The following is a 563,139-nucleotide window of genomic DNA, read 5'->3' on the forward strand; positions in this document are numbered from 1 at the left end:
AAAACTATGACAGGGCAGACAAGTCACCAAGACCTTGGCTTCCACCAAATGCAGCACCGTATCTGCTATGTTTGCTTAAGTAACTTCAAGATTCATCCTCCTCCACTCTAAAACCCTTAGGCTTCCCTGCTGGGCAAGAGGCTCAGGCCAAAAAACTGTCCCACAGTCAGAGAACTGCAGTTGGAAAAGACCTCTAAGATGATGAGAGTCCAGCCATTCTCCAGCTCTGCCAAGGCTGGTGCTAAACAATGACCCTCAGCACGTACCTCTCTCTCTCTGGAACAGAGGTGGGGGATTCAGCCACCTCCCTGGGCAGCCTGTGCTAGTCTCTGGAAACCCTTTCATCAAGGACATTTCTTCTAATATCCAACCCAAACCTGCCTTGGTGCAACTTGAAGCCATTTCCATGTCCTAGTGCTTGTTCCTTGGGAGAAGAGCCCAACTCCCACCTCACTCCAACCTCCTTTTAGGGGGTTGTAGACAGCAATGAGGTCTCCTCCTCAGCCTCCTTTTTCTCCAGACCGAACAACCCCAGTTTCCTCAGTTGCTCCTCACCAGGCCTGTTCTCCAGCCCCTTCACCGGACATTCTCCAGCCCCTCAAGTGAATGGCCCAAAACAAAAGCAGCCATTCCAGGTGTGGCCTCAGAAGTGCTAATTGAAAGGAGAATTTTTATCCACATGGCCATGCCGTGGCTTTGATGAAAACACCACCAAACTCCAGAAAGAAAACTGTCAGCAGAATATACCTAGGGGTGTTTTAACAAGTGACATTTTAATTTGTTTGGAAACAAAAAGAGGGTTTAGGAAAGAGAAAGGAAAGTTATGCAGCAAGCTGCTCAGTCACAGGTGTTAACACATGCAGATTTTAGAGAGCTAAAGAGTTTCAGTGTGGTACCATGAACACAGGAGTCAAGAGCTGAGTAGACACAGTGGTTAACATGCCAAACATCTCTACCAAATGACTGTCACCTAGCTTTGTTTATTGGTAACTCACTTTAGTAACCTGAATTCACAAATAAGCAGTAAATAACAACCAAAAGAAGAGAAAATAATCTACAGAGAAACACAGGTTACACATGCAAATTTCCTGGCCACATAGCACGTGTGCAGGTACATTAAGAGCACAGTTCTAAAGGGTCTTGACAAAAACCAGATCTTAACAAGAAGATAAAAAAAAAAGGGTTTAAAATGCAGGTATGAAAAAAAATTACACTTGAAGAATATAAAGATACTTTGTTTTTGATTTTTTTTGGGTTTTTTTACATGTCAGGACTCAAATGCTGCTTTGGAACGTTACTAGAGATGGACAACAGCTACAAGATTCAAGTAAAAGCAGGAAGAGCTTGAGGAAATAATACTGCTCAGAGGAGAATGGGCATTTACTTGTCACTAAAAATACAGGGAGCAGCTGAATGGGAAAAGTCTACCTAAAGCTTAGGAGACCAAAAAAAAGAATTCATCACAAAGTTGTAAAGCTGACTAAGCACTAAGCTTTCCTATTTGCTATAGAACAGCAATGACATCAAAAGAAACTGCAATTCAACACTTAAAAATTGCAACTTACATTTCAAGACTTCTTCCCAAAGTGAAATGCAGTGACAGCCTTACACTGGAAATTAAATACCTGCTAGGCTCAGACTGAAACCTGGAATGTTCTAGATAAAAATCAAAATACAGAGGGGCTTTTTAGCTTTTATTGAGAATGGAACTGAAAGACACATTTCTGAAGCTTGAAAGCAGTAAATTCCACTTAAATGAAGCTTTCTTTCTCATAGATGAGCTTGCCACAAGGGGTGCAAGGTTCTCTCCTTTAACAACATGAAGTGTCAAAACAAAAACTTGTTGCCATTCTCGCATGAAGAACAAATTTCTGTCATTAACTTAACTGCTTTTATGCTTTTTTTTTTTGCTACAACATTTAAACACGTGAACAGACCTAGGATGCCTACTGTATTTTCACTAAACCCAAAAAAGAGGACAGGATTCCCAATCTACTACTTGAACTGCTTTTAAAAAAGGTTAAACATTAAAAACAAAGCCACCGCTTTCCTTACAGCCTTCTTTAAGCTTCTTTCTTTTGCCTGTAGTCTTCTGCCATTTTATCCAGAATTTTCTGTGGAAAGAAAACAATCAAGGGTTTGGATACATCCCAGGCACTCACCAGCAAGAGAAACAACAATTCAATTGGCAAGTTTCAAATCTGTGACTATTAAATGACAGGACTGGCACTTCTCTGTGCATTCCAGTGGAGCTTCCCTGCAGTGGGCCACTATTGGTTTGGCACCAAGCAGCTCACTACCAGTAAAGGCCAAGAGAGAGCCTCTAGGAGCATTGCCTGCCCCTGCTGGGAGCACCTTCCTGGCAGGCTGGTGAGCTAACAGAATTCCATGCCATTTTCCCATGGACTCGTGACAGCAGCTGTGCCACTTACCTGGGTGGAGCTTGCTACCTATAAAGGCAGGGACAAAATACCTCCCCCTCCCTAAAGGAGGGTTATTTTGGAAGTTGGAGGGACTTGGTATCACTTTGATGATATTTGGTAGCAATTATAGTTGCTAAATAATATATCAGCAACATATATTGCTAAATAATGTATTAGCAATTATAATTGCTTAATAATATATATAGCCTCTGAGAGTGAAGGAGGCTCCCAGCTAGAGAAGTGCTTTGCTACTGAGACACAGAATGTGCATTTCCCTCCCTTCTTTCCTTCCCCAGTCCCCAAACCACACCAATGTTAAAGTCATTCCAGAGCAGCTCACTAGTCCTTTGTGCCATGATAAAAAGCAAATCAAATCACATTTCATTGAAGTGATAAAAGCTGTTCAATTGGGATTGTTTCCCCCCACTTCCCTTTTTACACCAAGTCTTTCAAGTCCCATCATTATCAGGTACCTCAATGGAAAAAAACAAAACAACAACCAAAACCAAAAACAACAAAACAACCAAAACAACAAAAAAAGCTATGGGTGATGGATGAGGTGGGTTTCTCTTACTATGAAGAGGGTAGCTGAGTTTCTATCTGCTCCTTTGCTAATGTTTGCTTTGTGCCACTGATTTCTACCACCTGCCCTTCAGAGGGCCCTGGATTTGTTTAGGGTGCCCTGTTGTGCAAGGGAGGAAGCAAACGTTTTGATGTTAGCTTATAGAAGCCTCCAGAGTTTGATTCCAGCTCAGTAAGGGACTGCTATGAAATCAGTTGGTGTGAACACTGCATGATGATTGGAATTTCCTTGAGGATTTCCCTCTCTGGGAGGTGGCACTGAAAAGCAGCTCACAGTACAGGAAGACACAGCAGCAGCGTTATCATTCATGCCATGCAATCATGTGATACCTAATCCAATCAGGAGTTGTAAAACATGCTCACAAAATCAGAAGTTGCAAATGTGGATTTGTTTCTTTTGGTGTCTAAAAAAAAAATTCATCTTAAGCTGGTTTAAAAGCATTCTGAAAGGGACAACTGGAAGGGATTTGAGTCATCTGTATTTATTCTGCATCACTACTGCTAAACCCTGGCCTTTGCTCCAACTGGAACGGCCTCTAATCCAAATTGACAACCAAATCCCCTCTTCAAAATGTGTATCCTGCACGTTAATTGCACAAGATGAAGTTTTGGAGAGTTAAAAAAAGTTCTAGGAGAAGCCAATTTCCACTGCCTGAAAAAAGATTTGGGTGGGTTGGTTGGTTTTATTTTTTAGCTCCTCAGTCCAGTCTCGTTCAGCTCTATTCCCCAGGAAAGAATCAAGCCATTTAAAATGAACAAGTTTTTGCCTTACCTTCAACTTTTGATAATGAGGAAGGCTGCTGCAATGGGTCTTTTTTGCAACATCTTCATTTGTGTAGAACAGGGAACACAATTTGCAATAAAACCCTGTTTTGGGTACCACATAATTCACACCTAGAGAAGTAAACACCACAAAATAAACTAAGAGATTCTACTCTCCATCAATTGCTTTTAAATGTCATATTGTCATTTCAGCTAAATCTTAAAACCATTCATTCACTTTTACATTAAAAGCTGCTTTCATCTTTAAAGCTCCTTGGTTTAGTTTAGTCAAGCAGGGGCCTAGGAATGACTAAGGTGCAGACTTTGCTTGTTTTCTTCTTGTCAGTTTCAAAGCAACCTTAATGAAGCTGAAATTAAGGGTCTGTTTTATTCCTTCAAAACAAACTAGCAATGGTCTGTGATCAATTTCTGAGTATTTAGTATGAAACTCATTACACTGCTGTGCTTTGTGCTACTCATTGAATTGGTGTTGCTAGAATATAGCTCTTGCCATTGAACCGCTGCCTAAGGAAAGTGTTATGGAGAACTGAAAATAAAGAGGAAAAAACCAAAACCAAACCAACAACAACAAAATAAAAAAGAAGAAAGAAAATACTAGGGTTGGGGGAAGAGTGAAACAGGGAAGGAGAGTGGGAAGCCCTAAGATGAAAGGTTCAGAGGCAATGTGTTGCCAGAAAAGTCAAATGGAATGAGAAGTGCTACTGCAGTGCACAGAGACGGAGTGGGAAAGGAATGGAAACAGCCTTACCAAGAGGAACGTTTGGCTGGTAGGGGCCAATCCGGAACTCATCTGGAATGAGAGCCTTGTCTGCAGCGTTCTTTGCTTCCTGCTCATCCTGAGGGTCTGTGTTTTCATGGGTGTTTTTCTCAGGATCCTGTGCTGCTGCAGCATCAGAGCCTTCCACGGGTTCAACCTTGACGCTCTCTTCGGGCTTGGTGCCGTTCTCTAACGTTTCACTTTCCTGCTCTGGCTCCTCGATCTTGTCTACCTTGATTTCTGCCAAGCTGTCATCATTTTTGGCAGCAGCCTTCAGTGCCAAACCTGCTTTGCGCAGTTTCTGGTGGTCTGAGTCTTCCTCATCACCAACTTCATCCAGAGTGACAAACCCTTCCATGCTCCGTGGAAAGCCGCCCACGTAGCGCTGTTGAGAAAATGGTTTCCTTAGGTCAGACTGTTCTGAAATGCTTCCTGAAAGCTGGCTCAGGTGGCAGAAAAGGACTATCTTCTACACACATTCCTTGGAGAAACACTCCCAATTCCTCCTCCAGGACCTGCCTCACTCACACACAACACTACTCGGGTGGGAAGGGGTGTAACAAGCGCTTTTGGCACGTAACGAGTGGAGTCCCCCAGGGATCCAGTCCTGTTATCTTTACCAGAGACACTGATGAGGGAACAGAGAGAGTCTGCTCAGCAAGTCTGCTGATAGTACCAAACTGGAAGGGCCTAGCTGATACACCTGGAGATTGTGTGACCATTCAACAAGACTTGGACAGACTGAGAGCTGGGCAGAGGAACACAGTGAGGTTCTACAGGGATAAGTGTAGAGTCCTGCACCTGGGAAGGAACAATAAACTGCACCAGTACAGGCTGGGAGGTGATCTGCTGGAGAACAGCCCTGTGGAGAAGTACCTGGGAGTTGCAGCAGTGTGCCCTTGTGGCCAAGAAGGCCAATGGTATCCTGGGGTGCATTAAGAAAAACGTGGCCAACAGATGAAGGGAGGTTCTCCTTCCCTTCTACTCTGCCCTAGCGAGGCCCCATTTAGAATACTGCATCCAGTTCTGGGCTCCCCAGTTCAAGAGACTGGGATCTACTGGAGAGAGCCCAATGGAGGGCTACAAAGATGATGAAGGGACTGGAGCACTGCCTGATGAGGAAAGGCTGAGAGCTCTGGGGCTGGTTAGTCTGGAAAGAAGACTGAAAAGGGATTTAATCAATGTTTATCAGTATCTGAGGGCTGGGGATCAGGAAGAGGTGACAGGGACAGCCTCTGCTCACTTGTGCCCTGGGACAGGACAAGGGGCAATGGGTATAAACTACAGCACAGTAAGTTTCACCTCAATGTGAGGAAGAACTGCAAGGGTCACAGAGCACTGGCACAGGCTGCCTAGAGAGGCTGTGGAGTCTCCTTTTCTGGAGCCTTTCCATCTCTGTCTGGATGTGTTCCTATGTGACCTGTGCTAGATTCTATGGTCCTGCTCAGGAAGGGAGGTTGGACTCTAAGATCTCCACAGGGCCCTTCCAACCCCTGACATCCTGTGATCCACTGACCCAGACTGTTTCAGAACAAGGATTTTCTCTGCATCACCATCTGATCTTCAATTTGTACATTTCAGCCTCTTTTTGCTCTATTCCTACTTTAGAAGAAGTTTCAAAGTGGAAGTCATTTTGGAATCCATAAGTTTTCATTTGAGACAGTCCCACAAAACCCCTCAACTTCATGCCTCCATGAAAGGCAAAACTCCTACCAGAATAATTTTGTGTCTACTAACAGTATGAAAATTAATTAAAAAAAGTAATTAAGAGCTTTTTTTAAAGCAGTGGAAAGTTTGGAGCTTCCACATTCAAAGAAACAAAACACCAAAGAACCAAAGCCAAGCAAACAAACCCCAACAAACAAACAAAACATCTCCAAATAATACCAGCCCCCAAAACTGTGAAGGTCTCCTAAAACCCAACCAATTTGCCTGAATCCTGAGTTTTTGGAAGCATTCCTGCTGATGGAGACATCAGTAATCCATACACTCAACAGCAATCATAAGCAGCACTGAAACAACATCAGCTTTATGCATCTTCAAGGGAGCAAGTTTGGGATTTGAGGCAGAAGCTCCCCAGCTGTGTGTTAGCACTCTCTATCCCAACAGCATTTAATAGGCTTCCTGGCAGAAAGATTCCTCCCCCAAGTAAAAACCATGCACACTACAAAAGGAGCATGCTTCACTTCATGCAAAACAGGATTCCAAGTCAGTATATTACTACAACTCTGCTTGCTACTTTTCACATCAAGCAGTAGTAGTCAAAAAAACAGCTGGTAGGACAAGAAACAGTGAGCATGGGATCATTCCAACCTGGTTGATTCTATGATCTGGTGAGGACAAGGAAACACACATCAAGGAGCCTATAACCAGAGACACCTTGAAACTCCATTTTCTTTACTCCACTTGGCAATGGGCCTTGGCTAACCACAAGTGGATTCAACTACCTTTCCAGCTAAGCATTAAGGTGAAGATGCCCAAGTCTAGGCTAGCCTCAAGTCCCAGATAAGTAATTTCTGGGATGTCATTGCCCTGCAGTGTGCTCTAAGTCAGTCATGGAAAAACAGCTCAGCTCCTGGCTGCTTAGAGTGAGGTAAAAAGTGGTCACAGGCAAAAAAAAACCTCCTGAGTGGAAGGCCTCAAGATAACAATCCCTGCAAGACAGAATCTGACAGTTTCTGTCAAAGCAGTAATTTCTAACCAATTCCCTTTGGGAGTCGTACCCCATAGGATCTTCCATTCCCTCACAGGAGCTTAAGCACCCATTTCTCTTCAGAGGTGTGCCATGCATGTGTTGTAAAGACCCCGGGAAAGCTCTGAAGCAAAGCATGTATGGTGTGCTAAGTCAGGCAGGGTTGGCACATCTAGGACCTGCCAATTACCTTCTTAAGCTTTTTCTTTGCTGCTGGACTGGCCACAACATTCCCCTCGGTTTTGGCGGTCACATCCTCAGCTGTGTCCTTTTTTTCCTCAGTAGTCACATCAGTTAAGTTGGCAACATCTGCATCATCCCCTGCTGAGCTGCCACTCTCTAACAGTGCTGCTGCTTCTTCCTCATCTACAAGCAGCTCATCTTCAGACTCCAGGAGTAAACTGGGCTCATCTTGCTCTGTCTGTTCATTAGGTTTAGTGCTCGATGGCTCAGCAGCATCCTCTGGTTTCTCCTCTTTCACTTTTTCTTCTGCATTGCCACCTTCAGGTTTCTGAGTAGCATCTGTTTTAGGCTTCTTATCACTTGGAGAATCTTTGTTGTCTGGAGAATATGTTCTCTTTCTGTGAAGAACAAAGAACACTTGCATGTGAGCCTGGAGGGAGCACACAAATGATTTAAAAAGGCAGACAAGCCTGACAGAAACTGTGTTTTAGCTCAGAAAATGGGAGGTTGAGGGCAACCTTGAAGGATTCCACTCCTCATATATTGAAAAGGTTGCTGCAAGGAGGAGCTGTCCTTGCAAGGCAGAACAACTGCTCATGAGTTTAAATGGCAGGAAGAGAAGGCTAATTCAAGACTGGAAAAGATTTCCTGAGGAGGATGTGATATCTCCAGCCTCAGAGGAAGAGGGTGGGCAGCACATTAGAGAAAGTTAATCTCAGGGCACAACAAACAATAATTTGATCTCAGAGCTTGCCTGGCTGCTTCATGCACAATGTGTATACTCTGAGTGAGGTATTTCCACACTTCTTTTCAACAAGGTAATGCTTTAGCAATAGGAAGTTACCTGGTTTTGTCCTTCTTCAGCAGTTCAACTCCTTTGTTTGGAATCTAAAATCAAATGGAAAGGATGTCTAAGTCCCAGCAGAGCATTCTTTATCCAAGTGTTGCAGCATTAACTCAGAGCAGGCAGCACCACCTAGCCAAGCACTTTGAATTAACATTCCTCCACAGGATCTCTTTGACCATGCCCACTCACCAAGCAGTAGAGAAACCCTGCCAGTCTAGAAATCCCAGCTCTTTATTCCCAGTAATTACCAGTTACTTAATGCAAGCAGGATATCCTGATCCAGGAAATTCACATGCAGTTCCTTTGGTCATGAGCTGCTACAATGTGGTGCAGTCAATGGCACAGATCACTTTCTCATCTACCTTCTCCTCCATGCCATCAGTAGTGGGGCTACATGGAGAGCTTTAAGCAGACTCAACACTTCACTTACACAGGAGTTACTGAGCAGGAAACTCCACCTGGATGGCAGTAATGTGGAAAACTATTTGAAGCATTGGTGAAGTATATGATTTTGCCCAAAGCACTCAATCTGGGGGCAGGATCATGTGCAATTATAAGACTCCTACATACTCCACCACAGAAAGCTTCTGTTTTTACAGGACAGCTTGACAGTTCAGCTTTCTTCTGCTTTTCAACCCAGGGTCCTAAGCCTGGTGGAACAGGGCTTAAGAGTACTAGCCTGGTGTTATGTCAAAAAAGCAAAGCTATCAGCACCTCCTTCTCTCCTAGGTTACATTCTAAGTGTTGACAAAGCTGCACATAGAATCATAGAATCAAGCAGGTTGGAAGAGAGCTCCATGCTCATCCAGTCCAACCTAGCACCCAGCCCTGCCCAATCAACCAGACCATGGCACTAAGTGCCCCAGCCAGGCTTGGCTTCAACACCTCCAGGCACAGCCACTCCACCACCTCCCTGGGCAGCCCATTCCAATGCCAATCACTCTCTCTGACAACAACTTCCTCCTCACAGCCAGCCTCAACCTGCCCTGGCACAGCTTGAGGCTGTGTCCCCTTGTTCTGTTGTTGGGTGCCTGGCAGCAGAGCCCAACCCCACCTGGCTACAGCCTCCCTTCAGGTAGTTACAGACAGCAATGAGCTCTGCCCTGAGCTTCCTCTTCCGCAAGCTGCACACCCCCAGCTCCCTCAGCCTCTCCTCATAGAGTTTGTGGTCCAGGCCCCTCACCAGCTTCGTCACCCTTCTCTGGACACATTCCAGCATCTCAACATCTCTCTTGAATTGAGGAGCCCAGAACTGGACACAGCACTCAAGGTGTGGCCTGAGCAGTGCGGAGCACAGGGGCAGAATAACCTGCCTTGTCCTGCTGGCCACACTGCTCCTGAGCCAGCCCAGGATGCCACTGGCTCTCCTGCCTACCTGGGCACACTGTTAGCTCACATTCAGCTACTATCTACCAGCACTCCCATGTCTTAAAACTTGGCTCATAAGACAATCTGCCTGTCTAGGTAGTGTGGGTTATGTCCACCAAAGGGATCAAAACACTTTCCGGTGCTGAAAACACACATTTGGGATGACATCCAACACAAGAACATTCTGTTGTGATACCTCATGGTTAAAGGAGTCCCTCATACATGCTGTCATTTTGCTGTAGACAAGAGGACACATACAACAAGTGGACAAACTGAGGAGAAGCTGTGAAAAGCCAAGAACTGATGTACAAGTAGATGGTCCTGCCACCCAGCTCAATCATTTTCAGAGAGGATGAGAAAAGAAGAACCACATTATAGAATATCTTCAATGGAGAAATAGTTCAGTAAAATCTGCACCTGAAGACAAGAGGCTGTCTGGGGGTTTAAGCTGAAAGGAAAATCTCTGTCTTTTGTTCTCGGCCTGACCACTGCACTTCAGTAGCTGAAAGGTACTAAAGCAAATCCTTCCATTCTACAAGCAGCACCAAATCCTCACAGGAAGTGGCACTTGTCTTATGATTCACAGAACTGGAAGGGACCTCAAGGATCATCCAGTTCCAACTACCCTGCCACAGGCAGGGACACCTAACATTACATCAGGTTGCCCAGAGCCACATCCAGCCTTAGAAACTTCTGGGGATGAGGCTTCCATCATCTCCCTGGGTAACCTGTGCCAGTGTCTCATCACTCTCAAGGTGAAGAACTTCTTCCTAACATCCAATCTGATTCTACCCTCCTCTAGAGCTTGCCTCCACCCCCTCAAATCACTACCCAACACCCTAAAAAGTCCCTCTCCAGCTTTCTTGTAGCCCCCTTCAGATACCGTAAGGCCACAATAAGATCTCTTAGGAGCCTTCTCCAAACTGAACAACCTAAACTCTCCCATCCTGTATTCGTAGGAGAGGTGCTCCAGCCCTCTGATTGTCTTTGTGGCCCTTCACACCTTGAAGTACAATTTCAACTACAATTAACCCCCTACAGCCACTACTTACCCTTAAGACCAGTTTCTTGTATTTTTCAGATAAATCCACTTTCACACATCTGCCTTGGAACCAAAGTGCTTTGTTGGTACAATGCTCAACCATAGCTAAAGCATCTTCTCTGGTCTCCATTTCAATGAAAGCCTGAAAAGGTTGAAACAGATGTTAAAAATGCCTAGGAAACAACACAGCACTTCTGCAAGCAAAGCTATTTAAAACACTGTTTCAAGTGCTGACTCAGAATGGTGAGATTCAGCTGTGACTATCCTCTCCCAACTAACTACCTGTGGCTCTAAATACTTTGAGCTTTTCAACTCGCTAATATCTGTCCCACAGCAAGTTCTGGAAGCAAACAGAAGGCATTTAAATAATGTGGGGAAAAGAATTTGCCACGAAGTAAAATGATTGCAATGAAGCTTTATTTGGTGCTTAATTATCTGGGAGTTCCAGGGTAGCTAAGGAACTAGCCCAATATTTTATCTGTATGCTGAAACCAAAAAGCAGCAGCTGCTGGTTGACAAGCCCTGCTTTGGGACGTGTTCCTCCAAGAAACAAGCCTGCTGAACACACTTTTAAAGCACATTTTTAGCCAAAGTATCATTAGCAGAGAGAAGAAAACTGTTTCTGCATCTAAAAGGCAGAGGGAGGTTTTAATTTTCCAGTGAAACAATGTCAGGGAGAACATCCTGGGGGTCACAGGATAGCTTCTAGCAATGTTTCACTGCACAAGTGTGGCATTGGGGGATTCAGACACTCATCTCTCTGAAAAAAGCACTGATTTTCCCATTTAACTCAAGGGAGGAACAAACTGGGACAGCAAAGCTTGAAAAAAATGAAAGCTTAGTATTTCAAGCTCCTGTTTATAGAAGTCCTGCATGTGTACACTCAAAGCATTTTACTACACACAGGCAATGCACTAACTTCAAGCTTTATTTACAGGGCTGCTTTTAAAGAATGGAAAACAAAGGCTAAGGGAAAGAAATGTGGAAGAGTGGAATATAGTTGTTAATGTTCCACAGGTAATGGGTTCTCAGCCTTAAAACAGAGTTCCAAGGCCCTGAGAAACCTGCAGAAGGAAGGTAAAGCCTCAATGCCAAGCACATCTTCCTCACTGCAGCTCACGTTCCAGTAAGCTCGATGCCAAATCCTCTCCAGTCACTCCATACCCATGCCACAGCAGCAAGCCTACAGAGGCACCAACTAAAGGCACACCACTCTTGAGAGGAAAGGCCAGCCTCTGCTCATTTACCTGGCTTTTCATCCTCATGAGAATGTAGTTCTTGATTTTGCCATAGGGTTCAGCCAGTTTGAGCACTGCGTTGTCAGAGTAACCCGAATGAGGCAAGTTGCTCAAGTGAATCACACGACCAAGCTCTGGTTTGGGAGTCTCATTCTTCTGGTCAGGCTTACCCTCAGGCTTCTACAGTTATAAGAGGGAATGAAGCTGTTTAAAGAATGTATTACATAAAATATGCATTGATTTACAGAATGGTTTGGGTTGGAAGGGTCATCTAGTACCAATGGCCTCTGCCATGGGGGCATTCCACCAGCCCAGATTGCTCCAGGGCTCATCTAGCCTGGCCTTGAACACCTCCAGGAAGGGTGCATCCACAGCCTCTCTGGGCAACCTACTGCAGTGTCTCACCACCCACACGGTAAAGAATTTCTTCTTAATCTCCAGTCTAAATCTGCTCTCTTCCAGCTCAAAGCCACTACCCTTCTTCCTGTCAGTACAAGCCCTTGCAGACAGCGCTCTCCTGCAGCCCCCTTCAGGTAGTGGAAGGCTGCTCTAAAGCCTCTCTGGAGTCTCTCTTCTCAAGCCTAAACAGTCTCAACTCTCTCAGCCTGTCCCTGTAGGGTGACAGAGGTGGAAAGTATATAAACGAAGAATAGCTCAAACACAGCCACCTCGTACCACTGACTGCCCCAGATGAAAACAAGGCAAGGGTAAGATCAGCAGTAAAGTTTTACCTTTATTCTCTTGTATTTCTGTGACAAGTGGACTCTGACTGGTTTACCAAACACCAGGGCAGGTGTTGTCGAGTAGTATTCTACTGCAGCCTGGGCATCTTCAGTGGTTGACATCTCAATAAACGCCTGAATTGATATAGAAAAGAATTAAAACACTTCTCCAAGAATCAGGAGGTTTGTTCCATATTGTCCTGTCTGTACTGTTCAAACAGGTTACAACATTAACTGACCTGCAGAACTCGGCATGGATTCTGCATGCTTTATTTAGGTGCCAAATCAGAACTATTTGGTTTGTTTACATTCTACTTAGATTTGGATTCAGAACATTCTATCACTTCCTGTTTCTTTTCTTTGATACTGTTTCTTTTTCCACACTCAAAAAACATGACTCTGTTTAGTACAGATGAAGACCAAAATGTGTTTTCAGAGATTGTAAGAAGATAATTTAGTGTGTTTCAGAGAAAGCTGCACTGAAGGACTTCATCTTACCTCATTGATCTTGTTTAGAATCAGGTGATTTGTAATGATTCCAAAGGGTTCAACAAGTTGAAGCAGCTGGTATCTCAAGTTCTTTCCCCTCTGGAAATCCATGATGTGAACAACTCTGCTTGTCTCCTGTTGAAGGCAAAGAATGCATACACAATATTTAGTGACAACATGCATCAACTAACCTTAAAAACAAAGTCTGTCAAGGCTCTGCTCTACCTGTACCATTATTGCCTTTACTAGTTTAAGCCTTCAGTAGTAACCAAACCAAGATTTGCAAAGGCATAGAACACTTCCACAGCAGACATCTGCCAAAGCTAGCTGAATGTTCATGTCCCACAGCTTCATCACCAGAGGATGTTTTAACAGGGGCTGTACACTCAGTACTTTGTAGAATAGTTAAGTATCACAGAATCATTACATTTGGAACAGATCTTTAAGATCAAGTCCAACCATTAACCCAGAACTGCCAAGTCCACCACTAAACCACAGCCTTCAGCACATCTACGTGGCTCTTCAGTCTCTCCAGGAACAGGGATTCCATCACTGCCCTGGACTGCCTGTTCTAGGACTTGACAACCTTTTCAGTGAAGAAATTATTCCTCACGTTCCTGCTGCAAGGTGAAGAGGCCATTTACTCCTGTCCTAACCCTTGTTGCTTGGAAGAAGAGACCAACTCCCACCTTACTCCAGTGTCTTTCCAGACTAAACAACCCCAGCTCCCTCAGCTGCTCCTCACCAACCCTGTTCTCCAGACTCTTCATCAGCTTGCCTTTCTCTGGACATGCTCCAGCACCTCAATGTCCTTCTTGTAGCGAGGGCCCTAAAACTGATCCCAGTATTGGATATGCAGTCTCAACAGTGCCCAGTACAGTAGGAAGTGGGGGATGATCCCTGCCCTGCTCCTGCTGGCCACACTATTCCTGATCCAGGCCAGGATGCTGCTGGCCCTCTTGGTCAGCTGGGCAAGAAAGCAGCACAATGGAAATTCAGTATTACTTTAAAGCTTCAATATTTACACACACACACAGAGTATACCTTAAGACAATCCAGTCACTCAAAAAGAAATCTTATGAAAGCAAACAAAACTAAATCAAAATCGTGGAGTTGACAAAAGAAACACCAACAAATTTTTGATACTAACCACTCTGCCCTTCTGCATGTGCCTGGGTCCTTGCATATTGCCATTTCCAGCTCCTTTGAGAAATCAAAAGAATGAACAAGCTTAGTTCAGCCTGTAAGATTGGCATTAACATACCTCTTCACAAGTCCTTAAGAGATCCAAGTCGTTTGTATTACTAAACCACAATGACATCAAGTTTTAAACCCTAATTATTTAATTAGGGTCTGAAAAAACTGTTAACTTGTTTGCTTTAGAGCTCTGGTAACTTAAATTCCTCCTGCCTGATCACTGTGTTCAGGTTAAGACTGGAGAAGAAGCTGCATTTAGTGATGTGCAGAAATAGCAGAAAATGAGTAAGATTTGCCACAACAAAAATGTCTCAAAGATATTCTTTTTAACAATTGATGGTTTAGGTGTAGAAAGACTCCATAGTTTTAGTTCTAAACTAACATCAATTCTATCATAATGCCTATTTGACTATGAAACACTCTCCCTCCAAAAAAAGAAACCAAACAGCCTTTCAGGTAGCTTGGCTCAAAGTTCAGTTTTGAGATGTTTGGAAAATGAACAGCATTGTTTTAACAAAATGAAGGCACCTAATGCCTAAAGCATTTGAAATACTTGGGCAAATTAATTAGTTTGGCTCTTTCAGTCACTCAAATGACTTAAAAAAAAAAACATAGGTAAGATTCAGACAAGAACCTAATTCTTAAGTCTGCCTTCCTGTAAAGAATGGGCTTGCATCAACTATCTTCACCTTTCTCAGTTGCTATTTGCCAAATTGATTTGAAATTAAGGAGAAAAAGCACTTAGCAGACTGAATTCTTTCAAGCTTCACAAGAAAATCCCCACCAACACATAGCTAATCAAATAGAGACAAAGAACTTCTAGACAGGAGAAAAATACAAGTCCAAAGCACATGGCTAAGCAAACTGTTTTAATAACCTCAGCTAATAATCATGTGGATGGTAGCCAAGAGATAGTAAAAAGGTTAAAGTGTGGGATCTGAGTCTTTGGACAGGGAGGGAATGGAATATTTCAGTTTCACTGCTCAGAAAAGTGTTTTGGTTTGTTTTATAACAAAATAGACAAAAACCCCCAATCAAATCAAGAACCTAAGTCTTGTATAAGTAAGTACTGATATTACCTCTTGGCCCAACAGGAGGTCCTCCAAGGTGAAATGGAGGTGGTGGTGGTCCCAGAATTCCAGGTGCAGGGTTTGTGGACTGCTGCAACATAAAGGGGTCACCCCTGGAAAGAGAACAAAAATAATCTTATTTATAACACCAAAAAACCTGTAATGCTTTCATTCTCAAAATAAACCCTTAATTACTGCAGAGTATCCAAGGAGAAGTCAGCTTCAGCTCCTTTTACTGCTGCTCTCCAGCTAGCAGCACACAAAAGGAGGCAGCTGTGTGAAGGAAGTCTGCTGTTTCCCATGAAATGTTAACAACATCCTCCACTTCAAATAAACAATTTGAAATACTGAAAAATTCATTACTACTTACATTCCATGTCCTGAATCACTGTCAGGATTCCATTCTGGGTATCTTAAAAGAAACAACAATAAAAGAAAGGTAAGAAGAAGTCTGTTCCAGCTGTGTTACAATTTCCACACAAGCAGCAATGCCCTTCTGTGTTCTACCACAAGCACATGGTAACAGTGCCCACTGCAGGAGACACAAGGAGGATCTGTCAGCCATGGCATTCTTCTTGACATCCTGCCTATAGAAGAGGCTGTCAGTTTACAACAAACACTGTACTTTTGGTTTACAAAAGGTATTTACAAGTTGGTCTAAGAGACTCCCAAAAACTGGCAATAGTCTCAAAAGTGTGGCCAGAAGGTCAAGAGAAGTTCTTGCCTTTTACTCCGCCCTAGTGAGGTCACAGCTGGAGCAACTGTATGAAGTTGTGGACTCCCCAGCTCAGTGAGACAGGAAAATGTTAGAGAAAGTCCAGTGAAGGCTCCAAAGCTGCCGAGGGGCCTCGAGCATCTCTGTGAGGAGCAAAGGCTGAGAGTCCTGGGGCTGAGAGCCTGCAGAAGAGCAGCCCCAGAGGGGGATCTGAGCAATGCTCAGCATGGTCTAAAGGGTGGGGGATATCGCACAGATGAGACTGGGCTCTTTCAGTGGTGTGCAGTGACAGAGCAAGGGACACAAACTGGAACCAGAGGTTGCATCTGAACAGAGAAAAAACTTGTTTGGTGCGAGGCTGCTGGAGGCCTGGAGCAGGCTGACCAGAGAGACTATGGAGTCTCCTTCTGTGCAGGGCTTCCAGCTCCACCCACAGCCATTGTGATCCTGGGCAAGCTGCTGTGGGGTGCCCTGCTTTAGCAGGGGAGTTGGACTGGATGATGTCCAGAGGTTACTTCCAACCCCATCATGCTGGGACTCTGTAATTGTTAAGGCCCACCTCCAAAACGCTACATATGGCTCAGCAGGACTCAGAAGTCATACACTGAGATGCTTTTTGCCCTGAAGATGCTCTTTTGTTTGTACTCCCTACAAAGAGCAGCACGTGCTCTAAACCTGCTTTGTGCACTGTGACTGACTGCTCTTTAGCTGTCCACGCCCTCCTGCCCCAAGAGTGAGTAAAGGTGTTGAAATTCATACATTTCCAGCAGCAGCTGACAGCGTCGGCTGTGAGTCGCTCCATTGATATGGTGGTTCCACTCCTGCAGCAAAGTAAAGAATTCCAAATTAGAAGCCACATTTGGCAAGCCCTTCGGAACACAATCATGTTGTACAGCGCAGTTAGCTTCTCTTCTAGGCTGAAGTATGGAAGATACATGGGTAACAAAATCCTTTGTTGTAGTGCTTTAAAGAAATTGGACCTACCTCTCAACTCCTAACCTGGGTGAAAAGGTGGCTGGTGAAAAATCTGTTGCAATCTAAGGGTGGGATCCTGCCTCCAGAGGTGCAAAGCTCACCAGGGGAGAACTGCTACGGCATAGAGGCATATTGCTGCCATTCCAACTTCTCCAACTGCATGCTGAGGTGAGGGTTTTTTTTTGTCCTCTGTCATTTCAGAATTTCCTCCACTCTCTCTGCTTCTTTCCTCAGGCTTGTAAATATTAGTTTCAACTAAATGCTTGAGTTTTAGAACCATAAAGCAGCCAAGAAATTGCTAGGAATCCAGAAAGGAAAGACTAAAAGAAATCAAAGTGCACAGCTAGGGCAAACTTCAAGTATACAGGTGAAAGATAAAAACATAGCATTTGAGGGGAATGATCAAGGACAAATAGATCTAAATTAGATGGTACAGAGGAGGAATAACAGAATTAAACCACACTAGGCACCTGCTTTTGGTGTAGCACCTACTTCTGGTGAACCCCTTCTGGTTCCTAGGAAGGGATGAGGGCTTCCTACTGCTCCTCTGCAGACTATTTTGATTACAGATTGATTTAAGAAGGAAAGCAGGCACAAGGACTTCTCATGCACCACACTGCCTGCTCTCTATATCCTGACAGCACCAGGCTGTGCTATACGCACCTAAGTGACAAAACCTTGCAAGTTTCACTGTGCTGGTCTGGGAGCCGCTCTGCTGCTGCTCAGTTAGCAAAGGGACCAGCAGAGACACAGGGGCTGAGTTAACCTTGGGATCTCCGAGAGATGAAGGGCACAGTAATGGTGTATTTTGGGGGCAGTTTAACAGCTGAAGATTCTCTCTTAACACCTACATTTCCATGTGAGCATGTATGTTTCATTGCATGTTTATGTCTCTTCCCACACAGGAATTTCTGCTCAGCAACTATAAATTACTTTTTCCTCCCCTGAACACTCACCTTTCCTGATTTTTAGTTTCCACCACACTACAGCCACCCTCTTGGATATAAGATAGTCACTCCTGAGGCTTACTGTAGTGTTTCCATACACTAACTGCCTACCTTACACTGTCTGCAAAGAAAAGAACCCTGGATCTGAAGCCTCCCATAAGGTACTGCTGTTGAGCTGCACTGCAACACTACTCCACAATAGAACATGGAGCAAGATGAAAGTTTCGTTTGTTTTATGAAGATGTAAAGTGACAGCTCCACTTTTTCTTGTTAACTGCATAAGATATAGGCTCTGCAACTATAAATTAATAAATATACTGGCAATTAGGATGAAAAAAACCCAAACTCCCACAAGGAAACCTATCCACAAAACACTCCATGCTTAAACCCAAAGTTTCCTCAGTTTAAAACTTATTTATTCCTGTATTACAGAAAAGTCTTTTAAACACTAAAACCCCTCTAAATTTGGGTGCATAATCTGTAAAGCCCCAGTGGGTTGATTCTGCTGGATGTAACATGCTTTGAAGCTGTTTTAACACATCAATTTCATACTTTCTGAAACTGAAGTAGAAGTTATCTGCAACTACAGGCAAAGCTTGGGAGATCTACCTCTCGTTATACCTCAAACAGTTTTAAACGGGCAAAAAATGGAGATGTGATACAGAACAGAGGAAATTCTTTTCCCCATGGAGGGGTTTCAGAACAATGGCTCATCTACACTGTTTTTTTACTCAATACAATTCTTAATCTGGACCTCCCTTCCTACCTTTATGCAGGCTGAGACATCACTCCTCTGAGGTCTATGGGCACTAGCTATTGACAGAATCATTAGCAGGAATGCTTAAAGTTAAGCTGGAGCAAATCTGAACTGAGCTCTTTAAAACTTAAGATTAGCTTTTGCCTTAACAATGTGAGCAAGAGGACGAGCTGTTCTTGAGAAAATCAGGCCAAACCTAAGCACCTAATTTTAGACAGCTCTCTATCAGGGACAGGGCCACCGTTCTCCTCTGAGATCTATCACCATTTCCAGCGCTTAACCTCCAAATTCATCTGTTCATGTTGCATCAGCCTTTTGCATTGACAGGGAAAACAGCCCCTCCACATCTTAACACTTCAGTGCTTGACAAAGGAATTAGGATTGACAAAATGCATCAAGAAACCAGGGCATAATTTACTCCACAGTTAGAGAGAAAACAAACTGGGTCTTAGAATACAGGCATGAATTAAAGATGAAATTAAAAACACTACTTGAAAAATAAAACCCACAGATGACTGCTCTGTCAGCTTAAGTTATAGGAAGGGTATTTAACCCCTTGCTTGGTCTTAAAAATAGACATTGTTTTATCATAGGTTTTTAAAATAAAATCTTCTATGGTGTTTTTATGTGGTAGGAAAAGGAGATTTTCATATTGCAGCATGAAGTCTGCACTGTCCCAGCTAAGAACAGCCTTTCCCTTTCTGCTTTCCAGAAATCTTGGTTCAGATCAGATTACTTTACAGGTTCTACTCAATTCCATTTTGTGAGAGACACAAAATAAGAACTTCTGGAATTGTTAGGTATGCAAAGCAGAGGAAAAAAGGAGAGAAGAGAGAAAAATTCCGGTGATGATATGATTTCTGTAATTAGAAACAAAGCCCAAACTCGGGTCATAAGAAACAGATGATCCAATCTCAATTATTTTATGGTGTGCCAGCAGTCAAAGTCTATTCCTAAAAACCAGATGGTTTTACATGTTACAGAAGAAGTCAGCTACTTAAGTTATGCAGTCAAAAGAACTTGGTATTTCTCATACCTGGAAAGCTATTTCATGTTGGATATCCTTTTGATAGATCTTCATAGCAGAGCAAACTAAGAACCAACAAGGATTTAAAACAAAGTGCTAAAAAGAACCCTACTTACAGGATTTACTGGTTGCCATCTTCAAGGGCCTCAGAAGTTTATGCTTTCAATCTAACCAAGTGAAGTCCTTCTACAGAACTGAGCATGGCATCTAAACTGTTAACACTTAAAACCTTTTTGTGAACATAAATGGCATAAATATAGGAGAGAAGAAACCCGGATTACTGTGAATTTAGATATAATAAAGTCATTAAAGCAACACAATTTCCAAAGCTGTGGGATCAGCTGGAGTCATACAGAGGCTGCTCTACCAACTGGTCTGATCATTTCCTCGCAGGGAGAGAACAATTCCCGTGTTTCGAAAAGATTAGATGCACGGAAGCAGCACTTTGTGAGAGGCAACTGTAAAGAAATGGTTAGTAAACAGCAATTCCACATTGTATCAATTTCACAGTAATAGCATGTATTATATTTTCAAACTGAAGGCCTTCAAGGTAATTAGCCACTAACTGTGACAAGAGGGGCACTGCATTAGCCAATTAGCCAATTAAATTGCCTAGTGTACTGAAAAATCAGCAAGATGAGCAACACTGGAAAAGCTGAAAGTGAGAAGGCTCTGAAAACACCATCTGAATAAACAGGCCACGTTGAGCAACCTGCTACCTTGGCAGAGAGTTGAGCTACTGGTGAATAAATTAAGAGGGAAGGCTCAGCAAAACCGAATCTCCCCCGAAGATCCACTCTAGTGGCCAGGCAAGTAAAGAACACTACTAGGAACGCAGAGCAGCGGGAGACTGCAACAGCAGACTGATTGCTGGGAGAGTCTACAGGGAGAGATGCAACATGGGACAATAAAACGTGAGTCTGAAGTGTCTAAGAGAGTTGTGAAAAAGGAGAAAAATGACGACAAATTTCAGCCATAGTATGAGATAGAGTGTTAAAGTGAAATTAAAAAGGCAAGAATGAGCTAATCTAAACCGTGGGTGTTTGGCTTTTTTGTTGTTGTTTCTTTGTGTTTTGGTTTCGTTTTGTTTTTTTACTTTTGCAAATAAGTTCCAGGGCTCTACATTAACTCTTTCCCTTTGGACAGGGAAAAAGCAGAACTGTGCAAGAAGGCATCTTAACTACATATAAAATCAGCAATCAAGACAGATGTGGAGGAGAGCTGAAACTAGTTTCCTGAACAGCACAGTAGATACACTACAAAAACCCACCAAACCAACCAAAAACCAAAACACCCCACCCCAAAACTGCTTGAATGCCAGATGTTTGTGGTTAAGAGAACATGTAGATGTAAAATATAAATAAGATATCCCAGCAGATGATAGCTGATTTGAAGTTAAGCATCTGGGCAACCAAAACACATTAATGTAAAGCCCTGGTTTACAGTGTTAACAATTACCTTGTCAATAAACCAAGTGCCTTTTTTCACTCTCCAACCAACTTTCAGATCATTTCAAAAGCAACCAGGCTCTTAGAAATCATTAGAGAAATAGGTAAAAACAGAACAGATACTACAACGTAAAGGAAAATAGAAGTATCTGGTGCGTAACTCACCTTATTAGAATGAACTGGCATATCACATATAGAGCACAGATGGGGATAACCCTTCGGTAAGAATCCATGGAAGTCTTCAATATTGCTATTTGGAGGAGCACCTCTCTTTTTCTCAAAGAGAGATCTCTCGGGACCAGGACCACGACCCATTCTGTCATACTCACTGTCAAATTTATGATAGTTATGCGAAGTCTCACCATAGAAAGATTCGTCCCTACACCTTTCTCCATCTCTTAATCTGTCATCTTCATAATCCATTCTGTCATAATAACCAGATTCTTGAGAACGACTTCCATGGTCATAGTCAACCACTGGGTTGAGACTAGGACCACGATCATCAAAGCTATCTCTTCTAAAATGCCTTTTTTCTTCCCAATCATCCCTAGGTACTCTGTACGGTGGTTCCCGTGTGGATGATCTGCCATCTCTACCATAACCTTCTTCAGCTCTCCTCCTTTTAAGTTGTAGAAGGATCTGAGGCAAGTTTTCAGGAGTGATCTTGTCCTCGGGATAGCGACTCAGTTCATCTAAGTCTCTAGCAGACAGACCAAAGCTGGCCAAAATGTTAGTGGCCTGGTCTGCATCTCCACGGTGCTGAGAAGACAAAGGGAGCGGACCTCTACTTCCAATGTTAAATATAGACTGCAAATTATGGGAAGAGGTACTACCAGAAGACAGTGCACTATGAGATCCTTGTTGGTTCAATGAAGAACTCATCCCAAGATTCATTAAGCTAGCAAGGCGTGCAGTACCCTGGTTCATCCTTCCAAGAGATGGCATATTTAAAGACTGGGTAGCAGCAGCAAGAAGGCCTATTCCTGCAGAGAGGTCACGCCCATGACCTTGTGAATCCCTACTCAGAGATGACTGCTGGAATGACTTGGACATTCTGGAGAACTAGAGCTTGTCTACTTTATGGATCAAAAAAAAATTCCTTTTCCTTTTTTTAAGATGGCTGAAAAGAGAGCTCACACTAGAAAGCTAGGCAAACTTCACTTCAAAGATGGTAACGCCAAGAAAGAGGATCAATAATGACTGCAGATCTTCTTCAAGCTGAGAAACACCAGACAATTCTGTAGAAAAACAAGCAGTTTTAGTCATAAATCCCTTGAAACAGATGCAGTTTTAAACTTATGCATCATGTTGATCTAAAAAAAAAAAAAAAAAACAAAACAAAAAACATTATAAGATCTCAATCTTACAAGGCTTTTTATTACATAACAGATTCAAGAGGTACCCAGAGCCTACAAATATCGTTTCAGCTAAAAAAAATTTTACAGCAGTGTTTCTGGTACATGCTACTCCTCTTCTATAAAAGGCTACTTTCACACTGAAGACAAGTGGATTGCAGAAGTTTGGGATGTCTGAAAGCATCTCAAGTTTACAAGCATATAAGCCTTGACCTCTGGTTAATGGTTTTGTTCATACCCTACATTGCTGTGTCTATGAGAAGACCACCAAAAAAAAACCATCCACAAACTTAAGCCCGCAGAATCTGAGATGACTTTGGCATATAACACATTTGAAAGTGAAACCTATACCACCACAGAATAGGACAAAAGGAAGTTAAAAGTAAACTGAAGTTTGGGCAAAAAGTTTCTAGTGTAAGATCTGGTAAATGAGACCAAATATAACATTCAATCTTTATGCAGTAGAATTCAAATTACCGCTGTGAAGACCGATGTGAACAAGAACAGTAAGTTTTTAACAGGCTGCAGGAAGTAAACAAGACCCCTTGCTTAAATTGCAGTTATTACAGGTAATAGCACTCAGGAAGTGATTCTTTGGCATAGTGCACCTGTGATATCAGCCTCTACTTGCAGAGCTCAAGCTAATCAAAGTTCAGACTCAGTTGTAGGATGGGAGCCTCAAGGAAAACCCTGCTCCTGCAGGAAGAGTTGCCAGGTGAGTCAGGAGATGGCATCACGCTCCAGCTGTCTCTGCAGCAAACTGCTGCTGCCTTGCTTCAGGCCTGACACCGACACAGTGACCACATGTGACAGTTAAAGATTCCAAGATAACGCTTCTAAGAGACAGGCATCTGCCTCATGCCTCAAAAATTACTAACCTTGTATTTAAACCTTTGGTTCAACTGCATTCACTTCAAGATTTAGCTCAATAATGTATCAATATTCACAGTAAAACTACAGTGCAAGTTCTTTTTCTTTGGTGCAGAGGGAAAAATCTGTAATACTACTCTCAAATCCCTTCAGTCTTGGGACAGATACACAAAATTTAAAGCAATGCAACACACATGAAAATGCTGCACCAGAAGTAAGCTGGATTTGGGACCCTGATGCAGTAAAGCCCTTTCAGATCTCTGCAGAGCAGTTCTGCTCCTCCAGCACTGCCCATCAGAGGCACATTGAACACATCAGCACTTGGAAAAGAAACTGGTCCAAACTGCACAGCTCCTGATGAAGTCAGCTTGTAAGAGAGCAGGTATGTTTGGGGAGGAATGGGAAAGACAAAATCAAAGAAGGATTTTTCCTTGAAGAGAGCAGTTCTGCAGAAGGCAATTTCTCTTGCACTGGAAACAAGAAAAAAGGTCATGGTTATGAGCATTCTCTACCCCTGCTGCCTACTCAAGCCAGAGCCCTCTTCCAGTAGCACAAAGTTTATCTAGTTGAAAAGCACTTGGCAACAGAGCGTTATAAAACTAAGCACTAATACAGGAAAAAACAATGGATTCTGAAAGACTAAAAGGGAGACAACCCTCCCTGAACTCCACCTTTGAAAACTGTTTTACAGAGTTTGCTACATGTTCAACTCCTATTTCAGCCATGCCTTTAAGATCCAAATTCATTGAGGTCATGTAAAGTAAGCTCAGTTGTATAATACTTGGTTAAGAACAAGAGACTGGGAAACATGGGGATGGTAAGTTTGAAAGCATCTGAGGCAGAAGACAGAAATGCACTGGAGAAAGCTTGGAGAAAACAGTAAATAAAACAAGAATGCAGGGCAAGTAAAGGAGGCAAATTCTCAGTGAGATACCCAGGACAAACTGCCCACATTAAAAGCACCTGGATAGAAGGCATTTAAAAGCTGTATTATAAAAAGGCTCTTGAGGTCAAACATGAGAGAAACGTTAATATTCACCTGGGTACCACGTTTTATCTCACAGACATTGAGTTATCTTCCAAGTACTTCATGACAATTTTACAAGTCAATCCTTACTCTTCCCATTTTCACAGATCAATCCTGTCCTAGTTCAAACACAAGTTCACAGAATAGATTCATCCTGAACTTACGAGGTTCTTCATAAATCATGTACTCCAGAGGGCTTCACAGACTAGACCCTGACAGTGATTCAGTAGACAACCACAGGGTCAAGCATGGTGCACCCTGCAGTTAATGCAAGGACCTGCATTATTCAAGTTTTTTTTCCAGATCAGGAAAGTTCCCCACTCTTCCAAAGCACCCTTTCTCTTTGAACAGATGCTGGCTAATCCTCTGGTCCCACTTCTCAATTGGCAGCTTATTGTCCACAGCTCCGGAGAGATTAGCAGAGAACAAACCCCATCACATCGCAGGCTGGCAGGGAGCTGGGTGGCAGAGACCCTGATGATGTGCCGTGCTGTCACCTCATGTACATAAGGGAGGTTTTTCATAACCACATCATGCTGCTGCTCATAAAAAGGAGAGGCAATGGGGGGGGGGGAAAGGGGATGAAAGGGGAAAAAAATCCCAAAGCCAAACAACAACAACAAAAAACAAACCCCAACGCAATCTGATGAAAAAGCATGAAGTGGGACAGCAAGACAACTGTATGAGGAGGACAGAATATAACCTTAGCTTTTGGTGCACTAGATGGGGAAGTGCCCTACAACTGAGGTACTCAAGTGGAGGAGTTCTGAAAACTAAGCTTCAGTTATGCTCCAAAAAAAGTAACTATTTACCCATCACTGCCACCTCACAACTGCTGCTGTACTCTACTCTTAGCCACTCCCATTCTTTAAAATCAGATGAAGACAATAACACTAGGTGGAAGAAGAGCCCTAAAATTCTACCAAGGAATGTTTAACTTCCATGTGGTCAGATTTACTGTGCGAGTTCACTCAGGAAGGATTTCATGTCAGTATCTGATAGAGACAGGTTCCCAGGGCCCAATGCCAGCCTGGAAGCGCGTGTGCCATCGGCTGAGTCACAGCAACAAGATGAGTGCGACTGAACAAAGCTGTCTAAAGAACCAGACATGACTTAGGCCAGTTGAAAGTGTTATGCTAATTGTTCTTCACCTCATTTCAGCTATATTGGGCACAGACATGCTTTCAGATCTACACTTTTGGCCATGTTAAAGATTTGAAAATCTGTAATACAAAGTATCCTCAAAACAAGTCGAAAGGCAAAACATTATTGGATTTCCTGACAAGTGCAGACAAACATTTTAGATCTACAAGTTGCAAAAGAATTTTCTGTAAAGGCAGATAATAAAAATAAGTGGTTTGGATCCTAGAGATATGCTGCTATCAAATAAAGGTCAAAATGAGGCTGATTTTCCAGCACTATATATATAAGAAGTGTTTCTTTGCATGTAAAGCTGATTATAAACTCTTGTTTTCAATAGAACTTATAAGTATGCAGTTTAAGTGAATTCTTGGGATACACTGAACATGCTGGATATGGAAACGCTGGAATATCTTCTTTTATGGACACCAGAAGGTTGAAAGTAATTCCCTACAACTCCCTGCTCCTACTACCACTGTTTCGGTATTTTTTAACCTGTGCATACACATTACAGTTTTAATAATTATCTTGTTCTCACAACAACTCATCTTTTTCTCATTACTCTCCCACTACTTGTAGAAAATCCTCAAAAAGGAAGAGAAAAAAAAGTATTTTCTACTCAGTTTCACTTTCACTTCAATCCCAAAATTACTCCAAGCACATGGAATTTAAGCAAATCAATTATGGTGAAAGCATTAAGCAATTAACAATCTGAAAAACAGCTCCAGTTTGTAACAACTCAAGACTTGAAGACTGCGCACCCTTGGGGAAAAAAGTCTGTAAGATGTTTCGCACCCACACTGCAGAAGCATGGATTAAGTATCCAGAGGGTTTTCCATCCCTCTCTTACGTGTGACACTCGTGCAGCCAGCCATCCAGTCCACTGTGGAAGAACCTGTACTCCTCTTGGTGAAACTATCACCAACACACCACGGCAAAAAAGGTTATCGAGGGAAAAGACCTGAAGTGACAAATGTAGACAGACAGTTCCTCTTGTTGCTCTGGGAATTAGCAGTAGTAAAACCAGAAACTTGCAAGGATATCAGAAGCAGATGTTATCTGCTGAATGCAGTGGATTTGGAACCGAGGGGATTATTGGGTAACAGAAAAGGCTCCTGTGTTTCCAAAGGCAAAGAAGGAATTGTCTAGCAGCCTTGGAGAAAACGCGGATTAACGCATATTTCAAGTACCAGCATTTAGAGTAGGCATTTAATACTGCTGGTTTGCATGCAAGAAAACTCATCCTGTCCAACCGAGCCCCAAAGGTCAGTGACCTCAAAAATCTAAGCAGCACCTGGCACACAGGATGCCTGTGCTTTTTTTGTGTGCAGAGCAGTCTGTTTAAGGCCCTGCAGAACAACTGGAAGAGTCTCATTTTCTTAGGATTACGTTCAGCTTCATCTCAGTGACTTGCTTGATCAGGGGAGCACAGAACCTGAGATCTGAAGTTACTGTAACAGATGACTGCTACAGAACAAGATATATTACATAAGAAAAAAGACTTATTTATAAGTGAGAAATTAAAACACCTAGGTTAGCAATTAAGAACATTACAAGAACTTAGTTGAAAGAAGCTGGTTTTCAACCTTTGAATGCAGGGGGAAAATAAAGCACTGTAGAAGATGCTGATTTCCTGTTTCTGTAATGTAATAAATTCAAACATCCTTCTTTTTATAAGACATGCACTGGGGAAAAAAAGTATATTTATTCCTTCAGACAAAGTGAAAAAAAGGTCCAAGGAACAGTACAGAAAGAATGCATTTTTAGAAAGAGAAAACAGAAACAGCTAGGAAAATAGAGAACAATTTTCACCATGTGTACTACCATGGTTTTACCTCGATGGCTTCCATCCACTCCTCCCTACTACTTTTAAGTCCACTCTTTGTTACTATCTTCAGAGCTCCAACTCTACAATAAGATGCATACAGAGGTTCCAGCACATATGAAAAGCTCCATGAAGCCACTAAGATCTGGTTGAACACAAGGCATCTGCCAAAACCAGAGTCACCGAGGAATGCAGGAGGACCCTAGTCTGGAAGCTGTGGTAACAATGAGCGTATGCTGCTGCACTTGGCAGAGCGAGGAGACAATCACTACTCATCCATGTCAGTGGTGATGAATAGCCTCATGGGCAGCAAAGCTCTGACAATCATCACAGCACATACCATAACTGTTTTAGAAAATAAACAGACAAAGAGAGTTAATCAGTGTAAAAGAGAAGCAATTTTACCTTTTCTTTTAAAAACCAAACCAGAACACTTCTGTATTGTGATCCAGTAGATGACTAAAAAAATCTTCTGACTAATAAGCCCGTCTAAATCTGCCTCCAGGCACTCCCAGAACTGGGATAAAATCGGATTCTTTCCCTACTGAAATTTTGTATGAGGCTGTGGAGGTGTAATTCTAGTGGCAGAGAAGAGTCAAAGGACTGTTTGCCAGGTTTCGTGTGCAAAACAAAAACCCAGTTGAATTATGGCTACAAATCCAGGACTGAAACACTTGTAAACTTACTTATCGTGGTGTATTTGGTTTTGTGTTCAAGACTTGTTGACATAGTGCACTGAGGAAGAATGCAAACAGCACAGAAGCTAGCCAAAAACACTCATAACTGAACAAATAAACTGAACGGGAGTCATTTATCTGCTGCTCTGCTTCTAACAGCTTCTCACCCAGATTTGCTGAGCGGCCTTGAGCACTGTTAGGTATTAAATTACAAAGCATCTTTGCATTCAGCAAAGCCCTCAGCAGATGTGAGCAAGTCACAGAGGAGGGCAGGAAGACACAATTTACTTCCTTACAAATCCGTAAGTATCTTATTTAAGCCTAGTCCTGAATAAACCAGGTGCAATCATATTTCTAGTTGCAAGGATCACAGCATCACGAATCCTTAATGTAGTTCAGAAACTCAAAGCCTGACTCTTCTTCCCTCCTCCTCAAGTGGTTTTTAGTTTTTACCTTTAGGAACAAGAGAGAGTCACATTTTAAGGGTGCATTTACAGATTTCTCTTGGTTGTTCTCCACATCATTTAGTGCTGGGATGCTTGCAGGACCTAGATGCGTGCAAAACACTGCAAACTGAAGTTTTCAACGTATAACAAGTTCAGAGAAGTTCTCTAATACACATGAAAAGGCTCACGACATTCAGTCTCAGCAGAATCATTTGGAAGCTATCAAAACCCTTTAGTTCGTTCAGATATAAATCTCTACCCAGTTCACAATGTAAAAATACAGACACTGGATTACCACTGAACACAAACATGGTTTAAGTGCCAGTATCCTCAAATTTAATTATTCCATGGAATCCAATAATGAATCATTTTGTGGGGGGTTTGATTAAATTCAAGCCACAAACTCATTAATGTCATGACGACAGAAGAAAAACGTCAATACATTTTTCACTACATATTGGGGGTGGAGGGGGGAAGATATGAATTTGATATATTAAAAATACAGCAATATATTAAAGTTTCAAAATTCAGGATGATTAAACCACTGCTCAACAGATCCTTTATAAAGAACTACCAGGAAATGGTCTCTTCTGAGGCATGAAAACTACAGAGGCTGCTTTAAGAGATGTACTTTCAACAAGAACTGCTCCCTACTTATCTGCAAATGTAATCAACCGAAAGAATTTCAGATTGAGTAGAAAGAATAAAGACTACTCAGCTGCTTAAAACAGCATCAGATACTTTTTTCCCCAAAGGTGTGCTTTGTGCAAAGGAAGAAAGCTTCGCATGAAAAAAGCATAAACGCTTCATTTATCAGAACAAAGCCGTTCCTCAGGTTCTCATAAAGTTCTTTGTAACTTTCGCTTATTTTCAGCGTTAAGTGAACTTTGTTCCTCATTGCTTTCACCCTGGAAACAAAATACGCACATAAAAAGCACAGAAAGTTACAATCCACCACAGATTTGTAACCACAGCCTAAATTAGATGAAAGTGAAACTGAGCAGAAAGAGGATGCTTCCACTGTATGTCTTAATGCTCGATTCATTACTTCTCTATGCCAGATGAACACCAAACCCAGCAGTTTTGGAGACTAAGCCATCAGAGACGTTAAGAAGGCTCGCATGTTACTGACGTGCCGCTAACCTTCCAAGTGAAGGTTTTGGGGGCCTGAGGAGGAAAGATGCCGACCCTATAGCCTCAACGGGAACCAGAGGCGCCATCAGGGCGCTCCAGTGAAGTCTGAGCCAGCGGGAGAAGCCTGGGGCCGACCCTGAGAACGCATTTTTCGTGCCGAAGCTCCGAGCAGAACGCCTCCTTCCCGCCCTCAGCGAGGGCTGCGCAGAGCCCGCGCGGCGGCCGAGAAGCGCGCACCCGGCCCGACGCACTGCAGGCCGAGCACCGCCGCCGCGGATGGCCCCGGCCCTTTCCGAACGCGGCGCAATGAGGAGAGCCGCGAAGGGCCGGCAGGCCAGGCCGGGCCAGGCCGTGCTTTGTTCGGGCCCGGCGGAGGCCGCACGGCCCGGCCCGGATGCAGTACCAGCAGGCGGCGGGCGGGGGCGCCAGGCTCTGGGACGGTCTGTGGGGCAGTCAACGAGGCCGCGCACCGGCCGGGCCAGGCCTGCCGCTCCCGCATGCGCGCTGACGCCGCACACCGATCCCTCTCCCCCGCCCCCCTGCCCGCGGCCGCTCCTAACGGTCGCTTCCCCCCCACCCCCCTTCTCCTTCGCAGAGCGGCGACCGCCGCCTCCGGTTCCCAACATGGCGGCGGGCCGGGGGCGGCCGCAGCGCTGCTCCTACCTGAGGGCCGAGGGCAGCGGGAAGGGAGAGCGGCGGCGGCGCCTCCCGTTCGCTGATGGGCCCAGCGGCGGGGAGGGACGGACGGAGGGACTGTGGGGAGGAGGGAAGGAGGGAGGGAGGCGGCTGCGGTCGCCCCGCGCACGTCTCGCCGCGCTCGCGAGAGCACGCCCGCCCGCTGCCCGCCCGCTCACGTGCCCGGCGGTGGCCGCCCCGCTCCGCGCCGTGCGCCTCCGCTGCGTTTGGCTCGGCGACGGCCGCCCGCCCCGCTTCGCTCCGCGCCTCTCCGCCCCGCCCTCCGCGTGTGGATGTGGCCGGGAGGTGAGAGGAGGAGGAGGAGGCCGGCCCGCGTCTCGCGAGAGGCAGTGCCGCTTACCGAGCTCTCGCGAGAGGGGCGCCGCAGCGCGCCGCGCCTGCCGCCCGCCGGGACCCCGCTCATTGTCCGCGCACGCCCGCGGGGCACGATGGGAGTGCGCGCGGGGCGGTGCCCGCCGGAGCCCGCCGGTTTCCCGCCCCCCCCCTTCCCTCCCCTCATCCCCCCTCCCCCCGGCGTAGACTGAGGGAAGCAGCGGGAGGGGAGAGGGTCGCGGGTTCGCGGCTGCCGTCAGCCTCCGCCGCGCCTCCTGCCCGCGCAGCTCCGCTAGTCTGGAGCGGTGCGAGAGAACAAGGAGAAAGGCAGTCGTAGGGTCGGTGGCGTCTGATTTTCCCTCCCTCAGGTAAATCCAGCTCCCCGCCCCGGAGGAGGGAAGCCGCCTCAAGTAGAAACAGGGCTCCCCTCAGGTCGTGCGCCAGCTCCTGCCTCTCCGTGGCTGGAGGGGAGGAGGAAGGCATAGCCCCCGCCAAGCGCTGTAACACGCGTTGGCCCCAAGAAATACGCGTCCTGGCTTCCACTTGGCTTTTCTAACCCCCGAAGAGGTATTCGCAATAGGGCAGACAGTCGCAGTCCCCGCAGCTCCCTAGGCGGGGCTGCTGGCAGCTAGCGCGGCCGTGCTCGGTGAGCCTGAGCCTAAGGGCTGGTCTCAGCGCAGCGAAAGGTGTCAGCGCCTCTAAGCCGGTTAAAACAATGGGCGCTCCGTGCCTGCTGGGCTCGGTGGAAGATTCTGGTAAAACGCCTACAGCTTCTGCCTTTTCCTCCGAGCCAACATCGCCACCTTCTGCTGTGCGAGGGAAGTTCGCAGCTGGGTTGAAATCGCTTCGTCTCCTGACCGAGAACGGTCAGCCGGGCAAATAGTAATTGCGCTTTGAAATAAGTTCGTTGTCGGTGTCTGTCTTTCTGGTTTAATTTTGTGGCTAAAGAAGCAGTCTCTCCGTCTTGGAAGCTGCTGTCTTCCAGCAGCCCCGCAAAGGTGCGGGTATCTCCAGGGGGAAAGAAGAATCTGCCTTTGGAATTCATCACAGGCTGCTTCCCACCCCCACCCCGTCTCTGTATGTGGCTGCAGAGAACAATGAAACAATAACGCAGAAGGTATTTGACAAGAAACCAGGGGGTTGGTACAAAATAGGTGTTGAAATAACAGAGAACAATCACAAGAAATTCAAGCTCGGGATAAAGAACAATTAAGTGCTCAAAACCAAACGCGTAAATCTAAGTTAACAATACCTCTGTGCTCCAGTAAAGGCAGAGCAAAGCAAAGCACCTCGGTGAAACATAAAGCAATTGAGCCACTTCTGCCCGGTGTAAGTCATATATAGATTGAAAAATGTATGAATCATAGAGTCACAGAATCAACCAGGTTGAAAGAGACCTCCAAGATCATCCAGTCCAACCTAGCACCCAGCCCTATCCAGTCAACTAGACCATGGCACCAAGTGCCTCATCCAGGCTTTTCTTGAAGACCACCAGGCACAGTGACTCCACCACCTCCCTGGGCAGCCCATTCCAATGCCAATCACTCTCTCTGCCAACAACTTCCTCCTAACATCCAGCCTAGACTTTCTATGGCACAACTTGAGACTGTGTCCCCTTGTTCTGTTGCTGGTTGCCTGGGAGAAGAGGCCACCCCCCACCTGGCTACAATGTCCCTTCAGGTAGTTGTAGGTAGCAATGAGGTCACCCCTGAGCCTCCTCTTCTCTATGGTGCTTATAAACAGCATCATAAATTATGTTGGCACTCCCTGAGTACAGAAGTGGGTCCTGCTCCATTTCCCTTCATTTCAGCAACTGTACTTTGTTTCTCTTGAAACACAAGGGTTCTCCCTCCATTTCTTTTGTTGCCTTTCAGTTAAGGCAGCAAACCAGCAGCACAGTGAACCTTTCTGACCTTTATTGATTGCTACAGGAGCCACAGGGCACTGGCCCTGCTAACGCAGCTGCTGTGCTGCTGTGCCAAGCTCCAGTTCCCTAAGCCTCTGCTTGGGCTGATCACTGAACATTTATGACATTCCTGTGTTTTCCAAAAAAAAAAAGCAGTACCCTTCCAGCTGCCTGAGAGCTGTGAGGCCTCAGAAAAACTCTCATGCACTGAGCAGAGTTCTGCCACTGTTGGCAAGTTCCCTGATGGGATAATAATATCTCCCAGCAGACTGCCTCTGCCCTTCTCCTTTTTTGTTACAGCACAACCAGGCCTACAAGCCTGGGCTTCAACCTTGAGACAAATGGACTAGAACTTTATCACAGAAACAGTTTTTCAAGGAAACAAGCCAGTCAGCTTGTATTTATAGCCCACAGAGCACATGCTTTATGTGGCTGACAGTGTATATTTCTCATTTTCAGAAGTACCTGGTACTGAGGCAGAGAGCTTGCTTATTGGCAGGCAGCAGCCCGCACCAAGGGCAGCAGGCAGTCAGCTGCAGGGCACACACTACTCCCCTCCTGGGTGAGTGCTGGCGAAAAAGGAGATTGCTGGACACAATGTAAATCCATAAGGAACCTGGCCAAGAAGGCCAACAACGTCCTGCCTTGTAGCAGTAATGGTCTGGCCAGCAGGAAAAGGGCAGGGATCATTCCCCATACTCACCACAGACCTTATTTTCTTCCAGGGATCAGGACTGAATCCAGTCTTGTTCAGCATCTTTAACAACCTGGATCAAGGGATAGAGAGGACCCTCAGCCAGTTTGCTGATGATAGGAAACTGGGAAGAGTGGCTGCCATTCAGCTAGACCTGGAGTGGCTGTAGAGCTGTTTGGAGAGAAACCTCATGAAATTCAACAAGTGTAAGTAACCCACACCTAGGGAAGAAGCAACTCTATGCACCAGTACAGGTGAGGGGTTGACCTGGGGAGCAGCTCTGAGGAGTTCACCGTAACGCAGCAATGTGCCCTCATGGTGAAGGCAGCTGATGGTCTGGGGTGCATGAAGAGCATGGCCAGCAGGTTGAGGGACTTTCACCTCCCCGTCTACCCTGTCCTGGCAAAGTCCCATCTGGAGCACTGGGTCCACTTCTGAGCTCCAGTTTGAGAGATGGAACTGCTGGAGAGAATCCAGTGGAAGCTACAAAGCTGCTGAGGGGCCCAAAGCATCTCTGTGAGGAGGAAAGGCTGAGAGCCCTGGGGCTGTTGAGCCTGGAGAAGAGCAGCCCCAGAGGGGAGCTGATCAATGCTCAGCAAGAGATAAATGATGGGGGCAAAAGGACGGGGTCAGACCCTTGTCAGTGGTGCCCAGGGACAGGACAAGGGGCAATGGGCACAAACTGGTACCCAGGAGGGTCCATCTGAACAGGAGAAGGAACTTGTTTGGTGTGAGGGTGCTGGAGGCCTGAAGCAGGCTGCCAAGAGAGGTTGTGGAGGTCTCCTTGTTTGGAGGGCTTCCAGCTTCCCCTGGCCATTGTGATCCTGGGCAAGCTGCTGTGGATGCCCTGCTTTAAACAGAGGAGTTAGACTGGATGACCTCGAGGTTCCTTACAACCTTACCATTATGTGATAATGCAATTTATGCATTAATCACCTCATCTCCTTCCAAGTGCCAGAGGAAAAGAAACCTATCCTGGCAGCAGAGGCCATAGGGGAGGGCATCTACCTGTGGCAAGAATGCACCAGCCACCCAGTGCCACATTCCTGCCTCTCCAATGGCCACTAGACAAGAACACAACCTGCTGTACACCATGACTTTATGATAGAATGAAAACCAAAACGAGACAGTTTCAAATATAACTAAGTTTAATAGAAGTAATAATAGCAGCAAGAGGGGATTAACAATTCTCTGTGTAACTCCTGTTACACCTTCCCCTCAAGCCACCCCAATACCTCCATTTACTACACCCAGATCCTAAACAATTCTCCAGCAGTCTTATTTAAACGGGGGAAGTTTGCATCTTCTCAAGTCTCTTTCAAATGAGGAACTTCAAAGCAGCACCAACAGGTTGTTCTTTTTCTTCTGACAAGTACTGCTGCTCCAGCAAGCCCCCATCTGCAGTGAAACACACAAACCATTTCCTTTTAATTAAAAACCACACAAACCCACTTAACAGGAGCATCTCTAAAGACCTCAAGTTCAACACTGAGCACTTAATTAGCTGACCTTCATTTGTATACACAAGATGCAGCATCAAGCAAAATGCCTGCCACACAATTTCTTCATTGTTTTCTGACTCTGCAGTGTCTGCATCCAGTCTAAGATTAACTCCACCATGCCGGAGTTATTCCACTCTCAGGCGTGCAGAGTGCTGCCAAAACCTGGCACCATCCAGCACTAAGACAGCACTGGTGGTGCCAGGAGCAGCTTGGCAGCACATTTCTCTCCCAGCAGCATAACACTACCACAGGCACTGAGCAGCAATGTGTAGCTGACTACTGCTGGGTGAAACAGAACTTAGTAGGAGGTTGTGAAAGGATGCCTGAAGTACATCTCTTTGGTGGTGTGGGCCTGGCTTCCAACACCTTCTCTCATCAGGGCTTCCTGCAGCAATGGGAAGCACTGCATGCTTCTCTAGAAAAGCCAGGTTATTTCCATTCCACAGCACCAGAAGCTGGCCAAGCAGCCCATTCACAAGCCTGCAGAGGCCATTTAGTTTACTCAGCACGGCAGAAGTTTTTTGCCCATCTCCCCTGGTTGGCTCGAGGTGAGATCTCACTCACATAGCTCAGATGGCTCTCCCTGTGCCTCACATGCAGGCTATTCACTGACATCTCCCCTCCACAGATGAAGGTTTTCTTAACCAAAGGCAACAGAGGGCTGCATCTTCCAGACAGCTTTGCCACCAGGACCTCCAAGTTAGAGCCATCCCTTTGCACTCGCTTGAGCCGTGGTATCAGCTGGGAGCCCTGAAGAGAACACAAAAGAATCATCTCAACCATTCAATTAATTAAATCTGTATTAACAGAGCTCAACTGCTGGGATTGTGGCTTGCAGAAGGGGAAGAAAAAATTAAAACCAAATAGCGGGCTGAGAAATTGCTTCTAAACAGCACAGCCTGAACAAATCACCACTCGGTCCCTCGGCCTCACGGCTTATCAGCCAGCGCGGGCCGCCACGCACGACCGCCCTTCAGCCGCTCATCACAACTAAGGAAGGCGAAACGCTTCACCTTTTCCATCGCCAAAGCCCCAGGACGGGGCGAGGCATCCCAGGCTTCCAGCCCTCGTGGCAGAACGGCCCACGGCAGGAGACAGAGTGCCCCTCACCCCACGGCGGCCGGGCCGAGAGAATGCCGATGCCTCCGCAGCCCCTCACGGCGGCAGGGGACGGGATGAATCCCGGCGCCGAGCCTCCCTTCACCCCATGGCGGCAAGGGCCAACCCGCGTCTCCACCTCCCCTCACGGCGGCAGGGGACGAGGGGAGTCCGGGCCGCTCACCTCACGGCGGCCACAGCGGGAGAAGGTCGGGGCCGCGGCCCCCGCCGGCCGTCCCGGCGGCCATCCCGGCCCCAGGCCAACCGCTCTCGCTGCCGCGAGAGCCGAAAGGAAGAATTGCTCCCTGCGCCGCCCAGGTGGTTCTGCAGGCGCCGCCCGCTCGCCTCGGCCGCTCCCCCGGGGCGGGCCCGGCGCGGCGCGGCGCAGCTCGGGGGGCGGAGGCGGCCCCAGCAAGGCCGGGCGGGTCCTGCGGGTGAGGGTGAGCCGAGGAGTGCCCTATGAAGGAAGGAAAGGCAGCGGGGACGGCCCGGCCCTGCCCGCTTCTCCGTGTGTGGAGAAGTTACTAGACCAGTGATTAGGTTGTACCTCAGCACGCAGTGCAGGCAGGAGCAAAGCCAGGCTGTCACCATGCCCAGTCCCCAGCCGCCGCAGGCAGCTAGGGCTGTAGAGGCGCCCGTCAGCAGCGCCCGGCTAATGCTCGGCAGGCGGCCCGGGAGGCACAGGCGGCAGCGCCGGGCAAGGGCAGCGGGGCTGGCTGGCACAGCGAGTCAGCACAGCTTGTCCTGCAGCCGCTTACCGGCTTTTGTTCCCTGCTTCTGCTCCAGGCTCTCACTCCGTGGCACAGATGCCTCTGAGCCACAGCCGGATAGATGCAGAAGGATCAAGGTATTGGAGCTGCAGAAGAGCAGGAGGCGCAGGGCAGGCAGGGAGTTCTGGAAGAGTGTGGGCAGCAGGACAAGAGAGATTCTTCTGCCCCTGTGCTCAGCACTGCTCAGGCCACCCCTTGAGTGCTGTGCTCAGTTCTGGACTCCTCAATTCAAGAGAGATGTTGAGGTGCTGGAAGGTGTTGAGAGAAGGGCAGCAAGGCTGGGGAGGGGCCTGGAGCACAGCCCTGTGAGGAGAGGCTGAAGGAGCTGGGGGTGTGCAGCCTGCAGCAGAGGAGGCTCAGGGCAGAGCTCATTGCTGCCTGCAGCTGCCTGCAGGAAGGCTGTAGCCAGGTGGGGTTGGGCTCTGGTGCCAGGCAAGCAGCAACAGAACAAGGGGACACAGCCTCAAGCTGTGCCAGGGCAGGTCTAGGCTGGCTGTGAGGAGGAAGCTCCTGGCAGAGAGAGTGATTGGCATTGGAATGGGCTGCCCAGGGAGGTGGTGGAGTCGCCGTGCCTGGAGGTGTTGAAGCCAAGCCTGGCTGGGGCACTTAGTGCCATGGTCTGGTTGATTGGCCAGGGCTGGGTGCTAGGTTGGGCTGGACGAGCTTGGAGGTCTCTTCCAACCTGCTTGATTCTATGATTCTCCATCACCGGGAGCTTTGGAGCTGAGGATAACATCAAAGCATAGCTCTGGCTATTGCAGGGTCTCCAGACGCTGGCCTGTCTGATCCTGGGCTTGTGACACGTAGTTTTGAAGCACTGCAGCCTCATGCTACTGCAGGTCCCATGAGCAGATGAGCCGTGCCGGCAGAGAGTGGTTCACGCCCTGATTTAACCCATCCTGCTCATTTACAAGGGCAAAATCTCTCCACTGTGACCCCTCCTTTATTCTGCAACCCCGCGTTCACACGGCAGGGGTTACACAGACTCCTGGAGCCTGCCGAGCTGCTTTGAACACAAGCTGCAGGACAGCGCTGGGATGCAGGGAGTTCAAGGGACACTGTGTCTACACTAGAGGAGCTCTTCTGAGGGCTGGCTGTGCTTTTGTTGTGTGCTTGCTGATATCTCTGATCTGGCTGGAAGCAAAGCGTCTCAGTCCCTTCAGTCCCCAGCATGGCACTTGCAGGAGAACAGAAGGCTGTGTTTAGCTTCCATCAAGCTAGGAGGAGCAACAGGCCAAGCAGGGATCTCGGTATCAAAGACATTCGCTGACATCAGCTGTGGGCTGGGACAGAGGGAAGGCCAACACAGTTGGTCTTGCTGTGCTCCCCAGCTTCAATCCAAGATCGCAGCTGCACTGCCTGCATGTGGCACTTTGAACCAGAGGTCTTCCCACCACAGCTCCTTACAGCTGGCACTGCATACGTCCATGATGAGAAGGAGAATTAGCCCTCAGCACCCGAGGAGAGACCCAAGGCAGAACTCTCCAGCCTCAAAATAAACTGCTTTTGTAGCCAGATAATTGAACTGAAGAGGGAAATATTAACCAAATTAACGATTTTGGTTAGAGCTGATAATCTGGCATCATTGTGGCTGGACTTGTGTGAGAGTCTGATCCTCTCTCTTGTTAATCAACAAAGATAAAGATTGCATCGTCCCTCCTTAATCAACAAAGATTGATTGCATCATCTCTCCTTAATCTTGTTACTTCTGGGACTCAGACTCAGTGCTTGGCCCAAAAGCTCAGAGATGCAAATCAACAGACAATACCTTTGAAACTCCTAGACCTCACCCTGGCTGGACTGCCCAGGAAGCCTCCATCTTATCTCAGCTACCCCCAAGGGATGTGTATGCAGGGTGTGGACAGGTGTAGCCGAGAGAGGGCGGAGGCCCTCCCCCTGGCAACGCCGGACCCCTGCGAATGTGTGAGAATGCACAGGAAGATGCCCTGGGGGGCTGCAGCTGGAGTCTGAGCAGAAAACTGTATAAAAAGGCAGGAGAAATGCCTGCCAAAGTGTGGCATTCCCAGCGGACCACCATTCCCACTGGACCACGAGTGGCATTCCCATCAGACCACCCGTGGTATTCCCACCGCACCACCACTGCCATTCCCACCAGACCACCAGTGGTATCCCCACCAGACCAAGAGTGGCACCTCCATCGGACCACCAGTGACATCTCCACCGGACCACCGAGGGCAGACCATCACCAGACCACCAGAACTGCACACCACCTGGAGAAACTCGGACAAACTCCACAGATCATCCCTGGGCCACGCACCCATCTCTCTCTCTCCCCTTCATCTGTGACTGAGGGTAATATGATCACAGCCTTTTCCCCTTTCCTGCTCCTTCTTCTCTTCTCCATCGATCTCTTTATCTTTCTCTCTCCCCCTTCTCCCCTCTCTCATTCTGTTCTGATCTTTCTCTCTCCCCCTTCTCCCCTCTCTCATTCTGTTCTGATCTTTCTCTCTCCCCCTTCTCCCCTCTCTCATTCTGTTCTGATCTTTCTCTCTCCCCCTTCTCCCCTCTCTCCTTCCGTTTTGCCCAACCTTATCCTTTAATAGTTTCATGGTGATATATGGTCTCGTTTGCACCTTAATTTCACAACACGGAATCCATAAGAACTGGTCTTGCTCCTCTGGACAGAGATACTGTTAATCCCTGCTCCTCTGGACCTTGACAACTTGACGATCTGAAAGGTCCCTTCCAAGCAAAATGGGTCTCTGATTCTGGGATTCTCACCCTCTCAAAGCAAGGATAGAGGCTTTTCTGTTAAGAGACACTTCTCTTACAGAATGTCAGGGGCTGGAAAGGACCTCCAAAGCTCATCCAGTCCAACCCCCCTGCCAGAGCAGGAGTGATATTTGCCCTCCTCTGATCCCCAGACACCTCTTCTGTCTGCCATGACTTACTGAAGAAAGTAGAGAGTGGTCTGGCAATGCCCTGTGCCAGCTCCCTCAGCACCAGCGGGTGCATGTCATCAGGATCCATGGATTTAGGGATGTGTAGATTACTCAACTGTTCCTTAACCCAGTCCTCATCAACCGGGGAAGTCTCCTTTGTCATGCTTTCCTCTGGTGCCCCAGCTGTCAGGGGCTCCTGAGGACAATCTCCAGCAGCACAGGTGGAGAAAAGGGAGGCAATTATTAACTCTGCCTTCTTTGTGTTCTCTGTCACCAGGGCATCCTCATTCAGCAGAGGACCTACGCTGCCTCTAACATGAGCTTTTCCTGCCATGATAACAGAAGCCTTTTCTGTTATCTTAGCCCCTGACTTGTTAAACTGGGGTATTTCTGGGCTTTCCATCCATCCCACCTGTCTCTACAGAGGGAATCCTGCCATTCCCACTTCCCAGCTAACATCACAAGATGGCATCACAGCCTTAAAAGCTGAGCTGGCTTTGCCGATGCTTGGAGATCTTTCCCAAACCCTGGGGTGCCCAACCCTAGAAGCAGCTGTGGACTTGCCCCCACCTGCTGAGCTTCTCCACCAGCTCCCAGCCCCTGACACTTGCCTTTAATCACAGCTCTTTCATGCCAAGGCTGAGTTTTGACCCAAGCTATCAGGGACCAAATGCTGCAGCCGTCCCTCTCGCAACGTGAGCCATTTAATGGCTCTGATTTAAGGTGGTTATAGTTCTGACAATTGATGGCATGCAGAGCACTTCAATCTTGACCTGCCACACCTCCAGCCCTTCCAGGGCCTCCTCTGCCCTTGAGGAGGACACTGCTAATCAGACCAAGCAATGAAGTAGTTTGAGACAGGGCTAGAGGGAGCCAAGGGCAAGGTGTGAGTGAAGTGCCCACGACTCATTTTGCTGCAGAGTGCTGTCACAGTTGGAACTGTCTTTTGTTTGACTGGGAATGATTTGGGAGAGCAGTGTCCAGCCTTCAGTAATTTATAGCTTTGAAGTAATTGTGGAAGAAGACAAAATTTGCTCTTCTTAGGTATATCTAAGAAAAAAAATAAAGCTTATTTTGAGTTGGTGCAGCGCTGTGTGTTGTGCCTTCTGTTACCTCCTCTCTCATGGGGGTGCAGCTTGCCCTCAGTTTTGTGCCCATCCATGATGTGACACACAGCCAACATCCATGGCTTACCTTGGCCACATTGGTGAGGAAGCTCCATCCCCTCAGGGAAATACATCATCAGTGGCCTCAGCTCACATGGGACTGTGCTTCCCTGGGTGCTGCCATCAAAGCAGGCAATGCTTTGCTCAGGTCAGGCTACCAGAGCTGTGCTTACACGTTGAGTAGCTGAGTTTTGCAGAGGGTTAAATGCAGCTTGGATCAGCCCCAAGGGACCAACAGCTCTTAATGGCCCTGACTAACCTCACCTGACAGCCCTCCGCCAGGAGCCCTATTTAAGCTCAGCTGTGGAGCTTTGCCACTCCTATGAATGATGCTAAAAGGGTGCCTGGGTTCATTCCTGTCTCTGGTGCTGCCCCTGGATGGATTGTTTGGCTCCTGGAAGGACCCTCAGACATATTGTGACTGTTTCTGGCTGTACTTCTAGATGAGCTTTGGACCCATATTGTAGCTCTGCTTCCAGCCTTGTCCTTGGCTCATCTCCTCTGGCTCCTATGTAATCTCTGGACCTGGGTTGCTGGAAGCAGGACATGGAACTGCTGATGGATGCTGTAAACCAGTACCTGGCTGTGCTCAGACCTGGTGGGACTCTTGCCTGCTGGTGAGGATGGTATCTGTGCTGGGAGCAGCTTGGCTCCCCTTTCCTTAGGGAGCAGCTGGCTCTTCCTGCTGTCTGTTGGGCCCATCCTCTTGTTGCTGCAGATTAAATACAAGCCCTGTGAAGCTCTGCACTGATGCTGCTCCTCTGCGGAGCCAGGACAGGTCCCAGTGGGCAGAGGGCACTGTGCTGTTGTGCCTTTCAGTGGCTGTGTCAGGAGATGAAGCTGCAGGGTGAACAAGAGGCTTGCTGTTGCTGCGTGTGCAGGGGGGCTCCAGGCTTTCTCCACCTGTTGCTCCCTGCAAGAAACAGCCACGATCTCCTTCCCCAGCCACGGGCCCTGCAGCCTCCCACCAGGGCTCAGTATTTGACTGTCTTGCGAGATGGGTGGCTGTGCTCAGTCCTGGGGTGACAGCTCTCCTGGGCACAGCTGCTGGAGGGTGGCAGTGGGGCAGGCTGTGCTGCTGAGCTGTGGCTGATGAGTCCCTCTGGGCAGTACAGCAAAATGCTGCTCAGGCTGTCTGCTTCTCTGCGGAGCGAGGCACAGCCTTCCCTGGCCCAGAGCACAGAGCCATCAGAACAGCTTACACAAACCCAGCTCAGCCTACCCGAGGCATTCCATGAGCAGGGCCACTCAGCATCAGCTGGGCAGGAGCAGGAGAGCCTGGACTGCCCTTTTGCCCCTCTCCCCAGGCCTGCCTGGGTTCCATTTCCCCATCAGAGCCTGGGGCTCGCTCTTGTTTCAGACATGCTTGGGCAGCACAGGGAGCCTGCGTGGTTCCCTCTGTTCACATCTGAAATTGCTGCAGAGCAGTTTCCTTTTGACTATGGCAGAACCCTGAAGCTCTGTTCCCTTCTCCTCCCAACCCTTCTGTCCTGCTGAGCCCTTTTCTGTCCCAGTCTCCTTGCTTGGTGTCCCCTCCCCTTCCTGGTTCCCATTTTTCCCCCCTCTTTCCTCTTCAGTGCTCCCATCCAGCCTGACTTTGAACACTTCTAGGCTTGGAGCCTCCACAGCTTCTCTGACCAACCTGTCCCAATGTCTGTTTCCAGCAAAGAAGAAACTCTGTGAGGCAAGTAGCAAATTCTGAGACTGAGTATGTGGGGAAGAACTGGAGGTAGGCCAACATGAGCATGCAAGTGGGCTGCTCTGGATCTGTAATTACTCTGAGGCACAAGAGCAGAATAAACCTTCCTTATTCCAAGGGCCATTTTGCTGGTGCTGGGAGGCTTGGCTGAGACAGCTGTAGGCTGTGCTGCCATCCAGAGAGACCTGGGCAGATAGAGCTGGGCACAGAGGAACCAAATGAAGTTCAACAAGGACAAGTGCAGAGTCCTGCACCTGGGGAGGGAGAATAAACTCCACCAGGACAGGCTGAGAAGTGATCTGCTGGAGAGCAGCCCCAAGGAGAGGGACCTGGGGGTCCTGATGGATAACATCCATGGCACAGCAATGTGCCCTTGTGGCCAAGAAGGCCAATGGGATCCTGGGGTGTATTAGGAGAAGTGAGTCCAGCAGAGCAAGGGAGGTTCTCCTGCCCCTCTGCTCTGCTCTGCTGAGACCTCATCTTGAATACTGCCTTCAGTTTTGGGCTCCCCAGTTGAAGAGGAACAGGGACCTGCTGGAGAGAGTCCAACAGAGGGCTAGGAGGATGATGAGGGGACTGGAGGGCATGGCTGATGAGGAGAGGCTGAGGGACCTGGGGCTGCTTAGTCTGGAGAAAAGAAGACTTGGTGAGGATTTGGTAAATGTTTATAACTATCTGAGGGCTGGGGGTCAGGAGGGGGGACACAGGCTCTGCTCACTGCTCCCTGGGATAGGACAAGCAGCAATGGGTGTAAGCTGCAGCACAGGAGGTTCCAGCTCAGCACAAGGGGGAACTTCTTTACTGTAAGGGTCCCAGAGCCCTGGCACAGGCTGCCCAGAGAGGTTGTGGAGTCTCCTTCTCTGGAGCCTTCCCAGGCCTGTCTGGATGTGTTCCTCTGTGATCTGTGTTAGATAGCATTGTCCTGCTCTGGCAGGGGGGGGTTGGCCTTGATGATCTCCTTGGGTCCCTTCCAACCCCTAACATCCTGTGAGCCTGTGCACTGTGAGGTCTTGTGAAGCCTGACCCAAATCCCAGGGGAGTTTGGGCCAGTGCAGGGTGGTCTTAGCATGGTCCATGTACCCTGGGGTCTGGTGGTAATTGGGGATGAGTGGATGCCCCAAGAAAAGCAAAGCCCAGCATTTCAGAGGAGAGCTAACTAGAAACAGCTTTATCCCATTTGAAGAAAGAAATAAAAGAGAGAAAGAAAAAAAACCCAACCTCCTCCTTAATTAGGACACCAACCCTCAGATAGGCTTTTTTTTTTTTCACTAAGAAAAAGCCTAAAAATACAGGGTTTTTTGCTTTGATTTCAAAGCTATTTTTTGCTCATCAGGCTGAGAGATAAAACACATTGCACTGATGATGCATCCCACAACAAGAAGATATCCCTTTCCACCCTGAAAATGCTGAAATGGTTTGTTGCAAGATTTTCAGCATAGTCCTCCCTCCTGTTTTTTTTAACCACAGATTCTTAATGTAGCTGAAATGTCCTTTTATTTCTCTTTGAAAGGAAACTCTTGATTACATTTTCCCCCCTCCCAATAGCTTTAATTAACAATTAACACAAGCCCTATGAGGAGAGGCTGAGGGAGCTGGGGGTGTGCAGCCTGGAGAAGAGGAGGCTTAGGGGTGACCTCATTGCTGTCTACAACTCGAATCATAGAATCAGGCAGGGTTGGAAGGGACCACAAGGAGCAGCCAGTGCCAACCCCCCTGCCATGCCCAGGGACACCCTACCCTAGAGCAGGCTGCACACAGCCTCAGCCAGCCTGGCCTCAAACACCTCCAGCCATGGGGCCTCAACCACCTCCCTGGGCAACCCATTCCAGCCTCTCACCACTCTCCTGCTCAACAACTTCCTCCTCACCTCCAGCCTCACTCTCCCCACCTCCACCTTTGCTCCATTCCTCCCACTCCTGCCACTCCCTCACAGCCTCAAAAGTCCCTCCCCAGCTTTTTTGGAGTCCCCTTCAGATCCTGGCAGGCCACAAGAAGGTCACCTGGGAGCCTCCTCTGCTCCAGTCTGCACAGCCCCAACTCTTTCAGTCTGTGCTCACAGCAGAGCTGCTGCAGCCCTCTCAGCATCCCAGTGGCTTTTCTCTGGACATGCTCCAGCACATCCACATCCTTCTTGTAATGGGGGCTCCAGAACTGGATACAGTTCTACCTTCTACCAGAAGGGAGGCTGTAGCCAGGTGGGGTTAGGCTCTTCCTTCAGGCAAGCAGCAACAGAAGAAGGGGACACAGTCTCAAGCTGTGGCAGGGGAGGTCTAGGCTGGATGTTAAGAGGAAGCTGTTGGCAGAGAGAGTGATTGGCATTGGAATGGGCTGCCCAGGGAGGTGCTGGAGTGGCTGTGGCTGAAGGTGTTGAAGCCAAACCTGGCTGGGGCACTTAGTGCCATGGTCTGGTTGGTTGATAGGGCTGGGTGCTAGGTTGGGCTGGATGAGCTTGGAGCTCTCTTCCAACCTGGCTGATTCTAGGAGTTGCAGTTGCTTCTTAGCTGGGTGATAAACAGCTGGACTGAATCCTCTCCACAGCCTTCCCTGCTCTGGGACTTGCAAACGAGCTCCAGCCCTAGCAAGAGTTTAGTCCTCTGCAACATTTTAGCCTTGTTTAGTCACTGGAATTTATTTTTCTTTCTTCTCCCACTTTTCTCCTCTGAGGATTAGTTTTTACCAGTGCAGCATCTCTAACAGGGAACTTCACAGTGAGTTGAGCTCACATTGATTTCTCCAGGAAGCAGCAGAATACTGATTTTTCCTCTTTTTCTCCTATGAGGAAAACAGGTAACAGCCTCAGGAAGGCAGTGGGGTTTGTAGATGGAATGGTCACCTGCTGGAGGATGGAAAAGTCTGAGGCCTGTGGGACCATCATGGAGGGGAGAGAAGGAAGCAGTATCAGGAGATGACGCTGGTGTTGCTGGTAAAGCAGAGCACAGCGTATGAAAGCAGAATGGCTTAAGCCTGAGCAAAGCAGTAGGTGAGGATCAGGGGATGGATTTGGCTGTGGTCCAGCTGAGAAAAAGGCCAGGAAGAGCTTCTAGGAGCCCTTCCATCAGGCAGAGCATATCCATTGCCTGTCATGCACAGGCTGATGCTCTTTGGAGACTGCAGCTCAGGGGGCATGGCAGAGGCACGTTCTGGGCAGCTCTGAATCTGCTGGCACAAGCTGCTGTATCTCTGCAGCAAGCCTCACCATCAGCTGGAGGGTTCCCAGGCTCATGACTGCCCTAGAGGGCCCCAGGTCCCAGCACAGAGGTGCTGCAGAGAATCCCAGTGGCCTTCCAGGGCTGGAGGATGTGACAAAGCCTTCTCAGGAGGCATCACAAAGGTGTCCAGGGCCTTCTACCTACAGTGAAGGCTCTGCCAGTGCTTCCCCCTGTCCAGAGCGATTTGTACACACCCCAAATCTTTTGGGCCAGGGGGAGGAATGCTGCAGCAGTGTGAGCAGAAGGGAAGGGCATGGTAGTAGAGGGAAGATATGAGAGTCTGCTCTTACAGCCCCTAGAACCTCTGTTTTGAGGAGCCAGGCAGGTTTGTCCAGCCTTTGCAGGCAGCCTCCAGAGAGGCAGCAGGCAGTGGGACATCCTCCTTTGCTGTAACAATGTCCCTAGTGCTTGCTGTGGCTCTCCTGCTGCTGGGTCTTCATTGCTGCTCATCCCTGTGGTCGTTTGTTGCTGTTAAGGGCTGATCTCTTCTCCCTGGAGACAAGCCCACAGCTTCAGCCTATAGCGCTGCTTGGGGTTGTTGTGGCCAAAGTGCAGAACCCTGCACTTGGCCTTGTTAAATCTCATCTCATTGGCCTCTGCCACTGGGTAGGTTTAGACTGGGTATTAGCAAACATTTTTCTCAGCAAGAGTGGTCAGGCAATGGAATGAGCTGCCCAGGGAGGTGGTGGAGTCACCAACCCTGGGTGTGTTTGGAAGTCGTTTGGCTGCGGTGGTTGGGGCTATGGTTTAGGGTGCACCTTGTGGAGTAGGGATATGGGTTGGACTTGGTGATCCTGAGGGGCTTTCCCAACTAGAATGTTTCTGTGCTTGTGGTCACTCACATCAAGGCTTTGCTGGCCAACATCAGAGCACCCAGAGCAAGGTGTTGGTGATGGAAGGTGATTTAAGGCCCATTTTTTCAGGCTCATCCCCTCTCCTTTAATTGGGCAACACCACCAAGATTTATGGTCTTCTTGCTTCCAGCTTATCATAGAATCAACCAGGTTGGAAAAGGCTTCCAAGATCATCAAGTCCAGCCCTATCCAATCAACCAGACCATGGCACTAAGTGCCTGATCCAGTCTTTGCTTCAACACCTCTAGGGATGGCAACTCCACCACCTCCCTGGGCAGCCCATTCCAATGCCAATCACTCTCTCTGACAACAACTTCCTCCTCACATCCAGCCTAGACCTGCCCTGGCACAGCTTGAGACTGTGTCCCCTTCTGGTGCTGGCTGCCTGGCACCAGAGCCCAACCCCACCTGGCTACAGCCTCCCTGCAGGCAGCTGCAGGCAGCAATGAGCTCTGCCCTGAGCCTCCTCTGCTGCAGGCTGCACCCCCCCAGCTCCCTCAGCCTCTCCTCACAGGGCTGTGCTCCAGGCCTCTCCCCAGCCTTGCTGCCCTTCTCTGGACACCTTCCAGCACCTCAACATCTCTTTTGAATTGAGGAGCCCAGAACTTATGGGAAGGGCTTTATGACCTGGCCTTGTTCTAGCTCCTAAGTCTGTGTCTGTTGCGGTGTGACAAATGCAGTGAAGAGGAGGTGGTGGTGCAGGGTACTGCTCTCAGGAGAGGCAGCAGAGGTGTGTGCTTCCTGGGAACTTCCCAAGGATCCAAAACCTTCAGCAGTCCTGGGAGGGACCATCTGCCTGCAGGGCAAGGGAGCCTGCAGGATGCTCGGAATGGAATGAGTGGGACTGCAAGTCTGTGCCTAGGGCCACTGGATCCTCGGGCAGGAGGCAGGATGGAGCTGCCCCATTGCTGCCTCCACAGTTTCCTTCCAGATCTCCATTCTCATGACCTTTTTCTTACCTAAATCCTTGTTTTGACACCTGGAAAGGCTCCTGCTTAGGTCATTCGAGGTGACTGCTTCTAGGAAGGCTCCCTGAAGACCCTGCTGCCCTCACAATCCTGGGCCAGTCACAGCTGAGCTGGTGGCACTACAAATCTGATGTTCCTTTCAAACCAGTTATGTACCTGCCACATCCCTCTGCTCTTGCTCTGGGCTTTATTCTCCTCTCTGCTTCTAAATCATCTGTGCATGGCTTCTGAGGGAAGCAGCTTGGAATTGATCACCCTTGCCACCTTACCTAATTCAATCCAAAGCTGGTATCAGACAGGAGCAAGCAAGGGAAGCCTGTTGGGAAGCCTGGGCACAGCAAACCACTCGGCTGTGATGAATGGTGTCGTTAATAACCCGTAATGAACTGCTGGAGTCATCTGGTCTTGCCAGGCTCCTGAAACGAGGCAGAGCCTGCCCTCTGCCCAGGCTGGAGCCACCAGGCTCCCACGAGGGCTGAGCTGTCCTGTGGATGCATTTCAGAGGGAGAAGAGTCATCACTGACTGACACCCACCTCAGGATCCTGACCCCAGGCTGTGCCAGCACGGCGCTGGCAGCAGCTCACCCAGAAACCTTCATGCTTTGCCCCTGGCCTGGCTGGCAGAGCCTCCCCAGAAGCAGAGATGGCCTCTCAGCTCATCACATCCCATTTACTGCTCTGGAGCCTCCAAGGGATTGATGGCCAAAGGCTTCAGATGAGTCTCTATCTTTGGATAGTGAATGAAGTGGTGTCAGGGCTGGTGGTGAAGAGAGGCTGCAAGTAGGACCCCTCTGATCCTTACAGCAGTTTGGAAGGGCTGGTGCTGATGTGGGCCTGCAAAAGTGCCTGTGTGCCACCACACCAAGTAGGTAAGGAAAAGCCAGTGGGGTAACCCTGCAGCTGCCATGCCACCCCAGGGTCCCCAATTGTCCCCTCTGGATGTATATGCACAGCAAAACTCATCTGCTCTGAACTCCAGATGGGTTGTGACTCACTTCTTGGGTTGTAAAGATGCCTTTCAGCATCTCAATGTGCAAAGTAACTGTTGCCAGCTCTGTAACAGGGCTGAGGCTGGCCAGGGATGTGATGCAGCCTGGCACTGGAGCTGCAGGGCATAGAATCATAGAAAGGTTTAGGTTGGAAGGGACCTCAAAGCTCAGCCAGTTCCAGACCCCTGCCATAGGCAGGGACACCTCCCACTACAATAAGTTGCTTAAGGCCAGGTTGGATGAGGCCTTGAGCACCTCCAGGGAGGGAGCAGCCACAACCTCCCTGGGCAACCTGTGCCAGTGTCTCACCACCCTCACTGCAAAGAACCCTTTCCTAACATTCAGTTTCAATCTCCTCTCTGCCAGTTTACACCCATTCCTCCTTGTCCTGCCATTACAAGATGTCATCAGTAGTCCTTCCCCAGATACTGGAAGGCCACTCCAGAGTCTCCTTGAAGCCTTCTCTTCTCCAGGCTGCAGAGCCCCAATTCTTGTAGCCTGTCCCCTCATAGCAGAGCTGCTGCAGCCCTCTGAGCATCTTTGTGGTCTCTGGATTTGCTCCAACAGTTTCACGTCCTTCTTGTGTTGAGGGCTCCAGAACTGCACACAGCATGCAGATCCTTAAACAATTACACCTGTTTGAGCCTAGATTTCATCTTCTGGAGCTACACTGTTATGCAAAAGGTTGTTGGGAAGGAAGGGCTGCTGGGTGAAATTCCTGGTAGGACTTTTCCCAGGGACTGGCCACAAATCCATCTGCTTCGTTGCAAGTATGGACTGCAATGCCTGGAAAACCACCTGAAAATTCAACCTAGTGAGTCTCCTGCAGCCTTTGCAGTTTGCACATTATCTAGGAGATTGACCTCTTCCATGCCATACACATGCCTGCTGCCCTCCTCCTAGGGTGAAAAGGGCAATGGAACCCTCCTGGTGACAGCAACTTAGTGAGAGCTCTGTGAACGCAGCAGGGTGAGTGGAGAGTGCTGGAAATGGGTGTGGGTGAGAATTGGAGGTGTCTGAGCACCTCGTGGCTCTCCTCTGGGTCTGCACCCAACCAAAACTACTTGCTGATACTTCAGCATGAAAAAACAACCAAAAACTAGGAGTGACCTGCTGAGGGGCAGCCCTGTGCAGCTTCACAGCAACTCATAGATGCATAGAATGGTTTGAGTTGGAAGGGACCTTAAAGCTCATCCAGTTCCAGCCCCCCTGCCATGGGCAAGGACACCTCCCACTAGCCCAGGGCACTCAAGGCATCTTGATGTTGCTTTTGGACTTAAATTGGGTGTCAGATTATGTCTCTGGGGGTAATCAGCACCAGTCAGTTTTGTTTCTGACCAAGCTCAGAACATGTTGCTATGTCTGAGCTGCCAGGGATGCTGGATGGTTCTGAAGAGGGTACAAGGTGGAGAGGTGGCTCTGGCTGAGCTTCTAGAGAAGCTGGATGGTCCTGAAGAGGGTACAAGGTGGAGAGGTGGCTCTGGCTGAGCTGCCAGGGATGCTGGATGGTCCTGAAGAGGGTACAAGGAGCAGAGGTGGCTCTGGCTGAGCTGCTAGGGATGCTGGATGGTCCTGAAGGGGGTACAAGGAGGAGAGGTGTCTCTGTCTGAGCTGCTAGGGATGCTGGATGGTCCTGAAGGGGGTACAAGGAGGAGAGGTGGCTCTGGCTAAGCTGCTAGAGAAGCTGGATGGTTCTGAAGGGGGTACAAGGAGCAGAGGTGGCTCTGGCTGAGCTGCTAGAGAAGCTGGATGGTCCTGAAGGAGGTACAAGGAGGAGAGGCAGCTCCAGCTGGACATGCTGCAGTCCTGTTCACAAACCCACATGCCATTTCCTGAGGAAACTGAATTTCTGATGGCCCAGGAGCAACAGGAAACCCATCCCTGCAGCAGTGGCACCACCTCACCTCCAGCTCCTGCCTGGGGAAGCAGCACTCCTTGAACTGAAGTAATTTGGGCCAGTTGCAAAGGCAATGAAAGGCTTTATTGACTTTATCATGACAGCAAATCTCACCGTGGTGTCAGGCTATTGATCTGGGCTTGTGCTGAGCAAGGACAAGTCTTGTATCATCCTGCCTGGTGAGAACTGAGCTGCTGCTTTTGCTGCTGCTTGGCTGCAGGACTGGCCCCACGTTTCTGCTACACTTGATAAGCTGTTGACTAAGCCAACAGTCAGTGCTGTTTCTCAGGGAATAACTCATCCTCAGCTTTCCTGATTTTCCTCTTTTGAGCAGCCCAGGGAAGGCTGAGATGCCTGTGGCAGGTGTTTGGGGATGTCAGGGACTCTGGGCTTGCAGGCAGCTCCTGAGAACTCCTGGTGGCTCCTGCCTGAGAGAGGACAGCGTGCAGGATGTGACACATGTCTGGGCAGGATGCTCAGCCCGGGGAGATCATCCCCAAATCTTCTTGTGCTCAACATTGAGCTGCTTTATGCAACCCTTGACTTCAAAGAATCATAGACTGGCTTAGGTTGGAAGGGACCTCAGAGATTATCTACTCCTCTAACCTGGCCTCGAGCATCTCCAGGAAGGAGGCATCCACAACCTCCCTGTGCAACCTATTCCAAAGTCTCATCACTCATACTGGAAGAACTTCTTCCTAAGCTCCAGCCTAGCCCTGTTCTCACTCAGCTTCAAACCATTGCCCCTTGTCCTGGCTCTAGACACCCCCATGAAAAGTCTCTCTGCAGCCTTCCTGCAGGATCCCTGCACATATTGGAAGGCAGCTCTAAGGTACCCTAGCAGTCTTCTCTCCAGGCTGAACAACTCCAGCTCCCTCAGCCTGTCCTCACAGCAGAGGTGTTCCAGCCCTTGGATCATCTTTGTGGGCTCCTCTGCTCTCACTCCAGCAGCTCTGTGTCCTTGTGCTGGGGACACCAGAGCTGGATGCAGTATCCAGGTGGGGTCTCAGCAGAGCAGAGTCAAGGGGCAGAATGCCCTCTCTCGCCCTGCTGCCCTCACTCCTCTTGGTGCAGCCCAGCACACAGCTGCCTTCTGGGCTGCATGAGGGCACTGCCAGCTCATGTGGAGCTTCTCATCAACCAACAGCCCCAAGGCTTTTTTTTCAGGGCTCCTCTCAACCCACTCTGCACTCAGGCTGGGTTTGTGCCTGGGCTTGGCCCATCCCAGGTGCAGGACCTTGCACTTTGACTTGTTGAACCTCATGCAGTTGGCAGTGTCCCACTTTTCAAGCCTGTCAGGAGCCTTCTGGGTGGATCTCTTCCCTCAGGTGCCTCCAGTGCATCACACAGCTTGGTGCCATCAGCAAACTGCTGAGGGTGCCTCGATGCCACTGTCCATGTTGCTGACAAAGGCATTAAAGAGCTCTGGACCCAGGACAGACCCTTGAGGGCCACCACTTGTCCCCGGTCTCCATTTGGACTTGGAGCTGTGGATCACAACCCTTTGAGGGTGACTATCTGGCCAGTTCTTTGTCCTCCCAGTGGTCCATCAGGAAGGTATTAAGCACAAGGAATGAAGTGCAGAGTAAATCCACCTGTGGCTGCTGCTGTCCAGGGCAGAGTGGTGCTGCTGAAGTGCTGTGGGGATCTGCACTCATTAACGCCCTGTGCTGCTAATGATGTCCAGAGAAGGGCCGTGAGGATGATCAGAGGGCTGGACCTCTTCTGCCGTGCAGACAGACTGAGAGCTGGGGCTGTTCAGTCTGGAGAGGAGAAGTCTCCTAGGAGACCTTATTGTGGCCTTGCACTGTCTGAAAGGTGATACAAGAAAGCTGGGGAGGGGCTTTTTAGGCTGTCAAGTAGTGATAGGACTGGGGGGAATGGAGCAAAACTGGAAGTGGGGAGATTCAGATTGGATGTTAGGAGTAAGTTCTTTACCATGAGCGTGGTGAGACATTGGCACAGGTTGCCCGGGGAGGTGGTGGAAGCTTCATCCCTGGAGGCCTTTAAGGCCAGGCTGGATGTGGTTCTGAGCAACCTGATCTCGTGTGAGGTGTCCCTGCCCATGGCAGGGGGGGTGAAACTGGATGATCCTTGGGATCCCTTCCAGCCCTGACAATTCTATGATTCTATGAAGTGGCTGCAAACAGAAAGCTGAAGTCTGAGGGATTAATGCTGCCTCCCCCACCCCCAAAACAGCCTGCAGTCCATCAATTACCTATCTGCTTAGCCCTTTTCTCCATCCTTTTGCAGTCTAAACAGAGCATTTTATAGTTGCTGCTAAGTGATGTGATCAACATCAATTACCTACTAAAAGAGAATCAAGTCTTGATTTAAAATTAAGTGCTGCATTTTGCCATGTTCTTTATATGTAGCCAACAGAATAATTGCAGTGACATAAAAACTAATTACACAACTCCACAATTAGGCCTCCCTCCTAGTGCTGTGATTGTCTTTAAGTACATTGATGAAAGATTACTCCCGGCCCTAAATTACTCTCTCACACCCATCTTCTCCAATACCTTTGAAAAGAAACCTCCAGCCCATCAGATCAAACAGAAGAACTCCAAATGCAGGAGGTAATGCATACAGAGCCTGTTCTCTAATCTCTTTGATGTGTTAGCAGCCTCAGACAGTGGGATTAGGCTGGTACCGCCCGAGGATGCAACACTGTGATGGATACAGCACCTCAGGGTGACTTCCCAAACCATCTGGGGCTGTCGAGGGGCCTTGAGGCTGGTCAGGGAGAGGTTTCTCTTCCTTGTGCCCCAGCCTGATGTTTGGATCCAGAGCTGCCCAACTGCAGTGTGCCCAGGTGGCCAAGGAGGCCAACAGCATCCTGACCTGGATCAGCAGTAGTGTGGCCAGCAGGACCACAGCGAGGACTGTCCCCATGTACACTGGTGAGGCTGCATCTTGAATACCAGGTTCAGTTTTGGGGACCTCAAAGCAAGAAGGACATTGAGATGCTGGAGCAGGTCCAGAGAAGGGTAACCAAGTTGGTGAAGGGTCTAGAGAACAGAGCTGGTGAGGAATAGCTGAGGGACCTGGGGGTGTTTAGTGTGGAGAACAGGAGGCTGAGGGGAGACCTCATTGCTCTCTACATATCCTTGTGAGAAGGTTAGAACCAGGTGGGGTTGGTCTCTTCTCCTGAGCAGCAAGCAATAGGGCAAGAGGAAATGAGCTCAGGTTGCACCAGGGGAGGCTTAAGTTGGACACTAGGAACAATTTCTTCCCCAAAAGGTTTGTCACAGCCTAGAAAAGGCTGCTCAGGGCAGTGGTGAAACCCCTGATGGGGTTTAACAGCTGTGTGGACATGGTTTAGCTGTGGAGTTGGCAGTGCTGTGTTAATGGTTGGACTCAATGATCTCAAAGGTCTATTCCAGCCTAAACAATTCTATGATTCAATGGTTCTGTGGCTGCTGGCTTTGGGTTTGGAGCATGAAGAGGTTTTAGTGTTGTACCTGAAAGAGCAGGCTCACCATGGCTTGAGGGAGATGCCTCCTTGCCCTGTCAGTGCTGTTCCAGATAGGAAGAGCTCAGAAGACCAGCTTTGGGGAAGATCTGGCTCATCTGCCCCACTGGAGAGACCACAGCAGGCTTTGGGCAGAGCTGGTGAGGTAGCAATGCTGCTCTGGAAGCTGAGACAACCAGGCCCCAAAGGGAGGAGGAGGAGGCTGGAGTCTGGCAATGCTTTCACAAGTCCAAAGGCCAGGAGCTAGGTCTTGCCAGGAGTAGAATCATAGAATCAACCAGGTTGGAAGAGAGCTCCAAGCTCATCCAGCCCAACCTAGCAGCCAGCCCTGGCCAATCAACCAGACCATGGCACTAAGTGCCCAGCCAGGCTTGGCTTCAACACCTCCAGGGTCTGCAACTCCACCACCTCCCTGGGCAGCCCATTCCAATGCCAATCACTCTCTCTGACAACAACTTCCTCCTAACATCCAGTCTAGACCTGCCCTGGCACAGCTTCAGGCTGTGTCCCCTTCTTCTGGTGCTGGTTGCCTAGCAGAAGAGCCCAACCCCACCTGGCTACAGCCCCCCTGCAGGGAATCATAGACAGCAATGAGCTCTGCCCTGAGCCTCCTCTGCTGCAGGCTGCACCCCCCCAGCTCCCTCAGCCTCTCCTCACAGGGCTCTGCTCCAGGCTCCCCCCCAGCCTTGCTGCCCTTCTCCAAACATCTTCCAGCACCTCAACATCTCTCTTCAATTCAGGAGCCCAGAACTGGACACAGCACTCAAGGTGTAGCCTGAGCAGTGCTGAGCCCAGGGGCACAAGAACCTCCCTTGTCCTGCTGCCCACACTGCTGCTGAGCCAACCCAGGTATCACCCAGATGCCTGAAAACCCACAAAGCCCATCAAAACTCATGAGCCTCAGTAGTTCTGTGGATCACTCATGGTGAGGTTTGCTTCCAGATTCTGGTTTTTGAGGTGTTGACATCCAACCTGCAAAGACTGAAAACATTTGACCTGCTGGAAGAGAACAGCTGAGATTTGTTTACAATCAACCTCCTGCCCTCGGGATCTTGGTGAGTACCAGCAGCAAAGCAAGGTGCATGGCTGGGTGGAACCATGGGGACATTGGCTCAGGGGGCAGAGTGAGCATGCAGCTTCTTGCTGGCCCCCTGTCATCCTTTTGGCTGTCGCTGGGCATCCTTCCCTAGATAATCAAGCATCTCCAGTTTAATCTGGGGGGCTGGCAGGGTGGGTTTTGGCCACTGCCTGGTTCGTGGTGTAGCCTGTGGGCATCCTTGTGTGCCAGCTGCTCCTCAGCCCAGCCCTGGGCAGGGAGGAGGGTTGCACAGCTTATGGCTATGGCTTTTCTGTCACTTCTGTAATGCCATGGTTCAGTCACCAGCGAGGAGAGGAGTGGGAAAGGCTTTGGCACCCAATTTCAATCAGTGTGATGCTGAGAGCTAACGAGGCAGAAGAGACCCATGGGCTCACGCCTGCAGCAGCCTATCTGCCTTCCAGTCTTTCTCACCTCTTCTTCAGCATGGTCCAGGGGACTTTAGGTGCCAGGGCTGTGAATTAGCACTCTGGTACTCACCTGAAACTTTACTACTTCCCTCAAAAGGTGTGAAAAACGAAGCGGGTGCTGAAGCAGCCAGTGGCAGGGGAGATGTGATGTGTAAGGCCAACAGCATCTCATGAACCTTGCAGTTATCACCTCCTCCTTCCCCACTACTCATCTGCTGCAGGGGACAGAGGCAGCTCAGGGCACCCCACTACAGATGGGTAGAGGCTGGAGCAGGCTGCCCCATGACCGGCTGCCCTGGCAGGGAAGACCCATAGGTCCAAGCACCCTTCCCTGGCTGTACTGCTGATGTCTGGGGGCTCAGGGCTGTCCCTGTGCCCCTCTAGTTTCACCTCCAGTTTCCCCCAGCAAAGCCAACTGCTGCCTATATCCCCGGGCTGGCTGGAGGGTGAGTGTGGCAAGGATGACCCCACACAAGCCCAAGGGATGCTGTGGTGCTCAGGGTCTGCACCCTAAAAGACAGCAGATGTTATTCAGAAAAGCTTTTCACCCTTTTCCTCTAACACTGACAGGGATGTCAGCCAGCCAGCCTTCCCTCAGGGTGACTGGGTTCCATGGAATCCCATGGTTGGAAGGGACCTCAAGCATAGAATCAAGGTTGGAAGGGACCACAAGGATCAGCCAGTTCCAATCTCTCTGCCATGGGCAGGGACACCCTACCCTAGAGCAGGCTGGCCAGAGCCCCATCCAGCCTGGCCTTACCTCTAGGCATGAGGCCTCAACCATCTCCCTGGGGAACCCAGTCCAGGCTCTCACCACTCTCCTGCTCAACAACTTTGCCCCCGTATCCAGTCTGACTCTCCCCACCTCCAGCTTTGCTCCATCCCCCCCACTCCTGCCACTCCCTCACAGCCTCAAAAGTCCCTCCCCAGCTTTTCTGTAGCCCCCTTCAGCTCCTGGAAGGCCACAAGAAGGTCCCCTGGGAGCCTCCTCTGCTCCAGCCTGCACAGCCCCAACCCTTTCAGGCTGTGCTCACAGCAGAGCTGCTGCAGCCTCTCAGCATCCTCCTGGCCCTGCTCTGGACACTCTCCAGCATCTCCACAGCCCTCTTGTCCCAGGGGCTCCAGAACTGGATGCAGTACTCCAGGTGGGGTCTCAGCAGAGGGGAATCATCTGGTCCACACTTCCTTGTCAAAAGGACAGCTTAGACAAGCCAGCTCAGCCCCTGCCCAGCTGCTGGGAGCATTGGTGGACAAGTTCCCTGTAACGCAGCAATGTGCCCTCATGGCGATGGTGATGGTCTGGGGTGCATGAAGAGCATGGCCAGCAGGTTGAGGGACTTTCATCTCCCCCTCTACCCTGCCCTGGCAAAGTCCCATCTGGAGCACTGGGTCCAGTTCTGAGCTCCAGTTTGAGAGATGGAACTGCTGGAGAGAATCCAGTGGAAGCTACAAAGCTGCTGAGGGGCCCAAAGCATCTCTGTGAGGAGGAAAGGCTGAGAGCCCTGGGGCTGTTGAGCCTGGAGAAGAGCAGCCCCAGAGGGGAGCTGATCAATGCTCAGCAAGAGATAAATGATGGGGGCAAAAGGACAGGGTCAGACCCTTGTCAGCGGTGCCCAGGGACAGGACAAGGGGCAATGGGCACAAACTGGTACCCAGGAGGGTCCATCTGAACAGGAGAAGGAACTTGTTTGGTGTGAGGGTGCTGGAGGCCTGCAGCAGGCTGCCCAGAGCGGCTGTGGAGGTCTCCGTCTGTGGAGAGCTTCCAACGCCCCGCCCCGGGCACTGCGATCCTGCGCAAGCTGCTGCGGGCGCCCTGCTGTGGCAGGGGTCAGGGCCGGACGCTCCGCGCACCTGCTGCCGCCGCCGCCGCCATGTCAGGGCTCGGCGGGGCGGTCCCGCGGCGGCTCCTCCTCGTGCCCGGCGGCGGGCGGGGCGGCGCCTGCGCGGTGCGGAGCGGTGAGTGCCGGGGGGGGGGCGCGGGCGGGGGGCGCTGCCGGGACCCTCCCTGGCCGGGGCACCGCTGGCCGGGGCAGGTGCTCTGCGCCTCTGCGGGCGTGCGCAGCTGTTCCCCGTGCCTCCGCGCGTCCTGCCGCTCTCTTTGCTGGAGAGCAGCCGGCAGCGAGGCCTTGCCGGCGCTAGGGGCTGCTCGCCGTGGCGCTTCCCTACCGAGCAGGCTCTTAAACGCAGGGCCCCGGGGAGCTGCTGCTGGCGTCTGGCCCATGCCCGGGGGGCTCGGCAGTAAGTGCAGTTGCTTGGGCTTCCTCCTCTGGAAGTGACCGTAAGTCAGGGCTGTGCGGCAGGTGCCTGCCCGCAGAGCAGGGTACGGTGCTTGGGCAGACGGGGCTCCTTTACCGGAGGGGTTTCAACACAGACAGCGTGGGAGCAGTTTGGACTCTACCCTGAGCAGGAGGGTGGGCTGGGAGGCTTCAGGCCCCCTCTGCTCGTGGGCGGAGGTGGAATCGGAGCGTCCTGGTGCGGCTGGAGTGTAGCCGTGGGACGTTAAGGCGGAGTCCTTGCTCCGCGCGGTCAGAGGGGGCCGTGCGCGTTGCTCGGTTGCAAGCTTGCTTGCGGCTCCCTTGCCCGAGGAGCAGTGAAACTACGTGTGGCACAAAGCCAGGGAGCGCAAACCGAGCAAAAGAGGGGTTTTGAGGAGCTAAACGCTCTCTGGAGTTCTGCCTTCAAACGCTGAACTTGGGCGGTTGGCTGACGCTTGGGAGAGAAGTTAGTTTCTGATGAGGGGAGGTTGTGGCCAGGAGGAGGTTGTGGCCAGGAGGAGGTTGCTCTCTTCTCTCAGGTGGCCAGCGCCAGAGCGAGAGGACACAGCCTCAGGCTGCGCCAGGGGAGATTTAGGCTGGAGGTGAGGAGAAAGTTCTTCCCTGAGAGAGTCATTGGACACTGGAATGGGCTGCCCGGGGAGGTGGTGGAGTCGTCGTCCCTGGAGCTGTTCAAGGCAAGATTGGACGTGGCACTTGGTGCCATGGTCTGGCCTTGAGCTCTGTGGTAAGGGGTTGGACTTGATGATCTGTGAGGTCTCTCCCAACCCTGATGATACTGTTTGATACTGTGAGTAATCAACACCACCTGCCTCAGGACGGCCCAGGCTTACACTGCCCAGCTCCTGTAGACCCGGTTTCTTCGGGGCGAGTTACTTTGTTTTGCAGCCTTTGGCTGATAGGAACTCACCCGGTACAAACCTGGCTGGGCGGCAGAAAGAGCACAGCTCCCCGGGTTCGCTTTGCTTCGCCGGAGGAGCGGGCTCGGCGCAGGCGCTGCTGCCTGCCTGAGCAGCCTGCTCCAGCACGCAGCCCTGGCAGGGAACCCTTATTAAGTGCCGAGAAGTTCGCAGTTGAAAAGCTGCCGACACACCCCAGCGTTTACCGAGCGCTGCCGCAGCGCTTCTGCTCCCTGGGAGCCTCTCGAGTTAATTCTGTGCTCTGGGAGTAGCATCAGTAAGGAGTAAGCTGCTTTCCCCCCCTCCCGTTTTCTTTTCACCATCCCTGGAGGGGTTTAAAAGGAGAGTGGATGTGGTGCTTGAGGCTGCAGTCTAGTCATGAAGGTTGGACTGGATGATCCTGGTGGTCCTTTCCAACCACAGCGATTCACAGTGACTAGATGTTGTGCTGAGGGATTTGGTTTAGTCAAGGACTTGGCAGTGTGAAACTGATGATTGGACTCGATGAGCTTGAAGGGCTTTGCCAGTCTAAGAAGTTCTGTGATTCCTTTCCCCAGCTCTGCCTTAAAAGTGACCACTCTGGCTCTGTTGGGATTTTGCAGGTGCTTAGATAATGGAAGCATCTAAAGTCTTGCCCCAGAAGCTTAGTGTAGAAGTGCAGCTAAGAGAGGTGAGAGCGAGTTCCTGGGGTCTGCTACATAGCCAGGTGGGGTTGGGCTCTGCTGCCAAGCAACCAGCAGCAGAGCAAGGGGACACAGTCTCAAGTTGTGCCAGGGCAGGTTGAGGCTGGATGCTAGGAGGAAGTTGTTGGCAGAGAGAGTGATTGGCATTGGAATGGGCTGCCCAGGGAGGTGGTGGAGTTGCTGTCCTTGGAGGTGTTGAAGCCAAGCCTGGCTGGGGCACTTAGTGCCATGGTCTGGTTGATTGGCCAGGGCTGGGTGCTAGGTTGGGCTGGGTGAGCTTGGAGCTCTCTTCCAGCCTGGTTGATTCTTATAGGTGGCCATGTATTTACTAGACTGAAAGGGATACAAATATCCTTCTGTTACAGAAATAGGGATCAGGGCAGTGGTTGTCCCCCTGTACTCAGCACTGCTCAGGCCGTGCCTCACACACTGGTTTTAGCCTTGGGGCCACTCACTCCAAGAAGGACGTTCAGGGGCTGAAGTGGTTCCATAGAAGGGCAAAGAAGCTAATGAAGGGCCTGGAGAACAGGTTTGATGAGGAGCAGCTGAGCGAATTGAGGGTGTGTAGCCTGGAGAAGAGGAAGCTGAGGGGAGACCTCACTGCTCTCTACAACTCCCTGAAAGAAGGCTATAGCAAGGTAGGGGTTGGTCTCTTTTCCCAAGGAACAAGAAGCAGGACAAGAGGCAATGACCTCAAGCTGCACCAGGAGAAGTTTAGGTTGGACCTGAGGAATGACTTCTTCATGAAAAGGGTTGTCAAGGCCTGGCACAGGCTGCCAGTGGAGTCACTGTCCTGAGAGGAATTTGAAAGCCTTATGTATGTATCACAGTATCACCAAGGTTGGAAGAGACCTCATAGATCATCAAGTCCAACCCTTTACCACAGAGCTCAAGGCCAGACCATGGCACCAAGTGCCACGTCCAGTCCTGCCTTGAACTGCTCCAGGGAGGGCGACTCCACCACCTCCCCGGGCAGCCCATTCCAGTGTCCAGTGACTCTCTCAGTGAAGAAGATGTGGTGCAGAGGGCCATGGTTTAGGTGCTGACCTTGCACTGCTGGGTTAACACTTGGACTCAACCATCTGAAAAGTCCTTTCCAGCCTAAAAATCTGTGATTCTGTGGAAAGTGGCAATTCCTGATGCAGTGTCAGAACAACTCTGGAACCCACAGCGCTGCCCTTGTGCCCTAAAGCACCACAGGTGCTGCCACCACCTGCTCCTGATTCGCAGTTAAGCATTTTAGTCTGAGCAATAAACCACCTGTAAAACCCTCCAGTACCCCCAGACTCTCTCTCTGCTCCTGTGCAGCCAGGAAATAGAAAGCTACTTAAGTAGAGCCGTGGCCAAGCTGGGCAGGTGCGGTTGAAAGGACACCCTGGGAATTGGGAGGGCAGTGGATTAGTGGGATAAATTTAGGAATAATAGTCAGCCTTTCTGTGTGCTAATCCTCTCTGCTGATGACTTCCTTTGTGGCTTTTGTCACCCACCTCAGCTCTCTTACCACTTAGCTTTCCCCCTTGAGAGCTACTGTTTAACTTTCACTCGTGAGGTAGGTGAATCAGCTTTAATTGAGATGGGTTGAGCACTTTGTTGATGAGTTCCCTCTAAAGCTAGTAACTATTTTTTATTAATGCACAGATATTCTTAGCACCTGAAGTGAAGAATGACACAACACTGGGGATCTTCTGGGAAGCAGCCCTGTGAAAGGAGATGCTGCATGCTAACGAAGGCGCTGTCAGATCTCCCCTCTGGCTGTGCTTCGCCAGGCAGCCTGCATCTAAAGCTCTGACTCAGAAACCTCCCAAATCCTCTTGACTCACTGGGAAATCTTAAGTGTTCCTGCAAGTTAAGCCCTGCTTTTCGTACAGTCATAGAATCATTTGGGTTGGAAGCTGCCTTTAAGATCCTTCAGTCCCACTCTTAACCCAGCATCATCAGGACACCACTAAACCATGGCCCTCAGCACCACATCTGCAGAGCTTTTAAATCCCTCTGGGGATGGTGGCATCGCCACTGTCCTGAGCAGCCTAGTCCAGGGCTTGACAACCCATTCAGTGAAGGAGTTGTTCCTAATGTCCAGGCTAAACCTCCCCTGGTGCAACTTGGAGCCGTTGCCTCTTGTTGTATTGCTTGTTTCTTGGAAGGAGAGGATGACCCCACCTTGTTCCAACCTCCTTTCATGAGATTTTGAGTAAGATCTTGTCCCTTTGGTGGATTTCTCTCAGAGGCTGCAGTTAGGGTTTGGCATCACCTGCTCTGCCCTGCTTTGAAACCCCTCATTTCAGTATTTTTATGGAATTCATAGCATGGTTTGGGTTGGAATTGAGCTTAAAGCTCATCCAGTTCCAGCCATGGGCAGGGACACCTCCCACTAGCCCAGGTTGCTCAAGGCCTCATCCCCAACCTAGCTTTGAACACCTCCAGGGAGAGAGCATCCACAGGCTCCCTGAGCAACCTGTGCCAGTGTCTCATCACCCTCGCTGGAAAGAATTTCTTCCTAAAACCCATTCCAGATCTGCTCTCCTCAAGCTTAAAGTCATTGCCCCTTTTTCTGTCACTCTTTTCTGCAATCATCACCTCACATTCCTCAGGCTGGGGCTTGCCTGCTGGTCTGAGTGGTGACCCTTATGGACAGGTGGTGACCCTTATGGACAGATGGTGACCCACACAGGTGGGTGAGGTGCTTTGGACAAAGAGGAGACCTCATTGCTCTCTACAGCTGCCTGAAGGGAGGTTGTAGCCAGGTGGAGCTGGTCTCTTCTCCCAGGCAGCCAGTGACAGAATAAGGGGACACAACCTCAAGCTGTGCCAGGGCAGGTTTAGGCTGGATGTTAGGAGGAAGTTGTTGTCAGAGAGAGTGATTGGCATTGGAATGGGCTGCCCAGGGAAGCTGTGGAACCTCCATCCCTGGAGGTGTTTAAAAGGAGAGTGGGTGAGGCACTTAGTGCCATAGTTTAGTTGATTACAAGGTGCTAGGTGATAGGTTGTACTCTATGATCTTAGAGGTCTCTTCCAACCTGGTTAATTCTGTGAGAGGTGGAAGCTTTATTCTTCCAAACAGGCAGCATCTTCAGCACCGAAGGAGCTTGGTGGCAAATGGAGCTGCTGAGCTTCGTTTATGCAAGGCAGCAAAGATGCAGATCCTTCCAGCTGCTCTGCCGTATGGGTGCCCCTTGGGCAGCGTGAGGAGCTCTCTTGTGTTTGGGCTGCTAATTGAGCTCTGAGATGTCGCTGCTCTAGCCGTGTAGGAGGGGCCAGATGGAGGATGCTGAAGCGAAATGCAGGGCTGGAAAAGCCTCCTCCTCCTCCGTGGCTCTGTCCTGAGGCTGGGTAGGAGATGCTCAGCTCCAGGCTGGGCAGCAGTGGGTGTTAAGTGCAGATGAGGGCAAGTTCCCCTGGGACGTGTTGGAACCCTCGTCTTGGCACCTCATCTGGCTGGTCCTGGCAGCAAATTAAAGAGGACACTTTGCCTCCTGCCTTCATAGAAGGTTTGATTGTCCTCCTAAGTGCTGTTAAAAGCTGATAGTGACCCTGGAGGGGAACAGAGATGGAGAAACCCTCCAACAGCTGCTGTGGGGCTGCTGACTGCTCCTTACCCAGACCCCCGCAAGTTGTCTGTGACATTCTTAGGGGTGATACCCAACACCCAGCGTGGCCTCCCAGTCCAGAACTGGGAATTTGCTGTTCTTAAATCAGAGAATGACTTTTAGCTCTTTGCAGCTGGAGCTGCAGTGTCACAGCACCATCAGAGGCCACATTTTCTGTCCTTGACTTTGCTTGGCACTACCTGTGTCCAGAGAGGCTCCCCCCTTGCTGTGTTTGTGTGCTTGATCTCTGCTTTTGCTGTTGCCAAGAGCAGCTCTTTGCATTGTTTTCCTCCTTTTTCCCCCCTTTTTTTATTGATTCATGGCTGGTTTGGGAACTTTTCTTCAGTTTATCAATTCTGATCATGACCTTTGGAGTGCTTCAAGCTTTTAGCTGCTGGGCATCCTTTCAGCTTTTAGAGAAGTACTTTCTCTTCTATTCTTTAGGCCATTAATGAAAAGGATGAATAGAAGCATTCCTGGACTGAGCTCCAAGGGCTGGTACCTGAGGCTTTCTCTGCCTTTGACAGGGAATCATTGAAAGCTACTCCTAAAGTGTGTGTGTGTGTGAAAGTTGCTTTGGTTTGTCCTTTTCTTAGTAATGAGCACTGTGCCTCGTTAAGGTGAGCTCAGCTACTCTGAGCTCCCTGGTCTGCCTGGGAGTGTGTGAGGGACAGAGAGAAATCCTGCTTTAACAGCACTGTGCTGATTGGAGATGTGGTGGCAGAGCCCTGGTGCCCTATTGCTGAAGACTCAGGTGATTTGCAAGAGCTTTCCTGAGCCTTGCTTGTCTGGGACTTCTCAGCAGCACTCATTGAGACCAGCATCATTCAGAGGCAACCCTCTGGTCCCTCAGCAACACCCCTCAGGCGTCTGCTTTGGTAGCAGAGGAGGGGACCCATGGTTGCAGTGTCCTGCTCCCCTTTGTTTCTCTGCAGGTCTGTCCTCAGTGGGAGTTGGGCTTGTCTGTATCTGACTAAGGTAGTAAAAACACATTTTTCTCCTCAAGCAATTCAAAGTTTCTTTGGTTATTCTGCTCTGGGGGAAGAAAATAAACCAGACTTGCTGTGGAAAAATTAATTGCACTCATTTTTATCTCTCAACAGTGTGTCACTGTGGGAGCAGCTGCAGGACACCTCGTTCCACCAAGGCTCTGCTGCTCCCCACCTCAGCACGAGCTAAGCTTTACTCCAGCTGAAATCCATTGAAGTGGAGAAAACTTCACTGTCCAAAGAGCATCAGCTGCAACTGCCTCCAATTCTGTAAGTACCAAGCTGCTGTCTTCAGCTTTTTGAGTTTTAAGAGCTTGGTTCTTTCCTGAAGTGTGCTTCCAGCCTCTGTACCCATGAGTGTAGCTGTGGGGTGAAGTTTGAGCCCCACTGAATTCAAGAGTTTCCCTGTGGTTTTTGTCTCTTCTGAAGGCTGGCAGCTGGAGGTATCTAACCAACAGAGGGCTGGAGCACCTCTGCTACAAGGACAGGCTGAGGGATCTGGGGGTGTTCAGCCTGGAGAAGAGGAGGCTTGGGGGAGACCTAATAGCAGCCCTCCAGTACCCAAAGGGGGCTACAAGAAGGAAGCAGAGGGACTATTTGCAAAGGCCTGCAGTGACAGGACAAGGGACAATGGCTTCAAACTAGAGCAGAGCAGATTTAGGTTGGATGCTAGGGACAAGTTCTTTACTATGAGGGTAGTGGAACACTGAACAGGTTGCCCAGGGAGGTGGTTGAGGCCCCATCCCTGGAGATACTCAAGGTCAGGCTTGACAGGGCTCTGGGCAACCTGATTTAGTTGAGGATGTCCCTGCTGACTGCAGAGAGGTTGGATTGGCTGACCTTTAGAGGTCCTTTCCATCCCACACCATTCTGTGATTCTCTCTGGGGAGCTGCATGCTGCAGTTAAACACTGTTAGAAAGTTGTGTTCCACCCTGGATTGCAGATGAATCTCAGCTGAATCTTTGCAGTTAAACACTGTTAGATTCAGCTGCAACCCAGAGTGGAACACAACTTTCTGTGTAGTTAAACACTGTTAGAAAGTTGTGTTCCAATCTGGGTTGAATTTGAGTCTGTGTAGTTAAACACTGTTAGAAAGATGTATTCCACTCTGGGTTGCAGCTGAATCTGTGTAGTTAAACACTGTTAGAAAGTTGTGTTCCACTCTGGGTTGCAGCTGAGTCTGTGTAGTTAAACACTGTTAGAAAGTTGTGTTCCACTCTGGGTTGCAGCTGAGTCTGTGTAGTTAAACACTGTTAGAAAGTTGTGTTCCACTCTGGGTTGCATCTGAATCTGTGCAGTTAAACACTGTTAGAAAGTTGTGTTCCACTCTGGGTTGCAGCTGAATCTGTGCAGTTAAACACTGTTAGAAAGTTGTGTTCCACTCTGGGTTGCAGCTGGGTCTGTGCAGTTAAACACTGTTAGAAAGTTGTGTTCCACTCTGGGTTGCAGCTGGGTCTGTGCAGTTAAACACTGTTAGAAAGTTGTGTTCCACTCTGGGTTGCATCTGAGTCTGTGCAGTTAAACACTGTTAGAAAGTTGAGTTCCACTATGGGTTGCAGCTGGGTCTGTGCAGTTAAACACTGTTAGAAAGTTGTGTTCCACTCTGGGTTGCAGCTGAATCTGTGCAGTTAAACACTGTTAGAAAGTTGTGTTCCACTCTGGGTTGCAGCTGAGTCTGTGCAGTTAAACACTGTTAGAAAGTTGTGTTCCACTCTGGGTTGCAGCTGAGTCTGTGTAGTTAAACACTGTTAGAAAGTTGTGTTCCACTCTGGGTTGCAGCTAACTCTGTGTAGTTAAACAGTTTGAAAGTTGTGTTCCACTCTGGGTTGCAGTTGAACCTCAGTGGTGGATCAGTTACACCCTGAGCCTGGTTTGCAAAGCCCTTTGGGCTTCGTGGGATGCCAGAAGCTGTGTTGCATTCTAGGTGTGTGCTTGCTGATAATTCCCTAGGATTTCCACTGGGCAAGTTGTAAGAGTCCTGATTATGCTGCTTTTCTGTGCAGCCACACTCTTTGCCCAAATAATTCAAAAACCTGCTGCAGAGAGAAGAAAAGGAAGGTGGAAAGAGGATTTAGAAACCTCTGGAGCACTGGAATAGGTAGGAAGAGGATACTTGTCTTGATCTGGGCCAAATATATACCTTTAAACATCTAAAATCAGGACTTTTTTTTTAATGCCTGCCTAGATGAAACCCAAATAGTTTCACTAATGAGAGTTTTTAAAGGTTTCACTTCGTTTTAGCAGTTTTATTTCTAAGCCTGCTTCCAGAAAAATGAACTTTTTCTTCTTCCACACACACAAAAAATGCTTTAATGCCTTCCGTGGTGGTGCTCATTTGCCAGAAATCTATGTGCAATTATTTCTTATGTACCAGTTAAATCTATCAGCCAACAGATGTCAAGTGTAGCAAAAATGCTATAATAATATTATGGTCTAATAATAGTTCTAATGATTCTAATTACCTGGCGTGGCTTTGGAGAGAGGCAGAGCTGGGAATGAGTGCAAAGGAGGTGTTTAACCTTCAGCTGCAGATGCAGGGCATGGGTAGAGGTGTCTGGGCTGCAGCCCCCTCTCCATGTCAGACAATCCCATTCACTTTTCCTCCAGCAGCCTGCCAGTCTGGTCCATTTGAGAGGTTCAGACTTCACTCTAGGTGGGTTCTGAGGTGGAGAAGAGTGCTGGTGAGCTGCCAGGGAATTCTTTGGGCTGGAAAAGACCTTTGAGATCAGTGAGTCCCAGCACTTAACCCAGCACTGACAGGTCTCCATGGCTCTCAACACCACATACTTAAATCCCTCTAGGCATGGGGACTTCACCATTGCCCTGACAGTCTGGTTTAGTCTTTGGGAAACTCTTCCATGAAGAAATTGTTCCTGTCTGACCCAAACCTCTCTTGATGCAACCTGTGGCTGTTTCCTCTTGTTCTATCACTTGTTACTTTGGCAATGACATTGAGCCCCATCTGGATCCAACCTTCTATCAGGGAACTGTAGAATCATAGAATCAACCAGGTTGGAAGAGACCTCCAAGCTCATCCAGTCCAACCTAGCACCCAGCCCTATCCAGTCAACCAGCCCATGGCCCCAAGTGCCTCATCCAGGCATTTCTTGAACACCCTCAGGGACGGTGCCTCCACCACCTCCCTGGGCAGCCCATTCCAATGCCAATCACTCTCTCTGTGAAGAACTTCCTCCTAACATCCAGCCTAGACCTACCCTGGCACAACTTGAGACTGTGTCCCCTTGTTCTATTGCTGGTTGCCTGGGAGAAGAGGCCAACCCCCACCTGGCTACAATGTCCCTTCAGGTAGTTGTAGACAGCATGTAGAGAGCCATGATGTCTCCCCTCAACCTCCTTTTATCCAGACTAAACAACCTCCTTTCCCTCAGCTGCTCCTCCCCAGTCCTGTTCTCCAGACCCTTCACCTTGTCCCTCTTTAGACCCACTCCAAACCCTCAATGTCCTACATAAAGTGAGGGCCCCAAAACTGAACCCAGCACTCAAGGTGTGACCTCAGCAGTGCTGAGTACAGGAGGATGATCGCTGCCTCAGGCCACACTGTTCCTGATCCAGGCCAGGATGCTGGTGACCTTCCTGGCCACCTGGGCACACACTGGCTCGTCTTCATCTGGCTGTCAACCAGCACTCATCCGTGGAGGAGGTGTTTTAAAGAAGCAGAGATGTGGTGCTGAGGGATATGGTTTAGTCCCAGCCTTGGTAATGGTTGGACTGAATGATCTGAGAGGTCTTTTCTAGCCTAAACAATTCTACCATGCCCTGTGTGCCAGCTCTGGCACTCCCAGTGCCTCTCCACCACCACAGCAGCTTTTCTTTAGGAGGGATTCTGGGCTGCATTTCCTCTGTTCCAGTAGGTTTTGTCCAACCTTGTCCTTTGCTCTGTGGTGGTTTGGCTTTGTAGAACTGATAAGGTGATGCATAATGGATCACTCACAGCTGTTCCTTCTGATTGTGTGAGGTAAAGGTGGTGACGAGTCCCTGGTGCACAGGGAAGGATCCTTTCCTCAGAGGAAGCTCTCCATAGGCTGAGGGCTGACAGCTTTCAGTGATTAGATGCCAGGCTGACCCTTTTTCCTCTCAGTGATGGATTGAGCATGCTGATGAGAACTCAGGAGGTACCTACAGGAATTGGGCTGTGTGCTGCTTGATCCCTGACATGGGCAGCAGCTGGGAATCTTTTACTGTCTTCCTGTAAAATGGATCCAGAGGTGCCCTTGCCAGCTTTCCTTCTTCACTTCCAGCTGGCTGGTAGGCTCTGCTGCTCACCACAGCCCTGCCTGGCAGCGCCACACTCGGCACTCGCAGCGCACCTTTCCCTGGCCCCACATCAGTGAGATCTCTGCCATCCTCAGCCTCTCCTCGGGGCAAGTTTGCCTTCTTGCTGGAATCTGGCCCTCCATCGGTGTGTCACCATGGAGATGGGGCTGCAGGAGCTGCAGGGATGAAGGATGTGGGAATGGGCTGTGCTGGGTTAAGGAAAATGATTTCTCAGAGTAAATAATTTGTCAAAGAACCCTTGGCAGCCCTTCAGATGCTATTAAGGAAGAGACAGGTCTTGGATCTCTCCAAGCCTGAGCTGTAAGGCTCATGTAATATTCACTTGCCTTTTAACATGCTGCTTTGCTTTGCTCAGTGTTAGGCCTTGCTGCCACGACCGGCGCTGAGTCTCTAACCTGCTTGTGCTTACCCCGAGAAACCAAAGCTCCCTCTGCATTTCTCTCCCCTGTAAATGTTAGCTTTGTATCATAGAAACAGAGAACTGGTTTGGTTGAAACAGACCTCTGAGATCATCCAGTCCAACTCTCAACTCGACTGCACCGTGGCCATTAAACTGTGGCCCCAAGTGCCATGTCCACATGTTTCTTGAACGCCTCCAGGGATGAGGACTCCACCACCTCCCTGGGCAGCCTGTGCCAATCCCCCACCACTCTTGCAGCAAAGAATTGTTCCTAATCTCCAATCTAAACCTCCCCTGGCAAAATTTCAGGCCCTTTCTTCTTGTTCTGTCACCTGATACTAGGGGGAAGAGACCAACCCCTACCTCACTCGCTCCAGCCTCCTTTTAGGTAGCTGTAACGAGCAATGAAGACTCCTCTCAGCCTCCTCTTTTCTCCACACTAAACACTCCCAGCTCCCTCAGCTGCTCCTCCTCAGCTCTGTTCTCCAGACCCTTCATTGCCCTTCTCTGGCCATGCTCAAGCATGCCTGACCCTGCCCCAGCAACACCTTGCTGCATCTCAGTCCCCTGAGCCTCTTGATGTTCACTGCTTCCAGCCAGCTGCAAGAATTTGCTTCCCTATGGCCAATGTGGCTCTGACTGCAACAGAACAAGGGGACACAGCTGCAAGTTGTGCCAGGGGAGGTCTAGGCTGGATGTCAGGAGGAAGTTCTTCCCAGAGAGAGTGATTGGCATTGGAATGGGCTGCCCAGGGAGGTGGTGGAGTCGCTGTGCCTGGAGGTGTTCAAGAAAAGCCTGGATGAGGCACTTGGTGCCATGGTCTGGTTGACTGGATAGGGCTGGGTGATAGGTTGGACTGGATGAGCTTGGAGGTCTCTTCCAACCTGCTTGATTCTATGATTCTATGGTCTAGTTGATTGGCTAGGGCTGGGTGATAGGTTGGGCTGGATGATCTTGGAGGTCTCTTCCAACCTGCTTGATTCTATGATTGGGTTCCCAAAGGATGTGCAGGTGCCTTGGGCTGTCCTCCATGCAGTGGAGCACCCCAGAACCTGCAGCCTCCTCATGTTTGAAGCCACTTCCCTTTCTGCCTGCCTGCCACTAGCACAGCTCTTAATCCAGTTTGTGGTCGGTGGAGAGCTGCCTCCACCCAGCCTGGAACAAGCCCTGCGGCACCTCTCTGCCTCATTGCCTCGACATCTCATTTCAGCTTTCATCTGTAAACATCTCTTTGCCCTTGCTAAACACTGTGTCTTTTAATTTCTCCCTGCAAGAGTGTTATTTCATTTGTGACTGGTTTGGGGGGCCGTGGTTTGAGGGATGGGCTCTGAAGCTGTATTTCACTCACTGTAATGATCCTCTAATGCGGGCGTATTTCAAAGCCAGGCTCTCTGCTACTGTGGGGTTTAATTAAATCTTGTTTTTCAAGCAAGCATCAATAGACAGACACTAACAAATGGTGGACAATGTGCATGCAGAACAAAGGCACTCCATTTTCTTCTGCAAGATTGGGGAAGGGAAAATACATAACCCTTAGAATGTACTTGGCCTGCCCACGAGTGCAGCTTTAGTGCAGTTACTCACTTCAGGGGAAGGATTTTGGTTTTGTTGGGTTTGGTTTTTTTTTCTTCTTAATTAATTTGCTTGATCTCTTTCTGCCCACAAAATAAACTGTTACACTGTGGGAAGCTTCCAGCAGGAGTCTTGGGTGGTCTAAGTTGTGCTGTGTGCTCTGTGTTTAGTTTGTGTTGTTGCTTAATCACAGAATAGGTTTGGGTTGGAAGGGAGCTTAAAGATCATCCAGTTCCAACCTTCTGTCAGGGACAGGGATACCACCTACTAGCCCAGGTTGCTCAAAGCCTCATCCAGCCTGGCCTTGAACACCTCCAGGAGGAGGCATCCACAGACTCCCAGGGCAACCTGTGCCAGAATCTTCCCACCCTCACTGGAAAGAATTTCCTCCTCATCTCCACTCTCCATCTTCCCTCTCCCAGCTCAGAGCCATTGTCCCTCGTCCTGCCACTCCCAGCCCTTGTCAAAAGTTCCGCCCCACCTCTCCTGTAGTCTGCTTCAGGTACTGAAAGGTTGCTCTGAGGTCTCCCTGAAGCCTTCTCTAGGCTGAACAGCTCCAACTCTCTCGGCCTGCCCACACAGGGGAGGCTCTCCACACCTCTAATCACCTTTGTGGCCTCCTCTGGACCTGCTCCAACAGTATTATGTCCCTCTTGTGCTGGAGGCACCAGAACTGGGTGCAGTGCTGCAGGTGAGGTCTCATGAGAGAAAGGTAGATGAGCAGAATCTCCTCCCTCATCCTGCTGATGTTGTGGCTGGTACAGATTTGTCTTCAGCAGGGTCACAGAATCATAGAATGGTTTGAGCTGAAGGAGACCTTAAAGGCCACCAATTCCAACCTACACTTGTTTGCTGGATGTGGAATGTGTCAGCCACTTGGGAGGTGAAAATGATGTTGTTGTGCCCAACTCAGGAATAAGCAAGTGGCTCTTGAGTGCCTTTCATTCCTTTTCTCCCAGCGAGAGTGGAGTAATCAAGTACAAAATGCATGCAGGGGAGCTTGGAACTCTGCTCAACGTCAGCAGGAGGGAGCTGGAAGTCATAATGGCACTTGGACAAGTTTTCGAGGGGTACAGAAAGTCATTTGTGGTGATGTAATGGGCTCCTTTGTTTGCCTCGCCCGAGCAGAGTGAAGATCGTTGGGGTCTGACTGGCTCCTGGTGGCTGACTTGGGGATTGTTGTCTCTTGGTGGTTGGGAAATTGTCCATTGTTTAGGAACAACAGGAATTTACTGAGGGAATCAGTGGGGGTGCCCTGGTCCTGCAGCACTACAGCTCTTTGATTTCTCTCTGAAATCTCTCCAAGTCAGAAGCTGAAAAAGGTCAGGTTTGCAGAGGAGGATCTCAGCATCCTCTGTTCAAAGCCATGTCCTGGTTTGATGCCTGAAGCTGTGCCTACTTAGCCTGCCCACGTGTGGATCCTGGCCAGGGCAGGTGGTGGCAAGAGAGGGCTGTGTCTGCTGGCTGTGCTCACTGCTGGATGACCCAAAGTGGGTCAGAGAACCCCAGAATTCCAGCATGGTAAGGTTGGAAGGGACATCTAGAGGTCATCCAGTCCAACCCCACTGCAAAAGCAGGACCCCCACAGCAGCTTAACCAGGATTGCAATGGCCAGAAGGGGGTTGGAAACTCTCCACAGGAGACTCCACAGCTGCTCCAGGCAGCTGCTCCAGGCCTCCAGCAGCCTCACACCACAAAAGTTTCTCATCATGTTCAGATGTAACCTCCTGGTTTCCAAACCTCAAACCAGCTGAGGTCTGTGCTGGTACTACCAGTACCAAGGAGAATGGCCTGTGCCCTCCTTCCCTTGCTCTTTGCTTTAGGCTGCCAGGTTGTCCCCTTTCTCCCTTCTTTTTGTTGATCTGTGGTGTCACTCCAGGCTCTGCTGCTGCCTTTTGGTGAACACCACCACTTTTTGGTGACTTCAGTGACTTTAGAGCTGCAGAGTTGATGAGAGGCCTGGAGCATCTCTGTGAGGAGGAAAGGCTGAGAGCCCTGGGGGGGTGGTGAGCCTGGAGAAGAGCAGCCCCAGAAGGGATCTGATCAATACTTGGCAAGAGGATGGGGCCAAGTGGACAGGATAAGGAGCAGCAGGCACAAAATGGAAGCCAGGAGGTTCCATCTGAATGGGAGGAAAAACTTCTTTGCTGTGAAGGTGGTGGAGCCCTGGAGCAGGCTGCCCAGAGTGGAGTGGAGTCTCCTTCTCTGAAAAGCTTCCAACCCCTCCTGGCCATTGTGATGCTGGGGAAGCTGCTGTGGGTGCCCTGCTTTAGCCAGAGGCATTGGACTGGATGATCTCCAGAACTCCCTTCCAGCCTCTGCCACTCTGCTGTTGTCTGATTCCGTGACTTGAGGCAATGTCTCCTGCTTCTCCTGTCCTTCCAGTGCATCTCCTGCCTTTCTCCTTTGGTTTTGTGTTAAGACAACCTCTTCTCTGAGCTGGTCAAGTTTTCCAGCCACCAATCTCAAGCCTCTTGCAGACAAACTTTTCTGAGGCCTTTATCCATTTTCTGTGGAATCAGAGGATTTCCTGGCTGTGGTAGGGCTCAGGTGGCTGACCCTAGATGCAGCACCCTGGCATCTGGAACATCTGGTGCAGGTGGCTGAGAAATTTTCCCACTGTACAGAGCAGGAAGTGCTTGAGCCTGGTATTTACAGGAGCAGGTAAGTGCTGTGGACAGAGGCACTGAGTGCAGCCTCAGCAAGTTTGCTGCCCACACCAAGCTGTGTGGTGCAGCAGCCAGGCTGGAGGGCAGGGATCCATCCAGAGGGAGCTGGGCAGGCTGCAGAGGTGGGCACAAGCCAAGCTCAGGAGGTTCAGCAAGAACAAGTGCAAGGTCCTGCAGCTGGGTCAAGGCAATGCCAAGCACCAATCCAGGCTGGGCAGTGAGTGGCTGGAGAGCAGCCCTGAGGAGAGGGACTTGGGGTTGCTGCCGGAGGAGAAGCTCAGCAGGAGCCAGCAGTGTGCACTTGCAGCCCAGAGAGCCAAGCAGAGCTTGGGCTGCAGCAGCAGCAGTGTGGCCAGCAGGGCCAGGGAGGGGATTCTCCCCCTCTGCTGTGCTCTGCTGAGACCCCACCTGGAGTACTGCATCCAGCTCTGGAGCCCCTGGGACAAGAGGGCTGTGGAGATGCTGGAGAGTGTCCAGAGCAGGGCCAGGAGGATGCTGGGAGGCTGCAGCAGCTCTGCTGTGAGCACAGACTGAAAGAGTTGGGGCTGTTGAGTCTGGAGCAGAGGAGGCTCCCAGGTGACCTTCTTGTGGCCTTCCAGGAGCTCCAAAAAAGCTGGGGAGGGACTTTTGAGGCTGTGAGGGAGTGGCAGGAGTTGGGGGAATGGAGCAAAGGTGGAGGTGGGGAGAGTGAGGCTGGAGGTGAGGAGGAAGTTGTTGAGCATGAGAGTGGTGAGAGGCTGGACTGGGTTGCCCAGGGAGGGGGTTGAGGCCCCATGGCTGGAGGTTGCCCAGAGGAGTTGTAGAGGCTCCAAGCCTGGAAGTGTTCAAAGGTAGGTTGGATGGGGCTTTGAGCAAGCTGGTCTAGTAGGAGGTGTCCTTGCTTTTGACAGGGGGTTCAGAACTGGGTGATCTTTAAGGTCCCTTCCAAGCCAGCCCATTCCATGGTCTGTTGCTGGCTGCGTCGTGCACCAGCGCTGCCCGGGAGCAGCTTGCGTCGTGCTGATGTGCTCTGAAACGAGGAGTGTGCTGATCTTCAGGAGCACTTGGGGCTGCCAGGGGCCAGCTAGGCTCCTTGGATTCCTCCTTTGGAGTTTGGCAGCCGTCTGCTGCGGGGAGCACAGTGGGCTCTTAAGAGCTGATTTGATCTGACACATGACAAATTGTTTCTGCTGGCGGGTACTGGAGGCGCAGTCTGTTGGCTGGCAGACAGGGCTGGCGGGCACCAGGGAAGTTAGGGAAGGGAAACCTGCCCTCCTCCTCCTCCTCTTAGAAGGGAGGTTTAGCCCACCTCCCATCTAGCCTCCTTTTTGCCAGTTGTTAAGCTGTGCTGTTTGCTTAGGTGGTTGTGTGCTGGGTGTTGCTGCTGGTTCACAGGTTGTCAGGGCTTGGAAGGGAGCCAAAGAGATCATCGAGTCATAGAATCAGGCAGGGTTGGAAGGGAACACAAGGATCAGCCAGTTCCAACCCCCCTGCCATGGGCAGAGACACCTTACCCTAGATCAGGTTGGCCAGAGCTTCATCCATCCCCACTCCTATTCCAGGCATGGGGCCTCGAACACCTCCCTAGGCAACCCATTCCAGCCTCTCACCACTCTCCTGCTCAACAACTTCCTCCTCACCTCCAGCCTCACTCTCCCCACCTCCACCTTTGCTCCATTCCCCCAACTCCTACCACTCCCTGACAGCCTTAAAAGTCCCTCCCCAGGTTTTTTGGAGTCCCCCTTCAGCTCCTGGAAGGCCACAAGAAGGTCACCTGGGAGCCTCCTCTGCTCCAGCCTGCACAGCCCCAACTCTTTCAGGCTGTGCTCACAGCAGAGCTGCTGCAGCCTCTCAGCATCCTCCTGGCCCTGCTCTGGACACTCTCCAGCATCTCCACATCCCTCTTGTCCCAGGGGCTCCAGAACTGGCTGCAGTGCTCCAGGTGGGGTCTCAGCAGAGCAGAGCAGAGCAGAGGGGGAGAATCCCCTCCCTGGCCCTGCTGGCCACACTTCTGCTGCTGCAGCCCAGGCTCTGCTTGGCTCTCTGTGCTGCAAGTGCACACTGCTGGCTCCTGCTGAGCTTCTCCTCCAGCAGCACCCCCAAGTCCCTCTCCTCAGGGCTGCTCTGCAGCCACTCACTGCCCAGCCTGGATTGGTGCTTGGCATTGCCTCGACACAGGCAACCCTCATTGTGAGGCCAGCCCTCATTGTGTGTCTCGTTGCCCCTTGGTGTGTGGGACAGAAAAGATCCTGTCCTCTGCAACCAAGCCCAGCTGCCATTAAAGACACTTTGTTAATTTGCCTTTTTTTAGGGCACCCTTTTAACTGTGTAATGAGGAGCTGAATATTCCACAGCAGCAGCAGCAATAGATGTCCCCTGTGAGATACTGTAAATACATTTTAGCTGTTCTATTACCTGCAGTTTTGAGAATAGGTCCCCATAGCATTTAAATCTTGTGTTCCAGACTTGTCCCAGGGTGAGGAATCACCCTTATTTGCAGCTTTGGGAATAATTACCATGTTCATTCATTTCTTCTCTTCCCTGCTCTCCATCTATTACTGCTTCTAAGAAAAAGCCCTCTTGATAGGCTGGGTGCAAAGTGGGTTGAGAGCAGCCCTGAAGAAATTTTTGCCTTGGAGGTGTTGATTGATGAGAAGCTCCTCCTGAGCTGGCAGTGCCCCCATGCAGCCCAGAAGGCAGCTGTGTGCTGGGCTGCAGGCAGAGGAGTGTGGGCAGCAGGGCAAGAGAGGGGATTCTGCCCCTCGACTCTGCTCTGCTGAGTCCCTACCTGGAATACTGCATCCACTTCTGGTGTCCCCAGCATAATAAAGACACCAGAGAAAGTCTGGAGGAGGGCCACAAAAATGATCCAAGGGCTGGAGCAGCTCTGCTGTGAGGACAGGCTGGGGGAGCTGGGCTTGGAGAGGTGAAGACACTGGGGAGAACCTTAGAGCTGCTTTCCAGTACCTGCAGGAAGGCTGCAGAGAGACTTTTCATGAGGGTGTCTAGAGGCAGGACAAGGGAGAATGGTTTGAAGCTGAGAAAGGGAGGGTTTAGACTTGATCTTAGGAAAAAATTCTTCAGTCTGAGGGTGGTAATACTCTGGGATGGGTTACTCAAAGGGGGCTGTGGATGCCTCTTCCCTGGAGGTGTTCAAGACCAGGCTGGATGGGGTCTTGAGCATCCAAGTCCAGTTGAGAGGTATCCCTGCCCACAGCAGGAAGGTTGGAGTAGATAATCTCTGAGGTTTCTTCCAGCTTAAGCCATTCTATGACTCTGTAGAGTGACAGAATCAAGGCATTATCATGAGGCATTGGAAAATGTTGCCCAGGGAGTAACCTTATAGTCAGGGATTGGCACAGGCTGCCCAGGGAGGTGCTGTAGTCCCCATCCCTGGAGGTGTTCATTGAAGATGTGCCCGTGGCACTCTGAGACATGGTTTATTGGTGGTGTTGGCCTGATGGTTGGACTGGATGCTCTTAAAGGTCTTTTGCAGCCCAAGCAATCCTCTGATTCTGCATATCTGTGCTGAAAGAGGAGTCACTCCTTGACTGGAAGGAGAGTTGTGTGCTGTGGTGGGTGCCAGCGGTGCTGGGCAGCACTCAGCAGGCAGAGCCCTGCTGGGTGCTTGGGTTGGCTCTCAGTGCTGCCTGTCCCATGGAGGCACCGTGGGCAGCACAGCTGTGGGCAGCACAGCTGTGGGCAGCTGTGGCACACCTGCAGCACTGTGCTGAGGCAGGAGGCTGAAGGTCAGGGCTGTGCAGCCACTCGAGCTGCTGTGCCTCCTGAAGTGCTTTGCCCGCAGTGCCAGGCTGCTGTTACGAAACAGGAATTAGGGAGGACAATGAGGAGCCAGGCACTGGGCCCTCTTTTGCCCAGCAGCTAAAAGCTGGTGCAGGGACTTTTGTGGCAGCCTCGCTTGCTTTGGTCCTTCCTCCCCCCCAGCTCTTTCTTTAAGCACAGACTGAAAGAGCTGCAGACTGGAGGCCACTGCAATTATGCTTCCTTCCTGAGCAGCAGAACAAATATGCCATTGAATGCCTGAATGGCAGGGGGCTTGCTCCCAAAATACACACAGCCTGACCCTGCTGCTGCAAACCCTTCCACCCCTGCCCAGGGCTGGGTGCTCTGAGGCTTCTCGCTCCCTGGGTTGGGGTCAGAGCCAAAACTCGTCTCACTCTGTGACATCTGTGCTTGCTGGAGGCTGTCACTGAAGCAGCCTTGCCTTGCCTGGCAGCTCTCTTCAGATGGCAGCTGATGGAGAAGCTCTGTGGAAGAGTGTCTGTCACATGGTAGGGTCTGCTTGCAGGAGGGGACAGATGAAGTTTGGGTCTTCGTGGGACAAGTCCCCTCCATGCAACTGTGTCTTGGCAGTGCTGTGACAGACTTGACATCTCCCACCAGGGTGTGGAGGAAGGTGCTTGGGATGTTCTGCTCTCTGAGCAGAGAGAATGGTTGGCTCTTGGAGCAGGCAGGGGGGTTTTGAGAAGCTGATGAAGGGTTTGGAGTCCAAGTCTGGCGAGGAGCAGCTGAGGGAACTGGAGCTGTTTAGTCTGGAGAGAAGGAGGCTGAGGGGAGACCTTCTGGCTTTCAGAAGGTCTCCCCTCAAAGGAGCTTGGAGCCAGGTTGCTCTCTTCTCCCTGATGACAGATGATGGGACAAGAGAGAATGGCCTCCGGTTGTGCCAGGGGAGGTTTAGGTTTGGTATTAGCTAAAAGCTCTTCCCTCAAAGGTTTGTCAAGCCCTGGACCAGACCGCTCAGGGCAGTGGTGGAGTCATAACCCCTGGAGGGATTTAAAGGCATGTAGATGTGGTGCTGAGGGATGTGCTTTAGTGGTGACCTGGCAGTGCTGGGACTTGGTGATCTCAAAAGTCATTTCCATCCTAAACAGTTCTATGATGCTGTGATTCTACTGCTCCTGATGGAACCCCCCCACCTCTGAAGTGCAGTGTGCCTGGTTATGGAGCTCAGCAGGGACCTGTGGACTGGGAGCAGTCTTCCTGCTTGGAAGGTTTAATGCTCCCGAGTCTCTCTTTGTGACCCTTCCTTGTGCACACCTCTAAGGCCCAGATTTGCAGTTCAGACTTCTGTAGCAAAGAGGTTGCTTGAGCTACACAACTCTTGTAGCCCTTGAGCACGGTGACCACTGTGAGTGGCATCATAAATGCACAGAACGGCTTAGGCAGGAAGGGACCTCAGAGATCCTCTACTCCACCCTCCCTGCTGTCCACAGGGACACCTCTCAACTAGACTTGGCTGCTCTAGGCAGGTAGAAGACATCCAGAACCTCCCTGAACAGCCTATTCCAGAGTCTCCCCACCCTCATACTGCAGAGCTTCTTCCTCAGCTCCAGTCTGACCCTGCTCTCCCTCAGCTTCAAACCATTCCCCTTGTCCTGACTCTAAACACCCTTGTGAAGTGTCCCTCTGCAGCCCTGCTGTAGGATCCCTTGCTGGCATTCAGGGAATTGCTGTTGCCCAGGCTCTGCTGGGACTCATGAACTGTGCAGAGGCAAATTCCCTGATGTGTCACCGTGTTGTGAGGACTGAAGTTGAGGAGCTCTTTGAATCATAGAATCAACCAGGTTGGAAGAGACCTCCAAGATCATCCAGTCCAACCTAGCACCCAGCCCTAGCCAGACCATGGCACTAAGTGCCCCATCCAGGCTTTTCTTGAACACCTCCAGGGATGGTGCCTCCACCACCTCCCTGGGCAGCCCATTCCAATGCCAATCACTCTCTCTGTGAAGAACTTCTTCCTAAAATCCAGCCTATACCTACCCTGGCACAACTTGAGACTCTGTCCCCTTGTTCTATTGCTGGTTGCCTGGCAGCAGAGCCCAACCCCACCTGGCTACAGCCTCCCTTCAGGTAGTTGTAGACAGTAATAAGATCACCCCTGAGCCTCCTCTGCTGCAGGCTGCACACCCCCAGCTCCCTCAACCTCTCCTCATAGGGTTTGTGCTCCAGGCCCCTCACCAGCTTTGTTGCCCTTCTCTGGACATGTTCCAGCACCTCAACATCCTTCTTGAATTGAGGGGCCCAGAACTGGACACAGTACTCAAGGTGTGGCCTGACCAGTGCTGAGTACAGGGGAAGAATAACCTCCCTTGTCCTGCTGGCCACACTGTTCCTGATGCAGGCCAGGATGCCATTGGCTCTCTTGGCCACCTGGGCACACTGCTGGCTCATCTTCAGCTTACTATCTATCAGTACCCCCAGGTCCTTTTCCTCCTGGCTTCTCTCAGCCACTCAGTCCCCAGCCTGTAGTGCTGCTTGGGGTTGTTGTGGCCAAAGTGCAGAACCCTGCACTTGGCCTTGTTCAATCTCATCCCCTTGGCCTCTGCCCACCCATCCAGCCTGGCCAGGTCCCTCTGCAGGGCTCTCCTACCTTCCAACAGATCCACACCTGCTCCGAGCTTGTGTCATCTGCAAACTTACTGATGCTGGACTCAATCCCCTCATCCAGATCATCAATGAAGCAGCAGTGCAGCCTGTTCTGCCATGAGAAGGTGCTGAGGGAGTGTCATGGTGCCTTTCCTTCCCCCCAGGAGAAGGCTGCTCTGCACTCATCACAGGCAGGGGCTCTGCTGCTGCTCTTTGAAGAGACCAAACGAGCTGCAGATGGACACTCTGCAAATCAAAGTCTGCCCCTCACAAGCTGAGATGCTGAGGAACTCAGCTGTGGAGTCTCCTTCCCTGGAGACTTTCAAGGCCTGTTTGGATGTGTTCCTCTGTGATCTGTGCTGGATTGTGTGGCCCTGCTCTGGCAGGGGGATTGGACTCAATGATCTCCTTGGGTCACTTCCAACCCTTAATATCCTGTGAACCTTTGTGTCTGGACAGCAAAGGGAAAGACAGAACCAGGAGGCAGTTGGGGGATCAAAGCTCTGCTTAGCAAGGACAGGATGACAGCAGAAAGGTCACAGCCTGTGTGGGTGATTTGGGCCATCTAATAATGGCAGGTAGCCCTCCAGAGAGCTCTGGGAAGCCTCCTTCTCTGCTGGAGAACTCAGGCCTGTGTCTGCCCCCAAGAAGATGGATGTGTAGTGTCCTGTGCCTGGCCAGAGCAGTTCTGCAGTGCCTGAGGGACTCTTTAATTAAGGGGATGCTTCATTGTCACAGTTCCCACTATTTTCCCCCCCCGTTGCTACAAGTAACATCTGAAATAGCTCTCCCTACTGACAAGAGCTGAGAAGAAATGTCTTTTTTCAGCTCTGCACTCCTTGCATTTGGTGGTTCTTTGCTTCAAACAGTGCCCAAGGACCAACAAAGCCTGGAGCACCTTGATTCTAGGTGCAGCATGAGCTTGTGTCGGTCTTTAACAAGCAGAAAGGCAAAAACCCATTCCTCAAGGTGGAGGTGGCAGGTGGTGAGGAGCAGGAGAGGGAGGGAATTGTGTTCTCCTTCAGCTTCCCGTGGCTGTGCATTTGCTGCTGTGTTTGCAGCCTGTGGAGCTCTTTGCTGTTGTCCTTTTGCTTAGGAGGGATGCTGCCTGCTGCTGCTTGGTGGTTCTGCTTTGGCTTTGGGCCAGGGAGGTCTCTTATCCGGATGGAGTGGGACTTGCTCTTAATCCTGGTGGGAAGTGCCTGGGTGGAAGAGTGGAAATCATCACAAGAGAAATCATCATTTCTAGTTGATCACATTGGTTGTCTCTCAGTTCTCTCTTTTGTGCTCATTACTGTCCTGGGGCTTTTTTTAATTGCTTATGAAAGGCATCCTCTGAGACCACTTTGCAAGGTCTAATGCAGTGAATGAAATACTCACACTTGGATAGTGCCTTGCATCCCAGCAAGATAGAGCTGAGGATCTTAGTGGAAGGAGCCCCCTGTTTATAACTGTGGTGTTAGTCTTCAGAGTGGAGCCCCTGAGCCCTGGAGTGGGCAATAACTTGTGGGGATTTGGGACAAAGCCACAAGTGATCCCAAGGGAACCTGCTTAGCAGTAGATTATGTTCATCCCCAGGGAGCTCCTGAATGGCAGTATGGTGGGGGTTGGAAGGGACCTCTGGAGATCATCCAGTCCAATGCCCCTGCTAAATTAGGGCACCCACCTAAGCTTGCTCAGCATCACAATGGCCAGGGGGGTGTGAAAGCTCTCCTGAGAAGAAGACTTCACAACCTCTCTGGGCAGCCTGCTCCAGGACTCCAGCACCCTCATGGGGAGCAAATTTCTCCTGTTCAGATGGAAGCTCCTGGCTTGTAGTTTGTGTCCACTGCTCCTTGCTCTGTCCCTGGGCACCACTGACAAGACACTGTCCCCTCTTTGCCCCTCACCATTTATCTCTTGCTGAGCATTGCACAGATCCTCTCTGGGGCTGCTCTTCTGCAGGCTCTCAGCCCCAGGGCTCTCAGCCTTTGCTCCTCACAGAGGTCTCCAGGACCCTCAGCAGCTCTGCAGCCTGTGCTGGACTCTCTCTAGTAGTTTCCTTTCTCTCTTGAGTTGGGGAGCCCAAAACTGGACCTTACTTCTAATTTCTTAGGGCCTTACTCCTTATTTTCCTTCAGAGGAAGGTTTGACATTGGCTCATTAGGGCTTTATTCTGGCTCTTTGTGCCAGTGGCTTGTCTGGCAGATCTGAAGTGGCTTTAGACCACGAGGCAGATCCCAGTGGCCCTTCAGCTGTTCAGATGGCATCGTGTCACAAAACTAGAAGCATAAGAAAGCTCAGCTCACTGGCAAGGGAGATCCTGAGCCAGGCATCCCACCAGGCCCCCTATGCAGTGTGTCCCACGAGCTGCTGTGCCAGTTAGTCCTGGCCAGAGGACATGGTGGGTCAGCATGTGGCACCTGCTGTGACCCTTACCTGTGGGCTGTCCCCTCGAGTGAGAGCTGTCACTGCTGCCCGATGCTCTGTGGGGAGGTGAGGAAATGCCTTCTTCATCCTCTTCCCAGCTCAGTGTTTCTGGCAGACCATTGGGGCTGCTGGAGGAGCCCTTTGCTTGCCCACAGGGCTGCAGCTGCAGGTGGCCTTGGCACGGGGGAGGTGGTGAACCCAGGGGAAGCCTCCTGGCAGTGAGACTGCTGATGGGAACACACATGGGGGACAGGTGGCACAGGGTGGGTGCTCCTGTGGGAGTTTTGTGCCTTGTATATCAAGGGTGGCTTTTGGCATCACAAGCCTCACAATGAGGCTTTTGACTTCAGTGCTGTCTACAACAACCTGAAGGGAGGCTGTAGCCAGCTGGGGTTGGGCTCTTCTCCCAAGCAACCAGCAACAGAACAAGGGGACACAGCCTCAAGTTGTGCTGGGGGAGGTCTAGGCTGGATGCTAGGAGGAAGTTGTTGTCAGAGAGAGTGATTGGCATTGGAATGGGCTGCCCAGGGAGGTGATGGAGTGGCTGTGCCTGGAGATGCTGAAGCCAAGGCTGGCTGGGGCACTTAGTGCCATGGTCTGGTTGATTGGCCAGGGCTGGGTGCTAGGTTGGGCTGGATGAGCTTGGAGCTCTCTGCCAACCTGTTTAATTCTGTGATGCTGTGACAGTGCCATGCCTGCATTTTGCATGTTTTTTAACCTCATAATTGAGTCTCTTCATAGGGAAGCCAGCACCTGGCAGGGGAAAGAGGTTGTTATTCCATGTGAAAGCCACGAGTGAACAGCAGGAACTTGGAGAGAACAAAAAGCTGCTTCCAGAGAGGCTGGAAGTATGCCAGGTCAGGCTCTGGCTCTGTGTGGGCCTGACTGCAGCAGGGTGTCAGGGTGCCCTGGGTAGCACAATGTGTGCTTGGCTTCCTGCAGGATTCTCCAAGCTTGGGAACTCAGAGAGGGTGAAAAAAAGCCTTCAGAGCTCTGGCAGCCTGACTGGTTAGTCCAAGCCAAAGTGCCACCTTGCAAACAGAGGCTGAGAGAAATGCTAGATACATGTGGAGGGGAGAAGATATCACACAATCACCTGTGCTGGGTAAGGAGCAGGAGAAGGGAACAGGTACAGGCAGGAGGAGAGGAGCTTTCAGCTGGGGTTTGAGGATGAGGAGGGGGCAAGCTGCTCAGTGTGCTTGAAGTCAAGTAGTGGCAGCTTTTGGACAGATGTTTGTCTTGAAGGTCCATGCACATCTCTTCTCTCCAGACAAGTCCTAAATTGGTGTAAACCAGTGCCAGTGCACTGGTGCAGACCTGGATGTGCTGTGTAGAGTGAGGGTGGTGTGTGTGTGCTGAGCTCTCTGAGAGCAGCTGCCAGAAAGCCAGGTAGAAGCCTTTTTCATGAATGAGAAACGTTAGACTCAGTCCTCTGGGCTCTGGAGCATGCTCTGCTTCTGCACAGCACATCCTGAGTGGAGCACAAGACTGCCCTGTCCTGGTCCTGACACTCTCTGGTGCAGAGGGGCTGGGGTCTCTGTTGCTGAGCTGCCTTGGAGCGTGGCCCCATCTGCCATCGCCGCTGCTGAGAGGGTGGAGAGGCTGGTGACAGCCTCACTCAGACTTCAAACCACCGAGTACAAAGCTGTGCTGGTGCTCTCTGGAGAGCAGTGTTTGCTGTGAAGGCTGCTTTCTGAAGGAATTCATTCAATCAATCTAATTAATAGACTAAATGGTGTTTAATGCCGAGCTGTGTGAGGCTGCTTGTGCCAGGTCAGAGTTGCTGTAGAGGGAATGATGCCAGCTTTATCCATAAGCCACCCACACCAACTCATTTCTCTACCCTGTGCAGAGCCATGGCTGGTGCCTGGAGCTGCCCTTGCTGTGCCATCTCCTGTCGCTGGAGATGTCTGTGCTGTGCTCTTGCTTGCCTTGGCACCTGGCAGCACGTGTAGGAAAGACCAAAGTTAGTTGGTATCATAGCCCAGCTGCCTTTAGAGGGGTGATGTTAGCTGACAGCTGAGCAAGTAGCCTGCAGGGGTTGTTAATATTTATTGTTATTGTTTGTGAGTGGCAGTGATAAAAGTTGCATGGTGGCAGCCTGGATGCCAGGCTCTGTAAGCAGTGTGTCATAGAAGGGTAGATCCAGAGAGTGCTTTGGGTTGGGAGGGACCTTCTTAGAATCATGGAATCAAGCAGGTTGGAAGAGAGCTCCAAGCTCACCCTGTCCAACCTAGCACCCAGCCCTGGCCAGTCAACCAGACCATGGCACTAAGTGCCTCATCCAGGCTTTTCTTGAACACCTCCAGGGATGGTGACTCCACTACCTCCCTGGGCAGCCCATTCCAATGCCAATCACTCTCTCTGACAACAACTTCCTCCTCACAGCCAGCCTAGACCTGCCCTGGCACAACTTGAGGCTGTGTCCCCTTGTTCTGTTGCTGGCTGCCTGGCAGCAGAGCCCAACCCCACCTGGCTACAGCCTCCCTGCAGGCAGCTGCAGGCAGCAATCAGCTCTGCCCTGAGCCTCCTCTGCTGCAGGCTGCACCCCCCCAGCTCCCTCAGCCTCTCCTCACAGGGCTGTGCTCCAGGCCCCTCCCCAGCTTTGTCGCCCTCCTGTGGACACCTTTCAGTACTGCAACATCTCTCTTGACTGGAGGAGCCCAGAACTGGACACAGCACTCAAGGTGTGGCCTGAGCAGTGCTGACCCCAGGGGCAGAAGAACCTCCCTTGTCCTGCTGCCCACACTGCTCCTGAGCCAGCCCAGGATGCCATTGGCTCTCCTGCCCACCTGGGCACACTGCTGCCTCATCTTCAGCTACTACCTATCAGTACCCCCAGGTCCCTTTCCTCCTGGCTGCTCTCAGCCACTCTGTCCCCAGCCTGTAGTGCTGCTTGGGGTTGTGGCCAAAGTGTGGAACCCTGCACTTGGCCTTGTTCAATCTCATCCCATTGGCCTCTGCCCACCCATGCAGCCTGTCCAGGTCCCTCTGCAGGGCTCTCCTACCTTCCAACAGCTCCACACTGCTCCTAGCTTGGTGTCATCTGCAAACTTACTGCTGCTGGACTCAATTCAGTGCTCATCGAGTCCAATCCCTCTGCAGTCAGCAGGGACATCTACAACTAGAGCAGGTTCACAGCTCCAAACAACCTGACCTGGAATGGTTCCAAGGATGGGGCAGCTCCCACCTCTCTGGGCAACCTTGGAACAGCATCTCACCACCTTCAGTGTCAAACATTTCTTCCTTCTCTCCACTCTGAATCTCCTTCTTTTAGTCCAAACCATCACCTGTCACAACAGGCCCTGCTAAAACTTTGTCCCCAGCTTTCTGATCACCCTCTTTAAGCACTGCAAGGCCACCAGAAGGTCTTCCTGGAGCTTTCTCTTCTCCAGGCTGACCAAGCCCAACACTGAGGACAGACTGAAAGAGTTGGAGCTGTTCAGTTTGGAGCAGAGGAGGCTCCCAGGTGACCTTCTTGTGGCCTGCCAGGATCTGAAGGGTGCTTTCAAAAGTGCTGGGGAGGAACTTTTCAGGCTGTCAGGTGGTGCTAGGACTTGGGGGATGGAGCAAAGCTGGAGGTGGGGAGAGTCAGCCTGGCTGTGAGGAGGAAGTTCTTCACTGTGAGAGTGGTGAGAGGCTGGAATGGGTTGCTCAGGGAGGTGGTTGAGGCTCCATGGCTGGAGGTGTTTAAGGCCAGGCTGGCTGAGGCTGTGTGCAGCCTGCTCTAGGGTAGGGTGTCCCTGGGCATGGCAGGGGGGTTGGAACTGTCTGATCCTTGTGGTCCCTTCCAACCCTGCCTGATTCTATGATTCTCCCAGCCTGGCCTCAGCAGAGCCTTTCCAGCCTACCAGCACTGCTGTGGCCTCTGACCCTGCTCCAACAGGTCCCTGTCTGTGCTGTGCTGAGGATGCCAGAGCTGGCCCCAGCTCTGCAGGGGAGATCTGAGCAGAGCACACAGCAGAGAGGCAGAATCTCTTCCCTGTCCCTGCTGCCCACACTGCTGTGGATCAGCCCAAGACAGGCTGACTCTGGGCTGGCAGCACTTGGTGCCAGCTCATGTCCAGCTTTGCACTCCTAAGTCCTCTTCTCCAGCCCTTCATCCCCAGCCTGGATCAATACTGGAAATTGCTCTGACCCAGGGCCAGGACCTTGCACTTGGCCTTCTTGAAGCTCATGAGGTTCACATGGACTCACTTCTCCAGCTTGTCCAGGTCCCTCTGGATGGATTCCATCTCACAGATGTGCCAGCTGCACCACTCAGCTTGAGCTCAGGTGCAGCCTTGCTGAGGGTGCCTTATTCCCACTGTCTGTGCTATGTTTCTGCCGTGGGTATCTTTCTCCTCCCTCCCCATCCCAGCTGCCCTGTGTCAAAATATCTCCCTGTGCACTGGACCCAGTTGAGGTCAGAGCAGGAGCTGCTGCCTGGGGCAGGTTGTGCTGCTGCCTGGGGCAGGTTGTGCTGCTGCCTGGGGCAGGTTGTGCTGCTGCTGCCTGGGGCAGGTTGTGCTGCTGCCTGGGGCAGGTTGTGCTGCTGCCTGGGGCAGGTTGTGCTGCTGCTTGGGGCAGGTTGTGCTGGTGCCTGGGGCAGGTTGTGCTGCTGCCTGGGGCCGGTTGTGCTGCTGCCTGGGGCCGGTTGTGCTGCTGCCTGGGGCAGGTTGTGCTGCTGCCTGGAGCAGGTTGTGCTGCTGCCTGGAGCAGGTTGTGCTGCTGCCTGGGGCAAGTTGTGCTGCTGCCTGGGGCAGGTTGTGCTGCTGCCTGGGGCAGGCAGAGCTCAAGCCACGATTTCATCCCTGCAAGGCTCAAAATGTGGCCTCCTTGCTGCGTGGGCTCTCTGTAGGCAGCCAAACACGGGGAGGTGTTCCCACAACTTTTCCCTTGCGTGGGAGTGTTTTTAGCACAGCAGAGCCCTGGTAGGAGTAAACGAGGAGGAGCAAGCAAGAAGATTGCAATTTGGGTTGAAGCCACTGCAGAAGTGGTGTCAGTGGGCAGGGCTGGATTGCTGCTGCATCCCCTCACAGAGATCCTGGTGCTGTGTGGCTGTTTGCAAACAAGTGCTGCTCTCTCTCCTGTCTTTCAGAACCCTGTCCAGTTCTGGGCTCCTCAGTTCAAGAGAGATGTTGAGGTGCTGGAAGGTGCCCAGAGAAGGGCAGCAAGGCTGGGGAGGGGCCTGGAGCACAGCCCTGTGAGGAGAGGCTGAGGGAGCTGGGGGTGTGCAGCCTGCAGAAGAGGAGGCTCAGGGCAGAGCTGATTGCTGCCTGCAGCTGCCTGCAGGGAGGCTGTAGCCAGGTGGGGTTGGGCTCTGCTGCCAGGCAACCAGCGACAGAAGAAGGGGACACAGCCTCAAGTTGTGCCAGGGGAGGTCTAGGCTGGATGTTAGGAGAGAGTTGTTGTCAGAGAGAGTGATTGGCATTGGAATGGGCTGCCCAGGGAGGTGGTGGAGTGGCTGTGCCTGGAGATGTTGAAGCCAAGCCTGGATGAGACACTTAGTGCCATGGTCTGGTTGACTGACCAGGGCTGGGTGCTAGGTTGGGCTGGATGAGCTTGGAGGTCTTTTCCAATCTGCTTGATTCTCTGATTTCCCCCTCCTGTGTGAAGCTTCATGCCCAGGTGGGATCCTCCAGCAAGGGTTGGAGGCTCTTGGTGCAGGGAACTCCTGTATGGAGCTGAGCATACTGGCTGGAGGCATGAGTGTGCTTCCCAACAGCAGGACACCAGGAGGAGACAATACCTGGAATACTTTATCCAGTTTTGGTGTCTCCAGTTCAAGACAGACAGGGATCTACTGGAGAGAGTCCAGTGGAGAGCTACCAACATGAATGGGGAACTGGAACATCTCTCCTGTGAATAAAGACAGAGCCCTGGAGCTGTTTAGTCTGGAGAAGAAGAGGCTGAGAGGGGATCTGATGAGTGTCTGTAAATAGCTGAGGGGTGGGTATTAAGATGAAGGTGCCAGGCTGTTTTTGGTGGTGCCCACTGATAGGACAAGGAGCAAAGGGTACAGGTTAGAACACAGAGGGTTGCATCAGAAGATGAGGAGAAACTTGTTTGGTGTGAGGGTGCTGGAGCCCTGGAGCAGACTGCCCAGAGAGGTTATGGAATCTCCTTCTCTGGAGAGCTTTCAAGAGCTATCTGGATGTGTTCCTGTGTGACCTGCCCTGGGTGACCCTGCTTTAGCAGCAGAGTTGAACTGGATGATCTATGGAGGTCCCTTCCAACCCCCCTAACATTCTGTGACTCTAGGAGCAGAGCTGCCAAGAGCATCTTGAGTGTGGCAGAAGCAAGTGAGACCTTGAGTCTCCCTTGCAGGGATTATGAAATCATTTTTGGATGGAAAAGGACCTTTAAGATCACTGAGCCCAACCATTAACCCAGCACTGCAGGTGGTCATCAAACCATGTCCCTCAGTACCTCATCTGCACATCTTAAACACCTCCAGTGGTTGGACATCAAGAGATATTCTCAGGCTCGACAAGGCTCTGAGCAGCCTCATCTGGTGGAGGATGTCCCTGCTGATTGTAGGGCCTCGGGCAAAAACAGAGGTTAGGAACAAGTCCTGCACCATGAGGGTGCTGCAACACTGCAGCAGGTTACCCAGGGAGCTGGTTGAGGCTGGGAGGTATTCAAAGTCAGGCTCAGCAAGACTCTAAGCAACCTGCTCTAGTGGAGGATGTCCCTGCTGCCTGCAGGGGGCTGGGCTGGATGACCTTCAGAGGTCCATTTCAACCCAGACCATTCCAGTATTCTGTGATTCTAAGATGACCTTTGGAGGTCTATTTCAACCCAGACCACTCTCAGATTCTGTGACTCTGAGATGATCTTTGAAGGTGCCTTCTAACCCAGAGCACTCTCTGATTCTGTGATGACCTTTGGAGGTCCCTTCTAACCCAGAGCACTCTCTGATTCTGTGATGGCCTTTGGGGGTCCCTTCCAACCCAGAGCACTCTCTGATTCCGTGACTCTGAGGTGACCTTTGGAGGTCCCTTCCAACCCAGAGCACTCTCTGATTCTATGATGACCTTTGGAGGTCCCTTCTAACCCAGAGCACTCTCTGATTCTGTGATGACCTTTGGAGGTCCCTTCTAACCCAGACCACTCTCTGATTCTGTGATGACCTTTGGAGGTCCCTTCTAACCCAGAGCACTCTCTGATTCTATGATGACCTTTGGAGGTCCCTTCTAACCCAGAGCACTCTCTGATTCTATGATGACCTTTGGAGGTCCCTTCTAACCCAGAGCACTCTCTGATTCTGTGATGACCTTTGGAGGTCCCTTCTAACCCAGACCACTCTCTGATTCCGTGACTCTGAGGTGACCTTTGGAGGTCCCTTCCAACCCAGAGCACTCTCTGATTCTGTGATGACCTTTGGAGGTCCCTTCTAACCCAGACCACTCTCTGATTCTATGATGACCTTTGGAGGTCCCTTCCAACCCAGAGCACTCTCTGATTCTGTGATGGCCTTTGGGGGTCCCTTCCAACCCAGACCACTCTCTGATTCTGTGATGACCTTTGGGGGTCCCTTCCAACCCAGACCACTCTCTCATTCTCTGAATTCCTGTGCTGCTCCCTCAGTCCCTAGATGAACACAAGGATTAACTTGTTGCTTCCAGTTGACTGCAAGAGCAGAGCCTGGCAAGGGTGCTGAGGAGCTCTCTGGGCTGCCTGGGAGCCCTGTGGAGCAGCAGATCAGAATTCAGCTGAGGCTGCAGCTGCCTGTCTCGTTGTACAGGCAGCTTGGGCTCAGAGACAGGACATGAAAGAGCAGCAGAAGGCATTCATGAAACGTGTTCCTCTTGCTGCCTTGCTTTGAACTGTCACCTGCCACTACAGCAGCATGTTCACAGGGCTGTGTGGCTCACACTGATGCACAGCTGGTGACAGCAGTGAAATTGTCCCTGCTGATAGATAGCAGAAGGACACTGCCACTGGTTTGGTGGCCACCAATGCAGACCGAGGGGTTCTGGAGCTGTGGAGCAGAACCTCCTTGCACTGCTGGAGCCAAGAACATTGCCTGCTCTGATGGGAAGAATGCTGCCACAAGTGGAGGTTTCTTGGAGTGTGAAACCTTCTTTTGCTCCCTGCCACCTGAATTTCTTTGGCACAGAAAGGTTATTGGGGAAAAAAGCCAGCACGGGAGGGATTTGTGGTTCCTGCTGTAGCACTTCTGCTGCTGTGTGTGAGTGCTGCTGAATCCAAAATGACCATGGAATGATAGAACGTTTTGGGGTGGAAGGGACCTTCAAAGCTTATCTAGTCCAGCCCCCATGCAGTCTGCTTGCAGATGTCCCTGTTGAGTGGCTTGCTCACAGCCCCAGACAACCTGACCTGGAATGGTTCCAGGGATAGGACATCTCCTACCTCTCTGGGCAACCTGGAACAGGGTCTCACCACCCTCAGGGTGTCAAAGATTTGTCTTTCTTCCCCAGTCTGAATCTGCCCCTTCTAGTTCAAACCATCACCCCTTGTCCTGTCACAGCAGGCCCTGCTCAAAAGTCTGTCCCCAGCTTTCTGACCAGCCCTTGAATAGCTGCAAGGCCACCAGAAGGTCTCCCTGGAGCCTTCTCCAGGCTGAACACCCCCAACTCTCTTGACCTGGCCTCACAGCAGAGCCCTTCCAGCCCTGCCAGCATTGCTGTGACCTCCTTTGGCTCTGCTGCAACAGGTCCCTGTCTGTGCTGAAGACTCCAGAGCTGGCCCCAGCACTGCAGGGGAGTGCTGAACAGAGGGGCAGAATCCCCTCTCTGCCCACACTGCTGGGCATCAGCCCAGGACAGTCTGGCTCTGGGCTGGCAGTGCTTGGTGCCAGCTCACATCCAGCTTTGCACCCCCTAGCATCTCCAAGCCTCTCTCCCCAGGGCTGCTCTCCATCCCTTCATCCCCCAGCCTAGATTGGCATGGAGGATTGCCCCTTAGATCAAATGCCAAGGTTCCCTCCCTTCCTGCTTTGCAAGCTGGTTTTGCCTCTTCTCTGAAGCTTCCCTGGCCCCACACAGCCTTGGCTTTGGAATTCCTCTCACCCCCTCTGCCTGCGTCTGTCTTGTAGCAAGATGCCAGCCTGTGCAGGCTTCTCTCCAGGAGCTTCAAACCCCCATGTTTCACTTGTTAGCTCCTCCTGCCTACCTGGGACCTCAGCAAACTGCTAATTGTTGTGCAGATGTCATCTCAGCAAGGCAGGCATGAGGTTGTAGGCTTTCAAGAGGCTATGCTGTCGTTTGCTCCCAGCCTTCTCAGTACACGTGAGCTCTATTTTTGTGGGAGTGAAGGTTTTCTTCCAGCCCTGCTTTGTTCAGTTTCTTTTTCTTCTCTCCTCTCTTTATTTCCAGGCTTGCAGGTAGAGTTTTAAGGATGCATCTATTTTTCATTATCCTAGTTTTGCTGCTTGTTTTATAACTACAGAGGGGGGAAAAAAAAAAACCACCCACCCACACCAACCCAACCTCCCCCCTCCCCATATCCTGTGTGAAAAGCAGCAGTTTGTTGCTAGGTGAATTAAGGAAAGGGCTGTGTTAGTCTGAGACTGAGGTCCTTACTGTGGCCTTGGCCAGAATGGTGCTTGTCAGGTCCTGTACTTGATTACAACAACTGGAGGAATGTTCCAGGCTTGGGGCAGAGTGGCCAGAAGGTGCCCAGCAGGAAAGCACCTGGGAGCCATGGTCATCAGCCAGTGTGTGCCCAAGTGGCTGGGAAGGCCACCAGCATCCTGGCTTGGATCAGACCTCAGCAGGGGTCTGTGCATATGATAGAATGGTTTAGGCTGGAAGGGACCTCAGAGCTCAGCCAGTTCCAACCTCCTGCCATAGGCAGGGACACCTCACACTAGAACAGGTTGCTCAAGGCATCATCCAAGCTGGCTTTGAACACCTCCAGGGAGGTTGTGGAGCACAGAAGCACCCAATGTGATCAAAGATGCTTCTGTGATCAAAGGTGCTTCTGTGCTCCACAACCTCCCTGGGCAACCTGTGCCAGTGTCTCAGCACCCTCAACCTGTGCCAGTCTCTCACCACCCTCATTGCAAAGAACTCTTTCCTAACATCTACTTTGAATCTCCCCTCTGCCACTTTAAACCCATTGCCCCTTGTCCTGTCATTACAAGACCTTGTCAGTAGTCCCTGCCCAGATACTGGAGCACTCTGAGGTCTCCTCGAAGCCTTCTCCAGGCTGCAGAGCCCCAACTCTTGTAGCCTGTGCTCATAACAGAGCTGCTGCAGCCCTCTGAGCACCTGAGTGCCCTCCTCTGGACTCACAGTTCCATGTCCTTCTTGTGGCACTGGTGAGGTTTAGCTTTGGTCTCCCCACTCCAGGTAGGATGTTGAGCAGCTGGAGCAGGTCCATAGAAGGGCAGCAAAGCTGGGGAAGGATCTGGAGAACAGGGCTGGGGGGGGGCAGCTGAGGGAACTGAGGTCTGGAGAAAAGAAGGCTGAAGGAGACCTTCTGACTCTCTAAACTCATTGAAAGGAGGTTGGAGCTAGGTGGGGTGGTCTCTTCTCCCAGGTAACAAGTGGCAGGATGAGAGGAAATGGCCTCAGGTTGCCCCAGGGGAGATTTAGGTTGGATATAGAATAAACTTGACTGAAAGGGTTTCCAAAGGCTGGCACAGGCTGTGCAGGGAGGTGGTTGAATGGCCACTTATGGAGGTGTTTCAAAGAGGCTGAGATGTGATTTAGCAGCAGCCTGAGCAGAATTAGATGATGGTTGCACTCTGATCTTGAAGGTCTTTTCCAACCTAAACAGCTTTATCACAGAATCAACCAGGGTGGAAAAGAGCTCCAAGCTCATCCAGTCCAACCTAGCACCCAGCCCTAGCCAATCAACCAGACCATGGCACTCAGTGCCCCAGTCAGGCTTGGCTTCAACACCACCAGGGATGGCAACTCCACCACCTCCCTGGGCAGCCCATTCCAATGCAAATCACTCTCTCTGTCAGGAGCTTCCTCCCTAACATCCAGCCTAGACTTCCCCTGGCACAGCTTGAGGCTGTGTCCCCTTGTTCTGTTGCTGCTTGCCTGGCAGCAGAGCCCAACCCCACCTGGCTACAGCCTCCCTGCAGGCAGCTGCAGACAGCAATGAGCTCTGCCCTGAGCCTCCTCTGCTGCAGGCTGCACCCCCCCAGCTCCCTCAGCCTCTCCTCACAGGGCTGTGCTCCAGGCCCCTCACCAGCTTTGTTGCCCTTCTCTGGGCACCTTCCAGCACCTCAACATCTCTCTTGACTTGAGGAGCCCAGAACTGGACATAGTACTCATTCTGTGATCTTCTGGGAGCAGAAGGGCTTTGAGCCCAGAAATTCTGCTGTGGCTTTTCCAGAACCTGAATGTTGGTCACAAACTGGTTGCACTTGCTGGAGCCCCAAGAGAGGGCAGGATTTGGCCACAGGGTTGTCTTTGGCTGTCTTCTGAAAGTGGGCAGTTTTTCTTCTGCTCAGTGGTTTGATTTGGCCATGTGAGTCCTTGAGGTGTGGTTCTTGGACCCTTTGGAACAACAGAGAGGTTGAAGGAGGATATGAATCAGCAGGTCAGAAATGTAAGGTGATGGTTTCATGCTTGATGTGAGTTCAGCATTGCTGAGGGGAGCTGTGGGTGTCAGAAGCCCAGATTTGCTCCAAAAGCAATTAATGGGACAACTAAAAGTCTGTTTGATCTGGTTTTGAGCTCAAAGCTAGAAGCTGCTTTTCAGGGAGACCCTGGGTCAAGAGATTCTGGAAGCTGCAGATGTGTATCAGACTCATAACTATTTTTGCTCCCTGCTTTGCTGCTTGTTCCTAGAATCATAGAATCAACCAGAGCATCCAGTCCAACCTATCCCCCAGCCCCATCTAGTCCAACCTATCCCCCAGCCCTATCCAGTCAACTAGACCATGGCACCGAGTGCCTCAGCCACCTCTGACCAGCCTGATCTGGTGTTTTGCCTTTTTAGTTTTGCTAAAGCAAAAACCAAGCAGGGATGAGAAGAAAGGGCCTGAAATTGTGCTGGGGAGGGGTTTAGATTGAGGATTAGGAATAATCAGTAAGTTTGCAGATGACACCAAGCTAGGAGCAGTGTGGAGCTGTTGGAGGGTAGGAGAGCCCTGCAGAGGGACCTGGCCAGGCTGGATGGATGGGCAGAGGCCAAGGGGATGAGATTGAACAAGGCCAAGTGCAGGGTTCTGCACTTGGGCCACAACAAGCCCAAGCAGCACTGCAGGCTGGGGACAGAGTGGCTAAGAGCAGGCAGGCAGAGAGGGAGATGGAGGTGCTGGTAGAGAGGAGCTGCAGAGGAGGCAGCAGTGTGCCCAGGTGGGCAGCAAAGCCACTGGCATCCTGGGCTGGCTCAGGAGCAGTGTGGGCAGCAGGACAAGGGAGGTTCTTCTGCCCCTGTGCTCAGCACTGCTCAGGCCACCCCTGGAGTGCTGTGTCCAGGTCTGGGCCCCTCAATTCAATAGAGATGTTGAGGTGCTGGAAGGTGTTGAGAGAAGGGCAGCAAGGCTGGGGAGGGGCCTGGAGTGGTCAAGGATTTGAGTAGGCTGCTCAGGAAAGTGGTGGAGTCACCATCCCTGGAAGTGTTTAGGAGATGTGTGTCCAGTGGCACTTGGGGACATGGTTTAGTGGCCATAGTGGGGTTGGATTGATGGTTGGACTGGATGATCTTAGAGGACTTTTCTAACCAAACACATCTGTGGGGACACCAGATAGCAGGAAAGGGGTGAGGGCTCCATTCCTTCTGCGTCCCCAAAATCAATTGAGGGAAGAGGTGGCAGGAGTTGGTGCTGGGTATGCCTGTGAGAATGTTCTCTGCTTTGTGGGACAGAAGATGCTGGCTTCAGGGAAGGGAGAAAAAATAAACCTGTGATGTGATGGACAACAGAGCCAGAAAGGAGGATATTTAGAACTGTGTGTATGGGAGGAGATCCTTTAAAACCTGGAGAGGAGTAGGAGCAGGCTTGATGGAGGGATGAGTAATGAAGGAGTGTTTGAACGGAACTAATCAGTCCCATCTTCTTGCAAAGGACCTCGTTTAGTTTAATTTAGCAGCGTGTAAATTTAGAGCCAATCAAAGGAAACACTTCTCCAGGCTGTGTGCTGGCAGCCTGCTCCATTCCCTACCCCAGCAGAGAGCTGAATGCTGCAAGTGGATTTCAGGGCTGGTGTGGTGAGCTGGCAGGGGCAGGGCTGTGCCTGAGCGTGGTTACACCAGCAGTGGTGGCAGTACCAGCTCCACAGGGGGCAGCTGGCAGCCACAAGAGCAGGACCCTGCTCCTTTCTCCCCTCTCTTGCTCACTGGGGGGGTCTGTGCTGGCTCAGGGTGGCTGTGTGACACAGGACTGCTTCGTGGTCTGCTGCAGGCACAGGCAGAGCTGTCTCCAGCACTCGTGGTGCAGAGGAGATGGTGCTGTGAGGAGCAGGGAAAGCCTTGTGCTGGAGCAACCACCACACAAACCTTGCTCACCTCTGCACAGTTCTGTTCCTAAAAATGACTACCTGTGCATCCAGAGAAATCCTTGCTCCTAGAACCCCAGCGTGGGGGGGGGGTTAGAAGGGACCTCTGGAGAGCTCAGGATGTCAGGGGTTGGAAGGGACCTCTGGAGAGCACAGGATGTCAGGGGTTGGAAGGGACCTCTGGAGAGCACAGGATGTCAGGGGTTGGAAGGGCACTCTGGAGAGCACAGGATGTCAGGGGTTGGAAGGGCACTCTGGAGAGCACAGGATGTCAGGGGTTGGAAGTGACCTCTGGAGAGCACAGGATGTCAGGGGTTGGAAGGGACCTCTGGAGAGCACAGGATGTCAGGGGTTGGAAGGGACCTCTGGAGAGCACAGGATGTCAGGGGTTGGAAGGGCACTCTGGAGAGCACAGGATGTCAGGGGTTGGAAGGGACCTCTGGAGAGCACAGGAGGTCAGGGGTTGGAAGGGCACTCTGGAGAGCACAGGAGGTCAGGGGTTGGAAGGGACCTCTGGAGAGCACAGGAGGTCAGGGGTTGGAAGGGACCTCTGGAGAGCACAGGAGGTCAGGGGTTGGAAGGGACCTCTGGAGAGCACAGGAGGTCAGGGGTTGGAAGGGACCTCTGGAGAGCACAGGAGGTCAGGGGTTGGAAGGGACCTCTGGAGAGCACAGGATGTCAGAGGGACCTCTGGAGAGCACAGGAGGTCAGGGGTTGGAAGGGACCTCTGGAGAGCACAGGATGTCAGGGGTTGGAAGGGACCTCTGGAGAGCACAGGATGTCAGGGGTTGGAAAGGACTTCTGGAGAGCACAGGATGTCAGGGGCTAGAAGGGACCTCTGGAGAGCACAGGATGTCAGGGGTTGGAAAGGACTTCTGGAGAGCACAGGATGTCAGGGGTTGGAAGGGACCTCTGGAGAGCACAGGATGTCAGGGGCTAGAAGGGACCTCTGGAGAGCACAGGATGTCAGGGGTTGGAAGGGACCTCTGGAGGGCACAGGATGTCAGGGGTTGGAAGTGACCTCTGGAGAGCACAGGATGTCAGAAGGGCACTCTGGAGAGCACAGGATGTCAGAAGGGCACTCTGGAGAGCACAGGATGTCAGGGGTTGGAAGGGACCTCTGGAGAGCACAGGATGTCAGGGGTTGGAAGGGACCTCTGGAGAGCACAGGATGTCAGAAGGGCACTCTGGAGAGCACAGGGTGTCAGGGGTTGGAAGGGCACTCTGGAGAGCACAGGATGTCAGGGGTTGGAAGGGACCCAAAGAGATCCTCGAGTCCAATCCCTCTGCCAAAGCAGGGCACCCACAGCAGCTTGCTCAGAATCACAGTGGCCAGGGAGGGTTGGAAGCTCTGCAGAGCCCTCCAGAACCTTTCTGGGCAGCCTGCTCCAGGGCTCCAGCACCCTCATGCCAAAGACTTTTCTCTTCTTGTTCAGATGGAACCTCCTGGCTCACATTTTGTCCTGTTGCTGGGCACCAGGCAAGAGTCTGGCCCCATCCTCCTGCCCCCCAGCCCCTTTATCTCTCGCTGACTGCCAATCAGGTCCCTTCTCGGGCTGCTCTTCTCATTCTTTTCCCTCAGTGGATGTAGTTTGGTTTCATTTGAGTTCTCACATCCACCTCTGTGCTGGAGACGAGGCACAGGCATAAAAAGCCTTCCCAGGATCGCACTGATCTGTGTTTTCCCTCGGTGTTGTCAGCCATGGCACCGACACAGGCATTTTAAACAAGGCTTGCAGATCTCTTCATATTTTCCAGGGGGAGGTATCAGTCCCTGCAGGGTCAATAGAAGCTGCTTGGTCCTTACCTGTCATAAACTCCATTAGCAGCCACATCCTCCCCCTCTGCTGCCTGCCGCTCCCGGCACGACCTGCACACAAACACCTCGAGCAGCTCTGCATCCTGCAGTGTCCCCCCCCTGAGCCCCTGCTGCCTTGCAAAGTAGCACAGAAAGGCTGCTGCAGCCTGGGAAAAACCTGGACTGAAATGGTGTTGGCTTTGTTTTCCTTGGCCTTGCAGGCTGGCAGCGATGTCTCACCGAGCTGGACTCCTCTCTGCTGCTGCTGCTGCTGCTGCCAGAGTCAACCTGCTGCTCTTGCTGCTTGCTGTGCTGTTCTCCTGCTCCAGCCTCAGTGATGGAGTTCCTGTAAGTGTTGGCTCAGAAACAGCCGTGGGGTGACAGCCTTACCTGATCTCCCTGTGGGGCCAAGCAGGGTGTAGCAAGGTGTGATGGTTTGGGTGTTCCCCCTCGCCCCCCTACACTTAGAAATCACCCAGATTAGTCTCAGCTGGCTCTGGGAATGTGAGTGAAGCTATTTATTTACAGCTGGCACAATAGACAAGCAGATATTTACACTATATACAGCTAGAGACAGAAATACACAAGGTAAAAGGTAATAGAGAAGCACAACTCCCCTCCCAGAAACCTGAGTCCCCAGGAAGGGCTCTCAACCACCCCTTCACCTTCCCCCTGCCCCTCTCAACCTTGCCCCAGTCCCAAGGAAGAATGGAGGTTCTGCCAAGAGGTTATGAAGGCCAAGTGGAAGGGTGTGTTAGAGAGATGCAGCTCAGTCAGCAGCCTAAGCAAGAGTGAGAGAAAATAGCCAGAATGTTATTTAATGTTTTCATTTCTTCTTCCCATACTTCTCAGGGAGACAGTGAGGGAAGTAGACATCACCACTGTTTTCCTTTCATAGCCTGTAATCATAGAATCACCCAGGTTGGAAGAGACCTCCAAGATCATCCAGTCCAACCTAGCACCCAGCCCTATCCAGTCAACCAGACCATGGCACTAAATGCCTCATCCAGGCTTTTCTTCAACACCTTCAGGGTCTGCAACTCCACCACCTCCCATTCCAATGCCAGTCACTCTCTCTGTGAAGAACTTGGATCCCTGGAAGTGTTTAAGACCAGGCTGGATGAAACCTTGAGCAACCTGCTCTAGTGGGAGGCGTCCTGCCCATGGCAGAGGGTGTGAAACTGGATGATCTTTAAGGTCACAGTATCACAGTATCACCAAGGTTGGAAGAGACCTCACAGATCACCAAGTCCAACCCTTTACCACAGAGCTCAAGGCCAGACCATGGCACCAAGTGCCACGTCCAGTCCTGCCTTGAACAGCTCCAGGGAGGGCGACTCCACCACCTCCCCGGGCAGCCCATTCCAGTGTCCAATGACTCTCTCAGGGAAGAACTTTCTCCTCACCTCCAGCCTAAATCTCCCCTGGCACAGCCTGAGGCTGTGTCCTCTCGTTCTGGTGCTGGCCACCTGAGAGAAGAGAGCAACCTCCTCCTGGCCACAACCTCCCCTCAGGTAGTTGTAGACAGCAATAAGGTCTCCCCTGAGCCTCCTCTTCTCCAGGCTAACCAATCCCAGCTCCCTCAGCCTCTCCTCGTAGGGCTGTGCTCAAGGCCTCTCCCCAGCCTCGTTGCCCTTCTCTGGACACGCTCAAGCATCTCAATGTCCCTCCTAAACTGGGGGGCCCAGAACTGAACACAGTACTCAAGGTGTGGTCTAAGCAGTGCAGAGTCCAGGGGCAGAATGACCTCCCTGCTCCTGCTGACCACACCATTCCTGATGCAGGCCAGGATGCCACTGGCTCTCTTGGCCACCTGGGCACACTGCTGGCTCATGTTCAGGCAGGTATCAATCAGCACCCCCAGATCCCTCTCTGTCTGGCTGCTCTCAGCCACTCTGACCCCAGCCTGTATCTCTGCATGGGGTTGTTGTGGCCAAAGTGCAGCACCCTGCACTTGGAGCTATTGAAGCCATCCCCTTGGACTCTGCCCATCTGTCCAGGCGGTCAAGGTCCTGCTGCAGAGCCCTTCTGCCCTCCAACTCAGTCCCTTCCAACTCAGGCCATTCCATAATTCCATGATTTCCCTTTTCCTGCACTGCCCTACAGGAACTCTGCAGTGGCCACATCCTTCCTTTATTGCCAGCAGCCCACAGGTTGCCTCAGAGCCTTCCTGCTGAGGCATTCCAGCCTGTTGCAGCTGATTTCAGGCTGCTAAAGCAAGGAGGCTTTCTGCCTGTGAGGAGCTGCCTACTGTTCTGTAGAAAACATCTTGCTTGTGACTATTTTAATTCTGAAAACAAGCCAACCAAAAAAAAAGGGGGAGGAAGAGGATTCTACCTAATTTCTGCCTCAGTGAAGCATCACTTGTGTGTTGTTCCCCATTTTTGCCTGCAATACTGATGAAACTGGGGTCCAGCAAAGCAGCTGTGGGCCAAGCAGAGGCAGAAGCACTGTAATGAAGCAAGTCACATCCTTTTATCCTCCTTGCACATTTTGAGCTGGTAAACATCAGCCATCTCCATTATGTGTTTTAACAGATGCAACACTGGGAGGCCTGTTGGTAAATTTACAATGGCTTGTATCCTTAAGCTTCTGTTGGGATAATAATATAGTAGCATAAATAAGCTAAGTAATAACTGCTCTGACTCATTTATTTCAGTCCTGTGGTGTCTTGGCTCAGAAAACATTCACATTGATTTTCATTAGTGGAACCTGGCTTTTGATGCTTCTGATTATTACTGAGCTTTAACCATTTGTCATCGTTTGAACAATTGGAAGGCTCTGATGGCACAAAGCAGGAGTTGAGCTCTGCTTCCTGGTCTCTTGCCCAAATGTCCATCCCTCCTGACAGATAAAATCAATCCAGGTTTGTCACCCCACTTCAGGTGCTGTCACTGTTGGGGACTAATTCATAGAGTCACAGAATGGTTTGGGTTGGAAGGCACCGCTAAAGGTCGTCCAGCCCAACCCCCTGCAGACAGCAGGGACAGCCTCCACTAAAGCAGGTTGCCCAGAGCCCTCTCTGGCTTCATCTTGAGTATCTCCAGGGCTGGGGCCTCAACCATCTCCCTGGGCAACCTGTTGCAGTGTTCCAGCACCCTCATGGTGCAGAGCTCTAAGCAGGTTGCTTAGAGTCTTGTTGAGCCTGACCTTGAGTACCTCCACGGATGGAGCCTCAACCATCTCCCTGGGCAACCTGTTGCAGTGTTGCAGCACCCTCATGGTGCAGGACTTGTTCCTAACCTCTAATTTTGCCCAAGGCCCCTGCAATCATCAGGGACACCCTCCACTAGGTGAGGCTGCTCAGAGCCTTGTTGAGCCTGACCTTGGCTATCTCCTGATGTCCAACCACTGGAGGTGTTTATGCGACGTGCAGATGCGGTACTGAGGGGACATAGTTTGATGGCCACCTGGCAGTGCTGGGTTAATGGTTGGCCTCAATGATCTTAAAGGTCTTTCCATCCAAAATTGATTTTATAATCCCTGCAATATTGTCTGCAGATTGACCAGTTCAAGCTTAAATCTCTCCCACCACCCCTCACTGACATGGCAGTGCCAACAACAGCACCACCAGCACCTTGTGTGTCTGCAAGCACAAAAACCTCCTGCAGTGTTCCACTACCTTCGTGGTGCAGAGCCTGTTCCTAACATCCAAGCTGCATCTGCTCTGCTCTCATTTCAAACCATTACCCTTTGTCCTATCACTGCAGGCCTTTGCAAACAGTCCCTCTGCAGCCTTCTTGTATCCCCTTTAGGTACTGGAAAGCAGCTCCAAGGTCTCCCTGGAGCCTTCTCTCCTCCAGGCTGAACACCCTCAGCTCCCTCAGCCTGTCCCCACAACAGAGGTGCTCCAGTCCCCTGATCATCTTTGTAGCCCTGCTCTGGACCTGCTCTATCAGGTCCACGTCCTTGCTGTGCACGTTGTGCTCAGGCTGGCATTTCTCTTGCCACAGAAAGCCTTCTTCTAGGCTGAGTAATGCATCTTTATATGCAAAGCACCCAGGTTCTGCCAGAAAATACAGCCAGAGGCTTTGTTTGCCAAGAGGTGGAAAAAGCAAAGGCAGACCATGGTCTCAAACTTCCAGTTAACCTCTTAATCGACCTTTTTTTTTCTTCCCTGTGAAAACTCTTTGCAGGATTAATATCAAAACACTTCCTGAAGTGAGCTGTAACTCTCACTCTAATTGCCAGCACTTAGGAATAATCTTTCCCTGGTTATTGGAAATTATTCATTGGCATCGTCCTTGGCGATATCAGGAGCTGATAATCCTCCCTGCAATGGAAGCTGAGCTGGCTGGGGCAGCTTATCTGTTCCTGTGAAAAGCAGCACAGCACAAACCTGCTTGCAGAGCACTTAATAGCCTGGTGTGAGGTAGTATTGGGTCGTTACTTGCTGTGTGCTCTCCATAATTTTACCCCTTGCAGTTCTGCCTGACTCCCACCAGCTCCCTAGGGAGCCTTTCCAGTCCACTGTGAGGTTTCCCTCGCAGCAAAGAATTTTTTTCCCTGCTTTTCATCCTTCTTTTTACTTTTTTTTTTTCACACATTCACAGCTTGCAGCAGGTTGGAAGCAACCTTCGAAGGTTATCTTGTCCAAGCCCCCTGCAGGCAGCAGGGACGCCTCCAACTAGAGCGGGCTGCTGCACAGGGATGCAGCAAGGCTGATCTTGAACGTCTCCAGGGTTGGGGGCTCAACTGCATCCCTGGGCAGCCTGCTCCAGTGTTTCACCAGCCTCGTTGGGCTTAACTTTCTCTTGATGCCTAACCTAAATCTGCCCTGCTCCAGTTTCAAACCATTGTCCCTCCTCCTGTCCCCACAGGCCCTTCTGAAAGTCCCTCCCCAACCTTCTTGTAGATTTCCTTAGAATCATAGATTCAACCAGGTTGGCAGAGAGCTCCAAGCTCATCCAGCCCAACCTAGCACCCAGCCCTGTGCAACCAACCAGCCCATGGCACTAAGTGCCCCAGCCAGGCTTGGATTCAACACCTCCAGGCACAGCCACTCCACCACCTCCCTGGGCAGCCCATTCCAGTGCCAATCACTTTCTCTGCCAGGAGCTTCCTCCTAACAGCCAGGCTCAACCTGCCCTGGCACAACTTGAGACTGTGTCCCCTTGTTCTGTTGCTGCTTGCCTGGCAGCAGAGCCCAACCCCTCCTGGCCACAGCCTCCCTGCAGGCAGCAATGAGCTCTGCCCTGAGCCTCCTCTGCTGCAGGCTGCACCCCCCCAGCTCCCTCAGCCTCTCCTCACAGGGCTGTGCTCCAGGCCCCTCCCCAGCCTTGCTGCCCTTCTCTCAACACCTTCCAACACCTCAGCATCTCTCTTGACTTGAGGAGCCCAGAGCTGGACACAGCACTCAAGGTGTACTTCAGATATTGATATACAACCCTAAGGTCTCCCCAGAGCTTCTCTTCTGCAGGCTGCAGAGCTCCCATTTTCCCCTCTGTGTAACGTTGTACCTCTCCTGCCAAGCTGCCCTGCCACACCTCTGCCATCTCCCTGCTGCACTTCCCCTGTGGGTGGTGATGAATTAAATTGCTGCCTCATTGTTTTAAAAGCCTGGGAGGACACTGGGAACAGGTGGGGAAAAGGAGGCTCCTGTTTTGAATCCTGTGAGCAAGTCTCTGTGTTTTCCCCCTGTTCTATTTTGGAAAGAGCTGAACTATTTTAGCTGAAATCTTCAACAAGCCTGAAATAAATGCATTTAAGGGGGGAAAAAAATATAAAACCCAACAAAAAAACCAAACCCAACAAAAACCCAAACCCAACACACGACAACAAACCAAACAAACCACCCTAATGCTTGAGGCCTTCCACTCATGTGGAAAAATTCAGCTGAAGAAAAGTTAAAGTTTGACATATTTTTAGGCAAGGGGAAATAAAAAAAGGTCCCTGTCAGTGTTACACAACCCTGAGAGCAACCAAGGCTCCTGGCTCTGCTTCTACCATAGGTGAGCCTCCTGCTTTTTAAACCTGCAGCTGTCACTGGGGTAGGAAAAGAAGCTGCACTGCCTTGTTCAGCACAAATGTCATCCTAGTTATGCATCTTTAACCTTTGATATACTTGAAATCTAAATTTAACCATCTGAAAAGAAGCACCAAGGCAAGAAAAAACAAAACCCCAAACCACCAAACAAGCACCAAAAACCCCACCCCAAAACAATAATAATGAAAGAAAGCAAATCTGCTGGTGAGGGAGAAAATGTTGTATGCTCAGCTGGCACTAAATCACCCAGCTGCAATTGCTAATGAGCCGAATCTCTTCCACCCCAAAAGGAGTTTGCCCTGACCAAAATAGAAGAGGGTGACATCAAAGATGAGAGTGGGAAAGAGCCTCTGCCAGAAGATGATGCTGATCCTGAGGACCTGGAAGTGTTTTACCCCACACATCAGTGGCAAACCATCCGCCCAGGTAACTTGCTGATGGCTAATTATAGCTTCCCTCTGAGGCTCCTTCCACCTGTTGGTGCTGCCAGCAGCTTTGAGTAGCTCTGAGTGCTTGCTTGTTTCCCTGACAGTCAGCTCCTCTGCTGCTGTGCAGACCCAGTGGCTCAGAGGAGGGGCAGGAGGCTATTGCTGAGCCTACTGGCCATGGGAGCAGTGCAGGCTTTCCCCACCCCCTGGTAGTGCTTTGCCTTTTGCTGTTGTAGAATCATCAAATCACAGAATGGTTTGGGTTGGAAGGGACCTCAAAGCTCAGCCAGTTCCAAGCCCCTGCCATAGGCAGGGACACCTCCCACTAGAACAGGTTGCTCAAGGTCTCATCCAAGCTGGCTTTGAACACCTCCAGGGAGGTTGTGGAGCACAGAAGCACCCAATGTGATCTTTGATCACATTGGGTGCTTCTGTGCTCCACAACCTCCCTGGGCAGCCTGTGCCAGGGTCTCAACACCCTCAATCTGTGCCAGGGTCTCAGCACCCTCAACCTGTGCCAGTCTCTCAGCACCCTCAACCTGTGCCAGCCTCTCACAGAATGCAATTGAAGACTCAGACTGGAAGAAGCTTGATTGAGATTAGACATCAGGAAGAAACTCTTTCCCCATGAGGTTGATGAGGCACTGGAACAGGTTGCTGAGAAACATTGTAGAAGCTCCAAGCTTAGAAGTGTCCAAAGATGATGTCTTTGCCCACGACAGGAGTTTTGGAACTGGATGGTCTTTGAGATCCCTTCTAACCCAACCCATCAATGACTCTAAGACAAAAATAAGCAGGCAGGCTTCTCTGCAAAGCTGATGCACTGGGGACAGCTGTGGAGAGGATAAGCCTTTTTAAACACACACCTGCATGCCTATGCAGAGAGATTCCAGCAATTAGGATGATCAGTAAGCCAGCCTCGGGGGGTTTGAGCAAGGTGTTTAATCCACTTGTGCTGTGGTGGTGCTCTCATGTGTGTGCAGGTGTAATGCTGCTCCACCTCAGAGGGGTGAGCTACTCAGTAGTTAATTCCTCTAAAGTGCTTGGAACTTAGGAGAGCTTTATCCTGACTGAATAAATACAGGATCCATTTGTCTCAAAGTTTCTGCCAGGTGCAGCAGAAAGACTTTTCCAGGTGTAAATCTTTGTGTAAGGTAAGTGTCTAGCAGGAGCCCCTGTGTTTCCCACAGCATCACTGTGTGCTGCTGTTTCATTTGGTGTCCTTATCTATGGGAGGCCTGTGCTGGTCCTGCTCAGCATGCAGGCTGGTGGCTCCCCACCAGCTTTGGTGAAGCAGAATGTGTGTAAGCTTGCAGTTGCTGCTTTGGAACCTTCTCTGTGGCTTGGTTGGTTTGTTCTGCTTCAGTTGGCCCAGGTGGCCAAGAGAGCCAGTGGCATCCTGGCCTGCATCAGGAGTGGTGTGGCCAGCAGGAGCAGGGAGGTCATTCTGCCCCTGTACTCTGCACTGCTTAGACCACACCTTGAGTGCTGTGTTCAGTTCTGGGCCCCCCAGTTTAGGAGGGACATTGAGATGCTTGAGCGTGTCCAGAGAAGGGCAACGAGGCTGGGGAGAGGCCTTGAGCACAGCCCTACGAGGAGAGGCTGAGGGAGCTGGGATTGGTTAGCCTGGAGAAGAGGAGGCTCAGGGGAGACCTTATTGCTGTCTGCAACTACCTGAGGGGAGGTTGTGGCCAGGAGGAGGTTGCTCTCTTCTCTCAGGTGGCCAGCACCAGAACGAGAGGACACAGCCTCAGGCTGTGCCAGGGGAGATTTAGGCTGGAGGTGAGGAGAAAGTTCTTCCCTGAGAGAGTCATTGGACACTGGAATGGGCTGCCCGGGGAGGTGGTGGAGTCGCCGTCCCTGGAGCTGTTCAAGGCAGGATTGGACGTGGCACTTGGTGCCATGGTCTGGCCTTGAGCTCTGTGCTAAAGGGTTGGACTTGATGATCTGTGAGGTCTCTTCCAACCTTGGTGATGCTGTGGTTTTGTAGCAGTTTCACGTTGGCCACGTGCAGTAAAGGGCTTGTGGAAGTGAGGAACTTGTCACCATTCAGTTACTCTTGTATAAGCTTCAAATGGTGACCTGGCTCCTTGTGTAGCCCCCACAGATCCTCATTTCAAGTGTGTGTGCAGTTTTACAGTCGTGGAATCAACCAGGCTGGAAGAGACCTCTGAGCACATCCAGTCTAATCCATCACCCAGCCCTGTCCAGTCAGCTGTTTCAGTTGGACAAGCCCTTTAAGGTCATCCAGTCCAACCATTATCTTACTCTGGTGCTAAGCTGTGGCCCTCAGCACCACATCTCTGCAGCTTTTGTACACCACCCAAGGATCAGTGCTGGGCCCAGGCCTGTTCAATGTCTTTATTGATGATCTAGATGAGGGGATTGAGTCCAGCATCAGTGAGTTTGCAGATGACACCAAGCTAGGAGCAGGTGTTGGAAGGTAGGAGAGCCCTGCAGAGGGACCTGGCCAGGCTGGATGGGTGGGCAGAGGTCAAGGAGATGAGATTTAACAAGGCCAAGTGCAGGGTTCTGCACTTTGGCCACTATAACCCTGAGCAGCACTGCAGGCTGGGGGCAGAGTGGCTGAGAGCAGCCAGGAGGAAAGGGACCTGGGGGTACTGGTGGATAGTAGGCTTAAGATGAGGCAGCAGTGTGCCCAGGTGGGCAATAGAGCCAATGGCATCCTGGGCTGGCTCAGGAGCAGTGTGGGCAGCAGGAGCAGGGAGGTTCTTGAGCCCCTGTGCTCAGCACTGCTCAGGCCGCCCCTGGAGTGGTGTGCCCAGTTCTGGGCCCCTCAATTCAAGAGATGTTGAGGTGCTGGAAGGTGTTGAGAGAAGGGTGACAAAGCTGTGAGGGGCCTGGACCACAAAGTCTATGAGGAGAGGCTGAGGGAGCTGGGGGAGCTGGGGGTGTGCAGCCTGGAGAAGAGGAGGCTCAGGGTAGACCTCATTGTTGTGTACAACTACCTGCAGGGAGGCTGTAGCCAGGTGGGGTTGGGCTCTTCTCTCAGGCAAGCAGCAACAGAACAAGGGGACACAGTCTCAGTTGTGCTGGGGCAGGTCTAGGCTGGAAGTTAGGAGGAAGTTGTTGTCACAGAGAGTGATTGGCACTGGAATGGGCTGCCCAGGGAGGTGGAGGAGTGGCTGTGCCTGGAGGTGTTGAAGCCAAGCCTGGCTGGGGCACTTAGTGCCATGGTCTGGTTGATTGGCCAGGGCTGGGTGCTAGGTTGGGCTGGGTGAGCTTGGAGCTTTCTTCCAACCTGGTTGATTCTATGATTCTGTTCCTGCAACAGACAGAGTCTCTGCTGAGGATGCAAATGTCTTGGTTTAAAGTCTGGATCTTGAATTTTGAGCAGTAGCAGGGAGCTCAGAGCTCTGTTTCCTCCTCCATCACCCTCCTGATTGCTCTCATTGCTGCCTGGCCCTGCCACTGCTCACATTAACATCTGTATTTCCAGTTTTGCTTTGCTGTTCCTCATTCCCTGCTGCATCAAACCTTGCTTCCTCCAAACCTGCAGCAGTGTCATCAGCCTGTAACGTGTCAAATCCCTCCACCAATTCCAGTTGTTGTTGTGTAGGTGACACTGCTCTGAGCAGTTGCTCCCTGCAGTGTGAGCTGAGTTTTCTGCAGGTGCTTCCCTGCACACCTCTGGCTGCAAACACAGAGAGACAGTTGCCCTGAGAGCTTTGCTGCCTGTGAACTGCAGGCAAGGAGATCTGTTGTCTCTTCTGCCAGCCAGCTGGGCAGCTGCTGGGCTGTGGAAGGGGGGGTTAAACTTCTCAGAGTCCTTTAGCACTTTGTTAGGCATTGCTGCTTCCTGCCTTGGCTCTGAAGAATGAAGCAGCACAGCTGGGTTAGGCAGGAGAGTAACTCTGCCTTGGAAAGGCTTCCAGCACCCCCAGAGCTCAGCACTGCAGCCACTTCCCTGTTGTGTCTTTATTGTGATCTGGACAAGAGGATTGAGGTCAGTTTGAAGGTGACACCAAGCTGAGGGGGAGTGTTGGTCTGCAAAGGGGGCAGCACAGGCTGGATTGATGGGCTGAGGCCAGTGGCATGAGGTACAACAAGGCCAAGTTCTGGGTCCTGCTCTTGGATCACAGTGAGCCATGAAAATTGCTCAGCAGAGAAAGGTCTGGGAGTGTTGATTGACAGCAGCTGAAGATGAGCCAGGGTGTGCCCAGGTGGCCAAGAAGCTCACCAGCATCCTGGCCTGGATCAGCAATGGTGTGGCCAGCAGGAGCAGGGCAGGAATTGTCCCCCTGTACTGGGCACTGGGTACCTTGAGTACTGGCTTCAGTTTTGGGCTCCTCACACCAAGAGGGCCACTGAGGTGCTGGAGCAGGTCCAGAGAAGGGCAGCAAAGCTGGTGAAGGGTCTGGAGAACAGGGCTGAGGGAGCTGGAGCTGTTCAGCCTAGAGAAGAAGATGCTGAGAGGACACCTCATTGCTCTACAACTGTCTGAAAGGAGGCTGTAGTGAAGTGGGGGGTTGGGCTCTTCTCTCAAGCCTTTTCCAACTTAAACATTTGTATGATTCTATGGCAGCCTTGTGAGTCAGAAGCTCTCTAGTGCAGCACAGCAGAAGTGACTCGCTTCAGGTGCTGCCTACACTAGGCTCTGCTGGATGTGTGGAGCTGAGTCTGCCAGCAGGAACACCCCTCCACTCCTGCAGGGCATCTTGCTTGATGCTTGCAGCAACCACAGGCTGCTCTTTGTAGGTTGCAGAGATGAATGGAAAGGTTGGATGGGGCTGATGATCTTCTCTGTCAATGTGATGTTTCCTTGGAGGTTCTGTATGTAAAAGCTTTTCCTCCCTGTGTCCAGGTGACCTCAAAAGTGCCATGCAACTTCCCAGAGCATGGGAATGATTTCCTGGGAATTACTTTTGTTAGTTGGGCATCATTTTTTTCCCCTCTGTTTTCCTGATCACTGACCAGCAGTTCTGCCACCCAATGTCAGGGTCTGAGATGGCTCCTCTAGGAAAACATTGCTGGGGAGGTAAGAGACAAGGTTTAACTGGGAAGGCAAAATCATCTCCTCAGCAGCCCAGTGGCTCTGCAGAGCATGGAATCATAGAATCAGGCAGGGCTGGAAGGGACCACAAGGAGCAGCCAGTGCCAACCCCCCTGCCATGCCCAGGGACACCCTACCCTAGAGCAGGCTGCACACAGCCTCAGCCAGCCTGGCCTCAAACACCTCCAGCCATGGGGCCTCAACCACTTCCCTGGGCAACCCATTCCAGCCTCTCACCACTCTCCTGCTCAACAACTTCCTCCTCACCTCCAGCCTCACTCTCCCCACCTCCACCTTTGCTCCATTCCCCCCACTCCTGCCACTCCCTCACAGCCTCAAAAGTCCCTCCCCAGCTTTTTTGGAGCCCCCTTCAGATGCTGGAAGGCCACAAGAAGGTCACCTGGGAGCCTCCTCTGCTCCAGCCTGCACAGCCCCAACTCTTTCAGTCTGTGCTCACAGCAGAGCTGCTGCAGCCTCTGAGCATCCTCCTGGCCCTGCTCTGGACACTCTCCAGCATCTCCACAGCCCTCTTGTCCCAGGGGCTCCAGAACTGGATGCAGTACTCCAGGTGGGGTCTCAACAGAGCAGAGCAGAGCAGAGGGGCAGAATCCCCTCCCTGGCCCTGCTGGCCACACTGCTGCTGCTGCAGCCCAGGCTCTGCTTGGCTTTCTGGGCTGCAAGTGCACACTGCTGGCTCCTGCTGAGCTTCTCCTCCAGCAGCACCCCCAAGTCCCTCTCCTCAAGGCTGCTCTCCAGCCTGGCACTGCCCAGCCTGGATTGGTGCTTGGCATTGCCTCCACCCAGCTGCAGGACCTTGCCCTTGGTCTTGTTGAACCTCCTGAGCTTGGCTTGTGCCCACCTCTGCAGCCTGCCCAGTTCCTTCTGGATGGATCCTGCCCTCCAGCCTGGCTGCTGCACCACACAGCTTGGTGTGGGCAGCAAACCTGCTGAGGATGCACTCAGTGCCTCTGCCCATGGCACTAGCAAGGAGGTTGAACAAGACTGGTCCCAGGACTGATCCCTGAGGGACTCTGCTTGTCACTGGCCCCCACTTGTCCATGGAGCCATTGACAGCCACTCTCTGGGTGCAGCCATGAAGCCACTTCTTTATCCATCCAGTGCTGCACCCATCAAACCCATGTGTCACCAGCTTGGGGACCAGGATGTGGTGTGGGACAGTGCCAAAGCCTTGCTCAGGGTCAGGTAAATGCCATCAGTTGCTCACCTCTCATCTATTCATGTTGTGTCCTGTTCCTAGAAGGCCACCAGGTTTGCCAGGCAGGATTTGCCCTTGGTGCAGCCATGCTGATTGCACCCAGTCACCTCTTCACTATTCCCCTGTCTCAGTAGTGCCTCTGAGAGGATCTGCTCCATGATCTTAGCAGGCACAGAGGTGAGACTGCCTGGCTTGGAGTTCCCCAGCTCTTCCTTCCCACCCTTTTTGAAAATGGGAGTTATGTTTCCTCTTTTCCAGGGGACAGATGAGCTCTGCCCACCTCACAGGCAGGTTTCTCAGCTGACAGTTTGAAGCTGGCAATGAATGTGTCCTCTGTCCAAGCCAGACCCTCATCTGCCCAAAATAACCAACCCTCTGCAGCCTGCCCTGCAGGTTTCCCGTTGGAGAGGAGCCAGCAGTGGGGCACAGAGAGGCTGCCTTTGGTCTGGAGCAGCTCCCTGCAGCCCAGAGAAGTGGAGCAAAGCTGATGCTGGAGATGTGGCAGCACTGGCTCTCTCTCAGGTGTGCAGAGCATGTCTGAGGAGGCAGCTCTGCTGGCCTGCACCTTTAGCTCTGTGCCTTGCAGAGCTCCCTGCTGCTGCCTGCAGTCACTCGGTAGCGTTTGCACTGCTCAGAGTCATTTTCCTAAGTGCCTAATTATACTGCAGTGTAAAAAGAAGAGGCCATGACTGCTGCTGTTGATCAAACTGCCAGAGAGAAGTTGATGTGAGCATGCTCTTGGTGCTGCTTCTGCCTTAAAGATGAAACCAGCTCATGTTCAGCAGGAAGCCAACAACACCTTGCTTAGCATTTACATATCCATAACTGCAGCTTCCACTCATCCTGGGGGCTGCTTTCTTTGCTGGTAGCTATCTTTGCTGTTCATACTTGTCTCAGGTCTTCCCCTGTCTCATTTATTCCCCAAACAAGGCTTTCCAGGGATGGAAACACAGATCTTAGAGAAAACATTCACACTGGGGTGGTGATTTCAGAAGCTGCTTTGAAGGTCTTGCTGTGGTTTCGGAGAGAAGAGACTCAGGATGGGGGAATAACTTGGTTAGGTTTTGTGTCCAGTCTTTGTCTTTCAAGTGCTTTCAGTGGCTGAGCTTTCAGCACTGCTCTAAGCCAAGAGGTTTTTAAAGCTGGGAAGAGAAGGTAATGGCAGGAGAGATCCCTTTGGCTCAGTGCCTGTCCCACAGCCCATGTGGGTGACGTGGTGGCTGGCAGTGCTTCCCTTGCACCTTGTCAGTGGCTCTCTTGCCTCCTGCTGTTGACCAGGATGTCCTAAGCTGCACCAGCTCCTGCTAATTGCTTTGCTGAATTAATGAATCTGTGAACTGTGTTCTTGGTAACCTAGACCTGACCCAAACAGGTGTGTGCTGGGCTCTGAAATCTCTCTGTCAGCAGAGTGGAGAGGAGGGCTGTGAAGAAGGCTGTGAACCCACCAGGGTGTGTGAGCTGGGAAGCAGGAACCTCATCAGCTCGGCACAGATACGCACGAAGAGGGAAGGCAAATGGGATTTCAAGCCCCTCGTTTATACCAGAGGAAATGCTGCTTTCCCAGGGTCCTTTAATGAAATCACTTGTTGCTGATGTGCAGAGGGGCAGAATCTCCACTGTGGTGGTGTTACAATCTTCTCTGGCCAGCGGCAGGGTGATTACAGCAGGTAGGAAAGCTCAGGCAGTCTGCTTGGAGGCAGAGTTATGGCCACCAGTGGCTCTGCCTCTTCTTCTTCTCCCTCTGAGCTCTTACACACAAAGCTTGTGGTATCTTAAACACATCTTGTGGCTGTCCTCCTTTTCATTGCCAGCTGCCTCCTCTCTTGCCTTCCCCAGACCCATGAGCTCTTCATGACTTCTCACCTTCACATGGGCTCCATAACACCTCTTTGTGATTCATTCCTCCTTACACTCCAAGTCTTCTCTGGCAAAAGAGCCAGGGCTAAGGTTCCTTGTGCCACCTCTAGCTCTAGTGAGAGGTACTGGAGGGCAGATGTCTCAAACATAGTAAATTCTCCATCCCTTAGTCCTGATCTGTGTGAGGAGGATCTGCCTGTTGTTGGTGAGAGGGCAGGACTGGGACTGCTCGTGGTACCATGATTCTACACCACACAAACAGTGTGGTACAGAATCCTGGAATGCTTTGGGTTGAAAGGAGCCTTTGAATGTCAGCTAGTTCAACCCCTCTGCAGTCAGGAGGGACATCTGCAGCTGGAGCAGGCTGCTCAGAGCCCCAGGTAACCTGACCTGGAATGCTTCCAGGGATGGGACAGCTCCCACCTCTTTGGGCAACATAGGCCAGGGGCTGACCACAGCATAAAAACTTTCTCACATGATGAATGCTACTGGGCTGGGGCCTTAGGCACAGCAATGACCTTTCCCAGGAGAAGACTGAGGGACCTGGAGGTGTGCAGCCTGCAGCAGAGGAGGCTCAGGGCAGAGCTCATTGCTGTCTGCAGCTCCCTGAAGGGAGGCTGTAGCCAGGTGGGGTTGGGCTCTGCTGCCAGGCAAGCAGCAACAGAACAAGGGGACACAACCTCAAGCTGTGCCAGGGGAGGTCTAATCTGGCTGTTAGGAGGAAGTTGTTGTCAGAGAGAGTGATTGGCATTGGAATGGGCTGCCCAGGGAGGTGGTGGAGTTGCCATCCCTGGTGGTGTTGAAGCCAAGGCTGGCTGGGGCACTTGGTGCCTTGGTCTGGTTGATTGGATAGGGCTGGACTGGATGATCTTGGAGATCTCTTCCATCCTGCTTGATTCTGTGAGACCTGAATCCAGTATTTGAGGTGTGACCTCACCAGTGCTGAGTACAAGGGGACAATCCCTGCCCTGGTCCTGATAAAGGAATATGGGATGGGAGCCTGCAGCAAGTAACAGAAATTGATAGGACCATCCCTGAAGATGTGCAGTGGAATTAAAAGGGCTCTTGCTTTATAAACCACTCTGTGGCTCAGGTTGGACACACCTAGCACTGCAGTTTGGATGATCTGCCCTGTAGTGTGTTGTAAATGCAGGAGGTGTCTAGATCTGTATTTAAATATTGATAATGTGAGCTCTCAGAACTGTGCAGCTCCTGGTGCTGAATCACAGAGTGGTAGGGGTTGGAAAGGACCTTCAGAGATCAGCCAGTCCATCCCCTCTGCCAAAGTGGGGTCACCTAGGGCAGGTCACACAAGAATACATCCAGATGGGTCTTGAGAATCTCCAGAGAAGGAGACTCCACAACCTCTCTGGGCAGCCTGCCCCAGGGCTCCATCACTCTTCCAGTAAAGAAGCTTCTCCTCATGATGAGGAGCTTCCAGCTTGTACCTGTTGCTCTTTGTCTTATCTCTGGACAGCACCAGAAAGGGCCTGGCAGCTTCATCTAGGCACTGGAATGGACTGCCCAGGGAGGTAGTGGAGTCAGCACCCCTGGGGGTCTTTCAGAAAAGATTGGCTGTGACACTTGGTGGCATGGTCTGGCTGATGTGGTGTTAGGTCATCAGTTGGGCTTGATGATCTCAGAGGTCTTTTCCAGCTTCAGTGATTCTGTCATCATCATAGAATCAACCAGGATGGAAGAGAGCTCCAAGCTCACCCAGCCCAACCTAGCACCCAGCCCTGGCCAACCAACCAGACCATGGCACTAAGTGCCCCATCCAGTCTGTGGTTGAACACATCCAGGCACAGCGACTCCACCACCTCCCTGGGCAGCCCATTCCAATGCCAATCACTCTCTCTGCCAACAGCTTCCTCTTAACATCCAGCCTCAACCTGCCCTGGCACAGCTTGAGACTGTGTCCTCTTGTTCTGTTGCTGGCTGCCTGGCAGCAGAGCCCAACCCCACCTGGCTACAGCCTCCCTGCAGGCAGCTGCAGGCAGCAATGAGCTCTGCCCTGAGCCTCCTCTGCTGCAGGCTGCACCCCCACAGCTCCCTCAGCCTCTCCTCACAGGGCTGTGCTCCAGGCCTCTCACTAGCTTGTGACCCACCCCTCAGCTCTTCATAGGCATCAATAAGACCCCTCTCAGCCTTTTTTCACCCTGGGATTTGGGCAGGACTGGGCTGGTTTGTGTTTGCTTAACCTGCAGGTTTTAACTGAGCACAACTTGGAAGTGTTCAAAGCCAGGCTGGATGAAGCTTTGAGCAACTTGGTATAGTGGAAGGTGTCTCTGCCCATGGCAAGGGGTTAGAATTAGCTTATCTTCAAGGTCCCTTCCAACCTAAGGCAGCCTTTGATTGCCTGCTCCTGCGATCAGCCACAGCCCTAAGTGGTGGGAACCATCCACCTGATGGTTAAATTTACCTTGTTTGGAGGGCAAGAAGTGCTCTGAAAGAGGAGAAATCATTTCCCAGAGAGGAGATCTCTCATTCCTCTCTTTTATCTTCCTCCTGCCAAAGCAGAGCTGCTGTGAGCTGCTGAGTTGTGTGCTGGGGGGGATGAGGAATCTCTATCCATGGTTTTTAGTGCTGTATTTTCTGCTCTAAAGTTAATAACCTCTGTCTGCCTGTTTAGAAGGATGAAGCTCATTAAAGAAGAGGTATTTAATAATGAGCCTATTTTTATCTTTGTCTTTATCTAACAGCACATTTATTTTAAGCTTGTAACAGTGCTTGGGAAGAGAAATGTTTTCCCTCCTGGAAAACATCTCAGGAGTGCATCCAGCCTTGGTTGTCTGGGATTTCCAGTTGGAGTGTGTTCACTCCTCCTTCCAGAGCCAACCTAGCCACACCAGGACCTTGATTTGGGTCTTTCACAAAGTGTGAGTTGGGTTCCAGTGTCACTTGATGGTCAGACACTTCTGGTCTAGGGCAGTGATCGTGCCCCTGTGCTCAGCACTGGTGAGGCTGTACCTTGAACACTGCATTCAGTTTTGGGCTCCTCAAGAAGGATATTGAGAGGCTGGAGCATGTCCAAAGAAGAGGAGGGAAGCTGGGTCTGGAGTTTTGGGCTCCTCAAGAAGGATATTGAGAGGCTGGAGCAGGTCCAAAGAAGAGGAATGAAGCTGGGTCTGGAGTTTTGGGCTCCTCAAGAAGGACATTGAGAGGCAGGAGCAGGTCCAAAGAAGAGGGAAGCTGGGTCTGGAGTTTTGGGCTCCTCAAGAAGGACATTGAGAGGCTGAAGCATGTCCAAAGAAGAGGAGGGAAGCTGGGTCTGGAGTTTTGGGCTCCTCAAGAAGGACACTGAGAGGCTGAAGCAGGTCCAAAGAAGAGGAAGGAAGCTGGGTCTGGAGTTTTGGGCTCCTCAAGAAGGACATTGAGGGGCTGAAGCAGGTCCAAAGAAGAGGAGGGAAGCTGGGTCTGGAGTTTTGGGCTCCTCAAGAAGGACATTGAGAGGCTGAAGCATGTCCAAAGAAGAGGAGGGAAGCTGGGTCTGGAGTTTTGGGCTCCTCAAGAAGGACATTGAGAGGCTGAAGCATGTCCAAAGAAGAGGAGGGAAGCTGGGTCTGGAGTTTTGGGCTCCTCAAGAAGGACATTGAGAGGCTGAAGCATGTCCAAAGAAGAGGGAAGCTGGGTCTGGAGTTTTGGGCTCCTCAAGAAGGACATTGAGAGGCTGAAGCATGTCCAAAGAAGAGGAGGGAAGCTGGGTCTGGAGTTTTGGGCTCCTCAAGAAGGACATTGAGAGGCTGAAGCATGTCCAAAGAAGAGGAGGGAAGCTGGGTCTGGAGTTTTGGGCTCCTCAAGAAGGACATTGAGAGGCTGGAGCAGGTCCAAAGAAGAGGAGGGAAGCTGGGTCTGGAGTTTTGGGCTCCTCAAGAAGGACATTGAGAGGCTGGAGCAGGTCCAAAGAAGAGGAGGGAAGCTGGGTCTGGAGTTTTGGGCTCCTCAAGAAGGACATTGGGAGGCAGGAGCAGGTCCAAAGAAGAGGAGGAAAGCTGGGTCTGGAGTTTTGGGCTCCTCAAGAAGGACATTGAGGGGCTGGAGCATGTCCAAAGAAGAGGAGGGAAGCTGGGTCTAGAGAACAGTTCTGGTGAGAAGCAGCTGAGGGAACTGTGGGTGTTCAGTCTGGAGAAAAAGAGGCTTGGGGAGAGCTCATTGCTCTCTAGAGCTCCCTGAAAGGAGGCTGAAGTGAGGTGGGGCTCAGTCTCCTCTCCTAAGGAACAAGTGACAGGACAAGAGGAAATGGCCAGGAGGAGGTTTAGGTTGGACAGGAGGAACAATTTCTTCCCCCAAAGGGCTGTCAAACCCTAGAGCAGGCTGCCCAGGGCCATGTGGAGTCCCCATCCCTGGAGGGGTTCCAAAGCCATGGAGATGTGGTGCTGAGGGACATGGTTTAGTGGTGACCTGGCAGTGCTGGGTTCACAGATGGGCATGGTGACCTTGGAGGCTTTTTCCAGCCTGGATGATTCTGTGCAACAGGTGTCTGTGCTGTTCTGAAACAACCTCCTTGAGCATCTCCAGGAAGCTTGTGGGTTACAAAATGAGTGTCTGGCTGCTCTTCCTGCTCTGCTTTAGCAGCATAAGTCTGGGAAAGAAATGGGACCTCTGTAGGGCTCTCCTGATGTCTTGCAGAACTGCTTCCCATTCATTGCCACAACACCTGTCCCAGTTTAACCTTTCAGGATGTGTTTACCTTGTGGAAGGAGTCAGTGTGGTGGTGGAGATTCTAATTAAGCAGAGTATTTCTGATTCAGAAGAGCTTTCTTCAGTCCAGAGATTGTGGTTTGGTTTTATTCCCCTCTCCTGATTTCCTGCCTGCTCCTTAAGACTGCAGGAAGTTTTGCTTAGGTCATGCACAGGATCACAGGATGTTAGGGGTTGGAAGTGACCTCTGGAGATCATCAAATCCAACCTCCCCTGCTGGAGCAGGGCCATAGCACCCAGGGCAGGTCACACAGGTAGCCATGCAGACAGGGCTGGAAAATCTCCAGGTTTTTGTAATGGGAGCCCTCAGAACTGTGCAGCTCCTGGTGCTGAATCACAGAATGGTGGAGATTGGGAGGGACCTCCAGAGATGACCCAGTCCAAGCCCCCTGCCAAAGCAGGGTCACCTAGGTCAGGTCACACAGAAACAACATCAAGTTGGGTCTTGAAAGTCTCCAAAGGAGACTTCACAACCTCTCTGGGCAGCCTGCTCCAGTGCTCTGTCACCCTTACAGTACAGAAGTTCTTCCTCATGTTGAGGTGGAACTTGCTGTGCTGTAAGCTTCCATCCCTTGCCCCTTTTCCTATGCCAGGGCACAAGTGAGCAGAGGCTGTCCCTGTCCCTTCCTTCCTGGCTCCCCAGCCCCCAGATATTGGCAGACATTGATCAGATCCCCTCTGAGCCTTCTCCTCCCCAGACTAGCCAGCCCCAGGGCTCTCAGGCTCTCATCAGGCAGTGCTCCAGTCCCTTCAGCAACCTTGTAGCCCTCCCTAGGACTCTCTCCAGTAGATCCCTGTCCCTCTTGAAGTGGAGAGCCCAGGACTGCCCTTGCAGCAGATGTTATCTGGGTACTGAATGAGTGCATGTAGCCTGTCACTTGGTGCTGCTCCTGCACCTTCCTCTTGTTGCCACTGCTGCCTGCGAGGTGTGCTGCAGATCTCCCAGGGCTGCAAAGACAGGAAGGTGCCTGTGATCCTGCAAAGAGAAAGCAGCAGCAGCAGCAGCAAGCAGTGTGTCTGTCCCAGCACTGCAGGGTGTGAATAGATTCCATCCACAATTTCCATTTGAACCCCAGCCCAGATTTCATTTGTTGGCTTTGCTGTTCAGCCCAAGCAGAACTTTTCTCTTCCTGCCTGGTGGTGTTTCAGAAACCACCTTGAAGTGGTTTTTTCCAGGCTGTGTTTTGAGCTGCATTTACATCTTGGTATCATCTGCTGCTGTTCTTCTTGGAAACAAAGCCCACTTGCTCATCATTAATTACACTATCACTTAACCTGCTAACCAGGTAGCTGCTAATTACAATCATCTCCCTGCTCTGCAACTGATGAGATGCAAAACTGATCAGACTTCTCTGTGTCTTGAGCAGCTGGAGCTGTAATGGGTGGCAAGTTGGGAAGGCTCTGACAGGTCTGGTGAAGGTGTTTGTGGACTGTATGGCACAAAGCTGGGTGGGCTTTGCTGCCCTTCAGAGGGACCTCGACAGCCACAACTCAGTTGTGGGCAGAGGCCAATGGGACAAGATTTAACAGGGCCAAGTTCAGAGTTCTACACTTTGGCTGCAACAACCCCAAGCAGTGCTACAGGCTGGGGACAGAGTGGCTGGAGAGCAGCCTGACATCCTGTGGCCCTTGGTCCTTCTCAGCAGGCTTCTGTGCATGAAGGTCCCTTCCCACAGTGGCATGGAAATCCCTTCCCACAGCAGCTGCTCCTTGTCTGCACCTCTTCCATCAGTACAACAGGGACAAGGACACCCTCCTGCTGCGTGGCAGGGAGCCCTGTGGAGCCAGCACAGCACAGAGAGCAGGAGACAAGTCAGATGTTGGAAGAGGCTGCCCAGGGAGCTGGCACCCCTGGGTGTGTTTGAAGGTGGTTTAGATGTGGTGCTTGGGGATATGGTTTAGGAGTGACCCTCTGTAGAGTAGGGTTAATGGTTGGATTTGATGATCCCAAGAGTCTTTTCCAAGCTGAATGATTCTATGGTTCTTAAGTCTGTACTGGACAGTGCTGGTTTGATCACTGATCCCTGTGCACACCACCAGAGCTTTCTGCTGGGTAGGGAAGGTGTATCTGGGGGGGTGGGGGGGGTTAACCCCAACTGTTAGTTTCTCAGGTGTCAGGCAGCATTTACAACACTGGCAGCTGGAGAAGAAAACTGTCATTAAGTGTAAGGCAGCACCTTGGATACAGCAAGCCTGGGGAGACAATAAACCCAAGGCTTCCCTAACGTCACTGGGTGCTGTCACTCCTCACAGCTGGTTGAGGCTAGGCTGGGCTGGGCTGAATTCTGTTCTCTTATCTCCAGTGCTTGCTTCTGCCTCCTGTCTTTGAAAGAAGAAATGGTTGGAGGCAGGAGGGCACCTCACAGCCTCTCTTTGGCAGATGAGCTTTTGGTGTAAACCCAGCTTGGCTCAGGTTCACTGCTGGCACCCCAGACCATGCTGGTCTGGGTGGGTGGACCCAAAATGTGAGGTGTTGCTTGGTGAGAGCACTGAGAAACAGGCACTGGTGACTTGCTCTGATCCACACAGCCTCCTCTGTGCAGCATGTGGCCAAGGGCAGAGCCATGGAGAGGAGAGAATCATAGATTGATAGAATCATTTGGGTTAGAAGGGACCATAAAGATCATCTAGTTCCATCTTCCACTAGCCCAGGTTGCTCAAGGCCTCCTGCAACCTGGCCTTGAACACCTCCAGGGAGGAGACAACCACAACCTCTCTGGGCAACCTGTGCCAGTGTCTCCCCATTCTTACTGGAAAGAATTTCTTCCTAATCTCAATCTGCCCTGCTCAAGTTCCAATCCATTGTCCATCTCCTCCTGTCACTACCAGCCCTTGGGAAAACTCCCTCCCCAGCTCTCTTGTAGTTCTCCTCAGAATAAGTTCCTGTGTCCTGCCATCCCATCCTGGGGCTGCTCCAGCATGTGGACAGTCATGGACAGTCTGAGGATGTCTGGAATTGAGGAAGGGTTCACAAGAACTTGATAGAGGTGGTTGCTGAAGCCATGGGCTCAAAGAATAAGTCACTGTCACCTTAGAATGGGTTAGGTTGGAAGGGACCTCAAAGCTCAGCCAGTTCCAACCTCCTGCCATAGGCAGGGACATCTCCCACTAGACCCAGTTGCTCAAGGCCCCATCCAAGCTGGCTTTGAACACCTCCAGGGAGGTTGTGGAGCACAGAAGCACCCAATGTGATCTTTGATCACATTGGGTGCTTCTGTGCTCCACAACCTTCCTGGGCAACCTGTGCCAGTGTCTCAGCACCCTCAACCTGTGCCAGTGTCTCACCACCCTCAACCTGTGCCTGTGTCTCACCACCCTCAACCTGTGCCAGTGTCTCAGCACCCTCAACCTGTGCCAGTCTCTCACCACCTTGCTGCAGGTGTTGCCAGTTGTTTGCTGTCACAGAATCATTTCAGTTGGAGAAGCCCTCCAAGATCAAGTCCAACCATCAACCCAACCCCACCACAGCCACAAAACCACATCCCCAAGTGCCATGGCTACATTGTTTTCTTGAACACCTCCAGAGATGGGGACTCCACCACCTCCCTGGGCAGCCTGTGCCAATCCCTGACCGCTCTTGCAGCAAATTCCTGTTCTCCAACCTCCCCTGGCACAATTTCAGGCCATTTCCTCTCCTTCTATCACTTGATACCAAGGATGCTTGTTGCTGCTGAGGACAGCACTGATGCATTTCAAGGATTCCTCAGCCTGCAAATAGAACTGTGCCTGTTTCTCACCTATCCTCTTAGGTACCAATCAGCAGTGACTTGTTCCCTGCCTTCACCCTCGCCCTCAACGTTTAGCAGCTGTCTGAGGTGGAAGAAACTGAGTTCAAGCCCAACTTTTCTGATCATTTATTATGTTCCTTGCACTTAAGGGCAAAATTTAAGTTGCCAGAAGCAGATGTTTGCTTGCTGCTTTTTTTAGCTCTCCAAGTACTTTGAGTGTGCTTGATTGATGGACGTCCCTATTACATTAATAGTTGGGCTTTGCAGAGAGCTGTTATTACCAGGAGAATCTGGTGTGGGTTTCAATTTTTCTCCTTGCATTGAAAATCCATTATTAATGTCTTTTTGAGGAAGAAAAGGCTTCAATTCAAGGCATTTTGCTTTGCTTTCTCGGGCTCCTTTGCAAGTGTCTTCTCTGAGGCACTTTGAAAATCAATATTACAAGTGTTCTTTATATTCTGCTGGGTGGTTGAGGGCTTCTGTGTCTTGCTATTGATTTCTGATTGTGTTGCAGGCCATCTGGGTGCAGGCAGGTTGCCCTGACAGGGATTGCTTCATCTGTGCTTTCCCCAGCATCCCTGGGCTGGCTTTTCACCTCTTCCCTCTTGCAGGATGCTGCTGCTGAGTCTGGAAGCTGCCAGGAGAGCTTGGCTGGCTCATAGCCCATGAGTGGGATGTTGAGATGCTGAATTTGTGGCCATTCCATTTGGGTTTGATTTTGGTTTTGTGTCAGAGGTACTCTCAGGAGGACTTCTCTTCTGTGTTGTCTTCACAGAGCTTTTCTGCCCTTGCTTCTACAGCAGTTTCATCCTCTGGGGACAGAGTGGTTGGAGAGCAGCCAGGAAGGAAGGAACCTAAGGGTGCTGGTAGAGAGGAGCTGCAGAGGAGGCAGCAGTGTGCCCAGGTGGGCAGCAGAGCCACTGGCATCCTGGGCTGGCTCAGGAGCAGTGTGGGCAGCAGGACAAGGGAGGTTCTTGTGCCCCTGTGCTCAGCAATGCTCAGGCCACCCCTTGAGTGCTGTGTCCAGTTCTGGGCTCCTCAATCTCCTCAGGAGATGTTGAGGTGCTGGAAGGTGTTGAGAGAAGGGCAGCAAGGCTGGGGAGGGGCCTGGAGCAGAGCCCTGTGAGGAGAGGCTGAGGGAGCTGGGGATGTGCAGCCTGCAGCAGAGGAGGCTCAGGGCAGAGCTCATTGCTGTCTGCAGCTGCCTGCAGGGAGGCTGTAGCCAGGTGGGGTTGGGCTCTGCTGCCAGGCAGCCAGCAACCAAACAAGGGGACACAGCCTCAAGCTGTGCCAGGGCAGGTCTAGGCTGGCTGTGAGGAGGAAGTTGTTGTTAGAGAGAGTGATTGGCATTGGAATGGGCTGCCCAGGGAGGTGGTGGAGTAGCTGTGGCTGGAGGTGTTGAAGCCAAGCCTGGCTGGGGCACTTAGTGCCATGGGCTGGTTGCTTGGCCAGGGCTGGGTGCTAGGTTGGGCTGGATGATCTTGGAGCTCTCTTCCAAACTGGTTGATTCTATGATTCTAGGGCAGCTTCATCCTCTGCATCATAGATGCATAACAGATTGTCCTGGTTCTGTTTGGGGTTATCTTCAGTTCTTCCATGAGCTCTTGCCAGTATCCCAGCACTGTGGGGCATGGGAAGGATCATCCAGTCTGACCCCTTTCTAAAGCAGTCACCCAGAGCAGCTTGCCCAGGATCACATCCAGGCAGGTCTTGACTATCTCCAGAGAGAGAGACTCCACACCCACCCTGGGCAGGCTGTTCCAGTGTTCTGTCACCCTCACAGGGAAAAAAATCCTCCTTATGTTTCCATGGAGCTTCCTATGCCTCAGCTTCCACCACTGCCCCTTGTCCAGGCATTGGGCATCACCCAGCAGAGCCTGGCTCCAGCCTCCTGGCACTCACCTGCACATCTTTATCAACATTCACAAGGTCACCTCTCAGACTCCTCCAAGCTTTCAGAGTTTCAGAGCTGCCAAGTCCAGGTGCTGGTGATACAGAGTGGAAACTCACACCACAGCTGTAGCTGCTGTGAAGTTGGGTTTGCAGGTACAGGGTGAGCACATGTGTTTGAGAGCTCCTTGGGACCAATGGAGGGTGGTGAGGAGTGACACAACTGCAGCCAAACCAAAATGCATCCATTCCTGCAGGTGGGCTGCAGCAGGGGCAGAGCACATGCTGAGGAGCACAGAGGACCCTCTATCTGAGTGTCTGCCCCTGGCAAGCCCTAAAAGCCCAAAGGAGAAAGGGCAGCAGCAGATGTTCTCTATGCAGGGAGTGTTTGCAGGTGCCTCTTGTGAAGCAGGGTGGTCAGCAGCTACTCTTCAGGGCTCCCTAGCCAGGTATGCATCAAGAGAAGTGTTGCCAGCAGGGCAAGGGAGGGGATTCTGCCCCTTTACTCTGCTCTCATCAGCCCCTACCTGGAGCACTGTGTGCAGTTCTGGAGCCCCCAGCACAAGCAGGACATGGAACTGTTGGAGCCAGTTCAGAGGAGGCCACCAAGATGCTCAGAGGGCTGCAACAGCTCTGCTATGAGGACAGGCTGAGAGAGTTGGGGCTCTGCAGCCTGGAGGAGAGAAGGCTTCAAGAAGACCTTGGAGTGGCCTTGCAGGATCTGCAGGGGGCTACAGGAAGGCTGGAGAGGGACTACTGACAAGGTCTTGCAATGACAGGGCAAGGGGGAATGGGTTTGAAGTGGCAGAGGGGAAATTCAAACCCAGATGTTAGGAAAAGGTTCTTGACAGTGAGGGTGGTGAGACACTGGCACAGGTTGCCCAGGGAGGTTGTGGAGCACAGAATCACTGAATGTGATCAAAGATCACATCAAAGATCACATTCTGTGCTTCTGTGCTCCACAACCTCCCTGGAGGTGTTCAAAGCCAGCTTGGATGAGGCCTTGAGCAACCTGTTCTAGTGGGAGGTGTCCCTGCCTATGGCAGGGGCTTGGAACTGGCTGAGCTTTGAGGTCCCTTCCAATCTAAACCATTCTGTGATTCTATGGATGTGTTTGTTGCTTGCCTTGCCTGTGAGCAGGCTGCTTCCAGGCCCTCTGTGCATTGGCAGAACAGGCTCCACATCTGCTGGGTGCTTGGGCTTCAGCAATGTGAGATATAGAAGTGGTCTGGATGTGCAGCAAGCTGCTGCCACCTGGACTGGGGCTTTTGTTGTCAGGCTTATCTTCAGTGAAGTTCAATTCCCACCCACCTAAACCAGACCAAGGTTAGCTTCTGAGGAATTGGAATCACTGAATGGTTTGGGTTGGAAGGGAGCTTTCAAGGTTGTCCACACCAACTCCCCTGCAGTCAGCAGGGACATCTGCAACTGCAGAACGTTGCTCAAAGCCCCAAACAACCTGACCTGGAATGATTGCAGGCATGGGGCAGCTCCCACCTCTGAGCAACCTGGAACAGCATCTCACCACCTTCAGTCTTCCTTCTCTCCAGCTTCAGTCTCCCTCTTTCAGTTCAAACCATCACCCCTTGTCCTGTCACAACAGGCCCTGCTCAAAACTCTGTCCCCAGCTTTCTCATCAGCCTCTTTAAGCACTGCAAGGCAACAGAAGGTCTCCCTGGAGTCTTTTCTTCTCTGGGCTAAACAAGCCCAACTCTCCCAGCCTGGCCTTACAGCAGAGCCCTTCCAGCCCTGCCAGCATTGCTGTGGCCTCCTCTGGCCCTGCTCCAACAGGTCTGTGCTGAGCATTCCAGAGCTGGTCTCAGCAGATCACAGCAGAGGGACAGACACTCCAGAGCTGATCTCAGCAGATCACAGCAGAGGGGCAGAATCCCCTCCCTGCCCCTGCTCTCCACACTGCTGGGAATCAGCCCAGGACAGGCTGGCTCTGGGCTGGCAGTGCTCAGCTCTGGCTCATGTCCAGCTTTGCACACCCCAACACCCCTAAGTCCTTCTCCACTGCCTGCTCTCAGCCCTTCATCCCCCAGATGTTGTATTTTATCTACCCATCCATGCTGAGGAGCAGAGCAGGCTGGCAGAGGCTTCTGTGCCATGGCTTTGGGGAGCAGCACTCAGTGTGGGTGCTCTCCCAGGGGACACAGGCAGACTGGCACTGTGGTGAGTCCAGCAGTGCCTCTGGAGCTGGGGCATGATGAATGTAACCATGGGCAGGCTTTGACCTTGCTGCTGGAACCTCATTAGCAATTCTGGTGATGTACTGGAAAGGAAAATATATTTCAGGCCACCTTCTCCTCTAAGCTGACCCTGAGAATCAGGGAGGAGAAGAGCTGCTGAATAATTAGGTGCCTTTTTTTGGGTGCTTTTCACTGGAGTTGCTGCCCAGCACTGAACTGTGCTCTGAAGTGTCATTCGTTTCCCTGAACTTACTGGTCCAGGCCCACTTTGCATTAATATAATTAGGTAAATTGCAGGCTCATTAATCAGTGTGCTGCAGCAAAACACTGCCTCATCTTGCTGTGCAGAGGGGAGCCCCTCTGACCCTGGCTAGGGGTGAGGGCTGTGGCTGAGGCATTCCCCCTCTACTCCTGCACTCATTTTTAGCTCGTTCCTCGCATCTGGATACCTCTTGCCCTGTGATCCAGGGACATTTGCCTGGACTGCTTCAAGGAGCAGCCACAGCACCATGGAGGAGGTGCAGCTGAACAAAGGCAGGTCTGTCTTGAGGGAGGTTTGCAGGACCACATCCCTGCTGCTGCCGTTTTGGGTTGGGTCTGAGGAGGTCCCAGCAAGGCAGAGCCCAGGCTCTCGGCTTTGCGGTAGATACTCAGCCCCTGAGCTCTTGCGCTGCTGCAGGGTTGTTTGATGCCGCTGTGGCTCTGTCTCTGTGGCAGAGCTCTCAGTCTTCCTGGCAATGTAAATTCTCCTGGCTGCATGCAATTACACTGAGTTATTGATTTATCTTTGAGAGGATTTCCTTCCCAAGGGATGTCTCTGGCTGTTGCTGTGATTTAGTTCTCCTGCGAGCGCAGAATCCGTGGCAGAGCTGAGCCACCCTCCTGCCCTCCAGCCTGCAGCCCAGGCTCCTGCTTCCACAGGCTTCCTCTGCAAGCTGATTCCTGTTCCAAGGTTGTACTGCTGTGACTTCTGAGTGGCATTCTGTGACTTCTGAAGGGCAGTTTCAGCTCTTCCTGCAGGAAGCCTGTGTGGAAACCCTGGAATTGTTTTGATTGGGAACGACCTTTAAGAGCATTGAGTCCAACCATTAACCCAGCACTGCCAGGTTACCACTAAACCATAGCCCTCAGCACCACATCTACACAGCTTTGAAACCTCTCCAGGAACCTCCACTGCTGTCCTAAGCAGCCTGTTTCAGGCCTTGACAACCCTTTTGGGGAAGAAATCATTCCGCATGGCCAAGCTAAACCTCTTCTGGTGCGAAGCGTGAAGCTGTGGCAGCAGTAACACACCTGGGCTGCTGGGAACATTGCAGCTCTTTAAGGTGAGGTGTGTTGGGAGCAAGATTGTGCAAACATTGGGTTTTCTTCTGGATGTGCAAGGTCCAACCTCTCTTTTCATTGCTTTCTGCTGACTTGCCCATGGAGCATCTCTAAAAATCAGACCAGACAGGTTCGATGTTGAGCTCCTGCATGAACCCCTGAGGACACAATGCCAGTTCTCTACTTCTGTTCCTCTACTTCTGTTCCCACTTCTTCCCCTTAGCCCTGACATCCCAGTTGGCTGTGGTTCACTCAGTAGATACCATCAATAGAAGAAGAGATTCACAGATTGCATCAGGTTGGGAGCGACCCTCAAAAGTCATCTTGTGCAGCCCCCCTGCAGCCAGCAGGGACATCTCCAGCTAGAGCAGGCTGCCCAGGGCCACATCCAGTCTGATCTTGAATGTCTTCAGGGATGGGACCTCAACCACTTCCTTGGGCAACCTGTTCCAGGATTTCACCACTCTGATTCTGAGGAGCTTCCTCCTAATGTCCAGCCTGCTCCAGTTTCAAACCATTGCCCAGGGAGGTGGTGGAGTCACCGTCCCTGCAAGTGTTTAAAGAAGTCTGGATGAGGCACTCAGTGCCATGGTTTAGTCAGTTAGAAGATGTTAGGTGATAGGTTGGACTCAGTGATTTCAAAGGTCTTTTCCAACCTGGTTAACTCTGTGATTCTCTGTGATCCTATCCCCATGGGCCCTTCTAAACTGTCCCTCCCCAGCCTTCCTCTAGGGCCCTTTCAGACAGGGGATACAGGAGTTAGGTTTAGCACCAGGACATGCTTTAGCACCAGCCTTGGTGAAGTCAGATATTGCTTGGACTCGATGCTAAAGGCCTTTTCCAACAGAACTGCCTCCCTGTTTCTCCAGGCTGACAAGCTGAGTGTCCCTGCGTGCCCACCTCCAGCCGTGCCCCTTCTAAAGCACCTCCCCAGGCTTGCTGTATCTGACCCCTCGCTGGGTGCGGATCCCCTCTCAGCTGCAGCCTGCACACTGATGAAACGTGAGGCTGCTGGTGGTGCTGTAAGGCAGCACACCCTGCTCAGGCCCGGGGAGAGCACTGATTTATCTTGCTGTGAGCCCAGCGTGGCTCCACCACTCTTCCTGCAAGATAAAACAAGTCTGTGGCGCCTGTCTTCAGTGCTGCAGTGCTGACAAGTTCTCCCGACAGAAATTAGGCTAATGTCCCTCACGACTGCATTAGCTGTGCAAACGAGGCTTTAAATCCAAGCCTCAGCAAGCTCTGCCCCAGCCTGCTCTCCCAAGCATCTTCTTCCTCCAGCTTTTATTATTCAGGTTCCATCCTCCCTCTGCCTTAGCAGCGTAGCTGGCAGGCAGGCAGGCAGGCTTCTCCTGTACGTTCTGCTGCTCTCTCAGCCAGGCACTTCAGATCAGGCACCTTCCAGCACTGAAGCAAGGAACTGTTGTGCCACTGGTGGTGGACCTGGGCTCTGCTGGCTCTGGGGGATGCTGTAGGCTCAGGGATGTTGCTGTGGCGTGGGAGCGTGCAGTGAGCCGGCTGACGTGCATCGAGGAGATGCCATCTGAGGCACCTCCTGCCAGCACTACAGCGTGGCCTGAAATGCTCCTGGGGCTGGCTGCTGCTGGGACATCATAGAGTCATAGAATGGTAGGGGTTGAGAGCATCCAGTCCAACCTCCCTGCCAAAGCAGAGTCAGACAAGAATACATCCAGGAAGGTTTTGAAAGTCTCCAGAGAAGGAAACTCCACAACCTCTCTGGGCAGCCTGCTCCAGCACCTGCACACCAAACAAGTTTCTCCTCATGTTGAGGTGGAACCTCCTGGGTTCTAGCTTCTACCTGTTGTTCCTTGTCCTGTCAGCAGACACCACTGAAAAAAGCCTGGCACCTTCATCTTGACACCCACCCCTCAGATATTTATAGACATGAGTAAGATGCCCTCTCAGCCTTCTCTTCTCCAGACTGAACACAGCCCCAGGGCTTTCATCCTTTCTTCACAGGAGGAATGTTCAAGTCTCTTCATTGTCTTCATCCATCAGAGAGCTACGAGGTTTGATTTTCCTCTCTTGTAGTTGCCTTTATCTCTTCAATTTCAGCTGTGATTGAGTTAGAAACGCAGGAGCTGAGGATAAGAACAGAGATCACTGAGACTTGGTTGGGACTTGATGATCTTCAGGGTCCCTTCCAAACCAAATCATTCTGTGAATCTATGAAACCCCTTCTTGAGCTTTCTTCTGCTTGGAAATAGTAAGTGTGGCCCTTCTGGAGATGTCAAAGAAGACAAACCAGTAAATACCATCAACAGAAGAACAGATTCACAGATTGCATCAGGTTGGAAGGGACCCTCAAAGGTCCTCTTTTGCAACCCCCCTGCAGCCAGCAGGGACACCTCCAACTAGAGCAGGCTGCTCTAAGAAGAACCAAAGATGGTTCTTTTTTTTGGAGGGGGGGCAACCCAAGCAGTTTTAGCATTCTGTGCCTGTATTAATCCTCCTGCAGAAAGCAGGGATTGGATATTAGGACAAATGTCTCAGTGGAAAGGGTTGTAAAGCATTGGAACTGGCTGCTGAGGGGTTTAAAAGACCTGCAGATGTGGTGCTGAGGGCATGGTGGTGAGCTGGCAGTGCTGGGTTAATGGTTGGGCTTGATGATCCTGAAGGTCTCTGCCAACCAGAAGGGTTCTTTGATTCTGTGGCTGCTGCTGCACAATCTTAGGCTTCAGCTCCTTGTTTGCAGACATGGATTAACCATGGCTGTTCAGACTTCTGGTATTGGTTATCCCTCCCTGTGGCTGTCCCATGCCTCTGCACTGTCACTTTGTTCAGGGATGGTTTTCTCTGCCCTTCATCTGTGGTGGCCATCTCAGCAGGCACTGGAGAGAGGAAGGGAGGGAGGCTCTGTGAGGGTAACAGCTGTAGAAGGTAGCTGTGGTTGCTGATGTTCTGGAGGTGCTGATCTCTGTCATAGTAAAGAAGCCAAATACATCTGGCTTAGAAAGGTATTAGATGGCTAAAATTAGGCAGGATAAATATCATCCTCAGTTCCCTTTGTCTGCTTCTCAATTCTTTTGGTCATCCCCTTCATCCTCCTCTGCCTATGATCTGCATAGATCTTCTCTGAACACAGATAAGCCTTCAGCTTCCCAGAAGGACTCTCAGCTGTGACAAATGTTCCTGTGGGGTGACAGTTATTGAATAGATGGCAGGGACGTTAGGAAGTAGCTTAGGCCTGGGGATAAATAACTTAGCAAGCTGCAGAGGGATTCAGCCTGGCTTTGGTAAGTAGTGTATCTGTTGGATGTTTGCTTGGTGGCCTAGGGAGAGAGGTCTCAGCCCAGCATGTGGTTTGAAAGCTGAAATAAGCAGTGTGGGGCTGAACACTTCTGATCTCCACCTTTCTTCTGCTGCCCAGCCCTTTGTGGGATTAAACCCTTTGAACTGCTGCAATTCACAGGATCGAGCCCAGGGTCAGAAGAGAAAAGGAATTCTTCCTCTCGACTGGCTGAACAGAGGCACTGTGCTGTAGCCAGGGGTGTGTGGTAGCACCTAAGAAGTGCCTGGCTGAAGGCTGGAGGTGAGGGCTCGCTTACCAAGCAGGAACCTGCTTTGGCCAGTCCTGCGCGGGGCCACTGCCTTCCTCTGCCTTCCCTGCTGTTGTTTTCCTCCTGGTGTGTCTTCTGCTGTTGCAGTGCAAGCAGGAGAGAAGCCTTTGCAGAGAGGGAGGTGGAGGGGCAGGAGCACTTGTTGCAGGGAGCCGTGTGCCATGGGAAGCTTTGCTGCGCTGGCAGCAGCGGGAGATGGCTCAGCAGCTGCTTCGGCAGCGGCTCCCGTGCCACAGGCACCATATGTCCTCTTCTCCCCCAGGCACCTTGCCATTGCTTCTGTGCCAGCCTGGCCTTCCTGGCTCTGCTGAGGGCCCTGCACAGGCTGGAGCAGTGGGCCAAGGCCAGTGGGATGAGGTTCAGCCAGGCCAAGTGTTAGGTCCTGCGCTTGGGTCACAAGAACCGCAACTCCCGCAGGCTTGGGGCAGAGTGGCTGGAAAGTGCCTGGCAGAAGAGGACTTGGGGGTGGTGTGTGAAAGCTGGGTGAAACTGAGCCAGTGTGTGCCCAGGGGGCCAGCAAGGCCACCAGCATCCTGGCTTGGGTCAGCATTAGTGTGGCCAGCGGGAACAGGGCAGGGATTGTCTGCAATGCTGAGGCCACACCTGAACCTGGGCTAAATGTTGAGCCCCTCGCTTCAGGAAGGACATTGAGATGCTGGAGTGGATCCAGAGGAGGGCAACCAAGCTGGTGAAGGGTCTGGAGAACAGAGCTGGTGAGGAGTGGCTGAGGGACTTTGGATTGGTCAGCCTGGAGAAAAGGAGGCTGAGGGGAGACCTTCTGGCTCTCTACAACTGCTCTCTACAACAGGTTGGAGCCAGCTGGGGGTTGGTTTCTTCTTCCAAGTGACAAGTGACAGGACAAGAGGAAACAGCCTGAAGTTTTCTCAGAGGAGGTTCAGGTTAGACATGAGGAACGATTTCTTCCCTGAAAGGGTTGTCAAGCCCTGGCACAGGCTGCCCAGGGCAGTGATGGATTCCCCATCTCTGGAGTGGTTTAAAAGCCTTATAGATGTGGAGCTGAGGGACATGGTTTAGTGGTGGACTTGGCAGTGCTGGGTAAAGGTTGGACTTGATGATCTTAAAAGTCTTTTCCAGCCTGAACGATTCTGTGACTCTCTGAGTGTACCTCAGAGCAGGCTGGAAAGCAGCAGACACCTGATGGGAGGTGCATGCTCTGCTCTGCAGCTGGCTCCCTCTCCATGCTGGTCGTGGTGCCACGAGAGGGTGGGGGTTGGATGGACTTCAGCTCAGCTCTGTGCATGCTGCTGCAGCAGTGGTGGGTGTGAGTTAAACAGACCCTCCCTGACAGCATCAGCCAGCGCCCATTGCCCATCACTGCCAGCTTCTCCTGCCTCCCCCTCCCCTTCCTCTCCTGCTGCAGGAGCTGGAGGCAAAGCCAAGCACATGCAGTGGTGAAGAGGTGCTAGGAGCCTGAGCCTGGTGCCCGTGGGGTGCTGCTGGCCTGAGTATCCCAGCTGCCAGCTCCCAGTGCTTGCGGAGCTGTGGGACAGCACTGGGTGGGTTAAATCAGCAGCCAGGAGTGGCTGGCTGAGCCCAGCATCCACATTTGAGTGATGCTTTCGCATGTCTAACCAAGTCTCAGTTGCTGGAAAGCCTCTTCCTTGCCACACTTTGTTCTCTGCAAGCAGCAGGTCGAGGCTCAGAAGCAGGGAGTTGATTCTGGCATCATTTAAGAAGCGTTTTCATTCTGTCTGCTGAGGGAAACAAATTACAGAGAAGACTTCTCAGCTCTAGGACAAAAGAGTGGCTCTGAAAAAAACTCCTCAGAGAAACAAACCTTTGAGCTGTAGGCCTGGTGGGTGCTGTTTAAAGGCTTGGTTATTTCTGTGGCAAGTGAGAGCTTGGCATTAGAAGTCATAGGGTGGAAGGAGGCAAGTGAGGTCTCTAATCCTGCCTCTGCAGAGCCCCTGGCACCCTGACTCCACACAGGGGCATCAGCTATGGGAAAGCAGTAGCCCAGCAAGCACCACTTGTGAAGTGAGACACTGGAATGGATAGGTCCCTTTCTCTGCACCCTGCTTGATCAGGATTCCAGAACAGCACAAAGCAGTGCTGCTGCTTTGAGAGACAGAAGGACCCTGGGCAGGAGCAGAAACAGTGGCACTTTGTGTGGGGATGGGCTTTAACTGGGAATGCTGAACTGGGAACAGATTCACAATATCCAGGAATCCCAGCATGGTGGGGTTGGAAGTGACCTCTGGAGAACATCCAGACCAACCCTCCTGCTCCACCATGAGCACCCACATCACTTGCCCAAGATCACAGTGGCCAGGTGGAGTTGGAATCTCTCCAGAGAAGGAGACTCCAGAACCTTTCTAGCTCCAGGGCTCCTGTACTGTCATGGGGATCAAGTTTCTCCTCCTGTTCACATGGAACCTCCTGGGTTCAAGTTTGTGCCCATTGCTCCTTGTCCTGTCCCTGGGGCAGACTGACAAGAGCCTGGCCCCAGCCTCTTTATCTCTTGCTGAGCACTGCTCAGTTCCCCTCTGGGGCTGCTCTTCTGCAGGCTCTCAGCCCCAGGGCTCTCAGGCTTTGCTCCTCACAGAGCTGCTCCTGGCCCCTCGGCAGCTTTGTAGCCTCTGCTGGACACTTGCAGCAGTTCCCTGTCTCTCTTGAACTGGGGAGCCCAGAACTGGACCCTGTACTCCAGCTGTGACCTCTCTAGGGCAGAGTAGAGGGGGAGGAGAACCTCCCTTGACCTTCTGACCCGATTCACACTCAGCTTGGAAATGTTTCAGATGTCCCTGCTTTGCTGCAAGGTGGAACTAAATCAGTGCTGGAGATGTCTTCTTTCAACACCACCCCTTTGACAGGTCAAATTGCAGGATATTTATTAGCACAGCTTGAAGTATTATATAAAAGATTTGTCAGAGGAATGAGCCAACTAAAGTGTATTATGGGAAGCACACTTCTTTTGTTGAGGTTTCTTAACTGTTTGTTCTCTTCCTCGACAATTCATCACCTCCAGGCACTGCTGGCAGACACTGGTGTGAGTTGGGGTGGTGTGGGTGGGGATCAGGCCCTTCTGTGTATGCTGGCAGCAGGAGAAAAGAGCACTTTGGGTTGTTTGCTCCTGCTGTAAGGACAGAACTCCTGTGTTGTGGTCTTCTCTGTACTGCTAGGGAAGTCCTTCTGCCCCTGTGCTCGGCGCTGGTTAGGCAACACCTGGAGTGCTGTGTCCAGTTCTGGGCTCCTGAATTGAAGAGAGATGTTGAGGTGCTGGAAAGTGTTTGGAGAAGGGCAGCAAGGCTGGGAAGGGGCCTGGAGCACAGCCCTGTGAGGAGAGGCTGAGGGAGCTGGGGGTGTGCAGCCTGCAGAAGAGGAGGCTCAGGGCTGACCTCATTGCTCTCTACAACTACCTGAAAGGAGGCTGTAGCCAGGTGGGGTTGGGCTCTGCTGCCAGGCAAGCAGCAACAGAACAAGGGGACACAGTCTCAAGTTGTGCCAGGGCAGCAGGGCAGGTCTAGGCTGGATGTTAGGAGGAAGTTGTTGGCAGAGAGAGTGATTGGCATTGGAATGGGCTGCCCAGGGAGGTGGTGGAGTTGCAGACCCTGGAGGTGTTGAAGTCAAGCCTGGCTGGGGCACTTAGTGCCATGGTCTGGTTGATTGGGCAGGGCTGGATGCTAGGTTGGACTAGGTGAGCTTGGAGCTCTCTTCCATCCTGGTTGATTCTATGATGATGACAGAATCACTGAAGCTGGAAAAGACCTCTGAGATCATCAAGCCCAACTGATGACCTAACACCACATCAGCCAGTCCCCATCCCTTGAAGTGTTGAAGAGGAGGCTGAATGAGGCACTCAGTGCCATGGGTTAGTTAATTTGAAGGTGTTAGGTGCTAGGTTGGACTCGGTGATCTTAGAGGTTGGTTCTATGATTCTGTGATGTCTCTTTGGCCTGGCTGGCCCCCTGCACAGGAGGGTGTTTGTCCAGGTGGAGGGGCAATGATGAGACAAAACCAGGCTGACACCACAGGAGTTTTCATGTGCAGGCAGAGGCAGTGCGGCTGCCTTCGGCCCTGAGAGGAGTGGTGTGGTGGGAACAGACATGGTGGAGCAAGGCATGAGTTCATCCACCTGCCCATCCCACCAGCCAGCTGTGTGCTCTTGTGGCCAAGAAGGCCAGTGGTCTTGTGGGGTATATGGAGAGAGTGTGGGCTGCAGGCCAAAGTAGGTTCTCCTCCCCCTCTACTCTGCCCAAGTGAGCTCATAGCTGCAGTACTGGGTCCAGTTCTGTGCTCCCCAGTTCAAGAGAGACAGGGAACTGCTGGAGTGAGTCCAGCAAAGGCTACAAAGCTGCTGAGGGGCCTGGAGCAGGTCTGTGAGGAGCAAAGCTCTGTGAGGAGTGCTTTGGAGCTGCTGAGCCTGGAGAAGAGCAGCCCTGGAGGGGATCTGATCAATGCTCAGCAAGAGCTAAGGGGTGGGGGACAAGAGGCTGGGGCCAGGCTCTTGTCAATCTGCAGGACAAGGGGCAATGGGCACAAACTGGAGCCCAGGAGGTTCCATCTGAACAGGAGCAGAAATTTGTCTCCTAGGAGGGTGCTGGAGCCCTGGAGCAGGCTGCTCAGAGAGGTTATGGAGTCAAGCTTGCAAACTCTCCTGGCCACTGTGATCCTGAGCGAGCTGCTGTGGTTGGTCTGCATTTTAGCCGGGGCATTGGACTGGATGATCTCCAGAGGTCCCTTCCAATCCCCACCGTGCTGAGATCCAGGGTTCTGGGATACCCTAGAGATGCTTGGAAGCACCTGCTTAAGGAGCAATTTATGACATGAATGCACTGAGCTTAAAGTAGTTTTCTTTGTCATTAACTGTAGAAGGTAATTAGAGCCTCTGCTGTCAGTGGTGGTGTGGACCTGGAAACAGAAGGAGCACTGAGCAGTGGCAAGATTGGTGCTCCTCCAGGGGTGTGCTGTGCCTCACAGCAACTGTGGTTTCCCAGCAGAAGTGCAGGACTCACAGCAGTAACAGATGCACACCAAGTGGCTGAGTGAAGAGCTGAACCCCTGCTAGAGTTCCTCCTTGACCCGCGGGCAGCAGTGGCTGAACCCCCTCCCTGCTGCGCTGCGGGCGAGGGGCAGTGGCAAATGCTGGGAGGTGCTGGGGTGGCTCTGGGGGTTGCTCCCAGGCCTGGTGCTGTTCACCCTCTCTGCCAGCTCTCAACAGGAGGTGATATGTGGCATATTAATGACCTTTTCCCGTGGCACTTAACTGGGAGGAGCTGTGACTGCCAGCAAACGAACTAACAGAAAAGGCTGCAGATGAGTGAGAAAGGGGCAGGAGGCAGCGAAATGAGATTCAGGTGCTGGGCTTCCTTTTCCCATCAGTGATCTGTTTCTTCTTGACCTGCGTCTTCTACACACCTTCTTTTCCTTTTGTATGTAAAAATGTTCTGTTTTGCAATGAGAAGTGAGCCAAGGAGTGCTGTGACTCACTCTTACAGCAAAAAAAAAAGGCAAACCCAGGAGCCAGGCTTTGCTGCTTCCTCGCTCCACAGCTGAGCACGGAGCCAGAGCTGGGTCCTCTCCTCCTCACAGCATCACAGAACCATAGAATGTCAGGAGCTGGAAGGGACCTCAAAAGATCACAGTCTCACAGTATCATCAGGGCTGGAAGAGACCTCACAGATCACCAAGTCCAACCCTTTACCACAGAGCTCAAGGCCAGACCATGGCACCAAGTGCCACGTCCAGTCCTGCCTTGAAGTGCCCCAGGGACGGCGACTCCACCACCTCCCCGGGCAGCCCATTCCAGTGTCCAATGACTCTCTCAGGGAAGAACTTTCTCCTCACCTCCAGCCTAAATTTCCCCTGGTGCAGCCTGAGGCTGTGTCCTCTCGTTCTGGTGCTGGCCACCTGAGAGAAGAGAGCAACCTCCTCCTGGCCACAACCACCCCTCAGGTAGTTGTAGACAGCAATAAGGTCTGCCCTGAGCCTCCTCTTCTCCAGGCTAACCAATCCCAGCTCCCTCAAGATCATCTGGTCCGGCCCCTCTGCCAGAGCAGGATCACACTGGAATGCATCCAGATGGGTCTTAGACATCTCCAGAGAGGGAGACTCCACAACCTCCCTGGGCAGCCTGTTCCAGTGCTCTGTCACCATCACAGGGGAAAAAGTCTTCCTCAGGTTCACATGGAACCTTCTGTACCTCAGCTTCCACCCACTGGCCCTTGTGCTGTCACCCAGTGACAGCATGCCCTGCATCACAGAGAAGAGCCTGTCACTCCCCTTACATATTTATAACTGTGAATAGGTCACTTCTCAGGCTCCTCCTCTGCTGCACAGCCCCAGCTCCCTCAGGCTCTCCTCATGAGGAGGATGTTCAACTTCCTTCATCATTTCTGTGGCTCTGCTCTGGACTCTCTCAAGCACCTCCCTGTCCTTCTTGAACTGAGGAGTCCAGAACTGGACACAGTACTCCAGATGAGGTCTCACCAGGGCAGAGTAGAGGGGCAGGAGAACTTCTCTCAACCTACTAACCACAGCCCTTCTAATCCACCCCAGAATGGCATTGACTCTCCTGGCCACCAGAGCACATTGCTGGCTCATGGCCATCCTTCCATCCACCAGGACTTCCATGTCCTTCTCCCTGTCACTGCTCTCCAGCAGGTCAGTCCCCAACCTATCCTGCTCCCTGGGGTTGTTCTTTCCCAGGTGCACCACTCCACACTTGCCCCTGTTGAGCTTCATTCCATTTCTCCCTGCCCAACTCTCCAGCCTAAGTCCCTCTGAATGGCAGCACAACTCTCTGGTGTGCCAGCCATCTGTCACAGTATCACCAAGGTTGGAAGAGACCTCACAGATCATCAAGCCCAACCCTTCACCACAGAGCTCAAGGCCAGACCATGGCACCAAGTGCCACGTCCAGCCCTGCCTTGAACAGCTCCAGGGACAGCGACTCCACCACCTCCCCGGGCAGCCCATTCCAGTGTCCAATGACTCTCTTAGTGAAGAGAGTCATTGGACTCTCCATGCATCCAGAGCCTTGTGCTGGTGTCAAACCCCTTCCCAGGCAGAGCTTGTGGCAGGAGCAGGCAGCCCTGGGTGCCAGGGCAGTTATGCCTCCCTGTGGCCCTCAGTGCCACATCCCCTCCCGTTCACCCACCGGGCCCCGGTGGCAGTTGGAGCCAGCAATGTGGCATGGAGAGCTCTGTGTCTTTCTGGGCTTTGTCTGCTCTTGGCTTTTTTTCCCCTCACCATTATTTTATTAAAGGAGTATGGTGCCATCAGATATCTTTTTATGGATGCTCTGTCAGGCATTTGCAGCCTTATTCTATCCCTGCCCTGCTGCCGGCTTGTTGTGTTGGGGACGCTCAGGGATTGATTTGTGCATCCTTTTGTTGCCTCTATTAGAAAGTCCTCTGCCTTTCACTCCCCTGCACCGAGAGCAACAAAGAGTGAAGAGAGGTTAGATGCTATCTGCTGCTGGCTCGGAGGCCGAGGTGGTTGCTGAGAGCTGACTCATGGCTGGGGCTGGTTTGCACACCCTGAAGAGATTGATGGTGTTTGGCGGTGGCACACAAGGATGCTGGCTTGGGCAGGGACCAGCGGGTCTGGCTGGCTGTGGTGCCTGGCCTGTTCTTCTGCTTGCTGCAGCCTTCCCAAGGGGACAAGTCACAGGCTCACAGGATGTTAGAGGTTGGAAGAGACCCAAAGAGATCATCGAGTTTAGTTTAATCCCCCTCCTGACAGAGCAGGACCACCCAATCTAGCTCAGGTCACACAGGAACACATCCAGACAGGTCTGGAAAGGCTCCAGAGAAGGAGACTCCACAGCCTCTCTGGGCAGCCTGTGCCAGGGCTCTGGGACCCTTCCAGTCAAGAAGTTCCTCCTTGTGCTGAGCTGAACCCTCCTGTGCTGCAGCTTCCATCCATTGCTGCTTGTCCTGTCCCAGGGAGCAGTGAGCAGAGCCTATCCCCCTCCTCCTGACCCCCAGCCCTCAGATAAGGCCCTTCCTCAGGGGACATTTGCCTTCCCAGGGAAATGCTTCTCTTCTCTAGGAGATGCCCAGTGACAGGACAAGGGGCAATGGTGGAAGCTGAGGCATAGGAAGTTCCATGGAAACATGAGGAGGAATTTTTTTCCCTGTGAGGGTGACAGAACCCTGGAACAGGCTGCCCAGGGGGGTTGTGGAGTCTTCCTCTCTGGAGATATTCAAGACCTGCCTGGATGTGTCCCTGTGTGATCTGGTGTAGGTGATCCTGCTCTGGCAGGGGGGTTGGACTGGATGAGCTTTGGAGGTTCTCTCCAGCCCCTGACATTGTGTGATTCTGTGACAGTGATGCCAGAAGGTGTTTCTGAAGGGGGAGAGAGGAGAGTCTTGTATCCCTCCTGCATTTCTCTTGCTGAGCAGGTTGATGGGTGGCAGGCTTAGGGCTGCCAAGAGTGGGTCAGGAGTAGGGAGGCCACTTTCAGGAGCACAGGGACTTATTTCATGATCTCAGAATGAGATTTGCACATCTGTGTGTGATGGAAAAGCTGCCCTCTTCTTTTTAAGGCCTGCCTGGTGCTGCAGAGTGAGCTGAGGCTCAGCCTTGTCCCCATGCAGAAATGCAAAGCCACTTGAGGCCAGCACTAAGTGGAATCATGGTCTGGAAAGGGCCTGTGCAGGGTGAGACCTTTCTCCTTTAGTGAAGAAACCACAGTTAATCATTTGGCTGGTTCTGGCTGGAGCTAGAGCAGAGCCATTCTGCTCAGTGCTGTCACTTCCCAGCTCAGGCTCTGCTCACTGAGGCACTTGCTGCAGCTCAGGGCAGGCTGGCACAGCCAGGGGCTGCTGCTAGCAGGGAGAAGCTGAGCAGGAGAGTTCCTGCTGAGGGCTGGGCTGCAGAAAGGCTCTGTCTGAGACTTGCCCCTGTGCAGACCAAGGGCACTGCCACAGCTTGGGCCCCACCTTGGGGTGCAGGAATCAGAGGTGGCATCTGCAGGGAGGAGCAGACAGGACAGGTGACCCTCACTGCCCAACAAGGGACTGCAGCCCATGGATGGCATCTTCAGGAGTCAGCTGAGGGATCACCAGGGTCAAGCCTCTTCCTCCATGGTTGGTGTCCCAGGTGGACTCTGTCTGCTCTGCTTCTGATCCTGATCCTTGTGTTTCTGAATCCACTTCCAGAATCCAGCTCCTGAATCTGATTCCCATCTGCTGCTGAGTCCAGTCTGGGACTTCCCCAGTACCTGCCCCCAGCATCAGTGGTGCCAGTGTTGCCATCAGGGGTTTGGTTCCATGTTGGTTTGTGTCTCTTTGTCTCTGTTTCCTTGGATTATTCTCACTTCCATCCCACCTGGATTAATTTCTTTCCCACCCCATCAATTTCTCTCCCTTTTTCCTTTTCTCTTCTCTTTGGGAAGGCAGAGGGGTTCACATAGAGCCTCTGACACTCCTCTGGTGGCCAGCCCAGCCCTGCCAGCTGTAGAGTGGAAGAGTTTGGCTTACTTGGACGTTACTCCATGGTGCACATGCAGCAGAGCAGCTCCTGTGTGCAATCCACCTGCCTGCTGCTGCTGCTGCTGCTGCAGCCGGGAGCCCGCTGGAGCCTTGCTCTGCTTTCCCTTTGTTTATTTATTTATCACCTTGTTTTCAGCTTCTGCTGAGCCTGATAGAGGTGTAGAGCTTCAGCAAAGGCGTAGCAGATAACTTGTGATTTGGTTACAAGGCAATAATTTAAGCTGACAGCTTTAGCTGATAGCATAAAACACAAGAGAAGCAACCAGCAGTGGGTTTATAAAGTGTCGGCAGAACCCCCTGCGAGAGACTCCTCCACTTCTGCCTCCTCATATATTATGAGGAGGAATAAACAGATGCCTGAAAAAGATCTGGCTGACCAAAATGGAAAGGATAAAGGTTATAAATTAAAGTCTAATCACCTCAGCCTCCCCCCCCCCCCACCAGAATTGCTTGAAAGGCTTTACAGGACAGGTAGAAAACATCCAAAGCAGTTCGGTGGTTGTGGGTGCTTGGATGTGTGGTGGGACATAGGTGTGGGGAAGGTCTGCTGGGGAGCAGTGGGAGTCCAGAGGCATCAGGAGTGGCTTTGCTCACCATAGGTGTGGGGAAGGTCTGCTGGGAGCAGTGAGAGTCCAGAGGCATGAGGAGTGGCTTTGCTCACCATAGGTGTGGGAAGGTCTGCTGGGAGCAGTGGGAGTCCAGAGGCATCAGGAGTGGCTTTGCTCACCATAGGTGTGGGGAAGGTCTGCTGGGGAGCAGTGGGAGTCCAGAGGCATGAGGAGTGGCTTTGCTCACCATAGGTGTGGGGAAGGTCTGCTGGGGAGCAGTGGGAGTCCAGAGGCATCAGGAGTGGCTTTGCTCACCATAGGTGTGGGAAGGTCTGCTGGGGAGCAGTGGGAGTCCAGAGGCATGAGGAGTGGCTTTGCTCACCATAGGTGTGGGGAAGGTCTGCTGGGGAGCAGTGGAAGTCCAGAGGCATGAGGAGTGGCTTTGCTCACCATAGGTGTGGGAAGGTCTGCTGGGAGCAGTGGGAGTCCAGAGGCATCAGGAGTGGCTTTGCTCACCATAGGTGTGGGGAAGGTCTGCTGGGGAGCAGTGGGAGTCCAGAGGCATGAGGAGTGGCTTTGCTCACCATAGGTGTGGGGAAGGTCTGCTGGGGAGCAGTGGGAGTCCAGAGGCATCAGGAGTGGCTTTGCTCACCATAGGTGTGGGGAAGGTCTGCTGGGGAGCAGTGGGAGTCCAGAGGCATCAGGAGTGGCTTTGCTCACCATAGGTGTGGGAAGGTCTGCTGGGGAGCAATACAAGTCCAGAGGCATCAGGAGTGGCTTTGCTCACCATAGGTGTGGGGAAGGTCTGCTGGGGAGCAGTGGGAGTCCAGAGGCATCAGGAGTGGCTTTGCTCACCATAGGTGTGGGGAAGGTCTGCTGGGGAGCAGTGGGAGTCCAGAGGCATCAGGAGTGGCTTTGCTCACCATAGGTGTGGGGAAGGTCTGCTGGGGAGCAATACAAGTCCAGAGGCATGAGGAGTGGCTTTGCTCACCATAGGTGTGGGGAAGGTCTGCTGGGGAGCAGTGGGAGTCCAGAGGCATGAGGAGTGGCTTTGCTCACCATAGGTGTGGGGAAGGTCTGCTGGGGAGCAGTGGGAGTCCAGAGGCATGAGGAGTGGCTTTGCTCTCCCACACACAGGCTGAAGCCTCCACAGCCAGAAAGGGTTGCCAAACACTGGAATGGGCTGGCCCAGGGAGGTGGTTGTGTGACCATCCCTGGAGGTGTTTAAGAGATGCATGGATGTGGTGCTGAGGGATGTGGTTTGGTGGTAGTGGTGTAGCAGTTGTGGTGGGATTGGGAGCTCTAGGTGAGGAGATGGACTTGGTGATCTCAGAGATTCACAGATTGCATCAGGTGGGAAGGGACCCTCAAAGGGCATCTTGTCCAACCCCCCTGCAGGCAGCAGAGATACTTCCAACTAGAACAGGCTGCCCAGGGCCACAGAAAGGCTGATCTTGAATGTCTCCAGGGACGAGGCCTCAACCACATCCCTGGGCAACCTGTTCCTGTGTTCCACCACCCTCATTGTGCAGAACTTTCTCCTGATCTCCAACCTAAACCACCCCTGCTCCAGTTTAAACCATTGCTCCTCATCCTGTCTCCACAGGCCCTTCTGAACAGTCCCTCTCCAGCCTTCCTGTAGGTCCCTTTCAGACATTGAAATTCAGCTTTAAAGTCTCCCTGGAGCATCCTCCTCTCCAGACTGAACAGCCCCAATTCTCTCAGCCTGTCCTCATAGTGGAGGTGTTTCAGCTCTCTGATCATCTTTGTGGCCTCCTCTCAATCTGCTCCAGCAGTTCCATGTCTCTCATGCTGCTGGACACAGTACTGCAATCAGGATCTCACCAGAGAAGAGCAGAGTGGCACAAACTCCTCTCCCCATCTTCTCAAAGGTGTCTTCCACCCTCAGCAGTTCCATGATTGCATGATTGAGGGGCAGGTGCATGGCACAACCTCACTGTGTGGTCTGCTCAGTCGCTGGGGCTTTGTCTCAGCCCCACCAGCCAAGCTGATGCAGGGATGCATATTCAAATGATGGCAGTTGTGGTGTGAAGCATTCCAGGGCTGAGATATTTTTTCCCAGCAAGAATGGTCAGGCATTGGAATGTGCTACCCAGGGAGGTGGTGGAGTCACCAACTCTGGAGGTGTTTAAAAGTCATTTGGATGTGGTGCCTGGGGATGTGGTTTAGGGTGAACCTTGTTGAGTAGGGATATGGGTTGGACTTGGTGATCCTGAGGGGCTTTGCCAACCTGAATGATTCTGTGACTTTGGAAGTGGTGTAAAACATTCCAGGGGTGGAAGATTTTTGCAGTGGTCTAAAACATTCCAGGGATGGAAGATTTTTGTAGTGGTCTAAAACATTCCAGGGATGGAAGATTTTTGTAGTGTAAAACATTCCAGGGATGGAAGATTTTTGTAGTGGTCTGAAACATTCCAGGGATGGAAGATTTTTGCAATGGTCTAAAACATTCCAGGGATGGAAGATTTTTGTAGTGGCCCAAAACAGTCCAGGGATGAAAGACTTTTGTAGTGGTCTAAGACATTCCAGGGATGGGATATTTTTGTAGTGGTCTAAAACATTCCAGGGATGGAAGATTTTTGTAGTGGCCCAAAACAGTCCAGGGATGAAAGACTTTTGTAGTGGTCTAAGACATTCCAGGGATGGGATATTTTTGTAGTGGTCTAAAACATTCCAGGGATGGAAGATTTTTGTAGTATAAAACATTCCAAGGATGGAAGATTGTTGGAGTGGTAAATACAAACCAGTTAACAGAGGAAGAAATTTCCTCCTCCAACAGCTACAGCCTCTTCTGAAGGTTCACAGAGGGGTTCCACAGCTATTTCTAGTAGCTGATTTGGGGGTGGGAAACTAATTAGAAGGGAAACTCTTTCTTTAGAAGGAGTGAGTGAGTAGGACAGGATGAGGTCAGGAGATCCCTGGAAAGCTGAGCCCATTCAGCTCTGCTCAGTAACGCTGTGGGTGACCAAAGCCTTCCTGGTTTGGATAAAGACTTCTCATTTCTCTAAGGAGAAAACCAAAGAAGGTCAGGAAATTGCTTAAGCAGAAACTTGTTTTCCTCTGTTCTAATTGCCTTTCATTTCCCAACTACAACTTAATACAAACACAAAGTACCAAATGAATCCCTCCAGGAACAAAGCCATTAGGAGCCTGGCTGTGTGTGAGGAGCATGTGGGGCTGTGACACACTTGTGGCTGCTTGGTGGATGGTATTAAGTTAGAGGACAGGCACCAGGACAGGTTGGAAAGCAGTCCCGTGGAGAAAGACCTTAGAGTGCTGCTGGGCAGCAAGTTCTGCATGGGCCAGCAATGTGCCCTTGTGGGCAAGAGAGCCAGTGGCATCCTGAGTGGCATCAGGGAAAGTGTGGCCAGCAGGGCCAGGGAGGTTCTTCTCTCCCTCTGCTCTGCCCTGCTGAGACCACACCTGGAACGTTGTGGTCAGTTTAGGGCTCCCAGTTCAAGAGAGACAGAGACCTGCTGGAGAGAGTCCAGCAGAGAGCTGCAAGCATGAGTGGAGGAGTTGAGCATCTCCCCTGTGGAGAGAGGCTGAGAGCCCTGGGGCTGTTTAGCCTGGAGAAGAGAAGGCTGAGAGGAGATCTGAGCAATGTGCACAAGTACCTGAGGGGTGGGGGGCAGTGCCTGGGGCCAAGCTCTTTCCAGCAGGCAGCAGCAATCAGCCAAGGAGCAACAGCTGCAAACTGGAACAGAGAAGGTTTCAGCTCAGCAGGAGGAGAAACTTCTGTCCAGTGAGGGTGAGAGAGCCCTGGGGCAGGCTGCCCAGAGAGGTTGTGGAGTCTCCTTCTCTGGGGACTTTCAAACCCACCTGGATACATTCCTGTGTGAGCTACCCTGGGTGATGCTGCCTTGGCAGGTTGGACTGGATGAGCTCTGGAGATCTCTTCCAGCCTCTGAAATTCTGTGACTCTGTGAGTCAGAGGATCAACTGTTTTCAAGGGAAGTGTCTAGAAGCTCTGGACTGGGACATGGTTAAAATTCAAGGTTTGCAGCCTGCTTGTTGAAATCAGCAATTTTAATCACATCATTCAAGTCAGCTTTAGGGAATAATACTTCAGAATAGCCCAGACTAAACAAGACCCTAACCTCAGCCCAGCTCAGGCATCTGGGATATGTTCCCTGGGACCACGAGGAAAATGTTTTTCCCTGTCAGGGTGACAGAAGACTGGAGCAGGCTGCCTGGGGGGGGTGTGGAGATGTTGGCATCTCCTCTTTGGAGATGTTCAAAACCCACCTGGATGCGTTGCTGTGTGATCTGCTCTGGGTGATCCTGCTCTGGAAGGGGGGTTAGGGTGGATGAGCTTTGGAGGTCCCTTCCAACCCCTGTGATCTCTGAGTGGCTGTGCCACTTTGCAGCTGCCAACAGAAAGGTCTGTCTTGGGTTATTAATGCAGCAGGACCTTGTGCTGCTGGGCAGGGTGCTGAGCAATCCCTGTAGCAATGACATCGAGGCTGAGATTTCTGCCCTGGGGTTTGGATGGGCTTGGTCACATCTGGTTTAGGAAAGGAGGAAGAGGCAGAAAAAGCTGCTCAGAGAGGTTGTGGAATCTCCTTCTCTGGAGATTTTCCCAACCAGCCTGGATGCATTCCTGTGTGAACTACCCTGGGTGATCCTGCCTCAGCAGGGGGGGGTGGACTCGATGATCTCTGCAAGTCCCTTCCAACATCTTCAGTTCTGTGAAGCAAGAAAGATTTGTGTCTTCTCCATGAGTTGGGGCTCTGCAGCCTGGAGAAGAGAAGGCTTTGAGGAGACCTTGGAGTGGCCTTCCAGTATCTGAAGGGGGCCTACAGGAAGGCTGGGGAGGGACTATTGACAGGGTCTTGTAATGACAGGACAAGGAGTAATGGCTTTAAACTGGCAGATGGGAGATTCAAACTGGATGTTAGGAAGAAGTTCTTGACAATGAGGGTGCTGAGAGACTGGCACAGGTTGAGGGTGCTGAGAGACTGGCACAGGTTGAGGGTGCTGAGACCCTGGCACAGGTTGCCCAGGGAGGTTGTGGAGCACAGAAGCACCCAATGTGATCAAAGATCACATTGGGTGCTTCTGTGCTCCACAACCTCCCTGGAGGTGTTCAAGGTCAGTTTGGATGAGTCCTTGAGCAACCTGTTCTAGTGGGAGGTGTCCCTGCCTCTGGCAGGGGCTTGGAACTGGCTGATCCTTGAGGTCCCTTCCAATCTAAACCACTATGAATTGAGTTGTGCTGGCTTTGCGAGCTCCTGCATGCCAGGATTCACTGTTTTGTTTACTGCTGGTTGAAAATGAAAGCTGGGAAGCCTGGTCCCATGAGAGCCTCTAAGCCCTCCTGGAGGCTGCTCCCATTGCTTTCCTGTTTGGTGTTTCTTCTGAGCAAAGCCCATCAGCCTCCTGCTCCTCTCCTGACAACCAAGCACCTCCTGCCCCTCTCCTGGCCAGATGCACTGGGAGCTGGGCAGCAGAGTCTCCTGTGCCCTTCAGGCAGGAACATTTCTTTCTGGCTGTGTTGGACAATTCAAGAGCTGCTTCAGTGGCTGCTCTGCTTGTGACCTGGGCTGGCCCAGTGGCTGTGAGCTGGTGAGGAGAGGCCTCAGCTGGCCCCTGGCTTGCTCCCCTGCGTGGTGTCAATGCCTGTGTGGGAGGAAGATGTCCTCATGCAGTGTGTTCAGCAGTGCCACTTTAGAATCAGCCAGCTTGGAAGAGACCTCCAAGCTCACCCAGCCCAACCTAGCACCCAGCCCTGCCCAACCAACCAGACCATGGCACGAAGTGCCCCAGCCAGCCTTGGCTTCAACACCTCCAGGCACAGCCACTCCACCACCTCCCTGGGCAGCCCATTCCAATGCCAATCACTCTCTCTGCCAGGAGCTTCCTCCTAACATCCAGCCTAGACCTGCCCTGGCACAACCTGAGGCTATGTCCCTTTGTTCTGTTGCTGGTTGCCTGGGAGAAGAGCCCAACCCCACCTGATCAATCCAGTCCTTCCCCAGATTTGTCTTGGAGAGCACCTATTTATTGTGTGAACTAATTGCCCTTGGCTTGGCTTCCCTTTGGTAGGAGCTGCCTCCCTCCTGTCTTATTTTACCCTCAGCTTCTCTTTAGGTAACAGGAAACAGATAAAGGGAAAGCTGAGCAGGGAAACCTCCTGGAGAGAGTGGAGCATGAGCAGCTGTGTGTCTGTCTGTCCCTTCCTCTCTGTTGCAGCTCACATCTCCACAGCTCTGCTCAGCAGAGAAGAACCACCAAGAAGCAACCACATCCTTCCACCCCTCCATCCCAGTGCCACCACTGATCACTGTAATGTGTTTGTGGTGGATTCTAACCAGGAGAAACCAGGCTGATTTTGCTCTCATGTACAGCCAAAGCCTGATGTGATGTATTCCTTGGATTTTGGGTGGTGGATTGTAGTGATCTTCTATTCCTTTTAATACAATATTTCCAAACCAAGCAGGCTCCCCCTGGCACACTTGATGTGCACAACCTACCTGGCTGTGCTCCACACTGTGCTTTGATTTCACCTTGGCAGCAGCTGGATTTTAATGTTCTCTACCCCAATCAACAACCAGTCCCCCTCCCTCCGAGCCTCCAGATGCCTTGGAGCTGGGGAATGTAGGTGCTCTCTTGGCATGGAAGAGGGAGCTGCTGCTCTGCTGTGCTCAGCTCTAGCTAGGGCAGAGTAAAGGGGCAGGAGAACCTCCCTCAAGCTGCTGGGCACACTCTTCCCAGTGCACCCCTGGAGGCTGCTGCCCTTCTTTGCCTTCTTTCAGCCTAGAGAAGGCTCCAGGCAGACCTAGGAGCAGCTTGTTGAGGCCCCAGGGGGGCTACAGAGGAGCTGCAGAGAGGCTGTTTGCAGGGGCCTACAGGGACAGGATGAGAGATAATGGTTTGGGATGAGAGTAGAGGAGATTGAGATTGGATGTGAGGAGCAAGTTCTTTACTATGAGAGTGGTGGAACATTGGAACAGGTTGCCCAGGCCTGGAGGTGTTCAAGGTGAGGCTGGACAAGGCTGTGAGCAACCTGCTCTAGTGGAGGTTGTCTCTGCTGAGTGCAGGGGGGTTGGACTAGATGACCTCTAGAGGTCCTTCCAACCCAGACCATTCCATGGCTCTATGACTCCATGGCTCTATGAGGGCACATTGCTGGCTGGTGGTGAACTTGTCCACCAGCACTCCTGGGTCCTTCTCAGTGGAGATGCTTTGCAGCAGGTCCCTTCTGCCCTCCCTGTGGTCTGCAGTCTGCCTGGCTGTTGGAAGGTAGGAGAGCCCTGCAGAGGGACCTGGCCAGGCTGGATGGGTGGGCAGAGGCCAAGGAGATGAGATTTAACAAGGCCAAGTGCAGGGTTCTGCACTTTGGCCACAACAACCCTAAGCAGCACTACAGGCTGGGGACTGAGTGGCTGAGAGCAGCCATGAAGAAAGGGACCTGGGGGTACTGGTGGATAGTAGGCTGCAGAGGAGGCAGCAGTGTGCCCAGGTGGGCAGCAGAGCATCCTGGGCTGGCTCAGGAGCAGTGTGGGCAGCAGGACAAGGGAGGTTCTTGTGCCCCTGTGCTCAGTACTGCTCAGGCTACACCTTGAGTGCTGTGTCCAGTTCTGGGCTCCTCAAGTCAAGAGAGATGTTGAGGTGCTGGAAGGTGTTTGGAGAAGGGCAGCAAGGCTGGGGAGGGGCCTGGAACACAAACCCTATGAGGAGAGGCTGAGGGAGCTGGGGGGGTGCAGCCTGCAGCAGAGGAGGCTCAGGGCAGAGCTCATTGCTGTCTACAACTACCTGCAGGGAGGCTGTAGCCAGGTGGGGTTGGGCTCTGCTGCCAGGCAGCCAGCAGCAGAACAAGGGGACACAGCCTCAAGTTGTGCTGGGGAAAGTATAGGCTGGATGTTGTTAGGAAGCTCTTCCCAGAGAGAGTGATTGGCATTGGAATGGGCTGCCCAGGGAGGTGGTGGAGTCGCTATCCCTGGAGGTCTTCAAGAGCAGACTGGATGAGGCACTTAGTGCCATGGTCTGGTTGACTGGTTAGGGCTGGGTGCTAGGTTGGACTGGATGAGCTTGGAGCTCTCTTCCAACCTGCTTGATTCTGTGATTCTATGATTCTGTGATCTGGTGGGCCAGGCTGGCATCTCTGTGAGGCCAAAGTGGCACTTGGGCCAAAAGGCCATCGCTGGAGGGGAGAGTGGTTGGTGGTGGGTAACCTGCTCCTGTTCACCATGTGGGGGGATAAGGCTTTTATGTCTCTCTGTCAGGGAGGGCTGAGTGCCTGCAGCAAACCCTTCCTGCAGGAAGCTGGAGTGGTGGCCTAACACCATCTGACCTTTGTTTGCAGGTCAGGCTGTTCCTGCAGGCTCACATGTGCGGCTCAATCTGCAGACGGGAGAGAGAGAAGCCAAACTCCCAGAGAGTGAGGATGGGAGAAGTGAGACGAGAGAGGAGAGAAGGAGAAAAAGGTACCCTGGTGGAGAGCATTGGGGTGGGGGTGCTGTGGGGTGCACAGCTTTCAGCAGAGGTCAGGGGCCCTGCTGCACTCAACTGGCTGGGGCACTTAGTGCCATAGTCTAGTTGATTGGGTGGAGCTGGGTGCTAGGTTGGACTGGGTGAGCTTGGAGCTCTCTTCCTACCTGCTTGATTCTATGATCTGCTGTCTCTTCCTGAGACTTACCTGCTGGTTTAAGGGTTCAGCAGTGGCAACAAGGACAAGGGGCACTGGGCATAACCTGGAAGCCAGAAGGGTCCATCTGAACAGGAGGAGAAACTCGTTTGGTGTGAGGGTGCTGGAGCCCTGGAGCAGGCTGCCCAGAGAGGTTGTGGAGAGCTTCCAGCCCCCTCATGGCACTGTGATCCTGGGCAAGCTGCTGTGGGTGCCCTGCTTTAGCAGGGGGGCTGGACTGGATGATGTCTAGAGGTCTTTTCCAACCCCAACTCACCACACTGGGATTCTGTGTCCTGTCCTTTGACATCCCTTTGGGGTGGCTGTAGATGTGCCCTAAGCATGTCACAGAACCACAGGATGATAAGGGTTGGAGGGGGCCTCTGAAGATCACCCAGTCCAAGCCTGCTGGTAGAGCAGGGCATGTCTGCATGGACACCCTCATGGCTTTTCACAGCTTCTCATGCTGCAACTAAGTTTGCCACCTGGCTTCTTCAAATGACATTTAGTCCTTGGAAACATCCTCAGCGATCTGTCTGAAACTACTTGGAGAGCTTAAACCATCAGAGCAGTTGCGAGGGGCTTTGTTTGTGCTGACCTGAGCCAGGCAGCATTGTCTGTAGCTCTGCAGTCAGCATTCATTTACACATCAGTTGCTGTGATGCTCTCCTGAGATCACACAGCTCTCCCTGCACCCACACTTCTCCATCTGATCTCAAAGTTTCCCTGACTTTCCCCTTGGCACCCTCCAGACAAAGACAGGTTTAGTTACCATGGGCAACTTTCTTTCCTAAAGCAAGGGGGATTTCCCCTTGCTTCCCACCCTCTCCCAGCTGCTCCTATTCAGAGCATGGAGAGCCTTCACCTTCAGGATGTCTCAAAGCTGGCTTTCCTTTTGCTGTGCAACTGTTTGTGGCCCAGATAAACACTCTCTGAACTAGTGAGATAGGCATAAAAAGCAACACAACAGACTTTGAGCAGAGCCTGTTGTGACAAGACAAGGGCTGATGGCTTGAACTAAAAAAAAAGGGAGAGAGATCCAGACTAGAGGAAAAGGAAGAGATTGTTTTTATACTGGGGGTGGTGAGATCCTATCCCAGGCTCCCCTGAGAGGTGGGGGATGCCCCATCCCTGGAACCATTCCAGGTCTGGTTGTTTGGAGCTTAGAACAACCTGCTCTAGTTGCAGATGTCCCTGCTGACTGCAGGGGAGATAGCCTAGATGTGACCTTTAAAGGTCCTTCCCAGCCCAGTCTGCAATTCTCTCTCTTTTAGCACTTCTGTCTAATTTCTCCTTGGGTTTTGCCTTCTCTCTAACTTTGTGTGTGGCCATCAGCAACACTTCACCTGTGAAGCACCCTCCCAGAGCTTGCAAGTCCTTAGCAATGATTTAGTGCCCTTTGAAACCCTTCCCTGCTTTTCTGTACTGCAACCTGGAAGTCAAGAGGCATAAATTAATAGCAGTGTGATTTTGTTGTGGTGGGACTTGAGATTTTTGGGCCAGCATGCAGATTGCAGAGCCTTTTTCTGCTTGTCAGGGTGAGGCATCTGCAGAGCACACACAAGATCCAGCCCTTGGACTCAGCTTTTCATAGCTCTGGGTTTTCTTTGTCTGTTTTAAGTGAGATGCATGGAAATCCAAAGCTTTTAGTTCTTTTCCTCCTGGTGTTATCCACTGCTTGTATATCACACTGAAAATGTGACAGGCAGGCACAGTTCCTCACTCCTAACATGTTTTGATTTGTTTCCTCTGCAAGGCTGGGCAAGGTGGATGTTGATGCAAATTCATTCACATCCCAGGAGCTCAAAAAGGCGTTGGCTAAAATGAAGGAAAGTGAGAAGGCAGAGAGAAAGGTGAGTGGAGAGAGCTGCCTCTTTCCCCAGTAGATCTCAGGGCACAGATGCAACCCCTCCAACCTTACACACCTCACAAGTGTGATGGTTGAAGTAATCCCTTGGGAAAATCCCCTGCAGATTAATCTTCTGGTGAATATGGACCTAAAAGCCTCTCAGTGAGATAGTTCCCTGAGAAACTCTCACCTCTTTTCTTCTGCTAATCCTGGCCCTTCTGTGGGAATGGAAGACTTTTTGTTCAGGGCTGTTTTCTTCAGTCCAAACTTCAAGGCCTTGTGTTGCAAGCTGCTGGCAAGAGCTGCAGTCTGTGTTCCCACTACAGGGTGTTTGCTGGTTATAGGGAGGGGAATGGTGCAGTGCTGGAGTGGGTTGGGATCAGCCACAGATCAGCCAGGAGGTTCCACCTGAACAGCAGGAGGAGCTTCCTTACTGGGAAGGTGATGGTAGTTGTAGAGAGCAATGAGCTCTGCCCTGAGGCTCCTCTGCTGCAGGCTGCACCCCCCCAGCTCCCTCAGCCTCTCCTCACAGGGCTCTGCTCCAGGCCCCTCCCCAGCCTTGCTGCCCTTCTCTCAACACCTTCCAGCACCTCAACATCTCTCTTGAATTGGGGAGCCCAGAACTGGACACAGCACTCCAGGGGTGGCCTGAGCAGTGCTGAGCACAGGGGCACAAGAACCTCCCTTGTCCTGCTGCCCACACTGCTCCTCAGCCAGCCCAGGATGCCATTGGCTCTGCTGCCCACCTGGGCACTGCTGCCTCCTCTGCAGCTCCTCTCTGCCAGCACCCCCAGGTCCCTTTCCTCCTGGCTGCTCTCAGCCACTCAGTCCCCAGCCTGTAGCACTGCTTGGGCTTGTTGTGGCCAAAGTGTAGAACCCTGCCCTTGGCCTTGTTAAATCTCATCCCCTTGGCCTCTGCCCACCCATCCAGCCCGTACATGTCCCTCTGCAGGGCTCTCCTACCTTCCAACAGCTCCTCACTGCTCCTAGCTTGGTGTCATCTGCAAACTTCCTGCTGCTGGACTCAATCCCCTCGTCCAGATCATCAATAAATCAATAAAGATACTGAACTAGCCCTTAGGCCATTGCTCTTCTGCTGCCTTGATGTTGTCTGAGACAGGAGTTGAGGCTCTAAGGTTTAGGGAGTTAAAATCTTTTTTTTCTGCTGTGTGGTTCTGGGGTATTATTCCCTTTCCTGCAGGATTATTTAGGCAGCAGCCACCATTTCAGATAGTAGGGCTTCTTGAAATGAGTGTCATTTAAATGCAAGAATTAGTGATACTCTATTATGTGAAAATAAGGCACATTTCCAACCCCCTGTTAGAGCAGCTATTGTCCCAGCACTGGGGCTAAACCCAGCTACATCTAATGGACCTAAAATACTCCATTTAAAATCACTCCTGCAGGGAGCAAATTCATCCTTGCAGTAACTGTGTCAGAGTAAATGGACTTCCACCAGGCCTGTTCCCATCCACTTTTTAGCAGAAGCACTTCTGTGTGATTGGGGTGGGGATGGTGTTCTCTGGAGGCACCACCTGGCACCTGCATTATCCCCAGGTGTGGGGCTGCTGGCAGGCTGGCAGAGCTCTCACTTCCATCCTTCAGTTTTGTTTTGTTCCAGCAGCTCCAGCCCTTGTCTTCTGTTCATATATGAGGTAGCAGGGCAGGGTTCTGCATGTGCAAACCCCTCTTTGGAGGTCATTCCTTCCCTAAAGCAGGGTCTGGTATTTGTGTTCCTGACAACCCCCCCTCCCAAAGGGCCTTTCTTGCTGTATCCTGCTCTTGGGGCAGCCCATCTGCAATCTGACTTCTCTGCTTCCTCCCTCTCTTGCAGCAGCAGGTTCTGTCCATGTCTGTTCCAGTGCTGCCAGTGCTGATCTCTGCAGGCTCTTGGGCTCTCTCAGCTCTTTGGCCACAACAACCCCAAGCAGTGCTACAGGCTGGGGACTGAGTGGCTGGAAAGCAGCCATGAGGAAAGGGACCTGGGGGTACTGATAGATAGTAGGCTGAAGAGGAGGCAGCAGTGTGCCCAGGTGGGCAATAGAGCCAATGGCATCCTGGGCTGGCTGAGGAGCAGTGTGGGCAGCAGGAGCAGGGAGGTTCTTGTGCCCCTGTGCTCAGCACTGCTCAGGCCAGCCCTGGAGTGCTGTGTCCAGTTCTGGGCTCCTCCATTGCAGAGAGCTGCTGAGGTGCTGGAAGGTGTTGAGAGAAGGGCAGCAAGGCTGGGGAGGGGCCTGGAGCAGAGCCCTGTGAGGAGAGGCTGAGGGAGCTGGGGGTGTGCAGCCTGCAGCAGAGGAGGCTCAGGGCAGAGCTCATTGCTGTCTGCAGCTGCCTGCAGGGAGGCTGTAGCCAGGTGGGGTTGGGCTCTGCTGCCAGACATCCAGCACCAGAATAAGGGGACACAGTCTCAAGCTGTGCCAGGGCAGGTTGAGGCTGGCTGTGAGGAGGAAGCTCCTGGCAGAGAGAGTGATTGGCATTGGAATGGGCTGCCCAGGGAGGTGGTGGAGTTGCCATGCCTGGAGGTGTTGCCAAGCCTGGAGCTCTCTTCCAGCCTGCTTGATTCTATGATTCTGTTACCAAAGTGGGTATCTTACAGACAAGTGAGTTCCTGGGCTCCTCAGAAGGACCCTCCAGTGCTGCCCTTGCCTCTCTGGCTGACATCAGTAACTGCATTTGCAGCCAGCCTGGTGAATTTGGGCGCTGGGATATCTTTTATCACCTGCCTTCTTTAACCCGCTTTCCTCTTCCACCTTTCCAGGCCCGTGAGGAAGAGGTGAGGAAGAAGTTCCGTCCCATTGAGCAGCTGAAGGAGGAGTTTGAGAAGCTGAATGTGAAGATGGAAACAGATTATGAGATTATGGTTCAATTGATCAGCAAATTCAACAGCTCTGCCTCCACCCTGGCCGACAAAGTGGCGGCGCTTTACGACCTGGAGTATTACGTTCACCAGGTACCAGGAAAGCCTTAGCAGCTCCCAGGGACAATCCAGGGGATAATGTGTCAGACACAGGGCTTTATTTTGCTTATCAGTGTCAGGTAATACAAATTGCTTCATTATCATAATCCTGGGATAAGAGCTGGCAGCAGAGAGCTGCTGCAGCCTGGGTTTCTATCCGGGTTGGAATAAATCATCGCTCGTGCCGGCAGCGAGCAGGTTCCTAGGGGTTGGTGTTGCCTCATTTGGTGCCAGCCTGGAGAAGAGGAGGCTGAGGGGAGAGCTCATTGCTGTCTACAACTACCTGAAGGGAGGCTGTAGCCAGGTGGGAGTTGATTTCTTAAGCAATCAGGGACAGAACAAGAAGACACAGCCTTAAGTTGTGCCAGGGCAGGTCTAGGCTGGATGTTAGGAGGAAGTTGTTGTCAGAGAGAGTGATTGGCATTGGAATGGGCTGCCCAGGGAGGTGGTGGAGGCACCATCCCTGGAGGTATCACAGTGTCACAGTATGTTGAAGCCAAGCCTGGCTGAGGCACTTAGTGCCATGGTCTGGTTGATTGGCCAGGGCTGGGTGCTAGGTTGGGCTGGCTGAGCTTGGAGCTCTCTTCCAGCCTGCCTGATTCTATGATTAAGCTGTGCCAAGGCAGATTCAAGCTGGATGTTAGGAAGTTCTTCACAGCAAGAGTGATTGGCATTGGAATGGGCTGCCCAGGGAGGTGGTGGAGTCACCATCCCTGGAGGTGTTGAAGCCAAGCCTGGCTGAGGCACTTAGTGCCATGGTCTGGTTGATTGGCCAGGGCTGGGTGCTAGGTTGGACTGCATGATATTGGAGCTCTCTTCCAACCTGCTTGATTCTGTGATTAAGCTGTGCCAAGGCAGATTCAAGCTGGATGTTAGGAAGTTCTTCACAGCAAGAGTGATTGGCATTGGAATGGGCTGCCCAGGGAGGTGGTGGAGTCACTGTCCTTGGAGGTGTTTAAAAGGAGGCTGGATGAGGCACTTAGTGCCATGGGTTAGTTAATTAGAAGGTGCTAGGTGATAGGTTGGACTTGGTGATCTGGAAGGTCTTTTCCAACCTGGCTGATTCTGTGATTCTGTGTTCTCAGGCTTTTTTTTTGTTATTTCTTCCCCTCTCTTTTTCTTCTTGTGTGTGCTTAGTGTTACACAGAGGTTTAGCTGATGCTTTTGGGTAAGTAGAGCAGTGGTGGTTAAGAAAAGAGTTGATTTTCCTCATTTTTCCCATGGGCAGCCTTGGTGCTTCTGTACATCTGCACTGGTGTAGACAGCTTGCAGTCATTGTCTTTGTCCAGGGTAGGCTGCAGCCACCCAAGCACCTGTGTTGTCACAGAGTCATAGAAACAGAATCATTTCAGCTGGTAAAGACTCTTAAGATCATCAGCTCCAACCATTCTCCAGTTCTACCAAGCATGATGCTCAACCATGGCCCTCAGCACCACATCTCTGCAGCTTGAAACACCTCCAGGGATGGGGATTCCACCACCTCCCTGTCCCAGCCTTTGAGAATCATAGAATTAGTCAGGGTTGGAAGGGCCTACAAGGATCAGCCAGTTCCAACCCCCCTGCCCTGGGTAGGCACACCCTAGCTTAGATCAGGCTGCCCACAGCCTCATCCAGCCTGGCCTTAAACACCTCGAGGGATGGGGCCTCAACCACCTCCCTGGGCAGCCCATTCTAGGGTTTCTTCTAATATCCAACCTAAACCTCCCCTGGTGCAACTTGAGGCCATTTCCTCTTGTCCTGTCTCTTGTTACTTGTGAGAAGAGCCCAACCCCCACCTGGCTCCAGCCTCCTTTCAGGGAGCAGTAGAGAGCAGTGAACCCTCCATTCAGCCTCCCTTTCTCCAGGCTGAACCCCCCCAGTTCCCTCAGCTGCTCCTCATCAGCCTTGCTCACCACACCCCTCACCAGCCTCATTGCCCTTCTCTGGATCCACTCCACCACCTCAGTGTCCTTCTTGGAGTAAGGGGCCCTAAACTGACCCCAGTATTCTGGATATGACCTCACCAGTGCCCAGAACAGGGGGACAGTCCCTACCTTGGTGCCAGCCACACCAGTGCCTGATCCAAGCCAGGATGCTGGCGGCCTCCTTGGCCATGTGGGCACATGCTTGGCTCTTCTTCAGCTGGCTGTCAGCCAGCACCCCCAGTGCTGTGTCTGCTGGGCAGTTTCCAGCCACTCTCCCCCAGCAGTGAGTTTTGCCTCAAGGTCAGAAGTGGTGCGGGGGTGGTGACAGCAACTGAAGGCTCAGGCCAGGCCAGGAGCTGAGCAGTGCCCATGGCCTCTGTGGGAGGTTGAAGGTACTTCCTAGAATCTTGCTTCCTCGGGTTGCTGCTCACACATTTCCCCCTGCCTCTGGTCTCTCAGCTCCCACACCTTTACACCCCTTTGGTTGCAGACTGTGGGCACTCTCCTCCCCTACTGCAGTGGGTGTCTGGGCATCAAGGTTCTGCTCTGCTTCATGGGGCACGACTGGGCTGCTCCCTCCCCAGCAACTGGGAGAGTCTCAAGTAGATTGGGAGAGCTTCCAGTGCCTCTCTCAGTGGCAATATCGTTTCAGGGGGTGGGTGGGACGACTCTCAAGAGATGCCAGTGGAAGACCTTTCACTGGAACAACATGTCTTAAAAGCAAACGTGGTGTTCTGGGGGATGGCTGCTGGAGGAATGTGCTGCTGAGAGAGGGAGTTCAGGCAGCAGCTAATAGAAGTGTTATTCCCAGGGCCTTTTGTCTTCAGTTTCCACACTGAATCTCTGTCACAGGCACGCAGAGGCTTCCTTGCTGTTTATTCTCCATGCTTTTGTTTCCCTGATGGCATCTGTCTGACTCAGAGAAGAAGTGTGAACAATGGGCACCCAGAGAGCCTCATGTTTGTACTCAGGGCTACTTCTCTCTGCTTAAGGGTGCCAGAGCATCAGGCAAACACGCTAAAAAGCAACTCCCAAACACCCTGAGGTGCTTTGGATTCCAGCATAATAGTCTGAACTATTGCAGCATCAAATCCCTCCTGCTTGCAGCCTGGAACGGGGCAAAGCATTGCAGAATGGTGAGACGAGCAGGGAAGTGCTTCCCACTCCCTGTGCAGGGACTGGAGCATCAAAGGGAACCACATCCAGCATCAAAGGGGTCAGCAAGGGGGGAGAGGCAGGGAGGCTGGCAGGGAGCACAGAGGCCTCCTTTGTGCATCCATCACAAGGTTGCTCTGTGCCTGCGCTGTCGGGGCAGATGGCTGGGCAGCACCTTCTCATCAGGCAGGAAGCTGATAAGAAATATGACTTGTCCCTAAGCCAGCATGGCTTTTCCTCCTCTTTCTTCTTCCAGCCAGTCGAATGCACCCAGAGCATTATCTCTGCTTGGGCCTGACTTTAGCAGCGCCAGCTTAATGTAATTACTGAGCGGCAGCCAGAGGCGCTTGTGCCGCATAACCCTGCGAGGGCTGAGCTTGTCAGAGCCTTCTGCAGCGAGCCACTGGCCTGCCGCTGGGGGTCCTTGCAGGGCTGGGTGGTCCAGGGCACCGTGCACCCACGTGTGGGACCGGTGGTGGCTCTGCTGCTCCCTCTTCCTCCATCCGAAGGGAAACACACCTTGGCTTTTGGTAATCCTTCAGCCGTCCTGCCGCTGCCTGCGGGGCTCAGAGTGCCCCATCAAGTGGAAAATGCCATGTCCTGTAGGGGCTGCAAGCCAAGGATGCTCCACGGCGTGGTCATGAGCATCCCGGAGCGCTGGGAGGTGAAGCAGTCACTGCCTCTGAGCTGGCTGTGAGCGACTGGAGGGGGAAGCTGTGGCCGGTGAGGAGCCAGGGGAAAGATTCTCTCCCCTGCTCTTGAAGAGTCAGCCCAAGGGCTCTGCGTTTGCTCAGCTTTTGGTTGCCAGCTCTGCTTTGCTTCTCATCAGGCAGGATTCAACTTGGCATGTTTGGGAGCCCATCCTGGAGGAAGAGCAGGAAGGTTTGGCCTGTTGGGTTATCTCCAGCACATAAAACCCGAATGCAGATGCGAAGAGGCCAGAGCATAACTCGTTTAGAACCAGAATTCATGGTGCTTGCACAGCAGTCTGCGGGGCCAGGGCCCCCTCCACGCGTGGCAGGCTCTTTTCTCTCAGTTATTTACTCTCCTTGTCTGCCTCTCTCCCCTCCTCTGCCCCACGACACTGTTTCTCACCGCTGATTTCACAGCATCACAGTATTGTTAGGGTTGGAAGAGACCTCACAGATCATCAAGTCCAACCCTTTACCACAGAGCTCAAGGCCAGACCATGGCACCAAGTGCCACGTCCAGTCCTGCCTTGAACAGCTCCAGGGATGGCGACTCCACCACCTCCCCGGGCAGCCCATTCCAGTGTCCAATGACTCTCTCAGGGAAGAACTTTCTCCTCACCTCCAGCCTAAATCTCCCCCGGCACAGCCTGAGGCTGTGTCCTCTTGTTCTGGTGCTGGCCACCTGAGAGAAGAGAGCAACCTCCTCCTGGCCACAACCACCCCTCAGGTAGTTGCAGACAGCAATAAGGTCTGCCCTGAGCCTCCTCTTCTCCAGGCTCTTCTCCTCTTCCCCGCCGCGGACGCTGCTCTTCCCTGCTCTCCTTTTCTAACGCTTTCCCCCCCTTGCCTTCCCTCCCTGTTTCCTTTCTCCTCCGATTCAAAGCCTCTCCCCGAGTAGCTGCTGTCACAGTTGTGCTTCTGCCCCCCCTCTCCTCGCTCACCTTTCCTCAAGAGCTCTTTTGATTTGCAGCTTTCTTCTGCGCAGCTTTCAGTGTGGACTGAAGCCAGGCGCAAGCTGCTGCCTCACGGCGTCCTCCCCCCTCCCCAGAGAGGTTAATACCTTCAAGTTGATGAGTTTTTTTTGGGGGGGTTGTTGGTTTTAAAAGGGTGAGTGAGGCAAAGAGCTCTTGCAACAGACTCCAGTTAGCAAAATAAAGAGAGACCTCTTCAAAGTGAGCTTTGCAGCATCGTTGCTGTTCTGCAGCAGAGGGAGCTCCTTGGGGCTGGGGCTGGCCTGAAGGACCATCACAAAGCACCTACAGGATGGCCAAGGGATCAGGCCCAGCCAGCATGGGTTTAGGAAGGGCAGGTCCTGTCTCACCAGCCTGATCTCCTTTTATGATCAGGTTACCTGCCTGGTGAATGTGGGGAAGGCTGTGGATGGAGTCTACCTGGACTGCAGCAAAGCCTTTGATGCTGTCTGCCACAAGAAGCTCCTAGCCAAGCTGGCAGCTCATGGCTTGGACAGATTCACTCTGTGCTGGGTCAAGAACTGGCTGGATGGCAGAGCCCAGAGAGTGGTGGTGAATGGTGCCACATCCAGCTGGCAGCTGGCACCAGTGGTGTGCCCCAGGGGTCAGTGCTGGGCACAGTCCTGTTCAATGTCTTTATTGATGATCTGGATGAGGGGATTGAGTCCAGCATCAGTAAGTTTGCAGATGACACCAAGCTAGGAGCAGTGTGGAGCTGTTGGAGGGGAGCAGAGCCCTGCAGAGGGACCTGGCCAGGCTGGATGGGTGGGCAGAGGCCAATGGGATGAGATTGAACAAGGCCAAGTGCAGGGTTCTGCACTTTGGCCACCACAACCCCAAGGAGCACTACAGGCTGGGGACTGAGTGGCTGAGAGCAGCCAGGAGGAAAGGGCCCTGGGGGTACTGGTAGGTAGTAGGCTGCAGATGAGGCAGCAGTGTGCCCAGGTGGGCAATAGAGCCACTGGCATCCTGGGCTGGCTGAGGAGCAGTGTGGGCAGCAGGACAAGGGAGGTTCTTGTGCCCCTGTGCTCAGCACTGCTCAGGCTACACCTTGAGTGCTGTGTCCAGTTCTGGGCCCCTCAATTCAAGAGAGATGTTGAGGTGCTGGAAGGTGTTGAGAGAAGGGCAGCAAGGCTGGGGAGGGGCCTGGAGCACAGCCCTGTGAGGAGAGGCTGAGGGAGCTGGGGGGGTGCAGCCTGCAGCAGAGGAGGTTCAGAGCAGAGCTCATTGCTGCCTGCAGCTGCCTGCAGGGAGGCTGTAGCCAGGTGGGGTTGGGCTCTTCTGACAGGCAACCAGCAATAGAACAAGGGGACACAGTCTCAAGCTGTGCCAGGGCAGGTCTAGGCTGGCTGTGAGGAGGAAGCTCCTGGCAGAGAGAGTGATTGCCATTGGAATGGGCTGCCCAGGGAGGTGGTGGAGTGGCCGTGCCTGGAGGTGTTGAAGCCAAGCCTGGCTGGGGCACTTAGTGCCATGGTCTGGTTGACTGGCCAGGGCTGGGTGCTAGGTTGGACTGGCTGAGCTTGGAGCTCTCTTCCAACCTGCTTGATTCTATGATTCTATGACTCTACAGCTGAGGAGGTTACAGCAACAGCTGATGCTGGATGCAAACTTCTTTGCATTCCCTCTTCAGCAGAAGTCCAAGTCCAATTCCAGCATTAAAGCAGCTTCAGAGTTTTCACAGAGGCTGAGCAACAAAAGGACCCACTGGCAGCTGAAATTGGGTTGCTGCCTGGATTTCTTTGTAGGCAAAGCCTGGCCTGCAGAAAACTAAAGAGTTCTGGCAGGTCCAGTTTATAGGGACAGCTAAAATAGGCTCTGAAAGGACACAAAAGCTGCTGTAAGTTGTGAATCAGCCCCAGCAGACCTGCAGGGATCAGCTTTCTGTTGCCAGCTTTGCAGAGGGGTGGCAAGGAGTGGGTATTGTCCTGCTGGGGAGATGAGATGTAGCTGCCCAGGTCCTGCTTTGGTGAAGACATCCCCATAGGATATAAAGCTGAGTAGCTTCTTCATTCTCTTGGATGCCTAAAATATCCATCTTATGGAAGTTTTGGTGAAGGGATATGGCTGAGATAAAAATAACACTGAGCATGAAGTCACTGTTGAGTAGAAGAGTGCTCAGGCTGGAGCAAGAGCCTGAGCTTGACGTGCCAAGCGTGCCTTGTGGTGGCTGCTGTCCCAGCCCATCAGTGGGGCCTGCTCACTGGAGCCATGGAGATCTGTTTGCCCAGCTCTCATTTTCAGGTTCTATTTCCATCTACCAGCATATGCTGTGGTCTCCCTGTCTCTCAGGGAGGAGAAGTGTGGAAATCCTGAACCCAGATTCTTCTGTGCACATGATCCTGAGCGTCCCTCAGCTTCCCCATTTCACTGCAGGTCAGTCCCTGGGAGCCAAGGGGCATTGCTTTGGCTTTGGACTGAATTTTGTTCTTAGAGAGTTAGAATATTGTTAAGGTTAGGGAATGATCTCCAACATCACCAAGTCCATCTGTAAACCAACACTGCTGGGTCACCACTAAACTGTGTCCCTCAGCACCACATCTACACAGCTTTGAAATCCCTCCAGGGATGATGACCCCACCACTGTCCTGGGCAGCCTGTGCCAGGGCTTAACAACCCTTTGGGGGAAGAAATTGTTGCCAGTGTCCAATCTAAACCTCCCTGGTGCAACTTCAGGCCATTTCATAGAATCATAGAATCAAAGCAGGTTGGCAGAGAGCTCCAAGCTCCCCCAGCCCAACCTAGCACCCAGCCCTGGCCAACCAACCAGACCATGGCACTAAGTGCCTCATGCTGTCTTTTCTTGAACACCTCCAGGGACGGTGACTCCACCACCTCCCTGGGCAGCCCATTCCAATGCCAATCACTCTCTCTGCCAACAACTTCCTCCTAACATCCAGCCTAGACCTGCCCTGGCACAGCTTGAGGCTGTGTCCCCTTGTTCTGTTGCTGGTTGCCTGGCAGAAGAGCCCAACCCCACCTGGCTACAGCCTTCCTTCAGGGAGCTGTAGACAGCAATAAGGTCCTCTCATCCTGTCTCTAATTATTTGGGAGAAGAGGTTGACCCTCACCTGCCTCCTTTCAGGGAGCTTTGGAGAGCCAGAAGGACTCTCCTCAGCCTCCTTTTCTCCCAGCTGAACAACGTGAGTTCCCTCAGCTGCTCCTCGCCACTCCTGTTCTCCAGATGCCTCACCAGCTTTGTTGCCCTCCTGTGGACCTGCTTCAGCACCAAAACGTCCTTCTTGCAGTGAGGGGCCCAAAACTGAACCCAGCTGGTGAGATGCAGCCTCACCAGAGCACAGTACAGAGGCTCAATCCCTGCCCTGCTCAGTGGCAGTCAGTGCAGTATCCTCTGCTTTGGGAAGATCACTGCTCAGGCTGCCCCGAGGGGCAGCTCCTGCTTGACTCTTCCAAACAGGGACTGGTTTTTCTTTTCACATCCCCAAGAAAGTGTTGATGGAGCTCATGACAACCTCCCAGAACCAGCCCTGCACCTCGCTGCGAGCGGAGACAGCGCTGCCTGTGTACTGCTGCTGCTGACAGGCTGCTGACAGCACTCCTGGTGCTGCAATTAGAGCATCAATTAATTAATTACATTTGCAAAACATACAATTCCCTGTCTTGCCAACAAAGGCCTGCTTGGGTGAGAGAGCAAAGGGCTGTGGAGTGTTTTTTTTTCCCAGCATTAGGTTTACCTGCATCACCAAAATTAGGTGGCAAGAATCGTTTTGAGAGCTAAACAAAGCCTTGGAGTTTTCAGTGATCCCAGAATCCCAACGTGGTGGGAATTGGAAGGGACCTTTGGAGATCATCCAGTCTGACCTCCCTGCTGAAAGAGGAGCACCCACAGCAGCTTGCCCAGGATCACAATGGCCACAGGGGGATTGTTAGAATCGAATAGAATAGAATAGAACAGAATCAAGCAGGTTGGAAGAGAGCTCCAAGCTCATCCAGTCCAACCTATCCCCCAGCCCTAGCCAATCAACCAGACCATGGCACTAAGTGCCTCATCCAGGCTTTTCCTGAACACCTCCAGGGATGGTGGCTCCACCACCTCCCTGGGCAGCCCATTCCAATGCCAATCACTCTCTCTGCCAACAGCTTCCTCCTAACATCCAGCCCATACTTCCCCCAGCACAACATGAGACTGTGTCCCCTTGTTCTGTTGCTGGTTGTCTGGCAGAAGAGCCCAACCTCACCTGGCTACAGCCTCCCTTCAGGTCGTTGTAGACAGCAATGAGGTCACCTCTGAGCCTCCTCTTCTCTAGGCTGCACACCCCCAGCTCCCTCAGCCTCTCCTCATAGGGTTTGTGTTGGAGTCTCTCCAGAGAAAGAGACTCCACAACCTCTCTGGGCAGCCTGCTCCAGAGCTCTGTCACCCTCACACCAAAGAACTTTCTCCTCCTGTTCAGATGCAACCTGCCTGGTCCCAGTTTGTGCCCAGTGCCTGCTGTCCTAAGGGGGTGCTTCCTGGGTGTGATCCCAGCCACGTGTCAGCAGAGTGGGCTGCTGCAGCCCTGAGATGCTCTGCTTGCAGGCAGCATTGTGTGGAGCTCAGGTCCCAGTCATAGCCTTTTCCTATTTAATTGCTTTTCAAACTCAGGGCTGGTTAAACTGGGAGAGAAGAGGCACTTTGCTGTCTGAAACAAGATGTCCTCAAAGACTTTTAAAGTGGAAGCTGGCTGAGGATTTTGTACTGATGGGGACCTGCTTTCTCCTAGGTGGACAATGCCAAGGACTTCCTCTCCATGGGTGGACTCCAGCTTGTGATCGAGGGGCTGAACAGCACTGAGGCCACGCTGAAGGAGCATGCTGCCTTTGTTCTGGGAGCTGCACTGTCCAGGTAGGCTCTGTCCCACCTGGGGTGGAAGGGTGGAGACCTTGGGCGACCAAGAGAGCACTCTGGATCTCTTTATCTCTCTTGATGGACTGCTAATAGCAGGAGATGCCATCTGGCAACACATCACAATATCTTCTCTGGCTAACCCTATGCTTGAGTTACCACTTCCCCTGGTCTCCTGTTAGCTCACACAGTCACAGAATATCAGGGGCTGGAAGGGACCTCCAAAGCTCATCCAGTCCAACCCCTGCCAGAGCAGGATCTCCTATACCAGATCACATAGGAATGTGTCCAGGTGGGTTTTGAATATCTCCGGAGAGGGAGACTCCACAACTCCCTTGGGCAGCCTGTTGCAGTGTTCTGAACCCTCCTCTTGCTCATTAGGCTCAGCCAGAAGTACCTCAGTGTGGAAGCTGTGGTTGTTTCTCGATTTCCCTGAGTTCCTTGCTTGCATAAAGTCCTAGGGGAACAATTCTGCCTCCCCTCCTTTCCCCTTGGCAACACCCTCAAAGGTGATCTGGAGGAGTTAGGAGCACCCCAGGAAGCACCTTTCTGCCTCCTGCTCCTTGCTCCCAGGCTTCTTTAGGGCAGTGATGCATTTTGGAAACAGAGCAAGTCTGGTGCTCCTGGAGGGAGCATTCAGCCCCACAGCCATGTGCCTCCAACAGCAAAGGGGGAGTTGCTTAGACATGGGGTCAGGAATGGGGCCAGCAGACTGAATCAAGAAGAGTCTGGTCTGAGGGATGGATGTGGGTTGTTGGAAGGCAGCTGCTGCACAAAGGAGCCAAAGTGTGTAGTGTTAATGAGTGCTGTGTGGGCTCAGTGGGTTCTGTTGGTGCCCTTTTGGGTCTGTAGGTTTTCATAGAATGGCTTGGGTTGGAAGGGACCTGAAAGATCATCCAGCTCCAGCCCCCACAATAAAATAATAGTGATGAATCTAAGGATGCTGAGAGGGCTGCAGCAGCTCTGCTGTGAACACAGACTGAAAGAGTTGGGGCTGTGCAGGCTGGAGCAGAGGAGGCTCCCAGGTGACCTTCTTGTGGCCTGCCAGGATCTGAAGGGGGCTACAAAAAAGCTGGGGAGGGACTTTTGGGGCTGTCAGAGAGTGGCAGGAGTAGGGGGAATGGAGCAAAGGTGGAGGTGGGGAGAGTGAGGCTGGAGGTGAGGAGGAAGTTGTTGAGCAGGAGAGTGGTGAGAGGCTGGAATGGGTTGCCCAGGGAGGTGGTTGAGGCCCCATGGCTGGAGGTGTTTGAGGCCAGGCTGGCTGAGGCTGTGTGCAGCCTGCTCTAGGGTAGGGTGTCCCTGGGCATGGCAGGGGGGTTGGCACTGGCTGATCCTTGTGGTCCCTTCCAACCCTGACTGATTTTGTGCTTCTATGATTCTGAAGCAGCAGAAGAGTCCTGAATAGCAAAACTAAACATAAGAAGGAGCTTCCATCAGGAATGGCCTCGATGCAGCCCCAAATTCATACACACATAGATTGGTTTGGGTTGGAAGGGACCTTCAAGATCATCCAGTTCCAGCCCCCCTGCCATAAGCAGGGACACTTCCCACTAACCCAGATTGCTCAAGGCCTCACTCAGTCTGGTCTTAAAGACCTGCAGTGAAGAGGCATCCACAACCTCCCTGGGCAACCTGTTCCAGTGTCTTCCCACCCTCACTGTGAAGAATTTCTTCCTAATCACCAGTCTAAACCTGCCCTTCTCAAGCTTTAATCCATTCCCTCTCATCCAAACCATCCTCAGAAGTCCCTCCCCAGCTCTCCTGAAGCCAACTTCAGGTACTGGAAGGCTGCTCTAAGGTCTCCCTGCAGCCTTCTCCAGGCAGAACAGCCCCAACTCTCCCAGCCTGTCCCCATAAGGGATGTTCTGGTACTCTCTGATCATCTTCATTCTGGGGCTTTGGGGAGTGTGTTGCACATTCATGGCTGCAGAGGCTTTAGAAAAGCAGTGAGTGAACCCAGACTTCAAGGTCACTCAAGGCCTCATCCACCCTGGCCTTGAACACCTCCAGGGAGGTTGTGGAGCACAGAATCACTGAATGTGATCAAAGATCACATTCAGTGATTCTGTGCTCCACAACCTCCCTGGACAACCTGTGCCAGTGTCTCACCACCCTCACTGTCAAGAACTTCCTAACATCCAGTTTCAATCTCTCCTCTGCCAGTTCAAACCCATTCCTCCTCCTCCTGTCATTACAAGACCTTATCAATAGTCCCTCCCCAGCCCTCCTGTAGTCCCTTTCAGATACTGGAAGACCACTCCAAGGTCTCCTTGAAGCCTTTTCTTCTCCAGGCTGCAGAGCCTCAACTCCTATAGCCTGTCCTCATAGGAGGTTACTTAGTCACATACCCAACCTGCAAATCTCCCTTGCTTTGCAATCTTGGATGTGATGCAGTTGCTCTTCAGCAGGTGTAAGGTGGTCTGATGCTGAGCAGCAAAATACCCACACTGACCCCAGCAAAGCACCCAGGGTTTGACTTGCTGACCAGCAGAAGATTTGCTCTTCCACATCAGGAGATCAGGAGCACAAACCTGCTCTTTGTAAGGTGGATCTCAGTGCTTGAGGCACTGTTGGAGCTGTTTGCTTAGCTTCTCTAGTAGCAGGTGGAGCCTTAATGATATGTTTCACCAAGAGGAAGTCGTGGAGAGGCTGTGGAAACACCTGCAGGTAACTTGCAAGCTGACAAGGCCTATTAAATCATTTCTTTCCTGATTCAGCTGGTGAGATCAAGACTCAGGAAATTCCTTGTCTCTAGATCTGAGCATGCAGCAGTGGCCACCAGGCTTTGTATAGGACCATAGAATCAGTCAGGGTTGGAAGGGACCACAAGGAGCAGCCAGTTCCAACCCCCCTGCCATGGGCAGGGACACCTCACACTAGAGCAGGCTGTCCAGAGCCTCATCCAGCCTGGCCTTAAACACCTCCAGGGATGAGGCTTTTACCACCTCCCTGGGCAACCCCTTCCAGGCTCTCACCACCCTCATGGTGAAGAGCTTCTTCCTAACATCCAGTCTGAATCTACCCATTTCTGGCTTTGTTCCATTCCCCCCAGTCCTAGCACTACCTGACAGCCTAAAAAGTCCCTTCCCAGTCTTTTTGTAGCCCCCTTAAGATACTGCAAGGCCACAAGAACGTCACCTGGGAGCCTTCTCCTCTCCAGACTGAACAGCCCCAACTCCCTCAGCCTCTTCTCACAGCAGAGCTGCTCCAGCCCCCAGCAGCTCTAGCTCCATCCTCGTGGCCCTTCTCTGGACACCTTCCAGTAGATCCACATCCCTCTTGCAGTAGGGGTTCCAGAACTGAATGCACTACTCCAGGTGGAGAGTCTCAGCAGTGTGGAGTAGAGGGGAAGGATCACTTCCCTCACCCTGCTGTCCATACTTCTCTTACTGCAGCCCAGGCTCTGGTTGCTCTCTGGGCTACAAGAGCACACTGACAGCCCTTACTGAGCTTCTTGTCCACCAGCACCCCCAAGTCCCTCTCCCCAGGGCTGCTCTCCAGCCACTCACTGCCCAGCCTGCATTGGTGCATGGGATTGCCTCAATCCATATTCCTCAATCCATGGCTGATGCCTTTCTAAGGACAGAAGCAGTCCCTTTTCTGATTCAACAGCAGTAAAATACAGCTTTGGATCCTTGCAGACCTTATTTGTTTCTTCAAAGGACATTCTGACAGGTGGTAATTTGGAGTGCTTTGGGTGATGTATTGTCTGAGAGCTCAGTTCCAAAGCGTGAGGGATATTATGCCTGGGTTTTTGGGTTTGCTTTTCTGGTTTTTTGTAGGGTTTTTCTTATTTCCTCCCCCCTGCTGTACTTAAGCTTTCTCCATAGGCACCTGCATGCCAACTCATCTGTTTGCTGCTATCAACTTAATTTGTTTGTTCATACATTTTGTCAGCCTGCTCAGTGCTCTGCTGAAACCGCTGCGAGCATCCTGAGCGCCTCACGCTGAGCCTTTGCTGATGTCTTGTGCTCTTCTGAGGGCTTGCTCTTTGCTTCCTTCACTCCTGCTTGTTCCCCAGGGCCTCACTTAGGTGTCAGGACGTTCCAGTAAAAGCCCAGAGGTCACAGCTCGCTGGGCTGTAGGCCTTTGACACTGTCCCCCACAGCAAACTGCTGGCTAAGCTGTCAGCCCATGGCTTGGATGGCAACACTCTGTGCTGGGTTGGGAACTGGCTGGAGGGCCGGACCCAGAGAGTGGTGGTGAATGGTGCCACATCCAGCTGGCAGCCAGTCACTAGTGGTGTCCCTCAGGGATCAGTGCTGGGCCCCATCCTCTTTAACATCTTCATAGATGATCTGGATGAGGGCATGGAGTCAGTCATCAGCAAGTGTGCAGATGGCACTAAGCTGGGGGCAGATGTGGCTGGGTTGGAGGGCAGAAGGGCTCTGCAGCAGGACCTTGACCGCCTGGACAGATGGGCAGAGTCCAAGGGGATGGGGTTCAATAGCTCCAAGTGCAGGGTGCTGCACTTTGGCCACAACAACCCCATGTAGAGATACAGGCTGGGGTCAGAGTGGCTGAGAGCAGCCAGACAGAGAGGGATCTGGGGGTACTGATTGATACCCACCTGAACATGAGCCAGCAGTGTGCCCAGGTGGCCAAGAGAGCCAGTGGCATCCTGGCCTGCATCAGGAATGGTGTGGTCAGCAGGAGCAGGGAGGTCATTCTGCCCCTGGACTCTGCACTGGTTAGACCACACCTTGAGTGCTGTGTTCAGTTCTGGGCCCCCCAGTTTAGGAGGGACATTGAGATGCTTGAGCGTGTCCAGAGAAGGGCAACGAGGCTGGGGAGAGGCCTTGAGCACAGCCCTACGAGGAGAGGCTGAGGGAGCTGGGATTGGTTAGCCTGGAGAAGAGGAGGCTCAGGGGAGACCTTATTGCTGTCTGCAACTACCTGAGGGGAGGTTGTGGCCAGGAGGAGGTTGCTCTCTTCTCTCAGGTGGCCAGCACCAGAACAAGAGGACACAGCCTCAGGCTGTGCCAGGGGAAATTTCGGCTCGAGGTGAGGAGAAAGTTCTTCACTGAGAGAGTCATTGGGCACTGGAATGGGCTGCCCGGGGAGGTGGTGGAGTCGTCGTCCCTGGGGCAGTTCAAGGCAAGGTTGGATGTGGCACTTGGTGCCATGGTCTGGCCTTGGGCACTGTGGTAAAGGGTTGGACTTGATGATCTGTGAGGTCTCTTCCAACCTTGGTGATACTGTGTGATACTGTGTGATACTGTGTGATACTGTGTGACATGATCTGATCTGTAGTGGTGTGCCTGAGGCTGGTATCAGATCCTGCGCTGGGTGCTCAGCCGTGCCTGGGTGAGAGGTGATGGTTTGCTGCTCATCAGATGTGTCCGTGGCCACCTCTGAGGTCTCTTCAGCCAGCTTGGCTCAGGCCAGCAGTTTCCAGCCAGCAAACCTTCCCAGAGCAAAATCAGGGCATGATTATAGCAGCTCCTCAACCCAGCTTGAGACGTCATTAACTCTTGGCACAGCTGAGTCTGGAAGAGGGAGCTTGGTGGTGTCAGCAGGCAAGGGGTTTCATGCAGGAGAAAGCCACTGGACAGTGAGTGTCTTTGGGGCACATCCAGAAGTTTCCAGCTCTTAACATTGCCTTGTCCTTCTCTCAAATCAGACAGTGAACTAGATAAGGGATGAGCAGCCAGCTGCATCACCCAGTCTGCCTGGAACCTGGCTTGGAGGTCTGGCAGTGCTGAAAACCAATTTGGGATGAAGGGGTTTCAAGTGGATCAGCATCTTGAGCCAAGAGGCCAGGTGGCTGGCCAAGATATTGGATCAGCAAAGGCAGGAGAAGGAGAAGGCATACTGGGGGCAGCTCAGGATATCTCCTCCTGATATCACTTCTATTTCTTTGCCTTAGACTGGGCTTGAAAAGCAGCCCTGAGCTCACCAGTTTGGTCCTCAAGGCAAACCTGAAGGGAGGCTCCTCAATTCAAGAGGTACTGGAATGTGTCCAGAGTAGGGCAACAAATTTGGGGAGGGGCCTGGAGCACAGCCCTGTGAGGAGAGGCTGAGGGAGCTGGGGGGGTGCAGCCTGCAGCAGAGGAGGCTCAGGGGTGACTTTATTGCTGTCTACAACTACCTGAGGGGTGGTTGTGGCCAGGAGGGGGTTGCTCTCTTCTCTCAGGTGGCCAGCACCAGAACGAGAGGACACAGCCTCAGGCTGTGCCAGGGGAGATTTAGGCTGGAGGTGAGGAGAAAGTTCTTCCCTGAGAGAGTCATTGGACACTGGAATGGGCTGCCCGGGGAGGTGGTGGAGTCGCCGTCCCTGGAGCTGTTCAAGGCAGGATTGGACGTGGCACTTGGTGCCATGGTCTGGCCTTGAGCTCTGTGGTAAAGGGTTGGACTTGATGATCTGTGAGGTCTCTTCCAATCCTGATAATACTGTGATGCTGTGAGGCTGTAGCCAGGTGGGGTTGGGCTCTTCTGCCAGGCAGCCAGCAACAGAACAAGGGGACACAGTCTCAGGTTGTGCCAGGGCAGGTCTAGGCTGGCTGTGAGGAGGAAGCTCCTGGCAGAGAGAGTGATTGGCACTGGAATGGGCTGCCCAGGGAGGTGGTGGAGTTGCTGTGCCTGGAGGTGTTGAAGCCAAGCCTGGCTGGGGCACTTAGTGCCATGGTCTGGTTGAGTGGATAGGGCTGGGTGCTAGGTTGGGCTGGCTGAGCTTGGAGCTCTCTTCCAACGTGGCTGATTCTGTGATGCTGTCCTGGCATCCATCTGTCTCTGTTGTGAGCTTCTGCCATGGGAGAGGGTGACCTGATATGGAAGGACTCAAGACTCCTCTCTTGCTTCTCTGACTTGTCCTTCACTTCAGGCCTTTGGGTTTTCAATCACCGAGCGTGTGACCAGATCAAACACGGCTCCATCTGGCCCAGTTCTCCCTGCCCTTTCCCACAGCTCCAAAACCTCCTCCCAGGTTTGAAAAAAACAACCAACCAACCTTCCACAAAGCACTTTCCCATCCAACAGCCTGCAAAAGCAAACTCCACTGCAATGATCCTGGAGCTCTCTGAGTGCAAATAAAAGGGAACTGCGCTAACAGAAATAACTGCCGGGCGTGCAGGGTGGCACCTTTAGGTATCCATAATTCACTAATGCTGTGTGCCAATACACAACATTATCTGGGCTTGCAGTGATTGCATTAGCATAAAAGCATCTCAGTATTTATCCAGCCCTGCTAACATTTAAATATATAGGAAGTATTGAAATATTAAGAGCCAGCATTTTGGAGGTGACTTTAAAGCCGTCGCCTGCAGAACCTTCCTGCCTGCTTCTGAGGGGAGCTCCTTTGGGTGGCATTTGCACCATTTGGGGGCAGGCATTGCAAAAGTGGCAGTGTTTTATGCAAAGAGGAGCTAGGTTAAGCTGGAAGAAGGAGCTGATGAGGGAAGTGACTTCTGATGTCACAGAATCACAGAATTTCTTAGATTGGGAAAGACCTTCAAGATCGTCGAGTCCAATCACAGCTACCTGAAGGGAGGTTGTAGCCAGGTGGGGTTGGGCTCTGCTGCCAGGCAAGCAGCGACAGAACAAGGGGACACAGCCTCAAGTTGTGCCAGGGCAGGTCTAGGCTGGATGTTAATAGGAAGCTTCTGTCAGAGAGAGTGATTGGCATTGGAATGGGCTGCCCAGGGAGGTGGTGGAGTCTCTGTGGCTGGAGGTGTTGGAGCCAAGCCTGGCTGGGGCACTTAGCCCTAGCCAGTCAACCAGACCATGGCACTAGGTGCTAGGTTGGACTGGATGAGCTTGGAGGTCTCTCCCAACCTGGTTGGTTCTATGAGGCAACTTTAAAGCCATCACCTGCAAAACCTTCCTGCCTGCTTCTGAGGGGAGCTCCTTTGGATGGCATTTGCACCACTGGGGCCAGGCATTGCAAAAGTGGCAGAGTTTTATGCAAAGAGGAGCTATATTGAGCTGGAAAAAAGAGCTGTGCTCCAAGCTTAGGCCAACCTAGCACCCAGTCCTGGCCAATCAACCAGACCATGGCACTAACTGCTCCAGCCAGGCTTGGCTTCAACACCTCCAGCCACGGCAACTCCACCACCTCCCTGGGCAGCCCATTCCAATGCCAATCACTCTCTCTGCCAACAACTTCCTCCTAACAGCCAGCCTAGACCTGCCCTGGCACAGCTTGAGACTGTGTCCCCTTGTTCTGTTGCTGCTTGCCTGGCAGCAGAGCCCAACCCCACCTGGCTACAGCCTCCCTGCAGGCAGCAATGAGGTCAGCCCTGAGCCTCCTCTGCTGCAGGCTGCACCCCCCCAGCTCCCTCAGCCTCTCCTCACAGGGCTGTGCTCCAGGCCCCTCCCCAGCCTTGCTGCCCTTCTCTCAGCACCTTCCAGCACCTCAACATCTCTCTTGAATGGAGGAGCCCAGAGCTGGACACAGCACTCAAGGTGTGGCCTGAGCAGTGCTGAGCACAGGGGCAGAAGAACCTCCCTTGTCCTGCTGCCCACACTGCTCCTGAGCCAGCCCAGGCTGCCATTGGCTCTGCTGCCCACCTGGGCACACTGCTGCCTCCTCTGCAGCCTACTATCCACCAGTACCCCCAAGTCTCTTTCTTCCTGGCTGCTCTCAGCCACTCTGCCCCCAGCCTGCAGTGCTGCTTGTTAGCCAGAGAGGATTAGGCTTGTGATTAAAACCTCACTTTATAGAAGCTTCACCTCTAGGAATTTTTTTTCCACACCAATAATTTGAACACTTTTAATATTTTGGAATAAAAGGGATTTTTGGTAATCCCTTTAGAAGCAGAATAGTCACTGCTGTTGAATGCTTTATCCAAAGCTCTTCCCAAAGGCTTAGGGGGCAGTTAGAGGTGAGGACAAAGAGCAGCTTAGCCCTTGGACCCTGAGGGCAAAGAACAGCAGTTAGCACTTCGTGGAGAGAGTACAGAATGTGCTGAAGGTGGGAGGTGGGAGTTGGGCTCTTCTGCCAGGCAACCAGCAACAGAACAAGGCGACACAGTCTTAAGCTGTGCTAGGGCAGGTCTAGGCTGGATGTTAGGAGGAAGTTGTTGTCAGAGAGAGTGATTGGCATTGGAATGGGCTGCCCAGGGAGGTGGTGGAGTGGCCGTGGCTGGAGGTGTTGAAGCCAAGCCTGGCTGGGGCACTTAGTGCCATGGTCTGGTTGGTTGGGCAGGGCTGGGTGCTAGGTTGGGCTGGGTGAGCTTGGAGGTGTCTTCTAGCCTGGTGCCATCCAGGCTTTTCTTGAACACCTCCAGGCATAGCGACTCCACCACCTCCCTGGGCAGCCCATTCCAATGCCAATCACTCTCTCTGACAACAACTTCCTCCTAACATCCAGCCTAGACCTGCCCTGGCACAACTTGAGACTGTGTCCCCTTGTTCTGTTGCTGGGTGCCTGGCAGAAGAGCCCAACCCCACCTGGCTACAGCCTCCCTGCAGGCAGCTGCAGGCAGCAATGAGCTCTGCCCTGAGCCTCCTCTGCTGCAGGCTGCACCCCCTCAGCTCCCTCAGCCTCTCCTCACAGGGCTGTGCTCCAGGCCCCTCACCAGCCTTGCTGCCCTTCTCTCCACACCTTCCAGCACCTCAGCATCTCTCTGCAATGGAGGAGCCCAGAACTGGACACAGCACTCCAGGGCTGGCCTGAGCAGTGCTGAGCACAGGGGCACAAGAACCTCCCTGCTCCTGCTGCCACACAATTCCAGCTCTGCTCCCTGCCCACTTGTACTTTCTGACTTTGCAGATTGTCTCTTCTATTTTTACTTGACCTCCTGACTTGTGTGCAGTTATCAGCCTCACTGCACTTAATTTCAAATTAATTTGCTTGGATCACCTTATTCTCCCTCCCCCTCCTCAGTACCAATAATGAACTCAACCTATTTAGCCTTTCCCCATTATGGATAACCTTAGCCCATGCTGCGGTGCAGTCTGGATGGAGGTTTCCCTTCTGGTGGTTAATTACACAGAACAATAAACCCCTAAACGGTTTTCAGCATCTGAAAATCTAACCAGGAAGTGTAATTGACCAAGAAATAGTAAACTTGCCATCCTTGTGCCTCTCAGGAGGAAGAGAGGCAGGGCAAACCCTGAGAGGAGAATCTAGAAGCCAAGGTTCGCCCCTAGTTTTGAATGCTTAGGTGCTGGGAAGATGTTGGTGTTTGGAAGGTCATGGTTGGGTGCTCAGCCTGTGCCAGGCCTGTTTTCCCCAGATGTCTGCAACTGCTGGAGAGCTGACAGGGTGGGATGTCCAGTTTTGGGCTCCCCAGTTCAAGAAAGACAGGGATCTACTGGAGAGGGTCCAACAAGGAGCAGTGAGGATGATTAAGGGCATTGCACATCTCTCGTGGAGAAAGGCTGAGAGCCCTGGAGCTGTTTGGTCTGGAGAAGAGAAGGGTGAGAGGGGATCTGATCAGTGTCTGTAGATATCTGAGGAGTGGGTGTTAAGAATCATAGAATCAAGCAGGTTGAAAGAGACCTCCCCAAGCTCAGCCAGCCCAACCTAGCACCCAGCCCTGCCCAACCAACCAGACCATGGCACTAAGTGCCCCAGCCAGGATTGGCTTCAACACCTCCAGGCACAGCCACTCCACCACCTCCCTGGGCAGCCCATTCCAATGCCAATCACTCTCTCTGACAACAACTTCCTCCTAACATCCAGCCTAGACCTGCCCTGGCACAACTTCAGACTGTGTCCCCTTGTTCTGTTGCTGCTTGCCTGGCACCAGAGCCCAACCCCACCTGGCTACAGCCTCCCTGCAGGCAGCTGCAGACAGCAATGAGCTCTGCCCTGAGCCTCCTCTGCTGCAGGCTGCACCCCCCCAGCTCCCTCAGCCTCTCCTCACAGGGCTGTGCTCCAGGCCCCTCCCCAGCCTTGCTGCACTTCTCTCAACACCTTCCAGCACCTCAACATCTCTCTTGACTTGAGGAGCCCAGAACTGGACACAGCACTCAAGGGGTGGCCTGAGCAGTGCTGAGTACAGGGGAAGAAGAAGGAGAAGAGCCATTGCTGCCTGGGCACGTGGCAGGAAGCAGGGAGATGGGTGACAACCTCATGGTAGCCAGGTCCTGCATTGTGTAGAGAACATTTGGTTTGTCTCCTCTCACTTAGTGACTGCTCTCTGCTGAGATGTTTGAGTTCTTGTGGTGGTTTCCACATCAAAGGAGGCTTTGGACTGGTTACTTTCTCACTTGCTGCAGAAAAGCCTGCCCCAAACTTGCCATTGCTCAGTACAGACCTGGTCTTGCTGGACACAAAATGTGTTCCTCTGTCTCTTCAGCCGTTATTTATCCCTCACCCATGTTCTCTGTTTATCCTTTGCCCTGTGCACTCAGCTGATGGCTTCAGCAGCTTCTAAGCTTTTCTCCCCTCCTCACCTCTTTCATTTCCCTGATCTGCTGTGGCCTCCCCACGTTGCCTGTTCTCTGCATTCCCCCCAATGGATGCAAAAGGCTCCTCAAAATAGGAGGCATCTGCCTTGTCCTCTTCAGTCAGGACCCACGGGAGGCTGCAGCAGCCTGTTGGTCTGTTGGTGATTCCTTTCACAAGGGAGAGTGGAAAAGTGCCTTGAGTAGAACAAAGGAGATGGAGAATGGGAGGAAGATGAACAATGGGAGCAGGAAATGCAGGATCCAGCCTCAGATACCTACCTTCTCGCAGCAGGGCTTGGGGAGGCTAAAACTGACCCAGTGGTTATGATTTCAGCCATTGCCTGAGCTTTTATGAGAGGGTGCAGACCCCAGACCTCCTCTGCACATCCAGCAGGCTGCACTCTCCTGCCTGGTTGAAGCCTTTGTTGGGTTTAATTGCTGGCAGGCATTACACAGCATGCAGAGGCAAATCCAGCCAGGTCTGTGGTCTGAATGGTGGTGCCAGACTTTCAGAGGGCTCTTGGTGGGGCCACCCTTAGCTCTCATGGGCTGCCACAGGATGTCAGAGGTTGGAAGAGACCCAAAGAGATCGAGTCCAACCCCCCTGCCAGAGCAGGACCATACAGTCTAGCTCAGGGCACACAGGAACACATCCAGACAGGCCTGGGAAGGCTCCACACAAGGAGACTCCACAGCCTCTCTGGGCAGCCTGTGCCAGGGCTCTGGGACCCTTCCAGTAAAGAACTTCCCCCTTGTGTTGAGCTGGACCCTCCTGTGCTGCAGCTTCCATCCATTGCTCCTTGTCCTATCCCAGGGAGCAGTGAGCAGAGCCTGTGCTCCCCTCTTGACCCTCAGCCCTCAGAGTTACAGACATTGATTTAATCCCCTCTCAGCCTTCTCTTTTCCTATCTTCTGTCCTTAGGCATATTTACTCATCCTCCCTCTTCCCCTTGTGCTGAGGAGCAGCAGGCAGAGCTGCTGGACTCAGAGCTTGCATAGAAAGCAAAACAACACAATCCAGCAGCCACAGGCTCTCATGGCATCTAAGACTGGCCCTTTCTTCTCCTGATTGAGAAGGCATCAAGTCCCAGCAAGGGACCTTGTTCCCACATTGGCATCTTCCAGCTCACCTGTTCTCCTGATAGTGTTTTGATAAGTTTTTCCTCATCTGTCTATTCCTCTGCTTTAAGATTCATCCAAAGAGTTGATTATTCATCAGCCACGAAGCCAGCTCCTCAGGTCTGCCATCAGCCTGCTGCCAGCAAGGCTCTGCATGGCTCTGAAGGGAGTGATGTTCTGTGGAGAGAGCAAACAACAGCTTCCTGGGAATTCTTCTGAAGGAACTCATCATTACTGTTGCCTCCTTGCTCTCCCCTCGGGTGCTGTCAGCCTGTGTCTTCCTGTGAGCTGGATTTTGTTCTCTCCCTGATTTAGATGGTCTCATTCCTGCTTAAAAGGAGATGTCCATCAGAGGCCCTCAGAGCTGCCTGCCATGTTTTGGAAGGGGATGTCTCACTCACTTGGCTGCGTGGGAAACTCTGCAGACCTCTGAGCAGCTTCTGCTGAGGACACATCCCTGGGGAGCCAGACCTGGCAGGCAACCCCCTCCCCAGCTTGGAGTCATCGCCCCAGTTGGAGAATCCCTCTCACAGCCGCTTCCCGACGAGGCTTAGCCCCTTGATGCCACAAACCATGAGCCCTGAATAGATTTGAAAGCTAATTTGCTGCTCTGAGCATCAATAGCTGCACGTCACTTGTCCTTTCTGCTGCATTTAATGAGCTTCCAAGGTACTGCAGCCAGTTCCAGAAGGCAACCATGAAAGGCTGGCGCCGCCGCTGCCGTCAGAAGTGCCTGCCTGTCCCTCCTGCAGGCTTCACTTCTCACAGATTCTCTCTGGTTCTGTCTCTTGTGAATCTAAGGTGGAGTGTGGTGCATAATTTCTTGCAGCCATCCTTTCCAGACTGCCTCCCCTCCTCTTTGGTTTCTTCTTGAACTGAATGCCCTGGGAGCAGGGGATGGGAAGGTGAAAGGACTCTCCCCACAGTCAGATGGTGTTAGCTGAGCCCAGGTGATATGTGGGTCATGGCAAGTGTCCTGGCACGATGCTTCTCTCCACTTCCATGACTCTCTGGTGTGCTCTCCTCTTGCCCAGCCCTACCTGCTGCCTTCTGTTTGTCACCCTGGGGCTAGCCTGTGTCAGCATTGTCTGTCACCCAGGTGGGACCGTGCCTTGGCGTGGGTGAGGAGTGAGTGCCTTGGTGTTGCTGGACCAGCAGCCAGGAGGTGATGGGCACAGCCCACAGGGGCTGTTAATCCATAGCTCCATCTGCCAAGATCAGTAATTACAGCATCACAGTATCACAGTATCATTAGGGTTGGAAGAGACCTCACAGATCATCAAGTCCAACCCTTTACCACAGTGCCCAAGGCCAGACCATGGCACCAAGTGCCACGTCCAATCCTGCCTTGAAGTGCCCCAGAGACGGCGACTCCACCACCTCCCCGGGCAGCCCATTCCAGTGCCCAATGACTCTCTCAGGGAAGAACTTTCTCCTCACCTCCAGCCTAAATCTCCCCTGGTGCAGCCTGAGGCTGTGTCCTCTCGTTCTGGCGCAGGCACCTGAGAGAAGAGAGCAACCTCCTCCTGGCCACAACCACCCTTCAGGTAGTTGCAGACAGCAATAAGGTCTCCCCTGAGCCTCCTCTTCTCCAGGCTAACCAATCCCAGCTCCCTCAGCCTCTCCTCGTAGGGCTGTGCTCAAGGCCTCTCCCCAGCCTCGTTGCCCTTCTCTGGACATGCTCAAGCATCTCAATGTCCCTCCTAAACTGGGGGGCCCAGAACTGAACACAGCACTCAAGGTGTGGTCTAACCAGTGCAGAGTACAGGGGCAGAATGACCTCCCTGCTCCTGCTGGCCACACCATTCCTGATGCAGGCCAGGATGCCACTGGCTCTCTTGGCCACCTGGGCACACTGCTGGCTCATGTTCAGGCAGGTATCAATCAGCACCCCCAGATCCCTCTCTGTCTGGCTGCTCTCAGCCACTCCGACCCCAGCCTATATCTCTGCATGGGGTTGCTGTGGCCAAAGTGCAGCACCCTGCACTTGGAGCTATTGAAGCCATCCCCTTGGACTCTGCCCATCTGTGCAGGCGGTCAAGGTCCCGCTGCAGAGCCCTTCTGCCCTCCAACCCAGCCACATCTGCCCCCAGCTTGGTGTCATCTGCAAACTTGCTGATGACTGACTCCATGCCCTCATCCAGATCATCTATGAAGATGTTAAAGAGGATGGGGCCCAGCACAGATCCCTGAGGGACACCACTAGTGACAGCTGCCAGCTGGATGTGGCACCATTCACCACCACTCTCTGGGTCTGGCCCTCCAGCCAGTTCCTAACCCAGCACAGAGTGTTGCTGTGGTTTCCTCTAGACCAGCAGGTCAGTGTAGGAATTGCCTTCTGGTGGCCCCCTGGATCTTGCAGAAGCAGGGACAATAAAACCAGGACAGTAAGGATACAGAATAAGGTTTCCTTAAGTGGCTAAAACCTGCCGTATGTGGTGAACCACAAATTTCTTGGGTTCTTCTGGGGCTGTACTAGAGTGTCCAAAGGGTGCTTTGAGGATGATGAAAGCACTGAAACATCTGTCTGATGGGGAAAGGCTGAGAGCCTTGGGGCTGTTTAGCCTGGAGAAGAGCAGCCTCAGAGGGGGTCTGAGCGATGTGTATAAGTATCTGAAGGTGAGGGGCAAGAAGAAAGGGTCAGGCTCCTTTCCTTGGTGTCCTGTGACACAAACTGGGCCACAGGAAGTTCCACCTCAACAGGAGGAAAAACTTCTTTACAGTGAAGGCGCTGGAGCCCTGGAGCAGGCTCCCCAGAGAGGTTGTGGAGTCTCCTCTGGAGGCCTTCAGGGCCAACCTGGATGTGTTCCTGTATGAAGGGCAACAAAGCTGGTGAGGGGCATGGAGCACAAACCCTGTGAGGAGAGGCTGAGGGAGCTGGGGTTGTTTAGCCTGGAGAAGAGGAGGCTCAGGGCAGAGCTCATTGCTCTCTACAACTACCTGAAGGGAGGCTGTAGCCAGGTGGGGGGTGGCTTCTTCTCCCAGGCACCCAGCAATAGAACAAGGTGACACAGTCTCAAGTTGTGCCAGGGCAGGTCTAGGCTGGGTGTCAGGAGGAAGCTCCTGGCAGAGAGAGTGATTGGCATTGGAATGGGCTGCCCAGGGAGGTGGTGGAGGCACCGTCCCTGGAGGTGTTGAAACCAAGCCTGGCTGGGGCACTTAGTGCCATGGTCTGGTTGACTGGATAGGGCTGGGTGCTAGGTTGGACTGGATGAGCTTGGAGGTCTCTTCCAACCTGGTTAATTCTATGATTCTATGATCTGCTCTGGGTGACCCTGCTTTGGCAGAGAGGGTTGGACTTCATCTCCTGAGGTGCCTTCCAACCCCTAACATTCTATAAGTCTGTGATTCTCTAGTTCTGCCAATGCACCAGAGAGGGCTGAAGGAAGTTTCTGGCTGCTGGAGCAGCAGCATCTGCTGCCAGCACCCTTTTGGTCAGCAGCTGCACTCAGCAGCATTTCACATCTCCCTCTGCACGTTCCTCACCTGCCTTTGGAAGCAGGCTGGGTTACCTTTCCACACATACTCCATCCTAAAAGCCCACAGCTGTGATCTGAGTGTGTTTGTGTGTCTCACAAGGAGTTGTTTTCCAGATTAATACCCCACTGCTTTTACTTAACAAGTCCCTTTTGCCAGGCTGGGAGTGGTAACAACTCTGAAATGTTCCTTTTAAAGAAGGCATTTTCTTCTCAGGCCCTTTCACACTGAAATCTCTCTTAATTTCTCTGCAGCTACTGTGTGAAAACACACGGTGAGGCATGATTAGTCCCTGAAGGAATAAAGACAGATGGAGCCCAAAATGGAATTGACTTTATGATTAATTGGAACCTTCAAGAGCAGAATGGAGTCAGGGCTTGGTCCTACCCTGTCAGTGTCTGGAGATCAATTCAAACCTGTCTGTGAATCTCCATGAGGAGCTGGGCAGGAGAAACACAGATGTCACTTGGTAGAGTTGGCCCTAGGTTGTCCCCTCTGGCTGGGACTTGTTGCTGCAGGAGGGCATGGGGAGGGGAGGTGGAAGTGGGGGTCCTTTGTGCCTGGGGGTGTGCTTTAGTAATGAGCTGCTATTTCTGGCCTCCAGCTTCCCACAGCAGTGTGCAGTAGCTCTTGTGTGGCTGCCACGATGGAGAGCAGAGCTGGAAGGAGGGCAGTGTTTTAAGACATGCTCCAGAATCTTGGGGCACTGAGTTAAGGCTCTGCTCTGGGCTCTTGCTGTTTGTGTGACCTGAGCAGTTTCCCTGGGGGCTGTGGTTTTGTGTTCGTGCCTGTGACACTGGGGGTGGATCTGCCCCTTGAAAGGGGCTGGGGAAGACATACCAGGTGGTGTTACCTGTAGTGGCTTTGGCATTAGTGGATGTTTCTGGAGCCTGTAGCCACAGACCTTCACAGCATTTCTAACACCTGCTGGAAGAGAGAAGGAAAAGGCACTGCAGAATGTTTCTCCACCATGCTTTGGGAGCAAGTCCTCCCCGTGCAAACCAGCTCTGCAGCTCAGACCACAGCCATGCTTGCATGGTTGGCAAGTTCTGAGCAGCTGCAGAGCTGAGGAGAAGCAGCAAGTGAAGGCAGAGCTGCTTTGCAAAGGCAAACAAAGCCAGGTCAGTTGTGGAGCTGTGTCAGTACATCTGTCTGGAGAGGGTATGTGCAGTGCTGCCAGCATTGCCCCACAGCCTGTGCTCACAGCTGACCATCCCTCTGTGCACAGGCTTGTGCTGGCATGGGGCATGCTTGCCAGAGGCAGGACTGGATGCCTCCACCTAGCTGAGCGAGGCAGAGGGGCCTGAAGAAGGATTTGGTGTAGGAGGTTGATGCTGCTTGTAGAGATTGTGGCTTAAGGTGCTGGAAGTGGTCATGGAGCTGTGAGTGTGCTTGGCTGCTCTGCACTCGTGCACCCTTGCCAGGGGTGCATTGGACCCATCTTCCTGGAGGCATAGGAGGTCTTTGAGGCATAGAAAGTTCCATGTGAACCTGAGGAATAGGTTTTTTCCCTCGTGAGGGTGGCAGAGCACTGGAATAGGCTCAGGCAGGTTGTGGAGTCTCCTTCTCTGGAGATACTCAGGAGCTGTCTGGATGCATTCCAGTGTGAGCTGCTCTAGGTGGTGCTGCTCTGGCAGGGGGGCTGGACCAGATGAGCTTTTGAGGTCCCTTCCAGCCCCTGACATTCTATGATTCAAAGATTCCTGGGGCCAAGGCAACATCCATAGGTGAGCATCAGCTGGGAAGAAGGTCCAGAGGGGCATATCTGGATGAGGCACTTAGTGCCATGGTCTGGTTGATTGGTTAGGGCTGGGTGCTAGGTTGGACTGGATGATCTTGGAGGTCTCTTCCAACCTGGTTGATTCTATGACTCTATGATTCTATGATTCTATCTCCAGGATGGTCCTTTCATAAGTGCCAGCACCCTTTCACAGATCCTTAGAGTCACAGAGGGTTAGGTGCTGGAAGGGGCCTTGAAAGGTCATCCATAGCAGGGTCACCTAGAGTAGATCACACAGGAACACATCCAGCTGTGCTTTTGAGTTAGGAACATGACTTGGACCTTGCTAATTGTCCCAAACATAGAATGAATAAGGTTGCAAAAGACCTCCAAGATCATCCAGTCCAACCACTAACCCAACACCACCATGGCCATGAAACAATGTCCCAAAGTGCTGTGCTTGCAATTGACCACCTCCCAGGATGGTGACTCCACCACCTCCTCGGGCAGCCTGTTCCAGTGCCTGACCACTCTTGCAGCAAAGAAATTTCCCCTGAGATCCAAGCAAAACCTCCTCTGGTGTAACTTGAAGCCATCTCCTCTTGTTCTGTTACTTGATACCAGGGAGATCTTCACTACAGCCTCCTGCAGATCAGTGAGGAGCTGGTGAGGCATCACCCCCAGCACCTCACAGGCATCTGCTGCTGACTTATGCTGGCAAATGCAGTCGGATCTTTCAGCCTCCCTGCCCCCAGCACGGCAGCAGGCTTGCCAAGGTGTGTTTTGTGAGGAGGGGAAGGCTCTGTGATGTGAGCTCATTCTGCAGGACCTGGCCCAGGGCACCTTAGAGAAACACTGCAAGGCTGCCTTGGATTTTGTTTGCTTTCCCTGGGGACTCTGGGGATTGCAAATCAGCAGATTGTGGATTAGTGGATCAGGAGTTAGAAATGCATTTCCCATTCTTCTGTTACACACTAATGAACTGGCAAATTTAATTTCTTTAAATCCAGCTATTTCTGCTAAAATGAGGGAAGTCTTCTTCTGCCTGTTTTTGGGCAAAGGCTGGATCATTAAATTGTTTTAGTTAGAGGAGACCTTGAGGAGTCCCAGTGGTTAACCCAGGTCACCACCAAGCCACCTTCCTCAGCACCACGTCTGCACGTTTGAAAAGGACCTACAGGAATGGGGAGTCCATCACTGCCCTGCAGAGCCTGTTCCAGGGCTTGACCACTCTGCCACTGAGGAAATTGTTCCTACTGTCCAACCTAAACTTTCTTGATGCAAGTTGAGACCATTTCTCCTTGTCCTGTCACTTATGATTTGAGGGAAGAGACCAATCCTCACCTAGCTCCAACCTCCTTTCAGTTTGCTGTAGAGGGCCAAAAGGTCTCCCCTCAGCCTCCTTTTCTCTAGGCTAAACACCCCCAGTTCCCTCAGCTGCTCTCCACCAACCCTATTCTTCAGACTCTCCACCAGCTTTCTTGCCCTTTTCTGGACCCACTCCAGCCTCTTTTGGAGTGAGAGCCCCAAAACTGATCCCAATATTTGAGATGCAGCCTCTCCAGTGCCTGGTACAGGAGGACAATCCCTGCCCTGGTCCTGCTGGCCACACTGCTGCTGGTACAGGCTGGGATGCTGGTGGCCTTCTTGGCCTCCTGGGCACACAGTGGTTTGTATCATGACCTTTCTGGGTGTCACACAATCCAAATCCAGGTGTCTTTGTCTCTGTTGTGTGGCTGTTGTGGCAGTGCAGTACAGCAGAGCCTCGTCACCCATTCTGAATGGTGCCCATCAGAGTGCTGTGGAGGAGGCTGTGGCTCTCTGCTGGCCAGTACAGACATGGAGGTGGACTCAACCCCAGGAAGCTGCACCAGGCTGGTGGCTCCATTCCCCTGATTGAAACTCAGGTGTTGCCACCAGCTGCTGATGGGCAGAGGCCCTTTGAAAACACAGTGCTGCAGCTCTGCTGGGTGTCCTGGGGGCACAGAGCTGTGTGTTTGCTCAGCTCCAGGTGTGGGATGTGCTTAACTAACATTCAAGATAGACTTCTGTGCCTGTGGGCAAAATGGGAAGGAAGCTGAGATCTTCCTTCTTCTTTAGACCATGCATGGGGAGAATCCCAATGCCTTGGGGAACCCCCCCTGGGGTGGGATTTGAGGAGTACTGGGGCTGGTGGGGCACAGGCTGCAGCAGGCTCCATGTGTCCCTCCTTGTCTGTAGGCTCTGCAGTTTGGGCAGCTGTGGTGCTGGTGGGCACAGGCTGCAGCAGGCTCCATGTGTCCCTCCTTGTCTCTAGGCTCTGCAGTTTGGGCAGCTCTGGTGCTGGTGGGCACAGGCTGCAGCAGGCTCCATGTGTCCCTCCTTGTCTCTAGGCTCTGCAGTTTGGGCAGCTCTGGTGCTGGTGGGGCACAGGCTGCAGCAGGCTCCATGTGTCTCTCCTTGTCTCTAGGCTCTGCAGTTTGGGCAGCTCTGGTGCTGGTGGGCACAGGCTGCAGCAGGCTCCATGTGTCCCTCCTTGTCTGTAGGCTCTGCAGTTTGGGCAGCTGTGGTGCTGGTGGGGCACAGGCTGCAGCAGGCTCCATGTGTCCCTCCTTGTCTGTAGGCTCTGCAGTTTGGGCAGCTCTGGTGCTGGTGGGGCACAGGCTGCAGCAGGCTCCATGTGTCCCTCCTTGTCTGTAGGCTCTGCAGTTTGGGCAGCACTGGTGCTGGTGGGCACAGGCTGCAGCAGGCTCCATGTGTCCCTCCTTGTCTCTAGGCTCTGCAGTTTGGGCAGCTCTGGTGCTGGTGGGCACAGGCTGCAGCAGGCTCCATGTGTCCCTCCTTGTCTGTAGGCTCTGCAGTTTGGGCAGCTGTGGTGCTGGTGGGGCACAGGCTGCAGCAGGCTCCATGTGTCCCTCCTTGTCTGTAGGCTCTGCAGTTTGGGCAGCTCTGGTGCTGGTGGGCACAGGCTGCAGCAGGCTCCATGTGTCCCTCCTTGTCTCTAGGCTCTGCAGTTTGGGCAGCTCCGGTGCTGGTGGGCACAGGCTGCAGCAGGCTCCACGTGCCTGTCCCTCAGCTGCACAGACCTTCATGCCCTGCTGTGTGCCCCTCCCTGCCCAGCCTCTGTGCCAGGGCGCAGGCAGAGCAGAAGTCTGCGGCTGAAAGCCTAACGGACGGCGCCGTGGGACCCGATCGGCGGGGGGAAGGCAGCTCCCTCATTACCCAGTCCCTCTGCAGAGCCTTCAGTGCCAGCCACACAAACCCGGCCTTGGCTTGCCGGAGCAGGCTTTGTTCCTTCACTTCGTGAAGCCAAAAGCGGCTCTGAAGCCTGGCAGGCTGCGGAGGCAATGCGCTGGCACCCCCGGCGGAGCCGGAGGCAAAGCGCTGGCACCCCCGGCGGAGCCGTGGGCTGCTGCTGGGGCAGGCGCAGCCCCGTGCCTCGCAGGAGCACAGCCCCGGGACCTTGGTTGCTCCCCTTGGCTGGCGAGCTGAGCTTTCGGGCTGTGCCCATGGTGCCTGGGTGAACAAGGAGTGCGATGGAAGCAGCTGGCTGCTGCCCGCGAAGCCGCCGGGTGCGGGTGTGCGTCTGCGGGTGGATCGCTGTGCCTCGTTAGAGCCTATTTACCCTTGATTGAGGAGCAGAGGCTTTGTTTGAACAGAGACCTTTCATCTCCTGGCACGGCCAAGTGTGTTTCCCCTTCAGGAAACGTTCCCTTCTCTTCTGCTTATCTCCAACCTCCCACTTTAAACCTGAGCCTGGCAGGGACTGGAGAAAAAAGCAGGATCAAAGGGAAAATAATTGGGATCCGTGGCTTCTGTGGGCAGCCTGAACCCGTTGTTCCTACTGGCTAAGTAGTGTGTTCCTAAATAACTCTTGCAAGAGACAGTTCAGCAGTTGCAACATCTTCCTGATGAGGAGCTCTCATATGTAATAACCATGGCAACAGTTGCTGAGGACCAGCACAATGAGGGATGGAGGAGATGTGCTCAGGAGAGGACAATGGACCCAACTTTGCTGTCGAAGGACAGGCACAGCACCAAGGAGGTGATGTGTGGTGAGCTCCATGGCTGTTGGCCTGCTGGGCACCAAGCCACCTGTGCTGTGATGGAGGTGCAGGTCACCCCAGGGCAGCCAGTAACAAGTCCAGAGGAGAGCAAGGTGACTGGGGTGGGAGCTGGAGGGAAAGTCTGATGAGGAGAGGCTGAGGGAGCTGGGGGTGTTCAGCTTGGAGAAGAGGAGACTTAGAGGGGACCTTGTCACTCTCTGCAACTACCTAAAAGGAAGATGTACTCAGGTGGGGGTCAGGCTCTGCTCCCAGGCACCTTGTGACATGGTCTGAAGCTGTGCCAGGGGAGGGTTAGGTTGGATGCTAGGAAGCACTTCCTCAGGCAAAGGTGATCAGGCACTGGAATGGGCTGCCCAGGGAGGTGGTGGAGTCAGCACCCCTGGAGGTGTTTAAGAAAAGATTGGCTGTGGCACCTGGTGGCATGGTCTGGCTGATGTGGTGGTGTTAGGTCACAGGTTGGACTTGATGATCTCAGAGGTCTTCTCCAGCCTCCATGATTCTGTGATCCTGTGACATTATGCTTCGTTAGTGGTGAGCATCTTCCTCTCCAGATGAAAAGGGAGAGCCTAACCTGAAAGCTAAGGGGAAACCATGGTGATATTTGACTAGGAGGGAAAGGTCAGAGAGAGAACCTTAGGGAGAAACACCACCTCTGATCCCAAAGTTGCAGATGGCTCCCAAGGGTCTGGCTGCTCTGGGAAAGACTCTGCTGTTCTGCTGCCTGTCCTCACCCAACCTGACTGCTGCCAGAGACACATATCACTAATACCTCTTGACTCAACTAGTTTCAGAGCTGCTGCTTTGTAGGTCATCTTTAAGACCATATCTGACCCTTGCCAGGAGAGCTGCCAGAAGCCACATGGTGTTGTAGGTGAAGGACTTGGCAAGAAACAGGGCCTTTGACTTGAAGAATTGACCTTTGGTGCAGAGCAGGGGAGAGTGCAGGAACCAGCTTTGACTTATCCTGGAGAGTCTGCTGCGAGGGACCTTCATCCCTCACCCTCTTCATCCCTCATTCTCTGCCCTTGCCCCGGGGTCTTCTGATCTAGTGTGAGGTGTCCCTGCCCATGGCAGGGGGGTTGGGACTAGATGATCCTTGAGGACCCTTCCAGCCCTGACAGTTCTAGGATTCTGAGTGCTCATCATCAGGGCAATGCTGGAAACACCTCTCCAAACAGTCTGATCTTAATCTTGACTTGGGAACACCTTAGGTTATGGCATCAAGGCTGTGAGGATGAGGATCACATTGCTTTTATCAGGTGATATTCTGTCTCTGTCACCTTCTTTAGCTGGATATTTTACCACATAGTCACAGAATGCCAGGGGCTGGAAGAGACCTCCAAAGCTCATCCAGTCCAGCCCCCTGCCAGAGCAGGAGCACCTAGAGCAGATCACACAGGAACACATCCATGCAGGTTTTGAATATCTCCAGTGAAGGAGACTCCACAAAAGGAAACTCCACAACCCCACTGGGCAGCCTGTTCCAGTGCTCTGTCACCCTCACAGTGAGAAACAAAAATCTCCTCGTGCTTACATGGAACTTCCTCTGCCTCAGCTTCCACCCATTGCCCTTTATGAGCCTGCAAAGCAGGAGAAGGCAACTCCTTCACCTTCAGCAGAAGCCAAGAGGAGCCTGCTTAAAGGCAGACACCATTGTTGCAGATTTCTGAGTAGGAGGCAGTAAACAGAATCATAGAATCAACCAGGTTGGAAGAGACCTCCAAGATCATCCAGTCCAACCTAGCACCCATCTCTGGCCAACCAGACCATGACACTAAGTGCCCCAGCCAGGCTTGGCTTGAGCACCTCCAGGGATGGCAACTCCATCACCTTCCTGGGCAGCCCATTCCAATGCCAATCACTCTCTCTGCCAACAACTTCCTCCTAGCATCCAGCCTCAACCTGCCCTGGCACAGCTTCAGACTGTGTCCCCTTGTTCTGTTGCTGGTTGCCTGGTAGAAGAGCCCAACCCCACCTGGCTACAACCTCCCTGCAGGCAGCTGCAGACAGCAATGAGCTCTGCCCTGAGCCTTCTCTCCTCCAGGCTAAACAACCCCAGCTCCACCTCTGCTTAATAATAATGGTAATATTAACAGTCAGGCTGGGTCAGTCTGAAAATAATCAGTAAAGTTGGGGCCGTTTGGGGTAGTCTGCAGCCTCAGCAGCTTGCTGCCAGCATCCCCAACCAGCTTGGCAAGAGATTCTGGGCATGCTCCCCCACGGCTGGCAGCAGCTGGAGCTCCTTGGACCGCAGCGAGAAGTCTGAGTGCTTGGCACGGCAGCAAACTGAGCCTCTTCCTTTTCTCCTTCAAATTTGGTCTTGATTCTAAGTGAGATGAATTTTCCTTCCCTCCCCTCCTCCTGATAATTCTGTGCCTCTGAAGTGATTACAGCTCTGCCCGAGAGCTCTCTCAGCAGATTCCAACGCGGCGTTTTCTTTCCTGTCTTAAAAAGGTTCCTTCAAGCCTTCTGATTCCGGAGGGGAGAGGATTGGGGTGGGGAGGAGGAGGGTTAAAAAAACCCAAAACAACGATCCCAAAACAATTCCTGCTGGAAACTTCCTCTGCAGATTAAAGGTTTATTTGGTTTGGTTGGGTTTGGTTTGGTTTTAACCTTCCTCTCCCTCTGCCTCAATTCTCTCCCCTCTGGAATCAGAAGGCTTGAAAGAGCCTTTTCAAACCCCCAAATCCTGGTGGAAACTTCCTCTGCAGGTTAGAGATTGGAACTTTGGTTTGGTTGGGTTTAGTTTGCTTTTAACCCTCCTCCCCCCTACCTCAATCCCCATCCCTTTGGAATCAGTAGGCTTGAAGGAACCTTTTCAACCCCCCAAGTCCTGCTGGAAACTTCCTCTGCAGATTAGAGATTTAAAGTTTTATTTCTTTGGGTTTGGTTGGGATTGGTTTGGTTTTAACCTTCCTCTTCCCCCACCTCAGTCTTCTCCCCTCTGGAATCAGAAGGCTTGAAAGAACCTTTTCAAACCCCCAAATCCTGGTGGAAACTTCCTCTGCAGGTTAGAGATTGGAACTTTGATTTGGTTGCATTTGGTTGGATTTGCTTTTAACCCTCCAGAACCAAAAGGCTTGAAAAGACCCTTCTTTAAACCCCAAATCCTGGTGGAAACTTCCTCTGCAGATTGGAGATTGAAACTTTGGTTGGGTTGGATTTGGTTTGCTTTGCATTTAACCCTCCTCACTCCTACCTCAGTCCTCTCCCTTCTGGAATCAGTAGGCTTGAAGGAACCTTTTCAAACCCCCAAATCCTGGTGGCAACTTCCTCTGCAGATTAGAGATTGAAACTCTGGTTGGGTTGGATTTGGTTTGCTTTGCTTTTAACCCTCCTCCCCCCTACCTCAATCCTCTCCCTTCTCGAATCAGAAGGCTTGAAGGAACCTTTTCAAACCCCCAAATCCAGGTGGAAACTTCCTCTGCAGATTAGAAATTGAAACTTTGGTTGGGTTGGATTTGATTTGCTTTGCCTTTAACCCTCCTCACTCCTACCTCAGTCCTCTCCCTTCTGGAATCAGTAGGCTTGAAGGAACCTTTTCAAACCCCCAAATCCTGCTGGAAACTTCCTCTGCAGGTTAGAGATTGCAACTTTGATTGGGTAGGATTTGGTTTGCTTTGCTTTTAACCCTCCTCCCCCCTACCTCAATCCTGTCCCTTCTGGAATGAAAGGGCTTGAAAAGAACCTTCTTTAAACCCCAAATCCTGGTGGCAACTTCCTCTGCAGATTAGAGATTAAAAGTTGTATTTTTATCGAACATATACGGGGGCTAAAACTGGGTAGGGGGGGGGGAGGTAAGGTGGGAAAAAAAAACCCCAACCCTTCTGTTGAGGCGAGTGGGTTTTGGCTGGTGCCGAAGTGCTGCTGAGTCCTTATCTGGCGCTGGAGAGGCAGAGCCAGCCCCTGCCTATTATGTGGAGTTCTTGGAGAGTGAGCTTTAATGTTTGCTTAACTCCACTAAAAATAGAGGCCACCCTCTTTTCCTAATGGGTGGCATTTGTCACACTTGATTCATTTCCTCTCCCGAGCTGAGTTCCTTCATGAATATTCATCTCTGCTCGCCAGGAATTCTGCCTTGCCTTCAGAAGTTGTACTCGCAGGGTCCCCCTGCAGCATCGCTGCCACTCGGCTTTGCCAAGCCAACACCACCTCTTTTCCGAGCTGAGACCTGGCCCCGGCCAAGGAGCTGTTGTGATATCAACAGCTCTCCTTCGTTCCCACCTCCTCTCTGAGCCCTGATTGCTCCTCAGCCCTCTCCACGAGGCCCTTAATGAGCCTCCCGTTCTTGTTGTCATAGCAGCACCGCATCGCCCGGGATGGTGCAGCCTCTGTCACTGTTAGTTGTGAGATGGGAGCATCATAGAATCAGGCAGGTGGGAAGAGAGCTCCAAGCTCAGCCAACCCAACCTAGCACCCAGCCCTGGCCAAGCAACCAGACCATGGCACTAAGTGCCTCATCCAGTCTCCTCTTGAACACCTCCAGGCACGGCCACCCCAGCACCTCCCTGGGCAGCCCATTCCAATGCCAATCACTCTCTCTGACAACAACTTCCTCCTCACATCCAGCCTCAACCTGCCCTGGCACAACTTGAGACTGTGTCCCCTTGTTCTGTTGCTGCTTGCCTGGCAGCAGAGCCCAACCCCACCTGGCTTTAGCCTCCCTGCAGGTAGTTGTAGACAGCAATGAGCTCTGCCCTGAGCCTCCTCTTCTCTAGGCTGAAGAACCCCAGCTCCCTCAGCCTCTCCTCATAGGCTTTGTGTTCCAGGCCCCTCACCAGCTTTGTCACTTGGTTTGGCAGGGTTTTTTCTAGTGGGGGTTAGGCCAGAAGGTCCCTTCTGAAGGGTGATGAATGCAGGTTCCCTCAGCAGGTACTAAGAGCTGGCAGTTATGGAGGGTTTCTGAGGAAGCTTTGCATAGCGAAGAGGGGGAGAGCAATCCTTACAGAGCTCTTCTCATTCATGCTCAGCTCCTGCTTAAAGCAGGAGAAAAAACACCAGAAATGCTAAAGGAGAGCATCAAGTGGCTGCTTTGTGGTGAAGGAAGCCTGCTGGTATCCCAGACCTTTGAAACCTGGAGGTGCTGTGTCCAGTTCTGGGCCCCTCAATTCAAGAGAGATGTTGAGGTGCTGGAAGGTGTTGAGAGAAGGGCAGCAAGGCTGGGGAGGGGCCTGGAGCACAGCCCTGTGAGGAGAGGCTGAGGGAGCTGGGGTTGTTTAGCCTGCAGCAGAGGAGGCTCAGGGGTGACCTCATTGATGTCTACAACTACCTGCAGGGAGGCTGTAGCCAGGTGGGATTGGGCTTTTCTCCCAGGCACCCAGCAACAGAACAAGGGGACAGAGCCTGAAGCTGTGCCAGGGCAGGTCTAGGCTGGCTGTTAGGAGGAAGTTGTTGTCAGAGAGAGTGATTGGCATTGGAATGGGCTGCCCAGGGAGGTGGTGGAGTGGCTGTGCCTGGAGGTGTTCAAGAAAAGACATCATGAGGCACTTAGTGCCATGGTCTGGTTGACTGACCAGGGCTGGGTGCTAGGTTGGACTGGATGATCTTGGAGCTCTCTTCCAACCTGCTTGATTCTATGATTCTGTGGTTCTATGAAATGTACAAAGCATGTTGAAGGTGCCTGCTACACTGATGTTCCAAGTTGCTGCTGAAATGGGAGAAATGGGGTCAGGCTTTTCTCCCAGGAACCAGCAATAGAACAAGAGGACACAGCCCCAAGTTGTAGCAGGGGAGGTCTAGGCTGGGTGTTAGGAGGAGGTTGTTGTCAGAGAGAGTGATTGGCATTGGAATGGGCTGCCCAGGGAGGTGGTGGAGTGGCTGTGCCTGGAGGTGTTGGGGCCAAGCCTGGCTGGGGCACTTAGTGCCATGGTCTGGTTGGTTGGCCAGGGCTGGGTGCTAGGTTGGGCTGGATGAGCTTGGAGCTCTCTTCCAATCTGCTTAATTCTATGAGTCTCTAAATCTGCTGCCTGGTGAGTGTGGAGGAAGCAAAGGACATTCTGGTGCTGGAGCAACCTGAGGCTGTTTGTCCATGGACCCTGAAGCTCTTGGCTGATGGGTATTGAGTAGGTCATCTGTAGGATCGTGTGGTGGATGAGTGCACTTCTCTCAGCAGGGATGAAGGGGAAGACTTGATGATTGCTGTTGGTGGCACTGGTGTGGCTGGCATGCCACTTTGCTGTGTGAAGAGCTGCTGGCAGTCACCCACACTTGGGTGGTGCCTTCCAGCACATCAGGCTGCAGGAGCACCCTGACGATCGCTCCAGCCTCGCTCTGCTGCCTGCGTTGGCGTCTTTCAGTCTTGCTGATTGTCAAAGCAAGAGAACTGATACTGTCTCAGCAGAGTGTTGTCTGCTGGGCTTCAGAGGACCACCCAGTGGTGGGCTTCTGCTGTCAGTGGGCTCTTTGCTATCAAGGAAGACTGTGATGGTTTTCAGCAGTGTTCTAGAAGAGTTTTATTGGAGTTGCTGTGGTGGAGTGGGTGAGAGATGTGCACAGCCAGAGGAATGATCATAGAATCCCAGACTGGTTTGGGTTGAAGGGACCTTGAAAGGTCATCTGGTCCAACTCCCTGCTTCAGTCAGCAGGGACATCTGCAAGCAGAATAAGGTGCTCACAGCCCCAGACAGCCTGACCTGGAATGGTTCCAGGGATGGGGCAGCTCCCACTTCTCTTGGCAGCCTGGGACAGGGTCTGACCACCCTCAGTGTCAAACATTTCTTCTTTCTCTCCTCTCTGGAGCTCCCTCTTTAAGTTCAAACCATCACCCCTAGTCCTGTCACTACAGACCCCGCTCAAGACTCCATCCCCAGCTTTCTTCTCAGCCTCTTTAAGCACTGCAAGGCCACTAGAAGGTCTCCTTGAGCCTTTTCCATGCTAAACAAGCCCAGTTCTCCCAGCCTGGGCTCCCAGCAGAGCCCTCCCAGCCCTGCCAGCACTGCTGTGGCCTCCTCCGGTCCTGCTCCAACAGGTCCCTGTCTGTGCTGTGCTGAAGATTGCAAAATTGGCCCCAGGAGAGCAGAGCAGAGGGGCAGAATCCCTTTGCTTGACCCTGCTGCAAGTCCTAGAGTGGCCACATTGCCCTGCTGCAGTGAGACACAGCCAGGGTTGGTTGAAGAGGGCCAAGAGGCAGCTTGCTGTCTGTGGCTTGACCTGAAGGGTCAATTATCACTGAGGATGTCATTGTTAACCAGTGGGACCTGTCCAGGACACTGAGTCAGCATCTGTGCTCTTGCACAGGGTAGTCATGGGGCAACCAAGCTGGTGAAGGGTCTGGAGAACAGGTCTTATGAGGAGTGGCTGAGGCAACTGGGTTGTTCAGCATGGAGAAGAGGAGACTGGGGGGAGACCCTATTGCTCTCTATAACTCCCTGAAAGGAGGTTGGGGTCTGGTGGGGTCTGGTCACTTCTCCTTAGTATCAGGTGATAGGAGGAGAATAAATGGCCTGAAATTGTGCCAGATTGGGGACAATTTCTTTGTGGCAGAGTGGTCAGGCGTTGGAACAGGCTGCCCAGGGAGTTGGAGGAGTTGCCATCCCTAAGGGAGTTCAAGAAACATGTGGGCAGGGCAACGTGGGGCATGGTTTAGTGGCCACAGTGATGAGTGCACCTCAGAGGCTCTTCCAGCTGAAACAGTTCTGTAGTTCTATGGTTCTGTGGGTGATGGTCATGTGTCATCTCCAGGGGTGGCAGCTCATCTGCAGGCTGGCACAGCACAGAGGCAGGCAAGAAGGGCTTTCTGTAAACCATTTCCTCTGTCTGCTGCCTGCCAAGGGATGGAGATCAGCTGTGCTTGTCCCAGAGCCCCATCTCTGAACAGGCAGGGCAGGTTCCTCCTCCACACCCTAAGAACCTGTGCCCTGAGCATTGTGAGGAGCGTTGTGACAGCGTGAGACCCCCACCCAGGTTTTTCTCCACCAGGAAGAGCTGCTGGCCAAGCCCTTGGATGAGTTTGTCTGTGGCTGTGTGTAGTGAGGAGCCAGGTTTCTGCAGCCTGGCTTCCAGCTCTGCAGGCATTTCTGGTAGGCAGGAATAACTGCTGGCACCACGCTGCCATGTGCCCTGATGGGCAGCCCAGCTACATCTGTAAGCCCCTGAATTACAACCAAAAGCACAGCCCAAGTGGCTTCCTGGCCTGCCTTTCAAGAACCAGTAATGAGTCCCCACTCAGCTGTAGGTCCCCAGCTTTGTGCTGTGGAACGTGGAGGTTCCATTGCCATAGGAAGATCTGTGGGAGTAGGTCCAGAGGAGAGCATGAAGATGATCAGAGGGATTCCTGCAGAGCCTTCCCTGTGGGGACAGGCTGAGAGAGTTGAGGCTGTTCTGCCTGGAGAAGAGAAGGCTCCAGGGAGAAGTTAGAGCAGCCTTCCAGTACCTGAAGGGGGCTGCAGGAGAGCTGGAGAAGGACTTTTTACAAGGACTTGTAGTGATAGGATGAGAGGGAAGGGTTTGAAGCTTGAGGAGGGCAGATTGAGACTGGAGATCAAGAAGAAATTCTTTCCAGTGATAGTGATGAGACACTGGCAGAGGTTGCCCAGGGAGGTTGTGGATGTCCCCTCCCTGGATGTGTTCAAGGCCAGGCTGGTTGAGGCCTAGAGCAACCTGGGCTGTCCCTGCCCATGGCAGGGGGTTGGAACTGGATGATCTTTAAGATTCTGCCCCTTTACTCTGCTCTTGTCAGACCCCACCTGGAGTCCTCTGTGCAGTTCTGGAGCCCCCAACACAAGCAGGACATGGAACTGTTGGAGCCTGTCCAGAGGAGGCCACCAAGATGCTCAGAGGGCTGCAGCAGCTCTGCTATGAGGACAGGCTGAGAGAGTTGGGGCTCTGCAGCCTGGAGAAGAGAAGGCTTTGAGGAGACCTTGGAGTGGCCTTGCAGGATCTGAAGGGGGCTACAGGAAGGCTGAGGAGGGACTATTGATGAGGTCTTGTAATGACAGGACAAGGGGGAATGGGTTTGAACTGGCAGAGGGGAGACTGAAACTGGATGTTAGGAAAGGGTTTTTGTCCAGTGAGGGTGGTGAGACACTGGCACAGATCTTTGATCTGTGATTCTGTGCTCCACAACCTCCCTGGAGGTGTTCAAAGCCAGGTTGGATGAGGCCTTGAGCGACCTGCTCTAGTTGGGGGTGTCCCTGCCTATGGCAGGGGTTTGGAACTGGCTGATCCTTGAGTTCCCTTCCAACCTAAACCATTCTGTGATTCTATCCCTTTCAGCCCACTCCATGAATCCATGGGCAACTCTGTGGGCCCAGATTGTCCCAGGCAGTATGCCACAGATGCTGCCCCAGCCCAGCGTGAAGGACATAAACATGGATGAGTGTTTGAGGGCCAGGAGCTTGCCCAGCTTCTTGCCATGGCAAGCATGCTAGGAGCTTCCTGCTGCATTTGGGGAATTCACAGAGAGTGCACACAGAGAGCATCTGAATTGTGCTTCTGCAAGACAGATTGAGCAGAGCCTCTCCAAGTCCTGTTTCCCGATGTGATAATTGGTTTGTCTCCAGCTCTTGCTGTCCACTGAGCCCTCCTGGGGGAGAAGAAAGGATGACAACCATTAATGAATTTCTAATTGATCAATTGAGATCAAAGTGAGAGCTTTTTCTTGCTTTTCTCACACCAGGCAGAGGAGGAGTGGCAAGGAGGTAGGTCAGTGTGAAGAGTGCTCCTCCGTGGGGTGATGGTTTCCAGACAGATGCTTGGGTAGGTCATGTCAGCCTTGATAGCTGTTGGCCTGACCACAGAATCACTCAGGTTGGCAAAGCCCCTCAGGATCACCAAATCCAACCCATCTCCCTGCTCTACAAGGTGCAGCCTAAACCATATCCCTAAGCACCACATCCAAATGACTTCTAAACACACCCAGGGTTGGTGTCTCACCTTGCTGTGCTGGTACCTCTCCGTACCATCAGCCGCAGGGTAAGGTGAGGAGCCAGCCCACGGCGTGGGGCAAGGTGGGGCCACAGCAACCCCATGCAGAGATACAGGCTGGGGTCGGAGTGGCTGAGAGCAGCCAGACAGAGAGGGATCTGGGGGTGCTGATTGATACCCACCTGAACATGAGCCAGCAGTGTGCCCAGGTGGCCAAGAGAGCCAGTGGCATCCTGGCCTGCATCAGGAATGGTGTGGTCAGCAGGAGCAGGGAGGTCATTCTGCCCCTGTACTCTGCACTGGTTAGACCACACCTTGAGTACTGTGTTCAGTTCTGGGCCCCCCAGTTTAGGAGGGACATTGAGATGCTTGAGCATGTCCAGAGGCTGGGGAGAGGCCTTGAGCACAGCCCTACGAGGAGAGGCTGAGGGAGCTGGGATTGGTTAGCCTGGAGAAGAGGAGGCTCAGGGGTGACCTTATTGCTGTCTACAGCTACCTGAGGGGAGGTTGTGGCCAGGAGGAGGTTGCTCTCTTCTCTCAGGTGGCCAGCACCAGAACAAGAGGACACAGCCTCAGGCTGTGCCAGGGGAGATTTAGGCTGGAGGTGAGGAGAAAGTTCTTCCCTGAGAGAGTCATTGGACACTGGAATGGGCTGCCCGGGGAGGTGGTGGAGTCGCCGTCCCTGGAGCTGTTCAAGGCAGGATTGGACGTGGCACTTGGTGCCATGGTCTGGCCTTGAGCTCTGTGGTAAAGGGTTGGACTTGATGATCTGTGAGGTCTCTTCCAACCCTGATGATACTGTGATGCTGTGAAAAGCTCTGCTGATCCTTTTGGACTGGTGGCACACTGCTGTCCTTGCTGCTGGGAGGATGTCAGGGAGGACAGAAGGTAGCAGGATGCTTGGGGATGCTGATCTCACTGTCACAAATGGGCAGTGGGCGCTGCCTGTGGGAGGCAATAGCAGCTCGGCTCAGGAAGGAGGCTGCTGTTTGGTGGCCCAGGGGATGGCCCGGGGAGGATGATGCACTCGTGACGTTTGTCATCAGCACAGGGCAGGAGGCTTCTCGTCTCCCAGGGTATGTGTGCTCATCTGGAGACTGTGGCAACCTCCTTCGTGCAAACAGCCCCAGAGCTGCTGTGTGCTGAGCTGATGGACGTTGGCAAGGAGACACTCGATGTGGGGGGCTCCTGTGTGAGTCCACAGGCATCTGTCTGGGCAGGCAGCGCCCAGTTGGGAGCATCACTTTCTGCAGTGATGTCCTTAAGCACCTCCAGCTTCCAAAGGCAGGCAGAGCAGCATCCAGGGCTCTGAGGAGACCTTCGTGTGACCTTCCAGTGTCTGGAGGGGGCCACAAGAAAGCTGATGAGGGACTGTTTAGGATGTCAGGCAGCGATAGGACCAGGGGGAATGGATCCAAGCTAGAGGAGGGGAGGTTTAGATTAGACATCAGGAAGAAGCACTGGCACAGGTTGCCCAGGGAGGTCGTGGGTCCTCCCTCCCTGGAGGTGTTCAAGGCCAGGCTCCATGCGGCTCAGGGCAACCTGATCTAGTGGAAAGTGTCCCTGCCCATGGCAGGTGGGTTGGAACTGGCTGATCCTTGAGGTCCTTTCCAAGCCTGCCAATTCTATGATCCTGATCACCCCCCGGGGCAGGCAGAGCAGCTGGCAGCATTCCCTGTGCCCTCAGCAGAGCCACTGGGCTGCGGCTCCCTCCTGTCCTCGGCCAGGGGCAGGTGGGAAGGCAGCCCCAGATTTGTTTACTAGGCTCCAAGCGCTGGGGTTTTACCTCCCGGCGGCTCCTGGCAAGCCTGCCCTCCTCCTGCGCCTCCGCAGCACATGTGTGAGCTCCTGGTGCTGTCACCTTCCCGTCCTCTCCCCAGTCTAGCAGTGGGAAGTGATCCTCACAGCTACCATTTGCGCAGCGTCTGCCTTTCCTCAGCTCCGGAGCGCCGCAGGAGCCCATCCCCGCTTCCTCCTTCACCCTTCGAGCTGTTCCCGAATCCAGGCAGCTCATCTGCAACCACTCAGAGCTTTCTTCTGCCCTGCTGATTAAGCCCTTCGCAGAAGCTCCCTCTGATGCCTGCATCTCTGTGCTCACCCTGGCAGTGTTCATCTCGAGGTCCTCCTGCCTTTTCCTAACCATTTCATTGCCCTGCTAAGTCTGTTTGTTCCCTCTTCCACGTGGCAAGTGAGGTCCTTTTCTCTCTGCCTTCAGGGTCTTTAAAGCTCGATTGTCTTTCTTTGTCAAGCTGTCCATCCTCTTTGTCAAGCTGTCCATCCTCTGCAGCCATCAGTGATACAGGACAGGCTGCTGAAATTCCCTTCTTCTTCCACAGTTATTTCATCTTCCTGAATGTTTAATTCCAAATGCTCCCTTCTCAGAGTTCTCCTTGCTCCAGCCTCTCCTCAGCATCCAGTCTGGCTGTTGTCCCTGCCATGGCTTTGTTTCTCACCTATGCACAGGAATCCATGGTCTTAGGACCATATTCTGTTAGCTAGCTTGGTCATTTTAGGTCTTTGACAGCTTGGTTAAGCTGAGTAGATGTTAACCTTTACCCTCTCACTGAAGGTGGGATCCACATCACTTAACCTTCAGTCTTGCTACGTGGGTAGGAGCTCCTGTAGGTAGCTATCCAAGCTCTGTCTCCAACCAGGGAAGAGAGACCCCTCCAAAAGTCAAATCATCCTGTTGTAAGACAAGAGCCAGAGACCCGTGGGACAAAGCATCATTTCTGCTCTCTGCTGCTGGCCAGGGATTTCTCCAAACAGATGCAGCCCCCTTTAGAGTAGATCTAAAGCCTTGGACCGTGGATTTGCCTTCCTGGATTAGCCTGGGCAAGTCCTGTGAGGATAGAGAAGCAGAGGGATTAGCCTGGGCTGCCCAGGGAGGTGGTGGAGTTGCCGTCCCTGGAGCTGTTCAAGGCAGGACTGGACGTGGCACTTGGTGCCATGGTCTGGCCTTGAGCTCTGTGGTAAAGGGTTGGACTTGATGACCTCTGAGGTCTCTTCCAACCTTGGTGATACTGTGATGCTGTGATACTGTCTGCAGGGCAGGTAGCAGTGAGTTAGTGAGGGAGCTCAGGTAGCTCTCCTCTGCTAGATGTCTTTATTTTAGGTGTCTGGTGTAAAGTAAGATGCAGCTGACCCCTTGAGAGGTTTGGGCAAACGTTTCCATCTGCTTTTGTATTTAGAAAACATAAAGGTGTGGAGGGGACGTTTAAAACCACCACCACCACCACCAGCAGCAGCAATTATAGGTGGGTGCAGTTTAGCTTAGGGCTGAGGCTGCCAGAAGAATTCCTGCTGTGCTGAGAGTTGGCAGGGACACGGATGCCAGTCCCCACTTGTTCCTGAAACACGCTGTTGGGTTTTTAATGACCATCAGCAGCACACCCTTGATTTTTAAATGTCATCCTAAATGTGGCAGTTTCAGCCTCCTCTGCCGTGGCAGCACGTGGGTGTGTGAGCAGGGATGAATCAGAAAGCAGAAAGAATTGCCGGTGCTTTGCTCTGACTCCCAAGTTTTCCTCAAGGGCTTCCCACCCAGGAACTGGCTGGAATTGTCTGGGGTGGGGGGGGGAGGTGTTTGTGTGGCAGCATGGCAGTCTGGCTGCCCTGCTGGCACTCACAGGCTCACAGGATGGTAGGGGTTGGAAGGGACCCAAGGAGATCATCCAGTCCAACCACCCTGCCGGAGCAGGACAATCCTATCTAACACAGATCACAGAGGGACACATCCAGACAGGCCTGGAAAGGCTCCAGAGGAGACTCCACAACCTCTCTGGAGAGCCTGTTCCAGTGCTCTGGGACCCTAAGAGTATAGAAGTTCCCCCTTGTGTTGAGCTGGAACCTCCTATGCTGCTGCAGCTTCCATCCACTGCTGCTTGTCCTATCCCAGGGAGCAGTGCCTGTGCCCCCTTCCTGGCCAGCCCTCAGATACTTATTTATCAAATCCCCTCTCAATCTTCTCTTCTCCAGACTAAGCAGCCCCAGGGCCCTCAGCCTCTCCTCATCAGCCATGTTCTCCAGTCCCCTCATCATCATCCTCACCCTCCGCTACACACAGCCCCCTGGAGCAGCCTATTCCGGTGCTCTGTGACCCACTCCTGCTGTCACTCTTCCCTCTTTTGATGTGTGATTAAGTTGCTTGCTGCAGAGTGAGCTCCTGAGGTCCCTCCAGGAGCTGGTGTTGCACAGGTGATGCTTTCCTGGCGTGCAAACCAGCTGAACAGTAAAGGTTCCTCAGCTTAGAATCATAGAATCATAGAATCAACCGGGTTGGAAGAGACCTCCAAGATCATCCAGTCCAACCTAGCACTCAGCCCTAACCAATCCCTGCAGAGGGACCTGGCCAGGCTGGATGGGTGGGCAGAGGCCAATGGGATGAGATTTAACAGGGCCAAGTGCAGGGTTCTGCACTTTGGCCACAACAACCCCAAGCAGCACTACAGGCTGGGGACTGAGTGGCTGGAGAGCAGTCAGGAGGAAAGGGACCTGGGGGTACTGATAGATAACAGCTGAAGATGAGTCAGCAGTGTGCCCAGGTGGCCAAGAGAGCCAATGGCATCCTGGCCTGCGTCAGGAGCAGTGTGGCCAGTAGGACAAGGGAGGTTCTTCTGCCCCTGTACTCCTGCAGATGCAGCTTTGCCGTTCTCTCTCTCTCTCTGTGTCTGGAAGCATTCCCCAGGCCTCGCCTTTGGAGCTGAGATCTCTGCCTGGCATTCCAAGCTGGTGATTTGCTTTTGGAAGGGGAGCAGAGTCTGGTTCCCGAGGCATGACTCAGGGAAACAAAGGGGCTCCTCGAGTCCCCAAGCGGTTCCGGTGGCACCGCGAAACCCGGTGGGACCGGGCACAGGCAGAGCTTCCCGCCTGGCATCGCGGCGGGGGTGGCTCTCCCCCTTGTGCCAGCAGCTCGGGGGGAGCGGGGTGGGCTGAGCTGACGGCAGCAAGCGAGGAGCAGCTCGGTGGTTGAGGAGCGGTACCCCGGGTGGTGGTGCCCGGGGGTGCCCCTGGGGCACGTCCGTAAGCGGAGCGGGTGGGAGCTGATGGAAGGCTCCGCTCTGCTCGCCTGGGAGAGGGGAAGGAGGCGGCGAGCTGCGAAGCAGATGGCAGGGTTAAAATAGGACAGAGCCTGGTGGAGATGCTGCTGGAAGGGAGAGAGGAGCCAAGCGAAGCCTGTTCTCACACTTTGCTTTGTGTCTGCGCTCCGCTGGCGTTCCCAGCAGGGATGTGCCAGGAGAAGGCTTCCTGCTCGGGCTTTGGGTTTGCTTTCTGGATCTATATTATTAGCACTTGTCTTAAAGAGAAATCAGCTCAAGTGAGCAAGCAAACAAATCAAGCAGGTAACAATGGAAGGCCTTTTCCCTGGGCTACCTTTTCACAGCATCACAGTATTGTTAGGATTGGAAGAGACCTCACAGATCATCAAGTCCAACCCTTTACCACAGAGCTCAAGGCCAGACCATGGCACCAAGTGCCACGTCCAGTCCTGCCTTGAACAGCTCCAGGGACGGCGACTCCACCACCTCCCCGGGCAGCCCATTCCAGTGTCCAATGACTCTGTCAGGGAAGAACTTTCTCCTCACCTCAAGCCTAAATTTCCCCTGGCACAGCTTGAGGCTGTGTCCTCTTGTTCTGGTGTTGGCCACCTGAGAGAAGAGAGCAACCTCCTCCTGGCCACAACCACCCCTCAGGTAGCTGTAGACAGCAATAAGGTCACCCCTGAGCCTCCTCTTCTCCAGGCTCTCAGGATAATCTGTGGGATGTGTTAGCTGGGAACTTGCTGCTGCTGCTGGAGAAGCTGAGCTGAAGTGTTGGGAGCCTGGCAATCAGCACCAGGACTGCTTCTCTTGGTGCCTTCAGACAGCTTTCTGCAGTGATTTTGTGCTACCTCAGGCTTTTAGGTGGAAGATTTCACAAACCTTTAACTATGAGGGAGCTTGGTTGTTTAGCCTGGAGAAGAGGAGGCTCAGGGGTGACCTCATTGCTGTCTACAACTACCTGAAGGGAGGTTGTAGCCAGGTGGGGGGTGGCCTCTTCTCCCAGGCACCCAGCAATAGAACAAGGGGACACAGTCTCAAGTTGTGCCAGGGCAGGTCTAGGCTGGCTGTTAGGAGAGAGTTGTTGGCAGAGTGAGTGATTGGCATTGGAATGGGCTGCCCAGGGAGGTGGTGGAGGCACCGTCCCTGGAGGTGTTGAAGAAAAGCCTGGACGAGGCACTTGGTGCCATGGGCTGGTTGACTGGATAGGGCTGGGTGCTAGGTTGGACTGGATGAGCTTGGAGGTCTCTTCCAACCTGGGTGATTTTATGATTCTATGCTCAGTGCTTGTCCTCTCCTCAGCTCCAGTGAGGCCACAGCTGCAGTGCTGGGTCCAGTTCTAGGCTCCCCAGTTCAAGAGAAACAGCAAAACATTGGAGAGAGCCCAGAAGAGGCTACAAAGGTGCTGAGGGGACTGAAGCATCTCTGTGAGGAGGAAAGGCTCAGAGCCCTGGGGCTGCTGAAGCTGGAGAGGAGAAGGCTGCTATAGGTGATCCTGCTCTGGCAGGGGGGTTGGGGTAGATGATCTTTCGAGGTCCCTTCCAGCCCCTCACATTCTGTGATTCTGTGATCTAATCAATGCTCAGCAAGAGATAAAAGGGTGGGGGGCAAGAGGATGGGGCCAGACTCTTGTCAGTGGTGCCCAGTAACAGGACAAGGCACAAACTGGAAGCCAGGAGGGTCCATCTGAACAGGAGGACGAACTTGTTTGGTGTGAGGGTGCTGGAGGCCTGAAGCAGCCTGCCCAGAGAGGTTGTGGAGTCTGCTTCTCTGGAGAGATTGCAGCCTCATCCTGGTCACTGTGATCCTGGGCAAGCTGCTGTGGGTGCCCCTGCTGTAGCAGGAGGGTTGGACTGGGTGATGCCCTACCATGCTGAGATCCTGGGTTTCTGTGGCTGGATCTGTCTGGGATGCTTCAGAGCAAAGCTGTCCTACTGCAAGTGACTGTTGCAGAGAGGTCTTGTTCAAGGGTTCTGAAGCAGCAGCCAGGGTGCAGGTAGGACTTTAGGTGCTCCTGCACTTGCCACCATGCCAGGGCAATTGCATTTCGGAGACAGGAAGCTGGAGGCATGCAGAGTGTGAAGAAGGGGAGGAGCAGGCAGGCAGGAGCCCATCACTCTCTTGCACCCTGGTGCTGCTGCTGTCTGGGCCATCTGCAGCTTCCTCATCGATAAATCAGGAGGTGCTTTGAAGTCCTTGTGATGAAAGGCACTGGGTGAGCTCAAGGAGGTGATATGAATCCTGCAGCATTGTTCTTGTTCCTTGCTGGGCTGTGAGTTTTGAAAGGGCAGCAGCACAGTTTTTGTGGGCTAGGGCTAAGGCAGTGTGGCAGTGCATGAGTTCTGCTGGCCTCCTGGCCCCAGAAATAGAGCTCTGAGGCTTGGACAGGGGTGGGATGAAGCCTACAGTGCCAGCCCATAGGGCTGCAGTGATGGCAGAGACTTGGCTGTGCCCAGCAGGTGAGATTCATCACCCTCAGACCTGGGTGAGCAGCAGCCACAAGGCTATGGGAACTCAACACAAGCACCATGCTCAGGTTCAAGCAGCTGAGTAGCTCCAGTTTGCCCTGGGAGGACACACTCTGACTGTGGGCTCACAGAATCACTGAGCCACAGAACTGTAGAGGATGGAAGGGACCTCCAGAGCTCATCCAGTCCAACCTCCCTGCCAAGGCAGCATCACCCAGGGTAGCTCACACAGGAATGTATCCAGGTGGGTTTGAAAGTCCCCAGAGAAGGAGACTCCACAACCTCTCTGGGCAGCCTGCCCCAGGGCTCTGTCACCCTCACTGGACAGAAGTTTCTCCTCCTGCTGAGCTGAAACCTTCTCTGTTCCAGTTTGCAGCTGTTGCTGCTTGGCTGATTGCTGCTGCCTGCTGGAAAGAGCTTGGCCCCAGGCACTGCCCCCCACCCCTCAGGTACTTGTGCACATTGCTCAGATCTCCTCTCAGCCTTCTCTTCTCCAGGCTAAACAGCCCCAGGGCTCTCAGCCTCTCTCCACAGGGGAGATGCTCAACTCCTCCAATCATCCTTGCAGCTCTCTGCTGGACTCTCTCCAGCAGGTCCCTGCCTCTCTCGAACTGAGGAGCCCAAACCTGGCCACAGCATTCTAGATGTGATCTCAGCAGGGCAGAGCAGAGGGGGAGAAGAACCTCCCTAGCCCTGCTGGCCACACTTTTCCTGATGCATCCCAGGCTGCCATTGGCTCTCTTGCCCACAAGGGAGCTTTAGGGGGTACCTTTGCTCCACCTGGGGGAGTCACCTGCAGGCTCCCTCGGTTTCAGCACAGCATCAGCCCCATCCCACAGTCATGTGCCACGCTCCCACTTCTCCCACGCGGTCTCTTTGCTGCTCTTAGCAACAAGCACTCCATAACCTAATTGCTCATTAGAGCTGGTGCTGGCAGCGTCTCTGCCATCCTGGCACGTCGAGGCGTGCTGCTGCTGCTGCCCTGCTCCCGCCGTGGGCGCCCGGCTCGCTGGAAAGTGAGCAGGCAGCGTCGCATTGAAGTGGAGATTTTCATCTTCTCGGGGCTTTTTGTGTGCCTCTCTCCTGCATTCCCTGCTTTTGAACATCTGAGGCTGCTTTCATGCCTCACATCTTCCCTCCGAAATTGTTGTATTGTGTTGCCTATTGAAGCCTCCTTTGCCTTTTGTCAGGTTGTTCTCCCCAGCCCCCAGCGCCCACCCCGGCCCCCACTTTCTTCTTGGCTCTATTTTGATCGGCACAGCTACTCAGGGCTCCATTTTTCTGGGGGGGGTTTTCATCTTAAGTCGCAGCTCTGAAGGCCTTTGTCTGCCAGAAACTCAGGTTTGAGCTGATGCTTGCAGAAGAGGCTTTTCTAGGCCAGTTCTGCTGCCTGCAGACCTCGGTGAGGGCTTTGGGTGCTTCATCCTTCCTCCTCCTCCTCCTCCTCCTCCTCCTAGCTCCAAATAGCTGCAGGCAGCCCTGCTGAGCTCGGGGCTGTTTCATCACATCCCTGTGCACCTGATGCTGTGCATGCAAACACCTGTTCTGATGGCAGGGTCCTCCTGGCCTCTGCAGTCACAGAAATGCTCTGTGCTAAGCCTGTGCTTTTCCAAGAGATTCACCAACCTGCCCTTAAGAATCACCTCCTGACACAACAGAGCTGTGACAGCTTCACCATGAGCCAGCAGTGTGTGCTCATGGCCAAAAGGCCCCCCAGAAGGGGGAAGAAGAGTGTGGCCAGCAGGTCAAGGGAGGTTCTCCTTCCCCCCTGCTCTGCCCTGGTGAGGCCACAACTGGAGCACTGGGTCCAGTTCTGGGCTCCCCAGTTCAAGAGAGGCAGGGAACTGCTGGATGCAGTCCTGGGGAGGCTACAAAGCTACTGAGGAGCAGCTCTGTCAGGAGCAAAGGCTTGGGGCTGTTGAGCCTGGAGAATAACAGCCTCAGAGGGGATCTGAGTGATGCTCAGCAAGAGATAAAGGCTGAGGGATATCATGGAGGATAGGGCTGGGCTTTTGTCAGTGGTGCCCAGTGACAGGACAAGGGGCAATGGGTACCAAGAGGAACCCAGGAGGTTCCATCTGAAGAAGAGGCAAAACTTGTTTGGTGTGAGGGTGCTGGAGCCCTGGAGCATGTTGCCCACAGAGGTTGTGGAGTCTCAAACCCACCTGGATGTTGTGATTATGGGCAAGCTGCTGTGGGTTCCCCTGCAGGGAATGATCTGAATGATCTCCAGAGGTCCCTTCCAGCCCTCACCACACTGGGATTCAATGAACCAGAGCCAGTGCTGCTCATCAGAACCCTCTGAGCTGGCACCACCACCACCAGTGCTTCAGATGCAGAAGGCAGCACCTTCCCCCCACCTGTCACCTCTCACTTGGACTATTTTAGTGCCTCTTGTTTCCTTTCCTTCACCTTGCAGTCTCAGAGGCAGTGGTGCAGGTTCTAACGACTCGTCCTGCCTCTTTGTTCTGCCCTGGCTCAGCCTCACAGCTGCAGCTGGGGCTGGAGCTGCTGAGTTCCAGTCAAACCAGTAGATGTTGACATCATAACGATCAGGTCTGCCTCCCTATCTGTTGTTTGCCAGGTGCTTTAAACACAAACATGTCCTCCAGGTACCCACAGCTCTGCACCTCTGCGGTTGGCCTTTCACCTTGCTTGCATTGCTTTTAGTTTCCTGGACTCCACAAGTCAGAGAATGATCATAGAATGCTTCTTTCCTAATCCTTCTTCTCCTGTGCATCCTCAGGTCGAGAAAGACCAGAAGGAGGTTGTAAATGGAAGCTTCAAGGCAAGGGAGAGGGAATGCTCCTGCCCAGCTGGAGCGGGGTGCTGAGCGCAGCAGTTCTCCTGCCCTGGCTGGAGCGTGTCCCACAGTGGCTGCACAACCACTCTCATGGCCAGCAGCTGCTGAGCTGCACCAACATAGAATCAACCAGGTTGGAAGAGACCTCGAAGGTCATCCAGTCTAACCTATCCCCCAGCTCTAGCCAGTCAACCAGCCCATGGCACTAAGTGCCTCATCCAGGCTTTGCTTGAACACCTCCAGGGACGGTGCCTCCACCACCTCCCTGGGCAGCCCATTCCAATGCCAATCACTCTCTATGTGAAGAACATCCTCCTCGGGGCAGCAGGAGGTCAGTCTGGAGAGTTAATGCTGTGATGAAAGCCTGACATGATGGTGACAAGGCCATGCTGGTAATCACTGAGCTAGGCAGGGCTTAATGGGTCTCTTCTCCCGTCAGAGCCAGCGGCCTGGGATGCCACATGGGAAATCAAAGCCAGGGATCAAAGTCTGCCAGCCTGGGAAACAGCCTCAGAAATTCAGTGCAGGCACTTTGGCTTCTGCTGTTACCTGAGGGTCAGAGACAGGCAGCACAGTAGCCTGCCTTGCCTTGTCCTCCCCCTCCCAGCCGGGAGCGACCAACGTGGTGCTTGCAGCAGCACGAAAGGGCTCAGGGCTGAAAGGTGCCTGTGAGGGCAGCACAGCTCCCAGCACTGTGCCTCTCACACCAGCACATGGTGGAGAAGGGGTCCTCAACACACAAAGGACATGGAGCTGCTGGAGTGGGTCCTGAGGAAGCTCACAGTACTGCTCAGGGGGCTGGAGCACCTCTGCTATGGGACAGGCTGAGAGACTTGGGGCTGGTCAGCCTGGGGGAGAAGGCTGCAGGGAGACCTTGGAGCTGCATTTCAGCATCTGAAGGAGATGAAGCTGGGGAGGGACTGCTTGGAAGGACCTGTGGTGACAGGATGAGGAACAATGGTTTGGAATGGGAGCAGGGTAGATTTAGGTTGGACATCAGGATGAAGTTCTGCACAGTGAGAGTGACGAGAGACTGCAACAGATTGCCCAGAGAAGCAGTGGAGACATTCACAGTCAAACTCGATGAGGCCCTGAGCAACCTGATCTACTTCCACTGTAACATGAGGAGAAAGTTCTGTACTGTGGAGGGTGCTGGAATCCAGGAGCAAGCTGCCAGAGAGGTTACACTTTGGCCACAACAACCCCAAGCAGCACTGCAGGGTGGGGACAGAGGGGCTGAGAGCAGCCAGGCAGAGAGGGCCCTGGGGGTGCTGGCAGAGAGGAGCTGCAGAGGAGGCAGCAGTGTGCCCAGGTGGGCAGCAGAGCCAATGGCATCCTGGGCTGGCTCAGGAGCAGTGTGGGCAGCAGGAGCAGGGAGGTTCTTCTGTCCCTGGGCTCAGCACTGCTCAGGCCACACTTTGAGTGCTGTGTCCAGTTCTGGGCTCCTCAATCTCCTCAAGAGCTGTTGAGGTGCTGGAAGGTGTTGAGAGAAGGGCAGCAAGGCTGGGGAGGGGCCTGGAGCAGAGCCCTGTGAGGAGAGGCTGAGGGAGCTGGGGGTGTGCAGCCTGCAGCAGAGGAGGCTCAGGGCAGAGCTCATTGCTGTGTACAGCTACCTGCAGGGAGGCTGTAGCCAGGTGGGGTTGGGCTCTGCTGCCAGGCACCCGGCAACAGAAGGTGACACAGCCTCAAGTTGTGCCAGGGCAGGTCTAGGCTGGCTGTTAGGAGGAAGTTGTTGGCAGAGAGAGTGATTGGCATTGGAATGGGCTGCCCAGGGAGGTGGTGGAGTGGCTGTGGCTGGAGGTGTTGAAGCCAAGCCTGGCTGGGGCACTGAGTGCCATGGTCTGGTTGATTGGGCAGGGCTGGGTGCTAGGTTGGGATGGATGATCTTGAAGGTCTCTTCCAGCCTGGTTGATTCTATGATTCCTTCTCTGGTGACTTTCAAGACCCATCTGGAGCTGTTCCAACCCAAACCATTCCATGATGCTCTGATTCCAGCCAGTCTCATTGCTGGTACCACACTTCCCCTAGCCATGACCAGAAGAGCACAGGTTAGATCTCCCACACCAGCACTCCACATCTGTCTGTATTTGAAAAGGAAGAGTCTCCTTCCCCTCTGCTCTGCCCTGGTGAGACCACATCTGGAACACTCTGTCCAGTTTTGGGCTCCCCAGTTCAGGACAGATCTGGCAGAAACAATCCGGTAAAGGCTACAGAAAATGATTGAGGGTCTTGAACATGTCTGCTATGAAGAGAGACTGAGAGCCCTGGAGCTGTTTAGTCTGAAGAAGAGAAGGCTGAGAGGGGATCTGAGCAATGTCTGAGGGGTGGGTGTCAGGTGGAGGGGGGCAGTCTCTTTTTGGTTGTGCACAGCAATCAGAGAAGGAACAAACTGAAACAGGGAAGTTTTCAGCTCAGCAGGAGGAGTAACTTTACAGTGAGAGTGACAGAGCCCTGGAGCAGGCTGCCCAGAGAGGTTGTGGAGTCTCCTTCTCTGCAGACTTTCAAACCCACCTGGATGCATTCCTGTGTGAAGTACCCTGGGTGATGCTGCCTTGGCAGGGAGGGTTGGACTGGATGAGCTCTGGAGGTCCCTTCCAACCTCCAACGTTCTGTGATTCTGTGGCTTCTTTGTTCAGGTTTCTGTTCCCTGAGTTTGTGCAGAGCTGTGTTGGATTCTCCAAGCCCTCTACCAAGCACTGCTGTTGGGGTGAAGCTCAGGCTGCTGCTGGTAAAGACACTGACCAGCAGGAGAGGCGAGAAGTGAGCGGCACAGCTGCCACCCAGGAAGGCTTCCTAAGCTCCAGACGTGCTCCTTGGCAAACCCTCCACGGTTCAGAGGTTTTAATTAGCTGCAGGCCTCCAGGTGACCAGGCAGGCAGTGGCAGGCAGGCTGGTTTGTCAGTGCTGTCCCTTGCTGCAGAGGTTTTTATTAGTTATTTTACAGACAGATGTGACAGAAGGACTTGGCTGTCCCAAAGGTCACCTCTGACTGGCACTGAGAGCTGCCCAGGCAAACAGCAATGGAACAAGGGGACACAGCCTCAAGCTGTGCCAGGGCAGGTTGAGGCTGGATGTTAGGAGGAAGTTGTTGGCAGAGAGAGTGATTGGCATTGGAATGGGCTGCCCAGGGAGGTGGTGGAGTGGCTGTGGCTGGAGGTGTTGAAGCCAAGCCTGGCTGGGGCACTTAGTGCCATGGTCTGGTTGGTTGGGCAGGGCTGGGTGCTAGGTTGGGCTGGATGAGCTTGGAGCTCTCTGCCAACCTGCTTGAGTCTGTGATTCTATGATTGTCTCTGGCACAGGAGATTGTCCTCACAGTGCAGGGCCTGCCTGTGAGCTTGGACTGCACTTAGGCTGCTCTCCCTTGCCCAGAGTGACCTGCAGGTGACATTTGGTCAGATGTTTGTTGTATGTTCCAAGTGTCAGAGTTGCCAGATCTTCATTGGGGTCTGGAAATGCAGATGGAGATTCTTCTCTCCTGCTGGGGTTGTTCTGCCTGGAGAAAAGAAGGCTGAGGAGGAACCCTCTGGCTCTCTACAACAACCTCCTGCAAGGAGGTTGGAGCCAGGTGGGGGTTGGTGTCTTCTCCCTAGTAACAAGTGATAGGACGAGAGGAAATGGCTTCAGGTTGCAACAGGTGAGGTTTAGGTTGGATGTGGGAAGCAATTCCTTCCCCAGAAGAGTTGTCAAGCATTGGAACAGGCTGCCCAGGGCAGTGGTAGAGTCCTCATCCCTTTGAGGGGTTTCAAAGATGTGTAGACCTCTCCTGTTGCTGCAGGAGGAGTCTGCTGCAGCTGTTGATGTGGTGGGGATGGAGGTCAACAGATCTTGGTATGATCTCCCCTGGACTCAGGCAGCCTCAGAAGTCTCTTTGCTCCCAGAGATGCTGGGGCTGCCTCAGCCTGCAGCCACCTGCCTGGGCCATGCTGCCAAAATCCCTCCTGCAAGAGGATCTTGAAGCTCCTGGAGTTTTTCTTTCTCCTCCTTGCCTTGTCTGGGCAGGTCACAGACAGCCCAGCAAGGTGCCTGTGCTGTGGCTCTGCCTGGGTGCCTGCCACAGCAAGTGGGTGAGGGAGGAGAAATAAAGGTGGTTTTCAGCAGCCCACCTTTTCCTGCCTTGAGGTCAGCCTGCTCAGGGCAGTCAGGAACCTGCCCACCTCTGAGCTGTGGATGACACCTAAGGGTGCAAGAGGCAAGGCCTGGATGGAGCAGGAAGGGCTGGAGAGCTTGCCCAGCACCTTGGCTGCCCTTAGTGCTTTGCTGTGTTTCTGGGAGCCCTGGGTTTAATTCAAAGCTGCTCCCTGCCCTGTTCCATTTGCTTCCTGTTGTTGTTTTGTGTGACTTTGTCTGCCTCTGTCTGTCTCATTTCTTGGCTGATGCTTGGCACTGCTCTCAGGGAGTGGGGAGAGCCGTGGGTGTTGAGCTGGAGCAGGGCTGTGTGACCTCTGCCTGGCCACGGTGCAATTGCTGCTTCAAAGTCGAGCAAAGGCTGAAGTGCTGGAGCTCCTCCTCAGATCGTGGGAGCCCTGGCATCAGAGGTGCAGGCAGCTGGTTTGCTGTGCTCCTGCTGTGAGAGCCCTGCCAGAGAGGGAGCTTGTAGCTTCTAACCTCCCTGCCACCCTCAGAGGTGTACAAGAAGTGGGTTTGCAAAGTGTCTGCCTGGGCAGCTGGTACCCAGGGGCAAGGCACCCAGAGCAGCTCTTCACATCCAGGCCTGAAGCTGCAGCCTGGTTCTTGTAGGCAGAAGGATGTTTTCAGCCATTTGTAGTCCTTGGAGAACAGCCCTTCAAGCAAGAGGTGTGTGGGTGGTGGGACCAGGTGTACTTTGTGATTCAGAGGCACTGGGGACAAGCAGGACCTTCCCTCAGGTGAGCTGCAGGGATGGAGCTGCTGCAGCACAGGAGGCTTTAAGTAAATCAGTGTCTTCGCAGCCAGCCAGGAGTAGGTGAAGGAGGGGGAAGGGGGAGCTGAAAGGAAAGGCTGTGAGGAATCCACCTGCTGTGGGTGACCCTGCTTTAGCAGGGGGGCTTGGACTAGATGGTCCCCAGAGGTCCCTGCCAAGCTCCACCGTGCTGGGGTCCTGCAGCAGGAGCAGTGCAGAGCGAGAGGATGAGTAGCTGAGAGTGAAACACAAAGGAGGGCTTCGTGCTGGGGGAGAGGGCAGGAGGTGGGCAGGTGGTGGGGAGATGTGGGTGGCCCAGTGTGTGCTCCCCCAGCCCCGTGGGCCTTGCTTCAGGTTGTGCTGCTCGTGTGCTGTGTTGGAGGTGCTCTGCAGGGCTTTGCACCTTCTCCAGAGCCACAAACTCTGCTTGGAGGCAGCCTGTGGGGTTTGCTCCGGCATCAGGTTGGACTGACCCTCGTCACCTGATGCCCACCCGTCCTGCCGTGCAGCCCCAGGCACACCTGATGCCCACCCGTCCTGCCGTGCAGCCCCAGGCACACCTGGTGCCCACCCATCCTGCCGTGCTGCCCCAGGCACACCTGGTGCCCACCCGTCCTGCCGTGCTGCCCCAGGCACACCTGATGCCCACCCATCCTGCCGTGCTGCCCCAGGCACACCTGGTGCCCACCCACCCTGCCGTGCAGCCCCAGGCACACCTGGTGCCCACCCACCCTGCCGTGCTGCCCCAGGCACACCTGGTGCCCACCCATCCTGCCGTGCTGCCCCAGGCACACCTGGTGCCCACCCACCCTGCCGTGCAGCCCCAGGCACACCTGGTGCCCACCCACCCTGCCGTGCTGCCCCAGGCACACCTGGTGCCCACCCACCCTGCCGTGCTGCCCCAGGCACACCTGGTGCCCACCCACCCTGCCGTGCAGCCCCAGGCACACCTGGTGCCCATCCCATCCTGCCGTGCTGCCCCAGGCACACCTGGTGCCCATCCCATCCTGCCGTGCTGCCCCAGGCACACCTGGTGCCCATCCCATCCTGCCGTGCCATGCCGTGCTGCTGACCTGCCTTTTGGGGTCTTCCCTGCAGCAACCCCAAGGTGCAGATCGAAGCCCTGGAGGGGGGAGCGCTGCAGAAGCTGCTGGTGATCCTGGCTACGGAGCAGCCCCTGCCTGTCAAGAAGAAGGTGAGCAAGCGGGCAGAGCCGCGGCTGTGCTCCTCAGGGCATCACCGGCACTCTGGCACTCCGTGCCGGGTGGGCTTTGCTCCCCAGGGCTGCAGGGCAGTGCTCCAGATCAGCCCCAGCTGCCCTGGCTGGCCACAAGCGCCACCCGTGGCACGCAGAGCTGCTGTGCGGGCCACAGAGCTGCTGTGAGGGTGCCCGTGGCAGGCAGTGGGCTCACGGGAGGTGATGCTTGGCAGGAGCTAATTGCCGGGGCCATGCTCTGGAGCCCCCAGCCAAATGTGCAGCGCTGTCCGTCGGGCCGGGGGGGCCTCGCCTGTGCCCGCGCCCCTGCCCGGCCCCTGCCCACCGGCTCCCTGGAGCATGAGATCCGATTACCCTGCCGGAGCATGCCGTGCCACCTCTGCTTAGGGGCCCGCCTGCTGCCGGCCACGCAGCCCCAGCGCGCTGCACCTCCTGCCAGAGGGCTTTCCGCAGGCCAGGGAGCCACCAGCTCTGCCCCTGCTGGCCTGCAGCCAGCCGAGTGCAGCTCCCACAGACACCATCCTCTTCCCCGGGGGAAGAGTCCTCCAGGCAGTGAAAGGTGCATGGGTATGAGGAGATCCAGCCTGGGAATCATCGTGGTCATGTCTTCTGGTCGGGTGGGCACACAAGACAAGATGCATTCCTCCATGCATCATCATCTTGAGGGGATGAAGCTCTGCTGAGCAGTGCTGGACCTCTCCTCCTTCACCCCATCACCTCGAGGGGATCACATTCTGCTGAGCAGTGCTGGACCCCTCCTCCCTCACCCCATCAACTTGAAGAGGCCAGGCTCTGCTGAGCAGTGCTGGACCCCTCCTCCCTCACCCCATCACCTTGAAGAGGCCAGGCTCTGCTGAGCAGTGCTGGACCCCTCCTCCCTCTCCCCATCACCTTGAAGAGGCCAGGCTCTGCTGAGCAGTGCTGGACCCCTTCTCCCTCACCCATCACCTTGAAGAGACCAGGCTCTGCTGAGCAGTGCTGGACCCCTTCTCCCTCACCCATCACCTTGAAGAGACCAGGCTCTGCTGAGCAGTGCTGGACCCCTCCTCCCTCACCCATCACCTTGAAGAGACCAGGCTCTGCTGAGCAGTGCTGGACCCCTCCTCCCTCTCCCCATCACCTTGAAGAGACCAGGCTCTGCTGAGCAGTGCTGGACCCCTCCTCCCTCACCCATCACCTTGAAGAGACCAGGCTCTGCTGAGCAGTGCTGGACCCCTCCTCCCTCTCCCCATCATCATCTTGAGGGTCTCAGGCTCTTCAGAGCAGTGCTGGGCTCTTCCTTCACTCCATCATCGTCTGGAGGGGCTCAGGCTCTGCTGAGCAGTGCTGGACCCTTCTTCACCCTGTCCTTAGTCTGTAGCCAGCCTCTGTGCCAGGGCGAGTGCCGCCGGAGGAGAATTGATGGCATTGGGTTTGCTCAGGGGCTGGCCACAGTTCCCTCTGAGTTGTTGTTCTAGCAACCATGGTGAGAGTCTGGCTTGGAGTTTGGGTGGAAGACACCCAGGTTTGGGCAAGCTTGCCTCAAGAAGAGGCAGTTTGAGTGCAGCTGCTGAGGGGTCTGCAGGGACGAGCTGGAGTGTTTGTCCTGTCGCCAGGGCTGCTAGGAAGAGAGGCTGTGCCCGTGCAGCAGCCATGGCCACCGTGCTAACAGCAGGACCTCTCTCCCCACCAGGCTCTCTTTGCACTGTCCTCCATGCTGAGACACTTCCCCTATGCCCAGCAGCAGTTCCTCAAGCTGGGAGGCCTCCAGGTCCTCAGGAGCCTCTTCAGGCAGAAGGGGATGCAGACTCTCCACGTCCGAGTGGTGACTCTCCTCTACGACCTCATCATGGAGAAGGTGAGGAGCCAGGAGGGAGGGGATGGGACCCAGCCAGGCACTCCCAACCTTCTCCCCTTTGCTGAGCCAAAGGGGCCCTGAAGTTTAAGCTAAAATGATGATTCTTTTTTTTTTTAGAATCATAGAACTGTTTAGGTTGGAAGAGACTTTTGAGGTGAGCAGGTCCAGCCATTAACTGAGCACTGCCAAGGCCACCACTAAACCATGTCCCTCAGCACCACACCCATAATGGATTTTCAATCCCTCCACAGATGGGGACTCCATCACTGCTCTGGGCAGCCTGTTCTAGGCCTTGGCAACCTTTCTGGGAAAGAAACTGTTCCTCCTGTCCAACTTAAACCTCTCCAGATGCAGCTGGAGGCTGTTTCCTCTTGCATCTCATTGTTCCTTCAGAGCATAGAATCACAGGGTGGTGAGGGTTGGAAGATCTGGAGATCATCCACTCCAACCCTGCTGCTAAAGCAGTGCACCCACAGCAGGATCACAATGGCTGGGGGCTGTGTTGGAATCTCTGCAGAGAAGGAGACTCCACAGCCTCTCTGGGCAGGCTGCTCCCAGGCCTCCAGCACCCTCACACCACAGAAATTTTATCTTTAAGTGGAGCCTCCTGGGTTCCACCTTGTTCTTGTTGTCCCTTGTCCTCTTGTCAGGCACCAGTGACAAGAGTCTGGCCCCATCCTCTTGCCCTGCTGTTGAATTTCCTTCCTCTTGGGTGTCCCTCTCAGGGCTGTGATACCCAAATCCCCAGTGGCTGAGTTCTCTGTGTTAGGCAGCCAGCTCCATGCACAGACAATGAGGAACCCAAATCCCCAGTGGCTGAGTTCTCTGTGTTAGGCAGCCAGCTCCATGCACAGACAATGAAGAACCCAAATCCCCAGTGGCTGAGTTCTCTGTGTTAGGCAGCCAGCTCCATGCACAGACAATGAGGAACCCAAATCCCCAGTGGCTGAGTTCTCTGTGTTAGGCAGCCAGCTCCATGCACAGACAATCAAGAACCCAAATCCCCAGTGGCTGAGTGCTCTGTGTTAGGCAGCCAGCTCCATGCACAGACAATGAGGAACTAGGGCACAACCTGCTGTGGGCTCTCTGTTGCAAGTCACCTTCCAAGGCAGCTGTTCAGGGGCACTCATCCTCCTCTTCCCCCGGGGGTCACCTCCTGTTTCTCTCTGACGAAGACGTTGGCTAATTGTCTTCCCAGAGACTCAAAATGTAGCTGACAGAACCAAAGCACTAATAGGATGCCTTCCCCTCTCCCTCCCCCCCCCACTTTTGGCTAGAAAGGAATTAGATGTAGAGAGGGAGAGGGTAAAACACCACACCCAAAGAAAATAGCCTTGCTTCCATTTGGGAGTTAAGAGAGAAAACTTTAACAATAGATTAAAGGGATTTGAGGTAGGAGAGTTACAAAGAGATAGAGGGAAGGAAAACAAGATATAGGCTGGATATAGGTCAGCTCCACTGGGATCTGGGATTTGCAAACACAGAGCAAGCAGCATGGAGGTCTGGGGCTTGGCTGCCCTTGTCTTGCTCCCCAGACTGCTCTGAACCTCAGTGCCAGCTGGCTGCTGGCCGCCAGCCTGAGAGTCTTCTAGCAGTTTTCCTGCTGACCTCTCTTCCAAGGTGGCTTTGGGTGGGGGCAGTGAGGAATGAGTGACCTGGAGCACAGCCCTGTGAGGAGAGACTGAAGGAGCTGGGGGGGTGCAGCCTGCAGAAGAGGAATCATAGTCAGGTTGGAAGAGAGCTCCAAGCTCATCCAGTCCAATCTATCCCCCAGCCCTATCCAGTCAACCAGACCATGGCACTAAGTGCCTCAGCCAGGCTTTTCTTGAACACCTCCAGGGATGGTGCCTCCACCACCTCCCCAGGCAGCTCATTCCAATGGGAAATCACTCTCTGTGAACTACCTGAAGTGAGGCTGTAGCCAGGTGGGGGTGGTCTCTTCTGCCAGGCAATGAGCACCAGAAGAAGGGGACACAGTCTCAAGCTGTGCCAGGGGAGGTCTAGGCTGGCTGTTAGGAGGAAGTTCCTGGCAGAGAGAGTGATTGGCATTGGAATGGGCTGCCCAGGGAGGTGGTGGAGTGGCTGTGGCTGGAGGTGTTGAAGCCAAGCCTGGCTGGGGCACTGAGTGCCATGGTCTGGTTGGTTGGGCAAGGCTGGGTGCTAGGTTGGGCTGGGTGAGCTTGGAGCTCTCTTCCAGCCTGGTTGATTCTAGGATTACATGATACAAAAGACCAACTATATGCAGCCAGACCGATGGCAGTGGATGCAGGTAGAAGCAGGATGTGTCCACCACGTGGAAGCATGGCCGCGTGGTGCCAGCAGGAGCAGCAGGAGCAGGGCTGGTGCCAGCGGGCAGGGAGGCAAGAGAGCAACAGGGAGCTCCTGTTTCTACAGGGGGCTAGGCAGGAAGCGGGAGTGGGCTGAGCACTGCACCTGGGGTCAGGTTCAAGATCCCCCCCCCCCAAGGGAGGAGTCAGGAGGAGCTGGGGTCAGGTTCAGGCCCCTCGCCAGGAGGGTTAACCTTTCACCCTGCTGAATCCCCGTTCCACCCCTTGCGCAGCTGCTGCTGGAGGGCTCGCCGCAGGAGGAGCAGGCGGCGGAGAAGCTCCATCAGTACGAGCAGGTGCGGCTGGTGCCGGCGGTGGTGGAGCAGGACTGGTGCGCGGCCGTGTCCGCGCTGCTGGGCGCGCCCGAGCACGACACGCGTGAGAAGGCGCTGAAGACGGTGTCGGTGCTGATGGCCTTCTGCGGGGAGCGCTACCGGCGGGACCCGGCGCTCGGCACCGCGCTCAGCCTGCTGCGCAGCGAGTACGAGCAGCTGGCGGCCCAGGAGCAGAGCGAAGGGGACACAGACGGCTACTTCAGCGAGCTGCTGGGCTCCGTCAACACCGTCATCCAGCAGCTGAGGTGAAGGGGGCAGCTGCGGGCTCGGCTCGGGCAGCCTGCGGTGTGAAAGCGCTGTGCAATAAACCGCCGGAGCGGGAGAGGTCCCCCCGCGGCGGGGGCGCTGCTGGCAGCTGCCTCGTTCGGAGCCCTCTTCGGGAGGCTGGCTTGGGCTCGCCTCTCAGGCCTGCCCGAGTTCACCCCTTCCCTCCAGCGTGTCCGCAGGACCTGGGCAGGCAGCATCTAGGCAAAGGTAGCTGCAGGAATAGGGATTGCAGCGGAGGGAGTCTGGGGAGCTGCACAGCCCTGTGAGGAGAGGCTGAGGGAGCTGGGGGGGTGCAGCCTGCAGCAGAGGAGGCTCAGGGCAGAGCTCATTGCTGTCTGCAGCTGCCTGCAGAGAGGCTGTAGCCAGGTGGGGTTGGGCTCTGCTGCCAGGCAGCCAGCAACAGAACAGGGGGGAACAGCCTCAAGTTGTGCCAGGGCAGGTCTAGGCTGGCTGTGAGGAGGAAGTTGTTGTCAGAGAGAGTGATTGGCATTGGAATGGGCTGCCCAGGGAGGTGGTGGAGTGGCTGTGCCTGGAGGTGTTGAAGCCAAGGCTGGCTGGGGCACTTAGTGCCATGGTCTGGTTGGTTGGGCAGGGCTGGGTGCTAGGTTGGGCTGGCTGAGCTTGGAGCTCTCTGCCAACCTGCTTGAGTCTGTGATTCTGCTCTTATGATCAGTAGCTTTTGCTGCATAGGCTTTTCCCAGCAGCACAAAGGCAGAGCTGGGGCTTTGCCACCACCAGTGATGTGCCCACAGAAGGAATGCCAGCGTGGCTGTGATTTGATCCCTGGCACCATCCCCTGCCCTCAGGCCATCGATCCAGCTGTATGGAGGCCATTAGCTCTTCTGGAGGCTCAGACATTTCTGGCCACCCCTTCCAGCCTGTCAGTTGCCACTGCTAAGGAGCAGAGCTAATTGTAAGTATTGATTAGTTTTTGGTCCTTTCCTTGCTTTTCAGTCAGGCTGCTCTGCTGCCAGTAAAAGTGTTGGCTTTGGGGGTTTTCTCCTTTTCTGCAACACATTTCCCACTCAGTCCTCCCAGGGCAGGATGCACTCCCTTTTGGAGGGCCTGACACACTGACACACCACACCCCCCCTCACCAAAGTCCCTCCAGTGTCTGCACACCGTGGAGGTGGGCATGGTATGGGTGGGAGCAGCATCCCTGGAGATGACAGGCACCGTGGGTGGCCCCACTCCATGTAGGGGTGGCTGCCCTGGCCCCAGGGGCAGAGCTGCTGCAGGTCTCAGGGATCCCCATGTCCAGGATATTTGGCTCAGTCCCCACGGGCAGCAGTGGGAGTGCTGCCAGGGCAGTTGCAGAAGTTGGCAGGAGCAGCCATGGAGTGTCAGAGGGCACCAAGAGCTGTGCCAAAGGGCAGCCATGGCCTAGATGGGCAGTGGCCCAAAAGAGAGGCAGCCTCACCACCCTGCCCCACGGTGCACTGTCCCCACGTGCCTCTGGAAGGTGTCAGAGAGGCAGGCACTGTGCCCATCTCCCTGTCATAAAAGGCAGCCCGGGCTGGTGTCCCTGCTAATGGCAGCTTTGGGCCAAACTGGTGCTGCTGGTGCACAGCCCGGGGTAATGACAGGGCTGCTGCCCTGCTGCCAGCCTCTCCCGATGACAGGGACAGTGCTGTCCTGCCCCTCCTGCTGTGCACAGGCTGCTGCCGGTGGCACAGGGAGCTGTCACAGGCACATCCTGCTGCCCCGACTCGCATCCCACTGCCCCAAATTCCCACAGCGTGGCACAGCAGCGCCTTGGGACTGCCACCGTGGTCCTGACACTGAGCAAGCAGGGATTTAGTGGGGTCCTGGGGAAGATGGGGACCCCAGGTAAGGTTTAGAAATAGCAGATGCTCCCCCCATGCCTCCCCACCCCCACGGTGTAGAGCATTAAGCAGCCTGTTTGGGCTCCCGAGTTCAAGAGAGACAGGGATCAGATGCAGAGTCCAGCAGAGGCTACAAAGCTGCTGAGGGGCCTGTGAGGAGCAAATGCTGAGAGCCATGGGGGTGAGAGTCTGCAGAAGAGCAGCCCCAGAGGGGATCTGAGCAATGCTCAGCAAGAGATAAAGGAGCTGTGAGGGGCCAAGAGGATGGGGTTAGACTCTTGTCATTGGTGCCCAGGGACAGGGCAAGGTGCAGTGGGCACACACTGGTACCCAGGAGGTTCCACCTGAACAGGAGGAGAAAGTTGCTTGGTGTGAGGGTGCTGGAGGCCTGGAGCAGGCTGTCCAGAGAGGATATGGAGTCTCCTTCTCTGGAGAGCTTCCAACCCCCCCATGCCATTGTGCTGCTGGGCAAGCTGCCGTGGGTGCCCTGCTTTAGCAGGGGCTTGGACTGGATGCTCTCCAGAGGTCCCTTCCAGCCCCAACCAGGCTGGGATTGTGTGAAGGCTTCTAAAAACTAGACTATAATCGAGCCGTTTATTATGTGCACTCAGGAGGCTGAAATGCTTGAAAACATAACCAGTGTGGCAAAATAACCCCAACCCTGAGCTTAATTTAGCTTCATTCTGCTGGGTGGTTTGGCGCCGCCACAGCGACAACCTTGATACAGTCAATTATAACTGATCAAGAGAAACGAAATTGCAGCATCCCACGGCCGAGGCTCTGGACTGGCACAGCACAGGCTGCTTTCCATCTCAATGGGCTGCTTTCCAGAGGCTCTCTGACCCTTGCCAGCGCTTCCCCTCCTCTGCCACACTTGATTGGGGGGTGGGGTGGGGTGTAAAACACCCTGAAACCCCCCAGCTTGCACTAAAAGCTCTGCAATGATACCTTGGAGCTGCGCTTGGCACAAAGGACCCCGGAGGCTAAACGGCTGCCACGGCGAACGCTCTTCTCCGGGGTGGCACCGGGAGCAGGGGGCACCGAAGAGAGAGCTGCGAGTACAGAGCTGCATTTGCATCTGAATGGTGGGGAGGGGGAGCAGGGGGCGGCTCCATTCGCAGCGCCACAAAGCACCAGCTGGTAAAAGCAACTTTTATTAGTGTCCCGCAGCAAAAATACATTAGTCATTTGGAACCAGGCATTAACCCCCCCCGCCCTCCCCTCCGGCGTCACACGGAAAGCGATCGGCCGCCTCCGGGCTTGCCTGCCGAGAGCTGGGTTTGTTCCGGGCTGCTCTCCCCCAAGCTGAGCACAAACCCATCCTCCACCTCCCCAGAGTCACAACCAGCCCAGCCCCAAGGCAGCTGAGGAGAAGCAGCGGCACGGAAGCGACTCAGCGCTCAGGACATCCCCAAGCCCAGCCCAGGGTTTGTCCAGGTGTTTTCCAGCTGTGCTAGCACCCGAGGTGTTTGCCAGCCCAGGGTTTGTCCAGGTGTTTTCCAGCTGTGCTAGCACCCGAGGTGTTTTGCCGAGCCTCCAGAGCTCGTTCCCTCCGCACCCCACGGTGCAGACAAGACTTAACCATTTCGTATCCTTTCCTGTTAAAGATCATCTACTCCCCTCTGGCTCACAACCAACATCTGCTGTCTGTGAGCAGCAGAGAGTCACCTGTTAGCGTTAACCTGTTAGTGTTTGCTGTCAAACCTTCTTTGGTTATTAGAATAGTTGATTTAAAGCAAGATTATAACCCCCCCCCAAAAAAAAACCTCAACCAAAACCCAAACCAAAGCAACTCCCAGCTTCAGCTAAAGCTGCACCCTCGAAATCTAAAAGCACCTAAATTAACTCACACTGCTGCAGGCTGAAGGCTACAGTGAGCAACAGGACTTAGAAAGGATGGAGCTTGCCCCGGGGGGGGTGGGAGTGGGGGGGGATCTAAACAAGGGTATCAAAATTATATTAAGTAAATACATTTGGAGCTGGGGAAAAAAAAATCCATGGACTATTCAAAGTAGAGTTCAGGGAGTAGCAGTGGTGGGGGAGGGACAAAAAGAAGCAGGTCACAGCCCCCCTCCCCTCCCCCCTTTTAGATGCTCTCCATCGCCTTGAACTCGCTGAGAGCCTGCACGGGGTTGACGTGTTTCTTCTGGGATGCTCTCTTGATTTTGGTTTGGGTCTCATCCTGTTTCTCCCTCTTCACCAGGGGTTTCTTCTCTGGTGCCTTCATCTTCCAGGAGACGGCAGGGAGGTTGAGGGAGGCCATGCCCTGGGACTTCTGGTACTTGGTGGAGGCCACGTAGGAAGCCTTCACGGTTTGCACCACCGCGTTCATCAGGTTCTTGGCCGCTTGGATCAGAGACATGGCACTGTCCACCTGCCAGAGGGCAACACAGAGGGCACTGGGTGGGAAGGGACCCTCAAAGGGCATCCAGACAGAGAGGGATCTGAGGGTGCTGATTGATACCCGCCTGAAGATGAGCCAGCAGTGTGCCCAGGTGGCCAAGAGAGCCAGTGGCATCCTGGCCTGCATCAGCAATGGTGTGGCCAGCAGGAGCAGGGAGGTCATTCTGCCCCTGGACTCTGCACTGGTTAGACCACACCTTGAGTGCTGTGTTCAGTTCTGGGCCCCCCAGTTTAGGAGGGACATTGAGATGCTTGAGCGTGTGCAGAGAAGGGCAACGAGGCTGGGGAGAGGCCTTGAGCACAGCCCTACGAGGAGAGGCTGAGGGAGCTGGGATTGGTTAGCCTGGAGAAGAGGAGGCTCAGGGGTGACCTTATTGCTGTCTACAACTACCTGAGGGTGGTTGTGGCCAGGAGGAGGTTGCTCTCTTCTCTCAGGTGGCCAGCACCAGAACGAGAGGACACAGCCTCAAGCTATGCCAGGGGAGATTTAGGCTGGAGGTGATGAGAAAGTTCTTCCCTGAGAGAGTCATTGGACACTGGAATGGGCTGCCCGGGGAGGTGGTGGAGTCGCCGTCCCTGGAGCTGTTCAAGGCAGGACTGGACGTGGCACTTGGTGCCATGGTCTGGCCTTGAGCTCTGTGGTAAAGGGTTGGACTTGATGATCTGTGAGGTCTCTTCCAACCCTGGTGATACTGTGATACTGACCAACTCCCTTGCAAGCAGCAGGGACACCTCCAACTACAGCAGGCTGCCCAGGGACACATCAAGTCTGATCTTAGAATCACAGAATCAGTCAGGGTTGGAAGGGACCACAAGGATCATCTAGTTCCAACCCCGCCCTGCCATGGGCAGGGACACCCTACCCTAAATCAGGCTGGCCAGAGCTTCATCCAGCCTGGCCTTGAACGCCTCCAGGGATGGTACATCTTGAGTGTCTCCAGGCACAGGGCCTGAACACCATCCCCGGGCAGCCTGTTCCAGTCTCTCACCACCCTCATTGTGCAGAACTTCCTCTGTGTCCAGTGGGAAGGACCCAGTGCTGGAGCAGAGGCAGAGGGAGGAGAGCCCTTCCCTGAGGAGGGAGGAGTGTCAGAGTCAAGGTGTGATGTGACCACAACCCATCCACCTGTGCTGCTGGTGAGGAGAGGAAGTCAGGAGTGAAGCTGAGCTGAGCGCTGGAAGGAGGTGTTTTAAGGTGTGGTTTTAGCTCTCATTACAACTCTTAATTGCCAAACAATTAAGTTAATTTTCCCCCAAAATGAGTCTGTTTTGCCCACGACAGCAACTCCTGAGTGATCTCCTCATCCCCATCTCGACCCAGGAGCCTCTCTTTTTATCTTCCCCCCCCCAGTTCAGCTGAGGAGGGGGAGTGACAGAGTGGCTTTGGTGGTCACCTGGCATCCAGCCAGGACCAACCCTCCACTGTGACTAAGCTTCAACAGTAGCTTCTGCTCTAATGAAGTTAATCAAGCTGTAATAACGTCTTAATCACTGCTAATAGATATTTAAATCACCCCAGAATATTGAGTTGCAGTGAAAGGAAGGAACAGGACTGCCTCTGCAGCCCTGCATGAGTTACAGGAGCTTTAAAAGGAGGGGGGTGGAAAAAAAACATGCTGAAGAGGCAAAAATGGGGCAGGGTGGAAGAGAGAGAGACACACACCTCACCTGGGGAAAAAGTGCTGAGGCTTTGGTGCATGGCAGAGGTGAAGAGCCAAAACCAGGGCAGGGTGGAAGACCTCACCTGGGACCCCACCTCTCCAGTGCCCTGCTCGGAGGGGGAACCTTCAGCTTGTGAATGCCAAATGGCCTGGAGTAAGGTTTTTGGTCTTCAGCAGGGTTTTGGTCTTGGGCAGGGTCTCTACACTGAAATTCCTGTGCTGTGAACAACTCTGGGGGGGAGTTGGGGAAAAGCCTGCTGAAGGCATTGTTTGCCTAGCAGCAAACCAAGCTGCTTTGCTGAGAGCTTTCCATCAGGTCTGTGCTTTGAGTACTGCTACAGCAGGTCAGATCTGTGCCCTCCAGTGCACTGCCATCAATCCCCAGAGCAGGAAGCACCACTTTAAATGCAGTGAGGGCATGGAGGCACTTCCCTAACTGAACTGTCAGGCTGCCTGGAGTGTGAGCTCCTCCTTTAAATGCGGTGAGGGCATGGAGGCACTTCCCTAACTGAACTGTCAGGCTGCCTGGGGTGTGAGCTCCTCCTTTAAATGCAGTGAGGGCATGGAGGCACTTCCCTAACTGAACTGTCAGGCTGCCTGGGGTGTGAGCTCCTCCTTCAAATGCAGTGAGGGCATGGAGGCACTTCCCTAACTGAACTGTCAGGCTGCCTGGGGTGTGAGCTCCTCCTTTAAATGCAGTGAGGGCATGGAGGCACTTCCCTAACTGAACTGTCAGGCTGCCTGGGGTGTGAGCTCCTCCTGCCTCTGGTGCAGCTCTGCTGCTGTGGTAAATGGATGGGGCAGGATGGTAACAGTGAGAAAGACTTCACTTTCAGCCTGGTGAAGTCCCTGGACTGGCAGAGGTCTCCACCTGGTAATGTGACAGAAGTTTAGCCCTAGCACTGGCAGCATCCAGCCCCAGTGGGCAGTCATGGAGAGCAGCTCAAGCCAGATGAGGCTGCAGCCAGCAGCCTCTTGATGGAAGTAACTCTGAGCAGAAGGATCTGTAAGTTCTGCAGACACTGAGTAACTGCAGTGAAACCCTGGAGTAGGGAGCACAATGACACATCCACTCCTGTGACAGCAGCCTGCCAGCTAACAGGGCAGCAGGCATGCAGCAGGGGCACAGCTGTCACCACCTCTCCTGGTGAGGCTGCACGGTGCTGGGAACCCCAGCACGTGTGCCTGGCAGCACCCAGAGGTGCAGGGAGAAGCTCAGCTCCCTGGGGAAGGTGCTGAGCTGCTGCAGGTGTGCTCCACCAGCACCACCACTGCAGACCTCCCAGAGCACTCATTCCACAGCTGCTCCTTGTTTGCAGGGGATAAAAGATGTGCTGCTAAGTTTGAGCACTTGAAATGTCTGAGTGGCAGAGGGTGCTGAGTTCTCTTCCCTCTGCTTGTAAGGATTCCAACAGCAGCATTGGACCAGCTGCCAGAAACCAGAGCAGCCACTGACAAACCCTGCTCAGGGCACAGCAGGTTTGAAGTATTAACATCTCTGGAGGACCTCAGCACGTTCCACAGCTGCACAGAGACATGAGGTAGGTTTAGCTGTGCTGACTGAAGGGATTTAACCTCACCAAGAGGGAAAATGGTTTGGAAAGCAGCAGGTTACACCAAGGTGAAGGGAATGTGCCTGCAAACACTGTGGAGTGAGGAGAAGTGAAGCTGGATGTGCCCCTTCCAGTAGTTCCTCCAACAGCAGTGTGGCAGTGCAGGCAGCATTCTACACTTTGCCTGCCTTCAAACTAGGGCTGAATGCTCCAAAGTCTCTTGTCTGTGTTCTAGAATGTTTGGCATACAAACTTGGCTTGGAATGATTAATAGCCCTGAAAGAAAAGCTCTCTATCAGTGATCTGGCTGAGGGAATTGAGTGCACCTGCAGTGAGTTTGCAGGTGACACTAAACCAGTGTTTAGTGTTGATGCTGCTTGAGGGGAAGAAGCTCTGCAAAAGGATCCGGCCAGGCTGGATCCATGGGCAGAGGTCAGTTCTATGACAAAGCCAAGTGCTGAGTGCTGCACCTAGGTCACAGCAACCCCAGGAATGCTGCAGGCTTGGGGCAGAATGGCTGGAAACTGCCCAGCAGAAAAGGATCTGGAGGTGTTGGTTGACAGCAGCTGAAAGTCAGCCTAAGGCCTTCAGCAACCTGGCCTGGATCAGCAATGGTGCAGCCAGCAGGAGCAGGGCAGGGATTGTCCCCCTGTACTGGGCACTGGTGAGGCCAGGGCATCAAAGCTGTGAAGGGTCTGGAGAACAGGGCTGAGGAGGAGCAGCTGAGGGACCTGGGGTTCCCAAAAACCCCAGGCTTAACCTGGGCTTACCCCCAGGTAAGCCTCTCTCCTTACTCTGGAGAAAGAGAGGAGGCTGAGGGGAGACCTCACTGCTCTTTACAAGACAGGAGGTTGGAGTGAGCTGGGGGTTGGTCTCTTTTTCCTAATCTCAGCTGACAGGAGAGGAAATGGCCCGAAATTGTGCCAGGCGAGGGTTAGGTTGGAGATGAGGAAAGATTTCTTTGCTGCAGGAGTGGTGAGGGATTGGCACAGGCTGCCCAGGGAGGTGGAGTCGTCCCCATCCCTGGAGGTGTTCAAGGAAGGTGTGGCCATGGCACTTGGGGCCAGGGCATAGTGGCCACGGAGGGGCTGGGTTGCTGGTTGGACTCAGAGGTCTCTCCTGGGTGGGAGAGCTCTGTGAGCCTGCGGAGCCTGGTGAGCAGGACACGGCAGAGTGCATACGTACCCCAGACACGACCAGCTCCCCTCCCAGGTTCTGCACTTCGGCCTTGACCTTGCTGCAGATGTTGAGCTGGTGGCAGTAGAGGGCGATGCGCTGCAGGTAGGCCAGCAGGTCCTGCTTGCACGCCGAGTCCGGGCACTGCGGAGACACAGACCGAGCTTCACCCTGCAACCCGTGCCACAGCGGGCACCGCGGGGGCAGCAGGAGCTGGGCAGCTGCCTTCTGCCATGGGCACTGTGCTCCTCCTTACACCGGCCTTGGGTTTCCAGGGCACAACTGAGCACCACTGAACGCAGGTAGAAACCCGGGAGCAATGAGCATGGGGAGAGGGAAGGGAGAGAGGAGAAGGGAAAAGGAGGGGGAGAAGGGAAGGGAAAAGGAGGGAGAGAAGGGAAGGGAAAAGGAGGGAGAGAAGGGAAGGGAAAAGGAGGGAGAGAAGGGAAGGGAAAAGGAGGGGGAGAAGGGAAGGGAAAAGGAGGGGGGAGAGGGGACGGGCAAAGGAGGGGCAGAAGGCACGGGACAAGGAGGGGGAGAAGGGAAGGTAAAAGGAGGGAGCGAAGGGAAGGGAACAGGAGGGGGGGACGGGAAGGGAAAAGGAGGGGGAGAAGGGAAGGGAAAAGGAGGGGGAGAAGGGAAGGGAAAAGGAGGGGGAGAAGGGAAGGGAAAAGGAGGGGGAGAAGGGCAGGGAAAAGGAGGGGGAGAAGGGAAGGGAAAAGGAGGGGGAGAAGGGAAGGGAAAAGGAGAGGGAGAGGGAAAAGGAGAGGGAGAGGGAAAAGGAGAGGGAGAGGGAAGAGAGAGAAGGGAAGGGAAAAGGAGGGGGAGAGGAAAAGGAGAGGGTCCCCTAACCTTTCCAGGTGTGTTAACCGTGAGAGGCCCTTGGTGCACACTGCACAGCACACAGCAGCAGTGATCTGCCATCCCAGAGCTGTGGCTGCAAGCAGCAGCTGTTCCCAAATGCAGCCTCGGTTCCCCATCTGAAGCGTTTTAAGGCAGGACACGATAACCTCACAGCCACTCAATTACAGCCAGCAAAGGAGATGTTTTCCATGACTTCTGCTCCCCTTTCTTAGCAGTGTGGAACTCAAATCCTCAGCAGGCATGAAATAACATTTGTCAAGTGCTGGCTGAAGCACTCCTCTGGAGATCAAGCCTGGCTCAGCGTTGCTGCTGAAGGACTGGGCAGGCAGTGGAGAGCGAAGTGCAGCTCGGAGGTGCCTCGGCCAGGACCATGCCTGCAGAGCTGATTAATGAGCCAGGAGGTCACAGCAAGAGGAGCCCTGCTGAGGGGCAGCTGCCATCCAAAACGGCATCAGCACAGCCTAAGACAAGGGCTCTGGGAAGTCCCTGCCTGCCCATGCCGGTCCTGCAGGGCTTTCAAAAGCATCAGTGAGCTTCTCCCAGGAGCAGTGAGCCATGGCAGAGCCACTGGGGAATAAAGCAGCTGGCACTGAACTCCACAAGCCCCCTGCCCACCAGACACTCATGGTACTGAACAAACCCAAGACCATGCCCTGTGCATGCAGCAATCATGAGGCATTGCTGGCTGCCTGCACTCCACATGGGCCACCAAACATCTCATGGCTTGGGGAGGCTCTGACCTTCAGCTGCAGCTGGTGGTGCCACAGGTAGTGCCCAGAACAAGACATTTCTGAACTAGCCTGGATCTATTCATGGCTCTGCCCCTCTGCTGTGCTCTGCTCAGACACCCCTGCAGTGCTGGGGCCAGCTCTGGAGTCCTCAGCACAGACAGGACCCTGCTGGAGCAGGTTCAGAGGAGGCCACAGCAGTGCTGGCAGGGCTGGAAGGGCTCTGCTGCGAGACCTGGCTGGGAGAATTGGGCTTGTTCAGCCTGGAGAAGGCTCCAGGAAGACCTTCTGGTGGCTTTGCAGTGCTTCAAGAGGCTGATCAGAAAGCTGGGACAGACTTGAGCAGGGCCTGTTGTGATGGGCCAAGGGGTGATGGCTTGAACTGAAAGAGGGAGATTTAGACCAGGTAGAAGGGAGAAATTCATTACACTGAGGCTGGTGAGAGCCTGTCCCAGGTTGCCCAGAGAGGTGAGAGATGCCCCATGGCTGGAAGCATTCCAGGTGAGGTTGTCTGGGGCTCTGAACAACCTGCCCTAGCTGCAGATGTCCCTGCTCACTGCAGGGGGGTTGGACTGGATGAGCTTTAAAGGTCCCTTCAACCCCCGGCACTCTGTGGCTCTAGGATGGCAGAAGCTATTGTGATAGGGGTGCAGGGGACATTACAGTCCAGCAGGTCACACTGCTGCCTGTGGGTGAGGACACCATGCTGACAGCACAAACATCTCTGACTAGACAGAAATCTCCTTCTCAAGGAAGGAAATGAAACCCCAGAAGTGTTTCTCAGCCTGCAGCCCTTGCACAGGCATCACAGAATTGTACAACTGTCAGGGCTGGAAGTGACCTCAAGGATCATCTGCTTTGAACCCCCTGCCATGGGCAGGGACACCTCACACTTAGAGCAGGTTGCTAAAAGCCACATCCAGCCTGGCCTTAAAAACCTCCAGGGATGAGGCTTCCACCTCCCTGGGCAACCTGTGCCAGGGTTTCACCACCCTCATGGTGAAGAACCTCTTCCTAACATCCAATCTGAATCTACCCATTTCTGGCTTTGTTCCATTCCCCCTGGTCCTGTCCCTGCTTGACAGCCTAAGAAGTCCCTCCCCAGCTTCCCTGTAGCCCACTTCAGACACTGGAAGGCCACAATAAGGTCTCCTTGGGGCCTTCTCCTCTCCAGACTGAACAGCCCCAACTCTCAGTCTGCATAGCAGACGAGCTCCAGCCCTCTGCTCATCCTTGTGGCCCTTCTCTGGACACCTTCCAGCACCTCCAGGTCTTTCCTGTCACAGAGGCTCCAGAACTGGGCACAGTGCTCCAGGTGAGGTGTAGAGGGGCAGAATCCCCTCCCTCACCCTGCTGCCTACATTCCTCTTGCTGCAGCCCAGGCTCTGGTTGGTATCTGGGCTGCAAGTGCACACTGCTGGCTCCTGTTGAGCTTCTCATCCAGCAGCACCCCCAAGTCCCTCTCCCCAGGGCTGCCCAGGCTGTGTGGGTGCAGTGGAAGCTGTGAACAGCAGAGCAGCAAAGCTCACAGGTTGGGGTTTCTTCCTGCTAATCAATATCAGTCAGCAGTACAAGATGTTTTAGAGAAAGGCCACGAATAGCCTGGGCCAAAGAGCTAATGAAAAGCTGGAATTACCATTTTGGAAAGGGCTTCTCCATCTCCTGAACAGCTCAGCTCACAAAGGCTTGCCTGGGGTGTTGACACATGCACAATAGGCCATGGCAGCGTGGGGCCGTGTGGCTCCTGAGCTATGCAAACCAGCTCAGGGAAGGAAGAGGCTGCCCTGTGTTTACTGAGGCAGGCAGGGAGGGGTTGGTGGGGGAAGCAGTGAGCTAGGGAGGATGATCTGGTTGTAGAGAGCAGTGTAAGCTGGAAAAGCACAGCCTGCAGTGTGTGCAGGCAGGAGGGCCCAAGGACAGGTGATGTTTAAACAGAGGAGGAACACAAGAGGGGAAAGACCATCACCAAAAGGCACTGGGGATGCCTGGGTCAGCCTTTCTTTCCTGTCTAGGAGCACTCCAGTGACTACCAAAAAACCCCAAAGCAACAATTTCCATACAGATGAAGAAAGACACCTGACAGCACAACCCCCCTGCCTGCAGAGCTTGCCTAGGAGGAGTCCCACAGCACAGCCCCAGCAGGGAGCCAGAAACAAATGCATGTGGGGGGAACACTTCCCCCTCCACAAGCCCTCAGAACAAGATGCTGTGACACACTTGACAGAGGCTGTTGGCAAAAGCTATGCTGGCTGCTCCAGGTCAAACCAGGATCCATCCCAGACAGAGCCAACAGGCAGAGACATCCTCTTCCTATGGCCCCAGCTGAGCTCAGGGAGGAGCACAGCCACCTTCTTCTCCCTCCTGCGAGGAAAAGGGGCAGGGAGAGGTGGAAGAGCTCTCCCATGGTGCCTGAAGGTTAGGACAAGCACACAACCCCATCCCCATGTGCCTGATAGGTGTAAGCAAGCAACCATAGAATCATAGAATCAAGCAGGCTGGAAGAGAGCTCCAAGATCACCCAGCCCAACCTAGCACCCAGCCCTGGCCAACCAACCAGACCATGGCACTCAGTGCCCCAGCCAGCCTTGGCTTCAACACCTCCAGGGACTCCACCACCTCCCTGGGCAGCCCATTCCAATGCCAATCACTCTCTCTGCCAGGAGCTTCCTCCTAACAGCCAGCCTCAACCTCCCCTGGCACAGCTTGAGGCTGTGTCCCCTTCTTCTGTTGCTGGCTGCCTGGCAGCAGAGCCCAACCCCACCTGGCTACAGCCTCCCTGCAGGCAGTTGTAGCCAGCAATGAGCTCTGCCCTGAGCCTCCTCTGCTGCAGGCTGCACCCCCCCAGCTCCCTCAGCCTCTCCTCATGGAGGCTTTTCTCCCTACCAGCCTATCTCCACCTTAGGGCACAAGCACTGCTCTAACCATCATTCACAAGAAGATGCCCTCCCAAGCTGGGCTCAGTGCTGGGCTTGGTGCTGTCTGGGCAGAGAAGGTGGAGGCAGGCAGTTAGAGGAAGCAGTCACTCTGGCAGCATGGGCATGTGGCAATGGGTGCCAGCAGCTGCCACCCTGGAGAGCCATCAGCCTGTGTCCAGAGCACATCCTTGTGCCAACCTCCACAGAGTGTGCACCAGCCCTGCCAGCAAGAGGAATGAGAGCAAATGGCCTGAAATTGTGCCAGGGGAGGTTTAGGTTGGGATTCAAGGCCAGGTTGGATGAGGCCTTGAGTGACCTGTTCTAGTGGCAGGTGTCCCTCCCCATGGCAGGGGGGTTGGAACTGGCTGATCCTTGAGGTCCCTTCCAACCTAAACCATTCTATGATTAGGAACAATTTCTTGGCTGCAGGAGTGGTGAAGGGCTGGAAGAGGCTGCCCAGGGTGGTGATGGATTCCCCATCTCTGGAGGTGTTAAGTGTCTAACCCCTACCTGTGGGATGATCAGAGGCTGATGTAAGCACAGCCTCCCCCCTCCACCTAAGGCTGCCCACAGCAGTACAGGATGTTTTAGAGAAAGGCCACGAATAACCTGGGCCAAAGAGCTAACCAGTAGTGTGCCCAGGTGGGCAGCAGAGCCAGTGGCATCCTGGGCTGGCTCAGGAGCAGTGTGGGCAGCAGGAGCAGGGAGGTTCTTGTGCCCCTGTGCTCAACACTGCTCAGGCCACACCTTGAGTGCTGTGTCCAGTTCTGGGCTCCTCCATTCAAGAGAGATGTTGAGGTGCTGGAAGATGTTGAGAGAAGGGCAGCAATGCTGGGGAGGGGCCTGGAACACAAAGCCTATGAGGAGAGGCTGAGGGAGCTGGGGGGGTGCAGCCTGCAGCAGAGGAGGCTCAGGGCAGAGCTCATTGCTGTCTACAACTACCTGAAGGGAGGCTGTAGCCAGGTGGGGGGTGGCTTCTTCTCCCAGGAAACCAGCAATAGAACAAGGACACAGTCTCAGTTGTGCTGGGGAAAGTATAGGCTGGCTGTGAGGAGGAAGCTCCTGGCAGAGAGAGTGATTGGCATTGGAATGGGCTGCCCAGGGAGGTGGTGGAGGCACCATCCCTGGAGATGCTGAAGCCAAGCCTGGCTGGGGCACTTAGTGCCATGGCCTGGTTGGTTGGCCAGGGCTGGGTGTTAGGTTGGACTGGCTGAGCTTGGAGGTCTCTGCCAACCTGCTTGATTCTATGATTCTAAGGGAGGAGCCAGCAGAGCTCTTCTGCTTTGTGAGAAGAACTGAGGAACCCCACAGAGAGAGCCACTGCCTGGCTGCAGATGGTGTTCACCTCTGTCATGCCCCCAGCTGCTCCCCCCTGACGAGGAGCTGCCTGCTGTGCCAAGTGAGGGATGCAGCAGCTCTGGGGCAGCCTTCACCGATGGCCAGGCCCTTCCCAGCAGAGGGGAGCTACCCTGAGCACCATCTCTGATGGTCTGTGAGGCAGTGTGCTGTAAGACTGCCTGCTGGCAGGAGTCAGCAGCTCCTGGCACACTAACACGAGGGGTCATGATCCTCTGGTGCCACGGGGCCAGCAGGACACAAACCCCATCCCTGTGCTGGGAGCTGCCAGGCTGCCCTTGTACATCCTCTGTAACTGTCAGATAGTTCTGCAGGAACAAGCTCCTAAAGAGGCTGTGAGCACAGCTAATGAAATATGCAAGCTGGGAGTATTAGCAGAGTGTGGAGTGGCAAAGAGGAAGGCTCCATCCTTGTCACAGTGACTAACTCTGCAGTCCTGCTCGGATTCATCTTCACCTTTTACATCCTTAAGCACCCTCCTGCTGCTGAAAGGAGCCACTTCCTTCTCTTCTGTGTTTTGCAATGGCTTGGGGCAGAAGAAAACATGCAGCTAGTTTGCATAGAAGGTGTCAGTTACAAATAACCCCCAAAAGCAAGGTAAGTCTTCAGCCCAAGAGCCACCCCCTGAGATCTGCACCACAAACTGCTGCTTGCTTCCCTCACCTACAGCTGCAGCAGCACACCCAGATCCCTCCCAAAACAGGGCAAAAGGACACCCAGTCTTGGGTGCCCACAGGGCAACAGAAAATGGTCAAGGATCTAGAGGAGAAGCCTTATGAGGAGCAGCTGAAGGAGCTGGGGTTGTTCAGCCTGGAGAAGAGGAGGCTGAGGGGAGACCTCATTGCTTTTTCTAACTCCCTGAGAGGAGGCTGGAGCCAGGTGGGGTTGGGCTCTCTTCCTCATGTCAAGTGATAGAACGAGAAGAAAGGGCCTGAAACTGTGCCAGGGGAAGGTTAGGTTGGAGATTAGGAACAATTTCTTTGATGCAAGAGTGGTGAGGGATTGGCACAGGCTGCCCAGGGAGGTGGTGGAGTCCTCATCCCTGGAGGTGTTCAAGAATCATAGAATGAAGCAGGTTGGAAGAGAGCTCCAAGCTCACCCAACCCAACCTAGCACCCAGCCCTGGCCAACCAACCAGACCATGGCACTAAGTGCCCCAGCCAGGCTTGGCTTCAGCACCTCCAGGGACTCCACCACCTCCCTGGGCAGCCCAAAGGTGTGGCCATGGCACTTTGGGATGTGGTTTAATGGCCATGGTGGGGTTGGGTTGCTGGTTGGACTGGATGACCTCAGAGGCCTTTTCCAACCCAAACAATTCAGTGATTCTCTGAAAAGCCACTTCTCAGCTTTACCTCCCCACTGGCTATTTCTCACTGCACCTGTAATAAACCAGGGGCAGACAGCACCCTCTAAACGACTGAAGAGAGATCACAGAATCACAGCACCAGGCAGGGTGGCAAAGCCCCTCAGGATCACCAAGTCCAACCTAGAACCCTGCTCTGCAAGATTCACCTTAAAGCATAGCCCCAAGCACCACATCCAAATCACTCTGAAACACCTCCAGGGGTGGTGACTCCACCACCTCCCTGGGCAGTACCAAGATGTACCTGCACAAGGACAGGGTTCAAGAGAAGGGCAATGAAGCTGGTGAGGGGCCTGGAGCACAGCCCTGTGAGGAGAGGCTGAGGGAGCTGGGGGGGTGCAGCCTGCAGCAGAGGAGGCTCAGGGCAGAGCTCATTGCTGTCTGCAGCTGCCTGCAGGGAGGCTGTAGCCAGGTGGGGTTGGGCTCTGCTGCCAGGCAGCCAGCAACAGAAGAAGGGGACACAGCCTCAAGCTGTGCCAGGGCAGGTCTAGGCTGGATGTTAGGAGGAAGCTCCTGGCAGAGAGAGTGATTGGCATTGGAATGGGCTGCCCAGGGAGGTGGTGGAGTGGCTGTGCCTGGAGGTGTTGAAGCCAAGGCTGGCTGGGGCACTTAGTGCCATGGTCTGGTTGGTTGGGCAGGGCTGGGTGCTAGGTTGGGCTGGATGAGCTTGGAGCTCTCTGCCAACCTGCTTGATTCTATGAGTCTCTTATAAATGTTGCATTATGAACACAGGGTCAGAGAAGGGCAGAAAGGCAGGTGCCAGCTGTACAGAACAAAGCTTAGCTCATGATCTCAGACCTAACCTACCTGCATTTCAGGGTCTCTCTGCAAGACACGATCCTATTACTAATGCTGATGTTTCTCTGCAGTTTGGGTGTGGGCCCAGACCAAAGGCACTTTTGCTTGACCCAACCCAGTTTGTGAAGTGGCTGAGGACAGGCAGATGCATTGCATAAAAGCCCTGAGCTGGCCACACTCACTCATTCCTGCAGGGATTCTGCTCAAATCCTTTTCTGGGTGCAGCACAACACCAGCACAAGGAGTACTCAGGTCACCTATTTGCTTTGCTCCAAGTCTCTGTAGAGCCTGACTGGACACCAGCACCATCGAGTTGTGATCCCCTGTGCATTCAGTCTGAGTGGCACCTGGAAGCTGTCAGTGTTAAACAGCTGCCTCCAAAATAATAGTGGAGGTTGTGCAACACGAGCAGTAATGGTGGTGTTGCTCATGCAGCCTCATCACTGCTTTGCAAAGCACTGGGCACATTCTGGGCATGAGAGAAGCACCAGGAATGCCCTTGCAGTCCTGTTCAGGGACAGAAACAGGCATGGAGACTGAGTGATGTCAGGAGGTGTTGGTTTGTTGCTGCTTTAAATTAGTAGGTGCCTGATGTAAACCAAGCACATTTAGCTGCTGCCAGTGTTAGAGGTGGCAGGACAGGAGCTAGGCTTGGAATTTTCCAGCAGCCACTTAGGAAAATCAGGTTAAAAACCCACCCCAAACCTCAAAACTAAACCTATTTTCTTCTGCTCATCACATCTGCAAGTACCAAAACATTTCCTATGGCTCATTTGTGCTGGAGGCTTATGTAAATGAGTTGTGACTTACATGGTCAGCAATAGTCCGTCCCAGCTTGTCCATCCTTGACCCAGCCTCTGCAATCTTCTTGGCTGCACTAATCACATCTGATGTATTCTTCAGTGGACCTTTACCTCTGCAAAACAGAACAGAGTCTACCTTCTAGCACCAGATGACCAGAAGAGTGAACTACATACTGCTTTTCACAGGCTCACAGGATGTTAGGGGTTGGAAGGGACCCGAGGAGATCATAGAGTCCAACCCCCCTGCTGGAGCAGGACAGTGCTATCGAACACAGATCACAGAGGGACACATCCAGACAGGCCTGGAAAGGCTCCAGAGAAGGAGACTCCACAACCTCTCCATGCAGCCTGTGCCAGGGCTCTGGGACCCTTCCAGTAAAGAAGTTCCCTCTTTTGTTGAGGCAGAACCTCCTGTGCTGCAGCTTCCATCCATCGCTCCTTATCCTATCCCAGGCAGCAGTGAGCACAGCCTGCCCTCCCCCATCCTGGCAGCCCTCAGATACTTAGAAACATTTACCAAATCCCCTCTCAGTCTTCTCTTCTCCAGACTAAACAGCCCCAGGGCCCTCAGCCTCTCCTCATCAGGCAGTGCTCCAGTCCCCTCATCATCCTCATAGTCCTCTGCTGGACCCTCTCCAGCAGATCCCTGTCCCTCTTCAACTGGGGAGCCCAAAACTGAACACAGTATTCAAGATGAGGTCTCAGCAAGGAAGATTCAGAGTGGAGGTGAGGAGGAAGTTGTTGAGCAGGAGAGTGGTGAGAGGCTGGAATGGGTTGCCCAGGGAGGTGGTTGAGGCCCCATGGCTGGAGGTGTTTGAGGCCAGGCTGGCTGAGGCTGTGTGCAGCCTGCTCTAGGGTAGGGTGTCCCTGGGCATGGCAGGGGGGTTGGGACTGACTGCTCCTTGTGGTCCCTTCCAGCCCTGCCTGATTCTGTGATTCTCTGATTTTCAGGACAGTTTCTCCCTCCAGCTTCTCCCCATATTTAGATTAAACATAAGACTTAAGCCCAAACTTCCCTGGTTTAAGCAACCTGATGATGAGAAGAGAGAACATTTTTGGAAGACAGATTTTCAGTTTCCATGCACCCAACATCAAGTTTAAAAAAAAAAAACAAACCAGTGTTGGATACAACTTGGAAAGTGATTATCCAAAGGCATCCATCAGGCCACAGCTTGAGTGCTGTGTCCAGTTCTGGGCTCCTCAAGTCAAGAGAGATGTCGAGGTGCTGGAAGGTGTCCAGAGGAGGGCAGCAAGGCTGGGGAGGGGCCTGGAGCACAGCCCTGTGAGGAGAGGCTGAGGGAGCTGGGGGGGTGCAGCCTGCAGCAGAGGAGGCTCAGGGCAGAGCTCATTGCTGTCTGCAGCTGCCTGCAGGGAGGCTGTAGCCAGGTGGGGTTGGGCTCTGCTGCCAGGCAGCCAGCAACAGAAGAAGGGGACACAGTCTCAAGTTGTGCCAGGGCAGGTCTAGGCTGGCTGTTAGGAGGAAGTTGTTGTCAGAGAGAGTGATTGGCATTGGAATGGGCTGCCCAGGGAGGTGGTGGAGTGGCTGTGCCTGGAGGTGTTGAAGCCAAGCCTGGCTGGGGCACTGAGTGCCATGGTCTGGTTGGTTGGGCAGTGCTGGGTGCTAGGCTGGGCTGGATGAGCTTGGAGCTCTCTGCCAACTTGGTTGATTCTATGATTCTGTTCATTGCAGAAATACATCTCTATATATTCCCTAGGACAAGGATCACCCTTTAGAAAGGAAGACAGACAGACAGACAGACAGACAAGGCACTAAGTGCTGGGTACAGATCAGCTCCAACAGCCACTGCCACCCAGGCGCTGCGGAGTAAACGCACCTGCTGAGTTACACACAGGCTGTCAGAGGGCAGCGTTCAGAGGCAATGACAAGAAGGAAACCCTCTTGCAAAAGAGTTCCCTGCAAGCTGGGCAGCCCAGCCAGTCGCTGAGGGGTGTGAGCAGAGAGAGGAAGCAAGCCTCACCTGGTGAAGTCTGTCATTTCCATCATAATCATACACATCTGCTTCGCCAGGACGATGATGTCGTTCCCGCTGTCATCCCACTTGGATACTTCAGCATCCAGTTTGCTCTTCTCTTCCTGGAAGCTGGCCACTTGCTCAGCAATCTTAGCTTTTTGCTCTTGAGGGAGCTGAGCCATGATAGCCTGCAAGAGAGAGAGAGAGAGAGAGAGAGTTTCCTCGTGTCTCCTTACGCCACCACTTGGAGAGGGCTCCTTGGAAGGTTTCGCTAATAACCAATTTAAGCCACACAGATTGGGGGGGGGAATAAAACTTTAATAGCAAACCTCTACCTGGAGGCTTCCCAGAGCCTTTCCCTTCCATTCTGAATCAAGCCTCATGCTCATGCTTAAGACAATGCCCAGAAAGCCAAGCTGACATTTGAAACATGGCCATTTGCATGGCCAAACCCTTAAGGCTCCAAACAACTTTGCCACATCTTAGCATCCCTCAAAGAAAAACTGAATGGAAGGTGGGGGGGAGAAGAGGGAAGGGGATTTGCCTCTTCTGTAGGATTTAAGGGTTCTAAAAGGCAGTTCCCCATAGCTGCATGAGGCAGGGGGGAGGATTTGCCTCTTCTGTAGGATTTCAGGGTTCTAAAAGGCAGTTCCCCATAGCTGCATGAGGCAGGGGAGAGGATTTGCCTCTTCTGTAGGATTTAAGGGTTCTAAAAGGCAGTTCCCCTCAGCTGCATGAGGCAGGGGAGAGGATTTGCCTCTTCTGTAGGATTTAAGGGTTCTAAAAGGCAGTTCCCCTCAGCTGCATGAGGCAGGGGAGAGGATTTGCCTCTTCTGTAGGATTTAAGGGTTCTAAAAGGCAGTTCCCCTCAGCTGCATGAGGCAGGGGAGAGGATTTGCCTCTTCTGTAGGATTTAAGGGTTCTAAAAGGCAGTTCCCCTCAGCTGCATGAAGCAGGGGAGGGGATTTGCCTCTTCTGTAGGATTTCAGGGTTCTAAAAGGCAGTTCCCCTCAGCTGCATGAAGCAGGGGAGAGGATTTGCCTCTTCTGTAGGATTTAAGGGTTCTAAAAGGCAGTTCCCCATAGCTGCATGAAGCAGGGGAGGGGATTTGCCTCTTCTGTAGGATTTAAGGGTTCTAAAAGGCAGTTCCCCTCAGCTGCATGAGGCAGGGGAGAGGATGTGCCTGTTCTGTAGAATTTAAGTGGGTTAAAAGGCTGTTCCACTTGGATATAGTTCAGCTGCATGAAGAGGGGGGGATGGGATTTGCCTCTCTATAGAATGTAAGAGTTTTAAAAGGCAGTTCCACTTGGGTCTGTTTCATCTGCATGAAGGGGGGGGGTGGATTTGCCTCTTCTGTAGAATTCAAGGGTGTTACAAGGCAGTTCCACTTGGATATGGTTCAGCTGCACGAAGTGGGGGAGATTTGCCTCTTCCATAGAATGTAAGAGTTTTAAAAGGCAGTTCCACATGGATATATTTCAGCTGCATGAAGGGCAGGGGGGGGATTTGCCTCTTCTACAGAATGTAAGGTTTAAAAGAGGCAGTTCCACATGGATATATTTCAGTGTTGCAGAGCACAGAAGAAATATGAAGCTCTTCCCTGCAAAAAGCTAGCTGTACTGTTCTGAAACATGCATACTGAGGGAAGAGTAAGTGAAAATGAAGAGTTTGTGCTTCCTCCTGAATAAAATCCATTAGGCTAGGTTTCCAGCCCGTATGAGACTCAGTGTTCTCACCCTCATAAATACCAGGAGCATTCATGCCTTTGGGAGAAGGTGAAAAGGTAGATTAGAAATGCCTGCATTTCCAGACAAGGGGGAGAGGGGGAAACAGGAATCCCAAGTGCTTGTGCAAGGAAGGAGAGCACAAAGCTCACTCTCAGCCAGTGTCATCCCCAAACCAGCGTGGCAGAAGCTGCATAAAGAAGGCCCCAGCTGCCTCTTGCTTGGTTTCAAGCTAGAAGAGCCTTCAGAAAAACTCCTCCATGGCATTTTCCCAAGAGTGTAAATTGCTATTGATCCAGAAGGGGACATGTCCAATAAAAACAAGAGCTAAGGCCTGCTTTTCCCTCAATGTACTGATCTTAAGCTTTCACCTGTTAATGGTTATATATTGCCTATCATTTTTAACAGGCATAGGAAATGCAGTGAAAGTTTGAATGATTTCATTCCTGAGCTCCTCTCGATGTCATCTTGATGAATGCTCAGTGGCCAAACCTCAGACACTGATGAGAGGACACTTGGTAAAGAATTTCCTGCCCACAAACTTAGTAGCTGCCTGTTGAAAATGTCAGAGCAAGGAGGGGAGAGCAAGGGGATGACTTTGTGCTGTATCTCTCCCCAGGAGCTCACCCAACTAAGTGGCAGGGCCTAGGGTGTCAAAGCATAAAGCAGTCCATGGGTATTGAAGGGACTTGTGATCTTTCAGAGCATCCAAAAGAAAAGGCAGAGGTTCCTCAGCTGCATCAGCCCTACACACCTGGGGTTTCACTTAACCTCCTGCTCAGAAGAAAACTGGAGACAAAGAATGGCACTTCTCTGATCCAGCAAGTTCAGTGCCACCCCCCAAAAGCCTGGCTTTTCAAAGCAAGTTGGGCTGTTTCTTGGAAGCCAGGCCAGAGACTGGTAAGGCTCAGACTTCCTCCTTACCCTGGCACTTTGTCCAGCGATGAGCTGATCGTCCTCGGTCTGGATGCTCGTTCTGCTGCGGACGTCGAAGTCCTCGGTCTCAAAGTCAGAATCATCCAACTCTTCAGGAGTCTGAGGGAAGGAGCAGTTCAGGCAGAGTCAAACAACAGATTTTATGGCTCTCAATGTCCACAAGAAGGTTGTTTTTAGAATCATAGAATCAACTAGGTGGGAAGAGAGCTCCAAGTTCATCCAGGCCAGCCTAGCACCCAGCCCTGTCCAACCAACCAGACCATGGCACTAAGTGCCCCAGCCAGGCTTGGCTTCAACACCTCCAGACACAGCCACTCCACCACCTCCCTGGGCAGCCCATTCCAATGCCAATCACTCTCTCTGACAACAACTTCCTCCCAACATCCAGTCTAGACCTCCCCTGGCACAGCTTGAGGCTGAGTCCCCTTGTTCTGTCCCTGGCTGCCTGACAGCAGAGCCCAACCCCACCTGGCTACAGCCTCCCTGCAGGCAGCTGCAGACAGCAATGAGCTCTGCCCTGAGCCTCCTCTTCTGCAGGCTGCACCCCCCCAGCTCCCTCAGCCTCTCCTCACAGAGCTGTGCCCCAGGCCCCTCCCCAGCCTTGCTGCCCTTTTCGCAACACCTTCCAGCACCTCAACATCTCTCTTGACTTGAGGAGCCCAGAGCTGAACACAGCACTCCAGGAGTGGCCATTTTTGAGCAAAGAGAATGGAAGTCAGCAAAGGTAAAAAAACATCCTTCAGTGTTTCCCAGAAGGAGGTAAAGAGAGGGAGAGCAGAGAGCCTGCGGAACACCTGTGATTAGAAATGCCTGACCACTCCTGTTAGACACCGTGGGGGATCTCCCAAATTACAGGCCACTACCCAACCACCTGAGGCTTGTCAGGACACTAATGCACCGAGGAGCTGAGACACAGCAAACAAGTTTTGCTTGTCCCTTGGCAGAATGAAAGGTGCTTTTGCCACTCGGTTAACTGTAAGAGCTTCGCTCGTTGGGCCGAAGCTAAAATTACACACAGCTTTTCAGGCCTGGTTCCAACCCTCAGCCCCTGTCTTTTAGCACAGTTATGAATCAAAGCCTCAGCTAAATGATCAGCAAATAAAAACACAGCAAAATTTATTCTCATCCCCCAGGAAAAGCTGAACAATTTTTAGCTAGCAAGGGCCAGCTTTAATGCTGGAGGCTAAACGCAGCTGACCCAGTTCCTGCTTGCCTAGGATTTATTTTTGCTGCTGCCAGTCTAAGGCTGGCAAAGTTTGTTGTCAAGCTTATCAAGTTTAAGCAGCATCTTGGTCAAAATAGAATCATGGAATCACAGAATCAACCAGGTTGGCAGAGAGCTCCAAGCTCATCCAGCCCAACCTAGCACCCAGCCCTGCCCAATCAACCAGACCATGGCACTAAGTGCCCCAGCCAGGCTTGGCTTCAACACCTCCAGCCACAGCCACTCCACCATCTCCCTGGGCAGCCCATTCCAGTGCCAATCACTCTCTCTGACAACAACTTCCTCCAAACAGCCAGCCTAGACCTCCCCTGGCACAGCTTGAGGCTGTGTCCCCTTCTTCTGTTGCTGACTGCCTGGCAGCAGAGCCCAACCCCACCTGGCTACAGCCTCCCTGCAGGCAGCTGCAGACAGCAATGAGCTCTGCCCTGAGCCTCCTCTGCTGAAGGCTGCACCCCTCCAGCCCCTTCAGCCTCTCCTCACAGGGCTGTGCTCCAGGCCCCTCCCCAGCCTTGCTGCCCTCCTCTGGACACCTTCCAGCACCTCAATATCTCTCTTGACTTGAGGAGCCCAGAACTGGACACAGCACTCAAGGTGTGGCCTGTCCTTTACCTCCTGAGAGTTCTGCAGAGCTGGATCAACAGAGAACTTCACTGATAAAGGCAGTAAGTTTGGATTAAGAGAGAAGATGCAAATGAAGTTCCTGTTCTGCAGATGCCTTTCCCTGCAGTTGGGGTTCTGTGTGTTTTCTAAGAGGTCTGCACCTTCTGATGCAGTTCAAATAAAGAGGGATACCCAAAACAGCTGCCAAAAATGCAAAGGTGAGGATGCTGACAGTCAATGCCTAGAGTATATTCAGCACTGGTCAGGCTACACTGCATCCAGCTGTGGAGCCTCTATGACAAGAGGGATATGGAGATGCTGGAGAGTGTCCAGAGCAGGGCCAGGAGGATGCTCAGAGGGCTGCAGCAGCTCTGCTGTGAGCACAGACTGAAAGAGTTGGGGCTGTGCAGGCTGGAGCAGAGGAGGCTCCCAGGTGACCTTCTTGTGGCCTGCCAGGATCTGAAGGGGGATACCAAAAAGCTGGGGAGGGACTTTTGAGGCTGTGAGCCTGTGCCAGGAGTGGGAGGAATGGAGCAAAGCTGGAGGTGAGGAGAGTCAGACTGGCTATGAGGGGGAAGTTCTTTAGCATGAGAGTGGTGAGAGGCTGGAATGGGTTGCCCAGGGAGGTGGTTGAGGCCCCATGGCTGGAGGTGTTTGAGGCCAGGCTGGCTGAGGCTGTGGTCAGCCTGCTCTAGGGTAGGGTGTCCCGGGGCATGGCAGGGGGGTTGGCACTGTCTGCTCCTTGTGGTCCCTTCCAACCCTGCCTGGTTCTATGATTCTGTGACTTTTGCTCCTGGATCTTGCAGAGAACCAGAGGCAGCAGACACAGTTCCAAGTCTGCTCCGGTGACCTTGGCAGCGCCCCCCTGCGAGCATGGTTCCTCCCGTGCTGCAGTTCCAGACAGTGCCCTGGAGAAGGGGTAACCTGGTATCTCCACTTGGACAGCTCTCTCCTGCCAAATACATCCCAAACCTTGCAGGCCACTGGATAACAAATACCAACATTTGAAGTTCTTTCTAGGGCAGGGCTGTGTCGGCAGCACGCCGCCGTTAGCGACTGGCAGCTGCAGTGAAGCTGTGGCACCCTGACACCAGAGGGGTGGCATGAGGGGAAACGTCAGGATTGCTGGCAGCCTCAGCTCAGCTAATTCCTGATGATGTGGCATTGGCAGTGGTGCCTCCATGTCCTGAGTAATAAGGACCATGGCAGGGGGTGAATCAGTGCAGCTTGTCTGCCTGGCAGGAACGCATTGATAGCTTCATCCGACATTGGCTGGCTGTAACTGCCTGAAGTCTGAGGAGAGTTACATGGAGAGCACATATGTGGCTGTCAGCTTTTCCATCTGATTCTTTGCTTGAAGCAGCAAACATGGCAGATATTACTGCAATGGTTACCATAATCACACACATTCTGGGGCTGCACGTCCTTAATTTACTCCTCACCCAAGTGCATCTGCTGTGGTTACCGCTCGGAAAGACAAAGCCTCGCTCTGCCAGTCGGAGTACAAGGCAAGGAGGAAAGAAGGAACCAGCCCTTGGCACTTGTTCTTGCTGTGTCTGACTCCTGCCCGGTTTTGCCACACTCAGATTCAAGAAATATGCCCCAGAAGTTTCTTTTCTGCGTCCCCTTTAATGAACTGCCTTCAGTTTGGGGCTCTCCAGAGGCAGAGGGACAGGGATCTGCTGCAGTGGGTCCAGCGGAGGGCTGTGAGGATGCTGAGGGGACTGCAGCACTGCCTGGCGAGGAGAGGCTGAGGGCCTTGGGGCTGCTTAGTCTGGAGAAGAGAAGACTGAGAGGGGATTGAATCAATGTCTGGAACTCTCTGAGGGCTGGAGGTCAGGAGGAGGGGGAACAGGCTCTGCTCACTGCTCCCTGGGACAGGACAAGCAGCAATGGATGGAAGCTGCAGCACAGGAAGTTCCAGCTCAGCACAAGGAGGAACTTCTTGACTGGGAGGGTCCCAGAGCCCTGGCACAGGCTGCCCAGAGAGGTTGTGGAGTCTCCTTCTCTGGAGCCTTTGAAGGCCTTTCTGGATGTGTTCCTGTGTGCCCTGAGCTAGATTGTGTGGTCCTGCTCTGGCAGGGGGATTGGACTGGATGATCTCTTTGGCTCCCTTCCAACCCCTGACATCCTGTGAGCCTGTGAACTGCAGGAGCCTTTCTGTGTCTTGCCTGCATGCCTCCTACCAGCTTAATGCTGCCAGGACTTCCAGGTCACACTCAGTGCACCTGAGAAGACAAAGCCTCTCTGAACTGGTCCCTGCTTTTTGAGGTTAGCCAATTAACAAATTACACGCTCTAGGAACTGCAGCCCAAAACTCATCTAAACCTGTTTTGGCGTTCATTTTCAACATTTACTTCCTAGCCATCAAGTTGTACTTCTGAGCTCTCAACCCATCAAAAAGCATCTTTACTTAAGGAATCCACTTGCTGTGGTTAAAGCAAAGGTCACTGATTTTAGCACATTAACAGGCAAGACATTAACAAGACATTACAGAAGAGGCAGGAAGGGTATTTAGCATCACAGCTCGGGCTCTGATGGGCGCTCAGCTCTGTTTAATGAACGTGAATCACAGCCTGCCGCCGAAGCACTCCGCAGAGCGATTAGCAGTTCTTTAGACTCGGGCATGTTAATAGGAGCTAAACGAAAATCTTCCACGCTGTCTGCTCCCAATAAAACTGATGCCTGTCACTTCGCTGAGGTGGGGGGAAAGTGAGTGGAGGGAAAAAAAGAGAAGGGAAAGAGAGCGAGGTGCTGAGGCAGGCTGTGCTCACCCGGATCATCAGCACGGCTTTCCTGATGTCCCGAATGCCGTCGTACACCAGGCGCGAAGCGTCGATGAATTCGTTCTCGTCCATCGGCTGAGCAGGGTCTGAGCTCAGGGCTTCCACAGCAGCTTCTACCTGCTCAGTAAACCTCGGCATAACTGAGTGGAGAAGACAAAAGAGCAGTCAGGCCCCACCCCAACGCCGTTTTTTGCTCCACGCTCCTGTAAAAGACCTGCCTGTGCCTCCTCCTCCTCAGCTGCGGCTGGAAGCTGCGCGCTGCATCCATGTCAGTTCAAAGCAGTTGTTAGAGCAGGACACTTAAGTCCTACTTAATTTCATTCGCTAGAGAAGGACACTTAAGTCTTACTTCATTTCATTTGCTAGAGAAGGACACTTAAGTCTTCATTTCATTTGCTAGAGAAGGACACTGAAGTCTTACTTCATTTCATTTGCTAGAGAAGGACACTGAAGTCTTACTTCATTTCATTTGCTGTTTGCTGGGTTGTTTTTTTTCTCCCCTTACACAGTAAAAGTTTATCACACCCTTCCAGTGGACAAGGAGAATCACAGAATCAGTCAGGGCTGGAAGGGACCACAAGGATCAGCCAGTCCCAGCCCCACTGCTGTAGGCAGGGACACCCTACCTATCAAGCTGTCCACAGCCCCATCCAGCCTGGCCTTACACATCTCCAGGGATGGAGCCTCAACCACCTCCCTGGGCAACCCATTTCAGCCTCTCACCACTCTCCTGCTCAACAACTTCCTCCTCACCTCCAGCCTCACTCTCCCCACCTCCAGCTCTGCTCCATTCCCCCTAGCCCTAGAGAAGCAGCTAGGTGCTGTGGGATAGCATCCTAAGCATTTGGTTAATGTTCCCTGCAGCTGCTACCTTGGGTTTTGGGGTAAAAGGCAACCAAACCAAACAGCTATTACCACCACCACGTTTAACAAGGCAGTGGAAGAGGACAGGTTGCACTGCTGTACTTCAGTGACTCACTGCACCCCAGGAAGAACATCACAAAACCATTTACAGTCTGCTCGTTTCTTTCAGTGTCACCCTTGGTTCTTCAGCAGAGTAATTAAAGCAAACCCAACCAGAAGCAGTTGGCACAGGGCTCACTGGAGCAGCCAGAAGCATTCCTTACCCTATATGGATGCCACCAGGCAGCTCAGAGGAAACGCCCTGATTTATGGTTTAGGTGTGGGGCACCACAACCTTCAATGTTTTGGTGTTTCTGTAACAGCTGTAAAGGTGTTTGACAAGATGTACCACCCCAAATTTCTTCCACTGGGCTGGAGCACCTCTGCTATGAGGACAGGCTGAGGGAGCTGGGGTTGTTCAGCTTGGAGGAGAGGAGGCTCCAGGCAGACCTCAGAGCTGCCTTCCAAAACCTGCAGGAAGGCTGGAGAGGGACTTCCACAGAATCACAGACTCAGTCAGGGTTGGAAGAGACCACAAGGAGCAGCCAGTTCCAACCCCCCTGCCATGGGCAGGGACACTCTACCCTAGAGCAGACTTTTCATAAGGGTGTCTAACAAAAGGACAAAGGGGAATGGTTTGAAGCTGAGCAAGAGTAGGTTTAGACTGGATCTTAGGAAGAAGTTCTTCAGTACAAGGGTGGTGAGAGTCTAGAATAGGTGGCCCTGGAGGTGTTCAAAGCCAGCTTGGTTGAGGCCTTGAGCAGCCAAGTCTAATTGAGAGGTTTCTCTGGCCAGGGCAGGGGTCTGGAGCAGAGGACCTCTGAGGTCCCTTCCACCCTTAGCCATGCTATGATTCTACACCAGCGTGGCAGAGAGCTTCTGTCTGGATCCTGAACACTCTTGCAGAGCCTGACACAAGAGGTTCAGCACAACTTTCAAGCCTTAGAATCATAGAATCAACCAGGTTGGCAGAGACCTCCAAGCTCATCCAGTCCAACCTAGCACCCAGCCCTATCCAATCAACCAGACCATGGCACTAAGTGCCTCATCCAGTCTTTTCTTGAAGACCCCCAGGGACGGTGTCTCCACCACCTCCCTGGGCAGCCCATTCCAATGCCAATCACTCTCTCTGGGAAGAACTTCTTCCTAACACCCAGCCTATACCTACCCTGGCACAACTTGAGACTGTGTCCCCTTGTTCTATTGCTGGTTGCCTGGGAGAAGAGGCCACCCCCCACCTGGCTACAATGCCCCTTCAGGTAGCTGTAGACAGTAATAAGATCACCCCTGAGCCTCCTCTTCTCCAGGCTGCACACCCCCAGCTCCCTTGACTCACAGTCTGGGACTCATTTCCCCGGCGTTTTAGCTTCCCCCAGCTCAGCTGACGACAGCAAGCGCACTCGGGGAGACCTTACATGCCGTGGAGTTTGGAGGCAGCCAACACAGCCAAATTACATTTCTCATGCTGCAACAGCTCTGCAAATAACCCCTCACTAATTCCCATTACTCTGTGTAAATGGAGCCTGGAATGCATTTCACAGGGACATTCACATCCCTCGCTCGTGCGCCCCTAAGCGAGATGAAGGCGGGCGTCTGGGCAGCCAGCAGCTCCTACCTGTGTCGGAGAGCAGCTTGGTGGCTTCCAGGACCTTCTCTGTGTAGACCCCAGGCTCGTAGTTGTCCATTTCAGAGGTGACCACATGGATGACTCTGGCAGCACGCCCCCGAATGGCGCCGGCGGTGCGGTCCAGGCCGTCCACGTCCTTCTCTTGCAGAGCGATGACACATTTGTTCACGTCTTCTAGGATGTGATTCTCTGGTGGCAAAAGGAGGAGGATTTAGGTGCCAGTATCGTTGTGTCTGGTGCAGCCAGCAGCATGGCAGTGCCTCAGTCTGTGCCCTGCTCAAGGTGCTGTCAAGCGTTCGTGGCTAAGCTTTGAGCTGCCCCTCCAAAGCAGGCAGCAAGCCCCACACTTCCTGCCCCTCTTTGCACTCGATTTCACCAACAGAAAAGCTGAGCTCAGTTGAGGTCTCCCTCAACTTGTTCCTTCCCATATTCCTCCCCTGGACTGCCCAAACCCTTATTCCAAACACATGCAAGCCACTCCCAGCACCACACCCCATCCACTCAATGCTCTCCTAGAGTGAGGCACCTGCTGCACGTTGCCAGCTCCCTGCACAGTGCTTTCCTGCAACCACACAGATGCTGTCAGAGACAATTACAGTGTTAGTGCTTCAGCCACATTTCAACCACACAACACACGTGGTGATGCATGCAGAACCTGCTCCAGCCACACAGGACTCACTGCCTCTTCAGCAAACAGAAAGTAAAGCCAAGATCTCCACAAGTTTAGTTTGAGAACGCAGAGGTTTGGGGTTTTTATGGAGATATTGCCCTCATTTATCAAGTCCAAGAAGCCCCAAATGAGTAAAACCTCCTAAGAGATTTCTGAGGATGCATACAGAGGTTGGGATCCTGAACTCTGCCTTTGTGAGACACCCCCATAGAGTACTGTGGCCACCAACACAAGGAGGGCATTGAATGGGTCCAGAGGAGGCCACCAAGATTATCACAGAATCAAACAGGTTGGAAGAGAGCTCCAAGCTCATCCAGTCCCACCTAGCACCCAGCCCTAGCCAGTCAACCAGCCATGGCACTAAGGGCCCCAGCCAGGCTTGGCTTCAACACCTCCAGACACAGCCACTCCACCACCTCCCTGGGCAGCCCATTCCAGTATCACAGGGCTGGAGAACCTCCTGTGTGGGGACAGGCTGAGAGAGCTGGGGCTGTTCAGCCTGGAGAAAAGAAGGCTCCAGGGAGACCTCAGAGCAGCCTTTCAGTACCTGGAAGGGCTACAGGAGAGTTGGGGAGGAGCTTCTGACAAGGGCTGGGAGCGACAGAATGAGAGGCTTTGAGCTGGGAGAGAGGAGATTGAGACTGGAAGGAATTCTTTCCAGTGAGGGTGGGGAGACTCTGGCACAGGCTGCCCAGGGAGGTTGTGGATGGATGCCCCCTCCCTGGAGGTGTCCAAAGCCAAGCTGGATGAACAACCTGGGCTAGTGGGAGGTGTCCCTGCCCATGGCAGGGGGGTTGGAACTGGATGATCTTTAAGCTCCCTTTCAACCCAAACCATTCTATGATTCTACGACTGGGGAAACCATTAGAAGACCATTTTGGAAGCTCAGACTTTTTTGGTCTTCCAAGCTCTGTTAGTGACCTTACATCAGTGTCAACACTTGGATGCTGCCATTCAGCACCAGCAGCTGGGCTGGTTGGTGAGAAACCAGCTTGGAATCATTTCTGCTGTGTCACTTAACACAGTTCCCAGAGCTACTTACCGCTGACTTAATCAAGGTACAGTGCCAAGCCCTGCAGCCCCTAGAGTGGCTTTTTACTCCCTGTGCAACGTGGCAAAAGAGGCATTTTGCAGGGGTTTGTGGAGAGGAGAAGCACATGGAGGTGACTGATGGAGGCCTCCAGCAGTGGCTGGAGGGAGTGCTGCTGGAAGTGCTACGCTTCATGGGCAGAGAACGAAGAGAGCAGCTGCAATGCTGCTCGGCTGCTGCAAGCAGGCTGGACACAATCCCACCCTTGTGAAACACCTCTGAAGCAACTCAGCCTCAACGAGTTCAGCCCAGGGCAGGGGGTGGCGCTGAGAGGGAGGAGTGCAGGTTCATTAGCGATGTGACAGGCGGCGGCCAGCAGGCAGCCACGGCACAGGAGCTGCGGCAGGCAGCAGGCAGCGTTTGGGGATTTAAAGGGGAGAGGCAGAGAGCCCTGCAAGCTGCCAGAGCAAGGAGCAGCCCTGGCAGCAGGCCAAAACACAGCCTGCTTAGTGCTTCAAGTCCTTACCCAACACATTAAGCCACAGACCATGGAAAAGGCTCTTTGGGCTGTAGGAACTTTCATGAGGAGATGGAGATTTAAATGCCTGCTGCTGATTTAACGTCTTTTGCAGATGCAAGGGGCCAGAGAGACACTTCCGAGGCAGAATCAGCCCCCACGGGTGGTCTGTGAGGGGCCCCGGGGAGGCAGGGGGCTGCCAGGGGCATCCACTCTGGCTAGAGCCTCCCCTGGGCTGGTAGCACACAGGAGCTGGCACTGTGCTGGGCACCTGTGTGCTGCCGCTGCCTGCCCCACAGGCGTAGGGCCCCGAGTGGCTGGCACCAAATGCCAGCTGCAGAGGTCGGGGTGGCAGAGCCCAGGAGATGCTGACACACAGGTGCGGTGCCAGCACCTTGGGGGACATGGCAGTGCCAGCCTGCATCAGAGGCAGCAGCCTTGAGAAAGCCCTCACGGCAACAGAACATCACCTGGAATCCAGCCCTGGCGACCAGGGCAAAGGGACCTCGTCCTGCCCAAGTAACTGCAGGGGGAAGCAGTGTGGTTTGGCAGCAAGGTGAGAGGCTCAGGGGGAAGCCTTTTTTTTGCAAGCAAAAGGAGGCTTAGAGCAAAGAAGGAAATAGATAACACTGAAAATCTAACAGAATTCAGCCCCTGACTGTCAGCTCTTGATCTGCTCCCACTAAACACCTTCCACCTCCACCCACATCCCCATTAAAGGGATTAAGAATTCCTTTTCCAAGCCCCTGAGGAAGCCTGAGAGCTCCAGCAGATCAAAAGCTAGGAGCAGCAGTCAGGAGACAAAGGCTGAGATGCATGACCACAACTGGTTCTCTGCTGGGTCCCTGGTGCAAGGTCTTAGTTCCATGTTAGGGCCCCTCTTGACAAGGCACTCAGGAGGAACCAGGTCAAGCAGCAGTGTTATGGAACAAAGACTTGAGCGTTCCTGCACTTGTAAAGACACTACTCAGCTTGTAATGAAGAAGGACAATCAGCAGGCTGAGGCAATATTCATCTGGGGGCTCTCAAGACAAAGCAGCTCTGCTGTGATGGGCAGTCTCCCACGTGAAGCTCTGTCAGAGGAGGAGGAACAGAAGGCAGCAACCGGAGTGATTTTCTGAGAGGGTTTCAAAGCAGATCCAGGTAGTTTCAGAACATTGAATGTGACAATTGCACGGTGCTACCAGCAGCTGCTCTGAAGGAGAGAGATAGTGGGCACATAAACACACCCAGAGCACCGAGGGAAGGCACTGCCAAGAGGGCTGAGAATTGCAGAAGGTACAGAAGAGCTCTGAAATGAGGGACAATGAAACAGGCAAAGACCCTGCAGTCAAGAGAGGGGGGAGTGACTGAGCATACCACAGAAGCCTGCACATTTACAAACAGCAGGAACAAAGCCAGCAGAAAGAAAAAGCCTTTTCACCAGCTACTACAACCTGGGGCAGCACCTGAAGCAGAGGTGACACTGCAAAACCCAGCTGGTTCTTCACCCAGCTGTGGGTTCTGCCCAGGATGATGAAGGTGCCAGTGGTTTGTGGTGGTTGGAAGGGCAACTAACACAAGCTGAAATGAGAACCATCAGTCAAGGACTGGTCAGTAGATAGCACCTCTGATGGTGGAGCTCCCTGAGCTGCAAATCACTCATGGTCAGGAGAGGATAGGAAAGGTGAGGCCATATCTGGAATACTGTGCCCAGTTCTGGGCTCCCACATTCAAGAATCACAGAATCACAGAGTGTAAGGGGCTGGAAGGGACCTCCAAAGCTCATCCAGTCCAACCCCCCCTGCCAGGGCAGGAGCACCTAGAGCAGATCACACAGGAACACATCCAGGTGAGTCTCAAATATCTCCAGAGAGGGAGACTCTGCAACCCCCCTGGGCAGCCTGTTCCAGTGCTCTGTCACCCTCACAGGGAAAAATTTCCTCCTCACGTTTCCAGGGAGCTTCCTCTGCCTCAGCTTCCACCCTTGCCCCTTGTGCTGGCACTGGGCATCACCCAGCAGAGCCTGGCTCCAGCCTCCTGGCACTCACCTGCACATCTTTATCAACATTGATGAGTCACCTCTCAGGCTCCTCTTCTCCAAGCCCCAGCTCCCTCAGGCTCTCCTCATAACAGAGCTGCTCCATTCCCTTCATCACTTTGTGGCTCTGCACTGGACTCTCTCAAGCAGTTCTGTGTCCTTCTTGAAAAGGGGCCCCCAGAACTGGACACAGTACTCCAGGCCTCACCAGGGCAGAGCAGAAGGGGAGGAGGAGGACAGAGACTTGCTGGAGAGGGTAGAGCAAAGGGCTGCAAAGATGCTGAGGGGACTGGAACAGGTCTGTGGTGAGGAAAGACTGAGACAACTGGAGCTGTTTTAGTCTGGAAAAGAGCACTCTAAGAGGGGATCTCATCAATGCTGATCGGTGCTTGCAGGGTGGGTGTCAGGAGGCTGGGATCAGGCTTCGTTCAGTGGTGCCCAGTGACAAGACAAGGGGTAAGAGGCACAAACTTGAACACAAGAAGTTCCATCTAAACATGAGCAGGAACTTCTTTAATTCAAGGGTGACAGAGCCCTGGAGCAGGCTGCCCAGAGGAGTGGTGGAGTCTCCACCTCTGGAGAGACTCCAAGCCCAAGTGTTCCTGTGTGACCTTCTCTAGGTGAACCTGCCTTGGCAGAGGAGTTGAACTCAGTGACCTAAAGAAGTCCCTTCCAAGCCACACTGTGAAAGATCTTTATGCTACAGGACTCCTCTGCTCCTCACCTCCTATGCTTCTGCCATCACCAGACTGTTGTCCAAACACAACAGGGTCCCTCTTGTGCTGTGCCTTTCATAGGACTTTGCAGCCTGCAGACCCATCTGCAGTGCTGTGCAGTGAGTGTCCTCCTCCCCTGATGTTTTGCTGTTAGCTAAACCAAACATCTCCCTCCTCACCCCTTTACCTGTGGATGATTGCTACCATCCTGTAGCAGAAGCTGAACAATGAAACAAACACTTCACAATGTGCACAGGTCTTAGAATCATAGAATCAGTCAGGGTTGGAAGGGACCACAAGGATCAGCCAGTTCCAACCCCCCTGCCATGCCCAGGGACTCCCTACCCTAGAGCAGCCTGGCCACAGCCTCATCCAACCTGGCCTTAAACACCTCCAGGGAGGAGGTGTCTTGTGAGGAGCAGCTAAGGGAACTGGGGTTGTTGAGAGGGAGGCTGAGGGGAGACCTCACTGCTCTCTATGACTCTCTGAAAGGAGGTTGGAGTGAGGAGGGTTCAGACTCTTAGTAACAAGTGGCAGGAGAAGAGGAAGCAGCCTCAAGTTGCACCAGGGAAGGTGTAGGTTGGACACAAGGAACAATTTCTTCCCTCAAAGGATTGTGCCCAGGGCAGTGGTGGAGTGCCCAGCCCTAGAGGGCTTGCAGACCTGTGTAGGCGTAGTGCTGAGGGCCATGGGTTAGTGGTGGCCTGGCAGTGCTGGGACAATGGTTGGACTCAATCACCTTGAATCCCTAGGGAGCTTGCAGACCTGTGTAGGTGTAGTGCTGAGGGCCATGGGTTAGTGGAGACCTGACAGTGCTGGGACAATGGTTGGACTCAATCACCTTGAATCCCTAGAGGGCTTGCAGACCTGTGTAGGTGTAGTGCTGAGGGCCATGGGTTAGTGGTGGCCTGGCAGTGCTGGGACAATGGTTGGACTCAATCACCTTGAATCCCTAGAGGGCTTGCAGACCTGTGTAGGTGTAGTGCTGAGGGCCATGGGTTAGTGGTGGCCTGGCAGTGCTGGGATAATGGTTGGACTCAATCACCTTGAATCCCTAGGGAGCTTGCAGACCTGTATAGGTGTAGTGCTGAGGGCCATGGGTTAGTGGTGGCCTGGCAGTGCTGGGATAATGGTTGGACTCAATCACCTTGAAGGTCTCTTCCAACCCAAACGATTCCATGCAGTAGGAATCTGGGAGGGGGGAGGGTGTTGTGTACACACACAACAGATACTCAGGAGAACTCTTTTACATTGTGCTTCCTCTGCAGTTAGGAATGGACAGGAACATCCTAATAACCCTGAAGAGAAGCTGCTATAAATCACACCCATCGTGAGTCTATCCAAGGGGACGTTCAGACCTCCAGCAGACTGAGCAGAGCTGTGGCAGGTAGATGGAAAAGATTTATCAGAGTCCACACAAACAATCTGGGAGCCTCTGGTTATTGCTTTCATCTCATTCTAACACCCCTTTGGTAATGCAGCACAGAGAAATAATTGCTGGGTGCACTCGAGCAGCTGAAGCAGTCCCAAGCTGCACCATTTGCAGGGCATCACTGGACAGAATGGTAGGGGTTGGAAGGGACCCCTGGAGATCAGCCAGTCCTACCACCCTGCCAGAGCAGGGTAACATAGGGCAGCTCACACAGGAATTCACCCAGGAAGGTTTGGGAAGTCTCCAGAGAAGGAAACTCCACAACCTCTCTGGGCAGCCTGCTGCAGAGCCCCAGCACCCTCACAGCAAAGAAGCTTCTCCCCGTGTTGAGGTGGAACCTCCTGGGTTCCAGCTTCTACCTGTTGGCACCGTGGAAAAGAGCCTGGCACCTTTGTCTTGACCCCCACCCCTCATATTTATGGACATTAAGGAGATCCCCTCTCAGCCTTCTCTTCTCCAGGCTAAACAGCCCCAGGTCACCAAACCACAGCACCAGGCAGGTTGGCAAAGTCCCTCAGGAGCACCAAGTCCAACCTAGAACCCTGCTCTACAAGATTCACCTTAAACCATAGCCCCAAGCACCACCTCCAAACCACCCTTAACACATCCAGCCTGGGTGACTGCATCACCTCCCTGGGCAGCTCACTCCAGTCCCTGACCACTCTCTCCATGAAAAACTTTTTCCTGATATCCAATCTAAACCTCCCCAGCCTCAGCTTGAGGCCTTTCCCCCTTGTTCTGTCTCCAGTTCCCTGTGAGAAGAGCCCAGCAGCAACATCTCCACAATGTCCCTTCAGGTAGCTGTGGGTAGCTCCCCTCAGCCTCCTCTTCCTCAAACTAACCACCCCCAGCTAACTCAGATGCTCCTCATAAGCTTTATTCTCCATGCCCTCACAGCTTCCTTGCCCTCCCCTGCACTTGCTCCATTACCTCCACATCTCTCTTGTACTGTGGTGCCCAAAACTGAGCACTCCCTTCACAGCAGAGTCATCCTCGTAGCCTCTGCTGGACTCTCTCCAGCAGGTCCCTGTCTCTCTTGAACTGGGGACCCCAAAATTGGACCCAGTATTGCAGGTGTGGTCTCACCAGGGCAGAGAAGAACCTCCCTAGCCCTGCTGGCCACACTTTTCCTAGTGCACCCCAGGCTGCCATTGGCCTTCTTGGCCACAAGTGCACATTGCTGGCCCATGCAGAACTTGCTGTCCAGCAGGACATGCTTGAGGGCAGCTCTTTTCTATGTCAGCTTGCCACCAGTCTGGAAAAGAAGCATTCCCTGCTTGTTACCATGCCTTTGAGAGCCTTCAGAGCAGCTCAGCCGTGAGCCAACACCATCACCTGTCCCATCTCCTTGCATGACCTAGACATGGATGCAGACTACTCGGTTCCAGGGGCTTGATCCATTCTGGGCCACACCTGAAGGTGAAACTCACTAAGGCAGCTTCAGGCAGCCCAGCAGCCTGCTCCCTTGGAGATGTGCTGTTCACTGGTGGAGCCCTGAACTTCAGCAGGCAATTGTCTCTAAATAGATTTCCCCCAAAATAGGCTCCTCACAGCTGTGTGATCTCACTCACCACTGCAGGGCCAGGCAGGCAGAGAGCTGGGACCTGCAGCCACCTTCTGTGTCCATGCTCACTGCAAACACTGTGACTCAGAACCCAGGGCACCACAGTGCAACAGGTGAGGGACAGGGGGGACTTGCCACACGAACCTGGGCTGGGTTTGCTTCTTTTTAATGCAGGACCTTCATTTTTGACCCCTACTCTGCCTTAGTGAGGCCACTTCTGGAGTGCTGGGTCCAGTTCTGGGCTCCCCAGTTCAAGAGGGAACTGCTGGAGACAGTGCAGCAAAGGCTATCAAGCTGCTGAGGGGCCTGGAGCAGCTCTGGGAGGAGCAGAGGCTGAGAGCCCTGGGGCTGAGAGCCTGCAGAAGAGCAGCCCCAGAGGACAGCTGAGCAATGCTCAGCACCAGCTAAAGGAGCTGTGGGGGGCAAGAGGCTGGGGCAGACTCTTGTCAGTAGTGCCCAGGGACAGGGCAAGGGGCTGTGGGCACGAAGTGGAAGCCAGGAGGTTCCATCTGAACAGGAGGAGAAAGTTGTTTGGTGTGAGGGTGCTGGAGGCCTGGAGCAGGCTGCCCAGAGAGGTTGTGGAGTCTCCTGCTCTGGAGAGCTTCCAACACCTCCCTCCCCAGCCACTGTTATCCTGGGCAAGCTGCTGTGGGTGCCTCTGATTCAGCAGTGGGGGCTGGCTGGATGATCTGCAGCTATCCCTTCCAACCCTGCCATGCTGGGACTCTGGGATCTACATTTCCCAGCTGGCACTCCTGACTCCAGCCTGCCTCCTGTCCAGTCTCTCTTTACAGCTGGAATTTGAGATGCCCAAGCTCACCTACACCAGCAAAATCAGCTCCTTAGTTTATGGCAGCAGCCTGAACACCACTGCAGACACAATTCAGGTGGTTCTCTCAATATGGCCTTTGAGCAGAGCACAATTAGAGGGTGTGGACAGAACAGTGCCCCCCTCATTTCTAGGTGACAGCAGCCACCAGTGAGCCTTAGCGGCGCTGCTGCTGGAGCAGACGACCTTGGCAAGCTCTCTGCCAAGTGGAATTATTGCTCCCTCCTAATGATCCTTTCATCATTTTCCCAAAGCTGAGATAGTCAAAAACGTTCACAGCACATTTCTGCACCAACAGCTTTGCTGTAATTAACTTGTGTGACTCTGGTTTGCTCTTCATTTTGTTTACATAAGAGGAGCCCAAAGTGAACTGAGGGCTCATCCTCTGTGCTGCTTCACGACTCCAACACAGACAGACTCCTTCCCCTGACTCACACGTTCACAGGCTCACAGACTGCACTGGGTGGGAAGGGACCCTCGAAGGGCATCCTGTCCAACCTCCCCTGCAGTCAGCAGGGGCAGCTCCAACTAGAGCAGGCTGTCAGGGCCACCTCAGGGCTGATCTTGAACGTCTCAAGGGCTGTGGGCAGCCTGTTCCGGTGTCTCACCACTCTTACTGTGGAGAGCTTCCTCCTGATGTCCAACCTAAATCTCCCTGCTCCAGTCTGAAACCATTGCCTCTCATCCTGTCTCCACAGGCCCCTCTAAAGAGTCCCTCTCCAGCCTGCCTGTAGCCCCCTTCAGGTACTGGAAGGCTGCTCTAAGGTCTCCCCAGAGTCTCCTCTTCTCCAGGCTGAACAGCCCCAACTCTCCCAGCCTGTCCCCACAGGAGAGGTGCTTCTGCTCTCTGATCACCTTGGTGGCCTCCTCTAGATCTGCTACAGCAGGTCCATGTGTCTTCTGTGTTGGAGGCCCCAGAGCTGGATGCAGGTGAGGTCTCCCCAGCACAGAGTGGTAGGATCCCCTCTCTCCATCTCTGGCCACACTGCTTTGGATGCAGCCCAGGCTGCTAGTGGCCTTCTGGGCTGCAGGTGCCCAATGCTGCCTCCTGTGCAGCTTCTCACCCACCAGCACCCCAAGTCCTCTTCTGCAGGGCTGCTCTCAATTTCATCATCCCCCAGCCTGGACCGACGATGAGGATTGCCCAGGTCTAGGTGCAGGACCTTGCACTTTGCCTCACTGAACCTCATGAGGTTCTCCTCAGCCCCCCTCTCCAGCCCATCCAGGTCCCTCTGGACAGCTCACATCCCATCCTTCAGCCTGATCAACATCACTCAGCTTGCTATCATCTGCAGACTTGCTGAGGGTGCCTCAATCTCCCTGTGGGCACCAGAGATGAAGCTACTGAAGAGCACTGGTCCCAGTACAGACCCTGAGGGACACTACTTGTCACCTGTCTCCATTTGGACATCAAACCATTGACCCCTGGGATGTGCTCATCCCTTCTGCACTGCTGCCCTGGTGAGGTCTGTGTGCAGCAGCTAGCTGAGGGGAGCCAAGGCAGCAATCCCAAACCTGCAGGTGTGAAGTGTCTGCCCCTGTGCTGAAGCTGCTCTGGCTGCTGAGCTGCAACTCTTTGTGCACACAGAATCACAGAACAGAATCACAGAATCAGTCAGGGTGGGAAGGGACCACAAGGAGCAGCCAGTTCCAACCCCCCTGCCATGCCCAGGGACACCCTACCCTAGAGCAGGCTGCACACAGCCTCAGCCAGCCTGGCCTTAAACACCTCCAGCCATGGGGCCTCAGCCACCTCCGTGGGCAACCCATTCCAGCCTCTCACCACTCTCATCACCAACAACTTCCTCCTCATGGCCAGGCTGACTCTCCCCACCTCCACCTTTGCTCCATCCCCCCAGTCCTCCATCCCCTCCATCCCCCCTGACAGCCTCAAAAGTCCCTCCCCAGCTTTTTTGTAGCCCTCTTCAGACCCTGGAAGGCCACAAGAAGGTCATCTGGGAGCCTCCTCTGCTCCAGCCTGAGCAGTCCCCAGGGACAGGCTTCCAGGCTACCTGCTGAACTTGGCCCTATGACAATCCCTCTCCTCCCCCTGCTTGCCAGGTGCAGAGTGCCCCCAGCAGACTCCACAGGACATGTGGAAGCCATCCCTTGGCAGGGCTGAGCTGGGTGAGCAGTGGGCATGGCTGGGGTGGAAGCTCTGCTCACCTGACACGGCCAGGAAGTCATCAATGGAGGTGATGTCATCCACAGCATCCGTCAGCACTCGCACTTGCTTCTCCCACTGCTCCTTGAAGAGATCCATGTTCTCTTGGGCCAGCTTGCTTTGGGGCTTAGCAGCCAGAGCCAGGGCAGCGTTGATGACCTGCAAAATACCTCTGGATATTGAAGTGTGCCCTTCAAGAAACAGTGACTGCCCCAGCCTTTGCCCAGCTTTGACTGGAAGACAGCTCCAAGCTCATCCAGTCCAGCCTTCAACCCAGCACCGCAAGCCCAACACTAAAGCATGTCCCTGGGCACCAGGTTCCACATGGCACCGTAGCACCCCCTGGGATGGTGGCTCCACCACTGCCCTGTGCAGACCATTCCAACGTTTGAGAACTCTTTCAGTGAAGAAATATTTCCTAATATTCAGCCTAAACCTCCCCTGGTGCAGCTTGAAACTGTTTCCTTCACTTGTGCCACTTGCTACCAGGGAGAAGAGGCTGTTCCCCTCCTCACTCCAGCCTCCTTTCACACAGGACCACAGGCTCACAGGATGTTAGGGGTTGGAAGGGACCCAAGGAGATCATCCAGTCCTATCCCCCTGCCAGAGCAGGACCACACAATCTAGCTCAGGGCACACAGGAACACATCCAGACAGGTCTGGAAAGGCTCCAGAGAAGGAGACTCCACAACCTCTCTGGGCAGCCTGTGCCAGGGCTCTGGGACCCTTCCAGTCAAGATGTTCCTCCTTGTGCTGAGCTGGAACCTCCTGTGCTGCAGCTTCCATCCATTGCTGCTTGTCCTGTCCCAGGGACCAGTGAGCAGAGCCTGTTCCCCACTCCTGACCCCCAGCCCTCAGAGAGTTCCAGACATTGATTCAATCTCCTCTCAGTCTTCTCTTCTCCAGACTAAGCAGCCTCAGGGCCCCCAGCCTCTCCTCATCAGGCAGTGCTCTCCAGTCCCCTCATCATCCTCACAGCCCTCCCCTAGACCCTCTCCAGCAGATCCCTGTCCCTCTGCAACTGGGGAGCCCAAAACTGAAGGCAGTATTCAAGATGAGGTCTCAGCAGGGCAGAGTAGAGGGGCAGGAGAACCTCCCTTGATCTGCTGGACTCACTCCTCCTAATACACCCCAGGATCCCATTGGCCTCCTTGGCCCCCAGGGCACATTGCTGTGTCATGGATGCTCTCCACCAGCACCCCCAGGTCCCTCTCCACAGGGCTGCTCTCCAGCAGATCACCTCCCAGCCTGGACTGGTGCAGTTTATTCTCCCTCCCCAGGTGCAGGACTCTGCACTTGTCCTTGTTGAACCTCATCTGGTTCCTCTGTGCCCAGGTCTCTCTGGATGGCCTCACAGCCTTCAGCTGTCTCAGCCAAGCCTCCCAGCTTGGTGTCAGCAGCAAACCTGCTGAGCAGACTCTGTGCCCTCATCACTGTCATCTTTCAAAGAACTCAAGAGCAAAGCAAGGGAGTGCAGGAAGTTTTCAGGAGGTTAATGCTGAAACCCAGCAGTGCTCATTCTGTTGCTCTCACACCTGCTTCCACACCTACTAGGGTTAGCCATTACAAGCAAAACACTTGGCAAGTATTCACAGGAGTGAGCTTCAGCCTGCTTTAACAGCTGCTGCTAAGAAGGTGTTGCTTTCTGAGAGCAGATTGTGCTGTTAGGTATTTCAGGCAGGATGACATTTAGTCCATTGGAAGCTCCATCTCCTAAGCTACTTGACAGAACCTGAGGAAAAAAAAGGTCAAAGAAGGCTTTCTCTTGGAGAGTTGAAAGTAGAAACACTATGCAAATACAGAATTAAAGATGGATTTCACCTCTGTCATCCTTACCTTGCAGCTGTACTCTGTACCTTGGCAGAAATTGTTAGACTACCTTCAGATCTCTGTTACAGCTGTTGCAGAGTCAGATTAGGCATGTGGCAGGAGGAGAGGATTCAATTTGATGCTCCTCCCTCAACAGCTCTCTACTCATTTCCTTCAAAGGTTATTTGCACAGATTCATGGAATGGTTGGAAAGGACCTCAAGGATCATTCAGCTCCAACACTCCTGCCACAGGCAGGGACACCTCCCACCAGCCCAGGTTGCTGAAGGCTTCACCCAGAGCCTGGCCTTGGACACCTCCAGGGAGGAAGCATCCACAACCTCCCTGGGCAACCTGTGCCAGTGTCTCCTCACCCTCACTGGAAAGATCTTCCTCATTTCCAATCTAAACCTGCTCTCCTCAAGCTTCAATCCATTCCACCTCATCCTATCACTACAAGCCCTTGTCAAAAGCTCATCCCCAGCACTCCTGGAGCCCCTTCAGGTCCTAGAAGGCTGCTCTAAGGTTTTGCTGGAGCCTTCTCTTCTCCAGGCTGAACATCCCAAGCTCTCTCAGCCTGTCCCCATAGTGGAGGTTCTCCAGCCCTCTGATCACCTTTGAGGTCTCCTCTGGACCCTCTCCAGCAGTTCCATGTCCATGAGGCAGGAGAGGCCCCAGCAGAGCAGAGGGGCAGAGCAGGAGGGCAGAATCCCCTCCCTGTGCTGCTGCCTGCTGGGCTGCCAGAGACCACTGCTGGCTCCTGGGGAGTCTGTCACCAACTGACACCCCCAAGTCCTTCTCCTGGAGGCTGCTCTCGAGCCACTCTTTGCCCAGCCTGGATTTGTGCTTATTTTACTCCTGATCCTTTTTCTTTCCAAAGCAGAACAAAGTCTACACACACTGCTGGGAAGCAAAGTTTGTGCTGTATCACCTCTCTGGGCAGTTAAAGGAGCAAAGAAGTCTCTCTGTGTGCAGGAAGAAAGCAATCTCAGAGCCTGCTGCTGTTCTGGCTACACTATGCTTTAGCAGCATGACCTGGAAACACACCAAGCAGGAGAAACCATCCACAGCCAGAGCAGCACAACAACCCCAACCCTGTTTTCAAGCACCAGGGAGTTAGAACTGATTAACTTAACGAGTTTTCAACATATCATTTTTCTTCTCCTCTTCAGCACCCTGAGTTCCACCAAGCCTCTGAACGAAACAGGCAAGCAGCAGATGTCCCTGAGTCCCCCAAATCCACTTCCTCTACTTGCTTCATTTCCCAGTGTCACAAAGAATCCAAGTGGCTAAGGAGGGAAGTGATGGTGATGGCAAACACATCAGGCTGGCACGGACTGAATTGGGCAGAAGGAGGCTGATTCACCCAACGGATGCTAGGAATCAGCAGCCACCCAGGCAAACCCACAGCAAAGCTCTGCTGCCCTTTCTCTCCACCCTCCCACCCTGCCTCTGGAGATGGAGGCTGTGAGCCTGGGTCACAAATCAACCTGGCCTTAAATACCTCCTGGGACAGGGCTTCAACCACCTCCCTGGGCAACCCATGCCAGCCTCTCACCACTCTCCTGCTCAACAACTTCCTCCTCACCTCCAGCCTCACTCTCCCCACCTCCAGCTTTGCTCCATTCCCCCCACTCCTGCCACTCCCTCACAGCCTCAAAAGTCCCTCCCCAGCTTTTTTGGAGGCCTCTTCAGATCCTGGAAGGCCACAAGAAGGTCACCTGGGAGCCTCCTCTGCTCCAGCCTGCACAGCCCCAACTCTTTCAGTCTGTGCTCACAGCAGAGGTGCTTCATGAAGAAAGTGGAGTCCTCTGCTGCTTCCCCTCCCTCAAACCAGCCACTGAAGCCACACTTGCTGTGGCAGCCAGGAGGGCCCTTCACAGAAGGCCCTGCTGCCAGCCAAGGTCTATGCTGTGCTGCCCTCACTCATACAGAAGATCAGAGTTAGCTCATGGTTCTCAAGGCCTGAAAGTCCCCCCCAAAAAGCCTTGCAACACCCATCAAAGGGATGTTTCAAACCAGAAAGAGCTTTTAGAAAGGTAAATCTGCCCTGCTGCACCATGAGAAAGATGAATCCAAAGAGCCACACTCTGGGCTGCACCATGAGAAAGATGAATCCAAAGAGCCGTACCCTGGGCTGCACCATGAGAAAGATGAATCCAAAGAGCCACACTCTGGGCTGCACCATGAGAAAGATGAATCCAAAGAGCCATACCCTGGGCTGCACCATGAGAAAGATGAATCCAAAGAGCCATACCCTGGGCTGCACCATGAGAAAGATGAATCCAAAGAGCCATACCCTGGGCTGCACCATGAGAAAGATGAATCCAAAGAGCCACACCCTGGGCTGCACCATGAGAAAGATGAATCCAAAGAGCCACACTCTGGGCTGCACCATGAGAAAGATGAATCCAAAGAGCCACACTCTGAGCTGCACCATGAGAAAGATGAATCCAAAGAGCCACACTCTGGGCTGCACCATGAGAAAGATGAATCCAAAGAGCCATACCCTGGGCTGCACCATGAGAAAGATTAATCCAAAGAGCCATAGCCTGAGCTGCACCATGAGAAAGATGAATCCAAAGAGCCACATCCTGGGCTGCACCATGAGAAAGATGAATCCAAAGAACCATACTCTGGGCTGCACCATGAGAAAGATGAATCCAAAGAGCCATACCCTGGGCTGCACCATGAGAAAGATGAATCCAAAGAACCATACTCTGGGCTGCACCATGAGAAAGATGAATCCAAAGAGCCACACTCTGGGCTGCACCATGAGAAAGATGAATCCAAAGAACCATACCCTGGGCTGCACCATGAGAAAGATGAATCCAAAGAACCATAGCCTGGGCTGCACCATGAGAAAGATGAATCCAAAGAGCCATACCCTGGGCTGCACCATGAGAAAGATGAATCCAAAGAACCATACTCTGGGCTGCACCATGAGAAAGATGAATCCAAAGAGCCACATCCTGGGGTGCACCATGAGAATGGTTATCAGCAGGGGCAGGGAGGGGATTCTGCCTCTCTGCTGCTTCTGCTGAGAACCCCCCTGCGGTGCTGGGGCCAGCTCTGGAGTCCTCAGCACAGACCTGTTGGAGCAGGGTCTGAAGGGACCACAGTAATGCTGGCAGGGCTGGAAGGGCTCTGCTGTAAGGCCAGGCTGAGAGAGCTTGGCTTGGTCAGGATGAAGAGAAGGCTCCAGGGAGACCTTCTGGTGACCTTGCAGTGCTTGAAGGGCTGAAGAGAAAGCTGGGGACAGACTTTTGAGCAGGACCTGCTGGGATAGGCAAAGGGGTGATGGTGTGGACTAAAGGAGGGAGATTCAGACTGGAGAGAAGGAAGAAATGGTTGACACTGAAGGTGGTGAAAGCCTAGCCCAGGTTGTCCAGTGAGGCAGGAGATGCCCTATCCCTGAAACCATTCTAAGTCAGGTTGTCTGGGGCTGTGAGCCACCTGCTCTGGTTGCAGATGTCCCTGCTGACTGCAGGGGGGCTGGACCAGATGACCTTTAAAGGTCCCTTCCAACCCAAAGCATTTGATGATTCTAACAAGTGCTCTGGAAACAAAAAGGTAAACCAGACAATGCCCCAGAAATCTGCCTCAGCTTTCATCCTGCTAACTGCAAGTACTGAGACAGAGGATGGAGAGAGCAGGGGTCAGGACATCTCCTCCTGATGCTAACTGCAAGTACTGAGACAGAGAGGATGGAGAGAGCAGGGGTCAGGACATCTCCTCCTGATGCTAACTGCAAGTACTGAGACAGAGAGGATGGAGAGAGCAGGGGTCAGGACATCTCCTCCTGATGCTAACTGCAAGTACTGAGACAGAGGATGGAGAGAGCAGGGGTCAGGACATCTCCTGCTACTAACTGCAAGTACTGAGACAGAGGATGGAGAGAGCAGGGGTCAGGACATCTCCTGCTACTAACTGCAAGTACTGAGACAGAGAGGATGGAGAGAGCAGGGTCAGGACACTTCCTCCTGCTACTAACTGCAAGTACTGAGACAGAGAGAATGGAGAGAGCAGGGGTCAGGACAGTTCCTCCTGCTACTAACTGCAAGTACTGAGACAGAGAGGATGGAGACAGCAGGGTCAGGACATCTCCTCCTGCTCTCTTCTAGCTGCCTTGGCTAATATCAGATAGGAAAGCATCCTTGAAGCACTGAGACAGGTCAGCATGAATGCTGAAGGAACATATGGCTCATGTACCTGCCTGATGTGTGTCTGGACAGCAGCATCAGTCTGAACAATTAATCCTTGTCAACAGCACATGTTCAAGCCCAGATGCCTGCAGTAAGCAACTCTTCACATGTAGTGGAAGAGCTGTCATGGACACAGGGCTCTGCAAGTGCTCCAGACACTCACACAGGGCATCAGCACCAATCTCAGTGCAGGAGGCACAACCTGTGCCATCATCCTCCCAACAGGCAGCTTGCCAGCTGAAGAAAAGAAGGTTTTGTTATACACTACAACAGCAGAATGGCATGGCTAAGGCAAAGGTAACTGAAAAGAAAGGCCAAGCAAGGCCAGTCTGTAAGATCTGTCTTCCAAACAGCTGTCTCCTGGGCTTGGACAGCAGCCAGAAGTGCTGGAGATGTGGGCAACTGGGGAGCAAATGGAAGGCTTTCAAGCGTCACTGTGGAGGTGAAGACCAAATTCCAGCTGAGGAAACCCTTCCAGGCAGGTGTGTGCTGGGAGGGAACTGCAGGCAGCAGGCACAGCTCACCACTCCTGCTATCAGCAGCACAGCTGCAACGTGGTCACAACCTTCTGCTCCAGCAGGGGCGACAAAAGCCTTCCCTCTGCCCAGCCTGGCATTTCTGTGCCATGTGCCACACCTCTGCTTGAGGGAATGTCCCAAGGGTCCCCCAGAAACCCCTGCAGACTACCCACTGAGTGAATATGCTCTTACATGATGCCTGCCACCCAGCACGGAGTGATTGATGCATTTTCCAGCAAAGGCTGAGACATGGGAAAAGGGAAGTTGGCTGTGTGGAGCAGGACTCTGACTTCTTTATCACCTCCAAATGACTGGTGGGGGCAGGGGGGAAGGGACTGACCAAAGCACACTAATTCTTCTCCAAAGCCACAAAGCACTGAGTAACACATCTAAGGGCTGCAGCAGCTCTGCTGTGAGCACAGACTGAAAGAGTTGGGGCTGTGCAGGCTGGAGCAGAGGAGGCTCCCAGGGGACCTTCTTGTGACATCTGAAGGGGGCTCCAAAAAAGCTGGGGAGGGACTTTTGAGGGTGTGAGGGAGTGGCAGGAGTGGGGGGAATGGAGCAAAGCTGGAGGTGGGGAGAGTGAGGCTGGAGGTGAGGAGGAAGTTGTTGAGCAGGAGAGTGGTGAGAGGCTGGAATGGGTTGCCCAGGGAGGTGGTTGAGGCCCCATGGCTGGAGGTGTTTGAGGCCAGGCTGGCTGAGGCTGTGGGCAGCTTGCTCTAGGGTAGGGTGTCCCTGGGCATGGCAGGGGGGTTGGCACTGGCTGCTCCTTGTGGTCCCTTCCAACCCTGCCTGATTCTATGATTCTAAAGCAGGAGTAACTCTCACAGGAAGGAGATCTCCAGGTACCTACAGCTCAAACCAGAGGAAGAACAGGTCCAGCCCACCTGAAACGTAGGCAATGTCGGGGCAATGTTCTAGGCTGCAGAGCTTTTCCCACTGCTGCCATGGAGCAGTGTGCTCAGTGACTCACTGAAGGCTCAGAAAGCAGAGGAGGAAGCAGGCAGGGCCATTCAGAGCCCTGCAGGAGGAAATGAAGCCTGGCAAGCAAACAGCCTATTTTTATCGGCGCTTTGTTTCGGGCAGCGGTTGCAGTGCTCTGCTCCCAGCCCAGCGCTCCCCGGGGGGCTTCCAGCAGGTCACTGCCAGCTGCCTTCCCCCACCTCCTGGCTTCCTGCAGCAGGGAGGCTTCAGCTTCTAAGGGATGCCTCCAGTTGTAGCTCAAATCGTAGATTCACAGATCTACTGAATGCTTTGGGTTGGAAGGAGCCTTCGAGATCATCCAGTTCCAACTCCCCTGCCGTGGGCAGGGACAGCTCCCACCTGCCCTGGCTGCTCAAGGTCTCATCCAGCCTGGCCTTGAACACCTCCAGGGAGGGGGCATTCACAACCTCCCTGTGCAACCTGTTCCATCCACGACCTCCCTGTGCAACCTGTTCCGTCCACAACCTCCCTGTGCAACCTGTTCCATCCACAACCTCCATCCACTACCTCCCTGTGCAACCTGTTCCATCCACTACCTCCCTGTGCAACCTGTTCCATCCACAACCTCCCTGTGCAACTTGTTCCATCCACAACCTCCCTGTGCAACCTGTTCCATCCACAACCTCCCTCAGCTACCTGTTCCATCCACTACCTCCCTGTGCAACCTGTTCCATCCACAACCTCCCTCAGCTACCTGTTCCATCCACTACCTCCCTGTGCAACCTGTTCCATCCACTACCTCCCTGTGCAACCTGTTCCATCCACTACCTCCCTGTGCAACTTGTTCCATCCACAACCTCCCTCAGCAACCTGTTCCATCCACGACCTCCTTGTGCAACCTGTTCCATCCACAATCTCCCTGTGCAACCTGTTCCATCCACAACCTCCCTGTGCAACCTGTTCCATCCACGACCTCCCTGTGCAACCTGTTCCATCCACGACCTCCCTGTGCAACCTGTTCCATCCACTACCTCCCTGTGCAACTTGTTCCATCCACAACCTCCCTCAGCAACCTGTTCCATCCACGACCTCCTTGTGCAACCTGTTCCATCCACAATCTCCCTGTGCAACCTGTTCCATCCACAACCTCCCTGTGCAACCTGTTCCATCCACTACCTCCCTGTGCAACCTGTTCCATCCACTACCTCCCTGTGCAACCTGTTCCATCCACTACCTCCCTGTGCAACTTGTTCCATCCACAACCTCCCTGTGCAACCTGTTCCATCCACAACCTCCATGTGCAACCGTTCCATCCACTACCTCCCTGTGCAACCTCTTCCATCCACAACCTCCCTCAGCTACCTGTTCCATCCACTACCTCCCTGTGCAACCTGTTCCATCCACTACCTCCCTGTGCAACTTGTTCCATCCACAACCTCCCTGTGCAACCTGTTCCATCCACTACCTCCCTGTGCAACTTGTTCCATCCACAACCTCCCTGTGCAACTTGTTCCATCCACAACCTCCCTGTGCAACCTGTTCCATCCACAACCTCCATGTGCAACCGTTCCATCCACTACCTCCCTGTGCAACCTGTTCCATCCACAACCTCCCTCAGCTACCTGTTCCATCCACTACCTCCCTGTGCAACCTGTTCCATCCACAACCTCCCTGTGCAACCTCTTCCATCCACAACCTCCCTCAGCAACCTGTTCCATCCACTACCTCCCTGTGCAACCTGTTCCATCCACAACCTCCCTCAGCAACCTGTTCCATCCACGACCTCCCTGTGCAACCTGTTCCATCCACAACCTCCCTGTGCAACCTGTTCCATCCACAACCTCCCTCAGCAACCTGTTCCATCCACTACCTCCCTGTGCAACTTGTTCCATCCACAACCTCCCTCAGCAACCTGTTCCATCCACAACCTCCCTGTGCAACCTGTTCCATCCACAACCTCCCTCAGCAACCTGTTCCATCCACAACCTCCCTGTGCAACCTGTTCCATCCACAACCTCCCTGTGCAACCTGTTCCATCCACTACCTCCCTGTGCAACCTGTTCCATCCACGACCTCCCTGTGCAACCTGTTCCATCCACGACCTCCCTGTGCAACTTGTTCCATCCACAACCTCCCTCAGCTACCTGTTCCATCCACTACCTCCCTGTGCAACTTGTTCCATCCACAACCTCCCTGTGCAACCTGTTCCATCCACAACCTCCATGTGCAACCTGTTCCATCCACTACCTCCCTGTGCAACCTGTTCCATCCACAACCTCCCTCAGCAACCTGTTCCATCCACTACCTCCCTGTGCAACCTGTTCCATCCACTACCTCCCTGTGCAACCGTTCCATCCACTACCTCCCTGTGCAACTTGTTCCATCCACAACCTCCCTCAGCTACCTGTTCCATCCACTACCTCCCTGTGCAACCTGTTCCATCCACTACCTCCCTGTGCAACTTGTTCCATCCACAACCTCCCTGTGCAACCTGTTCCATCCACAACCTCCATGTGCAACCGTTCCATCCACTACCTCCCTGTGCAACCTGTTCCATCCACAACCTCCCTCAGCTACCTGTTCCATCCACTACCTCCCTGTGCAACCTGTTCCATCCACAACCTCCCTCAGCAACCTGTTCCATCCACAACCTCCCTGTGCAACCTGTTCCATCCACTACCTCCCTGTGCAACCTGTTCCATCCACTACCTCCCTGTGCAACCTGTTCCATCCACTACCTCCCTGTGCAACCTGTTCCATCCACAACCTCCCTGTGCAACCTCTTCCATCCACAACCTCCCTCAGCAACCTGTTCCATCCACTACCTCCCTGTGCAACCTGTTCCATCCACTACCTCCCTGTGCAACCTGTTCCATCCACGACCTCCCTGTGCAACCTGTTCCATCCACGACCTCCCTGTGCAACTTGTTCCATCCACAACCTCCCTCAGCTACCTGTTCCATCCACTACCTCCCTGTGCAACTTGTTCCATCCACAACCTCCCTGTGCAACCTGTTCCATCCACAACCTCCATGTGCAACCTGTTCCATCCACTACCTCCCTGTGCAACCTGTTCCATCCACAACCTCCCTCAGCAACCTGTTCCATCCACTACCTCCCTGTGCAACCTGTTCCATCCACTACCTCCCTGTGCAACCTCTTCCATCCACAACCTCCCTGTGCAACCTCTTCCATCCACAACCTCCCTCAGCAACCTGTTCCATCCACTACCTCCCTGTGCAACCTGTTCCATCCACAACCTCCCTGTACAACCTCTTCCATCCACAACCTCCCTCAGCTACCTGTTCCATCCACTACCTCCCTGTGCAACCTGTTCCATCCACAACCTCCCTCAGCAACCTGTTCCATCCACGACCTCCCTGTGCAACCTGTTCCATCCACAACCTCCCTCAGCTACCTGTTCCATCCACTACCTCCCTGTGCAACCTGTTCCATCCACAACCTCCCTCAGCTACCTGTTCCATCCACAACCTCCCTGTGCAACCTGTTCCATCCACAACCTCCCTCAGCAACCTGTTCCATCCACTACCTCCCTGTGCAACCTGTTCCATCCACAACCTCCCTCAGCAACCTGTTCCATCCACAACCTCCCTGTGCAACCTGTTCCATCCACTACCTCCCTCAGCAACTTGTTCCATCCACAACCTCCCTGTGCAACCTGTTCCATCCACAACCTCCCTGTGCAACCTGTTCCATCCACAATCTCCCTGTGCAACCTGTTCCATCCACTACCTCCCTGTGCAACCTGTTCCATCCACAACCTCCCTGTACAACCTCTTCCATCCACAACCTCCCTCAGCTACCTGTTCCATCCACAACCTCCCTGTGCAACCTGTTCCATCCACAACCTCCCTCAGCAACCTGTTCCATCCACTACCTCCCTGTGCAACCTGTTCCATCCACAACCTCCCTCAGCAACCTGTTCCATCCACAACCTCCCTGTGCAACCTGTTCCATCCACTACCTCCCTCAGCAACTTGTTCCATCCACAACCTCCCTCAGCAACCTGTTCCATCCACTACCTCCCTGTGCAACCTGTTCCATCCACAACCTCCCTCAGCAACCTGTTCCATCCACAACCTCCCTGTGCAACCTGTTCCATCCACTACCTCCCTCAGCAACTTGTTCCATCCACAACCTCCCTGTGCAACCTGTTCCATCCACAACCTCCCTGTGCAACCTGTTCCATCCACAACCTCCATCCACTACCTCCCTGTGCAACCTGTTCCATCCACAACCTCCCTGTACAACCTCTTCCATCCACAACCTCCCTCAGCTACCTGTTCCATCCACTACCTCCCTGTGCAACCTGTTCCATCCACAACCTCCCTGTGCAACCTGTTCCATCCACTACCTCCCTGTGCAACCTCTTCCATCCACAACCTCCCTGTGCAACCTGTTCCATCCACAACCTCCCTGTGCAACCTGTTCCATCCACAACCTCCCTGTGCAACCTGTTCCATCCACTACCTCCCTGGGCAACTTGTTCCATCCACAACCTCCCTGTGCAACCTGTTCCATCCACTACCTCCCTGGGCAACCTGTTGTGGTGTCTCCCCACCCTCACTGGAAAGAATTTCTTCATCTCCACACTTAATCTCCCCTCCTCAAGCTTCAGTCCATTCCCTCTCATCCTATCCCTGCAAGCCCTTGCAAAAAGTCCCTTCTCAGCTTTCTTGTAAGCCCCCTTCAGGAACTGGAAGGCTCTCTAAGGTCTCCATGAAACCTTCTCTTCTCCAGGCTGAACAACCTCAACTCTCTCAGCCTGTCCTCACAGTGGAGGTCCTCCAGCCCTCCGACCATCTTTGTGCCCCACTCTGGACCTGCTCCTGCAGCTCCATGTCCCTCTATACTGGACCAGAAGCTCAACATGAGCCAGCAGTGGGCACTTGCAGCCCAGAGAGCCAAGCAGAGCCTGGGCGGCAGCAGCAGCAGTGTGGCCAGCAGGGCCAGGGAGGGGATTCTCCCCCTCTGCTCTGCTCTGCTGAGACCCCACCTGGAGTCCTGCAGCCAGTTCTGGAGCCCCTGGGACAAGAGGGATGTGGAGATGCTGGAGAATGTCCAGAGCAGGGCCAGGAGGATGCTGAGAGGCTGCAGCAGCTCTGCTGTGAGCACAGACTGAAAGAGTTGGAGCTTTTGAGTCTGGAGAAGAGGAGGCTCTGAGGTGACCTTCTTGTGGCCTGCCAGCATCTCTAGTGGGATACAAAAAAGCTGGGGAGGGATGTTTGAGGCTGTGAGGGAGTGGCAGGAGTGGGGGGAATGGAGCAAAGGTGGAGGTGGGGAGAGTGAGGCTGGAGGTGAGGAGGAAGTTGTTGAGCAGGAGAGTGGTGAGAGGCTGGAATGGGTTGCCCAGGGAGGTGGTTGAGGCCCCATGGCTGGAGGTGTTTGAGGCCAGGCTGGCTGAGGCTGTGTGCAGCCTGCTCTAGGGTAGGGTGTCCCTGGGCATGGCAGGGGGGCTGGCACTGGCTGCTCCTTGTGGTCCCTTCCAACCCTGCCTGATTCTATGATTCTAAAGCAGGAGTAACTCTTACAGGAAGGAGATCTCTCTGGGCCTGCTCCTGCAGCTCCATGTCTCTCTTATGCTGGAGGCACCAGAACTGGATGCAGGACTCCAGGTGGGGGTCTCAGGAGAGCAGAGCAGAGCAGAGGGGCAGCATCCACCCTGCTCATGTCTCCTTCCCTGCTCCTAACTGCACTTTGCTGTGAGTGGGGAAGAAGCTTCAGGACACCTCAGTCGCTTCCTGTTACATCCAAGGCTGGCTCTGCACCCACATGTCTGTGTGTGCTAAGCCTCCACGTGCTTTGAGACAGCAAAAAGCACTCTGCAGGCTCTGCTGAGCTGAAATGCCTGCGAGCAAAACACCCCCAGGGCTTGTTTTGCACTGTCACAAGCTGTAATGGCAGTGACCAGCAAGTGTACAGGCTCTGAGGCACCACGAGAAGGAGGAAAAGTTTGCTTTGATACCCAACACTTTGTTCCAGAGTATAAAAGGGACTTTGAGCACTTCCCTCTCCTGCCAGACAGGCAGAGAGTGACTGGAGGAACCTCTGCAGAGCTCTTCTGTGATTTACTCTCGTTGTTACAGTGCCATAATGACCCACAGATGCTGTTACTGGAACACCACGACCCTTTCCAGTTTGGCACATGCTGCTGTCAAATTATTTACTGGTTGCATATTATGAACAGATAATTATCCTGTCAAGCTCCCCACAGACAGAAAAGGCATCTCCATTTGGAGCCAAAGACTGGGAATATATAGTGCCAGGCAATGCAGAAGCTAAAGGGATCACAGAATGCTTTGGGTTGGGAAGGATCTTAAAGATCATCCAGTTCCAAGCCCCCTGCCATGGGCAGGGACATCTCCTACCAGCCCAGGTTGCCCAAGGTCTCATCCAGCCTGGCCCTGAACACCTCCAGGGAGGGAGCATCCACAACCTCCCTGGGCAACCTGTGCCAGTGTTTCCCCACCCTCACTGCAGAGAAGTTCTTCCTCATCTCCAGTCTCACTCTCCCCTCTCCCAGCTCAAAGCCTTTTTCCCTCATCCTGTCACTATAAGCCCTTGTCACAAGCCCCTCCCCAGCTCTCCTGGAGCCCCCTTTGGGTACTGGCAGGCTGCTCTGAGGTCTCCCTGCAGCCTTCTCTTCTCCAGGCTGAACAGCTCCAACTCTCCCAGCCTGGCCTCACAGGGGAGGTTCTGCAGCCCTCTGATCATCTTGGTAGCCTCCTCTAGATCCTCTCCAGCACTTCCATGTACCACTTATGCTGGGGGCACCAGAAGTGGATAGAGTGCTCCAGGTGGGGTCTGATGAGAGCAAGAACTTCAGTGCTATTGCTTTTGGTGTCCATTTGTGTTCATTTTGTATTTCACTGACTTCAAGTGCTGGAGGCTTTGGGGGTTTGAGGGACTCTCTGGAAGCTGTTCTGCTACTGCACTGCACAGCTCACACTGTGCCTGCAAGGAAAAACAACAGGCTCCTTACCCACTATCTCCTTCTACAGAATCCCATCCCTTCCTCCTGTCTTTGCTGCTGTTTTTATGCATCAGTAACTGCTCAAGCTCCTGATATTGTTTCTTTGATGGCCACTCCTGTCCTCTGCTGCCTCTTCTTCACAGCAAAGCCTGCACAACACAAAACTGCAACCCAAGTGTTAAGTTTTTAATAGAAGTATTCCTACTCCATGCCAATAAAATGCTTCAAGCACCTGTAATTAAACAGTCTGGAGACAGATCTGCTCATTAGTACATTCAAACTATCTGACAGGCTTTCAGAGAGGAGAAAAAAAAGGAGGAGGGACACACACACAATTGTTCTGTGTTGTTAAGTCTCTTAACTGCAAGGAAAATGAAGTTATCTCCTTCTCCAGCAGCCCCCAGGGAAGGGGGGACTCAGGGAGGAGAGGAAGCCTGCCAGTCACACTTGGGGTTGGCTGATCTGAGGGGGTGGATTGGAGGGGAGGGGGTTCTGATTTCTCTGAGATGCTGGAACTTTGAATCATAGAATCAACCAGGTTGGAAGACACCTCCAAGATCCTCCAGCCCAACCTAGCACCCAGGCTGGCCAACCAACCAGACCATGGCACTAAGTGCCTCATCCAGGCTTGGCTTTGACACCTCCAGGCACGGCCACTCCACCACCTCCCTGGGCAGCCCATTCCAATGCCAATCACTCTCTCTGCCAGGAACTTCCTCCTAACATCCAACCTGAACCTGCCCTGGCACAGCTTGAGACTGTGTCCCCTTCTTCTGCTGCTGGCTGCCTGGCAGCAGAGCCCAACCCCACCTGGCTACAGCCTCCCTGCATGTAGCTGCAGACAGCAATGAGGTCTGCCCTGAGCCTCCTCTGCTGCAGGCTGCACCCCCCCAACTCCCTCAGCCTCTCCTCACAGGGCTCTGCTCCAGGCCCCTCCCATCCCTTGCTGCCCTTCTCTCAACACCTTCCAGCACCTCAGCAGCTCTCTGCAATGGAGAAACCCAGAACTGGACACAGCACTCCAGGGGTGGCCTGAGCAGTGCTGAGCACAGGGGCAGAAGAACCTCCCTTGTCCTGCTGCCCACACTGCTCCTGAGCCAGCCCAGGATGCCAGTGCCTCTGCTGCCCACCTGGGCACACTGCTGCCTCACCTTCAGCCTACTATCCACCAGCACCCCCAGCTCCCTCTCTGCCTGGCTGCTCTCAGCCACTCTGGCCCCAGCCTGTAGCGCTGCTTGGGGCTGTTGTGGCCAAAGTGCAGGAACAGAGAAGTGTTTTGTTTTTAATGTGTGTGCTCTCTGGAAGCTGTGCCTGGAGCTCCTCCTGCTCTGGTTATTTTGCCTCTCTGTGTCAGTAGGTGTGCTCAGCACATGCAACCCATCTGCCTCATCAGAAATCTATAAGCAGCAAATTGCTTTGCACGCATTGCAGAATTGGAAGGTTAAGGATGTGGAACAGCAATTATTAAAAGAAGATGTTAATAGGAGAAAAGGGCAATTTATTTTCATTCCCAAAAAGAAATAATAATCAAAAGGCAATGTAATTTAATCCCAGGACTGTCTGGAGCCTGCTTCATGGGCAGCACTCAGCCAAGCGTGCCGGGGCTGCTCAGCCAGGCTGGGCTAGGCAAGGCACAGAGCCCACTCACACAATCACACAACTGGAAGGGACCTCAAGGATCACCCAGTTCCAACCCTCCTGCTATGGGAAGGGACATTTTCCACTTGCCCAGGTTGCTCAAGGCTTCATTCAGCCTCGTGAGGTTCAAGGTATTCAAGCTGGTGACACATGGGTTTGATGGGTGGAGCACTGATGGATACAGAAGTGGCTTGGTGGCTGCACCCAGAGTGGCTGTCAATGGCTCCATGGACAAGTGGAGGCAGTGACAAGCAGAGTCCCTCAGGGATCAGTCCTGGGACCAGTCTTGGTCAGCATCTCTGTGGGTGCCATGGACAGAGGCACTGAGTGCAGCCTCAGCAAGTTTGCTGCCCAGGCTGGAGGGCAGGATCCATCCAGAGGGAGCTGGACAGGCTGCAGAGGTGGGCACAAGCCAAGCTCAGGAGGTGCAACAAGAGCAAGGGCAAGGTCCTGCAGCTGTGTCAAAGCAATGCCAAGCACCGATCTAGTCTGGGCAGTGAGGGGCTGGAGAGCAGCCCTGAGGAGAGGGACTTGGGGGTGCTGCTGGAGGAGAAGCTCAACAGGAGCCAGCAGTGTGCACTTGCAGCCCAGAAAGCCAAGCAGAGCCTGGGCTGCAGCAGCAGAAGTGTGGCCAGCAGGGCCAGGGAGGGGATTCTCTCCCTCTGCTGTGCTCTGCTGAGACCCCACCTGGAGTACTGCATCCAGCTCTGGAGCCCCTGGGACAAGAGGGCTGTGGAGATGCTGAAGAGTGTCCAGAGCAGGGCCAGGAGGATGCTGAGAGGCTGCAGCAGCTCTGCTGTGAGCACAGACTGAAAGAGTTGGGGCTGTTGAGTCTGGAGAAGAGAAGGCTCTGAGGTGACCTTCTTGTGGCCTTCCAGGATCTGAAGTGGGCTACAAGAATGCTGGGGAGGGACTTTTTAGGATGTTGGATAGTGACAGGACTGAGTGGAGTAGTTTTGCTCCATTTTCCCAGTCCTATCACTACCAACATTCTCAAAGTCCCTCAGCCCCCTTCAAATACTGGAAGGTTACAAGAAGCTCTCCTCAGAGCCTTCTCTTGTCCAAACTGAGCAACCCCAGCTCCTTCAACCTGTCCTGCTCCAGCCCTCTGATCATCCTCATGGCCCTTCTCTGGTCATGTTCCAGCACCTCCAGATCTCTCCTGTAACAGGGACTCCAGACCTGGACACATAGCTCCAGGTGGGGTGTAGAGGGGGAGCCTCTCAGGAGGATGGGCTGTCTGGCCAGCAGATGGGAAAGGCCCAGCACTGGGCTGAGAGCCTTCCAGAAGAGAGAACAAGTCTTGCATGTCCACCCCAAGGAAGTGCAGAAACTACCTTGCTCCTGCAGCACACCCCCAGCAGATGATGAGTCCCAAGGGCGAGGCAGAAGCAAACAGCCAACCTGATAGCAATTCTACTCCACAATTACCTTCCAAAACTCTCAGCTCGGGTTAGAAGTTGAGAGATGAACTTCAGAGAGGCTTTAAAGCGTCAGCAAGTCAACATAGAGCTGGTAAGAGCAGCTGCAAGTGACAGCAGACTGTCACATCAAAAGGCTGGAGCAACACTCCTCCCTTTCAAGAGCTGTGCTGGGGCATCTTCACCGTTGCTTGCTAAACACCTCCAGCTTGTATGATCAGAAACACTCCGATGGTTCTGCTCCCTCCTCAGACATCTTTAATGCAAAACCTTGTTACAAAACAGCATTTGCAGGCTCCCAAAGCAAGCACTTCTTGGAAAGAGGACTCAGAAGGCAGAGTCAGGAGTGAGGATCCAGGTTTGGTGGAGCTGAGATAAACTCTTTGCGCTAATTTACCGCTGGCAAGCTCTGCGTGGAGCAAGGGGGCAAAGAAAGCTTCCCCCAGTGCTCTGCTAGGCAAATGGAAGCACAGGCAACAGTTCCAAGCAGTTCCCAGCAGTACTTTTCCACTGCCATCAGGAAAGACAGCTTCAGCATTTTTTTTTCCCTTTACAAACACTTAACTGGAGGACTTTGGTTCCTCCACCTTAACGCCCCCACAGGCTGACCTGCTTCCCTCACCACCTGGGCGAGGCATGAGGCAGCAGGGAACTCCTGCTAGATGCTGGACAAAGTTCTCTGACCTTGATCTGCAGAGTTCTAGCAATGCATGTCCTCAAAACCAAAGGAGAACTCAGGCAGGCTTGTCAGCCATGGCTTCACCATGAAAGCCATCAGTGACCTCCTAACACTGCCTCCTTCCTCCCCTGCACACCCAGACTAACACGAGTCACCCAGCTGGCTACAGCTCCTTCTACGTTGAAAGAGAGCTCTGAGTACCACACTAAGTCTTCAACCTCCTGTGCTCACTGGCTGGGGGCTCACAAACATGAGGGGTGATGCTACTCTTCAGGAAGAGCTGATCCCCAGCAATACTAAAGGAATTTAACTGCTTGCTTCCCCATCGTGGGGCATGGAACTGCTGGAGAAGGTCCAGAGGAGGGCCACAAAGATGAGCTAAGGGCTGGAGGGCCTCTGCTGTGAGGACAGCTGGGGTTGTTCAGCCTGGAGAAGAGAAGACTCCAGGGAGAGCTCAGAGCAGCTTTCCAGTACCTGAAGAGGTCCTACAGGAAGGCTGCAGAGGGACTTTTCCTAAGGGTGTCTAGAGACAGGACAAGAAGGAATGGTTTGAAGGTGAGGGAGCACAGGGTTAGACTGGATCTTAGGGAGAAGCTATTCAGTACAAAGGTGGTGAGACATATAGAATAGAACAGAATAGAATGAACCTGGTTGGAAGAGACCTCCAAGCTCCCCCAGCCCAACCTAGCACCCAGCCCATGCCAATCAACCAGACCATGGCACTAAGTGCCCCAGCCAGGCTTTGCTTCAACACTTCCAGGCACAGAGACTCCATCACCTCCCTGGGCAGCCCATTCCAATGCCAATCACTCTCTCTGCCAGGAGTTTCCTCCTAACATCCAGACTAGACCTGCCCTGGCACAGCTTGAGACTGTGTCCCCTTCTTCTGTTGCTGGGTGCCTGGCAGCAGAGCCCAACCCCACCTGGCTACAGCCTCCCTGCAGGTAGTTAGTTGTAAGCAGCAATGAGGCCAACTCTGAGCCTCCTCTTCTCCAGAAACTGCTGCTCAGAGTCCTCGTGGATGCCTCTTCCCTGGAGGTGTTCAAGCCCAAGCTGGATGAGCCATTGGACAACCAAGTTCAGTTAAGAGGTGTCCCTGCCCATGGAGGGAATGATCTCTGAGGTCCCTTCCAGCCTTAGCCATTCTGTGATTCTGGAGAGACTTTTCAGGTGAAAAACTTTCTGCATCTTCTCCTTCCTGCAACAGACTTCCCCAGCTTTGCCTGAGCACTCTGAAGGGTGGCACATTCCCTGCTGCTGCTGCGGGCTCCCAAAGCCTCCTTTATGGCGAGGGACTGAGTGAGTGCTCTACTGGAGACACAGCTTTTATAATTAACTCTAAGGATTGATTTCTGCAGAAATCATTCTTTACCCCTGGAATTCCCTGCTCTCAGACTGGCCTCTACTCAGCCACGCTGTTTAAGAGGCTACCTGGGACTCGAGTGCATTAAATCTCCGTTTCATCTTTGCAACCACAGCAATACCTTGAATTCACTTTCATACATCACATTTCTGGGTGGTATTGACAGAGGCACTTGAGTTGCAGAGACTTATTGTAATTACTGACTGACTTGACTGTGAGTTCAGCATTTTCCTGGAGAAATCCTCCCTGAGCAAAAAAAAAAGGAGGTAGATCAGCAGATAATGGTGAATTAAATCTGTGTTTTGTCCTTAATTCACACATTCCAAGCAGCTCCTGGCACAGCTGGCAGCTCGTGCCTTGGGCAGATTCACTCTGATATGGGTCAAGAACTGGCTGCAGGGCTGGGCCCAGAGAGTGGTGGTGAATGGTGCCACATCCAGCTGGCAGCTGGCACTGGTGCTGTGCCCCAGGGATCAGTGCTGGGCACAGGCCTGGTCAGTGTCTTTATTGATGCTCTGGAGCAGGGGATTGAGTCCAGCAGCAGGAAGTTTGCAGATGACACCAAGCTGTTGGAGGGTAGGAGAGCCCTGCAGAGGGATCTGGCCAGGCTGGATGGCTGGGCAGAGGCCAAGGGGAGGAGACTGAACAACTGCAAGGTTCTACACTTTGGCCACCACAACCCCAAGCAGCACTGCAGGCTGGGGACAGAGTGGCTGAGAGCTGCCAGGCAGTGAGGGAGCTGGGGGTGCTGGTGGATAGTAGGCTGAAGGTGAGGCAGCAGTGTGCCCAGGTGGGCAGCAGAGCCAATGGCATCCTGGGCTGGCTCAGGAGCAGTGTGGGCAGCAGGACAAGGGAGGTTCTTCTGCCCCTGTGCTCAGCACTGCTCAGGCCACCCCTGGAGTGCTGTGTCCAGTTCTGGGCTGCTCAAGTCAAGAGAGATGTTGAGGTGCTGGAAGGTGTTGAGAGAAGGGCAGCAAGGCTGGGGAGGGGCCTGGAGCAGAGCCCTGTGAGGAGAGGCTAAGGGAGCTGGGGGGGTGCAGCCTGCAGCAGAGGAGGCTCAGGGCAGAGCTCATTGCTGTCTACAGCTACCTGAAGGGAGGTTGCAGCCAGGTGGGGTTGGGCACTGCTGCCAGGCAAGCAGCAACAGAACAAGGGGACACAGTCTCAAGCTGTGCCAGGGCAGGTCTAGGCTGGATGTTAGGAGGAAGTTGTTGGCAGAGAGAGTGATTGGCATTGGAATGGGCTGCCCAGGGAGGTGGTGGAGTGGCTGTGCCTGGAGGTGTTGAAGCCAAGCCTGGATGGGGCACTCAGTGCCATGGTCTGGTTGGTTGGGCAGGGCTGGGTGCTAGGTTGGGCTGGCTGAGCTTGGAGCTCTCTTCCTACCTGTTAATTCTATGATTCCATTTGCTCATCACAGCCACCTGAATAGACTCGAGGAGCACAGCTGTGAATGTTGTCAGGAATAAACTGCCAAATAAACAGGTAACTGCCTGAAAAAGGAAACGTTCCTGACTCTTTATACCTAGAGGTTCTTAGAGAACAAGCAAAGTTTGGGGAGGGTGCAGTGATGCTGCTGAGGAAGATGGAAGTGTGCTGTGTCACTTCAGGCTGGCACAAGGCAGCTTTCTGTGTTGTGAGGAGAAAACACAGATGCCATTTGTAAAACAGTTTAGACAAGTGCCCCTCATTAGCTCTCAGGATCTGCAACATGTTTAAACACTCTCAGAGCATTAAGGACTCAACCAGAGAACATGTAATGGAACTTAAAAGCCCTCTTTCAAGTGCTACAAACATCTATAGTGTCATTTCCTAATCTCTTGGTGACAACCCTGAAATTAAAGCAAGACTGTGGAGAGGAGCATCTAAAAGTGCAGGCTCGGAGGCTGGGATGTGACCTTTGTACAGCCCAAATCCTCTAGTTAGAGGCCTGCTCCATTTGTAGATAATCAAAGCTTCCAGGGCCTGTTAAATACATTATCCATAATCCCTGAAGGCAAAGGTTAACCACTGCACTTCAGCAGCTCTGGGGAGTGCTTTGGGGACAGGAGTTTGCTCGTTACTTCACGTCGACTGGCACAGTGTTTATTTTATGAAGGGGGATTGACTTAAATAGGTAGGTTGTTGGAAAAGCAAAGAGAGAGAGTTTGAAGCACACCCAATTTCAGCATCAAGGAGGGGAAAACACCCCCACAGACTTGGACAGCTACCAGAAACATTGAGATTCTAAGCAAAGCTCTCTTTAAGGTGCTGATTTTCCAAAGCATCAGCGCTTGTTTGGACCAACACACACATTAGACACCAGGAGTTTGGTGATAACTCCAAGCATTCCAGCCAGCCTAGCTGGTTCCTGTAGGAAGCTGCAAGACCTTCTACCAGGTAAGATGTATTTTTAAAAGCTTTTGCTTCCACATGCTTTGCTCCCACTCTAAGAACTGACCTTTGCTTTCCACCAGCCATAGACACCACTTGCCCCAGATGCAGGAGGCACAGAACTGCACAGCCAACACAGCTGAGGCACTAGCCCCAGGGGCTGACACAAGGAGTGTGACCCAGGTGTGCTGGCAGCCCAGCAGGCAGCCCTGTGCTGCCTGCATCCAAAGCAGGGGCAGCAGCAAGACAGGGAGGGGATTCTTCCCCTTCACTCTGCTGGAGCACTGCCTCCAGTTCTGGTGCCCCAGATTCATGAGGAACATGGAAGCGCTGGAGAGGGTTCAGAGAAGGCCACTAAGATGATCAGAGGGCTGGAGAACCTCCCCTGTGGGGAAAGGCTGAGAGAGTTGGGGGTGTTCAGCTTGGAGAAGAGAAGGCTGCAGGGAGACCTGAGAGCAGCTCTCCAGTACCTAAAAGAGGCTCCAGGAGAGCTGGGGAGGGACTTTTGACAAGGGCTTGTAGTGATAGGAGGAGGTGGAATGGATTGAAGCTTGAGGAGAGCAGATTTAGATTGGAAATGAGGAAGGAATTCTTTCCAGTGAGGGTGGTGAGACACTGGCACAGGTTGCCCAGGGAGGCTGTGGATGCCTCCTCCCTGGAGGTGTTCAAGGCCAGGCTGGATAAAGCCTTGAGCAACCTGGGCTGGTGGGAGGTGCCCCTGCCCCCGGCAGAGGGGTTGGAGGTGGATGATCTTTAAGGTCCCTTCCAAGCCAAATCATTCTATGAATCTGTGAAGCACAAATGTCCACCCCAGCAGGACAGAAGACCTCCTAGACAGTACTCAATATTTTATATGCAGATTCCTATTTTAGAATCACCAAGGTTGGAATCTTCACCCTGTCACTTAAGAGTAATAAAAGGGAAAAACAGCTCTGCTCTTCAAGCTTCCTGCACCTACTGCCTCCAAACTCCCCTCCTGCTGAGGCAGGGACAGGTGAACATATTTCTCTTCCTTTAAACCTGGTTTTAAAAAGGCCAATAAATATGGGGAAGCCTGAACAGCTTCCAAATAACCTTGCTGTAATAGACCTTACTTTCACCAAATGTCACTGGACTGATTTTTGGAGCATGTATTTTCCACCAGCTCCTCGTTAACAAGAGCAGCTTGTTTGGCTGGTTTAGATCTGAATTTCCTGCTGCATTCAGAGCTGGGAATTACAAGGGCTGACAGTGCACTGTAGTCTTCAGGGGTTCATCCAAGTATCTGGTTGCTGACATTTGAAACATCAGGGCTGTCAAAATGGAAGAGGATAACCTAACACCCAGAGGAACTTCATTTCCTTGTTTCCTTTAGAAGGTTATTAATTAAAAGGTGGTTTCAGCCAGGTTCAGACCAGGTTCACTTCCTGCCAGCTTCCCTTCATTTTGCTCTGTGAAGATCTATTTGATTTCTTTTGGGGGAGGATGTATTTATATTCTACTCAGGCAAAACATAACTTATCTATAATTCATCTTAAGAGCATGCACAGGAGTAGTGGTAACAACTTCAGAAGACATCTCCCTGTGACACAACTGTGCAGGGTAAACCAGCAAAGCCTCCCCACTTTACTGGCTTGCTGAATGTTCTGGCCAAATGGAATTAGAGCTATTAAGTGAAAAAGGACTTTTTTCCCCCTCACTAATTCCTTTGTCAGGTACTTTACAGTGGGTAGGTCTCCAAGCCTACACTGCATTTCGTTCTCTACAGGTGCTAAGGAAAAAGTGAAGCTCTGCAGCAAGTCCACAGACAGCACTAAGAGGCCAAGATGTGCACTGAACAGGACCAGCTGCCCTGTTTGTTAGGGTCTGTCTTATGCTCTTATGCTCTTCCTCACCTGTGGGCACAGGGCTTCGAGCTGGCTGGCTGACATGCGAACCAATTTCACTCCTTCCTCGTTGTTGGAGATGGAGCAGGCTAAGTTGGCCACCTGTGTGGGAGCAAGCAAAACACAGATGTTAGAACTGGGAGTTAATTTCACTCTTTCCTCGTTGTTGGGAGATGGAACAGGCTCAGTTGGCCACCTGTGTGGGAGCAAGCAAAACACAGATGTTAGAACTGGGGGTTAATTTCACTCTTTCCTCGTTGTTGGAGATGGAGCAGGCTAAGTTGGCCACCTGTGTGGGAGCAAGCAAAACACAGATGTTAGAACTGGGGGTTAATTTCACTCTTTCCTCGTTGTTGGAGATGGAGCAGGCTAAGTTGGCCACCTGTGTGGGAGCAAGCAAAACACAGATGTTAGAACTGGGGGTTAATTTCACTCTTTCCTCGTTGTTGGGAGATGGAACAGGCTCAGTTGGCCACCTGTGTGGGAGCAAGCAAAACACAGATGTTAGAACTGGGGGTTAATTTCACTCCTTCCTCGTTGTTGGAGATGGAACAGGCTAAGTTGGCCACCTGTGTGGGAGCAAGCAAAACACAGATGTTAGAACTGGGAGTTAATTTCACTCTTTCCTCGTTGTTGGGAGATAGAACAGGCTAAGTTGGCCACCTGTGTGGGAGCAAGCAAAACACAGATGTTAGAACTGGGGTTTACTTCCCCTTGTAGGGAAGTTCTTTGCCTGCTCCCAGCAATCACCAGTAACCCATCATGGAGTCTCGATGCCCCTTTGCTGGAGGTGTTCAAGGTCAAAGTTGGATGAGGCCTTGAGCAACCTGGTCTAGCAGGAGGTGTTCCTGGCCATGGCAGGATGGTTGGAACTAGATGATCTGTGGGGTCCCTCCTAACCCAAGCCATTCTGTGACCCTGTGAACTACAGAGCCTGCAGGTTTGCTCACACCCCCTCAATTTTGAATCACTATGGAGATGTGTTCCTTCTCTGGCAAAACATCATAACCCATCAGGCCAGAAACTCATAGTCAAGCAGACAGATTGCTGTTACTGCTGACTGGGTTAAGCTCTCTCCAGCCAAATGTAGCAGGGCATCACTGGCAGTCCTTGCAGTTCCAGCTCCAAAGCCTATTCCCACTCGAGTGAGACAGCAGCAACCACACAACTCAAAAACCCAATCCAGCTCTCATGCAGTCGAGGATTAAGGGTTCTGAGGAATGCTGCCTTTCCCTTGCAACATTCCTCTACCCTTCTGCCTGTCAGCCCAGAAGGACTTGGAGGCTCATCAAGCAATTCAGCCATGCAAGTGGTGCAGTGGGGTTGCAAAGCTCAAGCTGTTCTGCTGATGCTGCACAGGGCACACCTCTGCGACAGGACACGGGTACGGGAAGGAGCTGGCTTCAACTCTGCTGTGAGGACAGGCTGAGGGAGCTGGAGTTGTTCAGTCTGGAGATGAGAAGGCTCCAGGGAGACCTTAGAGCTGCTTTCCAAGACCTGAAGGGAGTCTACAGGAAGACTGGAGAGGGACTTTTCATAAGGGTATCTAGCAACAGGGCAAGGGGGAATGGCTTTAAGCTGAGGGAGAGTAGCGTTAGGCTGGGTTTGAGGAAGAGGTCCTTGAGTATGAGGGTGGTGAGACTCTGGCACAGGTTGCCCTGGAGTTGTTCAAGGCCAAGCTGGATGAGGCACTGAGCAGCTGAGTCTAGTTGAGAGGCATCCCTGCCCACGGTGTGGAGGCTGGAGTAGATGATCTCTAAAGTCCCTTCCAACCCTTCTGTGACGCCTGTATACTGCTAAGCTACTCAGAGAGTGCAGTATCAGGCAGGTGCTCCTCCAGGCATGCTTCAATTCATCAAACAAAACCATCTGCTGGTACAGGTGATCTGGAAGATCCCATCCACGATTCTCCACAACTCCAACAGCATCCTAGGATGTTAAAAACTTCACTCCAAGACCTTGACCTGCTGCACAGCAGCATCCTGAACTAGGTCAACCCCGAAGAGAAGACTTCTTGTAAACACCTGCCTTTTAAGAGCACACAGGGAGAGGACAGCATGGAATTTTTTGGTAAATGAAGATATTCCTCCTCTTGGAGCTACTCTCAGGGGAAGGAAGTCTGAAGCAAGTTGCATTCCTTGGCTGACAGGTGAGTGACAAGCACGTTATTCTGAGCCAGCTGAACACAGAGAGCTGCAAAAATAGCACCAAGTGAAGGCAGATGAACACCGAGTGCTGTCCTTTCAGAGGCACAGCAACCTGCAAACCCCCTCAGCAATGGGCTGTAAAAGCATCACCCTGAGCCAGCAGATGCTCAGCAGCCCCAGAGAACCAAACTCCTCCATCCACTTTTCTCTCTAGGCTGGGGGAATTCCACTCTCCCTTGAGTTAAGCTGCCCTGCACATTCATACACAAGCCATTCTGAAGCTGCTCTGGCCCATGCTTTGCCCCCTCCCCAAACCACACTCTTAGGGCAGCTGCTCCCACTTAGCTCACATCTCTGTCCCACAAACCATGAGGCACTTAGTGCCATGGTCTAGTTGATTGGATAGGGCTGGGGGATAGGTTGGACTGGATGAGCTTGGAGGTCTCTTCCAACCTGGTTGATTCTATGATTCTATGAACAATGTGCCACTAGACTTGAGCAGCATTTGATCATCAATCCCATCATTAATTTGGGGACCAAAAGGCCAAAGTGCAGAGCCTCTTCCTCCCTCCAGTTGCCCAAATGATGTTCCAAAGGGCAGAACACAGTCTGCTGTCAGGGAGAGAGAGACAGGCTTCCACCACTGACCAACCAAGTAAACAGATGCAACAGCATTTCTTTGGAAGAGGAGAAGGAGTCCCTCCTGAGACCTTATCTTCAGTGCTGGGCCCACCTCTGAAGCCCCTAACACTAGAAGGACATCAAACTGTTAGAGCAGGTCCAGAAGATGATCAGGCTGAAGAACCTCTCCTATGAATGCAGGCTGAGAGAGTTGGGGCTGTTCAGCACGGAGGAGGTTAGGAGACCTTAGAGCAGCCTGCCAGGACCTGAAGGGGGCTACAGGTGAGCTGTGAAGGGACATTTCACAAAGGCATGGAGTGACAGGACAAAGGGTGATGGCTTGAAACAGATGAAGCTTGACTGAGGTCAGACATTAGGAAGAAACTGATCCCCCATGAGGGTGATGAGGCACTGGAACAGGTTGCCCAGAGAAGCTGTTGGGGCTCCAAGCCTGGAATGGTTCAAATGCAGATTGGAAGGGGCCTTGAGCAAGGTGGTCTGGTAGGAGGTGGCACTGCCCATGACAGAGAGGTTGGAACTGGATGATCTTTAAAGCTGCTTCCAATTCAAACTGTTCTATGATTCTATGAAAACAAACTCCTGCTGACAGACCACACAGCATCACCACCATGAAACACTGCCAGCTATCACGAGTGTGCCCCACTCCAGATCTTTCTTTTCATGGAATCACAGAATCAAGCAGGTTGGAAGACACCTTCAAGCTCAGCCAGCCCAACCTAGCACCCAGCCCTAGACAATCAACCAGACCATGGCACTAAGTGCCCCAGCCAGGCTTGGCTTCAACACCTCCAGCCACAGCCACTCCACCACCTCCCTGGGCAGCCCATTCCAATGCCAATCACTCTCTCTGCCATGAACTTCCTCCTAACATCCAGCCTAGACCTGCCCTGGCACAACTTGAGACTGTGTCCCCTTGTTCTGTTGCTGGCTGCCTGGCAGCAGAGCCCAACCCCACCTGGCTACAGCCTTCCTGCAGGCAGCTGCAGGCAGCAGTGAGGTCTGCCCTAAGCCTCCTCTTCTGCAGGCTGCACACCCCCAGCTCCCTCAGCCTCTCCTCACAGGGCTGTGCTCCAGGCCCTTCTCTGGACACCTTCCAGCACCTCAACATCTCTCTGCAATGGAGGAGCCCAGAACTGGACACAGTACTCAGGGTTTGGCCTGACCAGTGTTGAGCACAGGGCCAGAAGAACCTCCCTTGTCCTGCTGCCCACACTGCTCCTCAGCCAGCCCAGGATGCCATTGGCTCTGCTGCCCACCTGGGCACACTGCTGCCTCATCTTCAGCTATTATCTATCAGTACCACCAGGGCCCTTTCTTCCTGGCTGCTCTCAGCCACTCTGCCCCCAGCCTGTAGTGCTGCTTGGGGTTGTTGTGGCCAAAGTGCAGAACCCTGCACCTGGCCTTGTTCAGTCTCATCCCATTGGCCTCTGCCCACCCATCCAGCCTGGCCAGGTCCCTCTCCAGGGCTCTGCTACCCTCCAACAGCTCCACACTGCTCCTAGCTTGGTGCCATTTGCAACCTTATTGATGCTGGACTCAATCCCCTGCTCCAGATCATCACCAGTTTCTGCAGACAAGACCCACACCATAAGAGGTGCAATCGGGGAGCAAGGCTTCAGCTCCTTGCAAGGTGGTGCAGTTTGCAGCTGGCTTAGCCAAGGCCCTTTTCTCCCTCCTTTCCAGTGCCACATTTGCTGCAGGCTCTGGCTCAGGTCCTCTCTGCATGGCACTACCACCAAGAGCTGTGATGCCCTATCAGGAAGGGATTTTAGTTTGACCACAGGGGCATGTTTTGCCCTGCAGCTCTGCCCTAGCTTAACCCCCCCCCCCAGCTCCCAGCAAGCCACAGTGAGCTGGGGCTCCAAAAGTGTGATAACACTTTTGTTTAGAGGCTCCAAAGAATCAAAAGCCACTGAGATGCCATGATTTAAAAGTCAAATAAACACTTTGCTGTTGCTCTAAGCACAGGTCATATTTTTGAGAGCCACCAGTTTGCCAATATTTTTTATGGTCCATATTTCCACACCGCTCCTGCCTCTGCAGCAGCAGCCACAGCCTCTAGGAGAGAGAACTCCACAAAGCTCTATTGAGCAGGGGCTGAATGAAAGGGACATTGAAGCACGACAAAATCAGCCTCGCCGCTATCTGGAGATGTTGTGCTCTCTCTCAAGCCAAGTGTGATGAATCAAGCACACAGAGACCCTGCTCTGTCTGAATACAGAGAGGCAAAGAAGTTGCTAATGGAGCATCCCTGCCATGGTAGGATGAAATTTTGTCCTTTCTGGGTGGGTTGTTTTTTTTTTTGCACAGTCATTTTTGAACAGTCATTTTTTCTCCTGAATACCTCACTGATGGCAATTCTTCTGCAGAAAGGGCCTGGCTGGGCCTGCCAAGCTGGATGAAAGAAGTGTGTGTGCTTCCCTGACTGAGGGGCTTTGGCAGTTCAAGACAATCCAACTGTTGGCTGCCACAGCCCATCCTACCGCTGAGCCTCCCAATCTCCACGCATCATCGCAGGGTGCTGGGCCAAAAGAAAGCTAACTCGCCCTGGAGGGTGACTTGCTCTGCCTGAGGAGCAGCCTAACTACCCAGCCAGCTATCTGCTAAACATCAGAGCAAAGCAGGGATGTGGCAGCAGCAAGAGATGACTTTGGAGCACGACGTGTCCCTCAGTTCGCAGCAGCTCAGCATTTACTGCACCCGTGGGAAGGCTCTGTCAGGCTACTGGAAAACACTCACAAAGCTCTTAAAAGCTTGAAATGGAAGAGCTGTGTCAACTAATTAATGGAGTAGTAAAGGACATTGCAGGGAGGTCTTCTCAAGCACCATTATCAGGTGCTCGAAAGCTGCACCTGGAGGGGACCAACAAGAAGGCTGGAGAGGGACTTTCGATGAGGGCTTGTAGTGATAGGATGAGGGGGAACGGCTTTGAGCTGGAAGAGAGGAGATTGAGACTGGAGATCAGGAAGAAATTCTTGACAGTGAGGGTGGGGAGACACTGGCACAGCTTGCCCAAGGAGCTTGTGGATGTCTTCTCTCTGGAGACGTTCAGGGCCAGGCTGGATGAGGCCCTGAGCAATCTGGGCTAGTGGGAAGTGTCCCTGCCTGTGGCAGGGGGGGTGGAACCGGATGACCTTTAAGGTCCCTTCCAACCTAAACCATTCTTTGAATCTATGAATCTTAGAACTGCATGGACCACCTGAGATGGATGCCTGTGTGAGTAAGAAATTGCATCTTCAAAGCACCTGAAAGAAGCCATCAACAACAACAACAACAACAACTCAGTGATAACTTCCAGCTCCCTGTCTGGACAGAGGACAGGGCACTGCTCTCGAGAGGTACGCACAACACCCAGGACTCCGCAGCTGGCATCGAGATCAGGCACCACCAAATCTGACTGAAGTCATACAGAGCACTCACAGATGAGACATTTCTAAAAGCTCCAAATGAAGCAGAGCACCTCAAGCAAACAACACTTCTCCTTAAAGCAAAGGGAAAGGGAATAGCTGCTCCACGTCTGCGATGCCGTCGCTGACTGGCACAGTAAGTGGTCAGCCTTGATTTAGAAAGAACACTTGTGCTGGAGAGCAAAACAGCAATTGAATCCCCGCTGCATTTGTTCATTCTTAACCATTCAACATCATCAAGCCCCTTTACATAAGCATGACTGGCACAGGCATCAAAGGAGACCAAAAAAAATGGCCAATAATGTAATCAGCCATAACGAGCAGTCTCTTGAACTGAGTTAAAAATACCCTGGGAAGGAAGACAGGCTGGAGAAAGCAGACTGATGCCTCTCAGATACCTCTCCAGCACTGACACAGCCATTCACAGCATCTTCTGCTGCAGCATGCAGAGGTGGGCACAAGCCAGCCTCAGAAGGTTCAACGAGACCAAGTGCAGCATCCTGCAGCTGGGTCGGGGCAATGCCAAGCACCAATCCAGGCTGGGCAGTGAGTGATTGGGGAGAAGCCCTGAGGAGAGGGACTTGGGGGTGCTGGTGGAGGAGAAGCTCAGCAGGAGCCAGCAGTGTGCACTTGCAGCCCAGAAAGCCACTGCAGCAGCGGCAGTGTGGCCAGCAGGGCCAGGGAGGGGATTCTCCCCCTCTGCTGCACTCTGCTGAGACCCCACCTGGAGTACTGCAGCCAGTTCTGGAGCCCTTGGGACAAGAGGGATGTGGAGATGCTGGAGAGTGTCCAGAGCAGGGCCAGGAGGATGCTGAGAGGGCTGCAGCAGCTCTGCTGTGAGCACAGACTGAAAGAGTTGGGGCTGTGCAGGCTGGAGCAGAGGAGGCTCCCAGGTGACCTTCTTGTGGCCTGCCAGGATCTGAAAGGGGCTACAAAAAAGCTGGGGAGGGACTTTTGAGGCTGTGAGGGAGTGGCAGGAGTGGGGGGAATGGAGCAAAGCTGGAGGTGGGGAGAGTGAGGCTGGAGGTGAGAAGGAAGTTGTTGAGCAGGAGAGTGGTGAGAGGCTGGAATGGGTTGCCCAGGGAGGTGGTTGAGGCCCCATGGCTGGAGGTGTTTGTGGCCAGGCTGGCTGAGGCTGTGTGCAGCCTGCTCTAGGGTAGGGTGTCCCTGGGCATGGCAGGGGGGTTGGCACTGGCTACTCCTTGTGGTCCCTTTGCCAGACCCCAACAGGCAGGAAGGATGCAGAGGAGCTGCCCGCAGAGAGCTGAAGGAGCTGAAATGCAGCCCCAGGGAGCACAGCACTGAGCAGCAGAGCACAGCCACAGCCACTTCCCCGAGCTGAACGCGGGCAGCAGTGCCAAGCAGAACTCAGAGCTGGATAAACTCATCTAAAAAAGTGGGATTCATGCAGTGAGCAGCTTTGAAACTCCAATCTGATTGGTATGAAGGATGACATCCAAGGACTGCAAGATGGGATGAGGCATTTACTGAGCTGGTTCCTTCCAGAGGTCCCTGCACAAGGTCAGTCAGGAACACAGTTAGCAGAATCACAGAGTGTCAGGGGCTGGAAGGGACCTCCAAAGCTCATCCAGTCCAACCCTCTTGTCAGAGCAGGATCTCCTATACCTGACTACACAGGAAGGCATCCAGGTGGGTTTGGAGCATCTCCAGAGAGGAAGACTCCACAACCCCCCTGGGCAGACTTGGTAGAGCTAGAGAATGGTTGGACTCAATGACCTTAAAGGTCGTTTCCAACCAAACCAGTTCTGTGATTCTGACGTAATGCTGTTGGAAATAACCAAGCAAACCACAACAGCTCTGTACTGCTAAACCTGCCCTGTGCACAGACATCCTGGCTCAGGCAGAGAGGTTACCTCACACACAGACTGCTTCTTTAATGAGAGACAAAAAGCACAAGAGGGAAAAAAAGCACTAGAATCTCTAACCCACAAATCACCTTCCAGGAGGCTTTCAACGGCTGACCCTGAAGGTGGACACCAAAGGCTTTGCTTCGTGCACCTGTGTTGACTTCAGAGATGCAACTCTGAGTTTCTCCTCCTTGTTTACAGGTTTACAGCTTCTCAGATGGGCCCAGCCCTCCTAAATGGGTGCTGGGTGCAATCCCCCAGCAATGGTGTGACCTGGAGGAGGCTCAGCAATGCCTTCATTGCTGCGCCACGTGAAATGGGCAGAGCTGCCTCTGCCACGCAGTGCTGTTACAAGGCAGGATCTCATCAAACACTGAGAGCCTGACAACTCAGCAACTGCAGCTGTAAACACAGCAGTGCAAAAAGAAAGAGTTTTAGAATCACAGAATCATAGAATCAAGCAGGTTGGCAGAGAGCTCCAAGCTCATCCAGCCCAACCTAGCACCCAGCCCTGCCCAATCAACCAGACCATGGCACTAAGTGCCCCAGCCAGCCTTGGCTTCAACACCTCCAGGCACAGCCACTCCACCACCTCCCTGGGCAGCCCATTCCAATGCCAATCACTCTCTCTGCCAGGAACTTCCTCCTAACATCCAGCCTAGACCTGCCCTGCCACAGCTTCAGCCTGTGTCCCCTTGTTCTGTTGCTGGTTGTTTCAGAGAAGAGCCCAACCCCACCTGGCTACAGCCTCCCTGCAGGCAGCAATGAGCTCTGCCCTGAGCCTCCTCTGCTGCAGGCTGCACACCCCCAGCTCCCTCAGCCTCTCCTCACAGGGCTGTGCTCCAGGCCCCTCCCCAGCCTTGCTGCCCTTCTCTCAACACCTTCCAGCATCTCAACAGCTCTCTGCAATGGAGGAGCCCAGAACTGGACACAGCACTCAAGGTGTGGCCTGAGCAGTGCTGAGCACAGGGGCAGAAGAACCTCCCTCGTCCTACCGAGATGCTCTTACCACTGAAAGACTTCAGTCCAGAGCTAACCTGTGGCCTCTCCAAACATCACTTTGGGGGGTGGGGATACACAAACCTTCACTGAGAAGCCCTCATGGAATACTAACAAACCTATTCACACCCTCATTTCTAACCCATTCATACTGGGGGAAGCTCAACATCATGGAAACAAACCTCTTCTAAGGCATTTTAATTCCTGATTAAACTACAAAACTTCTGCTTCTTGCTCTGCTTTTTTTTTTTTAGCTGCTTTTTGTTCTGCAGCATCTCCAGGAATGTGAATTCCCACTTTTAAGCAGCTTTAAATCACTCATTTTAAATGCAGTTAAGAAATAAAGGGGGAGGGGGCAGGCAACCATTCACCACTTTCCTCTGGAGGGCCTGCTAAAGAAGAGCACATCTGACATCCTCATGGAACACCAATAAGGCACAGCTAATTTCTTCTCCCCCCTCCTATTAAGCAAAGGGTCCAGATTCCCTTCATGATGGCCAAAGCCCATGGAATTCATTTATCTGCAGCAACAACTGCTCTGACAAAGCTAAGTGGCAACTAAGGGCTCTGAGGACTCACTGAAGAGCTGTCAATTATGTAACTTCCATCCCTCTTTCCAAAAGGCTTTTATTATTCACCAGGCCCATACATTTATTCATTCCCTCGTACACTACAAGCAATATCCAAGACAAATGTGACCATTTTAACGTCCAGTCCTAAGGGGTACTGCATAAGGCTGTGTTCTAGCTGTGTACTCCTATAAACTCTTTGGTTTTGCTAATTAGGAATCACTCCAAACAGTTTCACTTCTCCAGTGCCTGGAGGGATGGCAGGAGGACTTCAGCTCAAGCCCACTGGGACTCTGGAGTAAGCTACCAGGAGTTAGGCTGTTAGCTACTCTCTGATTTTATGTGACTTGGGAGTGGCTGCAGCTCCACAGAAGGTACAACTTCAATTAGAATAGAATAGAATCAACCAGGTTGGAAGAGACCTCCAAGATCATCCAGTCCAACCTAGCACCCAGCCCTAAAGCTTCCTGCAGGCAACAGAATCCCAATGTATTAACTTAAAAAAGGTCTTTAACTACCAGAAGCTGCACACAGGAAAACTCCAGACCATCCCTGGAGGTGTCCAAGAAAAGCCTGGATGAGGCACTTAGTGCCATGGTCTGGTTGATTGGCCAGGGCTGGGTGCTAGGTTGGACTGGATGATCTTGGAGCTCTCTTCCAACCTGGTTGATGATATGTTATGATTCCATAAAGTAAAGCACCAAGGAGGGAACAAAGGACTGAAATGGAGAGAACTATTTCCAGAGCTCTGCAGCCTCAAATCTGGTTTAGGTGTTCAAGAAAAGACTCGATGAGGCATTTAGTGCCATGGTCTAGATGCTGGGTGCTAGGTTGGACTGGATGAGCTTGGAGGTCTCTTCCAACCTGGTTGATTCTATGATTCTAGGAAGATGTGGAGGGGAAATTTCAGCCAGGTGGAACACAAGTGGCAAGCATAAAGTTTTCATCCTTGATTCAAAACTTCCAGCCAGTGAGAAATGAGGTGTTCAGGGGCTTTGATTTCAACAGGCTGGCAGCTGACTGAAGGAGGAAGGGGGATCAGAGAAGATACTTTCTGCTCCCTACAAGCCAACTGCTTAATGTTTTCATGGGTGGCTGGATGATCCTGGTGGTCCTTTCCAACCACAGTGATTCACAGTGATTAGATGTTGTGCTGAGGGATTTGGTTTAGTCAAGGACTTGTCAGTGTGAAGCTAATGATTGGACTCGATGAGCTTGAAGGGCTTTGCCAATCTGAGAAACTCTGTGATTCTGTGACCACCTCTCTTTTGGAGTTAAACCTCAGAGCTTGCATCTTTCACCTTGTATCTGTGTGTCTGAAAGTCTAAGGAAGGAATGCAGCTTTGCATTTGGCTCCCAACCTAAGCGAGCCGTCTCCAGCTACCTGCTGCCATCCTGGGCACAGCTGTCCTGTGAAATCTGGCAAGCTCCTTCCAGCCCCCCCAGGAAATGTCTCTCTCCAACACGTGCAGCCCCCATGTGATGGCAAAGTTTCACCAAGAAGGGAAGATTTTCAGAGAGCTGGGCAAAGCCAGAGCTTGTGCAAGATGACAAATTGAATGGGCTCTGTCTGCTGAGCAGCAAGTGCAGGAGGGAGAGCACTTCTCTGTCTCTTGCCAAGAGGAAAGGTTTTCAATCAAAGAAAGGGGAAGAGGTGTTTGAAGGGAACTAACAGCTCTAGAGCATAAAACACACCCCCAGTAGCACAGGAACACCTTTCTTTCCAGACTGGTGGGTTACCCTTCCCATAGGGATGCCAGAGAGCAGGGGCTGGTAAAGGAACGGCAGTGTGCTACACGGGCACTGTGCCCCTCGCTGATGCAGCTGTGGTGGCAGATGTAACTATTGGCACAGGAAGGATTCCTTCCTCAGACAAACAAGTTAAAGTGATAAAATGTTGTTATAAGCAACAGACACATTAGTTAGAAGGGTCCCTCTGAGCTGCCATGATAGAAATCACCCAGCTGGTAGGTAATGTAGACCTGATCTTGCAAAGCAAATCTTCATCTCAGACGCTTCTAAGCAAACAAAAGCACTTCTGGCAGTGATGTTTGGACAGCAGCTGAAGAACTATCCTTAGCCCAGGGAGGTGGTGGAGGCACCATCCCTGGAGGTGTTGAAGAAAAGACTGGATGAGGCTCTTAGTGCCATGGTCTGGCTGACTGGACAGGGCTGGGTGCTAGGTTGGACTGGATGAGCTTGGAGCTCTCTTCCAATCTGCTTGATTCTATGATTCTAAGAAATGTGTAGCCTGGAGAAGGCTCAGGAGGAATCTAATCACCACCTTCCAGTAGGTGCAGGGGCCCTGCAAGAAGGCTGCAGAGAGACTGTGTACAAAGGGCTGCAGTGACTGGATGAGGACCAATGGTTTGAAATGAGAGCAGAGCAGATTTAGACTGGTTGATAGGAACAAGTTCTGCGCCATGAGAGTGCTGGAACAGTGCAACAGGTTGCCCAGAGAGATGGCTGAGGACCCATCCCTGGAGATATTCCAGACCCTGGCAGCCTGATCTAGTTGGCTCAACAGGGCTCTGAGCAACTTGATGTAGTTGAGGATGTCTCTGCTTACTGCAGGTGGGATTGGACTAAATGACCTTTAGCTGTCCCTTCCAATCCAGGTGATCCTATGAGTCTATGACAACAAATCCTCTGTGCTTACCAAAGCCTACCTATGCTATGAGGACAGGCTACAAGAGTTGGAGCTCTGCAGCATGGAGAAGAGAAGGCTTTGAGGAGACCTTGGAGTGCCTTACAGGAGGGATGAGGAGGGACTACTGACAAGGTCTTGTAATGACAGGACGAGGAGGAATGGGTTTAAATTGGCAGAGGGGAGATTTAAAGTGGATGTTAGGAAGAAGTTCCTGACAATGAGGGTAGTGAGACACTGGCACAGGTTGCCCAGGGAGGTTGTGGAGCACAGAGAGTGTGGGTGGTGAGACACTGGCACAGGTTGCCCAGGGAGGTTGTGGAGCACAGAGAGTGAGGCTGGTGAGACACTGGCACAGGTTGAGGGTGGTGAGACACTGGCACAGGTTGCCCAGGGAGGCTGTGGAGCACAGAGAGTGAGGGTGGTGAGACACTGGCACAGGTTGAGTGTGGTGAGACACTGGCACAGGTTGCCCAGGGAGGCTGTAGAGCACAGAGAGTGAGGATGGTGAGACACTGGCACAGGTTGCCCAGGGAGCTTGTGGAGCACAGAGAGTGAGGGTGGTGAGACACTGGCACAGGTTAAGGGTGGTGAGACACTGGCACAGGTTGCCCAGGGAGGCTGTGGAGCACAGAGAGTGAGGGTGGTGAGACACAGGTACAGGTTGCCCAGGGAGGTTGTGGAGCACAGAGAATGTGGGTGGTGAGACACTGGCACAGGTTGCCCAGGGAGGTTGTGGAGCACAGAAGCACAGAATGTGATCAGAGATCACATTCTGTGCTTCTGTGCTCCACAACCTCCCTGGAAGTCTTCATGAGGCCTTGAGAAACCTGTTCTAGCAGGAGATGTCCCTGCCTATGGCAGGAGGGGTTGGAACTGGCTGAGCTTTCAGGTCCCTTCCAACCCAAACCATTTTATGATTCTATGATTTAGCTGATCACTCAGAACATGCTGCCTCATGGCCTTCCTAAAGGCTTCCAACTTGGTGCTGCTGAAACTAGTTTCTGGTGATTCAGACAACCCTTCACACTGAGTTTAACAGTAATTACAAGTCCATTATGCTCGTGAAGAAGGCGACAAAACACCAAGAGGAATGAGCTCCACGCAGCCTTCAGACAACTCCTTGATGACACTACATGACTAATAATCCAATATTGCTAATGACTGAGATGATGAAAATCCAGACTGTGCATCAAGGCTTTTAGTTGCATAGCAAGGATTAAAACATTCATGTCACAGCTCTAAAAGCTATGCCCAAAAAGCTACTTAAAAATGCTGTTGGAATTAACACTCTCTCTGGCAAATGGAGCAGGCTGGGACTCAAGTCACTTTTTACCTGCCTCTGAAGACATCAAGGCAAAAGCAGCAACACTCAGAGGGGCTTTATCTTGCCTGACCTCTTTCCCAGATAGCCCTTTTTTTTGCCAAACACTTCTGTTTGCAAAGGAAAAAGGAACAGAGTAAACACATGGCTGATTCTGGTGGGGTCAAAGGACATTAACAACCTGGAGAAGAGAAGGCTCTGGGGTGACCTTAGAGCAGCCACCCAGTACCTGAAGGGTGCCTCCAAGAAAGCCAGGAAGGAACTTTGTCCTATCATTATAGGACAAGAAAGTAAATGGATTGGAGCTTGAGGAGGGCAGATTTAGACTGGAGATCAGGAAGAAATTCTTTCCAGTGAGGGAGGGCAGATGCTCAGGGGGCTGCAGCAGCTCTGCTATGAGGATGGGTTACAAGAGTTGGGGCTCTGCAGCCTGGAGAAGAGAAGGCTTTGAGGAGACCTTAGAGTGGCCTTCCAATATCTGAAGGGGACCTACAGCAAGGCTGGGGAGGGACTACTGACAAGGTCTTGTAATGACAAGGCAAAGGGGAATGGGTTTAAAGAGGAAGAGGGGAGATTTAAAGTGAATTTTAGGAAGAAGTTCTTTCCAGTGAGGGTGGGGAGACACTGGCACAGGTGTCCCAGGGAAGCTGTGGACACTCCCTACCTGGAGGTGTTCAAAGCCAGGTTGGATGAGGCCTTGAGCAACCTGGGCTGGTGGGAGGTGTCCCTGCCCATGGCAGGGGGTTGGAACTGGATGATCTTGAAGGCCCCTTCCAACCTAAACTATTCTATGAATAGTTTCTCAAGCCTTAACCTCATTCACCTCCAACTTCTGCACCCTTTGCACCTCCCTAGGTCTAAGTGCTTCAAGACCAAACCCCACACTCATCCAACCATGATGACTGCCCCTGTGGAAAGAGCATAGCAGAAATGCCTCTGCTCCAAGTAGCAGCAGCTAACCAGGATGTTCTTCAAACAGAAGAATGCCTCCAACCCCCCAGTCACTGTCCAGACATGTGAAGGTTCAAATCCATCTTCAAACACTTCATCAGTTTCACTGTCAGCCTGCTGATGGCCTTGCTTCCCCCTTGTGTACTTACAATGAAACCTGGGTAGAAAGATTACCCTGAGGTCTCCTATTCCTCTTCCAACATGAGCTTTAATCTCTACCAGCATTCTCCAGACCCTTTCAAACCATCCTGTGAATCTGTGAGTCTGAGCATGAGCAAGAGCAGAAGCAGTGACCTCAGGTTGGCCTTTTGGAATGACCTCAGCACAAGGCTGGGTGGAAGAAGTCTCTCATTCCTGCAGTGCCTCTGCACTGCTGCCTCACAGACACTGCTGCATGCTTGCAAGGCAGCAAGAAGCAATCCCACAGCTCCCACATCCCAACTTTCCAAATGCCACCAGAGCTGCCACAGCAGCTGAGTCCAGCCAACACCCAGGTGGGTTTCAGAGCCCCTGGTTTTCAGTTCTAGAGCAATTTTCCCAGCACTTTGTAAGCAGCTGCTCACCATTTAATTCTACAGCTGCCAAAGTTACCTCCAGCATTCACTCTGATCGTGTCTCCTTCCCTGCTCCTAACTGTTCAATATCTTTACTGATGATCTGGATGAGGGGATTGAGTCCAGCATCAGTAAGTTTGCAGATGACACCAAGCTAGGAGCAGGTGTGGAGCTGTTGGAAGGTAGGAGAGCCCTGCAGAGGGACCTGGCCAGGCTGGATGGGTGGGCAGAGGCCAATGGGATGAGACTGAACAAGGCCAAGTGCAGGATTCTACACTTTGGCCACAAGAAGCCCAAGCAGCACTGCAGGCTGGGGCCAGAGTGGCTGAGAGCAGCCAGACAGAGAGGGACCTGGGGGTACTGGCAGAGAGGAGCTGCAGAGGAGGCAGCAGTGTGCCCAGGTGGGCAGCAGAGGCACTGGCATCCTGGGCTGGCTGAGGAGCAGTGTGGGCAGCAGGACAAGGGAGGTTCTTGTGCCCCTGTGCTCAGCACTGCTCAGGCCAGCCCTGGAGTGCTGTGTCCAGTTCTGGGCTGCTCAATTCAAGAGAGATGTTGAGGTGCTGGAAGGTGTTGAGAGAAGAGCAGCAAGGCTGGGGAGGGGCCTGGAGCACAGCCCTGTGAGGAGAGGCTGAGGGAGCTGGGGGGGTGCAGCCTGGAGAAGAGGAGGCTCAGGGCAGAGCTCATTGCTGTCTACCTGAAGGGAGGCTGTAGCCAGGTGGGGGGTGGCCTCTTCTCCCAGGCAACCAGCAACAGAACAAGGGGACACAGTCTCAAGTTGTGCTGGGGGAGGTCTAGGCTGGATGTGAGGAGGAAGTTGTTGGCAGAGAGAGTGATTGCCATTGGAATGGGCTGCCCAGGGAGGGGGTGGAGGCACCGACCCTTGAGGTCTTCAAGAAAAGACTGGATGAGGCACTTGGTGCCATGAGACCATGGCACTGCTGACTGGCTAGGGCTGGGTGCTAGGTTGGACTGGATGATTTTGGAGGTCTCTTCCAACCTGCTTGATTCTATGAAACCATTCTATGAAACTGCATCCTGCTCCGAGCAGGGAAAAAGCTTCCTGAGCAGGACACTTCAGTCGCTTCCAGTTACATCCAAGCCTGGCTCTGCACCCACATGTCCAGACCTTTTCCTACATAATTTAGTGTGGCATTAAGAAGATTTGCCTCCAAAAAACCTGTTACAAGAACAAAAGCTATCCTATTTAAAGGTCACTTGCCTTTACTTATGTATGATGGATTAAATTTGCATCTCCAGTTACGTTGGAAAGTGGAAGGACTGGGTTGGGTTATTGTTTTCCCCTCCTGAGCCTTTCCTCCTTTGCTGCTGAGGACTGTAAGGAAAGCTTGTTCCACCAGCAGAACTTAATTGATTTATAATTAGTTGACTAATAAAATGAAGTTACAAGGGAAGTGCATTGGCTCTTGAGAAGTGTCAGACTTCAGAGGGCAAATTAAAGAGTTCTAGTGGCCATTTACTGAAGCCATTTGTTTCAAATTGCTGCCAAGGTTATCTACAGACAAATTGCAGCAAGCAAGCTCTTCAGGAGAAGCATTTTGCTCTCCATCTTCAAATGGGAAATTAGCCTGGAGTTGGCCTGGCTCTGCCTCTGTTTGCCAGCCCAACTGCAAGGACACTGCTCTTATAATACACAATCACTTCCAAATAAACACAAGTCAAACTTGAGGTTGGAGATTATTTCCCCCCTATAAATTAGCCTACTGAACAGAAACTCTCCTCCCCCTCTACTCTGCCCTGCTGAGACCTCATCTTGAGTACTGCCTTCAGTTTTGGGCTCCCCAGTTGAAGAGGGACAGGGATCTGCTGGAAAGGATCCAGCAGAGGGCTACAAGGATGATGAGGGGACTGGAGCAGTGCCTGGTGAGGAGAGGCTGAAGGCCCTGGGGCTGCTTAGTCTGGAGAAGAGAAGACTGAGAGGGGATTTGATAAATGTTTATAAGTGTCTGAGGGCTGCCAGGAGGTGGGGGACAGGCTCTGCTCACTGCTCCCTGGGATAGGACAAGGAGCAATGAGTGTAAGGTGCACAAAAGAGGAGATCATCAAGTCCAAGCCCCCCACCAGAGCAGGACAATCCTATCTAACACAGATCACAGAGTAACACATCCAGACAGGCCTGGAAAGGCTCCAGAGAAAGAGACTCCACCTCTCTCCCTGGGCAGCCTGTGCCAGTGCTCTGGGACCCTTCCAGTAAAGAACTTCCCCCTTGTGTTGAGCTGGAACCTCCTGTGCTGCAGCTTCCATCCATTGCTGCTTGTCCTGTCCCAGGCAGCAGTGAGCAGAGCCTGTGCCCCCCGTCCTGGCAGCCCTCAGATATTTATAAACATTTATTCAATCCCCTCTCAGTCTTCTCTTCTCCAGACTAAGCAGCCCCAGGTCCCTCAGCCTCTCCTCATAAGCCATGGCCTCCAGTCCCCTCATCATCCTCCTAGCCCTCCGCTGGACCCTCTCCAGCAGATCCCTGTCCCTCTGCAGCTGAGGAGCCCAAAACTGAAGGCAGTATTCAAGATGAGGTCTCAGCAGGGCAGAGTAGAAGGGGAGAAGAACCTCCCTTGATCTGCTGGACACGGTCTTCCTAATACACCCCAGGATGGCACTGGCCTCCTTGGCCCCCAGGGCACATTGCTGTGCCACTAAGCACACACCTTTATCACAAAGCTGTGCCCAGCTAAGTCACTGCTCACAGAGAGAAAGGACAGGCAAGCCTCAGCCTTCCCACACCTCTGCCATGCCTCAAGTGCAAGAGGCAGCGACTATTTTTAAACTCCAGCTTCGTTTTTGCCCTCTTCAGATCCTTTAAAAAGCCTTTCACATGTAAAACCTGCAGCTGTTAAGACTCTCAGAAGAATATCCAGGCTGCAAGTATGGGCAAATCAGGCTAAATTGTCCTAAAAAGGTTGCCAGTGTGCAAGGCTTTGGGCTTTTGGGGAGTGGTATTTTTAGAGTGAGGTCTGAAGCATGACTCTAGGACATGAGGCTAGGCAGTTAGGGCAACAGAAGGGGAATATGTCAGTGTGAGAGGCTACAGATAGCTTATGGAGTCAAGTGCCCAAATGTGATTCTTTCCAAGCAAATAAATTTGCAGTCTGCATCTGTTCAGGGGTTTTCAGGGAGGATGAGAAAATCAGCTCTCCATATGCAAGCTACAGCCCAGTGCATTAAAAACAAAGGCACAGAGCAGTCTTTGCAGATAAATTAAAGCAATTGGGTAGGGGGGGAAGATTATGAAACATCATTGAGAGTTTTTGCCTCTCTGGTACTACCAAAGCTTCTCTGGGAAAGAGGCTTTAAAACAAAATTGGAGCCAAATATTTGAGAGAGGGGCAGTGGCTCACAGAATGGGAGAAGATTGTTTGGTGTTCTGAGGGAATGGTGTTTGGGATGAGACTGAACAAGGCCAAGGGCAGGGTTCTGCACTTTGGCCAAAACGACCCCAAGCAGCACTGCAGGGTGGGGACAGAGTGGCTGAGAGCAGCCAGGCAGAGAGGGACCTGGGGGTGCTGGCAGAGAGGAGCTGCAGAGGAGGCAGCAGTGTGCCCAAGTGGGCAGCAGAGCCACTGGCATCCTGGGCTGGCTCAGGAGCAGTGTGGGCAGCAGGACAAGGGAGGTTCTTGTGCCCCTGTGCTCAGCACTGCTCAGGCCAGCCCTGGAGTGCTGTGTCCAGTTCTGGGCTCCTCAGTTCAAGAGAGATGTTGAGGTGCTGGAAGGTGTTTGGAGAAGGGCAGCAAGGCTGGGGAGGGGCCTGGAGCACAGCCCTGTGAGGAGAGGCTGAGGGAGCTGGGGGTGTGCAGCCTGCAGCAGAGGAGGCTCAGGGCAGAGCTGATTGCTGCCTGCAGCTGCCTGCGGGGAGGCTGTAGTCAGGTGGGGTTGGGCTCTGCTGCCAGGCACCCAGGGACAGAACAAGGGGACACAGTCTCAAGCTGTGCCAGGGCAGGTCTAGGCTGGCTGTGAGGAGGAAGTTCCTGGCAGAGAGAGTGATTGGCATTGGAATGGGCTGCCCAGGGAGGTGGTGGAGTCACCATCCCTGGAGATGCTGAAGCCAAGCCTGGCTGGGGCACTTAGTGCCATGGTCTGGTTGATTGGGCAGGGCTGGGTGCTAGGCTGGGCTGGATGAGCCTGGGGAAGTCTCTTCCAACCTGTTAGATTCTATGATTTACAAACCTTGCCTTTCCCAAACCTTCTTCAGCAAGCAAACAGCTACTGGAAGGTTTTAAACTGGCCTCTGTCCTCATCTACCTTTTCACTACCTCATTTCTCAAGGGCTGGAAAACTTTGCCAGCTAAACCACCCAGCACAAAACCAGTGACCAACTGACAGTCTGCATTCAACAGCACAGCCCAAGTTTCTTCTGGACCTTTGTGGCTTTTTTATTTCCCAGAACTCTGCCTGCAGTGACTACAGGGAGAGGCACAAAGGCAACTTGTGCAGGAGCACACTTCAGAGGCTGGGAGACACAAAGAGGCAGCCTGGTGCTAAATGACATCACTCAACACAGGCACCATGTTGCAGGACAGCCTTGTTTCTTCAGGGGGAGAAATGCCAAAGCTAAGGATGGCAATGCCAAGCTGTGCCTCCAGAGAACAGTTACAGGTTGGAGAGCCAAGGCTGCTTTGCCCAGCATCATGAAAACCACTGTCACACAAAGCAGCACTTCAGGAGCTGTAAGCCAGGGAGGCTTTCAGGAGTTCACAAGTGAATGTAAACTTTGGTTCCCAAAATGCTGTCTCTTTTGTGTGCTGCAGTTTAATTGGCTTCCAGGCTCCTGAATTAAACTCCTCTAACAGAAGCCAGGCAGAGTGCTGGCTAGTTAAGGACTGTTAATGCAGGGCAGTTTTGAAAGCTACCTTTGAAATGTGTTATTCAGCCAAGACAAATCTCTTTTTGCTGTTTAACCATCCCTCAGCTGTCAAAAGGCAGGCTCGGAGGGTTAGGATCTTCCTACATGAGAAACAAATCAGATGGAAGCCCTCTGGGTCATGGCTTTGGTATGGTTTCATTAGAAGGTACAGATCCAGCAGGCAAATCTGATTTTTTTGGTGGTTATTTCACCTTTTGGTCAGATTTGGCTGCCTGGACAGAGAGAGTGATTGGCATTGGAATGGGCTGCCCAGGGAGGTGGTGGAGTCACTGTGCCTGGAGGTGCTGAAGCCAAGCCTGGCTGGGGCACTTAGTGCCATGGTCTGGTTGATTGGCCAGGGCTGGGTGCTAGGTTGGGCTGGATGAGCTTGGAGCTCTCTTCCAACCTGCTTGATTCTATGATTCTGTGACTTTAGGAATCACAAAACAGAGAGTGCTCTGCTGACAGAAAAGCAAAGCTTCAAAATGAAAATACCCAAATCACAGAATGGTTTGGGCTGGAAGGGACCTCCAAAGGTCATGCAGTCCAACTCCCCTGCAGTCAGCAGGGACATCCTCCACTACATCACACTGCCCAGAGCCAAGCTGAGCCTGAACTTAATGGTTTCCAAGTATGGGGGACTCAACGACCTCCCTAAGCAACCTGTTGCAGTGTTCCACTACCCTCATGGTGCAGAACTTGTTCCTAACACCCAATCTAAATCTGCTCTGCTCTCATTTCAAACCAATGTTCCTCATCCTATCAGTGCAGGCCTTTGCAAACAGTCTCTCTGCATCCTTCTTGTGGCACCCTTCAAGTACTTGTATCATGTGCTTGCATCTGCAGCTGCAGGGCCACAGCCAGATTCATGTGTCTAGTTCTGGGCTCCCCAGTTCAAGAGACAGGGAACTGCTGGAGAGAATCACAGAATTAATCAGGTTGGAAAAGACCTCCAGCATCATCGAGTCCAATTTATCACCTAACCCTATCCAATCAACCAGACCATGGCACTAAGTGCCCCAGCCAGCCTCCTTTCAAACACCTCCAGGGATGATGACTCCACCACCTCCCTGGGCAGCCCATTCCAATGCCAATCACTCTCTCTGACAACAACTTCCTCCTAACAGCCAGCCCAGATCTCCTCTGGCACAACTTGAGGCTGTGTCCCCTTGTTCTGTTGCTGCTTGCCTGGCAGAAGAGCCCAACCCCACCTGGCTACAGCCTCCCTGCAGGCAGCTGCAGGCAGCAATCAGCTCTGCCCTCAGCCTCCTCTGCTGCAGGCTGCACCCCCCCAGCTCCCTTAGCCTCTCCTCACAGGGCTGTGCTCCAGGCCCCTCCTCAGCCTTGCTGCCCTTCTCTCAACACCTTCCAGCACCTCAACATCTCTCTTGAATTGGGGAGCCCAGAACTGGACACAGCACTCCAGGTGTGCCCTGAGCAGTGGTGAGTCCAGCAAAGGCTACAAAGCTGCTGAGGAGCCTGGAGCAGCTCTGTGAGGGACAAAGGCTGAGAGCCCTGGGGCTGAGAGTCTGCACAAGAGCAGCACCGAAGGGGAGCTGAGCAATGCTTAGCAAAAAGATCAAGGCTGGGGGGCAAGAGACTGAGGCCAGACTCTTGTCAGTAGTGCCCAGTAACAGGACAGGTGGCAGTGGGCACAAACTGGCACTCAGGAGGTTCCATCTGAACAGAAGAAAAAACTTGTTTGGTGTGAGGGTGCTGGAGGCCTGGAGGAGGCTGCCCACACAGGTTGTGGAGTCTCCTGTGGAGAGCTTCCAACCCCCCCCCCCCCCCCCCATGCCATTGTGATCCTGGGCAAGCTGCTGTGGGTGCCTCTGATTCAGCAGTGGGGGCTGGCTGGATGATCTGCAGCTATCCCTTCCAACCCTGCCATGCTGGGACTCTGGGATCTACATTTCCCAGCTGACACTGCTGACTCCAGCCTGCCTCCTGTCCAGGCTGTGGGTGCTCTGCTTTAGCAGTGGGGTTGGACTGGCTGATCTCCAGAGGCCACTTCCAATCCCACCATGCTGCATTGACAGCTGCTTGGAGGGCTTTGCACTGCAGGAGCAAGAGCTCCCTGTGCTAACCCAGGGCAGAACCAGCACTGCCATTCCCCTATCTAGCCACCACCTGCAGCAGTGTCTGATGTTCAATGTACATATGTAGGTATTTATCACAGTCCCCTCCAGGGCTGGTTTACCAGAAGAGCAGCACAGACCCCTCCAGGTCACAGGACAAAAGGGGAGCAAAAAACCTCTCACTAATTCTGACAAGGACCTTACAAAAAATTCCCTGGTGCAGAGCAGCTCTCTGCCTGTTTCTTCCCATCCCCTCAGCTTAGGAGGGAAGGACACATTCTCTTCTACATCTAAAACACAGGAGGCTGTCAATCACAGCATGATACACAACACAGCTCCATTCTGCACTGCAGCTGTTTTGTCACATTTGATGTCTTGAGTCACTCGGCAGCATTTCTGAGGGTAGTTATGACAAACTCCCCAGCACACTCCTCTTCCTCTGGAAGCAGGGGGAAGCAATCACTTCTCATCTCACCAAGTGGAACATCTTCTCTCCTGCTCTTACACAATCTTTCATTGTTCCTCTGCATACCTGCAGCTGAGTTTTCTGCCCTGGAGCAGAATCAGATGGGAACTTGCAAACAATCCTTCTCCATTCTGGCAGAGGCACAGCGAGACATCCTAAGTGCAGCCCACCCCGACCTGTCTTCCTTCACACTAAATCTGACACCGCAGACGACTCCGCAGTGGCTCTCCATCCCCCGGGAGACAAGGGCTCTGCAGGAGTGCCATTCCCCTGCTGTCGAAGCTGAGTGTGTATATTAATCCATCTACATTCACAGAAGAGGTTTATAAGCCACCTAGATCATGCTCCTCTCTAGCTGTAGTTACATTTCAGACAGCAGAAGCAATAAGAGAGCCTTCAAATCGTTGTTGCTGCAGCATATCATTTTAGCTGAACCTTTTGATGCCAGTCAGAAATATTGTTTAATGCACCCTTCCAAGGGAACAGTCTTTCTTCAGAGGCAGACTCCTGGGCTGAATGGAAGTGCTGTGAAACTCATTCGTAGCTTGGCATTTTGCACATAAGGTAAGGTCAGGAAAAAGCACTCTGAGGTGCCAGCCAGGACAGCCCCCTCCATCCCCCCCGCCGCCTCCAGTTGCTTTTCAGCCAGCACACGTGTTCCAACCACAGAGGGGTTGCAGCAGAGGATCTCTGAGGTGCACTCCAGTCTCAGCCATTCTATGATTCTGAAGGAGCAGGAAGCAAAGGCTCCCCTAGCAAGGGCAGACGGAGCAGTGCAATTATTCAGCTGTAATTAAGCTGCTAAACCCAAATGTGGATACCACACAGCCACTGAAGGGGTGGCAGAAGGATGACAGAACAGGCACTGATAACCTCCTGCCAGTCAACTTCTGTAAGCAAGCCCTAAAAAGAGTTTTGTAGCTAAATGAGGCTTGCAACATGAAGAATCACAGAATCAGGCAGGGTTGGAAGGGACCACAAGGAGCAGTCAGTCCCAGCCCCCCTGCCATGCCCAGGGACACCCTACCCTAGAGCAGCCTGGCCACAGCCTCAGCCAGCCTGGCCTCAAACACCTCCAGCCATGGGGCCTCAACCACCTCCCTGGGCAACCCATTCCAGCCTCTCACCACTCTCCTGCTCAACAACTTCCTCCTCACCTCCAGCCTCACTCTCCCCAACTCCACCTTTTCTCCATTTCCCCCACTCCTGCCACTCCCTCACAGCCTCAAAAGTCCCTCCCCAGCTTTTTTGTAGCCCCCTTCAGATCCTGGCAGGCCACAAGAAGGTCACCTGGGAGCCTCCTCCGCTCCAGCCTGCACAGCCCCAACTCTTTCAGTCTGTGCTCACAGCAGAGCTGCTGCAGCCCTCTCAGCATCCTCCTGGCCCTGCTCTGGACACACTCCAGCATCTCCACATCCTTCTTGTAATGGGGGCTCCAGAACTGGCTGCAGCAGGAAGGGAAGCTTCAGACAAAGCCTCCCAAAGCATTCCCACCACTGCACGTGGCACAGCCGCATCCTGCTGCCGAGGCAGGGCAGGGCACAGCAGCACTGCCTTGTTCTGCCGAACAATGTTAGTTACTTACAATTTAGCCTAAAATAACTTTGAAAGGCTATGAAGGTGGTGTTTACACTGCAACACAGCACACCTGAAGTGGAAAAAGAGATCTTCAAAGAAGCAAAGATGTTGACTGCTCAGACAGCAGCTCCGAGGAGCTGAGCTAGCTTCACGCACCCCACGCTGGCGTTACACCAGCTAAGGGCCAGCTGAGCACCACGCTCAGAGCCCCCAAGGCTTTTAAAAAAGTGAGAAAAAACATATTGAGCAGAAGTCAGAAACGACTTTTTACTTGTGTCTTGAGTAATTTAAATCTGTCAAGTTGTGTGAAAGTATTCCCCACGAGCCCAGGAGACACACAGAGTGTCAAACGCAGCCAGAGCGAGAGAGCAAAACCACATTAACCAGCGTGTGGCTGCTCCTGGGTAGCTGCTGAGGTCAAGCAGAGGAGCCAGCTGGTGCCTCAAAGGGTCCTGAAATGCACAGGAGGAGGTTTTGAAGAGTATTCCTACTGGCATGTCTCCTCAGCAATACCCACAGCTGTTTGCTCCTTGGCATTTAGCAGCAGGCACAAAACTATCACGCACAAACAGCGGCAGGAGGACGAGGTTACGAGGCTGAGCTCAGGGTATGAACTCAGGCTGCTCTTTGTAAAGCTGCTACATCTGACAGCAGACCACTGATCTTTAATGCATTTTAGTCCAGACAGGCCAGTCCCATCTATGCTGACCCTCCCTCTAGTCTGGAGTAGCATCACTTGGAGAGACTTTGGGTTTTCACTAGGAAGAAGTGGCAGGGAGCAGTTGTGTTGTTATTGTGAGTTCTCTCCCTGGCCTTTGTGTGCTCTCTACACACACACAAGCAGGTTTGCATCCAAAACACCTCCCCAGAAGATGTTCTCATGGGTGCTAGGTTGGCCTGGATGATCTTGGAGGTCTCTTCCAACCTGGTTCATTCTATGATTCTATGTATTTGATTTAAACCAACTCAAAGCTTCAGTTTTTCAAAGGACCTTCATGCCACAACCTCCCTTACTACAGATCAAAGTATCAACCTGGACAGGCTGGAGAGATGGATGGACAGGAAACACCCAGGGCTCCACAAGGGTAAGTGCAAGTCCTGCACCTGGGGAGGAAGAAGCTCCTGCACCAGTACAGGTGAAGGGTTGACCTGCTGGAATGTAGTGCTGCAGAGAAGGATTTGGGAGTACTGGTGGACAAGAAGTTCACCCTGGGCTAGCAATGTGCTCTCTTGGCCAAGAAGGTCATTGATCTCCTGCAGTGGATCAAGATGAGTGTAGCTAGAAGGTCAAGAGAGTTTCTCCTGCTTCTCTACTCTGCCCTAGTGAGGCCAAAGATGGAGGACTGTGCCCAGCTGCAGGCTCTCTGGTTCAAGAGACAGGAAACTACTGCAGAGAATCCAGCAGAGGCTACAAAGCTGCTGAGGGGCCTGGAGCAGCTCTGTGAGGAGCAAAGGCTGAGAGCCTTGGGGCTGTTTGGCCTAGAGAAGAGCAGCCCTAGAGGGGATCTGAGCAATGCCTAGCAAGAGACAAAGGCTGGGGGGCAAGAGGATGGGGACAGACTCTTGTCAGTCTGCCCCAGGGGCAGGGCAAGGGGCACAAACTGACACCCAGGAGGTTCCACCTGAACATGAGGAGTAACTTTTTTGCTGTGATGATGCTGGAGCCCTGGAGCAAGCTGCCCAGAGAGCAGGTTGTGGAGTCTCCTTCTCTGTAGTGCTTCCAACCTCCCCTGACCATTGTGATCTTGGGCAAGCTGCTGTGAGTGCCCTGCTTTAGCAGGGAGGGTTGGACTGGATGATCTCCAGAGGTCATTTCCAATCCCCACCATGTTGGGATTATGTGATTTCCAATGAACAACTCTAGTACAGGTAACAGCATCACACACTCACATTGCTTAGCATCTAAATCCAGCTGGGCTATGTTACAGCACCTGCTGCTTTTTGATGAGCTTACATTTTTAGTTAAACATTAAATCAAACTTAAATTCATTACAATCAGCTTTGAGAAGGAAGATTTATTGCAGGGTTTGCTATTTCTTTCAAGGGAAACTGAAAACTGTGTTCTGCCCAATCTTCATAAACTCATAGATTGGTTTGAGTTGGAAGGGACCTTGAAGATCATCTAGTTCCAACTCGTCCCCTGCCACTGGTTTGGGTTGGAAGGGAACTTAAAGATTACCCAGTTCCAGCCCCTCCCCTGCCACTGGTTTGGGTTGGAAGAGACCTTGAAGATCATCCAGTTCCAACTCCTCCCCTGCCACTGGTTTGGGTTGGAAGGGACCTTAAAGGTCATCCAGTTCCAACCCCTCCCCTGCCACTGGTTTGGGTTGGAAGGGACCTTAAAGGTCATCCAGTTCCAACCCCTCCCCTGCCACTGGTTTGGATTGAAAGGGACCTTAAAGATCATCCAGTTCCAGCCCCTCCCCTGCCACTGGTTTGGGTTGGAAGAGACCTTAAAGGTCATCCAGTTCCAACCCCTCCCCTGCCACTGGTTTGGATTGAAAGGGACCTTAAAGATCATCCAGTTCCAGCCCCTCCCCTGCCACTGGTTTGGGTTGGAAGAGACCTTAAAGGTCATCCAGTTCCAACTCCTCCCCTGCCACTGGTTTGGATTGAAAGGGACCTTAAAGACCATCCAGTCCCAACCCCTCCCTTGCCAGATGCAGGGACAGCTTCCAGCAGAGCAGGCTGCCCCAGGCCCTGAGTGGCTCCTTCACTGACCCCGCGAGCGTTTCCTCTGCCCCCGCTTACCTCGATCAGTTTGTTGGCATGCTCGCGGAAAACCTGGGCATATTCCTTCACTTCTTTCTCATTCCCGTTCTTGGCAGCTTCAATCAATACCAAAAGTGGAACATTTGTTTCCAGAAAGGAGTCTGACACATGGTCCATTACAGCTTTGCGGAGCTACAACAGAAAGGAAAGAGAGAAGGGAAGGAAGAGAGAGAGATTTTCAGGTGGTCTTCCACTGCTGTTTCCTTTTTACTGCATAAAGCTTAGGCACTTTCGTGGCTGATCCTTCTTTTTTTGCCCCCCCCCCCCTTTGTGTGGTCAAGGCTTTCCCTGCACTAAGTCTCGTCTATATCTTGTCAATTTAAATCAAATCTCCTTAAAGCAAAAGGAAAAACAGAAAGCTGGGGTTAGTTCTATAAGTGCAAGTCACCAGTTTGGCTACAAATATTGATTTAACAGTTCATATTGGTTTTGCCTGAGTAAATTTGCTGCCTTCCTTCCCTTGGCTGATTAAACAACATGCTGATTTAACTGTGTTATTTTGTTATTGGAAGAAAAAAAAACCCAATTTTTTTCCCCTCCCCTCCCTTTTTTCTTTTCAACAGACTTGATCCATATTCACATTTACTTGAAAGGAGGAATACAGTGCTTTAAAAACCCAAAAGGGACAAAAGATTCGTGTTACATAAATACAGCTCTCAAAGCAAACAGGCTCTCTGAGCTGAATTGCCATCAGAAGCTCTAAACCATACCTGATTTCCTTCACAATCCATAAAAAGGGGAGTTGGGTTTTTTGCTTTGTTAAATCTTTCTCGTGGTGAGGATGATTAAGAATCCCACACCTTTATTAGACAGTTAACAAAAGACTACATTTCCACCCCGTGTTGCCCCTTGGAAGCTTCTAGCTTTTAATTCACTAGAGAGAAGCACTGGACACAAAGCAGCAGAGGAGGGCAGACATGCAGGAATGCTCTCCTTTCATAGTATCATAGTATCATAGTATCATCAGGGTTGGAAGAGACCTCACAGATCATCAAGTCCAACCCTTTACCATAGAGCTCAAGGCTAGACCATGGCACCAAGTGCCACGTCCAACCCTGCCTTGAACAGCTCCAGGGACGGCGACTCCACCACCTCCCCGGGCAGCCCATTCCAGTGTCCAATGACTCTCTCAGGGAAGAACTTTCTCCTCACCTCCAGCCTAAATCTCCCCTGGTGCAGCCTGAGGCTGTGTCCTCTTGTTCTGGTGCTGGCCACCTGAGAGAAGAGAGCAACCTCCTCCTGGCCACAACCTCCCCTCAGGTAGTTGCAGACAGCAATAAGGTCTCCCCTGAGCCTCCTCTTCTCCAGGCTAACCAATCCCAGCTCCCTCAGCCTCTCCTCGTAGGGCTGTGCTCAAGGCCTCTCCCCAGCCTCGTCACCCTTCTCTGGACACGCTCAAGCATCTCAATGTCCCTCCTAAACTGGGGGGCCCAGAACTGAACACAGCACTCAAGGTGTGGTCTAACCAGTGCAGAGTACAGGGGCAGAATGACCTCCCTGCTCCTGCTGGCCACACCATTCCTGATGCAGGCCAGGATGCCACTGGCTCTCTTGGCCACCTGGGCACACTGCTGGCTCATGTTCAGGCAGGTATCAATCAGCACCCCCAGATCCCTCTCTGTCTGGCTGCTCTCCAGCCACTCCAACCCTTTGTCCCAACAAGTGAGCAGTTGCTGCCTTTGTTACCTGTCTGCGCAAGTCTCTGGTCTTTTTGGTCATCTTATCGATGGCAGAGTTCAGGGCATCGCTTCTTTCTTTGCGCCCAGCCTGCGAAACAAGAGGCAGAGAGGTTAAATGGGCACTCAGGGGCTCGGAGTCGAGGCAGTGTTACTCGTGTCAAGGACGTTGTCAGCTTCTTCAGAGTGACTGTGCACACCAGAAGGGAAGCTTCCACCTCCCTGATGGAGCACTGCCTTGCTGGCTGGCTTGGGCAGAGCAGCACCAGCTCTGCTGCTCTTCAGCTGGCCTTCAGAAGAGAAGGATGGTTTCATACAGGACCTTCAGCTCCTGATCAGCTGCAGACCACATCCAACCTCTGAGCTTTAGCTTTCTCTTTTCTGCCAGCCTAGAGCTGGATGCATAAGACTTTTGTGTGTGGAGCTAAGCTTATTCACTAAGGTCCTACAAAGTAAACAGGGCCACTGCAGTGGCAGGCTGGAAGAGGAGAAAAACACCAAACAGAAAATGGCTGTGGGGAACTGGCAATGAATTCTCCCTGCAGGGGCATAACAATTTAAATACACAGAGAAGAAACAGTGGAAAGTCTCTTTCCAACATCATGTCCAAGTGGCCAAGGGAGCCATTGGCATCCTGGCCTGCATCAGGAACAGTGTGGGCAGCAGGACAAGGGAGGTTATTCTTCCCCTGTACTCAGCACTGCTCAGGCCACACCTTGAGTGCTGTGTCCAGTTCTGGGCTCCTCAGTTCAAGAGAGATGTTGAGGTGCTGGAACATGTCCAGAGAAGGGCAACAAAGCTGGTGAGAGGCCTGGAGCACAGCCCTGTGAGGAGAGGCTGAGGGAGCTGGGGGGGTGTGCAGCCTGCAGCAGAGGAGGCTCAGGGCAGAGCTCATTGCTGTCTACAACTACACTGAGAAGTACAACTTCTGCACTGAGCCCAGAACAGCCCCGTGACAACCTGGTTCAGCTGCCTTGGATGTCCAGACCACCTCAGGCCAGTGGCCTTCGTGCTGCCTTCAATCTGAGGGTGCCAGCACCAGCACAGAGTCCACAGGGCTGTGCATCCCACACAAGAGTGCTCCCTTCATACCCCACTACCACACCCAGCACCTTCACACACAAATACCATACTCAGTGCCACCTTCATACCACACTACCATATCCTACACCACCTTCATGCCCCCACCTCCATAGTCAATAAAACCTTCATACTCAAATACTATACCCAACAGAACTTCATACCCCACTACTACACCCAACAGCAACTTCATATCCCACTACTACACCCAACAGCAACTTCATATCCCACTACTACACCCAAAAGCACCTTCATACCTGAACACCAGACCCAATGCCCCCTTCAGACTCCACTACCACACCCAACAGCACCTTCATACCTGAACACCAGACCCAATGCCCCCTTCAAACTCCACTACCACACCCAACAGCACCTTCACACCTGAACACCAGAGCCAATGCCCCCTTCAGACTCCACTACCACACCCAAAAGCACCTTCATCCCCCAGTGTCCAACTCAAAATCCCCAAATGAATTCTCATGAAGGTAAAATGCTCTCAGAACACTTCTGGGGGCTGAACTCCACCATTCCAAGCCTCTGCTGAGAGCTGGATTGCACTGAGGTTCGACACAGCAAGTTCAGCATGAGCCCTGTTGTGAGACAGGGCAAAAGGCCAAGAACTGGTGGCAGCTTCTCTCTTTTCAAGCAGGCTCTGGGCTGAAAATCCTTTAATTTGTATCAGATGGGCAGTGTTAGATCAAGCAATGGTGGTGCTCTGCTTTTGCTGGGAGGTTTTTCTCCATCACACAGCTTATAACAGAGTTTTGAAACACACTTTATGCAACCACAATCCAATTGCTTAAGTTCTAAGCCACGATCAATATAATTATCCTGTTGAGAAGCAAACCCATTTAGCAGCACTACAGTCAGGCTATGCCAGCTATCAATTCTCCAGGTGACAGGCTGGTTTGCAATACCTGGGTGAGCAGCCTTGGATCTAAACCATGGAGTCCATGCTACAGCAGAAATCAAAATGAAACAAAATCAGAGGGGAATGGATCAGGACGTTGTAATGGCATTAGAGTTTAATGAATTATTGAAGATTTGTCACCTCCCCAATCAGGTAATTTGATTCTCCTCACAAAAGGTAACTGCAAAGTGACTGAAATGAAAACCAGGGAGCTCCTCCTGATTACACCACGGCCCGAGCAGACCCAGTGCGAGCCTGTTCTTAACTTCACCATCCAAAATCAAAGCTGAGTGATGCAAGGGCTGGAGCACCTCTGCTATGAGGACAGGCTGAGGGAGCTGGTGTTGCTCAGCCTGCAGAAGAGAAGAGTCTGGGAGACCTCAGAGCTGCCTTCCAAGACCTGAAGGGATCCTACAGGAAGGTTGGAGAGGGACTCTTCATGAGAATGTCTAGAGACAGGACAAGGGAGAATAGTTTTAAGCTGAGGGAGAGCAGGGTTAGACTGCATCTTAGGAAGAAGTTCTTCAGTATGAGGGTGGTGAGACTCTGGAACAGGTTGCCCAGAGAGGTTGTGGATAGTTCTTCCCTGGAGGTGTTCAAGGCCAGGTCGGACAAGGCCTTGAGCAAGCAAGCATAGTTGAGAGGTGTCCCTACCCAAGGCAAGGAGGTTGGAGTAGATGACCTCTGATGTCCCTTCCAACCTGAGCCATTCTGTGATTCTACTTAAGAATCATAGATTTAGTCAGGGTTGGAAGGGACCACAAGGAGCAGCCAGTTTCAACCCCCTTGCCTTGGCAGGGACACCCTATCCTCATCAGGCTGGCCACAGCCTTTATCCAGCCTGGCCTTAAACACCTCCAGCCATGGGGCCTCAAGACCACCTCCCTGGGCAACCCAGTCCAGCCTCTCACCACTCTCCTGCTCAACAACTTCCTCCTCACCTCCACTCTGACTCTCCCCACCTCCAGCTTTGCTCCATTCCCCCCACTCCTGTCACTACTAGGGGGAATACTACTTATTTACTGCTGTTGCCATGCTTGGTGTAGAAGCAAACCAGACCAGAGCCAGGTTAGGGAGTGCCCATTCCGCCTGTGCCGAACACAACGGCTTTGTGCCGAGTGGCAGCTCCGGGTGTGCTGCTGGCAGTGGGTGCTGCCTGCACCCTGCTAAGGATAGCAGACTCTTCACCCCCCCCCAAAATGAATCGTGCCAATGGGCACAGCACAAACTAACTGCCTGCTCCCAGGCACCAGCCTGGGACTGCAGCTGCTTGCTCCCGACGCTTTCACACCAGTTTAGCCACCCACACAACGTGACCATAGTGCCGAACCCATGTGGGGTGGGGTGGGGTGGGGTTTTTTATCCCAGCAATGTCTTTGGATCTCAGCTACAGACTCATCTATTATGCAGAAAGGCAAACATTCAGCTGCTCCAAGCAGTGCCATTTTCCTTCTCCCTGGGTGCCCCTACATTACCATTTTAACGTGAGGCAGGAGCAGGCTGTTGAAACGAGTCCACCCATCGCTTCCACTTTGCTCTCCCTGGCTTCACAGCCCAGAGCAGCCTCGCTGCACGAGGGCCAGATGCCTTTTGGATGAGTTGAAAACCAGGAGATGGCTTCCACTAATGGACATTGGGTTCATGAGACCAGAGCTCAGCCAGTGCTCTGTAAATGCCCTGAAGAGAGTGCAACGCAGACAGCAGAGCCCGGGCAGCACCACCTCGGGATGTTGATCGGTTCCTATTAAGCTACAGCACATATGAGCACAGACAGAGCTGTACAAGCTAAAGCCCTTGGAGTGTAGCAAGGCAGTTCCAGTTCATTTCCACCTTGTTGGCATGCAGACATCTCAGTACAGAAGCTTGTCAGAAGTACTAACAGAAAGTCCTCCTGCAGGTTGCCAACACCAAGCCTCCTGATAACGTAGCCGAGGAAACTGAACCACTTAGCACATACTGCTGTGCACACAGCTCCTTCCTTAGGGCTGGGGCAGAGCAGGACAGGAGTGAGGGACAGATGCACCTCTGAACATCTTAGATTATCACCAGTACAAGGAGTGACCCTCAAGAAAGCTGGGGAGGGACTTCTTACAAGGGCTGGTAGTGACAGGATGAGGGGCAATGGCTTTGAGCTGGAAGAGAGGAGATTGAGACTGGAGATGAGGAAGAAATTCTTTACAGTGAAGGTGGTGAGACACTGGCACAGGTTGCCAAGAGACGTTGTGGATGTCCCCTCTCTGGAGGTGTTCAAGGACCAAGCTGGATGAGACCTTGAGCAACCTGGGCTAGTAGGAGGTGTTCCTGTCCATGGCAGGGGGTAGGAACTTTAGAAAACCTTTAAGGTCCTTTCCAACTCAAACCATTCTCCGAGTCTATGGTCATAATGAACCTAACCAGGGCCTTGGCCTGGGGACAAGAATGTGAAGTCTTGCCCATTTGAATTTTTTTGACCTCTTCTTGCATAAAATGCTCCACAAAAATAGTAACTGTGGGACCAGTTACACTTCATTAGGTACAAGAGGAGGCAGCTACTGGAACAGTGATTGCTGGAGCATATGAAGAGCCACAGAGCTCAGAAGGTTACGCAGTGCCCCAAACAATCTCACCTGGAATGGTTCCAGGGATGGGGCAGCTCCCACCTCTCTGGGCAACCTGGGACAGAGACAACCTCAGTGTCAAATGTTTCTTCCTTCTCTCTAATCTAAATCTCCCTGTTTTAGTCTACACCACCACCCCTTGTCCTAGCACAACAGGCTCTCCTCAAAAGTCTGTCCCCAGCTTTCTGGTCAGCCCTTTAAAGCACTGCAACATCACCAGAAGGTCTCCCTGGAGCCTTCCCCAGGCTGAACAAGCCAAACTCTCCCAGCCTGGCCTCACAGCAGAGCCCTGCCAGCATTGCTGTGGCCTGCTCTGGCCCTGCTCCAACAGGTCCCTGTCTCTGCTGTGCTGAGGACTCCAGAGCTGGCCCCAGCACTGCAGGGGGGTTCTGAGCATCCCGTGTGGATGTGTTGCTTTGTGATCTGTGCTAGATTGTGTGGTCCTGCTCTGGCAGGGGGGTTGGACTGGATGATCTCCTTGGGTTCCTTCCAACCCCTAATACCCTGTGATCCTGTGAGCAGAACACAGCAGAGAGGCACAATCCCCTCCCTGCCCCTGCTCCACATATTTCTTTACACATCCAGTTTCAGGCAGCCTGTCTCTATCTCTCAAGTAATAAATCACATTTTAAAGGCTTTAAGTGACAGTGTCCCACCTCTGAGCATTTCCTCCAGTAACCTGTCACCCTCACAATGAAAAACTGCTCCTTGTTTCTGCTCCAAACGTTCCCCAAGCAGCCAACCAACCAATGACTCAGCAGCACGACTCCTCCCAGCTATCAGCTTCTCTTATCCATGGGATTAGGAGGACTCACAATACCAAAGCCTGAATATTCAGACTACTAATGGGATTTTTAGATCTTCAGCACAAAACTCTCAGCGAGGGACCAGCAGCTCTGCAGTCAGGAAGCAGCTCAGAGATTCAGTAGATTTAAGGGGGGGGTCATGTTGATCACCTCGGTCATTCTGCAGCACGATACCACCGCTCTGTCCAGATAGCAACTTCAGTCAAACAGCTATTTCACTTTAAATCAGCTCTTCATCAAAGAAGCCAGAACTGGTGTGAAAAACTGCTGGTTTCCCCCCCCCAGCCCCTGTAATCTCTGCTCTTCCACCATCACTGCTGCCTTGCCTGGAGAACAACACAAGCAGCCACTGTCGCGTCCTCGCTGTTCCAGCTCGCACAGCTATCCCCAGTGGGGTTTGTTTTAATGGCTGAGAGCAAAGAAAGGGGATTTGTATACACAGGGAAGCAAGTGGAATCACCATCTCTGTCAGGAAGCCTTCCCCTTGTGGGCCTGCCATCTGAATTCAAACAAGCAAACACTGAACCCAGTTTTTCCTGCAACTACTGCTGTTAAAATCTAACTCCAGCTGATTTACACCGAGGCAACAGGGCACGGTGGTGGTGCTGGGGGGATTCGGTCTTAAAGGCAGCAGGACCAGTAGCACATGCACTACAACAAGCTGCTCACAAAAACAGGTTTTCATAGCCAAACACCAAAGCTGATCTCAGTGTTTCAGCAGCACTTCAGATTAAGCCAAGACCACAGAGCCATTGAGAGAAACGGTGCCTCCTGCCTGGCACCAGCCCCCGCAGCCCACCCACCCCTGCAGAGAGGTTTCTGCTTCAGGTAAGCTTGGCTGCTGAGCTACACCTCTAGAGATCATCAGGTCCAACCCCCCTTGCTCCAGTAGGCTCACCCACAGCAGCTTGCCCAGGATCACAGTGGCATGGAGGGGCTGGAAGCTCTTCAGAGAAGGAGACTCCACAACCTCTCTGGGCAGCCTGCTCCAGGGCTTCAGCATCCTCATACCAAAGAAGCTTCTGCTCCTGTTCAGATGGAACCTCCTGGGTTCTAGTTTGTGCCCACTGCACCTTGTGCTGTCACCAAGCACCACCACCAAGAATCTGGTCCCATCCTCTTCTTAGAATCACAGAATCAGTCAGAGGTGGAAGGGACCACAAGGAGCAGTCAGTTCCAGCCCCCCTGCCATGGCCAGGGACACCCTACCCTAGAGCAGGCTGCACACAGCCTCAGCCAGCCTGGCCTCAAACACCTCCAGCCATGGGGCCTCAACCACCTCCCTGGGCAACCCATTCCAGCCTCTCACCACTCTCCTGCTCAACAACTTCCTCCTCACCTCCAGCCTCACTCTCCCCACCTCCACCCTTGCTCCATTCCCCCCACTCCTGCCACTCCCTCACAGCCTCAAAAGTCCCTCTCCAGCTCTTTTGTAGCCCCCTTCAGATCCTGGAAGGCCACAAGAAGGTCACTTGGGAGCCTCCTCCTCTCCAGCCTGCACATCCCCAACTCTTTCAGGCTGTGCTCACAGCAGAGCTGCTGCAGCCCTCTCAGCATCCTCCTGGCCCTGCTCTGGACACTCTCCAGCATCTCCACATCCCTCTTGTCCCAGGGGCTCCAGAACTGGCTGCAGTGCTCCAGGTGGGCTCTCAGCAGAGCAGAGTACAGGGGGAGAATCACCTCCCTTGACCTGCTGACCACACTTCTGGCCACACTTCTTCTCTTTACCCTTTATTTCTTGCAGAGCATTGCCCAGATCCCCTCTCAGGCTCCTCTTGTCCAGGCTCAACAGCCCCAGGGGTCTCAGCCTTTGCCCCTCACATAGATGCTCCAGCCCAGCATCTTTTTCTCCCGTGTCCACTGCTCTACCGGCTCCATGTCAGCACATCCCAGTGGCAGCACAAGCACAGTAACGTTACAGCCACACTCCTGTGCTCACCTCCCAACCTCACTGACACAGCACAACGTTTTATCTCCGAGCAGAAAGGCAGCAGCAGTTCCTAGCAGGAGCCTCGACGTGGTAGCATGCAGCCAAAATTAGCACTCCTCTCTTGAGGCAGCAGGACGAGCTGGCTGCACGGTGCTGCAGCCACGGCTGCACAGCCTGGCTGCCCTGGCCCCCTGTACCACGCTGCCCACATCCACATCAAGCCAAATCAGCTTTTGTCTTCTTCTTAATACACTAGGAAGGCTTCCACAAGATGTCAGCCTAACTAAATGACAACACTGGCCTCAGGGTGCAATTCTACTTCTCCAACGTGTTTAGCTGCAAAACCAATCCTGCCGCTGCTCCAAGAGGGGGCTAAGGGAGAAGCCCACAAAAGAGTGATTTGGTCCTAGCAAGCCCTTCCCTGAGGTGCACTTGCCAGTCCCCCCCCCCTCCTCCAGCCGTGGTGCACAGGGGTTGTTACTTCTGAGCACCCACTCTGGCACAAGTCCCCAGGTGGCACTGGTGTGTGGTTTTCCTTGGCACGCAAGCGAGTTTTCAGCCCCAGCAGAAACACAACGGTGTGAGTTCTGCAGGCAGCTGAGGTTTATTCCCCGCCTGCTTCACCTCTCGACAGCTCAGGCAGCTCCCAGAGAACAGGAATGAATGCAGAGCTCTACTTCAGACCATCAGAGGCAGGCTCTGGGCTGTACCTGCTGCTTCACAACAAGTGCACATGGGTTTAGCTAAGGAAAGCGCCCAGAAGTCCACAGGACCAGTTTCCCAAACAGGAGACTCACTGGCAAGGTGCTAAATAGCCCTTGTTTGGTTACAGGCCAAGGAATGGAGAGCTTCAGAGAGGAAGCAACCTCCCATGTTTGAACATTAACTCTTCACTCCGTGCCAAATTACACAATCTTACTGTGGGAGGCACCCACCAACAGATAGCGATGCAGAGCGGCGAAACGTTTCCAAGAGACACCTCATTTCAGCCTCCCATCGCAGCAAAGAGAGGAGCCACAGGAGAGGAGCAACCCTCGACCTCACAGCCCTCATAGTTTTCTTAATGCCACCCTTTGGAGCGTTGCTTTTAAACGTTCTGATGGCCACAAACGTTATCAAAGCAACGCTTCACGCCAGGGTGTTGCACCAGAGGAGCTGCTGTGGGAAGCTCAAGCGCAGGTACTTGGGTGCAGCAGCTCCCTCAGACAGCTGGCAACTGACAGCTGAGGCTGGGTTTCAGCTGCTGCATGCTTTGTACACTGAACGTTAAACATGAGGAAACTCTTTACATGGCTCTGTGGAATTTCTTTGCATGCATTTGCTGGTTGATAAGAAGCTCAGCGTGAGCCAGCAGCCGGCACTGCCAGCCCAGAGCCAGCCGTCTCCTGGGCTGATCCCCAGCAGTGTGGGCAGCAGGGGCAGGGAGGGGATTGTGCCCCTCTGCTGTGCTCTGCTCACAGGATCACAGGGTATTAGGGGTTGGAAGGGACCCAAGGAGATCATCCAGTCCAACCCCCCTGCCAGAGCAGGACCACACAATCTAGCACAGATCACAAAGGAACACATCCACACGGGATGCTCAGAACCCCCCTGCAGTGCTGGGGGCCAGCTCTGGCGTCCTCAGCACAGCAGAGACAGGGACCTGTTGGAGCAGGGCCAGAGGAGGCCACAGCAATGCTGGCAGGGCTCTGCTGTGAGGCCAGGCTGGGAGAGATTGGCTTGTTCAGCCTGGAGAAGACTCCATGGGCACCTTAGGGCAGCCTTCCAATACTGAAAGGTGGCTACAGGAGAGTTGGAGGAGGCCGTCTTGCAAAGGCATGGAGTGACAGGACAAGGAGTGATGGCTTCAAACTGGAAGACGAGAAATTAGGAAGAAATTCTTCTCCCTGAGGGTGGTAAGGCACTGGAACAGGCTGCCTATAGACTCATAGAATCAAGCAGGTTGGAAGAGAGCTCCAAGCTCATCCAGCCCAACCTAGCACCCAGCCCTGCTCAATCAACCAGGCCATGGCACTAAGTGCCCCAGCCAGGCTTGGCTTCAACACCTCCAGCCACAGCCATTCCACCACCTCCCTGGGCAGCCCATTCCAATGGCAAATCACTCTCTGTGAAGCTGTGGAAGCTCCAAGTCTGGAAGTGTTCTAAGCCAGACCAGATTTCTGGCTTTGCTTTGGTTTATGGTTTGGTTTGAAGTTTTCTTTTTGATTGTTTTTCAAAACTTCACCTTCTCCATTCCTTTAGTTCCTATCACAGTCAGTGCCACAATTAGGCCATGGGACAGGAGGAACAGGCAGAAAACAGTAAGTCCTAGTTTAAATAAGTACCTCCAAGGAGCCAAAGTTTACCAACCAAGCTGAAGAGCCATTGATACTTTGACAGCTCATGAGACAGTTCATCATCTTCCTCCACCTGCATGATAAGTCTGTTCTCAGCTCATTCCCTACCTTGTGGTCATAACTGATAGCTTGACTGCCACAGCACAATCATCTCCGGGTGCCTTCTACTGCCTTATTGCTTTGCATCTCAAGGTGAAAACAATCCAAGCCTCTTGGAGCAGGAACCTAGCACACCCCTGCCTCATCCACAGCGAGCCAGGGCCAGAGCAGCTGCCCCAAGGCTTTCCTGCACAGGCACACAAAATCCTGAAGCCCTGCAAAGACTTCCATTGTGTCTATTCCTTGAAGGGCTCCTTTAGCGTTCACCTTTTGCTACCAGCTGTCCTGGAGGAGAGTTTGCTCCCGATAAAAACGGCACTGAACTTCGAAAGCCAGCAGCCACGGCTGCAGGTTTGCCTGCCGGGCGCTGCGTGGGCAGGCTCCGGGCGCTGCGTGGGCAGGCTCCGGGCTGTAACGGCGCCGAGAGCTTTGCAGGGTCACCCTCCCGCAAATGCAAATTCCTGCGACTCTAAGCCTCCCAGGGTAGCTGCTACGGCCCAACCCCGCAGCCAGATGCTAGGGGCAGCGCTGTCCCCTCTTTCAAGGTGGGGCGTTAACTCCAGGATGTGATCAGCGACCACAAGCAAGCCCCGAAGCTGCTCGGAGCCCCGACGGTTAACGCCAGCCTCGGGACTGCCTCTCCCGCACTCCAGTCCTCGGGAGAAAGCAAGCACAAAAGGCACCATTTGGAGGAGGGGGGGGTGGGTAAAAAATAGCTTTTCTAGTTTCATAACGGCATGCTGTCAAGCTGGCTTCCAATTACATTTTGCCTGTGCCCTAACGCAAGCTTTGCTTCTTCCAGAAATTTCTCAGGGTTTGAGAGGCTCCTTCCTGTCCCCTGCTCGGGGGCTCCGTGCTCCACTTGGGCGCAGCACCTTCAGAGCTACAGCACCGCTCTCTGCCTTCCTGCTTCTGCAGGGACCACGCTTGCTCAGGGCCGTCCAGCGCAGCTTGAAGCCACCAAACCGCCTCTCACCTCCGCCGGGAGCCGGTGGCAGCCAGCACCCCCTGCTCGTACCGTGCCTACTTTGCATCTGAAAGTTCCTTTCCTGCAGCCACCCTGAGCAGAAAGCTGGCAGCTGCTCAGCCACTTCCACCCGCAGCCCTGCGCCGCGCTCCCGCCGGCCGAGCACCGCTGCAGGCGGGGGGGGAGAGGGCTGGGGCGAGCCTTCCCTCTTGCTTCTAGCGCGGGGACCAAGCACTCCTAGCGCTGCTCTTCTTCCTCCCCCCCCCCCCCCCACCCCTCTCTAGCAGTGGTCTGGAACAGGAGGGCAGTATGCAGCACACCGCTTTAAAGCAGCAAAGCTTCTGGAAAACCCAAACAAAAGGAACGTCACCAGGTGACGTCAGCCTATATACAGCCCTGTGTGGTCGCAGCGCATAAGCAAACCCATTCTTGTACCGCTTCCCTGAAAAGCTTTTCAGCGAACGCACTCATGCTACTCCAGGAGCTTCTCTCAGCAATAAGCCACCCATCTGCCATCAACAAGTTAGGACGAAGGGAAGCCACGGCTGCGGAGAAAGGAAACGCGAGCTTCAATTAACCAGCCGAGCAGCCCTTCCGAGGATGAAAACTTGGCTGAAGCACTGATCCCGAAATTGCCGAGCTGTCAGAGAGGATCGAGCCGGCGGTTTCAGGAGGAATATTCCGAGAGGGCATGGTGGATTTGGTTTTGCACTAGTATCAAAGGACGCTGAGCCCGGTCAGTTCTTGAAAGGCTATCTCCCGTTAGAGCCTTTTTTTTTTTTACAGACTCACGGCGTTGAGTCTAAAAACTACGACTGAATGCAAGCTCCAATGTACTCAAAAGAATGGGTAAGTTCTGCCTTTCTCTATACCTTGTGTACCGAGCGACCGGCGGTGCTTGAAAGGAGCAGTCAGGGGCTAAAAGCAGGTTTCTCTGCACTGAGCCTTACCGAGACAAAAAAAAACCAAACCAACCCAGTGTTTTCTGGTTGTGACACTGTAAACCCTCCGTGAAGGAGCTATAGACTCCTCAGTGTAATCCCCAAAGCATTCGGGTGTTGCTGTAGTTAAGTTGTCTCTCGCTTTTAGAGCTAGCGTGTCGGAAATGCATGGCAATGTTATCTGCAGTGAAATCTTCCACCGGTGATGTTCCAAGTGTACTGATGAGGCTGTCCTATCTTGTTGTTTTCCTAAATTATATCCTGCAGGCTTACATTTCAAGTGGCCATTAGGGGCTCGTATGCTGGCAGCACTATATGCAATGAGTATGGTTTTAAAAATGCTGCCTGCCTTGGGCATGGCTTGTCCACCAAAATGTCGCTGTGAGAAGCTGCTCTTTTACTGTGACTCTCAGGGGTTTCACTCAGTGCCAAACACCACTGAAAAGGGCTCGCTAGGTTTGTCACTGAGGCACAATTCTATTTCTGAACTTGAAAGGGATCAATTTGCAAGCTTCAGTCAACTTACTTGGCTTCACTTAGATCATAATCAAATTGCAACAGTCAGAGAAGATTCTTTTCAAGGACTGTATAAACTTAAGGAATTAGTCTTAAGTTCCAACAAAATCTTTCATTTGCCAAACACAACTTTTAGCCAGCTGCTTAACCTGCAGAATTTGGACCTCTCTTTTAATCAGTTATCCTCTCTGCACCCCGAGCTCTTCTACGGCCTTCGCAAGCTACAGACCTTGCACTTGCGATCCAACTCCCTGCGGACCATCCCGGTCCGCCTGTTCTGGGACTGTCGTAGCCTGGAGTTCCTGGATCTGAGCACAAACCGCTTGCGAAGTTTGGCTCGCAACGGATTTGCAGGATTAATCAAGCTGAGGGAGCTGCACCTAGAGCACAACCAGCTGACAAAGATTAATTTTGCTCACTTCCTCCGGCTGAGCAGCCTGCACACGCTCTTCTTGCAGTGGAACAAAATCAGCAACTTGACCTGCGGGATGGAGTGGACCTGGGGCACCTTAGAGAAGCTCGATTTGACTGGGAACGAAATCAAAGCCATCGACCTCACCGTCTTTGAAACTATGCCGAACCTTAAAGTCCTCCTGATGGATAACAACAAGCTCACCACTCTGGATTCCAAGATCCTCGGGTCGCTGACATCCCTCACCACCGTGGGCCTCTCCGGCAATCTGTGGGAATGCAGCCCAAAGATCTGCGCCTTGGCCACATGGTTGAGCGGCTTCCAAGGTCGGTGGGAGCACTCCATCCTCTGCCACAGCCCCGACCACACCCAGGGAGAGGATATTCTGGATGCAGTGTATGGTTTTCAGCTTTGCTGGAATTTATCAACTGTTGTCACGCCGGTGGCTACCACGTCCGCGGCTCCCACTACCGAGTACACGACAAGGATCAGCTCTTCTCATTTCCATACGGGAGACAAAGAGATTCCAACTACGGCAGGCATGGTCGTTACCACCGAAGAACAGTTCCCCGAGTCAAACAATGCCATCTTCACGCAGAGGGTAATTACAGGGACAATGGCTTTATTGTTTTCTTTCTTTTTTATCATTTTTATAGTCTTCATCTCCAGGAAGTGCTGCCCTCCCACACTAAGAAGAATCAGGCAGTGCTCAATGATTCAAAACCACAGGCAGCTCCGCTCCCAGACGCGGCTGCACATGGCAAACATGTCAGACCAAGGACCCTATAACGAGTACGAACCCACCCACGAAGGACCCTTCATCATCATCAACGGCTACGGACAGTGCAAGTGTCAGCACCTGCCGTACAAAGAATGTGAAGTATAATGCCCAGGCGGCCTCCCCAGGTCGAGTCAGATAAGTAACCTATTTTCAACTTGTAGGGGGAACCTACATCAGATTCTAATTTTTACAGAGCCTAATTTTCCAAGCTCCTCACCGGCAAAGGCTGCTCCACGGAGCGGTGCCCTGGTTTTAAGTTGTGTTTTGTCGTCTGCTTTTGGTTTTGGGTTGGTTGTTTGATTTTTGGTTTTCAAGATTAAAAAAAAACCCATTCATGTTTTCAGTGGTAGAGAAGCGATGATTGCATTTCAAACTTGGCACTCCTGGCGTGGAGAAGTCTCGAGAGATGCTCACCTCAAGCGATGTAAAACTGTTCCATGTTCTGTAATTATATGGCTGTGTGTAAACATTTCTACCCCAGGCTCCATACTCTACTTTTGCTACTGAGAAAGGATGCGAGGGAAGGACAGAGGCTGGCTGTGCAGAGCTCCGCGGGGGGACATACGCTCCGTTTGTTCCACTGCAGCTGGAGGATCCCAAACACTCCAGCTGGCTCTGCTCACTCCAAAGGCAGCCCTGGAGGAGGATTTTTTTTTATCCATCCCCCCCCCCTCCCCTTCCCGATAATTTCACTCCAGTAAGAAAGGGGAGGGGAAAGAAAAAGAGCAGCCGAGGTTCAGGTGGGGATTTCAGGGCACGGGGGAACCAGTGAATTCAGCTGAAGTACGGTTTCTCTATCTGACTTGTTGGAAAGGAGCTTGCTGAAGCTGCCAGCAGCCAGAGAAAGGAGCAGTTCAGCTGGGCACAAGTGAGCAGGCTGGGCACAAATGAGCTGGACGGCTCTGACGGCGCTCACGGAGCAGGCAGCGGAGGAAGGCTCAGGGTGAGGGCATCGATTTGAAATATGAAGTGCATTCAATTGCTGTGGGCTCTCTGCTCTGGCTGGCTGATGCTTTCCATCAACTCAGGCTAGGAACAAACAGCATCTCAACACCTGCTCATGTGTAAATATCCTTAATCAACTTTTGCTTAATTAAAAGTAAACATCAACCAGGAGGTTAAGGAGAAGTGGGAAGGAAGGAAGAAGCCTCTCTTTGTTCCCCCGCAGCTCCCTCCCCCCCCCCCCCCCCCCCCCCCCCAAGCTGAGGCTTCCTCTCAGCCTGGAAGCTATTTTCATGCACTAACTCCACTGGTTTCTCTGGAGACAGAATTAGCCCCTGTAAGATAAGCTCTCACTTGTCCTCCTCTTCTAAAATTGAAGGTAAAAAAAAAAAGAGCAAACAACGAGCCACCAAACAACCCCCTCCCCCAAATCCAACCTACCTACTGCTAAGTTAGGATAACACTGATTAGTTCCTAGAATAGTTCACCGAAGAAAATGGTTTTCTTACTGGATATGGGAGAGAATCTAAAGTAGTAAAAAAAGAAAGGAAAGAAAAAAGAGAATCCTATATAAATATATATATACACACACACACATCTCCTGGGTAAGGAGCAATGGGATTCCTTTAGCCAGAGGTCCCATCTTGCTATTTATACTGAAGCGATGAGACGGTATGTAAATAGTTGCAGATCTATGCAGCCACGGTGGTACTCGGATGCCACAGGGGTAAGAGGGGAGGGAAGGGAGAGGGGGTGGGGGATGGTAAAAGGATTCCATTCTTTTTCAAGTCAGCTGCTCCAACATTTGTAAACCACTCTAACCAAAGCTGAAAGGACCGGAGGGATGGTGAATGTCTTTTTAAGCTCTCTATATATACACCTGTATGTATAACTAAACGAAAATGTGTTGTGTCCGATGCTGCAGTGTCAAACAATTCCCAGCACCCCCTCCCCGGCGGAGGGATTCCTTGAGCAAACCAGTTAATGACAGTGTGCTAATTGTCTCGTACTCAACTGCTCAGCAAACTTTGCCAGCAGAACAATCATCGCATCCCAAAGCCGATTGCTTTCTTCGGTCTGTGTTAAGCGCTCAGTGAGGTATTTAGGGTGCAATTAGGCAGCGGTTTGATGTTGCGGTGTGAAATGAATTTATCCAAGGCCAATTACAGCAAGCTAAGTGTGACTTCTGTTCCCATCTGACATAAAAGATTTTTTTTTTTTCTTCTTTTTTTCAGTGGCTGGGTTTGGAGATGTTAATTTGCATCATTTTGCTTTCCCGTCCTGCTGCCCTTGCTACAAAACGAAGGTTGGGGGTTTTTGGTTTACTTCCCGTGGCTCTGTGCTTTAATGGAAGAGGCTCAAAGGAGCCTAACACATCTCCACAGAGGTACCTCTTGAACCCTCCTCGCTCTTTTTAGACTGTGAGGAGCTGATCTACACCTGTTCTAGGAAATCAATTACTGCTCTTAGCCGGGGACAATAAATGCTATGGGGCAGGTGGACAAAGAGCAAATATTCTGTACCATTAAATCCCGCCTGAGCCAGAAGGCCAGAGCTAAGCCAGTAAATACAGAACTGTGGTGGTGCCCAAGGGGCTTCAGCTGCCTGTAGAAAGCTTTCCTTAGAGTGAGGAAGTGCTCACAGCTCTTTCCTTACGTGCAGTTTCAGCTCTGCTCCGGGCAGGAGGGAGGGCAGCGCTGTCTCTGCAGCTGCCAGCTCCTGCCCCAGCACCTCCCGCTAACTGCCAGGACGGTCTGCACTGGAGGGAACTGGAAAGCAGGCACTTGGGGGAATGATGTTCATGTGCAGCTGAGACAAAGTCATAATTGACCTCATTAATTACACTGGCAGGCAAATAATCTGGCTGCACCATCAGATGTCAATAGTGAGCCCGGACAGCCGCAGCTGCATTTGCAGGAAGGAGTTCCACCTTTCTCCTCCACCCCAGCAGAAGCCCTTGCTGTGAGGCAGCTCTGAAGGTACCACGTCAGTCCTCTGCACGGCAGTGAGACGTGGCCACTTGACTGAAGCAGAGGTCCCTCCCAAGGAGGTGCTTTCAGCAAATCATTTTGGTTGGAAAGGATGTTCAGGCTCATCCAGTCCAACCGTTCTCTATCTCTACCAAGTCTGGTGCTAAACCGTGTCCCTCGGCACCACACCTGTGGCTTTTAAACGCCTCCAGGGGCAGAGATTCAACTACCACCCTAGGAAGCCTGTTTCAGTCTTTGAGAATCCTTTCAGTGAAGAATGTTCTTCTAAAGTCCAACCTAAACCTCCCCTGCTGCAACTTGAGGCCATTTTCTCTTGTTCAGTCACTTGTTCCTTGGGAGAAGAGCACAACCCTCATCTGGCTCCAACCAGGAGCTGTAGAGTGGAATGAGGTCTCCCCATAGCCTCCTTTTCTCCAGGTTGAACAACCTCAGTTCCCTCACCTGCTCCTCACCAGCCCTGTTCTCCAGCTTTCCCAACATCCCAGCTCTGTACAGAAACCCACTTTACTCTTTATAAGCTACTGAAGGTGAAGACAGACGCTCCAGCAGCGCTGGCTCTAATCCTCCATACCACTCGCCCCCATTTTCCAAGCATGAAAGCACTGTCGCAGCACCTCTGAAAGCAAACACGCTCAGGCACCCAACATCCCCAGTGTCTGCAGGTCCTGCAGGGAGCAAAGCAGGGGGTCAACAGCCCCAGCCTGGCACAGTCCCATTCCACCACGCTGGGGCTCTCCCTCCAACACTATCACGCAGCCAGGCTCCCAAATGCCGTGCTTTATGTCTGCCATTTCCAAACCCATTTGTTGCCAGGTTCCAGGCGTAAGCCAAGCAATTCTGCAAACATTACATTTAGGGTAACAGGTATCATAAAACTCACAGAATGTCAAACACTAGCAGTGAAGTCAGCTTGAATCCCCTTAGGAGGGACAGCGAGCGGCAGGAGAAGCCATCACTCTACACAAGGACGCGACCAGAGGCTGTTAATTTCTGCTTTATTTATTGGGTTTGTAGGAAAAGAGGAAAACACAACAACAAACCCATTACTGTCTTCCATTCTCAATGGTTTGCGACTCTTGCAGGCAAGGAGGGTACTGTAATAATTGCATTACTCAGCAGCCCTTGATTTATTTTGTTTATGGAACAAGGACCGTGATGGTTTGGTTTAAACGACTCCTGTTTCAGACCCAGCCCTGCCTGACGACAAGAGGTTGTTAACTGCCTCTCTAAGCACCACCTCTGTTGCAGGGGCTCGGTTTTTACAGACGCTAAAAGACATTCTAGGTGCTCCACGACCTCCAGACCCAGCTTCCTACAACTGTTATCAGGGCCCGTTAGAAATCAAACCGTCTCCTGCTGCTCTGCGGATCCTCATCCTGCCCAAAGATCTCCTTCCAGCCTCGCAGCAGTGACATGCAAACCCAGCAGCACAAGTTCCATTTTTGAGGCAGCACAGTGGAACAGGTCTGAATTAATGCTCCCAGTTGGCCCCTCGTTAGTCGCTCGGCATTAGATCATCCTTTAAATGCACACAACTAAGAGTTACTGGCGAAGGAGGAAAATGGGTTAGCGTTTAGTCTCCAGCAGAAGCGCTCCTCTGCAGAGAGCTCCCATTTCCTATCAGATGGAAGCATAATGAGTGCTGCTCTATCAATGTTTGCCTTTGTTTGCTTTCCCCCCCAAGCAGAAATTATCTGATTCTTCACTGATATGCTCAGCTTGAATGCAAACCTAAGCAGCCGAGCTTGTGGCCGGTGGATCCCCCCCGCTCCCTTAGAAGAGAGTGGCTTAGTGCTAACCTGTCACATCACAGCTCACAGGATGTTAGGGGTTGGAAGGGACCCAAGGAGATCATCCAGTCCAACCCACCTGCCAGAGCAGGACAATCCTATCGAACACAGATCACAGAGGTACACATCCAGACAGGCCTGGAAAGGCTCCAGAGAAGGAGACTCCACAACCGCTCTCCCTGGGCAGCCTGTGCCAGTGCTCTGGGACCTTTCCAGTCAAGAAGTTCCCCCTTGCGTTGAGGCAGAACCTCTTTTGCTGCAACTTAAACCCATTGCTGCTTGTCCTATCCCTGGGAGCAGTGATCAGAGCCTGTCCTCCCCATCCTGGCAGCCCTCAGATACTTATAAACATTCATCAAATCCCTTCTAAGTCTTCTCTTTTCCAGACTAAGCAGCCCCAGGTCCCTCAGCCTCTCCTCATAAGCCATGCCCTCCAGTCTAATCGTCCTCATAGCCCTCTGCTGGAGCCTCTCCAGCAGATCCCTGTCTCTCTTCAACTGGAAAGCCCAAAACAACACAGTATTTAAGATGAGGTCTTAGCAGGGCAGAGTAGAAGGGAAGGAGAACCTCCCTTGATCTGCTGGACACATTCTCCCTAATACACCCCAAGATCCCATCGGCCTTCTCGGCCACAAGGGCACATTGCTGTGCCATAGTTAACTTGTCAGAACCACCCAGTGGCTTTAAACCACCACAACTCTGCACTGCACACTTTTTCTCTGTGTCTAAGTTCATCTCTGCACTGCTTCCACGAAAATGAAGTTGATTTAATTTTGTGATCTGCGCAGCTATCAAAATCCATCTGTTCCGACCTATGAAACCTACCCACAAGCTGAATTTCATCTTTCTTAGGAAGTTTCCCATAAAAATTTAAAAGTTCAGAGAGGAATACAGTATTTCTCCTCCCTCCCCTCCCAAAAAAAAAAGGGACTAAGCAAGAAAAACAACCAAAATACCAAAAGCAGTTGCAGAGCAGCAGCTCTTCCCTCCCCATGCACTGCAAGAAGTCTCGCACGCTAGAACGGATGCTGGGGTTTGCATTTTAAGCCATCACACTAGCAGGATGCTTAAAGATCATTTCAGAGTCAGCTGGAAACTCAGCATTTCGCACCCTGCATTAAGATCTTTTGGAGAGGTATCTAGAGAAAAGGTGAGGGAAGCTTTGAGAGTTATCATGAAGCCTCAGACGGGGCAAAACGCCGCACGGCTTGCGTGGTCCTAGGGTTAAGCGCTGGCAAGCGACACCTCCTACCCTTCAAGCACTCCTTTGGAAAGCAACACCTCCTATCCTTCAACCACTCCTCTGGAAATGAAAACAACCCAGAAAGCAAAAGTCACCCCATTTTGGTTTTTACTAGTGAAAACATTAGGAAGTGAACTATTCTCCCAGCTTAGCGACCAGAGACAAGAGAGAGTCCCAGACGCGTTGTGTTTAACTTCTGTTTCCAAGAGCCAACTTGTGGTGGGAGGGGGTGTAAGTAATGGAGTAAAAACAAAGTGCAGTGTACAGAAAAATTTTGTTATTAAAATTGTGTATACTGTAAAAAACTGCATTTGCCTCTTTCTTCCTCCCTTTTCAAGCAGAAGAGCCAAAAGCTCAGGCTCTCGATACGTAAAGACCAGTCCACAGCCACCAGGCAAAGTGGACAAGGCAGGTTTAGGTCAGTGATTTGCCATAATCATATGGAACACTGCACACCTCCTGGTTTACTGGGTGGCTTCTCCCCAGGCAAGATGTCTCCTGACTAGCAAAACCTCTTTGTATGTGAAATATGTGAGAGTGAAACCCAAACTCTTGAGACTGAAGCCCTGTGAACACCTGGAGCAGATAGAGCACAGCTAAGAGCATCCTCTCCGGCGCAACCCAGCAGAGGTTGCCTGCAGGGCTGCAGACTCCAACTTTGGGTGCTCCCCTTGGGCTGCCATGACCACTCCTTGGTCCTGGTACCAGCCAGGAGCATGACATTTCCAACAGGACACTCAAGATGATCTGCTCCATGACATTCCCTGGCCTTGACCAAGGTCAGGCTGACAGCCCTGTCACTTCCTGGGCGCTCTTCTGACCCTCCTTGTAGGCAGACACCGCACATACTAGCCCTCCAACCCACCAGGACCTCACCAGTGTGCCAGGACTGCTGAAAAATGATAGGAGGGTGGCTTGGTGAGCAATTCTGCCAGCTCCTTCAGCACCCTTGGGTGAATCCCATCCGGTCCCATACACTCGCATGCATCTAAACGGTGCAGCAGGTCACAAACCTCCTTGGAGCTTAGGGAAGGGGAAGGCAGGGAGGTCCCAGTCCCCCAGCCCAGTTGAACAACTGCTCTTGCTCCTAAAGACTGAGGCAGAGAAAGCACTGAGCACCTCAGCCTTTGTCACCACTTTTCCTCCCTGCTCCATTCAAGGATGGAGATTCTCCTGAGCTCTCCTCCTGACGCTGAAGTATTTATAGAAACATTTTTTATTACCTTGCCAGGAGTTTAGCAAGGACAAACAATCCCCAGCATTTAGAGATGTCAAGCCAGCAAGACATCTCTTCAGCTCTGACTTCCAGCCATCTAGAAAGTGTCAGAAATGCAGTCCCTGTGCAAGAAGTGTCCTTTTGATGGGCTACAGCACCGAACAGAGCATGCAGAACCACGGTGTTCCAGTAAGAGGGGGAAGTTGGGATTTAGAGCAGGGATAAGCTCACAGGCACAACCCCCAAAGCCTTGCTACCACAGCTTAACAAAAGAACAAGCTTCAGGATGTTCTGAGATGATTACACACACCAAGCTGCCAGCTAAAATCATTTTAGTAACTAAGCCCTAGCTGCATCTTCCTTCCCCCCCCCCACCCCTGCACAAGGTTTGGCTGGAACAAGTTCTCAAGGGTTTTAAATGTCAGCTGGCTAACTGCCTCTCAAATCCTTCTAACACTTCAAAGCAGCACATGATAAATCTATTCTCTTAAACTCTCCAAGAGCCACATTTGGAGATAAAAGGGAAAAAACCTCCCTCTCAAATGCAAAACCAGTTGTTCTCACAAGCAAAGGTAAGACAGATAAGAGGGGAGCAAAAGAAGAGTATTTGACTATGCAAAACCTTTCAATCCAATTAGTAATAAGGAAACATCAACATCACTAGCAGCTTCCTTTTAAATGTAGGCTGTGTTAACTGCAGAAAAGCCTGGAGACTGAAGAACCTGATCTGAGTGGACTGCACAAATGGAGTGAAAATTGCAGCACGTTTGGGAAGGTGCCAGCCCCCTCCCCCAGTGAGCAGAGGGGCTAAGGGGCAGCATCCCTTCCAAGTGCTCATCCAATGGAAAAGCCAGTGCTCATCTCGTCTGGAAGCTGCTCTGCAGGAAAGAGGCTTCATGGAATCAGCCCTACCTACACACAGCTTCAAGATCATGAAGGTACTAGAAAAGATACAGGAGGGCTGGGGAGGGACTGTTCAGAAGGGTCTGTGGTGACACAAGCATAGAATCAACCCGGTTGGAAAAGACTTAAATACTGTGAAGCTTTGTGCCTGTAGAGAGTTTCTCAACTGTGGGTCTACAAGAAGGCCAGGAAGGGACTTTTGACAAGGGCTTGTATTGATAGAGTCATGCAATCAAGCAGGTTGGAAGAGAGCTCCAAGCTCATCCAGTCCAACCTAGCACCCAGCCCTACCCAGTCAACCAGACCATGGCACTAAGTGCCCCAGCCAGGCTCTGTTCCAACACCTCCAGGCACAGTGACTCCACCACCTCCCTGGGCAGCCCATTCCAATGCCAATCACTCTCTCTGCCAGGAGCTTCCTCCTAACATCCAGCCTGAACCTCCCCTGGCACAGCTTGAGACTGTGTCCCCTTGTTCTGTTGCTGCTTGCCTGGCAGCAGAGCCCAACCCCACCTGGCTACAGCCTCCCCTCCAGGTAGTTGTAGGCAATGAGGGGCAGTGGTTTGAAACTGGAACAGGGAAGATTTAGGTTGGATATCGGAAGGAAGTTCTGCACAATGAGGGTAGTGAGATATTGGAACAGGTTGCCCAGGTTGAGGCCATGTCCCTACAGATGTTCAAGATCAGCCTTGATGTGGCCCTGGGCAGCCTGCTCTAGTTGGAGGTGTCCCTGCTGCCTGCAGGGGGTTGCACAAGATGACCTTTGAGGCTCCCTTCCAACTCGATGCATTCTTTGCATCTGTGTGCAAACTACTGGACTACAATGAATCCAAGCTTTAATTGTCAGAACAGACATGAGGAACCAGGAGCTCTGGGAGTCATCTTGCAAGAATTTCTTTACACCAGAAAGGTGGTGAAAGCCTGTCCCAGGTTGCCCAAAAAGGGTGACAGAAGCCCCATAACGGAAACCATTCCAAGTCAGGTTGTTTGGGGCACTGAGCAACATGCTCCAGTTGCAGATGTCCCTGCTGACTGCAAGGGGGTTGGACTGGATGAGCTTTAAAGGTCCTTTCCAACCCAAAGCTCTCTGAGATCCTATGAAATCAAACCAAGAATTACAACTGCCTCAACAACAAAACACAGCAGCTAAACCTCCTCGCGCATCACAGAAGCGAAGCACACACAGCAAACGTTCCTGGGCCAAGAGGTAACCAAACCATGATTTTAGTCCAGTATCTTAAACTGCTTTTCATCAACAAGGTCTGAAAAATTGGACTTTCTTAGTCTGCTAAAAGGACAAGTCCAAAGACTTAAAATACACACAAAAATCATGTGAGACCTTCTGAAGTTGGCGGCGTAAGAAAACAGCAGAGTTAAATGCGAGGTCTTCTCCTGGGTGTGTAACACAAACACTTCCAAAACACACAGAAGCAGAACTGAAGTGCTGCTTTCTCCTACCAGGATTTTAAGAAGCTAATAAATCTTTTTTTTTTAGAAGGGTATTTAAGTGCTGTTCAAGTCATTCACTGCTTGTAACAGCCTCTGCTGCTTGTACTCAAAGCAAAGAGCTAAGTGCTGGGTTTCCTCTTCCACCAGTCCTTAGCCCTGATCGGGAGAGGTGCACTATAGAATCACAGAATCATAGAATCAAGCAGGTTGGAGAAGACCTCCAAGCTCATCCAGCCCAACCTAGCACCCAGCCCTATCCAGTCAACCAGACCATGGCACTAAGTGCCTCATCCAGGCTTTTCTTGAAGACCTCCAGGGACGGTGCCTCCACCACCTCCCTGGGCAGCCCATTCCAATGCCAATCACTCTCTCTGCCAACAACTTCCACCTAACAGCCAGCCTAGACCTCCCCTGGCACAACTTGAGACTGTGTCCCCTTGTTCTATTGCTGTTTGCCTGGGAGAAGAGGCCACCCCCCACCTGGCTACAATGTCCTTTCATGTAGCTGTAGACAGCAATGAGGTCACCCCTGAGCCTCCTCTTCTCCAGGCTGCACACCCCCAGCTCCCTCAGCCTCTCCTCCACTTCAAAAAAGCAGCCTCAATTCCTGAAAGGTCTTGAAGCCAGTGGAAAAGCTTCATCCCTCAAGAAGGCTCTTAAATAATGAATAAGCCATCATTCCTTACAGTCAAAAGCAATTAATTTGCTGTATTATAATCAGGAGAATAAATCTGGAAGCCCCACTCCGACGGCTCCGAATCCGCAGGTAGTGTCACAGCTGAATTTTTAATCTCCAAGTACAGGGGCAATGAGGACTTGTGCTGTTTAAACACAATCTCCTACCAAACAGAACAGCTTCACTGCATATTTAATAGGTAGAAGGGGTTTGGGAGACCACAGGAGATTCAAAGACAGCACTAGCTACAGAGACGGCATTTCAAGCGGAAAGGTCCTTCCGAGATGCTTCTCAATGGCAGAGCTACCAAAATTCTGGAGATAGCCTTCCTGATGTGGACAAAAAAAGCTTCTTGCAAAAAGCAGGTTCACTTGTGTGTTTGCTAAGAGCTCAAAGCCTGCAGAGGAGTGTTAATGCAGAGCCCAGCTTTACCCTACAGCAAGGATTCTTAGCAGCATGCATTTGCTCCCTTCCCTTTAACTAGCCCCTAAATAATCCATCACGTACCCAGAGCCTCTGCCTCAAGAGCTGTGTGCTGTTAGCTGGGACTATCCACTCCTGCCCTCAAAGAGATTGTTTTGACCCTGATGCCACCTGATTTTTTTATGTATATATTTTGGAGAAGAGGGGAAAACAAAAAACCCAACCCAAAAGCCACCTACAGAATTAGTAGAGCTCTTAGGGAAAGCTAATAATGAGAGCAGCTGTTAGCAGGGAGAGCAGGGACAGAGACTACAAGCCAGTTTCCATCTGTACAGGCAGCACCCAGCAGTTAACGAGGTGCAAACACAGCAGCACTCCCCTGCACTGCAGACACTTTCAGAAGCTTGGTTAACAAGCTGAGCTTCAGATCACATTTCTGCTCCCCCAGACTGACTCACCTGACCCAGAACATCTGACTCAGGGAATCACAGAATGGTTTGGGTTGGAAGAGACCTCCACAAGTCATTTAGTCCAACACTCCTGCAGTCAGCAGGGACATCTTCCACTAGATTGGGCTGCCCACAGACTTCTCAAGCTTGACCTTGAATATCTCCAAGGATGAAGCCTCAGCTACCTCCCTGGGCAACCTGTTTCAAGGTTTCACCACTCCCATAGTGCAGAACTTGTTCCTAACATCCAATCTAAATCCGCTCTGCTCTAGTTTGAAGCCATTGTCCTATCACTGCAGGGCTTTGCAAACAGTCCCTCTGCAGCCTTCTTGTCGCCACCCTCAGGCACTGGAAGGCTGCCCTAAGGTCTCCCTGGAGCCTTCTCTTCCCCAGGCTGAACACCCTCAGCCTGTCCTCACAGCAGAGCTGCTGCAGACCCCTGCTTGTTTCTATGAACATCCTCAGCAGGCAGCTATCAAAGGATGCCAGCCAGGAACAAGCTCCTAGGTTGGGAAAAGCAGACAGCAGGCCATTCTGCAAGCCCCCAGGCCCAGCTGCATACCTCTCATTTAAAGAGCAAGAGATATTAAAGCATCATCTCTGTTGTCCTCAGGACAAGACAGCATGCTTCAGTAAAGATGAGGAACCACTTATTGATCACATCTAGCCCTGCAGCATCCTGTCCCCAAACCAACAGCAACATCTGTTCTACAGAAGTCTGCAGAGACTTAGCATTAACTCCACACTTCAAATTCTGCTTGAATAATTTAAAGGTTAAGAAATTCCTCCTCAATCTTTCCAGATAGTCCTAAAAATGGAAATGGCAGAGTTGCTGCTTCCAGGTAGGGCAGATTCCTAGCACAGAGCTGCAAGGCAGACTCACAGCACAAGTAGCCAACTCCAGTAGCTCTAACAGGAGCTGGAAGCTCTGTGGGTATCAAGGGCTTATCTTTAGGGTCCAGGTCTTCAAGAACTGAACAGCCACAGGGCAGGCAGGCAGGGAAAGCCATCTCTAGTTTATATTCTTCTCTATGGACGACTGCTTTAGCTCTGGGACTTCCATTAACACTGTGGCAGCTGTGGAGCTCAGAAACAGGAGAGCTTTGACTGCATGACAGATGCCTTTTGCCTGCAATTAGCATCCAGGCCTGAGACACCAGAAAGTGCAAGAAAGGCTAAGGTTAGACATTAGGTTGAACTAGAGGAAGCAACATAGCAAGTGCTGGCAGGTGCTATATCTCTAACATGACTCCTGAGAGAACAGAAGTACCAGATGCCTTCAATAAGTTACTGCACTCTGTACTGACAGTTCACTTCTTGGGGGACACTGGCACAGGGTGTCCAGGGAAGTTGTGCATGTCCCCTCCCTGGAGGTGTTCAAGGCCAGGTTGGATGAGGCCTTGAGCAACTTGGGTTAGTGGTAGGTGTCCCTACCCATGGCAGGAGGGTTGGAAGTGGATGATCCAGTTTAAGAGGGACAGGGATCTGCTGGACAGGGACTACAAGGATGATTATGAGACTGGAACATGGCCTGGTGAGGAGAGGCTGAGGACAAGGAGCTGCAGCACAGGAGGTTCCAGCTCAACACAAGGGGGAACTTCTTGCCTGGAAGGGTCCCAGAGCCCTGGCACAGGCTGCCCAGAGAGGTTGTGGAGTCTCCTTCTCTGGAGCCTTTCCAGGCCTGTCTGGATGTGTTCCTGTGTGCCCTGAGCTAGATTGTACAGTCCTGTACTGGCAGGGGGGTTGGACTCAAAGATCCTTTTGGGTCCCTTCCAACCCCTGATATCCTGTGATCCTTGAGGTCCCATCCAACCCAACCCATTCCAGGACTGTATGACCTGTGCACCCTTCCTGAAAGCACAGTGGCATGCTCAGGGTGCCACAGGCTTTAGCTGGGTATGGCTCTCTGATGTGAGCGGAGGGCAAGCCTCCAGGCCAGCTAGAGGATGCCAGGCTTTTGGATGAGTGGCATCTGCTGCCCACAGTTAAAACAAGTGAACACTCACAGAGCCCACCACATAGCAGAATGTGACCATGACATGAGGACAAAGGCACATAAGGTATTTACAGACCACACCTGCAACCTCGAGATACCTCCAGGGCTGGCAACTGCCGAAGAAGCTGCAGTGCCTCTCCCACTCCAAGGTTTGGATTTGTCAGCAATGTTTTTCATACTTGTTGACAAATCTGAAACCCAGAGAAAAGAAAATCACCACTTTGTTCCACCTCTGACAAGCATTTGTGGAAGAAATTCAAAGCTCTTGCTCCAATGCTGCAGATGTGTCTTCAAGAGCAGGGACCAAGACAGCAACCACCACCTGACACACAGCAAGGTCCTTGGGCAAAGAGAGCAGCAACATTACATGGGGACCTGGCACATGCAGCATAGAATCAGCCAGGTTGGAAGAGAGCTCCAAGCTCAGCCAGCCCAACCTAGCACCCAGCCCTATTCACTCAACCAGACCATGGCACTAAGTGCCCCAGCCAGGCTTGGCTTCAACACCTCCAGCCACAGCCACTCCACCACCTCCCTGGGCAGCCCATTCCAATGCCAATCACTCTCTCTGACAACAACTTCATCCTAACAGCCAGCCTAGACCTCCCCTGGCACAGCTTGAGACTATTCCTCCTTGTTCTGTTGCTGGCTGCCTGGCAGCAGAGCCCAACCCCACCTGGCTACAGCCTCCCTGCAGGCAGCTGCAGGCAGCAATGAGCTCTGCCCTGAGCCTCCTCTGCTGCAGGCTGCACCCCCCCAGCTCCCTCAGCCTCTCCTCACAGGGCTGTGCTCCAGGCCCCTCACAGCTTTGGCGCCCTCCTGTGGACACTTTCCAGCACCTCAACATCTCTCTTGACTTCAGGAGCCCAGAACTGGACACAGCACTCCAGGGGTGTCCTGAGCAGTGCTGAGCACAGGGGCACAAGAACCTCCCTTGTCCTGCTGCCCACACTGCTCCTCAGCCAGCCCAGGATGCCATTGGCTCTGCTGCCCACCTGGGCACACTGCTGCCTCCTCTGCAGCTCCTCTCTGCCAGCACCCCCAGGTTCCTCTCTGCCTGGCTGCTTTCAGCCACTCTGTCCCCAGCCTGTAGCAATCCCCCTCCTCTAACAGCTCAGGATTGCTCCAGGAGCCCCTGAGGACTAGGAGCTCCCTGACAGCACGCTATAAAACATGGCAAACAAACCAAAGCCCTGCCAGGGTGGAGCAGGCCTCCACTGCACCCTGCAGATAAATTTCAGGGATATTACCTCTGCATATCTGCAACTGTCTGTGGACAACAATTACCTTGACAAAGCACAACAATGAGTGTCCAGAGACACATCCCAATGAGCTGATGCTACCAGACTGAGACTGCTTCCTCTTTCTTAGTGGGCACTCTATCATATGAATACACTACAGTGAAACTGCATCATCAAGAGAGGAACTTTCTGACACCTCCTTTTACTGCCCTTTTATTCAGAAAGAGCAATCTTCACCAGGCACATTAGGAAGTGATCATCAGCTTTACAAACAGCTTCAACTGTTCATGCAAACCTGGCTGCCTGCAGCAAGTTCTGCTCACTGCATCTCCTCTGCCTTCATTCTCTGCTGCATCTGCCAACAACAGAACTGTGCTCACTGACCAGCAGACACTCACTGGGACCCAAATGCAAGGAAGCCACTTGAAAAAGATGAGGTTATCATAGAATGGTTTAGGTTGGAAGAGACCTCAAAGATCATTCAGTAGTTCCAACATCCTGCCATAGGCAGGGACACCTCCCACTAGAACAGGTTGCTCAAGGCCTCATCCAACCTGGCCTTGAATACCTCCAGAGAGGTTGTGGTGCACAGAAGCACAGAATGTGCTCCACAACCTCCTGGGCAACCTGTGCCAGGGTCTCACCAACCTCAACCTGTGCCAGTGTCTCACCACCCTCACTGCAAAGAGCCCTTTCCTAACATCTAGTTTGGATCTCCCCTCTGCCACTTCAAACCCATTCCTCCTCCTCCTGTCATTACAAGACCTTCTCAATAGACCCTCCCCAGCCCTCCTGCAGCCCCTTTCAGATCCTGGAAGGCCACTCCAAGGGCTCGTCAAAGCCTCTTCCTCTCCAGGCTGCACAGCCCCAACTCTCTCAGCCTGTCCTCATAGCAGAGCTGCTGCAGCCCTCTGAGCATCTTGGTGGCTTCCTCTGGACTGGCTCCAACACTTCCATGTCCTTCTTGTGCTGGGGGCTCCAGAACTGCACACAGTACTCCAATAACAACCCAACTACCTCTGAACCATTAACCACAGACACATGGATGATTAAGATGATAACAGAACAGATGTGACACAGTAAATGCAACCAAACAAGATGAAACAGATGCAAGCAGTGCTCTTGGGGCACTATCCCAAAGCTGTGTTTCAAATCAAAAGTTCATCCCCTAAAACACCTCACTAATGGGGAAGTTCATCTGTAGAAGGCAGAAAAGCTTCTAAAAAACCCAAACAGTTTTAAGAAGAGTTTGTTCCTCTGCAGTGGGCACAAACTGGAAGTCAGGAGGTCCTGTCTGAACAGGGAGAGAAATTTCTTTAGTGTGAGAGTGCTGGAGGCCTGGAGCAGGCTGCCCAGAGAGGCTGTGGAGCACTTCCAACCTCCTCTGGCCATTGTGATCCTGGGCAAGCTGCTTTGGGTGCCCTGCTTTAGCAGGGAGGTTGGACTGGATGTTCTCCAGAGGTCCCCTCCAACTCAAACAGACTGGATTCTGTGTCACACTCTGTAGAGATCCATAGAATTGTCAGGGCTGGAAGGGACAGCACAAACATCTCTGACTAAACAAAAATCTCCTTCCCATGGAAGGAAACTAAACCTCTCAAGGGTTTCTCAGCCTGCAGCCCTTGCACAGGCATTGCAGAATCATAGCAGTGTCAGGGTTGGAAGGGACCTCAAGGATCATCTAGTTGCAAACCTCCCTGCTGTGGGCAAGGACACCTCAACACTAGAGCAGTTTGCTCAGAGACCCAATTCCAGGACAGAGATCAACTCATCATCATCTCCATCAATGACATTGATGAGGGCACAGTGTCTGCTCAGCAGGTTTGCTGCTGACACCAAGCTGGGAGGCTTGGCTGAGACAGCTGAAAGCTGTGAGGCCATCCAGAGAGACCTGGGCACAAAGCAGGGCACAGAGGAACCAGATGAAGCTCAACAAGGACAAGTGCAGAGTCCTGCACCTGGGGAGGGAGAATAAACTGCACCAGGACAGGCTGGGAGGTGATCTGCTGGAGAGCAGCCCTGGGGAGAGGGACCTGGGGGATAACATCCATGGGGCAGCAATGTGCCCTGGGGGCCAAGGAGGGATCTTGCAGTGTATTAAGAAGAGTGTGTCCAGCAGATCAAGGGAGGTTCTCCTCCACCTCTACTGAGCCCTGCTGAGACCTCATCTTGAATAGTGAGTTTGATTTTGGGCTCCCCAGCTGCAGAGGGACAGGGATCTGCTGGAGAGGGTCCAGCAGAGGCTACAAGGATGATGAGGGGACTGCAGCACTGCCTGATGAGGAGAAGCTGAGGGACCTGGGGTTGCTTAGTCTGGAGAAGAGAAGACTGAGAAGGGATTGAATCAATGTTTACAAATATCTAAGGGCTGGGGGTTAGGGGGGGGACACAGGCTCTGCTCACTGCTCCCTGGGATTGGACAGCAGCAATGGATGGAAGCTGCAGCACAGGAGGTTCCAGCTCAACACAAGGAGGAACTTCTTGACTGGAAGGGTCCCAGAGACCTGGCACAGGATGCCCAGAGAGGTTGAGGAGTCTCCTTCTCTGGAGCCTTTCCAGGCCTGTCTGGATGTGTTCCTGTGTGCCCTGAGCTAGACTGTGTGGTCCTGCTCTGGCAGGAGGGGGGTTGGACTGGATGATCTCCTTGGGTCCCTTCCAACCCCTAATATCCTGTGATCTCAGTACCAGACACCTTGTTTACTACCTTAACCAACTACTTCAGGTTATCTCTGTCTACACAAGTACCAGATGACCTTATCCTAACCCACACCTCTTAAAATTACATCTGGTACTTCACAGGTAGCTTTTTTTCTGAGCTTCTCACCCATTACCAGCTGCAGAACCTCAGCTCTCTTGGTTTCTAAACCTCCACCTACTCCAAGCATTGCTCAGTTGCCATAAACAGGTAAACTATAAATACAGCAATATTTTTCTCCCAGGTTTGGGTTTTGTTAAAAATACATCAGCACATCCTGTTTCCTACACCTGCTTATGCAAGAGAAACAGTTTAAAGCACTGCCAGGATCAGGACCAAGTGACAAATCCACACAGGTGCCGCAGATTGCTCACCAAGACAAGGTGAAAATCAGGATAAAGAACATGAGAACAGGTTTCAGTCATCTGAGCCAGGGGGGAAAACAACTCTACACAACCATCCTGAACAGGAGGACTCCTTTGTGTCCTTCTACCAAGCTATTACACAGCCTGAGTCCTGTTTTGACAACTGGTTTGGTTATTTCTTTAGGGTTTCTGTAATGCAGTTAATAATCAGGAAAGGCCAAATTTACCAGCATGGTATCAAAAGCATTCCACTGCCTTTGAAACAGGTATTTCAAATTCAGGGAACATATTTCCAGTCACTTCATTAATATATAAAGAAAAAAAAAACCCTCTCCTCCAAAAGTCTTAACTTGCCTCATAGCAGAGCTATCATTTGCAATCAGCCTCTCGCCGAGCCTGTTGCTTAGTGAAAAGGGGGGGAAGAATAAATCAGGAGAGCACACAGCTTAGTTTCCTTCCAAATTTCACACCAGCTTCTAACTCCAGTGGTAGCTGACCAAAATCTTCAGGACTGCTCCAGGCTACAACCCATTCCTAATCCCTGCAATTTAGAATCATAGAATCGAGCAGGTTGGGAGAGACCTCCAAGCTCAGCCAGCCCAACCTAGCACCCAGCCCTGCCCAACCAACCAGACCATGGCACTAAGTGCCCCAGCCAGGCTTGGCTTCAACACCTCCAGCCACAGCCACTCCACCACCTCCCTGGGCAGCCCATTCCAATGCCAATCACTCTCTCTGCCAGGAACTTCCTCCTAACATCCAGCCTAGACCTTCCCTGGCACAGCTTGAAACTGTGTCCCCTCGTTCTGTTGCTGGCTGCCTGGCAGCAGAGCCCAACCCCACCTGGCTACAGCCTCCCTGCAGGCAGCAATGAGCTCTGCCCTGAGCCTCCTCTGCTGCAGGCTGCACCCCCCCAGCTCCCTCAGCCTCTCCTCACAGGGCTGTGCTCCAGGCCCCTCCCCAGCCTTGCTGCCCTTCTCTCAACACCTTCCAGCACCTCAACATCTCTCTGCAATGGAGGAGCCCAAAACTGGACACAGCACTCGAGGTGTGGTCTGACCAGTGTTTAGTACAGGGGCACAAGAACCTCCCTGCTCCTGCTGCCCACACTGCTCCTCAGCCAGCCCAGGATGCCAGTGGCTCTGCTGCCCACCTGGGCACACTGCTGCCTCCTCTGCAGCTCCTCTCTCCCATCACCCCCAGGTCCCTTTCTTCCTGGCTGTTCTCCATCCACTCTGTCCCAAGCCTGTAGCACTGCTTGGAGTTGTTGTAGCCAAAGTGCAGAACCCTGCCCTTGGCCTTGTTCAGTCTCATCCCATTGGCCTCTGCCCACCCATCCAGCCTGTGCAGGTTCCTCTGTAGGGCTCTCCTACCCTCCAACACATCAATACCTGCTCCTAGCTTGGTGTTTTATCTGCAACTTGTTCTAGAACTCCCACTCCAGGGCAACGCAAAAGCACAAAGTAATTTTGGTTTGTTTTTTCACCTGGAATGCAGGGGAGGAGGGGAAGGGATGAAGAGAGATCCCTGTACAGTCTGGAAAAAATACAAACTGTTTCTCAGAATGTTTTGTGCCACTGCCAGGTAGTGAAGCTACTAATGGAGAAGCTACTTCTGGGGGCTGCAGAAGTGAACAGCAGAGATTTTATGGCGTAGCACACAGGAGTTCATAGACTCATAGAATGGTTTGGGTTGGAAGGGACCTTGGAGATCATCCAGTTTCAACTCCCCTGCCATGGGCAAGGACACCTTCCACCCACCCAGGCTGCTCAAGGCTTCATGCAGCACCTCAAGGCAAGGGTCATCCACAGTCTCCCTGAGCAGCCTGTTCCAGTATCTCCTCACCCTCACTGGAAAGAATTTCTTCCATGTCTCCAGTCTCACTTTCCCCTCTTCCAGCTCAAAGCCATTGCCACTCAATCCTGTCATTCCAAGCCTTTGTCACAAATCCCTCTCCAGTACCCCCTTGGGTACTGAAAGGCTGCTCTGAGATCTCCCTGGAGCCTTTTCTTCTCCAGCCTGAACAGCCTCACATTATAATATATATATGTATTTATACACACACATAAACACACCTCTGCATTTCCACCACCAAGACAAAACTGTCTATTCAGACAGGTAAAGAATGGCAAGAAAATGCCAAAAGGAAAAAAAAAAAAACAGAAAACACAACCTCAAAACAAACCAAGGAAAAAAATGACCCTGCAACACCATGCATCTTGTCCTTAAGAGCTAGAAAGCAAGCTGAAAGCAGCAGCAATACATCATGTGCTAAAACTGAGTTTTCATTGAACTGAGGTTCTCCCAGTTTCCATTAAATCATGATGCTAGGGCAAAGGTCAGACTCCACCATCCAGACTTTGGCCCCAGCATGAATAAAGTGAAGGTATCTGAAGTCTTTTGCAAAAGGTTTATGGTTCCTGTTACCTTGAAGCTGTTTTCCAGCTGAGCTCCAAAAGACAGGCTGAAAGGCTCTAAGCTGTTCTGCCAGGTCCCCCCAACCCTTCAGAAGGGATTGGACTAAATCTCCAGAGGTCCCTTCCAATGCCAGCCCCTCCAAAAGACAGGCTGAAAGGCTCTAAGCTGTTCTGCCAGGTCCCCCCAACCCTTCAGAAGGGATTGGACTAAATCTCCAGAGGTCCCTTCCAACGCCAGGTATTCTGTCATGCAGCAGCATGCATCCTCCACAGAGATAACCATGTGCTGGCAGGTCATGCCAGCTCAACAGATGTACTGTCCAGGCTCTATCTGACACAGCTCCAGCCATGAAGGGGTTAATTTGTGGTGGCTGTGAGAAATGTGAATAGAATCATAGAATCATAGAATCAACCAGGTTGGAAGAGACCTCCAAGATCATCCAGTCCAACCTAGCACCCAACCCTAGCCAGTCAACCAGACCATGGCACTAAGTGCCTCATCCAGGCTTTTCTTGAAGACCCCCAGGGACGGTGCCTCCACCACCTCCCTGGGCAGCCCATTCCAATGCCAATCACTCTCTCTGTGAAGAACTTCTTCCTAACATCCAGCCTATACCTACCCTGGCACAACTTGAGACTGTGTCCCCTTGTTCTATTGCTGGTTGCCTGGGAGAAGAGGCCACCCCCCACCTGGCTACAATGTCCCTTCAAGTAGTTGTAGGCAGTAATAAGGTCACCCCTGAGCCTCCTCTTCTCCAGGCTAAACAGGCCCAGCTCCCTCAGCCTCTCCTCATAGGATTTGTGCTCAAGGCCCCTCACCAGCTTTGTTGCCCTTCTCTGGACATGTTCCATCACCTCAACATCCTTCTTGACTTGAGGGGCCCAGAGCTGGACACAGCACTCAAGGTGTGGCCTGAGCAGTGCTGAGTACAGGGGAAGAATAACCTCCCTTGACCTACTGGCCACACTGCTCCTGATGCAGGTCAGGATGCCATTGGCTTTCCTGGCCACCTGGGCACACTGCTGGCTCATCTTCAGCTTAGCTGTGGCACCCTGCTCCTTCAGGAGCTCCCAGGCTGGTGGTATTCCTCTTCTCTTCACTCCCCCCAGCAGCAGGTAGGGTGTGTGCAGGAGCTGGGGCTCAAGGCTTCAGCACCCCAGGTCTAGGCTGCTCTGCTGTGGGGCTTATCATAGAATCATATCATAGAATCAACCAGGTTGGAAGAGACCTCCAAGCTCATCCAGTCCAACCTAGCACCCAGCCCTAGCCAGTCAACCAGACCATGGCACCAAGTGCCTCACAGCACACCCCAGGCAGGCGTCTCCTCTGGGGCCATCCTGGAGCACAGGCTCAAGCTCCATCAGCTGCTAGGGCAAAGCACACAGCAGAAAAGCAGCAGCCCAGCCCCATGCAGGCCCTGGAGCTGTGTCAGAAGCTCTGTGCTGAGCCTCCAGCGTTTGTCCATGCAGCACTCGCTGCTGTGCAGCCAGGTGAGCTCTAAGCCAGGCTGCTCGTCAATGACAAGCCAGGAGCTCGGGGAGGGCAGCCCAATATTTTGTCAATCCTTGGAGCTGTTTCCTCACAAGTGGTTTTGTTGAATGACGACTAGTTAAAGCTTGGCAACAGGTCAATTCATCTCACTTGCTTCCCGGCTGGGAGTCACAGGATGGATGGGGGGAAGGGCTCAGCATACCAAATCAAGAGGGACAAAAACCGCTTCTGCAGGAGCCAGGAGCCAGCTGCCGGGGCTGGTGAGTAATCCACTGCTGCAGAGCTGCCTTTACAGGCTTGATTTCGCTTTCTGATGTTAATTAGTAACCTTATCTAAAGCACATCTCAAGTTTTCTCCTTTGCAAATGACATGAGCTAATAGCTACATCCAGAAATATGAAAAGCAGGCTGAAGTTTACACCCGCAGCAGTTGTAAGAGCCTTGAAGCATTTTAGGGTTTGGTGGTTTGGGTTTTGGGGTTTTTTTTGCCTTTTTACATGCATGTGAAAAGCTTTAGAAATAGAACAACCAAAATAGGAACAACACAGACCCCTGCAAAACTCAACTTGAAAAGAAGAGTGAGCCAAGACAGCATATTGCCCTCTCCAAGAGGAAGAGGATGCAGTCTGTATCTGGGAATAAAGCCACCTCACTCCTGGCAAGACAGCTCAGAGAAGCAGATAATAAACCAGTCCAGCCAATGCAGTCAGAAGACATTCAAGGATGGAATTCCTGATGCCTTTGCTCATGATAAGAAGTACATCCAGCTTTAGTTTGGGATGGGGGGGACTAAGCAGTTCCTTGAGGAAGGGATTGGGCAGCCTCAGCCTGCAATATAGCAAGAGAGAAGTCTTGGTACCAGGGTGCCTTTGGTGGGAAGCCAGAGGCATTAAAACCTGGAAGTTGCATCAAAGGCATCAGTAGCTATCAGGCACCTCTAGTCTCACCAGCACAGGTATCTCTCCTCTCCCTCCCTCATATTCATAGATTGGGTTGGATTGGAAGGAGCCTTAAAGATCATCCAGGTCCAGCCACCCCCTGCCACGAGCAGGGACATCTAACACTAGCCCAGGCTGTTCGAAGTCTCATCCAGCCTGGCCCTGAACATCTCCAAGGAGGGAACATCCACAACCTCCCTGGCAACCTGTTCCAGCATCTCACCACCCTCAGTGTCAAGAATTTCTTCCTCGTCTCCAGTCTAAATCTCCTTCAATCCACTCCCTCTCATCCCATCATTATGAGCCCTGGTAAAAAGTCCCTTCCTAGCTCTCTTGCAGGTCCCCATCAGGTACTGGAGGGCTGCTTTAAGGTCTCCCCAGAGTCTCACGTTGAACAGCCCCAACTCTTTTAGCCTGTCCTCATAGGGGAGCTTTTCCAGCCCTCTGACCATCTTCATGGCCTTCTTTAGACCCCCTCCAGCAGTTCCACATCCATCAATATGCATCGTAGCAACTCTTCTTCCCTCCACAAAAGACAAGAAGCCTCTCTCTGACCAGCAGGTTGACTCCACTGATTTCAGTTAAAGCCAGGCAGCAAACTTGCTCCCAGTTCCCTGGAGCTCTGAAACGGTAGCATGTGCAGCATCATCTTCAGAGAGAGACACCATCAAGCCATTATTTACTAAGCTAACTAATTAGCCAGCCACCCTTGCAGATAATGAGGATGCATTAAAGTATTTAAACTCCACCACAAGCCTGACACAGACAAAGTGGCTGCCCTTCTTCAAAAGCAAACAAGTGTCAACGGGAATAAGGCATTGAGGAGCAGTCAGCACATCTGAGGGGAGGGGGAAGGTGGCATCACCTGTGGGAAGCACTCAGAGCAAGGAGCTAAGGGATGCAGAAGTACTTTGCATTTGTGTTACAGCAGCTTCTACTTGGAAAGCAATCGTTAGATAGATGCCTTAAATTAGCATCAGATAGATGATAAAGCAGCAGCTATTCAGAGCAAACAGAACTCATGTACTGAGCTGCACAATCTGGCACAGAAAAAACACAGGGAAATTGGATGTGCTTAAGCTGACAGTGATCTGAGAAAGCCAACTGGGTAGGTTCAGTTTTACACCAAGGAAGGAGCCTGCAGTGAATCTGCAGCTCGCTGCAGCCTGGGACCGAGAGCAGCTTCACACAGGCACTGCTCCAGCAGTGGGGAATGCAACTGAGCTCACACAGCAAGGCCACCAAATGCACAGAAGTAATTAATGCACCAACTGGAAAGGACACCAGCAGTGCTCCCAGGGGACACAACTTCTCTGGGTACTTGATGCAGCCCTGCTGCTTCAGAAAGATCACCCTTGGCTGCAGCTGAAGGGACCTGTGTGAGAAGGCTGGGGGGGAAATCTGATCAAGAGATTAAGGATGGGGGGCAACAGGATAGGGCCAGACTCTTCTCACAGTATCACAGTATCATCAGTGTTGGAAGAGACCTCACAGATCATCAAGTCCAATCCTCTACCACAGAACTCAAGGCTAGACCATGGCACAAAGTGCCACGTCCAACCTTGTCTTGAAGTGCCCCAGGGATGGAGACTCCACCACCTCCCCTGGCAGCCCATTCCAGTGTCCAAGCAGTGGACACCAACAGGACAAAGGAGCAATGGGCACAACCTGGAAGCCAGGAGGCTGCATCTGAACAGAAGGTGAAACTTCTTCAGTGTGAGAGTGCTGGAGCCCTAGAGGAGGCTGCCCAGAGGTTGTGGAATCTCCCTCTCTGCAGAGCTTCCAACTGCCTCCAGCCACTGTGATCCCAGGCAAGCTGCTGTGGGTGCCCTGCTTTAGCAGAGGGGTTGGACTGGGTGAGCTCTCAAAATCACAGAATTGTCAGGGTTGGAAGGGACCCCAAGGATCAGCCAGCTCCAACCCCCCTGCCATGGGCAGGGACACCTCACACTAGATCAGGTTACTCAGAGGCACATCCAGCTTGGCCTTAAAGACCTCCAGGGATGAGGCTTCCACTACCATCCTGTGCAACCTGTTCCAGTGTCTCACCACCCTCATGGTGAAGAGCTTCTTCCTAACATTCAATCTGAATCTATCCACTTCCAGTCTTGGTCCTATTACTACCCAACATCCTAAGAAGTCCCTCAGCAGCTTTCCTGTAACCCACTTCAGCTACTGGAAGGCCACAATAAGGTCTCATCAGAGACTGAACAACCCTAAATCTCTCAGCCTCGTAGGAGAGGGGTTTGGTGGGGAGGGAGGACATTTCCCCAGCAGTGCAAAACTACCCAAGGACAGAGATCTAAAGGAAGCTTTGGAAACTTGAGCTTCTCTCAGCTAGAAGCCAGCTCCACATACTCTGGATACGCCTTCATGCTGCTGTATGGGGGAGTATCAGGACACAGAGAGGCTGCTTCATCACTGCCTTTCTCTCAGCACACGTATTCCTCAGAGCATCTCCTCATTCATTTCAGTCACAGTTCCCAGAGCAGAGTTCCACAGCACCTGCACACACAGCACCAGCCTCTCAGGGAGAGAAAATGCTGTGGGAGATGAGCAGGACACCTCCCCAGGCAGGTGAGCCTGGGCAGCAACCTTACCTGCAGCTAGAGGAGAGCCAAGCCTGCTGCAAATCAGCTCTCACAGTGCAAGCAGCTAAACTTTGGATTTGTGAACACTCTGCCTCCCTTAGCTGACACCCCCTGGGAGGTTGTTCTTCCCTTGTACTCAGCACTGGTCAGGCCACACAGAAGCATAGAATCAGCCAGGGTTGGAAGGGACCACAAGGATCAGTCAGTTCCAACCCCCCTGCCATGGGCATGGACACCCTACCCTAGATCATCTTGAGTGTTGTGTCCAGCTCTGGGCTCCTCCATTCAAGAGAGAGGTTGAGATGCTGGAAGGTGCCCGGAGAAGGGCAGCAAGGCTGGGGAGGGGCCTGGAAACCTATGATAAACCCTATGAGGAGAGGCTGAGGGAGCTGGGGGTGTGCAGCCTGCAGAAGCGGAGGCTCAGGGCAGAGCTCATTGCTGGCTACAACTAACTGAAGGGAGGCTGTAGCCAGGTGGGGTTGGGCTCTGCTGCCAGGCAAGCAGCAACAGAACAAGGGGACACAGCCTCAAGCTGTGCCAGGGGAGGTCTAGGCTGGACGTTAGGAGGAAGTTGTTGTCAGAGAGAGTGATTGGCATTGGAATGGGCTGCCCAGGGAGGTGGTGGAGTGGCTGTGCCTGGAGGTGTTGAAGCCAAGGCTGGCTGGGGCACTTAGTGCCATGGTCTGGTTGATTGGGCAGGGCTGGGTGCTAGGTTGGGCTGGATGAGCTTGGAGCTCTCTGCCAACCTGTTCAATTCTATGATTCCATGATCTTGTAGGCCATTAGCTCCAGAGAGGTCAAACTGCTGAGGTGCAAGACAAAAGGGCTTTCAACCTTCTGCCTTTTCAAGCATTTCAGTTATTTCTGCATTAACTTCTCATTTTCTTGGCTCTTTTCAAGTCCAGCGACCTCTAGAATTTGGCTTCTTTGACTCCTGGAGAGGTGCCCAAAAACTCATTCTGCCTCTAAGGAAATTCACAATTTGGCATTTAAGGGGAGCAGTATCAAATGATATAGCTGCAGTCTGATTTTGTACTTGACATCAGAGCTCTTGTGTCACCTTCTTTCCCCAGAATGACTCAAAGAAGGAAGTTGTCAAAGGAGAGGTTTAAAGGCACAGCAGGGAGAAGCAAGCAAGCCCCACCAGTTTTTCCCTACACAGGTCAAGAAGCTGACTGGTGAGGTGGGGATGATACACACAGGAACCCCTTGAAACACAGACACTCTGAGCCAGCTGCTCAACCTCTACACACACAGAATTAATGCATGCTTCAAGACAGTATTGGGAAGAAAAAACCCCAACAAATTCTTTGAACTCTTGAGTAGTTTAAAGACAGCAAATTCCCTGCATCCTCCAGACAGCTCCTATGTACAGCCTTACAGAGAAACAGTCAGGGCTGGAAGGGACCACAAGGAGCAGCCAGTCCCAACCCCCCTGCCATGCCTAGGGACACCCTACCCTTGAGCAGCCTGCCCACAGCCTCAGCCAGCCTGGCCTGAAACACCTCCAACCATGGGGCCCCAACCACCTCCCTGGGCAACCCATTCCAGCCTCTCACCACTCTCCTGCTCAACAACTTCCTCCTCACAGCCAGGCTGACTCTCCTCACCTCCAGCTTTGCTCCATTCTCCCCAGTCCTGTCATTGCATGGATAAACCTCAACCTGTCATTACCCAACAAATCAAAAACCTCAAAAAGGTGCTGGCAAGTGGGAACCTTAGCCCAAGAGTCAATGGACTTAAAAGCAAGGCAGTAAGTAGTATGTTTGGTTTGTTTAATCATAGAATCAACCAGGTTGGAAGAGATCTCTTTAAGGAAATGGAGCATCTCTCTTGGAAGGAAAGGCTGAAAGCCCTGGGGCTGGTTAGTCTGGGGAAGAGAAGGCTGAGAGGGGACCTTATCAATGTCTATAAATATCTGACAGGTGGCTGTCAGCAGGATGGGGCCAGGCTCTCTTCAGTGACAGGACATGGAGCAATGGATGTCAACAGGAAATTCCATCTCAACAGGAGAATCATAGAATCAACCAGGTTGGAAGAGACCTCCAAGCTCATCCAGGCCAACCTAGCATCCAGCCCTGTCCAAACAACCAGACCATGGCACTAAGTGCCTCATCCAGGCTTGGCTTGACCACAGTTTGGTGTGAGGGTGCTGGAGCCCTGGAGCAGGCTGCCCAGAGAGGCTGTGGAGTCTCCTCTAGATATCTTCACAGCCCACCTGGACACATGTCCTCTCCTGCTTCACAGAGAGGTTGGACTCAAAGATCTCTGGAGGTCCCTTCCAACCCCTGCCACTCTGCAATCTTTTAAATATGACACCAAAATATGTCCCTAAAACGAAGCTAGGAGGAAAATCTAGAGCACTTGGTGCCATGGTCTAGCCTTGAGCTCTGTGGTAAAGGGTTGGACTTGATGATCTGTGAGGTCTCTTCCAACCCTGATGATACTGGGATCCTGTGAAAGGGTGTAGGATGGCAGAGAACCTTCCAGCAAGGGCACCTGCCTGATGCTGGAATGCTTCAGCCCAGCAGAGCTGGCACCACCAGGCCGACCTCTCACCAGTTACTGCACTGCACACTCCCACATCACCCAGGTTTGCTTTGCTCCCTGGAGACCTTAGCTCTCCAGATGTCACACCCAGAAAGCTGAACACTTTCTAGCCCAAGAGCCTCCTGTTTGCAAAGCCTTTTTATTTGCTCCCCAAGGGCTACCAGGCTTCATTTTCCAGGCTCTTTCCTCAGGTTCCACAAAGTAACTGATAGAGTCAATTCATGTTATCATCTCCAGTAAAGCACAGATGACAGCACCTCAGGCATACAGAAGAGATTCTGAGCTGAGAAGCTATTTTGTCTTCCCCTGGCCACATATGGCAGCAGTGGAGCACCCAATGAATGGCAAACCCTTTCCTACTTGACAGGCAGAGGTTAACAGAGCTGCAGCACGAGTCAATAATCCACAAATGGCTGCACATAGCACAATATTTGCATTCCTCCTGAATGGAGGCAGCAAAGAAAAATGCACTGCAGTGCTGAAAGGCAGAGCTGGTGGTGAAGGCAAGCTCAGAACCAGGCAGCTTTGCCCCTGCTGCCGGTGCTGGCTTTCCTCTCAGGGCCTCATGCCCAGGGTCAATGTTAATTGGTGCTGAGGAAAATGCCTCTTGCAGCACACCTCAGCATGCAGGCTCTTGGCCTGAGAGCCCATAGGTTAGTGGCTGTTACTGTGAAGAAAGCACTCTTTTGGTGCATCAGTTCAGCAAGAGCCTTTTTGGAGCACAAGGGCTCCAAAGGTAGGAAGTGTTGTCAAATAGCTTTCAGCAGAGGAATCAGGGAATGGCTTGGGTTAGAAAGGACCTTAAAGATCATCTAGTTCCAAGATTTTAAGCCTGCTCTGTTTCTCCTCTAGCTCCTGCCCCTCCTGCTGAAGAAACACTTCTATGAGGACAGACTAAAAGAGTTGGGGCTGTGCAGGCTGGAGAGGAGGAGGCTCCCAGGTGACTTTCTGGTGGCCTTCCAGGATCTGAAGGGGGCCTACAGGGAAGCTGGGGAGGGACTTTTTAGGATATCAGGAAGTGGCAGGAGTGGGGGGAATGGAGCAAAGGTGGAGGTGGGGAGAGTGAGGCTGGAGGTGAGGAGGAAGTTGTTGATCATGAGAGTGGTGAGAGGCTGGAATGGGTTGCCCAGGGAGGTGGCTGAGGCCCCATGGCTGGAGGTGTTTGAGGCCAGGCTGGCTGAGGCTGTGTGCAGCCTGCTCTAGGGTAGGGTGTCCCTGGGCATGGCAGGGGGGTTGGCACTGGCTGCTCCTTGTGGTCCCTTCCAACCCTGCCCGATTCTATCATTCTAGGTCCCTGTGCAGAGCAGAAGGAAGCCAAAATGTTCTCCTCCATTTCAACAGCTTTCCAAGGTGCAGCTTTAACCCTCATCCCTTCCTCAGCTATGAGAAGGATTAAGTCACTCTTCTGCCTCCATTTACATTCAAGAGGACTGCCACGACTTGGATAAGCCACAAAAGCTAATTATTCTGTATTGAGTTGACTTTCTGGGACAGAGCAGCTCTAAAGCTCCAGGACACATTATGAGCATTACAGAACATCAGCATTTCTTACCCAGCATAAAGCAGGGGGAAGGGAGCACATTCAGACAGCAAACACATCTAGCACAGAGTTTCTGGGTTCCTCTCAAGAACCTCCACTGCTTGCATTGGGATCTATAAAAAAGGTGAAGGGATTGGGAGGCAAAAATAGAGCACAACAGGTTTTGCACATCAGCAGAGAGCTGATGTCAGGCAGTAACAGGGGCACGTGTACATGGCCAGTGACTGGCCTCATCCTCTCACTTCACTGCCTTCTGAAGCCCATCCTGCAGGAAGACAGGAACTTAACCCAGAGTCTGCATGAGATGAAGGCTGAAGAAAATAACAAAGGGGAAGTCAAGGACCCAAGATGCAAGTATTCAGCTGGAATGCAAGAACTGTAGCTTCCCAACTTTGTCATCATTCCAGCAGCCTTTTCCTCCAACCAGGGAAACTCAAAAGCCCAGTTATGTGTGTAATACTTCTGCACACTGAGAGCATGATCCTGCTGGAGGCTAAAAGCCTGTTTATCCACAGATCAGTAGGCACTGTACAATCTTACATGCTCTGTTCCACCCTTGCTCCTCAGCTGAGGCTTTGAGAGCATACTCAAGTATCACCAAGCAGAGCTTCATTAGGAGGGAGGCTGTATTAAGCCATACGTAGGCAGACAAGAGTTCAAATCTTTTCCTCCAAATCAGTGGGACTGAAGTGAACTGAGTCACAAACCACAGACTTCTCCAGCTCAATCCATGCATCACCTTATGGCATTTTTATGTAAAGTGGTTTACAGCTCAATAAAAGTAAAATGCTGCTAAATGCCTACTGCCATATCCCAAACAAGCGTGCACACTGTGCTGCCTCAGGCCTCCTTTGCACCAGCTCTAAACAGGATTTGATCCAGCTTAGATTCATGGCAGAATCACAGAATGTTGGGGGGTTGGAAAGGACCTCCAAAGCTCATCCAGTTCAACCCCCCCTGCCAGAGCAGGAGCACCTAGGACAGATCATACAGGAACGCATCCAGGCAGGTCATGAGTATCTTCAGAGAGGGAGGCTCCACACCCACCCTGGGCAGCCTGTTCCAGGTTCCTTATGTAGCCATGGAACTTCCTATGCCTCAGCTTCCACCACTGCCCCTTGTCCTGTCACTGGGCATCACCCAGCAGAGCCTGGCTCCAGCCTCCTGGCAAACCCTTTACATATTTAGAAATATGAATGAGGGAAGCCCTCAGGCTCCTCTTCTCCAAGCTAAAGTGTCCCAGTTCCCTCAGGCTCTCCTCATAAGAGATGTTCCACCCTCCTTAATCATTAAGGAATAGGTAGGTTTATAATCTGAGATCAGAGGTGTGTGAGCATTGGAGACAGATGTATGTCTAACAAGAATGGGGAAAAGAAGAGATATTTCATCAGTAGAAACCCAAAGGGGTGAAGGAAGAGAGAGAGGATGAAAGCCCAGAAGCTTTCAGTGCCACAGGCAGGACTCTATTCCCAAGCTGAGGCACCACTGGACTTCACTTCTGCTGCACACATGGAAAGAGCAAGAGCTGGAAGTGAGGGCAGCAACTTCCCTGCTTTTACATGCATTAGCAGCCTACAAAGCATGGAAAACCTGCAAGGCTGGGCACAACACTGCAGACCAAGTCTCATCTACTGTCAAATCTGTTCCATGTTAGAGTTATTATCAGCAATTCTGCACCAAACGAGCAGGAAAGGCTGAAGGCAGTGGAAGGAGAAGAGCAGTGATTTAAAACTTCACTAGAAGGCTAAACTTGTGCTGGAACTAGACTTCAGGTGTGAGTCTTGAGTTTTGTTTGGTTCTCCTAAGCAAGGACTGAGTGGTACTTCAGGATATAGTTTAGTGGTTATGGTAGTTGGTTATGGTTGGACCAAATCTTAAAGGTCTTTTTTGATCTCAATGATTCTATAGTCTTAAGAAGTATATTCTCACAGTGTGGCACAAACAGTGCTTTGGGCCAGAAAAAAAAGCACTGAGAACTCCCAAGTTGTGAATTGGGAGCCTTAGGCTGGCTGCTGGGCATCTGCCACCAGGCACAACAAACTGCTGGAGCCCAGATGTGCCTCCAAGGCTGAGCATCCTCACGGCAGCACTCACCTGGGCCCTCTGAACCAGCAATTCCACATCAGGATGAGCCCAGAGCAGCTGCTGGGATGACAGAGAGCTCAGAAGAGCTTTACAACCCAAAGCTCACAGGGCTCAAAGCTCTGCATGAGTTGTTTCTCTGTGCACTTTTACAGAATCATTGAATGCCAGGGGCTGGAAAGGGCCTCCAGAGACTGAGTCTAACCACAGCAGAATCACCTATGGCAGGTCACACAGTAATGTGCCCAAGGCTGAGTCTAACCACAGCAGGATCACCTATGGCAGGTCACACAGTAATGTGCCCAAGGCTGAGCCTAACCACAGCAGGATCACCTATGGCAGGTCACACAGTAATGTGCCCAAGACTGAGCCTAACCACAGCAGGATCACCTATGGCAGGTCACACAGTAATGTGCCCAAGGCTGAGTCTAACCACAGCAGGATCACCTATGGCAGGTCACACAGTAATGTGCCCAAGGCTGAGCCTAACCACAGCAGGATCACCTATGGCAGGTCACACAGTAATGTGCCCAAGACTGAGCCTAACCACAGCAGGATCACCTATGGCAGGTCACACAGTAATGTGCCCAAGGCTGAGCCTAACCACAGCAGGATCACCTATGGCAGGTCACACAGTAACGTGCCCAAGACTGAGCCTAACCACAGCAGGATCACCTATGTCAGGACACACAGTAATGTGCCCAAGGTGGGTTTTGAAGATCTCTAGAGAAAGAGACTCTACAGCCTCTGGGCAGCCTTCTCCTGCACCCTCACAGAGTTTTGTCTCCTGTTGAGATGCAGTTTCCTGTGACTGAGTTTATGTCTGTTGTCCCTTGTCCTATCCCTTGGTAGCACTGACAAGAACCCCCACCCTCCTGACTGCCACTCTTCAGGTATTTGTAGATACTGATGAGGTCCCCTTCAGCCTTCTCTTCCCCAGACTAACCAGCCCCAGGTCTCCCAGCCTTTCCTTAGAAGAGAAATGTTCCAGTCCCTTCATCATCCTCCTACCTCTTGTGGCACTGCCTAAGAAATAAAAACTCCCAGAATGTCTTCTGCAAACACACTCCACGTTCACTCCCAAGAGGATAATGTTGGGTAAGCAACCTGGAAGCTTGTTTCTGTGGCCTGAAAACACCAAACTGATGCTAGAATAAAACCACAGAATGGAATAGAATCATAGAATCAGGCAGGGTTGGAAGGGACCACGAGGAACAGAAGCACAGAATCAGGCAGGGTTGGAGGAGACCACAAGGAACAGAATCATAGAATCAGGCAGGGTTGGAAGGGACCACAAGGAACAGAATCATAGAATCAGGCAGGGTTGGAAGGGACCACAAGGAACAGAATCATAGAATCAGGCAGGGTTGGAAGGGACCACAAGGAACAGAATCATAGAATCAGGCAGGGTTGGAAGGGACCACAAGGAACAGAATCATAGAATCAGGCAGGGTTGGAGGGGACCACAAGGAACAGAATCATAGAATCAGTCAGGGTTGGAAGGGACCACAAGGAGCAGCCAGTTCCAACCCCCCTACCATGCTCAGGGACACCCTACCCTAGAGCAGGCTGCACACAGCCTCAGCCAGCCTGGCCTTAAACACCTCCAGCCATGGGGCCTCAACCACCTCCCTGGGCAACCCATTCCAGCCTCTCACCACTCTCCTGCTCAACAACTTCCTCCTCACCTCCAGTCTGCTGTGGGAGATTCTCATCATCCTCATCAGGCACCGCTGGGAGGATGCTGAATTATTTACTCCGTGTCAGCCTGTAAGCATTACACTTCCAAAACTCTATCAGTGCAACAATCTTTCGTTTGCAGAGCAGCCTCTTTGTCAAGCTGATAATGCCTATGGAAATTAGTGCCCAGCACCAGAGCAGAGCTCTCTTTACAGAGCAGCCAGGGCCAAGACAGGAAGAGCCATGCAGGCTTTCAAGTCCCGTCCGTCACGTCAGCGTTCAGGCATCTTAAACTGACAGCAACAATATTAAAAGAGAAAGTGCAGATTATCTCAAGGCAGAATTTTTGGCAGCATCTTTATCCTGCACACTGAGCAGGCTGCCATTTGAATTCACAGCTCCTTCCACACCACCACTGCCTTTCACTGAGAGCCCTGCCGCAGCCCTTTCGAATACAGGCAGGCTGTGTCTGGTTCTGGGCTCCCCAGTTCAAGAGAGACAGGGACCTGCTGGAGAGAGTCTAACTGAGGCTATGAGGATGATTGGGGGGGACTGGAACATCTCTGCTGTGAAGATCCACCAGGGGCTGTTTAGTCTAGAGAAGGGGGCCTGATCAAGGTCTATAAATACCTGAGGGGTGGGGGACAAGACAAAGGTGCCAGGCTCTTTTTAGTGGTGTCCTGGGATAGAACAAGGAGCAACAAGCTGGAACCCAGAAAGTTTCATGTCAACATAAGGAGAAGCTTCTCTGCTGTGAGGGTGCTGGAGCCCTGCAGAAGGCTGCTCAGGGAGGTTGTGGAGTCTTTCAAAACTCATCTGGGTGACCTGCCCTGCTTTGGAAGGGGATTGGGAGTGGATGATTTCTGGAGGTCCCTTCTAACCCCTAGCATCCTGTGATTCTATGCTTCTGTAAGTGGCTGTAAATGAGTTTTACAGTCATGTGAGAATTCAGGCATGTTGCTTTCCAAGCTTGGATCCTTGATGGCAATACAAAGCTATGGATTGCCACTATTAAGAGGGAAAACAACTCCATTCTGGAAATCACAAGCATGTCAGGAATAGAAATACCCTTCCCTAGCACTTCTGAAGACAAAATAGCTTCTGCCACAAGATATTTGTGGCCCTTGGAGTCCCTTCCAGCTCAGCATTCTGTGTTTCTGTGACACTAAATAGATAAGCTGTGTGCTTTCTTGCCTGCTCCTTGTCAAGCATCACTGATGCTCAGAGGGACTTAGGGCAGAGAAACAAAACCAGTGCAATGAAGGCTGAGGACACAGCACACCTGCTTGGAGTAGCACACACACACAGCAACAGGGTGCAAACCAGGCAGTTAGCAAGCTGTGAGACCACAATGACTAAAAGCAGAAGCAGTGAGACCTGTTGCAGATACCCTGAAAGCCAAAGCAGGCCAATCAGTTTGCAAGAGTTCCTGCTGGGCAGCATGGGGTTCAGCTACCTCACTTACCTCCCAGAGTTGTGCTGTACAAGTGCAAACCAGATTACAAGCTAAAAGAAACACAACCCACCCCCAAACACACCCAGACCTGGGACTCAACCACATGAAGCCAAGCAAAAGCTGGAAACTGAGTGGGAAATAAAACCATCAGCTGAGATGCATAGAATGGTTTGGGCTGGAAGGGACTTTATAGATCATCCAGTACCAAATCCTCCACCATCAGCAGGGACACCTCCCACTAGCCCAGGTTGCTCAAGGCCTCATCCAACCTGGCCTTGAACACCTCCAGGGAGAGGGCATCCACAGTCTCTCTGGACAACCTGTTGCAGTGTTTCCCCATCCTCACTGGAAGGAATTTCTTCCTCATCTCCAGTTTAAATCTGCTCTACTTGAGCTTGAATCCATCCCCTCTCATCCTACCCCTAATAATCTGTGCTTGGAATGCCTGCTCTGAAACCAGCCCCCAGTGGCTTTCCTCCACTTGCTGCCAAGCACCTCTCATGCAATCCAGACAGTCAAGGACACAATCAGAATGTTAATATGAAAGCATTAAAATTCCCATTGAAATGGGACCTGTCAAGCTACTTTCTGTAACATGATTTATGGTTTCCAACTGTAGGAACAAGGGATTTTATTGTACAAGAGCATGTTGCACAAGAGGGCTCCTGGGTTCACATTCCACACCAGCCAAACTGGAATAGCTGACAGAGTTTCTGCTAGCACATGGCTGAGTTACTGGGGTGTGCATGAAAAGGTGGCCAAATACAGCAAGAACTGAGGAGGTACAGAACAGACTTAAAGTGAGAGCTCTCTGCACACTCCTGTGCATACCAAACAGAGCTGGACCCCTCTGACCACTGCTGGGAAATGGCTCTAAACCAGCACCAATGGAGAGAAGCTGAACTGGCCCTGTCCCTTGGGGCACTTGCATCAAGCAATAAGAATGGACTGTCAAAAGCTTGAGGAAGTTTTTACTTCCAGGCTTACACATCAGCTGGATTAACTGATGTCTTCTGCAAGTTCAGCACAGCCAAACAGAGCCAACTGGAAACTTCTGGCCTGCACTTTTGAACCTGCTAAAGCCCAACTTCAAAAGTCCAGACTCAGAAGCAACCACCCCTGTGTCACAGAGCAGCTGAGATCCAGGCAAGCTGCTCAACTCCAAGCTAATAACACCCATGGAGAGTTACAGCACAGCACACACCATGTCATGACTTGAAAGCTGTGAAGCTTTGTGCTGTAGACAGTTTCTCAACTCTGGGTCTACAAAAAGGCCAAGAAGGAACTTTTGACAAGGGCTTGTAGTGACAAAATCAAGCAGGTTGGAAGAGAGCTCCAAGCTCAGCCAGTCCAACCTAGCACCCAGCCCTGCCCAACCAACCAGACCATGGCACTAAGTGTCCCAGCCAGGCTTGGCTTCAACACCTCCAGGCACAGCCACTCCACCACCTCCCTGGGCAGCCCATTCCAATGCCAATCAACAACTTCCTCCTAACATCCAGCCTGAACCTCCCCTGGCACAACTTGAGACTGTGTCCCCTTGTTCTGTTGCTGCTTGCCTGGCAGCAGAGCCCAACCCCACCTGGCTACAGCCTCCCTGCAGGTAGCTGCAGACAGCAGTGAGCTCTGCCCTGAGCCTCCTCTGGATGAAGGACAATGGCTTTGAGCTGGGAGAGGGGAGACTGAGGCTGGAGATTAGGGAGAAATTCTTCTCAATTAGAATAGTGAGACACTGGCACAGGTTGCCCAGGGAGGTTGTGGATACCCCCTCCCTGGAGGTGCTTGAGGCCAGGTTGGATGAGGCCTTGATCACCCTGGGCTAGTGGGAGGTGTCCCTGCCCATGACAGGGAGCTTAGAACTGGATGATTTTCATGGTCCCTTGTAAGCCAAACCATTCTGTGCACTCTCCATTCTACACACCAGCTTCTGAGAGATGCAGAAGTATTTGATCTCTATCAGCCCATTCCTCTTATTTTATGCATTCACTTCAAGAGATTTGGATAATGCAACTGCACTGAAAGCCACAGCTTTAAATTTGAAGCTCTTGATAAGTCCAGCAGAGAAAAGCAGAGATGCTGAGACTTGTGCCTGCTCTCCACACTGGGAGAGGCATCACAGCAGCTGCCAGTGCAAAGGTAACACTGGATAGATTTGGGGCACTGTCAAAACATTCTGCTTCATAGCTTTATTTGGAGCAAACTGCAAGTGGTCCATGTCTACCCACACAAGACTGACACCAAATCAATCATAGAATGGCTTAGGTTGGAAGGCACCTTAGAGATTATCATCTCCAACTTCCCTGCCATGGGCAGGGAAGCCTCTCACCTGGACTTGGCTGCTCAAGGCCTCATCCAACCTGGCCTTGAACAATTCCAGGGAGGCATCCACAACCTCCCTGGGCAGCCTATTCCAGACTCTCACCACCCTGGGACTGAAGAACTTGGTCTACAGCTCCAGTCTAACCCTGCTGTCCCTCAGCTTCAAACCATTCCCTTTGTCCTGTCAGCCCTTATGAAAAGTCCCTCTCCAGCTTCTGTTATAGTTTATTACACTGCTGGACTCTCTCACAAACTCCTTCACTGATGTGCTAACAATCTTGAAACCATTCAGGTCTTGCTCTGCCCTCTTCCCTGCCTATATCTGGTGCTGATGCCCAGCTGAACTCCAACATGCTTTGAAGTGTCTCCATAAATCAACCCACACACCTGACTGCAGCATCACACAGAGATCTGCACTTTGCTATCCATCAGCTACATCACACACTCTGCTACGACTGATGTGGCCATCAGATGTGGTACATTCCAGGCAGTTGATCCCAGGTTCAAGACCTTGGACTACTTCACTTTCACACCAATAGAGCAATCACAAAATTCTGCAGTCCTTCCCTGCCATTCAGCACCCAGTAAGAATTTACACCAAGCTATAAACAACTCAAGGGCATACAGACACTTGTGTTTGCTGGTTCAATCCAGGAGGGATCTGCAAGGCAAGTAAACTACTTGCTGCTGGAAGGAGAAGGAGAAGATGAGGGGGTGAAGCTACAAGGCTCAGATGCTGCAATTAAGGGTGAACAGGTGGCATTTTAAGGAATCTGCCTTATAAATCACCAGGCTGGGTCAGAAAATGGCAGCTGAAGTTCAAAGGACATAGGTACTAAGTGATGCTGGCAGGAAAGTCAGTGGCATCCTGGCTGGGCTCAGAAATGCTGTGTCCAGCAGGAGCAGGGAGGGGATTGTCCTCTGGTACTCTGTTCTGATGAGGCCACACCTAGTGTTGTGTTCAGTTCTGGGCATCCCAGTACAAGAGGGATGTGGAGGTGCTGGAGCCAGTGAAGAGGGGGGCAAGGAAGCTGTGAAGGGCCTGAAGAATAAATCTGATGAGGAGTGACTGAGGGAGCTGGAGATGGTTAGTGTGAAAAAGAGGAGGCTGAGGGGAGACCTCAGTGCTGCCTACAGCTGCCTGAAAGTTGCTGTAGAGAGGTTGGTGCTGATCTCTTCTCACAGGTCATCAGTGATAGAACAAGAGGGAATGGCCTCAAGCTGCCACTGGGCAGATTTAGATTGGATATTAGGAAATTTTCTCCCAGCAAGAGTGGTCAGGCACTGGAATGAGCTGCCCAAGGGGGTGGTGGAGTCACCAACCCTGGATGGGTTTAAAAGTTGTTTGAATGTGGTGCTTGGGGATATGGCTTAAGGTGTACCTTGTAGAGTAGGGATATGGGTTGGACTTGGTGATCCTGAGGGACTTTTCCAATCTGAATGATTCTGTGATTCTAACTTAACATTTGCAGGAGCAGACTCCTGCCACTGACTCAGAAGCTAAATGCTGCTGGTGGCCATCTCACAAAGACCCCACCTCAGAGCCCAGCACCTATCAATAAAGCAAATCAAGTGTTAGGCACTGTCAGTAGGAGACTGGAGCCCAGCAGCAGAAGAGACCCCAACACTGCCTAAAGATGCATTTCTGGTCCTCAAACCTCAAAGTGAATCTGAAGATCCAGACAAGATGCAGGAGAAGACTACAGAATATGTCTGCATCACCATTTTATGGTTTAGATCAGCATTGGAAAAGGTTAAGCCAAACCATTATCTAACTGTAAGTGGTGATAAACCACGTCCTTAAGCATCCATACATCTTTTAAACACCTCCAGGGGTGGAGATTCAACCATGTGTCCAACCACCTAAGCACTCTGAGTCGTAACCAGTCTAGGAAGCAGCTTTTTTATTGCCAGAGATCTGAAAGAAACCCCAGGAGCTAGAGGAAGTCATAACAGAAAGCACTGCAAACTGAAAGGGAATCTGCCTCAAGACGTTTCTGTGCTTCAGCCTTTCCAGGGTATTCCTCATCCCATCTTCTCCATGCATTTTTGCACTTGGCCAATCAATCCCTCTCATCCCAGCACTTGGGATGTAGAATCATAGAATCAACCAGGTTGGAAGAGACCTCTAAGCTCATCCAGTCCAACCTAGCACCCAGCCCTATCCAGTCAACCAGACCATGGCACTAAGTGCCCCAGCCAGGCTTTTCTTGAACACCTCCAGGGACAGTGACTCCACCACCTCCCTGGGCAGCCCATTCCAGTGCCAATCACTCTCTCTGACAACAACTTCCTCCTAACATCCAGCCTGTACTTCCACCAGCACAACTTGAGACTGTCCCCCCTTGTTCTATTGCTGGTTGCCTGGCAGCAGAGCCCAACCCCACCTGGCTACAGCCTCCCTTCAGGTAGTTGTAGACAGGAATGAGGTCACCCCTGAGCCTCCTCTTCTCCAGGCTGCACACCCCCAGCTCCCTCAGCCTCTCCTCATAGGGTTTGTGTTCCAGGCCCCTCACCAGCTTTGTTGCCCTTCTCTGGACACCTTCCAGCACCTCAACAGCTCTCTTGAATTGAGGGGCCCAGAACTGGACACAGCACTCAAGGTGTGGCCTGAGCAGTGCTGAGCACAGGGGCACAAGAACCTCCCTTGTCCTGCTGCCCACACTGCTCCTGAGCCAGCCCAGGATGCCAGTGCCTCTGCTGCCCATCTGGGCACACTGCTGGCTCATCTGCAGCCTACTATCCACCAGTACCCCCAGGGCCCTTTCCTCCTGGCTGCTCTCAGCCACTCTGCCCCCAGCCTGTAGTGCTGCTTGGGGTTGTTGTGGCCAAAGTGCAGAACTCTGCACTTGGCCTTGTTCAGTCTCATCCCATTGCCTTCTGCCCACTCATCCAGCCTGTCCAGGTCCCTCTGCAGGGCTCTGCTACCCTCCAACAGCTCCACAGCTGCTCCTAGCTTGGTGTCATCTGTCCAGCATGATTGAGTCATGCTGGGCTCAATCCCCTCGTCCAGATCACCAATAAAGACATTGTGCTCCGTGCTGCAAGTGCCGCACAATTAACAGCTGCAATGCCCAATTCACTTCCTCCTCCAAAGGAGCCTGGAGAAGAGGAAAGCAGGAGGTGGCAGGGTGCTGGAGCTGTGGGTTTATCATACATATACATGACATGACAGCTCCTTTGCTGCTACTGGAAGTCAGCACATCCCCACTCTTCCTGGAGATGCATCAACCCTATTTTCCCTGCTGAGATTCCCACTTAACCACTCTTCAGCTTCATCATTGAGGTGGAGATTTTTCCCCCCCCCTTACCCTCAGTATGGATTTAATATTGGTTGAGGTTGGGTTTTTTTTTTACACCCCATCCCACATTTTCACCATCCTTTATCAATTGCTTTTCCCACTCCATCTCACTGCATTTCTAATCTCCTTTCCCCCAACTCCACTGTCTATGATCCTAACATAGCAGTGACTTGACAAAGATTCAGCCTGCTCCACTAATTTCACAATGTGTTATGGGAGATAACAGAGGGGGACACATTCTTCCTAGCACAGCACTGTGGCCTTTAACTTGCATATCACAGACACCAGCACACAGCAGAGGAAGAGGCCAAACACCTCTGGGAAAGGAAACCAAAGCTCTGCAATGCTACCCACGGGTGACTGACCCCCAGGGAGCCGAACGCCACTAGCTCCAAAGTGCCAGACTAAGCACTTCCCTCTGCCACATTTCCAAGGAGCATTTGGTGGATGTTTTCTTCTGAATCATGAAAGCAGCAGCACATTTGTTAGAGGGATTCCTACAGATGCATCACAGGCTAATAGAACACCCTGCTCTGGGAGGGATTGGAAAATGGCACAACTTAGCTGCTTGCTTCCTGGCTGCAGCAGCAATGTGGAGTGGAAGCCACTTTGGCAGGCAACTAAGACAGCAAGCACCTAGCTCAGCCCTCAGGCTCAAGGAGACTTTGCTTGCAGCTTTGCTCAATTACTTTGTCCTTGTCTGTGGTAAACAGAAATTCCTGGTTTACTTCCTCTCCACCATGCACTACATCTGTTCTCCAAAATATCTCACCCCAATCTGCTTCTGGGCCAGTTTTAATCCACACTGAAGGAGTTTTCACCCAAACATTTGAAGGTGAAGGACAGAATCACAGAATGGTAGAGGTTGGAAGGGAGCTCTGGAAATCATCCAGTCCAACCTAGCACCCAGCCCTAGCCAGTCAACCAGACCATGGCACTAAGTGCCTCATCCAGGCTTGGCTTCAACACCTCCAGGCACAGAGACTCCACCACCTCCCTGGGCAGCCCATTCCAATGCCAATCACTCTCTTTGCCAGGAACTTCCTCCTAACATCCAGCCTAGACCTGCCCTGGCACAGCTTCAGCCTGTGTTCCCTTGTTCTGGTGCTGGTTGCCTGGCAGAAGAGCCCAACCCCACCTGGCTACAGTCTCCCTGCAGGCAACAATGAGCTCTGCCCTGAGCCTCCTCTGCTGCAGGCTGCACCCCCCCAGCTCCCTCAGCCTCTCCTCACAGGGCTGTGCTCCAGGCCCCTCCCCAGCCTTGCTGCCCTTCTCTCAACACCTTCCAGCACCTCAACATCCCTCTTGAATTGAGAAGCCCAGAGCTGGACACAGCACTCCAGGGCTGGCCTGAGCAGTGCTGAGCACAAGGGCAGAAGAACCTCCCTTGTCCTGCTGCCCACACTGCTCCTGAGCCAGCCCAGGATGCCAGTGGTTCTGCTGCCCACCTGGGCACTGCTGCCTCCTCTGCAGCTCCTCTCTCCTATCACCCCCAGGTCCCTTTTTTCCTGGCTGTTCTCCATCCACTCTGTCCCCAGCCTGTAGCACTGCTTGAGGTTGTTGTGCCCAAAGTGCAGAACCCTGCACTTGGCCTTGTTCAGTCTCATCCCATTGGCCTCTGCCCACCCATCCAGCCTGTGCAGGTCCCTCTGCAGGGCTCTCCTACCTTCCAACAGCTCCACAGCTGCTCCTAGCTTGGTGTCATCTGCAAACTTACTGATGTTGGACTCAATCTCCTGGTCCAGATCATCAATAAAGACACTGAACAAGACCAGGCCCAGCACTGAACCCTGGGGAACACCACTAGCATCCAGTCAAGGCAGGGTCACCTGAAGGTGGGTCACAGAGGAACAATGCCCAGGTGGCTTTGGAACGTCTCCAGAGATGGAGACTTCACCACCTCCCTGGACAGCCTGCTCCAGGGCTGCAGCACCCATAAAGAAACTCCTTCTCATAGTTAGATGGAGCTTCTTGTGCTCCAGTTTGTGTCTGCTACCCCTTGTCTTGACACCAGGCACCACTGAAAGAAGCATGGTCCCATCCTTCCCATACCCACCCTTGAAGTGTTGATAAGATCTCCCTCAGGCTGCTCTTTTCCAGACTGAAAAGTCCCAGTTCTCTCAGCATTTCCTCATCACAGAGCAGTTCCAGTCCCCTCAGCATCTTTGCAGCTCTCTCCTGCACCTCCCCAGCAGGTCCCTGTCTCTCTTGAACTGGGCAGCCCAAAACTGGACACAGTATTCCAGATGTGGCCTCAGAGGGGCAGAGGGACAGGGGAACCTCCCTCAACCTGCTGCCCACACATGCAGCCCAGGATGCCATTGGCCTTCTTGGCCACAAAGCCACATAGCTGGCTCATGGTCATCCTGTTGTCCACCAGCATTCCAAGATCCCTTTCTCCAGAGCCACTCTCCAAGAGATCCATCCCCACACTGTACTAATCCAGTACAGGACAGAGCACTGCTCCTCAATAAATTCTACTGTCTAACAGAGGCATCTCTGAACTGAATTCCACCTGAAACAGGCTCCAGAGCATAAATAAGACTTCACCTCATGCCAGGGAGGTTTCTTCAGTCAGTTTTACTTGGCCCAGTGCTACAAGCCACACATTTCACTTCAGGCTGGTGCCATCTCTGCAGCTTAAAGTACTGTTCAAGTTGACTGTCAGAAACTCAAGGCTAGACACAATCTGAATCTGGTGATACCCCAACAGCCTCATCTCTCAAAGCAGCAAGAGCTATTCAGAGATAAACCCACTGGGATAAGAACAAAGAGGCAATGAGGGGAAAGTAGTCCAATTTTATCCCATGATGCCCTCAGCCACAGCAGCTCATCCGCATGACATGACACTTACCCCAACTGCAGCAGCACTCTCGGGCTTCAGATGCTCTGTGCACACTAAATGCCTAAACACTGGAAACAAGTGCTCAGAGGCCAATATTTACCCCAACCTCATCTCAGGATTCTTACTGAATATTTCACTGTGCTTATCACCTCTACTCAAACTGACTAGCAATGGTGAGGAGCTTGAATTCTGACAGTCTGAATTCCGAGAAGGGGTCTCAGTTGATGACAAACTCCTTGGGAGCCAGCAATGGTTGCTGGCAGCCCAAAATGCAGCCAAGGGCCAGGCTGCATGCAAAGCAGGGAGAGGCAGCTGCAGACAGTAATGAGCTCTGCCCTCAGCCTCCTCTTCTGTTGCAGGCTGCACCCCCCCAGCTCCCTCACCCTCTCCTCACAGGGCTGTGCTCCAGGCCCCTCCCCAGCCTTGCTGCCCTTCTCTCAACACCTTCCAGCACCTCAACATCTCTCTTGACTTGAGGAGCCCAGAGCTGGACACAGCACTCAGTTGTGGCCTGAGCAGTGCTGAGCACAGGGGCACAAGAACCTCCCTTGTCCTGCTGCCCACACTGCTCCTGATACTGCACCTGACACCACCTCCATGGGCAGCCTGTTCCAGTCTTTGACAACCATTTTCAGCAAATAATTTTCTTCCAATACCCAACCTAAACCTTTCCCGGTGCAACCTGAGGCCATTTCCTCATGGAATCAATCAGGTCGGAAGAGAGCTCCAAGCTCAGCCAGCCCAACCTAGCACCCAGCCCTGCCCAATCAACCAGACCACACTAAGTGCTTCATCCAGGCTTGGCTTCAACACCTCCAGCCACAGCCACTCCACCACCTCTCTGGGCAGCCCATTCCAATGCCAATCACTCTCTCTGCCAACAACTTCCTCTTAACATCCAGCCTGAACCTGCCCTGGCACAACTTGAGGCTGTGTACCTTCATTCTGTTGCTGCTTGCCTGGCAGCAGAGCCCAACCCCACCTGGCTACAGCCTCCCTTCAGGTAGCTGTAGGCAGCAATGAGCTCTGCCCTGAACCTTGTAGGGAGAAGAGACCCACCAAGCTCCAACCTCTTTAGAGAGCACCGCAGCGAGCCAGGAGATCTCTCCTCATCCTCCTTTCCCGAACTAAACCCCCACCCAGTTCCCCTCAACTGCTTCTCATGCAAGCTGTGGGGCAGGAGAGGAAGCAGAGGAGCTACAGAGTGCGGGGAGCCGGAGGCAAAGGCAGAGCAGAGTATCACAGTATCACAGCATCACAGTACTATCAGGATTGGAAGAGACCTCACAGATCATCAAGTCCAACCCTTTACCACAGAGCTCAAGGCCAGACCATGGCACCAAGTGCCACGTCCAGTCCTGCCTTGAACAGCTCCAGGGACGGCGACTCCACCACCTCCCCGGGCAGCCCATTCCAGTGTCCAATGACTCTCTCAGGGAAGAACTTTCTCCTCACCTCCAGCCTAAATCTCCCCTGGCACAGCCTGAGGCTGTGTCCTCTCGTTCTGGTGCTGGCCACCTGAGAGAAGAGAGCAACCTCCTCCTGGCCACAACCACCCCTCAGGTAGTTGTAGACAGCAATAAGGTCTCCCCTGAGCCTCCTCTTCTCCAGGCTAACCAATCCCAGCTCCCTCAGCCTCTCCTCGTAGGGCTGTGCTCAAGGCCTCTCCCCAGCCTCGTCGCCCTTCTCTGGACACGCTCAAGCATCTCAATGTCCCTCCTAAACTGGGGGGCCCAGAACTGAACACAGCACTCAAGGTGTGGTCTAACCAGTGCAGAGTACAGGGGCAGAATGACCTCCCTGCTCCTGCTGACCACACCATTCCTGATGCAGGCCAGGATGCCACTGGCTCTCTTGGCCACCTGGGCACACTGCTGGCTCATCTTCAGGTGGGTATCAATCAGCACCCCCAGATCCCTCTCTGTCTGGCTGCTCTCAGCCACTCCGACCCCAGCCTGTATCTCTGCATGGGGTTGCTGTGGCCAAAGTGCAGCACCCTGCACTTGGAGCTATTGAACCCCATCCCATTGGACTCTGCCCATCTGTCCAGGCGGTCAAGGTCCTGCTGCAGAGCCCTTCTGCCCTCCAACCCAGCCACATCTGCCCCCAGCTTAGTGTCATCTGCACACTTGCTGCTGACTGACTCCATGCCCTCATCCAGAGCATCCATGAAGATGTTAAAGAGACTCACGTTGCCCATGTACTCGGAGAGCAGGTCCTGCAGGGCCTGCCGCACGGCGTTGCACTCGGCCACGATGCGCTCCCGCCGGTCGTCGCGCGTGCAGGACGAGTCGGCCATCAGCGCCGCCCCGCTGATGATGCTCTCCAGCCGCTCCTCCAGGGAAGGCCGAAAGCGCTCCTCGCTGAAGGTGGAGGGGTCCACGATGATTTGCTTCTGCCCAAAGGGAAGGTTTAGAAACACAAAAAAGCAGTCAGGCAAAGGTGAGCTGCTGCTTGGGTCTGCGCAGCTGCCAGCGCCGCGTCCGTGGAGCCGCCCGCTGGGGCTCGGCCGCGCACCGAGGCGCCAAGTGTTGGCAGGCAGCTGTGCTGGGAGGACAGGCTAGGAGAGTTGGGGCTCTTCAGTCAAGGAGACTTTGTAGTGGCCTTCCAGTATCTGAAGGGGGCTTGCAGGAAGGCTGGAGAGGGATGACTGATAAGGTCTTGCAATGACGGGACGAGGGGTAATGGGTTTGAACTGAAGAGGGGGGATTCAGACCAGATGTTAGGAGGAAGTTCTTTACAGTGAGGGTGGTGAGACACTGGAACAGATTGCCCATAGAACCACAGAATCAAGCAGGCTGGAAGAGAGCTCCAAGCTCAGCCAGCCCAACCTAGCACCCAGCCCTATCCACTCAACCAGACCATGGCACTAAGTGCTCCAGCCAGGATTGGCTTCAACACCTCCAGCCACAGCGACTCCACCACCTCCCTGGGCAGCCCATTCCAATGCCAATCACTCTCTCTGACAACAACTTCCTCCTAACATCCAGCCTATACTTCCCCTGGCACAGCTTGAGACTGTGTCCCCTTGTTCTATTACTGGTTGTCTGAGAGAAGAGACCAACCCCACCTGGCTACAGCCTCCCTTCAGGTAGCTGGCTGCTGCCTCCCTGGAGGTGTTTAGGGCCAGGTTGGATGAGGCCTTGAGCAACCTGCTCTAGTAGGAGGTGTCCCTGCCTATGGCAGGGGGTTGGAGCTGGTTGATCCCTAAGGTCCCTTCCAACCTAGACCATTCTATGATTCTATTTTTGTGGGTGGCTGTATAAAAATGAATCATAGAATGAAGCAGGTTAGAAGAGAGCTCCAAGCTCAGCCAGTCCAACCTAGCACCCAGCCTTAGACAATCAACCAGACCATGGCACTAAGTGCCCCAGCCGGGCTTGGCTTCAACACCTCCAGGCACAGCCACTCCACCACCTCCCTGGGCAGCCCATTCCAATGCCAATCACTCTCTCTGACAACAACTTCCTCCTAACATCCAGCCTCAACCTGCCCTGGCACACCTTGAGACTGTGTCCCCTCGTTGTGTTGCTGGCTGCCTGAGAGAAGAGACCTACCCCCACCTGGCTACAGCCTCCCTTGACTCCCAAGGCTCCCCTGCAGATGACACTGTAAGTCATTTCTTGTGCTGCTCTGACAGCTGAACACAGCTTGGCCAGAGGAAAGCCTCATTACATGAATGGCAAAAATCAAATGTGCCAGCACCAATGAGGCTCAAAGTAGAGAACTCTTCTTAACTACATGTCAATCCAGCCAGGGCCTTACTAGTTAACTTGTCAGAGGGAATTAGCCTATCAGGAGCAAAAAGATAACAAGGAAAGCAAAGGGCCAGAATTAGTACACTGTTCTCTTGTATTTACCTGCAGAAGGGTGGAGAGAAGGAAGGCTGAATAAAGTAGGACAAGAATGTTCTCCAAACTGAGCCAAGCACCAACACAGACCTTTCCAACAGCACAAAAATTCATTTCTTTGGGGCAGAAAACTGTCACAGGCTTCTCTTGACAGAGTGTTAGTAACCACAGGTCATACTGAGAGGCTTAAGGCTGCAAGAGCAGTGCTGATGGATCAGCTTTTCAAAAGGCCAATGCCACCACCCACAGAAGGTCACCAGGAAGCAGCAGTGTCAGATTTATCACCTTCTGAGTACTTGCAGGCCATTTATTTAAACAGGTTTGCAGTTTATTAAGGAAAAAGAACCAACACAGATTCATAGAAAGAGTTGGGAGGGACCTTAAAGATCACTCAGTTCCAACCTCCCCCATCATGGCCAGGGACACCTCCCACTTGCTCAAGACTTTATCCATCCTGACCTTGAACACCTCCAGGGAGGGAACATCCACAACCTCCCTGGGCAACCTGTACCAGTGTCTCCCTGCCCTCACTGGAAGGAGTTTCTTCCTCATCTCCAGTTTCAATCTCCCCTCTTTCAGCTCAAAACCATTACCCTACAACCTATCACAACAGGCTCTTTGTAAAATGTCACTCTCCAGCTCTCTTGCAGGCCCCTTTCAGGTACTGGAAGGCTGCTCTGAGGCCTCCCCAGAGCCTTCTTTGAGCTGCAGTGATCACAGAATGACAGCAGGCTACAAGTCTAGAGCTGTGCCATCAACCCCAGAGATAAGGATTACCTTGTTATCTCCTGCTAGCCATTTAATATTTTGCCACAGCAGCAAAAGCAGTGGAGCACTTGGGGGCAGGTGTGTGTGTGCACAGCCTTTATTACAAGGGTGCAATAACACTCAAACATCAGCAGGAAATGAAGTGCAGGGATAACATCTGCCAAGAACCTGAAGACATTTGTTTTGTCAGTCTCCTCTGGCAGGAAGGAGATGACAAAGCTATCACACACGAGGCACTGTGGCTGGCCTGCTCAACAGGCTCTGCTGCTATGAGACAGCCTCACAAAGCACAGCTGAAAACTCAAAAGCTGCATCTGAACTGCAAGGCTCAAAAGAAAAAGGCTCTGCAGTCATATTAGAAACTTCATCTGCAAGCCAAAGCCATCCATCAGAAAGCACAGTAAATGGTTTGAGCTAGATTAGCCACTCTGTGAACCTGAACTAATTGCTGCTTCAGTTCTCAGTAGCCCAGCCAGTCCTTCAGGCTGTGTGCTGGGACAGGACCTGCCCTTCCCTCCCACACACCCCTGTTCAAACCTGCCATCCCTTGGCTGCTAACCCCAGCCACATTCTGAAGGCTTACGTAGCTGAACGTGCAACTGAGGAGATTTAAAGAGCAGGCTTGAAACTGAAATCATAGCACAGAGATCAAGACAACCACAACACCCTCTTGCTATCCAAGAGATCACACTGAAGGGCTTCACACAGGGCACAGCAAGGACTCAAATCTTTATCCTACCAAAAGAAACATGCCAGAGAAAGTAATGTAGAGAAGGAAACAGGAGAAGAGTAACAAAATTATCAGAGGGATAGAACAAGAGCCACAAAAATGACCCAAAGGAAGCCCTCTGCTGTAAGACCAGGCCAAGAGAGCTAAGGTTGTTCAGTCTGGAGAAGAAAAGGCTCTGGGGAGACCTTCTGGGAGCTTTTCAGGGCTTAAAGAGCCTCCTAAGGAGGATGGGGGCAGACATTTGAGCAGAGCTTGATGTGATGGGTTTAAGCTGAGCAAGGCCTGATTTGGATCAGTTAGAAGGAAGAAATTTGTTGTGCTGAGGGTGATGAGACCCTGGCCCAAGTTGCCCAGACAGATGGTAGATGTCCCATTCCTGGAACCACTCCAGGTCAGATTTTTGGGACTATGAATCACAGAATCAACCAGATTGGAAGAGACCTCCAAGATCATCCAACCCAACCTAGCACCCAGCCCTGGCCAGTCAACCAGACCCTGGCACTAAGTGCCCCAGCCAGCCTTGGCTTCAACACCTCCAGGCACAGCCACTCCACCACCTCCCTGGGCAGCCCATTCCAATGCCAATCACTCTCTCTGACAACAACTTCCTCCTAACAGCCAGCTTGAACCTGCCCTGGCACAGCTTGAGGCTGTGTCCCCTTCTTCTGTTGCTGGCTGCCTGGCAGCAGAGCCCAACCCCACCTGGTCACTGCCTCTCCTGCAGGCAGCTGCAGACAGCGATGAAGTCTGCCCTGAGGCTCCTCTGCTGCAGGCTGCACACCCCCAGCTCCCTCAGCCTCTCCTCACAGGGCTGTGCTCCAGGCCCCTCCCCAGCCTTGCTGCCTTTCTCTCTTGGACACATTCCAGCATCTCAACATCTCTCTTGAACTGAGTAGCCCAGAATTGGACACAGCAGTCAAGGTGTGGCACAACCAGTGCTGACTATGAGCAGCCTGTTGTAGCTGAACACATGGCTGCTGACTGTAGGAGGGCTGGACTAGGTGGCCTTGGATGGTCCTTTCCAACCCAAACCATTCCACAAATCCCTGGCAAAGCCAAAAGCATTCAGCATCTTTCTGAGCAGTGGCTTTGCAACACTAAAGTTTCAGAGGTAAGTTAGCAGCAAGGTGTTTAAAATGCAGAGGCTGAATCAGTGGTAGACAGAGGATGCTGGCTTCAAAAGGGAAGTGTTCTCAGTAAAAATGCATGGCTCTCCTCAGCACCCTCCTGAATACCAGATCAGGAGTATGACAGAGCAGTCCAACACCAAAATGACTTCGCTCCCAAAGACCATATTAAGCTCCTCGCTTTGTGTTTCACTCAATAGGTAGTTTGGGCAATTCCAAATACATGATTCACTTTTAAGAAGTCATTTCTGTCACCTACAAGAGCACATTACATCAATATATTACGAAATAATCCATTTCAAATAAACCCAGGCCTTACATCTACTGGAGCAGAAGGGTAGCTGCTGTTTCAGAGCTGGTCTGACAGCCTTCAGTCTTCTAGAATCACCCATGTAACTCTCTGTATTCCATCAATCCTAGCCTGGAAAAAGGCTTGTGAAGAAATAAAAGCCTGTTTTACCTGGGGCTTGCTGTGTGAGACCCCACCTGGAGGACTGCAGCCAGTTCTGGAGCCCCCATTACAAGAAGGATGTGGAGATGCTGGAGCGTGTCCACAGAAGGGCCATGAAGATGCTGAGAGGGCTGCAGCAGCTCTGCTGTGAGCACAGACTGAAAGAGTTGGGGCTGTGCAGGCTGGAGCAGAGGAGGCTCCCAGGTGACCTTCTTGTGGCCTTCCAGCATCTGAAGGGGGCTACAAAAATGCTGGGGAAGGACTTTTGAGGCTGTGAGGAAGTGGCAGGAGTGGGGGGAATGGAGCAAAGGTGCAGGTGGGGAGAGTGAGGCTGGAGGTGAGGAGGAAGTTGTTGAGCAGGAGAGTGGTGAGAGGCTGGAATGGGTTGCCCAAGGAGATGGTTGAGGCCCCATGGCTGGAGGTGTTTGAGGCCAGGCTGGCTGAGGCTGTGTGCAGCCTGCTCTAGGGTAGGGTGTCCCTGGGCATGGTAGGGGGGTTGGCACTGGCTGCTCCCTGTGGTCTCTTCCAACCCTGATTGATTCTATGATTCTATTGCAGCAGGAAATGATCTTTCAGGGCAGTATAAACAAAAGCTGTTGTAAATCAGGTGAACAAACACACAGCAGGAGTTAGCACTGCTTTTTGGTTTCAGAGTTCCAAACTTACATCAAAGTTGTTCAGAGCATAAGCCAGCTCTCCACCTCCACCCTGCTGCTGGGCAGCATCATCGGATGCGGTGGCTTGCGCCGCGTTGGAGATGCCTGTGACTGCCTGCTGGAGCTGTTTGTAGATCAGGTCCCTGTTGGCTTTGTAAGCAGCTACATCAGGGTGCTGCAGACAGGCCTGGGATGCTGTGTAGAGAATGGGGACATTCTTCTGCAGGATTCCTCTGGCTGCTGCCATCTGATCACGGTGACCCACATCTTTCAATTCCTGGGAGGAAAAGTAAAGCAGAAAAACCATTGGAGGACTCCCCCCACACTACCCACACATCCCCCCACACTATCCACACATCCCCCCACACTATCCACACATCACCTCCATCTTCTTTACTCTGCTCTAATCTTCTGATGGAGAATGTCTCCTAGTAAGGGCTCAATTGATTTCATGGATTGGATTGGAAGGGACATTAAAGCTCATCTACTTCCAACCTCGCCAGCCGTGGCCAGGAACACCTTCCACTAGCTCATGTTCCTCAACACCTCACCCATCCTGGCTTTGAACAGCTCTGGGGAGGGGGCAGAGATCTTCCCTGTTCTGGACCCTCTCCACAGGGAGAGTGCCCTCCTCCACAGTGAAGGGCAACAAGGATGCTGAGGGGACTGGAGCACTGCCTGATGAGGAGAGGCTGAGGGCCCTGGGGCTGCTTAGTCTGGAGAAGAGAAGACTGAGAAGGGATTGAATCAATGTTTATAAACATCTGAGGGCTGGAGGTCAGGAGGAGTGGGACAGGCTCTGCTCACTGCTCCCTGGGATAGGACAAGGAGCAGTGGATGGAAGCTGCAGCACAAGAGGTTCCAGTACAACACAAGGGGGAACTTCTTGTCTGGAAGGGTCACAGAGCACTGGAACAGGTTCCCCAGAGAGGTTAGGGAGTCTCTTTCTCTGGAGTCTTTCCAGGCCTATCTGGATGTGTTCCTCTGTGATCTGTGCTAGATTGTGTCGTCCTGCTCTGGCAGGGGGGTTGAACTGAATGATCTCCTTGGGTCCCTTCCAATCCCTAATACCCTGTGACCAACACACAACAGCTCCATAAAGACAAAACCCTCTGAAGAAGTACTGTAGGGTGACTGAATGATCTCTGGAAGTCCCTTCCAACCCCTAGCATTCTGTGTTTCACAATCTGAAGCTGGATTTCAGCTCCTCTCTAACAGTTGGTAGCAACAGTAAAAGATCAGCAGACAACACAAGCTGTAAGCACACATTTTCCTCCCCACTCCCTGCAATTCCTATTTCACTCAAAAAAACCCACCCAAACCAAACAACCCCCAACTAAAACCACACCTAAACCAAGGAAAAAAATACCCCCAAACCAAACAACAAACCAGAAAGAAACCTAAACCCTCAAACCAGAACACCCTGCACTTTCAGCTAGCTTAAGAACAGAGTTAATCCATCAAGTAAGAGGCTTCCTCTGCACTCCTGTCTTGCACTTGCACGTGAGAAGCAAGATCATCTTTCATTTCAACTCCAAGCTTCACAAGCAGAATGTTTGCTTTAATCACACCTAGAAACTCAGATCTCTAGAGGAATGTAAACTGCAGCACTTAATTTTAGAGGAGCAAATACCTCACCTCATTCAGCTTTTGTGTTCATCTCTAACGAGAGGAAATTCATCCAGTGACTAACTACCACTAATTGAAGATGAGAACAAAGTGCACACATCTTTTCCCAAACAGCACCATTTTGGAATAGAAACACTGGGATTAGATAAAGCTTCTGAGCCCAGCATGAGCCACAAGGTTAGAAAAGGAAGAATGAACACAGGTTATTAGCTGGGTCATTGTTTTGAAGTTACCTCTTCAAGAGAGCTGAAAGAATTGGGGCTGTTCAGCCTGGAGAAGAGAAGGCTCCAGGGAGACATTAGAGCTACATTTCATTATCTGAAGGGGGCCACAGGAAGCCTGGGGAGTGACTGTTTAGAAGGGTCTGTAGTGATGGGATAAGGAGCAGTGGTTTGAAGCTGGAGCAAGGCAGGTTTAGGTTGGACATCAGGAGAAAGTGCTGCACAGTAACGGTGGTGAGACACTAGGACAGGTTGCCCAGAGATGTGGTTGAGGCTTTGTCCCTGCAGACAATCAAGATCAGAATTGATGTGGCCCTGTGCAGCCTGATCTAGTTGGAGTTATCCCAGCTGACTGCAGGAGAGTTGGACAAGATGACCTTTGAGGCTCCCTTGCAAGGCGCTGCACTCTGTGAATCTGTGATGAGAAGGAAGCAGAGGCCTGCCTCAACGAGAGGAGGCAGAAAACTACTCTGACAGGCTCTTTAAAATGAATGGGTAATGTGTGACCTCTGTAAGATACATACTAAGCAGGGAGGGCACTGCAAGCAGCCTTACAGATGTACAGATTTAGTACAAGCACTTCCCAAAGCCTGGCACAATCCATCACAAAGCAGTTTAAGAACATTTATTGCACTGCCATCGCAACCCTACTCCCATTTGCTGCAATCAGATTGGAGATATAGAACCAACTGGCAATCCATTTCAGACTGGACTCAGGTTGTTTTCAAAGCTGAGTGTGTGTGTGTGGGGGGGAAAAAAGCAGTGTCAGAGGGGCAGAAGCAGTTTTAGTTGGTACAAACAGCAGAACAAACTGAAATTGCCTTAGAGGAATTATGGTGTTTCTGATAAGTGGGGCTGCCCACACCTCTCCTTTCTTCTGAGCACAGCAATGAGTCACAGCAGTGCTGTTGAACAACACAAATTTCACAGGCAATTTAAGGCTGAGCACAAGCTATGCAAACACAGAACACACACAACAAACAGCAGTGTAAAGCCCTTCCCCAAAGGGCAAGTGCAAGGCTACCCAGCAGCAGCCTTCGCTCCCCGGCAAAGAGCTGTGATTTTGTGCCCAGCCACAACTCCAACATCTTCATTAACATCCTGGAGGAAAGCACAGAGTGGACCCTCAGCTGGTTTGTTGGTGATGCCAAACTGGGAGGAGTGGCTGATACCCCATCAGGTTGTCAGGCCTGAAGAGTTGGGCAGGGGGAACCTCATGAAGTTCAACCAGGGTAAGAGTAGGGTCCTGCACCTGGGAAGGACTAACCCCCTGCAGCAGTACATGTGAAGGGTGACCTTCTGGAAAGGAGCTCCATGGAGAAGCACCTGGGAGTGCCAGTGGACAGCAAGGTTGCCATGGGTCAGCAATGTGCCCTTGTGGACTAGAAAGCCAAAAAGGATTCTGGGATGCATTAAGAAGAATGCAACCAGCAAGAGAGACAGGAAACTACTGGGCAGAATCTAGTGGAGGTTATAAAGACATGGAAGGGCCTGGAGAGTTCTCTGTGAGAGGGGAAGTCTGAGAGCCCTGGGGCTGTTGAGCCTGGAGAAGAGCAACCTGAGAGGAGATCTCATCAATACTTATTAATATCAAAGGACAGAGGACAACAGGATGGGGCCAGACTCCTCTCAGTACTACCCAAAGACAGAACAAAGGGAAGTGGCACAAACTGGAAGCCACCTGAACAGAAGGAAAAAGTTCTTTGTGAGGGTGCTTCAGGCCTGGAGCAGGCTGCCCAGAGAGGCTGTGGAGTCTCCTTCTTTGCAGAGATTCCAACCCCCCCTGAACATTGCTATCCTGGGCAAGCTGCTGTAGGTGCCCTTGTTTTAGTCAGGTGACATTCTTGTGGCCTTCCAGGATCTGAAGTGGGCTACAAAAAAGCTGGGAAAGGACTTCTCAGGCTCTCAGAGAGTGACAGGACTGGGGGGAATGGAGCAAAGCTGGAGGTGGGGAGAGTCAGCCTGGCTGTGAGGGGGAAGTTCCTCATCATGAGAGTGGTGAGAGCCTGGAATGGGTTGCCCAGGGACGTGGTTGAAGCCCCGTCCCTGGAGGTGTTTAAGGCCAGGCTGCTCTAGGGTAGGGTGTCCCTGGGCATGGCAGGGGGGTTGGGACTGGCTGATGCTTGTGGTCTGTTCCAACCCTGACTGATTCTATGACTCTGACTCCCTGTTTAAATGGATGTGCTCAGTGGGGTCTAGTGGTGAGTGTGCAAGGCACCAAGTCACAGCTCTATTTTCCTTCCTTACCAACACTGGCACTGCTTCCAAATGGGAAGCACGAGGCTCAGGAAGCAGCATTTCATTAAGGTACTACAGCATTAACATAAACAAATGCTCCTAGAACAAATTGAGCCAGAAGCAGCACACCACAGCTGAGCTGGATTGCTGCTTCCTAGGCAAGCTCAAATTTCCTCAACACAGCCCCGTGCTAAAGAGCACTCAGGGGTAAAGTCTTAGCAGCAAGGGCTGCTGTCCAAGAGCAGCAAGGTTGCCTTGGTTGCTTATTTTAGGAAAGAAAAGAAGAAAACACAGAAGACAGAGCTGCCATCACTGTACCTGTTGTCTTTTGGCTGCCATGATGTTAAGCTTGTCCACTTCTGGTTTGAGGGCTTTGTACTGGATCCCCAAATCCTGCTCTGTGCCAGCATTCCTCAGTTTCAGGATACCTTCTTCCACCTAAAAGGAACAAATTAGTCACAGGTTTTTCCAAGTAACACAGGCCATGGGTCAGGAAGGCAGCCCAAATGTACTCCATCACAGACAAAAAGCAGTGTTTTGGAGAGACACTTCAATGGTTAACAGTGCTCAAGCTATTCCTTTCCTAATCACCAGCTACTAGAATTAGCCAGGTTGGAAGAGAGCTCCAAGCTCATCCAGTCCAACCTAGCACCCAGCCCTGGCCAAGCAACCAGACCATGGCACTAAGTGCCCCAGCCAGGCTTGGCTTCAACATCTCCAGGCACGGCCACTCCACCACCTCCCTGGGCAGCCCATTCCAATGCCAATCACTCTCTCTGCCAGGAACTTCCTCCAGCCTAGACCTGCCCTGGCACAACTTGAGGCTGTGTCCCCTTCTTCTGTTGCTGGTTGCCTGGCAGAAGAGACCAACCCCACCTGGCTACAACTTCCCTTCAAGTAGTTGTAGACAGCAATCAGGTCCTCTGAGCCTCCTCTAGGCTAGAGACAAGCTAGCTTGATAAGGTAGGAAGGAGTCCAGGGCCCTGGCAGAGCTGTGGCAGTGGCAAAAGAACACAAGCAGAATCACACAGGATGTTAGGGGCTGGAAGTAACCTCTGGAAATCCTCGAGTCCAACCCCACTGCCAGAGCAGGAACATGGAATTTAGCTCAGGTCACACAGGAACGCATCCAGACTGGGCTGGAAAGTCTCCAGAGAAGGAGACTCCACAACCTCTCTGGGGAGCCTGTTCCAGTCCTCAAAGCCCTGCCATGAAAGTGGGCCCAGCATCAAATCTCATTGCATTCCAAATTCTGTACCAACCACCCACACTCCCTCCTAGCCGTGGGAAGAGAACACTTCCTCAAATGTGCCACACTCCTTTTATTTAGTCTACCAGAGCTACTCATCCCTAGGAGCTACAAGGAAGTGCTGCTTATAAGAAAGCCAAAGTATTTCAGATGTAAAAGAAAATAAAGTCTACTTATTACCCAGAGTTGTGAGCATTTAGTTTCAATACTAAAAGCTCCAAATGAAGGGCCACAGCACGCCCAAAGCTGCTGATCAGGAGAGTGAAAGCGGGACAAAGCTCCACTGTGCTCCTGTTCACAGCATGTCAGGGGCTGGAAGGGACCTGCAAAGCTCATCCAGTCCAACCTCACTGCCACAGCAGGCTCTCCTATACCAGATCACACAGGAACACATCCAGGTGGGTTTTGAATATCTCCAGAGAGGGAGACTGCACAACCCTCCCCAGGCAGCCTGTTCCAGGGTTCTGTCAGCCTCACAGGTTAAAAAATTCCTCCTCATGTTTCCATGGAACTTCCTCTGACTCAGCTTCCACCCTTGTCCTGGCACTGGCATCGCCCAGCAGAGCCTGGCTCCAGCCTCCTGGCACTCACCCTGCACATCTTTATCAACATTGATGAGGTCACCTCTCAGGCTCCTCTTCTCCAAGCTGCACAGCCCCAGTTCCCTCAGGCTCTCCTCATAACAGAGATGCAGGCAAGAGAGCCAATGGCATCCTGGCCTGGCCCAGGAGCAGTGTGGCCAGTAGGATGAGGAAGGTTCTTCTGCCCCTGTACTCAACACATGTCAGGCCACACCTTGAGTGCTGTGTCCAGTTCTGGGCTCCTCAATTCAAGAGAGATGTTGAGGTGCTGAAAGGTGTCCAGAGAAGAGCAGCAAGGCTGGGGAGGGGCCTGGAGCACAGCCCTGTGAGGAGAGGCTGAGGGAGCTACGGGGGTGCAGCCTGCAGCAGAGGAGGCTCAGGAGTGACCTCACTGCTGTCTACAACTACCTGCAGGGAGGCTGTAGCCAGGTGGGGTTGGGCTCTGCTGCCAGGCAAGCAGCAACAGAACAAGGGGACACAGCCTCAAGTTGTGCCAGGGGAAGTATAGGCTGGATCTTAGGAAGAAGTTGTTGTCAGAGAGAGTGATTGGCATTGGAATGGGCTGCCCAGGGAGGTGGTGGAGTCACCATGCCTGGAGATGTTCAAGAGCAGACTGGATGAGGCACTTAGTGCCATGGTCTGGTTGATTGTCTAGGGCTGGGTGCTAGGTTGGGCTGGCTGAGCTTGGAGCTCTCTTCCAACCTGCTTGATTCTATGATCATCTTTGTGGCTCTGTGGTGGACTCCCTCAAGCTGGACTTCTATGCCCTTCTTGAACTGAGGTGCCCAGAACTGGACACAACACTCCAGAAGCAGCCTCACCAGGGCAGGGCAGGGCAGAGCAGCAGAGGAGGAAAACCTCTCTCTACCTACTAACCGCAGCCCTTCTCAACCCACCCCAGAACGACATCAGCCTTCCTGGGCGCCAGCTGAGCTCGCTGTTGCTCACAGCACAAGCCCAGAGAGCCTCACTCACCACTTTGAGCTGGACGAGCAGCTTGTAGACGTCTGCCATGTCGGCCAGGATCAGCAGGCGTGTGACGGCCGAGAGCAGGGCGCGGGCGGCGCGCACCATGGTGCCGCGCTTCACCGAGGAGCAGGGGTCGTCGGCAAACTCCCCCGAGGCGCTCTTCATCAGGTCACCTGTGCAGGGCAGAAGTGGGCTGGCATCAACACCACGCAGCATTCCTTCAGGAGCTGCTGGGATCCCTAGGGGAGCTGAGGCAGGGCTGGAGAAGACGATCGGAAGGGTTGAGGCAGCTCTGCTATGAGGATAGGCGGAGAGAGGTGGGGGGCTGCAGCCTGGAGGAGATCTTGGAGTGGCCTTGCAGGGTCTGAAGGGGGCTACAGGAAGGCTGGAGAGGGAATACTGACAAGGTCATGGAATGACAGTGTGAGAAGAAACGGGTTTAAAGTGGCAGAGGGGAGATTGAAACTGGATGTTAGGAAGAAGTTCTTTGCAGTGAGGGTGGTGAGACACTGGCACAGGTTGCCCAGGGAGCTTGTGGAGCACAGAGAGTGAGGGTAGTGAGACACTGGCACAGGTTGAGGGTGGTGAGACACTGGCACAGGTTGCCCAGGGAGGTTGTGGAGCACAGAGAGTGAGGCTGGTGAGACACTGGCACCGGTTGCCCAGGGAGGTTGTGGAGCACAGAGAGTGAGGGTGGTGAGACACTGGCACAGGTTGCCCAGGGAGCTTGTGGAGCACAGAGAGTGAGGCTGGTGAGACACTGGCACAGGTTGCCCAGGGAGGTTATGGAGCACAGAGAGCGAGGGTAGTGAGACACTGGCACAGGTTGCCCAGGGAGGTTGTGGAGCAGAGAGAATGAGGGGGGTGAGACACTGGCACAGGTTGCCCAGGGAGGTTATGGAGCACAGAGAGCGAGGGTAGTGAGACACTGGCACAGGTTGCCCAGGGAGGTTGTGGAGCACAGAGAATGAGGGGGGTGAGACACTGGCACAGGTTGCCCAGGGAGGTTATGGAGCACAGAGAGTGAGGGTAGTGAGACACTGGCACAGGTTGCCCAGGGAGGTTGTGGAGCAGAGAGAATGAGGGTGGTGAGACACTGGCACAGGTTGCCCAGAAAGGTTGTGGAGCAGAGAAAGTGAGGCTGGTGAGACACTGGCACAGGTTGCCCAGGGAAGTTGTGGAGCACAGAGAGTGAGGGTAGTGAGACACTGGCACAGGTTGCCCAGGGAGGTTGTGGAGCACAGAGAGTGAGGGTGGTGAGACACTGGCATAGGTTGCCCAGGAAAGTTGTGGAGCACAGAGAGTGAGGGGGGTGAGACACTGGCACAGGTTGCCCAGGGAGGTTGTGGTGTAATGGCCACAGTGGTGTTAGGTTGATGGTTGGAGTCAATGATTGGAAAAGACCTCTGTGAGGGAGGAAGCATTGAGAAATGCTGCTTTGGGTCCTATTTGAGCTCACACAGAAGCCAACTGTACTCAGCATCCCCAGAAGCACAGGCAGGAGGTGGAGGGAGGGGATTCTGTCCCTCTGCTGCATTATGCTGAGACCCCATCTGCAGTGCCAGGCCAAGTTCTGGAGCCCCTCAACAGAATGAGGACATGGAGCATTTAGGGCAGGCCGAGGAGAGGGTCACAAAGGTGGAGGTTGTGGATGCTTCCTCCCTGGAGGTGTTTAAGACCAGGCTGGATGAGGCCTTGAGCAACCTGCTCTAGTGGGAGGTGTCCCTGCCTATGGCAGGAGGTTGGAGCTGGATGATCCTTGAGGTGCCTTCCAACCTAGACCATTCTGTGACCAAAGAGCTGCAGCACCTCTCCTCTGAAACCAGGCTGAAAGAGGGATCTGCTCAACCTGTGGTAGAGGCTCCAGGAAGACCTTATCTCAGCCTTTCAGTATTTAAAGGATACCTACAGGAGAGCTGGAGAGGCACTTCTGATAAAGGCATGGAGTGACAGAATGAAGAGTAATGGCTTCAGACTGGAAGAAGCTGGATTGAGATTAGATATTAGGGAGACATTCTTCCCCACGAGGGTGGTGGGGCACTGGAACAGACTGCCCAGAGAAGCTGTAGGGGCTCCAAGCCTGGAAGTGTTCAACAAAGGCAGGTTGGATGTGGCCTTGAGAAAGGTGCTCTAGTGGGAGGTGCCCCTGCCATGGCAGGGGGGATTGAACCAAATATTTAAGGTCCCTTCCAAGCCAAAACATTCTATGATTCTACTTCAAATTGCACAGGTGTTTTATTGTGCTGGAACCACAGCACAGTCTCAAGTTGTGCCAGGGAAAGTCTAGGCTGGATGTTAGGAGGAAGTTCTTCCCAGAGAGAGTGATTGGCATTGGAATGGGCTGCCCAGGGAGGTGGAGGCACCATCCTTGGAGGTGTTCAAGAAAGGACTGGATAAGGCACTTGGTGCCTTGGTCTGGTTGACTGGATAGGGCTGGGTGCTAGGTTGGACTGGATGATCTTGGAAGTCTCTTCCATCCTGGTTGATTCTATGATTCTAACCCCCCAAAGAGCTGAATTCAGCCTGCAGGACTGCAGGCATTTCACAAGCCAGAGTGCTTCTGAGGCACAGGCAAAAGCTTTGAGTTGTGTATGTGTAGGAGTTAAGCAGAGAGCAGCACAAAGTCCTGCAAGCATTCGAGCAGAGGCCCCAGCTCCTGGGAGTGCAAACCACCTCAGGGCACTGTCCTGGCTGGATGTGCCCTGGTTTGCATTCAGAGCCAGGCAGCGCTCCCTTAAAACGCTCCAGCGTTTGTTTCATAGCCCCTGGGCCTGCAGCTGCTGCAGGAGGAGAGAATTTGGGCTTCAGACAGTAACAATGCAATTGGTTAACTGTGAAAAGCAAAAGGCCACTTTACACAGCTAGAGAAATCCCTCCAGGAGGCATAAAAGCAAGGTCTGTGGAGAGGCAGAGGAGTCAGTTTTGGATTGTGCTCTCACTTGGTGGAGCAATGTTTTGCTTCCTGTAGCACAGCTCCCACACAGCAGCAAGTTTGGGAATCCACATTATTATTCTTGGACCTCTTTGCAGTTCAGAAACATCTGGTGAGCAGCTAGGATTTAGTGCAGAAAACCTTAAGCACTCAAAGCTAAAGACCTGTGGGCAGCTAGAGACAAGCAGAGTGTGGGTGAGCTGTGTCATAGCTAAGGGCTGTGTCAGGGGCTTCCCAAACCTGCATGGACAAGTGACCACAAGGCCAAATAGCAGACCAAAACCAGCATTTCTCATCTGAGACAAGAACCTCTGACAGTGCTTTACAAGTCCAAGCTGACAAGAGACTCCATGGAGCTTACTACCAAAAGGGGCTGGGTGAGATCCACACTGCAATCTCATCCTTCCAAGGGCTCCCTGCTCCCGTGGTGTACCCTCAGGATGGGAAGGGCTTCACTTGCATTAGAATGACTACTTAAACTACTCCAGACTACCTACAACTGGAGAGCCTGGGGTTAACCATGCACATCCTTACCATTAAGCAATTAATATGTGGCCCTAGAAGAGTTTCCAGCCCCCAAGCACTCTCCACCTTCATAGCTAAATACAGCCCAAACACAGCTGCCAGCCTGTCCAAGCAGCTACAGCAAGAACTCAAGCTTTATTCCACTCCTCCCTCCCATGCAACACCCTTCCATCATCTTAAATAATACAACCAAGAGTGGCACACAACATTTTAAGTTTAAAAAGATATGCTGCTTCAGTGCTGTGAGAGATGGAAAAAGCTTCTGCTATAAATACCAACCCAAAGCTATCCCTGGCCCAGCCTTTGGAGGAGCACAACTCTCCATTTCATCAAGTGTTAAAGAGCCCCCAGGATTTCCAGATGGGTGGAAGATGATGCATCTCCAGTGATGAAAAACTGCAACCAGCCATGAGATTAGAGAGCTCTTTTCTGTGTTCCTTCTGGAACAAGCTAATTGCAGGGTAATTCACATCAGCACCACAGGTACGACATTGATTTAAGCTCAGGATTTAAGGACAGATGCCAGAAACAAAAATCATTGCAATTATTTCCTCTCTTATTTACATCTAGGTAAAATTCTCACTTTCCCAACTAGCCAAGACAAAAGGATGTTGTTTTCATGTATTTCCCCACCTAAAACAACTTAGAGGTGGCCACTCAGAGGAGGCTCAGGGCAGAGCTCATCGCTGTCTGCAACTACCTGAAGGGAGGTTGTAGCCAGGTGGGGTTGGGCTCTGCTGCCAGGCAAGCAGCAACAGAACAAGGGGACACAGTCTCAAGTTGTGCCAGGGCAGGTCTAGGCTGGATGTTAGGAGGAAGTTGCTGGCAGAGAGAGTGATTGGCATTGGAATGGGCTGCCCAGGGAGGTGGTGGAGTGGCTGTGCCTGGAGGTGTTCAAGAGCAGACTGCATGAGGCACTTAGTGCCATGGTCTGATTGGTTGGTCAGGGCTGGGTGCTAGGTTGGGCTGGCTGAGCTTGGAGCTCTCTTCCAACCTGGCTGATTCTAGCAAACTGATAGCAAACTTAAAACCTCAACTTATCCTCAACCCATCCCTTAAACTGCAACCCTGCAAGCCAGTCCTGAAATAAAACAGGATCCATTTTTAACTAGAGACTTCAAAAGCTTTAGAGTTTGAAACAACTTGTCAGGGGTGTCAAAAGATAACCAGCTTCCCAGAATTACAGCAAAATCTGGATCTTAAAGTTGTTGCATGTCTATTTTTCCTGCAAATTAAAGAGACAGCTGGCTTTCAGATTTGTTTCCTGCAGAAAAAGCAACATGGGGTAGTTCTTCTAGCTGGATCCGAAGACTAAGAAAGGACTCATCCTGATTAGAGCTAAAGCAGAACCATTCTGCTCAGTGCTGTCACATCCCAGCTCAGGCTCTGCTCACTGAGGCACTTGCTGCAGCTCAGGGCAGGTTGGCACAGCCAGGGGCTGCTGCTAGCAGGGAGAAGCTGAGCAGCAGAGTTCCTGCCAAGGGCTGGGCTCTGCCTGAGACTTGCCCCTGTGCAGACCAAGGGCACTGCCGCAGGTGGGCCCCACCTTGGGGTGCACAGGAAGTCAGAGGTGGCATCTGCAGGGAGGAGCAGACAGGACAGGTGACCCTCACTGCCCAACAAGGGACTGCAGCCCATGGATGGCATCTTCAGGAAGAAGTTGAAGGATCACCAGGGTCAAGCATCTTCCTCTATGGTCGGTGTCCCAGGTGGGCTCTGTCTGTTCTGCCTTTGATCCTGATCTCTGTATTTACAAACCCACTTCCAGAATCCAGCTCCTGAATCTGATTCCCATCTGCTGCTGAGTCTAGTCTGGGACTTCCCCAGTGCCTGCCACAACATCAGTGGTGTCAGTGTTGCCATCATTGCCATCAGGGGTTTGGTTCCATACTGTTTCGTGCCTCTCCTCCTCTATTTCCTTGGATTGTTCTCACTTTCATCCTATCTGGGTTAGTTTCTTTCCCAAGCAGCCTCTCTCTCCTTCCTTTTCTCTTCCCTTTGGGAAGGCAGAGGAGTTCACAGAGCCTCTGACACTCATCTGGTGGTCAGCCCAGCCCTGACAGCTGTAGAGTGGAGGAGTTGGGCTTGCTTGGACAATGCTCTGTGATGCAAGGGATTGCAGCCCATGGACAGCATCTTGAGGGGAAAGCTGAAGGGTCACACCTCTTCTTCCATGGTTGGTGTCCCAGATGGACTCTGTTCTGCCTTTGATCCTGGTCTGTGTGTTCCTGAATCCAGTTCCTGTTTACCACTGAGCCCAGTCTAGGACTTGCCCAGTGTCTGCCCCCAGCATCAGTGGTGCCAGTGGTGACCCCACTGCCAACAGGCATTGGGTTCCATACTTGTTTGTGTCTCTTTGTCTCTATTTCAGTGGACTGTTCTCATTTCCATCCCAGCTGGTTTGCTTCCTTCACAAGCCTTTGGGAAGGCAGAGGAGTTCACAGAGCACCTCTGGCACTCATCTGGCCAGGCCAGCCCTGCCCATGGACAGAACTCTGCCCTAAGCATGCATTTAATGCATCCCAAGTGAGCACTTGCACTCCAGACTAGACCCAGTACCATCTTCCCATTCTCAGATCTGAACCAAAGGCAACTCAGCAAGTTTGAGAGCAGGATTTCAAGAGTTAAAAGAAACACTGCAAATGTGTCAGACCATGAGGCTGAGATTATAGAGCTGGGACAGATTCTTGTATGAGTAATCTGTTTTTCCAATATACCCTTAGATTTTCACCAGATATTACAAGGCAGAGCTAATAAAACATGGTGGAGAAAAGAGGAGGCCAACAGTAACCATCCTCTGATCTTGTCAATAAAGCACTAAGAATCCAATTAAATCTAATGGAACAAAGCCCATTTCTGAAACAGGAAGATTTTAGCCCATCAGAAGAAAATTACCATTTCCCAGCCTCATTCCCTCCATGCCCACAGGCTCTGATGGCACTTTCAGACAGCACCATCCATCCTCCCCAGCAGCACGGTGCACAATGACCCCGGCAGAGGGGGCTTGCTCCAGCGCTGACTGAACTGGACAGCAGCAGAGGGAACAGGCAAGGCAAAGCAGCTTCAGAGAATCATGCAGGTTGGAAGAGACCTCCAAGATCACAGTATCAACAAGGTTGGAAGAGACCTCATAGATCATCTGGTCCAACCTATCATCCAGCCCTATCCAGCCAACCAGACCACGGCACTAAGTGCCCCAGCCAGGCTGCTCTTGATCTGTGAGGTCTCTTCCAACCCTGATGATACTATGATACTACTATGATATGATACCTCCATGGCTGGCAACTCCACCACCTCCCTGGGCAGCCCATTCCAATGCCAATCACTCTCTCTGCCAACAGCTTCCTCAGAACATCCAGCCTAGACCTGCCCTGGCACAGCTTGAGGCTGAGTCCCCTTTTTCTGGTGCTGGCTGCCTGGCAGCAGAGCCCAACCCCACCTGGCTACAGCCTCCCTGCAGGCAGCTGCAGGCAGCAATCAGCTCTGCCCTGAGCCTCCTCTGCTGCAGGCTGCACACCCCCAGCTCCCTCAGCCTCTTCTCACAGGGCTGTGCTCCAGGCCCCTCCCCAGCCTTGCTGCCCTTCTCTGGACACCTTCCAGCACCTCAACATCTCTCTGCAATGGAGGAGCCCAGAACTGGACACAGTACTCAAGGGGTGGCCTGAGCAGTGCTGAGCACAGGGGCAAAACAACCTCCCTTGTCCTGCTGCCCACACTGCTCCTGAGCCAGCCCAGGATGCCATTGGCTCTGCTGCCCACCTGGGCACACTGCTGGCTCATCTTCAGCCTACTATCCACCAGCACCCCCAGGGCCCTTTCTTCCTGGCTGCTCTCAGCCACCCTGGCCCCAGCCTGTAGTGCTGCTTGGGGTTGTTGTGGCTAAAGTGCAGAACCCTGCACTTGGCCTTGTTCAGTCTCATCCCATTGGCCTCTGCCCACCCATGCAGCCTGTCCAGCTCCCTCTGCAGGGCTCTGCTACCTTCCAACAGCTCCACAGCTGCTCCTAGCTTGGTGTCATCTGCAAACTTACTGGCCCTAGGGCACACATGGACAACGATGCCTCTGTCCCCCCCCACCAGAAATGTGCCTACACATCACCCTGTGCCCTTCAGCACCTTCCAGTTCACAGCCTGTCTCCAGGCTGTCCTGCTGGCAGCACTAGAATGCAGTGCCACCAGGGCATCCCCCTGCCTGCTCACTGCACTGCCACAGCTCTCCCTGGAACCTGCCTCTTCCCTACGCAATCAGAGCTTCAGGACTCTACTGGTCTGGCTACTGAAGTCCTATCTTGTCAGTAATGTCACCACCAGTGCCCAGCATGAGTGCCACAACAGCCTGCCCTTGCTCTCTACTGTGAAAGACAAGGCCCTCTATCTCCTAGTCACAGGCTCCCAGACTGGTTTGGGTGGGAAGGGACCTTTAAGTGCCACCTAGACCAATCCCCCTGCAGTCAGCAGGTTGCTTGTAGCCTCAGACAACCTGACCTGGAATGATCCCAGGGATGGAGACATCTCCTACCTCCAGGCAACCTGGGCCAGTGTTTCATGACTCACTGTAAAACATTTCTTTCCTCTATCTAGTTTAAGTCTCCCTCTTAGTTTCTAACCATCACCCCTTGTCCTGCCCCCTCTCAAAACTCTATTGCCAGCTTTCTGATCAGCCCCTTGAAGCACTGAAAGGCCAGAAGGCCTCCCTGGAGCCTTCTGCTCTCCAGACTGAACAATCCCAGCTCTCTCAGCCTGGCCTCACAGCAGAGTGTTTCCAGCCCTCTGATCACTTCTGTGGCCCTCAGTAACACCATTCCAACAGGGGACTTGATACTTAGGGCATCAAAAGTTTCTCTTAGTTCCTTCATCTTCCATTAAATCCATATCCTGCCTACAACACTCTCCCTACAGTTTGCCAAGAGCTGTCTCAGGGCTCCCCAAGGTTATGGCTTGTCAGAGAACTCAAATCCTTGGCTGCAAGATCACTTCTAATCCAAGTGGCACACTTCAACATTTCTCTTGCAGGAGAAGAGCTGAGAACTCTTTGCCTCCTTCCAAGAAATTAAGCTCACTGGGCACACCAGAGTCCTCAAGTTGCTTTTCCAAGAAGAATCCAGTGCTTCACTTCAAGTTCTTCTGCAGCTGGCCTCCTCCTGCTCCTGGGAAATCCCTGAGCCACACAGTTCGTGTGAAGTGCAGCTGAAGAAATGTTCTGCCCTTTCATAGCTTTGCCTCACTCTTCAGCTTGGAGAAAGCTTCACTCCAGCACAGGTCAGAAAGGGACCAGGCTGCATTAAGAGGCTCACACCCCTGCATTTGCAACCATGAAACACACCCAGAGCCCACAGGATTGCTGAGCCCATTGCTCCATTCTCTTGCCTCAAACCTTATGCACAGGCTGCAGCTTTTGAAGTTCAAGCTTTTGGGTTTGGTCTCAGCTGTATAATTATTACAGGATGTGGCACAGCACTAAGAGCACAGCAGTGCCTTGGACCCTCACACCAGCACATGTGTACAGAAGCAGTGAATTATGTTCATCAACACTCCAGGAGACCAGGAACAGCCTGGTCAGGCTGACACAAGAGAAAAAAGACCTCTAAGATCATCAAGCCCATCTGTTAACCCAGAACTTCCAGGTCACCACTACACCACATCCCTCAGCACCACATCTCCATGGCTTTATAATCCAAACCAAACAGCAGGTTGCCCAGGATCACAATATCCAGGTAGGTTTGTAATTCCCTCTTGACCCTGGAGTCTGTAACCCCTCTCAGTGCCAAACACCTGTTAAGGAACTGGTTCAGTTCCAAAACACCTCTCAACAGCTCCAGAAGAGCTGATATTTCAGTGCATAATTGATCTTCAGGGCTTCCCATGAAGATAAAAGCCTACAAAGGGCTTAGTGTATGGGGACTGAAACTGAGCAAGGTCAGTATTGCCTCTTCTATTACCCAGCAGAACTGCAGCAGCAGAAATCAATGCAGCAAAGGCTGTGAGGAAGCTGAAATCTGAGCTGTTCACACCAGACATTTCCCCAGTCCTAAGTCTCTTCTGCAATCACAGCAGGAGCTGTTCTGAAAGACACTTTGGTTGTCTCCACTACTCTGTTCAAAATTTGGGATGAGATTTAACAAGGCCAAGTGCAGGGTTCTACACTTTGGCCACAACAACCCCAAGCAGCACTACAGGCTGGGGCCAGAGTGGCTGAGAGCAGCCAGCAAGAAAGGGACCTGGGGGTGCTGGTAGAGAGGAGCTGCAAAGGAAGCAGCAGTGTGCCCAGGTGGGCAGCAGAGCCAGTGGCATCCTGGGCTGGCTCAGGAGCAGTGTGGGCAGCAGGACAAGGGAGGTTCTTGTGTCCCTGTGCTCAGCACTGCTCAGGCCACCCCTGAAGTGCTGTACCCAGTTCTGGGCTCCTCAATTCAAGAGAGATGTTGAGGTGCTGGAAGGCGTCCAGAGAAGGGCAGCAAGGCTGGGGAGGGGCCTGGAGCACAGCCCTGTGAGGAGAGGCTGAGGGAGCTGGGGGGGTGCAGCCTGCAGCAGAGGAGGCTCAGGGTAGACCTCATTGTTGTGTACAACTACCTGCAGGGAGGCTGTAGCCAGGTGGGGTTGGGCTCTGCTGCCAGGCAAGCAGCAAAAGAATAAGGGGACACAGTCTGAAGTTGTACCAGGGCAGGTCTAGGCTGGATGTTAGGAGGAAGTTGTTGGCAGAGAGAGTGATTGGCATTGGAATGGGCTGCCCAGGGAGGAGGAGTAACCGTCCCTGGAGGTGTTGAAGCCAAGCCTGGCTGGGGCACTTAGTGCCATGGTCTGGCTGATTGGCCAGGGCTGGGTGCTAGGTTGGGCTGGATGATCTTGGAGGTATCTTCCAACCTGGTTGATTCTATGATCCCACCTGATGAATCACAGAATGGCAAATGTTGGACTGGATAATTTCTATGGGTCCCTTCCAAACTCCCTGCCCAAGCAGGGTCACTTAGGGCTGGTCACACAGGAACCACAGCCAGGTGGGTTTAGGAAGTCTACAGCAAGAGAGACTACACAACTCTCTGGGCAGCCTCCTCCAGGGCTCCAGCACCTTCACACCAAAGAAGATTCTCCTTGTTCTCAGGTGGAATTTCCTTGTCCTGTCAGTGTGCACCATCAAAAAGAGCCTGGCCCTTTCACCTTGACACTCAGCCCCCAGCTATTTACAGACATGAATAAGATCTCCTCTCAGCCTTCCCTTCTCAGGACTAAACATCTGTGCTAGTGTGAGCCTGGCTGGGACACTTTGGTGAGAGGAATTAGCTGGCAGGCTGTGAAAAGGAAGCAGTGGTGATGTCTGCTGCACTCACAGGCTTGCTGAGATGGGTAAGAACAAGAACACAAACACAGGTAACAGAGTCTCTCTCTGGGCTTTTGGGGCTGCATGAACTCCTCCCTCCCTAACTTGCTGCCTGCCTAATCCTTCTGCTTCAGAACCCCCCTGGCCGACCCTCCAAACTCACCTTGAACATAAGACAAAGTCTGGGGTAGAGAGGAGGGAAGAAGGTGGAAGGGTGGTTGGGAGCCCCTCCTGGGAGCTCTGCTGTGTCTCTGTCTTACTTTTTAACTGGTGTATGTCTGTATATGTTGTAAATGCCTGCTTGTATCTTGTGCTAAGCTGTAAATACAAAGCTTCAGTTTCCAGATCAACTGAGCTAGTCTGGGTGATTCTTTAAGTGTGCAGGGGTGGGTAGCACCCAAACCATCACAACAGCCCACACATGTCTCAGTCCTTCCTCATACATGTCCAAGACCCCAGATCATCCTCATAGCTTCTGCTGGACTCTCTCCAAGTTTTCCCTACTCTAAGAAAAGTCAAGAGTCCAAAACTCCCCCTCTGCTCTGCTGAGACCCCACCTGGAGTACTGCAGCCAGTTCTGGAGCCCCCATTACAAGAAGGATGTGGAGATGCTGGAGCATGTCCAGAGAAGGGCCAGGAGGATGCTGAGAGGGCTGCAGCAGCTCTGCTATGAGCACAGACTGAAAGAGTTGGGGCTGTGCAGGCTGGAGCAGAGGAGGCTCGCAGGTGACCTTCTTGTGGCCTGCCAGCATCTGAAAGGTGGCTACAAAGAAGCTGGGGAGGGACTTTTGAGGCTGTGAGGGAGTGCCAGGAGTGGGGGAAATGGAGCAAAGGTGGAGGTGGGGAAAGTGAGGCTGCAGGTGAGGAGGAAGTTGTTGATCATGAGAGTGGTGAGAGCCTGGCATGGGTTGCTCAGGGAGGTGGTTGAGGCTCCATCCCTGGAGGTGTTTAAGGCCAGGTGGGATGGGGCTGTGGGCAGCCTGCTCTAGGGTAGGGTGTCCCTGCCCATGGCAGAAGGATTGGAGTCACAGAATCAGTCAGGTTGGAAGGGACCACAAGGATCATCCAGTTCTAACCCCCGTGCCATGGGCAACCAGATGATCCTTGTGGTCCCTTCCAACCCTGATTGTATGACTCTAAAGCATTAAGGCCCCAGGAATCTGACTTTAGGATACTTCATCAACTTATTTAATATTTAAAGCAAGTTGTAATTTATTCTTTCAGTGTAAAAATGAGGAAGACTTTGAAGCTCCACTTCCAATGATTTAGAATGGAGCTGCACCATCACTCATCCAAAAGAGCTCTTCTCCCCTGCTTTGTTTTTACCCCCAGCCAATGAGCTGTTATGGAGAAGCATGCTCACTACAATTGTGTACCCTCTCCATCTTCTTCTTGCCAGGCTGGAAGAAAAAGATTTTAATTTTCTCTGATGAGACAAGTTATCTATTGTCCTAATCATCTTCATAACCTCTGTCTACATTCATTCATCTTTCTTGATGATGGTAACTAAAGCGCTCCTTGCTCCAAATAGAGGCATTATTAATCCTCTTTGCCTGGCTTCTGCTGAAGAGAAATGGAGCTCTGCAACTAGAATCCCACTGCTGCCACCAGGCACACAGATGCTGCCAGCTGCTGATCACCCCACTGCTGACCAAGACACTCAGAGACTCAGGTCTCTGCTTTTGCCCCTCCACTGAAAAAGGCAGACAAGGGCCTGTGCTAGTTTGGCAGAGAGCTCCAAGCTCACCCAGCCCAACCTAGCACCCAGCCCTGCCCAACCAACCAGACCATGGCACTAAGTGCCTCATCCAGGCTTGGCTTCAACACCTCCAGGCACAGCCACTCCACCACCTCCCTGGGCAGCCCATTCCAATGCCAATCACTCTCTCTGACAACAACTTCCCCCTAACAGCCAGCCTAGACCTCCCCTGGCACACCTTGAGGCTGTGTCCCCTTCTTCTGTTGCTTAGTGGCCTCCTCTGGACCCACTCCAACAATTCCATGTCCTCCTTCTGCTGGGGGCCCCAGCACTGCAGGTGATGTGAATGGCTTCTACTGGAAGCCACTCCAGTAGAAAACAAGAGGCATTTAGCACATGGTGGGATGACCTTCCCAACATGTGTGCTAGTGTGAGCCTGGCTGGGATACTTTGGTGAGAGGAATTAGCTGGCAGGCTGTGAAAAGGAAGCAGTGGTGATGTCTGCTGCACTCACAGGCTTGCTGCGATGGATAAGAACAAGAACATAAACATAAAGCAGTTGTTTGCTCTCTGTCTTTGGGGCTGCACTTCTCTCTCTCTAACCTAACCTGTGTGACTAATGCATCTGCCTCCTAACCCCCCTGGCTGACCCTCCAAACTCACCTTGAATGCAAGGCAAATTCTGGGGTAAGGTAGAGGGGTGGGAAGAAGGTGGTAGGGTGATTGGGAGCCCCTCCTGGGAGGGCTGCTGTGTTTCTGTATTACTTTTTAACTGGTATATTGCTGTCTGTAGCTGTAACTATCTGCTTGTATCTTGTGCTAAGCTGTAAATACAAAGCTTCATTCAATTGAGTCTAGTCTGGGTGGTGTCACTTAAGTGTATGGGGGACAGGTAACACCCAAACCATCACAGGGCCTCAGCAGCTGGCAGTTTTGCTCCACACATGCAGAGGCTTTGTGGTGCACCTCCCTCAGGTCTCCACCAGTTCATTCACTGAAAACACTTCTGAAGTGCATAGACTGGAACACAGAATCCTTTGGACTGTAAAAGACCTTGGAGATCACCAAGCCCAGCTGCTAACTCAGCACTGCCAACTCCACTGCTGAACCACATCCCTCGGCACCGCATCTCCGTGGCTTTTCAACTCCTCTCGGGATGAAGACTCCACCAAGTGTCCTTGACAGCCTTGTTGGGGAAAAAAGTAGTTCCCAAAGTCCAACCTAAACCTTCCCTGATGCAACTTGAGGCTGCTTCCTCTTATACTGTCACTAAGCCCAGCTCCTTCAGCTGCTCCTTGCAGGAGAAGAGCCCTGCAAACAGGTACGCTGCCTTCCTGCTGTTATCAGCACTCTCCCCTGGGCTCTGGCAGCACTAAACCTGCTCTCTGCTCTATCTCATTTTTCACCATTTGCTTCTAATTTCCTCTAAAGGTTTGGGTTTTCTCATTTCATTATAGAGAGCTGCTCTGCTAAACATGGCAGAACACTGGCACCATGACAAGGCACAGGTTGTTTTCTGCCCAGCAGCCCAGCCCTGCTGCAGCTGCATCCCTGGTGGTGGGCACTAGCCTCAGAATCCCAGCACAGTGGGGGTTGGAAGTGACCTCTGGGGAGATCATACAGTCCAACTACCCTCCTAAAGCAGGGGCACCCACAGCAGCTTGCCCAGGATCACACTGTCCAGGTGGGTTTGGAATCTCTCCACAGAAGGAAACTCCACAACCTCTCTGCTGCAGAGCTCACCCCAAAGTTTTCTTTCATATGTCATGCTCAGTCAAATCACTCAAGTCCAAGCATTATCTACTCAACTTCAGGAAGCAAACACAGCTCTCCTCTCTATGCACAAACAGCAAAAAGGGAGGAAGAAGTAAAGCCACATTAAGACAGAAAGTTATTTCACTCCAGCACCTCTCAGCTAGGAGTTCCACCTCCTCTCTCAAAGATCAAGAGAGCAAAGAGGTTTTGACATCAAGTCTGTGTGTAGGCTCAAAAATCAAACAGGGATCAAGAAACAAGTGAAAGGTCATCCTGAAGGTTGTTTTTCTCCTCCTCAGCTTCTTACTGCAATATGCTAACACAAATTCAGCTAATGGAAATTCCCAATCCTGAGCACTGAGTGCAACTCCCTTGCTCTCCAATATCACCATGAGTCACTCGAAGGTACTCACAGCTCTGAGCAGCAATCAAGCAAGCACCAAGAATTAAAGGCTTCAGGACAAAAGGGGTCCCTTTTGCTGTTGTTTGCTGTCATTAAATTAAGCCAACTCAATTAGCCCCTTCTATTGCCTCCTCCTTATGCTGATCTTTCTCTGGTCTGTCAACCAGGCTCATCCAGAACTTAGGACCCACTTGCAACTAATATTTCATCACTGGGTAACTTCAGCTACAAACAAGTAATTAATGCTAATGAGTTCCCTTTTTTTTTGCAGCAGCAGCAGCAGCAGCCATCACCATTAATACCAGTTGACTGGGTTTCACTGAAGCATAGAAAAGGCTCATGACTGGAAGAATGATAAAAGATTTATGAGCAGCAATATTTACTTTAGAGTAAGCCAGCTCCATGGGCTTCTCTTGCAGGTCCTCTCCAAAAAAGTAAGAGAGAAAATGATAAAAACCAACAGTAGTGGAGAAGGAAGCCTGAAATATTTAATCCAGGTCCTTGCATTCTGTTTGTTGCTGTTTACATGTTGCATATGCAAGGCACCAGGCTCTGTCAAGTCAACATTCAGCTCTTCCTCCCACAATGATGCTTTGTATGCATTCAAATGTTGAAGTTATTGACATATTGGAGATGTGATTCCATAACATTCACAGGCAAGGGGAGGAAGTTTACTTCTTAGCCTAGACTGAGCTTTAAATGCTCTTTGAAGAATCAGGCCCTTGTGCTTCTCTTCTCAGAACCATAGAATCAACCAGGTTGGAAGAGACCTCCAAGCTCATCCAGTCCAACCTAGCACCCAGCCCTATCCAGTCAACAAGACCATGGTATTAAGAGCCTCATCCAGTCTCTTCTTGAACACCTCCAGAGATGGTGACTCCACCACCTCCTGGGCAGCCCATTCCAATGCCAATCACACTCTCTGTGCACTCCAATTGTGTGAGTCACCCCACCACATTTCTGTGATGGTGACAACATTGTAGTTTTCCTCCTGTACCAAGGCTTCCAGCTCCTCTTGTTTGTAACCCATACTGCATGCATCAGTATACATACACTGCAGCTGGGCTGAAGTCTCTACTTGGGACATCCAATTTCCAGATCTGCCCAGTTCATCCTATTTACTCCTCAAGGAAGCCAGGAAGACAAGTGAGATACTACAAGATCTACCCAAGAAGCACCAAGTCATGAGAAGTAACAACCAAAGGGAAATGGGAGCAGCTCTACTCACTCTGAGAGCCCAGAGTTGCACAACCCAAGAGGCACAGCTCTTACCTTGCTTGCGGACATCCTCCACGGCCGCCACCAGCTCCTCCTTCAAGAACTGGCTCTCCTTTGCTATTTTGTCTCCTTTCTCCAGGAAATTCTCTGTTGCTTGTTCAACTGAAGCAGCCAAAACATGAGCCTTTTTGGAACGCCCTCGTTTTTTGTTAGAGGGGCCCTTGTTGCTAGTGTTCACCAGCGTTGTTACCTAGGGGCATGGGTGGAGGAGGGGAAAAAACACAACACACAGAACAAAAACAACTCATGAAGAAGTTTATCAACTTGACAGCAAGGCAAACTGTTGTTTTCTAGACAGTGTGTCAATATCTGTACTATTGCCAGCTCCAAAGGTTAGCCCTGAACAAGTGTTTGTCATTATAAACCTATCTGAACCGCTTGTCAGTAACGGACCTGGAAAACCTGATTCTGAGGATGGAGATCCATTTGTGCTCTTGCTAATCTGCTGTCTCACTAACAGGCCAGAGCTGTTTGGCACCACATAAAATGAAACCAAGTTGGGATAATTCATTTGGGATAGCACTGCAGGCACAAAGGATCCCAAACGAGGCTGCAGTCATTATCTACAGGACTCTAGCAAGGCAGTGCCTATTCAGAACAGGTCTACAGCTAACAGACTGAATGCAAGCAAAGGACTTGCTGTGGCTCATTATTTCCCTAACACAACCCAAACTGAACTCTCACACTCCTCCTGCAACAAACAAACACTTGCAAGTTTTGTGTTTTAGACTGAAAGCCTGCTAGGAGATGGCCATTAGCAGCCAGATGCCCACCAGCTTCTCCCTTTGCCCAGGATCCATTCCAATCAGACACCACAAAATACACACACACACACACACTTCCATTTGCCTTTTTCTCACCCCCCCTCTCCTTTTGTTCAGCCTAAGCTACTTGAAAGGGACATTAAATTACAGCATTAAAAGTATAACTCCTCTGGGAAGCCCAAGGACCACTGACAAAGGTTTCCAGAGCTGAATCCATCTTCTCAGAAGGTTGATTCAGGGAGGGAAAACCATCAGCTGGGAGTATCCCTGGTGGTTAATGGGAGGCATCTGAACTGAATATTCAGTTCATCATGGGCTACACAAAGACAAGCTGCAACAAGGCAACTTAGTCTTCTGCCCTCTCTCTTTGCCAGCCACATCATTCCTAAAATTTGGGATTGCCAGAAAAGCTTCCTGAGGAGTAGGTTACAGACACTGACAGAAAGGTCCTGTAAAGAAGTCTGCCCAGTTCCATTTACCAGATTAGGGCAATTTCTCATAAAGACAGACTGCCACAGGAGCTCCTGATAACAAGCTGTACAGAAGGTGACCCAGCTGCCTATCACAGAATCAAGCAGGTTGGAAGAGACTTCCCCAAGCTCATCCACTCCAACCTAGCACCCAGCCCTGGCCAATCAACCAGACCATGGCACTAAGTGCCCCAGCCAGGCTTGGCTTCAACACCTCCAGCCACGGTGACTCCACCACCTCCCTGGGCAGCCCATTCCAATGCCAATCACTCTCTCTGCCAGGAACTTCCTCCTCACAGCCAGCCTAGACCTGCCCTGGCACAACTTCAGACTGTGTCCCCTTCTTCTGGTGCTGCTTGCCTGGCAGAAAAGACCAACCCCACCTGGCTACAGCCTCCCTGCAGGCAGCTGCAGGCAGCAATCAGCTCTGCCCTGAGCCTCCTCTGCTGCAGGCTGCACCCCCCCAGCTCCCTCAGCCTCTCCTCACAGGGCTGTGCTCCAGGCCCCTCCCCAGCCTTGCTGCCCTTCTCTGGACACCTCCCAGCACCTCAACATCTCTCTTGACTGGAAGAGCCCAGAACTGGACACAGCACTCAAGGGGTGGCCTGAGCAGTGGAAAACTGCACAGGACCAGAACCTCCCTTGTCCTGCTGCCCACACTGCTCCTCAGCCAGCCCAGGATGCCATTGGCTCTGCTGCCCACCTGGGCACTGCTGCCTCATCTTCTGCTACTACCTACCAGCACCCCCAGGTCCCTCTCTGCCTGGCTGCTCTCAGCCACTCTGTCCCCAGCCTGTAGTGCTGCTCGGGGTTGTTGTGGCCAAAGTGCAGAACCCTGCACTTGGCCTTGTTCAGTCTCCTCCCACTGACCTCTGCCCACCCATCCAGCCTATCCAGGTCCCTCTGCAGGGCTCTGCTACCCTCCAACAGCTCCATCACCACAGGCAGTCACCCTTATGAATGCTTTATTTGTCCCACTTTTTCCTTCCTACCTGTGTAACAAGAGGCTCGAGCAGCCTTTCAACCGCCAGCGTTCTGATCTCCAAGCTTTTGGGGTCCCATTTGAAGTTCACGTTGCCTGCAGTTACAGCAGTCATTTCTAGAAGAAGAAAAGAACTGTAAGAACACAAGCATGGCTTCATTAATGCTGGTTTGGTTTCTTTAATGATCAAATAGTGGATATAAATTACACAACATGGTCATCTGCCCTGAGCCTCCTCTGCTGCAGGCTGCACACCCCCAGCTCCCTCAGCCTCTCCTCATAGGGTTTGTGTTCCAGGCCCCTCCCCAGCATTGCTGCCCTTCTCTCAACACCTTCCAGCACCTCAACATCTCTCTTGAATGGAGGAGCCCAGAACTGGACACAGCACTCCAGGATGCCTCAAGGGGAAATTTAGGCTGGAGGTGAGGAGAAAGTTCTTCCCTGAGAGAGTCATTGGACACTGGAATGGGCTGCCCGGGGAGGTGGTGGAGTCGCCGTCCCTGGAGCTGTTCAAGGCAGGACTGGACGTGGCACTTGGTGCCATGGTCTGGCCTTGAGCTCTGTGGTAAAGGGTTGGACTTGATGATCTATGAGGTCTCTTCAACCTTGATGATACTGTGATGCTGTGATCTGCTGTAAATTAAGGTTACAGTGCCTCCAGACCCATCAGGGCTGCTTGAACCAGAGACGGTTTCAACAGTTGCTTGCTCTGACAGTACCTGAGCTCTGTATTCTGGCTAGAAAATAAACCCAAACAAAATCACACCAAGATCATAGAGTCACAGAATGGCTTAGGTTGGAAGGGACCTCTGAAGGTCATCTAGTCTAACCCCCCCCTCCAGTTAGCAGGAACATCCTTCACTAGATCAGGTTGCTCAGAGCTTTGTTAAACCTGACCTTGAACAGCTCCAGGGATGGGACCTCAATTACCTCCCTAGGCAACCTTTTGCATTATTTCACCACCCTGAGGGTGCAGAATTTGTTCCTAATATCCAATCCAAATCTGCTCTTCTCTCATTTCAAACCATTGTCCCTCATCCCATCCCTGCAGGCCTTTGCAAACAGTCCCTCTGCAGCCCCCTTCAGGTACTGGGAGGCTGCTCTAAGGTCTCACCTGGAGCCTTCTCTTTTTCAGGCTGAACACCTCCACCTCCCTCAGCCTGTCCCCATAGCAGAGGTGTTCCAGCCCTCTGATCATCTCTGTAGCCCTCCACTGGACCCTCTCCACCAGGGCTATGTCCTTCCTGCATTGAGGGCTCCAGAGCCAGACACTGTACTGCAGGTGAGATCTTCCCAGAGTAAAGAGGCAGAATCACCTCTGTCTGGCCACATTTCTGTCCAAAAGCCAAACCAGAGCAATGACAGACAGGTGGTGTTTATCAGTGGTCCCCAAGCAATGAACATGACCTTCACAAGTAATGGGGGCCCCCAACCCACAAAGCTGGAAGCTGAGCAAAGGACCCCATTCCATCTTCTGCTGCCTTCAACCAAGGATGCACTGGTTGGGAGGGACCTTAAAGACCATCCAGTTCAAATCCCCCTGCCACAGGCAGGGACATATCTCACTAGCTCAGGTTGCTCAAGACCTCATCCAACCTGGCCTTTGACAGCTCCAGAAAAGGGACATCCATAACCTCTCTGGGCAACCTGCTCCAGTGTCTCATCACCCTCACTGGAAAGAATTTCTTTCTAACCTGAAGTCTCAGTCTGCTTTCCTCAAGCTTCAGCTCATTCCCTCTCATCCTATCACTACAATCCATTGCAAGAAGTCCCTTTCTTGCTTCCTTGTAGGCCTCCTTCAGGTACTGGAATGGGCAGCCTGTGCTCCCAGACCAGCTCTGAGGTGTAGCCCAAGGTCTAGGAGAGCACCTTGACTGCAGCAGCCCCAGGATGCTGCCAGGTCTCTCAGCTCCACCACAAGGCACTACCTCAAGTGCTCTTTTAAACCAGGAGCCAGGTTCTAACTCAACTCATTCAACCTGCCCCTTCACCCAATCCCCCCAGAGGTAAAGCCTTATGAAGCCAGAAGATCCAGCTGGTTCACATTTAACTGCTCCCAAATCTACTACACTTCTCTTTCAACATTTACATAGGAGGAAAAAGATTTGCATGAAGAGATCTGTTAAAAGCTGTCACTGAGTCATTCCTTCCTGTTACAGTTGGATAGCCACATCCCAATGGAATAGCAAATATGACTATGGGGAAAGGTTACTCCAGCTGCAGAAGACAACTCTGCTTCTGAAACAAGTAGTCTAAAAGAAATACTAACAATAAGCTACAACAGATCATTGCCAGGGACAGAGGCACTGAGTGCAGCCTCAGCAAGTTTGCTGACCACACCAAGCTGTGTGGTGCAGCAGCCAGGCTGGAGGGCAGGATCCATCCAGAGGGAGCTGCACAGGCTGCAGAGGTGGGCACAAGCCAAGCTCAGGAGGTTCAACAACACCAAGTGCTGCATCCTGCAGCTGGGTGGAGGCAATGCCAAGCACCAATGCAGGCTGGGCAGTGAGTAGCTGGAGAGCAGCCCTGTGGAGAGGGACCTGGGGGTGCTGGTGGAGGAGAAGCTCCACAGGAGCCAGCAGTGAGCACTTGCAGCCCAGAAAGCCAAGCAGAGCCTGGGCTGCAGCAACAGAAGTGTGGCCAGCAGGGCCAGGGAGGGGATTCTGTCCCTCTGCTCTGCTCTGCTGAGACCCCATCTGGAGTACTGCAGCCAGTTCTGGAGCCCCTGGGACAAGAGGGCTGTGGAGATGCTGGAGAGTGTCCAGAGCAGGGTCAGGAGCATGCTCAGAGGCTGCAGCAGCTCTGCTGTGAGCACAGACTGAAAGAGTTGGGGCTGTGCAGGCTGGAGCAGAGGAGGCTCCCAGGTGACCTTCTTGTGGCCTTCCAGGATCTGAAGGGGGATACAGAAAAGCTGGGGAGGGACTTTTGAGGCTGTGAGGGAGTGGCAGGAGTGGGGGAAATGGAGCAAAGGTGGAGGTGGGGAGAGTGAGGCTGGAGGTGAGGAGGAAGTTGTTGAGCAGCAGAGTGGTGAGAGGCTGGAATGGGTTGCCCAGGGAGGTGGTTGAGGCCCCATGGCTGGAGGTGTTTGAGGCCAGGCTGGCTGAGGCTGTGTGCAGCCTGCTCTAGGGTAGGGTGTCCCTGGGCATGGCAGGGGGTTGGAACTGGCTGCTCCTTGTGGTCCCTTTCAGCCCTGCCTGATTCCATGATTAGATGAGCACTGCACAGCATGACAGTGGAATACCCAGAACCACTTTGTCAGTAAAACATTGCTTTTATGTATTTACAGATCCATTTGCAGCCAGCATGTCAAAAGAGGGGATACTTCCTCCTTACTCTGTCCCTGTGAGACCCCAGCTCAAATACTGCATCCAGGACACAAAGCTGCTGGAGTAAGTCCAGGAGGCCACAAAGACAATCCAAAAGCTGGAGCATCTCTGCTGTGAGCTGAAGAGGAGAGCACTCCAGGGGGACCTTAGAGTTGCCTTCCAGTACCTTCAGGTATCTGACAAGAAGGCTGGAGAGGGACTTCCCATGAGGGTATCTAGGGACAGGACAAGAGGGAATGGTTTTGAGATGAAGGAGAGCAGGGTAAGACTGGATCTTAGGAAGAAGTTCTTCAGTACAAAGGTGAAGAGACTCTGGAACAGGTTGCCCAGAGAGGCTGTGGATGCTCCTTTCCTGAAGGCCAGGCTGGATGAGACCTTGGGCAACCTGGGCTAATGGAAGATGTCCCTGCCCATATCAGAGGGGGATGGAATGAGATGAGCTCTGTGGTTCCTTCCAACCTAGGCCATTCTATGATGGAAACACTTCAGGCTTAACATATTCTGAGTAGACCTTATTGTGGCCTTCCAGTAGCTGAAGGGGGGTATAAGAAAGCAGGGGAGGGACCCTTTTAGGATGTCAGATAGTGAAAGGACCATGGGGAACAGAGCAAAACTAGATGTGGGTAGATTCAGACTGGATGTTAGAAGTTTTCCCCCATGAGGGTGGTGAGACACTGGAACAGGTTGCCCAGGGAGGTGGTGGAAGCCTCCTGAAGGTCTTTAAGGCCAGGCTGGATGTGGCTTTGAGCAGCCTGATGTAGTGTGAGGTGACTCTGCCCGTGGCAGGGGTGGGTGGAACTGCCTGACCCTCGAGGTCCCTTCCAACACTGATTCCAGCTCCTCTCCTTGCTCAAGAGTCAAGACGAAGACTAAAGCAGTGTTTGTAACCTTAGCTTGTAAGAAGTCACGAGGAGAAACATTTCCAGAGCCCCTCTACCCCTTTTTTTCCCCAAACACCTACAGCTGAAGGGTATTTTGAAGCTCTTTAGGCACTATTTTTAACCTCTCTGGACAGGGCATTGTCTCTGCATGGTGTCTCAGCAGCCAGATTGCTCTGACAGCACCAGCTGTCCCCAAGCCTCCAGAGTGACATCCCATTATTTTGAAGGAGGAGGAGGCAAGGTACTAATTTTGGTGGCTAATGACATTTTTGACACACACCAACAGCCAACCCCTTTGTACCAATGCTGACAGCACAGCTTGCACAATAGCCCAGGCACGGCAGCTTTCTGCCCACTGAGGTAGGAAGGAGGACAGGCTACAAGAGTTGGGGCTCTGCAGCCTGGAGAAGGCTTCCAGGAGACCTTGGAGTGGCCTTCAGTATCTGAAGGGGGCTACAGGAAGGCTAGGAAGGGACTATTGACAAGGTCCTGGAATGATAGGATGAGGAATAATGGGTTTAAAGTGGCAGAGGGGAGATTGAAAGTGGATGTTAGGAAGTAGTTCTTTGCAGTGAGGGTGGTGAGATGCTGACACAGGCTGCCCAGGGAGGTTGTGCAGCACAGAATCACCCAATGTGATCAAGGATCACATTCTGTGCTCCACAACATCCCTGGAGAGGTTCAAGGCCAGGCTGGAAGAGGCCTTGAGCAGCCGAGGCTAGTGGAAGGTGTTCCTGTCTACAGCAGGGAGGTTGGAACTGGATCATAGAATCAGTCAGGGTTGGAAGGGACCACAATAATCACCTAGTTCCAAACCCCCTGCCATGGGCAGGGACACCCTACCCTAGATGAGCCTGGCCAGAGGCCCATCCAGCCTGGCAAATGGATGATCTTTAAAGGTCCCATTATATGATTCCATGTCAGGCTGCAGCACCAGACCCTTCAGGGACACCCTACAGGAGGGTGGAAGGTGACCATTTCCTCCTCCTCACCCTGCCAGGTTGGAAGAGACCTCCAAGCTCATCCAGCCCAACCTAGCACCCAGCCCTGGCCAATCAACCAGACCATGGCACTAAGTGCCCCAGCCAGCCTTGGCTTCAACACTTACAGGAACAGCGACTCCACCACCTCCCTGGGCAGCCCATTCCAATGCCAATCACTCTCTCTGCCAACAACTTCCTCCTAACAGCCAGCCTAGACCTCCCCTGGCACAGCTTGAGGCTGTGTCCCCTTGTTCTGTTGCTGTTTGCCTGGCGGCAGAGCCCAACCCCACCTGGCTACAGCCTCCCTTCAGGTAGTTGTAGCCAGCAATGAGCTCTGCCCTGAGCCTCCTCTTCTCCAAGCTAAATAACCCTGCTACGATATGCATCACTAAGTCCTGTAAACTCACTAAGCATCCTGCTCTCCTCATCATCCCTTCTTTTCTCTTGCTGCTCCAGCTTTGCACTGGCTTATGCCAAAGCCTAGACTCTAGCACAGGGCAAGCTGTGAGAAGTCCTCAACCCTTGGCAACATCCTCAGCAAGGAACAGTCACCGGTTGCTCCCCTCCTGGTTAGCTTAGTGGGGATGTTTCCTACGTAAGCAAGCAAGGAAAAAACACCCTGAAAGGCTTCATGGATTCTGAGAAGCACACCCAGGGCTCTGGAAAGCCCATTAGGTTTCCAGGTAAAAGCTGTTGCCAGCTATTTACTGCTGCTGTGCCTCTGGCAGCAGCACGGCCCAGGGCGAGGAGATACATGAATTGTACGCGTAGGATAACGAGGGCAATTCATCTGCAGCCACCTCGGTGTGCTCACTCCACACCCTGCCCCAAGTAATGGACTAGAAAAGCACTCAGCAGCAACTTCAGCAGAGTTTATCCACGAAGAGGAGGTCGATAGCAGCTGCACTGCCTGGCAGCAATGACTTGGGTGGCATTTGTGCCTGGCAGTAAAGATGTTGATTCAGTTAGATCCTTGGGAAGAAGAGAGGAGCAGCTGAGAGCATCCAAACGTGCACAGTGGGGAGTAAAAGGGCAACTTTATCAGCCTGAAAAGGCTCCAGGGAGACCCAATAGTAGCCTTCCAGAACCTGAAGGGGCTACAGAAGGCTGCAGAGGGACTGTTTGCAAAGGCCTGCAAACATGCATGGTGGGGAGGGTGTAAGGGATAAAAGGGCAACTTTGTCTGCCTGAGGAGAAGGCTCCAGGGAGAGCCAACAGTAGCCTTCCAGAACCTGAAGGGGGGTACAAGAAGCATGCAGAGGGACTGTTTGCAAAGGCCTGCAAACATGCATGGTGGGGAGGGTGTAAGGGATAAAAGGGCAACTTTATCAGCCTGAAAAGGCTCCAGGGAGAGCCAAAAGCAGCCTTCCAGAACCTGAAGGGGGGTACAAGAAGGCTGCAGAGGGACTGTTTGCCTGCAGTGATACGATGAGGGACAACAGTTTGAAATGAGAGAAGAGCAGATTTAGGTTGGATGTTAGGAACAAGTTCTGCACCATGAGAGTGGTGCAACACTACAACAGGTTGCCCAGGAAGGTAGCCGAGGCCTCATCCCTGGAGATATTCCAAGTCAGACAAGGCCCTGAGCAACCTGATCTCATGGAGGATGTCCCTGCTGCCTGCAGGGGGGTTGGACTGGGTGATCTTTGGAGGTCACTTCCCACCCAAACCATTCCATGAGTCCAACTGCAAGAACTCCCTTAAAGCTCCCCTCCTAAGAACACTCCAGCTCTCTGGAACTCCTCCCTGTGACTGCTCAAGCTCTCACATCCCTGGTAACAGACAGCAAAGCAAGCCAGAGGATACTGTAGCAGAGCACTCCATCCTTGGCCCTTGGAGAGCACACACACAACACCTCCATGACACCTGCAGTAACTGCAGCAGCTCATGAAGAAGCATCACCTACTGGGAGGTGGCCCCGAGGCCAGTGCAGTGCTGCTCTCAGACAGTTGATAGAATCACAGCAGCCTTACAGCTGGAAAAGACCTTTAAGATCATGGAGTCTGATCACTAACTCACTCTAGAAAGGCTGTCCCTCAGCACCACATCTCTGCTGCTTTTAAACATCTCCAGGGATGGGGATTCAACCTCCTCCCTGAGTAGCCTGTTCCAATCTTTGTGAAGCCTTTCAGTCAAGAAGCTTCTCCTAACATCAAATCTAAATCTCTCCTTGAGGACACTTCCTATCATCACTTGTTCCTTGGGAGAATGTCACCTTGATCCAACCCCCTTTCAGGGAGCTGTAGAGAGCAATAAGGTTTCCTCTCAGCCTCCTTTCCTCCAAGATGAACAACCTCAGTTCCCTCAGCTGCTCCTCATAAGACCTGCTCTCCAGACCCTTCAGCAGCTTCACTGCCCTTCTCTGGACCTTCTCCAGCCCCTCAACATCATTCTGTAGTGAAGGCCCCAAAAATGAACCATGGACTCAAGCTGCAGCCTCAAGAGTGCCAGTAGAGGGGAACAATCACTTTCCTGGTCCTCCTGGCCACATCACTGCTGATCCTTCTCAGCCCCCTTGGGCACACTCTGGCTCATCTTCTAGCTATCAACTAACACCCTCAGGTCTCTCTCTTCTGGGCAACTTCCCAGCCAGTAGTCCCCAAGCCTGGAGCATTCATGGAGTTATTGTGACCAAAAGAGGTGACACAGAAAGAGGTCCTCCACACCACAGACCTACCATGCACAGGGCAGGCACTCAAGCCAGGAATCTCATGGCCCAAAGAGCCCAGAGCAGGCAGCGGAAGGGAGCAAGCGACACTGAATCTGAAGTGGTGGCATATATAGAAAGCCACCAGTGCACGAGGAGCTGTGGCTGCCCAGCCTGTGGTTTCATAAGCAGCAGAAAAGCTGCTTAAAACCCAACATTCATCCTCCCACACCCCTTTAGGAACTCATTCTCATCTTCACATCACACCCCCTCGGTACTGGCACAGCCTTCCCCATGGCTGAGTGATTAACCAGATGGGGAAGAGCTGATCCGAGTGGAAGGAAGGAATCCATTTCTGCAGGGTGGGCTGAGATGCCCATCTGGCTCACTGTGCCACCACAGATACCACTGTGAGCAGAACTGACAGTGGCAAGAGGAGATGGCTGCATCAGCTGGCACCAGCAGCAAAGCCTTTCAAGTGGAAGCATGGGGCAAAGTCAGATGTCACAACTAAACTGAGCCTGGTGCCACCGAGAACAAGCAGAGCTGCTGCGGAGAGCAGGATGTGCCCCACTGCATCTAATGCTCAGCCACATGAAGCTCCAACCTCACCCCATGCTCACAGCCCAGCACAGTGACTGCAGACCCTTTGGTGCTGCTCACTGCTGTTGTAGATGGTTCAAGAGTGCTACAACTACATCTCTGCTTGGGCTAAGTGTGCTTGCAGGGACACGAGGGTGGGGAAAGAACAGTTTAAAGTCAAGTCGCTTCCAGCTCACCCTGATGCCTCAAGAACCTTCCCAATTCCCAGCCAACAAACAGCTCCACAAGTAGAGTTATCCCAGGACCATCTGAGCCTTGCTTTATACAAACAATCAAGAGCTCAGAAGCAGCTAAAGCTTAGGAGGAAGTTTGTGCTACACTTTAAGCAAACGCTGCCACAGTCCTACTGCTGCTTTCTCTGCCACACACCTGCTGGGACAAGCACCCACTCGTGTGGTGAGTCACTTGATGGAGTTAAAAGGGCCTCAGAGTAAGCCAGGAGCTGTCAGAAGTACCTTGCCAGGTTACTGCCCTGAAGGAGAAAGTGGGACTGCAGCAGCAGTGCCATGAGCTCTGCCCCAAGCCCACACCCCTGCACAGGTGCCAGCCCTGCTCAGGAGAGGCAGGGCATGGAGCTGAGCAGCAGTCCCACACCACGCTGCAGGTGATGGGTACAATGCCCTTTGCAAAGCCACAACTAAAGGCCAGAGTGTTTTCAACAACTGGTAGTTCAAGGCTCTAGGAAGGCCTTCAGCTGCCCACTTCCAGAACACAGGCATGCAAGTCATTCCCAGACTTTGGGAAGCACAGGAATGCAGCTCTGCAGCTTCTTCCCAGAAGCGTCCTGAGGGCACTAAAGGCTTCCCAAAAAGCCCACCAAGGGCACCACTTCAGCAGCCAGCTCTGCACCCCAGCAGCATGATGGAAGGACCCAGTGCTCATGGTCCTGTTTTTCCAGGCTGCACTCCCACACACCCCCAAAGGCAGTGCTGGCTCTGCCTCAGGCACTACTAAGCCAGCACATTCAACCTGCTCTGTGCCAGGAGATCCTGCACCTCCCAGACTCTGAACTACAGCAAACCTCTTCTGATTGCTCAGTGGAAGACTAAGTGCCCATTTCTTCTGCTGCCACCACCCTGTGCTACTTGAGGAGCCTTTCACATGCCATCTTCTATCAGTCTGCAATTCCCAAGTGCCCTGGCAGGCAGCTTTCCACAAGCTTTCAGCTACACTTGCTGTACTCTTGGTTTCTTCAGGGAAGAGGACATTCAAACTGGTCTCACAAGCACAGCATGGGGCTGACCTGGGCCAGGCTCACAGACCACACAGTGGATTTGAGCATTATGCTATCCAAAATCTGACAAAAGAGCATAGCAGAGAACATTTTATACCTAGAAAGACATTCTCCATGTTAACATCCCTTCTGCTGCCCACCTGGTGGGTCCCCTTTTTGTGCAGCTGATTGTGCCCAGGCATAGAAGAAAACAGGCTTAAGTTGTGCCAGGAGTTTAGGATGGATAAGAGGAAAAATCTGTTTCCTGAAAGAGTGGGCAGGCATTGGAATAGGTTGCCCAGGGAGGTGGAGGAGTCACTCTCTTTAGAGGTGTTCAAGAAGCATGGGGATGTAGTGCTTCAGGAGATAGTTTAGTGGTCAGGGTAGTTGGATTATGGTTTGGCTTGATCTAAAAAGGTCTTTTTCAACCTCAACAATTTTATGTCTACATTATTTTGCAGCTTGATTCTTTCTCTCATAGCTCTTTGGGTAGTCACAGCCAATCTGAAGGCAGATCCTGCCCCCTGCCATGCTTACTGGGGCTCTGGGTACCCTGTGCAATGCCATGAGAGCAGCCCTTATTCCATCACCCAAACCATGAGGATGGCACATGGTGGGGCTCATGGCAAAGACTCAGCTTCAACTTCCAGCTCCTCCATTGCCTAGAAAGGTTGGATCAGATGAGCCTTGGAGCCTATTCCAACCTGGCATTCTGTGTGATTCTCTAAACGCTTCTGCCACATTCAGTAAGCAGCCAAGCCAGAAGAAGCAATTCTGGTTCAGATCAGCCTATTGCTCACTGCTCCAGCTCTGGTTTTGGATGCTTTTCCCTCCGCTGCTCTTGTGGAGAAGGCCTGTAGAGAGGCATCTGAAAGCACTCAGCAGAAAGACTTGCACAGCCACCACCAAATGAACACTCCTCTGTTTAGCAGATCCTCAGGCCTGGCTGCTGAGGTCAGATGCAAGCTTTGTAGCTGTCCCTACCAACAGTGAGGTTTCTAACTCTTCTTCTCCACACCAGTGTTACCTCCTGCCTGTTCCTGAAGCCTGCAGTGTGCCACAGAGAGCCTGTCACCTCTGCAAGCACAACCCAGCCACCAGGGTGTACTCTCACAAACACAGGGCCAGATGAAGCACCACCACGCGTGCCAAAGCGGCGCCTGCTGCCTTCCGCAGCCTCCCCACTGCTGCAAGAGCACAGATCCAAGTCACTCACCTCAGGGCCACAAAGAGGCTCCAGGGGCTGGCACAGAACGAGAGGACACAGCCTCAAGCTATGCCAGGGGAAATTTAGGCTGGAGATGAGGAGAAAGTTCTTCCCTGAGAGAGTCATTGGACACTGGAATGGGCTGCCCGGGGAGGTGGTGGAGTCGCCGTCCCTGGAGCTGTTCAAGGCAGGACTGGACGTGGCACTTGGTGCCATGGTCTGGCCTTGAGCTCTGTGCTAAAGGGTTGGACTTGATGATCTGTGAGGTCTCTTCCAACCTTGGTGATACTGTGATACCTCTGCTGTGAAGATAGGCTAAGGGAACTGGGATTGTTCAGCTTGGAGAAGAGAAGATTCTGGAGGGATCCTAAAGCTGCCTTCCATCACCTGAATGAATCCTACAGGAAGGCTGCAGAGGGACCCTAGAGCTGCCTTCCACTCCTGAAGGGATCCTACAGAAGGCTTCAGATGGTCCCTAGAGCTGCCTTCCACACCTGAAGGGATCCTACAGGAAGGCTGCAGAGGGACCCTAGAGCTGCCTTCCACTCCTGAAGGGATCCTACAGAAGGCTGCAGATGGTCCCTAGAGCTGCCTTCCACTCCTGAAGGGATCCTACAGAAGGCTTCAGATGGTCCCTAGAGCTGCCTTCCACACCTGAAGGGATCCTACAGAAGGCTGCAGATGGTCCCTAGAGCTGCCTTCCACTCTTGAAGGGATCCTACAGAAGGCTTCAGATGGTCCCTAGAGCTGCCTTCCACTCTTGAAGGGATCCTACAGAAGGCTGCAGATGGTCCCTAGAGCTGCCTTCCACACCTGAAGGGATCCTACAGAAGGCTGCAGAGGGACCCCAGAGCTGCCTTCCAACACCTGAAGGGATCCTACAGAAGGCTGCAGAGGGACCCCAGAGCTGCCTTCCATCACCTGAAGGGATCCTACAGGAAGGCTGCAGAGGAACCCTAGAGCTGCCTTCCATCACCTGAAGGGATCCTACAGGAAGGCTGCAGAGGGACCCCAGAGCTGCCTTCCATCATCTGAAGGGATCCTACAGGAAGGCTGCAGATGGTCCCTAGAGCTGCCTTCCACACCTGAATGAATCCTACAGGAAAGCTGCAGAGGGCCCCTAGAGCTGCCTTCCATCACCTGAAGGGATCCTACAGAAGGCTGCAGAGGGACCCCAGAGCTGCCTTCCATCACCTGAAGGGATCCTACAGGAAGGCTGCAGAGGGACCCTAGAGCTGCCTTCCAACACCTGAATGAATCCTACAGGAAGGCTGCAGATGGTCCCTAGAGCTGCCTTCCAACACCTGAATGAATCCTACAGGAGGGCTGCAGAGGGACCCTAGAGCTGCCTTCCACACCTGAATGAATCCTACAGGAAAGCTGCAGAGGGCCCCTAGAGCTGCCTTCCAACACCTGAAGGGATCCTACAGAAGGCTGCAGAGGGACCCCAGAGCTGCCTTCCATCATCTGAAGGGATCCTACAGGAAAGCTGCAGAGGGCCCCTAGAGCTGCCTTCCAACACCTGAAGGGATCCTACAGGAAGGCTGCAGAGGAACCCTAAAGCTGCCTTCCATCATCTGAAGGGATCCTACAGGAAGGCTGCAGATGGTCCCTAGAGCTGCCTTCCACACCTGAATGAATCCTACAGGAAAGCTGCAGAGGGCCCCTAGAGCTGCCTTCCAACACCTGAAGGGATCCTACAGGAAGGCTGCAGAGGAACCCTAAAGCTGCCTTCCATCATCTGAAGGGATCCTACAGGAAGGCTGCAGAGGGACCCTAGAGCTGCCTTCCAACACCTGAAGGGATCCTACAGAAGGCTGCAGATGGTCCCTAGAGCTGCCTTCCATCATCTGAAGGGATCCTACAGGAAGGCTGCAGAGGGACCCCAGAGCTGCCTTCCATCATCTGAAGGGATCCTACAGGAAGGCTGCAGAGGAACCCTAGAGCTGCCTTCCATCACCTGAAGGGATCCTACAGGAAGGCTGCAGAGGGACCCTAGAGCTGCCTTCCATCACCTGAAGGGATCCTACAGGAAGGCTGCAGAGGAACCCTAAAGCTGCCTTCCATCACCTGAAGGGATCCTACAGGAAGGCTGCAGAGGAACCCTAAAGCTGCCTTCCAACACCTGAAGGGATCCTACAGGAAGGCTGCAGAGGTACTTTTTACAAGAGTGTCCACTGATAGCACAAGGGGAAATGGATTTTAACTGAAAGAATACATTTAGATTGGATCTAAAAAAGAAATTCTTCACTACAAGGGTAGCAAGGCTATGAAGTGGATTGCCCAGAGGCTGTGGATGTCCCCTCTCTGGAGATGCTGAAGGCCAGGCTGGATAGGGCCTTGAGTAACCTGGTCTAGTTGAGAGGCATCCCTGCCCGTGGCAGGGAGGTTGGGTTAGATGCTCTCCCAAGTCTCTTCCAGCCTAGCCCATTCTCTGATTTCCATTCCAAAGGCAGGGATGCACTCCAGCACTAGGATTCCACCCCTTTGTGTCACCCTGCCTGTTGTCAAGAGGACAGGAAGCACACTCTGCACAAGCAGCTTCACAGCAGTGTTCCTGGAACCACAGCACTGATTTCCCACCCACAGATAAGCCAGTTTTTGGAGCCACCAGTGCCAACAGGGGCCTCTTGCCTTCAGTTACATAAGCATTAGGCTTGGAGTGTTTTCTTTTTGCCTCAAAGGAGCTAGAAAGGAAGCACACAGCAAGCCAAATGACAGCAAGCAGAGGCAGTTAGTGGTTTATTTATGTCCCACTAAAGCTCCAGTTCATGGATGACATCCTGAAAGAATGCAAGCACCAAACTGCCACTCACAGCCAGTTAAGTGTCCAGATGAATATCCTACTACGTCCCAACAAGCATCCAATTTACTGCTGCATGGTTTGCAGCCACCAAAACTCAAGCTACATAAAGGAGACTGAGAGGGTACCAAGACACTGCTTTAGAGGGGACACACTTCCCTTCTGGAAAAGAGAATCTCCTGCACAACTAAGGTTGATATAGGCTGGATGTTAGGAGGGAGTTCTTCCCAGAGAGAGTGATTGGCATTGGAATGGGCTGCCCAGGGAGGTGGTGGAGGCACCATCCCTGGAGGTGTTCAAGAAAAGCCTGGATGAGGCACTTAGTGCCATGGTCTGGTTGACTGGATAGGGCTGAGTGCTAGGTTGGACTGGATGATCTTGGAGGTCTCTTCCAACCTGGTTGATTCTATGATTCTATGACATGTCACAAAGCAGGGAGCTATTACTCTCAGTAAGAAACCCACTTCCCAACCAACATTATTGGTGCCTTTTCTGTATGCAACCACAACAGGAGATAATCTTGCACTGATTTTGGAAGACAGCTTCCAAACCCAGACTAATTAGTCACCAGGTAATTGCTGCACTTAGGTGTGTGTTCTTTGGATCAGAGCTGTCACACTCCAGCCACCCAGTGTGGCAACACACTTGCACTTAAGCAAGAAGCAACAACTTTCAACTAAGTTATCCCTGTAGCAATGGTGATTTTCAACTCCAGAATCCCAGCCCTACAGTCTCATTTCTCACAGTCAAGTGACCAGGGATAGGGCAACACAAGGGGGCTCAGCAGAGCTCAGGTGAGATAAATATATAGCTGCATTTCAGTATCTGAAAGGGACCTACAGGAAGGATGGAGAGGGACTGTTTAGAAGGGCTTGGAGCGATAGGACAAGGGGCAATGGTTTGAAACTGGAGCAGGAGAGATTTAGGTTGGACATAAGAAGAAAGCACTGCACAATGAGGGTGGAGAGAGACTGGAACAGCTTGCCCAGAGATGCAGTTGAGGCCTCATCCCTGTAGACATTCAAGATCAGACTCACTGTGGCCCTCAGCAGCCTGATCCAGTTGGAGGTGTCCCTGCTGACTGCAGGGGGTTGGACAGGATGCCCTTTGAGGGTCCCTTCCAACCCAATACAACCTGTGAACCTATGTCTGCTGGACCACGTTGATTCCACTACTGAGAACTCTTCCAACCTCAGTGTTTCTTCCCATCCTAGAGGCAGAAAACTGCCTAAAGCTTCCCTAAAATCATCAGGAAAGAATAGAAGTGGCTTACAGCCACTCTCAGAACCACAGGATGCATTTCAGACCCTAGGGTTACAGCCACTGAAGAAGATACAGTCACTGAAGACATAATAACTAGGCTGTGGCTACACCAGCACAGCTTCCAATTACCAACCTGCAGTCAGCAATGAATGCAAGGGGCAAAACTCAATTTGTTAAGAGGTTGCCACAAGGATTCCTCAAAGAAGGGGAAAAAAAAAACACCCCAGCTTTGTTATGAATTAGCCTAGTTTATCTGCTGGCACAAGAATTTGCCACTGCTGCAAAAGCAGTTCTTGCTTAGCTTTGCAAAAACCCCACTGATGGCTGGCAATAAAAGGAGAAGGAAACCTGGGTATTTGAGTGCTGAGGATCAGAATGAAAGCTGCAATAAAAAGTGCCATTTAAGCTAGAGAGTCAGAAATAACCAGAATCTGACCCTGCTCCAACTGCATTTTCATTCCTAAATTGATATGTTGTTATGCAACTCCCTCCCCCCTGCTTTTAGCTGACCACATCTTCCAAATCCAGCCCTTCACTTGAAAGCAGGCAGAAGTACACAGATACTGCAACAGTCTGAGCTGGGCTATGTGCTGTGAAAAAGAGAGAGAGACTCCTCTAATTAAGGGTTTGATGAGACAATTTGCTTAAGCAGAAGTGGACAGTCTTGCATTAAGGGAGATGCAATCCCACAGTCTCCCAACTGCACGCCCAGCCTGTGTAGCAAAACCCCACAGGGCTACAAGAGAGGAGAGTCTGCCACAGGTTCTTCCACTTCCAAAAGCTGCTAAGACAGCAGCACCCACTGAAGCAAGTGAGAAAGTGAGGGTAAAGATCCTCATCAAGGCTGGGCCACCCATCGGACAAGTGCCCAGAGGCTCTCTGTGAAGCCCTCTGCCTCCCCAAAGGGGAAAAAGGGCAACTGGAAGTACTTTAATGACAATAAGAACAATAAAAGGCAGCAGATAAAAATAGACAAAAGCCAATATTGAACCCAACACCCTGATAACAATTGGTCACTGTCATTGCTGTTGCTGTGGCAGAAGTCCCAGACTGGACCATTCCTGCATCAGGAATGGTGTGGTCAGCAGGAGCAGGGAGGCCATTCTGCCCCTGTACTCTGCACTGGTTAGACCACACCTTGAGTCCTGTGTTCAGTTCTGGGCCCCCCAGTTTAGGAGGGACATTGAGATGCTTGAGCGTGTCCAGAGAAGGGCAACGAGGCTGGGGAGAGGCCTTGAGCACAGCCCTACGAGGAGAGGCTGAGGGAGCTGGGATTGGTTAGCCTGGAGAAGAGGAGGCTCAGGGGTGACCTTATTGCTGTCTACAACTACCTGAGGGGTGGCTGTGGCCAGGAGGAGGTTGCTCTCTTCTCTCAGGTGGCCAGCACCAGAACGAGAGGACACAGCCTCAGGCTGTGCCAGGGGAGATTTAGGCTGGAGGTGAGGAGAAAGTTCTTCACTGAGAGAGTCATTGGACACTGGAATGGGCTGCCCGGGGAGGTGGTGGAGTCGCCGTCCCTGGAGCTGTTCAAGGCAGGACTGGACGTGGCACTTGGTGCCATGGTCTGGCCTTGAGCTCTGTGCTAAAGGGTTGGACTTGATGATCTATGAGGTCTCTTCCAACATTGGTGATACTGTGACTCAGCAGCAGATGGGGAATCAGATTCAGGAAGTTGTGGACCAAAACCAAAGGTAGAACAGAAACAGTCCTCCTGGGACAAGGACCAATGAAGCAGAGAAAAGGAGAAGGCAAGTGCTTGACCGTGGCAATCCCTCAGCTTTCTCCTGGAGATGAGGTCTATGGGGCAGAATCCCTTGTCAGTTTAGACTCACCTGAACTGTCCACTTTGCCCCACAGGGACAGCCTTTTACTCTGCACCCCCATATAATACACAAGATTTAACAGAGACCTTTGCAGCAACTCTTCCCACCAGCAGAGTTGCTGCTAGAAGCAGCCTTTGGCTCTGAAAACCTGCCCTGAACTGCTGCAGCAAGTGCTTCAGCAAGCAGAGCCTGAGCTGGGAGCTCTGAACAGAATCAGTTCTAACTCAAAGCAGGACAACTCTTCAAAGTAAGTTTTGTTACTGAAAGTTTCCAGGAGTCATTTAGAATTCCTTTTTCAGTCACTCCCTTTGACTCAGGAACACTGTCAGTCTTACCTAAGCATTAGGAAGCAATAAAACTCCCAAGCAATAAGGGGAAGAATTTCACTCGATGCCCACAGCAACAGCTCACAGCTACAAACAATGGTTTGGTTTCACAAGAGGAGCTGCACCACCACTGCACGCCCCCAGCCAACTCTCAAGTCGCAGCTCCACCAACACACACTGGGAGTGAAGAGAAAAAACACTGCCACAAATGGCAGGGAGAAAAGTGAACATGAAGGTAATGCAGAAGTGTTGTCATGAGGAGTTTAGCAGGTTTTAAGTGACTGCAGTTATCTGGAAGAACATGTAAGGTAGGATGCTCCAGCACACACCTTGGGGAAAGGACCTGGTGGACAACAGGAGGATGATGAGCCAGCAATGTGGCTTTGTGGCCAAGAAGACCAATGGGATCCTGGGGTGAGTTAAGGGGAGTGTAGCCACTAGGTCAAGGCCACATCTGGAGTACTGCATCCTGTTCTGAGCACCCCACTTGAAGGAGGACAGGGGCTTGCTGGAGAGGGTAAAGGGCTGCAAAGATGCTGAGGGGACTGGAACAACTCTGTGATGAGGAAAGACTGAGAATTGGGGCTGCTTAGTTTGGGAAAGAGTAGACTCAAGGGGAATGTCATCAATGCTGATCAATACTTCAAGGCTGGGTGTCAGGATGGGGTCAGGCTTTTTTCAGTGGTGCCCAGTGACAAGGGGTAACAGACCCAATCTGGAACATGAGAAGTTCCATCTCAACGTGAAGAACTTCTTTAAGGGTGATGGAGCCCTGGAGCAAGCTGTCCTCAGAGATGGTGGCATCTTCACCTCTGGAGACATTCCAAACCTGCCTAGATGTGTTCCTGAATGACTTTTCTAGGTGAATGTGCCTTGGCAGGAGGGTTGGACCTGATCTCCAGGGCTGCCTCCTAACCCCCATCATTCTGTGATGTCCTCTCCCCCCCTCAAACTGCAGACACTGAGAAGAGGGCAGAGACTAACAAGAACTCTGCAGCTTCTCCAGGACAGCAAACAAGCACCAATAAAAACACACTGGTGGGACTCATCTTTGGATACTTACCAGAGCTGCAAAGCCACAACCACCTCCTGTCAAGTACCAACACACTAAGGGCACACAGTGGGGCATGGGAACCACAGCTGCCTGGGCAGGGATCCTCTTTGGTCACTGTTGTGGCACATGGATCACAGAATGGTAGGGATTAAGTGGGATCTCCAGAGATCAACTCCACCTCTCTTGCCAAAGCAGGATCACCCAGGCCAGGTGACACAAGAACACACCCAAGCAGGTTTGGAATCTCTCCAGAGAAGGAGACTCCACAACCTCCCTGGGCAGCCTGTTCCAGGGTTCCAGCATCTTCACACCAAAGCAGTTTCTCCTCATTTTGAGGTGGAACTTGCTGTGCTCCAGCTCACACCCCCTGGATGACCAATTAGAGCAACTTCTGGTTAACCATCACCAGTGTCATGGGACCCACCCACGTTCCATAAAAGCAACAGGAAGGAAGCAGAAGGTTGGAGAGGAAGAAGTCACTGCTTGGCTGGCCCTGGTGGAAAACACAGGGCTTTTCAGCTTGGAACACAGCCACTCACTGCGTGGAACCCAGCTTGTATCCCATTCATTTTCTCTCTCCTCACCCCCAGGAACAGGAAACATGACAAAACTACCACACACACACACATAAAAAAAAGACCAAAGAGATGAGCTAAGAAATCCCCTTCAGTTGGCTCTGCACCAGCACCCAGCCTCTGGTTCTGCTGAACACTGTGGCTCTCACACTGCCTTTTCCCTGGGCCCACCATAATATTCTGTTAAACACCATCAAATTCTCTTCACCAGTTCCTGCAAACTAAGCAAAGCAGCTTAAAACACCTGATGCTGAAATACTGATGCCTACAGACCAGAAATTACTCTTTCCTCGAGGTTAGAAGCTTTTAACCATGCACAACTCCTTTGTGTTATTCTGGTTAGCTACAAATAAACCTTCTGGATTTTTGAGTTGGGCTTTCTGCTATTATTTATTGCATCTTTCATTGTTATTTTTTTATCCCTAATCTCACTGGAGAGGGGGAAGGGAAAAAAAGCATCCACACAACGATATTACACTCTTCACTGTACCAGTGGAGAGTGCCAGGGGACATTCAGAATGGATACTGAGGTTGGACTAGATAATCTCTACAGGCCCCTTCCAACCCCTAACATGCTGTAGTTAGTAGAAATGTCTGTGCTGCAGGAGTGGTCAGGCACTGGAATGGGCTGCCCAGGGGGGAGGTGGAGGCCCCATCCCCAAAGGTGTTCAAGAAATGTGGACAAGGCACCTGGGGACATGGTGGGATCAGTTAAAGGTTGGACTTGATGACCTTAAAGGTCTCCTCCTCATCACTAAGTTTGCAGATGACATCAAGATAGGAGCAGCTGTGGAGCTGTTGGAGGATAGAAGAGCCCTGCAGAGGGACTTAGACAGGCTGGATGGGCAGAGGGCAACAGGATGAGATTGAACAAGGCCAAGTGCAGGGTTCTGCACTTTGGCCACAACAACCCCAAGCAGCACTGCAGGCTGGGGACAGAGTGGCTGAGAGCAGCCAGGAGGAAAGGTACCTGGGAGTGCTGGTAGAGAGGAGCTGCAGAGAAGGCAGCAGTGTGCCCAGGTGGGCAGCAGAACCAATGGCATCCTGGGCTGGCTCAGGAGCAGTGTGGGCAGCAGGACAAGGGAGGTTCTTGTGCCCCTGTGCTCAGCACTGCTTGGGCCACAACTTGAGTGCTGTGTCCAGTTCTGGGCTCCTCAAGTCAAGAGAGATGTTGAGGTGCTGGAAGGTGTCCAGAGAAGGGCAGCAAGGCTGAGGAGGGACCTGGAGCACAGCCCTGTGAGGAGAGGCTGAGGGAGCTGGGGGGGTGCAGCCTGCAGAAGAAGAGGCTCAGGGCAGAGCTGATTGCTGTCTGCAGCTACCTGAAGGGAGGCTGTAGCCAGGTGGGGTTGGGCTCTGCTGCCAGGCAACCAGCAACAGAACAGGGGGACACAGCCTCAAGCTGTTCAAGGGCAGGTCTAGGCTGGCTGTTAGGAGGAAGTTGTTGGCAGAGAGAGTGATTGGCATTGGAATGGGCTGCCCAGGGAGGTGGTGGAGTGGCTGTGGCTGGAGGTGTTGAAGCCAAGCCTGGCTGGGGCACTTAGTGCCATGGTCTGGTTGACTGGGCAGGGCTGGGTGCTAGGTTGGGCTGGGTGAGCTTGGAGCTCTCTTCCAATCTGCCTGATTCTATGATTGCAAACAAAGCAGTTCTGTGATACCACACAAAACAAGAGTACTGTGACTGGGGACTGCACCAGCGGTGCAAGTTCTGCAGAGGCACAAATCAGGGCTATGTCTCTTTCCCTAAGAGCCTTCCCCACACCTCTGCTTTCAGCACTGTTTAATCAGTCAGGCAATGTGCTTCCAGCTGTAGGGCAGTGGTTTGTAATCAAACAGCTCCCAGACAGTGGAAGTGGCAACGACTCCAAAGCCATACTCTAGCCAGAAACAGGAACCAGTCCAGAGCCTTCTCACACAGCCAAACCAGCCCTTTGCTTTCTACTCCGGGGGAAAATATGCTGTGTCTTTCACCTTACTTGTACCTGCTCTGAAGCTTTCCAGCACTCAGACAAGTTTCTTAGTGTAAAACAAATGAAGTCCTTGAACTGAGCCTGTTGAACACAGCAGAGAGACAGGTGGTGTGCACCTGCTGACAAACCCACCAGCACCCAGAGCTGAGCAGTGCTGGGCACCAGCCATGAGAGCCCCTGGACAAACCACAGCTCAGAAGTCAGCCCAGGCTCAGGAAGCTCCCAGGCTGCAGCAGCCTGGCACAGCAGCTCAGGCAAGCAATGCTACTCCACTGCCCTCTGCTCATGGCTTTACTGCTTGGTTTATTGTTTGCTTTTAAAGAAAGGGCTTTACACATTGCTTACTACCACAGGAGGGGCAGGATACAGGAAAGGAAGGCCAAACAATTGTGGGGGTCAATAAAAAGAAAGGAGGCAAAAGTCAAAGAGCCTGACCAGGGAAGCAGAAAGGGACACCAGACACCACCCAAGAGCATCCATCACTCCTCTAAGGCATCAAAGGAGTCAGGGCACACTGCCCAGTGTGAAATGCAGTGGGAATGAAAATGACCACCCCCAAGTCCCTGCCTCTTTCCCTCCTCATGGTGTTAACAGCCAGCTTGGCCAAGGGCAACAACTACCTGAAGTCTACAGCTCCCTGAAGGGAGGCTGTAGCCAGGTGGGGTTGGGCTCTGCTGCCAGGCAAGCAGCAACAGAAGAAGGGGACACAGTCTCAAGCTGTGCCAGGGCAAGTCTAGGCTGGATGTTAGGAGGAAGTTGTTGTCAGAGAGAGTGATTGGCATTGGAATGGGCTGCCCAGGGAGGTGGTGGAGTGGCTGTGCCTGGAGGTGTTGAAGCCAAGGCTGGCTGGGGCACTTAGTGCCATGGTCTGGTTGATTGGATAGGCCTGGGTGCTAGGTTGGACTGGATGTGCTTGGAGCTCTCTTCCAACCTGGGTGATTCTAGGATTCTAAAGGGCTGGGACTTAGTGCCTTAGACAAGGGTCACACTACTAAATTTATGGTAACAGAACAACCAAAACCTCTTGATGAGAGTCATGAAGTGCAACAAGGACAAGTGTAGAGTCCTACACCTGGGGAAAAATAACCCCCTGCACCAGTACAAGTAAGGGGGTGACCTGGAAAGCAGCTCTGCAGAGGAGGACTTGGGAGTGCTGGGGTAAAACAAGCTCACCACGAGCCAGCAGTGTGCCCTCTTGGCCAGGAAGGTGAATGGGGTCAGGGTGTTAAGAAGAGTGTGGCCAGCAGATTAAAGGAGGTTCTTCCCCTCTGCCCTAGTGAGGCCACGTCTGCAACACTGGGTCCAGTTCAAGAGAGACGGGGAACTACTGGACAGAACCCAGAGGAGGCTACAAAGCTGCTGAGGGGCCTGGAGCATCTGTGAGGGGGAAAAGGCTGAGAGCTCTGGGACTGAGACCCTGGGGAAGAGCAGCCTAAGAAAAAATATTCTCAATACTCAGCAAGAGGTAAAGGGTGAGGGGCAAGAGGATGGGGCCAGGCTCTTGGCAGCAGAGCCCAGGGATGGGACAAGGGACAACAGGCACAAACTGGGAGACAGGAGGTTTCAGAACAAACTTCCTCTGTGTGAGGGTGCTGGAGCCCTGGTGCAGGCTGCTCAGAAAGGTTGTGGAGTCTCCTTCTTTGGAGACTCCAACCCACTGTGATCCTAGGCAAGCTGCTTTGAGTGCCCTGCTTTAGCAGGGGGGCTGGACTGGATGATCTCCAGAGGTTCCTTCCAATCCCCACTATACTGAAATTCCATGAGCCAGGATGCTAGGCTGGATGGGCCTTTCAGCTTCACTAACCAGATCCCATGAAGTCCCCTGTGCATCACTTCAGGTCACTGTTCAACTTTCCACCCTAAAAATGCAATTATTTATTCATTTAGAAGATGCTCAGGCTCTGAAACACCTGGACACCAGGCATGGGTTGAGATTAACTCGATAGCAAATTGTACATGAGTTTTATATGAGACTTGTCACCTGAACACATGTCCAGAGTCCATCATGAATTATCCAAGATCATGAACAACTCTTCAACAAGATTCAGTAGCTCTTTAAGTCATGCTGAAGGAAATTAGGGCTGCAAGGATATCCTAGAAGCACACACTCAAAAAGCAAGCAAGTGAAGCCCAGGCAGCTTATACATCTTGATTAGCTGTGCTCACACACAGCAACAGCTGCTTGCACCTTCTTGCTTCTCAGCCTACCACCAGCTCTGTCCTCTCCTATTCAGCTGCAGTGCTCCCAAATTTGTTCCTCTAGTCAATTAAGGAAACCATTTACCCATCTGGGGCTCCAGCTGAAGATGTCAAGAGCACTTTACAAAGATGAATACTGACCTGCTGGGTGTTAGGTAGGTTAAACACCGTTTTATAGGCACACAGCTCAGCCTTGTTTACATGACAAATTACACTGACCCCTTTGGCTACACAAAGCTATATTGCTCCTGCAGCCCCTGTGCAGAACGTTTATTAAAGTGCATCTTCTGGGCTCTGTCTGTACCACCCTGAAAGAGACACAGGAAGCCCTAGGTCTGCAGAGATGTTACCAAGGAAAGCAAGCAGAATGAAAACAGAACAAGCACTCTGTGAGCCCTAGGGGAGTGGGAAAAGCAGGGGAAGGAGAGGGGAAACACTCCATGTGCCATCAAGTTCCTGCCCTCATATATTCTTACTAACTTATTAATTGAAAAGAATCACAGCTATGATATCCTTCACATCAGGAATGGGCTGACCAGAGAGGTTGTGGAGCCTCCTTCTCTGGACATGTTCCTGTTTCACCTGCTCTAGGTGATCCTATCCTGACAGGGGGCACAGACTAGATCATAGAATCAACCATTTTGGAAGAGAGCTCCAAGCTCATCCAGCCCAACCTAGCACCCAGCCCTGGCCAACCAACCAGACCATGGCACTAAGAGCCCCAGCCAGGCTTGGCTTCAACACCTCCAGCCACAGCAACTCCACCACCTCCCTGGGCAGCCCATCCCAGTGCCAATCACTCTCTCTGACAACAACTTCCTCCTAACAGCCAGCCCAGTCCTGCCCTGCCACAACTTGAGGCTGTGTCCCCTTCTTCTGTTGCTGGCTGCCTGGCAGCAGAGCCCAACCCCACCTAGCTACAGCCTCCCTGCAGGCAGCAATCAGCTCTGCCCTGAGCCTCCTCTGCTGCAGGCTGCACCCCCCCAGCTCCCTCAGCCTCTCCTCACAGGGCTGTGCTCCAGGCCCCTCCCCAGCCTTGCTGCCCTTCTCTCAACACCTTCCAGCACCTCAACATCTCTCTTGACTTGAGGAGCCCAGAACTGGACACAGCACTCAAGGTGTGGCCTGAGCAGTGCTGAGCACAGGGGCACAAGAACCTCCCTTGTCCTGCTGCCCACACTGCTCCTGAGCCAGCCCAGGATGCCATTGGCTCTGCTGCCCACCTGGGCACACTGCTGCCTCCTCTGCAGCTCCTCTCTGCCACCACCCCCCAGGTCCCTCTCTGCCTGGCTGCTCTCAGCCACTCTGTTCCCAGCCTGTAGTGCTGCTTGGGGTTGTGGCCAAAGTGCAGAACCATGCACTTGGCCTTGTTACATCTCATCCCATTGGCCTCTGCCCACTCATCCAGCCTGGCCAGGTCCCTCTGCAGGGCTCTCCTACCCTCCAACAGATCAACACCTGCTCCTAGATGACCTTTTGAGATCCCTTCCAACCCCTAACCTTCTGTGATCTGCTTTTCCATCCACAGGTGCCTGAACTCAAAGCCTTTCAAAAGGGATTCTCAGGCACCTCAATGAGTAACCAAGTGGCTGTCTTTTAAGTTAGGAGTTTAATAGAAAAAATCTGGGGGAGAATTTCCCTTTGCAACCTGTGCTGGGTTAGATCTGCCCATTTAATCATTCCCATCACTTCCTAAGGCACAGGGAAAAGGTTACTGCTCTCCAGACTCACCAGAGCTGTTTATAAGGTCATGTCAAAGGACCAGCAGATGTTTTCAGTAGTCCATCTGAGATTAACCAACAAAACCATGGAATCAGGTTCAGAGAAAAGGTGGCTGGCTCTTTAAATGTGACAGCCAAGGAGGAACTATGAATCATATTTATGCATCAGCTTTGCCAACAGAAGAGTGTACACTAGCCCATGGTGTTCACACCCATTCTCACTCTGCCTGGAAGATAACCACTCTCAGCCTTCCAAGGAGAAAGGTCCCCACAGGTGATTGCACAGACTGCATTCCTCTGCAACTCCTTCACCTCCACTAATCCATCTGCACCCACCTCTGTTTGTGGCCCAGCAGGTCACCCTCAACCTTTGCCTTCTTCCCTCCTCCAGCAAGCCTGCTGCTGTACAGTTTTGTGGCAGGCTCTATTTTAAGTCTGATATGCTGGATTAAAATAGTACAGAGTTAAAAGTAGTAATTATCCAACATCTGCACTTGCTCTACAGCTGCAACTCTGCTGTTTAACCAGCACATGAGCTGCAAACTCACTCCAGATTAGCTGTAACACTGACTCAGGGTGAACTCCCACAGCAGGGAGGGATCCAGCTCCTCAAGGTTATACACACTGAAAATTCACAGATTCACAGAATGGTTTGGCTTGGAAGGAACATTGAAGATCACCCAGTTCCAACTCCCCTGCCGTGGGCAGAGACACCTTCCACTAACACCAGGTTGCTCAAGGTCTCATCCAACCTGACCTTGAGCACCACTAGGGAGTGGGAATCCACAGCCTCCCTGGGCAACCTTCACCACCCTCACTGGAAAGAATTTCCTCCTCATCTTCAGTCTCAGTCTCCCATCTTCCAGCTCAAAGCCATTGTCCCTCATCCCATCACTACAAGCCCTTGTCAAAAGTCCCTCTCCAGCAATCCTATAGCCCCCTCCAGGTGCTAGAAGGCTGCTCCAAGGTCTCCCCTGAACCTCTTCTCCAGATTGAGCAGCCCCAACTGTCTCAGCCTGTCCCCACAGGGGAGGTTCTCCAGCCCTCTGATCATGTTAAAATCAGTCACAGAATGGATCAGGTTGGAAGAGAGCTCCAAGCTCATCCAGCCCAACCTAGCACCCAGCCCTAGCCAGTCAACCAGACCATGGCACTAAGTGTCCCAGCCAGGCTTGGCTTCAACACCTCCAGCCACAGCCACTCCACCACCTCCCTGGGCAGCCCATTCCAATGCCAATCACTCTCTCTGCCAGGAGCTTCCTCCTAACAGCCAGCCTAGACCTCCCCTGGCACAGCTTGAGGCTGTGTCCCCTTCTTCTGTTGCTTAGTGGCCTCCTCTGGACCCACTCCAACAATTCCATGTCCTCCTTCTGCTGGGGGCCCCAGCACTGCAGGTGATGTGAATGGCTTCTACTGGAAGCCACTCCAGTAGAAAACAAGAGGCATTTAGCACATGGTGGGATGACCTTCCCAACATGTGTGCCAGTGTGAGCCTGGCTGGGATACTCTGGTGAGAGGAATCAGCTGGCAGGCTGTGAAAAGGAAGCAGTGGTGATGTCTGCTGCACTCACAGGCTTGCTGAGATGCATAAGAACAAGAACACAAACACAGGTAACAGAGTCTCTCTCTGGGCTTTTGGGGCTGGATGAACTCCTCCCTCCCTAGCTTGCTGCCTGACTAATCCTTCTGCTTCCTAACCCCCCTGGCCGACCCTCCAAACTCACCTTGAATGCAAGGCAAAGTCTGGGGTAAGGTAGAAGAGTGGGAAGAAGGTGGAAGGGTGGTTGGGAGCCCCTCCTGGGGGCTCTGGTTTCTGAGAGGGCTGCTGTGTTTCTGTACTGCTTTATAACAGATCTATTGCTGTATATACTGTAACTATCTGCTTGTATCTTGTGCTAAGCTGCCAATATAAAGCTTCAATTTCCAGATCAAGTGAGATAGTCTGGGTGGTTTTTCTTAGGTGTGATGTTTGGGTGCTACCCACCCCTGCACAGCAGCCCACACAAGTCTCAGTCCTTCCTCACAGATGTCCAAGACCCCAAATCAATCCTGGGGACTCTGGTTTCTGGGAGAGCTGCTGTCTGTATTGCTTTTTAACAGATACTTCTGTATGTATTGTAACTGTCTGCTTGTATCTTGTGCTAAGCTGTAAATGCAAAGCTTCATCCTTTCAATTCACAACAGCTGAGTCTCATCTGGGTGATTTTCTTCAGTGTGGGGGCGGGCAGGTAACACCCAAACCATCACAACATGGCACTGGCCTAACAACATCATCTTTACCCTCTTACTGATCATGTTTCCCTTAGTGTCCAGCAGAGCCAAGAGACATCAGCAAGCCTGGATAGAGCAAATCCTTTCACAGACATACAGCCCACCTGCCTTCCTATCCACCTATGAGCAGCCCTGTTCTGCTGCTAAACATTTAACTAATCCTCTGCATAAGAGAAGCAATTTAGCATTCAAATAGTGGATATATTCATTTCAAGGAAGCCCTAAGCCCCCACTAAAGCACATTTCCAGCTCCAGTATTTCCACTGATGTCAATTCTTCCCCTAAGATCACTTTCTCCATCTTACAGCTGCAGCAGGCAGATATTCACACTGCTGCAAAAGAAAACCCACCACCAATTACTTTCCTATTACATCTTTCAGTTCACTCTATCAGACCAATGGAGGCCCTACAAAGAAGCTGCACATTAATGTCTGCCATCACCCCTTGTCAGCACAGAAATGCTGATGCTTCACAAAGCCTGGGAATTTATGGTGGGTAAATATTTACGTTGGGATTTTAAATCGTGGGTTTGGAGGGGGAATTCTAATCCCTGCCTGCTGTGCTTCCCCCCCTGCCACCTTGCATCAACTTTTAATCTCTGATGCAGAAGCCTATTATTAGAGCTGGCTGATAAAATCCAAAGGCTGGAGGCATGTTGTTTAGGATAGAAAAGGTTAGGGCAACAGGTTTGAGAACACCTAACAAACCTCGGTCATTTTTCTCTTAAGTGAAGAAGAAAAAGCCACCACCACCAACACCCATTTCCTTGATGCCTCAAAAAACAGTTTCTCTGTAAAGAAAGAGTGACTCAACACAAAGCTATGCCCTTTCTAAACAAAGGTTCGGTTCAGCAGGGAGAAACAAGTCCTAGGTGGTGGTAGCTGTGTGGTGCAGCAGCCAGGATGGAGGGCAGGATCCATCCAGAGGCACCTGGACAGGCTGCAGAGGTGGGCACAAGCCAAGCTCAGGAGGTGCAACAAGACCAAGGGCGAGGTCCTGCAGCTGGGTGGAGGCAATGCCAAGCACCAATGCAGGCTGGGCAGTGAGTGGCTGGAGAGCAGCCCTGAGGAGAGGGACTTGGGGGTGCTGCTGGAGGAGAAGCTCAGCAGGAGCCAGCAGTGTGCACTTGCAGCCCAGAGAGCCAAGCAGAGCCTGGGCTGCAGCAACAGAAGTGTGGCCAGCAGGGCCAGGGAGGGGATTTGCCTCCTCTACGGTGCTCTGCTGGAGTCCTGCAGCCAGTTCTGGAGCCCCTGGCACAAGAGGGCTGTGGAGATGCTGGAGAGTGTCCAGAGCAGGGCCAGGAGGATGCTCAGAGGCTGCAGCAGCTCTGCTGTGAGCACAGCCTGAAAGAGTTGGGGCTGTGCAGACTGCAGCAGACGAGGTTCCCTGGTGACCATCTTGTGGCCTTCCAGCATCTGAAGGGGGCTACAAAAAAGCTGGGAAGGGACTTTTGAGGCTGTGAGGGAGTGGCAGGAGTGGGGGAAATGGAGCAAAGGTGGAGGTGGGGAGAGTGAGGCTGGAGGTGAGGAGGAAGTTGCTGAGCAGGAGAGTGGTGAGAGGCTGGAATGGGTTGCCCAGGGAGGTGGTTGAGGCCCCATGGCTGGAGGTGTTTGAGGCCAGGCTGATCTCGGGTAGGGTGCCCCTGCCCATGGCAGGGGGATTGGAACTAGATGATCCTTGTGGTGCCTTCCAATCCCAACTCTGATACGCTTACACCTGGCCTTAGCACTCCAAGACAGACCAAGGGGTACCTAAAAGACTCACCGGACAGCAAACCGGACTTCACCTCCCTTTAAAACACAAACCTGCTTACAAACCAACTCGAGAAAAAAAAAACACCCACCCCACACACAGCCCCACAGCCTGCAGCTGGGCTTGAAAGCACTGCAAGCTTGCTCTTAGGCTCTGGCAGGCAACTGCACCCTTTCGGTAACTCGCATCCTCAGGCCTCTCTCACAGTCTCACAGTATCATCAGGGTTGGAAGAGACCTCACAGATCATCAAGTCCAACCCTTTAGCACAGAGCTCAAGGCCAGACCATGGCACCAAGTGCCACGTCCAATCTTGCCTTGAACAGCTCCAGGGATGGCGACTCCACCACCTCCCCGGGCAGCCCATTCCAGTGTCCAATGACTCTCTCAGGGAAGAACTTTCTCCTCACCTCCAGCCTAAATCTCCCCTGGCACAGCCTGAGGCTGTGTCCTCTCCTTCTGGTGCTGGCCACCTGAGAGAAGAGAGCAACCTCCTCCTGGCCACAACCACCCTTCAGGTAGTTGCAGACAGCAATAAGGTCTGCCCTGAGCCTCCTCTTCTCCAGGCTAAACAACCCCAGCTCCCTCAGCCTCTCCTCGTAGGGCTGTGCTCAAGGCCTCTCCCCAGCCTCATCGCCCTTCTCTGGACACGCTCAAGCATCTCAATGTCCCTCCTAAACTGGGGGGCCCAGAACTGAACACAGCACTCAAGGTGTGGTCTAACCAGTGCAGAGCACAGGGGCAGAATGACCTCCCTGCTCCTGCTGGCCACACCATTCCTGATGCAGGCCAGGATGCCACTGGCTCTCTTGGCCACCTGGGCACACTGCTGGCTCATGTTCAGGCAGGTATCAATCAGCACCCCCAGGTCCCTCTCTGTCTGGCTGCTCTCAGCCACTCTGACCCCAGCCTGTATCTCTGCATGGGGTTGTTGTGGCCTCTCTCACCTCCCCCCTTCCCCACTCCCAGGGCAGGAAAACCGCAGGAAACCAGCACCAGGAGAGCCTCAGCACAGAAACAAAAGACAAAGTAAAACAACACCACCACGCACAAAAAAAAAAGAAGGGTGGAGGTTGGGGGGGAAGAGCTCCCAGACCGGTTCAATACAGATAACCCAGACAGTGCTTTAGGTCACAGCTGCGAACGCTGCAATGAGGACAGGGTCATGGAGGCTCGGACCCCAGAGCGGGTGGGTGCGAACGATCGATCCTTCTCGCCACGAATTACTCAGCCGCCTCCCGGGCAGGGCAGGCCGAGGGCAGAGAGAGAGAGAGAGAGAGAATGAGCGCTGATCACACCCAGTTCCTCAGCGAACTTTCCTGCCAACTTCCAGCCCGGAGGACCCCACGTGTTGGCGCAGCATGGGCGGCGAAGCGAAGCCTGCCGACACCCACTGCACGCTGACCTCCCCCACCACCACCGCAGGCGGCGGGGACAAGGGTCATGCCCCAACGGGCGGCTGAAGCGGGGACCTGCCCTGCTTCTTCGGCTGTGAGAAGCGGCAGGGAGCTTCTTTGCAGCCAAGGAGCAGCGCTCGCCTGGTTGCGCGCTCCCAGACTAGAGGTGGGCGCCACAAAACGAGCCAGAGCCCAGCCCAGGCGAGGAGGCGGCGGGGAGCGCCCAGCCGGCACAGGCTGGGGCTGAGCATTCAACCAGCGACGCCACCGCGACTGCACCGCCCCGGCAGCTCGGGGGGAGCGAGAGGGGAAGGAGGAGCGCAGCGGGGCCAGCACTGACTCCCGGTGCTTCCCGGGCCCTCGGCCGGAGCGCGGCGCCGGGGCGGCCCCGCCGGGCTCTGCCCGGTTGCGCGGGGAGGAGCCTCTCCGCACGGCCCCGCCGCCACCGAAACTTCTCCAGGAGCCGGGCTGGCCTGGCTCGCTTCCTCCAGAAAACACCGCGCCCCAACGCAAAACGCACCGGGCACCCGCACCCGCACCGGCCCGGCCAGCGCGGCCTCCCAGCGGCCCAGGCCCGCGCCCCGCCGGCGGCAGCAGCGCGGCCCGGCCCGGCCCGCTCCGCCCCGCTCCGCCGGCAGGGCCCCCCCGCGCCAAACTTTCCAAGTGCCGGGGACCGAACGCGCCGCCCCGCAACTTTACCGGGAGGCTGCAGGATCACCGCGCCGCCGGCCGCCCGCCTCGCCCCGGCCGCTTTGTCTCTCTCTCGCTCCCGACGCCGCTCCCGTCCCGCGGAGCGAATCGGCTCTTCCGGGCGCCTCCCCCGCCCTGCCCGGCCCGGCCCGGCCCGGCCGCTCTTCCCGGCGCCGCCCGCCGCGCCGCCCCCGCGCCCTTCCCGCCCCCGCCCGCCGCCAGGTGAGGGCCGGCAGCCGCCCGCCCGGGGGGCCGCGGGCCCCGCAGGGCAGAGGGAGCGCCCCGCAGAGCCAGCCTGTCCTGCGCAGAGCCCCGCGGTGCGGGCAGCGGGGGCAGGGAAAGGGTTCTGCGCCGCTGCTCTGCTCAGCGCTGGGGCCAGCTCTGGAGTCCTCAGCACAGACAGGGACCTGTTGGAGCAGGGCCAGAGGAGGCCGCAGCAGGGCTGGCAGGGCTCTGCTGTGAGGCCAGGCTGGGAGAGTTTGGCTTGTTCGGCCTGGAGAAGGGAAGGCTCCAGGGAGACCTTCTGCTGGCCTTGCGGTGCTTCAAGAGGCTGATCAGAAAGCTGGGGACTGAGTTTTAGCAAGGCCTGTCACAGTATCACAGTATCACAGTATTATCAGAGTTGGAAGAGACCTCACAGATCATCAAGTCCAACTCTTTACCACAGAGCTCAAGGCCAGACCATAGCACCAAGTGCCACGTCCAGTCCTGCCTTGAACAGCTCCAGGGACGGCGACTCCACCACCTCCCCGGGCAGCCCATTCCAGTGTCCAATGACTCTCTCAGTGAAGAACTTTCTCCTCACCTCCAGCCTAAATCTCCCCTGGAACAGCCTGAGGCTGTGTCCTCTCGTTCTGGTGCTGGCCACCTGAGAGAAGAGAGCAACCTCCTCCTGGCCACAACCACCCCTCAGGTAGTTGCAGACAGCAATAAGGTCTCCCCTGAGCCTCCTCTTCTCCAGGCTAACCAATCCCAGCTCCCTCAGCCTCTCCTCGTAGGGCTGTGCTCAAGGCCTCTCCCCAGCCTCGTCGCCCTTCTCTGGACACGCTCAAGCATCTCAATGTCCCTCCTAAACTGGGGGGCCCAGAACTGAACACAGCACTCAAGGTGTGGTCTAACCAGTGCAGAGTCCAGGGGCAGAATGACCTCCCTGCTCCTGCTGGCCACACCATTCCTGATGCAGGCCAGGATGTCGCGACAGGACAAGGGGCAATGGTTTGAACTAAAAGAGGAAGATTTCGATTGGAGAGGGAGAAGAAATGTTTGACACTGAGGGTGGTGAGAGCCTGTCCCAGGTTGCCCTGAAGGGTGGGAAATGCCCCATGCCTGGAACCATCCCAGGTCAGGTTGTTTGGGGCTGTGAGCATCCTGCCCTAGTCACAGGGGGGGACTGGACTAGATGACATTTAAAGGTCCCTTCCCATAGCAACCATTCTGGGACACCTGGTGGGTGTGAAGGAGGTGGAATCTCAGCTTGCTACCTCTTGGGTTTTGCAAACTGGTGTTTGAAAACTTCAAATCCATCAACCTTCTTGAGAGGTTTTAGGCAAAGCCTCCTTTTCATGCCTCTGTCTGCTAGTGTGAGCCTGGCTGGGACACTTTGGTGAGAGGAATTAGCTGGCAGGCTGTGAAAAGGAAGCAGTGGTGATGTCTGCTGCACTCACAGGCTTGCTGAGATGGGTAAGAACAAGAACACAAACACAGGTAACAGAGTCTCTCTCTGGGCTTTTGGGGTTGAATGAACTCCTCCCTCCCTAGCTTGCTGCCTGCCTAATCCTTCTGCTTCCTAACCCTCCTGGCCGACCCTCCGAACTCTCCTTGAATGCAAGGCAAAGACTGGGGTAAGGTAGAGGAGTGGGAAGTTGGAAGGGTAGTTGGGAGCCCCTCCTGGGGGCTCTGGTTTCTGGGAGGGCTGCTGTGTTTCTGTACTGCTTTATAACAGATCTATTGCTGTATGTACTGTAACTATCTGCTTGTATCTTGTGCTTCATTCAACTTCCAGAGCTGCTGAGGGCTGGAGCACCTCTCCTGTGAGGACAGACTGGTAGACGTGGGACTGCGCAGGCTGGAGCAGAGGAGGCTCCCAGGTGACCTTCTTGTGGCTTTCCAGGATCTGAAGGGAGCTACAAAAAAGCTGGGGAGGGACTTTTGAGGCTGCCAGGGAGTGTCAGGAGTGGGGGGAATGGAGCAAAGCTGGAGCTGGGGAGAGTGAGACTGGAAGTGAGGAGGAAGTTGTTGAGCAGGAGAGAGGTGAGAGGCTGGAATGGGCTGCCCAGGGAGGTGGTTGAGGCCTCATGGCTGGAGGTGTTTAAGGCCAGGCTGGCTGAGGCTGTGTGCAGCCTGCTCTAGGGTAGGGTGTCCCTGGGCATGGCAGGGGGTTTGGAACTGGCTGCTCCTTATGGTCCCTTCCAACCCTGATTCTATGAATCTATGACTCTATGATTCTATGATTCTAGATCTTCAAGTCCAGGAGCAACCTGTTCTAGTGGCAGGTGTCCCTGGGCATGGCAGGGAGGTTGGAAGTGGCTGCTCCTTGTGGTCCCTTCCCACCCTGACTGATTCTATGAGTCTAGTCTGGGTGATTTTCTTAAGTGTGAGAGGGGCAGGTAACACCCAAACCACCACACTATGCCTCCAACAAGGAGAGCAGAGGGGAGAAGAAATCCCAGAAGTACAAGCAGGGCCACCAGGGCCTCTCTCAGACAAGAGGGAGGTTTGGAGGACCTTCCCAGAGGTATGTGTGCAGAGGGGGGAAGAGTTGTCTTTAGGAGGCAATTTGCTTCAGAGGTTTCTTTGCAAAGCCTCAGCAAGCCTCTGATGTGAGAGTGACCATTTTTATCCCACAACCAATTACTCTGGGATCTTTTGTGTTGTGTTTTGAGGAGGTTTTTAATACAGATGTCTCTTACAGAGCTTACATTTGTACTGGATTGGAAGAACAACTGAATAAATTTAATGCCTTTCATGAATCATTTGCCAGCACTTCTGAGACATCTGAATCTACTTCACTCCATCCTTTGATATTAAGCAAAAGAGAGGGAGCTTGGGCAGCCTCCCAGGGAGGTTCACTCAAGGTAGGTGATTTAAGCCAAGGCAGACAGACAGCCCATGCAGATTCCCAAGGTGGCTGTCCCCCGTGTCACTGTCACAGCGAAAGGCACAGCAGGTTCATGGAATCAGAGAATGAATTAGGTTGGAAGGGACATCAGAGATCCAACTCCCCTGCCATGGGCAGGGATGACACTTAACCAGACTTGGTTGCCCAAGGCCTCATCCAGCCTGGCCTTGAACACCTCCAGGGAGGGAGCACCTATGACCTCTCTGGGCAACCTGTTCCAGTGTCTCACCACCCTCATACTGAAGAGCTTCTTCCTAAAATCCAGTCTAAACCTACTCTCTTTCAGCTTCAAACCATTCCCCCTTGTCCTGTCACTAGACACCCTTATGAAAAGTCACTCTCCAGCCTTCCTGAAGGTTTCTTCATGTCCTAGAAGGCAGCTCTGAGGTGCCCCTGGAGTCTTCTCAGTTCCCTCAGCCTATCCTTATAGATTAGGTGCTGCAGCCCTTGGGTCATCTTTGTGTCTCTCCCCTGGACTCGCTCCAACAGTTCCATGTGTCCTTCTTATGAGGACACCAGACCATGACTCTACTCCTAGTCCTGGATCAACAGAGGCTGAGAGACCTGGGGCTCTTTAGTCTGGAGAAGAGAAGACTTAGAGGGGATTTGATAGATGTTTATAAGTATCTGAAGGCTGCCAGGATAGGGGGGACAGGCTCTGCTCACTGCTCCCTGGGACAGGACAAGGAGCAATGTGTGTAAGTTGCAGCAAAAGAGGTTCCACCTCAATAGAAGAGAGAACTTCTTGACTGGAAGGGTCCCAGAGCACTGGCACAGGCTGCCCAGGAAGAGAGGTTGTGGAGTCTCCTTCTCTGGAGCCTTCCAAGGCCTGTCTGGATGTGTTCCTCTGTGATCTGTGTTAGATAGGATTGTCCTGCTCTGATAGGGGGGGTTGGACCCAATGAACTCCCTTGGGTCCCTTCCAACCCCTAACATCCTGTGATCTGTGAGTGCCAGCAGGGCCCCGTTTCCAGTATTTGCCATTCTCCTGCAGGAAAACAGACAGTGTCCTGCAGTGACTGAGATTGCATTTTTCCCCCTTCCTGCAGGTTTAATCCAAGAGAGGGACAAGGAACTAAAGGGAGCTCTCTTGTTTTATAATCCAGCCAGAAAATAGGGACAGAGAGCCCAGGCTTGGCAGTGAGTGAAGTTAATTGGAAGGGAAATCTGTAATTAGGATACTGACTGAGCTACCTGTTATTGAAATCATAGAGGGGCTCCAATGCCTTAACAAACAGGCTCTCCTCTGGAAACACAGAGAAAACAGATTTATTTCTTTAAGCTCTTTTTATTTGCTGCTGCTACCAAGCCATTAATATTTTTTTTTGTGTCAGTTGCACCAGGGATTCAAGCTACTCATTTCTGATCTGCAGCATACTCTCAGTAAAATTGAGTTTACACTTCAATAGCTTCCTTTCTTTCATTACTCCTTTTAATATCGTGTCTTGGCCTCCCGTGGTGGCTTCCACATTCAGCAGTTCTGCATGTCTCACAGCCTTTCAGGACAAAATGTCAGATTTGGGGGTGTGGGGAGGAATGAAATAGGGTTTTTAAATACCTTTTAAAACTCCCAACTCAAAGGTAGAGTCATAGAATCAGTCAGGGTTGGAAGGGACCACAAGGAGCAGCCAGTGCCAACCCCCCCTGCCATGCCCAGGGACACCCTACCCTAGAGCAGGCTGCACACAGCCTCAGCCAGCCTGGCCTCAAACACCTCCAGCCATGGGGCCTCAACCACCTCCCTGGGCAACCCATTCCAGCCTCTCACCACTCTCCTGCTCAACAACTTCCTCCTCACCTCCAGCCTCACTCTCCCCACCTCCACCTTTGCTCCATTCCCCCCACTCCTGCCACTCCCTCACAGCCTCAAAAGTCCCTCCCCAGCTTTTTTGTAGCCCCCTTCAGATGCTGGCAGGCCACAAGAAGGTCACCTGGGAGCCTCCTCTGCTCCAGCCTGCACAGCCCCAACTCTTTCAGTCTGTGCTCACAGCAGAGCTGCTGCAGCCCTCTGAGCATGCTCCTGACCCTGCTCTGGACACTCTCCAGCATCTCCACGTCCCTCTTGTGCCAGGGGCTCCAGAACTGGCTGCAGTACTCCAGGTGGGGTCTCAGCAGATCACAGTAGAGGAGGCAAATCACGTCCCTGGCCCTGCTGGCCACACTTCTGCTGCTGCAGCCCAGGCTCTGCTTGGCTCTCTGGGCTGCAAGTGCACACTGCTGGCTCCTGTTGAGCTTCTCCTCCAGCAGCACCCCCAAGTCCCTCTCCTCAGGTAGAAGGCCTGCAGTTGTGGAGAATCACACTTTCTGCACTGCACTGCTGAAAAGCAAAGCAAAACAAATCAGAAGTAGATCAGGTGGTAGCTCTGCTGGCTCGTGGAGGGAGTTAAAAGACTCAGCAAACAAAAAATAAGGCTGCGTGTACAAATGGAGCCAGCTAGGTGGAGATTGGACTTTGGCTGGTAATTAACAGCTCTCTCTGGAACAGGGTGGCAGGCTCTGTCAAGGAGACTAAGATGCAGGGTGCTGTTTAGGCAGGCACCCAGGAACAATAGCTAACATTTCCCACCCAGCAAATGTCATTCAGACAGCATCAAGGCTGTGCTGGCAGCCTGAAAGCTAATCCATTTTCTACAATGACTTGGAAGTTTTCTGTTTGACCCCAAATCTTCCTTCTCACTGTGTTTGTGGTTTTAGCAATTCCATTTTCCTGTTGTATGGGTTTTTTTGGTGGTGGTGTTTTTTCTTTTGCTCCTTTTTGCCTGGTGAAAAACCAAACATTCAGCCCAGGAAGAGGACAAGCTGCAGGTAGGTTGTTAAGTGCATAAGAGAAACCAAGGCTTCCAGCCTTGCCTCTGTCAAGGTGATTCGAGGTGCAGCACGGCAGAGAATGTGGCTGGTGATTGTCTGCTCCTGGCAGCATGTCTGCATTAGTCAGATGAATGCACAGGGTCAGTCCCTGACCAGTGCCACCTGAAGACACCTGTGTGGGCATAGTCACAGCAGGAAAGATGCCCTTTCACTGTTAATCCTGGGGTAGCTTGGTGTGCCGTGCAAGGAAGCTTCGTCATAGAATAGCTTAGGGCTGGGAAGGACTTTAGAGATCATCTACTCCAATCCCCCTGCCATGGGCAGAGACACCTTTCAGCTATGCTTGGTTATTCAAGGCCTCATCCAACCTGGCCTTGAACACCCCCAGTGAGGGGGCAACATGACCTCTCTGGGCAACCTGTTCCAGAGTCTCACCACCCTCACTGGAAAGAATTGTTTCCTCATCTCCAGTCTCAGTCTCCCTTCTTCCAGCTCAAAGCCACTGCCCTTCAATCCTAGCACTGCAAGCCCTGTACTGAAGCACTTCTTCCTGAAATCCAGTCTAAACCTACTCTCCTTCAGCTTAAGACCATTCCCCCTTGTCCTGTCTCTAGACACCCTACGCATCCAGGCTTCATGTACTGGAAGGCAGCTCTAAGGTGCCCCTGGAGTCTTCTCCACACTGAACAAGCCCAGCTCCCTCAGCCTATCCTCATAGCAGAGGTGCTCCAACCCTTGGATCACCTTTGTGGCCTCCTCTGGACTCACTCCAATAGCTCTGTGTCCTTCTTATGATGGAAACACCAGAACTGGATGCAGTATTCAAGGTGGGATCTCACAAGGAGGCAGAATGACCTCTCTTGACCTGCTGGCCATGCTCCTCTTGATGCGCCTTGCCCATGTAGTGCCTGGTGCAGCTAATGCTGTCTGCTAGCCACAGCACATGCAGGATCTAAATGAAATGCTTCAGCTGGAGCTGGGTTTTCCATTTCTGTCACCACATTGCTGAAATGAAGTCATTGCTCCGTTCAGGTCTGTTTCAGAATGTGTTTAATCTTTGCAGGGCTTTTGTGGGTTTAGTTTTGTTATTTGTGAGCAGTCAGCTTTGAAACAGAAGTGAGGGGTGCAGAGCCAGGACTGCTCAGTCAGGAGATGGGAATGAAAGAGGGAAGGGAATAAAAGGAATTAGGAATAGTGGAAAGGCTGTGGATGGGCAGAAGTTGCTGAGAGAGAGGTAAAAGCGCAGCAGTCAGACATAGAAAGAGGGGGGGAATAAATATATGCTAAAAGAACCTCAGCCTGCTGCTGTTTGGACCCTGAGATTATCTGCAAGCTGATGTCATGCTGTGCAGTGAGGACAGCCCCAGGGCAGCCATGCTGTGCCACCAGCTGCTCTGACTGCAGAGGAGCAGCCCTATTACCTCTGCTGTCTCTACAGAGGTGTCAATGAGGGGACACGAGCAGGGGAAGGGACCTCACAGCTGCATGAGCTTCTCTGTGGAGGTCACCCCAAAACACAGCATCCCCTGAGAACTGTTGGCTCTGAGGAAGCCCACAGCACAACAAAGGTCAGCAAAACTGAAGGTCTGGCACAAACAGCACCTCATGGATGCTATGACATCAAGTCCTGGGGCTCCTCAGTCTTGGTCTCAGCATTCCCATGGAGCTGGGAGGCATCAAAGTTCCTTGTCAGAACTCAGACACACAGAGAATTAAGATAGATATAAGATCTAAAAGCATCTCCCAAGACCCCATTAGCAATCCACATCTGCACAGCCAGGAAGAAAGTCAGAGTGTCCCAGGGCCACACATGCCTCAGGATTTCATTAGCAGGGTGGAAACCAAGTAGGTGGTGATTTTGGTGGGCCTGTAGGTATGTCACCCAAGCTGAACATGTGCAATGCCCACCTCCACGAAACCAACCTCGCCAAGGGTTGAGACTGCATTTACCACTGCATCTGCCTCTGCCCTGGGGCTCCTGCTGGCACCACACTGACTGCCTGAGGATCAGCCCTTAGTGCCTGCCATGGGCCACAGGTGCCACTCACTGCTGCTGTTCCCCAAGGGTCAGTGCTGGGCCCAGCCCTATTCAATATGGTTATTGGTGATCTGGAGCAGGGCATTGAGTCCAGCAGCAGGAAGTTTGCAGATGACACCAAGCTAGGAGCAGGTGTGGAGCTGCTGGAGGGGAGCAGAGCCCTGCAGAGGGACCTGGACATGCTGCATGGGTGGGCAGAGGCCAAGGGGATGAGATTGAACAAGGCCAAGTGGAGGTTCTGCACTTTGGCCACAACAGCCCCAAGCAGCACTACAGGCTGGGGACAGAGTGGCTGAGAGCAGCCAGAAAGAAAGGGACCTGGGGGTGCTGGTAGAGGGGAGCTGAAGATGAGCCCAGGTGGGCAGCAGAGCCACTGGCATCCTGGGCTGGCTCAGGAGCAGTGTGGGCAGCAGGACAAGGGAAGTTATTCTGCCCCTGTACTCAGCACTGCTCAGGCCACCCTTGGAGTGCTGTGTCCAGTTCTGGGCCACTCAATTCAAGAGAGATGTTGAGGTGCTGGAAGGTGTTGAGAGAAGGGCAGCAAGGCTGGGGAGGGGCCTGGAGCACAGCCCTGTGAGGAGAGGCTGAGGGAGCTGGGGGGGTGCAGCCTGGAGAAGAGGAGGCTCAGGGCAGAGCTCATTGCTGTCTGCAGCTGCCTGCAGGGAGGCTGAAGCCAGGTGAGATTGGTCTCTTCTGCCAGGCAGCCAGGGACAGAACAAGGGGACACAGCCTCAAGTTGTGCCAGGGCAGGTCTAGGCTGGATGTTAGGAGGAAGTTGTTGTCAGGGAGAGTGATTGGCATTGGAATGGGCTGCCCAGGGAGGTGGTGGAGTGGCTGTGGCTGGAGGTGTTGAAGCCAAGGCTGGCTGGGGCACTTAGTGCCAGGGTCTGGTTGATTGGGCAGGGCTGGGTGCTAGGTTGGACTGGATGAGCTTGGGGCTCTCTTCTAACCTGGTTGATTCTATGAATGCTCTGGAGCTGCTGTGTTCACCATTACTGCCCATCCTCTCCAAATAAAACTGTCCATTGGAAACACACCCTAGTTCATACCCAAGAACCCACTGGATGCTAACCAAAAGCTGCTCTTCCTCCCTCACCCAGAGCTCATCATGGGGGGGCCTCTGGCAAGTGAAACCCAGAAGCAATCCATAATCAAGAGGCAGTCCAGAGCAGCATCCCCCCACGCACACAGGCTGTGCAGCACAGGCATCCTGAACAAAACAGGTAGGAGCCATAATAAGGTGAAATTATGCTCTCCCAAAAGGCTCAACCTGAACTGGGTTCACCGGTTGCTGCTCTGCTGGAGTAGTTTGCATTCACCTCCAGTTCACACAGCCTTTGTGTAATAAACTGTCATAGCCCCAGAGAAGGGAGCATTCCAAAAAGCACCCTGAGGCAATGCAGAGCAGGAGCCCAAGAATCCAGCTGCATGAGTCAGTGACCTCCACACACTGCATCTCTTCCAGCCTTTCATTAATAAGCTTTTACATTTCTCTGGCACTTCCCAGCCTGAAAGATCCTAAAAGACTTAGGGGGTACAGCAGAGTTGAAATGTGGTTCCTGGGGAGAGAGGTGGGACCTTGGAGGCATGGAAAGCTTAGCCAAAGGCACTGGGGGGGAGGAAAGAGTCTTCATTTCAAACAGAGTCTGTTACATCACTGAGTGTTTCACATCCCTGGAGAACAGACAATAAGAGTTTGGTTTCTAAGGCACTGCCTGAATGAATCACATCGTGGATTGCTTGCTTTATCCAGGGGGGATGCAGTGCAAAGCAAGTGCTGGGTGGTTTTAATTTAGGGTGTTCAAGGTCCACAGCAAGCTACACATGGTTGGATCAAGGCTTTCCTCCCTTGTGGTGAGTGAGTTATTCCCAGCTGCTAGGCACAAAGCAGCAGCCAGGGGAGAAAGCAAATCCCACACTGGCAGCACCTGACCCTATGCTCAGAGCACCAAGCTCCCTGGAAGCTCAGCAGCACTGCCTGGGGCTTCAGCCAGCTAAAAGCTGGCCCCAAGCACCAAGTGGGCAACTGAGAGAGCTGCGTGGAGAGAGTCCCCTTGTGCCAAGGCTGTCATGGCCACCAAGGGAGCTGGGGCTTTGCAAAGTAGGCTGAGCCCTCTTGCTTTCTACTTCCAAACATTAAGCTAGTCCAGTTGCCCTGCTGGGCTGCCCTCCCTCAGCTCTTACTCCTGCCCACGAGCAGGGCCTGGCTTGTGCTGAACTAAGGGCAACCAACTGTCAGCCACAGCTGGCATCCCTCCTACTAAGTGCTCAGCCAAAACGGGCTGGGAGCATTTGGCCCCAAAGAATTTCCAAAGGAATGCCCAAATTCTCTTCTGCCCAGTGCAATTCCAGGCTATTTTTATCCAGCAGGCTCTGGTGGGGCATTGCCATGGCTGGTTGGAAACTTTGCTTCCCGAGGAGAAACTGCAGGCAAATTACAGACTCAAGGGCTCTTTTTATGTCTACCCTGCTCGGGGCATGTCAGCACTGCTCCAGCATTCCCTCTACCCCCTACCCAGTCCTCCTGCCGTGTCCCTGACGGCTGTTAATGACCTGCCCTCATAATTAACACATCTAGCAGCACAGGCAGCAGGGGATGAGCCCTCAGTGCAGTGCCAGCAGGGTGCTGGAGGGAAAGGCACATCTCATGCCTGCAGAGTGGGCACCCTCCTGACAGCAGCTCTGGTGGCCAAGCTACACTTGAGCTCCACCCGTGACACATAACCCTATGAGGAGAGGCTGAGGGAGCTGGGGGTGTGCAGCCTGGAGAAGAGGAGGCTCAGGGGGGACTTCATTGCTGTCTACAACTACCTGAAGGGAGGCTGTAGCCAGGTGGGGTTGGGCTCTTCTCCCAGACAACCAGCAATAGAACAAGGGGACACAGTCTCAAGCTGTGCCAGGGAAGGTTCAGGCTGGCTGTTGGGAGGAAGTTGTTGGCAGAGAGAGTGATTGGCATTGGAATGGGCTGCCCAGGGAGGTGATGGAGTGGCTGTGGCTGGAGGTGTTGAAGCCAAGGCTGGCTGGGGCACTTAGTGCCATGGTCTGGTTGACTGGCTAGGGCTGGGGGATAGGTTGGACTGGGTGAGCTTGGAGGTCTCTTCCAACCTGCTTGATTCTATGATTCTAAGCCACAGCAAGGGCAGGGCTGTGTGGTTACACAGCTGCCCCAGGGAGGAGTTCCCTTTTAAGCCCTTGGTGTCTCAGCATTTCCCAGGCCACTGGCAGGTGTTCATGACCCCTCTCCTGTGAAGAAAGACACTGGAGCAGTTTTTAAGCTCCTGTGGCAGCAGGGAAGCTGAGGCAGAGCAGGTTATTGCTTGTATCCCTGTAGCTCCTGTCCCGGTCTTGTATCCCCATCATTCCCAGCCCTGAGTGCAGGCTGTGAAGGGGCAGTGCTGAGTCAGCCATCAGGTAAGTGCCAGAGGCTCTCTGTGAGCCACTCTGCTTCCCAATGGAAAGAGAAAGGGGAGTAGGGAGAGAGACTGATGGGGTGGGAAAGAAACTGAACCAGCTGGGATGGAAGTGAGAACAATCCAAGGAAACAGAGACAAAGAGACACAAAACAATGTGGAATCCAACTCTTGATGTCAATGAGGTCACTGTTGGCACCACTGATGCTGGGGGCAGGCACTGGGGAAGTCCCAGACTGGACTCAGCTGCAGATGGGAAACAGATTCAGGAGCTGGATTCTGGAACTGGGTTTGTAAACACAGGATTCAGGATCAAAGGCAGAGCAGACAGAGCCCACCTGGGACACCAACTGTGGAAGAAGAGGCTTGACCCTGGTGGTCCCTCAGCTGTCTCCTGAAGATGCCATCCATGGGCTGCAGTCCCTTGTTGGGCAGTGAGGGTCACCTGTCCTGTCTGCTCCTCCCTGCAGATGCCACCTCTGACTTCCTGCACCCCAAAGTGGGGTCCAAGCTGTGGCAGTGCCCTTGGTCTGCACAGGGGCAAGTCTCAGGCACAGCCTTTCTGCAGTCCAGCCCTCAGCAGGAACTCTCCTGCTCAGCTTCTCCCTGCTAGCAGCAGCCCCTGGCTGTGCCAACTTGCCCTGAGCTGCAGCAAGTGCCTCAGTGAGCAGAGCCTGAGCTGGGAAGTGACAGCACCGAGCAGAATGGGTCCAGCCTAACTCAAACCAGAACATAAACCCAAGACCACGCTGCCTACACTGCCTTAGAAGGTTCTGAGGCTGGAAGTCCCACAACCATGCAGCCTTTTAGGCCTTGAAACTTCATGCAAAGGGAGAAAACCTGCTGTCAAGGTGAGAAGCACTGCCAGCAAGGTGTGATCAAAGAGAGAGTTATCAACTTAAGTGTGCTGAGGAGTTCCTGTTCCAGACAAGAGAATTATCAACAAGAAACCAATCTTAGAAGGCAGCAGCTATTGACAGGGAAATAAAAGGAATACAATTCTTACCAGACAGTCCTAAGTTGCTCCAAATTGCTGTCAGTTTGAAATATCTTGCTGGCAATTTGTTTTCAAATTCTTTCTTCCTAAATTTGATTTGTTGCTCTACAGAGGATGATCTATTCCCTGCAGCAGCTCCGAGAGCCTTCCCGGTGTCCTCTCGCTGCTTGTCTGTGAGCTGTCGCTGCTGGGAGCTGGCAGCAGTTTGTTAGGAGAGAGGACATCATCTCTTCAGGGAGGATCTGGTGTGCACTGCAGGGCAGCTGGGATCCCTGGGAGGAAAGGTGTCAGGGAAAAGGCACATTTCAAAGTATCACAGTATCATCAGGGTTGGAAGAGACCTCACAGCTCATCAAGTCCAAGCCTTTACCACAGAGCTCAAGGCCAGACCATGGCACCAAGTGCCACGTCCAGTCCTGCCTTGAACAGCTCCAGGGACGGCGACTCCACCACCTCCCCGGGCAGCCCATTCCAGTGTCCAATGACTCTCTCAGGGAAGAACTTTCTCCTCACCTCCAGCCTAAATCTCCCCTGGCATAGCCTGAGGCTGTGTCCTCTCATTCTGGTGCTGGCCACCTGAGAGAAGAGAGCAACCTCCTCCTGGCCACAACCACCCCTCAGGTAGTTGCAGACAGCAATAAGGTCTGCCCTGAGCCTCCTCTTCTCCAGGCTAACCAATCCCAGCTCCCTCAGCCTCTCCTCGTAGGGCTGTGCTCAAGGCCTCTCCCCAGCCTCGTCACCCTTCTCTGGACACACTCAAGCATCTCAATGTCCCTCCTAAACTGGGGGGCCCAGAACTGAACACAGCACTCAAGGTGTGGTCTAACCAGTGCAGAGTCCAGGGGCAGAATGACCTCCCTGCTCCTGCTGACCACACCATTCCTGATGCAGGCCAGGATGCCACTGGCTCTCTTGGCCACCTGGGCACACTGCTGGCTCATGTTCAGGCGGGTATCAATCAGCACCCCCAGATCCCTCTCTGTCTGGCTGCTCTCAGCCACTCCGACCCCAGCCTGTATCTCTGCATGGGGTTGTTGTGGCCAAAGTGCAGCACCCTGCACTTGGAGCTATTTCCTCCCCATCTTTGAGCTTCTCCACATGGGCAAGTGGCTGTGCTCTGTCTCTACCCCGGGGGGAGGGAGGGATGGGGCAGCATTTGCAAACAAGGGTTGAATAAATTCTTTAACCAGGATCCTGATTAACTTCTCACTTGTTCCCTGGGATAGGACAAGGAGCAATCATAGAATCAGCCAGGTTGGAAGAGACCTCCAAGCTCAGCCAGTCCAACCTAGCACCCAGCCCTAGCCAGTCAACCAGACCATGGCCCTAAGTGCCTCATCCAGGCTTTTCTTGAACACCTCCAGGGATGGTGACTCCACCACCTCCCTGGGCAGCCCATTCCAATGCCAATCACTCTCTCTGACAACAACTTCCTCCTAACAGCCAGCCTAGACCTGCCCTGGCACAGCTTGAGACTGTGTCCCCTTGTTCTGTTGCTGGCTGCCTGGCAGCAGAGCCCAACCCCACCTGGCTACAGCCTCCCTGCAGGCAGCTGCAGGCAGCAATGAGCTCTGCCCTGAGCCTCCTCTGCTGCAGGCTGCACCCCCCCAGCTCCCTCAGCCTCTCCTCACAGGGCTGTGCTCCAGGCCTTTCACCAGCCTTGTTGCCCTTCTGCCTCAACACGAGGGGAGTTTTAGCTGGTGGAGGGATCACACTCAGGCACTGGAAGACTAACAGCTGTTGCAAATGCTGGAGAGCAGAGCAGCAGAAAGCACAGCTCCACTTCAGCTGGCTGTCATTTTGCTACAGAGTTTACCCTGATACATGTCAGGGAAAGCTCCACTTAAGCAATTGTAACACCGCTGGAAAGGCTGAATTAGGAAGAAAAGAAGCAATATAAACCTCCCACTACTGTTGTTTGCAGAGATCAACATCAGGAAGAGCCAGTTAAAAGGTCTTGAGGCTCCAGTCTGTTGTTCCACCCTGAAAATCAGACACATAAGACACAGGAACACCCTGAGCCATGGAGGATGTCTGCTCCGTGCCCATTCCAGGGGACACAGAACTCTTCCCCTGGACAGGTCTCTGCAGAGGACCTCACTGTTCTGGCTGCCCTTGGTGTATGCTTTGCTCTTCTGTGGGATGTCCTGGGCAGATTCACAGATTCAGACACTGCACTGAATTAGAAGGGACCCTCAAAAGTCATCTTATGCAGCTGCCCTGTCATGGCAGGGAGGGACACCTCCATCTAGATCCACTCCACCTGGCTACAACCTCCCTTCAGGCAGCTGCAGACAGCAATGAGCACTGCCCTGAGCCTCCTCTTCTGCAGGCTGCACCCCCCCAGCTCCCTCAGCCTCTCCTCACAGGGCTGTGCTCCAGGCCCCTCACCAGCTTCATCCTGAGCTGTGCATCACCCTGAGCTGTGGTTACAAACCAGGAGGCTGAGGAGGAAAAGTCCCTGTAACCACAGCAACCCTCTCAGCCACATCCTTCCCTCCTGTAGCCCCTGGGCCCTTGGACACAGAGGCCACCCCTTGCCCCACTGCCAGCAGGCACTGGTCCTGCCACCTGCATTTGCCAGGATAAAAAGATGTGATCTGAAGGAAATACTCATCCTGGATACCTTGGGGATGGTCACCATCACCTGTGCCACCAGCCAGGTGCCACCAGCTGTTTTTCAGGGGGTGTGTTAGCACAAGAAGGTGGCAGCAGTTGAATAAAACCTTGTGTTTTGCCCAGGTTTTAGGGGTTTGGTGAGGTCCCTGTCCCTGGAGGTGCTGAAGGGAAGACTGGATGTGGCACTAAGTGACATGGGCTGCTCAATATGATGGTGTTAGGTCATAGTCTGGACTGGATGATCTCAGAGGTCTACTCCAGCCTTAATAATTGTGATTCTGTGACAGCTATGCCATAACAGGACCTGCTGGATGCAGATGGCAGCCAGAAGCTCTTTCAATCCAGCTCTGGGATAAGCATTGCCCTGCTCCAACTCCACAGCATCCGTCCTTCTTTCACCACGTGGTGCTCAGGTACTTGGGAGACTTTGGGTCACACCTTCCAGTGAAACCAGTAAGAGTTAGAGCATTTGGCAGCTGAGGAGCTGGTGATTTGCTTTTCTCTTTGGATAACACTCTTTGATTCCCTCCCACCTGAGTGCTGCCTTCCTGAGTGGCTGTGGCAGCAAGGCCTGCACAGAGGCTGTTAGGGATTAATGAGACAGGTGATTAAATACAGTTCTGCTTCAATTCAGTCCTGAGATGCTGGCTGTGGAACTGCCCCACTGAGAATTAAGCAGTAAAGCAGGAGGCATTGGCAAACATGCCAGGGAAGTGGCTGTGCTTCATCAGAGCTCCTGTGCCCAACTCTCAGTGCCTCTGTCCACTGCAAGTGTGACTGCAACAGGATTTGGGCAAACCTGTGTAGACTCTGCTCTTGGCTTGCCACAACCCTTCATCACCCCATAACCTGGGCCAAGTGCTCCTGCAACAGCCAGCAGTGCAAGCAGGAGGGGAAAAAGGGCAAAACACAAGTTTTTATTGACCTGTTGCCACCTTCTTGTGCCACTGCACCACCTAAAACTCCCATTTGTGCCATATCTTCCCCTCCAGCACCTGTACTGGCTTTGCAGGGCATGGATGGGGCCCTGGGGGATGGTGCAGGGGATATTTTATGGTGCAAAGCAGCAGCACATATTCTTAGGACAGCCAGAACCCCACAGTATCTCCTTACATATGCAGAAGCCATCCAGAACTCCATAAAAGCTGAAAAGTAGGAAAGCTGGGAAGGACAAGAGCAAACTGCTTGCAGTGAGAGCATCTCAAGCCCCTGGCTCTCCAAGGGCTCAGCAGTGCTACCAGCACCATTACCCTCTCCTTACAGACAGAGAAAGCAAGGAAATTATTCACCCTGTGTAACCCTGGGAATGCAGAAAGAGCCCAAATCAGGGAAACCTCAGCCCTTGTCATCAGATGTCATCAAAGATGTCACTTTACACCACCAAAGGCTGTAAAATGAGAGCCCTACTGCCCAGTTGGTCCATGCAGCTGGGGCTGTCTTGATGCCAGCAAGTCCACGATGCAGCCAGGCCTGCCCATCCCCATGCCCTCTGCTAGCAGCTTCAGTTCCCTTCCAAGACTCTGGGATAAAAGCTTCCCCTGAGCGTCACTGGGAGCAGATAACTCCAAACCATCCATCTGCTCCACTGACCCACAGCCACAAAGAGCCTGCAGGGCTTGAGCCTGCTCAGAAGTAGCAGTGCTGAGGTTTGTGCTCCTCAAAACCTCGCACCTGGATGAAGTGGCTCCTCATGCTGATCACAAAAAGACTTTGTCTTGACTGCACAGCCCCTGCCCCACTGCCTGACCCTTTTATCCATCCCCCTGGCTCCTGCTGCTGGCTCTAGCACAAGTCCAGGGGACTACTCAGCTGCTTCACAGCGGAGCAGCCTGCTTGTAAACTCAAGGTTTGCTCAGAGTTCATGCCCTGGGCTGCAGATTGATGGAGTGAGCCAGTCCCAAGTGCTTCTGATGGATATAAAAAGGATCTGCAATCAGAGGTGCACTTAAGCAAGTCTATTACCAAGTGAAATGACTTCAGGTTTAGGCAGCTAATTAAAAGTGGAACAAAGCATCGATCAGATTAAGGTCATAATTAATAACTCTATAGGTGCAAATTAGCCACTCACCAAATAAATACCACAGGAAGCTGGAGCTGGTAACTTGAGGGGATTTGTGTCCTCCTTAGAGGTCTTCAGAAAGCAAAAGTGACTTTTGAGCAGTGACCTCTGCTCACTGAGGAGATCCTCCTCCTTCAGCCAGGCTCTCTGTACAGCCCAGGAGGTTTCCTTCAAGGGTATTGTCCTTCTTTGAGCTAGACCAGGCCCATTCTGCTCAGTGCTGTCACTTCCCAGCTCAGGCACTGCTCACTGAGGCACTTGCTGCAGCTCAGGGCAGGTTGGCACAGCCAGGGGCTGCTGCTAGCAGGGAGAAGCTGAGCAGGAGAGTTCCTGCTGAGGGCTGGACTGCAGAAAGGCTCTGCCTGAGACTTGCCCCTGTGCAGACCAAGGGCACTGCCAGAGCTTGGGCCCCACTTTGGGGTGCAGGAAGTCAGAGGTGGCATCTGCAGGGAGGAGCAGACAGCACAGGTGACCCTCAACTGCCCATGGATGGCATTTTCAGGAGGAAGCTGAAGGATCACCAGGCTCAAGCCTCTTCTTCCACAGTTGGTGTCCCAGGTGGGCTCTGCTCTGCCTTAGACCCAAATGGAGACACCACAGCTCAGCGAGAGCCAGCACTTGCTGCTGTGCTCACCTCATGTGTCCAGCCCATGCAAGCCCTTTCACCTCCCCTTGCACCCAAACCCATGCACCTCCCACCAGCCCATGGCCACATCAGGCTGGGCTGTGTGGGGCACAGAGAGGAGCCAGGCAGGAGCATGCCTACAGCACCCTGCAGCAGCACCTGCTCTGGTTCAGTACAGCTTTGCTGGCTGCAGGCAGCATGCTAAGGCCACAGCAGGAAAAGATCTGCTCTCTTGGCCTGGAAGTAGAAACCACCTCACCTGTGTCCTTGCTGTGGGCTAACTGCCCTCTCTGAGCTATTTGTAGATGAGCACATGGAATCAGTCAGGGTTGGAAGGGACCACAAAGACCATCTAGCTCTAACACTCCTGCCAGGAGCAGGGACACATGCAGAGAGCTTCTTTCCCTGCTCACCAGCTGGGGACAATGATGAGCTCTGCCATGGCCTCCACCAAACAAGAGGCAGCTGCTTTGGGTCCCTTAATGGGTGATGAGCATCAGCTGTGGGTGAGCAGCACGTGGGGATAACCTCTCCTAGGGATAACCTGGTCCTGAGGATAAGAGAATCCCAGTTTGGAGGGAAGGGACCTCTGGAGATCATTGAGTCCAACCTCTCTGCTAGGGCAGGGCACCCACAGCACCTTGCTCAGGATCACAGTGGCCAAGTGGGTTTGGAATCTCTCTAGAGAAGGAGACTGCACAACCTCTCTGGGCAGCCTGCTCCAGGGCTCCAGCACCCTCACACCAAACAAGTTTGTACTGTTCAGATGGAACCTGCTGGGTTCCAGTTTGTGCTCATTGCCCCTTGGCCTGTCCCTGGACACCACTGACAAAAGCCTGACCCCAGACTCTTGCCCTCCACCCTTTAGCTCTTGCCAAGCATTGCTCAGCTGCACTCTGGGGCTGCTCTTCTGCAGGCTCTCTGTCCCAGGGCTCTCAGCTCTTTACAAAGCTTCTTCAGGCCCCTCAGCAGCTTTGTAGCCTCTGCTGGACTCTGTCCTGTCTCTCTTGGACTGGGGAGCCCAGAACAGGACCCAGTACTGCAGAGGAGCTCTCATTATGGCAGAGAAGCTCTGTGAAATGCCCTGCCCAGGGTGTGAGGTCACCAGGCTGGGCTTCAGGCTCTTTGCATTCACAGGATTTGGCCAAGTTGATGTTCTAAGAAGGTTGCTGGAATAAACTGTGTTCAGAGTAGCTTTGTCCTCTTACTGCTCAGGGCCTGGAGCAGCTGTAAAAGAGGAGCCAAGAGCAGGAGGGTTTGCCAATTATATGCTCCTATTGTTAATTATCTTAATTAGGAAGGATGTGCTGTTAGGTGACATCTCCACCAGAGGCCTGAGCTGCAGCCTTCTGGTCCCAAATCCTGAGGGATTCACATGGGGACTTGTCTGGACCCTTTCTGGGGGCTCCTAGGCAGTGGGGGGCAAGTCCTGAGCAGTACAGGGACAACCTATCACCCACAGGGCTCTCCAGAGCAGGGTGAGGGGAGATAGAGGTGGGAAATGGAGGAACTGGGAGCTCCCTAGAGCTGAGCCTGGTGATGCACCCAGCACCTCCAGGGGAGGGTGCCCACAGCATCCCAGCTCTCTGGGTCGCTATGTGGGATCTGGCAGGGGGAAGACTTAGGGGGAGGTTTGAAATGTGCCTTCTGGTTGTCTTGCACTCTCACCCTTAGAATCATAGAATCAAGCAGGTTGGCAGAGAGCTCCAAGCTCATTCAGTCCAACCTAGCACCCAACCCTGCCCAACCAACCAGACCATGGCACTAAGTGCCCCAGCCAGACTTGGCTGCAACACCTCCAGCCACAGCCACTCCACCACCTCCCTGGGCAGCCCATTCCAATGCCAATCACTCTCTCTGCCAGCAGCTTCCTCCTAACATCCAGCCTAGACCTCCCCTGGCACAGCTTGAGACTCTGTCCCCTTCTTCTGTTGCTGCCTGCCTGGCAGCAGAGCCCAACCCCACCTGGCTACAGCCTCCCTGCAGGCAGCTGCAGGCAGCAATGAGCTCTGCCCTGAGCCTCCTCTGCTGCAGACTGCACCCCCCCAGCTCCCTCAGCCTCTCCTCACAGGGCTGTGCTCCAGGCCCCTCCCCAGCCTTGCTGCCCTTCTCTCAACACCTTCCAGCACCTCAACAGCTCTCTTGAATTGAGGAGCCCAGAACTGGACACAGCACTCAAGGTGTGGCCTGAGCAGTGCTGAGCACAGGGGCACAAGAACCTCCCTTGTCCTGCTGCCCACACTGCTCCTGAGCCAGCCCAGGATGCCAGTGGCTCTGCTGCCCACTTGGGCACACTGCTGCCTCCTCTGCAGCCTACTATCCACCAATACCCCCAGCTCCCTCTCTGCTTGGCTGCTCTCAGCCACTCTGGCCCCAGCCTGTAGTGCTGCTTGGGGTTGTTGTGGCCAAAGCGCAGAACCCTGCACCTGGCCTTGTTCAGTCTCCTCCCCTTGGCCTCTGCCCACCCATGCAGCCTGTCCAGCTCCCTCTGCAGGGCTCTGCTACCCTCCAGCAGCTCCACATTGCTCCTAGCTTGGTGCCATCTGCAAACTTACTGATGCTGGACTCAATCCCCTGCTCGAGATCATCAACAAAGATGTTGAACAGGACTGGGCTCATCTCTGACCCCTGGGGCACACCACTAGTGCCAGCTGCCAGCTGGATGTGGCACCATTCACCACCACTCTCTGGGCTCTGCCATCCAGCCAGTTCCTGACCCAGCACAGAGTGAATCTGTCCAAGGCACGAGCTGCCAGCTTGGCTAGGAGCTTGTTGTGGCAGACAGTGTCAAAGGCTTTGCTGAAGCCCAGGTAGCCTCCATTCACCAGGCAGGTAACCTGATCATAAAAGGAGCCTTGGGGCAGCCCTGCCTGGTTCTCTGCCCTTCCACTTTCACTGCCTGAAGGCCATGTTTGCAGAAAGCAAATGTTTTACTGGGAGCTAATCCTGCTTGTTTGCAAAAGCCCCCAAGGCTCGTTTTAATTGCAAGTAAATGATTCTTAACGATAGAAATCAGAGGCAGCCCAGGCTGGGAGTGTTTGTGATATCTTGCACTGTAACCGGGAGTCAAGGAATGAATTAGTCTCAAATTGAAAAGGGGGGAAGGTTTCCATCTGAAATTGGGCAAATAGGAGACTTCATCAAGGAGAGATAATCACTTTGTGGGATAATAATGAGGCTTCAGCTTATCAGTTTTGCATGGAGAATCCTTAATATGCCTGTGGCAGATTCTGCTGCGAGAGACAACTCAATAAGAAAGGTAGTGGAGAAAGAAGAGCCCCAGCAGCCCCCAGTCCACAGCCTCAAACCCACCAGGCTTTGGAGGAAAAAAAGCCTGGAGAAGGAAAATACATCAGATGGATTCCAAAGTGGCTGGCTGGGGGAGGAAAGATCTGCTCTGGTAGGTTCCCACCTCTCAATTCCAGTGATCCCAAAGGATAAAGATGTCTATCTCCAGAGAGGGTACCCAGCTTGCTTTCTGCCCCCCTGCCCATGGTCCTGGCCTGCCTGGCTGGAATCAGCAGGAGTTTTTGGTCTCAGAGCCAGCTGCATTGTTCTGAGTCACAGAGTCACAGAATGGTTTGGTTGGAAGAGACCTCTAAGATCATCCAGCTGTGGCCCTCAGCACCACATCAACCCCTCCAGGGATGGGGACTGCGACTTGACTATGAGTACATGAAGGGATGGAAAACAGTTTAGGATGTTGCTCCCTGTCCCACTTCTCTTGCCCAGGGGGTTCCCCAAGCAGAAGGGACAGATTCAGGCTCCAGGCACTCAGCATCCCCTTCCCACCCTTTGGCAGGCAGGGAAGCCTCAGCTGGGGCAGCACAGGACTGTTTGAGTGGCCACAGGCTGTCCCTAAGGGGGCAAAGGTCCTCAAATCACCCTGTCCCATAGGCTCAGGGGCCAGTAGCAACCAGGGATGGCTTCTATCCCCATACACCTCCTGCTCCAGACTCATCTTCCTCCTGGGGAATCAGCTGTAATTACTTTATAGTCATGCTGATTTCCCATGAAATTGGGCAGAAGCTTAGACTTGAGCTGGGGAGGGACTTGGCTTTCTCAGGAGGAAAATAGATAAGGAAAAGTGGAACCTGGGATGTTTGATTTGGTTTAGTGTTCAGGGAAATGTCCTTTTCCCAAACCCAGGCTGAGAATGACTCTTTATTGTCCTCTCCAAGCTGCCCCCATTGTTTGCACTGATTCCCACTTGCTTATGCCTGACAGAGATGCTGCTGCCTCTTTGCCTGGTTGCAAGTGTCCCCTTAGAGCAGAATCACAGCTCACAGGATGTCAGGGCTTGGAAGGGACCCGAGGAGATCATCCAGCCCAACCCCCCTGCCACAGCAGGACCACACAATCTAGCTCAGGGCACAGCACACATCCAGACAGGCCTGGAAAGGCTCCAGAGAAGGAGACTCCACAACCTCTCTGGGCAGCCTGTGCCAGGGCTCTGGGACCTTTCCAGTCAAGAAGTTCCTCCTTGTGTTGAGCTGGAACCTCCTGTGCTGCAGCTTCCATCCATTGCTGTTTGTCCTGTCCCAGGGAGCAGTGAGCAGAGCCTGTATTGACACCCAGGCCTCAAATGTTTATAAACATAATTATTAAATCCCCTCTCAGTCTTCTCTTCTCCAGACTAAGCAGCCCCAGGGCCCTCAGCCTCTCCTCATCAGGCAGTGCTCCAGGCCCTTCATTATCCATGTAGTCCTCTGCTGGACCCTCTCCAGCAGATCCCTGTCCCTCAGAAGCAGCCACCTGTGCACCCAGCCAGCTCCCTGCCAGCTCCCTGCCAGCCCTGGAGACAGCTTCTCTTGCCCCAGAGGGGACACAGGCACCCCATGGCTGGCACTGTGGGCAGAGAAGAAGCTGAAGGGACATTTTCCCTCTAAATCCCCTGCAGCACCACTGAGCATGGGGATGCTCTGCAGAGCCTCTCAAGGGGGTGCTGGGTGCACCCATGGGCTCAGCTCTGGGAAGCCTTTGCACAGAGGTGCTTCCAGCATCCTCATCTCCCACATGTTGCTCTCCTGCCCTGGGGAGCCCTTTGGGTGAAGGATGCTCCCTACAGCTCTCATCTCTCATTGCCTAGGAGCTCCCAAAAGGGTCCAGATGAATCTGGATCTGGGGGCTGCAACCTGCTGGGACACCTGGCAGTGGGGACAGAGAGGGAAGAAGGAAGGGGTGATGTTGGCACTCATGGTGCTAGCCCTGGGAAGAGAATCATGGAATCATAGAATCAACCAGGTTGGAAGAGACCTCCAAGCTCATCCAGTCCAACTAGCATCCAGCCCTGGCCAGTCAGGGATAGGGCTGGGTCACTGCTTTCTGCTGGGACATCCCAAATGAGGGTCTGACAGGGAGACCAGCCACAGCCTGGCCATGCCTGGGAGCACAAATGGGGCTTCAATGATGCTTCCAGCAGAAGAGGGCTGTGATGTGTAGCAGAGAGAGGGCTGCAGAGCTGAGCTGAGTGCAGCATCAGCTCATCCCCAGCAGGCAAGGGGCTCAGACTGAGCCCAGTGCCTCTGTTAGTCCTGTCTCTGTGCAGAGCTGGGCTGGCAGGATTAGCTGGCTGACCAAGGGATGCTGTTGGACTGGAGTCACAACAGGAGCAGCACAAAGCCCCTGCAGGGTGAGTTCCTCATGTGCCGGGACAGCACCAGCACGGGTCTAGAGGACAGGGGAGGTTGCCATGGCTGAGTCAGCTCCAGTGTCACCAGCATGCCTTGGGTACCTGCCTAACAGGTGCATGGGCACCCATCCCACCATGGCCACACACAAGGACACCTGCCAGGCACTAAAGGCTGCTCCTTCACAGCAGAGCTGCTGGACCTGTTGGCCAAAAGGCTTCTGTGCCACACTTGGTTTGCCCACAGGGCACCTGACAACTTGCAGGCAATTACAAGCGGGCTGTGATTGCCCCAACTGTGGCATCTCAGGCTGTGGGGAGGGTAAAGCTGGGCTGGTGGGCACCAAGTGACCAGCACTGAGCCAGGCAGTGCATTGGCAGCCACCAGCACTGGGCCAGCTCCTCTTGCTGTGCCCAGCACAAAAGGTTCTTCCCTTGGAGCATCCTTCTCAGGCCAGGGTTGGGCTCCTAACACCCTACCCCCGCTCCCAGGGCAGGGTGTGGGTGCAGGGGCAGGGGGCTGGGAGTGGGTGCAGCTGCTGCTGAGCGAAGCTGTGGGTTCATTACCAACCTTTTCAAAGCCCGTGCTTAAAAATATCCCCCCGCTGGCAGGCAGGCAGGCAGGGGCTGGCTCAGCTGCACGGCTGCTCCTCAGCTGCCTCTCGGCATATAAATAGGCAGAGCCGAGGGGCAGAGCCGACCCAGCGCTCCGCAGGCTGCTGCGCAGGAGGGGCTGGGGACGCTGGCTGAGCGCTCCGACCCTGTCCCACCAAGTCAGCCTGCAGCTCCGGGTGGCCTGAGTGGCAACTGCTGCCAGCCGAGAGCTCAAAGCAAAGGGGAGCAGGCAGGAATAGAGCCTGGCGTGGGTTTGTGGTGAGGTGTCCCCACCTCCAGCCCCAGCTGGGCTCTGCAAACCTCTCCTGGTGCCATAGGACCTGCCCTGGCCACAGCATTGGCAGAGGGAGTCCTTTCTGAGCAAGCCTTGCTTTTCTTGGGCAAAGTTTCAGAGGGGTTTGGGAGAGATTGGTGATTCTGGGATGGATTTTGAGACTAAATTAGACATTTGCCATCTGCAGAGAGGAGTCTCCTGGTCCTTTGGTGGCAGTGGAAGGAGATGCTCCCACACCATGTGTCCTACAACAGTGCTGGCTGTCAGGCCGGGCTGAGGTACCCAGAGGGATAGAACTGGACTGAAGATGAGGTAGAAATTCTGTCCAGTGAGGGTGGGGAGACACTGGCACAGGCTGCCCGGGAAGGCTGTGGATGACCCCTCCCTGGAGGTGTTCAAGGCCAGGTGGGATGAGGCCTTGAGAAACCTGGGCTGTGGTGGGAGGTGTCCCTGCCTATGGCAGGGGGGTTGGGACTGGATGATCTTTAAGGTCCCTTCCAACCCAAACCATTGTATGAATTAGGGTTGGAAGTGGATGATCTTTAAGGCTCCTTCCAACCCAAACCATTGTATGAATCAGGGTTGGAAGTGGATGATCTTTAAGGTCCCTTCCAACCCAAACCATTCTATGAATCAGAGTTTGAAGTGGATGATCTTTAAGGTCCCTTCCAACTCAAACCATTCTATGAATCAGGGTTGGAAGTGGATGATCTTTAAGGTCCCTTCCAACCCAAACCATTCTATGAATCAGGTTTGGAAGTGGATGATCTTTAAGGCCCCTTCCAACCCAAACCATTGTATGAATCAGGGTTGGAAGTGGATGATCTTTAAGGTCCCTTCCAACCCAAACCATTCTATGAATCAGGTTTGGAAGTGGATGATCTTTAAGGCCCCTTCCAACCCAAACCATTGTATGAATCAGGTTTGGAAGTGGATGATCTTTAAGGCTCCTTCCAACCCAAACCATTGTATGAATCAGGGTTGGAAGTGGATGATCTTTAAGGCTCCTTCCAACCCAAACCATTCAATGAATCTCTGCAAATAGATGCTTAAAAAAAAAAAGCCCAAAAGAAGAAATATTTTCTCCCCTTTTATCTTCCCCCCATGAGCCTGGTAGTTAATAAAGAGAAGATTCAGGTGCTGTTATTAAGTGAAAGATGTGAATGTCTCTGTTCCACCCAGCTCTGCAGCTATCAGATCAAACACAGGGCAGAAGATGCTGAGACCTCTTCCAACCAAGTGGATGCTCTCATTATCCATCAGTGCAGCTGCAACCTTCCTCCATCCAGGAAGCTCCTCAACTGCTTCACCACATTGCCCCCTCAAACTAAACCCTGTGTCCTGCCAGGAGTTCATCAGTAGGCTCCACAGGGATGAGAAGGAAAAGTCCACGTGAAGCTTGCCCTCACCATGGCAGCACAGCACCTTCCCTGGAAGCAAATTAATCATGGTGCCACCAAGAGATGCTGTGAAATAAGCCTGAGTGCTCAGTGGGCTGATCTAAGCAGGAGGAAAAATTCATGCCTGAAGGCAAGGTGAAGAGTTTCTTGGCTGTAAGTGACACTTTGGATTTGGTGGTGAAGGCTCTGCTGGGAAAGGGCTGGGAAAATTGGCTGCAGACTCAGGAAATCCTCATACCTCCATCAGTGCCCACCCAGGCTGGGCTTTGGCTGCAGACTGCCACCAGTGATGGCACAGGCAGGGGCTGCACTGGAGGATGATGCTGAAGCTGGGGGTCCCTTTCACCCTAGAGAGCCACCAGTGATGGTTCTGGTGGCACAGGCAGGGGCTGCACTGGAGGATGATGCTGAAGCTGGGAGGGTCTCTTTCACCCCAGAGAGCCACCAGTGATGGCACAGGCTGTACTGGAGGATGATGCTGAAGCTGGGAGGGTCTCTTTCACCCCAGAGAGCCACCAGTGATGGCACAGGCTGTACTGGAGGATGATGCTGAAGCTGGGGATCCCTTTCACCCTAGAGAGCTACCAGTGATGGCACAGGCAGGGGCTGCACTGGAGGATGATGCTGAAGCTGGGGGTCCCTTTCACCCCAGAGAGCCACCAGTGATGGTTCTGGTGGCACAGGCAGGGGCTGCACTGGAGGACGATGTTGAAGCTGGGAGTCCCTTTCACCCTCTGTCCCTCCAAGGTGGTGTCAATGCCTGTGTCACCACACAGAGTGGATCCCCTCCCTTAAACTGTCTCCCCTTCCAGCATCTCTGCTAGGGAGGAGAGGATGCTCTGAGCCAGCCACCTGCTTCGATGCCTGGTGAGATGCCATGATACCTGCTGGGTGCTCCAGAAGGCTGAATCAGTGCCCAGACTGTCCAAAGCTATGACACATGGGAAGGTCCATGAGCCCTTTCCTGGCCAGAGCCAACCTTTGCCTCTGTCCCCAGGCTAAAACAAAGCTGTGGCTTAGTGTGATCTCCTGAGTCATCCCCAGTGCATGAGTCACTGCTGCTCCTTGCTCTGTCATGGACTTGGGCTTTGTGCCTTCTGTGTGAACTGGGCAGGGAGAAATGGGATAAAACTCACTAAGGGCAAGTGTCAAGTCCTGCATCTGGGGAAGAACAACCCCATGGATCACTACCTCTTGAGGGCTGAGCTGTGGAGAAAAGGACCTGGGAGTGCTGATAAACAGCAAGGTGTCTGTGAGCTGGCTCTGTGTCCTTGCAGCCAAGAAGGTCAATGACATCCTGGGGGGGGGGGGGGGCAGCAGGTTCTCCTCCCCCTCTACTCTGCACTGGGGAGACCATGTCTGCAATACTGGCTCTGGTTTTGGTGTCCCCAGCTCCAGGAGGACAAAGAACTGTTGGAGAGAGTCCAGTGCAAGGCTGCTGAGATGCATCTCTCAGAGGAGGAAAGGCTGAGCCAGCTGAGGCTGTTTGGTTTGGAGAAGAGGACACTGAAGGGGGGGGTCTGGTTAGTGTTTACAAATATCTAGGAAGTGAAGGTAGGGCCAGAGTCTTGCCAGTGTTCCCCAGTGACAGGACAAGAGGTAATGGGCCTAAACCTGAACCTAGGAGAAGGCATTTCTGTACTTGGATGGTGGCAGAGACCTGGGGCAGGCTGCCCAGAGAGGTGGTGGAGTCTCCATCTCTGTAGACTTTCCAGGCCCTCCTGGATGTGCACCTGCGTGATCCTCCTCTGGCAGAGAGGGAATTGGACTTGGTGATCTTCAGAGGTCACTTCCAATCATTATTCTGCAACTGAGAACTAAGTATCAGCTGAAATGCTAATTCTTTCCACCTGCTAATTGAGGGGGTCAAAGTGCCAGGTTCTTACTTGCTGTAGCTTCTCTTCCTTCCCCCCCATGCCCCAGCAAAGCCCCTTGCTAGACCTGCACCTCCCAGGAACTTGCTGCCCCCAAGTTGCATCAGACACCCTTGTGCCACTTGTAAGGGCAGCACATTAGTTTTGTAGTGCATGAAGCTGGCTGTCACCATCCCTAAGCACCCCCTGGGGTCCCCCCTGTGCCACCACATCCCCTCACCAGCTGTTACAGCTCAGTGACAATGCAGGCGAGATGCAGAGCTCAAATTGTTACAGGCACCCTCAAACCCTTCAGGCAGTTTACCCCAATAAACCTGGGGGTGAAGTTCTGGCTAGATCAGAGGCTCACAGGAGGTCAGAGGCTGGAAGAGACCCAAGGAGATCATTAAGTCCAAGCCCCCTGCCAGAGCAGGACCATACAATCTAGCTCAGGACACACAGGAACACATCCAGACAGGCCTGGAAAGGCTCCAGAGAAGGAGACTCCACAACTTCTCTGGGCAGCCTGTGCCAGGGCTCTGGGACGCTTCCAGTCAAGAAGTTCCTCCCTGTGCTGAGCTGGAACCTCCTGTGCTGCAGCTTCCATCCATTGCTGCTTGTCCTGTCCCAGGGAGCAGTGAGCAGAGCCTGTCCCCCAGCGCTGATAGATGCACAGAAAGGGTTACTGGAGAGACCAGGGCAGTAGGACGACCTCACCTGTGCTGACTCAGAAGCCCTACTGCTTCCCACAGAGCATGGGGGATGCACAAGAGCCTTGTTCCAGAGCAGGTGGTTTGGCCACGAGGGATCTCCCACAACACCTCTGCTCACACACACAAAGGTGGCAAAGAGATGGGGGCAGGGGGGTGTGAAGTGGCCTCATCCAGGGTGCAGTAACGGGTGAGGGAAGCCCCTTGACTGGTACTCAAGCCTGCTGTTGCCATCATGGTCCCCAGACTCCATCCAGCTCAAGCACACAAGTGATGCTGCTCAAAGCCATCCGGGTTGCTCTTGACTCCTTGTTAGACACCCCCTTTCTGAGTGGTTAACACAGGGTTTATGGCAGAGAACAGCAGCTTTTAGCTGGATGAGCTACAGAAAGGCCCAATTTCTCCTCTCTTCTCCAGGAATGTAACTTCCACTTGCTCCTGAGCTGACCTAATAATTGCAATTCTAAATTAAATGTAAATGTATTGGCTGCTGTAAAGGTCATCCCACAGCAAATGCCTGCCTTCGCCTCCTCTTCAGATGCATGAATACTAAACATGTATAATTCACAGGATCATTAGCAGATAAAGATGTCCCCCACCTCTGCTCCCTAATCCTCACACAACCCCATTTCACATGTCAGTGGGCAAAGAGGAAAACTCTCCAGCCTATTAAATGCCTACAGACTGATCCATCTGCAAGGGGAGAATGCAAGTGCTCAGCATCCTGCAGCACCCAGCCCTCTGGAAATGGAATTCCTGTCTTGTAGGAGACAGGATGACTGCAGGCTATCCTTCAGGGCTCTGTGCAATTGGGGCTTCTGCTCTGCCAGGTCATCACCCTGGTTGCAAACAGATTGCTGGCTGCTCTCTGCTAATCATTAGACTTGAAGCAAGGTCTGGGAAACCTTCTCTGGACTCTCTTCAGGCAAAGTGGGGAGCGTAGGGTTCAGTGGAAGGCACAGAGTCTCTCTAGGGGTGACCTGAATCACGTTGTGCCTGCTCAGGGAGCTCCTAAAACTGAGGATCAATGAGATGAAAGTGTCTTGGGGCTTCAAAAAGCAGTGGGGACCTTCCCACACACACCACCAGATCACAGTATCACCAAGGTTGGAAGAGACCTCACAGATCATCAAGTCCAACCCTTTACCACAGAGCTCAAGGCCAGACCATGGCACCAAGTGCCACGTCCAGTCCTGCCTTGAACAGCTCCAGGGACGGCGACTCCACCACCTCCCTGGGCAGCCCATTCCAGTGTCCAATGACTCTCTCAGGGAAGAACTTTCTCCTCACCTCCAGCCTAAATCTCCCCTGGCACAGCTTGAGGCTGTGTCCTCTCGTTCTGGTGCTGGCCACCTGAGAGAAGAGAGCAACCTCCTCCTGGCCACAACCTCCCCTCAGGTAGTTGCAGACAGCAATAAGGTCTCCCCTGAGCCTCCTCTTCTCCAGGCTAACCAATCCCAGCTCCCTCAGCCTCTCCTCGTAGGGCTGTGCTCAAGGCCTCTCCCCAGCCTCGTTGCCCTTCTCTGGACACGCTCAAGCATCTCAATGTCCCTCCTAAACTGGGGGGGCCCAGAACTGAACACAGTAATCAAGGTGTGGTCTAACCAGTGCAGAGTCCAGGGACAGAATGACCTCCCTGCTCCTGCTGGCCACACCATTCCTGATGCAGGCCAGGATGCCACTGGCTCTCTTGGCCACCTGGGCACACTGCTGGCTCATGTTCAGGTGGGTATCAATCAGCACCCCCAGATCCCTCTCTGTCTGGCTGCTCTCAGCCACTCCGACCCCAGCCTGTATCTCTCCATGGGGTTGCTGTGGCCAAAGTGCAGCACCCTGCACTTGGAGCTATTGAACCCCATCCCATTGGACTCTGCCCATCTGTCCAGGCGGTCAAGGTCCCACTGCAGAGCCCTTCTGCCTTCCAACCCAGCCACATCTGCCCCCAGCTTAGTGTCATCTGCACACTTGCTGATGACTGACTCCATGCCCTCATCCAGATCATCTATGAAGATGTTAAAGATGCAGCAGCAAGCTACAGCAGAAATGTGCCCTTGGATGTAGGAAGAGATGGTTGGGTGGCCACCTCGAGCCAGGCCACAGCAGTTATTCACAGCCCTCAAAGAGCTGAGCCTCCTGTTGCCTGAGACCATCAGCATTTCTCCTTGGGAGCTCAAACCACTCCAGCTGGTTGGTTTTCCCCCTCACTTCAAGCAATCTGCCCCACTCCACTGGGGCATCCCACACTCCACAGGCAAAACTGGCAGCAAATGCTCCTGCCAATGGCAGCTTTGCCCTCAGGGTTCCTGAGCCGGGCAGGGGTCTCACAGCACAGCTACCTCCCCATCTACAAGACATTCCCCAGAGCAGCCCTCTGCTGGAGGCTGAGCAGCTGCCAGCTCCACGGCTGGGCGCAGAGCTGAGCCTTCCCTTGCCTCCCTGGTGCACCTGCAGAGGGGCCAGCGGGGCCAGCTCACCTGCTGGCCTCTGCAGCTGGGGGAGCCACCACCACCACACACCAGCCCATTTATCAGGGCCATCTGCTGGTGGCCTCAGAAACCTCTGCAGGTGAGGAAAGAGTGACAAGCTTTCCTCTGCCAGCACAGAGCCTGGCAGAGAAGCTTCCCACCCTTGGTGCCACCTGTAGGTGCTAAACATCTAATGAGACCCTGCTTAGTCCAGGGCTCTGCCGTTCCCCCAGCACCACACGAGGATGGGATCACAGGATGGTAGGGGTTGGAAGGGAACCAAAGACATCATCCAGTCCAACCCCCTGCCACAGCAGGGCCACACAGTCTAGCTCAGGTCACACAGGAACACATCCAGACAGGCCTGGAAAGGCTCCACAGAAGGAGACTCCACAGCCTCTCTGGGCAGCCTGTGCCAGGGCTCTGGGACCCTTACAGTCAAGAAGTTCCCCCTTGTGCTGAGCTGGAACCTCCTGTGCTGCAGCTTCCATCCATTGCTGCTTGTCCTATCCCAGGGAGCAGTGAGCAGAGCCTGTCCCCCTCCTGACCCCCAGCCCTCTGACATTTATAAATATTCCCTCTCAGTCTTCTCTTCTCCAGACTAAACAGTCCCAGGTCCCTCAGCCTCTCCTCATCAGGCAGTGCTCCAGGTCCCTCATCATCCTCCACTGGACCCTCTCCAGCAGATCCCTGTCCCTTTTAAAGTGGGGAGCCCAGAACTGAACACAGTACTCAAGATGAGGTCTCAGCAGGGCAGAGCAGAGGGGCAGGAGAACCTCCCTTGCTCTGCTGGACTCACTCCTCCTAATACACCCCAGGATCCCATTGGCCTCCTTGGCCCCCAGGGCACATTGCTGTGCCATGGATGCTCTCCACCAGCACTCCCAGGTCCCTCTCCACAGGGCTGCTCTCCAGCAGATCACCTCCCAGCCTGGACTGGTGCAATTTATTGTTCCTCCCCAGGTGCAGGACTCTGCACTTGTCCTTGTTTCACTTCATCTGGTTCCTCTGTGCCCAGCTCTGTGCCCAGGGCTCTCTGGATGGCCTCACAGCCTGCAGCTGTCTCAGCCAAGCCTCCCAGCTTGGTGTCAGCAGCAAACCTGCTGAGCAGACTCTGTCTGTCTGTCTGTGCCCTCAGCAATGGCATTGATGAAGATGTTGACCAGGACTGGCCCCAGCACTGATCCCTGGGGGACACCACTGGTCACAGCTCTCAGCTGGACCTGGCACCATTGCTCACCCCCCTCTGAACTCTATCTTGTAACCAGTTCCTAACCCACCTCACTGCCTGCTCTTCCATCCCACCCTTCCTGGGCTTGCCATGTGTGTGGATGCAACTGAGGTGTTTCCTTCCTCCTAAAACTAGTCTGTGAAGCCTGTCCCCACCACAGATGCATGGATGGTTTAAAGCAGCCAAGCCAGGTCTCGGGGCAACAATGCCATCTGCAACTCACCTCCTGCAAGCTGAGAGGTCTCTGGGGTCTGCTGTTCCATTCCCATTAAAGGCCCACTCAAGAAATGCTGCCCTGGGAAGCACACAAAGTTTCTCAGCTCAGCAATACACAAATAACCACGGAATTGACTTGAAGATGGATGCAGAAGCTGCTCTTTGTCTTTCCTGCTCGTCTGAAGGGTTTAAAAGCCTTCTGTTGCAGTCAGGCCCCCCCAGAACCTGCCTCAAGCTCCACAGAGGGTGGAGACAGCTCTGTGGGAAACAGGAGCAGGTCCCTCAGAGTCAAGGTGCTAGCAACAAGCAAGGGCTCAGGGTGCTGCACCCAAAGCTGTGCCTCAGGAGGTAAACCAGGCACGACTTCAGCTCTAACATCCAGCACAGCCTGAGCCCAGCCTGGGCCCTATTTGGGCCTGTTCCTCTCCCTCTGCCTCCCATGGCTATGCTCCATGAAGCTCAGAGGAAGGCTGCTCCAGGCAGGACAGAGCCAATCTAGCTGAGCCAAGGAGCTGCACCGACCTTAGGGGCAGCAGGGAGCCCCTGTCAATGAAGCTGGCACCACCAGGAGCCTGCTCAGACCCAGGGTACAGTGCCCAGCACGGTGAGGACGCTGCCAAACCAGCAGCAGAGCAGGCCAGCTCCTACTGCCCTCCAAGAGGCAGCTTGGGAAGATCTGGAGCTTATATAGAGCTGGGGGCAGCTGTGGCTGCTCAGGGCAGTTAAGGCCAGTTACAAAAGCAGGGCCTGGCAGCTCAGGCAGGTTTCCCCGGGTGCAGCTTTGGGCCGATGTGAACCGAGAAGGCCCTTGGGAGCTCTGGGCTCCCTGGGTGGAGTCTGCTGCCCGCCGGCGCCATCTCCAGTCAGGACAGAGCCAATCTAGCTGAGCCAAGGAGCTGCACCGGCCTTAGGGGCAGCGGGAAGGTAGGCAGGGAGCCCCTGTCAACAAAGCTGGCACCACCAGGAGGCTGCTCAGACCCAGGGTACGGTGCCCAGCACGGTGAGGACACTGCCAAACCAGCAGCAGAGCAGGCCAGCTCCTACCACCCTCCAAGAGGCAGCTCAGACTGAGGCCCAGCAGGGGAAGATCTGGAGCTTATATAGAGCTGGGGGCAGCTGTGGCTGCTCAGGGCAGTTAAGGCCAGTTACAAAAGCAGGGCCTGGCAGCTCAGGCAGGTTTCCCCGGGTGCAGGTGGGGCTTTGGGCCGATGGGAAGTGACAATGCCCTTGGGAGCTCTGGGCTCCTTGGGTGGAGTCTGCTGCCCGCCTGCTGGTGCCGTCTCCAGTCAGGACAGAGCCCTTCCAACTGAGCCAAGGAGCTGCACCGGCCTTAGGGGCGGCGGGAAGGTAGGCAGGGAGCCCCTGTCAGTGAAGCTGGCCCCACCAAGAGCCTGCTCAGGCTGGGTATGGTGCCCAGCACGGTGAGGACACTGCCAAACCAGCAGCAGAGCAGGCCAGCTCCTAATATCACAGCATCACAGTATTATTGGGATTGGAAGAGACCTCACAGATCATCAAGTCCAACCCTTTACCACAGAGCTCAAGGCCAGACCATGGCACCAAGTGCCACGTCCAGTCCTGCCCTGAACAGCTCCAGGGACGGCGACTCCACCACCTCCCCGGGCAGCCCATTCCAGTGTCCAATGACTCTCTCAGGGAAGAACTTTCTCCTCACCTCCAGCCTAAATTTCCCCCTGGCACAGCCTGAGGCTGTGTCCTCTCGTTCTGGTGCTGGCCACCTGAGAGAAGAGAGCAACCTCCTCCTGGCCACAACCACCCCTCAGGTAGTTGTAGACATCAATAAGGTCTCCCCTGAGCCTCCTCTTCTCCAGGCTAACCAATCCCAGCTCCCTCAGCCTCTCCTCGTAGGGCTGTGCTCAAGGCCTCTCCCCAGCCTCGTCGCCCTTCTCTGGACACACTCAAGCATCTCAATGTCCCTCCTAACCTGGGGGGCGCAGGCTGCTCCAGCCAAGGAGCCCAGAGCATTCTCAGTTCCCATCAGCCCAAAGCCCCACCTGCACCTGGGGAAACCTGTCTGAGCAGCCAGGCCCTGCTTTTGTAACTGGCCTTAATTGGCCTGAGCAGCCACAGCTGCCCCCAGCTCTATATAAGCTTCAGATCTTCCCCTGCTGTGTCTCAGTCTGAGGTGCCTCTTGGAGGGTGGTAGGAGCTGGCCTGCTCTGCTGCTGGTTTGGCAGTGTCCTCACTGTGCTGGGCACCATACCCTGGGACTGAGCAGGCTCTTGGTGATGCCAGCTTCATTGATAAGTTCAGACATTGTGAAATGCTCCCAGGAGCAGAACAAAACAAGGCTGTAACTCTCTGAAGCTACGCAGGAGATTGGGTTGGAGACAAATACAGCCCCAGCAGGTCTGTTGCCCACCAGGAAGCCGTTTCCTACGCTGAGAAGCAGAGGACAGAAGCCACCATCCTATGCCAATGTGCTCTTCTCCTACAGGTAGGACATCAGTGTGGTTTAACTGAGATGGTTCTTGGGGTTCTAGTGGGGCTCCTGTCTGTGGGCAGAGGGCTGGGGGGTGGCAGGCGGTGGGGCTGGACTCGGTGGCTTTGTGCTGCCCTTCCAGGCATGGCTCTGTGTTGTGAGGACTGTGTGCAGCAGGTTGGTTTCCCTCCTGTAGTGAGGAGGTGTTGAGTCTTGGTGAAGTCTTGAGCTAGGCAGCTCCCTCTGGGTGGAGGTGAGGCACCTGTTGTGAAGTGCTGAGCCTCGAGGAGAGAGATGGACTCAGGGTTCAGAGTCAGAGGGTGCACTCCCTGTCAGGCTTGAGCTGTTCTCCCTGCTCTGGCACTATCTCCCCAAATCATACAGTGGCTTAGATTAGAAGGGATGTCAGAGATTATCTACTTCAACTCCTCTGCCATGGGCAGGAATAACTCTCAGCTAGACTTGGTTGCCCAAGGCCTCATCTAACCTGGCTTCAAACACCTCTAGGGAGGGTGCTATGAGCAAAAAGTCTCCCCCACACTCATACTGAAGAGCTTCTTGCTAAGATTCATTCTAATGCTACTCTCTAGATGACTGGATAGGGTTGGGTGATAGGTTGGACTGGATGATCTTGGAGGTCCCTTCCAACCTGGCTGATTCAATGATTCCTCCAGCTTAAAACCCTTCCCCCTTGTCCTGTCTCAATGAGTAGTCCTTCTCCAGCTGTCCTGCAGCCCCCTCCAGACATTGGAAGGCAGCTCTAGGGTTGTTCAGTCTGGGTAAGGGAAGACCTTATCTCCCTCAATCTATCCTGATAACACATCCTGATGCAGACCACAGCAGGCTCCCTGGGCACAGCTCCCACCAGCTGGGCTGCTCCATTTCTCCTGCCCTTCAGCTGGCTGCAGAGGTAGAAAGCAAAGGAGGGGAGCTGGCAGCCCTTCCCTTGGAAGGTGTTCATTCATGCCCTGACGTGTTTATTTGCATAGAGACATTTGGGGCTGTTTTGTTGTTGGCTGACTTATTGTAGGAGTTCTCAAAAGCTGTGATATTGAATTATAAATGGAGAGAGTGGAGCCATGAAAGATTGCTCCTCCACTATAGGCAGCCTTATCGAATGTGACAGTCACAATAAATGCAGGCTATAAAGCCAAGCTAAATATGCTCTGCAATCCAAGATGTGCAAATCAAGCAAGTAGAAAAATAACCATCATTTCAAACCCCCCCCCCTCCCCCCAACTCTTTCTTTTACTCCCCTCTCTCTAAACAAATCCTGAACCTTAGGTGTTGGTTTTGTTTAGCTTCGTGTCTTGGCTCCTCAGCCTGGCAGCAGATAATGATGTGACCTACTTCTGCTGCCTTTGGTCGTGACAACACATAAATTAAGAATTATGCCCTTTCAAATTAAACTTAGTGTTTTAGCAGAAATTAGAGTGTAAAGAGGGGCTGGGGGAGGGGGGGGGTGGGAAAGAAGAGAGGGGAGGTGGAAGCTGCTCTGGCTTCCGTGGCTGTCCCCTTGCGCTCTGCCCTGTTCGCAAGCACTGAGGGCTGAATGTTGACGTGGTCCTGAGCTGGTACCAGCCACCAGCTGGGTCTTCTCTTCCTATCAGTTTAGCTGACTCATGAGGCTTGAGCTTCTGGAGGCCTCCAGAGGCTATGCAGTGCCGTTTAGCTGATGGTTTAAATAATGCTCTGGGTTTCACCCAACTGTTAACTCCAAAGCTTCCCTAAATGGGTGTCACTTAGAGCTGGCGCCCAGGGAGACCTCCTCCTTCACCACGGGAGTTGTTTTGCCTCCAACTGCATCCAGTGTGCAGTGTCTCATAATGCTTTCTGACTGGGTGACAGCAAAATAAATGTTGGCTTTAATCGAATTTCAGGCTGGGAGTGCTGGCTGCAGCCTGTGGTGTTGGTTGCAGGGGTTGTGGATTCTGTTTGGAGGTGGGGGGTTGCTGAGCTGGGGAGTCAGGCTCTCTAGGGTGGGGGTAACACTGGGGAGGCTGAGAGGTGGGTGGCTATGGTCCCTGCTGCCTCAGAAATGGGTGGCTGGGTCAGAACAAGGCTGGTTAATAACACTGGAGAAGAGGAAAGGTGGAGGGAGCATGGTGCTGGGTGACCTTGCAGTGCTGTGCTAGCAAGGGGTGAGGTGGGTTACCATGGCTGGGGTAACTTCTGCCCTTTCCAAACACCACCAACGAATTCAACAGGCTACCAAATCCATTATGAAACCAAATGATGTATTTCCATAAACAAGAGGCTAAATTTAGCACTGGGAGCTTTCTGTTTCTGGGCCCTGCAGGCATGTCCCTGATCTCTGCATGCTCCAGCTGCAGGAACAGGGCTGGGAGTGATGGCAGAGTCCTAGGGACCTTCCTGCCTGTCCTAGCTGTAGGCTTCTCCTGGGCTATTGAGCCAAGAGCCCATCCAGCCTCTCTTCACAAAGGTTGCATGCCCAGTGGGATGCAGAGGTGGTGTCACTAGGTTGATCTCCATCCCTGGTGATATATAGCAACACACCCCAGTGAGGTGAGATGTGATGGAGGCAGCTGTAAATACATCCCTGCCCTCCTGCAAACCACCCCAGATGCACATACAGCACTTTCTCTCTTGCAGAAGCTTGGTCTGAGCTTACAAGCACTGGGCAAGAAGCATTGACCTATGCCAGGGGCTTTGCTGGGCTCCCTGAGCCCAGCTCTGGATGGGGTGAAGCCAGCAAGGATGATAGTGGCTTACATCTGTCCTGGATCTGGTCTGGTTGTTCTGGAGACATGTCCTGGCCCTGAAGTGGTTTGTGCTGCAACATGGTAATATGGCAGGAGGTATGAGAGGTGCTTCCATGGTGTCCTCCTCCATCCCAGCATCCTTGCTCTCTCATTTTCCAGCTAGTGCTGGTCCCTGAGGCTTTTTCACAGCTCCTAACTCCCACACCCAGGCAGGAAGCTTTGAGGGAGATTGGCTTGTGCTGCCCAAGCAATGCTTGTGCAGCAGGGAGGGTAAAAAGAGTCCTCCCAAGACACAAAACATCTCCTAGTGATTCCCAGTGGTGTTCCTAGCAGGGGCTTAGCTTCTGACCTGGGAATCTGGGGATGCTGTGCCTGTCTCAGCCTGGCTTCAGGCTCTTGTGTGGCTTGAGCTGATGCTCAAGCTGCTACTACTGCTCCGCTGTAGAGAAGGAGCAGACCCTTGGCTGCTGGCATGGGAAGCTGCACCCTGCAGCAGAGACCCCCAGCCATGGGGTGAGCAGGGCTGACAGTTGGGATCCCACACCAGGGGGACCTTCTCTATCATCTCTTCAGCCAGAGTTTCCCAGAATCCTGCAGGGCTATTCCCAGCCACAGAATGCCAGCATGGGGAGGGGAGGTATGTGTGTGTGTTGGAAAGGACTTTAGCAGATCACACAGTTCAAACCCCCCTGTGGAGTCACCAGCAGCAGCTTGCCCAGAATCAGTGTCCAGCTGGGTCTGCAATCTCTCCAGAGGAGACTCCACAACCTCTCTGGGCAGCCTGCTCCAGGGTTCTGTCAAGGCTTTAGGTGGCTCTGCTCTGTCTCCAGGTTGGCTCCTGTGTCCTGCTGGTTTTGGGATGTGGCTGGCAGGAGCAATTCATAGAATGAACCAGATTGGAAGAGAGCTCCAACCTGGCACCCAGCCCTGTCCAACCAGCCAGACCACGGCACTAAGTGCCCCATCCAGGCTCTCATTCAACACCTTCAGGGATGGTGACTCCACCACCTCCCTGGGCAGCCCATTCCAATGCCAATCACTCTCAAGAACTCCCTCCAAACATCCAGCCTGTGTGCTTCTTCCTTTCAGTCTGATGTGTCCAGGCTCAGTGAGTATCTCCTGATGAGCTGTAATTTCCACAATTAAATCCTGAGGACAACAAACAAGAGCCTTGAATTAATATCCCTGCAGTCTGTGCTGTGTTAACTCCTCCTGGGGCATCTCATCTGGTGGTTGGGTCTCCCCTGCCAGCCTGGCTTCCCTTCCAGTGAGAGCAGGATCACAGAATGGCTTGAGAGGGACCTTTAAAGTTCATCTGACCTGACCTCTAGATGGGATCCTCTTGCTTTGGGCCTTAACTCAGCTGAGAGTGGATGTGCTGCTGTGGACCACAGCTGCTCTCCACACTGATGTCAGCTTTTAAATCTGACCTAAATAAGATTTTTCTCTTTCATTCCAGGCTGATTTTCTGACAGTCTTTGCTTAATTTGAGCTAACTGTGGGCCCCTAATTCAGCTGGAGATGCTGCTAGTCATATGGAAGCAGCTCTGGCCTCGTGGCTTGATTTCTTTTCTCTTCCCCCTTTTTTTTTTTCAGAGGATTGATTGATTTCCTACCACTGTGATCTCTCTCCCACTGCAGTTCCCATCACTGCAAAGTTCAGGCTCCTCTTTGTTCTAATTATCACTGTCTCCACACAAAGTGGAAACAGCAAATGCTCTGGTCTATTTTAAGGTGTAACTGAGATGATAATCCTGCACAGCTGGGAAGACTGCAGGAAACTTCTGCTCAAAGCATCCTCTTTCCCTGCCCAGAATCAAAGGAGCAGCTTTTCTTTGCTGGGAACCCCCAAAGGAAGGGCAAGTCTACCTGGCCAGGCTGTCCTGGCAGGGGAGGAGTGGTGGTGTCCCCTGGCCAAGGCAGGATCTGCTGTTTTCTCTCCTGTGGAACACATGGACCTTAGCAGATGCTCTGAGCATGCTTCTTGTTCTTGTCATGTTATGGGAGCAGATGTTTAGAGAAAGGAGCTGCTCCAGCGTTGCTCTTGTCCCAGGCTCCAGTAAGGAGACCTTTTGCTGCCCTAGCTTAGTTATTCCTAACTCTCCAGTGAAGTCCCCAGAGAATTGAGGGTTTTCCCCTCACCAGACTGCCACCATTTACTGCTTCCCACAAAACCAGGTGGCAGGAGCAACACAAGCTCAGCTGCCCTGACATGGGCAGTGGAGACTTAGACTGGAGATGAGGAAGGAATTCTTTACAGCGAAGGTGGTGAGACACTGGCACAGGTTGTCCAGGGAGGCTGTGGATGCTCCCTCCCTGGAGGTGTTCAAGGCCAGGTTGGATGAGGTCTTGAGTGACCTGCTCTAGCAGGAGGTGTCCCTGCCCATGGCAGAGGAGTTGGAACTGGGTGATCTTTAAGATTCCTTTGAAGGTAAATGGTTCTATGTACTGGGTGAACTTTAAGATCCCTTCCAATCTAAGCCATCCTATAAACTGGGTGATCTTTAAGATCCCTTCCAATCTGAATGGTTCTATGAACTGGATGATCTTTAAGATCCCTTCTAAGCTAAATGGTTCTATGAACCGGATGAACTTTAAGATCCCTTCCAAGCTAAATGGTTCTATGTACTGGGTGAACTTTAAGATCCCTTCCAATCTAAGCCATCCTATAAACTGGGTGATCTTTAAGATCCCTTCCAATCTGAATGGTTCTATGAACTGGATGATCTTTAAGATCCCTTCCAAGCTAAATGGTTCTATGAACTGGGTGATCTTTAAGATCCCTTCCAAGCTAAATGGTTCTATGAACTGGGTGATCTTTAAGATCCCTTCCAAGCTAAATGGTTCTATGAACTGGGTGATCTTTAAGATCCCTTCCAAGCTAAATGGTTCTATGAACTGGGTGATCTTTAAGATCCCTTCCAAGCTAAATGGTTCTATGAACTGGGTGATCTTTAAGATCCCTTCCAAGCTAAATGGTTCTATGAACTGGGTGATCTTTAAGATCCCTTCCAAGCTAAATGGTTCTATGAACTGGATGATCTTTAAGATCGCTTCCAAGCTAAACCATTTCATGAACTGAATGATCTTGAGGTCTTGACTGACCTGTTCTAGTGGTGTTCCTGCCTATGGCAGGGGGTTGGAACTGGATGATCCTTGAAGTCTCTTCCAACCTAAACCATTCTATGATTTTTATCTTGAAAATCCTTTCCAAGCAAAACCATTGTATGAATCTTCACCTGAAAGAGAAGACAAAACTTAGTCCTAATTGCTCAGGATTTTCACTTCCTAAGTGACCCAAGCAGAGGGCCACACAATTTGGGAGCAAGCCACAGCCAAACTGGGAGCAAGTCACAGCTGAGTTGGTTTTGAGGTGGGATCATGTGAAGTGGGAGCCTTGCTGAGTGCCATGGCATTTTCCAAGTGAGGTGCTAAGAGTCAGCTGCTGACTGAAAGGCTATTTTTTGAGAAGGCTCTTCCTGACAAAATATTTGGAAGTGGTTTAAAATAGTTTGCGTGGAAAAGCTGAAAGCTGGAAGGAGCTGTGGAGATCATCTGCTCTGCCCCTCTGCCAAAAGCAAACCCACCCTGAGCTAGATCCAGCTTGCGTTTTAGACCTCGTTGTTGTTTTCTCAGTGTGAATCTGAATCTTCACCATCTAGCAGGAGCCTTCAAAATCTCTGTCAAGAGAGTTTAACTGAAAGTTTCTTTGGAAAGTAGCTGGAAGAGGTTGGTGTGAAGAGAAGGATTTCAACATAATATGGTTAGTGGACCTCATCTGGATTCCTTGCAGTGATTTTCTGTTGGTTTTCCCCCTGTTCTACCTGACTTAGAGCAGGGAAATGCCCTAAAATGCTCAGGTCTGGAGGTGGGCATGAGCTGTGGCTGAGCCAGCTTTATCTTGCACTCCCACATGGGATGCTGCTGTGCTTGAGCCACTTTGGTAGCTGCAGGGCAGTGACTGGTCTGGGCGTGGTGGCACAAGCAGAGTAGGTGGGTGATGGTATTGAGCATTGCTGTGGGCTCAGCTCAGTCTATACCAAATCAGGTGAAGGTGAGGAGCAGGTGTGGGCAGTCAGACCCTCTGCAGATTTGAATCATAGAGTCATGAAGGTTGGAAAAGATCTCCAAGGTTATCAAGTTCAACTACCAATTGTCCACTACCCCCACACCCTGTTCAGTATCTTTGTGGATGATCTGGACCAGGGGATTGAGTCCAGCAGCAGGAAGTTTGCAGATGACATCAAGATAGGAGCAGCTGTGGAGCTGTTGGAGGAGAGGACAGCCCTGCAGAGTGAGGCTGGATGGGTGGACAGAGGCCAAGGGGATGAGATTGATGAAGGCCAAGTGCAGGGTTTTACACTTTGTCCACCACAACCCCAAGCAGGACTCCATGCTGGAGACACAGTGGCTGAGAGCTGTGCTGGTGGAGAGTAGCTGAACATGAGGCAGCAGTGGGCCCAGGTGGAGGGAGTTGTTGAAGCCAAGCCTGGCTGGGGCACTTAGTGCCATGGTCTGGTTGATTGGGCAGGGCTGGGTGCTAGGTTGGACTGGATGAGCTTGGAGGTCTCTTCCAACCTGATTGATTCTGTGATCTTCTGAACATCTCCAGGCATGATGACTCCACTTCCCTGGGCAGCTTGTTCCAATGCCTGACCAAACTGGCAGAGGGCACAGTCCCCTTCCTGCCACCATTTGCCTCATGGTTGTTCACTTTCCTTGCAGATGGTCCCTGCAGACCATTGTGGTGATTCCCTTGCAATGCCACCTGCCATTCTGCATCACCTGCCAGGGCCTTGCACCCTGTCTGGTAACCTCTGCTTTGACTCAGCTCCTGAAAGCAGGAGTTTAAACCTTCCTGCTGTGTGGGGTGAGAACAGGACTTCAGAATCACAGAAACATTCCAGTTGGAAAAGCCCCTCAGCATCATCAAGTCCAGCCATTATCCCTATTCTACCAAGTTCACCCTTAAACCATATCCCCAAGCACCACATCCAAATGACTTTTAAACACATTCAGGGTTGGTGACTCCACTACCACCCTGGGCAGCACATTCCAGTGCCTGACCACTCTTGCTGGGGGGAAAAAAAGCATCTTAATGTCCAGTCTAAACCTACCCAGTTGCAGCTTGAGGCCATTCCCTAAGGCAAAGAGCAGCACAAGCACAGAAGGTCTGCATTTTACTCCTCATTTTGTTGGTGTGTTGTTTTTTTTCCCCCTCCTTGTAGCTAATCTCATTATGCTCAGGGGTATAAAGTTAGGTTGGCACAAATCTGTGTTGCTGAAATGTTTTACCTTAGGTTCTCAGAAGCCCTCTCCATCTGTGAGGGTAATACCAAGTATTAATTAACCACAGCTAATCCTATGCAGCGCTTGGAAAACATAAAGCATGGCACAGGAGCAAGTCCAAAGTGTGATTCCAACCTAATAAAAGCAAACCTGTATCTTCTCCAGGAAAGAAGGGCTTTGGGAGCTCTTTTTTCTTTAGAGAACGGCACATAGCTTTGTTCAAATAGCTGCCTGAAGCTGCAGATTGCTTTGATGGTTTGATTGAAAAGGCAAAGTGAGGCTGAAAGGTGTTTAGGGCCGGGGCGAGCGCTGCGCTGGGCGCTGCTGCCCGACTAAGGACGGTGCGAGCGCGGTGCTGGGCTCTGCTGCTGCCCGGCTAAGGACGGTGTGAGCGCGGTGCTGGGCTCTGCTGCCCGGCTAAGGACGGTGTGAGCGCGGTGCTGGGCGCTGCTGCCCGGCTAAGGACGGTGTGAGCGCGGTGCTGGGCGCTGCTGCAGCCCGGCTAAGGACGGTGTGAGCGCGGTGCTGGGCGCTGCTGCAGCCCGGCTAAGGACGGTGTGAGCGCTGCGCTGGGCGCTGCTGCTGCCCGGCTAAGGACGGTGTGAGCGCTGCGCTGGGCGCTGCTGCTGCCCGGCTAAGGACGGTGTGAGCGCTGCGCTGGGCGCTGCTGCTGCCCGGCTAAGGACGGTGTGAGCGCGGTGCTGGGCGCTGCTGCCGCCCGGCTAAGGACGGTGTGAGCGCGGTGCTGGGCGCTGCTGCAGCCCGGCTAAGGACGGTGTGAGCGCTGCGCTGGGCGCTGCTGCTGCCCGGCTAAGGACGGTGTGAGCGCTGCGCTGGGCGCTGCTGCTGCCCGGCTAAGGACGGTGTGAGCGCGGTGCTGGGCGCTGCTGCCCGGCTAAGGACGGTGTGAGCGCGGTGCTGGGCGCTGCTGCCGCCCGGCTAAGGACGGTGTGAGCGCGGTGCTGGGCGCTGCAGCCCGGCTAAGGACGGTGTGAGCGCGGTGCTGGGCGCTGCTGCGCGGCTAAGGACGGTGTGAGCGCGGTGCTGGGCGCTGCTGCTGCCCGGCTAAGGACGGTGTGAGCGCTGCGCTGGGCGCTGCTGCTGCCCGGCTAAGGACGGTGTGAGCGCGGTGCTGGGCGCTGCTGCCCGGCTAAGGACGGTGTGAGCGCTGCGCTGGGCGCTGCTGCTGCCCGGCTAAGGACGGTGTGAGCGCGGTGCTGGGCGCTGCTGCTGCCCGGCTAAGGACGGTGTGAGCGCTGCGCTGGGCGCTGCTGCTGCCCGGCTAAGGACGGTGTGAGCGCGGTGCTGGGCGCTGCTGCCCGGCTAAGGACGGTGTGAGCGCTGCGCTGGGCGCTGCTGCTGCCCGGCTAAGGACGGTGTGAGCGCGGTGCTGGGCGCTGCTGCTGCCCGGCTAAGGACGGTGTGAGCGCGGTGCTGGGCGCTGCTGCTGCCCGGCTAAGGACGGTGTGAGCGCGGCGCTGGGCGCTGCTGCCCGGCTAAGGACGGTGTGAGCGCTGCGCTGGGCTCTGCTGCTGCCCGGCTAAGGACGGTGTGAGCGCGGTGCTGGGCGCTGCTGCTGCCCGGCTAAGGACGGTGTGAGCGCAGTGCTGGGCGCTGCTGCTGCCCGGCTAAGGACGGTGTGAGCGCTGCGCTGGGCGCTGCTGCTGCCCGGCTAAGGACGGTGTGAGCGCGGTGCTGGGCGCTGCTGCTGCCCGGCTAAGGACGGTGTGAGCGCGGTGCTGGGCGCTGCTGCTGCCCGGCTAAGGACGGTGTGAGCGCGGTGCTGGGCGCTGCTGCTGCCCGGCTAAGGACGGTGTGAGCGCAGTGCTGGGCGCTGCTGATGCCCGGCTAAGGACGGTGTGAGCGCGGTGCTGGGCGCTGTAGCCCGGCTAAGGACGGTGTGAGCGCGGTGCTGGGCGCTGCTGCCCGGCTAAGGACGGTGTGAGCGCGGTGCTGGGCGCTGCTGCCCGGCTAAGGACGGTGTGAGCGCGGTGCTGGGCGCTGCTGCAGCCCGGCTAAGGACGGTGTGAGCGCGGTGCTGGGCGCTGCTGCAGCCCGGCTAAGGACGGTGTGAGCGCTGCGCTGGGCGCTGCTGCTGCCCGGCTAAGGACGGTGTGAGCGCTGCGCTGGGCGCTGCTGCTGCCCGGCTAAGGACGGTGTGAGCGCTGCGCTGGGCGCTGCTGCTGCCCGGCTAAGGACGGTGTGAGCGCGGTGCTGGGCGCTGCTGCCGCCCGGCTAAGGACGGTGTGAGCGCGGTGCTGGGCGCTGCTGCAGCCCGGCTAAGGACGGTGTGAGCGCTGCGCTGGGCGCTGCTGCTGCCCGGCTAAGGACGGTGTGAGCGCTGCGCTGGGCGCTGCTGCTGCCCGGCTAAGGACGGTGTGAGCGCGGTGCTGGGCGCTGCTGCCCGGCTAAGGACGGTGTGAGCGCGGTGCTGGGCGCTGCTGCCGCCCGTCTAAGGACGGTGTGAGCGCGGTGCTGGGCGCTGCAGCCCGGCTAAGGACGGTGTGAGCGCGGTGCTGGGCGCTGCTGCGCGGCTAAGGACGGTGTGAGCGCGGTGCTGGGCGCTGCTGCTGCCCGGCTAAGGACGGTGTGAGCGCTGCGCTGGGCGCTGCTGCTGCCCGGCTAAGGACGGTGTGAGCGCGGTGCTGGGCGCTGCTGCCCGGCTAAGGACGGTGTGAGCGCTGCGCTGGGCGCTGCTGCTGCCCGGCTAAGGACGGTGTGAGCGCGGTGCTGGGCGCTGCTGCTGCCCGGCTAAGGACGGTGTGAGCGCTGCGCTGGGCGCTGCTGCTGCCCGGCTAAGGACGGTGTGAGCGCGGTGCTGGGCGCTGCTGCCCGGCTAAGGACGGTGTGAGCGCTGCGCTGGGCGCTGCTGCTGCCCGGCTAAGGACGGTGTGAGCGCGGTGCTGGGCGCTGCTGCTGCCCGGCTAAGGACGGTGTGAGCGCGGTGCTGGGCGCTGCTGCTGCCCGGCTAAGGACGGTGTGAGCGCGGCGCTGGGCGCTGCTGCCCGGCTAAGGACGGTGTGAGCGCTGCGCTGGGCTCTGCTGCTGCCCGGCTAAGGACGGTGTGAGCGCGGTGCTGGGCGCTGCTGCTGCCCGGCTAAGGACGGTGTGAGCGCAGTGCTGGGCGCTGCTGCTGCCCGGCTAAGGACGGTGTGAGCGCTGCGCTGGGCGCTGCTGCTGCCCGGCTAAGGACGGTGTGAGCGCGGTGCTGGGCGCTGCTGCTGCCCGGCTAAGGACGGTGTGAGCGCAGTGCTGGGCGCTGCTGCTGCCCGGCTAAGGACGGTGTGAGCGCGGTGCTGGGCGCTGCTGCTGCCCGGCTAAGGACGGTGTGAGCGCAGTGCTGGGCGCTGCTGATGCCCGGCTAAGGACGGTGTGAGCGCGGTGCTGGGCGCTGTAGCCCGGCTAAGGACGGTGTGAGCGCGGTGCTGGGCGCTGCTGCTGCCCGGCTAAGGACGGTGTGAGCGCGGTGCTGGGCGCTGTAGCCCGGCTAAGGACGGTGTGAGCGCGGTGCTGGGCGCTGCTGCTGCCCGGCTAAGGACGGTGTGAGCGCGGTGCTGGGCGCTGCTGCAGCCCGGCTAAGGACGGTGTGAGCGCGGTGCTGGGCGCTGTAGCCCGGCTAAGGACGGTGTGAGCGCGGTGCTGGGCGCTGCTGCAGCCCGGCTAAGGACGGTGTGAGCGCGGTGCTGGGCGCTGCTGCTGCCCGGCTAAGGACGGTGTGAGCGCAGTGCTGGGCGCTGCTGATGCCCGGCTAAGGACGGTGTGAGCGCGGTGCTGGGCGCTGTAGCCCGGCGAAGGACGGTGTGAGCGCGGTGCTGGGCGCTGCTGCTGCCCGGCTAAGGACGGTGTGAGCGCGGTGCTGGGCGCTGCTGCAGCCCGGCTAAGGACGGTGTGAGCGCGGTGCTGGGCGCTGTAGCCCGGCTAAGGACGGTGTGAGCGCGGTGCTGGGCGCTGCTGCTGCCCGGCTAAGGACGGTGTGAGCGCGGTGCTGGGCGCTGCTGCTGCCCGGCTAAGGACGGTGTGAGCGCGGTGCTGGGCGCTGCTGCCCGGCTAAGGACGGTGTGAGCGCGGTGCTGGGCGCTGCTGCTGCGCGGCTAAGGACGGTGTGAGCGCGGTGCTGGGCTCTGCAGCCCGGCTAAGGACGGTGTGAGCGCGGTGCTGAGCGCTGCCGCCCGGCTAAGGACGGTGTGAGCGCGGTGCTGGGCGCTGCTGCCCAGCTACGGCTAGCAGCAGTTCTGTCCTTGCTATGGCAGCAGGGCTTGCAGGGGAATGGCTGGAGAGCTGAGGCGTGTGCCTTAGTGGGCATGGATTGCTGTTCTCTGGGTTTGCTGCCCTGCACGCGTGGTTGTCCCTGGCTCCTCACCTTGGCACGATGCAATGGCACAAAGCCCATAGCTGGCTCATGCCGACTCACTCCTCTGTCACCTGAGGCAATTCGTGTGACACAACAAAGCTGCTTGGTGGCGTTAGGATGCTGTGGTGGCGTTAGGACGCTGATGGTGTCGGAGGTGGCCCCACCGTGAGCACACGAGCTGGGCTCACTACCGGTAGCTGCCAGCCCCTGCTGCTTCTCACTGCCTTGATGTCCTCTGCACGCCCCAAGGTCCTTGGGCGTTTGTTTCCATAATGTGGGGCTGGGTCATATTGTAGAGGATATTACAAGACTGGGGACAACTCTGAAGCCTAGGTGGTGAAGATGGTGGCAGGGATTGGGTTAGTGATCTGCTGGGGGGGGGGGGGGGAGGGAAAGGCAGACCTTGATTAATCAAGCTCTGATGCAGTAAGCAGCAGGAGGTTGGATAGAGTCAGACTGGCTTGGGTTGGAAGGGACCTTGTGAAGCTTGACCTGTCTGGCTGTGTTCCTGTGTGACCCGAGCTAGATTCTATGATCCTGCTCTGGCAGGGGGGTTGGGCTTGATGACCTATGGAGGTCCCTTCCAACCCTTAACATCCTGGGAAGCTCATTCAGTCTAATTCCCCTGCAGTCAGCAGAGATACCTGCAACCAGTGCAGGTTGTTTAGAGCTCCAAACAACCTGACCTGGAATGGTTCCAGAGATGGGACATCTCCTACCTCTCTGGGCATCCTGAGACAGGGTCTCACCACCCTCAGGTGTGAAAATCATCTTCTTTCTATCTAGTCTTAAATCTCTCTCTCCTAGTTCAAGCCATTGCCCCTTGTAGTGTCACAACAGGCCCTGATCAAGAGTCTGTCCCAAGCTTTTTCATCAGCTCCTTTAAGCACTGAAAGGCACCAGGAGGTGTCTTTGGAGCCCTCTCTTTTCCAGGCTGAACAAGCCCAACTTTCTCAGCCTGGCCTCACAACAGAGACAGAGATGGTTTGAAAGCTCCCAGAGCTGTGTTAGTCATCTTGGTGGTGTTCTTGGTGGCCGTGAGCAGGTTAGGCCTGGTGTGAACTTTCCCAGCAAGAAAGAGGAGCTCTCCAGGCTGTGCTGGGCAGAGGAGGCAGCCAGTGGCACTGCACAGAAGCTGTAAACACCTTCCAGAATATCAGCCCAGAGCCTGGAGTTTGGCTTGATTGAAGAAGATGACTTGGGGCAGGGACTCTGGCTGCAAAAGAGATGCTCCTTGCCATGCAGCAAGGACTGTTGAACCAGCAGCAACGTTACTCTGTTGCTGCTGCAAGGCAGCACCTGCCTGTGCAGGAGTGCTGCTGAGCTGTAGGCTCTTGTGGGTTCCTTTGTATCTGAACATCTGGGCTGTGTGGAAGCTCCTTGGAAACAGCTGGAGCCCACCAGAGGGAAGCCCATGGGGTGGTTGGTGGCAGTCTGGCTCCAGTGACTTCTGCAAAGAGAAGTGATTGTTTTCCAGCTCTCACTCAGCAGGATGCCTTTAGGGCTTTGCTGGGGTGGTATCAGCCACTGGTGTGATGTTTGCTGGCATGCAAAGCTTGCAGTGGGTGGGGGAGCTGCCAGAGCTTGTGCCTGGGATGATCCATACCCCTGGAAAGGCACACTCTTCATATGCCACAGGAAGCCTCTGCAGCCCAGTGGGCTTCAGTACACCTCTCAAAGACTGAAAGCCTTTGGCTGGGTCAGGGCTGGTGAGATGGTGATGTTCTGCTGCAGCTACAAGAGAGTGGTGAATGCTGACACCACTCCTGACATCAAACTCCCACACAGGCTCCTCCTTCCCCTGCTTGCTGTTTTTCTTCCCTGTTTTCAACCCTGCAAAAGGCTGAGTGCAAACTGGGACGTGCAGGGTGGTCTGTGGATGCTGGAGATGGAGGTGTGGTGCAAGCTGTGGGTCAGCACAATGGCATCCTGGCCTGCATCAGGAACAGTGTGGCCAGTAGGACAAGGGAGGTTATTCTTCCCCTGTACTCAGCACTGCTCAGGCCACACCTTGAGTGCTGTGTCCAGTTCTGGGCCCCTCAATTCAAGAAAGATGTTGAGGTGCTGGAACATGTCCAGAGAAGGGCAACAAAGCTGGTGAGGGGCCTGGAGCACAAATCCTATGAGGAGAAGTTGAGGGAGCTGGGCCTGTTTAGCCTGGAGAAGAGGAGGCTCAGGGGTGATCTTATTACTGTCTACAACTACCTGAAGGGGCATCGTAGCCAGGTGGGGGGTGGCCTCTTCTCCCAGGCAACCAGCAATAGAACAAGGGGACACAGTCTCAAGTTGTGCCAGGGTAGGTATAGGCTGGATGTTAGGAAGAAGTTCTTCACAGAGAGAGTGATTGGCATTGGAATGGGCTGCCCAGGGAGGTGGTGGAGTTGCCATGCCTGGAGGTGTTGAAGCCAAGCCTGGCTGGGGCACTTAGTGCCGTGGTCTGGTTGGTTGGCCAGGGCTGGGTGCTAGGTTGGGCTGGCTGAGCTTGGAGGTCTCTTCCAACCTGTTTGATTATGATTCTGTTCTATGTTCCTGTGGTTCCTAGAATGTTTCCCATTGCTGAGAGCCCTTCACACAGTCCCTTTTCAAGTCCCTGCTCCTGCAGGTTTGTTAGGAGGGTTTTAGCTTCACACTAATCTGTTGTGACATGCTTCATCTGTCCTGCTCACAGTGCAAGCATGGCCAATGGTAGGCCTGCAAGCCCTCCTGGCACAGACCAAGCTCACACCAGCTGGTGGAGGTACTTTTGTTGCGGGGCTTATGCCAATTCTCTCCAAGACATAAGATGGAAGCACTTTTGCTGCTCTAAATGCTAAGGATTCCTGCCAGTATCATAATGTCACCTGGAAACCTGCTCCTGCATGCATACCTGGGACCACAGATTGGCTAGGGCTGGGTGATAGGTTGGACTGGAGGATCTTGGAGGTCTCTTCCAACCTGGTTGATTCTATGATTCTATGTAGGCTTGGCCAAACCTCTCCAGTCTGATACAGCATTGGAGTGCATGCTTCCTCAAAGCCCAGTTGAAAGAAACCTCTGTCACCTGCAGACTGGCTGTGGTGGCATCACATCCCACCCTAACCTTGGGAAAGCATGGTTGGGCAGCCCACACAAGGCTCTGCATCCCCACAGCAATACCTGCACCTACTTCTGGACCCAGGGCTGCTCATCTGTAGGCAAATCTGCAAGTGTTTAGTCCTCCAGCTCTGCTCTGACCTTAGTCCTGAGTCTTTACATAGCTGACACCAAGCTGAGTGGTGTGGTTGACACAGCTGAGGGACAGGAGCAGTCCAGAGGCACCCGGACAGGTTCAAGAAGTGGGTCCATGTGAACCTCATGAGGATCAGCAAAGCCAATTGCAAGGTCCTGGCCCTGGGTCAGGGCAATCATCCAGGCTGGAGGGCAGCCCTGTGGAGAGGCACCTGGGGGTGCAAAGCTGGAGATGAGCTGGTACTGAGCACTGCCAGCCCAGAGACAGCTTGTCCTGGGCTTAGACCCAGCAGCAGGGGCATGGAGGGGATTCTGCCCCTCTGCTCTGCTCAGACCTCCCCTGCAGTGCTGGGGCCAGCTCTGGAGTCCTCAGCACAGACAGGGACCTGTTGGAGCAGGGCCAGAGGAGGCCACAGCAATGCTGGAAGGGCTCTGCTGTGAGGCCAGGCTGGGAGAGTTGGGGGTGTTTGGCCTGGAGAAGAGAAGGCTTCAGGGAGACCTTCTGGTGGCCTTGCAGTGCTTAAAGGACCTAACCAGAAAGCTGGGGAGAGAGTTTTGAGCAGGGCCTGTTGTGGCAGGACAAGGGGTGATGGTTTGGACTGCAAGAGGGAGATTTAGACTGGAGAAAAGGAAGAAATTATTTTGTACTGAAGGTGGTGAGAGCCTGTCCCAGGTTGCCCAGAGAGCTGGGAGCTGCCCCATTGCTGGGACCATTGTAGGCTGTGTGAGGTTCTGAGCAACCTGCTCTAGCTGGGGATATCTTTGCTGACTGCAGGGGGTTTGGATCAGATGAACTTGACAGGTCCCTTCCCACCCAAAGCATTTGATGCTTCCGTTTCGGTGTCACAAACCTGGTGCTGAGCATCTTTGGGTGCTGCCCTCCTGGGTTTGCTGCCTGTGGGGCACCCTTAGGCTGAGAAGCATAACAACACTGCAGGATCCTTCCTCTTATAAGGAAATGGAAAACCTGCTCCTTAAACAGGATCCTCAGCCGTGGCAGCAGCAGCCCAGTTGGGTCACAGACAGAGCCTGTGCCTTGCATCACATCACAGGGTGCTTGTGAGCTGCTTCAGCCAGCTCTTGCCTGCCAGCCTCCAGCACTACCACCCAGCTCCCCCGGGTGAAACCAGGATACAGCCTGTGTTGTCCATGCTCCCCTGAAGAGCTGCTTCAGATCTCTTTATAGACACCTGTGAAATCCTCACCCTGCTGAAGTCAAAGACTAAGCTCCTGTTGACTTCAAAGGTGGGATGATTTCACACCGAGCCTGCATCTCCCATCCCCTCCTCCTCAGCTCCTGGACCTTTAGATATCCTTCCCTTTTAACTCCAGATGATTTGTGCAGTCTGGAGCTATATTTGGGTTGCAATAGGCTGAGTTTGCCCCCTAACAGCATCTGATGAGCAATTCTAAGCTGGGTTTTGCATCACTTGTCAAAGGGCTGTCACGTGTAGGTGCTGTGTCAGATGTGCTTTCTGAAGGGAGCTGCTCTGAGAGCAGATGTCTGAAGGCATCTGTGCCCTCAGGGTTTTCTTTTTCTGGATTTTAGATTTATTCTGACTTGGAAAAATACCATATTTCTCTCCCTGGAGAGGCAGGAAGATCTATCCTGGCTGTAAGGACTCTTGGAGCTTAGGGGAATCTGTTCCAAGGGCAGTCCCAACCCTGCCTGGTTTGCAGCTGAACTTGCTAAAAATCTCCATGGCATTTCCCAGTCTTTAGCAAATTGCTGATTTCTACCTCCAGACTGTTTGGGTCTGAATTCATTTTTCTGACCAGGAGAGATCTGTAGGAAATAAAGAAACACAATCACCTTTTATAGCACCATTCCAGTTGGAACAGACCCCCCCTAAGATTGAGTCCAACTGCTGACCCTGCATGATTGTGGCCATTAAACCAGGTCCCTAAGGCTAGATGACCTTGAAAGATCTCTTCCCACTCAAACCAGCCTGGGACTCAAGGAAGATGTGACTGAATCTATCCCACTCCTGGGAATCATAGAATGGTTTGGGTTGGAAGGGACCTCAAAGCTCAGTCAGTTCCAAGCCCTTGCCATAGGCAGGGACACCTCCCACTAGAACAGGTTGCTCAAGGCCTCATCCAAGCTGGCTTTGAACACCTCCCTGGGCAACCTGTGTCAGTGTCTCACCACCCTCAACCTGTGCCAGTCTCTCACCACCCTCACTGCAAAGAACCCTTGCCTAACATCTAGTTCCCATCTCCCCTCTGCCAGCTTAAACCAATTCTTCCTCATTCTGTCACTACAAGACCTTGTCAGTAGTCCCTCCACAGCCTTCCTGTAGCCCCCTTCAGATACTGGAAGGCCACTCCAAGGTCTCCTCAAAGCCTTCTCTTCTTCAGGCTGCAGAGCCCCAACTCTCTCAGCCTGTGCTCATAGCAGATCTGCTGCAGCCCTCTGAGCATCTTGGTGGCCTCCTCTGGACAGGCTCCAGCAGTCCTTGTTTTGGGGGCTCCAGAACTGCACCCAGGACTGCAGGTGGGGTCTGAGGAGAGCAGAGCCAAGGGGCAGAATCCCCTCCCTTGCCCTGTGCCCACACTGCTCTTGCTGCAGCCCAGCACAGGGTTGTGTCTGGGCTGCACTCACACTGCAGGCTCCTGTGGAGCTTTGCATCAGCCCAGACCCCCAGTGGCTGTTCCTCAGGGCTGCTCTCAGCCATTCCCCACTCAGCCTGGAGCTGTGCTTGGGATTGCACCCACCCAGGTGCAGGACCTTACACTTGGCAATCTTCCTTCTCTCCACTGTGGAACTCCTCCATCCCACTTGGGAAGTGGCTGTTGCTATTGAGGTGTTATTTGGATGTTCCTGATGGCAGAGCTGGGCTCTGATCTGAGGCTCACTGCTGTTTATCACAGCTCTGTTTTGTCCTGGGAGCTGGGGACCATGTTATGTCCCTTGACTGTGGCAGCAGGTGAGGGGTGAGCCTGTGGGTCACACTGAGGATGCAGAGAGCAACTGCCCATAACCACAAACAATTCTTTTATTGAAAGGTGGAGGACACCTGGAAAAAGGAGGCTCAAAAGAGGAAGCCTCCTGTGGAGTGTGCATTTACCACCCCCCATTACCCCTGCTCCTCTTAAGCAAAGTGAGTTCTCATAACCTTGTTGGCCACTCTCTTGCTGGCTTTGGGGACAGCAATAACTGTCTTTTTTTGGGGGCAGACAGAGGAAAAATTGGTCAATATGTGCTGGAGAAATTGCTGCTGTTCTTCTTCTTGGTGTCTGATCCCATTTCCCTCAGGACAAAGACTGGAACAGGCAGAGCAGGGGAGGGAGCAGCACTTTGCCTGGTCTGACCTGTCCTTGCTGCCTGTAGACTAACCCTGCTCTTGCTTCCAAGGAGTGACAGCAGCTCTGGGCTCTCCCCACAGGGTTCCATCCACCTGGCAAGGTTCAAGAAACATCTGAGGGCTCCATCCCCCTGGCAAGGTCTAAGGGTCATTTGGAAAGCAGGGCACTGAAGGCCCTGAGACGTGCCTAGGGCACAGGTCCCTGCCCTCAGTACCCTCTCTCCCTTCTGGGGCAGCAGCATTGCTGCCCAGATTGGCTGCCAAAGCCACCTCAGATGTGTGGTGTCTCTGCTGAAATGCCAACAGTTAGACAAGGTGGGAAAGTGTCTGCAGGGTGCAAACTCCCAGGGGCTCACCCACTGAACCTGCACCAAAGGACACATCCTGCTGGCTCTAGTCTATGCCCACCTCTCACTGGTGGGGGTTTACTCCTGCAGCCAGCTCGGTGACCTGCCCATGCTGTGGGCAGTTCCTGCTGGCCCTGCCTGCCACATGAGCTGGGTGGTGGTGGGTGCCAGTGCACTGGCTCCATCCCCAGGACCCCTGTTCTCCCACAGAGCTACTTCAGCAGCAGATTTGCAACTGGTTCTCTGTTCCCTACTTAATTTAGATCCAGCAAGAGCAGAAGAGGGAGCACCACTCAGCAGCTGTCTTCAGTACAAGAGGACACAGCCTCAAGCTGCCACAGGGCAGGTTCAGGCTGGGCATTAGGAAGTTCTTCACAGCAAGAGTGATTTGCATTGGAACGGGCTGGCCGGGGAGGTGGTGGAGTCCCCATCCCTGGAGGTGTTTAAAAGGAGGCTGAATGAGGCACTCAGTGCCATGGGTTAGTTAATTAGAAGGGTTAGGTGATTGGTTGGACTCGATGATCTCAGAGGTCTTTTCCAGCCTGGTTAATTCTGTGATTCAGGTGCAACCCCACAAAGCTCACAGCCACTCTTGAGCCTAGGACCACTATTTGCTGCCTTCCTGCTTTATCTCACCCCAGGGATGCTTCCTGACAGCAGGTCCCATCCTACACACAAGCATATGATGACTTCCTATCTTTCTCATGGCTTTTCACTCTGCCCTGCTGAGGTCACATCTAAAGAACTGGGTCCAGTTCTGGGCTCCCCAGTTCAAGAGAGACAGGGAGCTGCTGAAGAAGCTACAAAAATGCTGAGGGGCCTGGAGCAGCTCTGTGGGGAGCAAAGGCTGAGTGCCTGCAGAAGAGCAGCTCCAGAGGGCATCTGAGCAATGCTCAGCAAGAGATAAAGGAGCTGTGGGGAGCAAGAGGATGGGGGCAGATGCTTGTCAATGGTGCCCAGGGACAGTGCAAGGGGCTGTGGGCACAAACTGGCACCCAGGAGGTTCCATGTGAACAGGAGGAGAAACTTCTTTGGTGTGAGGGTGCTGGAGTCTCCTTCTCTGCAGAGCTTCCAAACCCACTTAGACATTGTGCTGCTGGGCAAGCTGCTGTGGGTGCCCTGCTTTAGCAGGGGGTTGGACTGGATGATCTCCAGAGGTCCCTTCCAGCCCCACCGTGCTGGGGCTGGGTGTGACTCGCAGCTGCCTCTCTCTGCGCTCCCCAGGCAGCAGCTCCGTGCCCGCAAGGTGACTGCTGGCTCGGCAGCAGCGGCTGGCAGCAGTGCCTGCGCCGGGAGCCCCCCTGCGATTTGTTTGCTTTCCCTCGCTCCTCTTGTTGACTTTGCAGGAGCGCTCTGCCTGCGCAGGGACCTGCATACAGATGGCCCCGGGAGGCTGGCAGCTGAATCATGCATCGGCTCTTTTCTTTCCTCCCTCAGACCCCACCGACATTGAATTTAGGGCTTTTCTCCTCTCTGTGCAGGGATCTTTCTCCCTCTACGTGTCCTCTGCAGAGCATTGCCAGTGTCCAGCAAGCTGCCATCCCAGCACCCTACCTCCAGAGCTGCTCCTCCCTTTCCTGTTTGAGCCCTCCTAGATGCCTTCTGCAGAGCTGTGCCAGTGTCCAGCAAGCTGCCATCCCAGCACCCTGCTCTCCAGAGCTGCTCCTCCCTTTCCTATGTGAGCCCTCCTAGATGCCCTTTGCAGAGCTGTGCCTGTGTCCAGCACCCTGCTCTCTAGAGCTGCTCCTCCCTTTCCTGTTTGAGCCCTCCTAGATGCCTTCTGCAGAGCTGTGCCAGTGTCCAGCAAGCTGCCATCCCAGCACCCTACCTCCAGAGCTGCTCCTCCCTTTCCTATGTGAGCCCTCCTAGATGTCCTCTGCAGAGCTGTGCCTGTGTCCAGCACCCTGCTCTCCAGAGCTGCTCCTCCCTTTGCTATGTGAGCCCCAAAGCTTTTATTGCAGGCAAGCAGCAGCTCTGTGGACACACTTTAGGTGTTTCCACTTCTCCCAGCAGTGCCTTCTTCCTCTTTCAAATCCTTGCTGCCTATTTTTGTTGCCTTTTATCTCCAATCCCTTTTTTCCCACCCAGGAACGGCCCCGCCAGAGGGTGATTTTTGTCGGGGAGATTGCTTTTGCATTTCAGACTTTTCAAGGACTAATGAACTTTATTAGATTATAATGAACTTATTACTCAGTGCTGCTGACCTGCTTTCTGAAGCACTTGAATTATTATTTGGAACAGGCCTGTTGAGGGACTCTCTCTCTCTTTTTTTCTTGCAGAGCAGTGTGGGTATATTAACTATTCAGAGTCAGAGATATAGATATATATTACTTGATTTTAATTATCTAGGCTCCATGTGAAATGTAGCTGCTCTGCTTTGATGGAGAGGCAGGGAGCAGGCATGAGGATGGAGCTGCTTCACCCTTCCCAGCAGGCTGCAGGAGATGTGTGTCCTGATGGGTTATTTGGTTCCCTCTAGGGCATGGTTCTCCATCCTGTCCCCAAGGCTCAGCCCATCCAGCTGTGCTAATGTCCACTCTCAGCAGCCAAGTGTCAATTCCCAGGGGATTTTGTATCCCATAGAATCAGTCAGGGGTGGAAGGGACCACAAGGATCATCTAGTTCCAACCCCCCTGCCATGGGCAGGGACACCCTGCCCTAGATCATTACTCTCTCTGAGGGTACCAGTTTCATTGGTTTAGGGTGTCCTTGGCGAAGGTCAAGGGCAGGTGGTTCTGGAGGATGCCTGTTCCCTTGCCACTCCTTGGGAGTCCTGACAGATGGGCACATGCTGGCCAGGAGCACTGGGATAAACTCAAGGATGTGCCATGATGACTTCCAGCAATCCCACACTCATGAGTGGCAATAAAGCAGTGCTGCTTAATCCCAGATGCTGGAATCAGGGAAAGGCAAGCAGCATGGGAGGGGGGATGAACCAGTCGAGAGTAGGAGGAGTGGGGTCCCAAAAGTTGGTGCTGACTATCAGCAGCTCCAGCCTTAGACATTTCCTTGCTCTTGAAAACACATTGGTACCCCTTTCATGAGCCAGGAACAGGTTTGAGTTACTCCAAGCCAGGCTCCTCCAGCTCACTGGCATGCTGGCTGTGACCCTGGGCTGAGGAGGGTCCAGCTGGACTGCAGGCTGTGCAGCAGGCTGTAACATTCCCTCTTCATAGAATCAAGTAGGATGGAAGAGAGCTCCAAGCTCATCCAGCCCAACCTAGCACCCAGCCCTGGCCAACCAACCAGACCATGGCACTCAGTGCCCCAGCCAGCCTTGGCTCCAACACTTCCAGGCACAGCAACTCCACCACCTCCCTGGGCAGCCCATTCCAATGCCAATCACTCTCTCTGACAACAACTTCCTCCTAACATCCAGCCTAGACCTGCCCTGGCACAGCTTGAGGCTGTGTCTCCTTCTTCTGTTGCTGGCTGCCTGGCACCAGAGCCCAACCCCACCTGGCTGCAGCCTCCCTGCAGGTAGCTGCAGACAGCAATGAGCTCTGCCCTGAGCCTCCTCTTCTGCAGGCTGCACACCCCCAGCTCCCTCAGCCTCTCCTCACAGGGCTGTGCTCCAGGCCTCTCCCCAGCCTTGCTGCCCTTCTCTGGACACCTTCCAGCACCTCAACATCTCTCTTCCTACACACTCTGCCTCTCAGTGTGAATCAGTTGAGCACCTTGCCTTCTCCAGCCATGCTCTCACCATCTCCTCTCACTTGGTGAGTTCTAGTTTCCAGCTTTCACCTTTTGCTGCCTGCCTTCTGCTGTGTAGCTCCATGGTGCTGTGGCTGCAGGCTGGGACAGCTCCGTGGTGCTGCCTCTGCACACTGTGACTCCTGCTGCATGGCTCGGGTTCGTGCTGGTGGTTTCTGGAAGCCTTTTAGGACTCCCGAGTGGCTGTGGTCTCACTCGGCAGGGTGGGCTCTGAGCAGTGAATGGATGAGTCAGGCACTGGCAGGGCACCAGTTCACTGCAAAGCAGTTTTCACCTGTGCTGCCAGCTCTGAGGAGGAAAAAGGGAGGGTGAGGGGAAGACAGGGCTGAGGAAAGAACTTCCCTTATGCTAGCCAGCCATCGGGGTTTGGCTGCAGCCCTTTGCTGAGCTGCACAACAGCCAGGGGGGGAGAGAGGGAAGAGAGGTCCTGGCATGAGTCCTTAGCCACAGAGCATCAAGAGAAAAGCCTGGGCAGAAAAGAACAAGCTGCTCCCTGTTGCATCATTTACATCACAGAATGTCAAGGGCTGGAAGGGACCTTGAAAGCTCATCCAGTCCAACCCCCTGCCAGAGCAGGATCACCTATACCAGATCACACAGGAACGCATCCAGGTGGGTTTTGAATACCTCCAGGGAAGGAGACTCCACACCCCCCCCTGGGCAGCCTGTTCCAGTGTTCTGTCACTCTCACAGGGAAAAAAATCCTCTTCCTGTTTGCATGAAACTTCCTATGCCTCAGTTTCCACCCACTGCCCCTTGTGCTGGCAGTGGGCATCAGTTACTGGGGGAAGATGCTGCAGTAAAGGTCCTCAGTGTGTCCTGTCCAGAGCCATTTTGCTGGTGGTGGAGGCTTAGGTTGCTCAGTGTTCCCAGGAGCCCACAAATGACCCCCAAAATGCCCATGGATGAAGGCATCACCCCAGAGAGGTGGCTGCAGGACACTACTGCAGTACAGCATCCCCATGATGCTTGAGGCACCTTCTCACATGTGTGACATGGACATACCACATATGGGATGTTAGGAGCATGTGGGCAAGCAGGGGCTGAGAGGTGCTGCCAGGACTGGGGCAGACCTGCAGCTTTTCCTTCCCTCCCAGTGCCCTGCAGTGATACCCAAGTCCTCAGCCATGCTCCTCCGCAGAACCCCTCCCTTCAGTGTCCCCATGTTCTGCTGGAAATGGTTTCCTCTGATGTTGCTCTGGGAGATGAAGAGCTGTGGCCATGGGGTGGATGTAGAGCTGGCACAGGGGCAGGGAAGACAGGAGATGCTGCAGGGTGGTGTTGGCAAGAGATCTATGTGCTGGAGGGGGAGGCAATCCCCATAAACCTGCCCTACCTCTGGGCAGAGCTTGCCCAGAGCACCATGGGCTTCAGTGGAGACTCAGGGCTTGACACAAGCCCAATGACCACTCTGTGGGGGGGTTCTTTGTGTCTCTTAACTGCTCTGGACCCGTCGAGCTGAGCTGCTCTTGCTGACAATGTCTGTGGCAGAACAAAGCAGCAGGTGCCTCTTTCCAGGACCCTGGCTGGCCCCATGCTGACCTTCCTCTCCAGCAAGCCTTGCTGGGGACCCTGCTAAGTATGGGAGTCATAAATCAAAGGAATTGGCTGTTTGTTGGGGGTGGGTTTGGTTTTGTTTTGCTTCCTTTTCCATTTAGCTGCTAAAGATAGAGCAAAACAAGGAAAAAGCTTCCTTGCAGCATCCCTCCAGGCCAGCCTGAGGGTGGGCATCAGCTGAGAGTAGCTAAGAGGGTTTCACCCTTGTAGTGAGCAAGTGCAGCTGGTACCCAGGCTGGCAGGACATGGCTTTGTGATAGGGATCAGCCACTTGTGAAAGGTGTCAGCAGTGCCTGGTCAAAGGCAGCCCAATTGCTTTTCCTGTGTTAGTGGCACCTCTGAGCTGGTCCCAGAGCTGCTGGGGTTTGGCTCAGCCAGGAGGAGAGGCAATAAACAGCTTGGGTGATCCCTGGCCACAGAGCAGAGATAAGAGTGACCTTTTCAGCTGTAATTATCTTTTCTCATAGAAACCAGATGCTGAATTTAATAAAACAGAGGAGGAAAGTGATGGTTTCATAAATGCTGCCAAACAGGAGTCTAATCTGCCCCTCTAAAGCCAGGCAGAACTGGGAGCTGTCTCAGAAGACACCAGCTCCAGTTTGCATGGCAGTGTGATGCTGGAGTCCAGCACTCAGCTGGGCGTGGGCCAGATGTGATCTGGGCAGGTGGTTTGAGCAGCACACACCTGTAGATGTGGGATAAAGAAGCTTCTTGGTTTAATGCAGGGTTTGGCCATCAGCTGTCCCCAGGAGCTGGGATTTCACCTGGGATCTGAGAGCTCAGGGAGCTTTGAAGGTGCTGCTGGCAGGTCTGCTCAAGCGAGGGCAAGCAAACAGGGAGGGATTCCTTGGGCTAAGTGCCTGCATCCCGCTCGCAGCAAGCCTCATCTGCAGTGCTGGGCTTTCCAGCCTCTCCCCTGGCTGCAACCCGGGGGTCAGGATATGGCCGCACAAGGCAGTGCTGGGCAGTGCCTGTTGCTGCCGCGGGCGCTGCCCGCAGAGCTGCCCGGGAGGCTGAGTGCCGCACCAGGGTTTGCCTGGCTCTGCAGCCGTAAAGCCGAAGGGAAGAGCTAGCACCAAGCCACTCGAACGTATGGGGTGCCGTAAAAGCAGCCCCCTCTACGCTGCTGCTGAGCTCCTGAAGGGAAGGATGCTGCTAGAGCTCCTGTCTGCTTGGGAACTGCAGCTGCTCTTTACTGGCTGTGAGCTGCTGGAGGAGGGTGTGTGGCCAAACTGGGACCTGTTAGAGGGGACTGTGGATGGGGAGAGAGCCCCAGCACGAGGAGAGGGAGTGGAGGAAGGGGATGGATGCTATGAAGAGCAGTCACAAGGACCGTCTCTCCCTTCTGCAGACAAGTGAAGCAGCAAGGCTGGTGGTGGAGGTGTCAGCATGCAGGGAGCAGAGCTCCTGCAGCAGAGTCTGGTCCTGAGCACAGCTCGTGTTGGACAAAGCGTGGGCACTGTGGCCAAGCTGGGTGCAGGCACCCTGAGGGGTAAGGGATCAGGGAAGGGAAGCTCACAAGTTGAGCAGCATCAGGAGCATCCCTTCTCTGGGTCACTCGTGGCCACGCAGCACCAGCACCTTGCAAAGCAGCTCAGGCAGTGTCCTCCCTCCCAGCCTCTCTCATGTTTTATTTAAATCTCTCATTTCTGCTTAGCACTGCTGGGGAGAGAAGGTGCCCGTGAACCTCCAGAGGCTCATGGTCTGATCCTGCTTCTCAGGTCCCATTCGAGCCCATGTAATGTTTACTCTGGGGTAGTGATGCTGCTGAAAGCTGCAGGCAGGGTGAGGGCAGAACTGCTGGGCTACGAGGCAGCCCATTTCTGGTCACAGCTGCTTCATTCTGCAGCTATCACAACTCGTGTCCTTTAATCACACAGTTCCAGGCTCAAAGATCATCTGGCCCAACCATTCTTGGTGAGAGCATGGTATAGACAAGCTGGCCCAGCTCCTGCCCAGCTGAATCTTCACAGTGGCCAATGCTGGAGACTCCACCACTCCCCTGGGGAGATTATTCCAGCAGCTGATTGTTCTCATTGTGAAACATTTCCCTTTTGTAGAGGAGCCAGAGAGCAGCTTTCATTTCTAGCCTGCCCTGCTTATCACTTCTCTCAGACCATGCTTGATTACTTACAATCAGAGAATTGTTTTAGTCAGAAAGGACCTTTCAGATCATCAAGTCCAACCATTAACCCAGCACTGTCAGGTCACCACTAAACTACTTCCCTCAGCACCACATCTACAAAGCTTTTCAAGTCCTCTAGGGATGGAGACTCCACCACTGCCCTGGGCAGATTGTTCTAGGGCTTGATGACCCTTTTGGGGAAGGAAATGTTCCTCGTGTCCAACCTAAACCTACTCTGGCACAACCTGAGTCTGTTTCCTCTAGTCCTGTCTCTTGCTACTGAGGAAAAGAAACTGATCCCCACCTTGCTCCAAACTCCTTTCAGGGAGCTGTAAAAAGCCAGGAGCCTCATTTTCTCTAGACTAAGCAACCTCATCTCCCTCAGCAGCTCCTGACAAGACTTGTTGTCTGAAGACTTAATGTAGGACCTCTGTCTCCCTGGGCTGGGATCATCCAGTGTCTTGACTAACAGCACAGGTGGAGCTGACAGCCCCTCCATGCTCATGCATGTGTCAGCTGTGAGCACCCACACACAACGCAGGGGACAGCAGGGTCCCCCCACCATGGCCAGCAATACCTGTTCAGCAGGATGAGACTCCACACCAGGTCTTACCCAAAGGAGCTGAGACCTTCCCAAGGAGAAGGGGTAGGGCAGAGCCAACCTCTCGGGCAGCGGTGCTGCTGGATGTGCATTTATGGATGGAGATTGCTGGCAATTATGATAATGGCTGGGATCTCCAAAGCTGACATCTTCCTCCTGGATGATGAATAAGCTGTCTGACTCCTGTTCATTTGTTATTCAGAACTTCAGTGCTGCCTACTCCAGAGTTCCCAGTGCTAAATGCTAATGAGGAGCGGTGTTGTCTGACTCCCATACTGAACACCAAAGCAGCTCCCAGGATCAAGGGGGTTAAGCATCAAAATTGTCTTGGACATTAAAGAATTAGTAGACAAACAGGTTGACTTCTCAAGCCACCACTGGGCCCATCTGCTTGCTGTGTGTTTGCTCCCTCTCCTTGCCTGATCCAATAACAGGGCAGGGCTTTGCCCACTGGCGCTTCCCTTTCTGTGGGCAGTGTGTCAGGAGGGAAATGTTGATGCTGGGGCTCTAAGCAAGGCTGGCCACGAAGCCAAAACACAAGGAGAACAGGTTGCCTAAGGAGATTGTGGATGTTTAAGGTGTTTAAGGCTAGATTGGATATTGCCTTCAACAGAAGGTGTCCCTGCTCATGGCAGGGGAGTTTGAACGAGATGATCTTTAAGGTCCCTTCCAACCCAACCCATTCTATGAATATATGACTCTGTGGATTGTCATAGAGTAGGGAAGTGATGATGCCCATGTGCTCAGCCCTGGTGATGCCACAGCTTGAGTTCTGGGTTCAGTTTTGGGTGTTGCAGTTCAGGAAAGACAGTGAGGTCCTGGAGTGTGTCCAGAGAAGAGCAATGAGGCTGATGAGAGGTTTGGGGAGCATCACACGAGGAGCAGCTGAAGGAGCTAGAGGTGTTTAGTCTGGAGAAGAAGAGGCTGAGGGGAGATCTTAATGCTCTTTACAACTACTTGAAAGGAGGTTGAGGTGAGGCTGGTGTTGGTCTCTTCTCCCAAGTAAGCAATGACAGGATGAGATGGGTTTAAGTAGTACTAGGCTAGGCTTAGGTTGGGCATTACTTTACTGAGAGAGTGGTGAGGCACTGGAACAGGCTGCCTGAGGAGGTGGTGGAGTCACCATCCCTGAAGGTGTTCAAGGAGCATGGAGATGTGGTGCTTCAGAAAAGCTTGGATGAGGCTGGTTGACTGGCTAGGGCTGGGTGATAAGTTGGCCTGGGTGATCTTGGAGGTCTCTTCCAACCTGGCTGATTCTATGATTCTATGGCTCAGTGGTGGTGGTAGAGTTATGGTTGGACTTGGCCTTAAAGGTCTTTTCCAGCCTTAGTGCTGCTATGATTCTGTGAACATCTTGAACTAGAGAGAGCTGCTCAGAGCCCCACCAAATTTAACCTTCAGCACCTCCAGGAATGGATCTTGGAAGAAGTAGGAGCCCAAATCTCCATGGGTGGGTACACATGTGCATGGACACGGGCTTGGAGGGGGAAAGTGAGGACAGGAACCCAGGAGAAATACTCCTGATGTGCTTCAGCTCAGAGTACCCAGAAATAGCACAAAATGGGAACTCCGTGGCCCCACCAGAAGGGAATGCTCTGAGAGGCCATTTGCTGCACCAAAATGCTTCTGTAAATGTTCCAGAGGGGACTCTGCAAAGCTTTTATTCTTTCCTTTCTTTCACAGCTAAGGCTTGAAGCTTTCCTGTAATTGCTTCCCTGTTTTTACTGCTCTGTGGCTTTTCTGAAATATCTTTGTTTTAATTACAATATTGATTTAGATACAATGCTGAGGAGAGCCCTGGAAAAATGAAAGAGAAGGCAAATGAAAAGCAATTATTAGAGAGTGCTCTAATGGAAAGGAGCCTCACGTGGGGACCTCAGCAGTTATTATTATTTATAGAGCCCTGGAAACCAGCACTTGGCCAGCCTGGCATGGAGAGTTATGGATGGGCAGGCTGCTTCCATCAATAAAGCACCCAGACATTTGCCCAGTGCCTGCAGACAGGGACCTGCTGCTGGTCACTGTGATCTCCTCAGGTGCAGCTTCTGGTCACGGCACAAGGTTTTCTGTGCCATGTAGCTGGAGTAACATCTGCACCCCAAACAAGCCTCAAGCCACTTAGCAAAGCCTTGGCTGTGGCAGAGCACAGCTCCCAGCAGTCAGGAAGGAGCCCTGCTGCTATGGGCAAACTGGCCATGCTTTTTGTTTAATTGAGTCAGCCAGGTTGGAGGAGAGCTCCCCAAGCTCAGCCAGCCCAACCTAGCACCCAGCCCTGACCAACCAATCAGACCATGGCACTAAGTGCCCCAGCCAGCCTTGGCTTCAACACCTCCAGGCACAGCCACTCCACCACCTCCCTGGGCAGCCCATTCCAATGCCAATCACTCTCTCTGCCAACAACTTCCTCCTAACATCCAGCCTAGACCTCCCCTGGCACAACTTGAGGCTGTGTCCCCTTGTTCTCTTGCTGGCTGCCTGGCAGCAGAGCCCAACCCCACCTGGCTACAGCCTCCCTGCAGGCAGCTGCAGGCAGCAATCAGCTCTGCCCTGAGCCTCCTCTGCTGCAGGCTGCACCCCCCCAGCTCCCTCAGCCTCTCCTCACAGGGCTGTGCTCCAGGCCCCTCCCCAGCCTTGCTGCCCTTCACTGGACACCTTCCAGCACCTCAACATCTCCCTTGAATTGAGAAACCCAGAGCTGGACACAGCACTCAAGGTGTGGCCTGAGCAGTGCTGAGCACAGGGGCAGAAGAACCTCCTTTGTCCTGCTGCCCACACTGCTCCTCAGCCAGCCCAGGATGCCAGTGGCTCTGCTGCCCACCTGGGCACACTGCTGCCTCATCTTCAGCCACTTGACCAACCTTCTGTGGTGTGTTGAGCTTTGGTTTTTCCTTCTGAAGCCTCTCCCATCAGGCTGTTCCCATGGCAGATCCCTCCTCAGCTGGAACGGCACATGCGGGCAGGGGAAGCGAGGCAGGCGCTGGGAGGGGAGGTGAACGTTGTCAAGGTAATAAAAGAAAGGAACCTGCATTGTGCCATGAAGAGGAAGTTGGCTCTTTCCTCCCAGCATAGGAGACATATTGCTGGGAAAACACTGTTAAGGATCTTAAAAGGTGAAATCCTTCCATCCAGTGGATTCAAGGGAGGTTCCTTGGCACTGCACAGATAAACAGAGGCTTTTGCCCTCAGCTGTTCTCTCAGGAAAGGGAAGCCTTGTGAATAGTCGCCAGACTCATGAGACAGAGCATGCATAAATATGTCAGGAAAGCACAGGAGCTGGAGATTAAAAAGACATCTCCTCGGGATGCAGATTAATACTTGCTAGGCTGAGGGGTTTGCCAGAGGTTGCGCCCCCCTGGAAGTGGGTTTGTGCCCCTGGCCAACCATGCCAGGCAAGATGCTTGCTGCTCTGTCTCAGTGTTTGACCTGGAGCAAGGAGTTCATCCTCTGATGAAGGTTTCACCTTGCAAGGCTTGGCCAGAGCAGGCAGAGGTGATGTCCTTTGCTGTCCCTCTGGGATAGCAAGGCTCAGCCACCCCACATCAGTGAGGTGCAGTGCAGATGGGTTTCATGTTTGCTGTAAAGGTCTACTCTTTCTGGTGTGTAGACAGCAATGTCCATGGTTTGCTGAGGTCTGCAAGCCAGGCTGCAGAATCAAGAGCAGCCTCTCCCTTGGTGTGTCCCCAAAATGCACTGTAGCCTGGAGGAACACTGTTGTGGTGCCACATCCCCCAGCAGCCCTGCAGAGGACCATTGCTGTGGTGCCACATCCCCCAGCAAGCCTGCAGAGCACCACTCTCATGGTGCCACATCCCCCAGCAAGCCTGCAGAGCACCACTCTCATGGTGCCACATCCCCCAGCAGGCCTGCAGAGCACCACTCTCATGGTGCCACATCCCCCAGCAAGCCTGCAGAGAACCACTGCTGTGGTGCCACATCCCCCAGCAGCCCTGCAGAGGACCACTCTCATGGTGCCACATCCCCCAGCAGCCCTGCAGAGCACCACTCTCATGGTGCCACATCCCCCAGCAAGTCTGCAGAGCACCACTCTCATGGTGCCACATCCCCCGGCAGGCCTGCAGAGAACCACTGCTGTGGTGCCACATCCCCCAGCAGCCCTGCAGAGCACCACTCTCATGGTGCCACATCCCCCAGCAGCCCTGCAGAGCACCACTCTCATGGTGCCACATCCCCCAGCAGGCCTGCAGAGCACCACTCTCATGGTGCCACATCCCCCAGCAAGCCTGCAGAGCACCACTCTCATGGTGCCACATCCCCCGGCAGGCCTGCAGAGAACCACTGCTGTGGTGCCACATCCCCCAGCAGCCCTGCAGAGGACCACTCTCATGGTGCCACATCCCCCAGCAGCCCTGCAGAGGACCATTGCTGTGGTGCCACATCCCCCAGCAGGCCTGCAGAGGACCACTGCTGTGGTGCCACATCCCCCAGCAGGCCTGCAGAGAAGCATCTCTTGCAGGAGCTGCCCCAGAAGTCGACAAAGGAGGGTTTGCTGCAGCTGCTGTGCTGCACCAGGCATCTCTTTGGAGCGTGACCGAGGCTGAGGTGTGCTCTGCTTGGAACAAGGAGCCATCAAGAGGCATGGGATGGAGAGGGCATGATGAAAGAGGTGGTTTTTTCTGGGCAAAACAATGTTTTCCCTCTCCTAACTCATTTCTTCTCTGTGACCCTTCTTCATTGTGCCTTATGAGGAGAGGCTGAGGGACCTGGGGACCTGGGGCTGTTTAGTCTGGAGAAGACTGAGGGGGGATTGAATCAATAACTATAACTATGAGGGCTGGGGGTCAGGAGAAGGGGGACAGGCTCTGCTCACTGCTCCCTGGGATAGGACAAGCAGCAATGGATGGAAGCTGCAGCACAGGAGGTTCCAGCTCAACACAAGGGGGAACTTCTTGCCTGGAAGGGTCCCAGAGCCCTGGCACAGGCTGCCCAGGGAGGTTGTGGAGTCTCCTTCTCTGGAACCTTTCCAGGCCTGTCTGGATGTGTTGCTGTGTGCCCTGATCTAGATTGTGTGGCCCTGCTCTGGCAGGGGGCTTGGACTGGATGATCTCTTAGGGTCTCTTCCAGCCCCTGGCATCCTGTGAGCCTGTGACCTCCACAGAGGCAACTCCCCATGGCTGCTCCTGCAGGCCCTCTGGAGCTGCTCACCCCAGGGGCTGCGGTTGGGTTGGGAAAGGGCGATGAGGAGCTACCCTGGGCTCTGCAGCTCTTTCTCCTGGGGGTGGCTCAGGAACGATGTCATTCCGTGCTGCCAAACACCCACAGGCTTGTAGTGAGGGGCATCCTGCCCGGGCTCCAGCGTGCGGTCCCCTCCTGCCTCCGCACCTGCCGGCAAACAGCGCTGGGATCAGGGACGGGCGGCGGCATCAGCCCCAGAATGGGTGACTCGGGGCCGCAGGGAGGGCTGTGGCATATAGGACAGGGCAGGGTACGGCATTGCAGCGGAGAGGCAGAGCCACAGCGCCGTGCCGGGAGCGCTGCGCGTCCCCGGGAGCAGCCCCGCAGGCAGCGCTGGGCGCGGGTGGCTCTCCCCTGGCGGCTCTATCCCGGTGCCTCTCCCCCGGCGCCTCTCCCCCGGTGCCTCTCCCCCGGTGCCTCTCCCCCGGTGCCTCTCTCCCGGCGGCTCTCCCCCGGTGCCTCTCCCCCGGTGCCTCTCCCCCGGTGCCTCTCCCCCGGTGCCTCTCTCCCGGCGGCTCTCCCCCGGTGCCTCTCCGCTGGCCGTGGCCGAGGAGCCACAGTGGCGAGCTGGGTTCGTAACGTTCAGGCTGAAAGCGATGCTCGCTGCTGGCACAACGCTTGTGGGCATCTCACTTCCTTAGCTCTGCCCTGCAAACCCAGAGCTGATCCCATCCCATCCCATCCCATCTGGATGCGTTCCTGTGAGACCTGTGCTAGAGGATCTTGCTCTGCAAGGGGGCCGGACTTGAAGCTCTCCAGAGGTCCCTTTCAACTCGAACATCCTGTGGTCCCACTCTGCTCTGTGCTGCTGAGGCCAGCTCTGGGCTTCCCAGTTCGAGAGACACAGGGAACTGCTGGGGAGAGTCCAGTGCAGATACAAAGCTGCTGAAGGGCCTAGAGCAGCTATGTGAGGAGTGAAGGCTGAGAGCCTGCAGAAGAGCAGCCCCGGAGGGCATCTGAGCAATGCTCAGCAGGACATAAAGCCTGGGGGGGCAAGAGGTATGTAGTGACAGGACAAAGGGCAACAGGCACAAACTATGACCCAGGAAAATTCATCTGAACTGGAGGAGAACATTCCTTGCTGTGAAAAATTGCTTCCAGAGAGGCTGTGGAGTCTTTTTCTCTGGAGAGATTCCAAACCCACCTGGGCATTGCTATGCTGTGTGACCTGCTGTGGGTGCCCTGCTTTAGTGGAAGGGTTGAGCTGGATGAGATCCCTTCCAGCACCCACCACACTGGGATTCTGTGTGAGGACCAGCACGCAGAGTTGGCTCTGACCTTACATTCACCCTCCTGCCAGCTCCTGTGTGCTCCAGGGACTTTGGGAAACTCCCTGGGGATGTCAAGTCTCTGCATGGCAAAATAGAAGCAGCCCCTGCAGCAGCCCCTGTGCTGCTCTCTGGGGTCAGGGGATGAGCAGGAGGAGGTGCAGCTGAGCACAAGGCGCAGAGAGAAGCTGTGGCATGGGGAGGGGGGATCTGGGTGAAGGCTTCCAATGACTTGGGGAGCTCATGCCTGGTGTAGGTGTTTAACAGGAGCGTGGCATGGAGCAGAGCTGTGTTAATTGCCATGGAAACTTGGCAGCAATAAACAGGCTGAGATCAGCCCGAAAACACCCTGCCAGTGCTCACATCCCCTGATGCGAATTAGCAACCACGTTGGCAATGACTCAGTGGAGCATGAAGCGCAGCCATGGCATCACAGAAGGCCCCCAAAGGGCAGGAGCAGAGTGTGCCAGCCAGGGAGTGAGCGCTGCACCCCAGAGAGGGATCTGTTGGGTGCCAGGCATTCCCCTGCCCAAGGGCAGCCTCGGGAAGGCTGGAGAAGAACAGCTGGGAGGACCCAGAGCAAAGCATCTCCTTCTGGCTGCCCTGCGGGAGGTGGGCAGAGGCTTGGGGCTTTGGTACATCCCACCACTGGGCTGCTCTGGTGGTCTTGTCCCCCTCAATGCCACTTACCATCGTTTGGCATCTCTTCTTCTGCTGTTTCCCACAGCAGGATTGGCCCTTCCCATTGCAGAAGCTGAACTGGCAGCCCTCTGTGGAGTTCAACCCACGGTCAGGCTTTGCTGGCCTGTGTGTACAGAGGATAAAATCATAGACTCATAGAGCAGGAGGGGATTGGAAGGGACCTCTGGAGATCATCGAGTCCAGCCCCCTGCCAGAGCAGGGTCATCTAGGGCAGGGCACACAGGAATGCATCCAGATGAGTCTTGAAAGTCTCCAGAGGAAACTCCACCACCTGCCTCTCCGGGCAGCCTGCTCCAGTGCTTCTATTGACACTGAAAAACCTCTTTCCCATATCTTCCCTTGATCTCATCCTCATCCCCAGCTGGCTGACAGTTCACCATGTGCTGCACCCCTTCCCTCAGACCCAGCAGGCCAAGTGCCTCCCTGGCACACCCCATCAGGGTCAGGGAGCATCCTGTCTTTGAGAAGTATCCTGGCCCCCACCTGCTGGCAGTCTGAAACGTGTGCTAAAGCACAGTGTGTGCTGCTGGTCCCCAAAGCCACCTTCCTTAAAGCTCTCCTGAGCTGTAAGCAGAAGGTCACACTTGGAGTATTGTGTCCAGTTCTGGGCTTCCCAGTTCAAGAGAAACAGGGAACTTACTGAAGATAGTCCAGTGGAGGCCACAAAGATGCTGAGGGGTTCAGGGTGTCTCTGTGAGGAGGAAAGGCTGAGAGGTGCAGACCTTATCTGGGCTTGGAGCCAGGGGAGCCACCAGTGAAACCCCAAGACCACCTCACCCCTCCTCACAGGGTCCAGCCCAACATGGTGACCACAGAAGGAACCTAGAGCCAGTTGTGGCCAAGATGTGCAGCAGGAGATTCCTCACACCATGAGCAAATGGGAAATGATGCCTCAGCAGCAGCTGCACCATGCACTGCAGGTCTCATTCCCAGAGGGAATGAGGCTGGGTGCATGTCCTTACAGCCACCAGCCAGTCCTTGGAGCCTACTGTGCCACCAGCATGGCCAAAGTCTTGAAGCAGTGGGGCAGGAGTGGGGCAAGGGGCATGCAAAATCCAACCTCTTTGGGTCATCTGCAGCTTCTGGGAGGTGAAGCTTCCTAAAACCTTCTGGCATAAAGGGACACTTTGTGCCATGGGTGAGTGAAGAGAGGTCAGCAGTGCCCTCTGCCGTGTGCAGCCCTGGGCTGTGGGTGCCCATCAGGGTGTCATGGGCAGGCATATGCAGGGGGTATAGGTGATACCCAGCCAGGCTGCACTCAGGATGGGGAAACAGTGCATGGCAGGAACTAATTCTTGGCTTTGAGCATGTTGTGCCTGGATTTAGCCAGTGGAGATGGAGCAAGGAAAAGCTTGGGCAGAAGGAGCCAGTGAGGATGGTGTCACCATCACAGCAAACCACCTCCAACAGGCATTTCACACCATGTATTCTCCTCAGCATCTCAGAACCCTCCTGTTCTCCTGGTGCCTCCCACAGGGCTTTGGGGTGGAAAGGAAGGACATGTTCTCCACCAGGCATCTGAGCTGCTCTGCTCTGCTCCATGGCTATGGGAGATTATGCATCTGAGCTGCTCTGCTTCATGGCTATGGGAGGTTCTCCTGCCCCTGGACTCAGCACTGCTCAGGCCACACCTTGAGTGCTGTGTCCAGTTCTGGGCTCCTCAAGTCAAGAGAGATGTTGAGGTGCTGGAAGGTGTTTGGAGAAGGGCAGCAAGGCTGGGGAGGGGCCTGGAGCACAGCCCTGTGAGGAGAGGCTGAGGGAGCTGGGGGGGTGCAGCCTGCAGCAGAGGAGGCTCAGGGCAGAGCTCATTGCTGTCTGCAGCTGCCTGCAGGGAGGCTGTAGGCAGGTGGGGTTGGGCTCTGCTGCCAGGCACCCAGCAGCAGAAGAAGGGGATAGAGTCTCAAGCTGTGCCAGGGCAGGTCTAGGCTGGCTGTTAGGAGGAAGTTGTCAGAGAGAGTGATTGGCATTGGAATGGGCTGCCCAGGGAGGTGGTGGAGTGGCTGTGCCTGGAGGTGTTGAAGCCAAGGCTGGCTGGGGCACTTAGTGCCATGGTCTGGTTGATTGGCCAGGGCTGGGTGCTAGGTTGGGCTGGATGAGCTTGGAGCTCTCTTCCAACCTACTTGATTCTATGATTCTATTATGTTGGCCAAGAGCTATTTGTATCCACACCATGTTCCCAGCCTTTGTGTCTGTGAGCCTGCTGGCATGGTACAAGGAAAGGTTCCTTCCAGGAAGCCTTTTTCCACGGCAGTCTGAAGTATTTGCCTTTTCATTAGGCCCCCAAATCTCCTGCTTGCCCCACTTAGCTTCTGGCACAGAGCTTCCTCGTTGTGATTTCCGAGGCCGTCTCAAGGTTAGCACAAGCTCCTCACGCTGCGGTGACTGCAGCTCTCCAGGGGAAGGTTAAAGGATGCAAATTGTTGACAGAGGGCTTTTCAATTTCACATGCAAAGATCTGCTGGTTGAAAGGTGAAGCCAGACAAATCCAGGGTAAGAGGATGGGTGATCAGCAATTGAAGCAATTTGCCCAGGTCAGTGATGGATTCTCCTTCACCCACGGCTTTAAAGTGAGGGCTGGAGGCTGTTCTGAATGCTGTGCTCACGTTCAAAGAGCATCAATTCAGGGAAACACTTCACAGGAGCTTGGGCTGCTCCTACCTGCAAAGCTGTGAGCCTTCATCCCTCTTTGGCTCTGCTGCATCTCCCCTGTCTCAGCCCGTGGTGTGTGGGGCTGCCATGGACCACCTGGCAGATGCTCATCAACCTCCTTAGATGTTTGTGAGTGGCCCAGAGTGGCTCCAGCCAGCTCCTTCAACCCCACCACCTCCACTTAGATCCACAGACTGGTTTGGATTGGAAGGGGCCTTCAAGATCATCCAGTTCCAGTCCCACTGCCATGGGCAGAGACAGCTTCCACCTCCCCGGGTTGCTCAAGGTCTCGTTCAATGTGACCTTGAGCACCTCCAGGGAGAGAGCATCCACAGCCTCCCTGGGCAACCTGTTCCAGAGTCTCCCCACTCTCACTGGAAAGAATTTCTTTCTCATCTCGAGCCTCAGTCTCCCCTCTTCCAGCTCCAAGCCATTGCCTCTCAATCCTATCACTACAAACTCCTGTAGAAAGTCCCTCTCCAGCTCACCTGTAGCTCACTTCAGGTACTGGAAGGCTGCTCTGAGGTCTCCCTGGAGTTTACCTCCCCAGAGCCTCCTTTACTCCAGGCTAGTGGCTGCAGTCACTCCAATAGGCTGAGCTTAGACACCATGGTTCTCCCAGCTCTCTCCTATCCCAATGCCCTTCATTCCCAAATCCACCTCTTCTGGGCAGGGAACAGAGCTTTGGGAGACCACCAGACTTCTCAATAGCACCTACCTTCTAGCTTCTCAGCAGCACTGGAGCCACCAGCACCACCACCACCACCAACCCCTCTAGCTTCAGCTGATGGATGGCACCTCTGCCTCACTCCCTCTCCTGCTCTGCTCCCACTTCCCATCAAGTACAGCTGCCAGCAGCCAGCACCAGCTTGTTCCCCCGTGACTGTAAGTGCAGAACATTCCAGCTCAGCAGCACCACGTCCCCAGCAGCCATCTCCTCCCTGCTCTCTCACACTGTGCTAGGAGGAAGCTGGGGACTTTTAATGGTATTTTTATTGCTGAGTGTTTTCAGCACACAGTCTCCACAAGGCCTGGCCCCTTCCCTGCTCTGTCACTTGGATGTGCCTCCTGGGTTCATTTAAGCTGTTTGCCTTTGCTCTTTCATTTCTTCCTCTTTCTCTTTTATTTCCCTCCCCCCCTTCTTTCTTGTATTTTTTTTTCCTACTGGAGTTTAGTGCTCAGCTGACAGGACTAGAAAACAGCCTCCAGCCCTCCACCCTGCAGCACTGCATGTGCCACTGCTGCTGCTGCTGCTGCCTCCAGCCACAGGCAGCCCTGCCAGGGCTAAATTTATTGTCATAGAATCAACCAGGTTGGAAGATCCCTCCAAGATTGTCCCTATATTCCCCTTGTGTTTGTGGCTTTTCTGCCTGATGATGTCCCTGGGTTCTTAGCACAGGTACTCCATGCTTGGTGGGGCCACCAGTGTCCAGTTAGCAGTCATAGAATGGGTGAGGTTGGAATGGACCTCGAAAATCAGCCAGTTCCAACCCCCTGCCATAGGCAGGGACACCTCACAATAGAATAGGTCATTCAAGGCCTCATCCAACTTGGCATTGAACACTTCCAGGGAGGTTGTGGGGCACAGAAGCACAGAATGTGATCTTTGATCACATTCTGTGCTTCTGTGCCCCACAACCTCCCTGGGCAACCTGTGCCAGTGTCTCACCACCCTCACTCTCTGTGCTCCACAACCTCCCTGGGCAACCTGTGCCAGGGTCTCACTACCCTCACTGTAAAAGACTTCTTCCTAACATCCAGTTTCAATCTCCTCTCTGCCAGTTTAAACCCATGTTATCATTTGGGTGCAATGTGGGCATCAGCTAGCAGGTATCAGAGAGGCTGAGAAGCTCTTTTGCACATGTGCAGCCTACAGCTGGAGGTCTGGGTCCAGTTCTGGGCTCCCCACTTGAGAGAGACAGGGAACCACTGCAGTGAGTGCAGCAGAGGCTGCAGAGATGCTGAGGGGCCTGGAGCAGCTCTGCGAGGAGCAAAGGCTGAGAGCCTGCAGAAGAGCAGCCCCAGAGGGCATCTGTGCAATGTTCAGCAAGAGATAAAGGCTGGGAGACAAAAGGATGGGCCCAGGCTCTTCTCAGTGGTGTCCAGTGACAGGACAAGGGGCGATGGCCATGAAGTGGAAACCAGGAGGTCCCATCTGAATTGGAGGAGAAACTTGTTTGGTGTGAGGGTGCTGTTTGGCCTGGAGCAGGCTGCCCAGAGAGGTTGTGGAGTCTCCTTCTCTGGAGAGATTCCAAATCTCTCTGGATACTGTGATCCTAGGCAAGGTGCTGTGGTGCCCCTTCTTTAGGAGAGGAATTTCATTAGATACTCTCCAGAGGTCCTTTCCAGCCCCTACCATGCTGTGACTCATGCTGCACTTGCAGCCCAGAAAGCCAAGCAGAGCCTGGGCTGCAGCAGCAGAAGTGTGGCCAGCAGGGCCAGGGAGGGGATTCACCCCCTCTGCTCTGCTGAGACCCCACCTGGAGTCCTGCATCCAGTTCTGGAGCCCCTGGGACAAGAGGACTGTGGAGATGCTGGAGAGTGTCCAGAGCAGGGCCAGGAGGATGCTGAGAGGGCTGCAGCAGCTCTGCTGTGAGCACAGCCTGAAAGAGTTGGGGCTGTGCAGGCTGGAGCAGAGGAGGCTCCCAGGTGACCTTCTTGTGGCCTTCCAGCATCTGAAGGGGGCTCCAGAAAAGCTGGGGAGGGACTTTTGAGGCTGTGAGGGAGTGGCAGGAGTGGGGGGGAATGGAGCAAAGGTGGAGGTGGGGAGAGTGAGGCTGGAGGTGAGGAGGAAGTTGTTGAGCAGGAGAGTGGTGAGAGGCTGGAATGGGCTGCCCAGGGAGGTGGTTGAGGCCCCATGGCTGGAGGTGTTTGAGGCCAGGCTGGCTGAGGCTGTGTGCAGCCTGCTCTAGGGTAGGGTGTCCCTGGGCATGGCAGGGGGTTTGGAACTGGCTGCTCCTTGTGCTCCCTTCCAACCTTGACTGATTCTATGAGTCTATGATTCTGTACCCCAGTGGAGCATTGCTGAACCATCTCACCTAAAATGAACAGGGAGTGAACCTCTCTCTTTATTTTCATCATTCTCTTGCTTTTCATGTAATTTAAAGCTATGTTCTTCATAATCTACAAACCAACCACTGTGAAGATTTCTTGAACATTGAGATCTAAGAATCCTTGTTTTGTGCCACATCATATGTAGAAAGGAAGTAATGAATGGCTCTAGCTTAATGGTCTAAAAGTCTTCCTTGCTGTGCAAGGAAAAAAAACCCCAAACCTCCCCAAATCCATTTTCATTTGTAACATTATGAGTAATTCTACTGGCAGCAGTTTTCCCTTCCCATATATATTTATTAGAGGCAGAAATTCCCTGTCCTAAAATAATGCTCTTGCTTGGATGAAATTGTTTTCAAACCCTGGCTCCTCTCTTAACCCTTTTCTTGCCTTTCATCTGCTGTTCTTCTCACAGGCTGTGGTGGGTGAACCTTTCCTCTCAGAGGAATGCACAAAGCAGCCTCACAGGCAGAGCCTGTGCCTGGAAAAACAAAAGCAGAGCAGCTTCTGAATAAGATGTGCCACTTTGGTGAGAGGAGGAAGCCACAGGGACTATCATCCCTCCCCCCAAAAGAGCAGAGATCTTCTGCCCATGCTCCTCAGCTGATGAGCATGAAGTTGTAGCTAGGGCATTGCCAGTTCTACACAGACACCTTGAGCTCAGTGAGGCTACTGGGGGATGTGGCTGGATGGCCCAGCCCAGCTCAGGGGACTCTGCTGGCTGGACAGAGTCATAGAATCATGGAATGGGTTTGGTTGGAAGGGATCTCAGAGCTTCTGGGGGATGTGGCTGGATGTCCCAGCCCAGCTAAGGGGACTCTGCTGGCTGGACAGAGTCATAGAATCATGGAATGGGTTTGGTTGGAAGGGATCTCAGAGCTTCTGGGGGATGTGGCTGGATGTCCCAGCCCAGCTAAGGGGACTCTGCTGGCTGGACAGAGTCATAGAATCATGGAATGGGTTAGGTTGGAAGGGATTTCAGAGCTTCTGGGGGATGTGGCTGGATGTCCCAGCCCAGCTAAGGGGACTCTGCTGGCTGGACAGAGTCATAGAATCATGGAATGGGTTAGGTTGGAAGGGATTTCAGAGCTTCTGGGGGATGTGGCTGGATGTCCCAGCTGGCTGGTTGGATAGAGTCATAGAATCATGGAATGGGTTTGGTTGGAAGGGACCTCCAAGTTCAGTCACTTCCAACCCCCTGCCATAGGCAAGGACACCTCCCAATAGAACAGGTTGCTCAAGGCCTCATCCAACCTGGCCTTGAACACCTCCAGGGAGGTTGTGGATGAGAGAATCACAGATTGTGATCTTTGTGGCCTCTGCCCCCTGTGGCAAGGGCCCTGAGAATACAGGATGAAGCAGAGCTTAGGAGAGCCCTGTCCTGCTCCTGTCCCTGGCTCACTCTTAGGGCTTGCTGGGAGGAGTATGTCACTGTCCTTAAGGCAGGGCCCACCTGGCTTCCAGGGACTGTTGGTGGCAGTCTTTGAGGTTACCTCTTGGCAGTCAGTCCCTCTGCTTCTCTATGCTCTGCATTCATCCCCTCCCAGTCTAAACCCAGCTCTAGCAAGGCACTCTGATGCTTGGTTTGAAGCAGGCAGCAGCTCTGCTGGACTTAGCTGGCCACACAATCCCAGCATGGTGTTACAACAGACTTTGGGATGCCATGATCTAGTCCAACCCCCCCTGCCAAAACAGGGGCAACCCACAGCAGCTTGCCCAGGGCTGCACTGCCAGATCTCTCCAGAGAAAGAGACTCCACAAGCTCTCTGCACAGCCTGCTCCAGGGCTCCAGCACCCTCACACCAAAGGATTTTCTCCTCCCATTCAGATGGAGCCTCTTGGGTTCCAGTTTGTGCCCATTGCCTCTTGTCCTATTGCTGGGCACCACTAGGAAGAGTCTGGCCCCCACTCATTAGCTCTTACTGAGCATTGCTCAGGTCCCCTCTGGGGCTGCTCTTCTGCAGGCTCTCAGCCCCAGGGCTCTCAGCCTTTGCTCCTCACAGAGCTGCTCCAGGTCCCTCAGCATCTTCGTAGCCTCTACTGGACTCTCTCCAGCAGTTCCCTGTCTTTCTTGAACTGGGGAGCCCAGAACTGGACCCTGTACTCCAGATGTGGCCTCACAAGGGCAGAGTAGAGGGGGAGGAGAACCTCCTTCATCCTGCTAGCCTTCATGCACTTCAGGAGACATGGACTACTCCCAGGGGTATCCCCCATTGCTGTAGGTAGGAAGCCATCACCTACCTGCACTGCCTGGGAACACCCTGAGGTTTTGCAGGCTTCCTCCCTACCCAGAGCTACATTGCTTGGGGGGGAGGGGGGGAAACACCAACATAAACCCCCAACCAACCGAAAAAACAACCCAAAAGACAGCCTAGTGCCGTTGTTTGCCCTTTTCGTTTCCCATCCTTGCCTCTGTGTGCCTACCCCCAGCACACCGAGCAGAACTAATCACAGTTTGCTTCCCGGCGCCCGCCTGGGATCCCTAATCCGCAGTAAATCCTTCGGGGGGGGGGGGGGGCAGATGCAATTACGAAAGAGTGGCTGATTACAAAGAGCTCTATGTGCCGTAACAGAAATGTCAGGGCAGTCGTCCTTCCCCTGCCTGCCGAGCTGTCAGCTGGAAGGTGGCACCCGTGTGTGCTGCCTGGGCTGGCTGCGTCCCCTGCTGCCGCGGGCTGCAGCCGCAGCTCGGGCTGGCTTTCACCCGCAGCTGCACACGGAGCCCTCCGACCTCAGCTGCTCGTCCTTCCCCTCCCCACCCTGCCCGTGGGCACGCAAAAGCTTGGCACAGCCGCAAGCCGCCTATAGCAAAGGCTGGGTTTGATCTCTCCTGGCTGAAAGGGACGATGAGCTGCTTGGAATGAGTGTCTTCTCCAGGTGTCATTGTGAGCAGTCGCTGGGAGCAGATGTGTTTGACAGGGATGTGTTGGCAGATGAAGCACCACAGATACCAGGCTGCGAGCATCTACTGCACCTTTCCATCTGCTGGGGTTTCCTTGCCTGGGAGGTTATGACCATGATCATAGAAATAACAGAACAATAAACTGCACCAGGACAGGCTGGGAGGTGATCTGCTGGAGAGCAGCCCTGTGGAGAGGGACTTGGGGTGCTGGTGGAGGAAAAGCTCAACAGGAGCCAGCAGTGTGCACTTGCAGCCCAGAGAGCCAAGCAGAGCCTGGGCTGCAGCAGCAGAAGTGTGGCCAGCAGGGACAGGGAGGGGATTCTCCCTCTCTGCTCTGCTCTGCTCTGCTCTGCTCTGCTCTGCTGAGACCCCACCTGGAGTACTGCAGCCAGTTCTGGACCCCCTGGAATAAGAGGGATGTGGAGATGCTGGAGTGTGTCCAGAGCAGGGCCAGGAGGATGCTGAGAGGCTGCAGCAGCTCTGCTGTGAGTACAGACTGAAAGAGTTGGGGCTGTGCAGGCTGGAGCAGAGGAGGCTCCCAGGTGACCTTCTTGTGGCCTGCCAGGATCTGAAGGGGGCTACAGAAAAGCTGGGGAGGGACTTTTGAGGGTGTGAGGGAGTGGCAGGAGTGGGGGGAATGGAGCAAAGGTGGAGGTGGGGAGAGTGAGGCTGGAGGTGAGGAGGAAGTTGTTGAGCAGGAGAGTGGTGAGAGGCTGGAATGGGTTGCCCAGGGAGGGGGTTGAGGCCCCATGGCTGGAGGTGTTTGAGGCCAGGCTGGCTGAGGCTGTGTGCAGCCTGCCCTAGGGTAGGGTGTCCCTGGGCATGGCAGGGGGGTTGGCACTGGCTGCTCCTTGTGCTCCCTTCCAGCCCTGCCTGATTCTGTGAAAGACTGCAAGGTCTAAAATCCAGGTCACATTCCCAATGGCAAGTTGGGTGTCCTGAGCAAGCAGGGACAGCACCCAGGGTGCAAAATCCTGAGCAGTCAGCAGGGACTATAAATAATGATAAGTTGCAGAGAAGTATTTTCAGGCTGACCAAACCCAGAACTTTATCCCTGGTTGGTCAAGAGGTGCAGAGACCTTCTCAGAGCTGTTACAATGCTTCAGAAGATCAGCAGAAGCAAAGGTAAAAGAATCATACAGTGGCTTGGGTTGGAAGGGACAGGAGACATCATCTGCTCCAATCACACTGCCATAGGCAGGGACACCTCTCAGCTAGACTTGGTTACTCCAAGCTGGCCTTGAACACCTCCAAGGAGTGGGCATCCCACTCCAGAGTTTCACCTGGACAAACCACTCCAGAGTTTCACCTGGACCACCCATTCCAGAGTTTCACCACTCTCATACTGCAGACCTTCTCCCTAAGATCCAATCTAAACCTACTCTTGCTCAGCTTCAAACCATTGCCCTTTGTCCTGCCACTAGACACTCTCAGGAAAAGTCACTCTCCAGCCTTCCTGCAGGCTCCCTTCAGGTATTGGAATGCAGCTCCAAGGTCCCTTTGGAGTTTTCTCTTCTGCAGGATCGTTACTCTTGTTGTGATGCAATAGGTAGTATGAGCCTGTAACACAATGGGGACAGCACCCAGGGTGCAAAGTGCTGAGCAGTCAGCAGAGACTGCCCACAGCAGGGAGTTGCAACTGGCTGATCCTTGTGGTCCCTCCCAACCCTGACTGATTCCATCATTCTGATTCTATGATTCTATGACTGACAGGTTTGCTGGGTGCTAGGTTGGACAGGATGATCTTGGAGGTCTCTTCCAACCTGGCTGATTCGATGACTCCAAATGGTGATAAGTCACAGAGAAGTTCCCAGGTGTGGGGGAAAAAGAAATCATTTCTAAGTGCCAAAATGAAACAAAAGAGAGAACAGAATCCTCCCCAAAAGAAGGGAGGTTACACATGTGCCAAGCCAACCTGATCTCCCTGGGTGATGAGGTTGAGAGCCAGCCAGAGATGCCTGATGCCTTGGCTCCTCTAGGACTCTGCTGTGCTACTCCTCTTAACAGGATTGGTAAGCAGCTCCTCACAACCCTGCAGTGGGGGAAGGCACAAAGCATGGCTGGAAACCAGGCAAGAGAAGTGAATGATTTGCTGTCAGATGGAAGGATGGATTGGGTGACTTTCTGAAGGGCTCCATCTCTGCTCTAACAGGAGTCAGTATTTTCCCTGATGACCTGGATGATGGAGCACTCTCCGCTCCCTCCACAGCCGCTCGAGATGGGAATTAGTGCTGTGGTTGCAGAGAAGGAGGTTCCTAATCCTGTCACAGTAAGGACAATTAAGCACTGGGATGTTCTGCTAGGGGAGGCTGTGGAGTTTCCATCATTAGGAATGTTTAAGAGGAGGTTGGAGAAACATCAAATCATAGAATCACAGAATGGTTTAGGTTGGAAGGGATCTCAGAGCTTCTGGGGGATGTGGCTGGATGTCCCAGCCCAGCTCAGGGGACTCTGCTGGCTGGATAGAGTCATAGAATCATGGAATGGTTTAGGTTGGAAGGAATCTCAAAGCTTCTGGGGGATGTGGCTGGATAGCCCAGCCCAGCTCAGGGGACTCTGCTGGCTGGATAGAGTCATAGAATGGTTTAGGCTGGAAGGGATCTCAAAGCTTCTGGGGGATGTGGCTGCATGTCCCAGCCCAGCTCGGGGGACTCTGCTGGCTGGATAGAGTCATAGAATGGTTAGGTTGGAAGGGATCTCAAAGTTCAGCCAGTTCCAATCTCCTGCCATGGGCAGGGACACCTCCCACTAGAACAGGTTGCTCAAGGCTTCATCCAACCTGGCCTTGAACACCTTCCAGTATCTGAAGGGGGCTACAAAAAAGCTGGGGAGGGACTTTTTAGGCTCTCAGGGAGTGACAGGACTAAGGGGAATGGAGCAAAGATGGAGGTGAGGAGATTCAGCCTGTCTGTGAGGAGGAAGCTGTTGAGCAGGAGAGTGGTGAGAGGCTGGAATGGGTTGCCCAGGGAGGTGGTTGAGGCCCCATGGCTGGAGGTGTTTGAGGCCAGGCTGGCTGAGGCTGTGTGCAGCCTGCTCTAGGGTAGGGTGTCCCTGGGCATGGCAGAGAGGTTGGCACTGGCTGCTCCTTGTGCTCCCTTCCAACCCTGACTGATTCTATGAGTCTATGATCCTTCGAGGTCCCTTCCAGCCCCTGACCTTCTGTGATGCTCTGATTTCAACCCCCTCTGCAGCCTGCATTGCTCCAAGCCAGATGACTTGCAAAGATCTAAGGCAGAGGAGGAAGATGAATCGTATGCAAGGTCAGGCGCGACGCCAGCAAGCCGAGAGAGGCGAAAGCAGTTAATTGCTTTAGATTCCAGCAGCCCCCAAACGTGCCCTGTGTGCAGACATCCCTTCCTTCCACGCAGCACTGGACCTCACCCCTCCAAACCAGCAGAAAGCAAGCAGGAGATGGAGGTGCTGGTTGTGATTTTTAATGTCAGAATTAGATTCCACGTTGCCTTCTGGTCTCTGTAATTACTGGCATCACTCATCATTTTTCCCAGCTCAGGGGGTACTCTGTGATTGACCTCCCTGAGAAGATATAAATACATTAGTGAATGGAAATATCACCATTTGCTGTGCTGGAAAGGTTTACATCATAGCTCAGAGGACTCTGAAATCTTCTTGCCAGTGTGCCTGGAGCAGAGGAGGATGCCTGACACTGTGGCTTGGGTGGCAAACCACTGCTGCAAAGGTTTGGGCTTAGAGGAGAAAAGCCTGCTGCAGATTATGAAAGGAGAGATGCCACAGCAAAGCACAACCTTGATGGAGCCTGCCATGCTCCTTGATGGAGCCTGCCATGCTCAAACAGCTGAAAACACCACCCTGGGCTAGCACAGAGATGCCAGTGATGGAGGGGACCAGAGGACCCCTGAGTTCCCAAGCTGATGGGGCCACAGAATCTCTTAGGAGCATAGGAGGACCACAGGAAATGAAAGAATGTTAGGTCTCCTGGAGGTGATGAGCACTGAAAGCAGGGAGAGGCCATTGAGAGCCTTGTATGGAGCACTGGGGTGGTGAGATGCTCTTGTGGAGCTCTGTGTGGAGGGCCATGGTGGCAAGGTGCACTTGTGAAGCCTTGCAGGGAACATCCTGGGGGGTGAGGTGGTATTGTGAAGCCCTGTGGTGGCAAAGTGTCCTTGTGAAGCCTCGTGTGGAGGGCCATGGTGGCAAGGTACACTTGTGAAGCCTTGCAGGGAACATCCTGGGGGTGAGGTGATATTGTGAAGCCCTGTGGTGGCAAAGTGTCCTTGTGAAGCCTCGTGTGGAGGGCCATGGTGGCAAGGTACACTTGTGAAGCCTTTCAGGGAACATCCTGGGGGTGAGGTGGTATTGTGAAGCCCTGTGGTGGCAAAGTGTCCTTGTGAAGCTTTGTGTGGAGGGCCATGGTGGCAAGGTGCACTTGTGAAGCCTTGCAGGGAACATCCTGGGGGTGAGGTGGTATTGTGAAGCCCTGTGGTGGCAAAGTGTCCTTGTGAAGCTTTGTGTGGAGGGCCATGGTGGCAAGGTGCACTTGTGAAGCCTTGCAGGGAACATCCTGGGGGGTGAGGTGGTATTGTGAAGCCCTGTGGTGGCAAAGTGTCCTTGTGAAGCCTCGTGTGGAGGGCCATGGTGGCAAGGTACACTTGTGAAGCCTTGCAGGGAACATCCTGGGGGTGAGGTGATATTGTGAAGCCCTGTGGTGGCAAAGTGTCCTTGTGAAGCCTCGTGTGGAGGGCCATGGTGGCAAGGTACACTTGTGAAGCCTTGCAGGGAACATCCTGGGGGTGAGGTGGTATTGTGAAGCCCTGTGGTGGCAAAGTGTCCTTGTGAAGCTTTGTGTGGAGGGCCATGGTGGCAAGGTGCACTTGTGAAGCCTTGCAGGGAACATCCTGGGGGGTGAGGTGGTATTGTGAAGCCCTGTGGTGGCAAAGTGTCCTTGTGAAGCCTCGTGTGGAGTGCTGTGATGGTGAAGTGCTCATATGAGTCTTGTGCATGGACCACCACAGAAAAAAAGAGCTGTACAGATTGGAAGGGACCTCCAGAGCTCATCCAGTCCAACCTCCCTGCCAAGGCAGCATCACCCAGGGTAGCTCACACAGGAATGCATCCAGGCAGGTTTGAAAGTCTCCAGAGAAGGAGACTCCACAACCTCTCTGGGCAGCCTGCTCCAGAACTCTGTTACCCTCACTGTAAGGAGGTTTCTCCTCATGTTGAGGTGAAACCTTCTCTGTTCCAGTTTGTAGCTATTGCTCCTTGGCTGATTGCTGCTGACCAGTGAAAAGAGCTTGGCCCCAGCCACTGGCCCCCATCCCTAACCCATCGCGATGGATGCTCTGCTCAGTGTTTCACTCCTGAGGTCGCCTGTGAGAGGTGAGGCACTCACCAGCTTGTGTTTGTCACTCCAGAGCCTGCAATGGGGATGCTCTGCTGGTGGAATTCCTGTGAGGTATTCCAGTACTGCCTGGACTGGGCCTCCCTCCTGTGTGCTAGGGCCAGATGTCTCTTGGGGACCATCTGCTTCTTGAAGGATAAGATTGTTGCAAAGACAATGTGTGCTGGGGGCTGCCAGCTCTTCTCCACGAGCTTTGTCATGCTCCCAGGACCTGCTTTGTACTGCTGGGTGAGCCCCCAGTGCCCTGGAGAGTCAGCCATCTCTGAGCCACAAAAAAGGGCTTTCAAGGCAGGGATCTTTGCAGGAGGTCAGCTGACCTCATCCATGGGCTTCATGTGCCTTCACTTTCTGAGCCTTTGTGCAGCCAAAGAATCATAGGATAGAATAGAGTCATAGGATCAACCAGGTTGGAAGAGGGCTCCAAGCTCACCCAGCCCAACCTAGCACCCAGCCCAACCTAACACCCAGCCCTGGCCAAGCAACCAGACCATGGCACTAAGTGCCCCAGCCAGGCTTGGCTTCAACACCTCCAGGCACGGCCACTCCACCACCTCCCTGGGCAGCCCATTCCAGTGCCAATCACTCTCTCTGGCAAGAACAAGGGGACAGTCTCAAGCTGTATCAGGGGAGGTACAGACTGGACGTTAGGAGGACAGGGCAGGGAGTGAGTGGGCTCCTGGTATGGGGATGAGATGGAGGAGAAGCCCTGGCCTTAGAGGGCATGGCTGGGTGTGGGGAAGGAGAAGCAGTGTGCATGCAGGCACTGGAACTGCTTCTCCTTTGTGATCCCCAAAGAAACAACCACAAGTGAGCTCTCTGCAAGGGCTGTGCTAGGAGTGAGTGTCATGGGGAGCCATGGATCTGGTGTGACCTCAGCTTTGTGTGATGGAGGAGATCCCTGGGGACCTCCCAGCACAGCCCTGGGCAGGGACCAGCTTCCAGCACTGAGCATAGAATCCTAGAATTGGGGTTGGAAGTGAGCTCTAGAGGTCATCTAGCCCAGTCCCCATGCAGTCAGCAGGGACATAGAATCATAGAGTGGTCCAGGTTGGAAGTGAGCTCAAGGATCATCCAGCTCCAACCCCCTGCCATAGGCAGGGACACCTCCCACTAGAGCAGGTTGCTCAAGGCCTCATCCAACCTGGCCCTAAACACCTCCAGGGAGGGAGCAGCCACAACCTCCCTGGACACCCTGCTCCAGAGTCTCACCACCCTCACTGTAAAGAACTCCCTCCAATATCCAGTCCAAATCTCCCCTCTTCCACTTTAAACCCATTACCCCTCCTCATCCCCAACTAGATCAGGTTGCTGAGAACCCCATCAAGCCTGACCTTCAGTGTTTCCAGGGATGGGGCCTCCACCACCTCCTTAGGCAACCTGTTCCTGTGTTCCACCACCTTCACAGTAACAAACCTCCTAATACCCAGTCTAAAACTCCCTTGCTTTAGTTTCAATCCACTGCCCCTTGTCCTAGGTGCTACACACCTTTGCAAACAGTCCCCCCCCGCCCCAGCTTTCTTTTCTGCATGACTGGAGAGAAGAGCTGGACAGCCCAGAAGAGCTGCTTTGGGGTCAGCCCCACCTCTTGCCACTCCTGATGGAGCAGGATGAAGGGAAGCCAGCCAGAGCCTGGTCAAGTCGCACCCCGCAGGGAGAGCTGGCCCTGCAAATTGCAGTTCCTCTGCCTGCAAGTGCTTATTAGAGTTTATTGAGCCAGGGAGGTTTCTCTGCTTTCTATTTTGGGCCAAGCTCCCTTTGTATTTATTTACCATCAGCAGAGCAGCTTGTAGCCACTGGAGCTGAAGAAAATTGCTGGGAGAAGCAGGAATTTGGCTCCTCACCTTACGGAGCGAGCTGCACGCCCAGGAGCTGTGTCTGCCCCCCAGGGACCCCAGCCCCAGCTCACTGCAGCACGGATGTGGGGTGGCCTTAGCTCCCAGCCTTGGCATCAGTCTCTTGTCTTGGGCCACGTGGCTGTGAGTTCAGGTCTTGCAGGATTGCCTGAGGTGACCTTCAGTGCTGGCTTGAGGGTGCACAGCAAGGTGTGCTTGGCGCTGACTGCAGAGCCTGCCTTAGGTGGTTGGTGCTGCATCACCCTGCGAGGCACAGGTCAGCAGCCTCAGGCAGCTCAGGCTTGGAATGCTACCCAAAGTCTTTGCATGGGGGGGTTAACCTCAGGGATGCATCTTAGGAGGGTGGAAGCCTGGCAAGGTTTAGAATCATAGAATCAAGCAGGTTGGAAGAGAGCTCCAAGCTCACCCAGCCCAACCTAGCACCCAGCCCTGGCCAATCAACCAGACCATGGCACTAAGGGCCCCAGCCAGCCTTGGCTCCAACACCTCCAGGCACAGCAACTCCACCACCTCCCTGGGCAGCCCATTCCAATGCCAATCACTCTCTCTGCCAGGAGCTTCCTCCTAACAGCCAGCCTAGACCTACCCAGCATAACTGGAGACTGTGTCCCCTTGTTCTGCTGCTGGCTGCCTGGCAGCAGAGTCCAACCCCACCTGGCTACAGCCTCCCTTCAGGTAGCTACAGACAGCAATGAGCTCTGCCCTGAGCCTCCTCTGCTGCAGGCTGCACACCCCCAGCTCCCTCAGCCTCTCCTCAGAGGGTTTGTGTTCCAGGCCTTTCACCAGCTTTGTCGCCCTTCTCTAGGCCAGCCACTAAACAAGAACCCCTTTGCCTTCCCAAAGGGAAGAGAAAGGGAAGAAGAGAGAGGGACTAACTGGTTGAGAAGGAAATTGACCCAACTGGGGTGGAAATGAGAACAGCCTGAGGAAATAGAGACAAAGAGACACACACTGATACTGAACTCAACCCCTGAAGGCAATGAGGTCACCTTTGGCACAACTGGCACTGGGAGCAGGCACTGGGGAAGTTCCAGACTGGATTCAGCAGCAGATGGGAACCAGATTCAGGAGCTGGATTCTAGAACTGGATTCATGATCACAGAGAACAGGATCAAAGGCAGAACAGAGTCTGCCCGGTATGCAAGCCATGGAGGAAGAGGCTTGACCCTGGTGGTCCCTCAGCTTCCTCCTGAAGATGCCATCCATGGGCTGCAGTCCCTTGTTGGGCAGTGAGGGTCACCTGTCCTGTCTGCTCCTCCCTGCAGGTGCCACCTCTACTTTCCTGCACCTCAAGGTGGGGCCCCACCTGTGGCAGTGCCCTTGGTCTGTGCAGAGCCTTTCTGCAGCCCAGCCCTTGGCAGGAACTCTGCTCTTCAGCTTCTCCCTGCTAGAAGCTGTCCAAATCTGCCCTGAACTGCAGAAAGTGCCTCCCTGAGCAGAGCCTGAGCTGGGAAGTCAAATCTCTAAACAGAGCTGGTTCTGGCCTAGCTCACAGAGTCACAGATTGCATTGGGCTGGAAGGGACACCCAAATATCATCTTGCCCAACCTCCTTTGCAGTCAGCAGGGACACCTACAGCTAGCTCAAATTGCCCATGACCACGTTGAGTCTGATCTATATTTTCAGGGGACAGGGCTCAAAGCAGGACAAAGCTGCTTCAGAGGTCTCTGGGGTGCTTAGTCCCATGCAGCTCCATGTTCTGAGCACTTCTGGGCTTCTCTGCCCTGCAGACTGCCCCCATTGGCAGCAGCACTTCACCCCCACACAGCATTGCCACTCCTCGCGTCACACCAGTCTGCAAGCTAAGACATGGGGAAGCTGCTGTGTGCCAGGGTGGTGTCCCCAGACCCCTGCACCCATCTGGGTAGGAGATGGCTTCCTCACAGCAGCAGGGTGCTGAGCATGCAGGCCTCCAGCAAAGGCCAGCTCTGAAAGCTGCAGGGCTCAGCACGGCTCTGGTTGTCCCCAGCCAAGCCAAGTCCCTCGGCAGCTGTGCAGCTGCCTGTGCAGCAGCTCTCCCTGGGCCCATTGTAAATGTCATGGCAGTGTCTATAAGTGGCCTAACATATTAAAGATCAGGCAGGCAGGGGAGGGAAGATGACCTTTTGCATTTTGCCCAGAGCAGGCAAGGATAATGTAATTATAATTTCATGTAACTCATCTCCTGACACTGTGTAATAGCTGAACTTGGCCTGCCCAAGCCAGGGATGGAGTGGAGGGAGGCAGGAGGACAAGAACCTCTCAGCTCTGAGCTGGAACAACATTCCCTGGGCAGAGGACCCCACTCTTACAAGAGTCCCTGGTCTGGCTGGGTGCAGATGGAGCTTCTCCTTGCAGGAGGCTGCCAGGAGCATCAGCTCCAAGCTGCGTGGTGGGAGCCCAGCAGGCACAAGGCTGCCCAGCCTGTGGGAGCAGCAAATAAGGCTACAGCTGTCTCACTGCCAGCCCCATTCTGCTCCTCTGCCTGGCTGAAGCTCTCCTCTGCCTGGCTGAAGCTCTCCTCTGCCTGACTGAAGCTCTCCTCCTCCCTTCCCCACACTGCTGTCTGGGGCTGGGCTTTTTCAATGGCACCAAGCATGAAACCACTTTTCTTTGGTCCAAGAATGCTGCACCTGGAGCCTGCACAGACCTTTGAGCTGCATTTCAATATCTGAAGGTGACCTATACAGGAAGGCTAGGGAGGTGCTGTGCTGATGAGAGGCAATGGTTTGAAACTGGAGCAGGGAAGACTTTAGGCTGGACATGAGGAGGAAGTTCTGCACAAAGGAACTGCTTGCAGAGGTAGTGGAGGTCTCACACCTGGTGACATTTGAGGTCAAACTTGATGCAGATCTGAGCAGCCTGATCTGGTTGGGGGTGTCCCTGCTGACTGCAGGGGGGATTAGACAAAATGATTCATGAAGGTCCCTTCCAGCCCAATGCATTCTATGATTCTGTAATTAGTCCCTTGTTCATTTGCTCTCCTGTCCTTAGGTCATAACACTTCATTGAGGTGTGCTCTGGTTTTTCCATAGGGAATGGAGTGATGGGCCAGAGTGCTCCCAATCCCTGTAGGTCAGTAATGGGATGCTGTGCTTTCACCCTTAGCAAGTGTGCAGATGGCACCAAGCTGTGTGGCACAGTTGACTTGCTAGAGGGCAGGGATCCATCCAGAGGGACTTGGGCAGGATGCAGAGGTGTGCCCAGGCCAACCTCATGACATTCAACAAGGCCAAGTGTAAGGTCCTGCCCCTGGGTGGGTGCAATCCCAAGCACAACTCCAGGCTGGGTGGGAAATGGCTGAGAGCAGCCCTGAGGAACAGGACCTGGGGGTCTGGGCTGATGCAAAGCTCAACAGGAGCCTGCAGTGTGAGTGCAGCCCAGACACAACCCTGTGCTGGGCTGCAGCAAGAGCAGTGTGGGCACAGGGCAAGGGAGGGCATTCTGCCCCTTGGCTCTGCTCTCCTCACACCCCACCTGCAGTCCTGGGTGCAGTTCTGAAGCCCCCAAAACAAGAACCTGGAACTGTTGGAGCCAATCCAGAGGAGGCCACCAAGATGCTCAGAGGGCTGCAGCAGGCTGAGAGAGTTGGGGCTCTGCAGCCTGGAGAGGAGAAGGCTTTGAGGAGACGTTGGAGTGGCCTTCCAGTATCTGAAGGGGGCTACAGGAAGGCTGGGAGGGGACTACTGACAAGGTCTGGGAATGACAGGATGAGGAGGAATGGGTTTGAATGGGCAGAGGGGAGATCCAAACTAGATGTTAGGAAAGGGGTCTCTGCAGTGAGGGTGATGAGAGACTGGCACAGGTTGAGGGTGGTGAGACACTGGCACAGGTTGCCCAGGGAGCTTGTGGAGCACAAAGAGTGAGGGTGGTGAGACACTGGCACAGGTTGCCCAGGGAGGTTGTGGAGCACAGAAGCACAGAATGTGATCAAAGATCACATTCTGTGCTTCTGTGCTCCACAACCTCCCTGGAGGTGTTCAGTGCCAGCTTGGATGAGGCCTTGAGCAACCTGTTCTAGTGGGAGATGTCCCTGCCTATGGCTGGGGGTTGGAACTGACTGAGCTTTGAGGTCCCTTCCAACCTAACCCATTCTGTGATTCCCTGTGCAGTGCAGGCTGAGTGAGCAAGGAGGGGTTATTAGCAGAGCAGCTCAAACCTTTGCAGGAGGCAAGTTACACCCATTTAAAAGCTGCTGCCACCTGAAATTTGTTTTTCATCCCTTAACTGATTAAATTCTGCCAGTCAGAGATTTTATCTCCGAGAAATCCTCCAGGAAGATCTAATAGCAGAGTCAATCTTTATAACATCAGGAACAATAAACCAGGAGACTTCATCTTGCTGCAGGTTTCATCTGTGGGCGTGGGGCTCCGTGGGCATACCAAGCCCATTATCATCCCAGCACCCAGCAGGAGCCGTTCAATGTTTGGTTTAAAGGTGGGGTGGGGGTTTTTGGGAGGGTTTTTATATTCCTCGGTGGTGAAACAGGCAATGATGAAGTGGTTTTGTTAAACAGTTTGAAGGAGAGCACAGTGCTGGAGGGAGAAGGCTGTGGGATGCAGGGCTGGATGCTGTGAGCTCCTGGGCTGCTCCAGGGAGGGGGCAGATGCATTCTCCCGGGGGCTTTGTTTCTGGGTGGATCGCGTTGGGGGATGCTGAGCCTGCAGGGGCTGTTGGATGTCTGTGAGCTGACGTGGGGACCTGGCACCCAGGGCTTGCAGAGTGACAGCTGTGGTTTGCTGTGGCAGTTTGCCACTGGAGGAGGAAGCAGGGATACTGGTTAGGGGTTTTATCATCGAATCTGCTGTGCTCTGGGCTCTCTGTGGTCTGGCCACCGCAAAAGAAACCCCTCTGTCAGCACGGGCTGTGTGGGCACTGTTGCTCTCCTCAGAGGGCAGCAGTGAGGACAGTCTCAGCAGTGCCAGCCTCTAACTCACAGAATCACAGAACCTTAGAGGATGGAAGGGACCTCCAGAGCTCATACAATCCAACCTCCCTGCCAAGGCAGCATCACCCAGGGTAGCTCACACAGGAATGCATCCAGGCAGGTTTGAAAGTCTGCAGAGAAGGAGACTCCACAACCTCTCTGGGCAGCCTGCTCCAGGGCTCTGTCACCCTCACTGGACAGAAGTTTCTCCTCCTGCTGAGCCAAAACCTTCTCTGTTCCCAGTTTGCAGCTGTTGCTCCTTGGCTGATTGCTGCTGCCTGCTGGAAAGAGCTTGGCCCCAGGCACTGCCCCCCACCCCTCAGGTACTTGTGCACATTGCTCAGATCCCCTCTCAGCCTTCTCTTCTCCAGGATAAGCAGCCCCAGGGCTCTCAGCCTCTCTCCACAGGGGACATGCTCAACTCCCTCACTCATCCTCGTGGCTCTCTGCTGAACTCTCTCCAGCAGGTCTTTGTCTCTCTTGAACTGGAGAGCCCAAAACTGGACCCAGTATTCCAGATGTGCTGGACCCAGAATTCCAGATGTGGTCTCAGCAGGGCAGAGCAGAGGGCAGAAGCACGTCCCTAGCCCTGCTGGCCATGCTTTTCCTGATGCCCCTCGGGATGCCATTGGCTCTCTTGCCCACAAGGGCACATTGCTGGCCCATGTAGAACTTGCTGCCCAGCAGCTCTCCAAGGTCTTTCTCCACGGAACTGCTTTCCAACAGGACAGCCCCAACCTGTCCTGGTGCCTGCTGTTATTCCTCCCCAGATGGAGGACCCTGAACTTATCTCCCTGCCTGTTCCCACGTGTCTCCTGTGGATCCACCACGGCAGTCATGGTGAAGCCCTCAGTAAACACAACCCCAACCTCAGCTGAGTGAGGGAGATCTGCCAGCACTTCCCACTGCCCTGCCTGTGCTCAGGTTTTGCCTTCCTGGTGGCAGAGTAGGACATTCCCAGCCTAAGTTGTCCATTCCTTGCATTAAAAAGTCCTTTGTGGTTTCTCTACCTCTTAAATAAAGACACTCAAGGGCTCTCCTCCTCCTCCAGCTTTCCTGTAGCAGCAGCTCTGATGGACACAGACCTAAGTGGGTGAGTTTTATTCCACCCAATTCCTTTAATAGCACCAAAGCTGCCAAATCCCTGTGCCTCAGGGATTTGGCAGCTTTGGTGCTGTTAAAGGAATTGGGTGGAATGAAACTCCAGCAGGAGGTTGGAAAGTGGTCACCACATCCTTTCTGCTAGGAGGATCTCCTGAGTTCCATCCCAGTTCTTACTGGAGCATAGAAAAGCAGGCTGATGTTGGAGACCCCAGCAACTTCAGCACTGCCCAGCTAGGAGCCAGCTCTGCACTGTTTGCACCCCCTCCAGCCCCTTTCCAAGCAGAAGGGAAAAAAAACCCTCCTGTTTTCCACCTTGCTAAGCTGTTGTGTCTGCCCAAATCCACACCAACACCCACTTGGGCATGGGGGGGTTTTATTGGAGCAGGCTGAAGGTGAAAGCCCAGCACAGCACCTCCCCTCTATGGATTGGAATCTAACACCCTGTTCTTTTACCACATTAAACCAGGAAGTCTCCTACTTGTTTTTGAAGCATAGATTTTTCTGCATGATGAATGGGAAGGAGGTGTTTGGGTGGTTTTGGGTTTTGGTCGATGCAATTTAATTACTCTACAAAGCACTGAAGAGCTGAGCTGCCATTCCTGGCCTCCCACTGCCCTCAGCTCTCCAGGGAGCACAGGGACATACCAGATGCTTTGGCATCAGCCTACAAACCTCTCTCCTCTTGCTTGTTGGATTCCTACAGTTTTTTTCCTGCTTCTGCAGAGGGTTTGCTGAGCACCCTTGAGCTGCCCCAAATCAGGAGCCTCTGTGTCCAGTGGAGATGATCCTGGCCTCCCACTGCCCTCAGCTCCCTAGGGAGCACAGGGACATGCCAGGTGCTTTGGCATCAGCCTACAAACCTCTCTCCTCTTGCTTGTTTGATTCCTACAGTTTTCTTCCTGCTTGTGCAGAGCGTTTGCTGAGCACCCTCGAGCTGCCCCAAATCAGGAGCCTCTGTGTCCAGAGAAGATGATCCTGGCCTCCCACTGCCCTCAGCTCCCCAGGGAGCACAGGGACATGTCAGATGCTTTGGCATCAGCCTACAAACCTCTCTCCTCTTGCTTGTTGGATTCCTACAGTTTTCTTCTTGCTTGTATTTTAGCAGAGAGTTTGCTGAGCACTCTTGAGCTGCCCCAAATCAGGAGCCTCTGTGTCCAGAGAAGATGATCCTGGCCTCCCACTGCCCTCAGCTCTCTAGGGAGCACAAGCACACACCAGCTGCTTTGGCATCAGCCTACAAACCTCTCCACTTGCTTGTTGGATTCCTACAGTTTTCTTCCTGCTTGTATTTTAGAAGAGAGTTTGCTGAGCGCTCTTGAGCTGCCCCAAATCAGGAGCCTCTGTGTCCAGTGGAGATGATCCCATTCCCTGCAGCCCTTTAATCCTCAACACAACCACAGCAATTCAGCTGAGCCCCACGTAGGTGAGGATCCCCAGCTCACAGAATCACAGGATGCCAGGGGCTGGAAAGAACCTTGAAAGCTCATCCAGTCCCACCCCTCTGCCAGAGCAGATCACACAGGAACACATCCACGAGGGTCTTGAATCTCTCCAGCGAGGCAGACTCCACAACTCCCCCTGGGCAGCCTGTTCCCCTCTGAGCCGATCTAAACGTCTGTCTGATCTATCAGCTTGGCCTTCTTGTCCTAGACATCGGTCCCAGCTGGCCTGGCCCCCCAAAGTCCCAAAGCCCATTTAACCTCGGGCAGCACCAGCAGTGCTGGCATGAGTGATGCAGGCACCGAAATCAAAGGGCGCTTTGAATGCTGCAGAGCATTTACATTCCAAAGTCTTGGAAAGGTTTGGGATTTATCTCCACCCTGGGAGGGAGCCTTATTAGCAGCTTTTGGGTACACCGCTCCTGAATAATGAGGACAATCCTGTCTCAGGAAGATAAATCCCACTATAATGATGCCATTGTCTTGCCTTATTGTAACTCTCCGTCAGCCTCTCATTTAACTGCTGCTTTACCCAAAGATTTTGACAGCCTGCTTTAGCCCGGGAAGGATAACACAATGCTTTTTAATTGCCACCCGAGCTAAAATTAGCCCTTTCTTCTTCAGCTAATGAGCCACCACCCGCTCCTTTGGGGACGGTGGCTTGAGTGCGGCCAGCTCCATCTCCTCGTCCTCACGCTGGTTCTGCTGCTGCTTTTGTGTGTCCTGCAGAGCCCACCCAGCTCCATCATCACACCCTCACAGCCACACTGGTTCTGCTGCTGCTTTTGTGTGTCCTGCAGAGCTCACCCAGCTCCATCTCCTCCTCCTCACAGCCACACTGGTTGTGCTGCTGCTTTTCTGTGTCCTGCAGAGTCCACCCAGCTCCATCTCCTCATCCTCACAGCCACACTGGTTCTGCTGCTGCTTTTCTGTGTCCTGCAGAGCCCACCCAGCTCCATCATCACACCCTCACAGCCACACTGGTTCTGCTGCTGCTTTTGTGTGTCCTGCAGAGCCCACCCAGCTCCATCTCCTCATCCTCACAGCCATGCTGGTTCTGCTGCTGCTTTTCTGTGTCCTGCAGAGCCCACCCAGCTCCATCATCTCACCCTCACAGCTATGCTGGATCTGCTGCTGCTTTTCTGTGTCCTGCAGAGTCCACCCAGCTCCATCTCCTCATCCTCACAGCCACACTGGTTCTGCTGCTGCCTTTGTGTGTCCTGCAGAGTCCACCCAGCTCCATCTCCTCATCCTCACAGCCACACTGGTTCTGCTGCTGCTTTTCTGTGTCCTGCAGAGTCCACCCAGCTCCATCATCTCACCCTCACATCCACACTGGTTCTGCTGCTGCTTTTCCATGTCCTGTAGAGTCCACCCAGCTCCATCTCCTTACCCTCACATCCACACTGGTTCTGCTGCTGCTTTTCCATGTCCTGCAGAGCCCACCCAGCTCCATCATCACACCCTCACAGCCACACTGGTTCTGCTGCTGCTTTTCTGTGTCCTGCAGAGCCCACCCAGCTCCATCTCCTCACCCTCACAGCCATGGTGCTTCTGCTGCTGCCTTTGTGTGTCCTGCAGAGCCCACCCAGCTCCATCTCCTCATCCTCACAGCCATGCTGGTTCTGCTGCTGCTTTTCTGTGTCCTGCAGAGTCCACCCAGCTCCATCTCCTCATCCTCACAGCCGTGGTGCTTCTGCTGCTGCCTTTGTGTGTCCTGCAGAGCCCACCCAGCTCCATCTCCTCATCCTCACAGCCATGCTGGTTCTGCTGCTGCTTTTCTGTGTCCTGCAGAGTCCACCCAGCACCATCTCCTCATCCTCACAGCCATGCTGGTTCTGCTGCTGCTTTTCTGTGTCCTGCAGAGTCCACCCAGCTCCATCTCCTCACCCTCACAGCCACACTGGTTCTGCTGCTGCTTTTCTGTGTCCTGCAGAGCCCACCCAGCTCCATCTCCTCATCCTCACAGCCACACTGGTTCTGCTGCTGCCTTTGTGTGTCCTGCAGAGTCCACCCAGCTCCATCTCCTCATCCTCACAGCCGTGGTGCTTCTGCTGCTGCCTTTGTGTGTCCTGCAGAGTCCACCCAGCTCCATCTCCTCACCCTCACAGCCATGGTGCTTCTGCTGCTGTTTTTCCATATCCTGCAGTGTCCACCCAGCCCCTCTGTAGCAGGAGGTGCTCCCTCAAATCCCTCCTTTCCTACACTTGGAAGGGAAAAGAAATCAAAGAAATCAATGGGAAAGGAGGTCTCATTGAGGAGACCTTATTGTGACCTTCCAGTGTCTAAAGTGGGCTACAAGAAAGCTGGGGAGGGGCTTTTTAGGCTGTCAGGTAGTAATAGGACTGGGGGTAATGGAGCAAAACTAGAAGTGGGGACATTCAGGTTGGGTGTTTGGAAGTAATTCTTCACCGTGAGAGTGATGAGACACTGGAACAAGTTGCCCAGGGAGGTGGTGGAAGCCTCATCCTTGGAGGTGCTTAAGGTCAGGCTGAATGTGGCTCTGGGCAACCTGCTCTAGTATGAGGTGTCCCTGCCCAGGGCATGGGGTTTGGAACTGGCTGCTCCTTGAGGTCCCTCCCAACCCTGACAATTCTATGATGCTGTGAAAAGGGTTGGTTGTGGGTTGTTTTTTTTTTGCTGCTTTGCAAATTCTTCTGGCATGAAAGAAAGTGGCTGAGAGCAACAACCCCAGCACAGAACTACTGCTTGGAAATAAATCTGTGAGGATATTTTTCTGCCCTGACAGGTTCGGGGAGCGCCGGAGCTGGACTAAGTAGGCAGGAGGCTCATAGGTCATTAGGAGTTGGAATCAGTTACCAAGGGGATGCAAAGGGAGACAGAGATGGATGTATTGTAAGAAGGTTTTCTGGAGAGGATTTGAGCAATTTCAACTAGCTGCCATGCTTAGGATTGGCTTGAAAGTTTCCTAATGAATTTCTTTGTCAGGAGGAAATTGGGCTGTTGAGTGGAGGGGAGTGCAGAATAGCAAAGCAGGCTCTTTCTGCTGGAAACCCACTGGTGAAAAGCCACAGACATCTAAAATGCCTCAGCCTTTTGGCATGGATGCCTGGGATCTGCAGTTTGCCATCTTTGTGTTTATTGTTCCCCTTGGGTGCTGGAAGCAGTAGCAGCTGCATCCCTGCTTTGCAGAGGGGGTGGTGGGGTGTGGGGCAGAGACCTGTCCCAGCCTCAGTTCAGCAGTGTGAAGGGAACAGGGTCCACTGCCATGCCAAGAGTTGCAGGAGCACAGCCCAGGCTTTCCTTCACGTGGAACATCCCCCAGGTCTGCATCTTCTGGGCATATCACCCTTGCAGGTAGCCATGGCATGCAGATGGCACAAGCCACACTGCAGCAGGTGGCCACCCTGGCGCCTCAGATGTTTCTTGTAGGTGCAGAAACAGCTCAGGACCAAATGGGATGGGCCATGCCTGCGGGAGGTGATCCCAAAGTGGAGAAGGCTGAGGACTGCTGAGGTCAAGACTTCATTTCCTTTCATAGAATCATAGAATCAGCCAGGTTGGAAGAGACCTCCCCAAGCTCATCCAGCCCAACCTAGCACCCAGCCCTGGCCAATCAACCAGACCATGGCACTAAGTGCCCCAGCCAGGCTTGGCTTCAACACCTCCAGGCACAGTGACTCCACCACCTCCCTGGGCAGCCCATTCCAATGCCAATCACTCTCTCTGACAACAACTTCCTCCTAACATCCAGCCTATAACTTCCCTGGCACAGCTTCAGACTCTGTCCCCTTCTTCTGTTGCTGGCTGCCTGGCAGCAGAGCCCAACCCCACCTGGCTACAGCCTCCCTGCAGGCAACTGCAGGCAGCAATGAGCTCTGCCCTGAGCCTCCTCTTCTCCAGGCTGCACACCCCCAGCTCCCTCAGCCTCTCCTTGTCCAAGAGCAGTGAGGCTGAGGCAGCTCCATGAGGCAGAGGCAGCAAGGCAGAAGCAGCACACAGTGAGGCAGAGGCAGCAAGGCAGGAGCAGCACACGCTGAGGCAGAGCAGTGAGGCAGAGGCAGCAAGACAGAAGCAGCACACACTGAGGCAGAGCAATGAGGCAGAGGCAGCAAGACAGAGGCAGCACACACTGAGGCAGAGCAGTGAGGCAGAGGCAGCAAGGCAGGAGCAGCACACGCTGAGGCAGAGCAGTGAGGCAGAGGCAGCAAGGCAGGAGCAGCAAAGCAGGAGCAGCACACGCTGAGGCAGAGCAGTGAGACAGAGGCAGCAAGGCAGGAGCAGGTCAACTGCTTGCAGCTCAGCTCAGTTTCTATTCCTCCCCCAAGTGCAAAGGCTCCTTTGGCCACAGAGATTCACCAATCAAAATGGCATTTCCAAAACTGACCCTATGAGGTCAGCCCAGGGCTTGCTCACCCTTATTTGGGCAAGACACCAACAAGTACCTCAACACCTGTGGGTACCTGTTTATTGCTTTGGGAGGGGACATAATGGCCCAAGCCTTTGTTTTCCTCCTGTCCTTGCTTCCCTCATCAGCAGAAGGGTGGAACAAGCCAGGATATCTAATAGGCCTATTAGCCTTCCAGGACAGTCACACAGGGAGGCAGCAGCAGCTCTGAGCTGAAGGCTTTTGGCTCTAGGTGTGGCCCCAGATATGACCTCACTGGTGTAGAGTAGAGAGGGAGGAAAACCTCCTGTGACTTGCTGGTCACACTCTTCTCAATGCATTGGCCTCCTTGGCAACAAGAGCACACTGCTGGCTCCTGGGGATCTTCTTGTCCAGCAGCACTGCCAGGTCCCTCTCTGCAGAGCTGCTGTCACCTCTACTGCTGCAGTCCCCTGATGTGCTGTGCTGATTGAACTGTGATTTCCCCCCAGGCATTGGTGTTCCAGTGGAGGACGTTGGGGTAGCTTTGGAGGGATTTGCACCACTCCCAGGAGCACGTCTCGGACTCACCAAGGTATGTCCCCCCCCAGCCACATGACAGCAGTGCTGCAGTTACCTCTCTTATGTGTGTAAATGTCCTGATGTCATGAGAAGGAAAGGTCCTCATCCAACCTGACTTCTTGGTGCTGGGGTCCAAAACCTGCTGAGCCTTTGGGAAGGGTCATATGAGCTTTGAGTGCTTATGACCAAGACAGTAAAGGCAGATCCCTTGGGAGTCCAAACCAGCTTTTGGATTTATTGCAGCTCCAGTGCTTTCAAATCACTTCAAAGGTCTAATTTTCCTGCTAAATCCCAATTAGCAGGCATGGGGTGGTCAGTAAAGAAACCAGAAGAAATGCCACTTGCCTAGCAATGGGTTTGCTGTAGAGATCACAGGATGTCAGGGGTTGGAAGGGACCTCCAGAGATGGTGCAGCCCAACCTCCCTGCCAGAGCAGGACCATACAATCTAGCTCAGGTCACACAGGAACACATCCACATGGGTCTGGAAAGTTTCCAGGGAAGGAGACTTCACAACCTTCTGGGCAGCCTGTGCCAGTGCTCTGTGACCCTTACAGTAAAGAAGTTCCTCCTCACATTGAGGTGGAACCTCCTGTGCTGTGGTTCATACCCATTACCCTTTGTGCTGTCACAGGGTGCAACTGAGAAGAGTTTGTCTCCCCTTACTGACCCCCAGCCCTCAGATATTTATAAACATCGATTAGACCCCCTCTAAATCTTCTCTTCATCCATCCAACCCCCCCCAGGTCCCTCAGCCTCTCCTCACAGGGCAGTGCTCCATCCCCTTCCTAGCCCTAGATGCTTGCAGGGTAGAGGTTTGTGTCACTGAGCAAAGGGTGAGCCTGGGTCCCTGCCCAGCTGAGGATGCTGTTAGCTGGTGGGACAAACACCCCTGCTGTGGGAAGGCTGAGGTGGGTCCTGTGGTTGCATGTCTGGATCTGTTGGTGCCTGCTTTGCCCCGTCCTTACCGCGAGCGCCGACCCTGCCGTTCCCTGCCCCGAGAGTCTGTGATGCCTTTGACACCAGCTGGTGTCTGGCTGTAGAGGACAACACTTCTGTCAAAGGGAGCTGCCTGTGGCCTCCTCACCCCAGAGCAGTTCAAACGTGGAGCACAGGAGCTCACACTACAGCTGCCACCAGCGTTGGCATTACCCGGAGCGGGATGCTGCTGGGCGGTCCCTGCCCCAGCGAGCACAGCTGCTGAGCCCAAGGCCAGGCTGTGCAGCCACCCACGAGCCCACAGAGCAGTGGGACCTGCAGTGGGATGTGTGGTGACAGTGGGGGTTTGGCTAGTGGGGCTGTCACCAGCAGGGAGGGTTTGCAGAGGAGCTGGGTCACAGAATCTCAGGATGGTGAGGGTGGGAGGAACCACTGGAGAGCCTTAGTCTGTAGCCTCTGCTGGACTCTCTTCAGGAGTTCCCCTTCTGTCTTGGACTGGATCCAGTGCTCCAGGTATGGCCTCACTAGGCAGAGTAGAGGGTGAGGAAAACCTCCCCCCATCTGCTGGCTTCTTGGTGCACCCCAGGAGGCCGTTGGTCTTCTTGGCCACAAGAGCACACTGCTGGCTCATGGGCAACTTGCATGACCCACAGTGCTTGTGCTATGCCTAGCTCCACAGCCCCCGTGACATTTGTGGCCACTCCATCACCAGGGTGAGTGGGATGCAGTAGTGATGTAGTTCTCCTAATCCCCATGAACCTGCAGGTGGGAATGCTGGTACCTGGGCTTGGCTTTTCACCTTGCCTCTCCTTTGAAGGAATCATAACCACAGAATCACAGAACCTGTGGCTCTCATACAATCACAGAATTGAGCAGGTTGGCAGAGAGCTCCAAGCTCACCCAGCCCAACCTAACACCCAGCCCTGGCCAACCAACCAGACCATGGCACTAAGTGCCCCAGCCAGGCTTGGCTTCAACACCTCCAGGCACAGCAACTCCACCACCTCCCTGGGCAGCCCACTCCAATGCCAATCACTCTCTCTGGCAAGAACTTCCTCCTAACCTCCAGCCTAGACCTGCCCTGGCACAACTTGAGGCTGTGTCCCCTTGTTCTGTTGCTGCTTGCCTGGCAGCAGAGCCCAACCTCACCTGGCTACAGCCTCCCTTCAGGTAGTTCTAGACAGCAATGAGCTCTGCCCTGAGCCTCCTCTTCTCCAGGCTGCACACCTGCAGCTCCCTCAGCCTCTCCTCACAGGGCTGTGCCCTTCTCTGTACACCTTCCAGCACCTCAACATCTCTCTTGAATAGAGGAGCCCAGAACTGGACCCAGCACTCAAGGTGTGTCCTGACCAGTGCTGAGTCCAGGGACAGAAGAACCTCCCTTGTCCTTCTGGCCACACTGTTCCTGAGCCAGCCCAGGATGCCATTGGCTCTCTTGGCCACCTTGGGTGGCATTGATTTGCCACCAGTTTTCACTGGAGCAGGGACATGGCACTGCTGGAGATCTCTGCTTGGGCTAACAGGGTGGAAAGCACAGCAGCAGGGTGAGAAGCAGCCAACAGGCACAACCTCACCTCCCTATCCTGCCCAGTGCAGAGCCAGGTTGTAGCTTCACAGGGAGCCACCCTGCTGCAAGCTCAGGCAGGACACACTCAGCTCAGAGGACAAGTTTGTCCTCAGGATGCAGGAGCAAGCCTTGAAGGCTCCTCCTGACTCCTTCCCCCTGTAACGTGATGCTCTCTGAATACTGTGAGAACGAATCTGGTTATGCACTGAAGGAAAGAAAAAGAAGAAAGAAAACTCGTTTATTGATGAGGTTATTTGATTTCCTCTGCAATGCTTCATCCAGCAGCCCCCTCCCTCCCCCTCCATTAGCAACCCTCCAAAGCTGCCCAGGAGAAATAAAAAAAGCCACACCTTATTATTTAAATTAATAAAGCAGCTGCAAATAATTCTTCTAATTCTTCCTCCTCCTCCTCCTCTTCTTCTTCTTCTTCTTCTTCTTCTTCTTCTTCTTCTTCTTCTTCTTCTTCTTCTTCTTCTTCTTCTTCTTCTTCTTCTTCTTCTTCTTCTTCTTCTTCTTCTTCTTCTTCTTCTTCTTCTTCTTCTTCTTCTTCTTTTATCTTCTTCTTCTTTTCTTCTTTTTCTTATTTTCTTCTTTTATTCTCTTCTTCTTTTTCTTTACTTCTTTTATTATCTTCTTCTTCTTCTTTTCTTCTTTTACTTCTTTTCTTCTTTTATTCTCTTCTCTTCTTTTTCTTTTCTTCTTTTATTCTCTTCTCTTCTTTTTCTTTTCTTCTTTTATTCTCTTCTCTTCTTTTTCTTTTCTTCTTTTATCCTCTTCTCTTCTTCTTTTTCTTCTTTTCTTCTTTTATTCTCTTCTTCTCTTCTTCTTTTTCTTCTTTTCTTCTTTTATTCTCTTCTTCTCTTCTTTTTCTTCTTTTCTTCTTTTATTCTCTTCTTCTCTTCTTCTTTTTCTTCTTTTCTTCTTTTCTTCTCTTCTCTTCTTCTTTTTCTTCTTTTCTTCTTTTCTTCTTTTATTCTCTTCTTCTTCTTCTTTTTCTTCTTTTCTTCTCTTCTCTTCTTTTTCTTCTTTTCTTCTTCTCTTCTCTTATTCTTCTCTTCTCTCTCTTTTCTTATTCTCTTTTCTTATTCTCTTCTCTTATCTTCTCTTCTTCTTCTTCTTCTTCTTCTTCTTCTTCTTCTTCTTCTTCTTCTTCTTCTTCTTTTTATTCTTTTATTCTTCTCTTCTCTTATTCTTCTCTTCTCTCTCTTTTCTTATTCTCTTTTCTTATTCTCTTCTCTTCTCTTCTCTTCTCTTCTCTTCTCTTCTCTTCTCTTCTCTTCTCTTCTCTTCTCTCTTCTTCTTCTCTTCTCTCTTCTTCTTCTTCTTCTTCTTCTTCTTCTTCTTCTTCTTCTTCTTCTTCTTCTTCTTCTTCTTCTTCTTCTTCTTCTTCTTCTTCTTCTTCTTCTTCTTCTTCTTCTTCTTCTTCTTCTTCTTCTTCTTCTTCTTCTTCTTCTTCTTCTTCTTCTTCTTCTTCTTCTTCTTCTTCTTCTTCTTCTTCTTCTTCTTCTTCTTCTCCTTCTCCTTCTCCTTCTCCTTCTCCTTCTCCTTCTCCTTCTTTCCCCCCCCTCCTTTTGCTTCACTTCAAAAACATGCCTGCAGCCACTATCCTTCCACAGACCATTTTTCCTGTGGTTTTTCTTCCTGGAGCTTCCTAATTACAGCCATCATTAATTTTAACGAGTCACCCACTATCCATTCCGACGTGATTTGTACGTGTCCTGCAGCTGACTGCTGGGGGGAGGAGGGGAGAGGAAAGGGTGGAAATAGGGAGAATTCAAAGTGATGCCCTCCTCCAGCTGCTTCCTTAATGAAACCTGGGATTACTTAAGGAATTGGCACTTGGCCCCAGCCAGGCAGAATTGCCTGGTCCTCGGTCAGAGCCGCCGCTGCCCGCGCGGTGATGGATGGCATCGTTCCCAGCTTTTATAGGCACAGTGAAAGAGGCCAATCTGTCTGACCTGATCAATCTCCAGCTCCTCTCATATTTCATGCTTCCACCAGACATATGGAGGGGGCTTCGTGTTCCCAGGGAAACGGCTCCTCCGAGGCCAGTGGGCAACAGAGAAGTCCTTGGACGGGCTTTGACCTGGTTGGGAATGTCTGAGAAGGAGGTTGAAGGGTCTGGGAGAGAGGTTGAGATGGTCTAGGAGGGAGGTTATAGGGTGTGGATGGAGGTTGGGAAGGTTGGAGAGTGTGGATGGAGGTTGGGAAGAAGGTTGGAGAGCGTGGATGGAGGTTGGGAAGGAGGTTGGAGAGGGCGGATGGAGGTTGGGAAGGAGGTTGGAGAGCGTGGATGGAGGTTGGGAAGGTTGGAGAGTGTGGATGGAGGTTGGGAATGAGATTGGAGAGGGCGGATGGAGGTTGGGAAGGAGGTTGGAGAGCATGGATGGAGGTTGGGAAGGAGGTTGGAGAGTGTGGATGGAGGTTGGGAAGGTTGGAGAGTGTGGATGGAGGTGTCCTTGTTGAACCTCATTTGGTTCCTCTGTGCCCAGCTCTGTGTCCAGGTCTCTCTGGATGGCCACACAGCCTTCAGCTGTCTCAGCCAAGCCTCCCAGTTGGGTGTCAGCAGCAAACTTGCTGAGCAGACTCTGTCCCCTCATCAGTGCCATTGATGTTCTCCTCAGAGCCTCACAGCTGCCAGAGCAAGGGCTGGAGGCCAGTGGGTGCCGCCTGCTCCTGGGGGCTCCCTGCTGACATCTGGGAGCTAATCAGGGCTGCTGCCACCAGGCAGGAATGTGACATGGGAGATAAAGGGCCAGGTAGCAACGAGATCATCTCCACTACAGAGTGTCTGGTGGCCAGGTCTGCCCTTTAATTCCTGAAGAGGCAGGTTACTGATGTCCCTCCCTTTTAATTCCTGAAGGAGCAGGTTACTGGTGTCCCTCCCTTCTGATTCCTGAAGGAGCAGGTTATTGGTGTCCCTCCCTTCTGATTCCTGAAGGAGCAGGTTACTGGTGTCCCTCCCTTCTGATTCCTGAAGGAGCAGGTTGCTGATGTTCCTCCTTTCTGATTCCTGAAGGAGCAGGTTGCTGATGTTCCTCCTTTCTGATTCCTGAAGGAGCAGGTTGCTGATGTCCCTCCCTTCTGATTCCTGAAGGAGCAGGTTACTGATGTCCCTCCCTTCTGATTCCTGAAGGAGCAGGTTGCTGATGTTCCTCTCCTTAGAGGTCCTCTGCAAGGGCATCCAGAGCTTGTGCAAGCAGCTGCAGGGTTTAGGGCTGTGGCAGCAGCGTTTGGCACTTATTCATGCCTACACAAACCCAAGCTTGGGCTGCTTCTGCTGTAAGCTGCAGATGGGAAAATGATTTTTTCCTGCTGGGATGTTGCCATGACCCTCCTGAGCACATTCTCTCTTATTTAGCTCCCCCAGGCAGGCTGCTGATGCCCCAGGTCTGGCTGCAGAAGCAGAGTGGATTGGTAGAGCCCTGCAGCGCTGCAGGAAGGTGGAGATGGGAGGCACAGGTTAAATCCTGACCTCTTAGGGCAGCTGTGCCAAGGAGCTGTAGTCCAGCCCTTGGCACAGGACTTAGAGCTGCAGCAGCTGCAGAAGGGAGAACCTGGCTGCCTGGAGAGCAGCAGGAGGCTTAGCAGTGTTTGTAAGGAGCAGCAGGGAGAGGACTGGCTTGAAAATTGTGAAAACATTGAAATATGATCTGGGATTTATCTCCTGGTCCTGAGCTGCTGGGCTGGCTGCACAAATCCTGTTTACAGAGTGCTGTGGGCAGCCAAAGCCTTCTGTGGATGCTGAGCCAGGAGAAGAGCAGCCCTAGAGGGGATCTGAGCAATGCCTAGCAAGAGACAAAGGGTAGGGGGCAAGAGAGTGGGGTTAGAGTCTTGTTAGTAGTGCCCAGGGACAGCATAAGGAGCAATGGGCACAAACTGGCACCCAGGAGGTTCCATATGAATGGGATAAACTTGTTTGGTGTGAGGGTGCTGGAGGCCTGAAGCAGGCTGCACAGAGAGGTTGTGGAGTCTCCTTCTCTGGAGAGATTCCAACCCCCCTTGGCCATTGTGCTGCTGGGCAAGCTGCTGTGGGTGCCTTGCTTTAGCAAGGGGGTTGGACTGGATGCTCTCCAGAGGTCTCTTCCATCCCCCATCATGGTGGAGTTCTGGGGTTCTATGCTGCTTTCCAAACGAAGTGCTGAGGTTTCTGTGCACACCACAGCTGATGTGCCAGGAAAATGCCCATCTCTCCTCCTAGGATATGCACCTTGGGATGGCAACACTCCCTGAAGGAGGAATACCCAAATCAACGTTAGGAAAATTGGAAGTGAAAAGGACCCAGAGCTACAAATTCACTTTAAATCATAGAACCATAGACTGGCTTGGGTTGGAAGAGACCTTAAAGATCACTCAGTTCCAACTCCCCTTGCCATGGGCAGGGACACCTCCCACTAGCTCAAGTTACTCAAGGCTTCATCCAACCTGCCCCTGAACATCTCCAGGGAGGGAGCAGTCACAACCTCCCTGGGCAACCTGTGCCAGTGTCTCCCCACCCTCACTGGAAAGAATTTCTTCCTCATCTCCAGTCTCACTCTCCCAGCTCCAAGCCATTGTCCCTCATCCTGTCACTATAAGCCCTTGTAAGAAGTCCCTCCCCAGCTTTCCTGTAGCCCCTTCAGGTACTGGCAGGTTGCTCTAAGGTCTCCCTGGAGCTTTGTCTTCTCCAGGCTGAACAGCCCCAACTCCCTCAGCCTGTCCCCATAGGGATGGTTCTCTAGCCCTCTGATCATCTTGCACCATCTCTAACAGTTTCATGTCCTTGTGTTTGGGGCACCGGAACCAGGCACAATACTCCAGGTAGGATCTCATGAGAGCATCCTCACCCTCCAAGCACCATTTAGACTTCCCCAGCCTCCTCATCCTGCATTTGATGTTGAGGTGCTTGAACATGTCCAGAGCAGCAAGGCTGGGGAGGGGCCTGGAGCAGAAGCCCCCTGAGGAGCAGCTGAGGGAGCTGGGGGTGTGCAGCCTGCAGCAGAGGAGGCTCAGGGCAGAGCTCATTGCTGTCTACCTGCAGGGAGGCTGTAGCCAGGTGGGGTTGGGCTCTGCTGTCAGGCAGCCAGCAACAGAGAGGACACAGCCTCAAGCTGTGCCAGGGCAGGTTCAAGCTGGCTGTTAGGAGGAAGTTGTTGCCAGAGAGAGTGATTGGCATTGGAATGGGCTGCCCAGGGAGGTGGTGGAGTCCTCATCCTCAGAGGTGTTTAAGAGGAGGCTGAATGAGGCACTCAGTGCCATGGGTTAGTTCATTAGAAGGTTGGGACACAGTGACCTCAAAGGTCTTTTCCAGCCTGCTTAATTCTGTGATGGGTGTTGGAGGCCTTGGTGGCAGCATGAGGATGGGAAGGGCAAGCACTGGCACCACCACGAGCAGGGGAGGTGGGGGCAGGGCAGGCACTAGCAGCGTTCAGCTGCCTGCGAAGCCCTTGAGGCGGTGCAGGGCGCTGGCTGCTTCCACAGGCTGGGTTCGGGGCTGAGAGCACAGCGCGGTGAAATGAAGGTTTCCTCTTTGCTGCGAGTCGGAGGGGTGAAATGTGTGCTGGCCAGCGGCTCCAGCAGCTGCTTTCTCCTCCCATGTGCTGCTCTCCCCGCCGGGCTGGCCCCGGGAGCCCTGCTCCCTTCGCAGCGCTTTGCTATTAGCGGCTTTTGTTCGCGGCCGGCAGCTTTGTGCTCGCAGAGCAAATCCGCTCTGTGCTCCCCAACCTTCCTGCCCGGGCATCGCTCCAGGGCCCTGCGCCGAGCCCGGGGAGGGCTGCTGGGCTGGATGCTGTGGCTGCAAAGCTTCTGCCAGCTTACGGTGCCAGGCGCAGGGATGGAGCCGCGGGAGGCTCTGTGCTGCGCAGCCACACCAGCAACCCGAGGAGAGCAACTGGGTCCAGCAGTGCCTCGGTGTCCCCACCTTAGAGTCAGAGAATCAAGCAGGTTGGAAGAGAGCTCCAAGCTCACCCAGCCCAACCTAGCACCCAGCCCTGGCCAGTCAACCAGACCATGGCACTAAGTGCCTCATCCAGGCTTTTCTTGAACACCCCTAGGGATGGTGCCTCCACCACCCCCCTGGGCAGCCCATTCCAATGCCAATCACTCTCTCTGCCAACAACTTCCTCCTAACATCCAGCCTAGACCTCCCTTGGCACAACTTTAGACTGTGTCCCCTTGTTCTGTTGCTGGTTGTCTGGCAGAAGAGACCAACCCCACCTGGCTACAGCCTCCCTTCAGGTAGTTGTAGTCAGCAATGAGGTCACTCCTGAGCCTCCTCTTCTGCAGGCTAAACCTTGTTTCTTCCCTGGGGTGATCCTAGGTTGAGGAGGGGTGCAAGAGGCTTGGAGACGCCACGCTTTGGCAGGGTGTCTTGGTTCTAATTTAGGTTTCCCAGTGTAGTTAATAGAACCAATAACATTTTATAGGATGCCTTTCCCTTCCCCCATCCCTTTTTCCAAAGAAAAGGAATTAGCTGTAGAGAGGAAAAGGTAAACAGACCCAAATAAATAATCTCACTTGGGTTTGGAAGTTAAAAGAAGAGTATTTTAACAGCAAATAGAAGGTATTTGAGGTAGGGAAGTTACAAAAGGTATAGGGAAGGGAAAAAAGGTACAAACCACGTAAACCCAACCAGATTTGATGGCAATGGCTTTGTCCCCTTGTGGGTTATGGCCACAGGGTAAAACAAAGAGCAGCAGGAAGCAGGATGGTGATGCTGGCAAGCAGGAGGCAGGGAGAGAGATGCAGGAGGCAGGGAGAGAGATACAGGAGGCAGAGAGAGAGATACAGGAGGCAGGGAGAGAGATACAGGAGGCTCCCCTGCTGTTGTAGGTATCTTAGACAGGGAGTGGGAGTGAGCTAACCACCACACCTGGTAGTGTCTGGACCCAACCCCAGGGAGGGGTCAGGGTCAAGACCACCCCCCCCAGGAGGGTTAACCTCACCTGCCCAGGGCACTCTGGGGATACCAGCAGAGCAGGCAGCAGTCCTGGCTTTCAGACAACCCTCAGTTTTCCAACAGACTCCAGTGAGATTTTGCTGGAGGTGTCTAACCCACATCTAAGCATCGTTTTCCAGCCTTTGCCCAGTCAGGGTCTTCTTCATCTTTCTCTGGCCTCATTCCCAGTCCCCCCAGTCCTCAAAGCACAAAGCCAGTCTGAGCTGCCTCGTGCTTGGCCGAAGGCATTTAATCACTGTCTGGGCATGATGGAAACAGGAGCCACTCCTGTGCCAGTCAGGACACGCTCTTCTTGCATGGGAGAAGATGAGCCAGGAGCCAGTGGAGCATGAAATAGTTGTCAGGCTTCCAGAGGGTCACAAGATATATGGATTATGAAGTAGAGCCTCCCACAGATCGCAGATTATCAAAGGTAAAGGCTGAGGGAGAAGATTGCTTCAGCCTCTTAGATTGCAGGAGTGCCCTCCTGAACTCAGAGCTGGGCTGAAGCACCAGCCCCAAGGCTGCTCCTGTCTGTGGCACTCTGGCTCATGAGCTTTGGGTTGACCCCCAATTTAGCCAGCCCTGCACAAAGCTCTGTGGTCCTCAGAGCCATCTTGTGCCCGTTCCTCTCTCCAGCTGGCAGTGCTGGGCAGGATTTACACAGGGGTGTGCTGTGTGGAGCAGAAGCCATGTAAGGGTTAGAGCACTTGGAGATCAGGATTAAAGGGGACACTTCAGGCAGGTTGAACAGCAACTAACAGGATTAGAGGCATTAGGTTTGACACGGTGGGAGCTGCCTCGTGTGGGCAGATCAAGCACCTTTAGAAGAAGAGGCAGGCACCGGGGGGAAGCCCAGCGGCAGGCTGGCAAAGCCCAGGCACAGGCAGCCCCTGCGTGCCTCAGATCCAAGGGGGTACTGCTGGGAGGATGTTGCTCTGCCCTGGAGCCTCCTTCTCAAGCCCCAGAGTTAACGAGCAGCGATGGCATTGGGGGGTTAGCAGCGATGCCATCGGGGGGTGAGTAGCAAAGCCAGGGAGGAGATTAGCAGTGATGCCATGGGGGGGTGAGTAGCAATGCCAGAGGGGACAGGTTAGTAGTGATGCCATGGGGGGTGAGCAGCAATTCCAATGGAGGGGGGTTAGTAGCAATGCCATCAAGGGGTGAGGAACAATGCCATTGGGAGAGGTTAGTAGTGATGCCATGGGGGGTGAATAGCAATGCCAGTGGTGGGGAGGGTTAGTATTGATGCCATCAGGGGGTGAGTAGCAATGCCAGTGGGAGAGGTTAGTAGTGATGTCATCAGGGGGTGAGTAGCAATGCCAATGGTAGGGAGGGTGAGTAGTGATGTCATCAGGGGATGAGTAGCAATGCCAATGGGGGGGTTTAATAGTGATGCCATAAGGGGGTGAGTAGCAATGCCAGTGGGGGGGGTTAATAGTGATGCCATCAGGGGGTGAGTAGCAATGCCAGTGGGAGAGGTTAGTAGTGATGTGATTGGGGGATGAGTAGCAATGCCAGTGGGGGGAGGTTAATAGTGATGCCATCAGGGGGTGAGTAGCAATGCCAGTGGGGGGGGTTAATGGTGATGCCATCAGGGGGTGAGTAGCAATGCCAGTGGGGGGGTTTAATAGTGATGCCATAAGGGGGTGAGTAGCAATGCCAGTGGGGGGGGGGGTTAATAGTGATGCCATCAGGGGGTGAGTAGCAATGCCAGTGGGGGGGTTTAATAGTGATGCCATCAGGGGGTGAGTAGCAATGCCAATGGTGGGGAGGGTTAGTAGTGATGGAATTGGGGGATGAGTAGCAATGCCAATGGTGGGGTTAGTAGTGATGCCATTGGAGAGTGAGTAGTGATGCCATCAGGGGGTCATCAGCGATGCCATCAGGGGGTTAGTGCTCAGAGGCTGAGGAGGACTGGCTGCTCTTTCACCTGAGGTGGGGTTTAGCACTGTGCTGGGCTCTGAGCTGTGGCACAGAATGGCCTCTCACAAGAGATCACTGCACTGTCCTCCTTTTCCAGGCCATAGGAGGTGCAGTTGAGGGTCACCTCCCTCTTCTCGTGTCTCAGTGCCCCATGTGCATTGCCTGCAGCTAGAAGCATGGCTCTGGCCAGGAAAGCTATGGCTTGCTGGACTGCTTTCCATCGGGAGGAGCTGAGCCACTAACGCAGATGGTGCCTGTGAGATGCCCTGGGCGTGGAGCATGGTGACCCAGGAGGTGCCTTCCAGCCCTGGGTCCCTATGTCCCTCCTGGATAAATTTCAAGGTCACCTTCAGATGGTCTCTGTTCCAGATTTAGGGGAAACAGGGAAAAGGCTGGGGGTAAGCCCAGGAGTCAGCAGAGAGCTTCAAGTATGCCTCCTTCTTAGTGTTTCTGCTCTGCCTGTCCTCTCTTTGCTTCTCCAGCCCCTGCACCTAGATCTGCCCTTAAAACTGAGGAGTGTCACTGACATACTGTAGAGGTCCTGACCAAGAGTGTTCATTAGCCCTGGCAGGGACCACAGCCACACACCACCTTCCAGCTCTGCTTACTCCTTGCTTCCAGTGCTGCTCACCCAGCCCCACAGCCCAGGCTCAGCCCAGTCTGAATTCATTGCAGGAGCCACCCTTTTATCTCAGGCTCCTGTGTAATTCCATCCACTCATTTCTGCTCCCCCACTCGTTTATCCACTCCAGGTTTGGTTAAACCAGCCCAGGCTTCTGTTATTCTTTTCCTTTCCCCTTTTCCTTTTCCCTTTCCCTTTTCCTTTCCCCTTTTCTTCCCCACAAGGTCTCACTGTAAGCCAAGTTCCACAGCCAAGGACTTGGGTATTCCCCAGGTGACTGGAGTGCACAGGAGCAAGCCCCAGGGAGCCCTGGCAGTGGGGATTTGGCCATGCTGAGCACTTCTCCAGATTTACCTCCTTCTCTCTCCCTTCCCATACCTGAAGGGGCCTGCCAGAAAGCTGGGGAGGGACTGTGTGCAAGGGCTTGTAGCACTGGGCCAGGGGACAATGGTTTGAAGCTGGAGCAGGCAAGATTTAGGTTGAGTATTAGGAAGAAGTCCCTTACTGTGAGGGTGGTGAAAGACTGGAACTGGTTGTCCAGGGAGGTGGTGGAGACCCCATCCCTGGAGACATTCAGAGTCAGGCTTAATAGGGCTTTGAGCCCCCTGGTCTAGTTTGGCATGTCCTTGCTTTCTGTAGGAGGCTTGGGCTAGCTGACCTCTAGAGCTCCCTTCCAGCTCAATGCATTCCATGATTCTTTGATCCTGAATTACTCCTGTTTCACTCTTCTCTTCCACTGCTTCAGCACAGGGTGAGGCCAGAGTTCTGAAACACCTCCCTCCCCCCCCCCAGTAGCACTAACATGCCTGTATTTTTTTCTCCTCTTAGTTTTTCCCCAAGGTACATGTGGAAGGAGAAGAGCCTACCTCTCTCTCCCAGCACTCCTTCAAACAGCAAACGACTCTTCATTTAGCTCTCCTGGTGACAGGGCTCAAATTGAGAGGCAATTCAGGCAGCTCTCGGAGTGAGGGACCTGCACATCCTCCTGAGCAGGCAGCAGGGCTCGCAGGGAGCCCTGCATTATCATCCTGGGGTTCATCCTGAGCAGCTGGGGGTGTGCAGCCTGCAGCAGAGGAGGCTCAGGGCAGAGCTCGTTGTTCTCTACGGCTACCTGAAGGGAGGTAGTAGCCAGGTGGGGTTGGGCTCTGCTGCCAGGCAAGCAGTGACAGAACAGGAGGAACACAGCCTCAGGCTGTGCCAGGGCAGGTTCAGGAAGAAGTTCATTACAGAGAGAGTGATTGGCCTTGGAATGGGCTGCCCAGGGAGGTGGTGGAGTGGCCATGCCTGGAGGTGTTCAAAAGGACACTGGATGAGGCACTTAGTGCCATGGGTTAGTTAGTTAGTTGGAAGGTGTTAGGTGATAGGTTGGACTTGATGTTCTTGGAGGTCTTTTCCAGCCTGGTTAATTCTGTGATGCTGTGAGCTTCAGATGCTGCTTAACCCCAGCTCATACTCTTGGTCTAGCTTCTCCCACCAGCAAACATCTTGAGCAGAGGCAGACGTGGACCATCCTTCACAGCACTGGGAGAGTCCTCCAGTGGGGCTGGCAATCCATGGGCCCTGCAAGGAGAGCTATGGGAGGGCTTAAGATCCAAAAATCTCCTTATCTGCTTATTGAGTTCCAGTGAAATCTAATCATGAGACAAAGAACCCTGCCAGGCTGCCTGCACTGTGATGACCATGGAAGGAGGCAAAATCACTCAGGGTGACAGAGCTCCCATGCTCACCCTGGAACTCCTCTGGCCAGACACAAGAGTCTCCCTGCAGCCAACATCACTCTGTGTCAGCCCTGGGAGCCCAGGGCATCCCTGAGGCATGAGCAGGACAGGGAAAGGGCTTCTGTAAAGGCAGGGCTGCCATAGAGGGGACTGTGAGACCATCACTGTGGTGTGGGTACCAGTCCCTGGGATAGGGATGTGGCATTACAAGGCAGTAGGTGATTTTGCCTCTGCCAGCATCACCCACAGCTCCTGCTTGCACCACCAGGGAGATGCTGCCCTGGAAGCAGTTAGTGCCATGTCTCTGAGTGTGTAGGCTGAGGCTGGGCAGTGGCAATTGGTGTCTCTGCACAGTTCATACTGGGGCTGGAGCTCTGACAGTGGGATCAAGTGCACCCTCAGCAGATCTGCAGATGACAACAATCTATGTGGTGCAGTTGGCACACCTGAGGGACAGGATCCATCCAGAAGGACCTGAACAGGTTCAAGAAGTGGGTCCATGTGAACCTTGTGAGGTTCAACAAGGCCAAGTGCAAGGTTTTGACCCTCAACTGGGGCAATGCCCAGTGTCAGTCCAGGCTGGAGGATGAAGGGCTGGAAAGCAGCCCTGTGGAGAAGAGCCTGGGGGTGCTGAGGGGTGCAAAGCTGGACATGAGTCAGCACTGAGTGCTGCCAGCCCAGAGCCAGCTTGTCCTGGGCTGACCTCAGCAGAATGGGCAGCAGGGGCAGGGAGGGGATTCTGCCCCTTTGCTCTGCTCTGCTCAGACCCCACCTGCAGTGCTGGGGCCAGCTCTGGAATCCTCAGCACAGCACAGACAGTGCCCTGCTGGAGCAGGGTCAGAGGAGCCACAGCAGTGCTGGCAAGGCTGGCAGGGCTCTGCTGTGAGGCCAGGCTGGGAGAGTTGGGGTTGTGCAGTTTGGAGAAGAGAAGACTCCAGGGAGACCTTCTGGTGGCCTTTCAGTGCTTAAAGAGGCTGACCAGAAAGCTGGGGACAGACTTCTGAGCAGGGCCTGTTGTGACAGGACATAAAGTGATGGTTTGAACTAAAAGGGAGAGTCTCATATTGGATAGAAGAGAGAAACTGTTTATAGTGCTGGTAATGAGAACCTATCCCAGGCTGCCCAGAGAGGTAGGACAATCTCCATCCCCAAAAGCATTCCAGGAGAGGTTGTTTGAGTCTCTGAACAACCTGCTCTAGTTGGGGATATCTTTGCTGATTGCAGGGGGGGGGGTTAGGACTAGGTGACCTTTAAAAGTCTCTTCCAACCCAAGCCAGTCTGTGAGTCCCTAATTCCCTGGTCCTTCTGTGAAGGGACCCTCCCCAGGGGCAGTGCCAGCGCAGCAGCGAAGGTGACACTGCCGGGGATCAGCTGTGTCTCCTAGCTGAACAAACAGAGTGTTTTGCTCTCTGCAGGCTGCTAATTCAGTGCCTTCTACCATCTGTAAATAGCACACCTAAGGAGCAGTTTATCAAAAACAAATCTGGGGGAATTACCTGAAATCAGCCTGTGAGCTGGGGGGGGGAGGGGGGTCCCACCTCGCACAGGAGCCCCGGAGCTGGGAAGCAGCAGCAGCAGCACTGAAGTCAAACTGCACTTGCTGCACTTTGCTGCTGTTCTGCTGCCCAGGCTCTGAGCCACCTCCTCCCCAGCCCCCGCTGCAGTTAGGGGCACAGCACTGGCTGCAGCCCACACCTCTGTGCACTCTGTAGGTGGCTGATGAAGCCAGCAGGAGTTTTTTTTTTGCTAGCCAGCTGCTGTTTTACCGCTGGAAAATCTGACTCTGAACCATTTTCATCCCAAACAACTCAGCCTTTGCTTGCTTTCTGCGTCTCAGCCTTGCTTGCCCCTTCCTGCTGACCTGCTCTGCCTTTCTTTACAGCTGCTCTGTTGTGCTTCCTCTGCTGACCTGTCTGCCTCTCTCTGTCTAAGAAAGGTACAGAAGCATTAATTGCTGGAGTCTGTTGCCTTTGCCAGAGGTTTTGGAATCTCTGGAGCTGGCAATCCACCACGAGTGTGCAGAGACTGCAGAGCTCTGTGCAGAGGGAGTTTGCCCAGCCGGAGCAGGCATCACCACCTCCAGTGATGATGGGCACCATCCTTGGCCTCCAGAGACCATCCAGCTTGGGGTAGAGGACAAAGAAATGAAGCATCTTGGGCAAATGGGTTCTTGGTCCCCAGCCAATGACTGTCCCCATGGTGGGGACAAGGACCAGGTCTCATTCATGTGTGTGCCACGCTCAGCCCAGCCAGGGATCCCAAGATCTCAGAGCACCTCAGGAGTCTCCTTATCTCCTTGGGATTTACCAGAGGAGCAATAACCAAGGAAAGGATTGAGAGGAGGCTCTGCTCAGCAGCCAGGTGTGCTCTAAGGGTAGGAGCAGAGTAGTTAGTAGGGAGACAGGCTCTGTGCAGAGAAATCTCCAGGGAAGGGAGGCTCCGCTCCTCTGGGCTCCAGTTAACTCTTTTGTGTGGGTCAGGAGCAGTAGCTCCATCTTGCCAAGGCTCACTGATTAGCATTCTGCTCCAGTCTGGGTTTCATAAGCTGGTCTGACTTCCTAAGATAAAAAAGTAATAACACTGCCCTCTATTATTTATTAGCAGCCTTTCTGTCTCCTGGCAAAAAAGTCCTTCCTCCTCCCCAGCTTCCTCGCTGGGCTCTCGGAACAGCACACGATGCTGATGCTGCTCCACAGCCCACAGCCCCCAGGACCTCCCAAGGCTCCAGAAAACACATCTGATGGCTCAGGAGTGATATTCCAGACACGACAGGCACTTGTGCAGCTCTGTGTTGCCTTCCTGCGTGCCCAGGGGTAGCCTCATGCTCCAGCTCCAGGCAGCCTGGGACACTTGGCTGAGCATGGCTGGGGAAAGCACTGTCAATCAAGGTGTGATGGGGTGGGATCCTCAGCACAGCACTTGACTTCTGCCCTGCTTTCAGGGCTGTTAAGCTCCTGCATTTAAAGTGATTTTGCCTCCAGACACTAAAACGACACAGCTCCAAAGGAAGCAGGCACTGAGGTGTTCAGCCTGGGCTCTGTGGGGGCCTGGGGTGAAGGTGGTTTACAACCACCTGAAAGGAGGTTGTAGAGAGGTGGGTGTTGGTCTCTTCTCAGAAGTCACAGCTGATGGGACAGGAGGAAAAGGGGAGGTTTAGATGGGACATGAAGGAAAACTTCTGCACTAAAAGGGTTCTCAAAGACTGGAACAGGCTGCCCAGGGAAGTGATGGGGGTCACCATTCCTGGATGCATTTAAAAGCCATCTAGATAGGCTGCTCAAGGATAGGGTGTAGTAGTGGCTGGAGTGTAGTGGCTGGACTTGGTGAGCTTGAAGGTCTTCTCTAGCCATAGAATCATAGAATCAAACAAGTTGGAAGACACTTCCAGGGTAATCCAGCCCAACCTAGCACCCAGCCCTATCCAGTCAACCAGACCATGGCATTCAGTGCCCCAGCCAGGCTTGGCTTCAACACCTCCAGCCACAGCCACTCCACCACCTCCCTGGGCAGCCCATTCCAATGCCAATCACTCTCTCTGCCAACAACTTCCTCCTAACAGCCAGCCTAGACCTGCCCTGGCACAGCTTGAGACTGTGACCAGTGTTCTGTTGCTGCTTGCCTGGGAGAAGAGCCCAACCCCACCTGGCTACAGCCTTCCCTCAGGTAGTTGATCATCTGTGCTAGATCCTTTGTCTGCTTTTAGAGTAGGCAGAAGCCTCTGGACAAGGGACAATGGGTGGAAGCTGAGGCATAGGAAGTTTAATTTCAACATGAGGAGAGGTTTTTTTCCCCTGTGAGGGTGGCAGAGCCCTGGAACAGGCTGCCCAGGGGGGTTGTGGAGTCTCCCTCTCTGGAGATACTCAGAACCCACCTGGATGCATTCCTGTGTCTGGCAGGGGGCTTGGACTGGATGAGCTTTGGAGGTCCCTTCCATCCCCTGACCTTCTGTCATTCTGTGTCCTACCCAAGTTTTCCTGCGGTGTTTCCCCACCCTGGGAGCTGTCCCCTGCGTCCCCCTCTCTGTGCTGAGCTCAGACAGAGGGGACTAGAGCTGCCTGACACGTCAGCAGTGTCCCTGCATTGCCTATGGCTTGCTGATGGCATCTCCTGAGTTCCCTCCAGCTGAGGTCCACACTGGAATGACTCAGCGCTCCGCATGGCCAAGCTGCATCAATTAGCTTATTAGGGAGAGCCAAAGCCAGCCCAAGAGTGCAGGGATGCTCAGGGAGGAGGCAGAGCATCAGAGATTGGCCCCAAGATGCACATCTAAAGCAATCTTTGGGGTATTGCCTGGTTTAGCCCTAGTAGCCCAAACCCAGCAAGTACTTCATTTCACCTCTGATAGGTTTGGAGGCTGAGCTGGCTCCTGGGCAACCCTGAAGCAGCACACAGCATCCTCACAGCCAGCAGGTAGGGTGCTGTGGCAGTCCAACAGAAAGGAGAGCTTGGAGGTCTGTGAGGTCTGTGACACACACATTTTCTGTCTGAGCCCCCAGCTCAGGTGTGAATAGCAGCAATAAATAGGTATCACTAAGATGAAGAGGTAAGGCTTGGGTTGACACACAGATGTCCCAGGGTAGCAGAGGCTGGGAAGGACCTCTGGAGATCACCTAGACCAGCCCCCCTGCCAAAGCAGGGTCACCCACAGGAGCTTGCTCAGGTGTTTCCAGGTGGGTGTGGAATCTCTGCTTAGAAGGATACTCCACAGCCTCTCTGGGCAGCCTGCTCCAAGGCTCCAGCAGCCTCCTAGCAAAGATGTTTTTCCCTGTCTGTGCTGTTGACATGCTTCATCAAGCACCCTGGAGTTTCCATCAAGGAAAGGCTCTCTCTAAAATATGACCACTCCACTAATCTTGCTTACTGCAGCATTCCCTGGCTACAACACTGGGAATTAAATGGCTCCTTCCAATTCTCTTCAGGCCCAGGTCTGTCTTTGCCAGGAGGTATCAGTAGGAGTTTGAGCCTGTTTGCAGCGTGCCTGGTGCACAGCCTGCCAAGAGTGTTCAAACTGAGGGCTTTGACATCCCAGCTCGAGCTGCAGGAACAGCAGCACCTTGGGACAGACAGGAGTCCAGATGGAGATTTGCTGGGGTATTTTTGGGAGAGAAGCACCTGCAGGGCTGGTTTGCTGGGGCGTAGCTGGCTCCTGGCAGGTGGCAGGGGTGGCATTGCTATAGCAATTGTCACCTGGGAAACAGAGAGGTATAGAAATGCCAGAGCAGAGGTGTTCTCTCACGTGTCATGAGTAGGTTGGCTCAGCTTGGCATGGAAACCCAGAGCAGAGCCCAAAAGTAGACCCATGTCCATGTCCTACCCTTGTAAGTAGCCATGGCATATGGATGGCACAAGCCACCCTGCAGCAGGTGGCACAAGCCGTGCTGCAGCAGATGGCACAAGCCACACTGCAGCAGGTGGCCACCCTGGCCCCTCAGATGTTTCTTGTAGGTGCAGAAGAAGCTCAGGACCAAATGGGATGGGCTGGCCATGCCTGAGGGAAAAGATCCCAAAGTGGAGAAGGCTGAGGCTTGCTGAGGTTAAGACTTCAGCTCCTTTCATAGAATCATAGACCCAACCAGGTTGGCAGAGAGCTCCAAGCTCACCCAGCCCAACCTAGCACCCAGCCCTGGCCAATCAACCAGACCATGGCACTAAGTGCCCCAGCCAGGCTTGGCTTCAACACCTCCAGGCACAGCCACTCCACCACCTCCCTGGGCAGCCCATTCCAATGCCAATCACTCTCTCTGCCAGGAGCTTCCTCCTAACATCCAGCCTAGACCTCCCCTGCCACAACTTGAGGCTGTGTCCCCTTCTGCTGCTGCTGCCTGCCTGGCAGCAGAGCCCAACCCCACCTGGCTACAGCCTCCCTGCAGGCAGCTGCAGGCAGCAATGAGCTCTGCCCTGAGCCTCCTCTGCTGCAGGCTGCACCCCCCCCAGCTCCCTCAGCCTCTCCTCACAGGGCTGTGCTCCAGGCCCCTCCCCAGCCTTGCTGCCCTTCTCTCAGCACCTTCCAGCACCTCAACATCTCTCTTGAATAGAGGAGCCCAGAGCTGGACACAGCACTCCAGGTGTGGCCTGAGCAGTGCTGAGCACAGGGGCAGAAGAACCTCCCTTGTCCTGCTGCCCACACTGCTCCTCAGCCAGCCCAGGATGCCATTGGCTCTGCTGCCCACCTGGGCACACTGCTGCCTCCTCTGCAGCTACTATCTCCCAGCACCCCCAATTCCCTTTCTTCCTGGCTGCTCTCCAACCACTCTGTCCCCAGCCTGTAGCACTGCTACAGACTGTTGTGGCTCCCTGCTTGGGAGCCAAGAAGCTTTTTGCTCCTTCTCAACCCTCCCGAAGCAGAAGCGCAGGCAGAGCTCCTGAGCTGTCAACATGTGTCTCGCTTAAGTAAGACCTTCACAGAGATGCTCTTTGGATCCTTGCAGTCTTATTTATTTAGTTGGTTTGGTTTGAGATTAATCAGAAACAGGGAAAGAGCCAGAGCCACACACAAAAGAGGCTCTAAATAATTCTGAGTGATTGAGGGCGCTGTGATTAATGGGATCTGCCGATGCCATCCGGGTGGAAGCAGCCCTCTGAAAAATGGATTTATGTTAAATGGGAAAATACAATAATGCCATTCACAACAGGAGAAAACAAGCAGGGGAAGAACCTGCCTTCAGTGGCCATTGCTTATAATTCAGGCTCACAATGAACAAAACTTCCACTCCTTTAAGCTCCGTGCGTCCCCATTCTGGAGTCATTCATCCCAGTTGATTATCTCCACTCCTCCCCCCCCCAGTGCAATGTATTATTTCTCACAGAACTCACCAGAGCAGGCGTGGTTTAATATTTCATACACTTCATTAAAGAACACATTCAGCTGGGCTCACAATGCCTTATTCATAATCCCATATCCAGCCCTGGGAAACCAGGGAAACACAGGAATAGGAGGGATGGGGGGAAAGGGAGAGCGAAGTGAAATGCTGATGCGGATGGACCCTTCGCGACGCTGGCGAACAGAGGAGCTCTGCAGAAGGGGAGGGAGGGTCACAGAATGGTCTGGGTTGGAAGGGACCTCCAAAGGTCATCCAGTCCAACCCCTTCTGCAGTCAGCAGGGACAACCTCAGACAGATTAAAGCCTTTCCCAGAGCCCTGTCGAGCCCCATCTGGAATATCTCCAGGGAGAGAAGATGATCCTAGATCCCTGTCCTGCCTAAAGCCCTGTTGAGCCTCCTCTTGAATATCTCCAGGGAGAGAAGGTGGTCCTAGGTACCTGTCTTGCCCAAAGCCTTGTTGAGCTTCATCTTGAATATCTCTAGGGAGAGAACGTGGTCCTAGGTACCTGTCCTGCCCAAAGCCCTGTTGAGCCTCACCTTGAATATCTCCAGGAAGAGAAGATGATCCTAGATCCCTGTCCTGCCCAAAGCCCTGTCAAGCCTCACCTTGAATATCTCCAGGGAGAGAAGATGATCCTAGGTCCCTGTCCTGCCCAAAGCCCTGTCAAGCCTCACCTTGAATATCTCCAGGAAGAGAAGATGATCCTAGATCCCTGTCTTGCCCAAAGCCCTGTTGAGCCTCATCTTGAATATCCCCAGGGAGAGAAGGTGGTCCTAGATTCCTGTCTTGCCCAAAGCCCTGTCAAGCCTCACCTTGAATATCTCCAGGGAGAGAAGGTGGTCCTACATCGCTGTGAGTGGTGAGGCTCTGGTCCAGGTTGCCCAGAGAGGTTCCATCCCTGGAACCATTCCAATTCAGGTTGTTTAGGGCTTTGAGCAATCTGTTCTAGACCTTTAAAAGACCCCTCAGGCCCAAACCATTCTTTGATTCTATTATGTTCTCCTGAAGGTAATTTCCTTGACTTCAGCAGCAGAAGACCAAGGGGGAATAATTCACTGCAAGAACAAGGAACATCTCATTGACAGGAAGTCTCAGGGCAGAGCTCATTGCTGCCTGCAGCTGCCTGCAGGGAGGCTGTAGCCAGGTGGGGTTGGGCTCTGCTGCCTGGCAGGCAGCAGCAGCAGCCACAGGCTGAAGCTGTGCCAGGGCAGGTCCAGGCTGGCTGTGAGGAGGAAGTTGTCAGAGAGAGTGATTGGCATTGGAATGGGCTGCCCAGGGAGGTGGTGGAGTGGCTGTGCCTGGAGGTGTTGAAGCCAAGCCTGGCTGGGGCACTTAGTGCCATGGTCTGGTTGATTGGCCAGGGCTGGGTGCTAGGTTGGGCTGGGTGAGCTTGGAGCTCTCTTCCAACCTGCTTGATTTGATTCTGTCTGCTCTATTCTAGTGTGTGGTGGAGTCTATTACTCCATCATGTGATTAAAACTAATAACGTAGGTGGGGGCAAAGTGACTCCCTCCTAATTTCTTGCGAGCTGTGATTCCTCCTTGGCAGCACAAGGGAGACCCAAGGAAGAAATAATGGGAATGGATGAAGGTGGCCCTGTGAAGGGCAGGGTGAGTAGCCCTGGTCCTGCTGGTACAGGCAATGTCTGCTGCTCCATGAAGGTGGGAGCTGTGCTCTGGGAGCAAGCAGTCACCTCAGCAATAAATATCCCCAGCTAAACTCTGAGCACACCAAATGAAGATCCACATTGCTCCCAGTCCTCAGGAGCTGAAATACCATCTCCTGTTCCTTACCAGGGTTGGTCTGTCCTTGTCAGGAGGACCTGGTGGAGTGCTGAACTTTTGAATGCAGGAGCTCAGGGGATGCATCATTCAAAGGCCAGGGAACAGCAGGGCCAGGCTGGGGCTGCCCGTGCCGAGGATCGAGGCATGTTCTTGGGGCTGTCTCCCTGCTCTTGCATCTCTGTTTTTCTCCAAGACCTGCTCACACAGCTGTTCACAGCTGAGTTTTTACTCTGCCATTGCAAACTCTCTGATTCTGTGATTCTGTGAAAGGGAACCTGTGGTCTCTGGTACACTCAGCAGCAGCACCTGGAGAGGAACAACCTCCTGCACCAGGCGAGGGGTTGACACCTCACCTAACACAACAGCTCCACAGAGGAGGACATTGGAGTGCTGATGGGCAGCAAGGTCCTCATGAGCCCACAATATGCCCTTGTGGCCAAGGTCTCTTTGGATGTGACCATCAGGTCAAGAGAGGTTCTCCTCCCCCTCTTCTCTGTCTTAATGAGGCCATAACTGGAGTACTGGATCCAGTTCTGTGCTCCCCAGTTCAAGAGAGGCAGGGAACTGCTGGAGAGAGCCCAGCAGAAGCTACAAAGGAGGAAGTTGTTGTCAGAGAGAGTGATTGGCATTGGAATGGGCTGCCCAGGGAGGTGGTGGAGTGGCTGTGCCTGGAGGTGTTGAAGCCAAGCCTGGCTGGGGCACTTAGTGCCATGGTCTGGTTGGTTGGGCAGGGCTGGGTACTGGGTTGGGCTGGATGAGCTTGGAGCTCTCTTCCACCTGCTTGATTCTATCACTCCATTATTCTCTCTCTATCAGCTCTCCATTGCCTTGACCCCAGACCTTAGAAGATGTGTGGCGTTGGGGCTCATCCCTCCCTCTAGAAAGACAAAAACTTCCCCCAGTATCTGTCTGGGAAGAGGGATTGGGAGCTGAGCATTTCCAGTAGTGGTGGATGGGTTTCACTCCAAACCCTCTCACTTCTTTCATGCCTCCACCATGGGCTGGATCTTCTGCCTCTTTTTGCCTTTCCTCCTCCTCCCTTCCCATTTTCTAGCTCAGAAGAATTACAAGAACAGAAGGTGAAGCTACATCTTCCTCCTTTTCTCTTTTTCCTTATTTTTTGGCATCCATCCCTTGCTCTTTTGCCAAGCTTTTCCAATTCCTGTTCCCCGGCGCCCACACTGCCTGCCCAGCTTGCCCAGCATGGGGGACACATGGTGCCCACAGAGCACAGTGCTGTGTGTGGTGGCCATCAGCTCCTCGCTGGCAAGAGGAGGGAGTGGCAGAAATCTCATCTTGAAACCCAGGGGAAGCACCTTTTGTGGGCTTCAACCAGCCCCTGTCAAGGAGCCACTGAGTCAGTGGCTGAGCCATGGCCACTGTCTGGCCCCCAGCAGATGGAAAAGGCTTATCTTCATGGCTGGGATACCATGGTGGAGCTCCATCCAGCCTTGGAGCTCCCCACCCACATCTTCCTTCCCAGCCCAAAAGCCGTTCACAGGCTCACAAGATGTGCGCAGTTGGAAGGGACCCAAAGAGATCATCCAGACCAATCCCCCTGCCAGAGCAGGACCACACAATCTAGCTCAGGGCACACAGGAACACATCAAGAAAGGCCTGGAAAGGCTCCACAGAAGGAGACTCCACAACCTCTCTGGGCAGCCTGTGCCAGGGCTCTGGGACCCTTCCAGTCAAGAAGTTCCTCCTTGTGCTGAGCTGGAACCTCCTGTGCTGCAGCTTCCATCCATTGCTGCTTGTCCTATCCCAGGGAGCAGTGAGCAGAGCCTGTCCCCCTCCTTCTGACCCCTCAGATAGTTATAGACATTGACTCAATCCCCTCTCAGTCTTCTCTTCTCCAGACTAAACAGCCCCAGGTCCCTCAGCCTCTCTTCATCAGGCACTGCTCCAGTCCCCTCATCATCCTCCTAGCCCTCCGCTGGACCCTCTCCAGCAGATCCCTGTCCCTCTGCAACTGGGGAGCCCAAAACTGAAGGCAGTATTCAAGATGAGGTCTCAGCAGGGTAGAGCAGAGGGGCAGGAGAACCTCCCTTGCTCTGCTGGACTCACTCCTCCTAATACACCCCAGGATCCCATTGGCCTCCTTGGCCTCCAGGGCACATTGCTGTGCCATGGATGTTCTCCACCAGCACTTCCTCTCCCCAGGGCTGCTCTCCAGCAGATCACCTCCCAGTTTAATCACCCTTTCCACATTCCTTTGAAGCTTTCCTAGCTCTGCTACATCCCTTCTCACCTGTGCAGTGCTGAACATGTAGGTGCACAGAGGATTTCTACAGCAGGAGGCTGAATTTTGCTGCTGCTGCTGCTTTCTCTGTTCCCCTCTGAGCGATCCCTAGCACTCAGTGTGCTGCTTGGAGGTTTTTTTTTCCCCTGTCAAGCACTGAGCTGATGTTTTTGGAGAACTATCCATTATAATCCCAAGATCTTGTTCCTGAGAGTTAATAGTCAGCTGGGAGCCCATCATTTTCCTCCTGGAGTGGGGAAGGGTCTCTCCCACATGCACCTCTATTTATCCACACTGAATTTCTCCTGTCATATTCCTGGCCAGTCGCTCCTCACAAGCTCCTTCTGCAATTCCTCACACTCAGTCCTTGTCCTTAACAGCTGAAATCATTTGGGAGCATCAACAAAAGCTGCCATTTCACTCTCCAGTCTTTCCTTCTCCTCTTCCAGTGAGCCTCCACACAGGGTCTGCAGCTGCCTACTGTCCCAGTGGGTATCAAGAGTCTGGGAGAGTGGGGGTAGGTTCCAGGGGATCATAGAATCAGCTAGAGTGAGATAATGGTTGGGCTCAAGGATAATAAAGGTCTCCTCCAAGCAAACCCATTCTCTAAGTGTAGGATTCTATAGGTTCTATAGAATCATTTTTTTGTTGGAAGAGATCTTCCAGATCACCCATTCCAAACATTAGCACTCAGTGATCTCCCTGGGTCCCTTCTGACCCCGAGCACCCTGTGGTGCTGTGCTCCTGTGGTGCTCTGAACACAGCACTGCCAGATTGTTTGGAGAAACACTGGCACAGGTTGCCCAGGGAGGTTCTGGATGCTCTCTCCTTGGAGGTGCTCAAGGCCAGGTTGGATGAGGCCTTGAGTGACCTGTTCTAGTGGGAGGTGTCCCTGCCTATGGCAGAGGGGTTGGAACTGGATGATCCTTGAGGTCCCTTCCAACTTAAACCATGATTCTATGATTCTACCACTAAACCATGCCCCTCAGCACCACATCTGCACAGGTTTTAAGTCCCTCCAGGGATGGGGGCACTGCCCTGGGCAGCCTGTTCCAGGGTTTGATAACCCTTTTGGGGAGGAAATTGTTCCACACGTTCTCTGCTGGCACAACTTGAGGCCATTTCCTCTCATCCTGTCTCTTGTTCCTTGGGCAAAGAGCCCAAGCCCCAGCTGGTTCTGACCTCCTTTCAGGGAGCTGTAGAGAGCAATGAGGTCTCCCCTCAGCCTCCTTAAGGCTGAATACTCCCAGTCCCCTCACCAGCCCTGTTCTCCAGACCCTCCACCAGCTTTGTTGCCCTTCTCTGGACTCTCTCCAATACCTCAATGTCTTTTTGGAGTGAGGGTTCAAAACTGAACCCTGTCTTTGAGGTGCAGCCTCACCAGTGCTGAGTGCAGGAAAGCAATCACTGCTCTGCTCCTGCTGACCAAACTATTGCTGGTCCAGGCCAGGCTGCTGCTGGCCTTCTCAGCCACTTAGGCACAGGCTGGCTCATATCTAGGCAGCTATTGATCCAGTCAGCAGATATCTGCAGAGGACAACTTCTTTTGCTACATTGCCCCCAAGATTTCTTGGGAGTTGAAGCTGAAGGACTTGGACCAGCAAGCAAAAGCTTCTGGTGGTGGCCACGGCCGCGGTTCACCTGCCCCAGCAGATGCTCAGCAGAGTCAATACTCCCCAGGGAATGGTTCCAGGAGGTGGATGGAAGAAAGTGATTCACAGTACATTAAAAAAAAAAAATAATAACAACAATAATAATCATAATAATTAATTAAATACAATGAAAAGAGAGACATCAGAGCTCCTGGAAGCTGTTCAGTTGGCATCGTGAGGGCTGCGAATAACAGACGCCCAAGGGAACTCATGTTTGAAGCCAAAGCAATTTGGGAACCAGGACAGACTGGAAGGGGGGGGGGGGAGGGGGCAGGGTTGGAGAAAGAGGGAAAAAAGAGATAAAAAAAAAAAAGAAAGAAAAAAAGAGAACCCAAAAAAAACCCCAACCCACAGTGCCAGATTTTTGGATGGTGCAGCACATCAGTGCTAAAAAAGAAGCCACACATGTTGCGAACGCACAGCCCAGGAGCACGCTTGAGAAGCAGATTCCCGGTGTGAAACGTGGCCTGCTGCTTCTCTTGGAGGGGAGCAGAGCCCTGCAGAGGGACCTGCACAGGCTGGATGGGTGGGCAGAGGCCAAGGGGATGAGAGTGAACAAGGTCAAAGGCAGGGTTCTGCACTTGGGCCACAACGACCCCAAGCAGCACTGCAGGCTGGGGACTGAGTGGCTGAGAGCAAGCAGGCAGAGAGGGACCTGGGGGTGGTGGCAGAGAGGAGCTGCAGAGGAGGCAGCAGTGTGCCCAGGTGGGCAGCAGAGCCAGTGGCATCCTGGGCTGGCTCAGGAGCAATGTGGGCAGCAGGACAAGGGAGGTTCTTGTGCCCCTGTGCTCAGCACTGCTCAGGCCACACCTTGAGTGCTGTGTCCAGTTTTGGGCTCCTCCATTGCAGAGAGATGCTGAGGTGCTGGAAGGTGTTTGGAGAAGGGCATCAAGGCTGGGGAGGGGCCTGGAGCACAGCCCTGTGAGGAGAGGCTGAGGGAGCTGGGGGGGTGCAGCCTGCAGCAGAGGAGGCTCAGGGCAGAGCTCATTGCTGCCTGCAGCTGCCTGCAGGGAGGCTGTAGCCAGGTGGGGCCAGGCAAGCAGCAATAGAACAAGGGGACACAGCCTCAAGTTGTGCCAGAGGAGGTCTAGTCTGGCTGTGAGGAGGAAGCTCCTGTCAGAGAGAGTGATTGGCATTGGAATGGGCTGCCCAGGGCAGTGCTGGAGTCACTGTGCCTGGAGGTGTTGAAGCCAAGCCTGGCTGGGGCACTTAGTGCCATGGTCTGGTTGATTGGGCAGGGCTGGGTGCTAGGTTGGGCTGGGTGAGCTTGGAGCTCTCTTCCAACCTGCTTGATTCTACAATTACTGATAACAGCTCCCTAGAGCTTCTCCTTCAGCTCTTCCCCCTGCTTCCCACTGCTGCACGGTGGGATTTAGGAAGCCAGCTGAAAAGCACAGGGTGCAGGTTGTGTTGAACAGCTCCAGACACTTCCAGGTGCAGGGGGTGGCTGTTTTGAGGGGCTGGCTGCCGCTCGCAGGGCTCACACTGGCAGAGCAGGGCAGGATGAACCCTTTCATTTCCTATACCCACCCAAAAAGGGAGGCTGGAGGTTTGTCTTCCATCCAAGGTAGCCTAGGCATCAGCTTTATTTGATCAATAAGGCTGTGTGGCAGGAATAGCAGGATTCAATCTGGCCAGAAATACTTCTCTTCAAAATGTCAGATGATGCGGCGAGCCCCCGCAGAGCTGCCAGCCTGTGGCTTTCCTCCTGCAAGCCCAAAGCAAGCCTCTCCAGTCCTCTTCAGCCCCACTCACAAGCCCAGAGCAGTCACTGGCAACCTGGTCATAAAGCACCTTTCCCTCTTAGAATCAGGCCAGGTTGGAAGGGACCACAAGGAGCAGCCAGTGCCAACCCCCCTGCCATGCCCAGGGACACCCTGCCCTAGAGCAGGCTGGCCAGAGTCCCATCCAGCCTGGCCTTAAACACCTCCAGGGATGGAGCCTCAACCACCTCCCTGGGCAACCCATTCCAGCCTCTCACCACTCTCCTGCTCAACAACTTCCTCCTCACGTTTCAATCACCTGGGTAATTGATAGGGCACTCAGAGGAGCAGTGCTGCCCCAGTGAGATCCCAGTTCAGCCATCAGCTGCCTCCAGCCCTGCAGAAAACTATGCCGTGGCTCAGGGGCTAGCAAGGGAGCCCAGCGTCCCCAGCACAGCCTGGGGAAGGCAAGAGAAGGGAGTTTCCTGGCAGCATCCATGCCCTAGCCTCATCCCATTCCCTGTGCTTTCCTCTCCAGTTGAGGCATCTCCTTGTCTCAAGACAGAAGCTCCCCAGCAGCAGTTTAGTGCTGCCATGGCCACAACAGGACAATTCCAACCTTTGCTCTGCTCATTCCTCACATCTCCTCGGATCTAACCCACCCTTGGCTCTTCCCTGAGCATTTCCCTCTTGGAGGGGAAGAGGAAACATCCTTCCTCTTCCTCCCACTAATCTGTTGGAAGGCAATGAAGGGGAAAAGGATTTGGGGGTCCTGGTTGATGGGAGGTTGACCATGAGCCAGCAGTGTGCTCTCATGGCCAGGAGGAGCAATGCCAGTCTGGGATGGATTAGAAGGGCTGTGGTTAGCAGGTCAGGAGAGGTTCTCCTGCCACTCTACTCTGCCCTGGTGAGGCCACATCTGGAGTACTGTGTCCAGTTCTGGGTCTCCCAGTTCAAGAGGGACATAGAACTGCTTGAGAGTGTCCAGTACAGAGTCACAAGAATGATGAAGGGAATGGAACAGCTCTGTTAGGAGGAGAGCCTAAGGGAGCTGGGGCTGTGCTGCTGGGAGAAGAGGAGCCTGAGAGGTGACTTCATCAATGGTGATAAAGATGTGCAAGTGAGTGCCAGGAGGCTGGAGCCAGGCTCTGCTGGGTGATGCCCAGTGCCAGCACAAGGGGCAAGGCTGGAAGCTGAGACAAAGGAAGTTTCATTTAAACAGGAGGAGGAATTTTTTCCCTGTGAGGGTGACAGACCTCTGGAACAGGCTGCCTGGGGGGTTGTGCAGTCTCCCTCTCTGGAGATACTCAAAACCCACCTGGATGTGTTCCTGTGTGATCTGCTCTGGGTGCTCCTGCTCTGGCAGGGAGCTTGGACTGAATGAGCTTTGGAGGTGCCTTCTAGCCCCTGCTATTCTAATCCAGCCTCTGTGCTCTCCTGGTTTGTGCCTCTGTGAAGTGATGAGGGGCATGGCACTGCTGCCACCTGCCCTTCAGCACAGCAATCCTGGGTGAAAAACTGGCCAGTTTTGTACCTCTGGTCAATGCTTCTGCTGAGAGTGGAGCAGCACAAAATGATTGGCACCCATCAGTGTGTCCCACAGCCTTTCATCAGTGTGCTGGTGCACTTTGAGTTCATCCTCAGTGAACTTTCTCTAGCTGACCCCAGTTCTACCTGAAATGTCTACAAATCCATTTTATTAGCAGTTTTGGGGGGTGTTTATTAGGCTGGTAGAATGAATCCATGTCTGAGGTTCATGTCCCAGCCCTGGATGACCTGAGATGACTGCCTGGGATGCAGCCAGCCTGTTGTAGAGTCATAGAACCACAGAATGGTTTAGGCTGGAAGAGACCTCCAGGATGATCCAGCTCCAACCCCCTGCCTTGGGTGGGGGTGTCTGGTTCCTAAGAGCTGGTGAATGAACCAGCAGTGGTGAGTGCACCCTGAGGGGCAGCTGTTTGGTTGGCCATGGGCAAGGTTTTGCAGGTGGCATAATGAGTTTCTCTGGGGAATGGCTTGGCCATGAGCTCTGAGGCTCCCTCACAGTGGTGAGAAAAGCTCCTAGGGGGACAGGGAGCAGAACAATGGAGACAGAGCAGCTCCAAGATGAGTGTCTTTGGTGGATGGCAAAAACTACCACTGGATTTCATATTCACAGACTCATTGAAGGGTTTGGGTCTGAAGAGACCTTCAAGCTCATCCAGTTCCAACCCCCTGCCGTGGGCAGAGACACCCTCATTAGCCCAGGTTGCTCAAGGCCTCATCCAACCTGGTGTTGCACACCTCCAGGAAGGCATTCTGCCCCACACCTCCATTCTTCAGCACCTTAGGGAGGAGCCCATCCCATCCCCTTATCCATGTCACAGTATCACAGTATCACAGCATCATCAGGGTTGGAAGAGACCTCACAGATCATCAAGTCCAACCCTTTAGCACAGAGCTCAAGGCCAGACCATGGCACCAAGTGCCACGTCCAGTCCTGCCTTGAACAGCTCCAGGGACGGCGACTCCACCACCTCCCCGGGCAGCCCATTCCAGTGTCCAATGACTCTCTCAGTGAAGAACTTTCTCCTCACCTCCAGCCTAAATCTCCCCTGGCACAGCCTGAGGCTGTGTCCTCTCATTCTGATGCTGGCCACCTGAGAGAAGAGAGCAACCTCCTCCTGGCCACAACCACCCCTCAGGTAGTTGTAGACAGCAATAAGGTCACCCCTGAGCCTCCTCTTCTCCAGGCTAACCAATCCCAGCTCCCTCAGCCTCTCCTCGTAGGGCTGTGCTCAAGGCCTCTCCCCAGCCTCGTTGCCCTTCTCTGGACACGCTCAAGCATCTCAATGTCCCTCCTAAACTGGGGGGCCCAGAACTGAACACAGCACTCAAGGTGTGGTCTAACCAGTGCAGAGTCCAGGGGCAGAATGACCTCCCTGCTCCTGCTGGCCACACCATTCCTGATGCAGGCCAGGATGCCACTGGCTCTCTTGGCCACCTGGGCACACTGCTGGCTCATGTTCAGGCGGGTGCCACACTGGGCCACCCATCCCCATCAAGCACAGCCAGATGGGACTGGACAGCAGCCTCAAGCAGCACAGCTCCTCCTCACACGTGGGAAGGCAGCCTGGGCAGCCAGCTCATCCCTCTCCCAGAACATGCTGGGGAGGGAGAGGGGTGAGAGAGCAGAGTGCCAAGGTGGAGGTGGCAGGGGGTGGGCAGGGAAGCTGGGCTCACCCCCGTGCCCTGACTCACGCTGGGTGCCCGCCGTGCCGCGGGGCTCGGCGTGCCAGCTCGGCTGCCTGCGGTCGTCTATGGCAACTGAGCCACCTTGGAAGGCTGCGCTGCCTGTGTGGGCTTGAAATTATGTGGTTGTTTTTGTTCCCTCTTGGAAAAGAGGGGAGGGGAGTGGGGGGGGGGGGGGGGGGGGAATGTGGGGGGTGGAAAGGAAAGAAAAAAGACAATCTGATTTGAATGGAACTCTGAATAAATTCCTTGTTAACCTTTACAGCCATCTGGAGGGAGAGTCACTCCTCGCTGCGGAGCACACCGGGGCTGTAGGAGGGAGCCGTGCCTCTGCAGGCAGACTTTGAACGAGCTGCTGTGGAAGGAGCTGCAGGCACCATGCCAGGCAAGAGCCCAGAGCCTCAGCTCAGCCCGGTAGAGCTGGGAGGTGGAGGATGTTGGAGTGCAGAGCAGCCTAGGGGTGTCAGGAGCCAGCTGGGAGGTGCAGAGTGTCCTAGGGGTGTCAGGAGCCAGGTGGGAGGTGGAGGATGTTGGAGTGCAGAGCATCCTAGGGGTATCAGGAGCCAGATGGGAGGTGCAGAGCGTCCTAGGGGTGTCAGGAGCCAGCTGGGAGGTGCAGAGTGTCCTAGAGGTGTCAGGAGCCAGGTGGGAGGTGGAGGATGTTGGAGTGCAGAGCATCCTAGGGGTGTCAGGAGCCAGCTGGGAGATGCAGAGCATCTTAGAGGTGTCAGGAGCCAGCTGGGAGGTGCAGAGTGTCCTAGGGGTATCAGGAGCCAGCTGGGAGGTGCAGAGTGTCCTAGCGGTGTCAGGGGCCAGCTGGGAGGTGGAGTATGTTGGGGTGCAGAGCATCCTAGGGGTGTCAGGGGCCAGCTGGGAGGTGGAGGATGTTGGGGTGCAGAGCATCCTAGGGGTGTCAGGGGCCAGCTGGGAGGTGGAGGATATTGGGGTGCAGAGTGTCCTAGGGGTGTCAGGAGCCAGCTGGGAGGTGCAGAGCATCCTAGGGGTGTCAGGGGCCAGCTGGGAGGTGGAGGATGTTGGGGTGCAGAGCATCCAAGGGGTGTCAGGAGCCAGATGGGCACAGGGTAGCTGAGAGCCCTGGGGCTGTTGAGCAGCCCCAGAGGGGATCTGATCAGTGCTCAGCAGGAGACAAAAGGTGGGGGGCAAGAGGATGGGGCCAGACTCCTCTCAGTGGTGCCCAGGGACAGAACAGCAGGCACAGACTGGAACCCAGGAGGCTCTGTCTGAACCTGCTTTATGGTGAGGGTGCTGGAGCTCTGGGGCAGGCTGCCCAGAGGGGATGTGGAGTTGTCTTCTCTGGAGGCTGCAAACCCACCTGGAGCTTGTGACCCTGGGCAAGCTGCTGGGGGTGCTCTGGGTGATTCCCAGAGGTGCCTTCCAAAGCACACCCTGCTGGGGTTCTGGGTCACAGCTTCTCAAGTCCTGTCTCAGGCAGGAACAGAGATGGAAGTGCCCTTTCTGAAGAGCTCTGAGCTGGCAGCCCACTGGCATCTGCATTTGCTGCCTGGGTCATGCTGTCCTAGTGCCACTCTGCCTGCTCAACACACGAACGTTGCTGTTTGCTTTGGAGGGTTAAGGGTTCAGCTCTGCCCCAGAGAGGGTCTCAAGTCATGTGAGAAGAGCTGAATCAGGTCTGGAGGTCCATCCAGGGTCTCCAGAACCATGACTCAACTTCCCAAAGACATCTTCCCCCTTAGACATCTCCTTCCTTACACTTCTCTGCCCCGGAGCAGTCCCCTGCTAAGTTTGCTTTGAAGCCACAGGGCATTCATCCACCTCCAGGTGCTCCTTGCAGACTCTTACCCTCAGATGGGCTTCATTACAACACCTCCTGCTTGGCTGCATCCCTGCTCACCCAGAAGGGATGAGGAGAGAGGAGAGGGCGTACTGGGCATATCCATCTGCTGAAGGCAGCCCAAAGACAGCCAGGGCATGGGCTGAATCACACTGCCTGCAGACCAGACAGAGCAGGGGGAGCTCCAGCCAACCAAACACAACGCAGCTTCCTTCCCTTCCTTTCTCTGCTCCTTCGAAAATGTATCAATATTTGGAAAACTTTCCAAAGGGAGGCAAAAAGCAGCAAGCTGCCCATCAGTGACTCACAGCAGTGTCACTCCGCTCATTAAGAGAGAAGGAAACCGAATCATTACTGGAATTAGTAAAGAAGAATCCCGTGGCTGAGGAGGAGAAGGGGAGGAGGCTGCACGTTAAATGGGGTGGGCTGCAGCCCCAGGATGGCTGCTTGCCAGCCCTGCTGAGCTCCCTCTGAAGGTCTCGGGAAAAGCCAACAAGAGAAAGGAATTTACAAGACAAAAGAAATGAATTAGATCTGAGATGCCTCTAGACAGTTGTAATCGCTGGGCTGCTGATGAAGAGGAATCTTTGATGGGAGCTGCCACCCGCCAGCTTTGCTCGCAGAGGGCTCCGGGCCAGCAGGTTTGGCTGGTGGAGAGGATGCTGTTGTGGTGCACGGCTCTCAAGGCACAGCTGGCAGTCAGAGAGGAGGAAAACTCAACCTTTGGGTCTGGGAATTCATCTGGAACAATGGTGGGACCTGGCAGCCCTTTGCTGCACTCTCGAAGCACAAAGACTTGGATCTGAGAGGTGCTCTGAGGTCAGGGAGATTATGGAATCACAGAATCAGGCAGGGTTGGAAGGGAGCACAAGGAGCAGCCAGTGCCAAACCCCCTGCCATGCCCAGGGACGCCCTACCCTAGAGCAGGCTGCACACAGCCTCAGCCAGCCTGGCCTTAAACACCTCCAGCCATGGGGCCTCAACCACCTCCCTGGGCAACCCATTCCAGCCTCTCACCACTCTCCTCATCAACAACTTCCTCCTCACCTCCAGCCTCACTCTCCCCACCTCCAGCTTTGCTCCATTCCCCCCACTCCTGCCACTCCCTCACAGCCTCAAAAGTCCCTCCCCAGCTTTTCTGGAGCCCCCTTCAGATGCTGGCAGGCCACAAGAAGGTCCCCTGGGAGCCTCCTCTGCTCCAGCCTGCACAGCCCCAACTCTTTCAGTCTGTGCTCACAGCAGAGCTGCTGCAGCCTCTGAGCATCCTCCTGGCCCTGCTCTGGACACACTCCAGCATCTCCACATCCCTCTTGTCATAGGGACTCCAGAATCTCCAGGGAGGTTGTGGAGCACAGAAGCACAGAAGTGATCTTTGATCACATTCTGTGCTTCTGTGCTCCACAAGCTCCCTGGGCAACCTGTGCCAGTGTCTCACCACCCTCACTCTCTGTGCTCCACAAGCTCCCTGGGCAACCTGTGCCAGTGTCTCACCACCCTCACTCTCTGTGCTCCACAACCTCCCTGGGCAACCTGTGCCAGTCTCTCACCACCCTCACTGCAAAGAACTTCTTCTTAACACCTAGTCTAAATCTCCCTCTGCCAGTTCAAACCCATTCCTCCTCATCCTCTCATTACAAGACCATGTCCACATCCTTCTTGTAATGGGGGCTCCAGGACTGGATGCCTGCTAAGAACAAGACCACCTAAAGCCACGCAGGCAGGGCACCCAAAATCTCTTGCTGTGCCCTCAGCTGCCCCAGGTGATCTCAACCCTCTTCCATTTTTAGGGCCAGCCCCACCGAGTCCTCCCTCAACTCCTTTAATTCCTTTCCCCAGATAACCTCCCAGATCCTTCGCCTCCATCCCGCGGTGACTTCCACCTCTCCCAATCCTCCTCCTTCATCGATCTCCCACCACCTCCTGGCTGACCCTTTTTCTACTCTCTCTTTTTAAGGCTGGGTTTAGGTTATTATCTCCCTCCTCCTGTTTGTGTTTGCATAGGCACATCCTCATTAATTAGGATGTCTTGTCCGACAGAGCGTAGTCTTCGGGGAGCTCCTCTAGCGATTTGTTTACAGATGTCAGGTTAGCATTAAATTGGGAGGAATAATTGACCTTTGCTGCTAAGACTTTGCTAATCCTGTCTCTCTCCTTAACCACTTCCAATTGTTGTGTGTGCAGCAGTGTTTCCCCCAATCAATTGCTCAGGCTGTGAGAACATTAAGGGGAGAAGCACTCAGGAGCGCGTCTGGGGGTGATGCAGTTTGAGTGATTCATTCTCCCTTGCTCGTCAATCCACTGCGTTTCATCTTGCTTCCAGTGCTGACTTTGGAAGTTTGCAAGACTTGGAAATCGTTTGGGGTGAGGTCTGGGGGGGCTGTGTGGGGTTTTTTTCTGTTTGGATTGGGTGTGTCAGGGGGTTTTTTAAGACCATTAGGGCCACGAAGATGCTCAGAGGGCTGCAGCGGCTCTGCTGTGAGGACAGGCTACAAGAGCTGAGGTTCTTCAGCCTGGAGAGGAGAAGGCTTGTAGGAGACATTGGAGTGGCCTTCCAGTATCTGAAGGGGGCTACAGGAAGGCTGGGGAGGGACTATTGACAAGGTCTTGTAATGACAGAATGAGGAGTAATGGGTTTGAAGTGGAAGAGGAGAGATTTAGACAAGATGTTAAGAAGTTCTAGGCAGTGAGAGTGGTGAGACACTGGCACAGGCTGCCCAGGGAGGCTGTGGAGCACAGAAAGTGAGGGTGGTGAGACACTGGCACAGGTTGCCCAGGGAGGTTGTGGAGCACAGAAGGGATGTGGAGATGCTGGAGAGTGTCCAGAGCAGGGCCAGGAGGATGCTCAGAGGCTGCAGCAGCTCTGCTGTGAGCACAGACTCAAAGAGTTGGGGCTGTGCAGGCTGGAGCAGAGGAGGCTCCCAGGTGACCTTCTTGTGGCCTTCCAGCATCTGAAGAGGGCTCCCAAAAAAGCTGGGGAGGGACTTTTGAGGCTGTGAGGGAGTGGCAGGAGTGGGGGGAATGGAGCAAATCTGGAGGTGGGGAAAGTGAGGCTGGAGGTGAGGAGGAAGTTGTTGATGAGGAGAGTGGTGAGAGGCTGGAATGGGTTGCCCAGGGAGGTGGTTGAGGCCCCATGGCTGGAGGTGTTTGAGGCCAGGCTGGCTGAGGCTGTGTGCAGCCTGCTCTAGGGTAGGGTGTCCCTGGGCATGGCAGGGGGGTTGGCACTGGCTGCTCCTTGTGCTCCCTTCCCACCCTGACTGGTTCTATGATTCTATGATCTTCAAAGCCAGGAGCAACCTGTTCTAGTGGGAGGTGTCCCTACCTATGACAGGAGGGTTGGATCTGGCTGATCTTCCAGGTCCCTTCTAACCTAAACCCTTCCATGACTCCATTCTCTGACTCTAATTACCTACTCATCTTGAGACAAGTCGTGTGGCTGGAGCAGGCTGTGGGAGCAGGGAGCAGGGAGCTCATCCCAGCCTTTAGGTCCTTGGGATGTTGTGGCAGAGCAGATTCCAGCTAATGTGAGAGGGAGAAGAGTCAGCAGAACGTTTCCATTTAAAACCTGTTACTTTTAAACAAGTTAATTTCCCCCATGAATCAAGCTGCTGTAAAGAGAAATCCCACGTGGCAGGCTAAGTATAATTGTGATGCTCTCATTAGAAGTGCTCAAGCTGGATTTTATTCAGTTTATTTTATGGGTTTGGGGGTTTTTTACACCGAAGAATTCAAACTTTTGGAAGTTAAATGACTTGGAAGGGATCCAGCTTTTGTTTTAAAGGGAATTGTTCCCTCCTCAGATCACGTTTCAGAAATGATGAAAGTGCTTTGGAATTTACAAGCCAAACTCAGGGAACTGGAATGTGGCCTGGCTCAGGAGCAGTGTGGGCAGCAGGAGCAGGGAGGTTCTTCTGCCCATGGACTCAGCACTGCTCAGGCCACACCTTGAGTGCTGTGTCCAGTTCTGGGCTCCTCAAGTCAAGAGAGATGTTGAGGTGCTGGAAGATGTTCAGAGAAGGGCAGCAAGGCTGGGGAGGGGCCTGGAGCACAGCCCTGTGAGGAGAGGCTGAGGGAGCTGGGGGGGTGCAGCCTGCAGCAGAGGAGGCTCAGGGCAGAGCTCATTGCTGTCTGCAGCTGCCTGCAGGGAGGCTGTAGCCAGGTGGGGTTGGGCTCTGCTGCCAGGCAGCCAGCAGCAGAACAATGGAACACAGCCTCAAGCTGTGCCAGGGGAGGTTCAGGCTGGATGTTAGGAAGAAGTTCTTGCCAGAGAAGGAGTGATTGGCATTGGAATGGGCTGCCCAGGGAGGTGGTGGAGTGGCTGTGCCTGGAGGTGTTGAAGCCAAGCCTGGCTGGGGCACTTAGTGCCATGGTCTGGTTGGTTGGGCAGGGCTGGGTGCTAGGTTGGGCTGGCTGAGCTTGGAGCTCTCTGCCAACCTGCTTGGTTCTGTGATTCTATGAAAAATGAAACTATTACGTTTGGTCTTGAGACAGCAAGGCTGAGAGGAAACCTCCACAGTGTCCATAAGATCAAGGGAGCTTCTCCTTCCCCTCTACTCTGCCCTGAGGAGACCTCGTCTTGAGTACTGTGTTCAGTTTTGGGATCCCCAAGAGAGACAGGGAACTGCTGGAGAGGGTCCAGCACAGGGCCAGGAGGATGATGAGGGGACTGGAGCACTGCCTGATGAAGAGAGGCTGAGGGCCCTGGGGCTGCCTAGTCTGGAGAAGAGAAGACTGAGAGGGGATCTAATAAGTGTTTATAGCTATCTGAGGGCTGGAGGTCAGGAATGGGGAACAGGCTCTGCTCACTGCTCCCTGGGACAGGACAAGCAGCAATGGATGGAAGCTGCAGCACAGGAGGTTCCAGCTCAGCACAAGGAGGAACTTCTTGACTGGAAGGGTCCCAGAGCCCTGGCACAGGCTGCCCAGGGAGGTTGTGGAGTCTCCTTCTGTGGAGCCTTTCCAGGCCTGTCTGGATGTATTGCTGTGTGCCCTGAGCTAGATTGTGTGGTCCTGCTCTGGCAGGGGGATTGGACTGGATGATCTCTTTGGGTCCCTTCCAACCCCTGACACCCTGGGAGCCTGTGCTGTCTGCAAATACCTGCAGGGTGGCTGCCAGGAGGATGGGGCCAGGCTCTTGCCCCAGAGCACAAGGGGCAATGGAGGTAAACTCAATCACAGGAAATTCCATCTCAGCAGGAGACAAACGTTTTTACTGTGCGAGTGCTGCAGCCCTGGGGCAGGCTGCCCAGAGAGGTTGTGGAGCCTCCTTCTCTGCAGAGATTCCAACCCCACCTGGACCTGTGCCTGCGTGACCTGCCCTAAGTGCTCCTGCTTTGCAGGGGGGTTGAGCTCAGTTATCTCTGAAGGTCCCTTCCAACCCCTGCCATCCTGTGAGTCTAATGCTGCTGCTCAGATGCAGCTGCGGGTCCTGGCTCCCCATCCTTGCCAATTAGCAGAAGGATGATTAAGTGTCGTGCAAGGAAATCCTTTCTCCAGCTAATCCCCTAATTAGGAATTCAGGGATTGACTTAAACTTATCAGATACGGTGGATTCGATGCAAACCCATCCCTCCAACACACGGCTGAGCTGTTTCTGCCCTGCTGGGGCAGCTGTGAGGTGAGCCCGAGGTAGCTTGTGCCCCTGATGTGTTTTTGCACAGGCTCCTTTGTCACGGTGAAGCCCCCGTGAGAGGCAGCAGTTAGTAAATCACACGTTCCTTAGGACAAGCTGTTCTCTTGTTGCACACAAAGCCGTCGATTTAAGGCAACGTTGCAAATTAGGTCTTATCTTTGGGCTGTAATTGCCTTGGGGATGCTCTGCGTTATCAGTTCTCAGGGTGGGACGCATGGGCAGGGAGCAGCAGGGTGTGGAGGTGAGGTGGATTTTCCACTCCCACCACGCTCACCACCGGCAGTCACTTTGGGTGCAGCTCCTCCAGAGGCAGGCAGAGAGATGTGGCTCTAAACTCCTGAGGCTTTTTAACCCAGGGATGTCCTCCATGAGGAGTAAGCTGAAGATGAGCCAGCAGTGTGCCCAGGTGGCCAAGAGAGCCAATGGCATCCTGGCCTGCATCAGGAGCAGTGTGGCCAGTAGGACAAGAGAGGTTATTCTGCCCCTGTACTCAGCACTGCTCAGGCCACACCTTGAGTGCTGTGTCCAGTTCTGGGCCCCTCAATTCAAGAGAGATGTTGAGGTGCTGGAACATGTCCAGAGAAGGGCAACAAAGCTGGTGAGGGGCCTGGAGCACAAATCCTATGAGGAGAGGCTGAGGGAGCTGGGCCTGTTTAGCCTGAAGAGGAGGCTCAGGGGTGATCTTATTACTGTCTACAACTACCTGAAGGGGCATTGTAGCCAGGTGGGGGGTGGCCTCTTCTCCCAGGTAACCAGCAATAGAACAAGGGGACACAGTCTCAAGTTGTGCCAGGGTAGGTCTAGGCTGGATGTTAGGAAGAAGTTCTTCACAGAGAGAGTGATTGGCATTGGAATGGGCTGCCCAGGGAGGTGGTGGAGGCACCATCCCTGGGGGTCTTCAAGAAAAGACTGGATGAGGCACTTAGTGCCATGGTCTGGTTGATTGGATAGGGCTGGGTGCTAGGTTGGACTGGATGAGCTTGAAGGTCTCTTCCAACCTGGTTGATTCTATGATTCTATGAGAAATAGTTTCACAGAATCACAGGATCTCTGAGGTTGGAGACTTTCAAGCTCATCGAGTCCAATTGTTAGTTTCACACTGACAACTCCTTGACCAGACCAAACCCCTCAGCACCACATCTAATCACTAGGAATGGCTATGGTTGGAAAGGACCACCAGGATCAGCCAGTCCAACCTTCATCCCAGCAGCCTTCATCACCAGACCATAGCCTCAGGAGCTACATCCACTCTCCTTTTAAACACCTCCAGGGATGGCAACTCCACCACCTCCCTGGGCAGCCTGTGCCAGTGCTCAGTAAAGAGCTTCCTCCCAACAGCCAACCTAAA

The 563,139-nt window shown here is 53.0% G+C and overlaps 4 protein-coding genes, 3 long non-coding RNA genes and 1 other non-coding gene across 12 annotated transcripts; 4 read left to right on the forward strand and 4 right to left on the reverse strand.

Annotated features, from left to right (window-relative positions):
- Window positions 1-754: 754 nt before the first annotated feature.
- MATR3 (matrin 3) lies at window positions 755-30,901 on the reverse strand. 3 transcript variants are annotated; one of them, XM_064161484.1, is made up of 15 exons: window positions 30,400-30,488; window positions 21,428-22,500; window positions 16,868-16,929; window positions 15,764-15,805; window positions 15,403-15,506; window positions 14,277-14,329; window positions 13,136-13,261; window positions 12,647-12,772; window positions 11,925-12,095; window positions 10,688-10,819; window positions 8,265-8,308; window positions 7,428-7,818; window positions 4,537-4,930; window positions 3,778-3,899; window positions 755-2,114 (listed from the first exon to the last, which is right to left on the reverse strand). In XM_064161484.1, the coding sequence occupies exons 2-15, from the start codon at window positions 22,313-22,315 to the stop codon at window positions 2,064-2,066; spliced, it is 2,706 nt and encodes a 901-aa protein (XP_064017554.1). In that variant the 5' UTR covers window positions 22,316-22,500; window positions 30,400-30,488; the 3' UTR covers window positions 755-2,063. The 3 variants fall into 3 exon arrangements, with proteins under 3 accessions (XP_064017554.1, XP_064017556.1, XP_064017555.1); XM_064161486.1 differs by lacking the exons at window positions 21,428-22,500; window positions 30,400-30,488 and adding an exon at window positions 30,773-30,901; XM_064161485.1 differs by lacking the exon at window positions 3,778-3,899.
- Window positions 30,902-34,474: 3,573 nt separating this feature from the next.
- On the reverse strand, window positions 34,475-36,242 carry LOC135185496 (uncharacterized). Its single transcript, XR_010306506.1, has 3 exons — window positions 36,129-36,242; window positions 35,411-35,596; window positions 34,475-34,742 (listed from the first exon to the last, which is right to left on the reverse strand). It is a non-coding gene; the product is annotated as an uncharacterized LOC135185496 (long non-coding RNA).
- On the reverse strand, window positions 34,930-35,133 carry LOC135185510 (small nucleolar RNA SNORA74). Its single transcript, XR_010306521.1, has one exon. It is a non-coding gene; the product is annotated as a small nucleolar RNA SNORA74 (small nucleolar RNA).
- Window positions 36,243-41,119: 4,877 nt separating the features above from the next.
- LOC135185497 (uncharacterized) lies at window positions 41,120-42,506 on the forward strand. Its single transcript, XR_010306507.1, has 2 exons — window positions 41,120-41,400; window positions 42,361-42,506. It is a non-coding gene; the product is annotated as an uncharacterized LOC135185497 (long non-coding RNA).
- A 14,914-nt stretch (window positions 42,507-57,420) lies between these two features.
- On the forward strand, window positions 57,421-65,901 carry LOC135185498 (uncharacterized). Its single transcript, XR_010306508.1, has 3 exons — window positions 57,421-57,658; window positions 63,926-64,081; window positions 65,816-65,901. It is a non-coding gene; the product is annotated as an uncharacterized LOC135185498 (long non-coding RNA).
- A 31,049-nt stretch (window positions 65,902-96,950) lies between these two features.
- Window positions 96,951-214,494, forward strand: SIL1 (SIL1 nucleotide exchange factor). The gene is made up of 9 exons (XM_064161487.1): window positions 96,951-97,079; window positions 103,008-103,143; window positions 146,986-147,106; window positions 149,063-149,159; window positions 151,914-152,105; window positions 161,552-161,673; window positions 209,524-209,620; window positions 211,314-211,478; window positions 214,039-214,494. The coding sequence occupies exons 1-9, from the start codon at window positions 96,963-96,965 to the stop codon at window positions 214,387-214,389; spliced, it is 1,398 nt and encodes a 465-aa protein (XP_064017557.1). The 5' UTR covers window positions 96,951-96,962; the 3' UTR covers window positions 214,390-214,494.
- Window positions 214,495-217,371: 2,877 nt separating this feature from the next.
- CTNNA1 (catenin alpha 1) lies at window positions 217,372-426,282 on the reverse strand. The gene is made up of 18 exons (XM_064161488.1): window positions 426,152-426,282; window positions 395,453-395,559; window positions 393,221-393,416; window positions 377,330-377,496; window positions 374,843-374,962; window positions 370,447-370,713; window positions 365,045-365,248; window positions 306,898-306,978; window positions 305,191-305,343; window positions 278,364-278,456; window positions 254,572-254,728; window positions 243,616-243,816; window positions 241,086-241,237; window positions 236,475-236,585; window positions 233,833-234,014; window positions 231,861-231,966; window positions 223,036-223,170; window positions 217,372-218,607 (listed from the first exon to the last, which is right to left on the reverse strand). The coding sequence occupies exons 2-18, from the start codon at window positions 395,555-395,557 to the stop codon at window positions 218,320-218,322; spliced, it is 2,718 nt and encodes a 905-aa protein (XP_064017558.1). The 5' UTR covers window positions 395,558-395,559; window positions 426,152-426,282; the 3' UTR covers window positions 217,372-218,319.
- On the forward strand, window positions 317,883-320,543 carry LRRTM2 (leucine rich repeat transmembrane neuronal 2). Of its 3 annotated transcripts, none has more exons than XM_064161489.1 (2): window positions 317,883-318,461; window positions 318,821-320,543. In XM_064161489.1, the coding sequence occupies exons 1-2, from the start codon at window positions 318,458-318,460 to the stop codon at window positions 320,365-320,367; spliced, it is 1,551 nt and encodes a 516-aa protein (XP_064017559.1). In that variant the 5' UTR covers window positions 317,883-318,457; the 3' UTR covers window positions 320,368-320,543. The 3 variants fall into 3 exon arrangements, with proteins under 3 accessions (XP_064017559.1, XP_064017560.1, XP_064017561.1); XM_064161490.1 differs by having other exon boundaries at window positions 319,249-320,543; XM_064161491.1 differs by having other exon boundaries at window positions 319,270-320,543.
- Window positions 426,283-563,139: the final 136,857 nt, after the last annotated feature.

The sequence above is a fragment of the Pogoniulus pusillus genome, chromosome 22 (genome assembly GCF_015220805.1).
Source record: "Pogoniulus pusillus isolate bPogPus1 chromosome 22, bPogPus1.pri, whole genome shotgun sequence".
Lineage (NCBI taxonomy): Eukaryota > Metazoa > Chordata > Aves > Piciformes > Lybiidae > Pogoniulus > Pogoniulus pusillus.

What these genes read in the sequence shown, in the direction of transcription:
- SIL1 (XM_064161487.1), top strand. Translation starts at nt 96,963, where the DNA reads ATGTCTCACCGAGCTGGACTCCTCTCTGCTGCTGCTGCTGCTGCTGCC. An exon ending in GCCTCAGTGATGGAGTTCCT is followed by an intron (nt 97,080 to 103,007) that starts GTAAGTGTTGGC and finishes CCACCCCAAAAG; the next exon opens with GAGTTTGCCCTGACCAAAAT. An exon ending in CCCTGCCTGTCAAGAAGAAG is followed by an intron (nt 209,621 to 211,313) that starts GTGAGCAAGCGG and finishes TCTCCCCACCAG; the next exon opens with GCTCTCTTTGCACTGTCCTC.
- MATR3 (XM_064161484.1), bottom strand. Translation starts at nt 22,315, where the DNA reads ATGTCCAAGTCATTCCAGCAGTCATCTCTGAGTAGGGATTCACAAGGT. An exon ending in AGAAATACAAGAGAATAAAG is followed by an intron (nt 12,096 to 12,646) that starts GTAAAACTTTAC and finishes TTATAACTGTAG; the next exon opens with AAGCCTGAGGGTAAGCCTGA. An exon ending in ACAAGAAACTGGTCTTAAGG is followed by an intron (nt 8,309 to 10,687) that starts GTAAGTAGTGGC and finishes ATTTGATTTTAG; the next exon opens with ATTCCAAACAAAGGAGTTGA.
- CTNNA1 (XM_064161488.1), bottom strand. Translation starts at nt 395,557, where the DNA reads ATGACTGCTGTAACTGCAGGCAACGTGAACTTCAAATGGGACCCCAAA. An exon ending in AAGCCGTGCTGATGATCCGG is followed by an intron (nt 236,586 to 241,085) that starts GTGAGCACAGCC and finishes TCCTTCCCTCAG; the next exon opens with ACTCCTGAAGAGTTGGATGA. An exon ending in GGGAGCTGGTCGTGTCTGGG is followed by an intron (nt 218,608 to 223,035) that starts GTACGTATGCAC and finishes GCCCTCTGGCAG; the next exon opens with GTGGACAGTGCCATGTCTCT.